This window comes from Neopsephotus bourkii, unplaced genomic scaffold (assembly GCF_033783945.1).
Source record: "Neopsephotus bourkii isolate Nb327-2 ecotype Australia unplaced genomic scaffold, CSIRO-AGI_Nbou_v1 NB_591, whole genome shotgun sequence".
Classification (NCBI taxonomy): Eukaryota; Metazoa; Chordata; class Aves; order Psittaciformes; family Psittacidae; genus Neopsephotus; species Neopsephotus bourkii.
In genome coordinates, this window is record NW_026901092.1 from 1 (window position 1) to 562,037 (window position 562,037).

Genomic DNA, 562,037 nt, shown 5'->3' on the forward strand with positions numbered 1-562,037 from the left:
GCTTTCAGAATAAAGCATTGTAAAGAGATAACTGATATGGGTAGTACGTCTGAAGAAGTGTTGAAATTCTGTAAATAGAATACATTTATTTATTCCTTCTGGCTTTTAATGGGCAATATTGAAGAGAATACATTTGTTTATAGTAATCTATGTACATCTTTTAGAGGTTTAGAACATGTGGTTGAAATCAGATTTGAAGAAAGAAAAGAGCCACATTATGAGTGCAGGCTGTGTGGGTTCAATACAGAGATGGCACCTATGATAGAACAACTTAGTGGATATAAACACAGAAGAGCATACATCGTGAGTAATTTTGATGCATTTTGATAGCAATTTCTTTATGATGCTCCCCCTTTCTTTTTCAGTTTTTTTTTTTTTCCCTGTAAATACTTACATCAAGTTTGAAGTTTAAACCCCTATGTGAGAAATTGCTAGTACCTGTATGGTTGACTCTTCACGGGCTGGACCAACTCAATTAGCTTTGAAGTTGTGAACTGTTGAGGAAGTGCAATCCCAAGGTGTGTGTCTGTATCTGCTCAAAGTCTGTTCCTAAGTGTTTTGATTGCCTTCAGGATCAGATTCCTAGAACAGTGTGGTTCTTTCATATGCCTCAGGATGTCCATAGCATTGTTGGACATGGTACAGAGCACGTTGCCTTTTGGTAGCAAGCCTTGCATGATATCCACTTTTTGTTTTGAACACTATTTCAGCAACTTTAATATTAAAATGTAATTAGCCATGTTACAGAGAAGAAACTAGTTCATAATATTCAAAACGTTGTTTACGAGCCATTTAGAAGCTTGTCCAAAAGGTGAAATGTGCCAATTATTTAATATAGCGATGAATTTTGGTATTGGCCATTTCAGCTGGATTTTGTCAACAGTCTAAAGAATTTCCAGATAAAATGAAGAGAAAGACAACACATGTAAAAGAATGCAAAGTCTCATTTCTCAGACTGATAGCAGGAGAGCTGGAGAAATGTGAAGGATTTCCTGTACCTAAAGGTTTGTCCTAAGTCACCTTGCTAGCTAGTGTCTTATAGCATGATCAGAGTTTATACTATTGCAGTGGCAGCTGTGGGGAGGGAAGATACTGGCACAAGGAAAAAAATACTGGAATGCATGCAGAACCAAACTTGTCTGGTGTTGTAATAGGTGAAGACACTCCAGATGGATCAAACACATTGGGATAACAAAAGAGAAATGTTATCAAAGAGCCGGTTTGTAATATGTCAAATTATTTTTTCCAATTATTGTAGAGTTATTCCTTAATGTTAAAAATAGTGATATACTATTAAAAAGAAAAGGTTCTCCTTTGAAAATAGATTGTGAGATTTAAAGGGAGGTGGGCATGTGCTACTGTATTGCTGTCAGGTTTAAGTTTGGACAAATGCAAGCTATCCTGATGGTACTGAAATGAGTTGCTTAACTAGGTAGCCTGTTAATAGTAAACCTTTTATTTTAACATACTCTCTGTTGTATTATGTGAAGTAACATGAAACAGAAGTAATTTTAAACGTTTTTATCTCCCCTTTCTAGAACTAAATATTCAGACATTAGTCAATGTGCTAGTAGGAACTAGAGGAAAAGATTAAGGAGCAACAGGAGCGGAACTGGAAACAGATGAACAAATTCAAGAATCTCCATCTCGGCTGTCAGGGAAGAGACTGCATTTCATTCTGTGTTTGACTGGTTTTGGAAACGGGAAGGGAGGTAGGGTTTAATTTTTTAACGTGTGAAGTATGCTGGAACACAAATTTGCACATAATGGAGGTGAACATACTGTTCTGTTTAAGCTTTTTTAATGTGTTTGTTATATCTTAATGTATTACAGGAAAAGAATCTTCTGTTATTTTTTTGAAGATGCATTGAAGTTTTTCTGTTAGCAGAAAGCTCATAGCCCTTTTCACACCCTTTCCAACTCAGAAAACGAGAAAGGTTGGTTTACTTTTAAATCATCTACTTAAGAAGAGTATTCATTCAATGTTGCACTGTCTGTTGCAGGAAAATACAGGTTTACTTTTTTTCCCACAAATGTAATGCCAGTTCAGTTAATCTGAGCCTTTATAATTAGCATCGTTTTACAAGAAGTGAGACAATTTACTCCCCAGTGTCCATTTTTCTTTTCACTGCTATGGTTTTGATTCTCACCCCTACCTGAAATATTTCTCTGTGCGTTAAATACTTGTGCTAAGCCAGGGTTAGTCTTCATTGAGGTGTCATAATCTCTTTTTGCATTCACTATTCCAACTTTTTGGATCTTGTGTAATTTTGAACAAAAAGGCAACACCAAAGCAATTTATTATAGAGCATACAATCTTGATTCCCTGAAATTCTCCAGTGGATGTTTTGCTTGTGCATCAGGAAAGATGCATTTTACTTTTTCATTCCTGTTCAATTCTTCCTTTTTTTCCTTCTCATACTTAGTGGAGGGTTTAAGTAGTTTCTAATGGCATATCCTCAGGAGTTACGCTGTACGCCTTACATGGATCTTGCTTAAAGGGAGAAAATACCATTTTCTACCACAGGTGCCTGTCAGAGCTTTGATTTAAGACTCCATGGGACTGATCAGTTATCTACATTTAAAGAATGTCACACATTATTTACACAAATGTTACTACCGGTTTTGTTGTTGGTGGTGGTTGTTGTTGTTGTGGGTTGTTTGTGGGGTTTTTGTTTGGTTGTTTTTCCACAGAAAGTGTAGTGCAACTACAGCTCTGAAACTGCAGAAGTGTCGCTAGAAAATGTTACTGCTACAGCTGTGTCAATTGAGGTTAAGATCTGAGCTTGTTGAAGAGAGCACTTTTTTCACATTTCTCATTCCCTTTGGGATTTTACTTTTGTTATTGTATATCCTAGTGGCATACAGCAGCTGGTTGATCCTGCCCAAATTAGATGCTCTTTCCCCCTACACATTCACAGAATCACAGAATGGTTTGGGTTGGAAGGGACATTAAAGCTTACCTACTTCCACCGCCCCCTGCCACGGGCAGGAATAACTTCCAGTGGACCAGGTTACTCCAAGCCCTGTCCAACCTGGCCTTGAACACTGCTTCTCTGGGCAACCTGTGCCAGTGCCTCACCACACTTGTAGTAAAGAAGTGCTTTCTAATGTGTCATTTTAATCTCCCTTCTGTCAGTTTAAAGCCATTCCCTGTTATCCTGTCACTACATGCCCTTGTTAAAAGGTCCCTCTCCAGCTTTTTTGTAGTGGTAGGCTTTTTAGGTAGTGGAAGGCTGCTATAACGTCTCCCCTGAGCCTCCTCCAGGATGAACAAGCTCAACTCTCTCAGCCTGTTAGGGTGAACATAGGATTCAAAGGGATGGTTTTCTTACTGAGGAGTGAACAAGGAAGCCTTTTTGAATGGGCCATTTCATGGAGAATCTCTTTTAAGACTCAGACTCTGGGGCTGCTCTTACATTTTCTTTCTGAAGAGAATATATGGAGTGATCCCCTCTGCCTTCTGGGGAAGTGAGGTTTGAGCAGGAACTGTTGCAAGTCTCTCTCCGTTATCACCTTAAAGGTAAGTAACCTTCACAGCCTGCCCAAGGCTGCTGGATGAGACAACAGTCAGCAACTCGGACAATGGTTGGTGTGCTTATGCTTGGAAGATTGTTGGTCTGTCCCCACTTATTTCACAGCAGCAATTGTTCAGAAGGTATTACTGAACTGTTGCTCAGGGTCTGTTCGATTATCACTTATCAACTAGTAGCAGCTTCTTTGCACAATAGATGCCAGATCACTGCATGGTTGTCACTAGGCTGTCTTCACCCTGACACCAGGCATTGCACTCTGACTGAGACACTTGGGAATAACCCTGTGACATGGTATTTTTTTTTAGGGTGGGTGTCTTTCTGTGTGTGGACTCAACCCTTTTCTGCATAATCTCTTGTAATATCTGGCTGGTACCACTGACAGCATCAGTTTATAGGCACCTATCAGTGACAGCTCACCTGCCTGTGAGCTGTCACATAACTGTGATATTAAAAAAAAAAAGGGGGTGCATGGGGGCTGCCTGCACACACTGAGCTGGGGACAGGGAAGGACTTGGGAATAAGCAAGTATTGCTAGCTTAAGTCTTTGGATAAAAGCTGAAAGCCCTGGGCTGTTAAAACATATACCAGAACATAGCAGTTAGAAGTAATCTTTCTGCTTGAGTGGTTTTAAGTGCTTTGGATAGTGCTGCTGTAAGATTTTTCTTTGAGCAATCGAAGAGGATTTGCTAACTTCTCTTTTCTGCTTTGAATTTACTGCAGGAGATGGTGACAGGAGTCAGTCATTACTTTTTTTGCTTGTTTTACCACTGTGTTCCTTGCCATCTGTAAATGGTGAGATAGAGGGTGAGGTGATGGCAATGTTTGACAGCCAGTTCAAGGCCACTTCAAAGTGGTTCAGCACAAGAAGGAAGGCTGGTGATGTTAAATAAGCCCCCTAAGCAGAGGGAATGACATCTCTGGAGTAGTTAGATATGGATGATTTTGAGGGGAACTCACTGAGGATGGTATTGGCCATGGGTGTGAAGAAGTTGCATTTGCAGTTGTCCTGAGGATACCCTGAGAGAAGGCAGCAGCCGGAAAACAGGCAAGGAAGAAAGGCCCTCGCTCTTCCATGGGAGGGACCCCTGAGCCGTTGAAAACTAGCATATAAAAATAAAACCACCACCCCTTAAAAAAAACCCATACAGAAGTGGACTATAGAAGTTGATCTAATGTCTTTACTTAATTTTTAAGTTCTGTATTAAAAATTAATACATTAAACTCTTATAAAAGTAAGGCACATGCAAAACATATTGTGCAACTTCTGACTTTCAACTCCCTTCTAAACTAACAAGCATTATTGTAATTTGGCGTTTCTAAAGAGTCATGTTTTTCCCATGCAGGATATGTGAAAGAAGGTTAAGTCAAGTCAAGTTTGACATTGCACCACATAAATCTAGATTCTGTGCTTTCTGTACGACAGTAAGCAGAGATGGACATATCATACAGGAATACAAAATAAAAAACTCAAGTACAGATTTTGGTGATGGCCAACATACATACATACAAAATTTAAGAAGGTGAAGTTATATCCATTATAGTACATCAATAATCTTATTCAGTATGTGATGATTTGGCAACTCCAGTCTGTGTAACACCAGTGTGCAGTTCCTGGTTAGCAGTGTCATACGATGCTGAAGACCATAGAAAGATATTGTTCGTAGGACACCTGAATCCAGCCATCTTGGTCGGTGTCGTATCGGCGGAACACATCCGTCAGCCTCTGAAGAGGAGGGAAAAAAACATACATTTTTGTACATCAGGACAAGTACTCCCCTTGCCATTTGGGTAGCACTTTCTGTCCATCCATCCCCTCTTTAGACACCTGACAATCCCATGCAGCAGATCAGATTCTAAAACTGCCCTATGCTCCAGTACCTACATATCTATGCACTTTATTATAGAGACCAGACAACTTTGTGTAACTGGCTTTGAGGTGGGGGAGAAACAATGCACAATTCTCACGAGGCATCTGAGAATCACCCGGAGGCAAATCTAACAAGTGCCTTCTCCATTTCTTATACATGCTCTGTGTGTCATTAGTGTCCAAGCTGTTACTGTATAACCCAGAGATGCCAGGCAATACAGACAGTGGCTAAACCAACTGCCAGCATGGTTTCACTAACACCAGCTGAATGACACCCTATTTCAAAGCTCTCTTTATCAGAGTTTAAGTTTATAATAAAATACAACTGGCTTATATTACAAATGAATATAAAGGCAATTGATGTTTCTACAGACTTAATGGTTATAGACATAAGGCTAAAAGGAGAACAAGAAGACACCTGTGCAGAAATAATGGACATACTTCCACAGAGCCCTGCTTTTTCTTCGTCGCATATTGAAAGGTATCTTAAGGCAGTGTTGCAAAGCTGGCCGGTCTAACAACAGCAACTTTTTTCCTATCCTACAAAAACTGGGCTTGTCCATTGCTACAGTTTCCCAGATTTCCCCCAGTCTTTTCAGAAAGTCAGATACAGCGGAGAGAAACCTTTAGCAATGAAGTGAGGAATCATCCAGTGCCTGACTGTCAAACAAAACAGTACACCTGTGTTACCTCTCTCTTCCCCACATACTTTCTGTTACTGAAAGGTTTTTTGTTTGAAATGTCTTTTACTACCATTGCCCCTGGAGGAAAAGCAGTGACAAAAGACTGAATAATTCAGCTGCTCGGGCAGATTGCTTTTAGTCAGACCCTTAAGCGGAGATATAAAAAACCCTCACAATTCACACAATGAGAATTATGGGCACCACAGGCCATGGAGCACTTCAGTTTTCATACATTAAAGGTCCAGAGGAATTGTGTGTGCTCAACTACTGGAAACAGTAGTTAAGTGTTTTCCTTTTTTAGGCCACTGCTACTAGTTTACAGTTCTCCCCATTGTATCAAATTTACATGTGATGCTAATGGATAACTAATGAAGACCAGTAAATGATGATGTTTCTAGCACCTCTCATACACTTTCTTCAGATGGTTTACTCTAAGTGAAAGCAACTTTTAGATGCTAAAGTGAGAACCATAAAAGCTTAAGAAAAGATGGGTTTGTTTTTTTGGCTTTGTTTTTTTTCAATTGACATAAACATACATCACCTTTCTTACCTGTAAAACAACACAGCACTGAATAAAGTCATCAAAAGCAACTTGTCCTCTTCCTTGTCTGTCGAATTTCCGAATAAGGATATCATAGAACTGGTCAGACAGTCGGTAACCTTGGAAAAAGAGGCGGCTTTAGAAAGTTTCAGTTACCACAATCCTAGAACAAAAACTAGTGTGTAGCACACTTGTCTCACAAACCCAGGAACCTGTAAGGAGCTACAAGGGATACCATTTTTTTCTGAATGTGTTAAATTGAGATGGATACAATAAAACCTGTGCTTAGTAATAGCTGCACACAGAGTCATAGTAAACATAATTACAGTGACAATTCAGTTGAGGGAATGGTTATGGGGCTGCAGCTCAACATTTTATAAGCGAAGACTACCATAACATAGACAGCTGGCATCGTTTTAATCACAGAATCGACTAGGTTGGAAAAGACATCAAGTGCAACCATTACACCAGGACTGCCAGGTCCACCACTAAACCATGTCATGAAGGCTCATCCACGTGGTTTTTGAATACTTCCAGGGACGCTGATTCCACCACTTCCCATCACTTCCCCCAGCAGCCTCTTCCAGTGCCTGATCACCCTCTCTGTAAAGACATCTTTCCTACTGTCCAGTCTAAACTTCCCCTGCCACAAGCTTGAGGCTGTTACCTCTTGTTCCAAGAAGCAACAAGCTACACTGCGTACTGAATAATTTCATTTACCTGAAGTATTTGGCAACACTCTTGGAGCAGCTACAGAGGAGACCGAAACTGGATGTGTCAGTACATGTGTGGAATGTTTTCTGGGTTTGTTTTCATTAAAGGAAATAGCTTAAACCCAGAAAGTGCTCGTGGCACAGACATCTTTAGAAGGTACCATACAGCTAAAAAGATAACTGCATTTCTCCTGCCTCGTTTGGAGTTGCATTTGCCAGAGCAGTACAGCCCTAACAATAAGCAGCTCATTTGATGCCATAACCCAACCATAAAAAACATAATTACAAATGAATTACCAAAACCTGTTAGCGCTTGCTTCAGCTCATTTTTGTCAATCATTCCAGAATTGTCTCTGTCATATGTTCGAAAGACATTCTGCCAGTCTGTGATGTACTTCCAGACTCCTGTGAATTCATTGAAGTTCACACCACCTTTGTTTTCTCTGTCAAACATGCCTGAAATAAAAAACACACATAAACCAGTAAGAACTGCTAGTATTTGAAGGCGGCAGCAGCAAGAGCGCTGTGTGGAATGGGCTGAAGACAAAGTAAATTGCTAAAATACAAGCGGTATTTTGGGAACTTCTGACAAAAAGAGCAAGTGGTCACCCACTGGAGGAGAAAAAGATCGAGCAAGATAAAAAAGGACCAGGAGGAATCACAGAATGTTTTATTTTTCCTGGGGTTTCATTTCCAGTTTGAGAATATTTAGAGCTTGATTGATCATCCAGTGACAAAAAGGGCAAAGGGTGGGTTCTTTTCTGAGGCACATGAACAAGTCCAAGTCAACTGACTGCCAGGAGTGCTGGATAGTCATCTATGTTTGACTTACTGATACTGTCATCTTTGTATGTAATGACATATATATGTGATGACATACATGCTTTTGCATGTCACACAGTGGTGGAACTCAGATTGATGCTGAATAATTACTAAAACCAAAGCAAAATGTTCAGTCCTTGGATTTATGAACTGTATGACAGAAAAGATCTCTTGTGCTTGTATTTTTATCCTTCTACCACCATCATCTCCTACACTACTGGCAATTATTTTAGGACACTAAAGAATTCAAACATTGTAAAGGGTCTTTTTGGAGCAAAACATCAGATTCAAGTGTAAAACAGGAGAAACTACTTACAGAAACAAGCTATATAATATCCTGCTAGAGTATTTAAGCTGTCAATTTCCCCTGTGCATAAATTACATTTACTATCTATTCAATTGTACAGTAACATTTTCTCAGGCTACTTCCACAAGTGCACATGTGTGGATGCAAAGGGCATTCCGGTATTATTCCAAAGGGAAAATACTTAGCTTACTACTGCTGGGCTGTCTGGATACAAAAAAAAAAGCACAAACCAGTGCAATAACTGACAGCATTTTCAATGTTCTGAAACATCTGAAACATCACAAAGCACTGTCTTGACTATTTCACATCACACAGCCACACTCACCAAGAATTGACCTGACTGTTGCTGGATTAAATGGAGTCCATGTGCCTGAAACAGAAAGAATCACTTTAGTGCCTCAATACTGAGTAACACCTAAACAAAAAAATGCAACCAACAAACCAGACAAAAAAATCAAGTAAGAACTTAAAACCCAGTGAATTCAGAGCTAGATGACACAGAGCTAGCATATTATATACATAGTAAGGCTGCTTTGAAGTAATTATGTTCCTGACTGTTCAGAGGTGACCAATGCTTTATAGATACTACACAGGAAGCAACATTTTTCAGGCTGCATCAAACCCTGCCCCCAAAAAACCTCAAGAACTAAGGAGTTTTTTTCATCCCAGGCAGTCAGGAGTTACTGGATAAAAGGCAAGATCAAAACTGAAGTCTCACTTTTTCTACTGATGGGAACAGAAGAACCTTCAAGTTACAATTCAGACAAGGTCTCATATCTATTCCTAAGTAAAAAACAATCTGCTTATTCCCTATTTTACAGGTGGATTACCCCAGGACATTAGTTTCTGACAGAAGTGAAAAGGCTCCTAACATGGCACAACCACACAGTGCAATTTGGAGTTGAGTTTAGTATAAATCCCACCTCCACTGCTAAATCAAGGAGGTGCTAGTTTAAGTTAGTATTTTCAGACCAAGAAACACTGCTGCTTGAAAGGGCCTTTGTACGTCTCTGAATACGCAGAGGCTAGTCACTTAGGAATAGTTTTCCCTTGGGTGGGAGAATTAAGCTTTAAATTCAGAGAAATCCTGTGTCTCGTATAGAATTTCACCATCAATTCTCCAGAGCCTGTGAAGGAACCAGGAAGATCAAGGAGCATATATTTAATTAACTGTGTTTGAGTGTGGGGACCACAAAGAAAGCAGACGACCAGGGGTACTGTAGAGCCATATGCAGCAATGCAGTTAGCTGACCACAGCTGCCTAACAGAAAGGCTGTGCTGGTATTAAGCAGGCTGCTTTGCTGCATTGTTTTGCTGCAGTGGTGTAAGTAGTGCTCATGGCAGCACTGAGTTTTGTCTATAGAAGGGAAATGGTATCTGTGTAAGTATGCAGATAAAGCAACAGGGAAAACCCCCATGCTGTAGGCAGGTCATAGAACTATTTGCACATAAACAGAAACATAAGCAGAGAAAGAGTATAAAGGGCTCTGAAAATGCTTAAGCAGTATTTTAGACAGATAACGTCAGTACCTTAAGAGTCGTATGTCTCCTGACAAAACAAATAATGGAATCATTAATAGGGTGCCAGCATTTAACTCTGAACAGAAGAGAGGAAAAAGTGAAAACAGAGCTGGAAAGTTAACCTATTTTGTGTTTCATTTTTTAAAAGACTCACAGAGTGAAATCAGAGCAACTCCAGTGCTGAAGAACTGTGCTGATTCCAGCCTGTTCCAATAACCAGTGAAATACGGTTCCCTCACCTGACTCTGCTATTAACTTTACATGGCAGTGCAGAAGAAAACAAGGATGCACATGAGTTTATTGTGCAAACAACTATAGAAAGCGATGATCTCCCTCACAGGTAAGTATACTGTACTTGAATAAACTTGACATGTCTAGTGTGAGGCGTCCCTGCCCTTGGCAGGGTGGTTGGAACTACGTGATCTTAAGGTCATTTCCAACCCAAACCATTCTGTGATTCTGTGTTGAAAAGCTGAATGTCAAAAACACATTGAACTTAAAATTTTTTAATGATGAGCACTATGCAGACTTTTAAAAATGCTTTAGAAATAAACATGTAACATTCTTTTAGCCCATGTTAGATTGCAGGTCATCCACTGGAGGGAATATTTTGAAAAGAATATAGTGAATGGTCAGTAACTTTGGTGTACAAGATCTAGAATTGCTCAGAAGGAAGGAAGCTTACAGTTCACATATTTTGTCTAACAGTGAATTCACTTGGTGGGGATTCTTCTCAACTGCAAAGCACTGAAACTACTAATCTACACTGTAAATAACGAAAGAAAAGAGTTCAGATAGTCATCACTCCCTATTCAATCAGGTGAAGTTTAAACTGGTAGTTAAAGCCAGGTTCCCACAGGTATGAACAGCACTGTGATCTTAAATGAAAACAGTGACTTCATCTGTTTAATGTAGCTTTCATAGAGTCATAGAATAGTTAGGGTTAAAAAGGACCTTAAGATCATCAAGTTCCAAGCCCCTGTCATGGGCAGGGACACCTCACACTAAACCATACCACCCAAGGCCTTGTCCAACCTGGCTTTGAACACTGCCAGGGATGGAGCATTCACAACCTTTCTGGGCAACCCATTCCAGTGCCTCAGCACCGTAACAGGAAAGAATTTCCTCCTTATATCCAATCTAAACTTCCCCTGTTTAAGTTTTAACCCATTACCCCTTGTCCTATCACTACAGTCCCTAATGAAGAGTCCCTCCCCAGCATCCCTATATTCCCCCTTCAGATACTGGAAGGCTGCTATGAGATCTCCACGCAGCCTTCTCCAGGCTGAACAGCCCCTATTTTCTCAGCCTATCTTCATATGGGAGGTGCTCCAGTCCCCTGATAATTATCATGGCCCTCCTCTGGACTTGTTCCAACAGTTCCATGTCCTTTTTATGTTGAGGACACCAGAACTGCACACAATACTCCAGATGAGGTCTCACGAGAGCAAAGGGGCAGGATCACCTCCTTCCACCCCACCTGCTGGTCACGCTCCTTTTGATGCAGCCCAGGATACGGTTGGCTTTCTGGGCTGCAAGCGCACACTGAAGCCGGCTCATGTTCATTTTCTCATTGACAGCACCCCCAAGTCCTTCTCCGCAGGGCTGCTCCGAATCTCTTCTCTGCCCAGCCTGTAGCTGTGCCTGGGATTCCTTCAACCCAGGTGTAGGACCTTGTACTTGGCATGGTTAAACTTCATGAGTTCACTGAAGTTTTTACTCAGAACAGTATTTTACTTATTGCATCAGGTCTGGCAGCTATAATATATTGCTTTTCATTTATCAGATGACTTATTACACAAATATTATAGTACAAGACCACCATTTTACTGAAGGGAGCCATCCAGATTTATTTCTAGTCAGGTGGTTACTGACAAAAAGGAGCCTTTCAGCCTGTGTGCACTGCAGCTCACAGCATCAGCTTAAACCCTTCTCAGTCACAAAGCACAGGAAGGCTGAAGGAATTAAACCTTGGGAGAAGGGAACTTGACACAGACTTAAAGGTACACAAACAGCTTCAGTTTGCACTTTTTTCAGGTTTCTAAGTGGAAAAAACCCAACCCACAAAGTACAACCCAACCCACCCTAAGTCACCAGAGGAAAGTCAAAATAGGCTACTGGAAATTCTTTCTGCTTTTTATTTTGCTTCCACGCATTATTTAACCAAACCCTCGTTACCCTTTAAGGGAACTGACAATACAGGATCTAGAGTGAATCTTTCTGCTTTGTTAGGGAAAAAAACAAAACATGCCTCATTTTTTTGGAAAAAAAAAAGTAATTAAAAACTACCATCTCCAATTCCTGCACCGTACTGTTTGTAAAGATTTTATGTGCAGTGAAAGGCTGGTTGTAAACAGCTGATCTTTGTCCAGGTTAAACGCTGATCCTGGTTAAAAAACCAAAGGTTCAGTAGTGATGAGCGAGGAATCTATAAATGACCATTTATGTTTTCTAGGAAACAGAGCTGGAAAAAAAGAGGTGTGCATGCCTTCATTCCTCAGCACATAAATCAGTGATGTTTACAGTAGGTACTCAGTTTATAATGCATTGTACTAACATGCACCAAACCCAGAAAACTTCCCTTGAAATAAAAACAAAAACCAAAACAGGAACGAGAAAAAATCCAGTAAGATAAAATAAGATCACGAGGATTGTCCATTTTTTAACTCCTCTTCAACCTTTTGCTGTAGGTTAAATAGTTAAATATTATACTATAATATCCATACTAGTTCAATAGTATAGTAATGATATTAAATAAAGTTAGATAGTATTAATCAGCAATGGGGACACCTTTCATCTCCCCCAGTCAAATAAATATGGCATAAAGTAAATAGACTCACTTGAAAACTAACATTAAGTTTACAATGAACTACCTCACTACTCACTTACAGACTCACCGTTAGATAATGCCTGCTGGAGTTCATTGTCAGATATTATTCCACTCCTGTCTTTATCAACCCTGGGGGAAAAAAAACATATCGGTAAGTTTTAAATGGCTGAAATGAACAGAAGACTTCAACATTCTGGTTCTTACTCACCAGATAAATTAATCTTTTCCTGAAAAGTCACTAACGGCATTGTACTTGGTAAACCATTCACTGTAACTGCAAGCTAAAAGCTTCGTTCAGACTGATGAGACATTCTGGAGTCTGCTAAGTATATTTATTTATTTTAAAGAGAACTGCAGAGCACATCACGCTGGGTAAATCCACATAATGCCTGGCTCCCAGATTGGAGGCCCAGGTTTGACACCCAGTTTCTCTCAGTAAGATGTTGGCAATGGAGAGAAAGCCACTAATGTAACTAGTGCAAAGTACTTAAAGAATCAATTGCAGAGCCTCATCCCATTTCTGTGGGATTCACAAAGTGAAAAAGCACAGGTCCCATTCAGCTACCACAGTCTATTGTCTTAGAAAAGAGAGTTCTAATCTAGAACTCATAAACTTAGTGATTTCTGCCCAAATAAAGCAGGATCATGCCTTCTTTAGAAGAATATCTGAAAGTGGTGGGGACTTCCCCCCATTTTATACACGGACCATCCTCTTGACACTGACAGTTTTCCCCTCAGTTACCACTATTCCAAAGCAGAGTCCTGCTCAGCTGATCCCTCTGCTGAAGCTGTTTTTCCCTTTAGTCCTTGTTGTCCTTCTTTAAACCCTTTCAGTTCACTCTGTGAGATTCCTTCCTCATCTCAAAACGGCATATAACATTCAAATTGCAAGCAGAAGTTGCATAAATGGTAACACATAAAGATATTCCCCTTTTTCATTCTCAATCTCTTTTCTAGATAATCCAAACATTTTTCTACCTTTTGAGCTGCTACTAAGTGCTAAGCTGGTATTTTCATAAATAAGTGGGTCTATGACCCACTTATCTTGCTCCTGAGGCATAAAGCACACTGATTTTATATGCAAAATCATGCAAAATTAAAGCGGCTCTTCCTCATGGACATCAGGTGTATCCTCTGGGTTTTAACTGGCCGCCGTACAGTGATCGTGATTTGGCTGTGACAGGGTGGTGCGATCCACTCATACACAGGACTGTAAGGTCAAGTCGTTCAGGACTGTTAACTTGAAGCCTTCACAGCTGTCACTTACTGCAGGAATCAGTCAGTACGAACGATTCAGCTGAAGCAACCTTCATCTGGCCATTCACCCTCTTTTCCCCCAGTTGCTCCTGAACATACTGAATAAAGATCCCCAAATGGCTCTGTCCATCAGTGTGGCAGATGACCACACACACTTTTCAGCCAGTGTCATTTGTGTTTCAGTGTTTCAGTGAAGACAAGTCAGTGGAATGTAGCAGGTTAAACACAGGAAACACACGAACTTCATCTCAAGGTTTCAAAGTCATGAGGGGAATAAACTGATTTATGTTATTTATGTCATTTATCCATGCTATAACCCACCCTTTCATTCCACATATACTGGATTTTTTTAAAGGCCTTTGATACTTCCATATGTTGAGAGTTTCTAGGAAATTATTGTATGAACTACACCAGTTCTAGACGTCACATCCATACTCAATCCTTAGCAAACGCAGTACAGGAATGGACAGTAGTCTGCCAGAAAGGGATACGTTCAACAAAAGCCATGCAACATTCCTGACTACCTATGTTATGTTTAATGGTTTCTACTGGTTTGCCTGGTGCAGAAGTCAGCCTGTGGAGGTTTCTTTCTGAATCCTTTAGAAACAGCACCATGCATGCTTCCTCTAAGTTTCCAGATGAAGTGGTTTTAGGGAAGGCTGGGTAGGTAAGCGGCCACATTCCTGAGTCATTCCTGAGTAACTAAGCAAATATTAGCCAGTTTTAGCAACATACTACTGTTTGTCTACTCCTTAACCTCTTCTTGCTGTCACTTGAGTCAAGATACATTCTCTGACACAGCTCCCATGAAAATGGATCCAACACAGGAACCTGCCCCGTCTCCTTGACGTGACACAATTGTGAAGAACATCTTTACTGCCACAGTCTTGGCAGTGTATTTCTTACCACAGGCCTGCTCACTCCCCTGCAGGTTCCTACTCCACACGTATTCCAGAGAATATCTGCTAGTAGCTTTGCAGTTTTTCCATTAAGCATTTACCAGATTCCTTTTCACAAGCCTTCCCGTGCTGCTGCATGGATCCTTCAGGCTTTATAACCCTTTCCGGGTTCTCAGGTCAAAAATCACTTCAGCGATTTCAAGGTTACACCCTCTCACTTCCAATAATCCCCCTTCCCTTGCTCTAAAATACAGCCATACTTATTCCTCCTCAAGCCCTTCTTAACGCACCCCAATACAGGGATACAACCGCTACGCTTACCCGCCCCGCAAGGCCTCGAGGGAGCCAAACCCCGCCGTGGATGCCCAGGGCCGGTGACAGCCTTCCCGTACCAGGTGGCCGTTTCCGGGCACCTCCCAACGCCCCGTCTCACCTCAGGCAGCGGCGGCCCCGGGAAGGCCCGGCTCGCCCTGTAGCTGCCCGGGAATGACGAGAGTGGCGGCGGCCGCCTCAGAGCAGCGGGAAAGGGGTGCCAGGGCCCGGCACCCCAAGGAACCCCCCTCAGTCCCCTCCCCGCAGCCGCCAGGACGGTACCCCCAGGGTCTCAGCGACCTCACCTCTGGAAGACGTTCCACAGGAAGGAGGGGTCGGGCAGCGCGGCCCCGGCGCCGCCGTTGGGTCTGTGGTGATAGCCCGCCGCCATGGCCGCGCCGCCGCCACCGGGCAGCTCCCGCCTCGGTCCCTCCCCGCGCTTCCGGCATGGGCCGCGTGATGCGGCGCCGCCGCTGACGTCATCAGCCGGGAGGGAGCACGGACCCCGCCCCGGGGAATCCCGAGACGAGCCGTTGCCACGGCGACGCGGAGCGCCCTTGGCGTTACCGGCCCCGGTGCTGGATATCCCTATTTCCCGCTGGGAATGAGCCTCCAGGCAGAGGGACAGCCCCTTGGGATGCCTGACAGAGGGCGGGAAGCGGCTGCAGGCTTGAGCTCCGGCGGAGCGGGGCACAGGGGCCCGCGCCCGCAAGTTAATGGCTCTTCCACGGAAGCCCTCGCCGCTGTGAAGGGATCTGCGAGGCGCAGAGCCGCCCCTAGGACCGCTCAGGGAGAGTGGTGTGTGCCAGAGGGGAAACAGTGCAAGTCTGACACCCAAGAGATAAGATACAGGGTTACTGCTGGGGAGGGGGTAGAGGGAGAAACAAAGCCCCATACATAAACTGATGCCCTCAGACAAACCGAAGATGAAAATGCACATAAAAATCTTCGGTACAGGACTGGAAAGTACAAACCAGATTAGTTACTATCACCTCCACCATTCCTAACTGAGGGCTGAGCACAACCCTCAAAACAGCAGCCTCATTCCCCTACACCCACCTGCAATGTCTAGGAACAGGGCAAGGTCCCACAGGACATGAAGTGTCTCCAAGCCTGCTACAACTCTTAGGTGGATATCCTGAACCATCCTCAGCCTTTGGGATGCACTACCCCTGTCCGTGAAAAAACCTTTGGGTTTTTGTTTTACCCTCCATCCAAACTGCTGACCTTGCATGTGAGGACATAGTGAGAAGGCCTGAACAACGCAAGGTCTGGGTGTTCACAGCCCAAATAAGTTCCATATACAAACTCCACAACGTTAATTGCTAATTAATACAGGCTCGTGTGCTTAGCTCTGGCCCCTCTGTTCAGGTGTAACTCTGCTCTCTGTCCTTCATCAAGTCACTTTAAATCTACAATGTTCTAGTAGTATTTTATAATCAGAAAACATAATACTGAAAAGAGCTTTAAGCATTGATCTGAAAATACTGTGGAAATAAAACACATCATCTTGTGCTTTCAGAAAACTGTTAAATCCAAAGTTTATTCACACTTCAAACAAAACAAGATTTAAACCTACTGTAAACCTATAAGGATGCAAATACAACATAGCTGAAGGTAGCAGTAGTTTAGCATTTTATTGAACTGGTGGTGCTTTATGTTCTAGTGAATCAATGAAAAAGAAAAAAGTTGTACCTCGTGTGTTTATTTATTTATTCACTCTATAATCAAATTGCACAACAGCAATTTCATTCAGTCCCCTTAGTCAGGAAACTGATTTCATAATTAAGGTTTCTGCAATAAACTATTTTACACCAAAGTAAGTACATATACAACATATAATGTGAAAGTGGACTGAGGATATTAACATACGCTCAGCTCAATGCAGTGCCATATAAAGACAGTTCTAAAGGAGTCTGCTTAGGTACTGTAGATGTATTTTAGCATATCCAACACTAATGTGCCGTTGGTTTTGTATAAACATCTCCATATGGCATTGCAGGACACGGTGCAAACATATTCCACAAGAAAAACATTGGCTGACAGCAAAAATAGGTCAGTGGCTGCAATAAATAGGTCAGTGAAAAGACCCCCGCCATTAGAAGCTTAATTCTTCAAACATGACCTTTACATCCATCTTATTTCCCACATCCAAGTCTTTAGAAAGAAACATGCTTAGCAGGTATCAGTGTATATTGAACTTTACTCAAAATAGCATTGCCAAATTTGCCCTCAAGTATTTCAAACCTGTTGATCCCAGACGAGTAATGACACACAGACACCAAGTTGTCAGTTACTTAAGAAGTTTTGGCACAGTCAGAGTAGGAACCGTAATTTCCTTAAAGATTGGCACATAGTTTGGATTCGGTTGGCTTGGACCTTGATCCAAAGTCTCAATGATAGTCTGCTTCATATCTCTGCTGGCGTCGCCTCTCACCGTCAGCAAAGCTGCAATATGGTCATCCCTGGCAAAGCAAAATGGTAAAACTGGCATTAGCGGGGAACTTCGCACAAGGAAGATCTTTGTCAGAAGCATCACTTAGTTGGCAATCTTGTCTTTCTGTTTCAGCATGTACTTCAATTCTTCAACAGACCTCCAGCCACTCAGAACTCACTTCTCCAGCTCAACATAAAAGCACTGTTTTGGCCTCTCCTAGGACTCTAAAACATGTTTTATCCTTCCGAAACTCAGAGTGGAAATACTTTTGTTATTCCCTTGCTGTACCACTGAGTACTTACCTATGTGTACCTCCCAGCCCAGCTCACCTACACTCCATACTAACATCATCTTTCATAAGAAAGTGGCTACATTATAAAACATGAAAAAAATACAAACACATTGTCTCACCCAAAACTACAAAAACTATGATGCAGAAACTCCTGTCTTAACTTTGAGGGCAAAGAAAATTACCTGATATCTGGGTATTTACTGACTAAAGTTGAAACTTCCAAATAGAGCAATGAAGGATCAGTTAGCTTGATAACCTCTGCAATGGCTTCAATGATGTCACAGAGTCCTTCAGTGTCCTCTCCAGAGCCCTGCAAGAGGAAAAGTAAAAAAAAACCCAAAAAACTAATTCCCAAACCAAAATCCCTCATATCTATGGAACAAGACAATCTCTATGGTCCCTTCAACCCTAACCCTTCTAGGATTCTATAAACAATCCTTTATAATCAATATTTTGCCCAGCAATGCTCTTGAATTCCCTGAAGAGCTGAATTTTCAGACATTAAGAAAACTAAGTATTTGTGAATTGTCACTGTAAGTCACTCCCCTCTTTTCCTGTCCTTCTTCAGCCAGAGACCTACCCTCAGGGTATCAGTAAAGAAAATCATGTCTTACAAACAGTATGTTGTATTTATCCACACAGTGATGCATTCTAGTCTTGGACTTCTGTTAATATGCCAGCAAAAACTTTAGGAACAACTGATGTGAAAGCCAGATCTTTTCAGAAACATTATGCAAAAACTGGCCATGCATCTGCTTCCTTCTAGTCATCTGGGCACCAAGGCAGATTTCATCAACTTATCAACTGAACTGTAAGGTCGATTTAATCTCTGAACTCTTTAATCTCTTCATTCCAGGTCACCTGGTCCTGCCAATCTGCAGGTATTGCTCAATGCATTTATCCCATAATATCTTCTATCAATGCCTCAATCTGAAACAGGTTTTACACAGAATCCCACATAATGAAGGACTCTGATGCAGGAATTGCCCTAGCATCTTTCACAGTGAGCAGAGATGAACGCTGCCTTTCCCAGCTTTCCTGGCTTTATCTTTCTCTGCATTCTTTTTGCATTTTGTCATATGTTGTGCCTAGGAGCTTTCTGGCAGAGTCCTGCTCCTTACACAGTTAAACATTCAGTATTCATTTTAGGCTATCTTGTACATTGTTTCTCAACTGCCTTTTTTCTGCCTTTTCTATTTCTATTGCACCTTAAATGTCTTGTTGATTGTAAGTAAACAGACTGCATACTACTTAGGTAATAAGTAACCACATCTCTTCAACGCAGTATTGCTCTTTCTTCCAGCCAGGAAAAATAAAGCCTTATTTGTTTAAATTTTATTTATTTAATTTATTTTCTTTTATTTCATCATATTTATTTTATTTTAATTATTTTGTTAACAAACAACTGCTTTTTTCTTTCCCTGACTACTATGAATTCAAGGTACCTATCTCTGTGGGGCCATTCAAATACTCTACTGCAGAGAGCTTTATAAGCACAAAGTAGTAGAAACTGGTGCTCAGGAGCTATAGCAACAGGCCTGAATGTGTTCAGAAACACTGTCTGTGCTCTCAGCTGGCACCCTGGATATTTACAAGTTCCTCAATGTTTTAGAGAGACGGAGATCTAACTCCAGCCATTCTCACCAAGCAATAAACATGTGTGGTTCATTCTAAATCACCAGGTTAACAGCATTATCCAAAGAAAATACTTACAGCTGCAAGCTTCTTAAACAGAAATCGGAACTGTTCTGCTTCTTTGCTCATTCGTTCTGCACCCTCTTTTCTCTCTTCTGCATTCTTAAAAGATATACGTTTTAACATGATTGCTCTGATGTATTCCACAACCACTCTCCGATGGGCCTCAATAGTCATTGTCTGAAAGAAAAGACGAAGGTGGTGGATTATGCCACTGACACTTGCAAAAGTCACCATTACTTTTAGGTTTTGAGCAATTATCAGGCTTTGAAATGTGTATTTGCCCTTCATCACCAGGACACAGCTTTTGCTAATACTGTATATTTTGAGTGGCTCTAGGTTTTCACAAAGCTAAAAGAAATGACAATCTGTCCTTCCCTAATGAGGAGGATGTGCCAATCCTCCTGATAAAAAAGAACCAGCAAAACCAAGATATCTCCAATGAGGTCTGCTTTATTTTTGAGAGCACTTCTATCTAGATGAACAAACATGAAACGATTTGGATATCTTTAGAAGAGACCTGTGCCTGGCCTTGCAGCCTTGCTCTTTCTATCTCTGGTCAAGGAATGACCAGCCACCAGAGGGCCTTCTGCTGGAGAACTCCAACATTTTGCATAAAGCACTGCAAAATCTTGCCTACATTATCTTGGTCAAGTCTGGTAAGAAGCCTCAAGAGTCAGCAGCAATCGCTTCCTCAGATATTCCTGGACTGATCTGCTGTACTGCACTTGTCTTTTCATAAACAGCTCCTGGTGATTAAGTGAAGCATGTGGCAGTGGTGCAAGAGTAATGCTGAGGTTTGGTAACAAAGAACAAAAAAAACACAAAACCTTTGCATTTTTTCAACTGTAATGTAAGGAAGAGTCCTTAAATCCAACAAGTCCTCAGGTATTTTCTTCCCCTAACTATGGTGGCAAAGTTACTTACAGTTAAGAAAAAGCCTGTGGAATAAGTAGTTACAAACTTTTAACCAGATTTTATCAGCATAGATCAAGCTTTGGTTTCAATCAACGTGTTCCTCAGTCAAAATTCTGGAGAAAGGTTTCAGGAAAAAAAGAAAATAAAGAGGGAAAACAACAGACCAGAAAGTACTGGAAGTCACAGCTCTCATCTAGGACACGGAAAACATGACTGCAAGTCCTGCTCTCAAGACTCTGAAGAAATACCAGAGTTGGCTGGCTGTTCAGGGATGGCTTCTCCTGCATCAGTGGAATTGATGCCAATTACAAAGAGGAAAATTAACTGCACAGAACAGACTGTGGGAGACTGACATGTATGCCCCATCCCACAGAATCACAGAATTGTAGAACAGTAAGGCTTGGAAGGGACCTTAAGATCACCAAGTTCCAACCCATCCCTTTAGACTATAGTCTTTTTGCAAGTGCTTTCTTTGTGTGGCTGTTAAAAATTGGATTTTCAAAACAGGGTTAACCAAGAGTATTTTAAAACCAGAAAAAAGCCCACCACAAACCAGGGCAACAAACAAAAGCATGTCCCATCCAGTGCTAGAACCTACAGTGTCTTGCCTAGGAGACAGGAATAAATAGCAGGTATGAGGGGTGCCAGGAAATGTGCTTGCCATCTTCCTCCCCATGTGGCAGCAATAAATGCTACACAAAGAAAAACATGTGACTGCAGAAACTGGTACTAACACTTGAAGAAACTCATGCCAAGCTCTATTACCTCGCAGTGACAAATCAAATCCGGAAAAGAAAGCTGTTCCTGCAATATAGACTAATTCTGGGAGCAACCTAACTTTCTGTGTGTACTTTTTCTGGACTGAAAATGTGTACTATTCACTTACATAATAAGGCCTCTACAGTCTGCAAATACTGAAGTTTAAGAGGTCATGCGGGGAACATTGAACAGTCCCCTCTATCTCTTAAAGAGCTAAGAAAGAGTAAACATAGGATTTTGAGACTGTCTTTTAAGCAGTTGTACTGAGGATTTGTTCAAAAACCTCACCTAAATCCTGATCTTGCTAGCTTCAAATCTTTCCTACATCTTAGGGAGTCATTTAAGACATGCTGCCTTAACTACACAAAACTCATTTTAATTCAATAATGGATAAAACCAAGTACAATTATACTAAAGATTAAAGGATAATAGAAAAATGCAGATATCCTTTGACAGATCACAGGGGAAAAAAAGACAAAAAAGATTTAACCTAGCACATTATACTGCTGCATCAGCATGTTATGCATTTGTGAAACCTTATGGCAGCAGTTTAACTATGCCTCATTGCAAGTATTAAAACACAATTACATAATTTCCTTTAACTAAAAAAAAAATAAATTAAAAAATCACAGGCCAGAAAAACTGCTGTCAAAGAGCTAGCTTTATCTGACTACAAACTTCTGAGGAGAGGTAGAAGAGTACAAGCTGGTAAGAACAGAGTCTAGTAACACACGAAGAAGCATGGCCAGCAGGTCAAGGGACATGATTCTGCCCCTCTGCTCTGCTGAGACCCTACCTTGGAGTACTATGCCCAGCTCTGGAGCTCCCAACACAAGAGAGACATGGATGTGTTGGAGTTTGTCCAGAGGAGGGCCATAAAAATGATCAGCAAGAGGTGGAGCACCAATCCTACGGGGCAAGGATGAGACAGTTGGAGTTCTTCAGCCTGGAGAAGGCTCTGGGAAGACCTTATTGCAGCCCTTCAGTTCTTAAAAGGGGCTTCAAAGAAAGATGCGAAGAGACTTTTCAGGAGGGTGTATTGCGACAGGATAAGGGGGAATGGTCTTAAACTAAAAGAGCGGAGATTCAGGATGGATGTGGGAATAGTTCTTTACAATGAGGGTTGTAAAATACCGGCACAGGTTGCCCAGAGAGGTGGTGGATGCATGACAGAGACATTCAAGGCCAGGCTGGATATGGTTCTGGGCAACCTGATCTAGTTGAAGATGTCCCTGCTCACCGCAGGGGAGGTTGGACTAAACGGGCTTTGAAGGTCCCTTCCATCCCAAGCTATTCTATAATTCATGACATCACATTTTGATTAAGTCCTGCACCTCAGATCTGTCTTTGACAATACTAGTGGAAAAAAAATAAAAAAAAGAATGAGAACTGCAAGATTCAGACTTCTGCAAGACGATTATGAATGTGGTTTTCATTTCCAGTGATGAATCAAGCCAGTTTCTGTATTCCAATTCTGAATTCCGTTTAGTAGTGTTCACTAATTCCAAGCCAACATGACACTCAGAGTATCACAGACTATTCTGCACTTACCTTTTTATAAGGCTTCTTTATTTTTGAAAAGTCATTGAAATAATCCTCTACAGTGACACAGATAGTCCCCACCGCATTACACCCCATCAACCACTTCTTTGTCATCAGCTCATTAAGATGTGGCTGAAAAGGCAGTAAACAATCGATTAGAACACTTTCATAGCACTGCAGTTACAAAAAAGTAGGAAATAGTTTTAAGTGTCATACGTTTCCAAATTACACTCCTTCAATAGGAGTAAGCAGTACAGAACAACTGTGTGATCAGCTGTCAGAATGACAGTTGCCACAGAGAGCTACCCTGACATACACTCTGTGTGTGTGTAAACCAGCTGCACTAACGTGAGTCATACACATGAGTTTGTGTCATACTACTTCTCTAAAATGCTTTATTATGTTTTCTATTTAAATGTCGATGCTAAACAAAAGTATAAGGATAAAACTTGTGTAAAAGCTGATGATTCCAATTTTAAATATGAGGCACTTTAAAACTGTTGTGATAACGCAACTTTGTGTTTGATTTCTTGAACTGCTGCTGGCTACTCAGTTGTTCCCCTTTGCTGGCCCCACAAACTCCCTGTGCCTATGCCAAACCTGGTGGCCTGTACGCTTTACTTCTTTACCAGAACTCCACAACTCATAATTCCAGTATTCTCTACATGCACATACCCATCTTGCTTTGCTCAACCCAGAGGAAAAGTTATTTATTTATTAGAGCACAGTATTTTGTAAATTATAATAGTGACATGATGCTTGAGGTTAATGAATTGCAAAGAATGGTCATTAAGAGTAGATGGAGTGTCTTCTCAGAACCAGTGAGCACAGCTAATGAGAAATAAAAGGTTTTGCTTAAAAGCTCCAAGTTTAAAATAAACACTGCTCCAACATCTTTCTTAATGCAAGTCATTCAAGGCATTTACATTAGTTTAAAGTATTATTACAAATCTAACAAGTCCCAGAGCACCTTTCTTTGCTCCCACCATTTCTCTAATTTCCCTGCCTTCCTCCCCATACTCCCAATGCCTTTTTAGTAATAAAGATTTTTTTTTTTTTTCCCCAGATGCTAGAATTCTTACACATAGAAATTTATCAGTCAGAAAAGGCCCACCTTTGGAGTCAATCAGTTGCCTTAATTATAGGTGTACTGCATCTGTACCAAGATCACAGAACCACAGAATGGAAAGAACCTTAAGATCATGAAGTTCCAACCCCCCTGCCATGGCCAGGGATACCTCACACTAGACCATGCTGCCCCAGGCTCTGTCCAACCCAGCCTTGAACACCGCCAGGGATGGGGCATTTACCACTTGTTTGGGCAACCTGTTCCAGTGCCTCACCACCATCACAGCAAAGAACTTCTTCCCTATATCTAAACTCAACTTCCCCTGTTTAAGTTTAAACCCATTACCCCTTGTCCCATCACTATGGTCCCTGATGAAGAATCCCTCTCTGGCATCCTTATTATACAAAAGATAATTGTCAGCATTATTTTCCCAAATAAATCTTAAAACTCAACTACAAAAGTATCACACTTAAGTACAATCTGCTAGGAAATATTCACTGTATACAAAGAACCTGCCTGAAGTCATCCTGTGAAATATAATTAAGCAACCTTTTAGTCTCCTACATGCAAATTGTATCAGTGAAGAACAATACTGATGTTCACTGGCACTTGGCTAGCACATCACATATAAGATGTTTAGCAATCAAAAGGTTTCATAACTACTTTATCCCTGAATTATTTTTCCTTATAAAATAGTACTTCTGGGTTGGTTTTTTTTTTTGAGGAAAAAAGTTCTAACCTCTAAATCCATGAAGACTTCATCTAGGAGGCTAGAGCATCCTTCTTTGGCAATGATGTCTAAAGTTGCATCCATGCTTGCATGACTGCTTGACAACGTGTCTTCCATTTCAAGTTTCAAGTATTTTCTTTTCAGACTGATTATAGATTCTCTGTGACAAATAACAATGCTTTTCATCATCTACCAATGCACAACTGCATTGCTACTAGATCTCTGGAGTGCATACATGGAAAGAAACATACTAGAGAGTCTTATTTTTTGCAAGAAGAAATAATGTCAGCTGCTTGCTTTGGAAGCCTTAATTTGCTCTCCAGCATGACTTTAGAGTGATCAACTTAGGCTAGTTTTATGCTGGTAACAAACTACTGCTGACTTGTAGACCTGAGAATAGCAGCAGATACAGATGAACACCGGGTTGGACTGCTGAGCACCAAAACATGTGCAACAAGGATTTCTTTCCCCGTTTTGATATTCTGAATAGAGTACAGTCTATCTTTACTTCAGTTCACCTTGATGATGGCTGCTTGAAGGTGAACTGTGAGAGATCAAATGTAAGAGAAGATGGCAGGCCCCAGACCAACTACCTGGAACGAATTTTTCAAATTCTGAAAATTGCAGACAAATTTTTCTTTGGCAATGAAGTTCTTGGAATAACAAGTGGAATTTTAGCAGTGAGGGGCAATGGCTTGGCTTGCCTTGCCAAAGGCAAAAGCAAACACAACATCCACTTCTTAAAACAGTAACATACTTCAACCTATTGTCTTTTGTAGTCAGCTAAACTATCTTAACTGAAACCCTCTTTGTATACAAAAGGAGGAGAAGGTCCTGCGAACACACAGCATTCATTACAAATGAAGTATCAATACTTTTTCTTTTCACAATACTGTAAGAACATGCAGACTTACTTAAAGGTTTGACAGTTGTTGATGACTGCAATCATGTATTGAACATAACATTGAGGATACTGACGATTTTTAAGATGTTCTTCTTTATACAACTGTGCTTCGTCTTTGTACCTGTAACATAAACAAAGAATGTCATTAAATAGGCAGAAATCTGTAATAACTTAAGTACACCTGTAGGTTCAAATGCTCCATAAGGGCCTGTCAGGTACTTAAAAGTATTTTATAAAAGATTTGTTGTTCGTGTGATGTTTAACCCCTCGGTTCTGGGCAGAATCCAGCCAAGGAGGTGTTTTCTGTTTTCATTAGGAGCATAAGACATAAATTTGAGATATAATAAAAAGTTGAACTGACTCCGTAACAGGCATTTGCGGAGAGGAACTGAAAGTGCCACTCACCAGCACTGAAGAACTTCTGTGACGAAACAGGGGAAGGGAGGAAGAAAGCGAGGAAAGGAAAGGGAAGAAAAGCTTGGTTGGCACAGCTGTGACAGGAGAAAGAAAGCAATAAAGAAACATCCATACACGAAACAAGTACTGGAATTGTAGGAACAAAGAAAAGCAGAAGCAGCATGAAGCATTTAATATTTAAAAAAATATATTACCTGGTTAAAAATGAATTCATTTGTTGAAGACACAGAAGGAGTACCTTTGTTTTCAAATCTTCATTTATCTGAGCAGCCACCTGAAGATTCTGCTCAAACATCTAGGTTAAAAATAGTTTAGTTATAAAAAGAGACCTTTAGCAGTGGCAAACCAAAGACAGAGTTCCTGTCTTGCTGGAGACTCTCACTAGCACCAGCTTTGCATACGTCTTTCTTATTAAACAAGCCTGTACAGCTGCTGCTGACTAAACCAAAAATCACTATTTCTGTAAGTGTAACTTACATATTGGCAACCATTAATACACACAGCAGTTTTCTCCTGAGACTAAGAACAGCTGCATTCTTTCTCCAGCAAGAGTACTCAGTATTTCTGATTCAGTAGGAATTTGGCTTTGCAGTGGATCAAATTTGTTGGGTCAACTCCTGCAGCTAGTAATGAATAACCTTACAACTCAAATTCCTTTGCTTTCCCCATACATGAAAGCAGTAAGCTAACATCAGTGAAGTAGAAGGGACCCCTAAACTTCAGAAAACACAACTAGGCACAAGATCCAGGTGACCTACAGGGAACTGTGTGAGGGAGGAGGGGGACTAGAAAAGAAGGGTACAAAACCAGCTGGAAATATGAGCTGCTCTCATGCCCAGATGATTTTGAAAGTTTCACTGTTACATGAATCTCAGCACTGCAGCCTCTGACAACACAACACTATCCAATCAGCCACCAGTTTCTTTGGCATCACACACTTTCCAAATAGGATTAGATGAAGTCAACCTTGGCACTAATATAAATGAGAACAAATGTAGCAAAAAACACAGAAAAAAGAAAGGAAAGAAATAAAGCGTAAAACAATTGCAGGAAGAAGAGAACATCTATCTCTCATTGAAGGTACCTAACACAGTATTTGTAAAGAAAAAAATCAGAAAATGAGCATAATAAGCTGACTGCCAGCTTTCTACTACCAACAGGTTGGTGCAGTTTTGTGTTTGGTTTTTGTAGGGCTTTATTTTTAAATCTTAGAAATAGCCTTATCTTTTCTATGTTGAGGCTATGTATTAACGTTCACTGAAGTAGTGTTTAAACAGCAACATTTTTGATCTTTAACAGCACTCTTTTTTCCACTATTAAGGCGTTTGTATGATGAAAAAAATTATAGGAACAAATACATGCCTAACTAACTCAGCACCATATTAATAAGCAATATTCTACTAACCAGCAAACATCTCATCCGGTCAGCTTATATTACAAATTTGCATGAAGAGACCCAAGTAAAAGCAGGTGACTAAATATAAATATCAACAAAATAGGTCTGGGAAAATGTGTTTCTAATCTACACACAAAAAGAACTAACTCTGTTAAAGTGAAGAAGGCAAATAAACATTAAAAAAACCCAATCCCTACAATTAATAAGTCTATAGGAGGAAACCTATACTTCAATAGGTATAAACCCAACATCATTCCAAGCAGCTCGGTTTCCCCCTCCCATCTCTCCATTGCCCCAAATTCATATACTGCTTCCTCAGATTGTCTAGAATAATCAATTTTTCTTATACCTGAAAAACAATAGCTGGGAGCGTAGTCTGATAGTACCCATCTTGATCTGCCTCTGGTTCAGTTTCTTTTATCCAGTCTTTTTTATCTGTCTCCAGTGCTTTTCGCAGCCAGCCAATGATGTTAGACTATATTAAATAAAGCAACCAAGAAAAAGATTTGTAATTTAACAAAACTAAAAAAATCCCACTACAATATTTGCAAGAGCAGTCATGTACATAACGCATAGTATATATAGTAGCAGATAATGTTGATCACTCTTGTAATCACTACAAGATATAGGTAACATAGACAAATTGAAATCTGCAGTAACAAGAAAGGTTAGTACTGGTAAACCAGTGATGCAGTTCTTAGGCACACTGGAAGGGGAGTACTCCTAACACAAAGAGCAAGTCAGTTAAGCAGAATCAACATGTTTATTTGGAAGCATTAAGCATCAGGCTTTCGGTTTCAAACTGAAATTTTCAAGACCTGAAAAAACTGGGATAATACTTAATGTAGGAAATTTACCAGGTATCTGCTTGTAGTTCCTTTACATACATTTTAGGAAACTGATGCTTGTTACTGTTGGGGACAAAACCCTAGGATTAGATTAAATGGGTTGTATTTCTTGGAACATGAGTGGTGCAGAAACTGTGATGGAGAAAAAACAGTTGGCTCCCCTCCCATCTGACCAGCACAGTATACAGCAAACAGACATTAATAACAACTGGTTTTAGAACTAGACTAAGCCAGTTTTGTGATCAGTTGCATCACACAGATACCATGGACGTATTTGCTAGAGTAGGCAGTAAAGACCAAAATGTTTGCTAAACATGTAATTGGATTATTTGATTTCCATCTAAAATAATTATCCTTATATTTTCAAAGGTTTGAAGGTGTCTGACTCTTTTCTGCTTTATTCGGATTTAGTCAAAACCCCTGGTAGAGGTTCATAATTCTTTCTAATGTATAACAGGTATATTAATGTGCCACACTACACAAAATTAAATAAGACCATCAGGCATGTACAGAAAGGGGGAAAAAACCCCAGTCTAATACAGGTCTGTTTTTAATGCTAACATTTTCAAATGTATTAGATCAGTATATTTTGGTCAAAACTCCTATCAGCAGATAGAATAAAGGAAGAAACTGAGAACAGTCTTCCTGCACAAGGAACGCTGCTGACCTAATGCAGACCTCCAGTTTCCTCCTTTTTTTTTTGACAGTGAGTGGCCTGTCAAGTGCTGGACCTGCTTAGTACACACAGTACCACCTTCAGTTACATGAAATGTGGTACCTTCCTCATAAGCATGGAACTGCTCTGATGAGATACGACTAACAAAGCAGTTAATCTTTTAAGCCAGAAGCCCAAGAGGTATCAACAGTTTTTACCTTAAGATCATCATTAAACAACAACTTTCTAAAGCTGAGGTGCTTAGGGAAAAAAATAATATATTAGAAATCTCTAAATACCTATTTGCATTTTATCTCTTATGAAAATGAGCCATTTTATTGACTTAAACATCAATACTTGATAGTTACAGTTAGGAAATACTTTCATTTACCCCAAAAAACTAGTTATATTTTGTTTAAAAACAGTTTTAAATGGAGCATCGAAAGATATAAAGTGGAAGTGGGGATGTGTAGAAAATTAGATCAGGCTGAATCCTGTGAAACAAATCAGCAGTTTCAGTATTTTCTGCCTTAAAAAGAAGATGCAGCCAAAAAATTAAAACTAGCAAAAGAAAACCACTCTGTGTTTAACAGCACAGTAGCTTTGCTTTAATTTATTTATAGATTATAAATACAAGTGCTCTATATTTTCCAGTAAGTAGGGAAAAAACATTACTGAACAACCAATGTAAGTATATTTTTTCATCTTAGTAGGGGATGAAATGAATTCAAAAGGCATTTCCTGAGTCCAGCCAAAAGTAGCTTGAGAAAACAAACCGATGTTTTTTGTCCTAAAGGTAAGCGCAGAAAAATAAACTTACATGAAAGTTCTAATAAAGCTAATGTGAAGTAGAGCCTCTACTGGCAACTTCCTTGAGACATAACAAGATTGGTTCATATGATTGTGACACCAAGGCCAAGCAGTTACTGTTGCTGGACATATTTTAGCAGCTGGCACATCCAAGGGAGTAGAAAAATTTTCCTCTTCTGCTTGGCAGAGCTCCTAAACTTAGGAGGAGGAGGAATTCAATTGAACAATGTACGAACAGTAAGTCCAAAGTTCCAACTACCCTAATCTGTAAAGAAAAATACATCTAAAAACCTGACAAACATATACTGATTCTTTTGCCGTGCAGTTGGCCAATTTCCAGTGATGCTGAGGATAAATCTAGAGACATCTTTTCTTCGTTAAGATGCACTTAAAACAGCATCCACAAAAGGAAATCATGCTCATGCAGCTGACAGGCATGAAGGGAAAAAGACTGTTAAAAGAATCAGTCTGGCAAACATGAATATCCTGATTACCTTGAAAAGATTACATCTGTATTAAATGTTGACATGGTTACTATAAGGACCAACTGCATTCAATGGCTTTTCAGTATAGTAATAATATATATATACTATAGCTATGAATTTACATGTATGAATAACTCCATTCTAATAAGCTATGATAAATACAGTCTGTAAAGCATAATTATTCCTTGAAATGTCATGATTTAAATCTATAGTCACCAGAATATAATTTTATAAACAGACTTACACATAGCACATGAAAATTTATAAAAGTAGTGATACCAAGTTCACATTCAACACATTAGTTTCCTCTGATGAAGAACAGCACTGAGGCACTAACGCTGCCATAAACGCATCTAAACTTGTTTTTGCATTATCATTACTCACAGTAAGTGTTGACATGTACTTGCTGAGAAGCTGGTCTACCACATTTTGTGAAATCAAAGCATCCAGAGAATTCACATCCACTTCGGGAGACAGTTCGGAATTTCCCATCATCTCTGTACTGAGTTTAAAAAAAACAAGCAACCAAAAGCACACATTACAGATTAGTAAAAAAAAAAAAAAAAAAAATTAAAAAAATTGATAAAAAGTTAAAAACTAATCAGCTTTTTTTTGCATGACCACTTTGCATGACCACAGTTTTCCAGTATTTATACATTTCAGAAAGTTCTTAATAGTAACTGCAACAATAACTGCATTTACAGGGAATGTAAGTAAAACTATGTAATAGAAAGAAGAGGATGCAAAAGCTATAGCCCAGCATTTATTAAAAACACATATTACAGACATTTTAAAAATTAATCCCTTTCATGTGTTTCTAACTTTTACGTATGAGAATAAGCAACTCCTTGAGTAAAAGCCAACTGGTTAATCTGTGGGCTCTAAATAGGGGCCGATTTTACACGTGTTTTAAGTTTAAGAGGTGATGACAGGCAATTTACACATTCTGAACTTTAGAATGGGAAAGATCGGTGAAAAGTACCAAATCCTCACCTCAGTTTTGCGAAAAAAGCTTCTGCTTTGCTACTTGTATCACATCTGTATCAAAACTAAAATACATTGAAAGAAAATTTAACTATTTCCTGTATTGGTAGAGAATACACCTAAGAGGAAGAGGCACCTCACATGCCAAATCAAAAGCACAATTCATTACAGTGATATTTTGCATCTATATAAGATTGTATAATGAGTTGCGTGTGTAACTGAAAAAACCCAAAGCTATGCCAAAGCACAACACAGCAAGAACTTTTAATATTTTATGCTTTAAAAAACAATCACTCTAAACCACACTCTTTAGAGAACGCATTATTAACTGCTGATGGAAATACATTCAATCATAACACATAAATTGTTCCACATTCCATTTTTAGTATCCTTGCAGAAGGAAGCCACAAATTCTGTATTTGCAGTGGCAACTATAAAAAACAAATAGCAAATTAAAAATGAAATCCTAAACAAGTGTTTAGTTTGTATATTTCTGCAAGTTAAAAGTGCTCCGGGTACATACAGTAAGTGAGCATAGTGGTGCTTCCATGTCATGAAAAAAACCCCTCAAAGCACTTAAAATAATCCCCATACAATGCCTAACTACTAAAAAACCCCAACATTTCAGCATTTGAAACTATAAAAGCTACTGAGACTGAACACTTTACACTTGTAGCTTCTTCCTGAGCCTGTAGGAAAAGAGATTGAAGATATTTTACATGGCTCAAGCTATCTAGAAAACTGAACTCTGTTCTCTTGCTGTTTACATAAAGAATACACACAATAGCAGGACCTGCTCTAAGCTTGTTCAGGGGGATTGTGAGAAGCTGTCTGTGGCACTGTGCCATACAGGAAGATATTGCTACCCTCATTATATTATCATTCCCTACTTCCAAAGGCCTCAGAGACATTAAACCTTTCTCAAAGCTTATCAAGTGAAGCCCCAAACAAGCTTCTACCTCTAGCCACCAAAGACAAAAATTCTTACTATACTATACATTACCACAAGTTCTCTTTCCTGATTGCATCAACCCAACATCTGGGGGAAAGGAAGTGATTGGCAATGCTCTTAGAAGTGTTAAGAGGCTTCTAATTATAGGGAAGAGTTACTTCCCTTAAAAAAAAAAAACCACCCAAAACCACAGTTTATTGTAAAGTTGAAATTTCAGAATTGTACTATCTGGAAACTAACATTTTAAAAGCTTCTATTCTGCCTCCTGTGTCAGGGTTGCTCCCAGTACTGCTCTGCCTTGTAAAAAGAGGTACTTGATCTAGAGACAACATCCACCTAGATGCATAGTACTATTTCCTCTGTTCTTCCTGAGAGTGAGATTGTTGGCAATGCCTGTAGCAATATTTGTGAACCCTCAGCAGTTTTGTCAACACTTGACCAGTATCTGACAAAATGCTGTTAAAAAAAAATATGGGTATCAGTATTTTACAAGACTTTAATTTTTTTCCCCTAAATGCCTGGATTTTAGACCAGGTAGAGTCCTGGTCCCAACCTGGTAAAAACTTAATAATAACAGTATGTTTCCAAAGCTCTTGTTGATTTAAATATGAAAGACAAATACATCTAGTGCAGTAAAACTCAACCCACTCAAATATTAAAGGCTATTATTCCACATGGAGCATCACTTCTCAGCTGAGAGCTGAATACAGTTCTAAAGACAGATTCTAAGACAAGTTCTCATAGGAAAAAATATGATACCTTTAAAACACCTCTCTTGGAAATACTGTAAACAGAAGTAATGCATGACTTTCTTATCAGTTCATTACACAGAAAAAACACCCTCAATACTGCTTCTCTTAATTAGTCAGTATTTTCTCAGCTGGCTTTGAAGTGCAGCTGGAATATGCAAATACAAATATTTATGTTCCCTCTAACATTCAGTTACATTTAATGGAAGTAGAGAAAGATTAGAAATGACAAAACTAGTTTCTACCATTCAGTGTTCCACAGAAGTGAACAAGGAATGTAAGCGCAGCTTAAAACCAATTTTTTTGTGCAGGTAAAAGCAGAAACAATTCTCATGGTGTCATATAGGCCACCCTCCTTCACACCTTAACCATGACATATAAACATAACACACAACAGATTTTTCTATAGCTATAAGACATGTCCAGCAACTGAGATTTGGTAAACTCTGCAAGTATTCCGCTTCAGCAGTTTTCCCCATTCCCAGTCCTGAGCCTATTCCTTCTTCTACTGTCCACTACAAACATAGACAAAAGCTAAATATAAACCTCTTTATAACAGTTTACTGCAATCTATAAGATATTTTTTTTTTTAAGGGAAGAAACTCAAAGCCTCATTTCTTTTTCCTGAGATATTTCCTCTAATTTCCATCACACTTATTACATGAAGATACAGGGGAGAAGTGCATTCTCAGATATCTTGCACTCCTCTCATTGTTTCACTGCCTTCACAAGACAATACCATCAGGTGCTATGAGCCACACAGCCTGCTGCAGGAAAAATCCCTTTTAGTTTTTTTGCTCTGTAAACAGTTACAGTGCTGGCTTTGCTCCCTCTTTGTATGACAGAACAGATATTGAGAGAGATTTAGCTCCGAATCATCTAATTCCACTGCAATCTGCTCTGCTTTCTGGGGGAGGGTAGAAGGCCAAGATTTGCCTTACTGGAACATCAACCCCAGGGCTGTGAAGAACCTGGGATAAGAATTTCTACTGAGGCCACATCCCCATAGATAGAGGGATTCACATGTTCCTGGTTTTTATTCACTATGCAGTTATTCCTCTGGCCTTCTATTAATAAAGAACAGGCCAATGAACTCAGGTCTTTATTAGTAGCTTCATGTTTCATATACTCTGCACAGGTATGCAAGTATGCCTTAGTGGGTGCTCCTTATTGTTCCTTGCAAAGAAGAAAAAAACAGAACTTCACAGGGTAGAGCAAAGCATTACAAAGAGTACTGAACACAAAATGAATTTTAATACTGTTCTGTGCAATTTCTATAACCAGCCTTATCTCCTGCCTATTCCCTTTATGTTATTATCATATTATTACCTATCAAGCATGCAATTTGTTGAATCAGTGACATTGAACAATTGAAGACAGCAAAAGTGTACACAGCACGGACTCTGGGTCAGCGCCAGCTCTCAAGAACAGGATCACAGCCATGAGCCACAGAAAGGCTAGCATCATTTTTTCCCCAAACAAATCAGTTGCTCTAGTAACTACATGCCAGCAAAAACTAAACAGTTGCCTTTTGAGCTGTTTCTGCTTGGATGATGAAAACAAAAATCCCTCAAATTGCACAATACAAAAGAGTTTAACAAAAAACCTGCAAGCGGAAATTCTTCTAAATAAGCAAATCGCTACACGGTTCTGAGAGAAAACCTGAAGGAAGTTACTACATTCTTTCCATTTAACATCAACGAAACAACACTGAAACAGTCCCAGCCCCTGTAAGAAGGAACAATAGAAAGTTGTTAACCATACAGATCTTCTGGGGCTGTGGCCAACAACAATCCTGTTTCACACACAAGCTCTCAGTTTCTTCTGCTCTTTCCCAGTACCGGCACACAAATACAAGGTGATGGTAGCTTCAAGAAGGTCTTTAAAACTTGAAAGGCATTAAAACTTTAAGCTTACAAAACAGCTAAAAATCACATTAGAAAATGCAAGTAAGTTTTAAGGAGCAGTTTCCAGGAAGCAAATGCATAAAAACCATGAAATGAGCAAGCTCTTTACTACTGCCCTCTTTGGTTGCATAGACTCATACAATGGTTTGGGTTGGAAGGGATCTTAAAGACCACCTAGTTCCACTCCCCACTGTGGCTCCTACCCTGCTTGGGGATGCTTATACTTCAGCACACCCCAGTCTTTCCAATTGCTGACTCTATGGGTCCACAGGCTCCAGTGACGCATGGTCTCCATAGAATTGTTTGGCTCAGAAGGGATCTTTAAAGATTATTTAGTTAAATCCTTCTGCCACAGGCATGGATACCTCCCACTAGACCAGATTGCTCAATGCCCTATCCAGCCTGGCCTTGAACACTGCCAGGGATGGGGCAGACACAGCTTCTCTGGGCAACCTGTGCCAGTGCCTCACCACCCTCATAGTGAAAAATTTCTTCCTTTATATTTAACCTAAATTTACCCTCGTTCAGTTTAAAACCATTTCCCCTTGTGTTGTCACTATGCACCCTTGTAATAATGCCCTTTCCAGATTTCTTGTATGCCTGCTTCAGGTACTAGAAGCTGCTCTAAGGTAACCCCTGAGCCTTCTCCAGGCTGAACAAACCTAACTCTCTCAGCCTGTCTCCATAGGAAAGGTATCTTATATGTTAACAGACACGCAAATATTAGCACATAAACTGTGTTTTGAATGCTTACTCTCAGCTACTGCTAACAGAAAAAAGATGGGGACCTTACCTTTTGTATGTATTTAAAACCCAAGTTAGAAGGCTAACAATCTCATTTGCTTCCAGGTCCTCTGCAGCGAGCTCTTGCATGCGGGTAGACAAGGCTTGATGATACATGTCTAGCAATTTGTTGAAAATGTCATAATTTGGAGGAAAACACTGATCCAGCAGGGTTTTAGCCACAAGCAGGTCATCAACAACATATTTACGTATGATTTCTAGATGGCGCACGAGCCACATTTTGTCAGATTCTCTAGTATCTGCTTGAGTGCCTTCAATTCGTGTGCTCACAGTTCTATCCAAAATGTTGAACATCTTTTCTTTCCACTTCTTTGGTCTGCCAGGAGGTATGAACCCAGTTTGTTTTTTCCGGTCTAACATGCGTCTGTCTATTTTCTCTTCCCTCTCAATTATCCTAACAACGGAAACAAGCAAGGTTGGATCTCGACGGACTGTAACAAGAGATCTTTGAACCACCATCCAAAGTTGCTTTGCCAACTCCTCAGAGAGTTTCTGCATATCCCCAAAGTATGTATGGATGAGGTTCATGTCATGTGTGTTTTTGCTGTCCATGCGATACTGCTCATACATCAGGTTATCACGAGAACATTCCAAATCCATTAGTTTTCTATGAGCTTGCAGAAGTTCCCCTCGCTCAATCAGATCGTGGGTCTCCCTGACTATCTCTGGAACTGAAAGATAGGCAGAGAAGCAGGAAAGAACATAGAATAAAAAAACACAGTCAAAATAGAGAGAATAAATGCATTAAAAGCACTAGGAAACAAGCTGAAGAACACATCTGGTAATTATTTTGAAATAATTTAAAGGAAATTATTGTTAAGTACTCAAAAATTGTTAGTGAATGCTGAATGTCTTTATCCATTACTTATTATAATGCGCCATTTTGATCAGTCACTAAACAAAGATCACAGTGCCAAGAGAACATAATTTACTCTCTCTTTTCTCTCCCTCTCCCACCCCCTCTTAAAAGGAAATAAAACTCCATGAAAATCTACTATGAAACAAATTGCAGTACAAGCTTTCTTGTATCTTCTACAAAAGAAATTTAACTTGCCTGACTAAAAGTCACTTACCCTGCTTAACCTGATGCTACATACACCAAATAATACTGATTTTTACCTCCTTCATGCAGGAAGTTTTTGTCTGCCTAAGGCACAAAGTAAGAACAGGGATAATTACCTATGCTGCTAAAGTTTTTATAAGATTTTTCTTTTCTTTTGTTGTTTTTCAGTATTTGAAGAATACTAGAGAAGAGGGTTAGGATCCTGGGGGGAGAAGAACTGAAAAATCTCAACAGAAAAATGGTCACTGCAAAAAAGACAGCTAGTGATAAAACTAGTGTCCCCCAAAAAAAGGTTTGAAAAGACACTTAGACACAATCATTAATCATGTTGAAAACAACTTGGTTTATAAAATACTTGTTTTTTTCAGAGTGAAGTTATTAACAACTATACTGTTTAAGAATCCCAACAGGAGATGCTTCACACTAAAAGCTTCTCAGAATGACAGTAAAGGCATTGTCTCAACTGCATTCAGTGCAAAAAAAAACCCTTAACATCCCCAAAATAAGTCAGCATTGTAACATACAAGATTTTGTTGTTCTTGCTGTTCTTTGTTGCTTATACGCAATGCTAGGCATTGAATGTAAATATTACTCTCTTTAAGCAGCCACCAAATATATTCCAGTTTGGTACTGTAGCAGTTGGATGCACTCTTACAGAAATTAAACAAATCAATGTGGTAAGACTGGGAAACAATTTTTCTTAATAGGTACACTGAGTTACTATCAGCAGAGGAAAGAAAAGCCTATTCAGATGAAATCAAAATAGTACGATAGGTTTAGCCCTCATTATAGGGGAAAAATTCTTAAAATTACTTACAAGCAGGAAAGTCCTGGCAAGGAATTCACCCTGATTCAAGATGGAATGGAATGTGCACCATAAAGGCTGCATAAGAGGACAAAGGTAATCCTATTTTCTTTATCTTTACAGTACCCATTATAAAATATTAATCTTATTTAATTTTGCAAACCTTCACACTTGTGCAGTGGTGCAAGGAAGAAGGGTCTCCCATGTATAACTCTTTTCTGCATTGAGTTGGTTTCTGTGATTATGATGTCTGATTTTGAAGCAAAGACTGAAACTGAACTTCAAGTAGTTTATACTTAGGCTTGTAACATTAATGGAAATCCTTGGAGGCTGTTGTGTGAGAAAGACTGCAGGGAATCATTGACTGGAGATCATGCCCTTTCATATTTCACCTTGCTTGCACAAAGCTTTTGCTCCCCAAAATCATTTGGAACTATTTTTACCCAACAGGCTTGCTGAAGGTGCCCAGTTCACTGGCAACATTCCAGATCTTTCCGAATGTCCTTTCTGTACATGCCACTTGCATATTTCAGTCCTTTATACTACGCATGTTATCGGTGCTACTGACTACTAGCAAGAAGCTTCTTTGTGACTTGTGTTTGATGGTGAGATAGGCTAGACTAGAAGTTCTTACAGCACAATTTAGACTTGATATATATTAAATGGTTACCAGCTAATTCCCTGAACATGATGCATAGGTGATTTCTCTTTCCTAGCAAAGTTTAAAGTTCTCAACATTACTTGAAAACCTGACAGCTGTTAGTATGATTTTAAAGTGCCTTCAGTATGTGATGGATTATATAAAGACCACGAGATTACCTGAAAATATGTTCTTGAGATTTTCTACAGCAGCTGCCAGTTGACTATGTTGCACTACGGCATCCTTAACATCCTTGAGGTTTTCTATGGTGTTGATGCTCTGTCTCCAGTCCTTATTGACATCTATCAAAGACTGCTGAATGTCCTTCACATCGTTAAGTGCATTGTGCAGTTGACTTAAACCTGTTCGTACTCCATCTAACTGTGACTGTATTGCTGCCTTAAATACAAAGAAAAAGACAAAGAAGGAACTCTTATTGATCATGGTAAATTTTGTATTTTCAGCATTTCTCAGGAATTTTCATTTCTGTACCTAACATTTTCAGAGAAAAACCACACCTGAAAAGCTTACTAGAAATATGTAACTTACTCTGTGCATGTGCACTTATTCCTTTTTTTTTTTTTTAAGTTCTGAAGTTTTATCTAGTTTTCAAGGACCTAGACACAAGTGATTCAGCCACAAAGCTAACATGGGAACATAGGTAGACAGATCATGATCATTATAAATCTATATTAATCCAGGATCATGGGAAAGCAGAATGAGATTTCTTCACATTTCCTTCTTAAATTAATTTCAAAGGATATCAGAATAAAGCTGATCCAGATGTTTCAACAGAATGCTTGGTATGTACAGATTCACAGAGCATTTTCCTAAAGCGATTAACAAAATTTGACTGGCAACTGAAAATGCTCTAAAAACCAAACTCAAACCCTCTGGTCTATTATGCCTGAAGGCAAAAACCCGAAATAACTAAAAAGGAATTAAGTCAAAATACAACAAAACCAAAAACTGAATAAAATTTCAACACTGTGAAATATGTATTAGATTATTTTGGGAAAAAGAGAGGTTATTGACATAGGTATCTCTTGTGACAGGTGACACTTGAAATAAAGCCTTTTTGAATAAGCTATTAGTCCTGAATATCATTCGACATCCCAGGCACCTTATAGAGCATGCATTACAGTGCATACTGAGTGAAAGAAATCAGATCACATCCACAACAGTTTTTATGTATGTGTTTTTTAAAAGATGTGACTAAGATGAAATCAGGTGAGTGGAATATGAAACTGGAAATAACAGACTTCAAATACAAGCCAAAGACAAGACATCAGTGAAAACAGAGTTGCATATCTCAAGGACTTGAAGTAACCAGTAAAGAAATGAGATACTAATGGGTTTGCTAAGATCAAAACACATTTTTTGCCATACGCTTAAGGCCAAAAATTTTAGGCAGTTGTGGAACATTTTGTCTGATACTAGAAGCCAAAGAGGAAATCCTGGTAACTATGAACAACATTTATTGTGTTTTAAATGCACTGGGAAAGTCCCAGAAAAATGCAGTGATTCTTAAACTATTGCTGTTTATGTACTTTCAAATTATGACATGCTGATTTTATTGCTAAAGCTGTATTTTCCTGTCAGACTCAGTACAATTAAGCAGTCGTAAGGCATTTTTATACAGTATCTATTTACAGAACTGCTGCATTAACACATTTTTACCCTACAGGAACTGAGGTAATTAGGATACTCAAACACTCTGGATGATATTCAAAACACAATCTCTTGAAGCTGAGAATAAGGTATTTTAAAAATCATACCACCATTAATTCTTTAATACAATTTCTTCTGAGGCAGAGCTTCAAGTATTACATACTCACACTTTTGCCTATTTAACTTGAGCAGGAACTTTATTACGTTCAACCAAAACAATCACTGATCTTAGTCACTAACACAAATGGCCAAGAAAAATTCTAAACCCAGATATCCACCCACGTTCAGTTTGTGTTCTACTAATCACATGGGGCCAGGGAGGGGTGAGGAGTGGGGGAAGGGGGAGAGGCATGTCCTAGCATTGTGGACTTTGCTTCCTAGAATGCGTATTCATCATACATTGGACCAACCCTCACCATACTGAAAAAAAAAAAACCAACAAAGCCAATCAACCAACCAAAAAACGACCATAAACCCCAAACAAAACCAAAGCCAAGCCATCCTAGGAACACTTATCTTTCTGGTCCTATCCAAAATAGTAATTCTTATGGGAAAAACTGCTTTGTCACTTACCATCATTTGTTTCAGGAATGCACCCTAAATGCATTTAAGGGATATTTTGCTTCTTTTTGGTATTTCTGACTATCTATAGATGACTGAAGGTAACTCAGCAAAAATAACATGGAAACTAGCCATAAAGTGGATTTAGGCATTTGCAAAGCTTACAAAAAATACATTTAGTCATCACTGTCAATAGAAGCATACAGTAAGCAAATGACTGCTCATGTATTATAAATAGCTCACAGTAACTAAACAACTGATCCATTATTAATAGACCCCACCACATGCTTCCTGCCTTATATCTGAAAAATCCAGTCCAAGTCATCAGCGTAAGTTCTGTTCCTATGCTACAGACAAAATTTAACATGTAATTTGCAAACACATTTTTTTCACTGTGGAAGAAGATGGGGTCTCTTCTACTTCATCCAGCCTCCCATAGAGAAAGCGCCATCAAATACCTCTGGGATAAACCAACTTATTCTTAAGTATAAGATTAGATACAGTGTATACCAGACATTTTTATACTGTAAACAAAACAATATTTCCCAAAACACTCTTCTAAGGCTCTACTCCAATTACTTAAGACAGAGGTCAAAATTACTGTTGGATAAAGAGTACCGGTGACAGAAGAAGTCACATAGAGATCCTAAACATAGAATGACCTTACTCACATTTTGGGCTATGTCTGTGTATGTGCATGTGTGTGCATGCACTCACATGTACACATGTGAATGAGGAGGGAATCACTGGGTACACTTCCACGTGAGTGTCATAGATTTTAGCCATCTTCCATAAACCTGTGTAACAGCCAGAGACTAAACAGACTGACCTTTTTCAGATACAGTCATTGATTTTTTGTTACAAGTTCAGCATTCAGTCATTAAGGTAAAGGTTAGTTGGCTAACAAGCTACACAGCATGAAGGTAGCTGTCCATGGACAAACTGTCGAAGTTACAGGACATAAGAACACTTGAAATGCTTGAATAAAATTTCATTAAGATGTACACCATTCAGCTGTGTTACTTTCAGGACGCAAAGTTTCTGTTTTAGACACAGATCAAAGATATATATCCATAGCTTAAAATTATGTGGATGAAACTGTAGAATCAAAAAGCAGAAGGGGAGGGAAAGGGGAAGTAAAGGAAGGTAAATTGATGCTGCATCACAGATACTCAGGTTTATCAGTTTGTACCTTGAGTCGAGCTTCTACTGAAGCCTTCTTACGAGCTTCCCTCCTGCGATACTGCTCCACTTTATCCAGCTGATCAGGACGCTGAAGCATTCCTGCTACTCTCTGAACAGCTGTTGCAACTGCTTCCCTATCTGTTTCCTCCATTGTTGATCAGGACCTCAAAGTGCCATCATAATTTAACAGTACTGAAAGGAAATATAATATATATTTAGAAATAATTTTTATTTTCATTTGATGGTTATGTGCCATTTAAAAATTAATGACGGGAGAACTATGGCAGTAAAAACAGTGCAACTTGACAGAAACATCATTAGACCATATTACAGAGCAGTAAGCAGAATTATACAAGAATCGCACTTACAGTCAATTCTGTTTCATTAGGTTCCCTATCTGAAATGCTCTCCCGTTACCATTTTTCCATTTGCCTTGCTCGCCGTAAGTTACAGAAACCAAACCAAAGCCAACAACAAATATAAAACACAAAAAACCAAACCAAACACCCCCACAAGCCTCCACCAACAAAACCCCCAGCAAATCTTCATCTAAAAAAACAGATTTTGTCTAATCTGAGAGTAGGTTTGCCTATTACAAGGTGAATAAGACAAGCACAAAGGAATCTTCTAACAGGTATAAGCAAAAATCCTAACTCTTCCTGAACTAGAGTCTGGTGGAGCTGAGAGAACCAGAGCCACCCTGCAGCAAGAGGTCAAATTTGCTACCACCAGTGGAGAGAAACATAGCTGTGCAAACTCCAAACCCAGAGACTTAAGTATAAAACACTTCCACTTAGACTTCTGATGGATGATTTTATTTTATTTTTTTCCTACCCTTATTTTCAGTTCTTCTCACAGTATCAGTCCATCAGAGGTGTAGGTATGCAAGGAAAAATTAATCAAGTATTTCACCTAAGTCTCCAGCAGGATTTCTAGTGAAGTCAAGACATGCATGCAAACTACTATGCAGAAAAGGTCAAATTTGCTGTCCATCAAACTACACCTGTTCTCTCAAGCTTCACTAGCTAACAGAAAGCAGGGAAGATCCCAGATACCAAAGATGCAAGAACATGGTGTTCACAGAACTTCAAGGAAATCGTCTGGAATTCCTCATTCCTCCCAATATTTTTCCATCTGTGTCTTCAGTCTTGTAATCAAACAGAACATTTTATGTTCTGCTGCTAAAACTACAGATTATACTCTCCCATATCCATATTGTTCCTTGAAAGTAGATACCTACTTTCAAAGCAGTCTGCATTCGTGTATCCAGCACATCACTTAATCTCAACAGAATAGTGATCTGATGAATAACTGTGCCAAGTGTACTGAACTGGAAGAGCAAAAGCAAGAAAGCTCATGGATTGAGAGGACAGTTTGACAGGAAAATGGAAACACCTCCTGCCCCCCCCAGCAAAAAGCAAAACACAACAAGGGAAGCAAAGGCAATTTCTCACCACCTCCCACTGGCAAACTAATGCTCCAAACAGTCTCTGAATAACAACCACCCTGGAAGCCAAAAACCTCCCCTTCCTCCTCTACCCTATCTTTTATTGTTTAGCATGACATTATACAGTAGGGAGTTTTCCTTCAGCTGGTTTGGGTCAGTTGTGTTCTCTGTCAATCTATTGCACATCCCCAGCTTACTCAAGGGGAGTGGAGGGCAGAGCAAGAAAAAGAAAAAGCCTTGACACTGCGCAAGCAGCCTTCAGCAATAGCCAACATGCTGGTGTTTTGTCAGCACTGTTTTAGCTACAGATTAAAAACACAGCATCATAAAGGCTGTTATGAAGAAAGTTAACCCCATCCCAGACAGACTTGGTGAAGCATCAGTACAATTAGTCATTTCAGAACTTACTGGAATCAGAAAAGATTCCAAGACAGGTTTCCCAAGAGCTAGTATGTAAGACTATGTCTGAAATTCCTTCATCTCAAGATCTGCATCTCTAGTATCTTCAAAAATCACGTGTACATATGCATTTATTTCAGAATTATTTCTACAGTATAAACTCATGTCTGTCTTTACCTCCTCAGCTATGCAACCATACCCACCCCTTTTCTACCTAATGGCCTGTTTAGCTCAAATGATGTTTCATTTCAAGGGCACACAGTGAAGTGATGAAGGGGAATGGCTTTAAAATGAAAGAGGGTAAATTTAGATAACATGTTAGGATGTTCTCTACTCTGAGGGTGGTGAGGCACTGGAACAGGCTGCTCAGAGAAGTGGCAAATGCTCTGTCCCTGGCAGTGTTTAAGGCCAGGTTGGATGGGGCTCTGAGCAACCTAGTATAGTGTGTGGTGCCCCTGCCCATGGCAGGGGTCTTGGAATTATATGATTTTAAGGTCTTTTCCAACCCAAATCATTCTACAATTCTGTCACTTCGTACTCAACATGTCATGGTGGATAATATATTCCTAGCACTCACACTCTTGAATAAATACAGTGGTTTTGTTTAGCCCAATCCATTTCATAGGATCATAAAAATCAACTAGGTTGGGGAAGACTTTTAAGATCAAGTCCAACCATTACTCCAGGACTGCCAAGGCCACCACTAAACCATGTCATGAAGGGCCTCATCTACATGGTTTCTGAACACTTCCAGAGACAAAAGCTATTAGTGCTATATATGCATTTAAAAAAAATATTTTAAAATATGAATTTACTACAGAAATATCTGCAGTAGAGAGCTTTATACTGACTTACTTCCTCTATTAACAACTCTGACTACATTCAGCAGAGTTAAGATAGCACGGAGCCACTACCCAGGCACATTAAGCATGAACAAAATCAGCAGTCAGCATAGTGTAACCGATTACATACTAACTTGCTGAGGCAGACAGGTTGTTGCACGACTACCAACCATTCAAAAGGAAGAACAAACTTCAAAAACAATGCCAGCTTTGCACAGAGGCTGTGAGTCAAAACCACAAACACCTTCAGAGCAAGAAGCAAACAAAAGAAGTCCCAAGCAGCCTTGGAAAGGCTTCAGCTGCAAGCACACCCTTATCCTCCAGCAGGGATCCGAGCAGCCAGCCAGCGGGGCGACGCGCTCACAGGCGAGGCCCCTGGCCCCCCCCCAGAAGCCAGCTTCTGAGCTAGAGGCGCACAGGGACACCCAGGTTTGGGACACAACCCCCCAAGACAAAGCCCGGAGGAAGCCGTGGCACTCCCAGCCGACAGCCTCAGCGCCGCCCGGCTCCTCCCGGCCGCACTATCCGTCGGAGATGGCTCAACTCGAATTACTTGCACTGACGCAGGTGCCCGTCCTTGCTGGGCTGAAGACGGACACCTGATCCCGGGCACGCAAGACAGGCTGCAGCTCCGCCGCACCGAGCTCCATTGGGCCCGGCAGAGGCCCTTGGACGGCTACCACGCCAAAAGAGCCCTCAGCACCCGCTTCGGCCTCATCATCCCGAGGGTCTCCCTGGACCGGCTCTGTTTGGCCCGGCCCAGCCCAGCCCGGCCCACCTCCCGCCTTCCCCCTCCGCCTCCCGCTGACAGACTGCTGCCGCGACATCCCTGCAGGAGGCAGCGCGGATTCGTTCACCGACCGGGTCACTGGTGCGGGCCGGAAAGAGCCACAGCTCCCACTTACCGGGTGCAGCCCGCCCCACGGGAAGGCACTGACAGGCGGCAGCGCGCACGCGCCGGGAGCCCCGCACGCCGCGCAGGCGCAGAATGAAACCACCACCGCCTCCGCCTCCTTATTCCCCTCCGTGGGTCTCCACTGCTGGTGGCCTGTGCACATGCGCGCTGCTATCCTTCATCTGTTCACTGAAGAGGGGTGCGCCTGCGCCCACCGGGGGAGCGGGGGAAAGATGGGGGCTCTTGGTAACCGAAAAGGCCTCTGGAAGAACGGTTTATGCTGGTTTAGTGTCCGCGGAGCAGCGCCGCTTGCGCTCCCCGGGGAGCCTCGTCCCGGTGGCGGGACGGCAGAGTGGGGGACGCCCACATCGCCTCAGAGCAGGCTCGGGGCTGCAGCCTATGGGGCTACCGGTGGCACATCACTGTTTTCTTCCCTTAGGGGGCTGTCAGTACTTTTGGGGCCTGATTCGAGGTCACCGAGATCGGTTAAAAAGATAAAGTGCAGAAGTCCTTTGCGGCATTAAACATGTGAGTTTGAGTTGTAACCTGTTGCAGTGAAAGCTTGGGGTATCATCTGGAAAAGGAAGCCTGTGAAGTAAGGATGCTGCAGGTGGATAAGTTTAAAATCATGCCGTGCTTTATAGATCCATGCAGAAGTGGATTTGCCTGGCAGAGCAAAAGCCCCTTAACTCAGCCGTGTCCTCACACGCTATTCACGACTTGGGTTGCTGTCACGCCGAGAAGGGCTATGTTGAGCCTGTTGTGGCTGCGGGACCCAGCTCGCCACAGCCTCCCCTGGCTTTGCGCAACAGAAACGCTGGGGCTCAGGGGAGCTGCTCGCTTAGGATTTAGCATACATGTTGAGAAGAACTGTGGTGCATTTAAAAAGACAAGTAGCTATGGCACCAGCATTGGGTTGGTGGATACGGGGGGAAACTGGGACAGCCGAGGTGCCTCCTGGGGACTGGTTTTGTGTACAGGTTGCTATAGTAGCTGCCAGCAGCAATCAATGCCTGGACAAAAAGCAGATTTTAAAGCCCGCTTCAGGTAAAGCAAGTGCTTCGGCCGCGCTCTCTGTAGTGCTTTGCGGTGGGACCTGCGGCTGCCGTGTAAGACGGAGCTTAACCTGCCCCTCAACGTGTGAGTTCCTAACTGCAGCAGGCTGATCAGAGGGAAATGGCAGTTCTGAAGTTAAAGTTTTGGTAACAGGCATCCTGACAGGAGCTTTTATAGCTTTGTAAACTGCTTAGATCTTCTGATTTTAAATTAGTAACCAGAAATGGAGAATGTTTTCTTCTTTTCTTTGGTAGTCTATCATATCGGTGCAGTAACAGGGATAAAAGTAGTGAAAGTGTGGTTGGTGGTTACCGTGTAACATTATCTGGTCATCTTCTGTATTGTGGATTTAGGTTGTTTTTCGTGTGGTGGTGGAGATGGAGGAGGCTCTGGGAGATGAGACTGAGTTAGGGGGAACTGTCGAGTGTAGTTCCTCTCCTGGTCGCTCTACACAGCAGTCATCAGAACTGAAAGCAGTGCAGCTTTCCTCCAAACCCAACATCGATCTCTGTCCACCTCTCATTGCTATAAAAAAAGGTAAGGAAGAAAAGATGTACTTCATGTTGCCTTTGTATGGAGAAAAAATCCGGGAACAAAATGGGAAACTAATTAAGTACAGTGTTCAAGTTTGTACTTATATATACTGGGTGGGCACATGCTATTCTGAATGTGCTAGTGTAGGGACTCCAATGTGCAATTTTCAGCTTTATGAATAAACATGTACATATAAATAAATGCTTTTATATATATGTGTGTATTTACAAAGTCATGCACAGTGCAACTCTGATCCCTTAGTAGATTTCCTAGTGTTCAATCATAGTAACATGATTAAAACCATTTTTTTCTGGCATTAAAATGAGTCATGTTCTATAATATGGTTTATAGTATGGCATCTGTTTTCTGGAATATATTAAGTGTGATAGTAGATTGAATAAGTGGGCATATGTAACCCATAGGACCCAATGGGATGCACCCATGAGCGTAGAGGGATCTGACTGATGTCATTGTGAGGCCATGTTCAATAATTTTGGAATACTCATGGCAACTGGGAGAGAGTCACGACACTGAGGTGTGAAAGAAAGCAAATGTCACTCCTGTCTCCAAGAAGGAGGACCTGGGGAACTATAGGCTAGGCAGCCTCACCTCAATCCCTGGGAAGGTGACTGAGCAGTTAATCCTAGGTACCATTTCCAGGCACATGAAATACAAAAATGGTGATTGGGAGCAGTCATCAGGAATTCATCAATGGAATAAATGCTTCACTAAGTAGACCATGAGCCTGGATTTCAGGATGGCTACAAGACAATGCTGTGGCTGTTTATCCTATTACCAAGGAAAACTACACTCCTTTATAGGGAGTTGTTCTGTCTCCAGCATTACTTCCTCCAGCCACCTTTAACCCCTTCTGCAGTTGAACCTTCTTGCTCTACATGCCAGATTTTTCTTGGGTCACAGATTACCCCTGCTGAGCCATTACAATTTTAATTTCACCTTCAGTCCTGTAAGATCCTCATAGAGAAGCTCATGAAGTGTGAGCTAGTTGAGCACACAGTGAGATGGATTAAAAACTGAACAGGCAAACCCAGAAGGTGGTGATCAGGGGCACAATGGAAGCCGGTAACTAGAGGTGTACCCCAGGAGTCAGTACTGGTTCCCTGTTTAACACCTTCATTAGTAATCTGTATGACGGGTAAGAGTGTACCCTTAGCAAGATTGCTGATGACATGTAGCTGGGAGGGGTTGGCTGATAAACTGGGGGATCATGCTGTCACCCAGAGGGACCTGGAGTAGCTGCGGACTTGGGCTGAAAGGAGCCTCTGGCGGTTCAACAGGGGAAGTGCAAAGTCCTGCACCTGAAGAGGAATAAGCCCAGGTACCAGTACGTGATGAGGTGTGACCAGCTGGAAAACAGCTTGGCAGAAAAGAACCTGGGGGTCCTGATGGACAGCAAATGGAAGGTGAGGTAGCAATGGGCCCTTGTGGCCAAGAATGCTAACGATACTGTGGGCTGGATGAGGAGGATTGTTGCTAGCAGGTCAAGGGAGATGATCCAGCCTCTCCGCTTAGCACTAGTGAGGCCTTGCCTGGCGTCCTTGGTCCAGTTCCACTCAGTACAAGAGACATGGACATATACTTGGGGAGAGTCCAGTGAAGGGCCGTGAAAGTGATGAATGCACTGGAGCATCTCTCCTATGAGGGAAGGCTGAGAGAGCTGGGACTATCGGCCTGGAGGAGAGGAGGATCAGCGGGGAAATCTCATCAGTGTGTATAAATACCTGAAGGGAGGGTGCAAAGAAAGTGGAGCCAGGCTATTTTCAGGGGATATCCAGTGGCAGGACCATAGGCAATGGGGACAAACTGAAATGCTGCAGAACCTGTCTGAACATCAGGAAATGCTTTTTCACTGTGAGGGTAACCAAGCACTGGCACAGGTTGCCCAGAGAAGTTGTAGACTCTCTCCATTCCTGGAGACACTTGGAAGCTGTATGGATGTGGTCCTGGACAACCAGATCTAGCTGATCCTGCTTCGGCAGGGGTGTTGGACCAGATGACCTCCAGAGATCCCTTCCATTCTCAACCATTCTGTGATTCTGTGAGTAATACACCATAATCAGGGAAAAAGAGACATAATCTGTAAGAAAAAAAAAAAAAAAAGGAAATCAGTGCTATTGGAATATTAATTTTAGTCACAATCTCATAATTTGTTTAGAATAGGTTTAAGAATAGTTCCTGAAATTTTAGTGAGTTGCTGATTAGCACTATTGCATGCTCTGCTGAGGATACTATTTGCTCTTAAGGATGGGACCTATTTTTTCTGAAAAATAAAATTGTTGCTTTTGCTTGGACTAAAACAAAGCTGTAGCAATTACAAATAGTGTTGTTCAGTGCTTGCAAATAATTATATTTTTGAAGGTAACTAAAATAATTTTTCTGTTAAGAAGAGATAAAGCAATTGTAATTAAAATATTTAGAAGAGAAATGGCAACTGACTGAAAATAAGTTATAAGTACATGAACACTCTTATTTGTTACTTAAATTACTTCAAAATATTCAAATCCCAATTTCTAGGAAAAACAAAAGCATGCAATAGATTTTTTGTTACATAACTTGAAGGGCTTTGAAGCCTCATAAGGAGGCTTAAACAAGCAGCAGAAGATGATTGTACACTCTAATGATATATGGCCTGGTTTTATTGTAAATACTAGCAGTATTTATTCTTCAGATGCTCCACGTGCTCAAATTGTCTTGCAAGCTTCTGTAAGTAGCAAGTTTGTCAGAAGTGCATGAGACTGACAATCGGGATTTAGATGAAGAAGTAAAAGAAGAGGAGTAACTGGGTGACAATAGCAAGTGTGAAAAGTGGCAATATTTCAGAATCTCTATTTTTTCCAGAACTGATTTCTTCAAGCTAGTACCTTAAATTGCTTTTTCTTGCCTCTATTGCTATTGGTAGAGATTGTTGGAATTGCACTTGAGATAAAAGCCATTATAAGACACCTTTTCCCACTAACAGCTTCCGAGGCTGAATAATTAGATTTGTCACTTCTTTTAACTAGACACAGAAAGTAAGCATCGTAGACGTGGAGGGGAACTGAAGACAAGGAGTGCTGAGCTAGCTTCTGCTGCCACAGTATCACCTTTGACTGCTGTTCTTCCGGCAAGTGTTTTATGCTAAAATAGGTGGTGACTCAGCTACCTTTTTTCTGTTAAATTTTCTTCTGTATAGACTATTCTTGAAGTCTTCATTGACAAAAATTTGTCCTCATACTGGAGGTCACTGAGTTTCTTCACTGCCTGTTAATTACAAGGAAAAAGAACAGTGAACCACTCAAAAAGCATATATAGTGTTAGGCCATTTACATTCTGTGCTCACACTGTGTTGCTGGGATTTTTGCTTTGGGGTTTTTTTTGATCGTCCACTGGTTAATCCACTTTCTTTGCCAAGATGAAAAATAAAATTGATTAAGAATGTTTGAATAAGGTAATTCTGCATCAGGGCAGACATATGCAAAACAAAAGGTCCAGCTATTGACATGGAAGCCAGAGATGATAGAAGACCGACTGGATGTCATCCAGCTTTTTGGTTTTTTAATCCATGAGTAAATCAGGATTGATCAGTTACAAATTCTAGTTTAGGGTACTGGGAAGATGATGCAATTTATCTTTTCTCTCCAATAAAAATTGTGATGTGTGGAGACACTCCAGACATCCCCAGACTTCACGTACTCACGTCAGTGGGAGATTTGTGTAGAAGGAAATGCTCAGTGGGGACTTTTTCCCCCTAATCTTTATTTTTTTTCGTGGCTTCTGAAGATTGTCTGTTGATTTAAGAATGTTATTAACCATATCTATTTTCAGTCTTGTTCATGCTATTATGAAGATGTAAAAAAAATCCTTTGGCTACATAGATTTCCTTCTTTATCATTCTGCTACTAACATTATATGACCTACATATTAAACATATGTTCCAGTATATTTGTTCCAGTGGTGACTGCTTTTATAGTGGATTTGTTTTATTTATTTCCTTTGAGAAATAATTCTGGCCCAACAAATTAATTATTACTGATCTTTTCCCTCTGCATTTCTTAGATTATTTTTTTTAATGTTTCTGCCTGAAGTAGTTTATGAAACCAGCTTAAAGATCAACATTATAAAATACAATCTTTAAGTGAGGAAAAAGAATCTCTCTCTGACAAATTTTTGTTTTCTAGACAACTGGTAAGAAAAGTATAGTGCTTTCCAGTGAAACTAGGAAAGAACTAGCCAAGCAAGCCAAAGTCACCAAAGAAGAGAGAAGAGCTCAGATAGATGAAAGATACAAGTATTTGATATCAAGATTAGCATATGGGATAGGCTTAAGTGAGCAGCAAGTGGAGGAGGCTGTTATTTCTGATGACAAGGTAAATATTAATTAAATTAATATTGTTATTATTATTAAATGCATTACCATAATTTCCAGTTTTTTAAACTATTTCACATTAACTACAATTGTAATTTTGTTTCTAGTTTCAATTTATAGAACAGTTCCTTGCCCCTAGTGGGATTAAAAAGTTGGTCTTCTTTTATCAAGATGTATTGCAGGTATGTTTCTGTTATTACTTTTGAAAAAGCGAAATTGCATTTTAAAAAAAATTAATATGACTGTTGCAAAATGCAGAAAATCTTAACAGAGATTATTTTTGCTATGCTTGCCAGTGGGGAAAGGACACACATGTTTATATATTACCATCCTGGTTTACATGAAAACAGGAAAATGCCTTGTGGCATTGTTTGATACTGGTTTTATTAAAAATGGTCAAATAAAGTAAAAATCCGAACCTCAAAAATTATAAAGTGAGGCAGTGTTCACAGTATTCAGAGTTTAAAAATACTAAATTAGAGAGCATAAGTATTATAGGAATGTATAAGAACGATTTTGTCTTCTCCTTTTGTTTTGAACTGCACCACCTGCACTATAGACAAAGCAGTCATTCAAGAGGGTGAAAAATAATGTAATTTCTTTCAAAGGAAGGTGCCTTCATGTGCATGTCCTTTTCTGTGGAATATCATCTTAAACTTGGAAAGCTTGTGTTTCCCAAGATATATTTCTCTCCCTTTCAATTCTGAGGAGAAGCCTGTTCATAAAAAGCACAATCATTGTTCAGCTTCCACTGAGTGTGTGATATCAGAAGGTGCTAAATGACCTTGAAATTGCCTAATGTGACTGTGTGAGCTTCCTGAACTGCAGAAGTCCTTCCTCAGTCCTTTCAGGTGATGTCGTTGAGGAGACATGAGAGTGAGCTAACTCACTGTGTGGTGAGGCTTGCTGGGGAGGAAAACCAATTGATAATGCTTAATCCTCAGTTAAGTGTAAAAATGAATTACAGATTCATTATAACCTAGGTAAGTTAAAAGAACTTTGGGTGGTACTGGAAGTGCTTGAAGACTTTGCAAAGCACAGAATCAACTTATCTCTCAAAACAGTTTAATTAGTTTTTCTCGTTGGGACTGTGCGTGTACATTTCTGATATGAATTCATTGACCTCTGACTTAAATTAAGATGAAACTAAAAATCTTAAAATTATTTTCCTTAACTGAAAAACCAGAAATAAATGCCCAATTTGGGTTAAGTTGAACGTTTCATTTCTGCGTCTAATTTTGTTTTATTTTGGTCTTTTTAACCATTAAAATATCAATTTTTGAAAATTTTGTTGCAAAAGCAGCATAGCATAAAAAAATGTGTCTGATGTAAAGTATGAATGCCATCTCTAGCACCTTTCACCCCATCCTGATGAGCCAAGAGATTTCATTAAATTGACTATTTTGTCAACAGTTTGATTGCAAACATATTGGAGAATTGGAGATTACTCAAGGGCAGTATCATACATGCTTGCCATGTTCTTCCTCATTTTTGGTCACTCTTGGAGACAAAATACTGGCTAGGGCAGACTGTTGTCCTGACCTAGTAAACATGTTCTTACCAAGAGTTATCAAAAATCCTTTCTTCAGTGCTCCTCATCTCTCTCTTTCTCCAGCTTGGGTGTGTTTTTCACTTGAGGCTGTGCCCAGGGGTTAGAAGATGCTGGTTTGGGGTGGAAATGGGGAGCCACCGGTGTATCATACATCACATATTTAGTCTAGCAGGAGCCGAACACAACTTTTTATGAAGAGGCCTTTCTTCATGTTGAAAGAGAAATACACCTGAGGCTTCTTCCACATTATTTTCTGTTACATTCTTCCAGGTTTCAACAGATTATTTTCCGAAGTGTGTGACAGAAAATTAGATGGAAGTCTTTATTGTTGCTTCAAAGAGAAGAGTTCGAAGATACATCTCAGTAGAGAGGACCAGTGGCTACAAAAGAGAAAGCTGCTCTGGAAAACACTTCAGATTTAATTTCATTTTATTTTCTGAGAATTTTTTGCCCTCTTCTTCTTTATTTTTTTCTCAAAGAATAGGGCTATGAAGCTGTTAACCAGGGACTGTGAGAGTCATGCAGAGCTTATTCTCCAGATAAAGGCAACCTTACTGACTCAGAATAAGCTTAGTTATAATTCACATACTCAAATATGATGAGGTATTTGTATGATAATAGTTTTATTAACCTTTTGTTTATAATTTAATTACTAGCAGAAGTTGAATGCATCATTGAGGTCGGATGGGTCAACAAACAGTTTGCTTCAGAAGAAGTTATTTATTACCATGGGTTCTACTGAGGTATGGTTGAAAAAATCCATTAGATGACATTTGAAAAATAAAATATTGAAAAAACCTAACAGTTGTTCAGTGTTAAACAGCTTTTTGTAATTCTTGGATAGATATTTAAGTACTTGGTCCATGTTCTTATAATGGGAGCAGAGGCTGTAATTCATCTATAAAGAAATAATGATTAGTGGATTTGACCATTTGAGAGTAGTGCAGATCAAATAAACCCTTGTCAGAAATTTGCAGATCCTAACATTTTTGTTAATGACTGCAGGTTAAGTGTTTTTCCAGTGCTTGTGCACTTCTAGCTTAAAAGTGCAGTTCTCAGTGGTTTTGTATTATTTCCTTTCATATTATTATACTGCACATTACTCCAAAAATGCCTTTAATAATTGCTTTATTGCATTCAAATTCTTACAATGACCTCCTGACTGTAACATCTAAGCATTATTCAGCATGTATTCAGAGTAGTCAGTAAGATTTCTGATTAATTTCTTTCTTTCCATCTTTTCTGGGGGGAATCAGGTGTACATATGCAATTTTCTTTGAAATACAACATGGTGATTCCCCCCCTCCCCCCAGTGAGCCTATATTAACATTGTTATGTAAGAAAAGACATAGATGAAGAATTCCTTCTTTCTTTCAGAGGAGAAGTGAGATTAATTCCTCTGCCAATTGCACCAATTGGAATGGCTTTTCGTATTTATTATAGTTGAATTATTATTAGATTTAATAGATTAAAAATAAGTATTGTTGCAGTACCTATTTGAAACTTTGACATTATGTCAATCCATCAAAAAGATGAAAATACATGTTAGAAAGTATTTGGATCAGGCATTTTTAGTAATCTTTTAAGTTCCCTTTTAAAAAAATTAAATGTCATTCTAAGATGATCGATGCCGGTCTAAGTATCTATGAAAAATCATTTCAATGTTTGAAAGCTGAGGATATCTTTAGGGTCTTTTAATGAATAGATGTTGGCAGATTCTGAAAGGGATTAGTCAATCTCATGGATAGGTCCATAAATGAATACTAAAATTACTAGACAGGAATATGTCATCTACCAGCTGTCATACAATGATCGCAGGTACTCAGGAAATACAAGAGGAATGGAGCCCAGGAAACAGCCTAGCTTATGAGCTATCCCTGAACCTCATTTTCTGGTAGAGATGCAGTACTGAACTAGTTTGCCCAAAAGAGCTTTTTGACTTTCTTATGTCAGATGGAGAAAAAGGATTTGATTTAGGAGAGACATATTTTCAAATATCCTACAAATAATTCACTACCTTTTTAAGTAATATATTGTTTACAATTTTATTTTCAGCACATTTTTAAGTTAATTATTTTTACTGTATACATGTATTCTTTCTAACCATATGCATTTTGTCCTTTTTACAGAGCTTCACAGGAACTTGTGCTTTTTTCCTAAGGATATCAGAAAAAGTTGTAACTGTGTCAAATGTTTCCCAAGTAAGACCAAGATCATGCAGTTATTGCATCTACTTAGTATTTTCTTAGACCTTTATTCACGCAGCTGGGGTCAGAATGCTTTCATGAAAATGCCTAGTTCTGTTTAACAGAAGTTCTTTTCATCTGAATAAGTGTTTAGGATAAAGTAATGGCCTAATGTTTTGGACATTAGCAACTGCAGTATTATTACTAAAACCAAGATTTTAATTAATAAAAATTAATTATTAATCAGTCATTAAAACATATATCTTAACGGGAATAGGGAATAAAGACTGAAACCGGGACGTTTTCTTTTAAATAATGGAAATGCTGCATTTAAATAACTGTATCTTTTGAAATAAAGATCATAGTCTAAATTAACTGAAGCAAGGTTTTCCTCCCCCTAGTAGCTTTAGCTGTGTATAGATAAAGTACCTGTAACAGCCTTTACTGACTTTCAGAGATACTCATGTTCTTGAGAAATACTTGCAATAGAAGATCATCCAGATACTAACAACTAAGAATAGATGTTAACATTAAAAAAAAGGAATAAGCCTGAAATAATATGCTCAAAAATATTGATGCCTTCATTTTTATGCTGTACAGATTTTTCTCCTTATTAGTCACTAATAGGTTGCTGTGTTCCATTTGAGCAGGCCAGCGCTGTAGTAAATTTGTTCTCCAGCTGCAATCATGAAAATTAATTCTTCAGTTATTCTCAGCCACTTGCTTTATAACAATATTTTTACAAATACGTCATCCAGGGGTGCGAAAGTCATGTCTAGCACCCTTCCAGTTCTCGTGCCCTGTCTGTCCTGCTGTGCTGCTTCAGTTGGACACTTGTCAGAATGGTTGTCCAAACACTTCAGTTAGTTGCCTCGCTGGCTTCTCTTTGTGGTTCTCTGGTAATTGCCTTCTTTTCGCAGGGGCTGTCATGTAGCTGTCATCAAACTTTATTTTGTATGTGAGGCAGTATTTTTAGAAGCTACTGAAGGTAAAACAAGCCCTAATTTTCAGTCAGCCAGTCTTCACACTGATAAGGCTTGAAGACCATTATCCTTGCGCTATCACTACAGTCCCTGAAGAAGAGTCCCTCTCCAGCATCCTTGTAGGCCCCCTTCAGATGCTGGAAGGCTGCTCTGAGGTCTCCATGCAGCCTTCTCTTCTCCAGGCTGAACAGCCCCAGCTTTCTCAGCCGATCTTCATATGGGAGGTGCTCCAGCCCCCGATCATCCTTGTGGCCCTCCTCTAGACTTGTTCCACCAGCTCCATCTCCTTTTTATGTTGAGGACACCAGAACTGCACACAGTATTCCAAGTGAGGTCTCACGAGAGCAGAGTAGAGGGCAGGATCACCTCCTTCCACCTGCTGGTCATGCTGCTGGTGATGCAGCCCAGGATATGGCTGGTTTTTTGAGCTGCGAATGCACACTGTTGGCTCATGTTCATTGACTATTTCAGTTGGAAGAGACCTGCAATGATCATCTGGTCCAAATGCCTGACCACTTCAGGACTGACCAAGTTCAAGCGTGTTGAACATTGTCCAAATGCTTCTTAAACACTGGCAGGCTTTGAGCATTGACCATGTCTTTAGGAAGCCTTTTCCTGTGTTTGACCAAGTGTCAGTGAAGAAGTGCTTCCTAAGCTTAAGTTCATTAACAATGAACTGGAGAAAACTGCAACTAAGAGAGCCATTTCTTGCCCGATATATTTGTTGTCCTTTTTTGAGGCATTTATTGTAGATGGAAGCTCTTTCTCTAAAAAGGAAATACAGACATATTATTGTCTTAAGATTAATGAATGCATTGATGTTAAATGGTTAATTTTAATTGTTCTCTGGAGTGTTGCTACAATATGGGACAGACTCTTCCAGTGACTCAAACATAAAGGCAAGTCTGGGAATTTCCAATTGAATTTTAATTTATGTCCAATCCAAATTCAGTAGCTGAATTTCATGTAACCTATGTAGTTATGGACTAAATATATAATGTCTTCCATGTCTGAATTTCATTCAAATAGTATAATGTTGGAGAAGTTCACATGCACTCTGCTAATTTTTGTTTTTTTCCCAAAGGAGGTGAATTTTGGCATATTTGATTGTACTAATGGAAATATCCTTCAGGGCCTGGATTTTTTCTTGTCCCAAATCATGATACCAGCACTTAAATCACAACAGGTAATCAAATAGCTAGTCTTCTCAAGAACATGCGGAATTAAGGCAAGCGGCTGCTTCTATTCTATTTGTGCATCAATTGAACATAAGAGAGGATACAAAAAGACAAAAGTCTAATATAGGATATTTATGGGACTCATTCAATTTGTATGTTTGGATTTCATATAGTTATGGTTTATTTTCAAGCATCTATAATGCTCATGACAAAGGAGAACATAGCATAGCAGCCATAATAAAGTAAAATTGCGATGACTTTATTAAAACTAGATTAAGCTGACAATGAAAGAAGAGTCAAATCCTTCTGTCAGGACAAGGCATTGATATTTGATTTTATTCTGGAGTGTGGGCAGCAAGCACTCTATTGCAACCAAAGTATCCCGCTTCTTTGAGATGTCCTTGTTCTGTGGTGCTCACAAAGCATCTCAGTTGGTTCTGTTGCCTCCAGAAGTACACATTAGAGGCAGGATATATAATGAAGCTCAGTGTCTGTCAGGAATGATGTTGTTGTATGCTGTTACCATATGCTACAATTTTCTCTACCTCAGGAGCAGGAAGGGAGATTAGATACTCTTCTCTGTTCAGAGAGAGCCAAATCAGACTGAAAAAAAAAAAAAGACATCAATTCAGTGTGAAAACAGTGAGAGCAGGGAGACATTTTTATTTCTTGAGAGCTTCTCGCTTGTTTGTTTCTTCTTGTGTAGCAGAATAATTAAATCAGTGCACACTTTATTTATGTTATAGTATAGATGAATGTGTTTTAAAGGGCATACAGATAAATCTTTATATACTGGCACGCTTTTATGATTCTTTTTTTCCTAAATCATAAAATAATCAGAACTGGGGAGCTGTGAAAGAAGGTTTGAAGAACAGCCAGATACAAGACTTTCTGTACTCAGTGGATAAATTTGTGGGTATTTTGTCATCATCAAGACAGAATATAGAAGATAAAATTCAGCTCACAAAAGTGGATATTGATGTTTATGTCAGCAACTTACAGAACCCATCTGACTACATAACTGCAGGTGAGTAATTCCTATGGCAAAGGGAGCACAGTGATGCTGCTTATTAAATGAATGTTATATCGTTAGTTAAAATTTAGTTTGAAGAATTAATTTATCTTCCCTGAACTGTATGCATTTTTCTGCTTACTCTTGCCAAGTTTCTGACTGTGTAATCATAAAATCATTAATCATTCTCCTATCCTTTAATTCATAAATCTTAAAGGATTAGGTGGTTCCTTGGCATATCATCTATGCAGTGGCCTCTGTTCCTCCAAGTGTGCGGGCCAAGTAGTTGCTGAGTGAAACATCTACTAGTGTGCATACTCTTCACTTTCTTTGATACTAAGAAAACCCTGTCCAATATTAAGTCTGTCTCTGAGGGCTGTGAGTCAAAAAAGATGTACTTATTAAAAATTACATGTATACATGTATGTATATGTGAGAAAAAAGTAGTCATGTGTCTTTGAACAAGTTTTCCACCACTTCTTATCACCACACGGATTTTCAGAGTGATTAATGCCATACTTCAGCAATCCCTCTCAACCCTCCATAAGCCAAGACAAGACAGCTTCCGCAGAACTACTAATGACTTTTAAGGCAATAATGTTATATAGCTGGACAAGTTCTTTAGATCCATTTAGTAGTGCAATCTCCGTGACTCCTAAATATAATGTACCAAGTGAACTTGACTCTTTCATCTGCTAGGGCAATCTAAAGGATTTGCTGACTTATACATTATAGTGGGGTTACTTGTGACTATTAATAATGGTGTCCATTCTTTAATAAGGAATAGGCTGCAGTGGCAGAAAGAGAAAAACATGGAATAACCTTTACTTACTAAATACAAGCAGAAAAACACACACATAGTGGTGCTTATGAGACTGTCCCATTCTATGATTTTGAAGGCAGTAACACAGAGATCACTGAGAAACTTGAAGAACTGGTCATGATTTGGATCAAACAGCTCAAACAAGTTATAGTGGAGAGTGAACAAATGAGAAGAGAAGCTGATGACATTGGTCCATCTGCAGAGCTGGAATACTGGAAGACAAGAATGTCATCATTCAACAGGTTAAATCCCTGCGTTATCTCTCACAGTGTTAAAAAAAAAAAACCAAAAGGCACTTTTTTTTTTAAAGTAAACTTTTATTCTAAAGAGAGAATTAAATGTGTTTCTTTCTTCAAAGCCTTTTAGATGAGATCAGGAGTTCAAGAGTAAAGAAAATTATAAGTATTCTTCAGGCAGCAAGATCAAAGACATTAAAGCAGTGGAAAGAGCTGGTAATTGCTATGTTTTATCAAAAGTTCTAAATGAATACAGTATTGTATTTGTAATACACACAGGACTGAAAACAATGCTAAACATAGTTTTGAATGTTTACGCTGGTTTTGAACTGTAGTTTATTATCCATTTGTTAAACCATACAATACCAATGATTCTGAAGTTAAATAGATAACTTGAAGTCAATGCTTCTGTAATGCACCTTTCATTATCATCATGGCGGAATGGTTGTGCAAAAGTAAAGCAGTGGAGCAGTGCGACAATTTTCTGTCTCCCTCATGCTGTAAACTGTGCAGGCCAATTCTAGAAACACTTGAAGGTTCATCATCCCGCTTTTAGAATTATTGACAGCTGGCTTTTTGTAGCATAACTGCTACTTCAGATAAGTGGATATTTGTAATGTAAACTTATCAGTCAAAATTTTAGACAAGCCAGAAAATAAGCTGTAGGCCACGTACACCTAGTAAGACCCCCTTAAATATAGAATGTAGATCTTCCAGCATTTAAAAAAAGGTAATCTGTTTTGATAGTAGACCAGGAGAACAGTGTCACCTTACTGAGTTTTGGTTTTGAGCTTAACATATTTGCAGACTTTTATGATAAATGGAATTTAGATGAGAGTGTCAGTACTCTGGATGCCAAACCAAGGATGATGAACTAAATTTCTTTCTTCCTACAGCATTGCCTCCTAAGTACTGGATAGCTGTCATGAACAGAAGGATATACACTCATTAGTTGTGAACTCATTTTCCCTAACAAATGTTTATTAAAACAAGGATGGGAAACACCCTTGTACATTTTAGGGTTCTTGTCTAAGTTCTGTAGAATTAATACCATGCTAAAACCATTCTAAAATGTAAGTCAGATTATTAAAACCATACTATTGTACTTCCATCAGGAAGGAAGAGCTTTGGGGATCTAACTAAGGAATTACACAAAATGTTGCTGGTTCCCTGGTAGATCTTACCAGTTTTTGCATGCAAAAGTGGTTGTTTCTTATGTAAAGAAGAAATATGTTATTTGGGAGCACTTATGTGAGAAAATATTTGCAAGATGGAATCATAGTCATGCACTGCAAAAGAGCAAGAACCTGTTCAGTAAATTTTAGCAGTATTAATTCTCTTTATTTTTTTCTTCCTTCAGGATGGCAGTGTAACAATTGCTGCCAATGAAGCTAAAGACAACGTGAGATATTTATATACATTGGATAAATTTTTTGGTCCACTTGCCAAAGCTTCCCCTGTAAGTAGTTCTCTAAAGGCACTTGTGTGATATTCAGAAAATAAAGTAAAGGCTTTTGCTGCTGAAAGAATAGATATTTCTCCTTTCAGTATTTTAACTGTTATGCTTAATGATTAGCAGACAGCTTAACTCCTTTGGCATTAGTGGATTGTACTTACAGATTTTATGCAGAAGATTCACACATAATCCAGCTGCTTACAATTTTTCTAAGTATTAGTTTCAAAGCTTGAGGTCTGAATCCAATGTGCTATTTTACACCATTTTTATTCTGCAATTATTCACAGTTCTGCCATATTGGGCTTGACTTTAAGATACCATACTTTGTTTATCCTTTTCTGGAGCATTCATTGTCTTTTGTTCTGGGTTCTCAGTATATCTGGCTTGCACGCATTTCTGTGGGACAGAAAACTCTGTAGTTTAGTATCCTCAGTAAAAGAAAGGTAATTGTTGCCTTGCCTCTCTCTTCTGCATTTCTATTCTGTATAGATCTAGGCAAAATGAACAAAGGCCAACTTTCCTCTTCTTGATCTTCCTACAGCCTGCCAACATTTTTTTTTGTAGCAGTGTATGACTTCTTTTCCTCAGGTAGCGTATTTCTTTGCAGAGCAGACTACAGCACCTTCATATACTCGAGGCCATTGCCAAAATGAGTAGAGCCTCATTTTTTCCTCTGGAAAGTCTCAGTCTGGAAGAAGACCTGTTCATTTACTCATTACCCATTCTCTATTTTTTAATCTTGGTCATAGTGTGTTAGGCTCCTACAAATGAATTGGATGGTTCAGTTCATAATGACATATATGCAAAAACAATGTGTTACAATCAAAAAGATGTTTATCCACTGGCAAACATATTTCCAGAGCTGTCATATTTTCTGTTGTATTAATTTTTAGGAAACTTGAATTGCTGACTTTCCTATTTTCTTCCAATTGTAGGTAACAATGATGGAATACATACCCAGTTTAATGAATACTGTCTGTATGATCTACTGTACATCACTATACTATAATACATCAGAGTGCATGACATCTCTTCTTCTTAAAATCACTAATCAAATGATTAATACATGCAAGACATATCTATGTGAAGGTGTTTCAAAAATCTGGGATCTGGACAAGTAATGGAATTTTAATAATTTCATCTTCTTTTGTTAACAATAGAAGTAAAATTACAGATCGTCATAAAGATTATTAAAAGTTGGTTTAAGTAGCCCCTTGTCCTCCTACCAGGCACTGATTTCAAGCACTGAGTACTCATTTTTTGTAGAATTAAGTACTCTACAAAAACAAATTGACCATATTTTGTGGAAAAACTTACTGAAAAGCACAAAATGTGTATTAGTATATGACACTGAATATTTTGTCCCCGTGGCTTTCTTTTGATCAAAACACACTTGAGCAATTAGGACTGGGAGCTAAGGCTCTTCATAAAGAAGCTCCAAGAACAGGCTGGCAAAATTCTGTCTAAGACTTACAGTTTGCTTTTAGTGGACAGGAAAGTCAATTTGAGGAAGGCAACAATATATACCAGGACCAGAATCGCATTTCAATTGTGATTCTGTTTGGAGCAAGGTATGTGGGTGATAGGATGGGACTCAGACTAGTATTTTTTGAGTATTCTGTGAAGAATGTTGTATGAGCAAACACAGGAGTGGTGAAAATGGTGCCAATGAGGTGCCTTACATTAAAAAAACACCCTACTTTTACTGTAAGTTTGCTAGCTAGAAATGCCTAAGAATAGTTTTGTTCTTATTTTCTATTCTTGTTACAACTGTCTGTATTGCAAGACCCCCTGGTTTTCAGCAAATGTTAGGCCATATACATAAAATGAACAAAAAGTTTGCCTCAGCTCTAAAAAGCTTGCAGTCTAAATCATAAGAGCTTGCAATCTGAAATGTAAGAAGTGAATAGTGAGATGGGTGGAGGAAAGAGGGATGAAGAAAAAACAGCAATTAGGCAGTGTTGGTCAGCTGGAATGACAGCGTTTTCAGCAAACCCTGTGATGCCCTTGGATGTTTAATAGGCATCACTACCAGGAGAACTAAAGGAAGCATTTCAGGAAGGGATGAGTTAGCTGCTGTATGGCTACTTGCAAGGAGCTGCTTCCAAGCACTATCTACAGCATAAGTGGAAGCACAGAAGTGTTTGTATGAAATGTAACAAGTGGGTGGTAAACATTGATGTCACTGGCAGAACAAATGTGTCTGAAGAATTAGAAGTTGACTGGAGATAGCCTAGGAAGAACACATACTATAAGAGCAAGTCTTGCAAAAGAAAAGGGGGAACCACAGAGAGGGCTTAAGATAAGCATAACATCTAAAGATACCTACTAGAAAAGTAATGATTGGAATAGTCTCTTGAAAGAGTATAATTGGATCAAGAGTATAGTTACTGAGGTGAGAAGGAAAAGGTATTATAAGCTTCATCAGGGCACAATCAGGATGTCTGTGCTTAAGTTCCACCCAAGTCAAAGGTGACACTGAGTTAATAGGCTAGGAAACATAAAAGTAAATTTGACAAATAATTTGGATTCCTCCTGTGTTTTGGTGTAGGCAAAGGGAAGTTTTCAGAAATAACCTGTAATCTGTTAAATACTGGCTGTGTTTATTATAAACAGTGAATGTAAATAAAAATAGAATAGATTTTTTAATTTGTTTATTTTAGCTGACTTTATTTTTGAAACATTCTTATCATTTACTTATATGCTGCTGCAGTTCCTGCAAAAGTTTCTTTCTGTTCCAGTTAGTTGTTTCAAGCTATAAAGTTTGACTATCATTTTAATTCCCAATGATCTTTTTGAAGATGAAAGACAAAGCCAAAGTGGAGCAGTAGCCTGTGTAAATGGTTTAAGGCTAATTTCTATGCCTCATCTATGTACCTCATCTATAGTAGTACCTTAGGGTTAAGGAACAACTGTGTATAAGATCCGTGGCCTTAGGAACCACTGTTTTCCTGGTGTACCTGATTAAAGAAACAAGACTTTCCTCATGCTTACTGTAATCTGGAAAAATGCTTCTCCAGTCTTGTCTGATTAGAAAAAAAAAAAGAAACAAATGAATGAAAACCCATCAGAAATACCCAGTTTACAGAAGATGAGAAACGGCTAAACCTCAGGCAGTCAGTAGTCTGGGTTTACCTGGTGTAAGTCCCTTCTGGACTATGCTGTGAATGTTTTGGTTTGATGAAAGTAAACCCTAAATGAATAATATCCAATCTAGGTAACAAATTTAAACAAAAAAAGCTTTTAAATATAAAGCTTATATTTTGAATGTTTATCAAGTAATATATAATTTTGTGGTGTTATTTTGCAAAGTTGCATATCTGACTGAAATGTTTTATTTTTATTTATACTCTTTTGAAGACCTTCTTAGGCTGATTTTCTGTCTTCTGTATTTTCTTCCTCAGGCAAGAATTGTTAAAGAGGATACAACAATGCATTTCCCTCAAAGAACAGTACCAAACATCCTTTCGGAGAATTAGGGAGGAGCTGAAGGAAAATCCAAGAGAAAGGCAATTTGATTTCAGGTAAGTAAGTCACTTTAATACTGAATCATATAAATGAAATGTCATTATACCTACTGGTTAGCAAAAAAAGCTAAATACTCGATTAAAATATACTAGTTATTATAATCAGAACATGACCTTGCAAAGGTTTTTGTTTTGTTTTGTTTTGTTTTTTTTTCTCAGGAATAAACCAGTGACAGGTTTTTGCCAGTCACTTGTTGATTTAGCAGATGTCCAAGGGGACTTCAGGGGACTTTATATGCCTTTAAGCATATGTTAATTTAATATATATGCTTATGTATGGTCTGAAATCCCAAGAAATTTGAGTCATGAATGTGACTAAAAAGTCTCCAGGGGAATTTTGTCAGCTTTGGGCTGGGCTCTCTATCAAAATGCCAAGGGGAGTTTTACCTGCACTTAAAGCATGGGGCATTTCTTAGCATTGTACACTCACATTTATAAATGCCTTCCTTAAAAAAGTAACTCCTGTGAAATGTGGTAAAGGCTTTTAATTGACATATGTAAGGATTAAGCATTTTCTGGTTTATGCACATTACCTAAAATAGGAGTTTAGTTAATTTGTGATTAATACAGCATAGATTTTTTCATGTGAAACCTCGTAGTAGTTCTGGCAGAATATATAGGGGTTAAATATAAAGATTTATTGCAAGCAGATTTGCCTAATGATCCCTCTGCTGCCTTTTTTATGTTAGTGAAAACTACATATTTGGAAAATTTGATACATTCTGTAAGCGTTTGGAGAAGATTTCAGATATGAGCAATATTATGGAAAGCCTTTTAAAGCTCCAGCATGTAAAAATAGAAGGTATGGAAGAGATCACCACTCATTACCACAGTATTGCTGCAAACACCAAATCCAAACAGTACGATGTTCTGGATCACAGGAAAAAAGAGGTACATACATTCAGCATTTTTCTAGCAAACACTCCCTTAATTCTGTGCTTTCCATTGGAGTTATGCAAAGAAGATTAAATTTTATAACAAGTCATATGGTATTTTGTTGTAATAATAGTAATTTCATATATTTTAATGCAATTTGAAAGTGTTTGGGTAAATTTGGCTTTTATTTCAAATGTTTTTGTTAAATTTTAATAAACTGGGTTTTGTGTGATAGGTAGTGCTACAGAAAACTTTTCCTAAACTTGTTTGTTTTGAGATGCATACGTTTGAACTGCAGACCAGAAGTTACTTCAGCAGGTCAATGCATTAAATAGTTTATCTAACTGCAAGAATTACTCAGTGTAACTGAAAATAGTGGACTAGTAAAGGCAGTATTATAGTAAAGGTGGTAAAGGTACTTAGATGAATGTTTTAGAGTAAAAAGTAAATGATATCACCCCTAGTGCTAAGCAGACTGGTAAAAACTAAAGTAACCTCAAATACTTCAGACTCATATTTTAATGCATCCTGTACATGCTGTAATTGCTGTAATCGAGCTGCTTTTTTTTTTTGAGGTATAGCCTGCTTGCTTTGCAGGATTAATAGCCTTGCAATAGAAGTTGTAGAAATGTTGACTTACTCTCCTGCTTTCCTACACTGTAGCTTGCAACTGTCAGGAATTTTACTTTAGACATTTAAGTCTAGGGTACCCTTGGCTTTCTTCTAACAGGCAGATAGATGGCTTATGTTTCCTTAATACTTGCTGTGTGGCTCTTTTCTGAAAGGGAGCATTTACTGTTAACTGGAATTTGGAGGTATTTAAAAATGGCATGGCTTTTCTGCACCTAATCATCAGAGCACTGTGTATTATGCAATATCTTCCCAAGCTTATAGAGTGCTTTCTTTGAGAGGAAGTTTGTACTGAACTCTTTTTGTAGGTCCTCAGTGTTTTGGACTTTTAAGAAAAAATATTACAGATAAATACCAAAATTACTTCTAGTAGGAGCTGCCAAATTTGGTAGCCCGATAGAGGTGAGGTTGTTTCAGTTCCATGTCCCCAGATCCACTCACTTTGGGAGGCTGGGCATGTACTTCCCAATAGGCAAGTGTGCATGCATACACACAGTACACAGGTCTGGCCATACAACTCAACACAAACTGAAAATGCAATTATAAACAATATTAATGGCCTCATCTTGTACCTATCTGGCTGAGCAGGAAGAAGGCCTGATAGTGGAAAATACATATACATGAATCCCTTCAGTAGCTGGTCTTACACAGTCTGTCCAAAAGCTGGCCCTGGATATCCAGGTCTCCTCAGTTTCTAAACTTAAGACACCCCTTGCCCACAAAGCCTACAGTCCTGCTTGAGTTAGAATCATAGAACAGTTAGGGTTGGAAAGGACCTTAAAATCGTCTAGTTCCAGCCCCCCTCCCATGGGGAGTTGCTGGTACTCAGACCTAGACACACACACACACACACACACACACACACATGTACCATGGGTCCCTCCATAACTGATCTTAGGCAACCAGTTTATCTTCTATCTGATCCCCTTGCTGTCCTGGTTGCTGGCACACAGAAACACACATGCAAACAGTTCTTTCCTATAGCTGGTCCCAGTTTATAACCTTATCAGTAGCTGACCTTCAGACCCTACTGTCTCTCTGGTAGCTGGCTTAGGCCTCCTGGTCCCTCTGGTAGCCAGCTCTTATAAGATCACTATGATCTCTTTAACATCCAGCCTAGACTTATGGCTGCTTCAACACTTTGTTCCCAAGCCTCTATCCCATTTGCTGTCTAGTCTGATTTTGTGGGTGGGACACTCACCCACACGTTATGCACATGCTGCAGTGTTTCTAGTTGCTTTAATCCATGGTTCCTACCCTGGTTGGGGTCACTAATAGAAGAGAGAACCCTTTCACTCATGCAAATGTTTAGAAATAGAGATAAGTAAGAAGACGAGACAGACTGTGCTGATCAGGTGCCAGGCACAGCCAGACAAGCATACTGACCAGCAACCTGTTCACTTGTGACCAACACCTTTTTTGTCCCAATATGCCTCCATTTTTCCACACTTGCTGCTCCCACAAATCACATTGATTCCTGTCTTTATTTCTTACCTAACTTTCATAATATATATAGTCCCATGCTCTTGCCTGGTAACCTGTAATGAGTCCCATGTCTCCTAGGCAATAACCTCCCTTAGTCTGTAAGGTGCTCTAGGGAGCCTGCCAGTTTGCTTATCTTGATGGGTTTCATACCTGAGCTGAGCGCCCTCATGTGGCTGTACTGGGAGTAGCTGGTGAGAGTGCTCTATTGGGTTATCAGATTTCCTCTGCCTGCCCTTTTCCTCTGGGCTCCTTTGTGTTCGTGAAGGTGGGGCTTTAACCAGATAACCGAACACTTATTGCTTTGCTTAGAATGTAAATGCCTTTGTTACTAGTGTTGTCCCTGATCTCTTTAATTCAGTGCTGAACACACGTACTGGGCAGATAAAGCAAATTCACCGAAAACTTCAGGGGAAAAAAAGAAGTATGAAGTGAAAACAACACTACGAATAATTTTTTTTTTGATCTTTTACCCTTTTCTAGTTTGAAAAAGATTACCTTGAATTTAAGAACCAAATTTCATCATTGTACGAGTCCATACAAGAATTTGTGGATTCCTGGTTTGAAAAGACTGTAACTGTAAGTAATGTTACAAATGCAAACCGCTTGTTCTGATGTTCAGAAGGGTTGAGTACACACAGCTCCTGCTGAACTCCTTCATCACTGTTGGTGTTCTGTGATGGTGCCTGCCTGAGATAATGTTGGAGGATGTCACGCCTTTTGCAAGTGCTCTAAAAGTCACTTGCAGAAGTGCTGGAAGGTAATGTTCACTATTACTTGGTGCTAGTTTTATGTTCCATCTTCCCATACCAATTTTATAGCCTGATTTTCTGTGATTATTGTCTTTCTTTACCCTGGTGTTCCCCATGCTTCCTGTTGCATTTCCAAGTTATTCCTGTTTGAGTGGCAGGAATAAGGAAACAATTTCTGCCATTTGTTACCTTAGTGTCAGTACTGTTCATTGTTTCAGGCCCTGATAACAATATATTACAAAGTACAAGTAAAGGTGTAGGTGTTCTACCACAACTGTTTGCAGAAAAAAAGAGTGATGATTTGAGAGGCAGAAAAAAATTGCAATACTGCAGTACACTGTAATGGTAGCAGTTTCTTGGTTCATGCTATGGTAAGTATATTCCATATGGGACAAAATTCACTAAGTTGTCTGGATGCAATATTCTATGTCTTTTAGAAAACAACTTACAAACATACTTTATATTCTAAATTAAAAAAAAAAAAAGAAGAAGAGAACAATTTATGAACAAGGACTTTCTGAGCTATTGACTTCTGTGATAAATGATCCATTCTCCTTTTTAGACTGAACAGATGCTGGGACTTCTGATGAAGCTTGAGCAAATAGGAGAAAATCATATTGACCTTAATGAGAAGTATATCATTGTCCTTCAGCAGTACAGCCAAGACTTAGAGTTTGTTCAAAAACTCTATGAAAAGCAAAAAGAAAATCCACCTATACCACGTAATATGCCACCAGTAAGAATGGAATAAATGAGAAAAAGGACTTTGCTTCTTGATGTTTTTAAGTTAATGAAAATGTAACCTTGTATCTTCTGTGTTTTAGGTAACAGGGAAGATTATGTGGGCTCAGCAGTTATACAGAAAAATTGACAATCCAATGACAGTCCTTAAAAAGAAAACCACGCTTCTGAAGGTTGTAAATTAGCAGAGGAGAATTTACACTAAGCTTTCAAGCATATTACTAACAGATAAATGATTTATTTTTATACTCCTGTGCTCACTTTTCTAGAAACTTTTATTCAAATCATGTAACAGGATAAGTGCTAGTGTTTGCTAGCACTATTATTCTGTGGCTCAGGATAATTACTTCCACTGAGACATTAAGCTGATGAGTTAGGCTGGTGCTTTTTGTCCATTCTGGGGCTTGACTCACATTAATCCTGATAGTAGCACTGTTGGCTGCGTACCTAAATTTAGAGCATTCTGTCTGCTGTGCTCTGTAATGGAGAGGACTGAGATATTTAACCCCAATCACTAAGACAAACTTCATGAGATGGGATATCAGTCCCTCATATGGGTCATAATGTAAACTTTGTTTCATGGATAAGGCTAGGAGGAAAAATCAGGAAAAGAGTTGTTTAGAGCAGTTAAATACTTCTTAGTAATTTAATTCCTCAATTTGTTTTTATATTTCTGCATTTTATCTTATTTCTAAAATAGCATAATTTAAAGCTATTTGTTTTGTTTTCCTAATGGCAGTGAGGAAAATCTTAGTGGAAGGCATTTCTGCTATGAATTGATTAAATTGTATTTGCTTTCTTTTTCTTCCCCCTTCGAATCACAGACACTGGAAATGAAAAAGGTTGTTAAGAGTTACAATAAAATGGCTGCAGTTCTTCTGGAATTCGAACTTATTTATCACAGGGCTTGGTGCAGGTTTGCTGACCAGGCTAGAAATGCTCTGCGTGCTTCCTTACTTGCCAGGCACCCAGAAACCAAGGTAAATATGATTTATTCTTTCTATTACTGCTGCAATGTTTTGTATTGCATGTGCTGCTTTAATCATATAATGGCTAGACAAGCACAGCATTGAAATAATTTTAATAGGCTTGAAAATGAACTACTGGAAATGTTTGGGTTTTTTTTTCCTTTTTGTGCTTATTTACGGTACAGATTTCATCCTGTCTCTTCCTCAAAAGGCTCCTGCCTCATTCTGAGCATAAAAGAGGCAGTACCCAGCAAATACATTAACTGTTATTGACTTATCTATATCTTTTTAGATCTTGTTCCATTTTTTATTTTCGATGTTAACAAAAATTTTAGTTAAGGAAAGAATTTTTAATTAGATCATGGTCTTCTCTGTAGTCGTCAATGTCACTGTCTTGAGTATATTGCAACCATTAATGAATTTTCTTTCAAAACTGCTTGTGGAGACAGAAAGTCTTACCATTCTTGCTTCACACATTACTTTTTCTGCAGTAGTGCAGATAAGTTATGGTAAAATATGGCATTTTTTTTAAGTAGTGATTCCATAATGGATAACTAGAATCTAGTTTTCAAATTTATTTAGCATCTTAATAGCATATAGTGCTCTGAAAAGTGTACAGAGATTAACCTTCACAACATTTTTCCCCAGTCTACCAATGGCGAAACTGAAATGAAATGGAAAATTAGCTTGTTCTGCAAAACCAGAATTAAACTTAAGGTGTTACAGGAGACAAGTTGTTAGGGCACAGTGAAGGGATCACAAGAATTGAAATCAGTGTAAGATGTTGGTTGATTAATACTTTGGAAAATCTAGATATTTGTAGAGGAGGATGAAGATCTGTGTAGAAACATGGGTGTCTTTTAAAAGTCTTCTCTGGTCACCTACATCCTGTTTCATGTTCCAATTATATCACACTACATGTAGTTATTAAATGCCTTATTTTCTCTTTCTTTATTCCCCCCCCCACCCCCCCACCCCGTACTGCTAAATGAAGGAATTAATTGTAAACTTGGACCCAGTGGTCTTGGAAGTCCTTTATGAAACAAAATACCTGAAAAAAATGCATTTTGAAGTCCCAGATGTTGTTCTTGGCCTGTGTGCAGAGGAAGAACAGATTAAAAGGCGTCAAATAGAGTGAGTGAACATTTTTTGGATTTGATTCTCACCTTCAAAAGGGAATCCCTGGCTTTGACTCTGTTGCATATACTTTTTATTATAACTATTCTTTTTTATGGAGTTTAATTAAAATTTAATTGCTTTCTGCTCCATTTCCATAGTAATACAGGTAACATGCAATTATTCCTATCTCAACAAATACCTCATTACTAGAAAACACCTACATGCTTTTGTTACGGCAACAGCTGCTCTGTAAGTGGAGAAATGAGGTATTGCTAAGGCATCTATGCATATAGGGATTGCACTGCAAAATATTACATTTAACATCAAAAGCTTTTTTGTGTTAGAAAAGAAAAATCTGGAATTTGCCACTTGTTTAAGGCACAACCCAAACTTCTCTATAGATAATCTATCACCTATGTTATAATATGCTTTCTCATGTTGAATATCTGAAATAACTTTTGTTGATTTTAATTCTTTTTCTGCTACTTGTAACAGTCCAATTCTGTGCTGGAAGAGTTATTTTCATTCTCATGAACACTGATTAGTAATTCTTGAACTCTCTGAGCAAGGATGATAGGTCTTACAAAATTATCCTTTGTGAGTGTTCTTTAGATAGTTTTTTAACAGAAGTGGATAAAAAGGGACAAAGGTCAAAGATTTACTTCAATGCAACCCCTTATCCCTTTTTCCATTGTTAAAGCTTTCAGTCTTTAACTCTTATAACATGGCACTTTTTATTATCTGTGGAGTGTTTTAGGACAAAATAACCTAAAATTTGTAATATGCAAGGCAAAATCTGTGTGCTACAGTCCTCTCAAAAGCAACATCCCAACTATTGCCATCCAAGAGAAACAAAAAAGTACAGAAAATGTTTCCAATACGAAAGAAACCCAAATTTACTATCAACTCTAAAACCAGACTTCAGACTGACTTCTGAAGCAAAGAATGAATACTCAGAGATGAATTTTTTTGCTTAAGCAACACTGGAAAAACAGTTCTCAGTATACTGTGAATGGGTTATATCAGTGTACGATTTGTAACAGTGATGTTTAAAGTCATGGTTTTAATCTGGCACAGAAAACATCTATTACTTTTTTTTGCAGCAGTTCTTGTAAAGAACCCATTATGTATCTGACTTGAGCTGTATTTGCTTCTAGTCCTTGTTTATACAGCTTCATTGTGTAGCTACATTTTCATGGAACTATATTGGTAAATCCTGATTCAGGATTTGGCTTCTTTTTGGAATTTGGTGTCTGAAGTGGCTTGGATCTAGCTTTGCTTACAAGCAGGGTCATTTCATTTCATGTTGTATAAGATAGGATGAAGGGAACAAAATGCCATGTTTTCAATTTCCTGTGGGTTTTGTTTGTTTTTAAATTATTTTTTCATAGAATAAAGTTTCTCTAAATTGATCACAATCACTTTACTGGCTGTACTTATGTTCCCAGTCTGGTTCTGCTGTTAGAGAAGAGGCTTAGTTTGAGCTAGGAAGAGTTCTTATTCTTAAATGGGGTCAGAATGCAAATCTTACTAAGAGAAAATATGTCCAAACTCCCGTGTGTTTCAAATATCTGAATTAAGCCCATTATAAGCATGATAATGTCTTTCAGAGTCCAGAATCTGTTGAGCAATTACAAAGAGTGTCTGAATGGGATTCCTGTTATGCTGAAACCACTGATGAAACCATTCATAGAACAAGTTGAGGATGCCCTTACTCTGGGCCTGATGCAGCTATCATGGACTTCTTTGAACATCGATAAATGTATGTAGTAGGAAAAGAGGTGGTGAACTGTTGATGCTGTTAGGTGGTGCCTGCCAGGTATCTTTGTCATTGTTAGAAAAAGCACTTCATCTGTTCAAGGGAAAAACATGCCACATTCATCCCTCCTAACAATGGAACTAAGTCAGACATGAGTAAGGTGAAAATGGTGTGTGTGTGTTTATGTCCTGCTCTAAAATGGGGTGATCAAGGCAGGGCTGTTTGACAGCTGTCAATAGCCCTTGTTAAGTCATATGTTTACCAGGCATATCCTTTTTTGACTTCCCTAGTGATGTCCCTTTAACTACTCCTATGTTCTCCCACATAAACAACCCACATTTTTCTACTGTTATGATAAAGTGGAAGCAAAATCACTGTAGAATCAGTTTCTTGAAATTTGTTAGAATTTTTTAATCCTACTAAATGTTATTGGTCACTGTATTGAAGTAACTCAGTGAGAAGCACAGGGAGAGAATAAGCGATTTGGCACTAAAAAATGTAAAATCAATACAATAGTTATCACTCTTCTTTTTTCTTTTTTAATTATTTTTTTCTTTAAGAAAGGGGCTTTCTGGCTCATCACTTTTGGAAAATAATTAGTGTTTTAAAAGGATTGCTTTTGCTCCATCTCTCCCCTCCACCTCTCAATCGAGGCATTACAAATTCATCTGCTGAGAGTACAGTGAAGTCCCAAAATTAGTTAATTTACCGATGTGTAACTTAACTAAATGGTTTGTCATATTTGACTGTCAGCCGTACTGCACTGTAATGGTGGGAGAGTCTGTAAAGCCTTAACTTTGGAGCTTTCTTGCAAAGTTCAGTGGTAACATTGCATCATATTTTTGCCTTGTGTTGCAGTTCCGTTTCTTAATTGAATGCATTTTCATTTACTGAGCTTAAGCTATCACATCACACTTCAAAAATTGTCACTCAGTTTTTACTTCTTTTTCCCCTATCAGTATCAGTCTAATGATCTTTCTCCAAGTCATCATATAATGAAAAAATTAAGAGCTCTTCTCATGCCTGCATTCTGTTTTCATTTTCTGTGAAAAATGTGTTTCATGTTAGGTAGATAATTATAGCCCAACTGCTACAAGAATCTGAGATAAGAGAATGAACATGGGGTGCTTTAATAATATCTCTTTTCTAGAAAAATCTTCATAACTTATGCTGAACATCTTAAAAGTCACAGTCAAAGCTGAAATTAGTAAAAGATACATAATATTTGGAGATTTTGCCCAAGACTTAATTTTTTTGAAGAAAATTTTATTTTATAATCCTCAATTACGCATTGAGCTTTTTCCACAGAGCCAGTAAGAGACAAGCTTATCCCTATCAAATACAGCATGAAATTGATTAACTATTATAAAAGCATAATTGAAATGTACAAATATAAAACCATCAACAAGACTTTTATGTTGCAGTTCCATGAGAAAACAATACCTTATGCTTGTAAATCAGTTTTTAGTTGAGGTAGACTGATGTTAGGCTTTTTCTTCTTCAAAAGGAAAAGCAACCAGATAAACAGAAACAAATGCAGCCAAAACCTGAAAATGAAATGGGGCATGGGTTCATGCAGCTGTTCATTTGTGACTCTGCCATGTGGCACTGGTGCACAATGCTTAAGGCAGCACTAGTCACCTTGTAGTTTTACCTGACCTTTGCTTGAGCAAAGCACAAGAATCAAATGGCAAGTGGGGTTTCTAATGTTTGTTTTATAGTGCTAAAATAATTTTTTGTGTTTGGTTTGCATAGTTTAGTAAATGATCGTAAAGAAGGTCTTTTCAATATTATTTATTTATTTTTCCATTTAGGTACTCTCTGCACTAAGTGTCTGAATAGGCATAATTCAGGTTTAATTAGTTCTTTGGATCAGCGTTTGCTTTGATGGGAACTGGACTTTTTTGACAAGATAGAGGTTATGCAGCAAGAGTATCTGGGCTATCTTGTGTTTCCTGCTGCTGCAGCTGAAAGTGAATCACCCCTAGAAAGGAAAGCTTTTCTTGAGTGTATGCATCATATGTTTTTGAAAATGTGCAATATCTAACATGCCCAGAATGCATGCTGGACACTCACAAGCTAGGCATTGGTTCAGTGCATGCCAAATAACTCTGGCATGCCAGTGACATGCTGAACTCACTATACATAAGCTTTTAATGTCTCAAGTGCCTTATTTCCATTGTAATATGTGGAAGTATGGGGGTTCATGATTGCCTTCTAGACTAAAACTCAGGAGACAAGGTGAAAAAGGTGGATTTAGGACTCCCTGTTTTATATATTTAAAATAATAACAAAAGCACTAAGAAATGGGTTGGATATTTTTGTCCATTTTAGTTAATAACAAGGACAAGCTCCCTCATTAACTTTCTAATAGGAATAAATTATGTTTTCCACTTAAAACATTAGCAGTTGAACACCACTGTCACACTATTGTGGCTTAGATACTATAGTGATTTCTTTCTACATACACTAAGAAGGAGCATTGGTGAGTCAAATGATACTGTCTGATAATAATGAAGACAAAGGGTTTCAGGTGAGACATTTCTATTTTGCAATGAAAAGTATGAAAGAAAGGGAAAGATTTTATCCAGTCTAGTAAGGAACTGTCATTTTTGGATTTAGTTTAATAAACACATCTGTTAAAAGCACTCAGTGTCTTTTTCCTAAGTAGGTTAGGTCATAAGCATGAAAGAAAAAATCTAGTGGTTTAACCAGTATGTAATCTTGGATAAGGGAATTTTAACCAATGAATTTGTAAGCTAATTACAACTACAAAAGCACTGGATTTCACTGGGTGTGTATAAAGGAGGACCAGAATAATTTTTAGACAGTTGTATCCTTTCTGTCATTGTATTTTGATGATCCTTTTCCTTACAATGCTCTTTAATACAAAAAAGAAAAGATATCTTGAGGGCTATTGTACCATTTATTTTAAAATATTTCCATTTAAAGACACCAAGGTAGAGCAAGTCCATCATGTATCTGTTTCAGGTCTTAATTGCATATTTCATTGCCACTAAATCCTCATTTTACTGCAATACTGGGGGGAAGGGGAGATGACATTTAAGAGGTCTGTATTTTGCATGATTTCTTTTAATTTTGTTTTTCTTGCTTAGTTATTGAGAATGTTTATAGTACCCTGAGGAAGTTAGACTACGTAGTGAAAGAAGTGACTGATACCCTGGAATGCAGAATTGAAAGAATTCTGGAGGATATGTCAAACACTGCTCTGATAATTTTGCCAGAAGATGAACCTTTAGATGTGCTTTCTTTCCTGGAACAGATAGAAAAGCTTGCTGTCTCTGCTGCTCACAAACTGTCTCAGTAAGTTTATTAACTGCACAGATTTGAAGGCCATATTTGGGGGGGGGATTATTTATATATTACTACTTTATGCGTAGAGAGTTTACAGGGTACTAGTCCAAAGCAAAATGATAGTCTCGGGATGCAGGGGAGAAACTCCTTTAATACCTTTAATACAGCAGATGTAAAACGGCACCTGTAATGTTTAGCATTTCATATTCTTCATCCTATGGCATTCTAATCGGTAACAATAAAAATGAAGATGAATAAAACTTGAAATCTTATCCCCAGCTTAATTGCTTGATTCTTAATACTCATAGCTAATGTTAAGACTTTCCATTCTCCCAGTGGTGCAGATTTTTTGCCCCATGCTTATTTTCCACATTATAGCAGAATAGTTGTTCAGCTCTCCTCCAGAAAGATACCTGTGCTCATTGGGCAAAATAGCATACTTTCTATTTATTTTTTGTTTGGTTTTATTTTACTAATTCTGATTTCACAGGTTATTTTACTGCATCATGATATGCCTCTTTTATTAAGTATATCTGAAAAAGAACCCTTCTTTAAATTATTATGAAGCCCAATTGACTCAGATACAACAGAGTCTGAAAATGAATTTGTTGATAGTCTGCATATCTTAATGTCTTACAGTCTCTGTGTGCTGAAGCAATAGGAACAAATTGAAAATTATGAGGGCCTTTCCTTGCGCATACAGTTCTTCACAGTGCAGTGGGACTGGGGTGTGTGCCTGCAAAATAACAAAGGGTATTCCTTATGTTTGATTCCCTGTGTGTGACTGTAAGTTTTATTTTTGTAGACAGAGTCAGCAAGTGGAATGCTCTGTCTGTGACCTGGTAGATACTCTTAAGCACAGGTTGAAAGTAGATGCTGGAAAAACTCTGGAGGTAAGACATTTTTACAGTGTAAAATGTAACCTTTTATAACCTAGTCAGATACTTGATATTTCACTTACATGCTGGATAGCATGTTTGTTTTCCTAAGAATTTCCTTTTCACTTTTCAGGATTCATATGCCTGTACACATCTGGACGTGAAGCACAAAACACGCTGCCAAGAATGCTTGTCCTGTAGTTGCTATAATCTGATGACACAGCTTTGTCAGAAGAATACTGACTCTTTGGTCAGATGTGAGTCTTCTTCAGATATGTTTAATTTTAATATCACTTTAAGATTATTCCCCCCCCCCCCAAGCTTATTTTAGTAAAACATCTAACCTCACTTAAATATCAAATTTATTTAGGCACGAAGATTTCATTAGAGTCCTTAAGACATCGACTGCGTGTTGTTGACTCTAGGTATCAGACGACTAAGTCTGTAGAAACACAGAGAGTTCCTTTGTTCAGAGCGGAAATTCAACTGGCTATTCCAAATGTTGTCTTGAGACCAAGTCTTGAAGATATTCAGGTAACAAAATAATTGCACATCTCAGTCATTTATGCTAAAACATTTTAAAATGTGTTGTTTTAAAACAACAAGTGCAAGTTTAATCTGGTATAAGAACTAAAAGGAAGGGGGAAAAAAAAAAAGATTAAAACTATCTGAGTTCATGACATCACTGAGGGCTGAGGACATGAAGCCACTAATCAGGTTTGTTCTGCTGGCCAGTAGAAGGAAGTGTTTTCCTGAAAGCCAAGAAACTCGTGTTAATAAATCTCTACTTAAAGGCGAACATTTCAAAGGGAATGCAGAAATAAAAATTAATGCCATTGGTACAGCCTGATTTGACTTTCTAGTCTCCTTAAATTCTTTCAAAATATAAAATGATGGGATCAGTTTTAAGTATCATTCATAAATCAGTGTTCTGTATAGTGAAATATAAAGAAGAATATTACCAGCCTCAAGCCCTAAAGTGTGAAAAAATATGATCACTCATTTAACCTTATACTAGCTCAGCAAAGTTCTTACACACATACTTACAATCTCCTATGATGTATGAAATTATTCACAAAGTATTAGTTGTTTATGGTGTTGATTTGTGGACTTCTCATTTAGCACTGTCACTGTCAAAACTGGTGTTGAATTATTTCTCAGATCTTGTTTGCAGCCTTCATGGTGTTGTCAGTAAGAAATCAGACCTCAAAGTGTAATTTTAGAGTAGCATAGATAGGAGTTATATATCAATTTATATAGCTGCCTGTATAGATAATAAACTATACCATCATAAATCTAGACAAATGTATTCAGGCATTCTGATGTGAATGTGAAAACTATTATTATTAATAACAAATAACTAAGTTTATAACCAGTTTGAGGGGAAATAGTACTATAATTAAGTTATAAGCCCCAATGATGCATGATTAAAGTTCATAAAGTTCTCTTATGCTCTTGTTTGAAAACCACATAAATGTAGAAGCACTGCGATAAAACTTCATGGAGTATTCTTTTCCCTTACAGTATGTATTTTTGGTGATCCTGCTTCATTCTTATTACTTATTAGAATATTTATGTAAAGGTAGAGGTATAATTTTTAATTTTGGTATTGTTTGGAGGATTTCCACCCCTCCCCCCCCTTTTTTTGGTCTTTTCTCCTCTTATTTGTCATAATCCCTCTGTGTGCTCAAGGTGAATATTTTGCTGTTTTCAGAGTGTTGTTAACAAAGCAGTAAATATCGTATTATCAATAGCCAAAGATATCCCCCTGTGGAAATTTGCTTACTTACATCATAAACAGCAGCAGGTGAGAATTTTATTTTATTTCAAAAAGTTAGTATTTTGGTGAAAGTTTCTTAATCTCATAAGAATATGTTCTGTACCAATACTTTGATATGTATTCTGGTGGATCTTCTCATTAAGTGAAAGCCTAGTTTTTAATCTATATACCAGGGGATTGAACGTAAGAGTAATAAATCATAAACCTTTTGTTTGGTGGTTTCTAGTATTAAATTCAAAAGCTGTTCAAGTGTGGTGATGATAGTGTATATAATGTATGAAATAATGTATGAAAACTGACATTACCCATGGGTACTACTAGCTGAGTATATATTATTATCAGTCTTCTCAGGCAAAGAACTATATTTTAAGTTAGACTTTCAGGCTCCAGTAAATGCAGTGCCCCAGTAAATGCAATGTAAGTATTTTAACTGGCATGAAATGAGTACTAAAATCTTAGGTAGGTCTGAGGTATAGATAGAAACTGAAACTTGTTGAAGTATAGAAACACACAGTAGTGGTAATCAAATGGCCTTAATTCTCTCCTTTGGTAATGAAATACAGAACTGTGTAGATCTGTGCTGGAAAGTGTGTGTAAAAATACCTTCCTTTTTTGTCAATCTGAGATGAAAAACAGATCATTTCAATGAAAAAAAAATCTGCTAATAAATAATAATAATTAAAAGAAACCCTACAACAAACAAACACCCCTCCCCCCAAAATAAAAAAACCCAAACCCACAACTAGGAGAGAGGGGGTTGAATTCCATTTCCTCAAGAGGAATTATTTTCTTACTTCCAAGTAGCCAACCTTCCACTGCCTTCAGGTGTGTTTTCTGGCCAAAAAAAGTAGATTGTATAGATTGTAATTCTACAATAAAGAAATCGGGAAGACCTGAGCAGTTGTGTAGGAGCAGGAAACAGGACAGTTTTATTTGTATATGATGCATATTTGACCTATGTCATTCAGAGATTATTAATATAGAGCTCCACATGGCAGTATTTTATAAAGTCGTCTTTAATGCTACAACTATAGTTCTGTAAAAATCCAAGCTAAGAACAGGGAATATCCTTGTAAATGCTTTCTCTGCACTTTCTATTTGTCCTTAGAGGTACCTATTGTGTGTACATTATTTAGCAATCTATAACGTATAAATAAATACATGGAACTACTGGACATATGTTTCTTCTTGTTTAATTTATGCCAGATTGAACAAGCTGTTGCTGTAGAGCTAGGTGATGAGAGCAGACTCACCAGGATGGTGGCACTGAAACCTTTAGACAAGCAGATCATCGAGCATAAGGATATAAACAAAGTGGTGATGCAACTAAATACAATTATTTTATCTCTTAAAACTGAAGCATCAGATCTTCTGAACAGCTTTTCTGAATTTTCAGGCATCTGGGATAAGGTTAGAAACATATTTAATAAAGTATGTTGCTGTATTTTGAAATCTTTTAAATAAACTGTTCTGTCTTGCATAAGTGTACTCAGTAGGAATAAGTGTGCTCAGTAGGATTGGTTTCATAGTAGAATCCATATCCTCATAATAACTCTTTTCTTTACGAGACTTGTACTTCTTTACCAGTTAAACTAAGGAAGAAAGTAGAAGCACAAAAAGAGATGTTGGAGCATAATCAAGCTTATGCTTTCATATACGCATGAATCTTCCTCACAGCATCTTGTATGCATAGGTTATAAAAAAGGATAATTTAGCAGAGTCTCCAAGAAACTGCTGACTATAGAATACTCCTGAATATTAAACTGACTAGTTCTTCTTCAGAAGCCACTGCTAAAAGCAGGTTTTCTATTTCTTCACAAAAATTATAAACTAAATCTAGGAAATCTTCCCAGTAATAAGGAATCCAAAGCAGAAGTGAATCAGGGCTGATGAAGCTGTCTTTATGAGGAGGTGGGTCCAGTCACATAAAAAGCTATGAGGAGACATTTCCACTTCTTCATGGCTTTTGGGGTTCAAAATCTTCATGCTTAGTTACCTCGGTTTTTGGAGATACTGTTTAAGCTAACCACCTGTTGATGGTATGTCATTTCATCCTGATAAGACACGACCAGATTAGATGATGCAATTGCATAATAATGTTTCCCTTTTACTAATATCTTCTAAAATTAATCTTCTCCTTAACCTTAAAATTCTTCAGGAGTTGGCAGTGTTACCCCTGTCTTAGTAACATATGTGGGACCACTGGGAACTCATTATTGGCCAGAGCAGCTGTAATAGCTTCTCAGGGACCTCACAGTGCAGGCTATAGATGAATGTTATTGAACTGGGTGGAGACCATTTGCCTGTAATTGAACCAATAATCAAGCACATTTATTGAGCTGGTGACACTAAAGTTCTCACCTCTGCAGATAGAATCCTACCTTATGAAAAGGAAGTATGCTCAGTGCTCTAGCATTTAAGCAAGCTTCAACAAGGTAAATGTTCCTTTCTTCAGTTAGATCCATCCTTCCTGCCAAACTGTGCTTTCTCCAAATGGCCAGGCCATTTGTAGCTAGAAATTGCAGTTAAATGAACTGTTTCAGGAAGAGTGAAGACAGCTTAGTGCAATTACTACCATGTAATACCTGTTAGAGGTTGTGAGCTTCTTTTGGAGGTTTGCAGACAGAAGGAAAGGAAGTTTTTCCAGCTAAGTTTTAGCAGCTACATTGTAATTTTGTAATAATATTTGGATGGATAAGGGCTATCCTGATCTGTGTTAGTTTCTGAGTTACAGATAGATTTCAAGTGCTTTAAAGGGTACTGTACAAAGAGTAAGAGTCAGGAAAAGCAATTCAAGTGAGATATATCATTTGATATTAATGCTGACATTTTAAGATCTTTTAGAGAGGGGATGTTTGTGTTTGCACAGTAAAATAGGCAGCTGAGTCCCCCACTGGTTATTGTAATATCAGTGATAATAATTAAAATTAAACTTCTTTTATCTAGGATGCAGAGGAAAAAGTGAGGGAATTTACAGATACTAAACCAACAATGGCTGAATTCCAAACTCAAATCAGATACTTTTCTGTAAGTATTATATCTTTAACAAAATAGAACCATTCAGAGAAATTGTAATGCAAATAAAAGCTGAACCCTTGTGTTTGTCTTAGCAATTAGAAATGCAAATCAGAGAACTCCCAAATCACTGTGTGCTGGAATCAGTGGATATTGCGACAGAGTCATTGAAAATAGCTTTAATTCAGGAGTGCCGCTCAAGACAAAGAACATTTGGATTAGCTTTGAATAAAAAGTCTGCCACAGACATGGATGAAGTTTATTCATTCATTGAAAATGTTAGCAAGAGGTTAAGCAGACCTATCCATGATCTTGATGATGTACGGGGAGCAATGGAAGCACTAAAGGAAATTAGAGAGAATGAGATTAGAATTGACATGACAGTTGGACCTATAGAAGAATCATACTCTGTGCTTCATAAACACAACCTGCTCTTTCAAGATGGAAATACAGAAAGAGTTGATGGATTGGCTTATGCCTGGAAGAACCTAAACACACAGGTACCATAGCTGTATTATTTCTCAAATCATATACATAGCAAATCTGCTGTCAGCCTTTCAATGTTGAAATGTTAGAACTATTTTCTCAAAACTCAGTGTGTTTTTTTTTTTCCTGCCACTTTTATGCCTGTTATTCCTCTTTGTCTGCATATAGGCACTGAATGTTGAGGACTTGCTGCTGAAAGTACAACCAGATATGAAAACAGATTTACTGAGTGATATCAAAAAATTCCAGATTGATACTACAGCATTTTACAAAGATTATGATGAAAAGTAGGTGATCTGTGGTGCATACAGCTATGCTTCATTAGTGATTGCTCAAAAATGGTGTATCTGAAGGGCTTCAGAAAGTAAGTGCAGTACAGCCTCAATGTATATATGACAGATGGAAAACAAAAAGGTTAAATTCAGAATAATATAAGATAGACAGATACTCTTACTGTCACAGACTCATTCCCATGATTTCAGTGCTGGAGTTGGTGAAATTCCGGAGGAGTTAATAGGTTGGGGAAATAAAAAAAAAAAAATAAAAATCAAATTCTCAATCATGATCCAAATTTAAAGTTTTTTCAGGACAGGACATGCACAGTGTAGTTTTTTTTTGGCAATGAAGTTCACATCAGCAGCTGACCCCAGGCAGGCACTGTGCACCTATACCCCATGGGCAGTGTGAAGCAGTTTTATGTACAGCCTCTGCAGGCTGCCTTGCTGTTATGAACAGAATTCAGTGTATGCATAGAGCAGGCACCCCTGGAGGGACTTGAAGAATGTGTACTCTTCCCCTAGGGCAGGTGCTTTTGCATTGGTGTTATAAGCAGGGTAGTCCAGATGGTAACTGGGTGCTTGGCTTCAACCTTTGCTGCACCAGCAGTGAAACTTCTTGAAGGCACACTAGCAGTGCATTTGAGTGCAAGCTTCAAGACTCCGTACAAGGTGAATTTGCACCTACTAGAACACCAAGTTGCCGATGTGGATGCATGCATAAAGCTGCCTGCAGTTCTGCTCTCAGAGGAATTCCGAAGGAATTCCTGGAAACACCCCATAGCACCTACCAGTTGTAGGAACAGAGAGCATGCCCCCTCCTGAAGGTTCAGCTGCCTGGGCTCAGGGCCAGCTTAGAGCTAATGCAGCTGAGGGCAGCTGAAGGCTTCTGCTTTCCTTTGGTGATAGAGAACTCCCAGGAAACTCTCTTTGGAGGCCTCAACAAGACTGACACCCCTTCCTATGGGATCTGCTTGTAAGCTGAGGCTTCAGTGCTTGCCCCCCTTCCATGACCTACAGCTCCACCTCTGTCACTAGCTAGGCCTTTGCCTGTCCATGGACCATACTGACCTTAACCTGGATCCCAGTGCACAGATCTCAGCCTGATCTCAGAGCACCTTGATAACCACAGGACTTTCACTCTGGTTACCTTCACTAGACCTGCTCCAGACCCTGACTTGCTGACTTGCCTTCCCCACTTGACCTTGGTTTTGTGTGATCATTGTGGATTTGTCTAAAGATGTGGACTCTCATTTGAACCTGACTACCACACCCAGGTTTGCCCTGCTTTTGTTGCACACCTACTCTAGGACTGTGACCCAGCTGCCGCTGCTGACTGTGTTACTGCTTTCATCTCCTGGTTCCATTTTCCTTGCTGAGCAGCCAGCCTGCGCTGCTCTCTGATGCCCATGTGCCTATATTTCTTTCTAGAAATAATCGTGGCACAACAGAAGATGATATGCTTACAGTTCTCATCCCAAAATACTATGATGCAGCCAAGAAGTGGTCCCAGGCATGAAAGCTGGGGGTTACACCTGGTCTTCCAGCTGAGATGCACTCATTAGGGCAAAATCATACTTTTTCTGTTATTTTTCTAAGTGCTTAATTATGGTTCTAATACCAACTACTACAGTTTTCACCCCTCAATTGCATATATGTATACCCACTATGTTTCCCTTTTTAAGAATGTAAATGAAAATAATCATTAAAATTTATTTTATAAAAGTAATAGAATATCAAATCAAAAACACTTGTAGGTCTTTTTAGCTGGTCGTAAGAAAACAAGCTGGGCTTTATTTCTGGGACTACTCAGTATGTACTGTTGGGACACTGGATATACTTTCCATTTTCTCTTTATTGTCTTTTGTGAAACTCTCTAGAAAAAAATGTTAGAAAAGATTCAATACTCTTCAGTGAGTAAGGTCTGGGTTCTGTTGTGCTTCCTTGTATAACCTATATGACACTTGCACTGAATTTGGTTTGTTTTTTACAGGGGCCCCAGTAAGGAGAATGTTCCTCCCCATGAAGCAAGTGATAGATTACAGATCTTCCAAGCCAGATTTGATGAACTATGGAGGAAGTATATCTCTCTTTCTGGTGGGGAAGAATTATTTGGTCTTCCTATCACAGGTAGTTTCTCAGGGGATATGGATACCTGCTCCTAGGCTATTAATTTTTTTCTTATGGGTCCTGCTAAATGCATTCTGTGATGGATTTATTATAGAGAAATTCTTTGCAGTATGTTATTATTGTCTTTCCTATGAAAAAATGTGAAACTGGCTCACTGTCTGCACATACATAAATGCCAGGTGGAAAAATATCACACTGCTGGTGTATCTCAGGGTCCAGCTGCCTACCAATCTTGCTTGTTCTGTTCAGAGTTAAGCACATCTCTTGTCTGTATTGTTCCATGTCCAAATTTGGGCAGTGTGTTGCCGAAGTAGTCAGGTAGTCCCTGTTTCAGATATAAAACGAAATCCCTTGTGCTGTGCAACTGATTTGTAATACCCTTATGTCTCTTTTTTAGACACATTTCAAGACTGGAAGACTGTGGTGTAAATTAAGCACTTCAGTTTGTACTTACAAAATTCAGTTTCTTTTCCTGTCTGAAGACATATACAATAATCACAATATATTTAAGTAGGAATTCCCAAAGATATGAAAGAAACTAAACAATCTTACATGTTTGATGAGGAGTGGCTGAGGGAACTGGGGTTGTTTAGTCTGGAGCAGAGAAGGCTCAGGGGGGGACCTTATTGCTCTCTACAACTACCGGGAGGAAGATGGAGTAAGGATGTGGCTGGTCTCTTCTCCCAAGTAAAAAAATTACATCTACTGTTATAGAAGAATATTTATAAAAAATCATCAATCTAAACAATTACTGATCTTCTTACATAAAGTAACTGGAAAAGTTTCTCTTACTAGATACTATGTAAAAGACTGCAAGTCTGATCTCATCCATTTATCACATACCAAGTTTAGAAATACATGGATTTTTGTTCATGAATGTTGTTGTAGTTAATTAACACTCACAAATTTCTATTTTAAAATTTGAAACAGAATATCCTGAACTGCACAAAATTAAACGTGAGCTTTCAATGCTTCAGAAACTTTACAGTCTTTATAATTCAGTTATTGCTAGTGTTGACGGATACAATGAAATGCTTTGGAATGATTTAAATATTGAAAAAATTAACAGCGAACTTCTGGATTTTCAAAACAAGTAAGTTTTTATATGCTGGAGTTCAGACAATTTTTATTTCTCAGCTCTCTGTGTTAATTAGCTTGTGAAAAGTGCTCTGAGGGGCAAAAATCTGTTGCTTTATTTCAAGCTCAGGCTTGCTCAAGCATTCAGCACAGCTGCATTAGACTGGTGCATGAGCTTTGCTCGCTCTGAGTCACTTTAGGCATGTTGGGGTATACCAGCAATAGTAGGTTTTAGCTTATATAATAAGGTATATAAATCTGTGGCATGGTGGTTTCCTGAAACCACCTAAATCCACCTACTTAGTTATTTAGTTTACAGTTAATTGTCAGTCTGTGATGCTGGAATCTTGAAGTTACTATTTACTTCTGAATGGTTATAGGGATTGAAATTGTTATAGCCGCACTAAATTCTGAGGGGTTATTTATGAGGTTTGAGAGGAAAAATGTTTTCCACATTGCAGGCAAAATAACTATTATGTGAAATCATGCTTTGCTGAAGTCAGAGGTATTTTTCTCTGCTGTTGGTAAAGATGCACCTTTGGTTTTTCAACAGCCGCAGCTGGGTCTGCAATACTTCCTTGGCCAGCTTGTTACTTTTCCCAGATGGAGGGGCTTATGAACCAACAGGATTTGAGTTGTTTCACCTTTGGCAGCTTTCTCTGAATTCTAATTTCTGGCATTGGTGTATGGATGGAATTGCTAGAAAAGGGGAACTTTGTTGCAGGCAAAAGTGGAGAGTCTATATGCAGGTCTTAAGTATTCTGTGCATCCATTTCTTTTGAGTAGTTACATGTACCAGTCTATGTTTTACTCTTAACAGGAATTCTTGAATATACATGAGAATCAAATTACATGCAAAAGTTTGAAAATAAGTGCAATATTTTTATCTGGTGAATATCTGTTGGAATAAAAAAGTGAACTGTCTCTGTTTTCTTTCTTCTTTTATTAGTTTTGCATAGCATTTTTTTTATGCAGTGGCTGTGATCACTTTCATACTCAAGAGCTCTTTTCTGCAGAGCCTCTCTTCTGGAACAGCCACTGTGTCTCTGCTTCACCAGTAGTTCTGATCAGCTTTTGATTTTGAATTCTCCAGTGTGACCTGCGAGAGGTTTCACTTCCATTTTGGTATCATTCAAGAGACTGAGGCCACATCTGCGTTTTTCATTTCATACCAAATCTTTGAAAATCATAAGACAACTTACTTGTGCTCAGGTTTTTTAGTCAAATATCAATTTGTGTGTGTTATCATTTCAACAGCATCCATTTCTATATGCACTGAAAGTGTGAACTGTACACAGGAGTGTGTGGAGTGTACTTTTTTCTGGAGAAACTGAATGAACTATCTTCTAGCCATTAGTTTGAAAAAAACCTCTTGCCTTTTTTTTTTTGTTTTATATAATCTCATTGTCTCTATAGTTAACTGTATTTCACAGGTTGGTAGGACTATCTTTATGCTTACTTCTTTTGGAACTCTGAATGAAGCCATTGTGTGACAACAGTTTTGAATGTTGTTTAAATTTTTACTTCATGTGTGACTTTTTTTTCCTCTCATGTGTCAAGCTACATTTGGAACAAAGTGACCACCAATAGGTAGTAAATATTTTTTGTAATAGACGTCTAACCAGGTATTATCTTTCTTTTGGTAGGCTTGGTAGCATTATTGCATCAGTCTGTTTTCTTTAAAGCTGAAGAAACTTAAACAATGTATACATGGGATACCCACAGAAATAACTAAGATGATATTATATGATGGTATGAAAGGTGAAGGAATACTGGAAATGCAGTTAGTGTTATAGCATAATTGTAAAGATATGCATAGTTCTTTACTGTAATGTTCTTTTTTCCTACCCCTTTTGGAAATAGTAATATAATAGAAAACCTAGAATCATGAAAAGAAGAATCACAAAAATAGCTGTAGGTGAAAATAAATCAATTTAAAAAGAGATAAGAAGGATAAGAGGAAATGCATGTGGTAGAGAGTATTGTAGAAGTTTATATAACAGCTAGAGAGAAGTTTCCCATTATGTTGTACTGTAATATAGTGTAAAGAGAATGTCCAGTAAATTTAAGAAGGAAATTTAAACTTGATCAATGAAGTAGGTTTTAAACTTAGTGTGTAACTCAGAGAACTTGCTGTTAGAAGATACTACTGAGATCAAAGCAAAGAAGAAAAGCTGTAAAAAAATAAATAAAAAGAGCAGTTTTCATTACCAAGCTAAGAGATCCCATTTCTAATTGCCAGCCTAGTACAGAGTTTGTAAGAATGTTGCTTGTTGTGCTCAGCACAGAGGTAACCAGAAGCCGTTTCTTAAAGTCTTATGAATACTTGGCATAGTATCATTTTCCATTCTCCAATGTTTTGCTCTACATACTTAATACTTTTGTTGAATTCAAGGTGAAAGACTACAGTGATTGTAGTGCCATAAGATGCATATGTTCATATCTACCTCTTACAGCAAGCCGTGAAGAATTCACACATGCTTCAGCATTGTGTGAGTGACAGATCTGTCTGATTTTGAGCTGTGAAAAGTGGAGAATTTCTTTGAAGGAATTTTTCGGTTTATGCAGCTTTTAATTTGTGCCATTGAGCAGTAAGAGAACTACTGTCAGTCTTTGGTCCAGAGCTTTGACAGATGAAAACTGGCATGATTTGTTAGAAGCAAGTGGGGCTGTGACAGTTCTAAGTACAAGATGTTCTTCATTTTCTTTTTCTTTTTTTCGTCTTGAAATTGTGCATAAAGGAAGATATTGCTTTAAATATCTTTCATACAAAGTAGGTGTAAAATGGGACTTGTTTAATTGAAACAGAAGTATTTTTCTGTTTGCAAGCAGGTCAGTTTTAATTTAGCATGTACTTTATTTTGCTTGAATGATATATGTTGTTTAATCTTTATTCCCCATTACAAAATCAGATGGTTTAGGAAAAAACAAAGACACTTCAAAACCTGAAGTTCGGACACAATTTTGCACTTGAAATTAACCTCCTCTAATTCAAACTGAAATAGAAACCAAACCCTTCTCCTGTGATTTTTTACTGTCTTAAGCAGTGTTTCATGCCTGTGATCAAACCCAATCAGCTATATATTATGTTGCCAAACTGCAATTGAATTTTTATTTATAGTCCACCAGTTCAGTAGTTGAAAAATGAGAAGATATTTTACTATTAAATGGTGGATTGTGATTTTACAGAATAAAACATTTCCTCCTTTTTTGTGTCCTTTCTAAAGAATCCGCAAGTTACCGAAAGCATTGAAGGACTGGCAAGCTTTTCAAGACCTAAAAAAGAAAATCGATGACTTCACGGAGAGCTGTTCTTTGCTTGAAATGATGGCAAACAAAGTATGTTCAGCCTAATAATTTGGAGATAAGATTCAGTTCAAAACCTCTTTTGAAGACTGTATTGTATGACTGTAAGATGCTTTCCATAATTCTTTTTTTATAGATAAAAGCAACTATATTTATGGCAAAAACCTAGCTAGGCTTAGTTACAGAAAAGTAAAACAAGAGGCTTCATAATGTGATTAGAACTATTAATACTTTCAGTGGAATGGAAATCAAGTCTCTTCAATTTACTTAACATATGCAGTGCAAAAGTGTGTGATCATGCTACTCCTAAAGATAACAGAATTTGCAAAAATCTTCCCTAATTCCTATGGACTTTTCTAGGCAATGAAGTCACGACACTGGGAAAGAATTGCACAAGTAACTGGTCATCACTTCAGTGTTGACTCTGAAAATTTCTCTTTGAAAAACATAATGGATGCCCCTTTATTAAAATATAAAGAAGATATTGAGGTACATGTACTCTTCTGTTTGCTGTTAATGAATAACTTGTGATCTGGGGCTCTGTGCTTTTGAAATACTGTTTCTAATTTAAAAATGGAGTTTGGTAGCTGGTATTACCAGCAATGGTTAATTTATTTCCTTTTCATTCTGGTGAAGGGTTAAATAGATAGATGGTATTACAATAATCCTTCCATAGAAGGAATTATATTGTTTTAAGAGTAATGTGGTTTTGTTACGCTTCTCTTTTAGGGTCTGCTTATTATAATTTTTTTCTTTTATCTATCTTCTTAGAGAGAAAAAATAGTTGATATAAGTCTAATCCTGTTAAGGGCTCAAAATCCTTGGAACATGCGCAGTAGAATTTGGGGATATAGGATTGAAGGAGAACAAGGTTCTTTAGTATTTCAGAAGTGTCTCTTTGCGGGAGCACAGAGCAATGAGAATGCTTCTGTAATGTACACTAACTATGAAGCTATTGCCCCCTCTGTTTTGGGGAAGTAATTATCTAGCAAGTGTATTAGCTTTATGCTCATCTTTTGCAAGAACAAAGTATAGTTAAAAATAAATATGGAAAAGCCCAACAGTTTCTAACTTCAGTTCTGCTGTCTCTTAGCTTGGTCTGTGGTCCCTCCAGATTAGCGACCTGATCTGTTTTGTTCCACAAAAGAACAATGCTGAGACAAAAACATAAAATCAAACCTCTGCTGTCCAGATTTCCAGAAAAGAATTTAAGTCATGTGAAAGGTTCAGAGTTACAGTCTTACGCTCAAAGACTAAACCTGTGATGGAATCCAATATACTACTGAACATGAATTTGAGGTCCAATCTGTGTAGGTGCTCCTTTTGTCTCTGATGCAATAACCAATTTTATGACAGTCCTTGCTGTGTTTAATGAGAAGCAGGCAGTCATGTTGTCCATGTACACTCTATTCTTGAACTGTATTGGTTTTAACTGGTAATGCGTATTTTCCTTAAACCCCTCAGTAGGCATATTTGACTTCAAATTTTAATACAAACAGAGAGGCAAATTCTTTCTTCAGATTCACTGAGTCAATGAATTTTCAAATGCATAAGGTGCTAGTACTATTGAAGATGAAATGTTCGTTACAAGCAGTACTATAATATAAGCTAGTTTGTAATATAATAATTTCGATGTGTTTCCATATATATTTTCATTAGCTTGAACTTACACTGAAGATTGGATCTAGCTAATGAGTTTTAGTTGTCTTTATAAGTGTGCACTTTATTAGCCTTAGAGAAATGTCATTTACTTGTTTAATTTTTACACAGGACATCTGCATCAGTTCTGTTAAAGAAAAGGATATAGAAGCAAAATTGAAGCATGTCATCAGTGAATGGCATACTCATGCTTTCAGTTTTGTTCAGTTCAAAACTCGAGGAGAACTCCTTTTGAAAGGATCGGATACACTGGAGAAAATAGCTTTGGTGGAAGACAGCCTCATGGTATTGGGGTCACTTATGAGCAATAGGTACAAAACTTAATAAATGCATATATTGTGTGAATGTAATCAAATGCAAAAGTAAATTCTTTTCCCCTTTAACTCACATTCACACACAGGTATAATGCACCATATAAGTCTACCATACAACAGTGGGTTCAGAAGTTGACCAATACTGCAGAGATAATTGAAAACTGGATTACTGTACAAAATCTCTGGATTTACCTCGAAGCTGTTTTTGTTGGTGGAGACATTGCAAAACAACTACCTCAGGTATGTTGATTTATGATAACAATATGTTAATGATAATGTGTTGTACCAAGAGATTAGCTGCATCATAGAGTTTACTTGCCAATGCACTTAAGTTTTGTGGGCAGGGCATAGACACTTCAGAAGCAGCTTTGTCAGAGTGAGGTCTGTCTGTTTGAATTGCTTGGAACAGGAGCAGGATTGCCTGCAATTCAGGCTCTGATGTTCCTCTCAGCTTGCAATGTTAGTGAATCATATGATAGTAGAGGGCTCTGGAGTACTTAGTGGTACAAAACTGCTTCATTGCTTTTACCATATATACAAACACTCTTTGTCCCAGTGCGCACACATTTATAGGCTCTACATTATGTAATAATACAATGACAGATTTTCTCTATGAAAGCTGTACTTGCTAGGACTCAAATATGATGAAGTCCCACAAAGGGATGATGCAAGACTTGGGCAGCTGCATGTGTGCTAGTCTGTGTGGACTATTGCAAACTCTTCAAAAGGCAGTTATGACCTTCCATGATAGCAGCTGCAAAACAGTTAAGGGATGATCTGACATCCTGCAGGAAAACAATACCAGAATAAGTCATTCTCTGTTGTGCCTGCTGATAGTCTTTCATATAGTTCTAACACACCACAGTTCAGTAGCACTGAATCAAACAGTGCTGTAACTTAAGAAAATGTGATTATTGGGAAATTTTTAAATATGAATTTATTTCAGACCACATCTTTTATAATTAAAGGGTAATAATTTCCAAAACTAACATTAATTTTTGTAGGTAAAGTAAAGCTTTATTAAATGCAGTTTAAGATAATAGTACTTTTTTACTTAATGAGATCTGTTTATGTTGTGAATGCTTATCAGGAAATCAATAAGCAGTTTTTGCAGATAAATAAATGCTGCAGCACAGTTGATAACTGCTAAAGCTACTTCTTGCAAGGACGATACATTAACCAGTATTCTAGAAAAAAGCAAATGTGGTGACTGTCTTTAAAGGGGGAGGAGAAGGAACAGTTTGATGGAGGAGTAATGATAGATGAGTGGGCTTAATTGCAATTCCTGGATGAATACTGCAACAAATAACTGTCTGTGAGCATCTGGAAGTTAACAAGGAGATGAGTAACAGGCAGTGTGGATTTGTTAGGATCAAAAACCTGTCAAACAAATCTAATTTATTTGTAGGGTGTGCAACAAGCTTTGTGGATAGAAGAAAAACAGTAGTTGCTATGAATCTTGATAAGCTTTTGACGTTTTCTCTCATTGTAGTATCAGAAAATGAGTTTTAGATTACTGGTTTGTAAAATGCAGGCAGAACAGTGGAATGTGTAAACAGCAGTAGCTGGTAACTAGAATATTATACTGGGTTTTGTCTAAAGAAACACATAGACAAATTTGGAAGAACATAGAGGAGGGTGATAAGAATGAGGGACTATCCAGGAAGGTTGATGTGCAAGAAAAGACTCAGCAAACTAGGCTTGTTTGGCTTGAAGGAGAAGAAATACTGAAGAGAAGATGTGACATGTTTTTTTAAAAATAAGGGCTACTCTCAACAGGAAGAAAACAATGTGTTCTCTGTATCTATGAATGTGATGGAAAGTAATGGGTGTACAAACAAGAAAGATAAAGCTTGGATATTGAAACAGAGTCACCAGTAGCAAAGGTTGCCTGGAGGGGCTTCTAAATCTCCAGCATTGGGCGTCTTTAAATAATGGTTTTCAGGAGTGGCATGGGTATGACCCTGCCTTGTAACAGGTAAATGGTTTTGGGTGTTCTCTTGATATCAGTTTTAGCTCTCAGATAATTTGTGACCCTATTGCCATTTAAATTGTTTTAGGTGAAGAAAATGTGTTTAAAGTCAGTATGCCCAGCGTATGAAAATATTTATTCCCCAGCTATCAGTATATGAGAATTTGTATCCCTTCACCTACCATACCTTACAAATGGAGCAGCTTCAGACTATTTATAGTGGGTTTGTTAGTCAGGTATTACCATTAACAACTTCCTACTCACAACCTGTGTGGAACAGCCATTTCCTGGTGTGTGTTGGAATCCTTTTATATGGATAGTTTTGATGTCCAACATAAAGTAAAAGACATTTCCAGAGCTGTCCCATTGGACTCTTTCTCTTGCAATTTGAACTGTGGTCGTTATAAGCACTGATCATTATAAGCATGCCTATATTCATACATTAGTCCTGGAAAGAAGGCTTGATCAGCAAAGGAAGTATTAAACTGTTACCTTGTCTCATGGAATTCTTTAATTTTTGGATTTTAACAAACATGAAGAAGAGTTAATGCATTTTTCATGTACCCCAGGAAGCCAGAAGATTTCAGAACATTGATAAATCATGGCAGAGAATTATGCAGAGAGCCCATGAAACATCAAACATCGTGCAGTGCTGTGTTGGAGATGAGACTTTGGCACAGCTATTACCACATTTGCTGGAACAACTGGAAATCTGTCAGAAATCACTGACTGGGTATTTGGAAAAGAAACGGTTAATATTTCCAAGATTTTTTTTTGTTTCTGACCCTGTACTTCTGGAAATCCTTGGTCAAGCGTCTGATTCCCACACTATCCAGGTACAAATAATAAAGCAATAATGTTCTTACACTGAGTATTAGGAAGTGAGGCCTGTGGAGGGTTCTGTTACTTAGTTGAGATAATTCACTGAGGAAAAGATCTAGAGAATCTTCTAATACAGGATTTAAAGACAAAGTAAGAATGCCATATCAGATCAGTTTATGGAGCTTTTTTTTTCTTCTCTGATTCTATTGTAGGCACATTTATTAAGTTTGTTTGACAATGTTAACCGAGTTGGATTTAATGAAAAAAACTACGACCAGATTTTATCGTTTGAATCTCAGGAAGGAGAAGAGGTCAATATTATTGAACCAGTTTTAGCTCAGGTAATGGAACATATTGCAGTTTTTCAAGACTTGATTTGAAGTAGATTTATGTTTTAGAGACCAAAAGTATGGCATCATGTTGTTATTTGACAAGCTGAAAGAAAACTTTTCAATGTGAACAGAAGAGCAAAGGCCAGAAAGGACACGGCATTTGTGTCATTTTGTAATGATTACTGTTTTTTCAGCAATAGTAATGTGAACTGCCAAATCCATCACTATCTCTAGAAGGACAATGGAGCAGAAGGAGAGAGAAGCCTTTTAGAGATGAGAATAATAAAGAGGGAAATGGGAGTATGAAGGTCTGGGAAAAAAGTCACATGGTGTTTTTTTCTCCTTGTGAATTATTCATGGACTGATTCTTTAAAAGTACTTTCTTATTTATTTCAGGGCAATGTGGAATTCTGGTTAGGTCAGCTGCTGGATGGAATTAGGAAAACAATCCACACCATCATTAGACAGGCATCAATGGCTATTAGTGATTCAGGATTTAAGCTGTATGACTTTCAGGCAATGTTTCCTGCACAAATAGGACTTCTGGGAATTCAAATGATCTGGACCAGAGATGCAGAGAAGGCACTGAACAGTACCAAAACAGACAAAAAGGTAGTATTTAATGAATCTTTGGGGATTAATTAAAACTATTGTTTGGAACGGTGAGTATTGTGAAAAGTTAGCAGTAATGTGCAGAAAAAAGTGCGAAATACTAGTTAAGTAATCAGAATAACAAACAAACCAGCAGGAAAACAGAATGATTAAAAAAGTGTTGAGATCACACCTCCTCATCCCAACATGTGATTTAGAATTGTTCCTAATCCTGTGATTTTCTGTATTGTTCTGTCAGCAGAGTCATCTTGGGAAGGGACAATTTCTCAGTCGGAGAATATAAGGAACTTTATCCTATTACTTTCCCAAAACTAAATTTGGAAAGAAAGAAGAGCTCCCAAAATTTGGGGAAATAGCTGTGCTTCATGAGCATTGGTCTGCTCTAACAAAATGTATTAGATTCTTCAGGTGTTGAACTTTTTTTTGTTTAGGGAAATAATAGAAGCCGTTAGAGGAGGTGCTGATTTAATCTCAAACACCAGAGAGAAGATGCTGTTAACACCAAGGTGTTACTACTAACACTGAATCTATGAAGGTGGCAGGAGGGGATATGAACTAAAGAGCTGCAAATCAATCAAGAATATGCAATGAGATTGGACTAAGAACTAGTCACACTATTCTACCATAAAAATTAATGCAGGGAAAAAATGCCATGCTGTACTTTGATACTGAATGAAAACAGAGACTCTAGGCTATGGGGAAGACCAGTCATTTCTACGTTTTCTGCACTGTACAAAGTTTAAAAGGGCACAAACATGCTTTTGGTCCTTGCCAGTTCATATGTTAGCTTAACACAAAGATTCTTTTGCATTAACTAGAAAACAGCTGTGTGTGTGTGTGTGTGTCTGTGTGTGTGTGTTTGAGGGGCATGGAGGTTGTTTAGTTCTCTGTTAGTTTTGCAGTGGTTTTTAGCATTCTTTTCTCAGCAAATGGTATGAGTTTTAAGCTTTGCATATATTTGCAGAAAGCTAGTTTTCTTACATGTTTGAACAGGAGTATATAAGCTGGTCTTTCTGAAACTGAAGAGCTTTCTAAATTGCATATAGCAGGAACATCACTGACAGAGGCTGCTTATGTCAGTATAGTACAGTCAGTACTGTATTTTGTGGAATTTTGTAACAGAATCTAGTGTCACAAAAGATATTATTTTAGAATTAACATCTAAAATTACACTATATTTCACCCCTTTTCTGGTTAGAAGATGTGATAGATCTCCAGATTTCTGATCCTGCTGAAGAATACACACTGCTTGGGCTGATGTGCAGTACCCAAAACTAGAGACTGATAGTTCTGAAGATGTTGAGGGATGCCATAAGCTGAAGATGTAATATATAGTAGAAGGAGCAATACTCAAGGAATAAAACCTTATGACGTGACCTATTCACCTAGATATAGTGTTATTGTACTCTGTTAGGCTAAGAATGCATTCATAGGGGGCAGCCTGCAAATCTAAATTCAGGATTCCAAGCCTAATAAATATAAAGCAGATCATAGATGTCATAGGCCCATATGTTTCCAGGTGTTTTTTATTTTTTATTGTAAACATTGGAAGAACAAGTGATGTTTCTATTAATATGGTTGTTCTTGCTATGTGAAAAAGGTAATGCACACAACAAATCAGAAGTTTTTGGACCTTTTAAATGATTTGATTGACATGACAACACACAATCTGACAAGAATGGAACGCACAAAATATGAAACTTTAATCACCATTCATGTGCACCAGAAGGATATCTTTGATGATTTGGTAAGCTTTTGAAAACCTTTAAGGAACTTTTTGTATGGAAGATTTTGCACATATAAAAAAATAATTATAGACAAACCTTACAATCTATTCTCTTTGAGTAGCTCTGACCTTAGTGCTGTGATACAGCATATCAGATTTAGTTTGATTTCTTTTAGATGTGGTGCAGAGGTAAGGGTGAATTATATGTACGTACATAGGTTCAGACTTCAGTTTTTAAAATAGTTGTTATGTCATGCACAAATTTACTGTAAGTAAAAGAGCTTAACTTTTAAAATTAACCTGTTCTCTCAAATTGAAAAATTAATACATTATGTAATTGAAATGTAAGTGGAAAAAAAGTTCCTTTATTATGACTATCAATCATGTGATTTCCAGCCCAGCCTATGTGTTGATTTAAGGTGATAGTTATTCAAAGGTTAAAGCAGTTAGGCTCCATATATTTGAAAAGGCTAGCAACAATAACCACAACAGATATTTTAATATTTCTTATAATTGAATTGCACCAGACTTCCTTTAGATAACTATATTGAAAAGATGAAACTGTGAAGTAAATTGCTTTCAAAAAGCTGGCATGATGCAAAGGTCAGTAATTCAATACTGCATTGTTTAATTTATGCATATGTTAGAAAGATAAAAATTAAGTGTGTGTGTAAAGAAAGGTAGCAAATCACAAAGAAAAATAGTGAAAATTAGAAAGAAAACTGCCAGCTTCTAAGATAAAGATGTGACCTTATCCTCTGCCTGTAATTTGAAATGTATTTTTATAATTATTTTTTAATTGAAAATTTCATTATCAGTTACTTTAATGTCCTATAATAAAATTAAATCACAGAAAATTGGTTAAATTTAAAAGGTCTGTATGTGAAATAAGAAATTCAGGGCTAACTTCAAAACTGTGGAAAGGGTTCTTAATTGGTACATGTAATATCATCCTTTTCAAGGTTTCTGTTCCCTGCTAAACACATTCTTTTGTGATTAAGAGAAAGTAGAGGGAAGCAGCTGAGAATTGAAAACCTTCTCTTTACCTTACACCATGTCTGCAAAGCTGATAACCAGGGCTATGTATTGCATATGGTTATATTAAAAAGGCCAGAGGATTTGAAATCAAGTGTCAAAAAAAATGAACTAAGATCTTCAAATATGTGTGTGGCGAGTTTGTGCTGAAAAATCCATCCTAAACAAACAAACGCATGGACACATATACAATATATCTATGTGTTGTCCATGATTTAGTATTTCAGTGAGTAATGGCATCAGATACCATGCAGTGTAACCAGTATTGTTACTTGTTTTTTTATGAAGTTTTCCATCAGTGGTCTTCAGTATCTCTGTAAGACACACTTCATAATCTCTGTATGTATTGCAGAGGAAAGTCAAGGTGATCAAAAGGTTCAGAGCATGTCATAGAGAGGTGTCCTGGGTTCAACAGTAGCAGTCATTTTTTCTCCTTCTTAGCTGGTGCAGTGCTGTGGTTTTGACCTTTGGCCTGGGAACAGCACTGATAACACCTTTGTTTTTAGTTGCTGCTCAGTAATGTTTAGTCTGACCAAGGACTTTCTGAGTCTCATGCTCTGCCAGGGAGGAGGGGAAGCCGGGAGGAAGCAGAGACAGGACACCTGACCCAAATTGACCAAAGAGGTATTCCATACCACAGCACGTCACGCCCAGGATGTAAACTAGGAGTTACCTGGAAGGGCTAGTTCACTGCTTGGTCAGGCTGGGTATCCGCTGGTGGTGAGCGGTTGTATTCTCTTCCCTTGTTACTTCCCTTATCATTATTGTTATTGGTGGTAGCAGCAGTGGTTTGTGTTGTACCTTAGTTACTGGACTGTTCTTCTCTTAACCCATGGGGGTTATATTCTTTTGATTCTCCTCCCCTTCCCTCTGAGAGCGAGGTGGGAGGAAGCGGGGGGAGTGAGCAAGCAGGCTGCGTGGGTCTGAGTTACTGACTGCACTTAAACCATGACAGTTCTTTTTGGCACCCAAAGTGGGGCACAAAGGGTTGAGATAACAACAGATCTGACCGGAGTGTGTCTAATCATATTTGTGATAAGCATTTGTTCTTTTGGATTAATAGTCACTTGTCAGAATGCTGATTTATTGGCTCTCAAAGTTGTTGTTTCTGATCTCACGCTTTCAGCATGTTGTACCTTACTTACACCCGGTATTTGCGGTGTTAGTGTTTATCAGATGGGGGGCTTGGGCTAAGGTTCTTGTCTCACTGTACTTTATGGTAATGACTTGTAATACAATAGAATCATTGATCATGAAACTGATCTGGCTTGCGTTCCCAGTGTGGTCATCACCTCTATACTTTGGGAGGTATATAATCGAAGTGCTTGGCAATTATACATCTTTTTTTCTCCTTCTCGGATGGTCAATCTGTGAAGGAGACATTCTCTAACTACCACACCCCCTCCCCCCTTTCCTCCTCCTCCACTCTCTGAGGGACAGGGAGGAGAATCGAAAGAATGTAACTCCCATGGGTTTAGATAAGAACAGTCCAGTAACTTAGGTATAACACAAAACTTCTACTGCTACCACCGATAATAATAATGATAAGGGAAGTAACAAGGGAAGAGAATACAACCGCTCGCCACCAGCTGATACCCAGCCTGACCGAGCAGTGAACTAGCCCTTCCGAGTAACTCCCAGTTTACATCCTGGGCATGATGTGCTGTGGTATGGAATACCTCTTTGGCTAGTTTGGGTCAGGTGTCCTGTCTCTGCTTCCTCCCGGCTTCCTCTCCTCCTTGGCAGAGCATGAGACTCAGAAAGTCCTTGGTCAGAGTAAACATTACTGAGGAACAACTAAAAGCATTGATGTTATCAGCGCTGTTCCCAGGCCAAAAGTCAAAACCACAGCACTGCACCAGCTACTAAGAAGGAGAGAAAATGACTGCTACTGCTGAACCCAGGGCAAGAGGTTTTAAAAGATCATTTGAGATATCTTAAATCCTGACATTCTGTGGTCATTCTTCCAGCTCTTGAATTTATGCATAATAGAGTATTTTTTTTCTTCTGTGTGGACTGTTTCTTTTCTGTTTTAATGATTTTTCTTTTCTATTATAGGTCCGTATGAATATTAAGTCTCCATCCGATTTTGAATGGCAAAAGCAGTCTCGATTTTATTTCCTTGAAGACTTGGATAAATGCATAATCCAAATCACTGATGTAGAATTCACCTACTGCAATGAATACTTGGGGTGTACGGACAGGCTTGTCATAACTCCCTTAACTGACAGGTATTTACAAAAAGAATGCAGGGCATATTTCTGGAGCTAAAACTTAATTCCTTTGGTTTAATTCCTCTAACTTCCACAAGTCAGAATTCCTTGCTTGCACTATAATGCTGCAATATTGCTATTGAACAGCAGAGGCCAGTGCTTATATGTTCAGCTTGTGAAAGCAGACATCCCTGGGAGGGGCCTTGAATTCTCTGAGCATTCGCTTTAGCTGTATGTGCTGTGGTAGGCATTGAAAAATTTACTTGTGCTCAAGATAGATATACCTGAACGCCATACAGCCTTCATCAGCCTCAACAGAGTGGATCTGAAAAACAATACACTGCTGCTTTCAGTAAGGTATTAGCTGCATGAAAGTTTGGGATTACAGGAAGTGATTTACCATAAAGGAAAAAGCAGTAACTCAGGACATAGCATTGGATAACTACTGCCAATGCCATTTAAAGTGGATGGAGAATTACAGGACTACAAACACAGAAAAAGCTCTGAGAGCAAAATACAAGAACTTTTAATTGCTGGAGTATTATTTATACTGCACAGTATGATCTCTATTAGATGTATAGTTTCCTAAAGTAATCAGTAGCGATTCAGCTAGGCAAGAGGGAGATGTATTTGGTATGTCAGAGCTTGTTCTATTAAGTGTGAATAGGAATGTCAAATCTTCAGTTATTTGTTGTGTGAAGAATGACTGCAGGTTGTTGAATTACTGTTGCAATTGTCTTTGCACTCTCTGTGTGCTAGATTTTATTTGCTAAAGAAATTTCTTTTTTTTTGCCAATTTCTGAACCAAAATTATGCCCACTGAGCTATTTAAGAGAGCCAAACCCCTATACTTGGATACCTGGCTTTTAATGTGTAACACAGCTGCCAAATTCTATGTTATGTACCCTACTGTTCCTATGCTAGGTAGGTACCTGTTTGCAGCAGTAAACATGCAATTGATTAGTAGGTAGGACAGCACTACCACACAGACAATATTTTTGCCCACTGTGAGAGACAGTACAAAATTGTTGTAATCCAAAATTTGTCCACAGAATTAAAATGCAACCCAGCTGATTTGGGATTGATTCAAGGTGCTATGTCACATGAGATTGAAAACTAGCACAGGGTGACATGATTGAAGAAAATGAGACTTTTGAATGAATTTAAGGTATAATAATATTAGCAAAAAAGAACAGAGGTATCTGTCTTTGAGCAAACCTAGAAAAGCTAAACAAAGGTGCAAGGATTGATGGCTATCAACTGTCATATATTGAAAAGAGTATTTGAAGTAGAGATGTTTTTAGTGTCGGCATGGGAATTTTAAGTACCTAAGCCATGTTGCATAAGAACAGATTTCATTCCCCTTGTAGGCTTTTTCTATTTCAGTATTTTTATAGCTATTATATGGACTTGTGTGACTTTGATAAATTTCAGGTAATGATATCTCTGTTTTCCATTAATCAGCTTGGAGTCAAGTGCTGTTTGGCTAATGATTTTGTGTTCAGAAAGATTCCTGAAGCACACGATAAATATACATTGGTGGTAGTACATTATATTAAGAAAGTGTGTTTGAAATTGTGTGCTCTTAAACATCATGTCAGACACAGACCATGTCATGACAGATACAAAAAATGAAATGGAAGAGAAGCTTTGTTTAGGACTTGTGCTATGTATGCATTTTGTCCTTGCTTCATTTTCAGTAGCAGAATTGTTAGGAGTGGTATTTTTTTTGTATTAACTGACTGACTATTAGCTGATTACTGAGGAATAGGTGATAAAGCATTATTACTACTATTAGATTAGCATGAGTATTATGTTATTTTATAGGAAGTGATACTAGCTGGTATCATTTGGGTTTCTTCAGTGCCCATTTTCTGTCCCCAGATATATAATAAAGCTATTGACTTTATAGATTGGATTTTGTTTAGTGTTAAAATAGGTTTACTGAGCATGTAGTTTAGACCCAACAGTCTTCCTACACGCTTCAGTAGTCTCCACGCCATCTGAAGATGCAGAGACTTAAACCTGAGGATGTAAACCTAGGATGGAGGCTGAAGCAGATGATTCTAGGATTCATGATCCCTTCACTTCTTCCTCCACTGCCCGTTACAGTCTTTCCTCTTGGCCATTCTCCTGGATGTCAAAGACCTCATGTGACTGGCAGCACTGCTTTGGTTTGGCATGCTGGTAGGGAAATGACAAGAATAGGAGCTACTTCTAGTCCCTGTGCCTTCCCATTGCCAGATCAAAGAGCTCATCTTTTGTGCTCTGGGGAGAGAGTAGGAAGATGGAAAAAGAAAAGCGAAACCCAGTGGGTCTGGGTGCTGCAGAATGAGGCTGAGTCGTGGAGGGGTGGCATGTGGTTAGTGTGAGAAAATTACAATACTGCAGTAGTTTGGTATTCAGCATTTATAATTGGACTGTGCATTTCCTGGGCTGTTGCAGTCATTGCTGTGCTGAATGCCTGCTTTTCTGCAGGTGGAGCAAACATGGTACCTGGTAACTCAGCTTCAATATGCAAACAGGGTGACTAAGGACTTTCCACATGGAATTATAGCCATTTCTGACCCCCTCCTCAGCTCTGTATAATATAGCTGCTGTGGTTACATTAATGGTCTTCAAGTAGATAATAGTAGGAAAAGGTTGATAGAACCATTTGTTCTGTCTGTAGGTGTTACATCACTCTGGCACAGGCCCTGGGCATGTGTATGGGTGGTGCACCAGCAGGACCTGCAGGGACAGGAAAAACAGAAACAACTAAAGACATGGGCAAATGCCTGGGAAAGTATGTTGTTGTTTTCAATTGCTCAGACCAAATGGACTACAGAGGACTTGGCCGTATCTATAAAGGTAAGAAATAATCTGGTTTGTTCATTTTAGAGTCATAAGGTTTTGTCTCTTTATTAGTGAGTTAGCAGTGGTTAGTAGGGTATTTTCTTCTATGTTACCTCTTATTTCCAGACACTCTTCAACTTTTTCTGGTATTTGATCTTCTCTGCCCCCCCCCCCCCCATTTAATTCCTGCATGTTTTCCAGTCTTTTTAAAATTCTTGGAAGGTGTTTCCCATCTATGTCATCTTTTCATTTCCATTTTTAATTCTTCCTACTGGTTTTATTTATTCCTCTATCCCACAATCCCAAGTGCAGAGGATATTTAACCCTCCCTTGCCATTTTTATATTAACCAAGACAAGCAAATACGAAACTCAATAATGTTGTGCAAGGCAGGGAAACATGCAAATTGGTGCAGTGTCTTATTTTGAACTTTAGAACTTTTTTGACACCAGAACAATGAGATAGTGGTCTAACTCTGATAACTTTTCATGATAAGCAGAGTCCATTTTGCTGTATGATTCTTGCATCATGTGAGGACCAGGTCTGTAGGATAACTGTACTGACTGGGGTGAGAGTGTTGCCGCATTACTTAGACATGGTTAAAGATCTCTTTAGTCCTGTGTTTTATTTTCTGCTTTTACCCCATTTCTCTATTTGGTTACCCTAGTATGTTCTATGTGGGGACAGAAATTAATGCACAGTGTGATAGTGCACAAGAGAATTACACTGTCTCTAAGCTGTTTTGCAGTTGACAGTTTACTTGCAGTGCCTTTGCTTGGGTGTGTGTGTATACATATGTATGTATTTTCTCTTAAAAAAAAAAAAAACCAAACACCAGAATGAAATAATTTGCGAGAACTGAATTTATTCAAAGCTGTGGGACATTGGCCTTGCCTGAGAGCCCAGTTTCCTAACTCCATGCAGCAGGTGGCATTGCAGAACAAATGATTAATTTATTTTATTTTTCCCCAAAGAAAAATTGTTGGGTTAGAATTGAACCTCACCATTCTATAGAGAGCATCATTCCCAAACCCTTTAATATACAGATAGCAAGTGTAAGAGACAATATTATATGGAAAATAATTTTCTTAGTTAAAGAATATCCATCTTTAGGGTTTTTCCTTGTTGCATCCCAAAGAGTAGACATTGATGCTTGTTTGTTGTTTTTTTTCTGTTTGAGCCCAGGATGACCACCACACAGGCCAGGGCAAGGACTTCGCTAGGTAGGGCACAGTCCCACAGTGCCTGAGCAGGGCAGGCTGGTGACAGCTTGTTCTGTCAGCTGTCCAGTGACCATCAGTTAAGGTAAAATAATTATCTGAGTCCAGGGTCCATCCAGGGACCTCGGTCAGAGCAGCAGGAGTTGGGGTGAAGGTAAGACTACAGATAGTTCTGGGGTCCTGCAGGAAGTCCAGCAAGTCAGGATAACAGGAGATAGAACTGTGCCCAGCCTTACATACAACATAGGTAAGGTCTGCCTGAAATGAAATGGAGCTTCTGGACTTGAGGACAGGGGTATGGGTAGAAGTCCCAGGTAAGACTGGAGTGGGCAATTAAGGCCTACTGCTACATCCAGGGCCATGATATTCCTTAGTCAAAGGACTTGCTGCCACACCAGTGAAGTCAAGGAACATTAATTTGTTTTTCAAGACAGTAGGAATGAGGTTTTCATGTTTTAAATCGGTATCTATCTGTAGAATTACTTTAGTCTTTGCTTCATTTTGTCGTTGTGGTATTCGTAGATATTCCATTTGCTTTTAGATTTTGTAATGAAGTCCATGTGAATTTTTATTCTTTTCAAATTATTTTCTTTTGGAGTATTCATGTAATATCACAGAAATTAGCTAGCAGCTGTTTAGGAAAAAGATTGCAAATGGAAATGAGCTGAATTTCACGGGGGATCTGCTGTATTGCCCTGGCTGAATCCAATCTAAAGGAGCCAGTTTTGGCTGTACTATGACTGGTTTTGGTCTAGTGAGACTCCAGTAATTTTACTGAAGAGTCCTTCCAAAATTACATGGGTAAAAAAGACCAATCAGTGCAACAGTATTAAAAGAAGTGGTTGATGTAGGTAAAAAAATGTTTTCTTTTTGTGCTATCTGCAAAAGCTGACAGGTATTGATTTGGCTATCATAGTTGGTCACAGTAGAACAAAGGACAGAGCAGAAGAGGGTAGAGGAGAAACATAAAAGGGACTTCAAGGGGATTTAGAATAAGATGATAGTTCCTAGAAGAATGTCTTAAAGAGCAAGAGAAGATCAGACAAAGAACAGCAGAGAGAAGGGAAGAGGATATTATGAGTAGAACAGGCCAGAGAAAGACAAAAGAAGAGAAAACATGAAAGAGGAAACAAAACAAAGTGAAAAAGTATGTATTAATAGTATTATTATTGATTTTTGAACACTTTTTCTTCCATTAGCTTAAGTGTCTTAAAGAATTAACATTACACACAACCCCCCCCTTGATTTATTTTACTAGTACTCTAGGCATTGCCATGTATGATATGGGGATTCAGGGCAGCTCTGGGCATAAGTTGTTCAATGTTACAAACACACCTATGCCTTTTCCTAGACGTGCTTTTTTCTCTGCATTTAGCACTGCCTTCAAACAGCTTAAGCCAAACTGAGCTTTACTAGTCCAGTGGATTGAATTAAACATCCCTGAAAATTTGTTTATAGCACCAGTTAAAATACTGATCCAGGCCCTTGCTTGACCCAGGCAATGGGAAATACTAATCGAGTGTTGGTTTTGGGAGGGGAGCAGATGTTATCCATGAAGTAAGTTCCTGCAGAGACTCACTAGCCTGTCTCTTGTGAAATGGGCACGGAACAGCAGAGGAACACATAGCTTTCCCACTACTGCTCTGGAATGTTGCCACTGTAGACTTTCCTATTTCAATCCTGCTAACATGATAAAGAAGGAGGAGTACTTGACTGTCCCAAAAGACATGGTATTTATGGATCCTAATGTCTGTCTAGAACTCTGTATTCTGTTCCAAGTAAGTTTTAAGTGTGACATCAGATTCCTCTCTCTTGAAGAGCAGGATGCTATTCTCCAACAATTTGTGACCTATGAATTAATTGTTATAAATTGTTACAACGTTTCTGTCACAAATGTAGTGACTTTTCATTTGATTCTGTGCTTTCATTTAGGTAAGAGTCTCTCAAGCTCGTCTTTGAAAATTTCACACCTTGCATAGATGAATTTCCATGCTATATGCATACTTATGCTACTAGGCACTATAGAGAGTGTTATTGAACACTTTTTATCTTATGGTTGTCTATCTTTCTTCCAAAGGGTAATTCTTGTTCTGGGTGTCATTAACACACAGCCCAATTTATTCTGAGTTTTTACTTCTTAATTTACTCTGTATTCATACTCTCTGTTCTCATGTTGCATTAAGTTGTATAGAACAGGATACCTTTTATATATAAATTATTCATGTTTGATCTCATATATTAACCAAATATATATATTTTTTGGTTTTGCTTTTTTAGGTTTAGCTCAGTCAGGTGCATGGGGTTGCTTTGATGAATTCAACCGCATTGAACTGCCAGTTTTATCGGTAGCTGCTCAGCAGATATATATTGTACTTCAGTGTAAGAAAAATAAGAAACCTCAATTCGTCTTCACTGATGGCGATGTTGTGGACATGGACAGAGAATTTGGTATATTTCTGACTATGGTATGTGTGTGAATATATGTAAATGGCACCATTGTGAAAAATCTTTCCTATTTCATTTCCTGTTGAAATTTCCCTGTTGAAATAGTTGAAATTGTCTGTTAGAAAATAGTGAATACAATGTGAACAATAATTTGGTCAAATGATAATGATGATATTTCATCTTGCCCACATTTTTAATCAGAATTCAGGACTTGAAGTATGCAATTATCATTAACTACATGTTCTAAGGCCTTTTTTAGTTGAATATTTGACAGATTGAGACTAAACTCAACCCTCTTAATTGTTACTCAAAGTTTGCCAAAATAGAAGTAATTGAACACTTCAAGGACTACTGTAGTCAGTCTGGTCAGTATTTCACCACCTGTGAAGAACTTTTGACCACAGTCTGTCTATATGACAGCATGAAGGAAACCACTCACACTCTGGTTCCCTGGCCTCCTGAAGATTTATCTGTGGTGTCTCTAGACTGCTTCTAGCAAGTGCAGGAGATGAAGCAGCAGGAAAATGTAACAATACCTTAAAAACTTCTTTGTATCTGCCCCTTGTTGGCCGTAGACTACATACACACAACTCAAAATGGAAGCATTTGTCTTTATTTTAAACATTCCTACCTTTGAAAAGGTGTTAATGTTGTAAATTTGAAAAAATGTCAATTTGAAAAAGAGGGCAGATCAGTGGCATACAAAGGCCAGTGTGAAGACAGTTTGGAAACAGCTGGAAGAATGCAAGTTATCACTGCATAGCCAATGATTACTGTTGTCACAACTGAGCGGTGCAATAGTCACATGAATGACTTACACATCTTCAGTGAAAGGTCAGATCCGTTAGTTTAAATTATATTCAGTAATAGCTTGCATTGCTTGGCTGACTTTACACTGAAATGGTCTGGGAATGCTCACAAAGGACAGTAACCTCCAGCACTGGAACACCGTCAAGACATGAGGAACTAATAATTTAAAACATCTCCAACAAGATCTGTAAGTGGCTATCTCTCTATGTGTGTGTTTTGGGCATCTCCAAATAACGTGTAATACCACGTACTTCATAAACTGCTGTTTTCAGGCAACTGTGTAGCGACGTGTAATTGAGACATGCTGAAGTTACCCTTTGTAATCTGGCATGTGCTCCTGTGTTTGCCAAGTTATTATCAGGAAGGATAAACCTTCTTATCCTGCTTTCATTATATAAAATTTTAATGTATATTTTTTGTTTTTCAGAACCCTGGCTATGCAGGACGACAGGAGCTCCCAGAAAATTTGAAGATCCAGTTTCGCACAGTTGCCATGATGGTGCCTGACCGTAGCATTATTATGCGAGTCAAGCTGGCAAGTGCTGGTTTCCGAGACAACCAGGTCCTTAGTCGAAAATTCTATACACTCTACAAACTCTGTGAAGAGCAGTTATCTAAACAGGTAAAATAAATATTTGTCCAACTGTAAGCTGTCACTCGATGGGTATGTAGAGAATATACTTTCATAGAACATATAATTATTTTTACACTTGTGAACCTATTAGGTTTTTAGGGTTTTCAGTTTCAAGTTCTAGAAGCAGTCTGAAATCATCATGTTGCTTTTATTTTTCATGCTAATTTGTGTAGTAAAGGAAATCTGATTTGTGATTCTTGAACAGAGTGCAGTTATTGGAGAAGTCAGGAGGAATGGTGTCTATTGCTCTGCTGAACTTTGTAGAAGACACATTTTTCAGTCTCCTCACTTACAAAGACTAGACCTATTGGAAAGGCAGTGTAAGAACTGTAAATAACTGGCTGAGCACTACCAGAAAAGTGCTGTTCTTTTTGGTATACCGTATTTAAGGAGAAACAAAAGATAAAGCTGATCTTAAAAACAGGACTAGTTGTTACCTTTTGAATGCCCTGTGCTGACTGTCCACTAGAGGGTCTCAAAGAGAAATCATATGAACGGTAAATAAGTTGCAGTTCAAATGTCTGCTTTGGTTGGGTCCTAACAAACGTGGGCATATTGGCTACATTTTCCATGATATTATTTCAGTTCTATACTACATAATTTATTAGTGATTATGTAGACTTGCATGTAGAAATCTTGGACTACACTAGAATAGCATAATGGTGCATTTTATTGCCCTCATTACTTCAGAATTAAGACACAAAAGTATAGATTTGGATTTTCTCTTCTCTTCTCCATACCTCTGCAATCTCACTCCCAATATATATAACCTAACTGGAGTCCAGTTCATTTTTTCTCAGATTTATTTTTCTGGGAGAGTTTTACTCACCAGCTTTATGTTGCAAACTGGCTTCTGAAGGGTCATATTTGCTATTGGCTTCCCTGTAATATTGTACAGGGTGTCTCCATTAGACTTCAAGTTAGTCTGTAGGCAACATGAATCACCCTATATTGATTCAGCATTGCTGGTGTTAGTCCATTTGTTATTCTCCATACTACTCTGTCAGTCCTGTCATCTGCCTGTGTTTTATAGTTACCAGGCTTATAGGCTGTATCTGTCACAGGATCATTTTCGAATAACAATCTCTTAAATGTAATTTGTGGACATTGTTCAGGAAAATTTGTCTATGTGCAGTTTCAACAATTAGCAACATAGCTTGTCTCTGGAGTATTGAGTATGGATCCCTTCTATTCCTTATGCTTGGCCTCAGTAGGATAGAATTTTCTTATTGCCTCAGTTTGTATAGTAATTTTTGTCCTGGGTATGATTTTTAACTTCACTGTGGAAGAGACATTTAAGCAGACATGAGAAATTCAGCCATCTACTTCTGCAAGAGTGATTTGCTTGGTTTGTGTTAGCATGGGTGTTGGAACTGGTTCACTCCTGGACAGAGTACTTAAAAGTAACATACACCCCCAAACAAAACAAAACTTCTTTTAACTGTTTTAACACTACAATATTTTGTACATGAACATTGCTGCATCTGCACCAAGAGTTTCTCTGTGTAGTCTGGTCATTTGTGCAGCAGAAACTGCCCTGGAGTCTCTGAGACAGCAATATTCTCCACTCAGCATGTTAATCAACATATTGAAGCATCTAAGTGGTGCTTATCATTTGGCCTAGGGATTGCAGAAACTGCCTGGAGGACTCTGTGGAACTGTCTGAAATTCTTATCTGGATAACTCCTGTGCCAATTAGTCAAATGCTTTGTTGTGAAGGCACGTAGCTCAATCAAATTGTCTCAGGTCAGTCGTTTGCCTCATCTCTGCTGATGCTAGCAAGGGAGTTCCTTGATATTAATTAATGGAAAGCAATGAGCAAGTGCTCTACATGTGAGCATGCACACAGCCCTCTCATCCAGATACATCACATATATATATATATATTTGAATTTTATGCTCTTATAACTTGAATTCCATAGTGAAGACCAGGACTTACAAAGATAAGGCTTCAGCTGTTGGAAGAAAGATTCATCGGCTTCATCCTCATCAGGAAATTTGTAGCACACATCTGCCACAATGTTGATTTGCCCTCTAATCCTAACCCAGATACTCTCAACCAGTTTATCAGACATCCTACGGCAAAGTATTACCACACTCTTTCACTTCAAAGGGCAGCTCCCCATCCAGCCCTCCTGGCTTGTCCTTCCTAAAGAACCCATATCCATCTGTTGCATCAATTCAGTCTTATAAACTATCACCACATTTCTTTCATGCTAGTCAGACTGTAGCCCTGTAACTGCACACAGAGCTCTGATCTTAAATCTTTAGTTCCCACTGCATGCATTAGTGATCAGGCACTTCAAATTGCCCCCTGCCTGTGCTGGTTACCCAAGAAACATGTGAGATCTTCTGCCATAATGCTGTTTTCTTGGCCCTTCCTTATCTGTATGCATATACTTGAGATGGGCCAATTCCCACACATGAAATACATCACTCTTGAGGTCTCTCTTGTCCATCTCAGGCAGCATCTTTTGCTTTTCAGTTGAGTCCACCACTTCCTCACTTTAATGTGAGTTTTCGTCTCCCTCCTCCATCATTCATAGTTAGTTGCAGTAGTAATGGAATATTTTGAAAGACTTGTCAAAGCTCTTGGTGAAGTTTATTGTAGTTTGGGGAATATATCTGATGAAACATGATAATATGTAGAGTGAGATCTAATGAGTTTATCTGATTAGGTATGGGAGTCCCATGAGCTAGAGAGTTTTTCTATTTCTAAAAGTACAGTGAGACACAAATTGCTTTTGTCTAGCCAGAAAACTAGAACTGTATAGTACAGACAGGCTTTCTTAAAGGTATATTGAACTGTCTTTCCCAGTGGAATTTATTTATTTAAATTTGTAATTGTAAATTTTAATTTCAAGTAAGTACTGCTGGGTATCTGGGCAGTTGACTAGAAAGAACGGGGTCACATAAAGCATCAGTGCAATAGGAAACAGCAGAACACTGATTTCAGCAAACGTGATACATATTAACAGAAGAAAGTAACAACAGACAAACATTCACCAGTTGAGCTTACTTCCCACAAAATCTAAGAAGAATTTGACAGAAGGACTACATAGAGTGCTTCAGACATTTTACACACACAAATGCAGACTCTGTAGAAAGAGCAACTCTGACTCACAAATAGCCAAAGGCATCTCAAGTGACTATCATCTCCTTCAGAAAAAGAAATGTATATAAAAGTCAAGGAAGAGTCCTTAGCAAATTTAGGAAGCCCAAGGTGTCCACAACAGTTATTCTAACAGTGCCCCCAAGGCTGAATTATTTGCCTTTGTCACAGGACTTCTAACTAAAGTTGCCTACTGCCTCCTTTCACAAAGCCTCACCCAGATAAGAGAAAACCACAGAAACTAGAAAGGAAAACCTAAAAAAGCTTGAAAGCAAATGAGGGTATAATCCCTTTTTTGAGGATAATCTGTTTGAAGTGCTTTCATATGGAGAAAACTACAACAGCCTACAACAGCAAACTATGTTCCTACTATTGAGATTATTTGCAGATTTTTAGTTCTTCCTTACAAGAGCATCAGCTACAGCACTGCGGTCCATTTTGTCCAACTGCAATCATATTCCTGCTATTAAAACATGTGGCAAAGAAATAGCTCATAATCCACATTTACCAGTAAATTCTGGGTGTTCTGTGATATTCCTGAGATGTAAAGCAGCTGTAAAACTAGCAGACTTACTAAGAAAAGTAAGTGTTGATCACTTTGAACCACCCGTTGTGTAGGTCAGCTGGAATGCACCAGGAAGCCTGTCTTTGAAAGTCATTTCAGTTTATACTTAATTTTACAAAGGGTATGACAATATTTCTTAAAATTTAATTAAGTCATCGCTTCTGTAGAATCACAGACTTATAAATTGAAAGGGACCTCCAGAGGTCACTATGTCCAACTTCTAGCTCAATATGGGTCAATTTAGAGCAGGTTGCTAAGACACTTGCTGAGTTTTGAATCTCTCAAAGAGGATCAAGATATTTAGTCACTCTGGGAATCTTTTGTGTGTGTGACCACTCTCATTCATTTCCTAATGCAGACTGTTGCAAATTCCCATGTTGCAAATTTTGACCATTGTCTCTTTCACTTGATCATCCTTTGCTGGACTTATTGCAGTATGTCAGTGATGGTTATCTAGCATGGAGAAAAAGAAATATAACAGACATTGTTATGATTCTGGGTATTTCACCAGGATGTATCAATTATTTAATGGTATTGGACTTCATCATCAACATATAATTTTCCTTCCAAACTGCACATAAAGTTGTTAATATTTTTATCTTAATGTGTCCATCTGCAAATGCGATTTCCTGACACTACCTGAATGAATATTTGTATCTGACTTCTTCAACTCATAACAACTTGTCACCTTGATTGAGTAATAGAAAATGAGTCTGGATAGAGCCTTGAGGGATCGTCCATTTATATTTCTGAAGGAAAAATAGTTCTTAGCTAAATAATTTGCTATAAGTGTTTGTTACTCCCCATAGTATTTTCCATTGACAGCCTGCAGTTTCCCAGGCAATTGGTTCCAAACTTTCATTTTCCTTATGGTCACCAAGTTTTCTCTAAAAGTTAACTTGAATATCCCTTGCTGTAGTCAAATAAATTATTTCTTTTCATTTCATTTCTAATCCTTCTGTCTTCCTTTTTGCAGGTATTTTTTGCATGTCAAATACTTTCATCATAACTCATTCTACATATTTGCTCTTCCTACTATGGTAGATTTTGGTTTACTTCTTCCTAATACAGCTTATTTTCTAGTCAATTGATAACTGTAATTTTGTTTCTAAACTCTCATCAGCAGGCTTCATCTTCAAATGTGGAATATGACTTTTGGACACAGTACTGAAGTGCCAACTGCAATGAATACATCTTTTCAACTGTCCTAAAAGGAACACTTCTATTTTTATTGCCCATTACAATTGTAGATATGTCACTGGGGAGCTTGGGGCTATATTCCAATGTCAGACATTTTTCTGCAAAACTTTATGCACCTGACCTGTTTCTCAACTGAATGATTAAGAGTTGTTACTCTACTTTATTTCTGCAGTTGGTTATTTCCACTTGTATAATATTTTGTGCTTTCCTTTATTTAATTGCACCATATTTAAGTAATTTTTTAAATTTCTCCTGGTAATTTTGAACTCCAGTTGTGGTCTAGTTCAGCAGCTTGGTATCATCTCCAAACCTAACCAATAAGTTGTTTCTTGTTGAAAATTCTGAATTGTACACAATGTATTGTTCCAATTTGTTAACCTAGGAAATGGGGAGGAGGGAGGGAGACAAGGGAGGGAGACAAGGAGGAGCTGGGGGAAAAGTGTGTTACTTTTGTCTTTGTTTCTTACTATTCAAATATATTCTAATTGGTCATAAATTAAATTGATTTTGCCCAAGTCAGGTCTGTTTTGCCTGTGATGGTAATTGGTAAGTGATGTCTCTGTCTTTATATCGACCTGCAAGCTTTCTTTTCATCTTCTAGTCTCTCTTTGTCCTGTTGAACGGGGGGAGTCAGTGAGTGGGTGGCTGTACATCTGGAAGCTGGCCAAGCTGAATGCACAACAAGGAGTGTAAAAAAAGGAGTCTATGCCTTTGGTTTCAACAACATTTCTGATCAGTCAGAGATATCAGATACTCTCCAAATATAAGAATATCTTTATTGTCTCCTTCCATGTCTATCTTCACCTCTTAGTTTTTTGAGCAGCTGGCAGGAGTGGAGACTAGAATTTAAAACCTTTACCCTGTTGGCTAGGAGTTGCACCAACAGTTGAAGAGGAAACATTACAGAACATTTGCATATGTTTTCAAATCTACTGTAACTAAGACAGAATTTTATATTTGGCAAAAGTGCTAATATTAATGGGATACGTCTGTATGGCTCTGCAAATATGCCACTGTGCCTGTAGGGAAAGGGAAGATATTCCAGCCCTTACATGCCTAAGTCCAAAGCTGGTTAGATACACCTCTAGGATGCACATGGATATTGGAGTAAATCCTTCTGTTCCAAACCAAGTTTTCATGAAACCATCCACAGAGCAGAAAGCTATTAAGTACAGGATAGGCTTACATAACAAATAGTATCTGAATAATTTCAGTATGTTTTTTTATATCACCAAGATACTGGTGCTTTAAGTCATGAATCCCAGTACCATCTATCAAGATACTTAGAGTACTTGTGTGAGAGGAAAACACGGGGTAGTCTGAAGATGTGTGGTTTGCTGTTTGTGCATCTGGCAAAGGCTGTTTGTGCATCTGGCAAATTTAGGAAAATGATAGAAGATACAGTTCTGTTGCAGATGACTTGTAAAAGTGACGTTTACCATGAAAAGGAACACTTGGCAAGCATGAACACACAACACTGAAAAATATCTTCAGGATGCGATAGCAAGAGAACTGTAAATCTAGTTGAAAAGATAAACAACTATGAAATTCATCATATTTAAAAGTTCAATGATATATTAACTTAATTAATAAATCTAGTTTTCAGCCCTCTCTTGACTTTCAGGTTTTTAATCTTTGTGGTACCAATTGTGTTTATGCATTATTTCAAGGTTCACTATGACTTTGGGCTTAGAAATATTCTGTCTGTTTTAAGAACACTTGGAGCAGTGAAAAGGTCTAATCCCAAAGAGCCAGAGAAGACTGTAGTGATGAGAGTTCTGCGGGACATGAACCTCTCCAAACTGGTACTGTAACACTGGTGATTTTCCCAAAAGAGTACTTTATTTGCATTTTAAAATGTAGCTATTGTGCACTTTGAAAAGCTCTTTTCCTTCATCAGTTGGTTATGTTATTTTGCAGTTATTAATATGATCTGTCAGTGAGTGGAGAAACAGAACGCACTTACAGCGTAAGCACAATTTGTCTTTTAAAGAGAGGAAAGCACATCAGAAGCCTTAGCTGTAAAGAATCATTGGAAATACCATCCAATCCCAGGGGACCTAACCTGGCCCTCTAATTGGCTCTTGTTTTTTTCTTCTTTATGCCCTAAGGAGAGAAAGGAAAAATACATTGTATCAAGTTTTAATAATGTTATTGAAGATCCTTCTCAATCCAGAATTTTAATTAATACATTTCTTGGGAGTCTGTTGCCTTTTCAGAATATCATAAGAATTGCAATGAGTGAAGTAATTGGAAGCAGCTAACGCCCACTCCTATAGTCTAATCTCTTTTGTTATTACTATTTAAAGTATTCATCTTCCTTTTTATTGCTGCAATTGAAAGGTTATAACACATCTAGACTCTATGTATTTACCTTGGGAGCCAGTTTTGTGATGAAACCAATTACTCTGTTTCTGATGTTAATCTATTCAGCACATTGGTACACATGTTCAAACCTATAAGCATGCTTCAGTGATTTATGGAAGGAAAAAAAATCATAGAAAATCCAAGGCAAAATATGATTTGAATAAATCTTGCTGTCTTACATACCAAATGAAGAAATGCATGTGTATATATATTGAAGAAAACTCCTATGTTAATATTTTTGTAAGATTGAAGTATTTAATTTAGAAATTACTACTTGTGATTGCATTGTAAGAAATTCACTTAATAAAACTGATTCATAATTATAATATGTGCTTTGGAAAAGGGTTAGGTTTTCTACTGCAATATTTTAAGTGGCATATTCTTGAAGATTGTTTACAACTGTAATAATTATTTCAGTGGATAAATAATGTATTTCCCCCTACTTTATCCTTGACAGGTAGATGAAGATGAACCCTTATTTATGAGTCTTATTAATGACTTATTCCCTGGAATTACTCTGGATAAAGCTGGGTATCCTGAACTACAGTCAGCCATCCAGAAACAGGCAGAGAAAGCTGGGCTTATTCATCATCCACCATGGATACTTAAACTCATTCAGCTGTATGAAACTCAGCGAGTCCGACATGGTTAGCATGCTAGATGAGAGTTTGAGACTGCATACAAGCAATAGTTTTTATATTATCTCCTACAGAATGCAGAACATTTTCAAAAAAAAAAAAAAAAATTGTATTTTAAAATAGAACAGATGTCTTTTTTAAGGCCTAGGTGGATATTTTGCTAGGAAACTGTTATGGCTTTCTTTGCATGTGTGCAATGCACACATAGTGAGATTCTAGCTTTATTGTATTGCACTTTTATGGGAAATATGAGTGTGGCTTTCAGTGATTGAAATTTCTATGGAACAAGTTAAAATGTAGAGTATATATTAAAATTCAGAAATAGTCAATTTTGTGCAGTGTTCAGAAAACAATAGTTGCCCTCAGACATAGTTCAGTTGTGAAGCTCATGTTTAAATTTACTGTGAGATTATGATGCTGAGAAGATTACAAAAAATAATCTTTCAAACCTTTACTTTCATAGATCCTACCAAGCATGCAGTATAATTCCAAGTGTTGTTTGTATTCAATTCTGACCATTTGCACTGTGGAGAAATAAGCCAAACTCTTGCTGGACCATGGGTGGGTTGGACAAAATGGCCTGTAGAGGTCCCCTAGGAAAATACATTTTTACAGTGCTCAAAAGGCTAATGAGTAAAGTTTATTCTGTCTTAGGGAGGGTGACAAAGACAGTAGTAAGCCCAGATTTACATTTCATAGCTGAGTGGAAAAAAACCCCACTACTTTAAAATGTTCCTCACCCCCTAACCTCTAACAACTAAGGGTTTTTTTCAGTACATGAAGGAGAATATATAAAGTAAATGTAACTAGAGGATAAAAGATTTATGAAGATGACATCCTTTTTATTCTCCCTTTTCATGTCATAATAAGATAATAGTAAGCTTAAACTAATGGACAAATAAAAGGAAATACTCATTTGCCTTGCACAGTCTGAGGCCTTAAAGCCTCAAATACTTAGTTCATTTTGATTACCAAAGAACTGATTAATGATGTGCTGACTTAATTTACATCCAGATTGCTGGGTTCAGTGTTCCATGTCAATTCATAACACCTGTATTTGTATAGAAACAATGAAAGTTTTAATGATTTAGTCATGATTTAATGTCCCTTTTTTGTAGAAGAAGCCGTTTGGTCTGTAAGACACCATGGACCACTGTTCTCCCAAAATTTTCAGGATGAGCTATAGCATTCTGCTTAGATGTCTCTTCTGTCCAACATAGCTCCTATTCCCAGGGGTTATGCAGCTCCAATTGGTCTAGTACTTGGATGCTCAGGGCCTTTCTATGACACAAGTTATTGCATGGAGGGAAAAATACTCTGTTTTCCTGACTTGCATTTGTCCTACTCATGGACCATTGGATTTATGGAGAGGCTACCATGGGATTTCAAGTAATCAGGAAAAATCTGCATGACTTCTCTTGGTTGAAATAGAGGCAATATGTGCAAATGAAGTGCTCATGCACTCAGACACACAGATATGCATGGAGATTCAGTGCATGGATCCTGAAATCTCTTTTGCATAGCAGTTTTTGTCTAACTGCTGTTGAAATCAGCAATCCATTACAATGAGGAGCTTGGATTAGATCTCCCTAGACATAACATATTGCATGATTGACTGTCTGGGTGCTCAAATGTTTTTTTTGGGAACAGTCAGCTCCCTTTAGTTTTAGAGAAAATGTCAGGCAGTCTGCATTATTCTGGATTAGGTTTGTAACTTGTATTTGTGATTGTTTGTTCCATACTTTTGTTTAAGAGGTTTTCAAAGCCAAGTAAGTATTATGCTGTCCAGTTACCTACCTCCCTTAGATGACTTTGGAAGTCTGTTTGAATGTCCCATCTGCTTTCGTTCAGACTCTTGGCCTCTTGAGTAAGTAATTTAGAAAATACAGCTAAAAAGGATCAACTGTAGGCTCAAATTATTGTTGAAGACATGGCTTCTTTTCCTTAGGCAGTATGTGTGTACAATGATGAAATTAAAAGTGTGGTTGCTGTTAACTTTTTTTTTAAGAAAGATGTATTAAAATGTCAGCATGGATGGATACAAGTAAGTATTCTTGTTATTTTTGTTTCAGAAAAATACACTCAATTTTTTATATCATTGTGAACTACTCATTATCATTAAATACATTTAGAAATTACTGGTTTTGTTTGCTACTAGTCATGTCAATGTCATTGCATGCAAACATAAAATGGCAGTTGTATTTTCCCATTAGAAAAAGGAAGAGAACTGCCTGAGGGAGGATACAAAGCCACATAGGCTTGACTATCATAATAGAGCAGATGTCATAGAGGCCTTTTAATAATATTTTTAAATTCCATTCCAGTCAACATTAAGTGGAGTGAGAAGCATTTATTTTTTTTTTATTGGCTTTTGATAAAAATAATATAAAGATCATTGATGCAATGAACCATTAAATGGTAGCATGACATTTTGACATTTAATTTTAAACTATGTTCATGTTGTTTTAAGGGATGATGACTCTAGGTCCAACTGGTGCAGGAAAGACAAAATGCATTAATATTTTGATGAAAGCAATGACAGATTGTGGTGCACCTCATAAAGAGATGAGAATGAATCCAAAGGCAATCACAGCTTCCCAGATGTTTGGTACCCTTGATGTTGCTACAAATGACTGGACAGATGGTATTTTCTCTACATTATGGAGAAAAACTTTAAAAGCAAAGAAGGTAATGGATACTGTATCATGATAGTTAATAAGGACATTTAATACTGTTTCCATAAGGTCTCATTACCTGTCATCTATGTGAAAGATCTTCCATTTTAAAAATCAGATGGAAAAAAAATTGTTAGTTTAGTTTAGGTTTCACTAGGTCAGTATATGCAAGAGTCAGAATTACGTGTATGTACCAGAGAGCACAAGGCTTCCCAAGGACTTCAGGTTCCAGAACTGGAAAATATTTTGAGGGCTTTGCTCTATTCTGTAAGCAGATAGTCCTACCATTTGAACACAAAAGCAAGAAATGTTTGTGTTTTGACATAAGGAGAGGAAAGATGATTTTATCCTGTCTGGTTTTATGTCATTGACACTATATGTCACTATATCTCTATTTCATTATATCAGAATATAAACATTATATCAGAATGTAAGAGGCTTTGGTAAGAAATCCATATGGCAATTTCTCAGTTCTCTTATCAAACCAGCAGATGATGTTTCATAGAATCATAATAACACTTAAATCTCCTGAAGTTCCATTCTGTCCTCACTAGGAAAATGGGAACTTACGTGAAATACCTAGGTAACATCCCAAGGAATAAATGTGTGTTTGTGACTGTATTTAATGGGATATATTTTCTTCCACCCTGATTCTGGGCTGGTTAATGTACTTGTGTAAAAGAAAAGGACAGATTTAAGCTTAGAACAGTGCCAACTGTTATTACTATTCCTTAATATCCTTTTTGGTGTGGCACAGGATAACAAAGGAAGGATTAAAATCACTGAGTGAATTATAAAAATTGAGCTAATGAGCATAAAATTATGATTCATTAGTTATATCCATCAGTGTGTGCCATGAGATTAAGTAAATGTGCATTTTTGGTCACTTAATGGTATATATGTAAAGTTGCACATGTGTGTGTCTCCTTATTTTAGGGTGAGCATATCTGGATAGTTTTGGATGGACCTGTTGATGCAATATGGATTGAAAATCTGAACTCTGTTCTGGATGATAATAAGACCCTGACTTTGGCCAATGGAGATCGAATTCCAATGTCCCCCAACTGCAAAATTATTTTTGAGCCTCACAGCATTGACAATGCCTCTCCTGCAACAGTTTCTCGTAATGGGATGGTCTTCATGAGTTCTTCAGTCTTAGATTGGAAGCCCATTTTAAGGTCTTGGCTACAAACACTACCAATTACATACTCTGACATCCTGTGGAATTGCTTTAATGCTGTATTTCAGGTACTTCATTCAGCCACTTCAGACAAAAAGAGAAGTTGTATTTCTTATTCTTTATCTAATGAAGCATTCTTTCTTCCTAAGTGCTTTTTCAAGTATTTACTTCTCTTTGTGCAATAAAATAAGGATGAAGGAGTAAGAAAAACAAAGAACAAAAAAAGGAGAAAGGGAGAGAAAATTAACATTAATGAATGGGTGAAAATATAACAAATGAATAATTTGGATGCTTTGTTTTGTCTGCATAGGTTAGTTGGCAATGAATTGTTAAATCTGTGATTATTTTATAATGTATGTTGGCAAAATACAGGTGTTCTCTTTGCTTGTGATTGTTACTGCAATTTTAATTCTTTTTAGGATACTTTAAGGGACTGGATAAACTTCCTTGTTTGTTGCAAATATAAAGAAGTAAATTCAGAAATAATTTAAGGTAGATGCACTCTGGTGAAATCTTAGGTACTTTAGCTGCATTTGGTTCGTTAATTATTTTTAAAATATTTTAATCTTCTCAGTGGCAAACAATGATAGGACAAGGGGCAATGGGTACAAACTGGAACACAAGAGGTTCCACTTAAACCTGAGAAGAAACTTCTTCTCAGTGAGGGTGACAGAACACTGGAACAGGCTGCCCAGGGAGGTTGTGGAGTCTCCTTCTCTGGAGACATTCAAAACCCGCCTGGACATGTTCCTGTGTAACCTTATCTAGGTGTTCCTGCTCCGGCAGGGGGATTGGACTAGATGATCTTTTGAGGTCCCTTCCAATCTCTAACATACTGTGTGTGTGTGTGTGTGTGTGTGAATCTAGGGTAGTTCTGTGCTCTGTGGTATTTTGGAGCTCAGTGTAGGTGAGTATAGGTGACTATAATGGTCTCTTCTGATTTTACGATCCATGATTCTCTTTCAAGGGAGATTTTTGAGATGGCATTTCTTTGATACGTTCTCTGACTAAACTGTGTTCAATCAATACGTCCAGAGGAAGAATTCCAAATGCTTTTCCCCCTCCATTTAGCTTTAGCACACTGAATCATTAAGGAGGTTTCATTAATATTATGGGTGGTTGTACTCAATAGTGGGTCTAAAAACATAATCTCAGTAGTATATTTTTTTTTCAATTCCATTGAAATTCTCATTTTTTAATTTGGAATTTTAAAAAGAAAGTTATTGCTTTGCAGTCTTTCAACATTATCTTCTGATTTCACCAACATCTGTGGAACAAATGCAACTTTCTTACAGAATTTACTTTCCCACTCTTTCACGCCAGTTAACTTGTAGAATTAGTGTTGAATTCACAGGGGTTTCTCCTGTAATATTTTTCATTGCTGTTGGATTTTAAAAATGCAGTTTTTATTGAACTTTGAGTGATATTTCAGAAACTTTATTTATAAATCATGCTAAAAGCAATGATGAATATAATTTTGGAATGCCTTGAATGTTAACAAATGTCTTTTTACAGATATGTTTCATTTCAGTCCCATTTACTTTAAAAGCAATGTTTAACAAGCTATTCATTTTGTTCTACTTCCAAAACATAATGATATGACATAGTGTTTACTGCAGCAGCAAGAGAAACAATTCTGATAATGAATTCTGAAATGTGCTTCTAAAGTAATGTGTATGTGGGTCAATTCACTGCTTTTTTGCCACAATTCTATTTATATTTTATGCTACAACTTGCTCTGAAAACATAATAGCAACATTTAAAATACCCAAGCCTGAAGCAATAGCAATAAAGTCCAGAAAAATACGTATTTTATTAGACTGAGAGATGAAAATGCAGTGAAATATGAAGTTAGTTCTGTGCTGAAGGCTGCATTTGCAACTATCAAAATGTAAATGAAAGCTGTCACACTGTCAGTTTTCTTTCACTTTTAATGTGCTATCTTTGCTTCTCAAATAATAGAAGCGATAATAGTGATTTTACAGATGAGGGTTACACTACTTCTGTATTCAGACAGCTTTTTTTACAGTTATTATTTTCCCCTACATAAAAAAAAGAGGATGAATTCTAAAAGAAAATTTATGAAATAAGAGGAATCTACAGTAGTCAAACCCGAAATACAGATCATGGTGAATTTGATGCTGGTATTAGGAAAAGCATGAATGTGAGCAGCTTACAAATACCTCATCTTTAGAAGAAAATAAAGATTAGCCTAAAGATGGAACTATGTTAAATAAGGACAATCAGTAAGTGTACCTATAGAGACCTTTTGAAATCAATCTAAATTCAACCTAAACAGATGTAAGACAACTGCTGTAACAATTACAATCTGCTTACAAGAAACAATCCTCATTTTTGCTAATCAAAAGTATTTGTTACTGAAAGTTTACTTATTGGATGAAATCATTATTAATGAGGGTACAGCAAGTAGCAGTAATGTAGGGGGAAGCACCAGAGAATACTATTGTTGAACAGTGGAAAGAATATATTTATTCTTTCCATGTGTATTATAAATTTAAATGTAAGCCATTAGTCTTCACATGAAAGACAGGAGGTAGCCCCCAAAATGAGGATAAATTAAAAAGAAAAACCCAAACCACCACCCCACCACCCAAAACAACCCCCTAAAACAACCTTATTTTGAATTGAGACTATCTTTGAGTCCTTTCTATTTCCACAGGAGTTTTTAAAAACAGTGATTGAAGGATTGCACTTTTACCTTTTCTTTCCCAGTTCTTTCTTCTCGGCAGCATTTTGCACTTAGGAATAATTTCAAGTAAGCTCTCATCCCCATATGAAGTCTTCACTCTCCTTTTAGAAGCCCAACTGCCAATTTCTTGTCTGTGAATGATGCTGCTACCTGTAAGCAATAAAATTGCTTCACTAATGGAAGTAATTATCTGAGAGTTTCAAAGAGCAAAATAATTGAAATAATTACCTGAGTGGTGTTAGTTTGCCTGCAAAGTGCGAAGCTCAAACCAGTGATGGATGTTATATGAGCAACAAAAGTTTCAGCATGCTTATATATTGTTTAAAATAAAAAATAATTTAAAAAAATCTAGTAAGTTTAAAATAACTTTTTTTTTTTTTTTTTTTTTTTTTTATTTAATAAAATCCACTGGCTGGATCCCTTCTTGACCTATTCTGGAGACTTCAGGGAAGTCCTAAAACTAGCAGAGCAGAACTCAAATGCGACTTATTCCTCTCTCCAAATTAAATTACACCGTAATCTTATTTGGGTAAAGGCTGCTATTGACTCTGGAGCATAGAGTTGAATATATAATCCAAAGAGTTTCTTACCTTTAATATTTAAATGCTGAAGTTCAAATTAATACTTTAAATATTAATAAATTTACATTTAATTGATCTTGTGCTTGTCTAAACCTTTGAGTATGCTACCAACTTCTTGTCCTAAAGAGCATTCTACAGTCCGGTGAGTTCCACAGTGACTATACAGTGTGCAAAAGGGTTATTTCTCATATGACTTTTTACCATCTGACTTAATTTTGCAGTCTCCTTGTATGGGATAGCAAATTCCTGATCCAAGTTCTTCAAAATTTTTCCTAGAAGAGTTTGGATAGGAAGGGACCTTAAAAATCATCTAGTTCCAAACCATGCCATGGGCAGGGACACCTTCCACTAGACGAGGTTGCTCAAATCTCCATCCAACCTGACCTTGAACACTTCCAGGGATGGGGGATCCACAACCTTTCTGGGCAACCTGTGCCAGTGTCTCACCACCCTCATAATGAACTTTTTCTTCATATCTAATCTATAGCTACCCTCTTTCATGGGATATATGATGCTAAATTCAAGAATAGCGAAGTGCAGATTGGAATGTGTATTTGTCGTGGCCCAACTAATTTCTCCAGAATCCCAGTCCAAACAAAATACCCTAAGAAGTAGTTAATGCTAATTGGTATCTTGATTTTACATCCTTCTTCAGCCATGTATTCTTTTAAAAATAGTAGTAGTAAAAAAATTACAGTAATAATATTTACCATAATAAAAAAATATTACCATATATGGACCTGTTTTTTTTTTTTTAATAAATGCAAAGAACAAGAATTATATAAACCTCACTGGAATTCTAAGTACCACGAAACTCATTCTGGTGAAAATTAGGCTCTTGAAATACAGACTGCTTTGACTCATGAAATATCTTTATTCTGTGTCAAATCCATTATTGAATGATTTGTAGTGCCCTGTGAGACATCTAGTCCATTTTACAGATGAAGAAACTGAATCTCAGAGAGATTTAAGTCCAAAATTTAAAGGTCTTTAGACTTGAATCACGCAGACTGCTTTTAGTGACTCACTTCTATACATTCCTTGTGGTACCCACAACCCTCTCAGTCACCTGAGCACCCTGTGCACTGTTGGGGGCAAATCAGGCATTTTAGAGGGAAAGCGACAAAAAAACCCTCCACGCAGAAATGAAATCACTTTTGCTAGGCAACAAGAAATAGCAGAAAAAGGAATGTTTTCTAAGCCTCCCTTCTCTTATGTATGCTCATATTCAGACTGTTTTCTTTCTCAGACTACGTAGCCATGAGCCCTAATCTAGATTAAGATGCTAACATGAATTTTTTCTCATAATGTATATTTTTGTTGCATATGTTACCCACTACTCTAATAAGATGGAACACAGGAGGATGGGTTATTGTTAGCAAATTGTCATGCTCTAAATCTGAATATTTATAATCCCAGAAATGGGGGGAAATTTTGTTTGGAATAAATTTTAGAATATCCTTGAAATTAAGAAATTGACCTCATCTAAGAATAAACCATCCCATTGGAAGTGGTAAAAAGATCTGTTGAATGTTGTTGTTGTTTTTTTTCTTCTTTTCCAGGATGTGATAGATTTTGTTTTCTCTTCTGTGACACCAAAAATGCCAATTTTAGAGTGTATGTACATCAAACAAGCTATTGACATCCTACAGGTAGATATGACATTCAATATTTCTCTCTCTCATGCTGTTACTTGTTTTGGGAGGTTGTTCTAGGAGGGCAGTAGCTACATATTACATCTGCTTTGCAGGGTTTATTGTCCGACCGAGATGAGAAGCAGCTCAGCAAGGAACATATTGCTCGCTTGTTCGTTTTTGCTGTAATGTGGTCAGCCGGAGCTCTTCTGGAACTGGATGACAGGCTGAAAATGGAGCTGTTCCTACGGAAGCACTCTGCAATGAAAGAACTTCCTGCTGTGAATGGAGAAGAAACCATGTTTGAATTCGGTATTAATGCCTGTGGCGAGTGGGAGCACTGGGCAAAGAAGGTTTGTATGCTGCGACATGCTAAGCTTTCTTAATGAGTACACAAGAAAGAAGTATTTGGTAAGAGGCATATTATTTTATTATTTAATCCCATGCCTAATTTGGTTAGGAATATTAAACCTACCAAATGCTCAAGAGTTTATCTTTTGAGAGATTTATTTTTCTTTTTTTCCGTAAATATCTTTGGTGGGGCATAGGAGCATTCATTTGAAATAGCTTTGGAAGTGCAACAGGAGTTACCTTAGCTTTGTCTACTGTCTATAGCCCAACTGTTTAAGAACTACCAGCAAGTAGAAGTTTTCTTCACATAATGGAGAAGAGTGGAGTGAAAATGTCCCATTAGTCTAACAACCTTTTAGAAAAGCTTGATCAGGTATTGACTGATTGATTATAAATGGGTGCTTGGACTTCATGAGGAAAATTTTTGCTAGTGTACACTTTATGAAGTACATTTGTTTTTGTGTTCTGGTGCAAAGTGATTGTGTGGGCAGGTAGAAATTCTCAGACATTTTCTGTGTCTTTCTTATACAGGTCCCTGAATATATTTATCCTAAAGATTCAGTACCAGAATATACTTCCATTCTAGTTCCAAATCTGGACAGCGTCCGAACAGGCTTTCTAATGCATACGATCATGAGGCAAGGAAAAGCTGTTCTGCTAATTGGGGAACAGGGAACAGCAAAAACAGTTATGATTAAGGTAGGTGGAATGGAAAAACATGTAATAGGTTTGTATGAAAGCATCACAATCATTGACATTGGCACAAATGTTAAATTGAAGTGCAAGAGTAATTTGATTTTTCTTCAAATTACACACTAGCAGTCTTACTGAGGTACTTTGCCACTAGTCACATTGTTCTTTCTATAGAAGAAAATAATAACAAGATTGCTATTAAATGAACAAATACATATTTTCCATATTCTAAAATGGTGCAGGTTAATCATATGACACTTAAAAAATTAGTAACTTACTACAGAAGAGCCAATAAGTGAAAGGCTGAACAAACGTAGGTGTTGTATTGAAACTGATATCCCTTATTTGAAAAAAATGGAAGTGTAATGGTCTTCAGCATGGTGTCTGTGATTTCCACGAGGTTCCTTGGTCATGAGAGGCAGCTAAATAAAACTGATCTACTGTTGGGATGGTGAATTTGCTATACAGGCATCTGTACTTCCACTGGATTTGTAGGGGTCTGGAAACTGAAAATAACTGAAAAACACTGGCCTAAATCGACCTTTGGCTTTCTTAAAATCTGGAGCCATTTTGAGTCCTCTGGCCATGTTCTTTCTAAGCCCTGACATCAAGCAAGTTGTACCAATGCCAGCAGCCATTAATACTACTTTTTCAGTGTAGCTGTTGATGCCAGTATGCATGCCGGTGTAATGTCAAGTTCTGTTCTTGGCACCAGCTGGAGAACTATTTTAGCGGAGTGAAGAGGCGGGGTCTGGGTGGTGGTCTTGGTATTCTGCATACTGGATTTTGGCCAGACACTGGCAACCTGCAGCCTTCAGCTGCCATTCCTGTCCCTAAAAATAATTGGAGCTGATTCTTAGGAGTTGCTTATGCCATGTCAATTCTATAGAGCAGAGTATGTTCTTTACACAAGGGAGTGAATGCCAGGAGATATTTGACCTCGTTTAAGGTTAGGGTTGAAAGTTAGTTGCCTTCACAACCGTTCCCCTTCTGCTTTCACCTTCTATAGAATTTTATTTTACTACATGTTGTGGAAAAGAAATTTCCAGATATAAGCAGCTGGTTTGATGAAAAAGTAAAAATCTTCTAATGTAGAATACCCCTGGTTGTAATCTGAATTAATCTGAAGTAATATTCAGCATTGAGTCAGGCATCAGTATATATCAAAATAAAGAACTTGGAGTGTTAAGACCTTTACTCTGTACTATTAATTCATGAATTGCAAAAAAAAAAAAGATATTTGAATGTGAAACTGTTATGGTACAGTTGAAATTCCTCTGACAGTTTAACTAACAAAAATAATCTTGTTAAATAACTTCTTGATTTTCAGAGACAGTTCTCACTTATGTGCTGTGGAATATTATTGTTACCATGTAAAGATTCTGAAAAGCCATAATGAATAAAACACGAGTCTGTTTTCTGAATGGTTGCATATTCGTAGTTGTGGCGGGTTGACCTTGGCCAGCTGCAAGACCTCCACCCAGCCGCTGTCAACCCATCAGCTGTCAAGAGTACTCACCAAGTACAGGACTGCTGCGTGTACATCCCATGTGCAGATTGTCATTTATGTGATGTCTAAGAAAAAGCCTGTTTCTGAAGGACACCTTGTATCAATTAACAATCAAATTAACAGTTTAACTATATTAATAAAAATATTTTGAGGGGACTTAGCTGTATCTTCCTTTCTGTTGCCACACAGAATATGTCTCACTGGAGTGGTTCTTAGATTACTTAATCAGCAATTATATAGGTTTATTTTTATGAGGTACCAAAATGGGAACATTTCTAGTCAACCCTGTTATAAAGATAAGAATTTAAATGATATTTATTTTTCCAGTCATTGTAGGAGAACTGAATCTTAATTTCTAGTACTATTTTTATGTCCTAGGACTCTTTGTAAACAAACCATTTCCAATGCTGTGTGTATACACCTTGGTGTGACTCCAGGGTTGCATCTTTTTCTTTCCGGTGCTATTATAAAACCTTGTTTCTTTAGGTGATCCTTATCAGCTGTGGGAATTGTATGCATTCATAAAGCCCAAGGATTCCTTTCTTCATTAAGAGAGGATAACTGTCAGTAAATGCGATGCAGCTGGGTTTAATTTTGTACTACCATTCCTGGACACTGCTTTTGTTATAAGATACGGCTGTAGAGTTAATGTGAAAAAGGACTTGTTTTTTCATTTGTTCCTTGAAGACTGCTGTAATAGATCATCACTAACAGCTTGAATTTAGAAAAACTCTGACAATTGCTAATGCAAAGTTCATTTGCATCTTGAGTTGTCACGTCTACTTCCTGTAACACTTAGCAAAGTCTGTTAAAAGCTTGTAAATTTTAATACTTAGAAACTTTATGCAAAACATTAACTGAGGGTTTGGTTGAACTTCAGGTCAGAGATGGTATATTTATCTTAAATAAGCTACTTCTTGATATTTTGAAGTTAATAGCAGGACTGAGATTTTGTAGATAGCTGTTTTTTTGCAGGGTGGCTGAGTGTGTCTCCTTTTGGATGAATTAATCTGGAGTTACTGGTGCATTACTTAAAATGAGTTTATCTTGCAGGATTACACAAGCAAGTATGATCCTGATGCTCACTTGACCAAATGCCTAAACCTTTCTTCTGCAACTCTGCCAAATATGTTCCAAAGGAGCATAGAAAGTTACATAGATAAAAGAATGGGCACCACATACGGTCCTCCGGCAGGGAAGAAAATGACAGTCTTTATTGATGACATCAACATGCCTGTGATTAATGAATGGGGTGATCAGGTAAAAGGAAAATGTTAACATTTAAGAATTGGTGGTCTTACCATTGCTGCTGATGGAAATAATGATCTGTAGGCTGCAAAAATAGGAAAAATTAGGGAAAAGGTATCATAATATGGACTGGAGCAAATATGTCTACTAAAACCAATTTCCCTAAGCCAGTTTTTCCTTTGAGTAATAAGCTGTCAGTCCCAAAAGTTAGGGTCAGCATCAAGTCACTTAGTGTAATCATTATAGCTTTTAGGCCTTTTATTTTGGTTACATACAGATCTTGCAGAATTTCCAAACTAATTGTACTAAGAAGCAGTCTGGGAAAGGAAACATGCAAATCCAAGAAGCAATCAGAGACTCTTTCCTTCTTCCATCTACTCTGGACTTTAAAGTACAGTTATTATTAGGTGAAATCTGACATCAAGTTGACATCCAAGGCTACCGAGATGTCTTGATGAATGAATATTTATAGTCCTATGCTCTGAAAATCTGACTTAAATTCAAAAAAATTACTGCTGAGAAAAAGTAATTTTCCTGTTCCCTGTATAGCTCTGTAATCCTGTTCTCTCACTGCCCTTGTACAAGTGACTATACTTTGTGCTAAACTAACCATTCTTTGTCACTAAGTGCCTGTGTCAATCTGAATATATAGTCTGGCTCAAAACTTTAAAGTGCTGAATTTTCTTAGATTGATATTATGGAAATCCAGCTGCCTGCCTGACCTTATGCCTCCAGGTACTTAGCACATAAAGCTTGCGGGCAGCCAACCCACTGCGAAAGAGTACTTGGTACTATGTGGCATGTCTTTATAAATTGCTGAAATGTTCACCAAGATACCTGAAATTAAGAAAGATAAGAGATGTCTTTCCTTCTGTGTAATTTATTATATTTGAAATTTCCTCTTTCACCTTTGGGGTTGGTTTTTTTTTTTTTAAGTTTTAAAGTTGAAACCCTGAAACACTTAACTGCTCCATTTCTTCTTATTTTTGATGATAACTAGATCACCAATGAGATTGTAAGACAGCTGATGGAACAGAAAGGTTTCTACAGTTTGGAGAAGCCAGGAGAATTCACAAATGTGGTTGACATCCAGTTTGTAGCTGCTATGATTCACCCTGGGGGAGGTCGGAACGATATCCCACAGCGCCTTAAACGCCAGTTCACCATCTACAACTGCACATTGCCTTCTAGTTCTTCCATTGACAAAATATTTCAAACAATGGCTGAAGGTTATTTCTGTGTGCAACGAGGTTTCTCTGCAGAAATATGTAAACTGGCTTCAGCTTTAGTTTCTACCACTCGAAAGGTTTGGCAAACAACAAAAGCAAAGGTAAAATATGTATGTTAACCCTTTGAAACATCTGTACCATGACAAAGCAACAAGACTCAGGTCTTTGGTACTGTCATGTGTGCTCATACTTCACATTGTGAAGTGGAGGCCTGGATGTGTAACTGCTGGCTGATGCCTCTGTTCTGAATTTGTTGCTTTCGGCACCTAGCTGTCTAGAAACAATCATATGCATTGCCTTCTACAGCTAATATAAGAATTATAATATAGTAAGGATAGCTGATAGGAAGGTTTAGAGGTCTTCTGATTGAGAAACTGTCAAAGGCATAAGCATAAATTAAAGTCAGATAGGAATTTTCTGTAATGGTGTTTGGGATTGTGAGAAACTTTAAAGATCTGAATTAAAGAAGCCAAATTTGGTGTAGAGGGAACCAGTTCAAAACAAATGAGATCTGTTATTTTGCAAATTCTAAATATTTTCTTCTTCTGTTTCAAACAGAACAGATTGTACAAACATTTAACTGCAATTCCTTAAGCAAATGTTGCTTTGACATAGAAAATAGAATCTATGTGTAGAATGAAGCTTGAAAAGTTAAGAGTAAAATTAAATCCAAATATAATTTTTTTTCCAAATTTGATATTCTAATGAAAAAAAAAAAAAAGTGGAGGGGAGTAATAGAAAGATAGGGATAGGCAGGGATTTGGTAAATTATACTTTCTAGTCCAGAAAATGTTGGTCAGAATTTTCCAAATAACTCAACTGTAGACGTAAACTTGTCTTGCATTGAGAAATAGAGTTCTAATGAAACTATTGGTCAGCATATTCAACATAAATGGTGTTTATTACTGCTAATCAACTAGCTATGGAGAAAATGTCGCTTTTGCTAAGTTTTTCAAATCCGCTTTTCTCATTTTTCTGCTCCTTTGCTTTTCCTCATCTATTTTTCCTTTTCTTCATCATCTTTTCATCATACGTTCTTGGAAAGGACAAAAGAGAGTGACAGAAATTATCTGGAAGAAAGGACAGGAGCAACACCGCATGTTAAGCAACGCTGACATTTTCACTGTGGCTTTCATTGCCATCATTAACTTACCTGTCTTGGCTACCCTTCAGTGCATGTTTCTGGGACTTGTAAGATTCAAAGTAACTAATGAAATCTATGTAAAGTTAAAAAGCTGGCCATTACTACTGTCATTTCTTCATTTTCACTGCTACTTAAACATGTATTTCTTAAGCATGTATTTCTGCTTTAGTGCAATATTGATTTTGAAGTTTGTGAAAAATTCCTTATTCATTTAATACTATATAGAAAATATTTTTATTTAATAGCTATTTGAATGTATCTTATGACATTATTTTATAGATGTTACCAACTCCAGCTAAATTTCATTACATCTTCAATTTACGAGACCTCAGTCGTATTTGGCAAGGAATACTTACAGTTACTTCTGAAGTCTGCCAGAGCATCAGTGTTTTGGTAGCCTTGTTCCAGCATGAATGCAGACGTGTTATTGCAGACAGGTTCATCAGCCAAAGTGATAAAGACTGGTTTGAAGATACGATGAGAAAGGTAGGCAAATAGTGTTCCAGTATTTGCCACAGAAAGAGGTCAATGAAATGTTTCATTATTAAAGCAATCCTGAATGTATCTTTATAGATTGCTTCTGCAGAGCATGGTGAGAATCTATTTGAAGATAATTCCACAGAATTATACTTTGTGGATTTTTTGCGTGATGTCCCAGAAGCTACTGGAGATGAACTTGATGATGCAGAGTTGAAGGCTCCTAAAATTTACGAGCCTATCCCATCCTTAGATTATTTGGCTGAAAGATTACAGATGTTCATGCAACAGTACAATGAAACCATCAGAGGATCAAAGATGGATTTAGTATTTTTCAAGGTATTAGTGTCTGCAATTATACTACTAATACAGAAAATTCCTGGTCTTTTGCATTTCCTGATACATGGATCATGTATGTTTCTATCATATTATTTTGGAGATAGCTCAGGATGGCTACCTCTGTATCCAAGCCTTACAAGTAAAATCTATAAAGCCATGTTTCTGTCTCCCAGCACCTTCACTACCACAAACTATTCCATCTCTTTGCAGTTCCCCATCTTTTCTTTCTCCTACTTTGCATAATGCAAAACAGAACTTACTCCTTTCTACAGTGCACATTGCGAATGTCATCTTGCATCTCTGAGTTACCTCTTTCTCAAAGGTCTGTTGATGCATGATGTGTTCTTCAGCTTTAGACTGGGTGGTTTGGTAGATTTTTAGGGCATTTCAGATTAATTCTTGCTCTAAGGTAAATACAGCAGTTGAATAAGAAATATCTGTAGTATACTTGTATTTTACTTTTGGCAGCCTGCTTAGAGAGTCTGTAAATCTCATCTAAAAGGTTGGTGAAGGGTATTAATCCACATCCTTTCTACTCTTCCTCCTGTCCCCTTAAGGGAAATGCCCTCAAAGACTGCATAATACATTTCTTCATATGAGCTTGATACAAGAGCATTTCTTTTGGGCTATCCCAGTTCCCCACTGAAGTCAGAAAAAAATCTCTTGTTGATTTTGATGAGTACAGGATGCAAGTCTTTGGCATAGTCTCCAGAAAGTCAACTAACTGCTGAGAGACAGTTGCTTGGTGATGTGCTTCTGGTTGAATATACATTATATTATTTTTACAACTTGTCATCTCTTTTTCTCTCAATACACAGGATGCAATCATCCATTTGATTAAAATATCACGGATTATTCGTACTCCGCAAGGAAATGCATTGTTGGTAGGTGTGGGTGGATCTGGAAAACAGAGTCTGACCAGATTAGCATCATACATAGCTGGATATGAGAACTTTCAGATTACTTTAACAAGGTAGTAAAATACAGTGTATATAGACATTTGCTTCTTAATTTGCCATATAAATTAATGTCTCACAATTAACTTCAATGCAAACCTGACAAATACTTTATCCCTCATAGTAAACTACATTTTTGATCAAAGGCATGTGTGCAAATACACAGTCTATAGATGACAGATCCTGGGTCTTTGTTTTGCTGCCTTTATGCTACTAGCAAGAAATCTGTCTTTCCTTCAGCATTTTGAGTTTACAATGCATGTGTGATATCCCACTAAAATACCATGTTGCCCTAAAGATAGCATGGAATAATCTGCTGCTATATTCTGCATAGTGGTGAAATGCTGATGGCCAGGGCAAATAGTAGCTTTTTCTATAGATGTTTATGTGCCCATATTGTATTATTAATTACAACTGCTATCAGTGACAATAGTTCATAGTGCTGGAATTTAGTAATTTGTAGAAATTTGCAGTGACTGGAACTACTGCCTTCCATCTCTTTCTTTTTTGATATAGGGTTTACAGAAGTAAGCCCCGAGGGCTGGCAGTATGTATTTCATTCTGCAAACTACTCAACACACTGAGAAATCTTCCTTAGAGAGATGTATCAGGTCTTTGAACAATGTTATGAGGTTTCTGATGAAAGGAAAGGGAAAGAAAGACATATCACTGACCCTTCCTGTATCCCACAGGCAGAAAGAAGAAACAGTGGGAACAAAAAAAGAGGGAAAGAAGGTGTAGAGTCACACAATAGAGTCCCTAGACTTGCAAGATTCAAAATGCATTAATAAGGCAAATAAATATTTCAGTCACTTAAGAAAGGTTTTTTTGCAGAAGCTAACTGGAAGCAAGCTAAAAGCAGATAGCTGGAAGTGTATATTTGCAAAGTGGATAGTAACCTTTTGTAACTTGCCACAGGAGGCTGTGGAGGAAGACAGTATCAGCGAGTTCATAAATGGAACTGAGGACAAGATGGACATACCTTCGAACATTCCTTTTAAAATTGCGATGTTTATAAAGGGGGGAAGAAAGAAATGAGCAGTGAAGAGTGGAAAACATGAGTTGGCTCATGTTTTCTCTCTAAGTAGCATTTCCCATTAAGAATATTGAGCTAGATAAACTGCTCTTTTGACTCAGTAGAGAAATTCATATGTTCTTATTGGAATACCACACACCACTGTAATAACTTTGTCTGAAACATTCAAACTGAAGAGTTAGATTGTTTTACAAGTTCTGGACTGCTTTCATTGGAGTTATTTATAAAGCAGTGGTAAGATGGAGCTGAAAGTGAACTGGGAGACTTTCTCTATGGCATATTTAATAGAAAAGTAGAGCATTGTTTTCAAATACTGAAGAATGGGTCATGCAAGTATTGCTCATGACTTTGAAGAGACTCTTGGAATTAAACTGATTTTAAAGAAAAGAGGTTCTTAATTTCACCTTTAATTGGCTAAGAGCATAATGGAAAAATCTGCCATTTTATTAACCTTACAATATTTCATTTTGTATATCATAATCTGAAATCTGTAGTTGAATTTGTGTGGACTTCATCTGAATCTTACTTTTGTGCATCAGCTATAAAGCATAATGAAGCAACCAGTCATGGTCTTCATTTGTAGCAGAGTGATAATGTTCACGCATCATTTCTGGGGCTAGATTTCATTTAAACCAAATAACACAATAAAAACCTGTTATGTTTTTCTCTTGTTTCTTAATGATTTCCTTTAACCTGCTCTCAGTATCTTCAACAGATAATCCAGCTGTATTTATGTAATGGTTACAGGTTTTAGAACCAGCTTGACAACTTAATCCAGTAGTATTAACCTACAACTAATTAGAATTCTTATTAGAACCTTCTAATTCTTATTAGAACCTAAAGTTCTAACAAGAAATTTACATCTGCAAACTGTAGGGATACAAAGCAGCATCATAATTACCATAGACATAGTATTGCTTTTACCATCTTTTTTTCCTAGCACATTATTCTGTTGATTTCATCTCCTTTCCCATGATTTATGGTACTGATCGTTCACTTTGGAAAATGTCTAAGCAAATAAAACTAAAAAAATGAAACCTGTAGATATGGTATTGATTTCTTATGTAGATTTTCTCTTGCCTTAAGGAAGCTAAGGCAGGTGATAGATATCTCCTGAAATGGTCTGTAATTTTTGTTCTCTCTTTCTTTAATCCTTCTCTATCCCAGAACGTATGCCACCAACAATCTTTTGGATGATCTGAAAATACTGTACCACACTGCTGGGCAAAAAGGAAAAGGCATTGTCTTTATATTCACAGACAATGAAATCAGAGATGAATCTTTTCTTGAATACATGAACAATGTTTTGGCTTCAGGTGAAGTCTCAAATCTTTTTGCACGACATGAAATAGGTGAAATCACACAAGACCTGATACCGGCAATGAAGAAGGAGTACCCACGGCGTACTCCCACTTTTGAAAATCTTTATCATTACTTTCTTGCTCGAGTTCGTAATAACCTGCATGTGGTTCTTTGTTTTTCCCCTGTCGGGGAAAAATTCAGAACTCGTGCACACAAATTTCCAGGTCTGATTTCAGGCTGTACCATGGACTGGTTCCAGTGCTGGCCTAAAGATGCTCTCGTGGCAGTTGCACAGCATTTTTTAGTTTCCTACCATATTGAGTGCACAGATGAGGTGAAACAGAGTGTTGTTAACACCATGGGAACATTTCAAGATATTGTAGCTGAAAAATGTGTTGAGTACTTTGAACGATACAGGCGACGAACATTTGTGACTCCAAAATCTTACCTGTCCTTCATTGGAGGCTACAAAGCTATTTACAAAGAGAAGTTTGCCAGTGTTGGAAGTTTGTCTGAACGCATGAGAACAGGTACTGTAAAATCTGTTTGATATGTTTGTTGTTTGCTTGTGTGTTTTTAAAAAGATGAGAAAAATTTGAGTAAAAGAATGTAAAAGTATGGATTTAAATTGAGAGCTGACTTTCGTTTAGAAGCAGACTTTTTTACCTATATCATGTGTGGTTACAAAATATGCAGAGGTTTTATTTCAATGAAATTTATGAATGTTTCAGATTGTGATGAATTTTTAAATAGTTTTAGTTAGCAGTTAAAATAACTGAAACTCCCTCTTGATACATACGCATGACAAGGAACTACTGAGATCCCATTTTTCACATTTAAACTTGGTAAACATAAATCTGAGGGAAAGTAAGTGAATGTTCAGATTCAGTCCCTCCAAAGAACTTTTTTTAATAAACAGTTATATGCCAAATATAAATTTTCAAAAATGTTGCATCACACAAGGGCATACACAGTAAACAATTAAAGTTTCCAGTACTTAATGGTGTTTGGAAGTGAATGTAAACTTAAATTGCTTCTTCTCCCACTGTTGGCAATTGCAGAACTGAGCTATGTACACAGATCTCCATAGGCAGGGGGTGACTGGGTGCCTGGAATGCACATACCTGCTTTTATTTTTGAGGGTTAGAAAGATTTGCATGATGTGTTTACGTTTAGATGCATTGGTTTATATGTAAGAATATTTATACTAATAACTTTTCTAGATGATTTTATCATTGTTTGATAAAAATGTTGGAGAATTGTATTGCTCAAAAATCTTTAGCTTCTCTTATCCCCATCTCATCTGGACCTTTGTGTAATGTTGTATTTAGAATCTCAGCCTTGTCTCCTTGTGTCTTCATTTGCATTGCTCAGGAGGCCAGGTTCTTCCTCTTTTTTTATACAGTCTAATACTTCTTATGGTCTTACGGATTTCTGAAATTTCACACAATTCTTGAGAATGCTATTCACAATACTGATGTTTTTTGATATGTGTGTTTAATATATAGTGTCCCTCTCACATGTAAGAAAATAAACAAATGATCAAGTGACAGATTCTGAGGACTGTTACTCATTAAAAAAAAAAAGGAAAAAATAAATAGCAAATGGATATAATGGATAATACCCCATTTAATTTTGGTCTTCAACAAATGTGATCCATCAGTGGGGTTCCTAAATATGGATTTGAGTGACTTATGTTACATATCCAGATTGCTGCACTGAGGTTTTACTCAACATGTCTTCCTCTTGCTAAAATGGATTTTGTTCAACGCAGGTCTTGCAAAACTGATGGAAGCTGAGGTTTCAGTAAACCAGCTCTCCAAAGAGTTGGTGATGAAGGAGAAAGATCTGGCTGTAGCTTCAAAAAAAGCTGATGAAGTTTTATTGGAAGTAACTATGAAAGCCCAAGCGGCTGAAAAGGTGAAAATGCAGGTGCAAAAGGTAAAAGACAAAGCTCAGGCCATTGTGGATGACATTGCCATTGATAAAGCAGCAGCAGAAGACAAGCTCGAAGCTGCAAGACCTGCACTGGAAGAAGCCGAGGCAGCCCTGCAGGTCAGAATCAAAGATATTCTGAACATGCATGTAGTTAATGATTGTTATTTGTAATAATATGGCTCATGCTTCTAACTTGAAAAACAAAATAATGAAGAAATAGCACTGACCTGTTAAACTTTGTAGAAGAAAATAAGTTCAAACTGGGGCAGTGGAGAGGTAAGATAGGCAGTACATACTCTACTGTCAGGTAACAAAGCAAATCAATAACTACCTTTAAGTACTTTCTGCAGTATTGCTTCTGAATGACCTGCAAAACTGCAGCAATTGCATTATGTATACAGTCCTGCCCAAAAACATCTTTCTCTACAGTCAAGTGATTGCTTAAGTAAATGGATTGTTTTCTTTTAATTTTTTTTCAGACAATAAAACCTTCTGACATTGCAACTGTTCGCAAACTGGGTAAACCTCCTCACTTGATAATGCGAATTATGGATTGTGTGCTACTTTTATTCCAAAGAAAAATAGACTCAGTAACACCTGATCAAGAGCGCCCATCTGTGAAGCCATCTTGGACTGAAGCTCTGAAGCTAATGAATAATTCAGGTTTTCTTAGCATGTTGCTTACTTTTCAGAAGGTAAGAAGCTAGTAGTGGCACTACTACTCCTATAACTATCTAGAGATATGTGAAAGCGTCTTCTACCTCAAAGGCAGTTTGAAACAGATGAGACTTTTGTTTACCTACAGTTGTAGATACCTTTGTGACTGTATTCCTTTCTATTTTCAGGGTTCATTATCTCAGTAATCTTTCTTCTGGGCCACACAGTTTTGATGGCGCACACAAATATCTCAAGCATGAGATCATATCTTGAGAATCTTAGTGTTATCTGTATTTAGGCAGTTCCTGTTTCTCAGTAGGAATTTGCCTTAAAAGGTCTCAGTGGTTTGATTTTTCAAATGTCTCACCATCTCCAGTGCTACCAGGCCTGCTTGCATATAACGCTTTAGAGCTCTGTCTCTGGAACAGTTTGGTGGGGAGCTGAGAGAAAATACAGAGTAAAATTAGCATCGTCAGGAATAATACTGAAATATTTGGGAACTTTTGGGGTTCTGTCACTGGAAAAGTAGTGAAATACAGAATGAACTGGGAGCCTTAGTATAAACCGTAAGAAAAATAAAAAGCAAACACAGGTTTGTATTTCTGTCAGGACAAAAACTTGTTCTGTTTACAGCAAGATTCACTGAACTGTGAGACAAGGGAAATTTCTCTGCGGGGAAGAGAAAAAAAGATGTTACATATAGCGGGAAGAGAAAAAGACCTAGGTGGAATATGGAATGGCAGAATTATGGCCCAACTTTAAAATCTAGAACATCAAGCAGATTTTGGCAAAACCTGGCTTTTCTGCAGCACTGCACAACCTACTCTTTCATTTGTACACCGATTATTTTTTATCTGCTTCAGTTGTGCATTTTGCTGATGCCTTTTCTAAGTTATTGGAGTGTTTTTGTTGTGCACATGAGGCTTGAAACCATGATTCTAACAATCTGCAGGAGCTATTTCTCTCAGTGAGCCATATTGACTAGGCACCATGCAGAAACTTGCACTGCCTCTGTAGACAGTGTCTTCCTGGGGCTTTCAATCTGGTTGTTTTTCCAAGTGCTATCTTCATTAAACAGAAAGAGGAAATGAGTTTAAAGATAATGGGGACTAATTATGTAGTCCTTACTCAAGCTTCTCTCTAATGAGGCTTCCAGTTTTGGCTCTTATTAATAGTGTATGTGTTTCTGCTGGTAGTTTGAAACATATTTAACTTTACTCAGAGGAGTTGGAACAACCTCTGTGGGACTGAGTTCTTCCAAGAAGTGATACTGATGAATGTGGTGATGAGCACTAGACTACTTCTGCCCCTGATGAGGTACTTCACATGCTGTCCTCCCGCCTCATTTCTTGTTTCTAAGATTGAGTATATATGAGAAGGCAGCACATCATGTCTGGAGCTCTGAGTAGACTTCACTGCTTACTTGTTTGTGAGACTTTTGTTCTTTCCTATTTTTTTTATGCAAGGAGTATTAGTGGATGAAATAGCTCCTTGGGTTTAAAATTCATTATTTAGAAGGAAAAGCTTGACAGTTTTAGGCCATTGCTGACTGGTCTGTGCTTCACCTTTGCCGGCTTGCTACCTCATCATTTTGAGTAGAATGAAAAAGTCTAAATGTTTGTCCAGCACTATTTTAGAATTTCATATTTTAGCAAACTTAACATTTTAGCAAATGCTCATAGTGAAAACATCACCATATCTGATTTTAGGAATAATATAATGAATGTCTTTGTTGTAACAGTAGCTAGGGATCAGACAAGTGCAACACAGTCCTTTCTGCATAGCAGAAAGGCAGGAAAAGGGTATATTGCTTGACAGTATGAATGGAAGATGATTTTTAAATGCCTTTAAAGGAAGGCATTAATATATTGCCCCCCCAAAAAGGAAGATTTTTAATGCCAGTATTGTTAAGCAACCATTGTTACCCTGTATAAGCTCTTCTACTCTCTGCATTGCTTAAAGAGATGAATCCCATTTTCTTCTGACACTTGTATAATTAGAGATTAACCACCATCACCAAAGATCTGGCTTTCATGTTCTCAACAGATTGTGAAGGGGGAAAAAAATCTGAGGTTAGAATAATGAAGTGAACAGCTGAAAGAAATTGCTTTTACAGTTATGGAAAAGGGCTAGTATCAGTGAAGTCAGTGCCTTGCAGTTTCACCCTTTTCCTTCCTAAAGCTGCATGTTTTGACTCCCTGTGTTCACACTGGTGGCTGTCGGATGCCATGGTGAGCTTGTTCAGGGAATTAGCCTAGACAAAAGCTAATCCGTAGTTTGCTGACTTAGATTTCTGTCCTACTAGCTTCCAAATCAGTTCACTGAGCATTGGTGAAAGTATTAAAGATAGGGCAAGAACATCTGGTTGAGGGGGAGAGGAAAGAAGTTACATCGCTGTAGCACCAAAAACTTAGATCAGCTTAAGTTGTCATGGAGCTATGAGTACAAGTAATGTCTGTAAATCCTATGGGTCAAATATGGATATTAAATGCAAACTCAAGTAAATCTGTTGCAATGGAAGTAGGAGCTATTTTCACTTCAGTTCACAAAAAAAGCACAACTATTCTGTCCTTTATAAAAGTGAAAAGCAATGGTGTTGATTTGTTCATTTCTTCTGTAAGAAGTGGTAGCATGTTTTTAAGATACTTTCTACCATGTTTTTAAAAAATAAATTTTTTCTGTCAAGCAGACTATTCCAAGATCCATTTAAAAAGTAATTTTCCCTTTTCTTTGACTAGGACTCAATTACAGAAGAAACTGTGGAGCTTTTAGAGCCTTACTTGGATATGGAGGATTATAATTTTGAGACTGCTAAAAAAGTCTGTGGGAATGTAGCAGGTCTTTGCTCATGGACACAAGCAATGGCTTACTTCTATGGTATTAATAAAGAAGTTCTTCCTCTTAAGGTATTTCATATTATCATTTTTCTGAAGGATGACTATAGTTGAGTGGAAAAAGCATTGTGTTATTTTAACTAAAAAAGGTGATGAGTTACAAGAGATTCTTGTTTCTTCACATCCAGTCGTGAAGTCAAGCACACAGAGGTTAAATATGTTCCAGCAATTTTTTCCCCTTACACAGCTGCCCTGTAGTACAGTTGTTACTTGTGTGAACACAATCAATTTTTGATGGGTACCTAAGTACACAGGTTCTTTATAGATTCTGACTATCTGCAAGTGCGAGAAACCAGTACTGTCTCTGTTCTTGGACTCAGTGCCAGGCACTACTGTTTCAACAAAATGTCTCTTCAGTCCTAATAATGAAGGAGCATGCTCATTGTGGTCTTGGTAGAATCTGGGAGAGACTGTTCTTGGCACAGAAGTAGTCTTTAATGATTTTAGCTGGAATTCAGCTCTCTTAGAAAATTTAGAGTGTCAAACTGCCACCTATGAGTGTATATATAATAAAGTAAGTAGTTACCTGGCATAGAATTCTGTTGTAACATTAAAGCACAGTAGAAGGGATCAGCTAACATTGTCTGCATTCCTACAGATAGCTTTATTGTCTTGGAAATGTTTCATTTATGAGCATATTGAAAAAAAAGGAGTTTGAATATTTAATATCAATTTATAACCATTGCTTCTGCAAGGAAGTTTATGGCTCTTTTCTGAAGAAATACATTCAATCAGTTATGCTTCCATTGTACTTATGTTCAGTTTCCTATTAAATAAGCCACTGTGTCAATGGCATATTCAAAATTCTTGGCATACCTAGACAGATCTGACTCTAATTTGTTGAAAACATTATATTTTTATTCAAGAAACTGATAGAGAAGACCCTATTTCTGTGATATATAAGTAGTAATTTCCTTTTCAAATAATAGGATATTCACTAATGAAAACAAAATTTGAAATGTGGCTATTGAAAGCTATAAAAGAGAGCAAGACCTAGAGGAAATAGTGGCTTTATATGCAGATGCAACTCTAAAAGCTGCAGAAGTGCTCTTGCAGTTTTTATTTAAATATATATGACTTAAGATTATGTATAAATTTAACTTTGTATTCAAGCATTTACATTCTTGTCACACTACAGCTGATAAAAACTGGAACATGTATTTCTTAGCAAAGTGGTGCCTATTGTCAGGTATAGCAACCATCACAAATATTTTAAAGCCAAATACGACAGGGGGAGAAAGTGTTTGAACTATGCAGGAGATATTGCAGGAAGCACTGGAGTAATGCTAAGAAAATAATTGGAAATAAATGTACAATTAAATTGTGTAAAGTACTAGCACAGGCTAAATCATCCAGTGCTAAAAGCAGGTTTACTGAATGAATTCATCAAGCTGTTTTATCCTAACTGCTGTTCTAGGAGATAAATCCCCTTCGCTACCTGCAAAATCCATCCAATATATTTTTAAATTGCATCTTAACTGAGACTCAGTGCCTCATTTATTTTAAATGGGCAACTTGAGAAAACTAATTAATAGTGACTTATATTATGGTAAACATAGTGTGCAAAAATTAACTAATTCCTAGAAATGGATACTTACATTCTTTAGATATATGGTCTGCAGCATAAGGGTCATTAGAATCAAATGTAGAAAGTCTAATGAGATATTGCACGTCAAATACAGTGCTGTGTAGCTGCTTATTGTACAGTAGTCACCATGTATGTAGTACTTTCCTATAAACCTTCTGCACCTCGCTAGCCATTCCTCTCTAGTTGTTACTTAATAAACAAGCCTGCTGGATTAACCTGGTAATTCTGAATCTGCTATTTACCCGTTAGTTGAAGAATATAGCAATGCAATGAAGAAGCTCTGGCTTTTGTTATGATTCTGTCAGCATCCAATTAAAATAGTGTGTATAGGGTTATAATTTCCCTTAGAGATGTCTCCAATGATTTTAATGAAATTCTCTTTCGGTTGTGATGATCAAGGTAAAGTTTGTCTTCTGCTTATAAATTCTGTTTGATATTGAGGATTCTCCCCATTAAACTCAGTTTTAAATATAAGACTTTATTGCCTTTTCTGCTTTCACTTGTCTTCATGCTGAACTGAAAACCACAGCAGGCAATAAGAGGAAATCTTGCACCTGAGGAAAAGGTAACAGTCAAGGAGTGTCAGAATTTGATGGTCATCCATTTAAAAAAGTGTGTCCTTGTTAAGGTGACATTAGGAAAACAAGCATTCAAGTCGAATTCAAGGCCCATGATAAGTGGAAAGAAGGAATACACATCTTAGGGATGAAGGGGAGGATTAGATCACCTAACAAAACAAATTGAAGTCAGGATGCATAACTGAAAAAAATGAATCTTTCAGTAGCTAGTAGGGGCTCTGAAAAGCAGATAGGAGGCATGATCTCTGTATCTTTTCATTGTTTTAATCCCAAGAAATGGCCAGTAACAGCAAAGAAAGAGGCCAAGATTTTATTAATATCACTCTGCATGGATCTGTTTACGTGTGTACATATGTGAAGGTGTATACATATGTATGTGTGTATAATGTTTTAGATTGGTGGAAAAACACTGGGTTTGTAATGTCTGCAAAACCTGTGTATATGTTTGCCTTTCTTATAATATTTCCTTAAATAATGATGAATCCCAATTTATCATGGTATTAAAGCTCTGAAAAAGATGATACAAAACCAGTGGAATGTCTGTGTGAAAAATCTGCAGTGATCAGGGTCAGGAGCAGCTTGAGATTGCATTTCCATGAAGAGCTGTCAGTCAGATGCCATGTGCCCATGACAGGACTGAAGCAATAGGCAAAGGTGGCCACCCAGCACACCTGCAGTGTCTCGTGAGCAGAGTGACAGTGTCCAAATGCAAGAAGCCTAGCCTCGTCCAGCAGTAGTGAGTGTTAGATGGACTGTTAAGAACAGTGTACTTGGAAAGCTAAAATTCCTGAAATGAGAGATGCTAGGAAAGCTCCAAATCTTCCTTACCTGTAGTCAACTATAAAGTTTCAGATGATTTTTTTTCTTATGTGTTCTCCTACTTCTAGTAACATTTCCTGAATTTACTGAGCAACAGCTGCTCTTCACAGTGATCTGGGGCTGGTCTGGGCATTCCATTCAAGAGTGGGAACAGCATTAAATTTTGTGAGATTTTTATTGGAGAAGGCATTTTTATTTAAATGCCTTCTTGGATCATGGCCAGATATACTCAGTGCTTTGCAAAACTGAGTTTGCAATGAATCAATGAGAAATTTACAGCTATGTCAATACTAATAAATTAAACAGTACTAAGGATTTTTTTTTTTTTAGACATTAGAAAGTGATCATCTGCACTATTAAATTCTTAGAATGATGCCTAGTGTGAAGTTAGTCTTGGCTAAGCAGCATTTTCTCAGCAGTCTCTGAACACCTTTCACAAACTAGTTTGATCCAATGGCCATTTCTGTGAGACTGTTTGCATGCAGCCATACTGCTTTAGAGCCTGGGAGAAAGCTTAGTATAAGCTAGTTAACCTGAGTGGCAGAGAAAGGTCCTCCATATGTTTAACACTATAGCTGTGGACTGTAATTGTGTGCTTATTTGTGCTGTTTTTATGTGGAATGCAGAAAGGTTGAAAGGGGCAAGATCATCTCACCACCTCTCTGAGTCCTCTCTGAGGGTAGCTCAGAAGATGGCAAAATAGCTGCTTAACAATTTAGTCCGTAGCCCTTGCTGGCACAGGTACCTTGTCCATATTGCTCTATGCAGATAGCAGGTAGAAGCATTGGCTGGGGCAGATATTGAGAAGATTGTCTGTATGGTTCCCTGCAATGCCAATGGCAAGGCAAGGCTGATGCTGCTGCTCTCATGCAAGCCAAGGTATGTTCTAGTGTAGTCCCCCTCCCAGGAGTACAGATAAGAACGTGGATCTCATGTCTTGAACCCTCATGATTCATTCACATAAAATCCATTTATTCAGAATCTCACACTGCATCCAACTGGAAAAAACTGTGAATCCTTGCTTGGCTGCGTGACTCAGAGAGATGAAATGAAGGGTGTGAAGCTTGTTCACATAGCAGTGCCACTAAAATTAGAAAGGCCACAGTGATTCTTTGTGGTTGGGAGACACATTTCCTTCCTGCCTGTAGTTGGCTGGAAATCTTTGAAGCTGCTTGCAACAATAATAGCCTTCTTGTACCGAAGATTCTCCTTGGCAGCAGAACTTGCCTCCTGCTTTCATGGCAAAGCTCTGCAGAGGAAGCTGCCAGCCAACCTGCCAGGGATGTCAGTACAAAAACTGTGTTTGTACCCATATAGTTTTGAAAAATGGGGTTAGAAATAAAGGCAGGGAGAGAGCAAGTGGTGATGATTTCATAGGGTAATCTGAAACAAGTGGTCTTTCTGCCTTTGGGAATCATGTAAATTGCTCATTCCATTATGTTAGCAGTCATTGTGCAACCAACCAGTATTCATCTCATATGATTAATCAGCCGACAAATGAAACTAATACCAAAATGTATTACAATTTTGTTATGATTATGCTAAAATTGACTGAAAACTTTGGTTAAATTGTCTATAAAATAATTTCTTATTACAAGTCATTTTCTAGAGGTGCCGTGAATTCCTGTGTATATAATTTTGGTGTGTTATTTTTGTGTTAGAATACAATATACTTTTTCTCTGTACTCATCTGAAATGTTTTTTCATTGTACCTACAGCTTCAAAGCTGGTAGCCTCTTAAGAGCTTTTAAGAACTGGGAAGTCTGTTTTATCAGTCTTTTGCACCTTTGTGGTTAGTTTATTGCTGCACAGAAGCCTGTTTTTCATACTTACAAGGCACCGTTGCTCATATGTGTTGGGAATTCACATGGCCATCCTTTTCCACTGAGGTTCACATCCGACTGTGATAAATGTCAAGGTGAAATATGAATCCACACAGCCAGCTCTAAGTTCTTTGTTGTTCCAGCTGTTCTGCCTAGGTTGTTCTTCCCAACTCTCCAAGGATCCCATTCCCTGTGTAACCTCACTATTTGTCAGCTGGGGGTGGAAAAATATGTCACAGCTTTGTTTTACTCCCATTTTTAGCCCTCATGGTATTTAAGGATAAGAGTATGCTCTGTACATGGGAAGGGCTGGGCAGGGGCGAGGTAGGACAGAGAGGGACTGCTGCATGGCTTTTACTGTATCTCAGTAAGAAAGGCCTGACAGCAGATGGCTTAATAAGGTACTGCTTTCATAAGACAGAATAATAAGAGGTATTTATAATAGCTTGAATGAACAAAAGACAGAATTTTCTCTCCATGGGCAGGATCTGCTTTGCACAGCATACCTTGGGAAGGTCTATCCAGGCTCTGTCTGATGCTGCATGAATGTGGGGTGCCCAGCATCTGAAGGGATGTAAGATTTACCCATTCTCAATGTTCCTTTTCTTATTACGGATTTTTTTAAAACAGTTATCGTAAGCCATTTGTTGTCAGGTCTCTCCTATTAAGATCCAGAAGGAGCTCTGCACTGTGCATATCTTTCATACCACCCCAGCTCTTCCCCGGTGCAGGACACAGTAACACTAAATCCTCTACTCAGAACTTGTCAAGTTTTGTATTTGTAATAAAACAGGTTTTACAGAGTTTGGTTTCCATCCTTATAACTCTGAAAGCAGAAAAAATAGAAATAAGATGCATGATATTTAAACAAGTGTTTTAAATATTCAGAGTAAATGGAAGCAACCTTTATCTCCAAGTGTGAATTTCATAAGAACTTTGTCAGTCTCTAATCCTTTGCAAACATATACTTGGAAACATGCTCTGAATTCACAGAATAGTTTTTTTCCCCTGTTAGGAATAGTCAAGTTAAGAGGCCACATTTAAATGACTAGCAACACATCATTCAACTTTATATAGGGATGTGAGAAAAGTCTCTAGTTTTAGTTTCCAAAAGAGCAAAAGATGTGTTTGTTGTATTTTTATTGTAGAAGAAATTAATGAGAAAATAGAGGAGAAGAGTAGGTGCCATTATCTTTACTATTGTCCATGAGGACAATGTTAATTTTCTTTTGCATTGAGAATAAATTACAGAAAACATTGTATGGATTGCTTCTTGTATCTGGTATGCAGCTATTTCAAGTGTATTGTGATTTCAAATCATTTATCATTTTGTGATCAATAGATCATTCTAAAAATACTAAAATATTTTAAGATTGCATTGAATATCTTTAGTGTTATGCCTGTGTTCATTTCAGGTTAAAAAGGAAGGAAAGGAAAAAAACTGCTGTCATCCTAAGCATATTATTTTTTAAAGTACCCAATCCATTGCAATATGTGCCATTAAATGAATGTCATTTGCTCTCGCCAAATAATAGATAGTAGCTACTTTTTACTTTTAAATGTTTGTAGGCAAATTTAGCCTTGCAAGAGGGAAGACTTGCAGCTGCCCAAATGGAACTGAATAATGCACAAATTCAGCTGGATGAGAAGCAAAAGGAACTGGATGAAGTACAAGCCCTGTATGATAATGCTATGAAAGAGAAGCAGACCTTACTTGATGATGCTGAAGCATGCAGAAAGAAAATGAACAATGCCACAGCTCTGATTGAGGGATTGGGTGGAGAAAAGGTACTGACACATATGAGTAGGTTTGCAGCATAAAGCAGGTGCTCAATTTTGGGAATACTCCATGATGATCATTAGTAGTCCTAAAGAAATTCAAGGCATTGTGACATCTCTATATTATATGACACTTTATTTTATTTTGCTTGAACTTAATGTATCTAACAAAGTAAAACAGTTTCTTGTGTTAACTTAATTCTTGCATGTGAAGATTTATGTCTTACCATATGGTTTGTATTGGGATAAAGTTCAGATTTAAAGCCAAGGAGCCAAGTTCCTTCTACCTTTAGTAAGAGAAATTAAGCTTAACCTAAATAACTGCCCTAAAATATTTGTAAGAAGGATTACTTTCTTTCTCACCAAGTATACAAGCATAAGAATTAGAAGCTTGATTAATTTCCTGAATTATATTTGAAGTTCAGATTTCTACTGGAACCTATTGTAGAATTATTGATAAATTGTTTTCTTCTACACTAAGCTTGAAATTTACCTGTCCTGTGCAGATTTTTATGGCTTCAGCCTAAGGTGTCCAGAAGAAGCAGGTTACCTTTTTTTTTTCTTCATCTGATTATCTGCTTTGGTAATTCTTTGGTTGATTTCACACAGAGTCAAAATTGATGAGATCTTTGACTTCAATCATTGGGTCCTGTGAGGCCAGGACTTCAGAATTTGTTTTCTTAGCTGTACTTCAAAATATATCGGTCAAAAATGTTAGATGCTTTATCATAGAATCATAGAATCGTAGAATAGTTAGGGTTGGAAAGGACCTTAAGATCATCAAGTTCCACCCCCCCTGCATAGTTTTTCACTGAATTTCTCTATTTAAAAGCAACACCAAAATAGGCACTTAGAGCACCTTATTGTTGGGTTTCCATTCTACTTTTGAAAATTCAGAAAAAATATTGAAAGACTGTGTATGGCACTTGGAGCCTTGGGCAAAACTGACACTGGGTTAAATGTGTGTTTTCTAAATTTAAAACATGTAGGTTCTGGCCAAGACTGCATGCAAAGTGATTGGCAGGGAACAGAAATCTGGAGAGAAAAGAATAAGTAAAACTCAAAAATGTTATTTAGAAAATCATAGAATCATGCAATAATTGAGATTGGAAGGGACCTGTGGAGTTCATCTAACCCAACCCCCTGCCCCATTCAAAGCAAGGTCAAATAGAGCAGATTGCTCAGGGTGTTCTCCAGTTGCATTTAGAGTATCTTCAAAGACAGAGACTCCACAACATCCTTGCAGTCCTTGACCACTCTAACTGTAAAAAAGTTTTAATGTGCGTTTCATTGAAATTTCTTATATTTCCATTTGTGCCCACTGCCCCTTGTCCTTTCACTGGGTACCACTGAAAAGAGTCTGGCACCATCAGCTTTACACCCTTTGTACAGGTCAGGTCTTTGCACACATTGATAAAATTCCCCCTGCACTGTCTGTTTTCGAGGCTAAACAATCACAATTCTCTCAGCCAAGGCTGCCCTTGACCTTTGCATCAGCAACTAGTTCTTCCTTGTTTGCAAGTCTGAGGTTCAGGAAACCACACTCCCTCATTAATCCTCAGTTACCTGTGTTAATAATTTTTTGTCAGTGTACTCCTTAAAATCTCCTGGATTGCTTGTGTCTTGCTGTGTTGTCTTTTCAGATGCTATCAAGGTGGTTAGTCCCCCATGTAGAACAGTGCCTGTGAATGAGAGGTTTCTTCCCATTGTCAGAAAAAGGCCTCATCTACTTCTTGCTAGTCATGTTGTAAGAGACACACAATATCACCTGTGTTGCTCTGCCCCCTAATCATAACCAATAAGTTCTCAACTGGCTCATTGTCTATTGCAGTCTTAGATGCAGAACTCCGTGCTTTCCAGCTGCTCTATCACATGAAAAAAAAGTCTCACTCTTCCCAGCCTGTCCTGCCTCAAAAGCCTGTGTACACCTGTTGCAGCACTCCAGTTATGGAAGCCTTCCCACCATGTCCCCATGATCCCCATGACATCATGACTCTGCAGCCACACGCAGACCTCTAATTACTCATTTGTTCTCCATGCTGTGCACATTAGTGCACAAGTACTTCAGAGAGGTGTCCAGCTGTGCTAATTTCCCAGAAGCAGTATGAAAGGTATTCCCATGTTCTGTATGGTAGGCACTTCTTTGTTTATGTGGATGTGCTTGGGGGTGTTCCTCCATTAGCCCTGTTTATTGATTACAAAGTCCCTACTGTTTATATCGCCCCACATGTTTTGTTTGCCAGCTCTACTTCCTCATGTGATTGTTCATCATCCTCTCCCTTTTATTTCATTCTTCCCTTAAAGCACTTCTTACCTGTTTGGCCAGCTTGTTAGCAAAGATGCTTTTTCCCCAGGTGGCTGCCATCTCTTCCAAGCAGACTTCTACTACTGAAAAGAATAATTTAAAGAAAAATACTTCTGGTTTGAAGGACAATTATTTATCAGAAAGAGATAAGTTCTTTGTGTTAGTTTTGTGCCTGCTTAACCTAACTTCTTTATAATTTTCTACATACAGCTACGCTGGACAGCAAGCAGCAAAAACTTTCAAAATCAAATTATTAACTTAGTGGGGAATGTTCTTCTGGCTACTGGATTTCTCTCTTACTCCGGACCTTTCAATCAGGAGTACAGGAATTTGCTGCTCCAATTGTGGAAGAAAGAGATGGACAACAGTAAGATTCCATACAGTAATGTAAGTGTTCATGCTCTGTCCTGACCTTACTCTTTGCCTTGCAGAGTAATGATAGGCAGAACATTCCATTCTGGAAAAGTACATAATTGGAAGATTATATATTGGCTGTCACATTCCATCAAATTTTTAATAAAGAAAAAAATATGAATAGTTGACAACCAAGCTTCTGAAGCACTATGTTTTAAAATCCTCATTATACTGTCACGCATTGCAAGATTGGTATATAAGCCATTACTCTGGCAAATCTAAGAGAGATGCTGTCTGAGGTCAGCTGCCCTGGGAGGAAATAGTGTAATATGGGAAATGAAGTAAGCATTTACAAGCTTAGAACAAATTTACCTTATCATACGAGGTTCTATCATGTAGTCTCTGTTTTCCCCCATAGTTAATGCTTTTTTGCAAATACCATATTGTGTCCATAACTTCAGCCATAAAGTCAAGCAACATCTAGTATTTACTGAAAGTGGAAAATACATACATTGAAGAAAATACCAGTTGTAACTGTCTCCATCAGCATCTTAAATTATCCCCTTACAAGGAATAACTTGGGATTATGTGCTAGAGAGTGCCAGCCTACACCAGGTATTGCTGTGGCCCTATAGTTTTCCAGGCAGTCTTTGAAGCAGCAGCTCCCAGGTTAGACCCATAGGAGGTGCAGAGGTGGACAGGAGTCTGGATTGGGTGGGAGTTATGCCCCTATCAACTTCCAGGGACCCAACAAGATTTACCCTTTTTACATTTTTACTACCTACAGTCTCATGTGCTGCCACTAAAAATCTGCTTTCTCCCTTTCTCTGTCATACCTGTGTACCTACATCATTTAATTTAGTTTAACTTCAAGTGCCTTGTTGAAATTAAGTTAAACAAAACCTGGATTTTGTAAGCTTGTTTTACACCACTTCAGCTTCCTCCAGTCTAAACTCTTAAATCTGTTCACATCTGTCACCACTGAGTCTGTTCTCAGGGAGTCTGACGTTACAGCTTATCCTCAGTTGGCTTAAATCTGTGCAGGCAGAGGTGGCCTAAAATGCAACAGAGCTAGGGTCCCATCATACAGCTTCAGTTCCCTGCCACACAGAATCACAGAATAGTTTGGGTTGGAAGGGACCTTCAAAGGTCATCCAGTCTAACCCCCTCTGCAATCAGCAGGGGCATCGTAAACTGGATGAAGCTGCCCGGAACCACATCCAGCCTGGCCTTGAATGTCTCCAGGGATGGTGGAGGGATGTCTCTCTGGACAGCCTGTGCCAGTATTTTACCACCCTCATTGTGAAGATTTTTTTCCTCACATCCAGCCTGAATCTCCCCTCTTTTAGTTTAAAATTGTTTTCTCTTTTTTTAAATTACCCCTCAGCCTATCACAGCAAGCCCTGCTAAAAAGTCTCTCTCCATCCCTCTTATAGGCCCATTTTAGGAACTGAAAGGCCACAATGAGGTCTTCCTAGAGCCTTCTCTTCTCCAGGCTGAGCAACCCCAGCTCTCTCAGCCTTTCCTCACATGCTCCATCACGTCATATGCTACCTTTAACAAAGTGACCAACCTGCATGCTGGGACTAAGATACAGGGCAGTTTCCTTTACAGGAATCTTGTTCTTTCTTTCTACCATTATCTGCCCCAGGAGTGCTGGACCTGGCAGCTGTTTTGGTGCATTATCTTTCTTTGTGGCCAGCAGCAGCCTTATTGCTATTCCATGATTTTTAGGAGGTCTGTCCAATACTCTTCCTTGCACCTGGAAGGCATATTCATACTGAAAACAGGGTTTATTCCGTAATAATGAAAAGTGTCTTTCTGAGTAATCTGCCCAGGTTGCCTTCTGCTTGGTTCCATAAATACCCAAGTATATTTTCTCCAGCAGTAGAGGTTGTAGTTCTTACTGTCAGCACAGGAGTGGAGGCATTAAGTTCAAATGGCTCCTGTCCTCAACTGTCAAAGCTTTTGAAAGAGCAGGTGCTGCTGGAAAGTGCTAGGAGTAAGGGAACAACATGTGTACAGCGGTGGCTGCACTATTGTGAAACAGCTGAAGGTAGATTAGTATCCCTGCTGCACCCTCTTTCCAGGTTCCTGGGAGCTTTAACACTTGAATGCATATTAGGGAGACCTCTTTGCCATGGGACGTTTGTCGTGATGTTCACATCATAGAAGTTACTTCTGTATATTTTTATTATTTTTGTTTTACATTAGATAGTGCATAATGCTTCTTGTAAATGTGATTAACCTTGACCTGACAGCGTGAACCTCACAGCCTGGCCCAACTTATGCTATGATTTACAAAGATAAATGATTTTGACTTGCCCAGCAAAGGGATTTGAAAGCTCCTGATGATAAGTAATATGTAAAGCCAAGATGGATTTATTAATAAAGCACTAGTAGCAGTGCAGTCTCAGGAAAGATTCTTTACTGGTGTGCTATGGGAGTTATCCTACATTTATCCTACATACATTCATCCCAGGGAGGCTTTATCTGAAACTCAGAGTATAAAATGTTCTTAAAATCTACTTACCTTAGGGAATATTTGTCAAGTTTCTTACCATTTAAGAACTAGGAAGTATAATGTCCTCAGAAAGCAAGACATTAAGAACTGAAATTCTGCTTCTGTGAGCATGTTCAGACCACATTACAACTCAGCTGCATCCTTCAGAATTTGAGGAATACTTTTTGATTGTTTCTTTGTTGTTTTTTTTTTTTTCATATGGACAGGTTAGACACAGAATGCCAAACTTAACTAGTTTCAAAAAAGATAATTACCACTCTGTTTAGATAGTCACCATTAAAGACAGGGTTGTGATTTCAATGATAGTCTATGGAATTGAGTTTTAATTTTTTATGGTGAATTAAGTATTCACAAAAGGCAGCATATGGGCTTCTCTTGATACTTCACACCACAGGAAAGCAAGCAGCTTTGCAGTTCAAGCAAAAGGCTTGACATCTGCCTTACTTTGTCACAGACTAACTGGCTGTGGGTGTATGAGTCATATCAGCACAACAGTTTAAAGAGAGCTGTTTAAAATTAGCTAGCTATCCGTGTACTTAGGCACTTAAATTAGCCAAGTTTCAGGATTGCAGAGTGATTGATACTTCCTGCTGCAGTAAGAAAAGATTCAAAGCTGTTTAGACCCTACTATTCTCCTTAAAGAGCTAAGTATGGTTTTAGGGTCCAATTGCTGAAAATTTTGGCTATTAAATGCTTTACTGTCCTTTTTACAAATGGAAATTGGATTCTTAAAAGTTTCTCTTTTGTCTTCTGAGAATGGTTTGCGTAGCTTTGTTCAGATTCTTCAATAATCAGAGCAGTAAAAAAAATCAAAGCAGCAAAAAAGCTTTTGAGTCTTGCAGCCATTGGTGTCACTAGCTCTCGTGATTGTATCACAAGTCTGGCAGTATCTGAAATTTTGCTTTAGGCTTCAGATGTTGAATTATGTGATTTTTGCAGGACTTGTAGGCCATTTCTTTCTTTTTAAAAACAAACTACAAAATTAGAAGTAGCTTATACATAGGAATTCTTGAGTGAAAAATATACAGAGAAAATAAAAAACCCTCTTCAAATTTATTCTGTTTAAAATCACATAATTATTAGACTATTTTCTAATTTGGAGTGTTTGGTTTGTGATTTTAAGAATTGTTTTCTGCACATAATTATTGAGAGGCCAGTCACTGTTCACAGTGAATAAAATAAAACAGGTTACTCAGTGTGTGCAAATCAAACTCTATGAGATTATATGATCTGGGAAGAGTTTTGAACATGGTAGCAATAACTTTCTGTTATGGTTCATGATTATTGATCTGTAGCACATCTCCTTTCTCTTGTCTGAGTCTCCCACAAGCCATCCTATATTTATTGGAATATACTTGAAGGGTACTTTACAGCTTTACAGCAGGAGGAAGCTCTTGTGACCAAGATGACCCTTCCTCTTGAGCTGACAAAAAAAGTGTTTGCCAATACCAAAATCAGCTTGTCGTTAGATATTGAACTGGCTTCAGAATTTCTTCAGCTGTCTTTGATGGACATCAAAGCCTCAACAGACTTCACTTTCATTACTGCACAGCAATGATTTAGGCACTGAACTTTAAATAAAGGAAATGCTAGCTACCAAATGCATTCTGTCATGCATTATGATCAGAATAAGAAGAAAAACCTTCCACCAGACATTTTAGTGTAGCTCCTCTAACTGGTACCGATTTATAATTGCATATTTTCTGTTAGGACCTGAACCTTACTGGTATGCTTGTTGACAATACTACGGTGGGTGAATGGAGTCTCCAGGGTCTTCCAAATGATGACCTTTCAATTCAGAATGGCATAATTGTCACAAAAGCATCTAGATATCCTCTGCTGATTGATCCACAAGGTCAAGGAAAGATCTGGATTAAAAATAAGGAGAAGAATAATGGACTCCAGGTAAATAGCTCATTTAATATTTTTATGTATGTGTCATGTCACATCATAGTTAGCAATGCAAGCGATTTATTGTCATCGTACTTTGGCCATATGTAATTTAAATCTGATGTTTATGGTATATAATTAGGCAAAAATTAAAATAAGACTGATGGAAATCTGTGACCTTTCAGTCTCAGGGTGAAACAGTTTTTACTGCTTTGTCATGTCCCAGACATTTTGAAGAGCAAATTGGAATTTTATGTTATGCCGTATCTATTTTTATGATGAATCTTTTAATTTTTGTGATAGAAAAAGAGGAACTTAGAGGGAAGTAAATGACTTACAAAATTAAGACCGGACAGTACTAGGAAGTTGGTACTGCATGGCAATTACTTTTTAGGGTAATCATTTTAAGAGCATAATAGTGAAAAGGAAAATGGAGGAATTGAAAGCAGAATGGTGTCCTGAGGTAGAATGCAAATCTAGTAATCTTTGAAGCCTATCAAGCACAAAGCCCAAATTTAGGCTATATCTTGATTATTAAATGTGATATGCTTTATTGTGATAAAAATGTTCATAGCTTAATTTATGCACCCTTCTCACTTTCTGTCTAACAATGCATCCTATTTGGGACCTGGATCCTCTATTTAATTCAAAACTTATTTTACCCCTTCTAATCAGCCTACCCTCCATAATTTTTTACAACAATATTGTTAAGATGGGTCATGATAAAGATCTAAACATCTGATACATTTTCAGGCCAGATAAAGTATGATACTAAAGAGTTAGCTGTTAATAAAACAAGCCTGTCATGCAACTGTAGATTATCACATGAATGCCAAGTACACTGTCTTCACTCTAAACAAGAGTGATGGGTAAGAAAAGGGAACTGAGATGGACGGTGAAATCCAGAGAGCTTATGAAATCATGATGATGTCATTAACTAAATACTTAACCTTCTGGAGCTTAATCAAGATCTGTATTTCCTAGCACTGTTAAGAGCAGCCCAACATTCAATCCCACACCAGATCCAGTTTCTGATAAGCTGAATGTGTTCAAAAAATGGTGTAGAAACACAGCTAGAAATGGGAAGTATTGACTGAGAAGAGACAGAAAAATAATGTATAATATTCAAAGATTTTGTGAAAATGGATGCCTTTATTAAAAATATGACGAAAAGCTCTCCTTAAACGTGAGTTGTATTCACAGATGAATTTATGTGAATGTGACAGTATGAAATCTACTGTCTTACAGTAGATAACATGGTTTCCTCTACATCAGACGTTACTTTACCTACCAGATTTGGATCAAGAAACACTAGTGTGAGTAACCAACTGGAAACAAAGAGAAGAATGTATCTCATATAATTCAGGCTTTTTAGAAAAGACAGGCCAGGCAGACAGGGAGGCGGTGTAGCTATGTTATGTCAATGACTCTATGATTTTATATGTAGGTTAAGTAAATAAAGTTAATAAAAGAAGTGAGACCTCCTATTCTGTTAAAGCAAAACTTCCATTCATTTTAGCAGAGACAGGTGCTTGTCCCTAAAATGTAATAATTTGTGTAGGTATCTCAGGATGAGTATAATTTTTGAAAGTTGCAGTATATTTTTACACTGTTTTCTATGTGCTTGCAAATGCATTCTATATTGTGAACTAATCTTCCTAGGTTACAGCTCTCAACCATAAGTTCTTCAGAAGTCATATAGAAGACTGTCTGTCTCTTGGCCGACCATTGTTAATAGAAGATGTTGGAGAGGAACTAGATCCTGCTCTAGATAACATCTTGGAAAAAAATTTCATAAAATCTGGTTCAGCACACAAGGTAAGATAATTGTGGACATAGAATAAATACCGGTAGAACAGATGATGGCTATCTGGTAGTCTGGATACTGCCGAGATTCACACCTTTGCAACACTTCAGAAAGATGAGTAGTGGACTTATGGGGTTGGGGTTTTTTACCCCTTAAGCAGAAAGTTTAAAAAGTGTAAATGAAAACATCATATATTTTTCACTGCAAAAATATCTGTTTTTCTGAATTTAGTTTTTGAAATTTGAGTAATATGTTTTATTTTCAGGTCAAAGTAGGTGACAAGGAGGTAGATCTGATGAAGGGGTTTACCCTTTATATGACAACAAAACTGGCTAATCCTGCCTATACTCCAGAAATTAGTGCAAGAACAACTGTGATTGACTTTACTGTTACTATGAAAGGACTGGAAGATCAGCTCCTTGGACGTGTGATCCTCACAGAAAAACAGGTATCTAGTAGTTAACAGTATTTTTATATAGAGAAGGCTTCAATATCTGCACCATGAGTGGATATATTCAATGTCTTAGTTGATATCAAATGCAAGAACAAAAATGTGAATGAACGTTTAGGGGTTTGTGCATTTGCTGAAAGACAATGTGAAGCTGGCTTTTAATTGAATGGAGGGTCGTAAACATTTATTTTAAGATCTGGCCTTGGAAAGAGAAGAAAGAAAATTATTCATTAAAAATACATCACACGCATATACATGACATACATAAAGCATTTTTATTCTTCGTACATAGCAAAGGATCCTTGTTCAGTCAGAAACCTCTTTTATTTTTAAATTCCTTTTTAAACTTCATTTGAATTACATGAAAGTGCTTATGAACTCGATCTACTTTTGCCAGTCAGGCTCTAGTGTGCAGGAGTTATGAGATTTTTTAAGGAGCCTTGAACACTAACTTGACTCTGCCATTAGTAAAATTTCTATTGATTATGTGGAAGCAAATATAAGGAAGAAAATCCTCTCTCAGGTATTTCTCAGGAGTTTTATTTCCTAATATAAAATCTGAGACAGCCTCCACAATAATTTAATTCCTAGATTACTCCTCTTTCTTTTTGTGTGATCTAATTTAACAGCCTGGTTATACAAAAACTTAGGAGTCTATTCATCATAGGCACTGGGGACGAATGTGTCAGTCATATCAATAAATACATGAATGTTATGGTCCTATTACACTAAAATGAAATATTTTCTTCCTTTCTCATTAAAGTGAAAGCACAGAAGTTGTATTTCATGCCAAATTGAGTGACTTATTGATTTCAAATGGAACATTTCATAATTGTGTCTTTGTGAGAAAAGTAACAAAAAATAAGGTTTGGATTAGCAGAGTTGCTGCTTTCAGTAACTTAGGTAGGCTTGCTCGTGTCAGACCAGTTCCCTACGTAAGGGAATTCGTTCATCTTTCTTTGGCTTCTCAAAGCATGTTCTAACCAGTGTGCTTTAATGGTGGTGTCACTTCCTTTGGCCAGCACCTTTCCACTTTGCTCAAATGAGCATTTGCTGAAGTAAGGACTGGAACTAAGCTCAGGCTGACACAACCAGAGGCTAGAAAAACATTGTTATGCCCAAACTTCCTGTGAATTGTTGTTCCATTAAAAATGGGAAAGATGTAACAGCAGGTAATGAGGAAAAGCCACCAATTAGCAGGTTTGGATGGATGCTAGGGATTAAAAGCTTTTAATCTTTACTCAGGTAGATGCATATTTATGTAAGCAAAACTCATCTCTCTTTCCCTCTTCCATCCCTCTACCCCCTTCCAATACCCTCGCTCTGTGGGGTTTTTTCCTGGACAAAACTGTTACAGAATTCATATTGAAGGTATGTAGCAACACTTAGATTGCATTTTGGGTCAAAAATATAGACACTGGAAAATATTCATCCAGTGCTATGTATAAGCTGAGGAGGGCTGCAACGATAGCTGATTAGTATCAGTACTACTTGTTGCACAGGGACATGGTTGCAGGTGATCAGTATTTATTAAACTTCTTCCTTTGATATGAAGAAATAATAGTTGTTCTGTCCCTTCTGTCTCAATAAGAGATGAATGACCTGGTGTAAATAGTCAGAGCCAATGAACCTCTGACAAATTTAGTTCAAAGAAAAGACAGAGCATGAACAGGGATTCTGAAGAACTGGTTTTGTATTACAAACCAAAGACAAGTTTATGATCACTGAACTAAAGTAATAGATTAAAAGAACCAAGACATTAAAAAAAATTGTTGTAGTGATCAATGAAATATATTATCAAAAAGTGTTTATTCTTCTCAGCTTTAAAGGTTGCTTCTGTAACTATATGGAAAATTAAAAAAAAAAAACAGCATCTTTTTGTACTTTGATGATGAAGTTGCTTTCACTATTTGTGTTCAGAGCGGCTGGGAGGAGAGGGTTGTTACAAATGTGATCACAAGGTCCTCTTACCAACAAAAGCCTGGCATCTTCTGTGTTTGTTAATTTTCTGTGAGATACTCTTTAAAAACTTACAAATAGAATGGATAAGGTGCCTGTTCTTAAACAAAGCATATCCTTAAGTAGAATTTAAGCATGAACGTAAATGCATGTTTGAGTGTTCTGTAGAACTACTCCTTTTTGTGTAATTTTAATCTTTTCTGTGTTAATAGTAAAGAGGAGAAAACACAGGAAATTTGAAGCTGACCAACTGATGTTTAAGTCATGCTCTTCTTTTGGGATGCAGTTATTTGTAGCTTCCACAGAGCTACATTCCACAGCCCTAGATTATATTACAAACAGGTTTCCAAATAAGCTTGTAAGAGTAAAGAAAATTGTCACTTCTCTGAAATACAGGAGAGCCTCTCGTGTACTGCATTACTCTCTCTGTACATCTCTTTTTTTCTGTAACTTTGCATGTTGACAAGAATGAAAATAAACTGAAGCCCTGGGTGTAGGTAGACTGGTGTTTTAACTACTGTTTTCCTACAGGAAGGTTGACTTGATTGATTAAATAAAGGTAGCCCGCAAGAGTATCCCTGAGCTGTGTTGGACTGAGCAGTATGGATGCCTCATTTCACTTAGCGTTGTGTTGACTTGTATGTCATTGTTCTCTTGCCATTGTCTATCCTGTAGAAATACCATAAAAATTCCATATGACATAGATAATAATTGTGGCATTTCCTATTTTATAAGCAGGAGAGGAGTGTATCTTGTGAAGTTCAAAATCATAGAAATCAGAAATGGAAGAGGTCATCCAGTCAACTTTCCTAACAATGTAAAATCTATCAATACAATGTATCTTTCAGTCCTTTGTCTGATTTAATTTAGGGTATTTAATGTAGCTCTTATGACTTCCCATTGGAAACCAGCTGTAGTGCTTTGTGCATCTTACTAAAATGAAGCTTTTCCTTATATCTAATCTAAATATACCTTCTTTCAGCTTAAAGCCATTCCCCTTTGTCCTGTCACTACATGCCCTTGTAAAAAGTCCCTCTCTAGCTTTCTTGTAGGCCCCTTTAGGTACTGGAAGGCTGCTATAAGGTCTCCCCTGACCCTTCTTTTCTTCAGGCTGAAAAACGCCAATTCTCTCAGCCTGTATTCATAGAAAAAGTGCTCCAGCCCTCTGATTATCTTTATGGCCTCCTCTGGACTTGGTCAAGCAGGTCCATGTCTTCCTTATGTTGGGGGCCCCAGAGCTGAATGAGGTACTACAAGTGGGGTCTCATGAGACTAGAGTAGAGGAGGAGAATCGCTTCCCTTGACCAGCGTAGTGTGCCCTCCTCATTATTCTAAAGATATTGAAATCCATTATTTCACGATCACTGCCTCCAAAGCTGCCCTTGAGCTTCACATTCACCACCAGCCCCTCCCTGTTGGTGATAACAAGGTCCAGCATAGCACCTCTCCTCATTGGCTCCTCTTATCACTTGGAGACAGAAGCTATCTTTAACACATTCCAAGAACCTCATGGATTGTTTATGCTCTGCTGTGTGGCCCCTCCAACAGATACTGAGATGGTTGAAGTCTCCCATGAAGACCATGGAAATGAAGCTGTTCCTATCTGTCTGTACAGGGCCTCCTCTGCTTGGTCATCCTGCTTGGGCAGCCTGTAGCAGACACCGACTGTAATGTCACCTGTCCCTGCCTTACCTTTAATCCTGACCCTGTACACTCGTGGTCAGCTCCTCATCCATCCCCAGGCAGACCTCCATGTACTCTTAGCTAGCCACTGACACAGTGAGCAACATGCCCTCCTCGTCTCCCCTGCCTGTCCTTCCTGAAAAGCCTGTGTTCTTCCATTCTAACATTTCAGTCAAAGGAGCTATCCCACAACTTCTCCATGACGCCAGCAGATCATAGCCCTGCAGGCATTTGCATGTCTTTAACTTGTTTTTACTCCCCGTGCTCCGTGTCTTTTCATAGAGGCATAAAAGTAAAAAAAAAAAAAAAAACCAAAAAACCCCAATAAATACAGTATACACAGAAATCACTACAGTATATGGTATTTCTGTATTTTATAGAAAAACCAGAAAAGCCCCCAGTCTATCAGGCATGAAATCACATTTTCTGTTTTGTCATAAAGATTCTTTCTTTGGATTAATCTGAAATATTCTAAGGAACATTTCTGAATACAGGAACTGGAAGCAGAAAGAATCAAACTGATAGAAGAAGTGACATCTAACAAGAGGAAAATGCAGGAGCTCGAAGACAATTTACTCTTCCGTCTAACCAGTACAGAGGGCTCTTTGGTTGAAGATGAATCTTTGATAGAAGTCCTAAGAACCACTAAATCAACAGCAGAAGAGGTGAATCTTGTATGCATTGCAGATATATTTTGTTACTGTAATTCAGAGCCACTATATAACACCTGATTTCTTAACAAATAAATGGTAAAGACATTATAATTTTTTCTTCATAAAGTGTTGTAAAATTAAACTGTGACTTGGATACTGCTTTATACTCCAGACATACTTTGAAGGTGTAAGTTTGAATCAAATCCTTCAAACACCTACTTGGTGTTTGAGCACGTGAAGACATAATGTCTGTGGTGAAACACTGATAGAGGGAAGCAAAGCTTGACTAAATATACCTTTGTGACCTTAATCAAGACCTTTTCTTTTTGCTTGTGCAGTATAAATCAGAAGTGACAATGACTTAATCTTCATGGTCTTTTTCATTAATTTTAAGGTCAGTGAAAAATTAAGTGTAGCAGCGGAGACAGAGGTGAAAATCAATACTGCACGTGAAGAGTATCGTCCTGTTGCTGGTCGTGGTAGCATCCTTTATTTCCTAATTGTGGAAATGAGCTTGGTTAATATCATGTACCAAACATCCTTACGGCAGTTCTTTGGCATTTTTGACCTGTCAGTGGAAAGATCTCAGAAATCTCAGATCACAGCGAAAAGGGTAGTATACATAATTGAGCATCTCACCTATGAAGTCTTCAAGTACACAGTTCGAGGGCTGTATGAAAATCACAGATTCCTATTTACGTTGCTTCTGGCACTGAAGGTTGATTTGCAGGCCAAGAAAATTTCATACACTGAGTTTGAGACATTGATCAAAGGTAATTTCTCTAAAAAATGTTCTGCTTGTGAACTGCTAAATTCAGATTTTGAAGTGCTTGCACTAACAATATGTTGTATCTAGTGGATCGAATGGTTTTTAACTGGTGAATGAGAGCATATATAGCCCAAGAGGCAATAAACAAATTTTCCAAAAATAGATCAAAATAGACAACATTATCAAAACAATGCTTAGATTGGGTTATTTAGCATTACATTGCAAAACAGAAAATGACATCCATTGCTTTGTAAGAGACCCTATGGTTTTCTCCTGTACCTCTTTTCTGAGTTGTCATATACTTACTTCTGTGAGCTTGGAGACAGTCAGCAAAATCAATTTTGACGACTGATGAGCAGGCATGTGAATGCATGGGGGCTCTGTACCGCGTTTAAGTGTCAGTATAAAGAAATAGAAAATCTGTTACATGTTGTAAAACATTGCTATATTGCATTGCCTCATGGCACCATGTATGTCACTACTCAGACACAATGGCAAAGAATTTTAGTAAAGTTTAAAAAATTTGATGGGGGTAGACTCCACTGTGTCCAAGATATGATGAGTACAATCAGATACCTGTCACCCAAATATTTTAGTTTGCTTTGCAAATACCAAAATTATATTCAGCTGTAAGTCAGCTGTGTTGGAGGTGCTAGTGGGCATGATGCTGGAGTGGTGATTGAGCTAAGAGGCTCTTGATGAGTGCACCATGTCGCCTTCTTATTCTCTCGTTTAGATGAAGGGAGATTGGACAAACCACAGGTCCTTTCTATATCTGGTCTGAAGAATTGGTTTGAGTATCCTTTTAGGTAGGCAAGTTCTATTCCAACTCTACAGGTGGTGAAAAAGAAGCACAAAAAATACTAGGATATCAGCTTTGTGAGGCGATGAGACCCCTGTCCTAGTGTGTCTTTGTTAAATGACTCTTCCATGCAAATTCTAGGTCTCCATATCTGGGTTTACAAAGAATTCTACTCCCTAAATTGCAGAATTTTTTTTATTACTTATTATTTTTCTGTTTAACAATGGTTGTTTTCCTCTATAACACTTTTCACTTTCCAGGAGGTGCCAGTCTGGATCTGAATTCTGTGGAACCAAAACCAAAAAAGTGGATTCTTGACATGACATGGCTCAATCTTGTGCAATTATCTAGCTTGTACCCTTTTAATCAGCTTCTGGTGCAAATTATAAGGAATGAGAAGGCTTGGAAAGCTTGGTTTGATGAAGAAGCACCTGAAAAGGCCGTTACTCCTGATGGGTATGACAGCTTACTGGATCAGTTCCGTAGACTGCTCCTTGTCCGTAGCTGGTGCCCGGATCATACCGTTGCCCAAGTAAGATATACTTTTGTACAATGGTTATGCCATGAGGCATCTCCTGTAGAACTGCTAGTCCCAAAGTTCTGTTCTCTGATTTTGTTTTTATCTTATTATTTGTTCCAGAGTGATCTATTTTGAAAATCAGATATTGAAATCCTTATAATAAATATATGTGAAAGAAATATTCATTTATTTAATTGCAGTGAATTAGGGCATCGCAAGCATGAAATAAGTTGTGTTTGAGCTACAAGAATACCATTTTTTTTGTGTAGTGGTTCTAAAGTGAAGTCATGAAACTTATCAAGCACAAGTATTCTTCTGGTGAATCAGAAGATACATCTCTATTTCTTTTCTCAGAAGTGGAAAAAGAGCAGTTCCGTTTCATGATAGATGCACTAAAATAGCAGATAATCTGTTTACTTACCCTCCATGCTGAGGAAATAATAAACACTGTCTCACAGGAGATATGGTAAAAGAAACTGCAATAGACTAGCAGTTTCTCTGCAGTCTGCGATACTTGGATTTTTCCTCTCTGAGTAGTCCTAAAAAAGGTATTGAACCTATAAGTACACTATTTTCCCCTTTTTGTCTTTAGCTACACTGGAAAGTAGTGCTTCTGATTTCCTGTATATCTCAATTTTCCATGTTACATGTTGTGATAACATCTGTGTTATATTTAGGGACACAATGTTTTCATGAACCACTTTTTCAACAAGACCCCCTTCCATCCCTTTCCCTTTCCTTCTCTTTAGGTGGTAAGTAAGAGACAAGTATGGGAGCTCCATATGACACAATTTAAACAGACAAAAATAACAAAGCTGCTTCTGCTAATTTATCAACATTTTTATTGTCTTGCTCAGCAATCTGTGTGAAATAATGTCTCTGAACAGTGGTTTAAAAAACTATAATTATTTTAATTTTTGAGGAAAGAGGGGATCCTTTTTGTTAGTATCTTCTCTACCTCTTCTTTCCCTGATGTTTTTCCCCGGGTGTTAAAAAATTTTGCCTCTCTTTACAAGGACAGAAATTAAACTTAATAGTGGATGATTATTTTTTTCTGGAATTTATATTGTTCTCAGTCCACCTTGTTCCTGGGTGTTTCTGTTCATAATACATGCCTCAGAACCTGTGCTAGTAGTTAACACAGTTGGAAAATCATGTCAGTCATAAAAGCATTTAATGCACCCAGATAGCTTTAGAAGTCCTTTTAGAAAATATCTGTGAAAAGAGGACAGTAGAAAAATAGGGAAGCTTTGACCTTTAAGGATAAAGTCTGAGCTGTGTTTATGTTTTGTAGAAATAGATATTCAGTGTAAGAGACCTGAATTGGATAACCACTGGACAGGAGAATTTGTTTGAGGTTCAACATGTATATGAAAGACAGTAACTGGGTCAGATGAAAGATCTGTGTAATCTGCTATGCTGTAGAGACAGTGTCAATAGTACATGCTTAGAGATGCTAAGAATGGGGCTGGTATAGAGAAACTCTTTTGTTTGGCTATCCACCAAGCTTTAGCAGTCAGTAATTTAGGGACAATATCTGAGCTATCCTCAGAACTGACTGTTGGTCTATTCTGCATGAATTTCTTTAGTTCTTTAAAAAAAAACAAAACATTTAGCATCCTCTAGCAGCAATGTTCACAGAATGTCTGTTGTGTGAGCAGAATTCTTTCTTTTCTTTGTTTGAAGTTTACTATCTGAGAATTTCAATGATTGCCTCCTGTGGACTGTAACTTTTGTTACACCAAAGTTGAAAATGAAAGTTTAGAAAGTTGTTGCCTTCCATGTCAGTGATTAATGCTAAATAATAATAATAATAAAATAATTAAAAAGTATATATTGATGGTAGGTTGTGTTGGTTTTGTTGGGTTTTTTTTTCAGGCTCGACACTACATTGCAGAATCTCTTGGAGGGAAATATGCAGAAGGATTTATTCTTGATATGGAAGCAATGTGGACAGAAAGCGACTCTCGAACACCTTTGACATGCTTTTTATCAGTGGGGTCTGACCCCACAGAAAACATAGAACGTCTTGCAAAATCAAAGGTATCGTCCTAAACTGAGTATGCTAGAACTGATAAAGATACTTAAAACTATCTTTTGAACTAGAAATGACATTTCCATATTTTATATAAGTTCGAATTCTTACATTTATGTTCACAGGAGTGTTCTCTGGAAGTTAGTTTTGGACTAGTAGCTAAAATACATTTAATGAGGAAATGGAAATATTACATTCTTGCTTTTCTGAATTATTTGATTCCAATGAGCCCTCTGTCTTTATCAAGCAGACTATGATAATGATAGTACTTAGCTATAAGAACAAAGCATTACTTATAGTCTGCACTACGTCACATTCACTGTAGGAGCTGACAGTAATGAAAATTACAGGAAGATACAGGAAAAAATCATAATTTATGGTGACAAGAGAAATTAATTTGGAGACCCTACCATTTGATCAGTTCATTTGACGGAGTCATTCAGAATTTCTTACAGCACAGCATCACCTTAAGGCATTCTGTGCTTTATGTTTTATGGTTCACGATGTAAATGCAAGTATAAGTTTCTGAAGAAGCAGTTATTCACAGTAGATCTTGATTTTTCCTCCCTGTTAGAATGCATCTTCATTTAGAATTGCAGGATTTTGGTATCCGTTAAATAAGACCTACTTGCAAAGGTAGGGAGCACCCACAAATCTCTAGTTTCCGAATTAGAAAGTTTAGGTGCTTGTTCTCTTTGAAAATCAGGGCTCTCATTTTATTTGTCTGACTGTGATAAAGATTGATTAAATTATAATCTAACTCTTACTTGAGTATTTAAACTTAAGAATCTTAAGTCTGAAGTTGATGTGATGCTTGTCCTCAAAAACTGTGCAGCCAGATCACCAGCCAATATGGTCATTGTGCTTGTAGCAAGCGTGGTTAAAGCCCTTCCCAAATCTTTGCTCGCGAAGCCAAGCCATCAGTCGTATAGACATAGGAAGGGAGAAGGATAGTGGTCGGTTGAGTTAGGTTTCTTGGAAGCAATGCCTTGGAAGAACAATTTTATTCCTATTCACAAAAAATTATATTGCCTTTTCCTAATATATGAGAGATATTTTGACTTCATAGAAAATTTGAAATTAACAGGGAAAATATTTATAGGTTAGAAATGGACAGTATTTTTAGTCCCTTTCCAAGTCTAAGCAATCACATTAGGTGGATGTGATTGGATTCCTGTTTTCATGGCCAATGGTACGAATACAAATGGAGTGTCAGGTTTGTGATGATGATTCTTCAACATAATGTATCATGTGAAATGCCCTCCTAGATAGACACCCTTTCTCCAGTAGGAGCTAGTTTCTTTAATCAACAAAGAGGGAGAGTGGCTCTTTCTGAAAGCAGTTCATAGGCCATAACTGAAACTTATCTCTGACTTGCATCAAGGAGTTGAGTATTTCTATCCCATTGGCCATATAAGGATATTAACCTCCTAATAAAGTAACTTGAAGTCAGCTGGTCACTCATGCAAGGAGTGGAAAAAAATGCTCTCCCATTCTGCAAATCTTAATTAAGACCTTAGCCTATATGGGGAAGTGCTGGTAATTAGAAGGTGCTCTGTAATTAGGACTCTTAAGACAGCAGTTTTTGCTGTCATTCTAAAAGTATATTGCAGTGGGCAGTTTAAATTTGTTTTCATGCTTTAAGGAAACATGTATAGACTAATAGAAAGTGAGGTTGCAAATGACCTAAAGGGATTGCCTTATTTATTCACAAATGGTTTATGAACAAGACAACAGCAGCTAGGCTGTCATAACCTGAAGTTGAACTTCAACTTCATCTGTAAATGTAAAGTGTAATGTTTAACTGTAAAGTTCTTGTCTGATATCTTGAAGTAAAGATCTTGCCACACAGTATAGAGAAATCTTTCTAATTTACAAAAGCCATCCAGATTCTGCAAATCAAACCTCAAAGTAAAACCTTTTTTAAAGTAAAAATGTGTATTAACATTGTGGGAGTGAAGGAGCACTTCAGTAGTACTCTAGCTTTTGAGAAATATATCTAGAAATCACTTACTTTTCAGAAACATTTGCAGGAGGGCTTTGTGTTTATTTTACTAGCTTGTCAAAAAGTTGTACTAAGTTCCTGTCTTTATCTGGCCTTTCTCCGCTTTTCTCTAGAATAAACCTTTGCCTTAACAGATTAGCTGCACCAAGGATCTTATCTTGGTATATGTATGATTATGTACCTCCAAAATATCTTACTTATTGTTGGTTTGGTTTTCTGTTTGGTTCATTGGGTTTTTTTTGAAGAAAACTTCCAAAAGACATGCTGGGCCTATTTTTCAGTGATTTCCCTTTTACAGACATGACTTATAGTCTTAAAATGGATTGTCAGTACTGATGGTACCTCTAAGTGTGACATTAACAGTATAAATCAATTATCTGCAATTGGGAATGTTTAAATTTGTAACCAGAATTTATTTTTCACTCTAAAATTTAGTTGTTCAGATGGCCTCCTCCAAAAGAAATGGAAACAGTATCTGTGTCTACTAAGCTATATGATCTTTAGACCAAGCAAGATCTATCTTAAAACTAATTGGATTTCTGCCCCTTTTGCTGTTGCTTAAGAGAGTGAAAATATAACTTTCTGAATTAAAATTAATTATGCCTAGCGCTTTGACTTAGTTAAAAAACAGATATTTTTTTTAATTGTAGAGATAGTTTCTTCTTTCAGGGAATGATGCACAGAACCTGCAACAGAACTCTCAGTGGCTATTCTGTAGTGACTAAATGATAGAATTGTAGTGACTAAAATGATAGCTCTTTCATCTTGATAGCAATGGGTTAAGATATCACAGATATGTTAGTATGGCTCACTACTGAGAGGAACATTCTGTATGCAGACATTTTGATAGAGTTCTTTCATAAGGAGTAAAATGAGGGCAATCCATAGTGAAAAATATATTTTTCTTAATGTTTCTATAACCTTTAATGATTGTGCATTTGTGATTGTGCATTTGAGAGGTAACATTGCTGAGAAGAGTAAATTATAAGCAGATGCTTTGTTAGAGAATAATGTACCAGCTGAATATTTATGTGCTCTGCAGGGGTAGTCATAGTCTTTGACTTATGGAGTACTAGCTGTACTCAGATACATCTTAGAAAAGATACAGTTTTTGCTGCTCCAGCACATAGCCAACTTCACAGGCTATTTAGCTTTGCTGCTTTTAGCTGCAGTTTCAGGGTTTAGTGACTTGAGAGCAGGATTTAACCACTTTCTTCTATTTGGCATTGTCTTCTCCTTAACTCTTTCACTAGAATGATACAGCAACAGGTCAGGGCCTGTTCTTTGATCAGAAGACCAGGTGACCCAGCACAGCTTGTGTCCATATACTTTTTTCTCCTGCAAAAGTAGGGTAGCATTATCCACTTCCATATTTCTTTCACAATGAGAAAGTCCCAGTAGCAGGAAAACTTAAGATTGACCTTTGTAGCTGTCATCCAGCTGAATGTAGGCCCAGACTGAGAAGTTTTTATGCAGTTCATTGCTAACAACATGAGGGGCACTCAGCTGTAGGTCTTGGTCACAAAGCTGTCCATGAAACTAAGTCTTTTCATCAATTCCCTTGCCCTCAACATGTATGTAGAAAATATACTCAGCTGGGTTTGGTAATTCTGGTAGAAGTTAGGCAGTCAGCCTAAGCCAGGGACCACTTACTTAACAAGAACAGCGGTAGTAAGAACAATAAAGAAGAAGGGGGTCTGCCGTCAATTACTTCATTACTTCTGGCTACCTGGTCTGATCACAACCTTGTCAGCTTATGTTTTTCAGATCCCCTTGTGAGAGCTTGTATCATCTTACATTTTTCTGAACAACTGTCTATCTTATCACATGGGCTCTGGAGGGAAGATTCCATAAATTTCCAGAATACTAGTATTTGCACTTATGAGCTTTGTCTCTTCAAAATCCAGAAAACTAACAGCTGTAAAACTAGCTAGAGCTATCAGATCACCATCATAATTCTAAAGAACTATACATAATATAAACTTTCTTTTTTTCCCTTCCAGAACATTCCCTGTCATGCCATTTCAATGGGTCAGGGCCAGGAAGTCCATGCAAGGCGCCTGTTACATCAGTGCATGCAAGATGGAGGATGGCTTCTTCTACAGAATTGTCACCTTGGCTTGGAGTTTCTTAGTGAATTAATGGACACCATCACAACAACAGAAACTATGAATGAACATTTCAGGACCTGGATCACTACAGAGGCTCACCCAGAGTTTCCCATTAATTTTTTACAGTCCTCTATCAAATTTACTAATGAGCCTCCTCAAGGTAGGAAAACATGCCTTTTGTCTAGTTTAGGGGCTTGGTCCACTCTCACACCCATCCTCCCTCCCATCACCATTCTCTGTTGTTTTGTTAGCTAAATACAGCACTGTGTAAGCCAGTCTGCGCTGTGTAAAGCATGACTCTTTTGGGGAGAAAATTGATTATTTTTTTTTTTGGAACAGAAATTGTTAGTAGTTTTGTTGTGTAGAACCTGTGGAGAATGACAGCTCAGTGGTGCTTTTTCTTAAGCTTAGAATACTCCATCACTCCCTTCTTTCTGTCCTGTTGGCCCCACCCAAGCATGCAGAGGAGGACCAGTCCTGTGCTCTAGAGGGTAAGGGAAAGGAAGGACACTGAACACCCAGCCCCAGCCTCCCAAGCTGTAGTATATAGCTGTGGCTGTTGCTTTTTATGTCATCTGGCACTGCTGACTGGAGACTGACCCCAGCATCTTGGTAATTGTCTGTTTAGTATTTGTGAGTTGTAACTGAATCACCCCTCAGCCTCAGGCACAGGCAAGACAGTTGATAACAACCCACACTGGATCTGAATACTGGGGTCTACTTAAGAACTGATGAGATTAGTTCATGCAGCACTGCATTATAAATATCAGAACCACCACCACCACTTTAAACTGACAGTTACTTTGACTTTGGAGCTGTCTTTGTTGTGTATTGATGGAAGGAAGCATCTGAGAAAAGAATCCAGGAGAAGCTTAGATTGGAAGTTTCTCTCGTACAGATTATGATTAGGGGTTTTATGGTACTTGCCTGTTTTGCACACTCACTTTCTCATGCTCCCAGCCTCCTGTATTGCATTCATTTCATCTTGATTTCCCTTCCCATTGGAGAGATCACTGCTGGCCCAGAAAGGTCAGAGAGAAAGTCATGTTGGTTTTGTATCAACTACTTGTAGCTGCTAGCCTTGGACATTACTGGCCTAGGTCCCTGGCCATCCCCTGGCATTTGCCTTGCATCTCCTCTACCTTGAGGATCTTTCCCCACTTTAACTCTTACACTTTAATGCTTTAACTCCCTTATCATTAAGTGTAATGCATTAATTTGCCTTTCTTGCCACTGATTTCAGTTAATGAAGTCAGTAGGAATATATAATTTTTACCCAAGGTCATATTTAATGCCTCAGTCATGTAAACCTTGTATTTCAGTATTCATCTTCCTTTGAACATTAGTATCATGCCTACAAAATGCCTCATCGTGTGAAAGACATCCTGTTTGAAGTATATATACTCAACTTTCAAGAGCAGTTAGCAGCTCTTTATTGTACTGTCACCCCCTCCTTATAATTCAAATGATAATACCCTATAACTCCAAGAGGTCACTTTATAAGTCATGTTAAAGCCAATTTACAGCTTGCATTTGGTAATAGAAATATGCTTAGTGTAACAGTTTAAGTCAGGATGAAATATACACAGTTTTAGTTTTCTGATACTGTCTAGCCGCATTGGTAGCACAATGTGATGAGCCGCTTCTGCTTGATTACTTTGTTTAGGTTTTGGAGCTCTCTGTCAATACCCTTATAATATTTTGAAAAGCTATTTGTTTGAATATTGTTCTTCTGAAGGATCTTTGTGAAGTAGGAAAGAAACAAAAGGGCTTTTATTGTGTCATAGGAAGTATGATGTCTTGGACAATCTCTTTACTGCACTTGAAATCTGTTTTCTTATACTTGTGTTAAGTTGATTAGATGAAAAATATCCTAAGAGGGACCTGGTGTCAGTAACTCATGCTTGGTGTTGTCTGCCAAAGGCAGACAATGCTTCAGTAACACTGCCTGAAAACATCTGGGAATAGTGGGACTTATATATTCTATAGAAGCTAAGATTGTATGTCCGCCTAAACCTGTTCCTGGTATATGAAATGTCAGTGCTCAAACAAATCTCCACGAGTATTAGTATTTCCACTATGAATTTAGGTTCTCATCTCATCAGGTTGGTGCGTGCATGCCAGTTTGAGAAGGTGCAGTTTGAAATTGTTATAGGAATGAAATTTAAATAAAATTGTCTTTGGTAGAATTAAAATCTCATATTTAAATTTTTAAACACAGATTCTTGGATATTCAGTGCTATATTTCATATGACTTCAGATGGTTTTGATTGCCATATACTTGTTGAATAGTTATGTTTATATTTTAGTTGTTATTGGTTGCATTTGGAATATGATTACATAACTGTAATTCCTTCCAGACTCATGAACTTCATTTGGTGTGTTGTCTATCTGAAACAAAATGTAACCGAACTTTGCCTGCTTTGATCAGATGAACAGATAATTGATTCAAAGAGATCGTTTGAAGCTATAAATAAGATGATACTGTAAATTGGAATAGAGAAATCTGCTTAAGAGAAGTTGAATTTATGGGTTCCATATATTTTTTCTCATATATTACATTTTTATACTTACTTTTTAGGTGTGAAAGCTGGCTTAAAACGAACATACTCAGCTGTTACTCAGGATCACCTAGAAGTGAGCAACATGCCACAGTGGAAACCATTGCTATATGCTGTAGCATTTCTTCACACAACTGTTCAGGTTTAAAAATACATTTCTTTACTTCTGTCATAAAGCCATGTGTCATTTATTAATGCACCATGTTACTAAATGAAAAACATGTTTAAATGGAAATCCTGTGTTGGTAAAATTAATGCAAGTAAAGTAAGAAAGAAAACAACACACCTCTATTGCTACAACTGTATTAGAACTATGCTCATGTGGATCTTATACCTCCAACAGGGATGGTATTACAGAGGGGAAAACAGTCAACAATTAGTGTACTGTTTTTTTAAAGTCTTTGGACATTGCTGTGTGATCTGTCTTTCAACTAACTCTGTTTGTGCTAATATTTTAAATCATAAAAGCTCATTAAAGAAATTTACAGCTTGGGTTGGAAAACCATAGTCTTAAAACTGCTGCTTTCACCGTGAGAAGGGCTAAGAGCATGAATATAATTCCTTCATATGCTGAAACTTGTAGGAAGAAATGAAGATGAAAGATGTTTTTGAGTCTTGCCTTTCAGGATTTCCATTTAAAATAGTGATTTATGGATTAACCACAACTTTACAACGTTGTATTGCTAATTTTTTCAATATACTTAGTTTATATTTGGTGCCTAGTTAATTTATCCCTCTGGCACCCATGCACTGATACACTGTGGTCCAATGGAAGCCTGTGTTATGCTTGTCTTTGGCCCATCACTTCTTTTTTGGTGGAGATGAAGAATGTTTAAATACCAGATATTACCCTAACAACCACATACTGCCAGTTGCATCTGTAAGAGGTTCAGAAGCTGTTTTTTCAGGTCACATATGCACTATGCAGAGACATCAGTGGTATGAATATGACTATTCCGTAGGAGGACCACAGACAATGATCATCGCTGAATGAGTTTGGACATCCTTTCCTAAAACAGTAGCTTCATGTTTTGAATTGAAAAACTGTAGTTCCATACTCACATATCGGCTGGACTTAAAATTTTTCTTTGTGGAAATGTTAATGTTCCTATTGTTTGTTCATATGTCTCCACTGGTGATGACAAATGAAGAGATATTCAACTACTAGATAATTAATCAAGCATTTAGCCTTGTGTATTTTAAGAGAAGAATCTTTTTCTTTTTTTTTTTTTTGAGTATGGTAAAATACAGTCTCAGCTGGCCTACTGCATTTTTAGCATATTTCATTTATTATTCCTCACTTAATGTTTTCTTGACAATTACTACCAAGCAGCCTTTCACCTTTATCTGTTTTACAGGAAAGACGAAAGTTTGGTCCATTGGGATGGAATATTCCTTATGAGTTCAATCAGGCAGACTTCGCAGCCAGCGTGCAATTTGTTCAGAATCATTTGGATGACATGGATATTAAGCGTGGGGTGAACTGGAGCTGTGTTCGCTATATGCTTGGAGAAGTACAGTATGGTGGCCGTGTAACTGATGACCTTGACAAAGCACTGCTGAATACATATGCAAGAGTGTGGTTTGGAGAGCATATGTTTGCCGAAAATTTTTGTTTCTACAAAGATTATGTTATTCCAAAAGGGAAAACGGTTGAAGACTATCTCCAGTACATAGAGCAATTGCCAGTGACTGATACACCTGAGGTGAAGTATTTCAATATATTAAAGGGGTTTCTGTTAGGTAAAGAATTTGATCAGGTGTATTTTCCAGCATCATGAATCATAGAATCATAGAACCGTTAGGGCTGGAAAGGACCTTAAGATCATCAAGTTCCAGGCAGACCAGTATAGGGGGTATCTAATATATATCTGCTGACTAGGGAGAAGAAGGTGAGGTCTTCTTCAAAGAATTGGAAGAAGTCTCACATTCACAGGCCCTGGTCCTCATGGAAGACTTCAAAGACCCTAGTTTTCTGCTGGAAGGGTGACACAGCAGGGTTCAACCAATCTAGGAGTTTTCTTCAGTACATTAATGACAACTTCCTGGCACAGGTAACTGAGAAGCCAATAAAAAAAGGCACTTGGCTGGACCTGGTACTTATAAGCAAGGAAGAACTGGTCAGGAATGTGAAATCACTGACTGCAGTGATCATTGGTGGAGTTCAGGATCCTATGAAGAAGGAGTAGGGTAAAATTAGGAGCACAGCCCTGGATTTCAGGAAAGTGGACTTGAACCTCAGCAGAGATTTCTTCCAGGCTTGACAGAATCCTATGGGATATGGCCCTCAAGAGAAAGGAGGTCGGGAGAGCTGGTGTATATTTGGGGATTACCTGCTCCAAGTTTAAGGAAGGTCCATTCCAACAAGTAGAAAACCAAAGGCAGTATGAGGCCCAAATGGAAGAACAAGTAGCTCCCAGCTGAATTCAGATGTAAAAAGGAAGGTACAAGATGCAGAAGCAGGGGCAAGTAACTCAGCAAGAGTATAGAACTACTGTCCAATCTTGCAGAGGTTTAGGAAAGCCAAGGCCAAAGTGGAGCTGAATTTGTTGAGGAATGAGAAGGGCATCAAGAAAGGATTTTACAAGTATGTAAACTAAAAATATGACTTAGGAAAATACGGGTCCATTGCTGAATGGGACAGAACTAGTTTAAAAGGCTCAATGCCTTCTTTGCCTTAATATTTACCAGTAAAACTGGCCTCCAGGAATCAAGGCCCCCGAGATAAAGAGTCTAGAACAAGGAACTTACCCCTAGTGGAGGAGGACCAGGTTAGGGAGCATTTAAACAAACTGAACATATGCAAGTTCATGGTATTTGGTGGGTGTTACCCATGAGTGCTGAGGGAGCTGGCTAATATCATTGTCAGGCCACTCCTGATTACCTTTAAATGGTCATGGTGACTGCAAGGGGTTCCTGAAGAACGGAAATATCACTCCAGTCTTCAAGAAGGGAAGAAGGAAGACCTGGAGGTCTACAGGCTGGCCAGCCTCACCTCAGTCTCTGGGGAGGTGCTGGAGAAAATCCTCTTGAAAAACATTTCCAAACAGAGGAGGGACAAGCAGGTTATTGAAAGTAGCCAGCATGGATTTGTGAAGGAGAAATTATGCTTAACCAACCAGTCAGCTTTATTCAATGAGGTGAACAGCTTGGTGAGTGAGGGAAGAGCAGTGGATGTTTTTTGCCTTGGCTTTAGTAAGTGCTCTGACACCAACTCCCATAACAACTTCATAGTCTAACAAAGTATGGGTTAAGTAAGTGTCATATGACACATATCTGTCATATGAAGAAAGGCTGAGAGAACCTGGGCTCTATAGCCTGGAGAAGAGGAAGCTCAGACAGGATCTTATAAATGTTTATAAATACCTGTTGGGAAGGTGTAAAGATGGTGCCAGTGTCTTTTCAATGGTAGCCAGTGAAAGGATAAGAGGCACTGGGCATAAATTAAAAACCAGGAAATTCCACCTGGCATCAATAAAACACTTTTTTACAGTGAAGGTGGTCAAGCACTAGAAGAGGTTTCCTTGAGAGGTTGTGGAGTCTCAGTCTTTGTAGGTATTAAAATCCCAACTTGACACTGTGCTAGACAGCCTGCTTGAGTGGGTCATTTGGATTATACAGCCCTCAGAAGTCCCTTCCAAACTAAACTATTTTGTGATTTTGTAAATATGTGTGGGATCGATCAGACATGAACTGAGAAATAATGAAAATAAAAAATCCATATGGTCTCATTTTGTTATAATTGGGAGATTATTCCATTTTGACAACAGGAAGAACTGAATATTGCCAGGAATTGGTGGGGTACAGTGCAGGGCAAACCATGGCAATCAGTGTGTATACCACAACATTAACTGGAGGACTGCAACTTTCTAGTACAGGCACACGTGATGAAGTTACTTAAAGTTGAAACAGAAGTGAATGCTCTGGATTTCTCTCTCATTGCTATTAAGCTGATAAATGCCTTTAGAAGTAAGTTCTATTAAAATTAAATAGGACTGGACAGAAAAGAAGAAAAGGGTTTCTGTTACTAGTAATGTGCTGGATGAGAGGGTAAGAAGTTTCCAAGGTCATAAAATAAACTTGAAAAGTCTTGTATCTTTGAAGGAAGTGAAAGCAGAACCCAAGGGTATTTGTGCTGGCAACAATGCACCTTTACCAAGTGAGGGCAAATGCAGCCAAGATAATTCATCAGTGAGGTCTATCTGAGCCCAGCTCATTAACTGGTTCCTATCATTGTATGAGCCTTGACTCATGTACCTGCTTTTCTAAGCACTTGGGAACCTATCTCACAGTGCTGCAATGTATTTTTATTTTGATGCCTCTAAAAAATCTGTATGTATGGTTTGATTCAGGGGAATTTTACATTTGACTTTCATGTAAATAGCATCAAGTCCAGGAGAAACATCTGTTTCTCCTTCACATTTTCACAGGGTAGGAAGAAAGCTAAAACTTTCTTCTGTCCTTCCAAAATCTTTCAGAATTGCTCATGGAAACCTGTAACCTTTTAATCTCCCAGTTTTCTTTGTGCCACAAAGGACATTGTGCTAGTCAAAACAGTGTATCTTTGTTCCCTCACTTTTTCCATTTTTGGTTAAGGAAGGACTGAATAAGTCTGATATCTGTATCCTTGCTCTTTTGATGCGATGTCAACCTCTGATCAGAATAATCACTGACTTCTGAAGACAGCTATTGAACTCAGTGTATTGGGTACGTGTGGCAAGGTTTTGGTAGCAGGGGCTACAGGAGCGGCTTCTGTGAGAAGCTGGCAGAAGCTTTCCCTGTGTTCAATAGAGCCAAAGCCAGCTGGGTCCAAGATGGACCCACCACTGGCCTATGCCAAGCCCATCAGCGATGGTGGTGGTGACTGACTCTGGGGTATCATAGTTAAAAGGAAAGAATCTCACCTGTGCAGCAGCAATTGCAGCCAGAGAGAGGAGTGAGAACGTGTGAAAGAAACAGCCCAGCAGGCACCAAGGTCAGTGCAGAAAGGAGGGCAGGAGATGCTCCATGTGCCAGAGCAGAGATTCCCCTGCAGCCTGTGGTGCAGCTGAATCCAGCCAGGATCAACCAACAATCAACACTCAGCAATCCCTTCAAAAATTATTTTGATTTCAGAATGGTATGGAGCTTTAGCAAGTGGTTTTGAAGATTTATCAGGCTGGAAAAAAAAAATCTTGAAAGGCAGAATCTGACGTCCTCCTTTTAATGAAAATTCCCAGGGATTTTGAATCAAAAAGAATGAGAGATTTGATTCTTGATTAATATACAGGACATCCAGGACACTGGTGCACTTGCTGCTTTGCTATTCTGGGTTCTTTGTTCTTATTCCTTCATACATAGCTTGCATAAAAACATGAAACCAGACTTGTCTCCCATGTAATATCCCTGTCTTTGGTAATGTTATTGCAGTTTTAAAGTTAGCCATTGGACTAGCACTGCAATTCACATTCACAATAGCAGAAATTTTTAATGTTTCTAATTTGGGCTGTAGCATTGTCATGAAATCTGCTAGAGGAAAACCAAACCAACCCTTATTGTGCAAGAGCAAATGGAGAAAAGAGTGTATCTTCAAATGTGTATTTCATTCCATATAGAATATGAGAGTCTAATAAAGGCACTTTTTACAGCTCTAAATATTTGGGTTCAGTACATCACTGTGTGTAAAACATGTTAAATCTTACTTGGAATCTGATTCTGTGCTAGTTGTAGCAACACCTCTTACATGCTGTATTAGGCCTGTACTGTGTTCTCTGTGCTGTTGTGTAAGGGTCAGGTCCACAGCTACTGTAAATCAGTGCAGCTTTGCTGGCTTTGACACATATACAGCCACTTATATCCCTTGTCTCTGGGTTTCTAGATTTGCAAGCATAACAGTATTACATATAACCCTTTTTATTCTGTCCTCAGAGTATGTAAATATTGGTCACTACAAGTGTCTTCTTGTAATATACCAATTCTACTGTAAAATACGAAAACTGTGAAAGAGCAGATTGCTTGCCTTTGGTACTCAGTTTGAGATCAGTGTCAGATCAGTGGTTTAAAGTGTGTAAGAGATAGTTGATAGCTATAATTAAATGAGGGCTTGTGAAATTAGTCAAAGTACAATTCCTCCCGGAGAAGAGTTGCAGTTGTCAACCTGACAATTATAGACTTACTGATATTTCAGTGGAACTTTTTGGGAAAGCTATTATTACTCAGACAAAGGGCAGCTTTGCAGTAATTCTGTGTTAGCTGTATCTTAAATAAAACAATTCAATTTCAGAAGAAAGGGAAGTAAGGAAAAATAAGGGAGACTTCAACCAAAACCAGCTAAACAATAAAATAGCCAAAATACATCACCAGTCATAAAATCTTCAGGTACTTTGAATATGGGCAGTGTTTTATATTGTCTTTTATATTGTGCTGCATGCCTTATAAGCCTAAGAGACTGCGTAAACCAAAATGTGTTAGGAGTGGTAACTGCTGTGATTATGAGGGGCATCTACGTGGTAGTAGTAGATGGTACAATAGCAATAGATCTGTAGAGGCAAAGAGCTAGTGGTGAGGGTTGAGTGTCCACATAGAACATGTTTCCAACAAGCTCTAGCCTGAACCAGTAGAAAGGAATCAGTTTGTTACCCCCGATAGAACTCCACAGCATGATCCAAAGACTGCTATGTGAAGATAATCAAGATCAGTTAAACCCCCCCACTCATATGAATGAAAATGCTATTATATATGTAGCCTATCTTCACATTTTTTGTGTAATTTGGGTTTGGTTCTTGGCCTGTTTAATGGATGTACTTCCACTGACCTATTCATATTTGTTGTTTTGTAAAGCTGAGGGTTTTCTTCTTTGTTTACCCATTTTCATGCTTGCTTTCATGGATATAATTTTATAAGGAAAATAGCTTTTTTTTTTTTCCTTTTTTTCCCCCTCTTTTACTTTAAGGTATTTGGACTTCACCCTAATGCAGATATAACTTACCAGACTAACCTGGCTAATGAGACATTAAGTACAATAGTGAGCATCCAGCCTAAAGACAGCAGCGCTGGAGGAGGGGAAACCCGAGAAGCAGTGGTACAGCGTCTTGCTGATGAGATGCTAGAGAAGTTACCTTCAGATTATAACCCTCATGAGGTATATGCTGGTTTGTAGATGCAGATGTTTTATGTATGTATGTATATGTTTTATGAGTTTTATTGTACTTCTTAAATTTAACTGGCAAATATTTTAAAAAGCTCTTAAAGTTACACATAGTGCTTTATAAGTCTGTTTTGGTTTATTATCTAAAATATTCTTACAACTGAGACATATATTTCAAGTGCCCTAGTCCACTTAGTTAGTCACCTTAACTCAAAGAGCCATTAGAGACTTCAGAAAGTTCTTGCCCTCCTTTGTAGCTTAGAGAATGACACTGGTGCTTCTTTCTGAAGGATGGGTGATATTATAGTGGTTACAGCTTTCAATTTACCTACTCTTATTATGATACCACCATTATGAATAATGGATTCTATCACTGACCTTTTCATGTCCAGGCTTTTTGAAGTTTGAGTCATAACAGATATATTTGTCAATGTTTTCTTGCTTTTTTTTTGTTTTTTATTAACAGTCCCATAAAATGGAAAAATCCAGCATAAAGGACTCTTGCATCAGTTTATAAGTAGGTTGTGGTGTCTTGCTATGTGTTTCATGAACAGTAACTGTTGAAAACCCATCATTTCCATGATTCTATTACTTACAATTCTTTTTTTGTACTGACAGTACTTTTTTTTTCCTGGTTGTAGTCCAAGCTTGTAAAATATACATTATGGAGTATTGCAGCTTGTTATGTTATACTTTATTTTCTCCTCTGGCCAACTTAGAAAGTCCACTTACATTATAACCAATAGTCTTAGGGCCCTGGCTATATGTCCTGTCTTCTGTTCTAATATGCATCTCAGATTTAATATGTCTTATATAAGTAGCCTCTTTTGTACTGTCATAATTCAACACAGAACTTCTCTTTTCATTCCTCTTTGGCAAGCTACTTAAAATTTGTAGCTTTTTTGGTGAGGTTTACTCACAGCTTTTTCCATATCACTTTTTGTCCATCCGTCCCTGCTTGTGTCTCTGTTTTTCGCTTGTTTATTGAGTGATTCTCAGCAATAGTATATAAATCATTTATTTGTAGAACTTGATTTGGAATGGAGTCAGTTTTCTACTTTTCACATTATTATTTAATAGTAAATAAATATTAGAAATAGCAAATAAAATGAAGTATAGTAAGTATAATGACACTTAATTACTAAGTGTTGAGCTATTTTTTTTTCAATATATTTCCTAAATCCTCCAAAGGAGTATGTATCTTTATTCTCTTGTTATATTGCAAATTTTTTTCCTCCTGAAGTACTTATTATACTTAAAAGACATCAAAAATATTGGACTTTATATTGTAACCAAAGGGTATTTTTGCCTTCAGGTTTTAGCCCCGGGAAATTTGTGCAGCCTTGTAAAACGTACACACACTTGTTTAAGCCAAATTTCACTTCTAAAAGATTTGAATAAATAGTGTTTTTCTCTGGCATTTCTTCTGTCTAAGCTTGGTTTCAGGCACTCTCATTCCTTCTTGGTTTATTCACTCAGGATGTCGATACAAAAGACACATAGTAGGCCTCCCCTTCTCAGTCACTTCCTTGAGTGTCTTTGTTTTGGAGACAATTGGTTATGGAGCCAGGAGCTGTAGTGAAGGACAAAGAGACTAGACGGTTTATTTTGGAAGTTCCACCCTGCACTCATAACTTGCCTCTATTTTGCTAATCTATTTGGGTACAGTACATACTTTTCCATGTGACTTTATTAAAAAATCACCACCAATCATTTTCATTGCTGTTTCACTCTCATCTGGTAGTATGACAAGCTATTATCTTTTCTAATGATCTGCCAATCATACATGCTGGTTTTAATTTTCTTATAAGTAATTGTCTTTATAATGATGCTCACAATTAGTTCTTTGTTTCTGTGCCACCTTTCTGACCTTCAAGGAAATTTCTTTTGCTTGACAGTTGTTCTGTCATGATTCAAGTAAGGAGATTCATGTTTGTACAGGACAAACCTATATTAGGTATCAAAACTTTGCATCAGCTTCCCTCCTACCCCCAGCTGTTCTTACAGGCACAGTCAGAGGATGTCCTGTTGGATCTGCTTTCTCCCTTTGTATCACTTGTAAATGTATTTTGAGCTCAGGATGTAAGTTTGATTCATTCTGTTATTGATCGTGTAGATACCATCTCTTCCTGGTTAGTTCTAGTTTTCTCAGACCGTGAACATCTTGATCTGTGTACTACACTTCTTTGTTTAATCACACCACTCTACTCACATGCTGTTTCTTCAGTCCCCATTACTGATGTATGACATGGTATTTTTCCACTAAACAACCCAAAAATTATGCTTTGTTTCCATGTCATGGTAGTCTTCCTTTGCTCTGAGTATCTACAGAACATCTTCTGGTAATTTTCCAGCAGTTTATTATTGGTAATAATGTGTTACCTCGGTACATCATTTTGGCTGTGTCAGCTGCACTTCGACTTCACATTGTAACTCTGCAGTGTTTGGCACTATTTCCTGATTCTTCAGTATTTCCCTTGTCATCTTGCCTAATGCATTTACCTTTTCTCTCATTCTCTGGAACTTAGTACTTGTTTGGGTCTTTCCCAATGCTTTCTTTGTTGGAGGGGAATTTCTCTTTTCTGCTGCTAGTGCCTAATTCCAACCCTTTGTGGCAGGGCCAGTTGTTTATGGGCCAGGAGTGTGGCTACATCTGCACAATAAGTGAAAAATCTCTATCAATCAAATGTGTTTCTCGTCTGAACTGGAGATCTGATATTCTGGTATCTCTTAGAAGGGGCAGAGATGGCAGGAGTAAGCTGTAAGGAAAGCTACACTTTAAAATACAAGTTTGCATAAATTGGCAATCTAAAATCTAAAATTCCCAAAGAGAAAAAATAATATTATGTTCCTAAGATATAACCAATAATTTCATTAGTCAGAGCAGAGAAGAAGGGAGAGTTTAGATGGTCTCTGAGGGAAGAAACAACAGAATTTAGCAGAAGGTGCAATATAATAAGCAAATGAAATTAAGTTTGCAAGTATAAAGAGTGAAATGGATTATGTAATTACTTCCTGTGATGTCTGGAAAAAAGCGAATGAGTTCTGTGTTTTGTCAATTTAAGTCAACATTTGGTCATTCAGTGCATTATTGCCTATGCTCAGCACATTATTACCTAGTAGATCAGTTTAACAATCCTGAAACGAATAAAACTAATACACTAAATTGTAAGACACTGAAGGAATGTGTCAAAAAGAGTTCCTATGCATGTCTCGTTGGATAAGAGCAGTAAAAAGAAAAACATTCATTAGTCTTAGCAGTGCAGCTTGGGTTTGCTTTTAGAAGAATACTGTTCTCCAGTAAGGCAATGACATGGTAGTCTTTGGAAATCCAGCTATAAAGATTCTGTCAGTGAAGAAAAGGGGAAAAAAAAAATTAGGAAGCAAATGAGGGTAATTAGAAGCAAATACTCTTTGGGAAAGTGTCAGGTACCTTTGCTATCTTTGACCAGTTCTTGTAGATTCCTTTAGAAAGCATGGAGTGAATTTGCTCAGCGTTAAAACCTCAGCAGTCTAGGTTAGGGACAGTTGGTACTGAAAACAAGTATTTGCTGACATTCAGAGCTCCTGATTGTACTTTCTTTGATGCAGTGTAAATCCAGAGAAAATTCAGGCTGTCACAACCTTCATTTCTCAATTACTAGCCTTTGGCAATAACTTTGGAACCAACAACTTTCAAAACAAGGCAACCATTTTATCCCATTATATATGTTTCTTTTGCTGTATTCTTGTAATGCTTCCTCTTACCAGTCAAATAATTGACTTGGTGTCTACCCAAAAGACTATAAAAAAAACAAGTAACCTTTGCATGCTTTATCAGTCTGCAGTTTGACACAGGTGATGGAAAAGCTAAATAAACCTTCCTCCTGACCTAAAACTGTCTTCATTTTTCTCATTCCAAAGGTAGAGGCAGAGAAAGAATTCTTCTTTCATGACCCTTTTTGCTTCTGGGTCTTGCCTCACAGGTAACAAAGATATTAGTGGTAAAATGATTAGGTCCAGTCAGTCCATGTGAGTGAGGACAGATGCAAGAATAAATGTCAGCTTAATAAATGTCACAGACAGAGGTTTATAATGAAATTTATCCTTGTAGCTTGAAAAACAGCTCATCCTATTGCTGGGCAGCACTGAAAAGTGGGCTTTATGGAATTAGTATATTGATCACAGAAAGGCTATTTTGATTAGTGAGTCTTGTCTTTAGAGGATTTTTTCTGTCACCCAGTATCCATCTCTTTATATCATAATAAGTACAGCACTGGAAGTAAGTAATCTGATTGCTTGATAAGACTACTAATACAAAAACAGTTAATCATGACTCAGAGCTGATATTTAATACTAATCTTTAACAGAAAGATTTCCAAGAAAGGCAGTATGCTACAGCTAGAGAATCTCACTGCAGATCAGGATTGATTTGTATACAATAAGGTAGGAAGTATGTCGGGGGGGGGGGTGTCAGTTTTCATATCTGTTTATGCTTGGTCCTCCAGGCTGAGTGCTGTGAACATATCTAGGATAGATTAGCAGATGTCTGTGTTACTAGTTCACTCCATTATTCAAAAAATTACAGGTATTTTTGTAGGTACATAAAAACAAATCAGAAGAATGTTTTAATTCTGAGAATTCACTAGATTAGCTAATTGTACAATAAGCAGTACAGTAATACTTTAGAATATTGATTTTACCTGTTTTCTGTAGATTCATAAATATCAGTATTTTGGAAACTGTCCCCTTTAACAACATCTTCTGTACAATTTTCCTCAAATGGTGGAAATTCTTCCTCTAAATAATCCCAAAACGAACTTTGTAGACTAGAAAAAAAAGTGTATTTCCTTTTTAAAGGATAAAATGCATGACCTATATTCTGTATCATTTTCTTCTTACTAATGGCATGCACTAGATTTCTAAGTATTCTGAAAAAAAACCCTCTTTTTTTTTGCCTTTTTTTGACGAGGGAGAATTAGCAATTCTTGTAAAATTTTCAGAAAGCAGAAACTTTCCCTGGATTTTGAATTAAAAAACTCAGAGTGCATAATTGTGTAAATTGTCCAAATAGAATTTATTGTCTCAGCTCTAGTCTCATGATAGCTGATTATAGTGGGTTTTCTCACTTTTACAGGAAGAAACACATTAACTCAGTCTGTAAAATGAACTGTCACACTGCAAAGCATTACCATAATTAGCTGGCACCTATTTCTTGGACATTCTGTCTAACAAACTCATGGGTCCTTATGATTAAAATATGATGAATAACCTTGCTGATAGCTGTCTCCCAAGGAGAATAGCATGAAAAGCTGAAAAAGAGTATTTTATTTGGCTTAGAGTCGAAACTTCAGAATTAGAAATTGTCAACCCATTTACTTATTTATACTGGTAATGATAACTGCTTGACTGCCATATTATATTCATCCTGCAGAAACTTGTTATTCAGTGTAATAATAAGATATTTAGTAATGTTTACTATGTGCATATAAGGTATAGTATGTAATGTATACAATGAGATGTATGTCTGGAAAAACACAAAGCAAAATCCAGTGGACTTCTGGCCTTGATGAAATAGCACTCATTATACCAAATCTTGCGGTATCTAGCTATCTGCTACTTGGCTGCAGTAGAATTCCAGTGATAAATTGATCTTTGAAAGAATAGATTGTCTAATTCTTTCTTCATCTTTTGTTAGCAAGAGCAAGTATGCTCTTGAATTACTTCAGTAAACTGATCCTACGGTCAGCTTTTTCATGATAAACTAATGTCCATGTATGTATTTGGATTTAGGATCCTATTTTACTGTTTGAGATCTATTTTTGTTCCAGAGTCCCCCAGAATTTCACCTGCAGAGAAAGGAGTGACTATGGCATATAGCAAATATCAGGGTTCAGGCTTCTTTAGTGTGAAATATTATATATGTGGCTGGGTGGGAGTGAATAAAGAGAGGCTGCCATTAGTTTTCCAAAAGCCAAGTCATAGGGAAGAAAGATGATTGAAAGTCTTAAAAGTCAAGAATTCTAGTACTGTGTGAGGTATAGGCACCATGATTTCGGCAGGTGCCAGTACCTCTCTCATGCACCACTGAGTACACTGATCTTTGGTATACATGGAGCATACAGTGTATGTCTGAAACATATTACACATGCATCATGTGCTAAAATGAGATAGGGAATGTTTTGCTATCATTGCTGTGACGTATTCCTAAGTAACACAGACAACTGATTCTATTTTGAAAATGTTCTCTGTTGCATATGAGTGAAACTGTTACCCTTAAAAGTTGAGGACAAAAGCTTCTACCTACAAAATGGTGCACATAATGGTTAACAGAATCCTGTGGCATCTTATCCTGCTGATCTTGCCTCTCTAGTAATGTGTCCATGATCACTTTGTCTTATGAGTGATTCATGCTATTTAAAGAAGCAGCTTTTATATATCATTGTGCTTCTTAAGTTGAACTCCATTTGTAACTCTATTTTAACTCAGCAGGGCAAGCAGAGATGAGAAGGTTCACCTAGCATGATTTGGAAATATAAAGAAGTTACCATCAAACAGTTTTGTCCAGCGTGTGGTTGGGGAGGGGGAGGGGATTAAGATCCAAAACCCTGCAGCCTAACAAGGACAGAAGCAACTGCTGTGTCCCTTCAAAAAAGAGGGAACTTTCCCTCCTTAGAACGATGGAGGAGCTCCTTTTGGTAAGCTAATGAGTCACAGTGTGCTAAATCTTATAGTTGGCACAGGACTTTTATGGCCATCTGTTACATAAAAGTTTCTTAGGAATTACATGATACAATAGAAAAACATCCTTTTGCTTTCAAAAATTACTGCATAGGAACCAAATTAAATTTTATAATTATTGCACTATTCTTGTTTAGGTGAAAGCCCAACTTGAAAAGATGGGAGCTATGCAGCCCATAAACATATTTCTCCGTCAAGAAATTGACCGAATGCAACATGTTTTATCAAGAGTTCGAACTACACTGACTGATCTCAAATTGGCTATCGATGGTAAGTTACAATGTTAAAAATCATACTAATTAAGTTCCAATATTTATAAATAATGCTTGCTTATACTATATAACTAAATAAACATTTCCCCTCCTTTCCTTCATTTCTACCTCTTTCTCTTTTGTTCTTTCCCTCTCCCAGCTTTTCTTTTCTTCACTGTCTTTATCATATGACCACTAATTCTAGCCCTTAAAGTCTCCTGTCTGCACCTCTGAGGGACATTCCACCTTGATTTATTCTGTCTGCATGTGCTTCGTGTCCCACAGCATTACTACACTTTTGTGATTCTCTCTAGGATCTCTACAGAGCTCAGAGGAGCTGAATTGCGTGATTAAGTCCACAAGTCATATGCCAGAGTCATTTATGAAATTGAACTGAGACATAATTATATAGAACAAGGTAGAAGCATTGCTGATAAGTAATTGAGGGAACTCAGGAGGCCAGGTGGTAAAGATTCTAATTTAAGGTGAGATTTGCAATGTTTTTGAAACTGGTTATTCCAAATAGGATGTCTGTAAATAGAAGATGAAGTGAGTGGGAGTGCCACTCAAGAGAGTGATATGGCCCTTCTTTTAGCCGTCACTGGACGTAGGCAATAGCATTCTGTATCTCTCAGAGACAGAAGTATCTGGCTGAAAGTGAGCAGTGGTGAATGTAGTTAAATCAAGAGTACAGGCAACTAGAAGCAGATGGAATATTTGATCAGAAAAAGAATGAGGAAAAAGAAGGGATAATAGTGTTACTGTCAGCTTTTTATTTTCATTTCCCATTTTGCTCATCTGAAAGAGCTGAAATTTCCAGTAAGGAAAGTATACTGTTGCTGAGCTAAGCTTCTTGAATTAACAGTAAATGAAAATGAAGCAGAAACAGTTCAGTTCCACTGATTAAGATCTCACTCAAGTCTGCTGTTCTCCAGCAGAGAGGCAGAAAATATCTGTAACAGCTAACTGTCCCCACAGGGAGAAATTCTGAGTGCCTCACAACTGGTCTACTCTGAAATAGGTGACACCAGTACTGCAATCTCTCTTACTGGTATTTTCCAGTCTTTTGACAATAAGATTTTCATGAAGGGAGATTTTTTTTTTAAATTTGTAATTTTGTTACATAAGAATAAAAAGGGATTTTATTTTTTTTCCTATCATTTTTATGGTACACCAGGACAACTATGCATGCTTCAGAAACATCATGCCTATAATCTGAATGTAGGAAAGAGGTTCATAAATGTGCCTGAGGCCGATCAGCTTCCATATCCTGTAATAACCTCTGCAAAGATCAAGCTGGAAGAAACGATTGTCCCCTGTTTTCAGTATTGAGCTGAAAGGTGCCTTATATATGTGCATAGAATCCCTTTTCAAGTAAACTAAAATAATGCTTTCCATCCAAGAAGGCATTAATCTTTCCTTGATTGTGACAGATGTATCTAAAGTCTCAAAATGTACAGTGTTTTGCAGAGGGGTGGATGAGTGACATAATTTATTTGCATTTAGCATTCGGTTCCACAGTGGGCACAGTCCTCTACCAAGTGTCTAATCATGTTAATGCCATAACTTTTGTGCAATCCTCTAAAATAGAATAATTTTCTTAGGGGCAGGTGAGTTATATATAGTGAAAATTTGCTCTGAAAACAAAACTGGATGTATAGTTAACAACAATTAATGGCTTCTGACGGTTTCATTTTACATCGAGCACATGTGGTAGACCATTAATTAGGGGATGGGAACAACATTTAGTCACTCTCTCTTGTCTCAGCAAAGGGGAAAACCCAAAACTCTCTCATACTAGATTGTCTCCCAAAACTAGTCAACTGCAATCTCAGGCCATCAAGGTGCTCCTTTTTCTTTACAATGAGGTAAAGTAATCTGCCTGCTCAAAAAGGTTGTGTGAATTTTGATATCTGCCTTGGTCATGCCCTTGGCCCCGGCTTTAGGAACCTGTTAAAGCTTGAGTATCCACTTATAAAAAAATCTAATTTTTCAAACAAATTTTGTGTTTAAGGATATAGCAGTTGTTCATGTTGTACCATGTAACTTTGTGAAAGGAGGTCTGAATATCTGATTCTGCATTTTGGATGTGAATTGATGGACCTTGTCATTTTGCTGTTGCTCACTGAATTGGATATGAAAGAATATAAAGCCCTCCCCAGTGAGAGCCCATATGCAGCTGAACATGAGGGATGTTGAGAGAAATAGCAGAGCCAGTTTTGTCCATCTATCCAGAGGGCGGATTAAGCAGTGTTAAGCAGTGGGAGGGGTGAGGGTGCTCAGCATATGATCATGTTTGTTGGCAGCCATGCCCCACAAGCCGGCATCTCTACCAATAAACTTTGCTGCCTGGAGGGATACTTTTTTTGGATCAAATTCTAATAATTAGATTGTAGCTGCACTTTGTACTCTCAGTTATGTGCAACCATTAGTTCTGTTTTAATTACTTATTGATTGCCCAGAATTTATTTCACAGTTGGTATAATACAGAGCTTCACATAAATCAGAAAACAGCAATGATTATTGTTCTCTCAAGTGACCTAAATAGAGCCTATGTTCCAAATAGAGAAATCTGCTTAGAAAAAAGAAGCAGTAGGACATGGGACTTGAACCAAACCTCCAGATCCTAATGGGTTATGAACATCAGTTCTTGAGCCCCTGGCAGAAGGTGACCATATCCTATGTAGGGAAGTATATGAACTCCTATGTATTTGCATTATCTTCCTCCTGTGGAATCATGGAGGCCTCTGGCACAGAATACTAGTACCACAGCTGTTTGTTGGAGAGTGGGCACTTCAACCCCCCTCTCCTACTAATGAAGATAGTGTCTTTAAATGCAGTAAAATCTAATGAGCTGTTCAGCTATTCCTAGTCTCTTAGAGTTTGTTTGAATATAAGGTAACTGAAGGTGTCCTATCTGTGGGATTGGGGGTGTTCTCTTTATTTCACCACACACTGAAGTAGGTGTGGTAAGTATTTAAATGCCACCCTGTTGTGTCTTCTATTGGCAAAGAAAGTGAGAAGATAGATTCTGTGGGTGTTATCCCAAGTGCCCCTTGGGTGGCTTCCATGAACCTCAGCAGTGGAGTGTGCATGTAGTAGGACTGAAAGTGGATATCAAATACTTTGCGATGAAAATAAGCACAGCTTTTCATTTGGTTTTATTGCCTCATTTTTTAACCTGTTTAGCAATCTGTCCAAGGGCTTTCTTAACTCATTTATTTATATATAGATTCTTCCTTTGGTCACAAAACTGCATCAACTTGGCATTTGTTTCTGGTACCTTATACCTTTGTGTTTTCAAACTAATCCTTTAGAACTGCCTACTGCATGAACAAGTGAAGGCTCTACAAGAAACCTGGAATGTGTTATCCTTTCATGTCGTGTATGTGCCACATGGTCACAAGAACTCCCACTGCTATTCATGCAGTACTTGCAGAGTTAGGAGAGAGAAGTTCTTTTCCTGTTAACATATATTCTGAGAATAGAGCAATCCCTCTAAAAGCTTTTGCATGTCTTGTAGCGTGTAAAGATTTGTTTCCACAGGCCCGGAGTATCTGTTTCTTACATTTTTCTTAGTACTTGCAAGACAAGTACCTGCAGAAGACATAAGCCGTAAGAGCAACATAGAAGGCAAAATAAGTGGATCAATATGAATATCTACTTCAGAAGTCATGACGGCATTTGTCATGGAGAAACTTTACCAGGCTTAAGCAAACTTTTCACTGGAATTGTAATATGACATCCCTCACGTTACAACACTAGCATATTTTCATGCATGTAATTCACACCATACATAACCTAGATGCCAGGACTTGGGGGGGGGGGGGAATCACAGACTACTCTCAAACTACAGTGGGCAGTGGGCAATCAGAGCTTTTGGAATAATAGGGTCAGGAACAAGGATATTACTAAGGGAAGATGGGGCTTTGCTATTTGCTCTTTTTTTTTTACCCGCAGATATGTATACCATGTGTGTGTTCTTTAAATGATGTATAAATTATATGCATGAAAAGGCATTAAAATTAATACACTAGCACATTTCAGGTATAGGTTTATGCCAGGTTGAGAAGTGTGAGAAAATGCAGGTAAGACTATCGAAAGAGAAGGTATTAGGGAGCAAAAATTTGTGCATTTTTCTATGTGTTTCTAATTTTTTTTAACTTTATGATTAAGATTGAATAATAGCTGTTAATAACAAAGCCTTGAGGAATACTGGAGCATTTCACTAGTTTCTGTACGTTTCAGTCATTGATTTGCTACCTTATTAAAGCTATTTTATTACCTGCTTTTATACCCTTGTCATCCTTATATTGCATTGCTAACCAGCATGTTGGTCTTGGGTGTTTCCTTATTGTCATTCATATAATATGTTGAAACGCCCAGAACTTCATGTGAATGTGAGGTAGCATATAGCTAGTTCTACACACATAGTAGGAATCACTTAGAATTCCTATGTCATCTACACAAACTCATGCATTAAGCCCCTGAAAGAATGAGGTAAAGATTCACTTTTTTTTTTTTTTCCAAGTCAGGATATCATGGTCTTGACAATAGTGTTTACATCCTGTTGCTGCAAAGAATTTCTCTTACTGTACGTAGCACCTTACAAGAGGGATATAAGTGCACTCCAAAAGAGGTAGCTGATAATTTATTCTGTCTAAACTATGTGGTGAAAAACTGAAGCTCAGGAAACTAGTCTTGCCAGAGTACAGAGGGTGCTAATTTCCCATGAAGGGAAGGAGTATGGACTCATTCCCACTGGCAGGCTAAGGTATGTTTTGACTTGTAATGCTTTCAGACTGGTAACACCAATAAAATTTTAGTTTGGCCTACTCATGATTGTAATAAACTTCTGGACTGAAAAATCTTGGGCTCTTACTAATTCTTAGAGTGTGTGTGTGTGGAAGGCTTGTAGGGATCATCTCTGTATTCCATTTTTGGATGAGGATTTTGTTTACTTCTCATCCTGATAAGAATGCCAGAATGTCTCCTGTTGCTTTTTACAACGTATGGCATGTTATTTCTGGACTTCTTAATAACTGTTTTGTATGCTTGCCATGATGCTGGCTAGGAAAACTGTTTAGAAACACACACTGCACATTTAGGACAAACTACAGAGAATAGTTTACCTGCTCAAGGTAGTGACTTGTTACTTTAGCTCAAGGTAGTGACTTGTATTACTTTTGGGGAGTTTTGAAGTTTCATCTTCAAATTATTCCTTTAAAGTTTTTGTTTTCAGTCCTTTGTTGGGTGCAGCCAAGTGCATTTAGAAGTGGAGCTGATAAACTTTCAGAACAATTTGCAAGGTTACTTTCAAATTGCCTTCTTACTGACTGCAGGAATTAGCTATTGCAGAGAATCTGTGTGCTTTTCTATGTGAAAAAGTGCATGCTACTCAAGTTTTTCAGTTCCTTTCATCTCTTCTGACTTGAAGAATTAAATCAGAAGATTCTGCACCAGAAAAAGAAAGTGGGAAGCAAACAGAAATCAGAACAGGGGCAAAGGTTAAGTGCAGCTGGAGAGAATACCAGAGTCCACAGGTAAAAATGGAGAGAGTGCTGTGTGCTGCAGGGCTAGGCTGTCTGATTTATTCACTGTTCTGGAGACCAGGAGTAAAAGGAGGTGATAAATTGATGAGGGCCGGAGGATTAAAACAGCAACGTGAAGTTAAATGAGCTTCTGAGAACTTCCTGGGAATCACCTCTAAATGCTGAAGTGCCCAAGTGCTGCCTGTGAAGAAAGAAGGAAATACCCAGAGAAATTCCTGAAGCAAAGAAGTTGACTTCTTTCAGTAAAGCACTGGTGGTATCTATTCTGAGATAGCAGAAACATCCTAAGGCTTGCAAAAAAAAAGATCAAGTTTTAGGTATGGGGAAACATACATTAGCTTTTATCGGTTTTATCTAGTATTCTGTATACCTTGTACCTTTGGGTGGAAAAGTAAATCATGCTTTGGGGAAAGCACAAACAAGTTATCTGTTGACATAAAGCAGAAAGGGAGAAAAGCTGATGAAGTTACAAGCAAGATGGGATTTTCTTTTCAACATGTTCGATGATGAACAGGTTGTTAAGCTTATTGGTGGAGGCAAGGAGTGACTCGTTGAATAACAAAACTGGTTGCTTGGGAGGTAAACTTGAGCAGGGATTAAAGGCTGAAAAGATCAACTTCTGTAGTTGCAACTGTGACAGTCAAGAATGGATTGATGCTTTCACTGAGCTTTTCCTCTGTGTACTGTTAAAGCTAGCTCAAGAGACTCATTGTCTAACAAGTATTGTCATCAAGGGGTAATCGACAGTCCTATTATAATGATGTCAGCTATAGGCAAACTGTAGTTGATGGAAAAAACTAGCTACTTCTCATTTAATTTGTATCCTCTGTAATTATTCTGGTTTTTCTAGATTCACATCCATGCCTGCGGGAAGAGGACCACTCCTTTTGGATTTTTTTAGGTTGAGGCTTTTTTGGTTCATGGTGGAGTTTAGGGTCCTTCTTTTGTTCCTAACTTTATCCACTCATTGAAATGAAATATGCAAGCTTGCTAGTCCAGATACAGGCTTTCCTAAATGTGCAATTAAAAATTTAGACCCAGATTTTACAAATTCCACAGTTTTCAGATTCAGCTTGTGGTAGGTATGGTAGTAAGAAGGGGCAATGCCCTGATGTAGTCCATTCAAGGCATTATATCTATTGAATGAACCACCCTAAAACCAGATCCATTTGAAAGAACAGACTATTTACATTAATTAACAATAAAACCGAGTTATCATCAGAACTGAATAGCTTTATTTGGCTTACTCACTACACAGCAATTGGATACATTTTGATGTGGTTTAGAAGTGAGGCAGTATAAATCTAGGGCAATGAAAAAGGGGAATCCTGATTTCGAAACTGTGCATACTGTGCAAACGGTATGTCTATAGTACGTACTATTTTTGAAGCATGGAAATACCCTGATGTCTTTAACTGACCTGACCTTTCATCAGTCATTTTCTGATGAGCTTTGTTCCATTCAAGAAAGGGAATATCACAAAGTAAACCCCAAAATAACCAAGTTATAAACAACTGGCCTGTCTGATTCATAGAACATTCAAGCCTGTCATGTTAAGTTCATAGGACATTCAGTCTCTTCATATGATAACCAGTGCTCCGAGCTTCTCAGAAGTTAAATATGAGAAGCCTATGATTGTGCTGCTCATTCAGTTTATCAAATGTAGTTTTTCAAACACTTGTATCACCTTTCTTCAGAAAGGTGCTACTGTTTTTCTCATGTGTTACTGATTTCTGACAATTATTTTATTTTATTTTATTATTTTTCTTTTTATGAGAGTATTTTAGCTGCAGGAATGCATCCCAACGCCCACAAATGTCATTTAGTGCTGAAATTCAAGCACTGTATGCCTACTGCCAGAGATGACACCCACTCACTAGGAATATTTATGCGGCTACATGGGCAAGGCCAGAACTGAACATACCTCATCCTCAAGAACACTCTGGCTTAGTGTTCTCAGCAGCTGCTCTGAGTCATAGCGGGCAGACATCCTAAGAGATTTCACTATGCTTTGGGTCAGAGACTAGTTGTATCTCCCTAATTTAAAAGCTCCAGCCTGCCCACAAAAACAGAGGAGTACATGTAGCTCTCTCCTGATTCTTGTTGCAGGAGCAAGTTGGCCTCATCAGCCTGAAAACAAGGAAGAACCAGAGATTAAAGGGTTCTTTTTTTGCTTAGTTTGGATGGTAATGATCCCCAGGGCTCAAACAAGACTCTCTTCACTTGTTTTCTGCCCACCCTACCGTTGCTCCAACTTGAAACCAAAGTGTATTGCATGACTTTTTTTCTGCCTCCAGATCATGAATAAAGTGTATGATGTAATATTGCAATACTCTAGGCAAAGGGGAGGTGACACAGAAGTCACGGAGTGACTTCTTAAATGTCGGTGCTCTTGGTTGTGTGTTACAGTGATTTATACCCAAAAAGCAGGTTTATTAATTGTGTTATAATAGACTCTCAGCCATACCAAAACATGATTCTGAACCTGACTATGAAGCCATTACAGAGAGTGTGGGACAGGCAGTATTTTTTACTTGCAGTTTTGCAAAAGTTGCTGATTTTTTCATAGCATTTATTGCACAAAAAGAGGTGCATATAAATGAGAGCAGGTCATTAGCATTCATGCTAGAAGAAATTGAAGCCTTTTTGGCATTGATTGATATATAGTAGAAAGTACCAAATTTGCACAAAATGTTATACAAGCTTGTAGGTTGGCTGCTATATTCTTCTAAATTAAAAGCTGGTGTTTGGTTTCTGGATATTATTCTTCTTCCCCTGAACTGGGGACCTGCCAAATTCAATGAAAGGAAGGGATGTGAAATGCTTACCTATTTCAGGCCACATTTCCTTCCAGGGGTACGTTTAGATGGGTCATTGCAGTTGTTTGCAGTCACCTAGAGCACTTCCCTTTCCTTTACATGTTTTGTGGTAGAAGCCACCTAATTCTGTTTGGTATCTCCTGTGGCCCTTATGGCAATTACAGCAGCTGTGTGTATAATGGTACATTGAACATGGGTATTACATGAATGTTTAATCAGAATGGAAGCTTCCAGAAAAGCTTCTATATGCAAATGAGGCACAGCCATATGCCAGATCTCAGTGCTACTGAGAATGCAAACTGACAAGATATAGGAACTTCTGGCACATGGAATGGTGAGTGTCACTGAAAACATAGTCTTCATAAATGTCAGTATTTTAATGGACACAACAGTCCTATTCATGGAATATGTGAGTACACACTGTCACTACCCTCCCCCCCAGAAAATAATTCTGGCCTCTAGCTTTATTCTACGTACCGCTTTCCCACTGAGATTCTTGCTAATGGAAATGTACAAAGTTATCTATCATTAATAACAGTGAATTTCCTGAATCATTGTCAGTTACATGCTTAAGATATAGATGAGTTACACAGTGTATCTCTATCATTGATCATGTATGTAGGAACCATTAAAATATATTAAAGAGTTTTAAATGATTAATCACATTCCAAACACTGAGTGAATATAATGAGTATAAATAATGTGTATGAGGGAAAAGGAACTGTTTAAAAAACCCACTTTATTTCTGATCAAAATAACAGACGAAATATCATTTATCTTGTCACCTTTAGCTTTGAATCAAGTTTGAGCGAATTAAGTGCAAACTGATAAGACTTTAGTGCAACAGGTGTGCAATTAAAGCAGAACAAAAGAGGATTTATTAGATTCAGAATGTCGGTTGGGAGTTTTAATTGCCCCTGCAAGCTAGGGGAAAGTTCATTCTGAATGTTTTACTTTCTCTTTCAGGAACCATAATTATGTCAGAAGAATTGCAAGATGCTTTAGATAATATGTATGATGCTAGAATTCCAAAACTATGGTTTAGGATTTCCTGGGAGTCGGCTACTTTAGGATTTTGGTTTACTGAGCTTCTTGAAAGAAACCAGCAGTTCAGCAGCTGGCTGCGGGATGGCCGACCAAACCAGTTCTGGATAGCAGGATTCTTTAATCCACAGGTAAGATTGCCAGATCAGTCTTTCTAACTAACTCCTATGTAACAGTTAAATTAAACCCTGAGAGAATTTCAAGCTGACTCAATCGTGACTATCTGAAGTGTAATCTAAATTCTATTTTTAGCATAAATGCAGGTTAAATTAATATCAACATCTACTAAAAATTTTTGCTAGACCAAAATAATTTTACTGAAATAATGGAATTCATCTTCTGGTTGCTTTAATTACAGTGTGGAAATTGAGTAGGTACATCTTTTCACATTTCGGTGTTATCATCCTTTCCCCCCCTCCTCTGTTACAGTAATCTGTTTTTCATTCATTGCATGAAAATTCCTTTGAGAACAAAAAGAGATAAGTTTTAGAACTTTGACATAGGAAGAAGAGATTTGGGCTTGGCTCTCAATCCTTACAAATCAGTTCCTTGAAATGGAAGGTTTGTTATTTATATCACCCCTGAATTGTGCCAGACTTGATCTGCAGAGACATAGAAAAAAAAAGACCAGCCTCTTGCCTGCACCATCTGAAATAAAAACCTGGCACAAAATGAGAGACAAAAAAAGGAACAGCTGACAACAGAGTTAAAAGAGGTAAAGCATACATACCTAGGTGATGTGTAGTGTCTTTACACAGCTGTACATATTCATTAAAGCTTTTCATGTTTCAAAGATGTTTGTGGGAAGTGAGAGTTGTGGAAGTGAGTCATTGTGAGAGTATCCAGCCAACAGGTTCCTGTGAAGCCTTAGCAAAAGCTATTTTAAAGATCTATTTTAATCTCAGTACTTGTTAGCAATGCAGCAGCTAGCTGAAACAGCTGCCTAGAATAGAGAAAGCAGCATTGGCAAATATTCTTTAGGACTACTGCTGGGAAATATCTATCTATCATCTCTTCTGTCTGTGTCAGCTGTCTGCCGATAACACTTTATAGCATGGAAGTGTTGTCACAGAATCCCTGAGCAAAGGGTTCCCAAGCAAAAGTATGAGGGAGAGGAGTAGGAGTTTTAGTAAAGTGTTTATGCTTCCATACTTGGTTTATTAACAACACTTTGATAGTAGCGCTCTAAAATGTTCCTAACTAACCTTTGCAATGATCAGGCTGCATGCAGCCTTAACAGGCTTTTGGTTTTGTTGGTGTTTGCTTTTGCATTACAGATGAGCAGGAGCTGATACAGACTTTGTAGTGACCATTTTAGCTAGCTTTTTTGTGCTTTGGGGTTTTGTCAGTTCTGAAGTTTTGCCAGCCCAAATCAGGTATCCTACTTTCTTTTGGATGTGTATATCTGGATTTCTCAAAAAAGCTGCCAAATAATCAGAGTAAAATATCCCCTAACAAGTTGTGATTTCTTAGACCACAGAAAGTGAGAAAGTCTCTAGAAATGCAAAAATCAAACACTTCATAGCATGTAGGTCTAAAAATCCCTAAATACATGGTGTGCAGGCAAAAAAAAAATCCCAGAATGAGATATGCTTACCCGATTTAAAAATGTATTTGTGATGACAATCACAAGCTTAAGAATCCAATGGTTATTGTTGTGGTCTCCATTTTCTGTAACCTGGGCTGTGGAAGTGACTCGTTCTACAAGAAAGTTACCTGAGCAAAGACTCCTTTACTATTTAATTAACTATTGTTAATAGTCATATCACTGTGTTTAAAATCAGTATTTCTTATGTTAAGAATATTTATCTTCTCAAGCAAGTTGAGGTGATGAAGTATTACTGCTGCGGTTCTAACGGCTTGTTTGTAATGCCTGAGAAACTGTCAGGAAAAATCCTTTTATTTGTGAGATGAAATGCAGCTCCTAAGTAATTTGTGATTTGCCTACTTGCATAGATCTCAATGTTTGCTTTATAGTCAATGGATAAATGCCATGGATAACACAAGGCAATAAAGCAGATTTATAGCCCTGGGAGAATGAGGCATTCTGGCAATAAAAAATAATATAGACCTGACTCTGCCTTCTCTTGGACTGTTTATACACCAGGATAAATTCAGTAATTTCACAGAAGTTAATCTTTATTTATAGTGATACAAATGGCGGCAGGCTCAGGCTTCTGTGTAAGAGAAACACAATTCCCCCTGTGTGTCTACATAGGGACAAGATAGCTGGGATGAACAAAATAAGAAGTGGATTTTCTTCCCTCCTGGAAGTTAATCTGATGTTACTGGACTTTTTCATAAAAAAACCCCAAACAACAAACCACAAAACACTATGTGTGTCTCATTTCTACCTCCCAATTTCCACATTGCAGCATTTCCTTGTTTACATCACTGTATCCAGTTGCTGTCACTTTCACTATATATGGATTTTAAGACCTGTGAGGCAGAACTGTCTTTGTGGTTGCATAGTACTTAGCATAATGAGCCCCCAGCCTATTTCTAAGACCCTTAGATGCCAAAGCAATGTGAATGCTAATAAGGGTATGAAGTACAATATCTCTGTTCCTCAGTGCCCACTTAATTCTAGTAAACCTGTCATCATTTGGTTGCTGTAGAAATTGCAAAATAAGTGACAAATAAGGAAACACCTAAGCAAAGTAAAGGAGAGGATATGATTGTGAAAGCAATAGACTGAACGGATTTCCATATCTTTTGTCATAGCTTCCAGGGATGCCTGTTTCTCCCTCACTGGAAGGTTCAGGGTTAGTTTGCATGGGTTGTTGGAAGGCGAAGGGACAAAGCTTTAGCAGCCTTCATTGAGCAGGCCAGGGAGAAGTTCAGGAAAAGGCAGGTGAAGAAAGAAGAAATAACTTTCCCTGTTTCTGAAATCTCTACATGCTCCCTCACACCCCCCCCCCCAAAAAAAAAAAAAAATCACACAAGAAAACAAAACCCAAACAAGGAAATCAAAACAAATGTGATGGCAAGTGGTCCATTATGTTCCTGTCAGGGGTTCTGGGGGAGATATAAGACCTCAGCCATACAGTCACTTAATTTTTTTCTTGCTGTTTATTGTTCCATTCACCCGCTCTGGGATACACAGTTGGGCCTTCAGCTCCTAGCTGTAGTCTTTAAACACTGCCTAGGATTCATTCAAATGAGCAGAGCAGTGTTACAAGTCCCACTGCAGACAGCATATAGGTCCTGCCATTTCTGTCAGAATAGTCAGCAATCTTAGTCTTATTCCTGAAGACAACTCACAGCTCTGAGCTTACTTTTATTCCAATGTGTCCACAGTGCCTTTGAACTGATTCCCTTAATACAGTCATTGCTCTGCCCTGTTCTCTTCAGGCTCTTCTTTCTTGAATATTTCACTTTATCTGGGATCCAGTAGCCCTCTGGAGCCTTCTGGCAGTGAACACTGTGTATTTTAAACTAGTTCTAGCATGTTCCTACAAATTAAAATTCCACAAATTAACTACAAGGATCCTGCTTTCATTTAATGACATTTCTGATAGAAGAACTTTAATCCTGTCTCCCTTAGCTATGTGCTAGAGTTCCCAACTATTTCAAATGCAATTACAATTATCTCTGCTATCACAAAACCTCTTTAAAATACTTGTCCTGGGGTCTCTGGAATGATATTAATGAGAAGCAACCGATGTCAGTTAACTGAAACGTCTGAATTCATAAATGTCATCTCATGTTCTCATAACTTAAAGGGCATAGCTACAAAGTGCTTAGCAGATTGTCGTGGTTTAAGTCCAGTCAGTAACTCAGAACCATGTAGTCACTCTCTCACTCTGCCCCTTTCCTCCCCCTTGCTCCCAGAGGGGTGGGGAGGAGAATCGAAAGATTCAACTCCCACTCCCACTGCTCCCATAAGAGCAGTCCCGTAACTAAGGTATAACACAAACCACTGCTGTTACCACCAATAACAATAATGATAAGGGAAATAACAAGGGAAGAGAATACAACCGCTCACCACCCACCAACCAATACCCAGCCCGACCGAGCAGTGATCTAGCCCTTCCGGGTAACTGCCCCCAGTTCTACATCCTGGGCGTGATGTGCTGTGGTATGGAATACCTCTTTGGTCAGTTTGGGTCAGGTGTCCTGTCTCTGCTTCCTCCCGGCTTCCCCCCTCTCTGGCAGAGCATGAGATGCAGAAGGTCCTTGGTCAGAGTAAACATTACTGAGTAACAACTAAAAACACTGGTGTTATCAGTGCTGTTCCCAGACTGAAAGTCAAAGCCACAGCACTGCACCGGCTACTAAGAAGGATTTAAAAATGACTGCTACTGCTGAACCCAGGACACGTGGTGCAACAAGAGCTCCAGTTCCAGCAGCCAAAGGCTGGCCTCTGTGTTCAGTAGACCAGTGTACTAATGTTTCTGTATCTGACTTCTTTCCATTCCTTTGGCCCTAACAGTAGCTCAACCAAGCATCCTGCATGGTGAATACTGAAGAAAAATAAAAAGCTTGTTCAATTCCCTTATTGCTCCTGATTTCTACCTAGCTGTACTCTTTGCTTTTTAATGTCCACTGTTATGTGTTCCCCATGTGGCTCTGTATTTCCTCATCTCTGTCTCCAGATGCCTTCTTTTTCTGCTCTAAAATCTGTCCTGAAACTTCTTCTTTCCTAGTTGTCCTTCTCAACAAGTCCCTCTTGCTCTTTCATCTTCAATTTTAGTGTTCCATTCATTCGTCTCCTGGCTACGGAATGGTTTTCCATAAGGTGTACACCTACAGCATGTCCATTTGAAGTGTCCATAAGGTGTACACCTACAGCATGTCCACTGCAAAGCAGTTTGTTCTCTTGTCTTTTAGGACTAAGGTACTTCCTATGTGATATGCAAGTGCATGTGCAAGTGAACAGTTATATGAGAGAAAATAACCAGAATCTTCAGCCTGGCTTGTCTTGTGGTAGCTTGTAACTGTATCATAAGACTGTAGTTCTCTGGAACAGAGAATTAGTTTCATTCTATGATGAAGTGCTGTGAGTTTATCTTGGTGCTGTCTATGATAGTATGTTATTGTAGTATATTAAGGCTTTGCACTGAGAAAACTGATGGAGGCATTTCACTATTTAATTGCATAATTCCAGTTTGTTACTATCTTTGTGTTCTGTAAAACGCTTCAAGATTTGTTGACTGAAAAGCATTTTTACAATGTTGGTCTAAGAAAAGGTGGGTAATATAGCACACAAAATACCAGTTTTATGTGTGGCTTAGCAATTATCTGCATTTGAAACCTCACAAAGCACATTAATCAGGCAGCCTTGTAAATGTCTCTCTATCTGGCTGGTTGTACATAGGCATGTGAAGTGAGGTGAGTTATACATGAAGCTTCCAAAATGTTAAATAAACCAACATGGTGGTTTCTTAGCACTAGCACATGCACATCAATTATATAAGAATAATGGGACTGGGAAAGTGTAGGGAAGCCCTGAATTTACACTACTGAATTTAGTTTTACATGTACATGAGATTCTGTGGCTTGAGGTTTTATACTGCTTATGTCACTTATATAGGAAAAAAAGGTTGGAAATGGGTAAACTGAAGGTTGTTTTAAACCCTTTATGTCATATTCAATCTCCTTAGGGATTCCTAACTGCTATGAGGCAAGAGACAACTCGCATGAATTTAGCGAAAGGCTGGGCACTCGACAGTGTTGTTTTACACAATGAAGTGACCAAGATGATGAAAGAAGATGTTGTTAGCCCTCCTCCTGCTGACATTGGTGGAGTTTATATATATGGCCTTTTCCTCGAAGGGGCAGGTTGGGACCGCAAAAACAGTAAGCTGGTGGAGTCAGCACCAAAGGTAAGCATGAAGTGAACATGACAAGCTGGGACATAATGTGGTGTGTTCAGAGAACAACAGGAGGCATTTTGAGTGCCTGCAGCAGTGGTTTCACAACAGGTTTTAAGAGGGTAGAACACTAGCAGGGGTGGGAAGAGGACAGTGTTTACCCACCAGACCCAAATAAAACTGTTAGAAAATTAATTTAGGATGCACTGCACTATGGCAAAGAGATGCTGGGCTTCTTGGCTTCAGGGACCTTAGAAGCACAGCTGTGTTTGAGTAAAATAGTGCATCCCCCAGTCAGCCTTCTTTTGAATGACCAAGTGGGACCCTACCACAATTTCCAAAACCCAGGACTAGGTCTGATCACAGCTGCTGTGGAGGTCACTGTTTTGGATGACTGGAAGCCCCTACATTTGTTTTTGAATAGAAGGAAGAGTATTAGTTCTGGGCTTACCCTCAGTTATCCATGCATGAAGTTATAGTTTCCTGATGTGACTAAGCAGATTTAAAATCTAGCTATGGAGTAGTGATTAGATGCTGTAGTCACCACCCAGGGAAAGCTGCCAAATCAATGATAACTGTCCTGGAATTAGAGTTGAGGTATTTACTCTTTGTACGTAAAACACTTCTGCATCTGGCTGATAACAAACTTCTCTAAACCAGACCTTGCCAGCTGTAGCTTCTGTTGCCTGCTTTGCCAAAATACACATTCAAATATGGAGTTTACCCAGGTGCTCTGGAGTGTTCACCGAGCTTCCATATTGCTCTTGTGTTTGAGTCTTTTCCCCCCAGCCAATGAATACTTTCTATTGGTGTTAGACCTGAGGGGATCTAGTCTGGAATAATACCCAAGAGGCACTTTGGAACTTTGACTGTCCACTGCCAGCAGTACAGAGGTAACAAGGAGGCTTACTAAAGGCAGCATGACGTTTGTAGCTTCAGTCCTGCCATTCATAGAACAGGAGTTGGGTTAAAAATAGGGAACTCGGACAAAGGGGTGAGGGATGGGAAAAGTGACAATGGTCTTTCTTTTCCTCTTCTAGAACCACACTGTCATTTTTCCATTTACTTCCATGGTGTGCAGTTTTCCAGGCTTCTGCTGCTTTCTCTTCCTTCCAGGCTTCCAGATGTCTGTTGTCCCTGAGCTGCCCACTGGCTTTACATTGGGGTCAATATGGAAGTGAGCATGGGACACTTGTTCTCGCATGTACCTGAGGTGCTGGTGCTTTTGCTGAAGGCTACCACTGAATCTAGATTCTAGCGTTTGGAGTTCAGACACCCTATCCTGCTTCTCTAATGCTGAGCCTTGTGTCTTTTTTAACATTCTCAGGTGCTGTTCACAAGTCTTCCTGTAGTACATGTGTATGCTGTTAGCACAACAGCATTACCTGATCCAAAGAAGCAGCAAGGAAGTGTGTACTCCTGTCCTGTCTACAAAAAGCCCCGGAGAACAGATCTGACATACATTTTCTCTTTGAATCTGAAAACAGTGCAGAATCCTGATCACTGGACTTTACGGGGGGTTGCACTACTATGCAGCTCAAAATAAGAACAGAGCTATTAAAAAAGAGCCACCTAGGAAGACTAGTCTGCAGCCAGTAGGACTTTAGTTGTTACTGTCAAAGTGGTGGCTACCTTCTCACAGGGGTATGGGAATTAGCAAGTGATTGTGTTAATTGCTCATAGATCAGTTTACTCTGCTCACAGCAAAAATACTAAGTGTATTTATCCTGGAAATACCAGGGGGAAAACAACTGCAGGTGTAAAATTTGGCAACTGTTACAAAGCAAGTGAGAATATAATAAACTAGCTTGGTCATAATGGAATATCTAGCTAGGAAAAAAGTGCTTATGATACTGATAACTGCTTCAACATTTATGGTGGTTCTTTTGTAGGTTTTGTCGTTTCTTCTTCATACAAGACTTTTCCATAATATAATTCTTTTAAGATGCAACTTTGTAGTTGAAAACTTTTCATCCATAGCATTATTAAAGCTGTAACAGCAAGTGAGTTAAACATGTGGTAAAACTTTCTGTTTATCTGCAAATACTCCAATGCACAGTTCCTTTGATTTTGCATTTGTAAAATTTCTGGGTGGTTTTACAAATGGATGCTACCATTTCCTTGAACAGTCACCTGTTTATGGGATCATAGAAGTTGTGCAAACAGGTGAGTTCATCTTCGCACAAGTAGTAGCCTTTGCATGTGTTAACTCATTTCTAAACATAAAGCCCATTAAGTAAGGTGTGCACCTCTCCAGTATTAGCAAGAAAAAAGTTTTGGCACTCTTAGAATAAACACATATGAACACCAGTTTGGCTCTATCAGTATTTACTCCATTGGCATTAGTGCCAAATCCTGCAGATTCAAACCTTGTAACTGCTTTCTAGTCTGTATTTTGCACCAGTTTAGGTAAAAAAAAATAAAAAAAAATAAAAAGGAAGAAAAATGCACAGGCCATTTCTGGGAGTAGATTCACCTGAAATAGCAGAAGTAATTTTTGTTTGTTATGACCACCGCTGTCTACCCTGTAACTGAAGGGTGATTGCCATTTCTCTTTTAATAGACAGACACGTATTGGCGGAAAACATGTTTGTCTTTTTTCACTAGCACAAATTCAAAGCAAAAGAAATTGCTGTTGGATGTTATGAAAGAAGGACTTGCAGTGGGTGCTTTGTTAATCACTTTATTTTTCTCCTTGTAAGCACTAATTTTCTGTATAAACACTTCACTTTCTTTTCAGCTGGTGTCTAAGAAAGTAGTTCATCCTTTCCCATAACTAGCTTTACTCCGCAGATAGTAATTGCAGGAGTCCTTTGGTGAGGAAGTTTGTTATTCACACTCCCACCCACAACTAAGCAGAAAGTGCCAGATTTCTTCTTGGAAAACAGAGCAGACAGTGACAGGGTCCCTTTCTCCCACTGAGCTGGGAGCAGCACTTGTTTCAGAATGAGTGCCAGCAAGATTACTTTACCAAGTGAAACCACCTGTTCAAAAGAGGCACATCGGGCCTCCCTGCAGTACAGCTGTACATCAGCCTATTTTATTGAGAATTTTTTGGCTTGAGGCTTGGGATTAAATTCACTGCTCTTGGAAATTCTGAAAAAGGGGGAATTCCAGCAGCAAAATCTCTGCTGTTGTATAGAAATTGAGGTTTTAAACCATAGTGTTCTACTGCCCTGGGTTCAGCTGTCACTGTTATTTTTCTCCTTCCTAGTAGCTGCTGCAGTGCTGTGTTTTGGCTTTAATCTGAGAACAATGCTGATAACACACCAATGTTTTAGTTGTTGCTCAGTAGCACTTGCCCTGATCAAGGACTTTTCAGTCTCACGCTCTGCCAGTGAGGAGCGGCACGGGAAGCCAGAAGGAAGCAGAGACAGGACACCTGACCCAGACTAGCCAAAGGGATATTCCATACAACAGCACATCATGTCCAGTATAGGAAAGGGGGGGAGTTACCCGGAAGGCCCAGATTGCTGCTCAAGTTGGGCTGGATATCAGTCAGCAGGTGGTGAGCAATTGTATTATGCATCACTTGTGTTTATTGGGTTTTTTTATTTCCCCTTTTAGTTTTATATACCCTCCCCTTGTTATTTCCCTTACTATTATTATTATTAGTGTTATATTGTACTTTATTGGACTGTTCTTTTCTCAACCCATGGGGTTTACATTCTTCCAGTTCTCTTCCCCATCCAGCCCAGAGGGGGCTAAATGGGGAGGTGTGAGCAAACAGCTGTGTGGTGCTGAGTTACCAGCTCAGCTTAAACCATGAATTCTCCTCATCCTCTACCTGTAGGAGGGAATACGAGTAAATTAACTTTGAGCTCTTTGTAGATGTAAAATTCAAGTCAGTAACACTGATAATAGCTTCAAATGAAAAGCATACATCGAAATGCTCTGCGCACCTGGAAGAACTCCCTCTGAACAGCTAAGGATAGAAGTAAACATTAAAAATGACATATTTGATAGAGGTTATATGCAGTGCTGCATGATAAACTTCACAAAACTGCATCACTTCCTTTCTTTGTGAAGTAAAATAAGCAAAATGCTACATAAAAAAAATCTATGGGCAATTATGTTCTAGCACTTAGTGTTCTCTTGTATAAAAATGCAAAGAAATAGCTTCTTTGAACTTTGACGTTTTCATTTCAGTAACTAAATCCTGTTTATGTGTTTAAGAAAAAGTCAAATCTTTCAGAATAGATGCAAGTAAATTATAGAAGAATTAGACAAATGACAGTATTTCACTGAAAAAGAACATACAGTTGCCTGGTTCCAGAAAAGACTTCCTATAACTAGTAAAAAGAACAACCAAAGAAACCCTCCAGTCTATCCTGTAAGCAAAACCTTTTTTCCTTTTTTCATGTAATTACAGAGCAGTGAAGATGTGCAATTTACTGTTGAAGGAAGCATATTCCTCTCCCTGTCCCTCTCTTGCCCCATGCTGCCCTTCCATTCAGTAGAGTTGCTGCTTCCTGTCTGACAATATTGATTTTAAATGTCACTGGCACCATATAATATTGATCTTCCCCAACCAATGGTCCCTAGTTACTATTGCTGAAGCTGTCCCACTTCAAATGTGATGTACACCAGGCTAAATGAAAGAACAGGCAGGCAGAATGTTTGAAATCAAACTAGTTATATTTAAATTGTAGATTAACAATTGGCTGAGAGTCCTCAAACAATGTATATAGATAACCAAGTTATGCTCTGCTGTTAAAATGAATTTGAGATAATAAATACAATCATACAGCTTTTGGCAATATTGTACAAGTTTCTTTCACACAGATAGTAATGACATTGCTTTAGATAAGTGCTTTGAAGGCAACTCCATTTGAGAATGAAGAGAGCAATACAGTCCTGCACCTCATGTCAGTGTAGCGGTCATGTTTACAAACATATCTGATGTCAGGGCACTGGCTCCCAAGTGTTGCAAATAAACAGCATTCCATACTCCAAAGGGTGTCTGTCTCATAATCCCTGAGGCTGTGGCTGGTTGATAACGATAATGATAGGAAACAAAGAATTAGGTTATAGATTAGCCTTATGCTTCAGTGGCTTTGTAGAATAGATTTTAATTGCAGTGAAGCTCAGAAAAGCACAGAGAATGAAAAACAAACCATTTCCCTTGTCTGGTCACTTACGGTCATGAGCCCCATGATCCTCTGGATAAAGTAACAATTCTTTAAAAGACCTTGAGGAAACTTCAGTTATATTCAGTTATAATATTCTACTTTTTCTCTATTTATCCAGAACCCATGCATTAACCTTATTCCTTTTTTACTGCTTCATACCTTTGCCTTTCTCGCAATCATATCTTTCCAAAACGTGAATATGATACCTCATTCTCTTTTCCTCCTGCTAACTATATTTAATGTGTCTTCTGCTTTTTTATTCTTACTCCATAAGTGCAGAAAAGACGTTGCTTACATACATCAAACCTTCTTCTTCCAGAACTCTGGAAATAATCTTTAGTCATTTCAGGAGCTTCTCTTTTCCACTGAGAAGAAACACAATTTACCCAAGAACCTATCATTCCTGCCACATTTTGTCACACCCTGGATAATGCAGGAATTTCTTCTTCCTGCTGTTTCAATGAGGGCCCTTAAATGAAAAGATTCATGTAGCTAAATCCACATTTTCCGTAGTTCTTTCATTTAGTAATATGAAGCAATACCTTTGTTACTGTTTTCTTATTACAGGAGTTGGTATAAGATAGCAGAAATAATTTTTATCCTGTTGTACATAAATGTAAAGAGAGTGATTAGGTGGTCACTGCTAAGTCAATCTTGAAAATCCAGCAGATGTCCATCTCCCTTTGACATATGAGTTCCATTTGGGTTAATAATGGCTATTGGCACATTGCAAGACAGAGGGGGAGCCCCATTCCTTCATTTGCATGGCTTGGCTTTTGTCAGGCGGACAACACTATAGACACCCATGTAAATGATAGAACAACACCAACACATTTTTTGTAGTGTAACACAAATTCACACATTTTTCTAAAGCTGAGTGAATACATCCTGTGTTCTTTCTTGTTCAGTAAGGATAGTATGGGGTGTTTGCTAATTGATTCTGTATGCCGATTGCTGTAAGTCTAGCAAAGGGACATCGTCACCTCCTCCTCCTTCTTTTCCTTCCTGCTTAAGAACGACTTCTGGGATTGTCACTCCTTTATCCGTTGTCTGGGTAGAACCTTTTGTTGCACTATTCTTGTCTTTCTTTACCTTAGTGATCACTTCTGTGTAAGAGATTTCTTCAGTGAAAGGCTCTGCTGCTGCGAGCTCAGAGGCGATGTGCACACCAGCTTCCTGGATCCCTTCCTGACCTTCGGCTCCTGTTCGTTCTTTGCCTTTTTTATGGATCTTGAACGTCTCCTTTGTTGGGGCAGCTTGTGAAATGGTTTTCTTGATCCTTATCCCAGATTGTTTCAGTCTCTCTCCTGACTGCCTTATCCTCTCTCTCCTCTCAGGGGTCACTATTCTAGTTCGAAGCCTGTTTACCTTCTTGCCAAAATTTTGTCTTGTCTTTTGGATATTTTCCCTTGAGAATGCCTTTTTGATATCATCTATGCGTCTCATGCCTGATTTCTTGAACTGGGCAGCTTTACTTTCTTCAATATAATATTCTTCATCAGAAGACAGATCATCAGGTGGGAAGAAATCATCCTCCAGAGTTTCCCCTGCTGTCCTTTCTTTGATAACAGAGAGAGATGAAGGACACTCGGTTTCCTCCTGTGAACAAAAGCACAAAGTCATCTTCCAGCAAGCATGTTTTAAAAGGATAATGATTCAAGCATTTAGTTTTTTGGCTTCTAGTTAATTAATACTAACTGAAATGCAATACTGTAACAAAGCAAGGTAGGCTTGTATCATTGTATGTGATCTATACAGAGCACAAATGGCAGAAGAAACCTTAAACTGGCCTCCAATAGTTTTCAGAACAAATTTGGGGTTTTCTTGTTTGTTTTGGTTTGGTTTTGTTTCAGTTTGTTTGTTGGTTGTTTTTTTTTTTAATCTTATCTGCTTTCCTGAGATTGGGCCTAGATCCATTATTCATCACCAATAAAAGTACACATTCTGTACTCATTAGAGGCTTTTGTGTGTATGTCAGCTGTACACTCTCCAAATGCGTGCAATGATACCAGTAGCTTCAGTCCTTTACTGTCACCAATACAATTGCATGTTTTTGACTCATTGGAACTTGACATTTCTGTTGCTGCCCAGAAGGGGTTGAACCCCAGTGTATTAGCTTACATGTGCTGGCTCCACAAGGGGACGTAGCCAGCAAAGGAACATTATTTGGTAGACCCAGTTCCATACAACTCGCTCAGCACCTGCACCTCTGCTGAGATGAACTTCACTTGTTCCATCTGGAAACATATGAATGGCTTCAAGCAAGCACTTCTCTCCTGTGGTGAGTTTGGTGGCCTGTATGAGCATGCAGTAGTACATATTTATATTATACATATGTATTAGCTGCATGCTTGGAAGCGGTAACTATCCTAGGTATCTTAGTATTAGGAATTTATGTAGCCTCTCCAAAGAAAGAGGCTCAAAGACTGGGACACAGAAGATTTCCAAAAGCTGTCCACAACAAGCAAATCATTTACCAAGAAAAAAGTTTGTGGTAATAGAAGGATTTATCTGAACAGGGACAATCTCCTAAGAGAGTTGATTCCCTGATCTGAATACTGCTGAACATTACAGATGTGTTGTAGCTTGGTGTCAGCAAGTCACTTCTACCTAAAAGTACTAGTGTATGTAGAGCAGAAAATTCATAGCTCGTAAGAGGTGTGCAAGATGGGCAATACCAGCTTCTTCTTCCCTACTAACTGTTTATGTGTATGTGCTCTTCTCCCAGGAGGAGCAGCCCTTTGGGGTGCAGAGAAGTACAACAGCTATATAAAACTTCTCTAAGCTGTCTTCCATTGCTACTAACTACTTCAGCTGATACCTGAAGTATGACAGTGTCTAGGCTCTTCCCTAAGTATTATTATCTTACTGATATTACTTATGAACCCATGAAGAATGGGGTCGGGCTTCCTGAATATTTTGCTGTGAACTGATTTCCAGCCAAAAAGAAGTCTGCCATTTTTCACAGTGACTTATTAGCAGCAAGTCATGTTTAATTTTACAGAGTATTAGCAATACGTAAAATAAAATACATGTAGCTATTTGGCAGATAAAGCCCGCTTATGAGTCTGTCATCATGTGCTGGCTTCATTAAAAACCCTCTAGAAAAGTAGTTGTGAATGCTTAGAAAAAAATAGGGACAAATTATGTTACACTGATTACAGCAGAATGTTATTCAACTCATCTGTCAGAATCAGCAGGAACAAAACTACAATGCTTTGCTAATAATCATCTTCATTAACATGTGCAAATTAACATTAATTATATAAAGACTTCTATATATAAACATAATCTCTTCTTTTCTGAAAGTGAACTAAAACACAGCTGGAAAATAATTCCTCAAAGTTTGTAAATTATAGCCCACTCCTTCAGCTGAAATGGTAACAAAACTGTTTCCAGAATGACTATTCTGAAATGTCAGTGCATACAGAAATGAGTATGATGTGGTGAATAGGGTGTGTGGAGATCACCTTTTAAAAAGAGAGAAGGCAGAGAGATTATTTCTCTGCAATATTTCAGCTGTCTTCCTCTGGAAGAATAACAATATTTTCTGTACTTTTTGTCAACTGCTTGCTAGATTTTTTAATTGTACTTAGCTTTATAGCCTATTAGAAAAGAACACTTTAACTTTCATACATATGTGTTAGAATTAAGACTTACGAACAGTAACGTGAAATGAAGGTCTTGTGGACAAGCCACAGAAACTGGAGCTGCAGGCCCTGAGGAACATTCCTCATCCTGCTACAGACTCTGAGAATGATCTTTGCCAAATCTCTGTTTTTCTACCTTTCCTTGGTTTCTGCACACATCTTGCAGAATCAGATATAGCAAGACTGAAAATTAGTGTGAGTTTCTAGCTCCTCTCAAGATTTCTGGATGGAAGATGTTATCAAAGTGGAAAGTATTAGTGAAACTGGCTAGCGTGTTAGGGAGATTTCATAATGAAAGCACAGTGATTTAGGCTCAGTAGGAAAGCTTTCTCATCTGCTTCCTTTCTCTCTCCTGCCCCTTCCCATTTCTTCTTGTCACCAGTATCAGTGGGGTAGAGAGAAGAGAGGAGCCCATCCTTCCTACAGCAGGAACAATAAGTTTTAGCAGCAGGTGGGAAATAGATGGAGTCAAAGCATATAGCTACCAGCTCATTTATAGAATCACTAAAAGCAAAGACCAAACACCTACTGGTTTCAGTTCATGTGACAAAGCCCTGATCTGGGTGAAAGCTTTCTTCTTAGCTTGAAAGCAGATGGAACTGGAAAAAGCAGGGCTAGGCAGCCTGATCTTAGGGGAGGATGAGAAGCAGTTGAGCAATTGATGATGCTACTTGCAAGCTTTTAGCTAAAAATCTACATTAGTGTTTTGCTAGAAAGGACTCCTACCTGTCACCATCACATCATTGGAGGGAAGGGAGGATCTTTACGCTGAATTTGTAAGCGCTCAGATAAAATAAGGACAGGAGACTATTTCACAGTACAAGGTGATAGCAAATAGTCAGCTATTTTTAACCTGATTTCTTGAGGAAGGAGGAATGCAGTCATGGTCAATTGGTTAGTACAAAGGACATGTACTCTGCTTGCCCTGCCTACTGGGAACACCAAAGACTTGAACAGGTCAGCACCAGAAACCAAGAAACAAATCTGTGGAAGCTGGTCGTTCTCCTTCCCTTTCATCACTCCTAGGGTGCACTCGGAGAGGGTGCACTCTACAGAGGGTGCTCACCCTGGCCCCGGTGTGCTTGTTGCCCATAATTTCCTGAAAAGTTAGTCCACCACTCAGCACGCTGAAAATCAGCCTGGGCTTTTCAATGCAAAACATTTTTTTTCCCCTTCTCCAATACAGAAGTAAGGTGATAAGTTGTTCAGTAACTGCTTGATTTGGAAGTCATCATTGGTTTTGTGTGGAAAAAATGTAGCACATACGCTTTAGTTATGTAGCTCCCATCTTCTAGTGGAGAGATCCTTAAATGCTCTCTCCACTAGCACATAAACATTTGGACATACTCCACCAATTTGAGAACAGAGCTGAGCTCAGACACAAAGAAATAAGCTCTCTTTGCCTGCTGCGCTGTGAATCATTCTGTCCTCCTGGCTGATGTCTGTTCCAAGCAAACACACCATGGCTCAGACACCTTGCTTGGAGATCTGAACCTGACATTTTTGGTAGGTGATGGGGGTGCTGAGAAGAGAGAGTGTGTATTTATGAATGGGTGTAAGGGGCAAGAGGGGAGAAAGGAGTTAGATTCAATGGAGTGTTGCTGAAACTGGAAATAGTTTGGAAGAATGCACACGTGTAGAAGGAAATGAAGCCTGAAAGGAGAAAGGCCTCATGTTCTGTAGTAGCAGAGGAATGACTGAAGGCACTGACTGAATGGTAAGGGAAAAGCCTGGAGACCTTTGAAGTTCAACCGGACGGGGAGAAAAAAACAGAGGCCACAAAGCTGCGAGGTTAGTTAGATCCACTGCTTCAGAAACAATCTGAACAAACAAAACTTAAAGGTATAACACAAACAGAACAATTGCACAATTCAGGAGTGGCTGGTGAAGCCCCTGGCACAGTAAGAAAGCATTTAAACCTGAACTTCAGCTTTTCCTAGCTTTTGAATATTTAACCTCTCAAATATGCCTAGCCAAAGAAGTTTGAGTTTTTATGGGCTTGGCTGAATACAAAGTAAGCAGATGATTAAACCTCAGCTTTGGTGAAGGCCAGCACAGTATTGATTTGAACAGATGGCTCCAGGGTCGGTGAATATTGAAGCCTTGATATTTCTAACATTGGGTTCCCAAGAAAGTCTGACTCCATCATTGTTATCTTTATCCTTTGCTCCCTTTTCAATTTAATTCACAATTAGGAAAATTTCAACAGGATGTAGTCTGCGTCCTTCGCACACTCCTTTTGCTCTGGAAACTCTACATCGGCTGCTCTGCACCCACACACTGACAACTCTGCAGCACTGCCTGCACCTCCTGATCTCAAGGAACGGATCACAGCAATAGCATTTTTCTCCCATAGGATATAACAAGGCATTTATGAAGAAAGGCTAATGCACCTGCTCATGAAACTACACAAAGTGCAAGGTGCTGACTCTTTCTCACCTCACAGAAGCCTTAAGAAAAATAGATAAATAATCTTAGATGTGGCAATGCCCCGATGAACATCACAAGACTCTCGGGGTGGTGATGCTCAGATAATTGAAAATTACAGGGGAAAAGAGACTTAAAAAAAAAAAACAACAAAAAAAAGAGTCTCAAAATGTGCCTGCTTGATACCCCTGCCTGCACAGTCAGGCTCTTCTCACCTCTGGGCAGGGGAAGAAAGAAAATGGCAGAGTAAAGTGTTTAGTGATGTCTCAGGTGTTTTGCGGCAGTGGTGTCCTGGCAAAGATCAGGTCAGCTCTGATAGCTCTTAGTGCTGAACTAGGGAGTAAATAAGCCAAAGGGGCTGCTGGAAGAGGAATGTTGTGCCTTCAGCAAGGTCAGTGAGGCTGGGCAAGGGAAAATGGTTATTGAGAAAATTCCCTCGCAGACTTGTTAGCTAAATCCCCACTCTTCATCTTTGTAGGCACTGATGCAATCAGTCATTAATAGCAGCATTAGCAGTATTTTCATTCAGAAAAGGCGGGTTGCTACTTCAAAGTTCATGGGATTCACTAGATGAAGCAGTGACATAGCGTGGCTGTACAAGAAGTTAGGCTTTAAGTACATTAACATTTTTACCGATAATTTCAATCATAAATTTATCATAATGCCATTTAAAACAAACAAACAAAAAAAAGGGATATGAAGGCATTTTAAGGGATGTGGCCAGTTCAAGAGCTTTACTCCCCTTGTCCTTCCATGATTTTGGCACATGTATTCTGGGTTTGTATCTCAAAGCCCAGACTGGGTTTCTAGAGCCAGTAAGGAGAAAAAAAGATAGTGCATTGTCTTACGTGTAAATATATGCTAGAAACACTATAAGCCAGTTTTGCATTCTCTCTTCAAACACCTTCAAAGCATAACTCTAACAAGCTTTAATAAAGGCAGGTGTTACCAGCTCTCCACTAGTATCCAATTTCAATTAAAACTGTAGCAGAACAAATATTAAACTACAGTAAACAGTAGCAGAGAAAAACGGAATGACCAAATAAAGAATTAAATTGTATACATATATATAAATCTTATGTTATACATATAAAATTAGGTATTGTGTATGTATATATGTATTAAAAATGAAGCCTCAAAATGCTCCTAAAGAAGCTGCTTACAGCACAGGTAGGCAGTAGAAGGAGATTATAGACCCTGACTTGGAGTTATTGTATTGCACAGGGAAGAGGTCATGGCAAATGACCCTTCAGCTTTGTGCTGTGTGACAGAGAAGGTGCAGGTCATGATTAACATAAGCACAGATGGGACTGGTGATCACCTGACAATTCTGAAGCAGAGCATGAAGCAGCAAAATGGTCGAAGGCCACCCAGAGCCTGGTCTAGCGCTGCTGCCGTGTCTATGACAACTGGGGATGCAAATGACTGGCAGCGTACGGGCAAGAAACTGCATCGCCACAATGTTTAAAAGAGTCCTAGAAATTTGCATGTTAAATGAATGATTTTTTATTCAGACTGGCAGCTGAGGTAAATCACTAAAACATCTCCTTGAAATTGCTCTCTAAATCAATACGAAACCGCTGATGAATAACGAATTACAAATCAGTCAGTACTTTTACTCATATTCTAACAGTTCAGAGGGAAGCTTTATAAATCTCAAGCGATCCCTTCATTTTTTTCTGCAAATATGCCATTTCAAAATCCCTGCCATCAGGCCAAAAAACTGCTTAGATGAGAGAAAAATAGGATTATTTTAAAAGGGCACCTGAGGGATTTTATCAAGCAAAGTAGACAGGGGATAAATACTTCATCACACAAGACTTATGGCCAAGTGCTGTTGTATTTAGAATTACTTTTCCATAATGAAAAAGCATCCTGGCCAGATCAGTCACCCCCCCTTCATTCCTCTTTTCTGAGCCTTAATACACACCCTTTTTCTTTAAATTTTGTCAGAAATTCATTAATTTAACCAGGAGCATACAATGACTGCAAAGAAACCCAGTTCATTCTCTCATTAAATGGCTGTACCAAGCTACAGGCAAGCAAGTGGTACCTAGTTATAACTACATCACTTAGAGAAGCCCTTGGCTCCAGGCCCCCACATGCTGCATAAAAGGACTGATGCAGCTCCACGAGAGAGTTAAAACTTCACACTTTGCTTTGCTATTGTTTTATGGAGCTAGCCTAGCAAATAGCTCTGCAGGTCAGTCTGCAGGTTTGCAATCAAACTGGTGGCATTTCTCACTTCCACTTTATCTGTAGATATCAAGCCTTTGTCAGTGGAGGACAGAGTGATCACAAGGTGTGATAAGACAAAAAAATATATTTGGTAACGTTCTGATTTATTTATTCATCATAAAGTGACTGCTCTTGCAAGCTACCTGGAACAGGATAGTGCTCTTAAGTACAAGTGAAACCCAGCCAGCCATCAGGAGCTGCTGAACTTATCTGCCCAAGAAACCATGTCTCCATGAGAACTTGGTTCTGGACACCTTGTCAACTAAATGGAGAGAACAGGTACTTATAAAGTGGAACCTGTATCCAGAAGTAGAGGTCTACAACGGATCGAGTGAATCAGGCTCCACACATTTGTCTCTGCTAGTTTGAATGGAGTCTATATGCCAAATGCAGAAACATCTGCATTATTGATGTGTAATGCCTGGCAAGACGCATCCCAAGTCTGAGCTTGCTTTTAATGATTTCACATATTCCTCATGCCTGTGCCTGCACTGTTGTGATCAACTTTATTCATGTGCTAAAGGAAAAATTGCAAGGTTCAGCTATCAGTAGTGCTGAGAATATAAATCCCAACCGCATGTCCCCAGTTAAGTCCACCCCTGAATGTGGGCCTCAGGCACAATGGGAATTGCTGAAGGTACCTGTGTGCCCATGGTGGCCAGCCACAGTTCCTGCTGATAAGTCACTCCTGGCAGCCTCTGGGACCGTGGGGAAAAAGCACAACACAGAAGGCTCATGGTGTAGCTATGCTCTTCTGCTGGCTTGCTGGCCAACCACAAGCAAAGAACTGAACAACTGCATCCAGTGCACATGTAAACTGAGATCAGTTGTTTCCACCGCTCAGTGTTAATAGGTGGATAAAAATCAGTGGCAGTTCTAAGATGACAGCCTGTGGCCCAACAGCTGCTTGTTATTTATTTATTTATATTAATTCCCTTTGTTCTCCTTCCCTGTGAAGGCGTCATCAGAAACACAGATTTGCTCTCGCTGTTTCGAAGTGGTTGGTTTTCCTTTTTCCTAAAAATCACAGTAATTTATGATCTTCTTGGCAGCCTCCAGTACTTCAGCTCTGGCTCTGCCACTCCACCAGCGGCTGCTGCACAGCATGGGGCCAGCTCAGAGCTCTGAACCGCAGGACTGGGCTTGACACTGCGAACAAAGGACCCTTGCTACGCTCTCTGACATAACCCTTGGGTTTCTTTTATTCTCTGTATTCTCAGCAAAGGCAATTACCTGTCCCAGCTGTAACAATATTTATTGGGTTTATGGCACAAAGACTCCAACAAAGGCCCTGTGTCACTGGACTGCTGAGGCCTCTGTGTCTGAGCTAGTCACCCTATGCCATCTTTTTTGCCATTAAGTTTTCAGACTTAAATAGCAATTCAGTTTTTCTTCCCTCCCCATGGGTTCTAGCAGAAGGCTTTGTCTCCAGGTCTAAGAATCCATTTCTGCTTTCTGACCTGAGATGACTCATGGGCAGTTTATGCCCATTTCATCTTTTTTGTTGATGTTCTTTACTGCACTCCTCATCCGTGCCTGAATGGATGTATAAATGACAGCCACAACCTTTCTTAGCCTCATGTCTTCCTGGACTGTACCAGCCTAGGTCTAGACCTGCTCTGCTCTCATTTACCAGGGCTTCTCATTTCTCTGATCAGGTTGGTGGCTGTTCAGCTTGAGCACAACTTACTTCAGCATGGGTGATCAGATCAGTACGTGGTACTCCAAGTGGGCTCTGAAATGTTTTGCACAAGGACACTAGGCATCTCTGTCACTTCTGGAAATATCAGCCCTGTGCCCTGAAGCCTTGCGTGCCCACATTTAACTTTCTTTAAGAGCCACAACATCAAGTGGACTCTCCGCCACCTTGTGAGCAAGTAACATGCTGTTTTCTGTCCTTGCCAACCCATGGGGCCTCAGAAGACAAACTAACAACTAGGGCTTCTGCTGAAGCTAAAGGAATTGACACTGTACACCTGCATTAGCATTACTCTAGCTCCAAAGTTTATTTAGTTTCTTGTCTGTATGCCTTTCTCTGGACTGACAATTCCTCACTTTGAATGTATTTTGTTAGTATCTACACTTTTTCTGTGCCAAGATCTTTAATGAAAATATTACACAGTTGACAAATTTGGTCTTAGAAGGAAGCACTTTTAGAAACCCATCACAAGCCTCACTTCCCATTTCAATACAATCCACATTCCTCTGTTGTTTTTCCAGATTATCTGTCATGAGATTAAGATAGTAGGTACATAAATATGAGTAAGACCTGTCATGTTTCTGTGAAACAGAAAAATGATCAAATATGAGTTCTCCAGCACAGCCTGCTCTTGGTGAGCTATTTAACTCCACGTACTAACTGTTCTGTTCTGCAGAGGCCTTCTAAGCCAGCTATTCTTATGCCCAAATGGTATCAGGTGGATGGCTATGGTTCAGATAGCTTTCTTTGTGTTTTTCTAAATAGAAGTGTTGTATTTCCTGCCTTTCATGTCACGGTTACTGTCACAGGGTTTTGCCAGAATAGCTGCAATTACAGGTTCATGCAGATGGGGAGTGAGCTTGTGAGCCTGGTCTTTCAGCATCCCCATTTCTTGAGTTCGTGCCACAGTGACTTTTAGTGACACTTTGTATGGAAGAGGTTCCACTTCAGATTGTCAGATGTCACCATTTCTACTGTCCAAGGCATTATGCTGGAGAAGGACAGTGACCAGGAAAAGCCACTTCTGACTTTAATTTATTTACGCATAATATGAACAGCATACACAAGTTTGCTTCTGCTAGCTTTTCCCATGTGTGCAGTGGAGCAATCACAGAGCAAACCGATTGTTTGTGTAAGCCAGCCAAGCCATAACCCTGCCTGGTTTCTGACATGTCCACTGGGACTGTCCACTAATTTTATCTCAGACAACAGTGATGGAAACAAATGCATGTGTCCCTTCATAGGAAGTTGTTACTTGTCGATGGTGCTTTTATAAAGTAATAATAGAAACAAAAACAGTAACTGTAACAAGGACTTTCTGGTGCCTGTATGCTCCCATTCATAGAGAGACCTGCAGAAAACACAGGAAAGCAAACGAAACAAGTTCTTTCAGGGTTTCAAAAAAGGAAAAGAAAAAAAAAAAAAAGGAAAAATCCCCTTTGATTTCTGAATGATTTAGTCAGAAGAAGTAAAACTCTTAGATGATCTTTGACTGCAGAGAAATGATAGCTCTCGCAGCTGGTTATTCAGACCAACCCGAAGAGAAATGAACACTGACCTGTTCCAGTTTATAATGTCTTTTGCATTCCCTGCTGTAGTCTCAGGTCACATAGCACTCCAGGGTCTAAGACCTCACTAGGAAGTCTGAAGTAACCTGACGTTTTTAATCATGGAGTCAGCCTGGGGAGGAGGGCTGCCTGCTACCAGAGCTTTTCCTTGACCACATGAAAAAAGAATTCACTTTCCCTAATCATTATGCTCAAGGATGGTCACTTTGTCTCTCTTTAATGCGAGGATATTGCTAATTCTTTTCATCATTGCTGAGGTCTCTTGGGACAATCTCCTCCAGCCAGTGATTCTTTTCAACCTGCCTTCTCTTTTTATCAATGATAAGATCAAAGCTATCCACTTGAAAGGAAATCTTTAGGATTTAATTGGTGTTTCCTTTTTCCTGATATGCTGATGTTTTGGCAAAAATTAAAACTAAACCCAATGTGCGGTTACCCATGTAGGCATTCAACACCAGCTACACACAGGTCATTGGCTCCATCACAATGTCCCAAATGATTCATTAGAAAAAAATGTCACTACAGATGAGCTGTCACTCACAACCATCAAGTAAACAACCTGGTTATATCCATTTCTAAAATACAGTGAAGGGAGCATGCTGATTCTGTAGCTATTAACAGACTCTTTGCAACCAAGCTTCAGTCAGTCAGGTCTTGGCACTCCAGCCTACACTGGTGTAAATCAACATTGTGAAAATCATTGCACTTGTGTGCAAGAGACTTTCACAACTGTACCTGTGCCTTAAACCCCAGTGCACTCTTGACTCACTAGCATGTTCCAGAGCATGCTTCCAGAGTGTTTTTGTGGAGCAATGCAGTTATCCTACTCCAGAAAAGTGTTAAATGACAGATCCTAGGAGGATCAGCATACCTGCTCCACCACTCTTCAGTCTCCCTTTATAAAGGGATGAAAGTTAAAGAGGAAGTCATCCATATTCTCACTGGCAGTTCTCAACTACCATACGAAGAGGAAGCTAGAAAGACAGCAATCAAAAATGCTGTTTTCCTTCCTAGAAGTATTAAACATACAGAATGGGGTGCAGGTCATTCTTGTCTGGCAAAACCAGTAGAGAGTTCAGAAACTCCAGCTGAAGGTGGTTTTTAGAGAAAGTGCACTCCCTTTGCATGAAACATCTGAAAATACCAACAGCCGTTCTTTATAGCTGCATATAATCCCATTTTCACTGTATTTTACTGCATTTTTAAATAAGCAACTACTCATGTCTTGCTAGGAGAAAAATGTACATTATGTAACAAATACTGTTTCAAGAACAAACATTTTCAATGCTTCAACTATTTTCTACTGCAATCTAATGGCAAAGGCCCATCAATGAAATGGCATTGTGCCATTAACCAGGGGAGTCAGAGATATTTATTTCCTTTTGCTGGGAAATGATTTGCATGGAAAAAGTGAGTGTGCCTGTTTTCTATTCCATCACGATGGCGCAGCTTGCAATAATTGTAATAATAGGCCAAATTATGCCCAGGCTTTCTCCTGAACATCCACAGTATGTCATTCAGTCAGAAAATCCAGGAGGCACAATTTGGCTGCATATTAACTATGACAGGTATGAACATGACATTAAAGAGGTAACATTTCCTACCTACTTTTTTCTTGTTTTAGCTATTTTTTCCCAGTTGTAGCAAATGAAGTAGTTTGGAAAGCTAGATTATGCAGAAGAATTTGTCAGCTGTATACAGTGGTGAGTATATTCACTGAAACACATGGCCCCATTCATCACAAGCAACGTTATTTATGTACAAACAAACAGATGCAAGACCAGGGTGTAAGGCTGGGCGATGGGGGCGCGCTGTGTTACTCACGAGGGATGGTATTTTCAAGAACACATAAGGATGAATATGACTCATTTGAAAAAAGCTTTGGGGACTCGGTGGTATGAGGGAGAAAAAGATTAAAGACCCTTGCTTTCTACTGACTTGGGGCACTGTGAAGTTCCAGCAAATGCAGGATCAGGCCACTAAACAAACAGGTTTCACAGCTCTCACTAGCAACTGACAGAACCCATGAACTGCCTGCACTGTCTATTCTTACTCATGTAAGCAGGACCATGCTGTTTCATGAAACTTCTCTTCAAACACATTTATAAGAATAAGGAACATCCTAGAATGAGGTCAGTGAAAGAAAAAGTATGATTTGCTTGCCCAATATGATTGGAAGAACAGTGCTGTGTTAAACCATTTCCAAAGTAGAGCATGCAAGGGACTATCTGCTGTCATGAAGGGTTTTTGAGTCTGAGCTTTAGTGTGTGCATATAGATTGTGCATATAGACTGAGACAATGAAAAAGCCCCAATCTGTCAGCCCTATGAAAGCCTGAGCAATGCTGCAAGGTAAACAAGCCTTATGTTTTGAAGTGAGTGTCAGAAGGAAGTCTGCATTTCAGGGAGCCCAAAACCGCTTTTGCTATTTGGACTTCAACCTAATATGGTGAAAAAACAACACCGATGAATGTCAGGCATGGTCTGTATGACAAGATTTATAGAGCCTGCCTCATATTACCCTTCAGAGAGGCAACAAATAGTCCTTGCTGATCTGCAGTTAATCTTACACGACTGGCTCAGTAACCTACCAACACTAATAATAGACCGTGTGTGCTGCCGTCAGTGGGCTCATGCTAAAAGACACCGAGGAGCACAACTGAATGTTAAAGAAAGCATAAAATAACTCCCATGTTGGACAGCCGTGCCATTTCGTTCATTAATCACTGCCCTACCACCAGCCCCCAAGGAGGCGGCACAACAACAGTGCTACAAGAAATTAGGTTTGCTTTTACCTGGTAGATTACCACCCGGAATTTGTTTTTTTTCAGCATCTCCTCTTGTTTCGCTTCCACCTTCCTCACGTTGGTGCTCTGCCTCTCCACGCGTGCCCGCACCTCCTTCATGACGGAGCTGACTTTGCGGGTTTTCTCCAGTAACTTGTTCACCGTGTAGCCTGTGTTACCGTGAGCCTGGGCAAGCTTTAAGATGTCAATCTGTATGGTCTTGATGGTGTTTTCCATCTCCCTGTGCCTCTCCTCTATCCTTTTCTGGCTCGCCTGCACGCTGTCCACAATGTTGGCCACTTTGTCCAGGACTGTCACAATCGTGTAAGCTGCATCTTGTTCTCCTTCCTCCTCGGTGACACTGGAGAGGCGATTTTGGTGGGTTTTGTCGGGCTCGGAGGTGATTTCGCGGCGATCCATTTTGCCTGCCTTCAGCCAGGTCGGCGGGAGGCAAAGTTTGGGTGATCCTGCCAGAACAGTTCTGGCACTGCTGCAGGGAGCCAGGGTGACAGCTGGCTCTGGCGATGCTCAAAGTAGGGTGTGAAACGCCGCTCCTGGAGCTTGGTCAAATACTTCTGACTACAAAATATCCACACATGATTGTTCAGATACTTTCAGCAACATGAAACCCCTAAAATTAGGAAGCAGTGTCTGGAAAGGAACATATGTTTAAAGGGTCACGCTTCTGTACTGATGAAGTTATTAGCGTTAATCCAGGAAAGTTAAGTAACTTAGTAATTAAGCAGGAAAGCAAACTTGCATATTTTTAGCGATCTACTTCTGCTTTCGTGTTACTGGAGTGCTTTCCTCTGAGAGAACTCAAAGAGGGGTCTGAAAAATGAACACCGTTGTTTTTCCCAGCAAAACAACTTCAGGTCTTCAGCTCGCTGCAATTGCCACATGGGGGTTAACAAATAAACACACTAAACCAGAGGCAACATAGTGAAAACGTTGTATTGTGTTACATGCTTTTCCAGTTCAAAATGTTGAAAGCATTTCTTTCTTTTTTTCTTTTTTTCTTTTTTTTAATTGAACAAATTGTTAAATCCTACATGCAAAATTTTGAAAGCCTAGACTACATGTTAAAACAGCTGAACACATCCTATTCACACTTTAGCTCGGGATCTTTCAAACGACAACTAACAGTCTATTAATATAACTATGACCAGCGGACTAATTTGGATGGACTTCTTTAGCTCTTGAAAATACTCTATACAAGAGCACTAGTAATTCATTCACTTTTATTATTCTTTTTGTATTTTAATCACAAACACTATACAATCAGTATTGTAGGTGTTAAAACATGTATTTGCTTTAAAAAAGTTTAAGAAGTATTAAAACAGCTTTAACAGTGATAAAGTAGGCTTTATTCCAATTGTTTGTGTTCAGTTATTCAACACCAATTTTTACAATACCTACATCTACTCAGACCTACTTCTTTTGGACCTGTGCCATCTGCTCTACCAGGTAACTTCCCAAATTATGAAATTTATAGTTTTCCTCTTTAAAAATAAATCGTTGGAATTCAGTATGAAGATGGCAGTGCTTAGACCCAGCCCACACGTCTTATAAATATGTTACAACTACACACAGCACACAGCTTCACAGTTCATGCGATAGGCAGTGTCTAAAAAATCAGTTACTAACTTCCAAAAACATTTAAATATCTACGGTATTTAAACACAGTGTTTCCTAGTTTCTCATAAGAAAAGTAAGCTGTAAACATTTTTACCTTTAGTTCATGCCTTGTTTGCTAGGTAACGTGGACTTTTTTGTTGGTTTATTGTTTGTTGCTTGTTTGTTTGTTTGTTTTTAAATCTACAACCATTGATGGAATAAATCTGTGTTCCCAAAAATATTACATTCCATGGATAAAGCACAAGTCTATTATATAACCATGTGATACAGATACAGAAAATGGACTACTGTATTCAAAAACATAAAAGTAAAGATACTAAAACAGTCCATAGCTGTTAGAGCTGATGCTTTCAGAATACAGACCAACATTGTTACACTAAAAATGTTCAAAAATAAGGCCTCTGAAATAAATATTTCCATTCTTTAAAAAAAGATATAATAAAAATGTACATCACATGGTCAATGTAGGTATAAAAATCACTAAGTTAAACCATTCTGGACGATGTATCTGAAGTAAAATGGCCTAGGTTTTGCTTCTGCCGACGTCCTCTATTGTTTTTGGGGCATTTTCTGTTAAAAAAGATAAAGGAGGACTGGTTTTATATATGCCACATAAAATTAAGCCTAGAAATAACACATTGACTTAAATTTCTGTACAGAACAATAGCAAGGAGTCTCTGAGCTGTTCTTACGAAGGGATGCTCCTGCTGTTCAGTACTGGACTGTTACCTGGGGACACCCGTGGGACCTCAGATCACTCAGAAGGGAGTTCTGCTTGAACTTAAGACTGAAACCAGCAAGGTGCTATGTCCTTCAGCCTTGACCCAGCAAAACACATGCCATGGTGAATAATTACCCTGGCTTTACTTCATACATATCTCATACTTAAAATCCAGCGGACAGCAAGACTGGATCAAACAGCCTTTTGAAGTGTTGGACCTCCCGGTGTCCTGCTGCTCATGGCACCCCTGAGACAGAGCCCACCCCGGACTCTCTGTAAGGTGACTCAGGCGATCCCTTTCTTGGGGACAGACACACAGCTGAGGAAGGATTCACAAAAGCCAGCAATTCTGAGTGGGACGGCACTTAACCCATAAGGCAACAGGCAATGCTCAATGAATCAGTCCTACTGCAGTGAAGCAAGACAGACTGTCCTTGAGAGACTGTGAGCTGGGAAACAGTTGTAGGGAGGCTGAAAGAGCAGGGCTGCTGAACCACAGCCTTCTCACCAGTGCTTTAGCCAGTGGGGTGGTGAGTAAAAAAGGGATGACATCAACTGCATGAGCTAAGTAACTCTTTTATATGTGCAGGAGCTGTCAAAGTATGTGTATATCCACATGTATCATGGATGCCCAAGCATAGTACTTAAATGCTTCATGCACCTATAAGGTAACTAAAGTCAACCTTAATTTATCCCAGAGACCTCAGACACCACTGGGTTCAACACTTAATGAGCAAGCTGAACCCCTTGTCATCAAAAGGAATCCATGGCTCTCAGCTCCGTTTTCATACAGGGTGAGACTCTGAGACAACCCAGAAACATGATCTCTGTGCTTGTGTGTCTTTAAATTGTATAAAATAGGTTCCCATGGAGAGTGACTAATAGCAGGACTAGATGCACATTAGTTTCCACAAAGCATATATAGTGTGAGGGATACTCCTCCCTCCATGTAACACCATTTACAGTGGTACTGCAAAGAGCAGCATCTTGTCAACCTCTCCGGTTTCACTGGGCGGGAGTAGGGATTATAGCTTCTATGAGATACCAGCAATGCTTGGGTAAGTTCAGGGGAGGTCTAATGCAGTAGCTGACCTTTTGGATGTGTTTCAAGGCTGATCTCTTTTGCTGGGTATTTGGTCTGGGGATTCAGAGCAGTTACTGGTGGTTTGTGAGTTTAAACAAATGTGTCTTTTGTGACCAAAAAAGCAAAGGCAATAGGATGTTACATAATCCTACAGCTTCAGTCATTAGGTGCTTTTTCTGTGGATATTTTGAGATAAAGCATATAAAATTATGGGTGTTAAATATTTCAATACAGAATAAGTATATCCATACAATGCGTTACTGTTTTTGTCTTTACCTACCTTGTTATGCACATGACAATTGCAACTATAATGGCAATCTGTACAGCTCCAATTATTGCTGCAATAAGGACATGCGTAAGCTTTTGTCTGCTTGGGACAACATAAAGAATACTAAAGTCTGTCTTTTCACAGTGCTGTCCAGTATATCCTGATTCACACCTGAAAAAGAAAAGGGATATTTTAGGGAATCTGTAATTTGAAAACAGCCCGGTCATTCTGCAGATGAAATAAGGAGTTCAAGGTGACTCCAGCTGAGAAAGAGTTGGTGAGAAGGTGGAGGTGTGGAGATATGCTCTGCTTTCATGGGTTCAGTTACTGGTGTCCGAGAACACACCAACATAGTGAACGTCCTCATGTGGCAAAAGAATCTTATGGGATCATTATTAAATTGGGGCGGTATTTAGGAAGAATAAAGCAAATAGGTGAAATAAGTAGAGGAGGTTAAATGAAGCATGCTTAAAGAAGCATGCTCAGGAAACACATCAGCATGCTCATTCAGCTGCAATGTCAGTATGAGAGAGACATGACAAAGAGGAACAAAAATCTTGAAAATTGTAGGAAAAGGAAGATCTCTTTTCCAGCTGCAGTCTACAGAACTGGAATCCTGCAAAACCTATCGGACAAGCCCAGCATCAAACCCCCTCCTGCCTTGTCACTGAAGCAAAATTTACTGGAGGCCGAGTTAGAAAACACAGGGGCCCACAATGTTAAAGTGGGAGTTCATGGAAGAATCCATAAAAATTGGCTAGGGATGGGGAAGAAACGGCTGGAGGTAGAAGAGAAGCAGCTGCTTTAAATGGTAGCCTGCCTGAGCAAAGCAGCAGTTAGCTCAATGAGAAACACAGCAGAGGCTGCTCCTGGTCAGCAACATAGGTTCAGGGAACGCCAGATGTGCCAGCAGTGAAGGTGGCAGAGAAAACATGCTCTGGAACAATTCATGTTGGAAGGCAAGAGAGGCTGAAGCACAACACGGAAAGGCAAGAGCCACCCAAGACACTGAGCTGAAGTCTGCAGAATGAAAATCCACCACTCACATCCCTGAGCAAGTTCCTTATGCAGCTGTCCTTTAAACTCACTGATGCAAATGGGTCATCCAGGGCAACTGGATTACATACAATTAACCTCCAGCTCTATGGTAGAAAGCTGGAGAAGTAATGTTCACACACAGGCAGAGAAACAACCCTTTTGTAAACTGGATCATATAGACCCAAATGCAACACAAAATCAGTCTCATCCATCAAAAAGTTTTCTGCTAGGGTAGGAATTAATTCTGTTTGGAGGAACAAAATAAATACTCCACAGCCATTCCTACAACTGCTAATGCAACTCCTAATCCCCCTTTGCATGCAGGGATAACAATTGGGGTTTACATGTTCATAATCTTGTGACTCTACTTTCTCCAGCCATCAGCTGCTGTGTAAGGAGTTTTGGTTCAGGCATAAAACAAGTTCCTGTAAGAGCAGAGTTATTAAAGAAAAGCCCTGTGTACTGCATGTAAGCTCAGTAATGATTAGGAAGAGAATCAAGAGAAACGTGTATTATCATACAAGAAGAACGAGAATGGGGAATACATTGGTAATAATGCAAAAAGAAACAATTTAAGGAAGAGAACTCCTTTCTAGTGGAGAGGACTGAATTTTCATTGTTACTTTGCTTTTGTTTTCATTAAAGAAGGTAACAGTCAAAGTGTGATCAATGTGAGAATTGCTTTAAAACAGAGAAGGCAAAACAAAGCAGAGGGGGCACAAGTAATTCAGAGATGTTTTCTCAGAAACACTGAAGCCACAGGAAATTATTTCTGAGAAATATTGAATGGAGATTCAGGAGTATCGAATTCCTGTAAAGAAGGACTGCTCATGTTAAGAACCGTATCGGCGATGGGATGAAGTTTAAGCTTCACTTAAACTAGTGGACACTAGTTTAAGCTACCTTAAACAGGTATAACAGATTAGAAAGCATTCTGCTGCATTAACATATAGCAAGATAATATAGCATTAATACAATAGCAAGATAAATAGAGGTCAGCATGGATTTATCAAAATATGCTGATCAGTCAAATAATTGAGTCAGCGTAAAGAAGTTATTTGCAAAGGATCGACCTGTGCCTCCTTGATGGAGCCTGTCATAAGGAAGGGGAAGAACTGCAGGGCAGCAGCAGATAGACCAGATCACAGATGTGCAAAGGCTGCTAAACTAAATATTATGCAACAGCCTACTCCAAAACCTTCCTTCCACCTGCCTGCTGCGAGTTCTGGAGGGCTGCTGTACAATGAGCAAGGAGATTTATTGCCCTCAGTGAAAGCCAAAGTCAGAATTTGCCCTGCGCAGGTATTTCCTGCAGTTTTTAGGTCATCTGAAACCTCACATAGATGACTACCAGGAAATGAGGGCCAAATTAAACAATGTACATGCTAGATGTGTATGAGAACACAAAGCATTTGAAAATAACAATCTACCCCCAGCATTCATCATGATACGTTACTTGCCACAGGAGAGAATTTTTTCTTTGATAGAAGTACCTGATTGCTACAGCAGACTGCTGTCTGATATAAATCATTTGTTTCCTTATTAACTCTGCTCTAGTAGGAAACATGGATAAAATATGAGACCATCAGTATTTAAATAGCCAAGAAAAAGCTGAAGGAGATCTGATACTTAGGGTTAAGAACAGACAATCAGAAATTCTTGACTGGAACCATGTGAGGGTTGTTGCACAAGGCCCAGTGCTGAGACAGTGTTCAGGCTGTTCAAATAAAGAACTGAAGGTACTAACAGTAATTGTAGAACAGAATATAAAGGGACAGTACATTAACTAAATTCATTGAAACATTGCCTATCAGTAATTATTAGAGTAATAATAAATATTTGCATGATAGAACAGTAATTGAATCATTAATGAATACATTTCTATGTGATTAGTGCCTTCCAGAAAAACAAAAGTTCAAGAAATAAAATAAAAAAAATCAGCCAGAAACCTTTTCTTTTAAATACCTCTACTTTGAATATTTTGAGGACAAACCCATCAGAAATTTTGTTAAACACAGCTCTAGATTAAAAGAATACTCTATTCAAATAGTGCTGCATAATGCCCATCAAGATGATGTGGGGGGATGCACCCAGCTTCCCAAAAGAAGCAAAGCCATTTTGAGCTCTCTTGGTTCTGTCCAAGAAAAGAGAAAAACAAGTAAATCCTACTGTAAAGGTGAAAATAAACAAGAAAGGGTCTTGGATGGCAAAAAGAATGATATAAGCTTTCACATGCTGAAGCTGACAACTATATTGGCTCTGCCTTTTGGGCTTCTTGCTCTCTGATCAGTCTGGAAACCCTTAAATCTTGGCAGTGCAACACCTCCTTAATATCCTTGATCAATAAAGATCAAAGGAGAAAATCTGATAGTATCTAAAGGATTTACAGCTGAATTTTCCAAAGCAAATGAAAGCAAAGAGTTATAGCATCTCTGACCACATTAATCTGAAAGTACAAGCTTGCAAGACAGAAGTTCAGGAGTTAAAGCTCCTAATAAACAGGGCACTACATATCATGAAGGAAAAGGGGCCATTTTCTGTAAAAAACTTTTAAAATTAATTTTAGTTTTTGAGGCAAATAAAGTTACAGAATTCAGTTGGTGAAATGTAAAGAGAAATATTGTCTGGGGGAAATAAACTGGAACATTCAGATAAACTAGGAAACACTGAGTGGCTTTATACTGAGAGTACTTAGCTGCTAGATTACACTGTAGAAAAACAATGTGGGCTAAAGCACATGTTGCAATATTATACTCTCTAGATGAAGCCTATTACTGTGAAAAGGACAATAAATGTTAAAGATAAGATATTGATACTCTAGAGAGAGTTTATGACAGGAGCAATAAAATGCACAGATAGTATAAAAACAGACTGAGAGGTCTATGGGGAAAGCAGTCATACAGAGAAACCATGCAAGGCAAAGCCATTTTTTGGTAGGTTTTTCTCTCTCTAGATAGGATTTAGCAGCTGAAAATAAGAGGACAACACTAAGGCCACACTATTCAGGGATATTAAGCTTCTGAACTGCCTGACTGACCGAGTGTTTCCTCTGAGCACTATCATCCACATGACGGGAGCAGCTGGGTGCTACCCACAGCACAGGGATACAGCTCTTGTGGCACTGCTTAGATAAGTGCAAATTGGTACATGCTGTAATTATGTCTAGAGAGCATTTTGATTAAGCTTTACAGCAATTTCAAGCACACTTTGGAGGCATGCAGAACTTACCGGCAGGAAGCCTTCTGAGTGGAATAAATGAATTCACATTTTCCATGTATACAGTAGCCATTGAAGCTTTCCGAACAAGGTATATGGTTTCCAATGTAAATGTCTTCTCTTTGATCACTGGCATCTTGAAAAGAGATATACATAAATGGCTGTATGATATTCATTAAAAAATCTCAACCAAGAATAGCATATCCTTAAAAACTTGTAGAGGAACACAGAATAATAAAGCAAAAGCTTAAGGGTGAAGTTTCAGAGGCACCTAGAGATTTGCTAGAATGTACTGTGCTGAAAAATGATCCTCAGAGACATCTAAATATGCTTCTTATGGAGAAGAAAGGAGAAAAGGAGAAAAGTATTCATGACAGAATCAAGCCAACGCAGGAAGATCAGCAGAAGCTTTGTCAGTGGCATTGGGACAAAGAGCTAATACAGAGAGTGATCTCCTATCCCTAAACAGAGGAAAGAAACCCTGAAGGATTAGAAAGAATCTGGACCACATTTTATTATTACTGGGCAGAAAACAACTGATAAAGCCCAGATCTGACTGGTACCACTGGTCGCTATAGCTGAAATCACACTGCAACACCAGTATTCCTCAGAGAAATGGTTTTATGGAGAGGGAACTCAGCATAGCTCAGCACAGGAAGGCAGTCCCTTCTGTGCCAACATCTTTCATGCTTCTGTGTTGTTACTCAAACTATCTAAAGCTGCATGTATTTTCAACCATTCTTTCCCCCAAATTTTTCTGTGAAAAAAGTCCTAAACAGTTGGTAATTCATAAGGAACTTCTGTATAGAGCAGGGATCTAAAGATGTGAGCGTAACTGTGGAATATGTTCATTTCCATAGCAATAGACTATAGCATCACAAGTACAAGATTATAATGAACTGCAGGTGCCAAGCAAAAAGGGACTTTGAAGAAGAAATCTTATACAATTGCAGATACTTGAAATAACACCAGCAAGAAAGAGCTGCTGGTTTAGGTCTTCGTTAGGAAGCCTGTTGGTTCAGACTGTGCTTCAAAGATATGGAAGACTTGATAAAAGGGAAGAACATTGCCTGACATTACAAGATGTCCACCACTGCCCTGATGCAATAGACTACATTGTGGCATGTCTAAGAGGAGAAAAGTGGGGATGTCTCATCCCAAAACTGTTGCCTCCGTCCTCCAAGCAGTAATTACTGTCACATTTGGTCCTGATCCAAGGCTGATAACAAGCTACTTACAATTACAGATCATAGAATAGTTAGGGTTGGAAAGCCCTTAAGATCATCCAGTTCCAACCCACCTACCATGGGCAGGGGTGCCTCACACTAGACTATGTTACCTAAGGTTCTGTCCAACTTGGTCTTACTCTGTTCGTATAGCTGTGCCATGCACGTTTTAATGCACGCACTAATACAGAATGTGAGGCTCAGTGAAAGATGCAACCCCTAAAAAGTGGGATGGCCACGGCCACTTGTTAACGGCAAAACTTGTTAAATGCAGGAGGCGATTCCTAGTGTAAAACAGACATTTACCCACCTATCGGTGGGAATCCATATTTAATCTGAGAGGCTTACAAGACTGCTTCATAGCTTCAAAGTGAAAGGTTTAACTGGTATAGGAGCCTTGAAAGAGTGACTGGATATATTAGCTCAGATGCTTCACCAGAAGAAGGAAGAGGCATGTATGACACCTGAAACCCCGATTCCCATGTTGGTACAACAAAACCAGCAAGCCAGCTGAATCTAGGAAAAGAGACCTTACTGATGTAACTTTAGTAAGCCACTTGCACTGCAGGAGAGGGAGACTGCCACGGCTGTGGTTCTAGAGACTAGGAGGTGTTAAGCATTCAAAGAGCAGGGTTTAACAAGAGTAACCCAAAGGAATTTATAGCAGCAGCAAACAGAAGTGTGGACTATTCTCTTGTACTGGAGGAAAAAGTCATTCAAAGCCGGCTTTCACTATCTCGAGAGACACGACTGCTGCATTGAAATATTTCAAAACACTATTTCTGCACAAGGCATATTCCCTCTGTGCACATCATTTGCCAAACTTGAGACTGCACAAGCTGTACACATTAATAATAATAATTATATACAAAGTTTTTTCCACTAACTAGGTTTCAAGAGCAATTTATACGCAATGAATAAAAGGCTGTAACTTCTTCTGAATAGGAACCAAAAGTGGTGTTTCATTACAACACATAATGAGATGTATACTGCATTTGGTGCCTTTTATGCCTTCAAAATGTAAGTGAAAATTGACATTAAATCATTCCAACTGGTACATCATATGGAGTGAAAATAAGAGAATTTGTGAAAAAAGAAAAATATACAGAGCTTTTTGGCAATGAATGGCTTTTCAAGAAGAACAAAAGAAATGTTGAATGCCATGGTGAGATGGCTTTACTCTGAGATGCCATGAGAAGGCAAAACAAGCATAATGACAGTAAAAAATAAAGACCAGAGCTAACAGAGAGGATACTCACCCCTCACAACAAAACATGTATTAAGACTGGTACTGAGGAGAAACAACAAGCTATCATCATCAGTGATTCCTTCCTGTGCAGAATGGAAGCATCCCATTTGAAGACTGGACTCTCTTTTCAGGGAATTTTGCTGCCTCCCTGGGGCCCGAATTAGGGATTCATCACAAGATTAAAGAGCTTAGTACAAGCTTCAGACTACTGTCCATTCCTGCTCTTTCACATGGGTACTAATGATGTAACAGTAAGAAGTATGAGGTCAAACAAAAGACATTTCAGAGCCTTGGGAAGAATGCTGAAATATTTGGGAGCAGAGGTAGCGTTTTCCTTAATCCTCCCAATAATGAAGGGGGACTTTGGAAGAAACAGGTGAGCCCAGGACAGCAATACCTGGCTCCAGGACTGGTGCTTCCACCAGAACTTTGGGGCTTTAGACCACGAAAGAGCCTTTGAGACACAAGGTATGCTGCAGCCTGGTAGGATCCACCTGTCCTGAAGGGGAAAATGCAACTTTGGGCACATGCTGGAGGAACTGATTGAGAGAGCTTTAAATTAGAATCAGAGGGGAAAGGGAATACCAGCAGCATTGCAGTAGATAAGCCAAGGGTTGGCATGACATTGCCTAGGGCGGCAATATTAGTGGGAATATTTGTCCTGCTCCTGGGTGCACAGAGGTCTCAGGAACATACCTGAAATGCTTGTACACCAACACCCATAATATGAGAAACAAGTGGGATGAACTGGAAGTGCTGATTAGTTCCCAGAACTGGCGTAATTGGTATCAGTGATTCTTGGTGGAAAGAATCCCATGACTGAGTGCCGGGATGGAGGATGCTGTTCAGGAGGGATAGGCAGGGCAGGTGAGGCGGGGGTGTCACACTGTACATAAGGAAGAGGTTTGACTGTGCAGCCCTTACAGTTAGTGTTGATGTGGTTGAGAGCCTCTGGGTGAGGGGTGGGGGGATGGAAAACAAGGAGATGCTGTGGTGGGTGTCTGTGGACTGAAAGGTCTGGAAGGAATGCGCTATGAGGATTGGTTAAGGACTCTGGGCTTGTCTGGTTTGGAGAAAAGGAGGCTGAGGGGCAACCTCATTGCTCTCTACAGCTTCCTGAGGAGGGGAAGTGGAAAGGGAGGTGCTGGTCTCTTCTCACTGATACCCAGGGACAGGATATGTGGGAAGGGTTCAAAGCTGTGCTGGCGAGGTTTAGACTGGACTTTAGGAAGCATTTCTTCACAGAGAGGGTGGTCAAACACTGGAACAAGCTTCCTAGAGTGGTGGTTGATGTCCCAGGCCTGCCAGTGCTTTACGTTAAGAGGCATTTGGATGATGACCTTAACAACATGGTTTAGCTTGGTCAGTCCTGAACTGGTAAGGCTGATTAGATGATCGCTGTAGGTCTCTTCTGACTGAAGTAGTTCTATTCTATTCTGTTCTGTTCTAACAGTGCCATTATTTGTGAGAGAAGAGGAGAAAAGGTTAACACCTATGCAGATCTGCCTTTTGTCAGTAACTTGAAAAAGGCAGAGGCATTTTTTTCCTGGACAACAATACTTTGAGCAAGAGTCATGACATGCAGAAGCATATATTTTTGTTCTGAGAATGTATGTAACACATGGGCTACTACCAGGTAAAATAATAGAGCAGAAAGTGAAACTCTGCCCTATTTCATTTATACTGAGGTTATTAAAGGTAAGGTAAGGTTCATATAGGTAAAACATGTTTAAGCAGTGTCAGTCAGCATATTAGTTTACTGAAAATATTTTGAAATACCATAAAAATATAGAATCTGCTTCTTTTCCCCCAGAAATTAACACAAAAGATAGGGTCACAGGAGGGAGGCTTATGTCATTGCATCAAGAATGTCAGCTTGGTGTCTTCCAGTAAAGTAATTTTCACAGCACTTGTGGGGAGTCTAGGCCTGGGCCCACTGCATCGGGTGGTGAGCAGCTGAGCATCTTAGATGAACACAGCAGGCAAAACTCACAAAAAATCCTGCACATCTTCTTTCCAGCCTTGCAGCGAGCTGTAAGAAAGAAGCTGTTAACAGCTCTGTCTCAGTTACAGAAATCAAAGCTGTAAGGCAGACAAGAAGGGACCTGCGTGCTCTGTTTTCCAGTCTTGTGAAACTGCAACCAAACAACACAGCCAGCACAGTACCTTTCACCTCTGGCCGATACTGCATGCCATCCTCTTTCTTTCCAACGGCATTCGTGTCATCTGTTTCTAGAGGATAAATACATGCATTGATAGCTATTAGGAAAGGCTTATTTCCAGACCACTACATGTATGTCATTGAGAAGCCAGAATAGTAGTCAAAGAATCATTTAAATTGCAGTAAAACGGGACACATTCCCACATTGTTCCTCCCATACAACCTGCTCAGCAGGTCAGTAACCCAGTGTCCAGACCAAGACTTAGCACACCTTAAGCTGTAGGCTTTGAACTACGACTTTTCTATGGTATGGGCCTAGGTTATTTTGGTGACAGTCTGGTTTTGGTTTTGGAACTGTCCAAGTTACAGATCTAGAGGTAAGTGGCAAAGAGATGGTGGAAAGCTGTTATTCCCATGAGAAAGTCCTAACTGCAAGATCCCAAAACTGAAGAGTCATACACATGACTAACTATAATGCAGTAGACCAAAGGGATTCAGTGGATCATTCCAACATGGGAAAAAGAAAGGAGTATTTGTGCAATCAAGGCCAATTTGACTTACCTTGGAAGCACATTGTAAAGCCCACATCCCCAAGAGGGAACATTTCCCTTCCACTGGTATTCCTTTTGCTCTCATACTTCTTACCACCCCCTCATGTAAGACACATTGGACTATCACTTAGATCCTCATAAGATCTTTCCTTGTCTTTTCAGGTAACAGCAGCCAAAGAAAGGTAATGTAAACACAGCACATATGTATGTAGTGCAAACATACCTCTGTGTGGGAAACTCTAAAATACAGGCAGGAGTTCACTGATAACTGGATCAGTGGCTTCTGATAAAAAATGGAAACAGGAAAGCTGTACCAAGCTCGCTTATGTCACAACTTACATTGACCAGAAAACCAAACTTAAGCATACCTGAGCAGTGTCCAAGATGCCTGATGTCGATCTGCTCTTGCCTCAGACATGATGCTTCTCTAACAAAGCATGGATTGTTATAGGAACTTCCATCAGAAGCACATACAGGATTAAAACTGTATCCACTGCAGTCTATATTACATACACACCTGTTAATTCAAACATACAGCAAAACAAAATTGACATCCAGCAAACAAGAATTAAGTTATATTGAATCCTTATCAAACACTAGCTCATACACTAATGCCAGGGGAGAAGAGCATGTTGTGTGAGGATGCTGAAGAATCTGTTGATGGCTCAGGCTTCCGAGCAGAAGATACAAAATTATGAATCAGTGCTTCAGTGTGCTTTTCAATACGGCTTTGATGTTTCTCATCATTTTATAGTGACATCAATCTCATTGATTAACACCTGAACATTGATAACACATTGCTAGGAAGATTTACTACATTAATATAACAGTTTGTGTTGCCTCTGTTCTCAAAACCAGATGAATATTCTAATTTTGGGGGTCATCAGGATCCCTGAGAGGGAAAAAGACAGAAAAGGATTCCCATTTCTGTTAAGCAGTAAAAAGATATTTTCAATTTCATAGGTTGTGCAGAATCAATATGCTCAGTTAAGTGTGTCATTTCAACATTCCATTTATACCTTTGAAAGTTAACAGTGGGGGCTTTTATGTTGTATTTAAAACAGGATTATGCGATCTGAATTATTTTATACTGTATCCAATTGACACTTTGGTTGTTTCAGATGTGGTATTTCCCATATAATTTGTAACTAGGGACTTTAAAATGAAAGTAGGAAAAATGAAGACTTAGCATGTAGCTGGTTCCTAACCACACAAATGTAGGACAGCCAAAGACTCAGGTAGGGCTGTGACTTACCTGTGTTCAGTGCGACAGTTTTGTTACCTCAACAAAAAAGCCTGAAACTGTACAGGTATGAATGTCACAGGAAATCTTTCCAGCTGTCAAATCCCCAGCCCTCTTGTTTTAATCAATATTTTACTTTTTAACTGAATGTCTGGTTTTGAATGACAGTTTCTGTGTGTGTTTCACTTTGCTCTGCAAGCTCTGCTCTGCCTGGGAAAAGTAAGGAGGTTGGCTGCAGAACATGGGCCAAGGTGGGTACCATGTCCAGTGCTCAGTTGAGCTCCTGCTGATGCTGTGAGAGCAAGAAGGGCTGCTTTACATCCTCTGAGGAGGTGCCTATGGGTACATGATCCTCTCTTTGCTAGAAAGCTCTGCATACTGGGCACATGGTCTGACTTCTAGGAGCTGCTGCTAGCTTCATCATGATTCACTGCTATAAAACATGTGGTGGGAAAAAGAAAACCCTGAGCTACCAATTTGCCGAGGTTTTTATGTTCTTTCCAGCTGTTCCAGGTACCATCAAACTATTAAATAGATGTATGTGCATCTCAAGTCCGTAAGAGATCTTGCAGCAGAGCCCAATTCCATGCTGCAGAAGCACTGAAGACAGCCAGTGTACCTTTCACTCTTTATACACCAGCAGCTTTTGTTGCCAAAATTTACAGGTGCTAATTTTGCCAGTAATATTTCATGCCTGTGAACCGCAGGTTGTTGCTAGACAAAAGAACACCTCTAGTGCAAGCAGGTTTTTAAGTGCACCTAATGGTACTACCCCAGTATTAAGTCTCTGTACCTCTTAGTGACCCACCTCAAAGCACTCATGAAGCCACTAAATAGCAATATGATGAACATATGATTTTTTTTCTTACTAGAAATGGTAATGGTTGCAAACCTTAGACCCAGGAAAGGAAGGACTCTTTTGTCTACATGCTTCCGCATGATTCTAAGCCTAATAAGCCTAATGAGGACTTTAACAGGATTTACTATATGCATTTGCTCAATGAGCACAAAGGCTCAGCAGTTGTGCACATTTATTGACACACAAGGGCAGACAGCTAGTCCTAATTTGTATAACATCGGCTATGTGCTTACAGATACCTTCCCACAGCCTTAAAGCTCAGGAAACACCACGGCCTGCACTCACCCCTCCTTGTCACATTGGTATAGGTATCTCTAGACTGATTCCATCTGTATTTCTGTGTTCAAACTGCACTAAATCTGTTTGCAGTCACCACCCAAGGTCTGTAGCACTGTAATTACTGTTGGGATTTGTCATCCCTAGTGACAAATAAGGTGAGTTTTGAAAGTACTTTTTTCTTCCCTTGGGTGACATTACAGGCAAGAGTTGAAACTGCTTAGAAGCTGCATACTTTTGCATGATTCGCTGTGTTTAGATTTAGCATCTAATCTTAAATGTTTACTTTCTTAGCATTGCCAAATTCTTGGTTTGGGGGTAGTTGTGAATTCCTGACCCCGTTTTTCTGACAAACGTTCTCCGTCTTAGCTCCAAGAATCTTTTCAACATACAAACATTTCTTTTCATATTTTAAAATTTACTTCTAAAGGCAGAGAAATGATAACAAAAAGCAACACCAAAAACTACAAAAGGAAAGCTTGTGACACTTCCGTAAGTGCTGGGGCAGCATGAAGCAGCTGAAGCCCACTGACCAGCTGCAACAGGCAAGCAGAACAGATTTGGTGACTGCCAGGGGTGGGAGTGAGTGAAACACCAGCCTGCTGCCAGTCTGGATGATGGGATTTGCTGGAGTCTTGCAAGCACACCAAATCCCCTTCGGGGTCCCGCTGGCACTACAGACCACCACCAGCTGGCAGCCATATGTGCTTTCCACCCACAGGCTAGATGGGTCTCGCCAGCTGAACTGACCCATCCAACCAGTGGAATACGTGCCTGCTGCCCACCCCTACCCGTGCTGCTCAGACATGCTCCCCAGGCACTGACCGCCCTTCCCCATTGGAGATGGGGTGGATTCTCCTGTGCCTGCCTCACTGTGGCTGTTACCAGCTGTTGCTGACCACAAAACCAACTGTACTGCTGGGGCATCCCCTGGCATTTGTGTCTCTAATCTCCAGCATCTGCCCCCTCTTCCAGGATCCATACCATCCTCCTTCCAGGCACCCTTATTCTGTCCAAGGGCACAGCTCTTCTCTCCAGAGTCCAGGCCCTTGGTTTGTGGTCTATCTGCAGAAGTCCAGCTTCCCAGCTGCTGAATCTGCCTCATGGCTCTTTATTAACTAGATGTATCAGGATGTGACACTTTTGCTTAGCCCAAGCATTAACCAGAGTTTACAACCAGTCTATGTTTATTGCAGCTCCTGAGTTCAAAAGTTCAATTTCAGATGCTCTCGCCCAGCATGACATCTAATTGTCCTCCTGAAGCCATTAGCTACTTCTTTGCCTAAGACCATAACGCCAAATGGTACACCTGGCTTTCACCTGGCCATTAAGTTACTGGTGTAGATGCATTGACAGAGCTGTCTGGCATGTAAAAGAGGGTGGTTTATGTACACTATGAGATAATGAACAGTTGAACTGGACTGATGTATCTAAACAAATTGAAACTACTATGCTTCATTATTCCAACAGAAAAGCCTGAAGCATTCCAGAGGGCTGAAAGGGAATGACTTAAGATGAGGACATGGTTGTGACATGATGATCTGATGCAGAGTATCCATGGATGCAGTAGGGTGGCAGAGAAGGAGCCAGAAGCACATGTTAGAAACCTGTACCTATTAGAGAATCCATATGGGGTGCAGCGACGCTGTCCTCGCTCATAGCTGGTTGGTACTACCCCCAAAATACAGCCAGGCGTGCAGGGAGTGCCAAATCGTGAGACAAGAGCAGTGAAATGTGGGGAATGATGCTCTCGATAGAAAACATGAAACAAAAATGTTTTTAACTGCTCAGTGTTTGTGAAGGAAGGTAAAACTGTGGGAGAGCAAGTTGCTGCTCTGATGCTGCACATCAAACACATTGAAACTGGTGGCTGGGTGCCTGCAAAAGGACAGGACCACCACCACAGACTGTAATTAAAAGGCACCTCAGGAAAGTATTGGAAGATCTCCAAATGAACCCACTATGAAATGCTAAAAATGTGTTCCATCATCTGAAGACAGAGAGCCACAGAGAGCAAACAATAGCTTGATACTGAGGAGATGGCAGAAAATACATCCTTCTGAGGGGAACCACATTCCCCACCAATGAGTCTGAGTCCTACAGCCAGGCAGAAGTCAAAGCCCAAGGCTAAAAAAGCACAGCCCATAGGATCTGAACCATCCCACAGACCGTACAAGCAGCACACAAAGCATGGGAGAAGACGCAGCAGACAGTGTTAATGAGCTAAAAGGGCCTTAAAGGACAGAAATCTTATCTGGGCTTCTGCAGGCAGGAGAAGCTGTGTGAGGTACCATGAACTGTGGGCTTTGTTTTTCTTCACAGCTGAAGACTGAAACTGGATACAGAATTGAAGCCACAGGTTGTAATCTGTTCCTTTTATGCTGGCAAGAGAGCACAAAGACAGCAGAGGACAATACAGAGAGCTGCTGGGGAAGGGAGGGCAGGAAAAACTCAAGATCATGAAAGGGGACCAGGATATGTAGGAGAGGCACCCAGAGAGGAGAGAGCAGACCCTAACTGTAAAATTCCTAATATCCCACCTTTTAACCACTTCTTATTTCTGCCTTAGCTCCCCCCAGCACTGTGTCCATGTACAGCAGTCCACAACAGCAGTGCCACATGCAGTTTCCCAAGCTCAGCTACGGACACCATCCAGCACGACTTGTGCAGAATGACTGATGAATGGTGGCCCTGCCCCAAGGCTAGACTCCTTCATCCACCAGTCTGATACAGGCGCTAGCCTGAAAACCTAGCTTCAGGGCAAAGGGATGCAAAGGTTTTGCTTATATTTCTAAATTCACATGTCAAGCATAAAAATATTAGGTTATACAATTAGAGATATTTAATTAGAGGCAGCCAAAGCTTTAGCCCCATCCCTCAGGCAAATGCTCTGAGAGGTATGTTTATTCCTTGGGAGTGACTCTCAAGATCAGGAAGGATCTGGGGAAAGAAAACCCAGAATCATGCAAATTTTCACGAAGAGAAAGTAATCCTTTTGAAAGCTTGCAAAATAAAAATGCCAGAATACTTGTAAACATCATAGTGTATTTCTCATGGCTCTCAATTATTTACTCCTGCTATTTGGAATAACTTCCAGGAAGACCTGCCTTAAGTCCAGCAGTGGTGCCAGCATAAATTGTTGTGTGACAAACATGGCGGGACACCCGCTTGGTGTCCTGTGAAAATAAAGAATCATAGAATAGAAACATAGAATAGCTAGGGTTGGAAAGAACCTTACGATCATCAAGTTCCAGCCCCAGCTGATGCTTTCAGCCTGATGTGTGGCTGCTCTGCACAGCCTTCAGAAGAAAAGAGTTGGTCACTTAAGAAAATGTCCGTTAACAGAATCGTGTACTAACAATGCTTTGAAGGGCTTGATGTTCCACAACAGAAAGAAGTGAATGAGTGCTTTGAGTTTTTGCTGTAACAGCTTGCTGTAAAAGTCACATTGGAATACAGAGTCAGAGCACTACAGGAGTCTTTATTTTTCATAACAACAATCCTACTGGTTTTATCTAAAAGGATTGAAACAGGTAGTTAATCCAACTTGATGTATTGCTAGAGAGGGCTGCCGCTCAGTGTCCTCAAGCAGATCTTTTCCCTTGCTTAGCTGTGGAACATCAACAAGACATATTCAGGTGTTTTTCTGATGTACTAGAAAGAACTTTAATTTTATCTCCTGTCACCAGAGTGTTGACATCCTATGAAAAAGGCACCAGCTTGTTGTGACAACGTGTTTTTAGAAGTTGCGTGTGTATCGTTCATTCATCAACACCATTAGTTAAACAGAAGAGCATTTTAACTTCAGGAAAGTACAAAGTGCTATAATTAAACCAAACATTTCTAGGTGTTTTTAATAAATACGGAATGAGAATGTACAACTCATTTATTAGGGGCTACTAAATGTAACAAAGAAAACGTGTTTAGTAAAATGATGTGACACATCTGAAATGAGCTTAGGCTGTATGAGCACTTGCTGCTATCAGTAAATTAATTAGATCCCCAGAGATCAGAACACATTTCAAGGCTCTTTTTTTGTGTTCAGGCTTCAAGGTGTACGTGGTTTGTTGGAAGCTCTGTGTGCTTAAAAACCATGGTAGATTCAAAGAAAAGAGAGAAAAAAGAGAAAGGAAAAGCATTAGAGACTTGTGGAGTGGGCTTGGCTACTGAGAGACTAATGTTTCCAACCAACAGAACAGGCTGCTGCATTTGTGCCCATCTGGGATTTGCTCACAAATGTGTTTTTCTGGCTTGTCCTGACAGAGTGCTGCTTGCTGCCCCATCCCAATAGCCAACTGTAATAGTAAGCTTTTGCAGGTACTCATCTGTTTATTGGTGCATCTTGCTTACAAATGTGAAATGGAAGCACTAGAATAAAACAAAGTGTGTGAAATGCAGACAGATGGATAAAGGTATGCTTGATGGAATAAATCTAGGTGAATTGAAATAGCAGAGGTGTTAAGAATATAACCATGTCAAATGAAGTATTATCTTTCATTTTATGTTTCTTCCCTTGTGTGCAATTCTTTCCAGATGAAGCCTGAACTAAGAAAACCTGGATTTCAAAGTGATTTCTCTACCTATTTGTCTAGAGCTGAATCTTCATGAGGTTTTTTTTTGGCATCTTTTTTCAAGTCCCTTTATAGCACACACAAAAAAAAGAAAGAGTAGATTTCAATTTTACAAACTTCTCTGCGCCCTGCTTGAACACCCTCTTGGCGTTTACTTCCACCCAGCAATGCAGAAGACCCTTTAAATGCCATAAGCTTCAGCTACTTTCCTTCTTGTCCTCCTTTAATTTCATGGAATAGCATGCTCCGACCACTGCAGAAATTCAGTCCTTTCCTGCAGTGAGCTTCTAGCAGCATATGCAGTGAACTGCTGCTTGCTCTCACAAGAGCAGCCTAACCCTCCCTCCACCCTTGTATAACAGAAACCTTCAAAGAGTTGGCACACACTGCTGCAAAGATCATTAAAAATATACATTAAAAAAACCCCAGGCCTGGATAACTATCCACCTAGGATCAATTCATTTTCTTAATAGTCACTATAATGAAAAGACCATTATACTATTCCTTTCATATCAGGATTTCCTGTAGCTCAGTTTTACATGATTCAGTAATCCCATGACACAATCCTAAATCCCTTGTTTAGGTTCATTTCCTCTATTGTTTGTGACTGTGTGTTTTGCTTTACACACAGATACTTAGGACTTTTTCTCTGCTGGACCAGAAAGCTGTGAATTGCATTTACACAGGATTAAGACACCCTTCATTATGAATACCTGCACACAATATCAGACCCTAAAAGGCCAGAAAAAGAAAGGTTGGCTATGGCAGATGAGTAAAAAAGCGTTCAAAAGAGGCAAGTATAAGCCAGCATGCCATACTTCTAACAGAACATATCTTTCTCTGGAAGAAAAATTAGATAGACTGGGATTTAAAAATCTCTACATTGGTATTTCTAAGTGTTAACACACTTCTGGATTTCTGGTTTGGCCACTGTGAAAACAGACACTATGTAAATAATAGGCCACTTGAATCTATATATTGCTGATACACATTTTCTTTCCAAGGCAGATCTCATAAAATGCTAATCTCAAAAGGTCTACTTAGGGATCAGTTGTCAATCTTTTCTGAAAATCTACATTATGAGTCAAAACAGATCTCTGACAGCACAGTACACATTAAAAAAAGACCAAATGTGCTCAGAATCTCATTTCCGTATTTCATCTGTTAAAAACAAAAACATAGGGAAAACTGAGAATATGACACATTTGAACCTTTACAGTGAGGTTATTTTTAAATTAATGATTTCCTTATCAAAGGCCAAAAAAAAGAGAAAAATTATGTTATAAACTAAAAGTAATGAAATTTATTCCACCCATATAAGGACTAAGGGAAAGGAAGGTCCCACACGACATTCTCGTCTCTAAATTGGAGAGACATCAATTTGATGAATGGACCACTCGGTGGATGAAGAACTGGCTGGACGGCCGCACACAAAGAGTTGTGGTCAATGGCTCAATGTCCAGCTGGAGACCAGTAACAAGTGGTGTCCCTCAGGGATCGGTGTTGGAACCGGTCTTCTTCGAAATCTTTGTAGGTGACATGGACAGTGGGATTGAGTGTGCCCTCAGCAAGTTTGCTGATGACACCAAGCTGTGTGGTTCGGTTGATATGCTGGAGGGAAGGAATGCCATCCAGAGGGACCTTGACACGCTTGTGAGGTGGGCTGATGCCAACCTCATGAAGTTTAACCATGCCAAGTGCAAGGTCCTACACCTGGGTCGGAGCAATCCCAGGCACAGCTACAGGTTGGGCAAAGAAGAGATTCAGAGCAGCCCTGCGGAGAAGGACTTGGGGGTGCTGGTCGATGAGAAAATGAACATGAGCCGCTGCAGTGTGCGCTTGCAGCCCAGAAAGCCAACCGTATCCTGGGCTGCATCAAAAGGAGCGTGACCAGCAGGTTGAAGGAGGTGATCCTGCCCCTTTATTCTGCTCTCGTGAGACCTCACTTGGAGTATTGTGTGCAGTTCTGGTGTCCTCAACATAAAAAGGACATGGAACTGTTGGAACAAGTCCAGAGGAGGGCCACGAGGATGATCAGGGGACTGGAGCACCTCCCATATGAAGATAGGCTGAGAAAGTTGGGGCTGCAGCCTGGAGAAGAGAAGGCTGCGTGGAGACCTCATAGCAGCCTTCCAGTATCTGAAGGGGGCCTATAGGGATGCTGGGGAGGGACTCTTCATTAGGGACTGTAGTGACAGGACAAGGGGTAATGGGTTAAAACTTAAACAGGGGAAGTTTAGATTGGATATAAGGAGGAAATTCTTTCCTGTTAGGGTGGTGAGGCACTGGAATAGGTTGCCCAAGGAAGTTGTGAATGCTCCATCCCTGGCAGTGTTCAAGGCCAGGTTGGACGAGGCCTTGGGTGATATGGTTTAGAGTGAGGTGTCCCTGCCCATGGCAGGGGGTTGGAGCTTGATGATCTTAAGGTCCTTTCCAACCCTAACTATTCTATGATTCTATTACTCTAAGGTTGTTACTGAGCGTAAGATGGAGGGCAAGATGATCATTCAAGTAGGGCCTTGACAAGGTGAAGCACCTCCTGAAGGCTGAAGATGCAGGGAGATACACATGAGAGACTAGGGGAGGACTGGCTGGGGAGCAGCTGTGCAGAAAAGGAACTGAGAGTCCAGGGGAGCAGCAGGCTTGGGGCCTGCATTACAGGAGGGCTGCCAGCAAAGCAAGGTGTATGACTGTTGTCCTTCACCCCGTACTCGTCAGGTCCTGTCTGGTGCCCTCTGTCCAGTTTTGGCACTCCCCAGTGATAACAAGTACTTTGAGAAACTGGAGAGGGTCTGGTGGTGAGCCACCGTGATGGTTAAACGGCTCGAACATGTGCTGTGTAAGGAATGGCTAGGGGCAATGGGCTTGTTCAGCCTGGAGAAGAGGAGGCTAAGGAGGTGACTGCTGTCAACAACAACCCAGAAGCGGTTATTAAGACAGAGAAAGGCTTTTCTCAGACGTGCACAGTAGAGGGGCAAAAGACAACAGCTGCAACTCACGGCGAGAGCAATCCTGATTGAACAGAAGGAAATCATTCCTCAAATAATAAGCATCCTGAACAGATGCCCAGATGTCCAATCTCCCTTCATGGAGATGGTCAGGGCTTTCCTGCAGAAGCCCTTGAGTGACCTAAGCAAACTACCCTGGCTGCAGTGCAGGGACAAAGCCTAGACCCAAAAACCTCCTAGAGATCCCTTCCAAACTGCATTATTCTACAGTTTGCGATATCATTCTGGGTATTATTTTCCTGAACTTACAACATACATTAAAATGCTTTTCAAAGCAATATTCCTTCTGACAATTATTATATATTGGAACATTTTTTAATTTGGGTATTCAGCAGTGCTTTGTCATGCAAGAGGAAAGGGACAAACCACATAACACAGTGCAAGAGCAGAGGATATAACTCCTCAAAACCAATACAACTTTTTATACTGGAAAGATGTTTCATGTTGCAAGAAAAAAATGTGGGCTGAAACCACTATTCTTCAGTTGATTCAGTATATTTTAAATGTTAATGTTAAAATACTATAAATATTTATTGTTTACTATGAATGTAATAAATATATTATTTATATTTAATAGACAAGTCTTAAAATGTTTTCTTTTGGTATGTGTAAGAAGAAACTTGTGGAAAAAAGACCACATAGCAGTAAGAAGCCTTAAAAAACTTATGGAAATCAGGACCATTTGAAAATCTAAGTCTGATGAAGAAATATATATACTTAAGAGCCTACTTTTCTAATCACAACACAAAATAGTTTATGTTATCAGTTTCTTTGCCGGTGCTGCAGGTGGCTATTGTAAAATAATAATAATAATAAAAGAAAGTTATTCATCTCTCCAAAGACTGTAAATAAATAGCAATTTCAGTTTCAATCATACACAATAAACGGAGCTATTGTGTTGTTTAGAAAAGATTACAATGAACATTATTTATCTGAGCTTTTTAAGAATTTACTTGCAGTCCTTAATAGGCACAATAATATTACAAGTATTTATATACACTGCTTTCACTGAAGAAAGAGTTCATTTAAGTGTTACATTGATGAGAACGATTTTACAACCACATCTGTTTCCATTTGTTCTGCATTCATACTGTCTTATGTTAAGCATTTCAGTATTATCGGCATACTATCTTTTGATTGTGTACTGATAGGATGATCTGTTTATCTCTATCTACAACTGAAAAGTCAAGTGCATGCTAAGAAAAGACTGCAGCCTGAATACTCCAGAGTATATCAACAGCAGACCATACGTATTTGGGTAGGGGCACTCCCTACCAGCTCTAGGTGGCCCCAGCTTTGTGCTGGCACCTCCATCTCCACTTCTCAACCTGACTGCATTTCCAATTCAAAATTCCAGCAGAAAACACACAACCCCTCTTCTGCTACCTACATCTCCAGGTTTCTGGCCCATTTCCCACACAGAAGTTTGAATTTACCAACTTCTCATTTACTTTTTCACTCCCCTGCTACATGTTTTACACCAAATCATTCCATGATTCTATGATTGTACATGATATGTTGCCTTCTCAACAGAGCAGAGGAAGGTTCTGGCCAGAGAGGCATTTTGATGGGCAGGGTAGAAAGGGAGGTACTGAACGAGCTATCTCAGGCAGCAGCTTTTCCCATGATGTATACAATCTACGTTTCACTTTCGTTGCTAAAGGGGAAAAAATCCCCCATGGTTAAATCCCTGTGAAACCTGTTGTCTGCATCCTGTTACCACAGACTTACAGAAAATCACTCTACAGATAATATGGCATAGTACATATTTATGCAACTTAAGACTAGCAGTGCATCTACAAGTGATTTTCTATGCTCTTGAAAAGCCTGTCCTGCCCATAAACTAACAACTTTTTAATGTGCTTATAAGCTGTAGGAGAGAAGAAGATTCTGTGATTTTTCCTCAACCTCTTTTCTTTTTGCATTTATATGAAGAAGCAATGTACTGATTTGCATACAGTCAAACATCAGTTTTCTATTTTCAGTATGGTATGCAGTTTACGACAACCATCTCCTCAGTCTTTATTTCTTTGTCTTAATCAGTCCACTTAAAATCGACTGAACTTTTTTGCAGAGGCAGTGGAAATTATAAAGTTGTTTATATTTTTTTTCATTCAATGTACTATGCATTGTAACCACTTCAGGTTTAGATAGATGACGTTTCTGAGAAATCAAACAAAACAAAGATACAAATCTAAAACCCTGTGCAAAGCCTGAATTCTTCAAACTATGTGTGATCTTGTGCAATAAAAGCATATGTAGCAATTTGATCAGAGACAGCCATAACGCTTTAATGCCAAACATGAAAACTAAAAATCTGCAACTTTTTCCAAAGGAAAAATACAATTTAAGAGCAACAGAAAAATAACATCACTAACTTGTAATATGGAGTGCATCTAAGCTGTGTACAACTGACCTTGTTTAAATTTGCCTTTAAAAAGCACCACAGAATCACAGAACAATTTAGCCTTGAAGGGCTGTGTAGTGGTCATCTAGTTCAAGTCTCTGCTCAAAGCTGGCCCAGGAATGTACCTGATCAAGGTCAGAACATCTCCATGGTTGGAAACTCCACTGGCTCACCAGACACTGTGTTCCAGTGCCAGACCACCCTCATGGTGGAAACATTTCCCATTATGTCAGATCAGCATTTCCCATGCTCTGCCATGTGTCCGTCATCCCTCACACTATCACTGTCCTCCTCTGAGAACAAAGTACTTGCTTAGACATGTGCAAATCCAACTATAAAAATCAAGAAATGCCAAGTAGTCTTCCTCCTGCTTTTTTGTCGCAAGAAACATCCTACAGTATTTAGGTACCACCATTTTTTACATAGGACCCCCACATCTCTCTAGGCCCAAAAGACAAAATACAGTCCATATGGAATAGACCTGTATTTAGCAGGATCTTTCTGTTATTAGGGGAAATTCTGCCTATTCTGTGCTGTAGGCTGTTGTGGCTGGCCTGTTGGCAGCTCATTTACCTCAAACCACTTGACATTTTGTGGCACAAAAGCCTCCCCTTCCACCAACTGATTAATCATTTTATCCATAATTTAGATTTATTCATAAAACAGGCGTATAGATTCCATTCTGCTTCTCAAGAGCACTCAGAACAGAAGGATCTGATGTTTATAAGGTCTTAGACTGCATGGCTTGGAAAAGGATGAAAATAATGCATAATTGTATATTTACTGTAAGCATTAGCATCTCATTAATATGGATTGAGATTGTCTACTGCACGTTAGCAGACAGTTCAACTAACTCATTCAGTTACTATCATGAAGCAAAATCCTTTTAAAGTGCCTTCTGTAATCATCTGAATCACTTTATTGAGTCTTAACATCACAAAGTGCAGGCGTTACCCAGGCCTAAGAAGTTCACTTGAACAGAACTAAATGTACTTTTTGTTTGCGATTCAGTAGACTTTACCTCACTATTCAAAACAGTTACAGTGGCCATTCCCATAGATCATAGAACAGTTTGGGTTGGAAGGGACCTTCAAAGGTCATCTAGTCCAACACGCTGCAAAGAGCAGCAACATCATCTAGATCACGTTGCCACACAACCACGTCCACCTTGGCCTTGCATCCACCACCTCTCTGGGAAAGCCAGTGTTTTACCAACCTTATTGTAAAGATTTTTTCCCTCACATGCAGCCAGAATCTCCCCTCTTTTAGTTTCAAATCATCACCCCTCACCCTATTACAACAGACATTGATAAAAAGCCTTTCCCCATCTTTCTTATAGGCCTTTTTAAGAACTGAAAGAACTATGTACTTCCTTTCCCTATAAAGGGAATGAAATGCTTTTATGCTACCAACAGTGTCTCTGAAAATCTCCCAGCACTCTCTAGCTCCTTTATCCTCCATAGAAACTTCCTACGGAATACCTCCCTTAGCTATTCTAAAATCTAAACCCTTTGTCTTAGAAGTTAGCTCAGCATTCTCAGCTGGATCCCAAACTCCACAATATCGTGATCACTGTAACCAATGCCATCAGTAACTGAGATGGATATAATAATAATGGAATAATGCTTAAAAAGGAAGATAAAAAACAGAATATTTTTATGAAACCAGGGTGTGGGTGTGATTTGCTAGAACTAAGGTTGATAGTAGTTGTAATATGCTGCAAAATTGAATTAACTAATAATATGAGCCTAGCAATGTTTATACAAGTCTGATGAAAGGTACTTGTACTGCCAATAATTTTATGTCATGATATAATTTTATGAGGTTGAAAACATGTTGAAGCCCAGCAGGAAAGGAAGTAAAAATAAGATGTAAAAAGCATTTTAAAGGGTGCTCTATAAAATGTCCCTAAAAGAAGATTTCAATTACATCTTGTTTCTGCCAGGTAAATAACTGTTTTCATTTTAGGAAAAGCAGCCAACTCCTAACTTCTACTCAAGCAGGTCTGTGACTTTCTATGTGACTTGTCAAAATCAGCGTTGTGAAGGCAATCCATGTTAACAGAGCCCAATTCAAATCTAAGTCTAAACAGACAGTGAATATCACTGAAGCCTATTATAATGGTCAAAGATACTGGAACAAATAAAATGAGATTCAATTATTTAGGCTGGAAATCTGCCAAAATTGAAAGAAATGATCTGACAGATTGTGACCAACCCTCATGGGAACATTTTCTAACTTTTGAGAATTTCCTACATTAAAACTTTTGTTTTCACCAATTTTTAATTTTTTTTTTAAAGAGGACTAATTAAAGAAATCTTAGAGGCAAAAGAACACTCTCTTCCTGTTGTCAAGAAGATGAAGCATGGCTTCATTTTATGTGAGTACAACGTAGGGAATAAATCTTCCACTCTCCTTAACTTTATTCTAAATCATAGATACTACATAGCCCCAGGAATGTAAATTCCACAAGTACAGAATGAATAGGCAAGCTTTTACTGAAATTGAATGCTTCTGGATTTATCTTCAAAGCCAACAGCACATCTCAGTGCATATAACAAACAGATCTATATCGATTTTGCCAGTCATAAATTAAACAGACCAAAGCAGTATTGCACAAAATTATTAGCATTATAAAAAACAGCTACAGCTCATTTGTCTCTCCAGAAAAGAGCAAGCCTACTTTGGTACTGTGACATTTCATGAAATGTGAAGTATTCATGAGTCCTATTACCATTTTGGCTTCCTTTGTATGCTACGATTTAATCTTGAATACACACCTTGAATATTAGTGCTAAGCTGCTTTACAGCCTGAGACGCCTTCATGCTGATATCCTGTAATAAAATCTTGTGCAATTAAGACGTATTTCAACATAAAATGGATTCCAGCTGGAAGACAGAAGCTTCCCCCAATTAGCGATGTTCAGTCACTGCTACTCTGAGATGTTGTTCCCTCCATGCACACAAAAATGTACCATTTGCACTTCTCCCAAAACACCTTCACCCACTGCCTCTGTAACTGTGACCCCAGTACCTGGCATCAGCCCAGAACTTAGTTAAGCTTCTTCCATACTAGTGACCACTCCCAGGAAAACAGCTGTGGGAAAACAAAGCCCCATCAATTATATGGGACTTCTTTTACCTCTCAACAAACCTCAGTACCCTCACAGGGATGTCTAATTGAGCCCTTTCCTCCCTAATGTCTCTGTCCCTTCTGGCAGCCACACAGAGCCTGGACAGCCACATACTCTAACCACCAAGCATCCTGAGTAGGGACATTTGGTGCATCTGCTTCTTCATTATGGATTGGTTTTAGTGTCTTCTTGTTTCTTAAACACTTGTTTTGAGCTCTGACAACAACTGGTATTTTTCATCAGTTTTTCCTTGGGTGCATCTAAGAGCTCAAGTGGTACAGTGAGTTTGGAAGAAGTGACTGGCTCAGGTCACAAGTTCAACTTGATGTTTAGGTTCAAGCTTTGCACTGATAGAAGCAACTGCCTGTAATACTTTATGAACAAGCAGAACACAGAGGAAAACAAATCCCAGGGATGAATTAAACCTGTTCTGTTTGTTTTGCTTTTTGTTGTTGCCAGGATAAAACAGATCAAGGCCCTTTGTTTGAAAAAAATATTCGATAAAGATTTTCCAAGATACCTCTTTGCTGTTTTCCTCGTTTACCTTGCAGCTGCAGATGGTTTGCTCTTTACAGACACACAACAAACACATTATTATTGGACATCAATAAAGCTTCAATTATGAATAACAAATACAGTGAAGAATGATCATGTACTTTCCTTTTTTTAACATTTTCCCCCGCTTTTGTTCACTGATGTTGTTAAGGAAAATTTACTACTTACCCAACATTTTCTGCATCCTCGTCACACTCAGCCCTATATTTGCAAACTCCACATTTTGAGTGTTTTCTCTGAACTTCTGTCCCAGATCCTTCATACTCTAAAATAAATATGATATTGTTAACAGAAAACATGAATTTCATATTAAGCTCTGATTTTGCTTACCTAAATCCATTTGCCTTCAGGTATATTGTCAACATGCAGGCATCATAGTGAAGCTATTAACCTTAATAGGGCTCCCTTTTCAAAATCAGGCAATTGGAGGTTCGTAAAACTGTACCAATGACAAGAAAGCATCCCTGAAAACACTAATGCTTCATTGATTGACTCATTTCAATGATTTGTATTTATTCTTGCTCCACCAGACACACAACTGGCATTGACATGTGTCCTAGTCACGTGTACTCTTTATTGGCGCTGAAAATATAGAAACCCTGTGCCTGTTAATGTCCTTGAATATTAGGTAGTGGGAATTTAATGCTATTTTCCTTGACACTCTTTAAGTGCAGATATCCTTACTGCAATCCTAAATGCAAGGTTACTGCTTACATTTTTTCCACTTTCTGATTCCAAATGATGAGATTAGACTGTGCTCATATATATATGCTGCGGTATATTTTCCAGATTACTCTGTTCATTTGTAGGGGATAAAAGAAAAAAGTCATCTTAACAAGAAACTCATGGAAATGCCACATATCCTAAAAAGTAAAGCTAGTATCTCAAATATGCTGATCCTAAAAATATCTGCACCGATCTTACTGTTGACACGTACAACAAAACCCTTCACCAAGTAAAAGAGAAATAAACTATATTCTTATTGTTTCACTACCACTAGTTACTCCTCTTTATTTTAACAAGGTGATAAAGGAGAACTATGTATCTGAGCAGAAGGAAAAAACCCACAGAAATCTGCAGAGGGAGTCAAAAAGCATTTAACATATCGCAGTATCGTGGTGACATACAGCTGACTACACAAGGCTGTCGCGTGGACAGAGATCAAAGTGATCCCTTTTCTCATAGCAGCTTAGCAGCTTTGTGTGCTTCAGCAACAGCAAATTAAACACCACCAACTGAACAGCTGCATTTACATTCTTCAGATCCACACCAGTCCTTCCTAATTTTCCTGGATCTTGGCTGAAGGGAGTCTCTCCCTCCCACCTGTGAGGCTGTGCTTACATGAAGAATAGTGCAAGTGAGCATCTCAAATTAACTTTTGTCTAAAGCAGGCTGTACATTTTTTGTATCACTACTCTTATTAAGTTGCAGTAGAGGTCATTTGCTTTTATCTTTACAAATGTACATCTTATTTGATTTTTCCTTCTTTCTAGATACCACTTTCCTATGCCTCAATTTGGCATCCTAAAGTGTCTTTTAGTGTCAGATTTCACTTTTTTCATGCCAGTAAATGATTCCCTACAGTTTGAGTAAGTTAAACAAATTGCACTGCTCATGACTTTCATCCATGATATTTCAACTTCTTTTGCTGTTCTTATGACCCTCAACACCCTTCCCCAACATGTTAGCACCATCCAGAACAACAGATACAAGAGCTAGACACACTGCTCCAGGAGAGCTGTCATAAAACCCAACTACCATCTATGATATTCTCCAGGTGAAACATGTAACAACCATTTTTCTGCACTGACCATTATTATTTACATTTACGTTATTCCCCAATGAGTCCTTTTCAGGGTGATCAGTCAGAAGGAGACAGGGTGCTATTGAGGAAAAATTTCCTGTATCCTGGACCCGCTATGTATAACCCTGTTCTCAGACATTAAGATCCCACCTGCCTGTGCATACTGTTAGCTCAGTGACCTGTTTTCTGTCATCCAGACCAAATCAGTACTGACTGATTTGTTCCAAGGTCACCAGTGGAAGAGGTTACGAAGCCAAGGACAGTCCTTTGAAACACACTCATTCTGTAATGATTCCGTAACATTTAACAATCATATAACAATGTATTGATTTGCAATGTTTTCCCCCATCAGATGTGCACTGTGTGGATGTTCTACATTCTAGTTACTTAGACTTGTATGAGAGATTGCCTTCCACTGAGAAAGGTTATGGTTTTAAGGTGGTACACTTACATAAAATGTTCTGTTGTACAAATGTCTTTCATGGAAAAATAGGTTTAAGGCAAAGGTAAATTTCTCAATAAAATTTTTCCATGTGCCCATGGTGACTGGAATTACATATTTTTCCCTCCCTTAATTCTGTACTCAGTTGATTCTTCTGCCTTCTATTCCACTGCTTTTCTTCTGATGGATGCCAGTATGAAAGGCTGTAGCCCTCCCAATCATCACATTTATCTTTTCTCAAAATATTTGTACATTATTTCTTATAATTCAGCTGAAGAAAAAGAGACCAAAGTAGTCATTGTCAGACCAGAGAATTCTTTACCACCCATTTTTAAAGCTTTTCAGCCAGACCTGCTGGTTACAAAATACCTGACTTCAACAGTTGGTGCTTAATAACCTTTTGCAGTACTGCTAGCATGGAAAATATTTCATCATATCTTATATATGCTATCTAACTTAACTACAGAACAACCCAAATGCTTTACAGAGCACTTTCACTGCACTTTTAGCATTTCAATTCTGTAATGGAGCAAACGAAGCAATACATACACACACACACACACGCACATCCCTCCATCATGGGCTTTAGTTCTGCTCCTTGTGAATGCCCCTACACCTTTTATTTTTCATAAAGAATAGTCCACAACTACTTGATCATTGTTTTTATATACTATTCAGTACAAACCTCTCTATCCCTTCTCACCCCCTAAAACTGCTTTCTCTACCTTTTAAAGTTGGGTTTGTTTTAGGGAAAGTGTGGCCTTTCTGTCTTGATCGGAACTTGCTGGACCTCATTTATATAGAGTTATTTACCTGTACTGTACTTTGCATATAATAAATATGTGCAAGTCAATGCACCTTAGGTATAAATAATTTACACCTGTCAGGATGAGGTGTAACACAGATGAATGTGTATTGATGCAACATTTCCAAGTTGAGTCATAGTCATGTATAATTTTCAGAAGCTTCTTTCATTACTAGCTGCATCATGTTTTAGTAGCAGCAGCATCCAACACTGTGTATAATTTAGACTGAATAGAGTTTTCCCACCAATACAGAATAGATGAATACTGTTTTTCAGCCTGAATTGGTAGCAGACATTTTCCATAATCAATTTGTTTTCTGTTAAAATAAGTTAACCCATTAATATTTGAAAGCATAAGTTTCTTTGCTGCAAATGTCTCCAAATAGACAATGCATCCCTTGATAGATTGTCCCTTTCTCCTCCTTTCTCCCCCACATTTAATTGTTCCTAAATAGGTTATAGCCATTAATTTTAATATTCAAATCAATCAGATCTTCCCAGAAGGTTTCAGTAATATCAATTAGGTCAAAATATGATCCTAAATGAGAAATTTAAGCTCCTCTTGTTTATTAAGCAGGCTTCTAATATTGATGTATAGATGATTAAGGAATTTCTTCTCGTTACTTTAGTTGGAATCATGATTAATTATGTTCTTTGACATCTTAATTTCACAATGAGTGAAAGCTCATTTTCCCTCTCTTTTCAGCTTCCTTTTGTGTTTCAGAGCAGTACTTCATTAATGCCATGTCCTTCAAAAGAAACAAGGCACAAGGATGGTATCTGTGACTCCCAGTTGCCTCTCTGAGCTGCAGTGATCCCTAACGCTTCTCCTCAAGTCATTATTCCTCTGCAGAATATGGCCAGTTATATCGTAGGAGCCACGGGGTAGGAACCTGCAAACGGGCAGTAGCTCTAGAGGAATTGGCCAGCAGTAAATTGCTTCCCTCAGCAACTCATCTGTGTGTTCCTGCAGTGGTAATATGGCTTGGTTTCCACTGAAGGCTTTCAATCAGGCTTGAAGCAAAAGCATCAGTCTGTGTCAAAGTGAAGTCTGCTCAGCCCCAAGGCATGGCCTGGAAAGGGAGTTCCGTTGCATGTATGTGTTTATCACTATTCACAGTGAAGCAAGGGGAGCTTGTCAAGAGCTGCAGCTATTCGGTAGCCTTGTACAGATGGAATAATGATTCCTTTGTCTGGGAAAGCCTCTCTGAAAACCAATTCCTATCTGGTTTGGAAGTATGGTGAATTTCGCTGCGCCTCATGGGAGCAGCTAATCTCAAAAAGGTTTTAGAAAAAGAGAAAGGGCCACAGGAAATCCCCTTCTGCACCCTAAAGTGCAGAACACACCACCCCTGTGATCAGACTGTGATTCCCTCAGTACAGCTAGCACTGGAAATTCCTCTTAAAACGGCACAGACCACAGCATCACTTATTACAGGCTGCAGCTCACTGAACATTTTAATGACTTACTCTCTCTTCCATTAATATTTAGGGCAACGTTAATGACACACTTAAAATGGAGATTGTCCCTGTAATTTGAAACAAAGCTGCAAACTTGCTCTTTTGTCTATAAGTATGTGTTTAAAGCAAGAGCAACAACTACTCTTAGCTATGCCAAATCTGTGGTAAGTGATAACTTGAATTATCTTGACCATGCTGATGGACTGTATTCAAAATTAATACTCACTACTGTGGAAGCTCTCTTACCCAACTACCCAGATGGCTTAGAAGTGAAGCCTGGCTTGGTACAGCCATACCTGGCTGAAAGATACCTTCCCTATGCAGTATAGACCACAGACTGTAGCTGTGAGCATGTTCCACTGAAGATACCAGCCTTTGAAGTTTGACTTTGCAAGAAGGGGTATTAGAGGTCTAACACAAGGATGCCTAGTCTGCTTGAGGTACCTGGAGGGTTTGAAGCTTGATGCCCCAGCCAAGGTGACATACTTGCCCAGTGATTATGATAACGTGTACTTCTAAGAAAAGGACTTGCGGATGTGCACTGTAAGACTCTCTATGACCCCTATTATGTGTTAGGTATTTTACACATCTGACAACTTCAGTTTTGCTTCTATGCACATGCCACCATGGATAATTGTGCAGGAAGCCTGCATACCGTGAGAGCTGGATCAGCTTTTACACAAAAAAACTGAATACCCATTCACTCCATTGCCTTGCTTCAGGTGCAACTAACTCATTTTTCTCCAAAGGAAGTCATGACAACTTCAGAATAACCACCAGGGAAATCATGCATGAGCAGATGATGGTGTAAAATGGAACACAAGAAAGTCACCAAATGCCAAAGAGGGTGTCCCACAATTTCACAAATGCCTAACACTGTTCTGCGGGCCCTATTCAGGCTTCATGAGATGAACCTGCCCTCATTTGCTATCTGTCACCCTGCACAAGAGGAATCTGTCCTTCTGTGCCCTTGGCTCAGTCATCTTTCCAAGCAAGTTCAAGCCTCTCTGAAAACCCTGCTCAGAATAAGTTTTCACCAACAGAAGACATAAACATCCAGGTCTTTTTCCTCTGCCTTGCTGAACCTTTGGTGAAAACACGCTAGTTCTTGCAAGTTTTAGTTCAGTGTTAATTTTACCTACAGGGAGCAGGATCTCAACAGGAATAAATAGGGCTATTTGAAGCTAAAGTGATACTCAGTGACAAGCCACATGACAGAATCAGCACTTAAATCTCTCTAAGTCACACACCATTACAGAAAGACGTGATGTTACCTCCTATCCAGAGTGTTAATCACCATTAAGTTTCTGCAGTCTTATTAAAATACATTAAAACAAATCAGTAGCATTATTACAAATTAAAATAAAAAATATTTGAGGTTCTAAACCATGTCTGTTTATACCACCCTGACTGTGTGACAATTACTGGATAAGTGTTGTCCCCTGTGAGGGAAGGAACAGATGGCAGCCTGCTAAAAAGCACATACTGTATATCAATTTATTAATTACTAAATGCAATCTGCTAGACGTTCATCACAAGATACTTTAGCTATTAAATTTCAGAGGGATTAGAAATTCAAAACAAATTATTTTAATAATAATTAACTTTGCTATATGTATTGCAAGCATGTTATTTCCTTAGCTTAAAAGCCTGAAATGATTGGGTGCCATCTGTCTAACTACCATTACATCTTTTTTAATACCAAAAGTGCATTTTGCTTAGGTACACGGTTAAACACTGACAAAAATAATAAGTATGTAACATTATGGGCATAGAAAGACACTTAGAAATCTTACCCTGTTGGTTGGTTACTAAAGCACAGGACTTTTAGGACACTGATTTGTCTCTGAGAAGCTGGCTTATGAAGTCATTACCACTTGTTAACTCTTTGATGGTCTACCTAACATGCTGATTTTTTTTAGCACATCCTTGCAAAGGCATTATCATAGAAAGTCAACTTCACAGCTGCCATTTGCTGGCATTATCAAACAGAGAAAGTAAGCACTATCTGGAGGAGAGTCAAAAAAAAGCCTTCACTTGGGAGGGACATGGGATGAAGGGCTTGGAAGTGCTTTTTTACCAATGACAGGACCTGGGAACTCAGAAGAAATAAGGTTCTCCTTCAAAAGTTATTGCAGTATGCCTGGATTCCTGGTGGGAATTGCTACCAAAAAAACCTTATGAGTAAGGAGCACTGCCAGATGAAAGCAAATTATCTTCACCACCAATACCTTTGATCCAAAAAAAAAAGGAACCAGCTTCAGCTTCAAAAAGCTTTCCTTTAAGAATTACTGTTCACATCTGCAGTGGGACAACATTTCTTATAATTATGTAGAATGTGACTATAAATCTGAGCAGAATTCAGACCAATGGCTCGGACTGCTCTTCCAGTTGTCTCACTACTAGTTGGGCAATGTTTTGAAAGGACCCGTTTTAGAATACTGACAAGGACAATGGCTTTAACACAAAACTGAAGACTTCTGAACATGGAGACTACTTCACCTAAATGTTAGGACTCCTACCTCACCAGGAGTCCTGAGTGCCAGCTCTTCTAAGAGCAAGAGGGCAAAAAGATCACTAAGATGACTGCTTCTTTTTAAGCCTTCTTGGCTAGTATTAAGTTGTAAACTTGAGGAAAAAAAAAAAACAAAACCTATTTGCACATAGAAAGCAACTTGAAGAAAAAATTGTCAAAGCTCATTCTAAGTCACATTCATATAAACCTACAAAGTTAATCCTCCTTAGACTACCTTGTCGGGTCAACACAGTTCTTTTCACACAGGGACATGGAGGGTTTCATGAGAAATAAAAATCTAAAACTCATGTTAGAAAGAAAGAAAATGTTTTGTTCAAGCTAGCAATCTACCTCTTCATGGACACGTGACAGCCTGAGAATAACTTTCGTGCCCCAATGTACCAGTTGTGGAAGTACATCCAGGAGGTCAAAGAGCCCTGCAATTCGCAACTGGCAGAGATGAACAAGAGCCTGTAACTTCTCTTTCATCAGTTCTGCCTCAAACTCAAACAAATCACTAAAGAAAGTGGATCAGGAGCCGATTTTATGACTGTATTCTTCGGAACAGGGAAATTGAGGACTGATTACACAGAGGAGCCCATATCACATGCAAATATAAAGGATCCCCGTATCTTCAGATGTGACCTCAACTAAGCAACTTTCCTAGGTCTGAGTCCCTATTCTCTGACATTGCTTGCTGTAGGGGTATAACATAATGGTAGTGTAACAAGTGTTTTAAAGTTTCTCAAACTTCTGAATTAATAATCCATACTCTACTTAAAAGTGGTTTCAGGATACCCATTGCCACAAGTGACCAACAGCTTGGTTTCATAAGTGTAATTTTTATTATGCTAACTGAAGGCTCAGACTTCTGAGATGAGCAAAATGAGTAATTTTATTACGACTCTTCATTAATATTGTGTCATCAGAGCATAAAAAATGGAAATTGCTTATCCAGAATGTCAGAGGGCAACTAGACAATCATTTCACCCTTAAAAATTACACTCCTTCTTCTCATTCAGGCATGCTGGAAAAGTTCTCCCACTCTCAATTCTTGTCCTAAAATCTAGTATCTTTGTAGCAGTAAATATAATTTGGGAGATAACATGGAGCAGTAGTTCCACAGTCTTTAGGATTTTTGTGGCACATGACAACTTTTAAGGCAAGATGTTCTCTGAAATAGTCTTTGAGGAAGAAAACTTTTGTGGGGTTTTTAATTGGTTCTAAATCTACTCTTTTTTTTGACATAAAAAAATGAATATATTTAACATCATACAGTTTGGAAGCAGGAAGAAAAATCTGCATCAAGTCAAGCTTTGGAATCATTAATGAGTTTGTTCTGTGTCTGGAAAATGAAAGAGAACAGTGTGAACCACAAATCTCAGCTGCATGTGAGGCAAGCAGCTAATTTCAGCAGTGGAGACTGTCACAGGCAGAGCTGTAGCAACTTAGAGCACAACTCAGAGCACAACTCAAGAGCACAACTCAGATGCCTTCCCAGTACTTTCCTTCACAGTTCAAAATCTACCACCAAACAGACATCTCCTGCACAGCAATCACTATGCTTCCTGAACCTATACAAGCAGCTGCATTCACCCATTCCATGTGTGTAAGCATCACTGTTGCATACGCAATCACACTAATTGTGTGCTTAAGAAACATAGCAAACACTGATTCTGCAATTAACATCTCAAAATGTAAATTGTAGGAAGAAAACACAAATGTCTAAGCTATCATGTTTGCTTGCTGGCTGGCTTTCTCTCACTTACCCTGGTGTTCTTCCGCTTCCATTATTGCTTCCTTGTACTTACAAGCAGTAGCTGTACCTAAATCACAAGGCACAGAAGCTCCCCATGCAATTTAGCTCCCATTTGTGCTTTCTTAGCCAAAAGTATATTATTATACTACCAGCTCTGGGTGATTATTATATCTCAGCATATTCTGGCTTCCTCCAAAAGACAATGGGGAAGGCTGGGGTGGAAGGATCTATGGCCCAGTCAGCTGGAATAACCAAGGAGGCTGAATTGTGGTGTGAGCCAGAGAGCATCTCTACCCTGCAGGTCACCTGCCCAGGTTCATGCTCTTTTTCTTGTCTAGATCCCAAACAATGCATCTCCATCCTCAACAGATTCAGCATTCTTTTGGAAGTTTGGTTTTAATTCTCAATTCCCCTAACTTGTAATGAGTCTTTGATGTTTTTAATGTCTCCTTGTAACATTATTACAGTTACTTGAATAATGGAACATAAACAATTCCAGATATGAAAATAACGTGAGTACAAAAATATCCTTGAGATTTGGGACAGAACAGAGTTCAATAATCAAAGCAACAGTGGATTCCATCCTTTGAGGGATTGCTTTCAGACACAGAAAATGACTCAACATGCTGAAGATTAGTTAACTGTTCTGCAGAAGTATACCCCAACATCCAGTTTAGTGACTAAGGCGGATGGGGACAGCACTAATTCAGTGTGTCACAAATAGCTCAGATGTATCCAAAAACGAAAAAGCTCTAAGCAGGATTTTTAATTTCTTGTTGTTTAAAATATTATTTCTATCCGACATTAAGCACTAAACTGAAATGTTTTCGCACTGAACAGAAGCAGGAGCACTCCGGTTGGCCCAAAGGCACTCAGAAGATATCCAAATAAAGGGCTAACTTCACAAAACTGTTGCAGGAGGTACTGGACATGTCCCTTCTTTATTCAACACCCAGGCAGTGTACACCTAGGGTCAAGGGACTAGATTCAATTCTTTCTTAAAGTGAACTGAACCTACATATTCCACCTTCCAAGATAATGCACTAACCACTGACACAAGGTAGCAAGGAGGAATCACCAAATCTCCCCAACTGATGCAGTTCTGTTTTGCATAACAAATTTAAATTCACTAGCATGCTGAGTCCCAGCTAACAAAGCCTTTCCATAGGGTGCATCATTCCAATTGCTCTTTTTGTCCCAGGTTGAATGAATATTTTGAGAACAAAACCAACAGCAGTGGCAAAGGGAGACCCAATCTTTACTTCTCTTACCAAGAGATGGTGGGCCTGGAATAAGTCTCCTGCGCCAAATCAAGCAGTGAGTATATTTGAACACAGACCTATCACCTTTTCAGTGAGCAGCCAAGCAACAAAATGCATGTTCTAGACTACTTTTCTCCAAACTGTTCATAAAATAACCCAAAGAATCCCCACATCTGTCAGTCAGATTCAAATCTCTTCCAGACCAACATAATACCATTTACAAGAGACTTTAACGGGGATTTTTGTATCCAATTGGGAAATACTGAGGGAAAAAAAAAATCCCAACAGCATTCAAATGCTTCTAAAATTGTTCCAAAAATAAAAGTCAGATGTGTACTAAATTGCTGTCATCTGTCTCTTATAAGAACTGCATAGCAGTACTGAGGCACTCAGCGGGAGCAGCTGTATTGGAGTAACAGGCTGGGTAAAGAAGGGGGAAGGAGAAGCAAATAGAGCCTGGGAAAGAACATGGTGCAATCTCAGGAAGAAAAGCTTTGGAAAAAAAGTCACCAGTGAAGGTAGGAAGAGGAAGTGTTGGAGCAGAAAAAGGCACTGCTTCAAAAGAAAACAAAGGTGAGATTGGCCACGTGCTAGCAGCAGCCCAGGAATTTACTGATAGCATCTCATTAAAAGAGAAGGAAATGCCTCCCATTTATTCAATACAGGAAGAAAGAAGGAAGTAGGTCCTGATTTTTGGAAAGTTAACTGCTCTGTTTATCTACACAATGATACCATTGATCTTTCTCCACAAAAGCACGTTTTCATGTATACAAGATTTCTGATATGTATGAACTACAACACTTTCTTAATGCAAACAAAGCCTAAAAATAAAATAGCTTTTCCATGTCCATGTATATCTATCACACAGTTTTCATTCCACATTTATTCTTGCTAGTAGCACCAAAGATAAAATTAAGATAAAATTACATTGGGTTGTCTTTTTTAATCCTTGGAAGAAGGTTAAGATGCATTCAAAGATACGAACACTTCCACTAGTACCAGCTGTGCTACATCCCCTCCTTGACTATACAGCTTTGAACGGACACACATACAATATTTCACAAAATCAGATAACGTAATGCCCGTTATATATTTTAAGGAAACATGTTTGACCAAGGATAATGTAGTAACCAGATGTTGTAGACACTAAGGAAATGAAGGCCAAAAAAAATTGCAGATAGGAATTCACTGAGAACAGGCATTTCCAGGAGCATAATACAGGTGAAACAGGGATCTATACTGCTGGCAACAAAGGAAAAATGTATATAGGTCAAATCTGAAAGAACATTGGTCAAATGCATGCTATGACCTATTCCTGTACAAATACTGTCCTGAGATGGTCAGATAACCCTTTCAAAGTTAAAGTTTATTTTCAAGCTGTCATAGGTTTTGCTTAACTCATGCACTATTCAGCAACTATGCATATAAAACTGACACACATAGAGTTAAAAAGAAAGAACAAAGGCAAGCATAACTGGGGCTTGGTACTCACCTCCTTCTCCTGACCCAGAGCCATTATCTAAAAAATAAACAGAGGGAGAGAAAAATAGAAAGCAAATGAAAATATTGCTCCAGGAGCAGCAGTTTGCTCAGGAACTTGTCACTGTAAAAACATTACACAGGTGTTACATTTCATGAGCCAGGTGTGAAAACAAACATCCGACATCAAGTCTGGCATCCTTTAATGCAGCTTGTTCATGCTTATTGTGCCCTACTCTCTGTCTTCCCTGTCAAGATATTTTTAGTCAAGGAACAACACCATTCGGTACTGAAAACTAAATTGCTTTCTTAGGCTTTTTTCAGCTGTTAAACTCAAAAGAGATGAAAGGTACAGAGTGTGTTTTTTTGAATATCTGGGGGCTTTACCCCCTGGCCCTGGGAGTGTTACATGAAGGAGCAATAAATAAATCACCTGACTGCAGAAGTACCTCCAGAAGAGTAGTCCTCAAGGTAAAGTTGGCTTAAGTCATATTAACGACAAAATAGCTCCTCTCAGCTGAGTCAATCACTTCATATAAGGATGCTCTAACAGCATAGTTATGTCATTGACATTAGATTGACTGGATTAGCATCTGATGAGTGACAGCTTGTGGCTGCATCCCCTTTGCATTAGCAGTTCAAGCGTCAACAGGACTTTTGCTTCTTCACCACCCTAGGCCAACTAACTCCAATTCAGAGCATTACTGAGCTGGCTAGGGATTTTGCACAGGAATGTGCATCCAGCTGGGCAGAGCTCTGCATGTGTCTTCAGTTAGCATGGCAGTAAAGACCAGCCCTTAAAAATGTTCTGAGTCACAAAACTCTCCCATCCTTTCTGGCTCAAAGGAGGTGGAGAGGAGAGGATGGGATGGCAACTACTGTCAGTGAATTGTTCCCCATTGCTGTTAGCTCAGCTTCTCTGAAAGATGAGAAGAGGAGCAAAGCACACACCTGCTCATCCCACACCTCTCCTTTTATGTCTGCTTTGGTGATGGAGAAGGCAGCTGAATTTATTTCCATAACTCTGAAAGAAGAAGGAGACCAGACAGAAAGTGGAGTCTTCCTTCCACATATGAGCTCATTGCTCACACTGGAGGAAAAACCAAACCCCTTGTTTGCTCAGTTCTCTCTCTGCCTTTTCTTTAAGGAGCTATATTTCTAAGAATAATTCCTTTTAGTGTGTGGATGAAAGTGTGAAATTCCACGTTACTGGGTCACTTCACACATTAAAAATAATCTCCTGTCACATGGAGTACCAGGAATAGAGAGGGTTTTTTTCCTCTGCTTAAATTTTCCTTTCTTTCCTCCTATACTACTGTTCTGTGTCTAACAGACTGAGCTTATCACCTTAGAGAAATGAATGCGAAAACAGAAGGGCTCTTGTTCCATCTATAGTGACCCACTTTACTGACAAAGCAGACAATCTCCAATAAAATGTCACTGTTGAGTCACTGAGGAATATGCCATCTGATGTGGTACTGCTTCATTAAGAAATTTGAAAGAGTAAAATTTACTTATATGAGCTAAGTATACAGGCTTATTTGTAGTGATGGAATTGTGTCATAAGCTGTTCTGGGGGAGAGTAGGCTGACCTACAAACATGCACCACTTTGGCATGTAATTCATAGTAAAAACAAAGGCTAAAATGTCTCGAAGAAGCTTGACCTGTTCCATGTTTTTATTTCCAGTTCTCACTCTGACTGCTTTCCCCTGTGCATTCAACCCCAAGGTGAGAAATGTCGCTCAGCTCCACCATGAGGGGCTCCAGTTATACCATGAGGTGTGTATGTGTGCATGCATGAGGTGCAAGGAAGGTACCATCACAAACACAATACAAGCTGTAACGAGAGAGCCAAGTAGATGATGGGATTGATGCTCAGACCACCTGTCCCTATAGGTCATTGGTTTGATATAGATGAAGTCCACAGGTAACTCTGTCTCCACTTGGCAGGATGTCACAGTAACAGAATAGAACCATTTACATTTCTCTGAGCTTTCAGGTCTCAAGAAACCATAAGGAAGTGTGTGACCCTCTGTAACACTGAATCATTTTCAACTTTTCACTAGGAGCCTGTGCCTCCCCTCTGAGGCTAGGATCTGTGCTAGGACTCCTGTCTCCAAGGTAACTGTGCTAAACTAAGCTGGTGTTCCTGATTTTTCCTAACCCTTGGCTAGGTTTTCCCAAGCAGCTGCTGGTTAAAAAAGCAGCATTTTTGCAGGCTTACTTGGAGAAGCAGCCTTGCTCTTTTTCAGCCCTTCACCAATTCAGGATTTCCAAAAGTGGTCTCCATGCACCCAGAGCTGGCAAGATGATGCTCAAACAAGTGGGGAAGCTAGATAGGAATAACAGCACCCCTAGCCACAGGTCAGTAATTAGAGAGTAGATGACTGACCTCTCTCTTTACTTAAGCCACCCTTTTCCAAATAGACTTATAAAAATAAGCTTATACACAAACGTACAGGCTTCTGCTGCGAGCTGCTTTTATTCATGGAGGAGTTTCTGAATAAAATGGGTAAAGAAGCACTTGGATCAGACACTGCATCTGAATGCTGTAAGCACCAGGCTACAGTCACAATCTCTTTTTTTTTTCCCCCAGTTCTTTCTGAACAGGAGACATTTCTGTACTGTGGGGCTGCTCTGGTGCCGAGGCAGAAGACACACTCTCCAAAACCAAAAGAGCCTGCAGGCTCTCATTCAGGAGGGATGGCTTTTAACTCAAACTAGTATGAAAATTGAACCCATCTTTTCCCCAAGAAAAAATCCCAGCTCCAAGCTGCTAAGTAGAAACAGGAGGACAAACAGCCCAGTGACAAATTTTAAGCAAGCAGACCATTCCATGAGCCACTCCTAAGAGAATAATTCCTTAAATCTAATGGAGATATCCTGTTTGTTTCTAGTTCTGCAGAGAGCTTGTTTTTTTGTTTTTACCTTAGAAATCCCAGCAGAAAGCAATGAACTGTGCCTTCCAAATATACAGACTATACTGAGAAGTTATAAGTACAATATATCAAGTACTACATCATTGTGTGGTTACATTTTCATGTGCATATAATATAAACCTGGCAGCAGTCAAAGTCGTGGCTCTGTGTGCGGGCTAACAGGAACACATATTCTTAGGAATAAGTTGTAAAGGTCTATTTCTTATTTATGAAATCAGTTTAATTTTATTTAAACTAATAAAAGATGGTAAGTTCACCAACACAAGGAGGCAGAAGAAAGCAAGGAACTTGGTGACACTCCTCTTCAATGCTCTGAGCACGCTGCCTGAACTCTCTTCCTGGTTTCTTAAGTCTGTTTAGCAAGCCAGTTCAGGATAACTTCCGGTAGAGAATAGTATGACATGAACAAATTTCAGTGTAATGTCACCCCTTGTGAACCAACCAAGTCATCAGATCATCAGTAAGACCAGTGGTGCTATGAGTCTGGCAGAAGCGCTGATGTGAATATTGCCATCACCCCTTACCCTGCTACATGTCCTTTCTCTGCATTTGGTTGTGGGCTGAACTGCAAACAGGGAACTGAGAAGGGTAAGAAATAAAAAAGGAAAAGGCTGGGACAGTGCTTTGATCTTGTTCACAACATAATCCTACAAAGCAAGGAGGAGAAGCTGTAAAAGGTGGGAAGTACTACCAGCAAGGACTTCGTTTTGCAGACCTCCTTGTCTCCATGTGGTCATGGACTGGATGATTCCTTTGTGAATGCAAAAAGCCCGGTTAGCTGTAGACCAAAATTGTATGTAGTTTGATTTGACCCAGCGTTTCTCAAAGATTTCTTTATGCAGTTTCTCTAACGCTGCATTTTTACTCATTTTCCATGTTTCTTTGTATATTGCAACATGGGGCTACATGCATTGTCTAAAATCCACAGACCCTCATCATCCATAACTTGTGCCAGGTATAATTAGGAATAGTAACACCTCTGTAAATGCTGATATTTGATAAAAGAACCCCACAATGTCCCTTCATTGAAAAATGGGTTTTGACAATGTTAAGTCCAGTATGCAGTCCTGAAAATTTCAGCTATACATTCTTCTACAGTTCTCCAAAACACCATTTTTAATGTCAAAACTTGCATTTTATTCATTCCTAAAGCACCTGTAGTTGAGCCTTTTTTTAACTTTGCCTATTTTAGGGTCTTGCAACTCTGACAGCACTTGGACAAAAGAAATGAATATATAAATATGGTGCTGAATCACCCATGAGCACAAAAATTTAATCAAAATGTTACCTGCCAAGAAATAGGTCTGACTAAATCAGTTGAGTCTGTTCCAGTGCTGCTGCTTCAGAAGGCATCAACCTCCAGCAAATGGGAAGTGTTTCGCTCTTGTATGTGATTCAGAAGTCCGATGTGCTTCAAATATTACATAGCTGTTACAACACTGTGGGGTAATTTCATCCTATTGTCTCAGAGTGAGACATCACCAGGATGAAGCTTTGCTTTGAAAAACTGAAACTCTGATAGGAAACCAATAAATCTGTATTTAGCTCCCAGAGAAAGGATTTTTATAGCAAATTTGGAAGTGCTCAGTGAAAATGAATGAGTCTTAAAGGATTTTTTAATTTCAGCATTTGATTCTCTATTATATGTGTAACAGATCAAGGATACAAATACATTGACTCTTCAATGAACCATGACCCTAGGAGGGGCAGGAAGAGGTTCCAGGTGACAAGTTTTATCATCCAATATTCTTAGGCCAAACAGAGCGCACTAGACAATTGGGGAGCAGCAGGTACTGTTCTGGTACAGCTCTGCTGAACCACCTTAAGTTGCACCACTGCAAATGCAGTTTTCAGTCTGAATCACACCCTCAGTTTCAAAAACATGTTTTCAGTGCTTGCTGGTCAGCTGTGTCTCAGCACATGTCTTCATCTATTACACTAAGTGCTAAAAATTGTGTTGTTTCCTGGGTTTATGTAGGACTTAAAGAAAAGGAGAGGAAGGTTAAAAAAGAAATCCCAGCCTAGCTGAGTAACCTAGGAATTAGCTGCCAGCAACCTGAGGCCGAGAAGAATTAATTTTTCATTGCAAAAAGTCTTTTTCTTAGTAGGGTAGAATGCATGCAAAAAAAAATAACACTTTTTTGTTGTTCCCCAAACATTATCCCAGTATTTTGTTTTAGTGAGGAAAAGAAACTTTTGAGCTGTGAGTCTGTTTCTTAAAATAATTTCAGCATGAAATAAAAAACCCCAACAAACACATACTCTCAGTTCAAACCTTCATACCCCTTGGGTATTGTTACAGGAATATGTGAGTGCTCCAAGACTGCAATGCATTTTTGTCCTATTTCTGCAGTGTCTAGAGATAACTTACAGGTGTGAGACTGGGAAAGAAGGTAGATTCAGTCATTTGCCTTAGGTATGCTGGAACTATGTGGTTGAGCTGGGCACAAAATACAGGTTTCACTCAGTATTAGGACCAACAGTATTAGGATTGTTTTGAAACTTAGTAAACAACTTCTAATCTCGGCATAGGTCTGTGCTGCAGTCAAAGGCATTAGAGCAGCATGTGTAAAAGAGCCATGTAGCATTTAAATGAGGTAGCTCTGGGAGTGGCAGCAGCAAGGACTTGGCCTAGGTACACTGCCCATATACTTACCCTCATTTCCATGTAGGAATTGTAGCTATTGGTGAGCTCCAAACTCCTAAATCATCATCAATATCTAGACTAGCCAACATAAAGCCAGCTAGGAGTGTGCACCTGACCCATGGTCATGGTTGTGGCTGCCATATAGATGTAACCTTGCCTATGTTAATCCAAGTAACTATTGTGTATCAAAAGATGAGGGATGTCCCACAATTTATTTTTTTGTGTGTGTTATTTATGTACCAAAGAATGCAATTGCTGATGCTGTTGAGTCATTTAATTCTGAGAAAGCTAGCTGTGTGTCTCATCTTGACAGCTTTGAATCTGTCCAGAAGTCCAGAAGACATCTGGTGGCTAATATTCCTGTGTCCAAGTGCATGTTGCAATATTCAAAACAGTGAAAACTTGTCCCATGTATTTTAAGTGTGTGGAAAATCTGTGTTTTAAGTGTGTAGAAAGACAGAAAATGCCAGTCCATTAGAAATATGAGGTACAATGAATTTGTAACAGTTAGACATCCTTTCAGAGTAATGACCTAAAGTGAAACTAGTCAAAGATGATGCCTTGGATACAGGTCAAGTGGCAGTCAGGACTATCAGTGCCACTTGCTGATTGTCACACTAATTCTCTGTGTCCCAAAAATGAGTCCTAAACAAATGACTAATTTGGAGTTTTCTCCAAATTTGTAAGCCTTTTGATGAATATCAAGGCTCCTCTACACATACAACAGAGGCATTCACTATTTTCTGAGATAAAGTATTTCTACTTTTACTATTTGTTTATTAACCTGTTAGCATATCAGAAGATATATCAGATTTCTTCTCTATAGAAACATTCGACTGCCAAAGAGGATTGCTAAAAGAAAAGAAAAAGAGGAACATTTCCACATTATTTCATTCTATGAAAAGCATGAATGTTAAAATCTCTGGAATTAAGGGCAAAACTAAAGAGCTAACCATACAAATTTGTTCATTAGTGACACAAAGTGATGTTTTACATACCAGAATAACAAGGTCCTCTTGATACCACTGTTATCTCTTTTTGATGCTTGCAAGCAGCTCTCCTGAGGAAGCACTGATTTTGGTAAGTGTCTCCATTTGATCCACAAACAGGAATATAGTTTGTGTGACACTGAAAAAGAAATTATAAAGTAACTAAGTCATAAAAAATCATGAGATTAATCTCAACTGCGTATTAATATACAGGAAGATAGTTGTGTAAATATGAATTACTAGCAGCAACTTATAACCCTGCTCACTAAAGAAAGATTTGAAAGACATTAGTTTCTCAATATCACTGTATTCCTTTTGGATCACTGAAATAATAGTCCAACTCCATAAGGGCTGAACATAAGAATTCAGTAGAAAAGATTAAAAGAACAAAATAACTATGGTGGGACTTAGTACTGTCTAGAGGGAATATGACAAGCATCCAGAAGTATTTGAAGGATAAACACTGAGGAAAGAGAAAATTTCTTCAAGATAATACAAGAATGTATGACTGGGCACAAGGGGATGAAACTGAGCAAAGGAAAATTTAAGGTGAACCGTGCTTAAGGGGAGATCTGCTGATCTTTTTGGCCACGGAATGATCTTTCAAGAGAGATGGAAATTAATCACCATCCCCATTAACTTAATGAGTGTCATGAGTCTGTTTTACTTGGTCAGCAATCATAATCATGCTTTTGTATGACTATACTGAAAAAATCAAGCTCAAAGTCAGTAGCACTGGTACATTTCATAAAAAGAAAGGAAGAAGAGAACATTTATCATTCAAAATGGCTTTGGTAGGAGCAGCCTGTATTCTGATATTTTCTTGCATTCTAAGAAAGATGGATTATATACCTCTTGCACATACAATGTGCATTAAAATGCTGGGAAACACAGTAAGGCCACCAATCTGCCTAACACCTGTGAGTGCTGCAACACTCCCTACTGAGCTGGAATTCCAAACCCCACTTCACTGCACAGAAAAAGAGACATTGCCCTGTTTGGGCCTGCAATGGTAACTGTAATTCCAGACATCTTTTCCATCTTCAAAGCCCCAAGGCAACAAGAAGCAATGAGCAAATATACAGACTAGACACCAAATTTCTTAATCATACAAAGTGTCTGATTAAACTGGTACAATTCAACCAGTGAGAGTTCACACAGGAACAGCAACACTAGTTAAGTTAAACTGCCCCCAGAAGGGCACGAGTTTCTTCTCCAAATTCTAAATGACAGTCTCTGCCACAACAGTTTCTTTGTGCTTTGGCAGACACAAGCCTCAAAATACCCAGTCTTTAAAACATAATTTTGAAGGGAATTATCCTCCCTCCTTTGTCATCCTGCTATAGATGACCAACTGACAATGAACTAAGTATGCATGGACAGAAATAAATCATGCTGCCAGGTCTGAATACTATTTCTAACAGCTTTGTAATACTTTCCCATAGTAAGTAGCTCTCAAACATTCAACCACAGCCATCAGTCCTGTCACATCTCATTCTGAGCAGTCACTTCTAGGGAATAATTAAACAGGCAACTCTTGAAGGGCACTGTACTTGCTGATACATAATTCTTTATTCAATCTTAAAGTTGCTGTGTGATGCTTTATATTTTCAGGTTTCTGTCCTGAAGACAGAAAATGAGAGGCAAAGTGATTCTTTTTTTTACAGTTTGACAAGCCTTTAGCAATTTGGTACAGGACAGCCAAAAGTTCCCATGCAAACATCCTTTAGGAGTACAGCTGTTTTCTTCTGAGGAAATCCTCTAATAGTTTGAATGACCAAGAGGAAAAGCATCTCTTCATGGATGGGATCTGCTTTCCATAGTGTACCATGGGAAAATCCATCCGAGCTCCTTCAGCGCTGCGTGATTGCAGGGTGCCCAGCATCTGAAGGGATGTAAGGTTTACTCACTATGTTCCTTTCTCTATCCTGTCTTCTTAAAGCAGTTATCTTATTAACCCACTTGCTGTTGAGCCTTTCTTAATGAGATCAAAAGAGCCCCATGCCAGCTCTTTCTCACCTCACCTTCACCCACCAGTCCATAACACACTCTCTAGGTGTTGATCAGTTTTAATTCTGGTTTTAATTGAACATTATTCAAATTACATCAAAAGATCTTTCCGAAAGCTTGGTAAATGTGTGTTACCCCCCACCTCCTAGTCAGGCCTGAAGGAAGTCAGGATACCATCAAGGTCACTGCAAGCAGAGCACAACTGAACCCTTCAGCACTTCTCCTGCTGTCTAATGTGTAAATCTGATTCTGGGGAGTCAAACTTTGGTATCTGACTTTATGACTTGGCAAGAGAAAGCCTACACAGTGTTCAGAAAGGTTGAGGCCTGCAGAGCTCTTGCTGACACAACATTATAGCTGTTCCAATGATAACACTGAAATTTGGCAGCCACTCATCTTCAAGGGGGATCCTAGGAGGAAAAACTAACACTCATTAATTTAGAAGACCAAACAGTGGAGAAATTATGCCAGACCAGAAGTGGGAGCAGATAAGGAGGAAGAGGAAAGAGAGGTGATGCCTGGAAAGAAGATGGAATCAATATGCATTTTGTGAGGAATAGGAAACACACTTCAGGGACAGCAGGCTGATATCCCCACCTCTTCCTTTCACCACATGTTCAGGTGAACCACTGTACACAAATGTGTCTGATTCCTTTTCAAAGCATTGCAATGTCAGAAAAATAAATAGCTAGCCATCAGATAGTCTCACACATAGAGAACCTAACAGTTTGGGCTGGGTGTTTCTTGCCTGGGACATTTTGGTGCTGCTAGTTGCAGACAAATATTTGAGGTTGAGATTTATAGGAAGAATTTAACCTACAATTTCTGAAAAATACCATACCTTCTCCTCATCCTTAAACTTTCCTAAGAGTATCGGATAAATTTTCCAAGAAACACAAATAAACTTATATGTAGCCTAAAAATAAATGGTTTTAAAAATTGGCTCTTCGAGACAAAGTATCAGCTTATCATATGGGTTAGTTCTTTCTGAATTTTCATGACCTCAGTATTAGGAAGTTGTAAAATTTACCACCTGCAGAAAATAAATGAAACCTTTGCTTAGCCCAGGGTTTCATTTCTGTTTCTTGTTTTTTTAATCATTACTGTCTTTTAGTCTCATCATCTTTCATGAATAAAAATTACAGGGAGAGTGAAGGGTGATGGATAAATCTCTTGTACGAATGTTTTCTCCCTTTAAAATGCAGTCAGATCTCATTGTTCTGGGATCTAAGCTGCAGAATGCCCCAGCGTAGGTACCCACTTGAACAACACAACATCAAAAGCCAGCTCTGAAACACTGGAACCCAAAACCAGTGTAAGATCACACATGAACTGTTGCTATTCTGGTTCCCCTTGATTTATTATTTATTGGAAACAGAACACACGATTATTTTTAAAACACTGAACGATAGCCCACGCCAGGGTTGGCTGATAACACTGCCACCTCTTCCAGTTTTACCAAGAGTCTCCTAATACTTGACACATTTGTCCTGACTATACATTGTAAACAGAAAGAACCTCAAAGAAGAAAATATTCTCTTTTCTGTAAAAAGCGGGGGCAGGTGGAGAGGAAGGACTGCAATGACAGTCATAAAAACTGTAAACTCGAGGCTCAGAAACCAGCAAAGCAAACTGAGCTTGCTGTTTACCACGTTTTAAAAGTTCAGAGGATGTTTTCATCAAATTTCTGCACTTTTTTATTTTCCTGAGTGGGACTAAATCACTGTTTTCATTCATAAACCTTATGATCACTGGCGCTCCTGTTATTATCTGATTTTCAAAGTGCTTAAGATTTTCCTGGGTCTTATATACCACATTTAGCCACCAGCAGGGCAGGAAGAGTCCTCCACATACTATGTATTGAAAGTAAGTAATCCATAATAAGTACTGCATTTAAATTATAAAGCTCCATCTTGTGTGTGTGACAATGCTTGGCCACTCTGCCTCAGGTCACCTCCCCTCTTATCTCAGGTCTTAGGGCAGGATGAGACAAAGTGAGGAGGCAGCGACAGTTGTTAACTGGCACTTCCCATCTCTGCTCATACCACCCAGCACATGGTGGCCCTCTGTTCTTCCTCATGTTGTCCTGTGCTGCTGCCTGACTTACCGAAACCATGCAGGAGATAACATGACACTATACTCTTCACTTGCTCCCTTAACAGACCCTGGTGAAAGTCAGTCATATACCATCCCAGTCAGTGCCATTAGAAAGGGAGCTTATGGTTAGACTATATAAACCTGTTGAGGAGCAAAGTTTTTACCAAATTTCTACCAAATTTTTTCCAAATTTTTCTATCAAGTTTCTACCAAATACTTCAATACACCCAAAAGATTGGCCAAAAACGGCAAACAAAAAGGTGAGCAGCCCTTACCTGGAACTGACACGCACATTTCAAGCCGTCGCCCTCTTCCTTGCACACTCCTCCATATTTACATGACGATTCATCACACACTTTTACATCAGATTCCCTTACATTTAACTCTGCAATAAAAAAATAGAAAAAGGAGACAGAAGAGAAATGGTAAGATCAGTAATTATGGTACTCCCTTGTCCTCAAACCCACTGAGCCCCACCACTGCCTTACCCGATACAGAAATTAAAGGAAAAATGCCAAAGCTGGCCTTGCCTACACTGTTATCCTTCAGACTAACAATAAACCAAAGTATGTTAAAACTGTTATAATTTGCTTGCATTGTAAGAGCCAGACAAATGAACCAGAGTCCTCTGCCTTAGCTGCTGCATAAAAACACAGAGCACAAATGCATCTCCTGCCTCAGTAATCATGCAGCAGAGGTAAACGGCAAGAGGGAAGCCAAGGGGCTCTACACATCAACTGCATAGGCACTGGCTCCAGCACAAAGGTTGCTTACAAGGCTTCAAGCTCTTTTGGCCATCACAGCCAAGGGCAGTTTTAAAGCAGTATAAAGACATTCTTTTGAAATAACTATTTGATTTGAAATATATATAGGAGAGAGAGATCAAAAGAAGGCACTGCTGGGATAATGGAAGCTATCAGTGTTAGCCTAAACATGACCTTGCCGGGCTGTGTGGGAACAGTGCTGTTACTATCGATTGCAATAAAAAGGTGAAAATCACACCAAGGGCTCTGGAAAAATCCCCTGCCATTGTTTAAGGCTCCACTGATATCAGAGGACATCATTCAAAGCTGTCTGCACTTCAGCTCCAGTCAGAAACCTCCAAGACTCTGTAGCAATATGACCCACTAAAGAGATTCATTGACAGTGGCGTGATTTACAATAATGTCTGTGACTTTTCATAAACAAGCCCTATCCAGAAAACTGGCTTAAAGGAAGCACTGAATACCAGCCATTCAGAAACAGGGAAAGGTAGGTCAAAGGCAGAAAATAATGCTCACTGCCACTTACAGTCTTAAATAGTCAGTCACCCTCCTGCACACAGCAGCGCTAGCACTTGGGTATGTCAGTGACAGACACCCTAGAAAACTCTTCCTGTGGGTTTATGTAACATTATATACCCACAACCATAGTTTATATAAATAAGTATATAATTATATAATTATTTCTGCAATAAATTCTTCTAGGTGTCATATGCTTCTGTATTTAATATAGTGTGGTTTCTCTTTTTCTGATAGCACTAAAGTTACAGAATTAAAGCTCGAAGAAAGGTCCAGTTACAATCCCCATATTTTGTCAACTGTGAGAAAAAATGAAGAAAATATTGATTTTCTTCTTTCTCCCTATATGTTTATCATTCCTGAAGCATAAATGAGGAGGGTAATCTGTGTAACACCACGCAGTTAGGTACCCTGGTTGCCATCACAACCCTGTGCACGTGTTCTCTAATGTTATTCTTAATGTCACCATTTATCAAGCGTGACTGCTGCTTTGTAGTGACCAAGTTAATGTGACAGAACATCACTGCTTTTCAATTTAGTGTGTTCATAACTTGCTCCTGAAGGAAATGTGCCTTTCTTTCTTCTTGCGAAGAACTGTTCCATGAAAATGAACAAACTCTCAAGATTAATTAAGGAGAAATGATTGTCATAGCTGAAAGGGGGATCCACCTTTAGGTGATAATGCATCTGAGAAAAAGCAATTTATGAAAGGGAGTAAGCAGACAAGACAAATTACAGTGTGAATAGCTTTCAAAATTCTGTTTTCTTCAGCTCAGGAAGCTCAAGCGATGGAAGGTCCCAGCAGAGCTCACAGCACTCAGCATCCTACCCTACCCCACCCCCAGTCAGCAGAAGAAACCCCCTGGCAGCCACAACTCATGCTTGAAATCCTGACGGTCCACACAATGTCCAGCTGCCCAAGCAGTGTTACACTGACTTCCCCCTACCTCTGTGTCCCCCAGTTTGAAGAGCACCATCCAGGAAGGAGCCTCTTCACCAGAGCAAGGGACCTTACTTTTCTGCATGGGAGGGGAAGGATGCAGGGGAAAGTGAGAAACAAAGCCCAGATAGCAGCTCAGCATCAAGGCTGAACCAGAGATGTGCTTGTTCTTAACTTACCTACTGTTCTGACTGCAAACGCCAGTAGGAAAGGGAAAGTTTTCAGAGCAAAGCTATAACAGGAGATATGAAGATAAGTGTGGGGAATCAGACCTTGTGATCCCTCTTGCCCCAAGAAACCAAAACTTCATTTAAAAGAAAAGAAATGCACAAGAGGAATTAAGATGATAGAAAGCACACCACTTTAATGGTTACTCAGTTTTAGGAGTGGATTGTTTTTCTTGGCACATAAATGATAAATACTTATTATAAGCTTTTTTGCACAAGATGAATGCTAATCAGGGAAAGATCATTCAGAAAGCAGAAGCCAACGTGATTTTCAAAGCTGTACAAAAGACAAGATACCCTGGTGACTGGCACTTGAACGCGACTGATGAACTTTATTCTATGACAGGATGTCACCTAATCCCCACTTCCATTCTGTAGCAAATTTCAGCAGCTGTGAAACCAAGCCCCTGACATGCACATGATTACATTGATGGAATCACAAGTATGAGGGGTTGTGGTGGCCATAATGACTTCCACATCTATGGCATTTGGTTCAAAAATGAATAGATGAAGATGGATGATAATAGATGTGAAGAGGAACCACAAAGACAGCATGTCTGCGAGATGCTCTCTCTTCAGTGGATTCCCCATAGAGAGAAAATTATTTCTGCAATTATTTCCAGAAGAACGGAATCATTATCAGCACACGTGAGAACAGACCTATGAAAGGAGTAAGAACATGTAGCAAATGATTTAGGGCAATTTCTTACATGTTTCTTTAATGCCTATCACAACTCATTTCCCAGACTTTCAGCAGGTATGAGTAAGAGAAAGCCTCAGTGCGATTCATTACCTTACAGCGAGAAAATGGTAAGTAGTAATCCATCAACTCCCAGGAGAAAATATAATTAGTGCAATTAAATCAGGCTTCCAAATTTATGATAAAATTAATCTCCTAAGACCTGAAATGAGGTATTAAAAATGATTTGCTACTATCTGTTCAGCCAATACACTTCCTGGTTGTGTGAGGGCTGACCAGCACAGAGCACCTTGCAGGAATCTGGATGCAAAGAAAGACCCACATCAAGGTCTTTTGGAATTCTTTTTTCCTCTTTTGAAATTAATTCACCTTCTGATAATTTGATTCATCACTAAAAATGTGGAAAAACTTTCTTCATTTTAAATCCTTTCAGAGACTTTGAAGTACAGCTCGATACAAGTAGCTGGAGATTGGCTTTTTGCCTGTGACCTGAAAATTCATTGCTCTGAGGCATGAACCTCTTGTTACAAGCTAAATTACATGTGTCTAAATGCTGAACCTGAAAATGAAATCAAATTTGTAGGTTTAAGTACATCAAACGTGTTGCTTCCATCTGGATACCTGGAGAATAAAATAAAATCTAAGATGGGCGAACCTGGTAACTTTGTAAGCAATTTGTTTTTTCAAAATTCATGTTTTTCCTGGGTTTGGCAATAGTACATAGTAATGATGGATGGATGGATATAAGGAATCAAAAACTACCTTTCCCATGTGGAATTGAGCGGGTAGGTTTAGTAGCAGTGCTGCCAGCTTTGCCCCTCTTGAATATTTCATCTGTGTCTGGGAAAAACACTCTGCCTGCCTGCCTCTTTCCTGTGGGTAAGACCACAACCAGGGAAGATGCAGCACCCCTCATCACCTTTTCCTCTTGAAAAAGTGTGGGGCACCTCACTGCTGGTTTTCTGTCCTCCAAACACTTTGGGTTTTGTGAATTCAAGCTTCAAATTAGGCTGCATAACCTCTCATGGAGGTCACATACAGACACACATACAGACCTGGGAAATTTCATAAAGGGTCTGTACTCTAGAGGCTAAAAGTACTCCGAGAATTGTAAGAACAGCTGAAGTGGGCTAACACTGGCTTGGGAAAGGGGCCAGAAGAGAAATTGTGTTCTGTGCGGGTATGTTAGAGCCCACAGAATATACTGGAAATAGTGGCATTAAGACTGGGTGAGTTCTCAGGACCACAGAAGAGAGTAAAAATCTAATGAGCAGAAAGCCATTAACCTATATGATTTTGGGAATCAGCCTTATGACTCCGGACTGGCTTTGGTGAATCACTGGCTTTGCTGGTTTTGGCAAATTATTACGAAATTATTAAAGAACTTAATGAGGAAAAAAAACCCTTTAATAAAAATTGTTCCCTTAGGGATTATGAAGCTGAGGTGCTCACATGACATGTACAGTAATAACTCTGCCTTAAATCTAACTCTTGAATAAAACATCACCTGTCAGTCACACCCTTTGCCCCATGTCAAAGATAATGATACCCAGAGACTGCAGGATGATAGCCAGCCTATGACCCAGCTGTTTTAAAGTACAGCCTGCCCACTTGAACCATAAAGGTGAGTTGAGTGGCCTCACAGGTAAAGAAAATCACTGCTAGAAAGGTTCTCCCTAGGGGCATTTTGGATGCCCCTGGGATAAATGGACATGGAACTGCTGGAACAAGTCCAGAGGAGGGCCATGAGGATGATCAGGGGACTGGAGCACCTCCCATATGAAGATCGGCTGAGAAAGTTGGGGCTGTTCAGCCTGGAGAGGGCTGTGTGGAGACCTCATAGCAGCCTTCCAGTATCTGAAGGGGGGCTATAGGGAGGCTGGGGAGGGACTCTTCATTAGGGACTGTAGTGACAGGACAAGGGGTAATGGGTTATAACTGAAACAGGGGAAGTTTAGATTGGATATAAGGAGGACATTTTTTTCCTGTTAGGGTGGTGAGGCACTGGAATAGGTTGCCCAGGGAGGTTGTGAATGCTCCATCCCTGGCGGTGTTCAAGGCCAGGTTGTACAGAGCCTTGGGTGACATGGTTTACAGTGAGGTGTCCCTGCCCATGGCAGGGGGGTTGGAACTTGATGATCTTAAGGTCCTTTCCAACCCTAACTATTCTATGATTCTATGATTCTAAATCTGCTCACCTCCAGATCGCAGCTCAGAACAAAACAGCACAGCTCTCCTGGTGACTTTACCAAGTCCCATGCAGATATACAAGGATCCCAACTGGTACTAGCTTAAGTCACTTTAGATTTCCATTGCCCACAGTGGCTTTGATATTGATTCAGACACATAGGTCACATGTACACACCTATACATCAACATTTACATCTAGGTGTCTTAATCTACAAGCTCAACCCTATCTCATTAGTCTTTCAAAGTGCACCCAGTACAGCCATTCCTGCAGTAAGTCATACAAATGCTTACAGAGCTGTTACACACAGGTGGACAGGAGGCATAATTTTGGGAGTTCCCATATGTCATCTCATTCTGACACTGTCAAAACATGTTTGAAATGCAGCAGCATAAATTACTCCCTATTTCATCCACTGGGTGCAGATCTCATAGATAGAATGTAAGTTAGAGCCATGTACAACAGAACTTGGTTTTATTTATTTTATTGCAGGTCTTCAACGTACGTTCCTGCTACAACTGCTATATCAGTTTCCCTCCTTAGCTTTCATTACAGCTGATACCCTTTCTCTGCCCTCTTCAAAATGTCGGAGCAACATTCAAGAAACATGTTTCTGCTTTGAAGACTGAATTAAGAAGTGCAAAGGAAAATTAACCTTTGAAGTAAGTGGGTCTATTTGCAAAGCTGCAGAGAAGCAAGGACTATGCCTCATCAGATTCTGAAAAGCAGTGTACCCCTTGCTGGGATTATGCTACCCCAACAGTGAGATTAGCTAAGAATAGCTTTTTTTTCCAGAGACTTTGTGGCTTCTTCCAAGGCAGTGAAACCGTATGTTGGTCTTCTGGCTCATACAGTAGAAATGTGAAACAGAGGCACAGACTCAAGGACATACACAAGTCTCAGTTCTTTGCAGGATATGGGAAGCAAAAATTGTTTGTATGGTGGACACAACAGGAGATTTTCATCTTCCACCAGCATCAGTCCACCAGTGCAAAGCTACATCTCTTACTGTAATTTCTGTGCTCTGTTTCTGTAGCAAAAAGCAACACTGGGAGCCAAATGCACTGAACGTATGCCAAGTACTGAAGGTGAGGTACTGTGTGCCAAGTACTGAAAGTTCCACCTGCTTTGTGCCTGTGTGGTGAAGATGGTTTATTTTAAAACAAGCCAGCAGGTACTGCTCAGATGTGCACATGTATGCAAAGAGTTCTGAAGGAAAGGAACCCACCAGGCTTTCCACTGACTTCTTTGACACCTGCCCCTGATGCCATTTAAATAAAACACCTAGCATTTACTCCTCCTTTTTCTTCATCGGCTGTTCATAAAGTGTTTCACTGAAATATAACCCTTCCTAGCAGAAAGTGATTAAGTGGCCACTGCTACCAGTCCCTTGGGTCAAGGGGGAATCCTGGCTTTAGCACTGCAACCAAAGGAGTGAGTGCTGTTCCTCGCTTCATCAGTTAGAGCACAAAGGATGTTTGGGTGTTGGGACCAGGTGATTTTAAGGTTCCTTTCCAACTCCAACTATTCTATGATTCTGTGTCCTAAAACATGGTGCCTTCAGAACCACAACCTTCCAAAACAAGGACGACATTGACAAAACCTGAAAATATTACTTACTTGGCAATTAATAAGGGATCTCTACATTAGGTTATCCATATAACTTCACTGTCCCCATCTGTTTCAGCAGTTACGGATTACAAAAGTCATGATAATTTGCACTGCGGAGCTTATGTGTGTTGAATTTCTGCTCAGAAATTTTCTGAGGTTTTGGAGAAGGAAAAAGAGAGCAGATAAGCCCCTCAGACAAAATTAGTAATTACTTGTCCAAATAAATAACACTTGCTTGTGTCAGATGAGTCAAAGCAAGACAGAATGGATCTTACTATCTTGTTCATAGGAAAATGTATATTTTTCAGGAAAGAAAACAGACAACAAGACAAACTATTGGGAAGTAATTTGGGGGTAAGGAGGATTCCATTCAGACACCGCACAGCCCCTTTGAAGATGGCTGTTGTCACTGATTTGAGGTGATTTTTTGGCAAGAACTAACCTATAAGAAATTAAGATTGTGGAGAATGAAAAGAGAATGAGGAAAAAAGCTGTTTAAAAAAAGTCAGAGAAAAAGAAGTAAATGAAAATACATAACATCAGACGATCTAAAAGAAATTAAGTTTAAATAATGGGACCAGTTAAAACTCATTTAAATGCCTTTTCTGTGAAATGATATCATTTTCTTTCACAGTTGCATTTAGAAGAAAATAATTCATTGGAACGTCTAGAGGTTATATGAAAAACATAAAAAAAAAGAAAAACCCCAACAAATAACTCTAAAACTACACAGACACCTGTAGTCCAATGGAATTAAGATAGTCCCAGACATTGTTTTTAACAGGTCAGTTAATGGATGCCTTGGGTAACTGGTGGCAAATCTGCTGTTTTCAAAACAATTGTAAACAGTATTTTAAAGGGCCAGTAAAAACGTGTTTTGTTGTGTCTTAATGCCATGTTTAGGACTCAACTGTGCAGAAAAAGAAAGCTGTTCTTTGGCTCTTGAGAATGCTATGTGAGAGAATAAAGCCTGAAATATTTCCTTAAAACTACTTTTACAAGACTGCGTTAACATTTGATTGCTTAAGTGCCGTCCAATTTACCTAGGATGATTATACTTTTACATTTCTAGTCACTATAGTCTCCTTTTAAAACAGAGAAAACCAGAATGCAGGCGTGCTGCTAAAGTAATTAGTATTCTTGCACACAATAGGAAACCACAGCAAATTTTAACAAATAGCACTCACACAGCAAGGTAACAAGATTGGCTTTGAACCTGAAAGTCTCCCACACTGCAGTTATTCACATTATCAGTGTGTCTCAGACTAACTCTATTCAGTGTGAAAAAAGTAAGGGAAGTGTCATAGTGATGAGTGTTTGGATGACAGCTCTGTCAAAATATTGGATTCATTCTATGGTGCATTTCTGTTTCCATCACAAAAACTAAAAAAGTATTTGTGGAGAAAGTTGAGGCACTTTTTTGTTATACTAAAAGCTTTGACAATATTTCAGAAATTATATATAATCTGTAGGTGAATATTTCAGCAAATGGTACAAACTGACTACCTGTGCAATTGGTTGGAGATGGGGAAAGATACAGTGAGAACTTGAAATGATTTTCTCTCACACAAACACTTTTTTATCAAGGTTATGGGGTACAGCAATCTGGTCCTCAGGACACAGATCTGGTGTGCTCTTCTAGCAGCAACCCAGGACACTGACTTCAAAACTTGTTTCCAAAGCAGAATCTGTCTCATGACAAAAAAAACTACTGAATGTGATTATGCAAGGCTGTTGTAAGGAAGTTAGTATGTCACTGCATATTTTTACATAAAATTAAAATAAAATATTAGAAAAGAAACAGACTCATATAGCACATTCTTAGCAAGATTGATTACAACATGTATTATCAATCTTTAGTTCCTAAGGAAACCAAGGCTATGCAAGAGCAGCAACTCTCTAAATGTGTCTCCATTGGTTTCTTCCAATAGCTTTTGCACTCACTGGGCAATTCCAGCCAAATCTGAAAGCTGTAGATGCCTGGGACAATGAGCTTCCTATAAATTCATGAAAAAATCAGGGGCTGCTTGGAAGAGGAGTCTAACATTATACTAACTGAAGGAGTTGAGGGTGTGTACATCAGGACAAGGTTCAGGTGTGAAATCAGACATGCAATGTGGTTTCCTTTCACAAACACATGCAAATAAGTGGTCATTTGTCGTTTTCCACTCATGGCACTGTTATGGTCTTTGCATATTGAGACCTGGGAATTTAGACTTGGATTATTTAAATGCTTCCAAATGCACAGATCTTTTAGGACACTGGATAACTGCTGCTGCTGAATACTTATGCCTATACAAATGGATGCATTCAGGTAGGATAACTTTAAAAATAGTGCTTATACTTTGTCAGCCCAAGAGTCCATAGTGGGACTTCTATACAGTTTCGCCTTTGCATAAATTATACTGTTAATTCCTGACAGTTGTGTGGTATGTGCCATTACAGTCAATGGGAAAATATTATTTGTCCTTCTTCCCTTAAGGCCTACTTGCTCTGTCTCTCAGTCTGCAGAGTAGATGGTCATATATCCAAAACGTTTCTAAGTGACTTGCTAAGGGTGTTATACCTCTCCTGTCCCCTGCCCCCAAAACGGGGAGTTTCACTTGTTTTCTAGCATCATTGCCTGTGTAAGAACAAAGCAGGCAAGCATTCTGCTCCCATGGAAGCTATAGCTTGGGCTAATGAATCTTTATCCTGAAGAAATCTTTTGTATGCCAATTACAAACCAAGGTGAACTGTTTATTTCTGTTCATACAATAAATCTGATAATAATTTCCCTAAGCCTGTGGAGGAATGACAAGCTCTTCAAACACTCCAAAAGAAAAGAGCTCACATTTGTACTTCTGAGGAACCTGAAGGTGGAAGCGAAGTAAAATGATGGTAAAAACCAACACTGAAGCAACTAATTCGCTTCCATAAACATTGCAGGGAATTTCTTCTTTGATCTGTAGGTGACACGCATAACTCAAGTTGATTCTAAATGGTAAAATAATAATGGTCAAATTCCAATCCCATTCCTTTCAGAAAACCCGAAGGCATTGCTTTAGTCTATGGACCAGCTTGCCAGATTACTGGAAAAGAGGTTCCATGCTTTATCCAGGCTCCAGAATTACAGTATTTGGTTACAGGTAGATCTATCTACGGGTGGGCTAATAGATCTATCTCTTTGTGGTGCTAAAAGCCCAGCTCCTTCTATTGTCTGTTCATTACCTCTCCTACAGCAGAAGGGAAAGAAGCCCTGATGTGAACAGCACCCTGAGGCAATGAGGCTTTTCTATAACCATTCAGTCATCTCTCCTCCCTGACCACTGTATTCAGACCTCTGTTCTGTGGTCAGAAAAAGGAGCATTCACCTCTGTGAGGAGTAGTGAGGGAAGCAGCAAAATGCCCCAGTCATGAGGTTTTTTGTCATTGTTAAAACAAGAGATGAAGTCAGCAAAAGCATAATCACATCAGAACTATGTCCATTTACCACAAAGCCTGTATGTTTTCTCTAGTCTTAAGGTCAGGTCAACACATGCGTGACCTCAGCACTCTGAGTCCTAACATGAAGAGAAACTCAGGCTCTGTACTTGGATTTACACTTTCCTCAAAGGAAGGTTACAAAAGTTTTTTGGGTTCTTGCTGTTTGTTTTACTTCATTTAAAAGACATTTGGGGGGGACTGCGAAATCAAAGCCAACTACAAATGCTACATTAACCTCACCACTTTCCCTTTCCCTTATTCTTGTGATTTCAGTGTCAGAGAGATATTTAAAGTGCAGCTGAGTCTTGATTCTTTAAAGCTCCGCAGGCAACTGTGTTCATAGATATGGAACAGCTTCTCAGGTTATCAACTAATACACAGAGTTGGGTTGCCCTTCTGGGAGCCATTTTCTTCTGACTTGTTTCAAATGTTTTAAAATAAATTAAAAAAGGATTATTTTTTTTATAAAAAAGTCTCCCAAGGATCAGGGAAAACACAGGAGAAAATGCTAGGTTTTCACAGACCTTTGGGAATAAACTAACATAATACCTACACAGATTATACAGCACAACTCAGGTTATTACACACACTCTGTATATTACACAGATTATAAATGATCAGCAAAAATGTAATGCTTCATTGGAAAAAAAAGCATAAATATTTAAAAAATGAAAAATAAAAATATATACTTGCATCCCAAACTTAGCATTTTCAACAATAATATTTTCTGTGCTCAGTGTTGGCTCTTTTGTGGCTCCCCTTCAACTTTACTATTTACCCCAACATTTTTCCGTTAGACTTAAAAGTACGGAAGAAAAAGAAAACTATTTGGAATGCAAAGTTCCTTTCATTGCTCAGCTACAAAACCAAGAAAAGCAGGCTGCTTTTGGTGAATTTTCTAGAAAACTAATATTTTCTACAAAATGGCTTTCAGCGAGGAGCAACTGTATTTGAAATGGTGTTTTGCCATTCATACATAATCTGAGGCTCCGATCCTATAAATGCTTGGGCAGAGACTTAACCTTGAGCATCTGTGAGATCAAATAAACCAAATTGAACAGATCATGTGTAAGATTAAGAATGCCTTTAAGTGCTTTTAGGATCAAGGACACAAGCAATTTTTTGAGGACTTGATTTTTATGCAAATAATAATTAAGTTGACAGCCTTCCATTGATTGGAGACAAACGTGTAGAATTACAGTGTAGAGAAATATTTTAAGGTACCTTTTATTCCTCAGATTTGAAACTTTTCCTTAAAAGCATCAGAAAATATCTGACAAAAAGTTGTCAGATAGTGTATTAATCTCCTCTTAATTGTTCATTCTCCAAGGGGAAAATGCTGCTGTCTGCAAGATTATTTGATAGCAGAAAGCTAAAATGTGTCCTCTAAATAGCACAGATTTTAAACATTACTCATATCTTCCATTATCATTACAGCTATGTGAAATATTGTAATACCTAGAGGCTGTAGTAAAGATCAAATCCCCCTTCTGAAAGACACAGATGAAAGCCAGTCCATTATTTACAGCATAAGCAGAGAAGTCATACCAACTGTGATAAAAATTAGGTATTATCATGTCCATTTCAGTGGATGAGGAAGAAAAGTATGTAGAAATGATTTATCCAAGGATACAACACGAGGCCAAGGCAAAATGCCACAGCAGAACTTGTCCCTGTCCCATTATTTTGCTGCAAGGTTATCTTTCCTCTCATCACCTTCCTTTTAACAGAAATATCTTCAATACCACACCTAGAAAAATCATTATAATCACCAAAAACAGAGCAAATACAAAAGATTTAGGGAGTACATGTTGGTCACTTTAAAAAGAGAGAAAAATGAATACTAATTCCTGCAGGCTACTAATGCTAACTAAAGAGCTATGTTGATATATTAATGCAGCTTGTAGGACTCATTTGCTGTCTTCAAATAGCCAATAATCACTGCTCAGAATTCAAACTGTGCTGCTGTGATAGAGCTTAATGCAGACACCACCATGCAAACCCAGAAACGTGTCTCATAGCTCCACTGAGAAAAACTCTTATTTATTCAGAAACACAATGTTGTATGAGATTGGCTTTTGAGCCATGGGAAGATGGAGGAGCCTGAACATGATTTTGGGGTGTGTTTTGCATTAGGAATAGTGAGACAGAGTCAAAAAAGACAAACAGAAGGAAAAGTTGAGCTCAAATCAAACACAGATAACATTTTTTTACCATCTTTAAGAGGGTATAAGGAAGAGAAGCTCTCATCTGCAATTTCTCCCACTGTTGAGCAGTTCCTGCCTGTGTGGTTTCCTCTGACAGCATAGTCATTGTCCCAGCGCACCCAGAACCCATTTTCTAATGGAAACACCTCATCTCCCCACCTCTCTTTCAATCACAATTGTTTATCAGGAGCTGATCCATTCCTTGTATACACCATAAGAGAAAACACACCTTCAAGACTCAGCTAAGAGAGCAGCTCAAGGCTATCTGAACATGGGGATGAACCTGCTGAATCCAGAATATCCAACTGATGTTTTCCAGAAATGCCAGCAAGTCACCTGTAATCTGAAGGTGATGAGAGTAACAAAGGTTTTGAAAGCCTCATAAGATCTGGAAACTGTAAACCTGTCATAAATCTTACTTCTAAGTTTACAAAGGTGGAAGAGCCAACCAAACGTACACATGAATTTCTGAAAGTGAATTCCATTTATGCATAACCTCCATGCTGCTGCAAACACAGAGTCTGCAGATCAAACTTGATGATTCAGATTGTGGACACTGGATATGAAGTTCTCCATCCCAGAACGGATTTCAAATCTAATTCAAGTTAGTAGAGCCTCAGGCCTCTCTTCTATTTGACCCTCCCTCACTAGAGAAAATCAGTAAAGCATTTCCCATGCTACAGGTACTCATTCAGTGGTACTTCTGAAAACTATTTTGGCAGCTCTGCATAGGTGGGCCACCATCTCCAATCGAATACCTAAGCAGATAGATGGGTCAAACACTTGGCAAGGCATTTAACATTACAACTGCCTGTCTGCTCTTGTATTTTCAATGTTAATAGACTGATGGAGCTGAGACAAAGAAAAACTTACAGAAAACAGTTTTCTTGAAATGATAATGATTATGAATGCTTTCCATAACCTCAGTGTGTAAGCTCTTTGTGTAAGGTCATCACCAATGCTGACTGCTTCTTTGTACACAGGATTACAGAAGGGCCTGTGAAAACAAATAGCCGGGGACATCTCCCCTCCAACTCCTTAATGCTGTTCACAAAAGTTTCATATAAACACAACCTGACTCGTAACCAGGTGAGGGAAATCAGCAGGGCCTCATGGCCATCTCTTACATATTATACTCTGCTCCCAGCAGCTGTAAATCCAACACTTCGCTAGGCATTAAATTTACTCTCAAGGAATATTTTCTAAGAGAGGTGACAGAGTTATTGCACTGTCGCAGCTGTGGAGACAGATGGCAGTATGCCAAAACTCCAAGAAAATTTTAAATTAGAAATCTGACCATCTGCTATAGGTGGGAAAAAAAGGTTTCCATATTCAGGCTCCTCCCTTGGTTTTTTAATTTTCCTGGTACTGAAATGCACGATGTGGTGTGCAACAGATGCCATATGCTTTCTGATGCTTTCTTATTTGCAGCTGATAAGCACAGGAATGTCTTAAACACGGAAAAGAATCAAGAATTAATTCTTAAATTGTGCTATTCTCTGTTATTACTCAGCCTATGACAAATCAGGGTAGTACTTTGCAACAGCTGCCAGTTGCTGTGAGATACTCCCTGTAATAAAATATGTTTAGGTTTACTTACTTGCTACTTGAAACAGATTCAACAAGAAGAACGTAACATTTTTTATCACCTTCATCCTAACTAGCTCTTCAATCAACAGTTATAGCTGGCATATCTTTAAACGTTAAGGTAAACTCTTTAGCAGCTTCTTTAAAATGTATTAAAAAAAATGAATAGGAGGACTCTCTTCAGATAGGAAATAATATTTTTGGTGTTTATCTCATATAATCAAATCAAATTGTTTTATATCTCAACAAATACATTTATACATGGAATATATGGAAATACATGGAAAATTTATTAATACTTACATGAATATTGACTATACTGCTTCTATATAACTCTAGATCATAGCCTACAAGAATGTCAGTAAAAAATAAAAATGGACCTAAGGTATCACAATATACATTTATAGATGGGGAAACACACAATGCACTGGAACACAAATGAACATCACAGGTCCTGCCACAAAAATGCGCACGTCAGTAGCTCATTTAATCAATAGTGGAGATAAAAACTAAAAGAAATTTAAGTGTATGTAGTGATACTGAATTTTAATTGTATGTATCATTATAATCCCACAGACATTATTCAAACGATCACTTTGTTTCTATTTTTGCTATACTAAGTGGTGGGGCGAGAACAAAGCCTCTGAATACATCTAGAGCCATGTATTGACTCAGTAGCTACTTCAAAGGTCAGTTGCACTTGCCAGTATGAAAAATGAAAAAGAAAGAACTTTTGCAGATTCTCACAACAGATGAAAGACCTGCAGATGGCTCCAAGACTCAGAATTTCTACAGCAAATTTGCACAGCCCATGCGCCACCGCTTTCTTTCCAAGTCTTTGCTTCTGGCTGCACAACACTGAGAAATACGCCTGGCGCCTCTGGGTCCATTAAATGCACACCTTTAAAGCAGACTGGCTCAAAGGACCCCAGGCTGAAAGAGCTCCCTTCTCCAATCTGAAATGCTGCCAGAGACACTCTAAAAGCATTTAAATCCCAAACACCAAGTCTGCACCCTACCTTCGTCCCTTTTGCACAGAATGAAGACATTTGCAGTATTCACTGTGTGGAATACTTTCTTTTCCAGAATGCTCTTTGCAACCTGAAGACATAGCTGACACACCTTTAAAATACTAAAAAATCAAGAAAACTGATATAAACAAACCAGAGTTTTTAGGGACAGAGAAGTCCCATTTCCATAGCAGTGACCTTTTAGGATTGCTACAGAGAAATAGCAAGGAAACTTGGCCAAGTCTTGTTTTTAGTACATAACTTTTATAAAGAGATCACACCTGATAGTGATAGGTAATTATCAGTCACTTTATCAGCTTTCTACTCCTGTTAATTTTTTGTCACCAAGTGCAGGTCTTCCACAAAACCTGATCTGGGACCACTGTTGGGGAGCATGGAAAAATGTCCTGTCTACGTGAGGGTGTCTGAAACATTAAGATATCAAACACATAAATCTGCTTTTGTGCCACTGGAAGACTTAAAAAGATATTATTAATATGTAATCTGCAATACCTGAGATGTCCACAGGACTTTACAAGAGATAAACACAAATTTCAAAAGCAAGGTAAATAGCCATTCAGTTGGATAAAGTACAAAAAAGAATAGATAATGAAGAGCAGTGCAGAGTCAGGAACAAGGATGACAGGCATTAACAATAAATAGGAATTAAAACTCTTGGGAGAGGTTCAGTAGTTACTCTCAGCTGCCCCACATAATAAGAGTTTTCAGCATTGCTTAGTGGCCATGTAATCTTTTAAAAATTGATTTCAAAACATAAATTTAACATCTTTATTTTAAATTTAGACTTTAGACTTTCATTGAAAGGGCTCACAGCCGGGTGCTTTTAGAAGGTTTGGAAGAAAAGAGTGGGCTAGAAACACTCACTGTTTAGAACAGCATGAGTCTTTTCTAATGTCTTTTAGCTGGTGCCATGCAATTTCACACTTTTTTGTGCATTTAGAACTCTATGCCTTTCCTCCCAGTTCATGGATTTTTGAAACAGCCATTAACCAACACATTACTGTGAAAAACAAATGCTTTGTGTCAAACGCCATCATATGACACTTACTGATATGCTTATGCAAAACCCTGCTGCAGATTTCCAAGGTTGCCTTGCTGTACATGCCTGAGCCACGGTTTTATACTGAGAACAATAAGCAGCTCCTATACTCAGCACATGAACTGAAGCTGCCCTGGGATCACTCCTTCAGAACACAAGGGAGAAGGAACATGGAAACTTCACCAATTCTAACTAGCTCAGAAAGCACAAAGCACAGGAGAGATCCAAAGAAACATGTTTTCTTTCCTTAGCCTATTACTTTCTTCCTTCTCACCACAGAATAATAATCTGTCATCCTGCATTGCTCAGCTGGACAGCATCCTTCAGTGAATGGAAAGGACTTCTAAAGTGATGCAACTGGAAGATTTAGTGATCAGCCTTAGAGTGTACTTATACTCCGCTCTCTGTTTCCAACTGTATTGTAAGGCTATGTGCATGTTCCCTACTTTGTATATACAGAGGAAAAAAAAAAGGCCTTTGACAAAATAGCAACTTGATCAATAACCTTGATCTTACATAATTGACTGAAAAGATCCATAATTCAGTGCTAGCATTAAAATGTAAAATATAAGCAAAATGGCCTGAAAATTTCATCTTTGAGAGGCATCATGTAGAATTCAGCAATTTAAAATCTGCCATGGTGGGCAGATTTAAAATGTAAAATTTTATTCCATTTATCTGTAAACAAACCCAACTTTATTCTTTCTCTGCTCAGTTCTAATCTTTCTCTTCTTAGACTTGCCATCTCATTTTCTAATTTTCATGGTAACTTAGGGCCAGCATTCAACCTGGAATTTACAGTTGGGTTGGAACACATTGGCCAAATCTTTAAAGAAACTGAATCTACGTGGGTATTACAGAAAGCACCATCCACATTAGAATGTATAAAGAAGTAAATACAACAATTTTTAAGGAAATAAATAAGATACTGTTTAAAAATGGATTATAGGTTGTTGTAGGATGTTCTTACAACAACTGCTGTACAGCGTTAAGTCATCTATGGGACTAATTCTCCTTATAAACAAAGGTAGAGCATAAAGAGAAATATAAGAAAATGCAATTATGCAACACAAATCTACTTTATGTAACCTTACACTTATAAGCAACGGTGGGTCAGCAGGTCAGTCTTTGGAAACATACACTGCAAATAGAAGAACTTTTATTTTCTACATGAGTGGGTAAAAATTATGCTGTCATTGATAAGATTGGTATGTATTACAGAAAGTAAAACAAATTTTCTTGCCCAGATCCAGCAGAAGTTACAACAGTGAGATGGTGACATTCCCCAGTTCTGACTCTAGAGCCTTTTTTCTCACCTATTATATATGGTCCAAGCAATTCTTTAAATAAGTCATTAAAAATAAATGTAACCTTTTCCTTCCTCCTCCCAATATCTTCATTTGAGATCTAACTTTAATGGTCTCTGAAAGCAGAGACCCATACAATATAGCACAAACACAGGTATGAAAACATTGCTTCAGTCGTTGGTGTATTTTTTCTTTCAGAATACCTGAATGTTGTACTTCCTACACCCCTTCCTCACGATTATGGCATTTATGCCATAATTTCTCTTAAAAGATCTTAAAGGTCTTGTGCTCTGATTTTTTTAACAGCATCTTTATATGTTGCATTCTCAGTACTAGAACTTTTTTATTGTATTATTTATATTTAAACTACTTTATTAATGTATCATGTGAATGTCTTTTTGCAATAGCTTTCTACTCCATAGCTATCAATACTTCCTATGACAAAAATGAAACACTCAATTTTTCTGATATGTGAGCAGGATTTACACTTATTATAAACTTTCCAACTTCAGCATATAACTGAGTGCCCCAGACATGTCTCAACTGCTTAAGAAGGAAATGTGAGCACAGGATGCAAAAGAGTCTCTCAGTACTCTCTAACAAGCCATAAACTCTGGATAACCAGGGCTGCAGAAGCTGTCATGAGTGCTTTTGCCTGGTAGGCTCAGTGAAAAGTTAAATGATTTAAGCCTCCAAAAATCCCCATGGTCTTCTACAAGTCATGTAAAGAGGAAATGGAAATGAATACTGTTTTTATACCTGGTTGCTATATTTCAGATTATTTTAGATCCAAAATCCTTTGGGCAAAGATCCCTCCTATACGTTGTACATGGGAACAGTGTATCTGATGGAAGCAATAAGGAAACCATAAAAAACAGATTTTCTAAATCATTGTGAAGATGGAGAGAGGATCAGGTCCCTTTCTCATACACGTAAGCTTGGCGTCTGATGGGAAGGGCTCCTGAAGAGTTGGGCATCTGATCAGAAGAGTTCCCAGGCAAATCAGTAGAAAAGCAGTCAGAAAAACAAAACAATAGCAAAAAAATCCCACAAACAGTAAATACCGTATGCCATGGACCAGACAGAGTGGCTTTGCAAAAGGGATCTGTACCTCAGAAACCTGCTGGAGTTCGTTGAAGCAGGTGGAAGAGGGAGACCCTCAGATGCCTAAATGTGCATTTGATAAAAGCCTTCATCGAAAACTCAAAATAAGCTAACACACCAAAGTACTGGTCACATGGAGAAGGGGTTGGCTAACCCAAAAGAAACGTTATGGCACAAATAGCCACTTTTCAGATCAGAAAGGTGTCCCAGTGGAGTCCAAGAGGGGTCTGTGTTCAGCCCTGTTCTTTAGTCTTTTCATAAATGATCAGAAAAGGGTATGAACAGTAAGGTAGAAAGACCTTCTAGTAGTATCAGGTTACTCAGGATGCAAAAAATGATGACTAATGGAAATGTTGCAGAAAGCTTACAAGACTGATTGGGTTATAAAATGGCTGACGTAATTCAACGTGGATAAATGTACAGTAACCATTTGGAGAAAAATCCAGGTTTCCACATACATATATATTACTGATAGGGCCTGAGATTATTATTACCATTTAAGAAAAAAATGCTGCCATTATAATGGACAGTTTTACAAAAATGTCAGGCTGTGATAAAAAGGCAAATTGAATGCTATGAAGTATTAAGAAAAGAACAAAGAATAAACCAGAGAACATTATTATGGCACCATATAATCTAGAGTGTACACTGCCTTTTTAATAACGTATGTCACCGGGTCCATTATCACAAATGGACATAGTAGAATGCAAAAAAGTTCAGAGAGCACAAAAGAAGCTGAAAAACATTGAATGTGGTTCTTCTGTAGCACAAATGGAATCCAAACACAGATCTTTTTCCTTTTCAAAGTTATTCCTAGTTATATAACAAACTTCAGCATGTTTTTCTGCAGATGCTGTACAATGAGACTCCTGATATTTACATCTGTAAAGCAATTACAGACATGTGGGTGCAAATCACGATGTAGATAATAACTTTATTATCCAGTATCCTCAAATGAGGAACAGGAAAAACTTTTCAGAAAACTACTGTCTAGAGTGCTGTGACGTAAACTAAATTTAAAGGCACAATCTTCTAAATTATCCTATGCAATTTGTGTTTCCTTCCAGTGGAAGTTTCACATCCTCTGAAAAGGCCGTTTAGCTTCCTCCTGAGATAAAGAGAAAACCCCAAACTGCTATTTCTATGCTGGTTCTAGTAAATGTACTCCTAGCTCCAAGCCATGCCCGTCCCCACCAATCAGTGCAACTCTGAGAAAAGCATTTTCTCAGCATGGAAATTAATGAGGAAAAGGAGCAATTTCTAGGGATGCACTCCATGTTTGCTTTGTGGTCTCCACCTGGCATAATGTTGGCAGCATTCTGACTGCCTCCCAAGAGGAACTCAGGTTGTTAATTTAATCCCAGAGCAGCATAATATTCAAGCTACCACCACGGTGTGTATCTCCAGCCCAGCAGCTTGGATCTACAAGTGTTTTGTTTAAGCTATTGACCAGCTCAGTCAGACACAGAGCAGCACATCATGGCTCTTCTGTAGGGAGGCAACAAAAAATGGAGAAGGACTCAAGGGGGAACAGGGAGACAGGAATTCTCAGACAGCTGAAGCTGCAGCCCTGGAACCTTCTGCTTCACAGCTTACCTAAGTCAGACATGCAGGTACCCTGAGCTTTGGACAGCTTTTCTCAGTCTGACACTAGCAATCCCAGACACAGCCACAGGTTGGGCAGAGAAGAGATTCAGAGCAGCCCTGCGGAGAAGAATTTGGGGGTGCTGGTCGATAAGAAAATGAACATGAGCCAGCTGCAGTGTGCGCTTGCAGCCCAGAAGGCCAACCGTATCCTGGGCTGCATCAAAAGGAGCGTGACCAGCAGGTCGAAGGAGGTGATCCTGCTCCTTTATTCTGCTCTCGTGAGACCTCATCTGGAGTATTGTGTGCAGTTCTGGTGTCCTCAACATAAAAAGGACATGGAACTGTTGGAACAAGTCCAGAGGAGGGCCACGAGGATGATCAGGGGACTGGAGCACCTCCCATATGAAGATAGGCTGAGAAAGTTGGGGCTGTTCAGCCTGGAGAAGAGAAGGCTGCGTGGAGACCCCATAGCAGCCTTCCAGTACCTGAAGGGGGGCTATAGGCATGCTGGGGATGGACTCTTCATTAGGGACTGTAGTGATAGGACAAGGGGTAATGGGTTAAAACTTAGACAGGGGAAGTTTAGATTGGATATAAGGAGGAAATTCTTTCTTGTTAGGGTGGTGAGGCACTGGAATAGGTTGCCCAGGGAGGTTGTGAATGCTCCATCCCTGGCAGTGTTCAAGGCCAGGTTGGACGAGGCCTTGGGTAATAAGGTTTAGAGCGAGGTGTCCTTGCCCATGTCAGGGGGGTTGGAGCTTGATGATCTTAAGGTCCTTTCCAACCCTAACTATTCTATGATTCTATGACACGTGCTGCTCCTGGTTTTAAGCGTTCACCTTTTGCATGAGAAGGCAAAATAACTAGTCTTATGATGCAGGTATCTGAATAGCTTTTAGAATAATACTTTTAAGTTTTACTTGAAAGGACATTCTTTGTTAAGTAGGTGGCAGTGTATTTGAGGAAATATCTGTGCATTTATATATGCATGTCAAGTTTCTTCTGTGTTTCACCTCTCTAAAATGGAGTCCAAATAACAAGAAAGATAAAGTGAAGTCTTCTCTTTACCCACAGATAAACACAGGATGATCAAAGTCTTCTTCAAGCATTGTAATGATGCTAGCAATAGTAAATAAGGCTTGTCTACCCTTCTGACATGGAGAATAAGGAATTCAGCTGCACTTCCTTCTAGTCTCCTGGGTTCCTTCTGTGTGCAGCACCTTCAGTGTCAGGGACACACCATTTGTGACACATGGGCCGTATGTTACATTCTAATCCAAATACACTAAGGATTTTATATGGAATAAAACTGATGGGAAAGACAGAAGGAGGAGAAGCAGGCAGATATTATACACAAAGCTGAAAGGTAATAGTAAGTGGTAAATGCAACCCAGATCATATTTTCCTGAAATTCAGACAAGAGATCTGAAGTTTAGAGTCCTTATGATTAAAAATGCTTGTACTGAATTTCAGTATTTGAGGCACTACACAGAAAAGCTTCCACATATAAAGATCCATCTAAAAGTGCTGTCAGCATTATGTTACAAATGACTGAAACGAAACTACTTCGCATAAGCAATGAAGACACTTTCCCAGCACCATTTTTCAATTTAAGTCACTATTGTGGCTTCAATATGATTTAAAATTGTAGACAGAAAGGTCAAAGAATACTACAGAGTGGGACAGGTGGTTCTGGGAGATTGTCTTGGTATAAAAAGATACCTTAAGTGAAGCCATCTGAGGTACTTGCTATAAATACTTTTTAGTCCAGAGGTAAATTTTCTGAAGAGTCGAAAGCACCTGAAGGCAAAGGAAATAAAGTAAATAATGTTCCTCAACAATAACTGTAGAATACTGGGAAAGATATTAAAATAAGATGCCATGACACTTTATCAGGTAAAAACAACAACAACAACAACAACAAACACAAAAAAACAAACCAACACCAAAAAACAGCATTCTTTATATTTTCACCCCCTTTCTCAATAGGAGCCTTCCCTCTGTCAGCATGGCAGTAGTTAACTTTCCTTGATACTACTAGAAGGCCTACTGCTACCCACACAATAGATGCCAAGTATCTTATGACACAGCAAAAGGACAAAGCAAAAAGAGCAAGTTTGATAGTTCCTAAGGCCCCACAGAGGCAAATGTTGAAGCCTCTTAGAGCTATTTGAGGGGAGTAAAAAAGGTTGCACAGCACAAGGCTGAAGCCAATGGAATCTGTGCAGAAAAAAAAACAAAAGGTATGTGACTACCTAATCATCTTGATTGACTCTCACAGAAGAAAAAGATGGCTCCCACCTCAAAGAGACAGCTTCATAGAATCACAGAAAGTCTTGAGCTGGAAGGGACCTTAAAGACCATTCAGTTCCAACACCCCTGCCATGGGCAAGGACACCTTCTGCTAGACGAGGTTGCTCAAAGCCCCCTCCAACCTGGCCTTGAACACTGCCAGGGATGGGGCATTCAAAGCTTCTCTGGGCAACCTGTGCCAGGGCCTCAGGACCCTCACAGTAAAGAACTTCTTCCTTATATCTAAATCTATTCTCTAACTTGCAGGGAATGGGACAGGGCTGTTCACAACCCCTGTGCCCCCAAGTGCCCTACAGCTTGGGGACAGAGTCCTTTCTGAAACACTAGATGTCTGCAGAAGCATTGTCTGGATACCCCAAAGCAACAGAAAAACAAAAGACTACAGGACCTGTTCTATAAAGTCAACATGGAAACAATGGGATTCAATGAGAAGTACTGAAATAAACAGTGCCTTGCCTTTCTGATTGAACAGTTGGAGAAATGCTCCATCTGGCATGATTCCTTGAAGTGTTCTCTTACATTTTTCGTTCATTCTTGTTTCCTTTCTTTGTTTCTCTTTTTTTTTTTTTTTTTTTAAACTGAAGAATTTGCAGGCTTGTTTTCATTATATTAATCAGATTGTTTGAGAAGTCACTTTCCTATGGTGTTAGGAATTCTCAAGGTAAGAGAAACAAATAAAAATGGCAAAATAAGCCAGACATCCCTCCCAAATGGCAATGTTCACAACCACATTGCTGTCATTCAAATGAAGCTGCATGTCTAACTGTATTCTGTAACCCTGGTGTTAAATAGATCCCAGTGTAGACATTTGCATTCCTTGAACAGTACATCAATTACAAAACTATTAACAAGTGCTGGGGACATTTTAAGTGCCCATCAATAAATTCCTTTGTTTGCACTTTTTTTCTGTTGGGTCACTTTGATCAGTCTTTGGGTTGCAATGGGATTTTCAAGAACTTTCATTGGCCTATTTACTCCCATTGACTTTGAGTAAAAACGGAACTATGAGCATGTTTGAAGATCCTATCCTAGACGTACACTTGGCTAAACGGGTAAGTCATTGAGCTAAATTTGGTAGCTGTATCCACTTACAGTAAGAATACATCTGACATCCAAGTAACAACTATTTCCATATTTAACAGCTTGGGATGGCTGCTGAACTGAATTTTCTTTATGAATATATATGGGTGGATATCACTGATAGTGCCTTGGATGCTCTGGTCTGAGAAAAAGAGCCTAAAAATGCTCTGGTCCATCTCAGGCAGGATGAGAGCCCTGCCTGCTCTGCCTGAATTGTTACGTATAGGTCAAGTAAAGTACTAATCAACACCACCATTTCAAAGGCTCAAAAATGTCTGGCCTTGAACAATTTTTTTTCTTTTCTGGTCAAATGTGGGAACAAAAGCAACCTTCACAGGCAGAGGCAAAAAGAAAGCACAACTCTCCCCTTCCCCCTTCCCTCATCCTCTCAAGGAGAAAAACCAGCATCCCACCCCTGAGGAAGCATCTGCACTCATTTCCATGCTTACCATGAGAAAAGACAGAGAGGCACAAGCTAAGGAAAAAGCAAAAAAGAACAAGAAGATATTTCCTCAGAGGAGATCCCTTACCACATGGGTAACATTCAGGGGTGGAGGGTAATAACTAAGCCCTTTTCAAAAGCCTGAGAGATTAAAGAAGCACAGATCATCATTATTAAAGGGCTGAAGTGGGTTGCATACTACTTGGAAAGCTTAAAAGAGCTACTCATTTACAAGTAAGAAATACAAATGATCATAATGCTTTATAATTTGACCCCATCTAATTCAATATTCACTGTGTCTGACGTAAAGCAGTCTTCCATTGTAAATCTACTAAATCCAAATTAATTAGTGCTGAGACCTGTTCTCCAGTAAAATAATACAATTTCATTTAGCATTTTCTCCCCACTAAATCTATGATTATATTCTGATTATAGACTGGTTATAGTCTTCCAGTGAAATCTAGCCCTCTGTTACAAGGTGCTGTGTCTACAATGTATGCTCCTGAAATTGGAAAGCTAGCATACAATTCAGTGTAAAGGTAAGCATTTACTCTGGACTAGTAATAACATAGATACTTGGCTGAAGAATGGCGTACTTCTCTAAAGCTCTAAAGGTATAACAGAAAACGATGATGTTCTTCAGAGAAAATTATGTTGTTCTTCAGAAGGTCCTGGCTCAGAATTAAAACCTAATCCTAGACTTGGAGTCAGACCCTGTGCTAATGGTTAGCGCTTTGTCAAACTAATTGCCAAGTGGATGTTCAAATAAGGCAGCTTCTAGCTATCTCTGAGGAGTCCAGATGTTGATAATGGGCTTTACAATTTTCATGCCTTTTTCCAAATATATTAGGATCCAGCTATTGTGTTTAAATTTTGTTCTATCTTAGCAAAGCAAAGTTATTTTAGATAGCTAGAAGTTACTATGGCATTATCAGTATTTAGCTTTGCTTGACCAGCATCACTAGGAATGAAGCCATGAGGCACTCTGGCACTCGGTAATCAATTCAGTTTTCTTCCAGCTTTAAAGATGAACTATTAGGCATTCTTACACGCTGAATACAGACGCAAATAGTCATTGCCACCACCATCATTAGCAATAATTATTCTACACTGTTGTTGTAGGCTTGCCCAGAAGCCAGGTCACTCGGGAGCTCTCCATCCTAAGGCTCTGTTTCAACATACAGTAAGTCACTTTTCAAACCCATATATAAGTTACAGACTGAAAGACAAAGCGTTTTTGATGATGAGACAGTGTCTGGGATGAAAGTATCCCTGTGTTTCCCATGAAAAGGGAGGGAAAAGAGATCCCCAAGGGAAGACCATGGTAAAAGAGAAGGAGTGAAGAGGACCTGCTGAAGAAAGGCTGACAGTGAGATAGTGGTACTGTGTTCAAACATGAAAGCCAGGCACCTGGCATGAACTGCCATTTGCATGAAAGGAGTCACAAGGCAGGGAACTAATGAGGATTAAACATGTAGATGTCTCACAGTTGGCTGTCCTGCTCCCTCTATAAACACACAGGAGAGAACATGCAGAATCAGTACTACCTAAACTATGATTAAGCAGCTGTGGCAAAAACTTTCAAAATGTTCTCTAATCCCTTGTTACAAGAGAAATTCAGATTCTTATTGAGAATATGCTGTTGGCTCCATTTAATGGAGAGAGAACTTGCCAGTTCTTCCATCAGCAGAGCATTATAAAGTGTGTTCTGGGGAATTTCCAGTGGGACTAGAAGTAGGCCAGCCAAAACGCCATAAATAAAACATGAAGGAAGATAAAAAACCCACCACTTGAAGGACAAGACTTAAGTTGTCTTTATTGTAACTGTGATAATAAGACTTGTCTAAACCAGTGTTTTTCCTTAACTATGAAAAATAAATTGTATTGGGTGTGGAAAGAGAGAAAATAGGGGATTCCTTGTTTTTAAATCAAGATTAAAGGAACTGAATTCACCATTAATAAACCAGGTTTCTAAGCAGAGTATTTTAACTATAACAGTGGAGCTAGGCTGGGGAAACCTGTAAGGCTCCAGAAAGAGCAGAGGGAGTCCATACTAAGGGGAAATTTCCTCCTCTCCTGACTCTCCAGGACCAAGATATATGCAAAGCTGTTGTGAAAAAAGGGCAGAATTCCCCACTTTATGTTTATAAAGTAAGAAGCTTATAACAATGGGAACATTTTCTCAAAAACATACAGGTCTGATAAAGCAATCAGACTCCCAAATAAAGGAGTTTTAAAAATGTATTGGTTTTGCTAATAATAAATCACTCCCTTGTTCATATATAGATTGTGCATGATGTCAATTACTTTGAAAAGAAACATTCATTTCATTTGAACCTCAGACAATCTTTCTTGGTTTATGAAATATTTGTGAGCACTGCTGGTAATGTTTTGCCACACGCAGAGAGGCTGGAAGCCCCTGAACTGACAAAGAGGAACCGTCTGCCTCTTTATTGCTCCTGGAGCACAGTAACTGAAGCCATGGAAAATCTGTCTCCCCACAAATTGTCTTGTCAAAGGCACAGGGTCTTCCCTTTTTCAAAAAGTATAATTCACAAAATGCTTCTGAATTGTAGCTTTTCATTTCCATTCACACTTAACAGACTTGACTGAAAGAACTGCGTTCAAATAACTATTTTCTTTCACAAATATACAAAGCACTAATATTTTGGCTTGGTTTTAATGTTCTGTTCCTCTGAAAATACAAATGGAAGGGCTGAAATTGAAAAAACTATGTTTTTATAAAAGCCCAGTGAAATTCCTCAGGAACACTCATTTTTACCTGTAAATAGAAAGGCTTATGGAGAATAATGTCTTTTGATATAAAATCCCATCATTCCAGTATTATGCTATTGTATAATGCAACTCTTAATTAGAAAAGCACTCGTAGAGCTTATTATTTTATCTTAAAAGCAAATAAACATTTTTTTGCCATAATCATAAGACTGAAAAACGAATCTTTGCATTTTACAACACAAAATTTACCCTACAATAACGACAGAAAAGTGAAAGAGATTCTTCTTTCTTATCTCAAGTAAATTACTATAATCGGATAGAAAATGCAGTGGGTTTTCCAGTATCCATTTTATCCAGCTCCCCCAGAACATTACTATAGTGCTAATTTGAAGTGTCATTCCCAAAAATCTATTTGTAAAACTAATCTCAATACCAAAAGGATATAATTTCTGGAATAGTCTTTGCAGTGTGAAAATCACAGAAAATAGGGTTAGAATACAAAGAATACCCATATTTGTAATTTTCTATTATCATGTCAATTATCAGGCATTAGTAAATGCAACTAGAATTTCAGTTGCATTTTGTGCAGCTCATGTCCCCGTTGCTCAAGGCTGTGCATCTGACATTTGTCTATAAGCTATTGAAATGTATCTTGATACAAAATGGTAATTATTTTCTTTTCTCAGGATGGAAAAATGGAACATAAATTATTTGACGTTTCTATAATAGCTATCAGATGTTTCCTAGTAAACAGATTATATTAAACAATCAGGGGCTCTGAAAAACTCATCATCATGTCCATGAATAAGGATGGAGCAGCAGACAACCTGAATTTAAAATATCAGAGGCACAGACACATACTCTGCCAGCTGGTCATTTTTGTCAGCAGCACACATTTGCATTGTGGCTGTGTATCAGATGTTAGAACAGGGAACCACCCAAACAACTCAGACTCCTTCTTGCCAGGACAGATTCCACCTCCTCACCCAGCATGAGCATATCTGTCTCCCACAGATAGGAAGGGGGCACAGGATGAGGAGTGAAGCAAACTACAGGCGATGTTTTATGGTATCATATAAGGGGAATACTGTCAGTGCCTTTCAGATCTTGTGAGTTTTGGTGCATTTAGCATTACTTAGGCTGATTTATGACTGATGAATAAAAAAAAATAGGAAACAATCATGTTTCTTTTATGTCTATGGGGACACTTCTCTGGTTTTGATTCACTTGGTAGCTTTGTGATTGTGGCCAACAACGTGTTCCAGACCTGCTCTCAGCTGCCAGGTATTTCTAGGCAATGTCAATACATGGTCCTGCTGATCTGGTCTTGGGACAAGCCACTGTGGTTGAGAAGACCATGTAGTTTATCGTGCTTCAGCCTGTCCCAGTCACAAGCAATGGGAAAGGCAGAAAGCCAGCATTCTCCCTGGCCTTCATGGAAGAGGATGGGAGATGCTACATGACTCTTCCTCATCCTGCACAATGTCCCTGACAGCTAGCAGATGACAAGTTGTGAAAGACCCCAAACCTGAGACATTAAGGACTCATTCAGCTGCTGGTCAAAGCTGGGAACAGCAGCTCACAAACTGCAGTCTGCTTGGGCCACCTTCAAAGAACACCTGCTTACAGCTGGGAATAACAATAAGAGTCATATAATTACTTTCCTGGAACGCATGAACACTTTATTTTTTTTTTCCTTTTCTCTTTCTTCTTTTTTTTTTTATTATTTTTTTCAGAGTTTTCAAATTCCTTTATCTGGATTAAGGGCAGTTTCTGCTTCTGGTAACTCAGGAGTCCCACAGCTCACTACCAAAAATTAAGACTCAATCCTCAGGCTGTTCCAGGCTCAGCACATACAGATAAACATTCTTATGGACTTCAGTGCAAAATACAGATGTATTTAAAAGTTAAACTCCATCCCTGGTGATTTTCTGAAGTGGGTTAAGACTGCTGAATCAATGTCAGAAATGTCTTCACCATTTATGCTATGATGCAAAAATACTTGACAACATTTTCCCTTTCTGTTAAAAACAAGCTTTGTGAGAAGATGTTTTTAACTTTGAGATACCTCAGTTGGTTTTAATTTATTTTCTTCCTTTTCTCAGTCCAATGGTGTATTTTATAATCCTAGCGAAAATACTAATGGTCTTTAGCTGTCTTGATATGGCATCAGATGGTATTACTAATATCACTGTAGCAGTAAAATGTATTCTTTCAGAAATATAGTATCATTACCATGAGAAATAGTATTTGCAAGCATCACTCTCAAGAAAATTTAAGGAAATGCATGTCACTTCATCCTTATTTTAAGCTTTCTTTCGTTTTTTTTTCCAGCTGACCACAGTTGATCTTTGAGATAAGACACAAGAAAGCTTTCAAATTGAGAAAATACATTATTGCTGAGCTCTATTGAGAGTATAAAGTGGGGAAAGAATTTTTGTCGTTTGATCATGCTGTTCATGAGAGAACTGTAAATCTTGCATATTTTACTAGATCCAATTTCATTTAAAAAATTAATAGCACTTGAAAATCAAGATATGTATCTGCATAATTCCTTTCTTTAGGAGCCCATTTTGTTTTATTTCCTCTTCCTTTGCTTTCTTTCTCTATCTTCTTTGCATGAGATTACTCTGTAAAGGCTATATTTTTTTTTCTCTTATTACTTTCTAATTTACCTCCTTATTTTCTGGTACTGTGCCTTTATTAGTTGGTATGCTCTGTCTCCCACTTGTAAAGCAAAAGCAGTATTAGCTATCCTGCATATTCCTAGTAGCTGATGAACTTGACATCACAACAAAAAGACTTTGTAAAGGGCAGAGCTAACTTTCACAGGTACACATGGAGAGAAATGCAGAGAAAGAAAGAAGCACCTTGAGGCAGTAGGCTGATACTTAAAATGTTACTTCTGATGCTGAACGTGAATTGTGTGTATTAAGGCATTCCCTTCCCTGAAATACAACTAATTTCTTGGCTGTGCAGAAATACAGGGATTTTAATTATGGCATTCTTGGGGTCTGAGACAGACAAACAAATCTGAAAAACACCATTCAATATAAGTGAGATGCAGAAGCCTTTAACAGAGAAGTCGCTATTTCTGTCCACCTCATCCCTTTCTCCTCAGAAAAGTGTCTGGGAAGTTGCTTTGAAAAACATCAAATTAACTTTCAGGTGTAATTAGTTGCAAGCAAAACCTGTGGAATTTTCTAGTGCAAATCTAGACCCCTTGCCTCGATTCTAGCAAACATAATCAAAACCCAGTGGTATTCCACTAAAACTAAGCTAGCTTTCTTCCACTTTCAAAATCAAACTATAAAAGGCCCATAATGATCCAAATCAGTATTTTCTGCAAAATGTTCTTTTTCAAGACTTCCATTGTGATTGAAGCAAAAGGGGTTTGATTTGCAACTACCGGAGAAGAGCATATGAATTTAAAATCTTCACTACACCTCCTTCAGCCAGGGGAGTCATCCTCAGGTACTTTTGCACAGGCATACTCTGCAGTCACCAACACATCTCCCATTGATGACCCCACAAAGTATACGAGGATGCTGTCATGAAGTAGCTAGCTAAACTGGGCATGCCAAGAACTTGCTTAGATAGATGTTCCATCTGCTGCTGTCTTTAACATTCCTTCCCTCTCAGTCCCAGCAAGAAAACTTCTTAATTCCCAGACTAAGCCCTGACCTCCCCGCTGATCAGAACAATGCTATGAGACAGAGAGACAAATGCAGGGAGTCTCTCATAGTGGGTGAAGTTACTGCTTGGCTTCCCTTGAGAAAGCACCATCTGCTCTTTTAGCAAAGAAACACTGTAGCTTATTATGATGCTATAAACTTAATTTTGCCTAAAGTGTTGATACGCTGTACAGACCGATAGTATAGACAGAGGATATCATGCTGCTACTGAGCTGTGCGTGTTCTGCTTCCAATGAATGGCCAGAACTATAAAGAGACCGAACTGTGTAATTCCTGGGCAACTCAAGGGTAAACAACATGCCCCTGGTGATTCATGCAACACTTTTGCCAAATGTTTCATCTAATATGGAACAGAATCTCAGGAAATAAATCACTCTTTCTTTCTGTCCTGTAATGGTCACCTTGATGCTCATCTTGTAAATCCCGGTGTTACCCTGCAATATCCCCCTTTCCTTGGCATGGCTGAGAGATTTTGGAGGTGTTTTTCATCACCAGCTCCCATGACAGCATGCTGGACTGAAGGTTTAGCTGCCTAACCACTGGCTTCTAGCATCACTTTAGATACTATAGGGTATCTGTGAAATCTGTATGGGCCTGAAACACAAAGCATAGGATTACTAGTTGTACTGTACCCTTTTGGTGCGGTATCTTAGATGCAGGTAGGCACTTCGAGATGGCACCACATATTTTAAAATAGCAGGCATCTGTGGTAATCCTAAGATACCTGACTTTGCTGCTAAGTAGAAAGCAGGGATGTTGTTACAACCTCTACCAAAATAGACACCCTGTGTGCTAGGTACTTGTCATAATTTTCAACATCTAACAGCAGGCAGGCTTTAGGGATGGAGCGTGGAAAAACCACTCAAGAGGTCCTGAAATATGTTAGAGCCAGTGAAAAATTCACTGAAAGGAAGAGCCAGTTAAAAATAATTGCTCCCAGTAATGGTGGAAATACTTCATGCTGAAAATTGAACTTGTTTTCATCTCACACAGATGTGATAATCATCCTAAGTCTCAAAGAGCACTTCCTACACAAAATTCCCTGCCTCTCCTGCCAAGAGCGCAACTATCCATTCCAGGCCAAAAATTGCAGAGAAAGTACCACTGCCCTTAACCAAAATGAGACAACATCCATAAACCTGCAGGCTAGAGACTGGCCTGATACTACTCAACAATATTGCCATATCTACACATGGCAGTATTTCCAAGTCTGGGACGTTGAACTTTTCCGCTATTTTCTTCATATTAAACCTGTTGTTCCAAAAACAAAAACACAAGACACAGCAAAGATAGATGGCGAAACACACTGAAACAAAATAGCCTTTTATGAGTTCAGAAATCTAGAAATCATGGCTAGTACCCAGTTCCTTTTTATTAGATAAGACTGCCCTAAATTTCAATCTTCCAGAGCGGCACAACAGGAAGATGTGCAAAGAACTACCTTTGGTCTTGAGGACTTGATGGCCCACCACGTGTTCCCTGGAGGCACCATTTCAGACTAGCTCCAGGCTGGTGCCAAGTACTGAATGCCCATTAGCACCTGGAGCATGGTAGGTTCAACCTTTAACTGCATGTTTCATTTTAGTTTTTTTCTGAAATGAATGCAGTGCATGTTCACTAAAACCACCCCATGATGTAAATCACAGCACAGCAAGCAGGGACAACTAGGAGGTTCACTTTGGACCAGGAATCTACTTCCAAGCTCAGATGCCAACTTTCAGAGGGACATCCTCAACTGAGAGCTTCTCTTTCTCTCTCTTCCCTCTGAGAGTCAGATGAAACCTGCTGCTTCAACTGTCTGTCCTCTCTGGGGAGACAGGAGCCTTCTTCAGAATAGTGGCCTGCTGGCAGGAAGATTTTAATTCACTTACTTCCAGCCAAAACCTATGCTGTTGAGAAATATCAAACCTACAGTGAGAAAGAAAAACAAAACCCAACCAAATCTCTTCAGGCTTTCCTGTGAACAAATGATATTACCTTTGCTACTACAAAGGCATCAGTGATTTTTTGTTGTATTTTAAGTCTTTCTGTCTTCAGAATGCTCAAAATAAAACCGGCACAGAAGGAGATGCAAAAGACCCTTCTGCTGCTCAGAGCCTCTGAAGAGCAGCGAGGGTTGGGAAGTTAACCACACACAGAGTTCCACTGACTTGCTCCCAGAAAGTCTGCCTTTTTATTGGTATTCTTGGCTGCTCCCGACTGTAGCAACTGATAGAGAAACTGCACAATTCTGAACAGCAATTCATCCTGTCTGAATGGCAGGTATTCATACTGGAGAGGATCTATTTGTGCCCATTCATATCCTCATTCAAAAGCATTTCTTCATCTCTAAAACGCATTCTTGCTAAGATCATTAAAAAGCAAATAATCAATGCACAAGACATTTGCTTCAAAGTTCAATCAGAAACTACACAAGCAGGTAAATTATTTGAGCGTTTATCTCCATTTTATTTTGTTATCTGCACTTATTTCTGGCTCCAAAAGCTACTTTGAAACTGAGCCCGAAAGAGGATGAATTTCTCTTAATTTTTTTGTCCACAGCTCACCCCAAATGCAGGTTAGACCCAGTGCTTCCCTGAGGATTAAGGGCACTTCTACCTGACAAAAAAAAAAAGCACTGAGGGCAGTATCCATGAGCTACCTCACCTTTTCAGAGGAGGGAGCAGGTGCATGAAGAGCTCAGGATTTGATACGAGAATGCCTTCCGAGAATGCTTTACTATTCATCAATTAATTTTTACAAAGGACTTTGCAGATGAAAATCAGTTTTCAAACAGTAAGTGTTATGGAAAGTCACTAGGAGGCAAGGAACATTCAAATCCAGGACGAAAGAAGGAGGCTGGAAAATTCTGCATGCAAACCTGAGTCAAGGAGCAGAAAACCATTGTTTCAGAGAAGAGGGATGTGAGGTAACTGATACAGTTTCCAAAGGAACTGCTTTCAGATCTGAGTACGAAAGGAAGCGGAGAAGGAGGGAAAAATGAAAGAAGACTACAGTCAGTTAAGACTTGCCAAGCAAAGATAAGGGCAGCAGAAAAGAATGATTTAATGCCAGCTAAAGTGATTACAGAGAACAAAGGGGCTCTTATAAATATACTGCGGCTGCGAAGGGGGAAGAAATACCAGTGAGAAATTATGACTGTCAATAAATAGGGAGAGAAACAATACAAAAGATTACCATGAAGTGGCTGAGCATGATTGCTACCTTAAAAATCTAAAGTCATTGATAGAAAAGTATTTTTCCAAGAGGTACAGGCAATTTGGGAATTAGTAGGTTCTTGTAAACATTACTTCCAATGATTGAAAAAAAGAAAAAAAAAAGCATGTAGAAAACAGAAGTAAAAAGCCTCATTTATGCCAGTGACTTAATGATAATTTCATCAAGGAACTCCTTTTAAAGGAGTGGGATTTTTAGCTGTACAAAACTGGATCGCATCCATGGAGTGTTAATATCGGTTCTGTTTAAACACTTTGGCAGAGCATAAAACTACCAATAAAAATGTATATAAATAAAAAGAAAACAAAATGGAGGATGTCAATAGGCAATACTGCATGTCATCTCATCTCAGAAAAAGTCCATTACCACTGTAAAGCGCAATCAGTTTTCAACATAGTCCTATGGAAGCTATCATTTAAGTTCTTTGAATCGGGTCTTTCAATACAGATAAAAATTAAACATAGGAGTAAATCTGCATTTGATAAAGCATGGACATGATAATATAATATTAGAAATTTAAAACATTAACAGTTTCAAAGATTCAGCTGCCCCAGTGAATGCAGATAATGCTCTCCCCTAGACTGCAAGCATGATGCCACATCTGAAAGCCAAGATCTGACCAGGTTTTGTGTCCACCACTCAGTAGCCAGACGCTATAGGAGACTAAAACATACAGGGGAGTTCTCCATCCAGAGCATAGAAACACTGCACATGTTCCTTGCATACGGCCACAGCCGACTCTCTGGCTCTGCCAAGTGTGCCAAAACATGGGCACCCACTGCCCACCTTGCTCCAGCCCTGCCAAGCTTTCTCTTCTGCAAGTCACACGCTACAGGATTTGTAGATACAAAGCAGAAAATAAACTCAATATATCCTTATGTGACATCTCTCTGGCAGCAAAAAGTTACCAGCAAAACACTGAAATTGCAGGTGACTACTGAAGACCCTTAATGAACAGGAATAATACAGAACTTCCATGAAAATCTCTGATTTTCACTCATTCATTCAAAGACCAAATATATTAGAAACTATTTGAAGGTGTTAAGACTCTGCCTATATAGGGAAAGATAGGAAGATGAAAAAGCATAATAAAAGAATATAAAAATAATAATTTATTTTTAGCTCAATATAACAATCATCCATAACTGAACTCTGATTTGCCAATGCAAATAGAACTTCAAAACATACAACACAATCAGCATACTTCCAAGCATACAGGAAGTCATTTATCACTGAAATAAAAGGCTCCAGCTAAGGAAATACCAGTCAGACATGGCAGTGGTGTCCTGGGCCAGGACTCAGTGCAGACAGTGGGGAAATAAGTTTCATCCTAGGGATGACCAAATACTCTGAAAACAAAATAACCTCTGACATCTGTCTGCCTGAATTTCCATGATTAACTATTAAAACTTTTACATTGTCCAAGTGCGTCTTAGAGACCTCAAAGCACAGAGGAAAAGAGATTCCCCTCCCCAAGGCTCCCAGAGCACCTTGACCATAAGGAGCTGCCAAGTAGTGGCAGATGAGTGATGGACAAGGTGACCAGGGCAAGCCTATGAGGTGCTTTTAGTCAGGGCATGGGAGGAAGCACAGAAAAAAAAAAGAAGTCTTTCTTCCTTTGTCTGTGCAAAAAAAGCAGAGAGCCTTCTTATGAATGGGTATAATCAACAACAACAAAGTCAAGCCTTGGCAACTGAGGCTGAGGAGAAAGAAAAGTGTGAGCAGCAGCAGTGTCCGAGCAGAAAGAGGCAGGAGCAGGATAAAAAGAAAGGGAACCCACTTGGTAGGGGAAGAGTTATGGGAAGCCTGAAGACAAAAGAACAAGAAATTTAAACTAGGGGCTGCCAAAGGTGTCAGCACAAAGTTTCAGACAGGAAGGTAATAAGGTCATCATGACAGGCAAAAAAGGGGAATTTGATGGCTGCCTTTCACAGAGCTTGAAGTAGGAGGTGGAGGTGTCAGCATAGATTACAATAAGCAAAAAAAGAGGCAACACATAGATCTTGTTTCTTCTGTTGCAACAGGGCCAAAAGGCCAGCCAGGGTAAATGTCTTCCAGGAGTAATTATCAGGATTTAAACGGACCCTAAATGTGCAAGCCACAGATGGTGGTAATGATGCTGAGCTGCAGATAGATTACTAGCAGAAGAGAGAAGGGGATCTTCATTGTGCTTCTTGAAATTAGGTTTGGGAAGGGGTTGTGCTTAAGAAATAGTAATAACAAAGAGAAGCCCAGACCACAATGAGTCTGAATAGGTATTTGATGTTGATGGACACAAAGGTTCCCAGGGAATGCTACAAGAAGCCCATTCGCATTTACTGGTCACTCTTACACATGTGTCATCTGCTGCTGTCATATCAAGAAAGAGCATCAGCAAAAAGTGCTGGAGAACAGCAGAGGAAAGACACTATGTGAGAAAGAAAGTCCAGGTAAGAGGAAGGACGCTTGGTGAGAAAGAAAGCAAATCGAGCTGCGAGGAAGCATACTGTGCAACCAAGAGTCTGATCCCGAGTCCGTCAAAATATAATGCACACACACAGCTGGCAGGAGGCAAAGGGACAGACAGACAATTTGCCGAACGATACTGCAGAGAGAATCAGCAGACTAGAAATTGGAGGGGAGAAAGAGGAGGAGTGAAAAAAAAGAAGGCCATAGTCTGAAAATACATTCCTTTAAGCAAAGGCGTGTGTTAAAGTGAGTGTAAGCTACCACAGCAAAGTAACTCATGGCAGGTACAAAGCTTAGTTCTGGTTATTTGTCTGGTTCATTAGAAACCTCAGGGAGATAAATTTACGGAGAAGAATGCAGAAAAATTATGTATTTGAACAAAATAACTGGGGAAAGGTGAGGCAGGTATCAGGGTATCATAGAGAAAAAGGACTCAGACCAGGACTATTTGTGGGGAGCTAAAAGAGTTTTTTGAGGACAGAAGGAACCAGTGTCTGCTCTGAAGAAAGGCTGGCAGACATACGACCCGAGTGTGCAGAAGACAAGCTGTGACAGAAGAAAGCAGAAAAAGCAAGAAAATGTTTTTTGCAGTGGGTCCTTGGGTGGTCCTGAAGTTTCTTCTGTGGAGGAGCACGGCTTGTATCTATGCCAGGCCTGAGCCAGAGCTGGGTGCTTTAAACATACAGTGCTGAGAGAGGAAAATGGTAGCCCAGGGTTAATGACAGATTCGGTAGAAATCATAGAACCATAGAATCAACTAAGTTGGAAAAGTCCTTTAAGATCATCAGTTCCAACCATTACCCCAGGACTGCCAAGGCCACCACTGAACCACATCACTAAGGGCCTCATGTACATGATTTTCAATGATAGCAGGGATGGTAACTCCACCACTGCCCTGGGCAGTCTGTTCCAATGCTTGACAGCCCTAGCGTAGCTTGAGGCTGTTATCTGCTGTCCTATCACTCGTTAACTGGGAGAAGAGACCAGCCACCTACTGGGATGAAATGAAAAGCGAGTTAAGGAGAGAAGTGAGGGTGTTGGGACTGAGGTGTCAGGGATGTTGGTGGATGGGAGGTCACAGAAAGGCCAGGTGAGAACAGGCAGGTGGGAAGGGGATGTGGGGTTTTGAAAGAAAGGTGGTGGTCAGACAGAGGGAACTGGGTTAGTGGGAGATCAGAGAGCAACTGCCTCCCCATCCCAGAAGACAGAAGGGGTGGGTGTTGGTGTGTCATTTGCTCAGTGTTTTATAACCTTGTGTCAAAGAACAGGATCCTTAATAGAACAGGCATTAAAACATGTTACAGGCTGAGGTTTTATATGATTATTTATTTTTTTTTTACTCTCCCAGGCCAAAATAAATGTCTATATTTTGCATCCTTAAGTTTTTCCCATGATTTAATACAAAACTGCGTTAAAAAATCCAACAAAACACAAAACATTTAAACAAGTTTACAGCACAGTAAATAGATATAGCCCACCTTAATCGATAAAAGTATAGCAGCACTCCAAAGCCTTTAGATGTTGGTGTGAACAAGAGTAATTTGATTTTAGACTATCATTATTCCCAGTGTTTATTGCTGTGCTTTCTGGTTTTACTGCATTTCTATTGTATCCAACAAAAACCACATCACTTGTCCTGAAATTTAGTATCTTCTCACATAGTACCCTTTTCCTATAAAGGAGACGGACCAATAAAATTTCCCAGTAGCACGGTAAGGTTCGTATTCTGCACAAAACCTCCTAGTTACTTTATTTATAAAGAGAGTGAGTGATACGGGTACAAGGTGATCTTCTGGCTGGGGATCAGTGGAGATAGGTGCACAAGAGCATGATCAGTAGGACACTAGAAACCTCAGCTGGCACGCAGGAGAGATTTCAAGCATTTGATTTTGTTACGCTTGGTTAAAGCTTGATTAAGCTGTGGTTAAGTTAACCATGCGAAGAGAAAGAAACCTGTTGGAAGAAGCTTCTGGAAGATACAGAAAATGCATTAAAATCTGCCTTTTTTCTTCACACACATTTTGAATTTTAGTGCTGGCTTAAGGCTGAGAGCTAACATTCAAAGCCTTGTCTTTAAATACTGGCTGGTAAAACCCAACAGCTTTATATTACAAATCCACAGAATGGTTTTATAAATGCTCTTTTATTGTTTAGTGACAGTTAATTGCTTAACTAAATACCAAATTTCTCTGACAATCCCCTCTGGCCTTTTCTCATAGTTGCTCCATTTTTCGAGCTACACCCATCACCATCCCGAGCTAGCACAGAGACACTCAATTCTGCAAATAGGGACTAAGTGAAAATAAAATAACATGTTAGCCTCCTGAGCCTCCCTGACGCATGCTGCTCTGGACAAAAGGGAAGATATTGATCAGGGACTTCATGGTTGTATCTAACCTCCTCATGTATTTCCGTTAGTTGAACTTATCTTTCCTGGAAGAACTGCAGCATCTACAGAAACCCACCACTGCAAACACTCATCGTTTCTTATCAAATACATACATGTAAACTTTGTTCCCTTAAAAGTATACATTTCCCTCTCAAGATGTCAGCTGCATTATTTAGCCTATTTATAGATAAGTAAAATGAATAGCAGATGGCCTGCGCAGACTAGGATTTTCAGGCATGCTGCAACTCATAAGATGGGTCTTCAACTCAGCTATCAACGACCAGGAACAGCCATCTGTGACCTGGAACATGCCTCTCTGAATTTCCTACATTAGCAATTGCAGCAGCATCGCTGGCTAAGTGGGATCGATTAGAAATCTTGATGGATTATTCCAGTTTTGATCAAGCCAGAGGGTGCCACACAGCAAGGTAGCGATGCTGCTGGGAACTGAACTGATTCTGGCAGGTTCTCCCCTCCCCTGACTCACAGATGATGCTTCTTATCTTCCCAGGTGCCTGGGCAGCTCTCACATAGTTTTTTCTGCCATTAAAATTTCCCAGAATAGTCTGCTTATCGAATGGGTAGTTTAAAACATCATTACTAGAAGTCTCCTAAAAGCAGCTGTTAAAGAACTTCCTGTCTCACACAACTAAACTTCATCCTTTTCCAAAAACCCAGGGTGAACAGTTACAACGAAGGAGAGAATAAAACCTTTTGAACAATAGTGTTCCATTTTTAAAGTAGAAATTAAAATGCTAATTCAAGCTCAGTGTCTTTCTTTTTACTGTTATTCCACTTACACACAACCCCCCTAAATTATAACTTGTATACAGTGGAGGCATTTATAATTAACTTAATTTTCTGACAGGTTTATTCTTGTATAATATCTAAATATTCACTTAAGACTCATCTCTCTGTGCTGTATGGTACACTAAGCTAAATTGATACAGAAGGCTGGGGAGAGTGGGGTTCAAATGAGGCTAATAGTCACATTTTTGTTATGTGCAACAGAGGGAAGAGCTGGTCTGGTTCATCATTTCAGCTGGCTTTTGTTTTTTTTATTTTTTTAGGAGAATCATAATTACCACTTAGAGGAAGACAGTTGTATAACAGAGAACACTCATTTCACAGCCTTATTCTTTTCAGAAACCCTTTCTGACGCCACAAGTCTCTGATTGCTCTAGAAAGACCCCAAGGAGTTCATTTATTTACCATCAAAGCTAAAGGAAGAAAGCCAGAGAAGCAAAAGCCAGTCTTCATTTAAAGGGACAACACGCTGGTTCTTTAGATTTGCAAGACAGGAGCACAAAGAACCTTGTCAGACTATGCTCAACTCAGATGTGGCCTAGAAAAGAAAAACCTAGGGATACGAAGGACTCGTGCAGGTAAATAGCTATTAAAAATAAATAAATAACAGGTCCTAGTTAAACTTGCTCTCTTTGCAGTTGTTTGCACTAAGAAATTCTTCCAACCTTAAGGCTTAACCAACTCTTTTGCATCCCTTCTCAAGAGTAACAGTTCATGTGATATTCTAGCCCTGGAGATATGTAATACCACTGGTATCTACGAGGACAGGAGTCAATCAGAAAATCCATTTCCCCAATTCCCCAGTTCCAGACATTCTCCAGTTTCCAGAAATAACAGTATGTTTCCTGCAGCTATGAGACTGGTGAGGAATCATAGAATAGTCAGGGTTGGAAAGGACCTTTAGATCATCTAGTTCCAACCCAGCCCCCATGCCATGGAAAGTAGGTTTCATTAAGAAAGACAGAGGCAAATTAAAATAGCAGCATTATCAATTATTGCCACACTTAAGCTTATAAAAGTGTTGAGGCAGGCTCTCCATATTAGAGTCAAAGTAATGAAATGTTGTTTGCAGCTATAAATGAAAGCTCCCCACATATAGTTTTTGATTTCTATGCCCCCAAAAGTTTGGCCATTACTGACCATCTTGTCTGATCACTTAACTTCTAAGAGCTGAGACATTCAAAATCTCATTATTGCAAACCTCAGCACCGCAGAGCTAGCGTTTCCTTTTTAAGCAACAAAAGAAGCAACTGAGTACAGTCTAATATCTGAGGAGAAAGTGCCTGTGTTATGTTCATGGCACAGGAACTTGGTAAGGCTGTCTCTGGCTAGATTGGTCTGTGTTTGTAGAGACTATATACTTCATTTTCCAGCCTTTGCTGAGGGCTGGTTTTCAGAAGACTTGACAAGGTGGCATTTGCCCACTAGCTAGAAATGCAAGCTTACTCAAATGTAAACATGAAAGTTAAGCTGTGAGGTCCATATAGCACCTAACTACTAAGTCTCCAGGTCACAAAAAAAAATCAAATAGGTTGTTATCATTTGTCGGAAGCAGCTGAAAACCATTTCTCATAAAATTTGCAGGATATATTACCTTGCTGGGAGATTTATTCACCTAGCTGCAAGGAAAGACGATATTTTTTGTGTCTCTCTCCTTGTTTCCTGGGGAGGTGCCCATGCTGCTCTATATTTTCTAGATGAACCTGGGTAGTATATTACTTCATGCTGTGTCTTAATGTGCGCACTTCTTCAACAGTCTACTATGACTCCTTTCTTCTCATTTCAACTGATGATAGCTCCATTGTCACTTTCCTGGTCCTGCTAGAAGAATTTTGCAGGAAATACTGTATTTCGTCTGCTGGAACCAACTTGATGGCAAGACTTTGGTTGATCCCCCTGTCCCCTTGAGTATTGTGCAACGTGTACTAGCTCACTCAACAGTTGCTGACTGGTATGTCAGTGATGTCCAAAGCTGGGCCCATTTGGTTTCCAGCTGGTTGAGTAAGTTCTGCTGTTCCTTCACATAACCTATTCTAATTCTGAGAAAATTCACAGTGGCCTGTGATCAGGTCCTCCTTTGGCATAGATGACCAGCTCAATTTGCAGAGGCCAGTTGAGCCTTGCTGATGAATCTGTTTCTCTCTGGCAGAATGAAAATTAAGCACAAAACAAGCTAATCAGGAGACACCGTGTAATAGATGCAGCTCCTCATACAAATAACGCCATATCGTACATCCCTAACAATTCAAGTTAGGCTGATATTGATTCTAGGTAACGTCACACAACAGCAGACAGGTAAGGAAATGAGGATGCTGCCATCTTTGTTTCTTTATGTATTACTGTTTCTCTATAAAGGGTAACTCTGGTGTTAAACAGACTTTTGCAAAGCAGTTAAATTAGAATTATTAAAAATAATAATAATACACAGGTATCTGTGACACTTGTTGATTTCCAAATCAACTGTAACTGTAAGTCAGGGATTGTTATTTCTGTGAGGGCATTTTCAATGAGATGCTCAGATAGCTATTCTCAGCCTGACACCATTCAACACTTCTATCAGTGGTCTGAGAGAAAATACAGTCTTTATCCAAACAAAGTTCACAGGCCATACAACAGATGAAAGGGTGAATGCTGCAGAGAAAGGCCAACCTGCAGAGTGATCTGTTTTTCCCTGGTTGCTTAGGCTTGCTTGAACTCCCAAAGGGCTTTTAATACCACAGTACCAAGTCATGGAAACAGCAAGAATAAGAGAAAGAAAAAAATGTTGTTCATGGCTGTAGAATAAGGAGCTTTATCATGCTAAAACTGTCTTAGAAAAGGTTTTAGAGGTAACCAAAATGAATTTGAAACCTGTAGCTAACAGGAACTGACACTCCTATTCCCACTTCCCCACAAAAGGGAAACTGTTAGAAGTCTAAGAGATCGGGGATGAGTGATAAGTCCAAAATCTGTAAAGTAAAAACCCTGCTTAAGTGATTACTGAGCTGTTTAGCTTACACGTTATCTCCTAGATCAAAAGCCATGAAGATGTTCTAGAGGCCCAACCTGTCAGGCTGCCCTCCTGGCCACAGTTGTGTCCCCAGCCAGCCACTGCTCCACCCTGTGCACTGCTCAGAAAATCATCCTGCTGTGTTTAACAAGCATCTCCTAGGGTGAGAACCCATCAGCACTTTGAAATATTGGTGGAAGAGTCCTCAAAACATCCCTGTTTTCAAGCCTACTCTAGCTCAGCAATAGTGACTGAAACAACTCCTTGGCTTCCTCTCTGAAAATTACTATCAGGTACAGTTCAAAATTCTCCCCAGTTCCTTTTGGAAAATATTTCATTCTCCTCACCATTTCTTGATATACAAGTGTCATTTGGGTTTTTCTGAATTCAGTAGAAAATATTTATTGAATGTTTCCCTGAGTTGAGCCGTTTTATCTACTACTATTGACAATTTATTATTCTTTCCACATAGTAAGGCAAAAAATATCTTTGTTAAGAGGGTTCTTTGCATCCTATTGTTCCTTGAAAACGTTCTGATTTGTTCTTACCTCTGCTGGGTATTGTTTTCTTCTCATTTGTGTCTTCTTACTTCTATTTTAAACCCACCACACTTCCTAATACTGAATTTATATCAACATCCTCATTTTTCATATATGCATGTGGTTGTACACGTACACACACACACGATGAACTAGGTGACCCCTGGAAGTGGTTTGCAACATAACTACTCCATGAACAATTCTACACATAGATAAATTCAAAAATATAAATGGACCTGTTGATGTGCATGTGGAAATTTGAATTTACCTCTTAACTTTGCTTCTCCCCACCCCCCCTTAGCAGACTGTGAATAGTGAAGTATACTTCAGCATTTCATAAAATATACTTGGAATTAAAACCTTAATGTAATCTGCATACTCGATGAAAGTAGCTTTTCCTCAGAGCTTAATTAGCATTATCGGCTTTGTGAAACTGGCCCTTTTAAAAGCCCAGGAACACACATAGTTGTCTGAGGTTTATGCTTTTATCGTATTAGTAACGTGCAAACAAAAATTATTATTTGTACCTCACCAACAACTGCTTTTGCGACAAGTTCCCTTTTTTCTGTAAAGGGCAGCTTTCCTCTGCCATGTCCATGTGTAAGCATGGAAAACTGCCCTTGGTTTTCAAAGAGAAGAGACATCAAAGCTCTGCTTAACATGGACTCCTCAGCCACATCGATGACATTTTCCAGGCACATGCATGCCTACACAGTTCCCCAGATCATGTGCATCTTCTTCCCACCATTGTCAGGATTTGCTGAAGTGGAGGAGACCCACAGCACCCCACTTCCAGCTCTCTATAACTACCTGAAAGAAATATTCAGCGAGGAGGTGGCTGGTCTCTTCTCCCAAGTAACAAGGGATAGGACAAGAGGTACCGGCCTCAAGCCTCACCGGGAGAGGTTTAGACTGGATATTAGGAAAAAAAAATTCAGCAGAGAGGGTGCTCAGGCATTGGAACAGGCTGCCCAGGCAGTGGTGGAGTCACCATTCCTGGAAGTGTTCAAAAACTGTGTGGATAAGGCTCTCAGTGACATGGCTTAGTGGTGGACTTGGCAGTCCTAGGGTAAGGTTTGGACTTGATGATCTTAAAGGTCTTTTCAACCCTAGTTGATTATATGATTCTCTCTCTCCTAAGTGCCCTGGCTGTGCTACAGTGCCAGTTCCCTCTCAGACAGCTCCCGCCTGGCTGCAGGCCACCAGCACCTGCCTCAGCTCCTCTGATCCCCAGAAGGTGCTCTGGGGCCCTCAAACCTGAGCAGCAAAGCATGACTTGAACGTTCACAAAGGCTTTCCTTAGGCAGTTAAATGCTACCAATGTAGAACTGGTAGCAGAGGAACTCTGCCCTGCAGTACTTATAAATTTCAAGGACAAAGCTCCCACGCATATTTCTAGAACCTTGGCTGCTTCTGTTAGAACAAAGCATCGCATATACGCTAAGCACGGCTGCCTAGAGAGGGTCTGCCATCACACCCCCCAGAACCATGTAGTGATCTGTAGCACTGTGGCCTGGGACAGCACCTACAACTCATCCATAGGCATTGAAGACCAGTTACATCTCAGTTGTCAGGGATTTGGAAACAGACTACATAATTCTTGGCATCAAGCTCTAGTGGCCTCTCTCTCGGTTGAAGCTCAGGAGCTGAGCTGATGATGTTGATTACAAATACCTCAACAGAAAGTTGGCTTCTGACGGCAGGGAGCACTTTAATTTAGGACACACAAAAGGACAACGAGCTTTGGCAGTTGGAAGCAGAAGCTTGCATGTATTTGAAGACACAACATGGAGCACATTTTATACTGAGGAGGACTAACCACTGTGGCAATATACTTCAGGACTTGGAGGATGCTTTGCCTTTTCAAGTCTTTAAAAATCAAGCTTGGGATGTCTTCCTAAATTCCATGTTATAGCTCAGCCAGAAATTAAGGACTTTATATGAGAATTACTGAATGAATGTCTAGACCATGCACATGCAGAATTTAGGCTACATGTTCATAGCAGTCCCTTCTGGCCTTAAAGTTAAATTTCAGATGATTTCTCCTCCCTCTGTGACAATTTAAAAATGTAATTTCTCTTGGCTTAAAAAAAAAAAAAAAGTAATACACATACCTGTGTGCTGTGAATGAGTTTAACTAAGGCTTATGTTTGTAAACCAGCCTTAATCTGAATTGCATTATACGAAAGGGATATTCAAATATTCAAACGTTATTATTTGCAGAATTTTGCAACTCTGCAATAGTGCTACATTCCCATTTCACTGTGCATCTCCAGTGACAGTATTTAAAAGACTACCTGCAAAACCCCAGCTTTAAATTATTATCCTCAATGAGAGATTAAGGTGGAAGAAATACATAAAATATTTCAAATTCCTTTCAAATTTGTCTTTAAAGAGATAAAACAACTAAATAATATTAAGCAGGCTTTCAAAGACAGAAAAACACTTCTTTCACAAACAATTAGTTTTACAAGGTCATTTGAAAACCAAGTGCCCCATAAAGATGCTTCATAGGCTTTTTGCAATACTTTCATGTTTGTAATCACACATTTAACACAATCTGCAGTATATCACTCAATGAGTATACTTCCACATATTTTGTTGACAACTGAATTCATCTAATACTTATATACCAGACACAATGATTTATATCAACTGGAACTCTATGTTAATTACCCAATAAATATAAGCTCACAGGATTGCTGTGCAATGTAATTTCTGTAAAAACACATTTTCCCCCAAAGAAGTCAGTAGACTTGCCATTTATTTCGTCATAACAACATTACAAGGAAGAGGTAGATAGAGAAAACAGGGATACATTACTACACATATTTTTAAATCGATCCAGTATTTTGATCTACTGTTTGCCTTTTCTTTTGAATTACCATTTTTTCTAAAGAAAACATCTGCCTTTTCTGCTAAGCAAACATTTTTTCACACCAGTCCTCTGTGGGTATTTGCCACAACAAAATTAAATTCACAAATACTTTTTTTCTCTATACTACAAAAATACATATGAAAAAGCAAGTTTAATAGTTCATAAAAAATTAAGGCATCTAAATGTCCATCACAAACATGAAACACTAAAGTATTGAATGTCTTTAAAGTCTCCTATCATATTTTATTCCATACCTGTCTTTGAAATCTACACCCTCTGGTACTCCCATCAGCCCCCAAAACAAATATTGCAAAATGGAAGATCAGGGATTTTTGTGGTCTATGTAGGTTGATAGCTTTTTGGTAGAGTAACAGGGTGTTCAAAGCCCTGCTAGAGAAGAGCCTTCAGGGCATACGTGTCTGCCCATTTACCCCTTTAAGGTTATGGAAGCACTGTTTTGAGCTCTATGATATTAAGATTTAGACTGATACAGATTTTGATTTTGGGCTTTTAAAGCACTGGCAGAGTGCTCAGAGTGTAGAAACAGGCGCTCCTTAGTTTTTGTTCGAAATTGTAGGAAAACCTGTCAGGCTTATATCTAAAATCTGCATTTATCTTAAAATGCTAAGAAATCTTTCTCTTATTGTTGCACACAGATAGAGCCTGTTATTTATACTTGTAACAAACAATGCTGAGCAGGCAGGGAAACACACCACCTCCATAATTGAATCTGCAGCTCCAAGACACAACTAGTCAAACAGTGGTTTCCAAAGTGAATCTGAACAAGTCGAATTTGTCTGAGGTCTGGATCAGAAAGAGGGAAAGACATAATGTTTATTTGCTCACACCGAATACGCTCAAGGAAGCTGGATATGGCCATGCCAGACAACTCTGAAAAATCACATCTGTCTAAATATCCACCCCATACAGCCATAAGCAATCTATGCTGACTGCTCTAAGTACCTGCACATACTTCGCATACTTCAGAGGGGAATAAGAGGATGTCAGTAAAAATGACTCAAGTAACCTCACAGTGCAGCTTGAACAGTAGGATTAAAAGTGGCATCCAGAACAGCTGAAGGCAACAGAGGGTACAAGTAATGGGTCCAATCACAACTTTGTTTTTTCACTCCTCCTGGACCAAGGATGATTTTCAGACAAGGAAACAATAAGTGTGTCTTCCCCTTACTGTTCCTAGAACCAGAAAATAAAATCTTGCTTGAAATCCTTGTGCTCTCCCTATAGCTGGGTCACTTTCAGTTGAACACACAGTGCAAAAAATGTTGCTGACACGGTTCATGAATGGTAAAAGGTCTTTGTCCTGACACAAGAAATTCAACCCCAGTGCAAGATGACAAAAGTAAAAAAAAAGTTGTAGAACAGAAGTGGACATGAAGCACAAAGAGTTCTTGCAAGGGGTGAGTTTTGATGAAGGAAGAAGACAGCACCAGGCCAAACACAGAGCATGCCTGAACACACAAACACCAGGAAAAGCTTTGTCCCCTGCATATCCAGTGGTGAAGTTTGTGATGGTCCTTAGAACCAGAGATGGCATGCTCCAGCATTCCTGTGGAGAGCTCCATCTCCTGCAGAGACAAGCAGTGCTGTACCTCAGTTTTACAGTGCCCAAGAGTCTTGACAAATATGATCCTCCAATTACTTTCTTGTTTGCATTTTCCTGCTCCTCAACTTTTGCTTCACTATTAAACTCACTAAGTATAGCAATATAATCAGCATCCAATTTTCCCCAGGGGATGGAGAGAGAAAGAGAAGGATCCTACATGACAAATGCTATCATTCTAATGCCTAGACAGGTACTCAAATACCACATACTTCAATACAAGGCTGTGGGCTTGTCACAGCAACACATTAGAAGAAGAAAGAAAGGCTGCCTTTACCTCCTCTGTTCATACGCCCAAATTAATGAAATACCACAAGGCTAAGAAAAGGAGAAGAGAAAAACACTGTATGTATAAGAAGAATCTCAGAGAGAGAAATCCATGACATCAAGAGAGATTGAGAAAGTGACAGATTGCAGAGGAAGTTTCTGAACTGTCGTGTCCACTGTGAAAAGCTGAAGACGCTGGAGTGTTCCTCACACACAGGGCTGCTGCCAGAGGATGGGACAGTTGCTGAATGCAGCAAAAAGCTGTTTCCCAAGGGCTGCAAGACCATTTTTTATGAAGATGTTATCAGAAATATTCTTGCTCAGAAACACACATTATTTCTTCAGGTGTAATTCTGATAGTATACTCCTTCTATAGTAGTAGCTCTGTTAGCACTGGTACACAAGTAATACTATTGCTACTCTAGGATATTGCTACAGGAGCACATTACATGGAGAATGTGCCTTTATAGGCACAAGACCATGTGTTTCATCCAGCCTTACAAAAAATAGATACATACATAATGCAACAGTGCATCCAGCACTGTTGCACTGTGTTATCCAGCTGCCCAGCACTTCTGTCAAACCCAACTGTCAGACAACCTAATTCATGTTGTCCCAGGGACAACCTTAACATCAAAATCACTATGGGTACAAGTTCAGCACACCACCAGAGCACTTGCTCTGGCTTCCTCACAGCACAGAGTAAAAATTACGGAAGCAGAGTATGACTCATGTCTGTACTAAACAACAAGGTGATTCCACATCTACAAACAATATTAATCAGAGAAAAAAAAGGGTGCAGTTTCTTTGTCACCAATCTAACGTTCTTCATCAAAGTTTGCAACATATAAAAAAGTTATGCAAAAATTAATTATAAACTTTTGTCATATCAACTTCATTCATTTTAATATGGAACTCTAGGAATAAAATCAGAGTATGCTCAGAAAACCCTGACAATTATAATTTCTTTTTAAATAGCACAAGTAAATGTTCCAAAGAAAAATCTCAATTAAAAATTATTAACCAAATGTTTTGAATTATTTAGATATGAATGATAAAGACAAAAAACAGCTTGTGCATGTTCCGTATTTCTGACTCCAAACTGGAACAACGCCTAGCTGGTTTTAGTTTAAAGATCTGATCCAGTCACTGCAGATTAGGTCCAGCATCATGTGTCTTAATTTGGGAATTGGAAATAACATTTTTCTGAAATCAATTAGGAGGAGATTTTCAAAGGTACTGATAAACATTAAATAACAAACTTCAGCTTTGAAAATCCATGAGTGATAAATATATGGAATTTGCAGTTGTACAAAGATATCTGAGCAAATTAAAAATTATGTGTGTCTTTCAGGATTGGGTTTTATTTTTTTTTTAAGTATTCTTCATCTAGTGTTCAAATCTCTTAAGTCTGAAACAGTGTTAAATCCTTTTGAAAGCATCTTCATTTTCAATATTTAAAGCAGTTGAGCACTCCAGTTCTGATCTAACAAAACAGTTAAGAACATAAGTATATGACTGCAGAATTAAGTACAAATGTATTTTCAGGATTAGGAGCTTAATCTGTCATTTTCCCTACAGTCTGTTAAACACGGAACATACATATTTTTTGAACTGGAAACCACAGGAACTGATAAAAGAATTTAGATAAAGATGCACTAGCAGGGATGAAGGTTTGTTTTTCTGGTTTGTTTGTTTTAAGAAAGATAAACAAGAATAAAGAAATCAGATTTTTTGAGGAACTGATTTCCCCTCTCCTGCTTCCTGATGTAGGAGGGGTTTGGGTTTTTTCCCCAGAAATCTTTGGTGTGTTTCTCTTTCCTATTAATATACTTCTGCTCACACTCAGCCAATTCCTCACGTAGATGCAATACCATCCCTTATTTTCTTCCTCTACTGATACCCTTTCTCCAGTTGCTTTTCCAAGACCCTGGTTGCTGCCCATGCTCTCACTGCCGTGCCCTCCTCACTGCATCCTGCCTCACAATCACCCATAGCTTGTTCTCTCACAACGATCCAGTTTTGCTCCCCAGTAGCTAGGAAGGGTTCCTGTTCTCACCTTGTGCTCTCTCCTTTTCTGAAGCCAGCAGGACCTTTTGTTTCCATGCTGATGACTCCAAATTCCCTTTTTAACTATTCCTTCTGTTCTTATATTTGCCTCTTCCTGTTTCTTTAACTTTTATCTTGAACTCAAGAAATTCTAATCTTCATTCACTTCTGACTAAAGATTTTCCTTTCTTGCTTGTTTTAGCCTGCCTCAGCCTCTTGACCCAGAGTTAACAATGAATTCTTCCTCCTGGTCTTTCAATCTTCAAATCCCTCTTCCCTGACGAATAACTTTCTTCACCTGCCATCCTGCCACACCTTTTCTGACATCCAGCCAATTACCCTTTCCAACCCCCCTTGCACACTAACCTTCAGTGGACTCTTCCTACATCGGCAGACACAACTTTTCCATTTCCTCAGAAAGCTCTGCTCTCCTTACTTTCCTGCTGTCCTGTCCACTTTTGACTGCACACAGTGAAATATGTATAACTGCCTTGGTAGCAATGAGGCTGCAGTAATATGAAGTTTAGCATGAAATGAAAAAAATGCCACAAAGCAGGATGAACAGTCTGGCATTTCACCCCCCCCGATATCCTTACAGTCAATGTCCTCTTCCTGGACAAACAAGAGCACCACTACATATAATTTTAAAAGTCCTGGCCCTCTTCGGCCTAAACCTATCTCCTTTAGAAAAGTCATATTTCTCACAAGTACACCTTTATGTGGCTCTGACTATTCCCTACTTTGACTTCACCTGTCTGGCAGAGTGCCTGCTTGGTTGAGAAGAGCCTTAATGAGCTGGAAACACAAAAAGGGAGCACACAAGAGCAACTAAAGACGGGTGAGACAGGAGGAGAATAAGAGCATTGCCCCAGCACTCTGGCACAGAAACAGGATGAGCTAGCGAGGGACATTAAGTTTACAAACAATTCTACCAGAATGATATTCGTAAGAGGAAGGTCAGGAAAAATGCCAGTCTGATGATGGATGGGGAAGAGACAAGCAACAGCCACCAAAGAGGCTGAAGCACACAGTGGCCTTTCTTACAAGCCTTTGTAGACAAAACCTGCTCCCAAGTCCCAGAAAGTATCAGCCCTGCTTGAAAAACACGAGGCCAGCCAAACAGCAAAGCAGCAATAGGTTAGAGACTACTTAGAGAAACCAGATATGTTCAGATCCATCAGGCCACTTTCACTCAAGGATCTGACAGAGGTGACTGATGTGACTGTGAAGCTGTTGTCGATCACCTGTGAAGCTGTTGCCAATTACCTGGGAAAAAAATCATGGAAGAAGGTCCCTGATGATAAGGAAAAAGCTAACATTATTCCCATCTTATTGAAGGACAAGCAGGGAAGGGGACCCAGGGAACAATCAGTGCGTCAGCCTCGCCTTTGCCCCTTGAAAGTTCATGAAGAACGTGCTCTTGTAATTCAGCTCCAAAGACAAGCAGGAGAAGAAGACTAGCAGGAGTATCCAGCATGTATTTAAGAGCAAGTAGTGCTTGACTCCACTCACTCTCTTCCATGGAGGAAAAATCTGAAGGGAAAGCAGCAGAGGTAAAATACATTCAGACTTCTGATACTATCTCCCACAGCACTATCCTTTTTAAGCTGATGAAATCCAGGTGGGGCAGAGAGATCAGCTGCAAATTGGCTGGACTGCCAGGTTCGAATGTAGTGGTCAATAGCTTGACATGCCACTGGTAGACAGTAACAACCCAGGTACACCACACACTGGTACTCTCGGATATCTTAATCCTTAGCCTGTGCTGTGACAGAAGACACCAAGGGCAAATACAGAGGCGACACCAGATTGCAGGGAGGAGCAGGGGTAGAAAGACAGTACAGCTGCCATGTTTTCAGCTTCCCTACTGTCCAGTGCCTGGGAAGGCTGCTTCCATAAGCACAAGGGAATAAAACCTGTATATTTTATGCAATGTTTCAAATCTACTGCCTTGCTAAACTGGAAAGGGTATAACACAGCTCTCTCAGAAATAGTCTGGTTTTCCTTGAGTTTTGTGCTCATAAGCCAAGCTGGCAGATGCAGATCTTGTACATTCAGATGATGAAGCAGACCCCAAGAGACGCCGAGTTTCAGCAGGTTAGAAATCATTAATGTTTCTATTACTTGTTTGATTAGGTGATTAAAATCTCTCACCAAGCATGTTTCCAGAGATGCTGTGAAAAAGAGGATTCCTCTGAGCTAGAATGTTTATTTTTGTTTTGTTTGGCGTTGTTTTGGTTTTGCCATTCAAGGCAAACTTGTTTGCTCTGTTTTTTGTTAGCTCCCATACTTTCTTGGTCTAACCCTGTGGGTTTTTTTCCCCTACAGCTGTGTCTTGCTTTTTTTGCTTGTTTTTGCTCCTCATAGAAGATAAATTTAATAGCTCTGAGAGGCTTATGTATATTGCCATTGCTGTGACTGCATTATCACCAACATTTAATAATGTATTCCCAGTATTTTGTTAGGCAAACATGCAGCTGCTTTTAACTCACAATAACTGCATAAACTCATTAAAAGCCACTTCCTATTATGCTACCATATTACTTTACAGGTTTCAAGTTCTTTAGTAAAATAAGCAGTTTAATTGCTCCTCGATTTTGGGAAAGAGTGCTTAACATCTTGCATTAGATTCCTGCCTCATGCTTTGCTGCTTCACTCTGCCTATAACACCCTTCTTGCAGTTAAAATTCCTTCTTGCAGATAAATTCTGTCATGTGGAATGGCAGAAATAAAAGTAAATATATTTAGTGAAGTGTAACATGAAGAACAAGGCAGATTAAACAAGAAAATGAATCATACACAGTGCTTCTGTACTGCCTATGTAAGGCTGAAAAAGGGAACAAACCTTTTCTGTCTGACAGACTTCAGCTGCACTGGAAATCTGCAGGAAATTTCCCTGGCCATCTGATTATGCACCCACACACACTACTCCCCATTTTCAGAAAGACCATTTCTTTACTCCATCACATTTCTGCCCATTATGCAGAAAGACAAATACTGAAATTGGTAATTCCAGCACTGTGATAAAAATCTATGGCAAAAGATCTATCTACGGCTATAGCGAGTCTGTCCAGGCCAGCAAGAAGTGCTAGTCTGAATATGTGATGCGTTTTCAGAGAAATACCACGAAAAATTCATCCCATATGTCAAATACATGTATGGCCTCACTACCAAAGCAAAGAGGTACAAACTTTTTTCCTAAAGACTTTATCTTCCTATTTGGCTACAGCACTTCATTGGCCGGGCAGCAAAGAGTTGGCAGGAGTTCCTGCAGCAAGGGTATGGTTTTGCAGGCAGCTCACTGGTGCTGATGGGGATGGGGCCGCACATCTCCTCATTATCGCTCACTGCTCTCCACCTCATGGCCCTGTCATGTCTGGTACTTGTCAAAACAGTCACTAAGCCAGCAGTAACACTAAGAAAAGAAAACAGCCACTTTCTGCTGCATTAATGTTCTGCTACCTTTTAGTGAGGTGACCCACTTGAGAGCAGGGTGCACTGAAAGATGAGGTAGGACAAGATCTATGGTGGGACACACAGCCAGGAGCAGCAGGATGAAACCCTGGGCAAGGTCAACTCAATACCTAGGCTTGTAAAACCTTACTTTTAAATTGGGATTTCTGTCACATTTATAAATCAAAACCAAAATCAACACCCTCCAAAAAAACAAACCCTGTAACCCTACCTGCTCTGAAGAAGTTTTTTCCAGCGTTATCTAACAATAATATTCAGCTTATTTTTCTATGAGATAAATAGCACAAATACTTGTTGCATTTGTACTCGTTTCATTTCCATAACAAGAAATAGGCAGGCTTACTCAGCCTGGAAGAAAAAGCTGTACACAGTTTCTGCAGGCTAAGTTGTGAGGGAACCTCAGAAATGTCCCCATCAAACTGAGGGTATTTGACTTATCTGAGATAGTCACATAGTTCAGAATGCTGGCATTTCCTGACTTATGAACATATTTTCAAGTTAAGGTGGAGTTCTTTGATTTTAATGTAACTTGCTAACTCCAAAGTTGCAATAATACACAGAGCTGAGAACTGTATTTTTAGTTAACAGTATAATATTTTCCATCATAAGATTATAAGTTATTTATAGCACACAGGCTTACTGTTTTCACAGAAAATTTCCATTTGTGTAGTTTTTAATAATGAGGTTGGGGCACATACAATGTTTTGCCTTTCTTTCAGTAACAAAACTGTACCTTTTACCATTAAAGTGTTTGAGCTTTTCACATTATTCATGCACAAGCTGGGATACAAAGTTCAGTGAAGGAGGTATGATTTCCAAAGCTCAAACCATTGTATTCTGCTATGTGAAAATACATCCAATCGACCTGAAATGTTCAGCTGCTGGAAGAGGTTTACCTATTACATGCCACACTCAAAGCTGGTTACAGGCTTCCTATTCCATGCGCTCCTTCCTCGGGATGTCCCAGGTGAGCTGTGGCTTCAGAATCAGTGCTGACAAACTTGTATATTTGTCATGCATGTCATATTTGTATGGTCTCTGCGGCCTCCTTGCCCAAGAGCAGAAAACAGTTTGAGTACAAAGCTGAGAACTGACTATGAAGGAAAGAGAGCTGGCAGGTACACCAGAGGTGGAAAGAAGACAACAAACCAAGTCGGAGGAGAGGGACCACAGAGTGGAAGAGGCAAAGGTGGTGGAAAAACATCCACTGGAATCCACAGGATCCCAGGCCTGGACAGACAGTCCAGGGTTGCTAGGTCTTTGCTTTTCAGTAAGAATATAGAAACAGTCTGTGTCTCTTTTTCAGGTAGCTAGTTCATAGCAACTACTTTCATTGTTACCCATTATACCGCTAATTCAAGCGAGAGGATATAACGGTTTTAACCTTCCTCACAGACACAGTCCACCCTATGGATTATCTGTATTTTCCCTGTGGGTAGGGTTGTTCTGGGAGGGAGGGTGTTTGTTATTTTTTTTCCTTAAAGGCAAAGCAAAGACATAATAAAAGAATAAAAGAGCAAATACTCAGAAACAAGAAGATTCCTGAATTGTTATTCAAGCAAATGTAATCTTTTTATGTTCTTCTGCAATGCTAGACAAGTTGCTCAAATCAGATTTTCCAGTCGTATTCACTAATTGGGCATTTCTCATTGTCTGGATGCTTTATTTCTCAAAACAATTCAAGCAGGATGCAATAATTCACAGCAGTGGAAGCTGTTCATTGAATATATCAAGTTCTATTTAAAAAACATAAGTATTCTAATTCACTATTTTCCTAACATCCAAGTTTTCACCCAAACTTCAAATCTAAGTAACACCAAAAAGATATAAAGCCATCTTCAGGCTAGTTTTGTCCATGTGTAAGTTTCAGAGGTCTTTCAAAACACATCCAAAAAAGTTATGGGTTATCTTCCTGAGGTGGGAAATTTCTAAGCAGAAGAGGTTAAAAGAGCAAGATTATCATAAGAATATTTACAAGAATGTCCCTAATTTCTGGTATCTGAATTATATATATATATATATGATGCATATCAAGCTTTTTAAACAAAATTCTAAACCTGCATATTAAGCTTTTTTAATTCCATTGGTAAGACATGGTTAAGCAAACAGTATCTAGTGAGTTCAATAAGAAACAAAATGGGTGATTCAGAGGAGTAGGCTTGAATGCAGAAATAATGACCAAGGAGGTTCAATGCCATGGGAGATCTCTTCCCATGAGATGACAGACCGTCAGTGTGTACAACAAGCTCTTTTGTAGGAATATTACCTTTCTACTTAAAAGCACAGAAAGAAATACGTATTTCTAAGTAAGTTACAGAAATTAACTAGACACAGGAAATGAAACATTGACTTACTTAAAGAGGTGTTACCCAGCAGAAACAAATAAATAAACAAAAATTGAAGGCTGCTGCTGTTATTTGTGGTCTGCAAGATTCTAGTGCCAGCACTGAATGTTCTACAGCTACAGACCTTTCCAAGGAAACAATAAGGATACACTTCCAAACTTAATTAGAGGGAACCATACCTCTGTGTTCCCAGAGACCCTGCCAATCCATATCAAAATTAAGAATTTATAGAAATATCTTGAGTAGTTACTGATTTAAAAAGAAAGAAAAAGTGCCTTTTTATTTTCAGAATATTATCTAGAAGCTAATTCCAACAAGAGAGTATTATCCATGCAAGAGATTAAAATGTAACAGTTAAATCTGGTAGTTTCCAAATTAATACAGAAACCTCAGTCCCCTCTTGCAGTTCAGCCTCATTAAAATCCTATAACAGATCTATAAATTAAAAAATCATTGCGGTGCATTCTTCTGTTACATATAACTTTGCAAAAATAGCATTAGATTCCTATTTTATATACAGAGAAAGGAAATAAATTAACTCTTGGGTAATATGCCTGAAACATAAACAGTATGAATGGTGCTGAAGTATAATTAGGTTTGCATAAACTTTCTTCTCCAAGCACCCATACACTATGCTATTTAGGGGTAGTTTTGAAAACCATAATTAAACTGTCTGAAAACCCTGGAAAAGGAACCGAAAAAAACCACCAGCTACATAAAAGACAGAGGGAGAAAACAAGCAAGAAAGCAAGCTAGCCCCTGGTTAATCATTCAGGTTTCTTAATGAATTCCGGTAATTCCAGTAAGTTACAAAACCCAGGAAGGACCTGAGCCACCAGCTCCACTCCTTTCAAACTTTAACTATATTGTGCTTCTAAAAAACAAATCACCACCAAGGAGCCACTCAGCTTACTGAAATACGTTTTTCCCCCGTGTGACTTCTTGTCAGCCAAATCTATAGCTCGTAATTCCCCTCTGCCTGCTTGTTTATCCTGACAGAAACACAAGGAGAAACACAATTCCCAAAGCTCCTGTTCACCCCCTTTGCCATCCTTGAAAGGATTTTCAGGGGCTGGGAGCTTAAAGTTGGGCTACAGCATGACGTCCATACAGCAAGGCACGTCCTCCTGCCTCATCGTCTCTCACAGCAATGGATGTTGCAGGGCTGATACAGCTGCCAGGTTTGCAGAGAACTGAGGAACTCCAGCTCGCTCGGAGCTCCGCAGCCCACCGCACCGGCAAGCTGGATAAAGCCGGGATGCCCAGCATTTCAGACTAAGAAACAAGCCTTATTTAGAGGACGGACAGGAGGCCGCCTCTCCTTCAATGTATTCATCCATCTCCCTCTGTTCCGGTTGTGCCACTCATGCAGGATGAAGCAGGTGGAAATTATTCACGGTTCCCTGCTGGGGATTCCCTCGGCAAATGTAACGGCGGATTAGCCAGCTCACAAGTTGTCTTCCCTGCGGTTCCCGGGGCCGAGGAGCACAGCTAGTGGACACTGCCAAAATGCGCCCAGTGTCAGCTTACAGCTCTTGAGGGAGGCTTCCTAATTGCCGTAAATTAGCTGCGATTACCTGCTGTACAGCAGAGAATCAAGGAACTTTGACTTGCTGGCTCTCATTCTGCCCTTGCCTAGAGGCTGCAAAGGACATCTTGACTTTGCCAGGTGTCCTCCCACAGCCAGCCAAGTGAGCAAGGAGTGGAGCCCCTTCCTCCCCCAGGTACAGCCAGTCCAGCCAGGGGGACAGGGTGAGGAGGGGCACAAGACCAGCATCACAGGCAAGTTATCGCCCCGATCTGAATCACCACGCTGCTGTGGCACTGATAAACACTGCGTCACTGCCAACCTGAATTTAATCCTCAGTTTCTGTGTGAATGCAGGGCCACCAGCACCCTCAGGCTGCAGTCTTTACACATCTTTAATGGTGTTGTGCACATCCAAAATGTATATAGCAGGAGAAAAAAACCCCAAACCCTACATGTAAACATGTGCATTACTACATTCTGCTCTTTTTCTCACACCCATATGGCTGAAATGAAATAAAAGGCCAATTTCAGCCCTGAGATACACACTGACTGAGGTACAGTTCCTATTTACACCCAGGATGAACTTGGTTAGCCTTAACCTAATTATACTTAGCCTAAATATAATCTAGCATATCATCAGAAACTACTTTTTCATTTTAAGGCAAACACGTCTTTGCGGCTCAGAGAAATGTAGGCAACCGAGTCCATCACTTTGGTATGGGCTTGGCCGCAGTTCCTGCAACTCAATGGAAAAATCTTTGTTCCTACACCCCTAATCTGTAGAGTAGTATAAGACTCATATTTGCACATCCGTACTGCTTGCTCTGTACATAGAGAAATCTGTTTTTCACAGGGGGCATGATCTAAGAGCTCTTGTTGATTTTAAGCAGCGTTTAGTGCTTCTGGAAAAACTCCTTAGGTAGTGGGCTTCACTCTGCTACTTAGAGGAGTCAGACCATCAGCTCCTTTCCCTTATGTTTGTAGAAATCTTGATCCAGGAGTCATTTAAAACAGAAAACAAATAAAAACAGCCAATGCACACACACCCCCAAACCAGCCAACCAACCAACCAAAAAAACCCCACAAAACACGCAAACAGGAAATACTAAATGAAAGACAATTAGGGGATTACATTTGCATGGAGTAAAGGGACACTGGAGATTTTTGGTATGTGCTTTGCTAGTTGTTCACTGACCTAAAATTCCCACCCCCAAGAAAAAAACAAACCAAAGAAGAAAAGGCCAACATGAGAGGACAGTATGGCATTAAGGATTCTTATTTCCTTGGCTCTTTTCAGAAATAAAAGTGGTTACCCACAGAGGACACACAAGAACAGCTTTAGGTAGCTTTCCACAGTAGAAAAGAGGTATCTTCCAACCTACTTCTTTCAGCTATTTGCAGTCATGGGAGTAACTTTGATGCCTCAGGCTTGAAAGGGGACCCACAGATAGATTTTCCAGCTGTGTCAAGTGGCCCCACACCAGCATGGCCAGACCCTGCTGCTGCCCTTCCTCCCTGCAGAAGGAATCTGTACATAGTGTCATTTCCCAAAGACCCTAACCAACACCTAATCCTTAGAATAATATAAAAAACAAACAAACAAACAAACCAAACGAACAAAACCCAAAGAAAAATGCCTTAAAAAGTGGAAATTGAGCACAGGAGCCACCTTCTCTTAGTCTCTTCTAAACAGAGACTCAACGGCTTCCCATGAAAAATCAGAGAAAAGTCATGAAGCACTTTTGGTGATGAAGCTATTCTGTAGCCTTCTGTGTTCTTGTAGCCTGAGTAATTGAAAGGGGCCAGGGACACATTTTCAAGATCTTTATAGAAAGATATAATTGTGACATAAAGCTACCATTGGTATCTTATAATCTTTCATTAGGCAATTCTGAATGCACTGTACTGTGACTTTAAATAGCAAAGAAATATCTATTACTATAATATAGAATACTAATAAGTAATTCCTATGACAGAAGAGCCTATGTACTCAGGAAACAAATGTGAAAGCAGTGAAAAACTTCACTTTCCTAAATTAACTCTGATTTCCAGATTTTGATATGGAACTTTTTAATCATTATGTTTGAATAATATTATGGGTTTGGTATCTAATACACTGCTTTAGATTAGGTTTATCAATTGTCTAATAAAGCAGTGTGTTCATCTCTTTTGTCTTCTGGGTGAGGACTCTTTTATTACAGTGTAGTATCTTTTTGTTTTAATGCTGCTCTGCAGTGGATTGCCAGCTCATTAATTTTTCTGCTGTAACACCCAAATCCCTTTGCTGATCAGTGTGCTGGATGATTGATTCCCTGCTCCCAGACTAATTTTTTACATTGGGCTGCATTTACCATCTGGTAGATAAATCACCCAAAACACTCAAATTCAGAGTCTGGTTCCAGTGATCCTCTTTGTTTACTCAGCCAGCAGCATGAATATTGCTTGCAAATGTGGAGGTTGTGTTCTCTCACCTGGATAGCTCCCTTCTATTATGGACAGAGGTTTTAACAAAGAGCATTGAGATAATGATAAGCCTCTTCTCACTTAAAAAAAATAGGCAGCTGTTCTTTGCATTTCCTAGCCAGCTTTCCCGTTTCATCCCTACCATAGCCACTGGTTTCTGATGTGAAAAAGAGCATTTCTTAAAGCTCAGAAACAATTTCGCACATTTCAAACACACATAACTATTTTCACAAAGACATTCTTTGTAGGTGTAAACATCCACACAAGCAAAGGACATCCTTTGCAGTTAAACGGAGAAGAAACACAATGAAATAAATTGCCTTCCCAACCCATGCTTTAGAAGATAAAGTATTTCTATAACCTCAACAGGAGCCTGCCTATTTTATTTTCAGTTTTATAACCTTGAAACGATACTTCCATAAAGTTATACTTCCAATCAAGGCAGGAAAAAGGAGCTCTGCCTCACAGAATTGTCTAGGTAATCTTCTGTAGAGGTGGTGGATGAAATCAAGGAAAAGCTGCTGGAGGTAAATGGTGCTTTATGAGACTAACAGTTCATCTGCCCACCACTGCACATGGCGGTATCGCTTGCAGAGGGGGCTCTCTTCCTTTAGCCTAAGGATTCTCTGCTGTTCTCTGCCCCCCATTTGGCACAGCACACTGACCTCTTCCCCTCCCAGAGGGATCAGATAAAGGCAGCACACAGTCAGAGTCAATACTAATTAGCAAAATGTAAACATTTAATTAGAGCAGCGCTTCCCTGAGTTTTAAAGTGACACACTGCTACCCAGCCACAGTTTTTTATCTAACCTTCTATGGAAACACCAGGGCAGGTAAAAGGAACTCTGCCTCACAGAATTGTTTAAGTAAGAGCTAGAGGAAGTACCTGTTGAAAACGCTGTTTGAGCTGTCTCCCTCAACCAGCTGAAGACTTTATATCTTGGTCTTGTGTTTTATGGACACCCTTAAGGATTACAACTTAACAATTTCAAAAGCATTCACTCATTTTGAATGCCCAGACTATTTGGGGCATCTTCTGCATAGATACTGACACCTTTACCTAGCCTTTATCTCAAGCTTTTATGTTGCTTAAGATACTTGCTTGGTTTAAAATATTAAAGGAAATATAGCAACTTCTGCAAATGACATTTATCTAGTCACTCATTCTTCATACGTGAAACTGCACGTGAAACAGTCTCTGAATAGGAGAGCAAGTAAAACTCTTGCAAGGTACAACAAACTCCTCTATGCTTCAGATTTAATCAACAGAGCACTTTCTCATTGCTGAAATACATATGTTTATAGAAGCTTTTCTATAGTCATATGCAAGTAGCTGTGACAGCATGATTTCACTGGGGGCTGTGTTTTTTTCCTCCCATCATCATATGCAGCACTCACATGAGTTAATAACTGAGACCAGTTAAGCGCCTCTTCAAACAGGATTTTTAGGTCAGCAGTAGGTGAACATTGAAATGTGTCAAACTCCTGAAGCTGGGTGGAAACGTACCAGTCTGGGAAATAATCAGGGGTGGATATGGGGTGAAGCAATTGGAGCTCCAAAAGATGAATGTTATGAGTTCATCTTGAGCACGCTGCGGAGATCAAGGGTAGATTAACTGGAGTTTGCACAGACCCACTTCTCTGGCTCACCCGCCACCCCCATTCACCCCATCTGTTTCCACACTGATCCCGTGAGATTGGTGTGAGGCAGAGATGCCTTAGGGCCTTTCCTCAAGGAAGATGGCTGTTGCCTGCTAGCCAGCCAGGCAGCTGGAATGGGGCTGCCTACAAAGGCTTTGCAGGCAGACAGAGCAGGATTCCAGGAGGTTTTGGCCCCCAGACCAGACCTGAGACAAACTGTTTCATGTCCTGAACACACTTGTCTGTTTGTTATGAACATCATACCTGTCCTCTTCTTCAGCTGCACCCCACAGGATGCTTTTATGCATCTTAAGGAAGCACAGAGAGCTTTGCACCTACTTAAGATATACAGGAGCACAGTGAGGTCTCAGCCTGGTAGAAATAGGCTATGGGAGGAGCTGGCACCTACCAAGAGAAGCCAGGTCCCTTCAGAGAAATTACTGACAGTTCTATCTTGTCCCTGATTTTCTTCTCTTTCATTTTCACATGTTTTCCTGCTGGTCTTAATTAACACTATTTCTGAAGCGTGGATGAGGATCCTGCCAGCTTGTACACGGTTATATAATGTGGGTGTTTCAAGACTGTAATTGCAACTAAATTTATTTTTATAATACTAAGTAAAAAGGGAGGTATTACAAGGATTTATTTTATTTTGAACTAGATCCTTTAAACACTGTTGCTGCAACACATAATCTATTATCAGAGAAGTCCTGTCTTTTCAGCCCTTAGAAATTGTCTGCTGTAATGAGAGTTTAAATTATCCTAAAATAAATCCCAATTTGCTTGTCAAACACCACCTCCTCACAAACCACACTATGACCACTGAGGCAGCTTTGAATGAAAAAAGGAACATTAAGATCAGTGTAACAGTAGACTGCTCTCTGAAACAGAGAAATTCACATCAGCAAACATGCACATATGCACATTTGCATGTATGCAAATGCATGCAGAGCCTGGGGTGTCCCAGCTCCCATCCAGCCAGGCCTGGGGATATAACCCGGTCAGCAAGAACAGAAGTCTTCTAGGTACATTTCTAGCAAAGATCTTCACTGGCATCTTGCCCCCCACTCCTCAGAGGACAGAAGGTCCCTGGTAAGAATCTTTAAGTGAAAATGATGATCTGGTATTTTTTCTTTAAAAAAACCAAACAAATAGGAGCACATACAAGCCAGGAATTCCAAATACTTAACTAATGGCACCGCTAGATACCTACCTAATAATACAGGATGAAATAATCCTGCTGCCAGATACCCTTGAAGCCACCTGTGAGCTACATTAGAATTCAGGATGCATTGTAGCTGTTCATCAAGACAAGGGGACAGATTTAAGGTTCTCCAGGAAACTTTAATTTGATCCGATCACAATTTTGATTGCTGAACTTACTTCTAGCCAGATTTTGTCTCTTTCTTCCTATCCTTTTCTGGAAGAAAAGTACCACACAGACAAAACCCATTTTAACAAGAAATGGTTTCATAAAATAAAACTTACTATGGACTGATTTAGTCAAACAAGCCCTTCTCTAAACACTTGGGAGCTCCACAAAATACAACTCTACTGTCTCTTTTTCTTCTTGTGTTTCTAAATTGTTAGAATTTCAAGATGATCTAAGAATAAACTACAACAATTAGAACTATTTAGCTTACAGCACATTATTTGATTATAATTTTCTTATTTTCTAAAGCTATCCTTGGAATAGAATGATTTTTCAAGAATCATTTATAAAAAACTTTCTTGGTCTTCAGCTCTATTGAATATTACAGACTGCTTAGAAAAAGACAGGTTTTCACCTCAAAAATGCCAACATTGTCTTCTACCTCCACTTCCATTCCACAGTTTCTGTATGGACCTATCAAGGAGGATAAGCAGTAGTCTAGAATCAGAAGAACAGATCCTTATTCGACATCAGCCTTTTTATTTCCCCAGTTGTTACAGCTGTTGTTATTCTGGGAACTACTGCTACTACCTGCTTTGTGGGCACTCGCCAAAGTTTGGCCACAGGCTGGGAAAGTCACAAGCACTTTTAGTTGACAGATCGATGTTGGAACGTGATAATCTCTTTATAGGAAGAAGGTAAATCGAGCCTCCTGTCAATATCTGTGGGATTCTCTGTCTTCATACTCTCTACTCAAAGACCTTGACCACAGCTTCTTTTTTTTTTCAAGTCCAAGTAAATATTAACTCTCCTTTTTATCCAGTCTACTGTCAACTTAGCAGAAAAGCAGCAGGCTTTAAATACCAAATACTTATGCTTACATCAATAGCAAGAAAAGGGTCAGACTTCTTGTTTTCTTTTTAACGCAAATTATAAGAGAAGTCTTGGTACCTTGGCAGTATTTTCCACAACAAACATAGCTCCTCTTTTCCTCTTCTCAAAAAATGATAAAGAAATTGGATTCAATCCAGTTCCCTCAGACAAACCTCAGTTGCTCCATCACACTACCACACTACCATCCCACTAGTGACAATGATGGAGTGATGTCTGTTACAAGATGATTTTCTGCAGTTCTGACACTTTCACTCCTACTTTAATTACCTTTTGGCTCTTTAATTAGCATAAGAATCTGTACTGCAAGGACTTTTCATGTCTAGGTAATTATACTGAAGGGAAATAAATATGTGCATGTTACTGTCTGTGCTTTAATTTCTCTTTTTAATAATTCTTTACTTTTTATTTATACTTGATTTATAGACATGCCTCACAATAGTTTCTCAAAGTGATATGTAACCTGACTGAGTTTAGATCATTCCTTCAGAAGTCTGATTGGCACAAACAGGTATCACAATTTATTTGGCTTGACTGCTATAATACATTTATGGAAACCTAAGTCATAGTATCTTAGATAAAATAACTAATTATTCTAGTCCTGTCTACAATTTCAGATCAAGTTTATCTATGCAAACATAACAGGACGTGTGCTTCTTAAAATAGTTAGGTTCATTTACGTGAAGATGTACCTCTCTGCCATCCCCTGCTTTTACATTCTCACCAATGTGGCTTCGTATCTTTAGCACAAATTATTTTAGCCTTGTTTAACTTAGAATGATATATCAAAAAAAAAAAAAAAAAAAAAAAAAAAGCTCTAACAAACCCTCACCCACTTAATCTTCACAAAAACCACAAAGGGTACATCTGTTCCAGCTGATAAGCACAGATGAAAGCCAGTCTTGAGGCCATACCTCATTCTGGTTCAGCGAGTCCCCACTGAGCCCAGGCAGTAACCAAGGCTGAGCTCCAGAGATCAGCAGCGCCTGAGGTTTATATCCTCCCAAATCTATGTTCATGTCTGAAGCATGGACTGGGCACAGGCAGGGCAGAGAGAGCTGCATGTTAATGTTTAGCTCTTCCCCATCACAGTGGGCACAGTCTGGACCAAAGCTTCAGACAATACACAAAGCTGGGTGAGGAGTCTGTATAAAATTCATTTTGGCCAACTCACTCATAAACTCAAGTGCAGATGAACAAGACACAAGTAGTTTTAGACCCCTTCTTATCCTAAAGAAAAAGGCAGTTTTCAGCTACAACAGATGGTATGTAGTAGGTAACATGCCTTTAAAACAGGGACAGTTCATTCTGGTTTGAACCCTAAAGCTGCAATTTGCCAATAAATACAGACAGCATTTCTGAAAGCAAGCCTTCTGCTCAGTGCTGACCTACCTTAGATGATTCTGAGAAAGAAAACCTTGCAAGGGTGAATGAATAATCATCTCCCTAGGAAACCAGTTCCTGAGGCACTGAGCGCCTGTGCCCCAAATGTTGTGTTTCTAACCTTACCATAGTCTTGTTCAGTTAGGTTTTTAGCACTTTTAACATTCTCAATGTCCCATTCTTCAGATATCAAACCCTTTTGGAAGAAAACAGAGTTAGCAAAAGCAAAGTCACCGTCCAAGCAAAGATGGTGTCCTGCCAAGGCTAAGTAATCAAAGTACTCCCCTGCTTTGGCATGGTATCTGTGACCTCAGATTTTGCAGTTTCCCACCATCCCCACAATCTGTGAGCACTGAACAAGAGCACACCACTGGTGGTCCTCACAAAAACTACAGAAATTCCTCATGTCTAGTCCTTGATTACAGCAGGTGTGAACATATTACATGCACTACATCAAAGTGCTACACAGTGAAGACTTGAGCAGATAATTTTGTGTTGAACTATGTGCACTATGTCCCTTCTGCTAGCACTGGCATCTAATGATATTAAGCCTGGAGGATCCCTGCAACAAAATCTGGAGGGCAAGACTTGAAGGCACCTAACAAAGTAATGGAAACAAAGAGTCCATAACTGAACAGACTCCATTGCACATCAAGGAAGCATGGGAACAACAACCTCAGCAGGAGATGCAGAGAAAAAAGACTTGCAAATTCTGAATGAGACCATCTTCATTGATGGTGGAAAGTAGACAGAAGCAAGGATGAGACAAAAATAGGTATTATTTTTCTGTGGTACCACATGCAGCTCCAGTAGCAGTGACAGTAGTCCTTTGGGTGTGTGCAGTGATCAATAATTAATACAATTTTTCTCTTCTATTGTTATACCACACAGACTTATGATCACTCTCCTCGATGTTTCTGCCTTATTAGTCTTTAAACTGAATCTCCTCTTGCTTGTGTCACTCACCTTGTCCCCTTCCCAAATCTTCTTCCCCTAAAATTCTGTTTGCACAAGGGGAAAAGGCAAGCTTTGAAAACAAAAGCATACGATGTGGCCAGTTTTTGCCACCCTTGTCCATCCTCTGTGAGTTGCTCCCACTCCCAGCTGTGTGTATTTTCTCATATTGCTTCCATATTCCTGCTCATGAACCAATCAATACCTTTGACTCCCATCCCTTACCAACCTATTCTTGTCCTGCCTTCAGATGCTTTTGTCCTACTGATGATGTCTACCACTACCTTCTCATCCTACCACATTTTAAAATATCAAAACACATGAATTTTGCTTGTGCTTGTTGTACTCCCATTGGCTTACCATGTACTCTGCTTCACCTCTCTCTTTTTTCTACTGTTTCCACATTCTCTGTTTGTCTAATTTACTCCTTGAGTTATTTCAGGCAGAAACCATTTCTCCAAAGCATACTGAAGGTTAAGATAATGTATACATGGTGAAGGATGGCTCCCCTATAGCTTTCTCTGCTATTCTCTCTAAAATTTACAAGCTTTTTGACAGCTTGCATTTCCATGCTCAATAAACAGCCCATTCCTTACAGACTAAGGAATCATTCTAGCACAGGATAACTACCTTCCTTTGTCCCTCTGTCCCATTCCTTCTCCCTAATCACTAATTTCCATCTACTTTTATCTACAGACTCTTTCAGATTTGTTATGACTGTGCAAAAGAAAAGCTTTCATACCCCTCAGAAGAGGAATCCCATGAAAGCGAAGGTGTCCTTAATTTTTCCTTGACCTCACTCAATACTCAATAAGCTGTCTTGAAACTGTTTTATCTTTACTGATTTCACTTAAGGAGGATTTAAGAAACTAGGAGCAGCATATGGCCTAAGAGACTCATAGGAGGTATGTGGAATTGTCCCAGACAAGCATATTTTATCACATGAAGGAGCAGCAAGCTGAAAGGCTTACCAACAGAAACACATTCCTGTTAATTAAAATCCTGGGCATACAAATCCAAACCAACGCATCGAGCAGAATCGCTTGTTAAGTCTGTGCACCTCTCACCAAAATCCTCAGCATTTGGTCATTTATGATCAAACTGCAACCTCTGTGGCTGCCACAGGTATGACCGGAGCATATCGTACACCAGAGATTCAACCAGACTGAAACTGCAACTGAGGATGCCCACATGAAGTGTGTGTCTCTGGAGAAAGTACCAGTGGACTACATTTTGTACTTACCTTTACTCTCTGGAATCTTAATAGTAGCTTAATAATAGTTCACAGCCTTTATTAAGGACACAAATGTCTTACGGCCTGAGAAGAGATGCAAGCATCACACCACCCTACTCACAGACAGTCAGTGACTATCAGAAATGTTAAAGAAGATGACTATGGATTGCTCTGGGAATAATATAACATCTCTAAAACATCAAACTAAGACCCTCATTTCCAGAAAGAAAACACTAACTTGGTTTTTACCCCATTCTGGGTAAAATGGGGCTATTTCATTTTCCTAGATTAGCAAAGAAGTATGGGCTGACAGATGAACAAATACATGCAAGTCCACATCATCTATTAACTCCAGATACATCTTAATTCTCTGTTTCCTGCTCTAATCACTTGATTATATGTTCTTCCCTTGGCCAGGGATGATGCAATTATATCATAATTTTACAAAATTATGCATGGGCTGAAAGGGCAGAATCAAGGCTGAAAAAGCTATCTATCTTAATTTTCATGTTGTTTGCCTGTGTCCTCCACCTTGCAACGATCTTTTGCTGCAGCAAACTCTTTCTGAAGCAGTATATTCTAAAGGAATAAAGGAGTGGAGTACAGCATTTCCTAAACATCTAACAGGAAACAAAGGTAGCTACATAACCTAGTGATGATAAAATGTTACAAGATCAGGAACTGCCCCAAAAAAGTCTAAAACTCTTCCAGGGGAGCAGGTCAACCCAATGTAAACAGGAGAGGATTTTGCATCTCTGAGTATGACAAGTACTACTTTAGAAAGCCCAAACGTTTGAAGAAAGAGTAAAAATAGTGCTCTTAAGTCTAACTTTAAGTGCGAGTAGCAGCGTATGCAGTAGCAGTCCACTGAGAAAGGTGCTAATGCCAACATCTGGCCCCGCATGTAAATACAGGCAACTCGTCTTTTTCAGGGAGTAGCTTATCCAGTAAAAGTTAATGAAGCTATACAGAGGTATGTGAGGGGAAAATCTGTCCCAGAGATCATGAGTTGATATTAGTCCTTTCAAAATTAATGTTCAGAACTGAGACACTGCAGTTTTGCATGAAACAGTTAACCCACAGCAGAATCTGACTACTGCATTTTTAAATGAAATTTGTTTTTATTTTTGTAGTTACTTTCCAAGCAGTGCCTGCCATATATACCTATATAGCACATATATTTGCTTCTGCTTATTTTTAGTAGAACCGAATCATTCTGAATGTCCTCGACATAGCATACAGTCTTCTAATTCCAGGTTGGAAAGCCCTCTTTCCGTGATGGTTTCTAAATAATGGTGTGCTCCACATTACCTTTGAAACTTCCTCATATATTTCATCAGCCTTTCATATTTAATCTCACTGATTTATGCACATGTCATTGTCTAATGACCCACATGTCTCCGATGGGTAAGCCACTAACACCAGTGACACATTAACCTCTTAACCCCTCTTTAAAAATAACCATGATACTCAGACAAATAGAATGGAGAAGTCAGGCAGCAGTACAACAGTAGTGTTGTGATATCGCACACTACTGCAGTGTACATCTAAACTAGGTAAAATGAAGAACAAATGAGCGTATCAAAGAGTGAATAACAGTTAGATTGATTATATTGCAAAATCATCTTGCCACAGTTTGCTGGTCAGCAAATTTTAGAGCCTATTCTAGCAGCATTATCTGTATTATAAAATTGCAATCGGGAGGAAGATCGCAATTCCATTCACTCATTTCTTGAAAGCTGTTACACAGGTTGGGGGCCCTATCCTGGAACGTATTGAGAGTTCCTTCCAAAGAGGAAATTGACTTCCAAACCCCGCTGAAGACAATGGGAGTGTGGGGCTGAGTGCACAGGCAGAACCATTCACCTTGGAGAAGGCACTTTGTGTGGCTCTCACTGGCAATCCTTGCAGTGGAATAAAGCCATCATTTTACAAAGCAATAGGAGGCATAGCCAGCAATTTTTCAGAGAAAAAAAAAAATTACTTTTCCTAAACATTAGTTTTAGAAGAAAAACAAGTCTTTGTAACAAATTGCAAACTTTGTATTGTATGTGTTTACTTTGTTCTACTTTGAAAACACCATATTCCTCAAGATACAAGAAAACGTGCTGCTGTCATGCCAAATCAAGCCACACTGAAACTGTATTATACCAGTATATACTTATGCATAGGATGGGCAGGCATTCTCCTGTCACGCAACCAAAGCAGGAAAAAACCCTAAAAAGAAGCTTATCCTGTGCACATGACAGGGTATTTTACTGCCTGCATCTCATGCAGAGTGGATCTGCACAGCAACCGGCGGAAGGAGGACGGACGAAGAGCCTGTCCCGGATCTGGGGTCTGGGCTGTACACACGGACAGGGTGACACCGAAGAAACACCCCGGGTGAGCACGGTAGGGGCTTTCTTCCCGACCGGTTCATCCCAGCTCCCTGTCAGCGGCAGCACCGGTCCGGCGCGGCGGGGGGACAGGGCGGGATGCGGACAACCCTCAGGGCGGCCGGCGTGCACCTGCCGGCACAGAGGTCGGGGGCGGCGGGGGCAGAGAGGAACAAAAGCCAAGAGGCGGCGGCGAACTCTTTCCTTTGGGCGGGGAGCCGGTGGAGAGGGGGCTCCCCCCTACCCCACTGTCTCTGGAGAGAAGCATCTCCCCGCCGGCCGGGGCGCCGGCCCGACCCACCCGCACCCGGGGCTGGGGCCGCTCCTTTGTTTTCCGTGCCGGGAGGAGCCGGGGGCCGCTCTGAGCCCTCCACGTGCACGCGTGTTCTGCCCGCACGGGTGTGCGCGGAGCCGGCAGGGCGCTCGTTACCTGAGCAGTTGATGCCTTTCCCTTTGCCGCCGCCCTGGCACTCGGAGCCGGGCAGCGGGTGCGAGGCGCGGCCGGCGGGTAGCGAGGAGAGGGCGAGCACCAGGAGGGCCGAGGTGTAGCACAGCGCCAAGGGGGGTCCCGCCCGCAGGAGCGGTCGGGCGGCGGCCGGGCTCTCTCCCAGCATGGCGAGGGGCTGCCGAGGAGCAACGCCGGCGGCAGCGGGATGGCGGCGGCAGGCCCGCAGCATCAACCGGAGCTCGCGGCGCCGCCCGGGCGGGACCGTCCTTTCTCCGCCGCTCCGAAGCACACCTTCAGCATCCCCGCCGCGGCGGCCGCACAGACTCGCTGCTGCCGCTGCCGCCTCCTCCTCCACTGCTGCCCGGCGGCAGGCAGGGCTGGCCCCGGCGGTGCGGTGCAGCGCGGCTACTGAGCCCGGCGGAGCGGAGCAGAGCTCCGTGCCTATCCGCCGGAGGGGCCGCCTCGCCCCAGCCGCGCTCCTTTGTGCGCGGCGCCCGGCAGCGCCGCCGCTCCGCCTGCAACAAAGGGAGCGGAGCCGAGGCGGCCGCTGCTGCTGCCGCCGCCGCGGAGGAGGAGGAGGGAGAGGAGGGGGAGGAAGCACACGTGATGGCAGCCCCCTCCCCCGGGACCGGAGGGGAGGTGAGGGGTTTCTTCTCGCTCGGCGGGCAGGGAGAGCAGCGGCGGCCGCCCCACTGGGAGCGGTGAAGGGGCAGGACCCGGGACGCAGCGGGGGGCCGGGCCGGTGGTGGGTACCGCCGCCGAAGGGCGTGTGGGGATAGCACTGCTGGGTGCATGAAAGCCGAGCGGGTCCCGAGGGGCGGTGAGGAAGGCGGACCTTTGGCAAGGCGTTCGTCATCCCGGGAGGTGGTTTGTTATTCACTAATAAGCCGGCGTGAGTGGGGATGGGGAAGAAAGCAAAGAGAGCATCTCTGAGGCTGATTAATTTTAAGGGTTGTGTTTAATATTTACGGAACAGCACGTATGGCGGGAGCATTTGTATCGATTCAAGTAAATAAACATGTTTACAGTGAAGGTAGTGACTTCTGTAACACTGTGCTTTTACTGTCTAAGAGTTTTTCCAGCCTCTGGCATGGGAATGCTTCAGAGGGTCAGAAGCTGTGCAAGAGTACAGGCTGCCAGGCACATCAAACCTTGCGTTGCTGTTGTAGTGTGGCTGAAAGCTTTGTGTGAATTGACAGCACTGTTACCATTTTCACACAGGGAAACCACAGGACAATGCTTTACATGCAACAAGACGTTTTCCTGCCTCAGTCGTCACTGACATTTCATACAAGTTTTTTAATCCACTGTACAAACTGTTTGTACTGCCCGTCTGCTTGGTCTCTCTGCTGCTGCATGTCACCAGCTTGCTGTAAGGTATAGCTGTTGTGTGAAGAGACATTTGAGCAGTTCGTTAAGCTGAGCAGTCAAGAATAAGGCCATAAATCCCTCAGTAGGCTTTGGGGTAGGCACAGTGGTCAGACACATAAAGTCAGATGATTGTCTTTTTAAATACAGGGATGAAGAGACAAGTCCTGTAATACTGTGACTGAGAGCAATTTCCTTTTGGCACAGGGAGTTTTATGCTGACTGCCTCTGCCAAGCAAACTTTCCTATCATAGAACCACAGAATGGTTTGGGTTGGAAGGCACCTTAAGGTGCATCTTAAGGTCATCTTGTTCCAGCCCCTTGACACAGACGGACCTACCAGACCAGGTTGCTCAAAGCCCCATCAACCTGGCCCTGAACACTGCCAAGGATGGGGCAGCCACAGCTTCCCTGGGCAACCTGTGCCAGTGCCTCAGCACCTTAATAGTGAAGAATTACTTACTTATACCTAATCTAAATCTACCCTTTTTCAGTTTAAAGCCGTTACCCCTTGTCACATCACTAGTTCTTCTGTTATTACTTGCTCTTTTGCTAGCACCAGTGCTAGCTGTTGGAAAAGCTCTGCTCATCAATAAAGTGAGGCACATTAACCTGCATGGGGCCTGTTCTGCTGTAACTGGGCTGCTGAGATACATTGGCCAGGATGTTTCAAGCTTGCTCGATCTGCATACAGCAATCTGGTCAGCTTAAGCTGATAAACCTTTCAGATCTTTAGGCCACAGGATCTTGTGTTTTGAAGATAGTACTTTGCTGTTGTAGGAGCAAATACTTCATATAACCCTTTGCATAAACACAACTGTATCCATCTTAAGCTAATTATGCTATTTTCCTGCACTTCTTGCTGGAGGGCTGGAACTGTTAGAAATCTCCTTCTAATGCCCAGCCTGAACACATTCATGACCAGTTCATACCCACTTGTCCTTTTGCTATACAGTGTTTCAGTTAGGCATTGCTCTTTCCCTTACATTGAAATCTATAATGGATTTATAGGCAGTAGTCATAGCTACTCTCAACTTGTCTAGCCTATCAGGAAGTTTTGTTAGTCTCCTCCTGTAACAGAGAGCCTCTGTAACTCAGGTTTTACTGCACTAGATACAATTTGAATTCAGCTTTTTTTAGCATAGCTGATATCCAATGTGCATGTTTTTCACAAAGTATTGCCGGTCTTTGCAATGGAGATGGTCTCTCCTGATTTCTTCCAAGACTATCTCGTCTTGTACAGCCAATTTGCTTTTCATATCACCAAATTTTGCTGATGGCTCAGGGTCATGCTGTGAGTGACTGATAAAGGCAACTACTTCTTGTTTGTCTGTCATTTACAGTCCATAATAGAAATGCCTTTTATAAATGTCTAAGTGCTTGACCTTATCTTTTCTATTATTGAGTTTTGTCTCATTTCTGTTATTCCAGTCCTCAAGATGATGTAGTCACCTCTGTAGAGTGTTTTCTGAACCTCCTTTCTATCGACAGTTCTGCCCAGTTCTTTGTGTCTGGAGCGCTCCCACCTTCACAATATTGAAATATTTGCTAATACAAACTATTGCTCCAGAACAAACTTTACGAATCAGTGACAGTACTTCTCCCAGTTTAAACATTCCCCTTCCAGGGCAGTGAATAGGCAGCTGCAGTGAGTTTCCAACTGAACCTGCAGCTCTGTCTCAGTTCCCTGTGTCTTTCAGCTTAACTAGGCAATCCGTATGAAAGCTTTTAACAAGTTCAGATAAATTGTAAGTAAACCTCATGGGGTTTGGCTTTGGGGTTTTTGTTGTTATTTTTTGACCTCCTGGGATGGATGGGATGCCATTTTTTTTAGCTAGAAAAGCAATGTCTGGGTTGTGCTATCTGTCTGGATGCATCTCCAGCTAGTCTTGAGTGATACAGTCATGCTTGATTGGCAAATTCACACTATGCCAGCTGGCTATTCATTCTTATTCTGTTCTTTGATACATGTATTAAAAAAAAAAACAAACCCTAAACACTTTCCTGCCAGCTCACGAAGCAAAAGAACTCCACAAGAATTTGAACAAGCTGCTTCTGCAACACAAATTGTTACAGGAGGAGGGAATGCCACACCAATGAAATGGCAGATCTGGGATGTCTCTGTCACATTTGGTACCTTCCGTCTTTGGCAAGTAGATGTGTCTTTATTGCAATTATACAATAATTTCACTTCTGCTCACCCCCAACTGCTCTCCTGTGAAAGTAGGAAGCTCTAAAGATTGTTGAAAATTGTCATCCTCAGTGAGCTCTTGAACACCAACAGCAGCTTTTCAGTCCGCTGCTGGTGCAGACAAAAATTCCGCCTTCGCTTATTTTTATCCAGTAATTGTAGGAAGGAAGATGCACAACCAAAGGGAAGCAGGGAATATGCAAGAGCAGAGCAGAGCTGCCAGACCAGTGAGAGCAATTTAATTTGCTGGAGATCTGGATACAATGCAGATATGCTTAACTGTGAAAACACTGCTTTATTTTATCTTAAGAGAACAAAATGGAGAACAGAGATCTATTGATTGAAGTGAATTGAGTGAAGCCATTAAATTGTTCTTTACAGCCCCTGCACCCCTATGCATCAGGCGGCAGCATCCTGCCCTTGCCAGCTATTTCGCCAGAGTATTATGCTTATTAATCTCAACTTTAATTCTTACCCCAAAAAGGTTTCCAACTCCTGTAGTTGTGAAGAAGACATCAAAAATATTAAGAAGATAAACTGGAACAGTGCTCACATGAAAAAAAAAGAACACAGAAAGGCTGAGGCTGGAAGGGAATCTGGAGGTCACCTGGTCCAACCCCCCTGATCAAGCAGGGCCAACCTGAGCAGGCTGCACAGAACCATTCCCGGCTTTTGGATATCTCCAAGGTGGGAGACTCCACAGCCTCTCAGGGAGGCCTGTGCCAGTGCCCAGTCATCCCCACGGTAAAAAAGTGTTCCCTGATGTTCAGGAGGAACCCCTGTGTTTCAGTCTGTGCCCACTGCCTCTGATACCAAACCAAAGATGTTGTCTAACTAAATGCAGAATCAGACTCAATAAAACACTCAAAACACAGGAGTTCTATCATATAAACTATTTCACTAATGTTACTTTATCAAAAATACTCAGTTTATCCAATTGCTGAACTCATTTATCTGTCCCAGTTTTTTTCTACTCATCTTCTGTGCTCAGATACTCAGCTGACACCTATCTAAACCTGGCACCTTCATAATTTCCAAATTGGATAACACAAACAAGGATCCCACCATATTCTGATAATACAAAGGGAGCGCGTGCAAAATCAAAACAGTCAAGAAAGGACCAGGTAGTATTGGCTGTGTCATTTTATTTTCACACGTAGTTCATTAGCTATTAAATATTCTATTTAATTAAATGACATTAACATTCTTTTTTCAGCTCCACATAATTTTCATCTGTGTTATTCCTGAGTGCTTCAGCAAACAAATGCATGGCCCAGGATTTAGAGTAAGGTCACTGTGTAGGACACGAGAGCCCATCCAACAAGTCCCGCACAGATTTACCTTCCACACTCACCACCCACCTTGCAGACATAATTTTGGAGAAGTTTTCTTGCCTGGAAGGCTCTTAGCTGAAGAGAAAGAATGTTTAGCACAGTACTCTCTTGTTTCTTTCAATTCAGAACTCAGTGTGTGGCACCAGTCTCAGATCAATACTTGCCCTCTGTTAAAGTTTCACATGTCCAGAAGCTTGATCAAGTGATTCAAGTATTGAAGACCTCTCAAAGCTAGGAAAAAAACTCACTATTTAGGCCAAACTGAATTTGCTGGCACAGTAATACACACAGAGTGAGGGCAAGAGCTCAGGAAAGCCAAGCTTGAAGCTTGCTGCTCCAAGGAGGCAGGAAATGGAAGTTTCATCACTGCTTGTGCCCTCTCCCCACCAATATAACTTGATAATAGCTCTGAGGCAGGCAACACAGGCAGTGGGGCAGTGGCCATTTTACTGACCTGCTAGAGCTCTGCTGCCCTGTGCAGCAGTGTCCTTTTCCAGCACATAAAGCTGTCCCGGTGCCTCACCAGTTTTTAAGGCAGCAACACATTCAGGCTAGGTGTTCTTGAGAAACTGAGATCTCTTTCTCATGTTTTGCTATGCCTCTCTTTTGCATCTTACACTTCACTCTTGTAGTTCTTCTGTTTCCCTTAACCTCTCTTTTTCCAGATGTTTACCTACATTTTGTTTTCTTCTCTGATTTTCTGCTGTTCACTTTTCCGGTCACCATGGTGCCAGATCTGTTCCTTTTGCAGTTGTCTTGCCTCTCATTTCCCAGAATATCTCTGTTCAGTCAAAAGGCAGAAGTAAAAGCCCATTTAGGTCAATAAGATGATATTTAAGAACCAGATAGAGATACCTTTCTTCTCATTACTATTTCAGTACCTTTCTCAATAACTTTCATGTTAAAATGTCCCCTTAAATCAAGAAGCGTTACTGAGCCCATTTTGCTGCTGAAAGAACTGGGGTACCAAGAGATCTATTTTTTTTTTTTTTTTCATCAAGAACCACAGGATACAAAGGAATCTGCAGCCATTGCAAACCAAAATCCTTACCTTTCAAAACCCAGTTTCAAACGTATGCTTCTCCAGAGCCTTTTGGTTCCTCCCAACACTAACACCTTCTGTGGACAAATATGCTTGCCCATGTCACTTGCTCTCACTCATCCATTCCAAACAATCTTTCTCCTTTCTTGGCTTACATAATAAAATACAAGCTGTCATTTAGCACCTTCACATAATCAGGTCTTTTAATCTTTTCTCATTAATCAATTCTTCAGCATGTTAATCAGTTTGTTACCCTTTTCTCAGTTTATTCTGATTTGTTGACGTCTCTCTCAAATACTGCCAATCTCCAACTGCTGATTAGTAAAAGTGATTCCAGATCCTGATGAATGCGTTTGTCACTTATTGACCAGACTACTTAAATTCTTGTTAGTGTGGACCCCAGTGAATCATACTTAGACTGCAGTTAATTTACAGCATAGTAACCTGTTTGCTTCAAGGTGTACCAGGAAGGTCACACTTTACTCAGTTTTCCCACTGTATCCATAACAGAATGCTTATTAATAGTTATCAGCTTTTGGCATCCTCAAAGGCAAATACTTAGTATATTTCACTGAACTTGAGCTGCATTGCCCCAACAGCTTTCTGTATTCTTAATCAGATGGGTATTCAGTTTGCTTTAAATGTCATTTTCCATTAATAAATAGTGTTATGGCTCTTGCCAGTTATGCCATTTGCTTGGAGAATACCTTTCACGTTGCTATCTGCAATTCTTAATCAAAATGTAAAAGCAAATTAAAGTACGTCATGTTTTATGCTGCATTTAATTGTCCCCAGCGACTGGTTTTAGTAGAACATTATAAAGTAAAATATTCTCAAATGTTTTTGTCAAGGGACTCTGTCATTTCATTTTTATTTTGTTTTAATTTTTGCAGCAGAACCACACAAGTGGATGCAGCATACAGTCTGTCAGCCCACTAAAGACACACAGAAAGGGACTATTACTTCCCTGTGCTGTGACAGTGTGTAATTCAGAACTGCATAAGCTTTTCTTTATTGCTATATTACATTGCATTTCCCAGTCTAATTTTCTTCAGCCTTCTGCTGTTCTCATACTCTAGTTTTGCATAACTTTTCAAAGTTTATTAACCATTTCCATCATGCCATACATTGATTTCTATCATTATAGTTAGCCTTCTCAAGCATAGCCGTATGCATTGTTATGAATAGCTATATTTCTCATGCTTGTATCATTACTAATCTGTCTAAACTGCATTTTATTAGTTATTGTAATGTTTACGCAAATGCGACAGCTTACATTGTCCTTGATCCATGTTATATATAATGCTTATAAGCACAAAAGCAATTACATTATCATTATGTTAATACGTAACTATATACTTAGGAAAAAGAAATAACTGTCAAGAAGGAGAAACAGAAAATGTGGGTTTTTAACATGCACAGTGATTGTGGCATGTAAGATAAGAATTAGGCAAGGTGCCAACTCTAACCTAATGCATGTTCAGGTTAATGAGAGATTAAGGGGTCTAGAATAATGGCATTCTTAAATTATAATATATTCTTATCTTTTTCTCCACAAAAATTCAGAAAGAACTTCCAAATCTCATGGAAGCTCAGTGTGTGTCCATTAACCCAGTAATGCAGTTTTTCCAGCGCAGCACATCTCTAAATACTTGCAAACCATGACTTATAAATAGGAGGTTTATTGGATTTCCAGAACCTCATGAAATCTCCTTTGGTAGATAATAAAGCCAAATGAATATATTTCCATAAGAACTTGTCTAATATGATTACATTTGTGTCCAGAAATATGAGACTATTAGGGATTTAGACTGTATGGAGCATTAGCTATCTTGCTTCATGTGTTTCTCTCTACCTGCTGGAAGTTTTCAAGATAAGAACACAACCCACTGGGTAAGCTGTCACACCATCTGACAAATGGCAGCGAGGGTGCACCTGGAAATATGACACTTTTGGCCAATGGTGGCTTTGTAGTGAATTAGGATGATTTTGCAATGGCTTGTCCATCTTTTTTTAAAGAAAGCTAGCTGTACCAAGCATTTCCCATCAATCACTTACCCAACTGTAATAAAGGTCTGAATTCAGCTTCAATCTTTTTGACAGAGTGATTTAATAAGTAGTCCCTTAACATCAATAGTGAAATTTCTGCTTGGAAAGATAGGAGATGAATATAACTTTTTGCAGATAGAGCAGATCTCTTGACTTACTGTAATCACATGATTTGTTTGTATGCATTAAGGTCCTTTCCAACCCTAACTATTCTATGATTCTATGATTTGTGTCTCCCGCCCTAGCTTCCCCTCAAGAAATGTTATGCCTCTTCCCCTAGATGAATATATTGTGATAACCATTAATTTGCTCAAAACCCACCTGTTTCTGACAGATTAAATGTACCTTCTGCTTCAAGACTGGACTCCTTCTGCAGGATACTCCCATGACAGTTCTGCTGCATTGAGGTGACCAGGGGCTGCTCCCCAGGCTTCCCTGGCCATCAGCAGGCTTCCTGGCTTTCCTTCTTCAGGTTTGGGCACAGATGACTCCGTTATAGGGATGAAACCTCATCACCAATCTGCCTAAATATCTGTCAATTCCTTGTCATCTCATAACATGTCTCAAATATATATCAACTGGAGTTGGAGCAGCTACATTTCCCTTTTCTGAGGCATGTAGTTGATGTGTAAACACAACATACAGCATTTGCATATGCTCTTGAAACAGCATTGCTCTGTGTTTAAGTTTCGGGTTCTTTTGTAGAAAATGCAGGCAGCATTAGAGTGTAGATTCAGCAGGTATTGGAGTATAGTATTAATTACACACAGTGTTTGAATGTGGAACTTCTGTCTGTATCACAGGGTACTTCTAAGCTTGTAACATTCACATAAGTCCTCCTCCCTGCCCCAAGATAGGTATTTTGTGTCAGGAAGTGGCACTAATTGCTTGTAAGTAGGGAACAAGCTAAATTGGCTGAAATATATCAATCAATATGAAAGCATTGGCTAAAACTATTAAGTAAGATGTACTACATCTTACATAAAGAGAAATGATAGGACTATTGTGCAGCCCCAGGAGATGCAATGAAATATTACTCCTATTTATTTCCTCCCTGTCTGAAAGACATGGTGTTGAGGATACAAATGTGAGTCATACTTAACTTTCAGAATATCATTAATCCCTTTGTTCTTCATCAAGTCATGCACGCTATTGATGCTTGAGATGATGAAAGGAGTATTACTTCACAAGACCCGAACTTGTTACAATTCTTGCTTTTACAAAGGGCTAAATGGAATTGCATCAGAATCACAAAACCTGTAGATTGCTCCAAAAAGACATATTTTTACCAAAGCACTTTCTATGCCTGGTAGCATAATCTGTAGTGGACTTATTGTTGACACAGCTCTGGATATTTATATTCCTTCTGAAACAGCACAACACGATTCTGAATGTCGTGTGGAGCTTGACAATAGGATTGTTACTGAAGGAAAGAGAACTGGTTCTGAACCGTGTTCTGAATTTCAATATGCACACAATGAACTTTCACATGATGGCTGAGGGGAAATGAGAAATGACTTGCTTTTGTTAGTTCAGTTGAATTTTATGGAGCATTTTTTTCATCTTTTATTGATTAGTGCCCAGTATCGCCCAGGTAACATATACTTAAAAGAACGTTTAAGTGAATTTGTAGTAATGATGGTAGAATGCAGTCTGCTTTTAAGGCTCCGTTCTTGGAATAAGAAATGTTTCCATTTATTCAGTATAATTCAGCAGGAAGATATATCACAATTTTTAATTCTATTTTTATTTCTGTCGAGGTGTTTGAAATGCGCAACATCTATATTACTTAGGTACATTACTTTGAAATATATTTTAGCATGCAGGAAAGTATGTTTCCCAGATGGATATATTAGACATATTGGTTCCAGTACCCCCAGATATGCATCCGGCTTGCACCACTGTGGGTAAGATGTTATTGCTTGAAATGGCTTCCTGTACATACTGTCTTTTCACGTTATACCCACTTTTAGCAAGAATCTATCCCTGGGAACAAATGGTGGAAGGGCTGCTAAAGTCTCCTTATGCTGTACAATATCACAGTTCCTCCAGCATAGCTGCTGCTGGGTTGAGCTCAGAGCCAAATACGGTCAGTGTAACTGAGGAGAAAACAGTTAAAGCTGTTCTCACGCTAAGAACCAAGGTGCTTAGAGTCTGCCCTCCAGAATGCATATGCGCTCTTGCATAGCCTCAGCACACATGAGGCTCCCAGCTCACCAGAATGTTTTTTTAATCCTGGTCTCCGCTTCCTTTTCCAGGACAAGATCCATATGTTGAGGTCGTGCTGCTCACCCACTCATGAATATGAAGAGGACAAGTTTGCTACTAAGAGAACCACAAAGGACAATTCAGCGAGTATGTCTTGGAGATGGATTTGGTGTCATTCTCCTTTCACTGTGCATGTCTAGGCAGGATCAAAATCCAACTTCCTTCTGGGAACCTGCATTACCCAGAGCTGCCAAAGCCACATTCTTTCTGCCTTTCTGAAAACCCTCTCTGCAAGGCAGATGGTGGGCCAGGAAGGAAAAAGAAACCTCATCTGCCACGCGGGCCTTTGTGTTTGGAGTTAGGAAGAGTCTGAAAGCTCCTCAGCGGGTATAACTTGACAGACCTCCCCACTCTGCTGAGACACTGGCCAGGGCAAGGCTGGCATGGCGAGAAGCACTGCAGCTGGTGCTTACGACAGCCCAGTTCTGACAAATCAGGAGAGAAACAGACGTGTCACGTCCCTGATTTATTTTAGTTTACTACTGAAATGAAAGACGCTGAATTGAAATGAAAGATGCTGAACTGTGAGGAACATTGTAGTCATAGTGATGATGAACAGCACAAGTGCAGGTGAGCGTGTATTTTATTAGAAAACTATTGCTGTACATGTTCGTTATTTGCTGACTGACTCCTGTAAGCAATGAACACTCTTCTAAAATATCGCTGTCTTGGTGGCAGGCTTTTTCTACATTATTTTAAGCTGAAAAGGCTTAAATCTGCAGAGTCTCACCTCCGTCAGCACTTATGTGGACTTAGCTTTATATTTTTAAAAAAGATGATAAGGAAAACATCTGTTTCATTGAGTATTTATATGCTGAGTTGAAAAGCAGCTTACAAGTACCTATGATACATAACTAACAATCCCATCTAATTCTATCATATGCACTTGGACATCTAAGAAGAAAACAATACGGCTGATTTGCTTCCATTGTTCTAAAGACTATTGTGAGAGAAACAGGAAAAGTCTCCTATTAATTTACGATATCTGGGGGAATGATATTGTGAGATGTCTTCACAGGAAAGAATTAGAAGTAAGATAAATATTTAACAAAACTGTTGTTGTTGTTCAAAAAGTTCTTATTTTTATGGCTAGACAAATGAGCATAAATTTCTAACGTGCCCTGGTTTTGGCTGGAATACTTAATTTTCCATCTAGTAGCTGGTGCATGCTGTGGTTTGTATTTAGTATGAAACTAAAGCTGATAACACACTGATGTTTCACTTGTTGGTGAGTAAGGCTTACTCTAAGTCAAGGGCAATACAATTTCCCATATTCTGCCAGTGAGGAGGGGCACAGGAAGACAGAAGGAAGCAGAGACAGGACACCTGCCCCAAACTGGCCAAACGGATGTTCCATACCACGGCACATCATGCCCAGTATATAAACCGGGGGGAGTTGGCCAGGATGCACTGATCGCTGCTCGGGTCAGGCTGGGTATCAGTCAGTGTGTGGCAAGCAATTGCATTGTGCATCACTTGGGTTTTTCCTTGGGTTTTTTTCCTTTCTCTCTCTCTCCTACTCCTTCATATTACTTTATTAACATTATCATTATTATTGTTGTTGTTATTGTTATTATTGTACTTTATTTTAGTTACTAAACTGTTATCTCAACCTATGGGTTTTAATGATTCTCCTCACCATCCCACCAGAGGCGGTCTGGGGGAGTGAGCAAGTGGCTGCATGGTATTTAGTTGCCAGCTGGGATTAAACTGCAACATGTTTAAAAGGCACTTTTCCACAGGGAAGAGAAAATAATCCAGCAGTACAACAGCATGATGTTGCTATTTCAAACGTTTTATTACTAGTTTGAGGTATCTGACTAATGACATAGAGTGAGAGCTTTGTTAGGGAATAGAACATCATTTTAATGTTACAAAAAATGCATTAGACAAAGAAATGTAATATAAAATTAAGAGAAATGTAATATGAAGGTATAAAAATAAGTACTTATTTTGTATAAGCTCTAACATATATTTATAAATCTATTGACTCATGTCACAGTTTAACCCAGCTGGCAACTAAGTACCAGAGAGACACTTGCTCACCTCCCACGGCCCCTGGTGGGGTGAGGAAGAGAATCAGATAAAGAATCAGATAAAGCCATGAATTGAGATGACAACAGTTTCATAATTGAAATAAAATATAATAATAATAACTGCAATGAAAAGTTACACAACAAAGAAGAGAGAGAGAGGGGAATAAAAGCCTATAAACACAAGCGATGCACAATACAATAGCTCACCACACGCTGGCTGATACCAAGCCTGACAGGAGCAGCGATCAGTGGCTCCTGGCCAGCTCCCCCCAGTTTATATGCTGGGCATGACGTGCTGTTGTATGGAATACCCCTTTGGCTAGCTTGGGTCAGGTGTCCTGTCTCTGTTTCCTCCCAGCTTCCTGTGCCTCTCCTCACTGGCAGAAAAGTCCTTGATCAGGGCAAGTGCTACTGAGCAACAACTAAAACATTGGTGTGTTATCAGCATTGTTCTCAGACTAAAACCAAAACACATCACAGCAGCAGCTACTAGGAAGAAAATTAACACTATCCCAGCTAAGACAAGGACAAGTCATAAGATAGAAAAGGCCAGTCTTGTCTAGAAATATCCTGGTGCTCCAAAGAGCCCAGCAGGTAAACAGTTTCCAAATCTGGGCTTTCTGGAAAACCTGTCAGCCTATTTTCATACCTAAATGTCAAAAGCTTACTGAACTCTACTGAAAAATCCAGTGCTTAGAGTCTGCTTCTGTTGTCATCTATTTAAAATAAAAGCTGTGACAAAGACTGTTCTAACTAGCAGAGAAATACAACTTCTGTTGCAGCATCTTCCCACCACCTTTCAATTGCTCCTAACTTGGGTACACTAATTTATTCTGGGTAGTAACGTTACAATTATGCTTCCAGTACAGCAGCATTTTCTTTTGAAGTGAATCAGCAAGCTCAGTTGTATTATTCTAAACTCTGCATGCTAAGGCAAGGAGTGGTGATAACTTCATTTCAAATAACCAGCATCTTTCTGTTATAAAATGTCTTGCATCAATATTTTAAGTAACTATGTGGTTTCTTCATGATTTACTACTTGGCACCACAGTTGTCCTTGAGTCAAAAAGCCAGGAACCCTTTTGCTGGCTGTATGAAAACCAGAAAACTGCAAGTTACCAACATCCAGGCCCTGCCACATCCAAGTGTGATTTGTTTTGTCTGACCTGAAAAAGTGGCAAAACCTCTTAAAATGCCAAAACCCCATGTCTATGCTGCTCCAACATTTCAAGATAGCATTGTGTATGGAGGAAGAAGAGATGCCGATCAACCAGCCACTCTTCTGTCCCTTCAGATCATCAGAATACCCCTTGGTTGATGGGAGATGTGCCCTGAGCTTTCTGTGCATAATGGACCCAATCACAGAGCACATAGCAGTGCGCACACTTTCCTAAAGCCACATCTGTAGCTGGAACGATTAAAATTTGGCAATGAATTTGTCAATGTGTACAGAGAGTAGATCTGTAGAGCAGTTGGTCCTGAGGACCTTCCATCTGTACCTGCAATACACATTTGAGGATGTCCTCCTTCAGCCAGGTTAGAGTTGGTCCCCTGAGCTGCACACATACTGGCATCTGATCTGCACTTTCCAGTTTAGTTTCATGTGAAAGGAATCAAATTTGTGTGTTCAGGGACCCCTCTGTAATGTGAATCAAAACACGATCATTAAGGAGGACTGGGAAATGCACTCTGGGACTGCACTACTGATCTGGACTCAAGGTAGATAAAATCAAAAGACAGTAAGGGGCTGTGTTTTCTGTGTTTGAAAGGTGTAATTTCTCTCCAGGGAGGTTTATTGTGTTCTGCTCTGCAGGAGTGTGCTTCCTGGAGGAAGATGATGAAAATCCAATGCTGGGTAAAGAACTGTGGCTCTGGTGCGTTGTTGTGGTTCCTCAGGTGAACTGAAGGGCTTGGGAAGTGTCAAGGAGGAATGAAGAGAAGGCTAACCTACTGATATTAACAAATATTACACCTTAAATTATACCAGTCTGAACATTTACTTTATTTATTATTTATTAGCAATACAGTGTATGAGCTCAAAGAAAGCAAACGGGAGACTGTTTCTAGGGCAATGGCAGGAAAGGGATGGCGTGCTGCTATGTGTTTACAGAACACTGTTAACTCCTGCACCCTTACTGATCATCTTATAATGTTGAATTGTGTGGCATACTTGTATCTTTTATCTTTTAGAGAGTTGTTCTATAAGATCTAATCACCACATTTCCACGGAAGCCAAAGCCCAGCTGACCGAAGTGCAAATATGTGGCTGCTGTGGCCCAATCATCCTTTGATTTTGAACTAGCTAGTCCAACATCCCTCAAGCCAAGACCCATCCCTGAGAAGATCACACAGGCACATCCCTGTCAGAAATGAACGGTATCTAGAGAGCTAACATTTACCAGTCACCATGAAAAGTGTACCTGAAGTAGAAGTTCCCTTTTACTTGAAGCAAAAGGTTTCACAGCCCAATGAAACACCTCACTAATGACTGCAGCTAATATTGTGAGATGCTATTTATGAAAATGTCTATGCGATGTACTATAATTAGTCAGACTGCAAAGTATATGTATACTTGAAAGATCTGCTCATACAGGGCCTAGATGACAGAAAACCAGACACACCCCCCCCTCCTCGCTTCATAAACATTTATTTTTTACATTTGCCCGTATAGGATTGTCCTGGATCCTTGGTTCCTTTCTTTAGCTTTCCCTCTTTCCCTCCCTCTGCCCTTGACCTTTTTCCGCTGTTGGGTTCAAATGCTGAAGTCTATTTATTATTAATCTTATCATGGCACTTTGGGACAGAAGCATGGCCTTTCATTCAAGCACTTGGAAAACAACATGAAAACACTTCAAGCAGAAATCAATCTCCTGTTTTTACTGCTTTTATGGTGGCTTTGGCCTTTCAGGGTTTTAGCAGAGTGCTGCCTGCAACTGTCACATAGTTTAACAACTCCCCCCTTCATGATGGCAGCATTATATCTGAGCTGGTTTTAACCTGTGCTTAACTTTTTGGGCAGTACATTGCCACAAAAACAAAAAGATCTGAGCTGTGTTTTAACAAAATACCTATGGGATGACAAAATCCTGCAGGTGCGCAGGATGATCCATCTTTTTCCCAACACATTAACTGTTCTCAGATGTATGCCAGGCTACGATACCAATGCAAATACTTCTCTGGTACCAGCTTCTGCAAGAACTTCTGAAGTTTGACTTTTCTGAGCAGATTTGAACTTTATTAGATGTTTATATAGGAGCTGCATAAGTTATTTAATACCTATATTAAGGTAACTTAACTTGAATTTCACTTACCAGCTTCAGGTAATTTTAAGTTTTATCTACTAATCGAAGTATATTGGGCTATAATGTGCAAGTTAAAAATACAGCAAGACTAATAATAAGTATTATTATTATTATGCTGAAAGGTGTGCAAGGGAGGAGGTGCTCCAGGAGTACTCCAGATGCCTGAGCAGAGACTCCCCTACAGCCCCTGCAGAAGACCATGATGAAGCAGTCCACCCTGCAGCCCCAGTGGACATCACACCACGGCAGGTGAATGCTTCCTGAAAGTGTTGTGACCCATGGAGAGCCCACACAGGAGCAGGTGTATCCTGAAGGACTGTAGCCCATGAAGGGATTCAGGCTGGAGCAGGGGAACAGCTTGAGGAGGAAGGAATGGTGGAGAGGAGCTGTTACGGACTGACTGCAGCCCCTATTCTCCATCCCCTACACCACTCAGGGTTGGGGTGGGGTAGAGGATTTGGGGGTGAAGGAGCAAAGTTGGCCCTGGAAAGAAGGGGAAGGCATTTTAGCTTTTGCCTTTGTTTCTCATCATTAAATGCTATTTTAATTTGCAATTAAACTACTCTTCCCCAAGTTTTCTGTTTTGCCTGTGAGGATAAGTGGTATGTGATTTCCCTGTCCTTATTTCAACAAATCAGCTATTTCAATCTATTTCTCCCCATCCTGTTGAGGAGGGGGAGTGAGAGAGCTGCTGTTTGGGTGACTAGAAGCCTGCCAAGGTCAACCCACACAAGCAGAAAGCATCCTGGTCCAACTAGAAGGAGGCAATCAGAAAAGTTTTAGGAGGCTGACAGCTAAGTCATATAGCATCAGACCCTCAAGGATCCAGCCGCACACCAAACCCACCACTATTCCTCAACAGGTCATCTGGGAAGCCACTTCCATTTGTGAACTGCATTTTCTGCATCTCACCATTCCCAAGTAAGCAGTATATGTTCTGCAATTGCTGCCCTTGTTCCAAGGCATCAGAAGATTCAGAGACTCAGATTTTAATTACCGCATACACAAAATGCGTTTGCATTTGTTTGCTTACTTGACAGCATTGCAGCCATGCTGGAAACCTCACTTTTACATCAGTTGGATGTTTCTGAATCCTCAATGCTAAGTCAGAAAAATTACAGTTCTTATGTATGACTCATCATCAATTTCAACATTTTAGATCAAAGAAAGCAAAATCATCTGGATTTTGTGGCTTCTGTGGCTTACAGAGTTACAACAAATCTGAAGTCAGTCTGCACATACTGGAGGAAAGCTGTATGGGTTTCTGAGGATTCTAGGTCATATGAGATGCAATTTTCTTTAGCTGTTTCCATCTTCATATTTCAAAAGCTGATATTTGTGTCTACTTAGGTTGGTATGCCTTTTCTTCACTTGCATATGAAATGTCAATCGTCTCTGCTTTCCGTGGGAACAAACAGTTATGAAATTTGCTGTGGAGTGACACATATGACATTGTACGAAGAATTTTCTTCTTGTCTAAAACTATCCACTAATCTGAAGATACATGTTGTACCTTCTTAACTGAAACATAGCTACACAAGCGTATTCTATATTCAGGGAGTTAATCAAGTGCTCCTAGCTACAATCAATATTGTACATATTTTGAAGCTACAGTTTACAGACTGAGACACTATCCATCTTAACAAATGAGAATGTAGTCCAAAATTGTAACAAGTGTGAGAATATTATTGATATCTGAGATTAAATTTTGATCACAGCTAATTGTTTCACAATGACAGTGGTCTTTTCACCTATTTCCTAAATAAAATCCTGCTGAGCAAGCAAGAATTAATACAGAAAATAAACTCCCTCATGTTTTGATTCTGGATCAACATCTATTGTTGGTGCCACAATGTAACATTAGAATGAATTGTTCTTTAATATATTTCATCAGAAAGAGAACTGTCATAAACATTTCCAGGTTTGGGTTGGGTTTTTATTTTTTTGGGGGGGTGAGTTGGTTGGTGTTTTTTTTCTATTTACTTTGCATGAAATTCAAAATTGAAATACAGGAAATTTTATTGCATAGGTACACAAGCTGTTACAGACTGTCATTTAAGCTGCCCAAATAAAAAACCTAGCTTCTCTGGGCTCAGCTGGTAATTAGTACCAGAATGAAGCATACAGCTACACTGGTAATTTAGATCAGTCCTGCAAACCATTTCACATGCTGTTAAGTCGTTTCTTTTCTGTGTCGCTCCTTAGTTGTAATCCACATAATTCTTCTGGTTGCTGGACCAGAAAACTGTTTTAGTTTCTGCTAATTGTTCCAGTTTCTCCTTTCGACCCTGTCCCTCCCTGGTAATGGGCAGAGGAGAGGAAGTAGGGTGCAAAGATCAAGTGTGATACCTCATATCACCACTTTAACAGTCATGTTGCACATGATTATTTGGCTTCAAAATAGTGAAAGCTGTATGGACACATGAAGGAAAAAAATTATGGCAGCTGCCCAGAGGCATGTTCCTACCCTGGAGTAAATGTGATATGCCTTTATGAAGAGGCAAACCATCTCCCGTTTACCATGAGGAAATAATGTGAACCAGGGTCACTGTAACAGAACAGGTGATGCATAATAATTTCTTATCCTTCAGCAAGTTATTTCTGGATCTGCAGTTTCTACCCCCCGTACAGTAGCTGCTGATTCCCACAGATAGCAGCAACACCTCATGTAGCAACTGGGTCCATCCTTACACTAGCACTTCTGTATGAGGCTGTGAGGCAAAAGGCTTGAGATGAAGAGGGCAGCCTTTCTGCTTGCTGGCACATGAGAAGAAGATGGAACGGGTAAAGACACTTGAATTTTCTCTGTGCAAAATGGAAGAGAAGGCCAAGAAGGCAGAAGCATGCCATAAAAAATAATAAAGGACCAGTGGGGCTTGGAAATGGTGGTAATAGCATGCAATTGGAAAACAGGGTTTGGAGGCTGGACAGCAGAGGAGTAAGGACTGGTATGGCTTGTGGAAGTCAGAGGGATTGGAAAGGGATAAGAGAGCTTCAGAGTTGGGATCAGAGCAGATGGTGTAACAGTGGGGTGTTGTCAAACACTTATGCAGAGGACTAACCAGCTGGACATAAAAGTAACTCAAAATCAGTCTGGCGTTCTCTACACACATTGCTTTTAGAAAACAGATCTTACATCTCTGCACAAAAATGGAACAATGCAGACATGTCCTGGTATCTGGAACACCGGTTGGGGGGGTCAGGGTCCTCCTTGCACTCTCCCATGCAGTGCAATCACACAGCCTTGCTGCAGGCTGCTCTAGAATGGGACCTTCTTGCTCCCTTTTGTCTGTCTTTCTTACAGTTTAACATTACACAGAGCAACTGCATAACTACCAGGCCAAGGAGAATGTTGTCTGTGGAAAATGAGTTACATGCTGTCAGCCAGAGGAGGGCACTGGTTTTCCAGCTCTCTTTTGTGGACTCTAAAGTCTGTGGCATTTCCCCAGGTTTTGAATAAAAGAGAATGCACAACACCCTGCTTTTACAGCTCTCTGAAATAAAAGCCTGTTCTACGCTTTTTTGTTTGTTACAGAAAGTGTTTAGGCACTTCAAATTGAGGTTAAAATGTTGGGGGTTAATGAAACCCCAGGTCCCTGCAGTCCAGTGTTAGGTGGCTAAATGCTAAGGATGGTGCTACTCAGGAGATTTCACCGTTTCCTATGAGCTAGATGAAGTGACTCTGAGTTAGAGCTTAGGCTTTTGAGCATCCTGATCTTAGATACCCATATCTCTTCAAGGAAAGAAAATATATCATGTGGAAGAAAGGATCTTGCAGATTTTTCTAGCCAACAATGAGGCATGTTAGTTCCCTAAGGAGCATCAGTGAGCAGTGTTCAACAGGGGGATGTCCTTAACCTGACAGCCCATGTAGATGCTAGACACCAAAGCCCCAAATCTTCCAGATAAGACTGGCTCTATTGCAGGCTGTGTGACTTTCAGACTTCATAACTGCTGTTGTATGAAAAATAGCCCCAAATATTTCAGAGAATAATATTAGTACTTTAAAGAAGGAGAATCTTCACAATGAAAATGTTGCTATTAACATTTTGAAAGAAAAAATTATGCACTTGAGAGAAGTTAATTGAGTAGTCAGTGACAATGGCTTTATTAAAACTCGCAACATGCTGAACTCACAGCTTAAGAAATGAGATTCCTGCCGGTGTTTAGAGACAATAGAGATTTTTTTATGAATACAAAAAATATTTGGTCTCCATATTAAATGATTAAAAAAGAAAACCGGGAAGCCAGTGTAATGAAACTGCTACGACAACTGTTAAAACACTTCACAGAATCATAGAATAGTTAGGGTTGGAAAGGACCTTAAGATCATCAAGTTCCAACCCCCCTGCCATGGGCAGGGACACCTCACTCTAAAAAGGAACAAATGCAGCCACTCTTTCACTGCTTCTTCTACTGATGGCAAATGGGACGTTCCAAAGATCCTCAAAGAAAAAAAGAACATTTTTTTTTTTTAACCTTAACTTATGTGGAAATCCACAGTCTCAGGCAGTGACGTAGACTTTTCAGTTTGAGATCTAACACCAGATGTCTCATTTAGGACAAGACTGAATCTAATCTCTCAAAAGATGCCAGTTACACAGTGCATGTATTTCCACATACTTTCAAATGCACAGCTCTTTTGAAGCCTCCTTTTGTCTTTAAAAGTATAGTCAGACCTTACGCATTTCCTGCCCAAGAATATTCTATATGAACATTTAAAAGTGCTGCATCTTGCTTTTCATTTCATACAATATGACAGTAAATGTAAAAACCTCTTCTGGAGGCAATGGGAAGGTGCATGTCTGTGCAGTGGTGAGAACTTTCTGACAGCATGGCTGAGCTTTCATTTGCAGCTAGCTTTACACAATTCCCATTTCTCTAAGATGTATGTGCATGGCATAGCAGTATAATAAATCTAATGTAGGCAAGCAAGAAAATACAATGTGTTTTCTCTTAACTATACTATTAATCATTACAGTCTCTGTTAGATTGACGATGCAAAATAAAGTTCATTTTTTGAAGATTATCACCAGCTAACATATTACAGATTTTTCTTTGCTAAAACTCCATACTTATAGGCTGCAGGTTTTAAAACAGGGCCAAGGACTATTCTTTGGCCATGTAAGGTCAAATGACGCAGCACGATCTGTCTCCAGATGACTCTCTCTCCTCTCCCCAGACAGAGTTGCTTTATCTGTACCACCCTGGGACGATGCAGCACTGGTGAGGCCACACCTTGAATACCACAGTCTGGTTTGGGCTCCCTAGGAAAGACATTGAGGTGCTGGAGTAGGTCCTGAGAAGGGTAAAGAAGCTGGTGAAGGGTCTGGAGCACAAGTGCAATTAGGAACGGCTGAAGTAACTGGGGGTGTTTAGTCTGGAGAAGAGAAGGCTCAGGGGGGACCTCATCACTCTCTGCAACTACCTGAAAGGAGGCTGTAGTGAGGTAGCGATCAGTCTCTTCTTCCAAGTAATAAGTGAAGAACAAGAGGTAATGACCTCAGCCTGTGCCAGGGGAGATTTAGGTTGGGTATTAGGAAAAATTTCTTCACTGGAAGGGTTGTCAAGCATTGGAACAGGCTGTCCAGGGAAGTGATCACCATCCCTAGAAGTATTTAAGAGAAGTGCAGATGTGTCACTTGGGGACTTGGTTTAGTGGGGGACTTGGCAGTGCTACGATAGTGGTTGGCATCAATGATCTTGAAGGTCCTTTCTAACCTAAGTGATTCTGTGATCCCTTCCCATGCCTCATCTTGAATATTTAGCGCATATCTATGCAATGTTTTTTCCTCTAATTTGTGAATGAGTTTCTATTGCTGCGAGAGAACGTGGATAAGACTAGGTTGAAATGGTGTATTTCCATGTTCCTTTCTGTACTTTAGTCATCCTAGAGCAGACTTGCCTGTCTAATATTGATCTAATATTGATGTTGCTGCAAGGTATTATGGCTTATATGGTAAGGAATTTGGGTTGAACACACTTGTTTCACTTCATCTGCAGTCCATTCATACTCAAAAACTGCCAGTAACAACAAACCATGTATGAGCTTTGAACTTCACTATTACACTCTGAATATCACCCAGTGCTTGAGCCAGGGCTTCAGTGTGTTTTCTAAGTGCTGTGTATTAGCCAACCAGGGGCTCAAATTATGGCTTCACCTTATGTTTACATATGTTCTTATAAAGATATGACAGGACACATGCAGGAATCCATTTGAACATATTCAGCGATTGTGACAATTGTTTTGAAGGTACTTCAGTAGTAGGTAAGACCTAATTGCTTCATTACTTTTACTATAAAAGGATTGTGTCAGGGGCGGGTAAATCCTGGTTAAATCCAGCACAGGGCATTTTGGTTATCACTGACCTGCTGCAATCACCTCTAAGAGGTCTTCACAGCCAAGCATTAATTAAATAAGCTATTAGAGGCAGGAGTAGCATAAGCCGTTTCCTTATTGCTGTACTAACTCATCACAAGCATACTGAAGTCACTGAAGGTCTTTTGATTGATATTCAGAATTTTGATTGATACTCAGTCTTTTGATTGATATTCAGATCTTGGGTATAGCTCAGTTATGGCAGACAGTAATGATAGTATACTCTTGTGCTGATACAATATTATTATGTAGACTTTGGTCTACTAGTAATGGAGTCTGTTCTGCACTTTCAACCAAAGTATATACATAGCAAACACTGCACCTGGTTCGTCCTGCTTTTTCTCATTTCCATAATATTCCCATGCCATAACAGTAACATTTTTCAGTTCTCTTTCAAAGCCTGCTGGACTTTCTGACTCCATGACATTTATCGGTAACTACATGTTTGTGTTTCTGCAGTATATCTTTTATCAGTTCAAAATATTCTGTTTTCACATTTTGTGTTCTGCTTTGTTACTCTTCAATCTTCATAAAGTCTGCTTGCTTTACAGAATTTGATACATAGAACTCACACAATATTCCTCTTAAAATTCTTATTATATACAGATTTCTCTCCTCTCCCACATACACTCTCTTAATTTTCATTACCGCTGTTAAGCTTGTCGAGAAAAATGATCAAAACTGAACCAAGAATTCGGGCAGCAGATGTGCTGTAACAATATAGCAAGTTGCACTTTACATATATTTTCTTAGGTATAGTCAAGCCTACTGCTTATCTTATAATGCTAAAGAGATTTTGATCTGCTTAACCACGATGAGGTATGATGATATGTATTGTACTGCATGGTTATGGCAGAGCACTGTTATCTGTCCCTGACATAGTAAGGTAGATCACAGATTACTGTTGAAAAGGTAGGTGTGCTATGTACCCTAAAATTCCCATACTCAGACTGCTCATCAGCCCCACTAAAGGATGCGCCAGAGATGCTTTTCTTCCACTACTGCAAGAAGGAAAACCTAAAATTCTCTTTCCTATGCTGCTGCTCTCAGCAGAAGAGAAAACAAAAAAGTAGACTGCCTCTTCATGTTGCTACTGCAGCTGTTCATAGAGGGAGAAGACTGCACAAAACAATGCAGAAGAAAGTGGGTAGGACAGAAGACCAAGAATGCTGTGCTGTGGAATATTAGGATGACTTCATCTTTGGCTTAAACCTTTAATATCATCTGGTTTTCTCTGAACACATTGCAGCTGGCACCATGGGGTGTCCACTCCTGCACTGAATCTCTCCTTCGCTCTATTCAGCCTCACTGTGTGTGGCAGGACTAGAATGGGCAGATGTAGAAGACAATCCTTCCAGAATCAAAAATGCATCTATGCTCCAACTTCCAGTAAAGGAAAATATAAGGTATCACTGCCCATGCAACGCAACCATCTCCTGACCCTGTGCGGATGCTAGAACAAGTCAAAATTAGGAACTGTTCTTTTTGCTTGCCTGTTAAGCAGAGCATGAGGAAAGGAGCATGGGATGTCTATGCTCTCATTCAGTTACAGCACAGTTCCGGTGCTGGTCACAAGTCACAGTCTTCTCCTCAGTGTTCCCTGACAATACTCAGACACTGAGTCTGCTGCACGTAAAGAAAATTATATTTCTAGAAGTTACCACTGCTAATCTCTTCTTAGAAAAGTTCATGAAAACCTCATCTTCATTAACATTTAGTGGACTTTACCTTTTTAATTATCTCCTCTGGACTTGTTCAAATAGAACATGTGTCTTCTTCAGGAATTTATCTCTGACCCAGAACATACGGGTCAATTAGTACCATCCCCATTTCTTTTGCCCTAAAATGTTATGCTCCACTTTACTTTTCTTGCTCTCTTTATTCCGATGTATGCTATTTTAATTTTTGATGTGTAGTTTTAAAGAACAGAAATAACAGCTGTCTAATTCAGACTACAGCTATAATTTTGAACTACATAACTACACTGGTTTATTTGTCTTTAGGGGTCCCCCCGTAATTTTAGTAAGTTTGGTGGTAAAAACTGTACTCCTCAAATTTCATTAGAAGTATTATATCACAGCAGCCTTGTCTCTGTAAAATGACTTAATTCAAGTAATTTTTCAAGTTAGTTTCAGTTCACAGTGTTTTTACAGAGCTGTGTTTGGAGGGCACAATTAAATAGATACATTTCTGTTGCTGTGCTACAAAACCTTGAAATTATTCAATTTTTGCTAAACTGAAATGCAAACCCCTTTTCAGTGGCTACTCAGGAACTAGATGGCACTTTCTTCTTACCCTCGCTGCATCTGTCATTCCTTTCTTCAGATAATTGATAGAATGAATGGGGTAAAAGCAGCTGCTCTTCAGGAACACTATTTTTCCTGCTTAGAAGCAGAGAATATGGATAACTTGTAACTATTCTTTTTTTTTTTCTCAATAATAAGGAGGTCATGTATTTAAACCAAACGCATACTCATTATAACGGCGGCCCATTTGCAGATACTAAACAGGAAGCATAATAACTTACACAGGGATAATTGTGTTTAACCAATATTAATAGATAAAGAGCAATTAATATGATGATTGATATACCATGTGTAAGTTTTTATCAATGTCAACCTTTAGCCTGTCAAGAAAAGCCCTCAAAACCCAAAGTAAAAAAACCTTACAGTGCTGGACTGCTGCTCAGAGGAAGCCATTAAAAAAAATACTCCAGGAGGGAAAACAAGGAGACTGAGCTTTAGAGTTGCTCATGGAAAGAAACCAAACCACTTCACTCAGATGTGGAAGAATCGTGCTCTGCAGTATAGCTCTTCTGTGGAGACAGAGATGATAGAACTCTGTTGTAAATGATCCCTGGTCAAGTGTCCAAGTGTGCTGGGGAGACTTTCTGTTTATCCATGGACATCAGTCTGTCTTAAGCTGACAGGTTTATTAGCTTCATAACCAGAGAAAATAAAAAAGTGCTCATGTAAAAAGATGGTGAATATTTCTGCTTAAGATTTATGAGCTTTTTCATGAAAAGGAGAACATATACTGTATTCTCATCTGAAAAGTCACTTGTCAGTGCTCAGAAGTATAATAGGCTTGTTTGCATATTGTGATACTGCAGATCATTTAACTGCTGGTTTGTTCTACATGTAAATATATATTTTCATACAAATATACATATAAAAATATGTACGTGTTGTTGTTTATATGGGGAGCACTCCAGGTGCATTTAATGACGTTTTCTACAGAGCAAATGAGGGAACAAAGAACCATTCAACATATTTTGAGATTTCCTTGAAATGAAAGAGGGAAGAAGATGATGACATTGAATATCACAAATAGTCAGGTTAAAGGGCTTATTTATGAAGCAACTTCCCATACGTCCTATCAATGACATGTGCTAAAAGGGTTTTTATTAGTACTATGACTAAAATTTTTACCGCAAATAAAAATTACTGCAACTGTGATGTGACATACTAGTAATAACCGTTATTATTGCAATGTGATGGCTTTTCTAAGCAAAGTTTGTGATGCCATGGTTGCATTTGTGACACTGTAGCTCCTAAACTTTTTGTAATATTAATTACATTTCTATACTCTCAAATTACACTTATATACTTTAATTAAGCTTACATACTTTCAGTGATTATCTATGTACTGATTACCCAACCTTATCCTAAATCTCCAGTGGTTTGGTGGATAAACACGATCACCATATGCTCAAGAAGTGATTGATATGTTTTGACTGTGATTTGTGAATTTATGCTTCAACATGTCCTGCTTGGTTCAGCAATTACTGATATAGGCCTAGAACAAACTTCATCTAGTTCTTGTAAGAAAATTCACGTGTAATCTAGGGATACAAAGGATTATATTAAGTAGAGCTTAGAAAAATAAATAGGAGACAAAGAAAACCTGACTGTTAACTTCCACAAAAGGAAACTATGAAATATAAGTTTTAACAGCGATATTCAGTGGTATACTCACATAAAAAAAAAAGAGGCTGAGAGTGTTTATTTGATCTATATCTAATTTTATTTATATATTTCCAATACCTGTCCAAATGAGTAGTCTAGGTGACAGACACTTGAAAACCCTTAACAAGGTACAAAGGCGTAACTCTTTGAAGAGACAATCTCTGTTTTCATTTCATATCTTTCTTAAGACCAGATAGGTATTCAAAGCTCTCAGGCCCATCTTTTTAGATTGTATTTGGAGAATAACCTGAAATGTATAATTTAGTTTCTATTTCATTTGGTCACATGCTTTATATGTGAAAGAATAATCATTTTGACTGTTACTACAGAGGCTTTGCTTCATTCTCAAGTATTCCACAAAAGGCTTTACTTTCCTTGGTGAGGAATTACAAATATTGAGTTTATGGGTGAATCCGGTCTATTTAAAGAGTTTATATGACCCACAGCTATTTATTTAAGTCCTGAAAAATTTAGTGTTCTAGAATAAAGTGTTCCGCATTCCAATGAAAAATATATGCATACTTCAGAAATGTATTATTACTGGGCTGAATTGACAATCAGAATGCTACAATGCATTTATAAATAAGAGAAGAAATTGCCTCTTTTGAACTATTTCCATACCTCTCATGGTATCAGAATTCAACAATCTCTTACCAGTTTCCTTTAGATATTCCAACAAGGAGGGTTTAATGCCTTAACATCTAGTTTACCTATTGATCTATTTGGCATTACATGCCATTTCAATTTAGAAGTGTAAGTCAGCAAATGCTGAAATCACAACACAAGTATAATAAACCAACACACGGTTAAACCATGAGACAAATGGCATGCCCATTGCTGGTCTCTGTGTGCTCACTGTCACAAAGCACATCTATTCCTTTGAAGAGTTTCAACAGCCTTTGCCATGAGACCTCTTGACTCTCCTCATAGGTAATGGCACACTAAGACTCAGGAAGCTGCATACTATTCTTGCTCCACAGGGTTAAACTGGTACATTGAGGCTTAAAAGCATGGGGTTTGGATTTTTCTAATTCTTGGATATTTGACTTTTCAGTCCTTTCACATGGTCATCTCCACACACTTTAAAATTTACAATATTACGCAGGGGAACCAAGTACCTTTATAATCTCACTGTAGAAGACACTGCCTGAAAGCTCATGCATACACATTTCAGATCTTTAATCTCAGAGCAGTGACTAGGATACAGATTGCATGTAGACCATATTATGCTAAATGTATCCATCTGCTTCCTAGGCACTTTCTAATTTTCCCTTTTACAGAACTTTATTCCTCAGCCCAGACTTTCAATCCAGTATATTTGCAGAAGTTCAATTTTTCTAGTTTACTGAGCTATCTAGATGTGTTATCTCTGAAAAATTACCCATGCTTTTCAAAGGAAGAGTTAAGAACTAGGAGACCTTTATTCTTAAGGACATAGCATTTTAAAGTAATTCATAGTGTAAATTGTATCCTTCAGAAAGACACACTGCTTAATACTGTTTTTGACCTGTGTCAATTCTCCTCGCACTGTAATGTCTACTCAGGACACAGAGATTTTAAGAACAGATTCTTAGATCAAAGTTCAGTGACTCCAAAGAAGACTAACTCCGCTTCAACATCACCCACCACCCAGCTGAGCCAAGCGATGTCACCACCCATGACCCCCAAGACAGCCTATAGTCCTCCGTCTGTGCTGGTCTCTAATCTAGACTTTAACAGAACAGAAACTAAATCTAACAAGCAAAGGTCCTGTGGCTGTATTTGTTCAAGGGAATAGAATGTAAATGTAGGAACTCAAGTTCCTCTGTCACGCACAGTCCTCTCTAGTACACCTTTGTGCAGCTCACTTAAAACAGTTTTCAACACACAATCACAGAATCACAGAATCCCAAGGGTTGGAAGGGACCTCAAGAGATCATCTAGTCCAACCCCTGGACTGCGGTACACCATTCTCATCCATAGGCTTCCTTTCTTTACCCCCATTTCAATTACACTCTCACAGATATTTTTTTTCTCTAGCAATAGTTTTGTCTTCTCCCCAGTTCCACATCTTTATCTGAAAAACTTTCAAATTCAGCAGGCATGAACAAAAGCTAAACTCAGCATCTTTTCCCTAAAACTCTCCTCCCCACTTCCTAGTCTCTCTGTCTAATTACAGAGTCACATATTTGCTTTAAACAACATACTGGTGAAACCCAGGGTTAAACCAACAAATGGAGGCAGTCTTGAATTGCATATGAATTATCAGCTCCAAAGGGACATACTATGGAAACACATTCAGTAGGTACGGGTTGAGGGCAAAGATTTAGGAGCTAAACTTCTGTCCATTTCAGTGAGTCACAGAGCCCAGGGAGGGATAAGAAGGGAGAGCAGGGAAACTGCCTCATAGCTGCAGCTCTCCTGGGCTGCCACTGAGACACAGGGGATGTGGTCAGCCCAAGTTTACAAACTCCTGGCCTCTGGAAGGTGGCAGATGACCGCATGATGCCTGCCAGCCCATTCCTGGTCTACTGGGTTGCTACATGATAATACAGTAATTCACATTAGAAGGGACCTAAAGAGACCATCTAATCCAACCTCCTGCTACCATCCAAGTCAACTTGGCCCTTAAAGTAGTCTCCATGAATGTGACTCAGTGGTTCCTACGCTGCTAACAGCATGTGAAGAGGATCCTGCCTATAGTCCTCCTCTCTAACCTGGGAGAATCTCGCTTGAAATGTTTAAAAGAAATTGAAGTGCAAGCATTTTCTTCAAATTAATATTATTTTTAAACTAATTGGTGATATTAGTGCTGGTTCCCCCCTTTAATTAACAATATATAATGCACCTTTAACTACAATTTAATTACATTACGAAGGCGGAAGGCATTTTCTGAAAGCTCTTGAATATGTTTCTCTTGCTCTTAGGGAATTAATCCTGCTAGTATTAATAGTTTATCTGCTTCAATTCCTTGTGCATTATTATGAGAACTGAGCTCAAAGTTTAACTGTTCTAAAAAAATATGTAATGGCTGTAAATTGAAAATGTTCTACTAAATCTTAAAGACATGAAAATGGAAAGAGATACGTGGAATTTCAATATGATTTTGGCTAACTGTGTTAGAGAAACTGGACTTTAATTCTCCTTAGGAAACACTGCATTAATGTACATGATCGAATTTCTCAAATTGAAAAGAGTCAATATGCTACTCCCTGAAAAGATTTTGACATTGACAAAGGACACCTCTTTCCTGCCCAGACAGGAAGGTGTGAAAGCATTCCTATTTACATTTCTCAAGAGAATAAGCTGATTCTTCTTCCCTTGACTGCATCAGGAAAGACTCTTCACCTTAGCTTCTTGGTGTTAAGGTTTAGATGGCCAAATGCATGGTATTTTCTCAAAGGGGGAGATCAGAGAAGTGGCTTTTGGTGTTGGTAACTCCTTGACATGAATGATTCAATGCACTTCTTAAAGCAGCTGTCTCAGGCTATCTGTCATCTTAGGTAGATAAATTTCTTTGGTTATACATAGCTCCAATTAGCTGATAGGCTAGAGATCCAACTTTACAGGAAAAAAAAAAGAGAAAAAAGTCCACTCCCAAAATCATGACATTCTGATGCAACTATCTAACTTGCAAAAACGGTTCAAAAATTAAGAAACAACATATCCTAAAATTCATTTTGACCTTACCTGCAGAGGAAATTCAGGCATCTGCAGCAGGCTATAAGCAGGACGCAAGAAAATCCATTACATCCCCTCAGAGGGGAAATTTCAGAATAACCACCAGAGGCAAAACACCAGCAACACATTGATCACAGCTGCAAATGTGATTCCAATGAAAATGTAAATTTCCTTTAAATGCACAATGTGCAACTGGCCCAGAACTGAATGTGAGTATATGCGCATTGTGAGTGCAAATGCAAAGCTCTGAGTTGAAGAAGCCAAGGAGTAAAGAAATCAATACTGTACTCTCTCAGACAAACACTGTGAAGTGGGCCTACCCCACATTCCCTAGCTGAAATTGGCTAACATCAAGAATAAACCATCTGACTGACAAAACACCCTCCCTTAACTACTGGAACGAGAAGATCCAAATGCATTTTTCTGAGGAGACTGATGCAAATGAGTGGTTCCTACCAGAGTTCCCCAAAAGCAAGCTCTACAAAACAAGCTGAAAGAGCTCCATTCTTTCTTTGTGTATGCAAAGGGAAAAGTATTATTAGAAAGACATTTATCCAGGTAAAGAAACTCCCTCAGTTTCTCTAAACACGCTTTAAAAGCAATTGCAACAAATAAAGAATTTGGCTTTGATGGAACAGTAGGCTCTGGCAAAGGCTGAGAAATGAGGAGAGGTCTTTTTTCACGCAGTCAGGTTTTCCTCCAGATTTCTGGTCCCACTTCTGAGGACCTTCTGTGATAAACAATGCTGGAAGCTGGAGCAAGAGATCTGAGTAAACTTGTGACACCCTGACTACAAAGCATCTCGGTAAAACTGACTACGGAGCAGGTGGAAAGTATCCTCCACAGGAGAAGAGGCCTTCATAGAGCCTGCAGCTTCCTGTATGTTGATGTAGCCTCAGTCTCCTTGTAAGGCAGGAAGCTCTTACAAACCCCAGCTAAACCAGTGGCATCGACTTTTCCATATACATTTTTGGGTGCAGAGATCACCTCAGTTTTTTTTAAATAGAATCCTTAAACATACTGACCCCAGGTGAATGTGTAACTGTGATATACAGACAGACTATAACAACAGCGGGATTTCAAGCATTGTTGTGCAAACAGCTCATTCAGAGTAGTCTGCTTGATACCTGCCCTCTGAGAATACTTCTGAATAACACTAGCTCGTGGACACCTAGGGCAGACCCTCAGCAGAACTGATCTTCCTGTGTATAATTTCCTCTAGACCCCTGGGGAGACCTGAGAGGTAATTTGCAGTTTTCCTGCTGCCAAGAATGGCTTTGGAAGTGCTGCAGTACACAGCTAGGCAGCCCCATGGCTGTAATACTTTCGGATAACTCGAGGATTCGTGATGCATTTTTGTTTAAAATTTCTTAAGTCAATTCAACTGTGTCAGCTTTGAACGTTTCTAATGTAACACCTTCATGTAATAAGATGAAAAATTAAATGTAGATGGAATTGATAAACTCTCAGGTAGTACAACAGTTCCCATCAATAAAAAGCAGAAAAACCTCTACTGGGTGTATTCAAAACTATACTGAACAAAAAGGTTAAGGATTGGATTTCCAGGCATACAGAGGTGATCTTTTCCATTTTCAATTTTTGTGTAATTTGATTGATACGTATTTCCTGGTTTTAATCTTATATATTGTACATTATTTTTCTATACTTAGAATTCTGCCTGTGTCTATAGTAATCAAGGTCATAACTATCCACAAGAGGTCTCTAAATTGTTAGATGGATAGTTAAAGCTTCAGTGAATCCAATACAATTGAAACCTAGAGTAACTGATTTGCAATTTATTGCATTAAAAACTACACAGCATGTATACAAATGAGGTAGTTTACCAAATGACTTAACTTCCCATAAATCATGGGAGCACTAAAATAAAATCTCGACTCTGTAAATTTAACACTGCCAATTTATATATAGATGTGATGAAAACACAAAATAAGAAGCTAACTAAAGTATCGGCTGAGTATATTTATTACTTACAGATGACACTGCAGTCATAGTAAACACACAAACATTCTCATCTGGTGGTGGCAAAGAATAAAAGAAATTCTAGAATCATAAATGCAATCTAAGATTATTTTCCTTGTCTTAAATATCAGACATATATCAGACACCCGAGATTCAAAGTGTAAAACAAGAAAAGCATAAGACATAAAAAAAACCCCTGTGACATGTGTAAAACCAGGAGCAGAAATACCAATGAAAACAATCAAGAGGACTTTATTTTTTTTAATAAAACACCAACAGAAAAAATAATGAAGTTTCTGTTTGCTTGTGAACGGCTCACACACTCAGGCTTCTATGGCTTCTGACTTCTATGAACAATCTTGTTGAGCAAATTCAGCCCCCCCCAAAAAAGTGGTGAAATAAGGATGTGCTTGCACAAACTGTCAGTGTCAATGCTGGATTCAGGTGAGAAATGTAGAAAATGACTCATATACACTGCTGAGCTGCAAGAAAGAATTACTAAATTAACACTGGCTGTTATTCGACTTTTCTGAATGCAACTTTGCAGTATTTCTATTACAACAGTCCATTTATCACTTGCTTTCCCTGCACTGCTTAAAAACTCTTACTTCTCTATTTAAATCTGTTTTTCCCAAACTCCATTCCAATTTACTAATAAGGTTATTTGAATAGATAACTTCTAGTCTTTAATCTAGAGAAATCCCTTCACCAGATCATTGCCATTCCACAACAGGGACTCATAATCATTCTACCTTATTGAAATGAGACAAAACCAAAGCCAACAATATTGATTTTACAGATATTTGAATAGAGAGGGAAGAACAGAACCAGATTCACAATGGTACTAAGGCTGAACGTCTATTTGGAAGCTTTATTTCCTATGAAACTAGAGAGTGGCTGGTGTTAAACCAGAGTCTGATATGTAAGCATCCGTAAGCACTGTGGACTATGAAGAATGTACATTAGAATATCTCAGGCACCTCTTCAGACCTTCCTCCAGTTGTACTGATTTTGCCCATCTAACACTGAGATGGATTACTCTAACCTTTTGTCTTAAAATTGCTCCATGTACAGTTGCTGTATGACCACATCCTTTCTCCACCATCACTTTGCAAAAGCAATGTGACTAATCTTTTCACCTTTGCAATACAGATTTAATCAAAGCAACACATTTATGAATACTTTGTGTTTCCTTACCAAAAGCACTACAAAACTTAAAACTTGTTTTGACTAAAAGCAGAATTCCTATTTCAACCCTTGTCTTCCCCCTCTTTGTACCCGAACCTCAGACACAGGTTCCTTTCCAATTTAACCTTTTGAGAATGTCAAAACAGGGAATAATTTATACTTCTCTTTGAGTTACATCTCAGAAAGTAGCTTTTGAAAACAGTTCACTGGAGCAACTAGTCCTTATGCTTCAGAGAGAAATAACATCCTTTACTGTTATCTGGGAAGTTCAGACTTCAATGCTCTAAGGGCACCCTTGGTGTCTTATTTTTTCTTAGCCTTAGTCAAAGCTAAATGGTCAATCAAACGCCTGCTTAACTTTTACAATAAAGGCAAAGATGAAGGGTCTCTAGTACTTCAAGTTCTAGAAGCTGAAGGAACAAAAAACCCAAGAAAAAGACGACTGGATTTTGAATTTAGTGAATAAGATAAATTTAGCCAAATTATGACAAATGCAGAATATCAAGAGGCATTTCCAAATAATAAGATCTATTAAAATGTGCATTATCTTATGTGTAGGAGGAAAAACTTTCACCACTGTAATTAAACCTTGACTAGTGTGAAGAGAATGATGGGTGTAGATATAGAAGGATATTGCTTCTTCATTTTTCTACGTGAATTAATGTCTATATTTTAAGAATGCTTTAAAAATACAAATACATACAACCTGCAAACCCCATAAATCACTATGAGGACAAATAGTGTGAATTCAATCAGGAGTTTGTATTTGTCTGGCTGCATCTTGGTTATCAAAACTGCTACAAGTCTGTGCTGACACACTACCAGTAAAAAGAAATCAGTGGGTATTTAAGTGAAATTTCTGGAAAATAAACTTCATTGCTGTAATACTTCTCATAATTCTCTGAGAAAATGAAATCGGTGATGATCAAGCCTCTAAAAATGTCCAAGGAATTTTTTTATGTTTTTAATACAGCTTTTACCAGCATCTGTTGTGTAGTCACAGGAAAGATCATAGAAGTTAAGACCAAACAAGAATACAACTTGCTTTTCTATGAGAAGAAGCAGTTAGCACTGAGTTTTAGGAGAAGCATGATCTTGTCACAAGCTATCTGGAGATCTACTACTATCTCCCACAGTTATGGCAAAAAGATGTCAGTAGACATTTCACTTCAGCACATCAGTATTTCTGAAACACTAACCCTTCTAAAACACTTGTGCAGCTTTCTGACACGATGAATCTGCTGAAAGGAATGGTGTAGCCTAGTTTAAAATCACTTTGGTTTGAAAATAGTCTGTTGAATTAGATATGAACAATGTTCTAAACATTCAATACATAACAATACCAACATAATCCATGATCAAAGTTTTCTTTCATCTGCTTACATTACATGTATCTTTTTGTGATCGTCTGCTGTTCTTTAATGAACATGAACCTTCAGGGACTCAAAAGGCTGCACAAATTCATGTTATATTTTAAATTACTTTAGTCATCTTTTTAACGTTCCTATCTCCCAGAATTACATTTACTACATTGATTCTACATTGTATTATTTCACAACTACTGGGCTGGTAAATAGCACCTAGACATTTGATTGCCTTGCTGTTGCAGTCCTAATAATACTTTCTTCCTAACTTTTCCAGGAATCGCTGATTTAACACACAAATATATATAAAGGAAAATTGCATGTGTCTTGTCTTGTTATGGAAAGCAGCACAATGAATCTCTAGGGGATTTGTTAGGTATAGAAGTGGTTTTCTGAAGAATGGAAGTGGCTCATGACAGTGGCTGTGGTCCTGTTGAAAACAGGCAGTGGGATCTTCCTGCAAGTGATTTTAACCTTTATTACAAGCCTGAGTCACCATATCCACACCAGTTAATCTACAGAACTCCCTTGTCTGCTCCTTTCTGTCCAGCTTTACAATGATCCTGTGAGTTAAATATATCAGTATATGCCATAAGCCCCTACTGCCACAGCAGCTCTATAGCTTTTTAGCACTTTCACGACAATTAATGCAAATCAAAGCCTGTCATTCAGGAAATTCATTCTGTATTCAAGTTATTGTTACTGCAAGTGTATTGACCAAAACTCTGTAATACTACCAGATAGTAACTCTTTGCTGTGATGCATGCACTGACTGGAGTAGCTCATATTCGTCTAAATGTCAGATTGATTTACAAAGGCCCGCTATCTCTCCCCAATTTTATTTCCTGACTTTTTTCCCCATGAGTAAACTTAACATTTTGGTATTAGAAGAATATATATTAGTGGAATATAAGCTCAGAAATCTGCAGAGATTTTTGATGCCATTATTTTAAAATGGGAAATTAAATCGTTAGATATTTGATGGAGTACTGCAATGATGAGTTATTATAGCCACAAAGAGGTTTCCAAGCCACAGAAAGTTTACCTTTTTTTTCCTTTTAAAGGCTTGTTCATACCTGGCAAGTCTTGTTTTATGTTTTATGGGCTAAACAACAAAGACTTTTTAAGTAATGCTTTCCTTCACATGTGGCTTGTGTACCCATCCTAGATGTCTTACTGAAGTTTGTGCATATTCTTTGTGAAGCAAGACATATTTTTATTAATGGGGAGAGTAAAGGGTACAGACCATAGTGAAGACAAAAAAGTAAGGTATAGAATGAATTTGTTACTTGATGGGTTCCCATTCCCCACTGACTTTCTAAACAGGAGAAGATTCATTTTGTCCGCAATTCATTCAGACTATGAATTCCACATGGAATGAAGATTCAGGATACCTTCTTGATATGCATGCAGTGCTATCAGATCTTGAGGGGTTTGGCAAGATGTGAAAAGCCCTGATCTGTACAATATACAGTACATGGAAACAAATATGATTCCTGACAGTTTGTAAATCTGCCAATGCTATAGAAATTTTTATAATGGCACTAAAAAGCACATCTCTAACCCAAAGACTCTTCCTGCCAAGCTTACAAAATGTGCAGCTAATCATGATGGAATTGGAGCTGTTAAAGTTACAACCATTTTCTTCCATTAGAGAAAGCACTAGACAAACTGAGTTAGAGGCTGCTATTCCTCCTATCACAATGCCGGTATAGAAATGAAGTAATTATGTCAAGCAACTGCTTTTCAAATAAAAATATGCTTGCTAATTTTTAATGTATGGTTCTAAACAACTATCTATATTGAGGATTGGAAATGCAGTGCTTACATTTAGTTTGATGAGACACCACAGATTTGCAAGCTTCTGACTCCCTTCTAGAGTAAGGCAGGAATTTTTCAACAAATTATTTTCCTGAAAAAAAGGTGCATCCTCTTTGGAACCACCCCTTAAGTACTGGAATATTGTGATGAGACCCCTCCAGGCCCTCTCCTTTCTAGGGAGAGACTAACTCTGTCAGTCTGTCCTCACAGGGCAGGTTCTCCAACCCTTTGCTCACCTTCATGGCCCTCCATTAGATACCTCTCCTGTCAGTCTGCTTCTTGCTTGAACTGCAGGGTCCAGAACTGAACACAGGACTGCACATGTGGCCTGACAAACACTGAGCAATTGATCTTGTGAATTTTACAGTTTGGAATGATTTTTACTCATTAAGACTTCTTCTTCCATGGCTTCTAACCCTATTTTTAATGATATAAAATTGAGGAAAATATAAAATTTGAATCAGTGGATTTTAGGCTTGAGAAAAGATCTCTGGGAAGACAGGATATGCTTCAAAGAAAGCAATATATAGTGCTATAAGACACAAACTGTAATTTATATAAAAATGTACACAGAGAAAATTACAACATAATTGAAAATTGCAGATTTGGATCAACACATACCGTGTGATAGCAAAACTGTGTTTGGAGAAAAAAAGTTGAAAGGAAAGGAACATTGCTTCATCTGTTTTAGAGTATGAAGTGTTGAAACCATCTGACTTTCCATATAGTGATATCATAATTTACATAGTTGTAACAGTTGCAAAGGGAATGATGTTTTTAGGAGAAAGTTTTTAACTCTGTTTTTCTGATTGTAGAGAAAAAACTTTCAGTCAAAATAACTACTGCAAATGTAGTTAAAGACACCACAGATAAATCTTCTAAATGCAGTTTACTCATATGAAAAATAAGATGGTATTTTAGATATTCATAATAGAAAGCTTCTAAGGCTTCTGCAAGAATTCAGTATCCAGAATATTAAAGATTGGCAGCAGCTTATTTTGTCCTTCTCTTCAGTAAGTAATATGCATCTTTTTTTTCCTTATTCAGAAGCATACCTTCAGGTCTGAATAACTCATTATCCTCTTACCATTTTTAAAGCTTTCAAACCTAACAAGTTTTTAAAGCTGCTCTTCTTTTGCTTCCTATTTATCTATTTTCAAGGAAGATGGTAGACTTTTTAAAGTCTCTGCTTGTCAGTTCCTAATTGTAAGGTTTTGCCTCATTAAAATGTTTGCATACATGTTCTTAGAGCATTTACTTAATTCAAAAATTGTTATTTTTTTTCCACAAAAAGACCCTAAATATATTGCGTCCAGAATCTGTAAAATTAAGTTTTTGAAAATAATGATCAAAACATCTGCGGAGAGACACAAGGAATATAGAGAGCTTAAAATACTGTATTCTAAAAATTAAATGACCTTGCCAGTAATGAAAACTAAGACTATACTGAATGATATGATGATTTTGCAGCTGCATCCTCAGCTGCCCATGATTAGTATGAATAGTACATATATATAGAACAATAATTATTGAGAATCCATCCCAACATTGTGTCACAGATTCAACTGAACAACATTCTACGTGGACTTGGTAAAGTATACATTTAGGCACTAAATTATCACCATAGAAAATTGAGAATTAACATTTTAAAGTATGCTTTCTTTAATGATTAACAATGTTATCTGCAGTAAAATTTGGAAAGCTAAGGTATTCCATAAATGATACTATATTCTAAAATGCCATTTGGTTGTCATTCTATCAGCAACAGTTTTCTCCCTCTTCCACCTCATAACAGCGTTGTATATTACTTTATTTTAGTAACTGAAAAAGACTCATGTCCACAATCTGCTGCTGCGCAAGCAGGCAACCAAAGACCCCAGGCAACTGAGTGGCTGCCATGGAGAAAAAGATAAGAAAACATGCCTGTTTACCAAAGGCTTGTTCAAAAGCCTGTGGAACAAAGCTGCGTAGGGCCCAGGAATACTACCAAACTTCAGTAGTCAGGTTGATCTCAGTTTATCCTCCTATTTATTTTTTACTTTCTAAGAAAATAGTCTGATCTATGAGCCATGACTGTGACACGCAACAAGTTTTTGACAAGTTCTGTGACATTACCATTGCCCTTCCTTACCCCTCAGTTTGATTCTGGACTAAGAGAAGATGAATTTCTGTTGCCAGGAAGCACAAAATCAAACACTAGGGCTTCCATTATTTTTGTGTTGAAGCAGTAATAATGACTCCGTGGTTAACCCCTTCTCTTGCAGCTCACATAGCTGACAGAAAGATCTTATCTGTAGTCAAGAGAATACTGCCAGCTTGAGTCATACCTTTACATCTTCAACCAAATTATCCTAAGCCTCTCAGCAACATATTTTGTATGTACACACGTCTGCTTACTTACACATCTGACATTTCAAATTGCTCCAGTTTGCAAACTAACTAAACATACTTTGAGGATGCAATAATGGACTGTCCATAAAGAAGCACTTATTTTTTATCTTTGTATAATTTTGTGGGCAGACGCAAGCTCATTTTACCAACATATGGTGACTGCATTCATATCTGGCACCAAACCTCAAATACCAAGTTCTTTGTGAAGGCTGGAGAGACAAGCTCTGACTCAGTAATTTACTAACACGGTCTCCAGACTTCGGACTAGAGCAGACCCATGTGCTCTTTACTCAGAATGAGGAGAGCTTTTTGGTACCTGCCATCCATACAACACTGCAACTGTGCTTTACAAAGCTGCCCACAAACTAATTACTAATGCGACTTTTGTCAGTATTATATTTATGCTGTTGAACCATTCCTTTATCCTTCCTTTCTTTCCTGCCCAAAGGAAAAATAGGACAGAATAGAATAAAGAGTATTTCAGTTGGAAGGGACCTACAATGGTCATCTAGTCCAACTGCCTGACCACTTCAAGACTGACCAATAGCTAAAGCCCTTCTTATCTGACACAACAATGGCCATTTTCAGCTCTAATTGAGCTTTGGCCTTTTGTGTCTTCTCCCTGCATACACGAACCACAGATCTGTATTCTTCCTGCAAAGCCTGACCTTGCTTCCAAAGATCATACAATTTCTTTTTCCTCTTGAGCTCCTAGAGAACCCTGTTCATCCAAGTTGGGCCTGCATAACCAACACAGTGGGATTGCCTGCTCCTGTACTTCTAAAAGTTGCTTCTTAAAAGCTGAGCAGCACTTGTGGACCCTAAAGGCAGATTCCCAGAGTACTCTGCTAAGATCCCTGAATAACTTAAGCTTGCTTTCCTGAAGTCCAGGGAAGCAACTCTGCTGAACTTTTTTCTCATTACACTGACAGTTTTAAACTCAAACACTTCATGAGCACTCTGGCCACCTACCATCACATATCCTACAGATCTTTCTCTAGTCACAAATAGCAAGTCTAGGAGGGCACCTTTCCTAGTTGGCTTACTGAGTATCTGTGACAAGAACTTAACAACTCCTTTCAAATTGCAAGAATTTCCAAGACCTGCTCATCACAGCAGTATGCTAATCCCAGTTTATGTCTGAGAAGTTAAAATCTCCCACAAGGACAAGGGGTATTGATCCAGTAATTTCTCCTAATTCCTATGGGAAACTCATCAGTGCTCACACCTTGGCTGGGCGACAGGTAGGAGACACACACCACAACATCTCTTTATTTTCCATCCTCTTACCCCTCACCCAGGGGCTCTCAACCACATCAGCACTGTCAAACCTCTTCCTTATGTACAGTGTGACACCTCCACTTCACCTGCCCTGCCTATCCCTCCTGAAGAGTGTGTAGCCCTCCATCTCAGCGCTCAATCATGGGATTCATTGCACCAAGTCTCACTGATACCTATTATATCAATTCTGGGAACTAATCAGCACTTCCAGTTTATCCTGCTTGCTTCTCATACTGTGTGCATTGATGTATAAGCATTTCAGAAATGCCTGTACAAGGAACAGAAAGTAGAAAAGATTGGCACATACAGGTCACAGAACAAAGTAATGAGAAAAGCATTTGCAGGAAATACTACAGCAACCATTGCTCCAAATGCAGTATTAGATCTCTCTGCATTTTGTGTCTTCCTTTTTTGTGCTTTCTCTAGCTGATGAATGCAGCTTTAGCAATTGTGGAGGTTTTATCATGAGTCCAGAAATACAGGATGAAGTGTGAAATATGATCCAGAAATACCTGGTGCTTAGCTTTATTTGAAAAAGTCTGGTTTACGTTTATGGGCTCATGATTGTAAAAAAAAACTCCAACCTGAAAGCAGAGATTGCTGAATCTCTGACATTAGAAGGCAACTTTTATTATTATTTCAGTCTTAAAAGAGAAGAGACTTCAAGTCACTCAGGCTTGCTTTTAGCATTTGGCTCAAAGTTTTTTAATACTTACGATTAGTGATTCTTGGCATTCTCTTTTCCTTGTCCATTTCTGAAATACTAACGTGCATGTGGATCCAATTTTATTTTATTTTTTTTTTGCCCCTGAAACCAGAAGAGCTTGAGATGTATTTTAAAGGTATAAACACTGATATTAATTTCTACAGACATAAGCAGAACTTAGGGGCTTTAAAATAAACAGAAAACAAAATTCAATATGGAGTCATGAATTCACAAGTAGGTGTTAAGTCCTCTACACCAAATACATTTCATAGTATCTATTATCAGTATGTAGAATTCTGTTATTTTTTTAATGTAAAAGCATTAACATGTTTTTAGTAACTTCGTGTGATTGACTCAGAACTGGGAGTAGTAACTGGATTACTCTGGAATTTTGCAAAGTAGTTTGCTCTCAAGCTGAAGAAAGGAAAACAGGCAACTGCCTTACAAGACAGTTCAAAACTGAGTAGGATGAAAAATATGACAGTTAGAATCTGGAAATTCTCTGATGTCCAAACAGAAGAAAGCATTGAACTAGTCACGGTTCACAGCAGAACACAAAGTGAAAGACTTAAGAGAATCCAGACGACTGAACCCAGACAAACTGTAACATCTTAAGTAATCCACCAGCACTCATTTTTCACATGGCTGAAGACCCACCATTCAGGGTACTAAAGGACAGACTGCTGCTCCTTCTGGAAGGGACTGTTGAGAACTAAAACTGCAAGTAACAGCTGAAAGCATAGGAAGAGCTATAGAATTGACAGTTGTGACATTAAAAGTACTTGTGTAGTTGTATGTCTGAGCCAAATACTATTGTATCTTAAAAGGTTAAGTTAGGAGAGTGTGTTCTAGCTGTAGCTCTCAGGCCATCAGATCACCTGAAACAAGTCAGAGTGAAAAAGGGAGTGCGCACAGCATTTAGTGTGCTGTCAGTGCCCAATAACGGATACACTGCTTACTGAGCTGTGGTTTTTGTTGTCATTGTCTGGCAGCAAGATCATTTGTTTTAATGACCTTCTGCTACCATGCGAAAGCCATAGTTCTTTTGATTGGACATGCGGTAAAATTAAAGGCTAATTGGTATTCTGCTGATGATATACAGTAGGTGGCTCGTTGTGCTGCTGACAAGATCTGATGGATGCTGCTTCAAGAACATACAGTTTTAAAGAAAATTAGTTTGATATGGAAAAAATTGCAGTGCCACATTTTTGAGTTATCTACTAGTGTTCTATTTCATGAGAAATATTATGGCATCCAAATTTAATACATACCAGGCAGAAGAAACCAGAATGGCAATAATCCTAAATATTATTGTGGCATCTGTTATATACTGCATGGGTTTTTTTTTGTATCACAGTTTTGAAACGAGTGCACCTGAAAACAACAGTAATTTAACAAGACTGAAGACATCAGAGCACCAGTTTATCAAAACAAGCAAGTGTTGAGGCCAACAACAGGTCTCCCACTCACATCTCCTTTTGCCTACTAGAAATGCTACAAGAAGTCCTGAACATTAGAGCTGGGCTGCTAGACATGTAAAAATCCTGCATATGCTAAGTAGTTGCAGACATGCAGCTTATCTAGAGTGTTAAATGTGCTAGAGGTGGTTTTAGAGTTTATCTAGTTATGTACAGTTAGTGCAAAGCATTTTGGACACTATTCTGCAGAACATAAACAAGCTGTTGTGTTGAGTAGGTCTTGGGACATGCCACATGGGCTGCTATTTCTTTCCAGACAGCACCAGAGAGGAATACTGCAATAATTTTAATGCATAGACTATACAGTAAACATCTGCATCTGTGATCTAGCCCTTGTGTCAGAACACGTTTACTTCAAATACTACCTTAACTGCAATCATAAAAGCTTTAGTGATCAGAATGTAAGCTTACATCATTCATTAAAGACAACCTTTCAAAATGACCTAGGAACTCTAGAATCAGACTGTAAATAACTAGCTTTAGATTCTGAGATGCTGAGTATCCATTAGCTTCAGTGATTTCAAAGGCCTCTGGGTTTGAAAACTTTGATTTTAAACTTGAAATTAGAAGGACAACTTCCTAAATGCATGCCTTCCAATTATCTTCTGTATACAGCAGACAGCGTACAATACAGCAAAAAATACCGTGCTCATACACATTTTTTGAATCCAGCCCTTAACTGTCCTAGCTTTGCAAAGTATCATGAACACTGAAAGTTTATCCCAACAGTACATTAAGAAGTTATGACTTCCATTATTACAGTCATTTTCAAAATACACAAACTAAAGTGGCATTATTTTTCTATTACGACAAAGCAAAGCAGGGTGCAAAAAAAGGAGCAGACTGTGTCAAAGGGAGAGGTGACACACCATAAATCCAGTGCTGGGTTCAGCCCAAATAAAAGAGCCTCAAGAGAGTTCATCGCAGTGCAACATCCCTTTTACAGGATGCTGCACCTAGAAGTGGAGGGAGTATGTCCCTACCACAAACATCATTCCTCACTCACCATGAATTTTCTCATTGCAAGTGTATGAGAGTGTTGGCTGAGGTAAAGAAGTAAAGACAATGAGTGTCAAAAAGCCCAATGCTACCCCAATAAGATTTGCAGCCCACCTTTGCTAACCAAGACAGAACATTTGAGATTCAGGCTTCTAGTTATGCAACCAAATGAGGAAAAAAGGAACAGACAAATGAGGAGGCCACCACTTCTGTGTTCTTCCAAATATATTTTTTTTCTAATTAAGCAAAAATGTGTTGATGAAAAAAATTGCTACCCCTGTGTTTCAGACACACGTAAAATATTCTATGATGCAGACTCTCTTTGCCAATTTTTATAGGTAAATAAAAGCTCTAAGCTCCAGATGATAAACTGTACCCAGACACCTTAACTGTTATATTCTTATGGCACCAAGGAGCAGAATCTCCATCCTGGGATACTTTGCAATTATGTTGTAGATTCCCCTGTGAAGATATGTAATAACTTCTGCTACTTAAAAGCATGCCATGCATGAATAAATGCCCATATTCTCTTCTTCCAGCATCTTCCAGCCAATGGCATTTACAGTAACATATAAACTTGTTGTATATTGTTGTACTGTGTATACTGTATATTCTGTTGTCCTGGGTTTAGCAGTAGCAGTCATTTTTTCTCCTCCTTAGTAGCTGGTGCAGTGCTGTTTTTGACTTTCAGCCTGGGAACAGCACTGATAACACCGATGTTTTTAGTTACTGCTCTGTCCTAGGTTCAGCAGTAGCAGTCATATTTTCTCCTTCTTAGTAGCTGGTGCAGCGCTGTGGTTTTGACTTTCGGCCTGGGAATGGTGTTGATAGCACCGATGTTTTTAGTTACTGCTCAAGTATTTGGTCTAGCCAAGGACTTTGTGAGCCTCATGCTCTGCCAGGCAGGAGGGGAAGCCAGGAGGAAGCAGAGACAGGACACCTGACCCAAACTGACCAAACAGGTATTCCATACCACAGCACGTCATGCCCTGGATGTAACTGAGAGTTACCCGGAAGGGCTAGTTGACTGCGGGGTTGGACTAGGTATTGGTCGGTGCTTGGTCGGGGTGGGGTGGCGAGTTATCAGTCGGCGGGTGGTGAGGTGTTGTATTCTCTTCCCTTGTTATTTCCTTTATCATTATTATTACTGGTGGTAGCAGCAGTGGTTCGTGTTATACCTAAGTTACTGGTCTGTTCTTATCTCAACCCATGGGATTTACATTCTTTTGATTCTCCTTCCCATCCCTCCAGGAGCAGGGGGAGGGCAAAAAGGGGGAAGTGAGAGAGCGACTGCGTGACTTATGGCTGACTTTGTTTAAACCACAACATGCTCAAATGTTTAGACTGACCAAGGACTTCGTGAGTCTCATGCTCTGCCAGGAGGAGGGGAAGCCGTGAGGAAGCAGAGACAGGACACCTGACCCAAACTGACCAAAGAGGTATTCCATACCACAGCACGTCATGCCCGGGATGTAACTGGGAGGTACCCGGAAGAGAACTCTGCTTGGTCGGGCTCATTTTGGCAGGTGGTATCGTATTCTCTTCCCTCATTATTTCCCTTATCATTACTGTTATTGGTGGTAGCAGCAGTGGTTTGTGTTATACCTTAGTTACTAAACTGTTCTTATCTCAACCCATGGGAGTTACATTCTTTTGATTCTCCTTCCCATGCCTTCGGGAGCTTGGGAGGGGGGGGGGAAGGAAGGGGGATAGACTGCGTGGTTGGCTTGCCGACAGAGCTTAAACCACAGCAACTGTGTATATATAACCTTGCTATATAACAAAGCACACTATTCTACAGTTCTGAATAAGCCTCCCTGGACTGTTTATCTCATTTTTTTTTCCTCTACTCATTTTCTCCATATTCTTTTCTAGTATTCTTTTCTGCTGCTTATATTCTTTTCCTTCCTGAAAACTCAGCCTTTCTGTGTCTAGATCTAATACCACAATATCCAACAACAACAATTACTAGAGGTCATTGAATTTCATTGTCCAGTAGAGGCCAAGTTGCCACTGCTCTGCATCCAGCCAGTAGCAAGGCTGAGCATGTTTTCTCAGGAAGTGGAGATGCACGCAATACACATGCACTATACACACACAGATACACAGACAGAAAACACAGCCCTCATATCACTAACAACACCAGCAGCCACATCATGTTTCCCTGTCTGATTAGGATGAAAGCCTGTTAGCAAGGGACACATGCATGGATACAATGCAGATCCCTCCAGCAGATGGTCTTAGACACTCCATCTGTCCAGTAACTGGCTGATGGATCCTCTGGTGTCTCCAGTTGCTGGCATCTGGACTTCAAAGGCCCTGATGCCTGTAGCCCCTCACGGGTTGCTGCCACTCAGGACCCTGGTACACATGCACACATGTACATTGACACATATGACTCTCTCTGGTAACTGGCCTTAAACAATCTAGTACCTGGCCCCTGAATCCCCTGGTCTGACAGTCACTTCATGTGCAAAGGCTGTATCACAGCTGGTCCCCTGATCCCATGGGTCCTTCTGACAGCTGGCTTGGACCTCCTGGTCCCTCCCACAGCCAGTACTCGGTGTGCTCTGCTCTCTCCAGCATGCAGCCCAGGCTTACGTATGATCCAGTATTTGGTTCCCAAGCCTCTTATCCTTACTAGCCTGCTAGTCCAGCTTAATGGTCATTAGCAATTATTGACACCGATGTCCACAGCCACACAATATGCATGCATACAATATGCAAGTTGCTGCCACTCCACAGGGACACCTATGACGATGAGCCCTTTGTCCAGCTGGTGGCACTGAGACCTCCATGCATTTCAGCCTCTTCAGCTGCTGGTATTACAGAGCCATGGGCCCCTGTGACCCCTGGTACCTTCTCTGCATAGCGGCACTCAAAGAGACTAAAACTGCATGAACAGCCAGCTCCTTACTGGTCCCAAACTGGTAAGCTTTAAAACACTTGCCCTGATAGACACTCAGCAAAGCAATTAAGGAATCCCTGGGCAACACTAGTCGTGACTGTGAAGGGTAGGATTCATCACTGCCTTCACACTCCAGCAAGTCCGAACACTTTGATCACACAAGAGGCCAAATTCCAAAGTCATCTGGGATGTGTAAGCAGAACTGTAGCCACTGTAGCAGCAATCTTAACTGATGTGATAGTAGAAAGTAAAACTTTGGAAGCAGTAGAAGAAAGAGGAAACACAAAGAGCCTGTGCCTAGGACATACAACAATTACAGGGTCATGACCAGTTAACAGAAGTGTTACAGCAGAGCCAGATTTGAAAAATACAGTATGCCTACTCAGAAGAAAGCAACATGTTCCTAGCAAGTTCTGAGACCTCCTCTGAGGCGATCTCAGTCCTTTCCGATTGCCTCTTCATCCAGTTGTCCATGGAGCAGTTTTATTTTGCCAGATCATTAATGCCAGGTTCAGCCAAACAGCGCTCACTGCAATACCCTAGTACATGTAATCTAACACTGGCATCGCCTGCCATTTACCTGCACCCCCTTTACAACCTCTCGGTCCACTTCCAGTCCTTGCCTGCCCACACACATATACACTTTCCAAGACTGAGTCCTCTCTCAAGACACTGACAAGACTCTGCTACCACACCCAGTGCCTTCACCTAAACCACTGCAAGCCCAGAATGACTTGTGGTTTCAACGAGCATTGATTGCTCCAACTCTCACCCACAGTTAACTTTAACTCTCTTGGGAGTATTTCACACATCCCAGCAAACCTTTGTATTCTGATAAAGGCTAAACCCGGGTTCCAGTACTTTGGGAAGTAATTACTCCCTCAGGATTCAACCTCCCTCCCACAGACCCCTGACTCTCACCCACCTGGCCTTTTACTGGTTCCTCCTGGGCCCTCCCAAGCTCTCCCTTCTCTTCCCTTTCACATTCTTTTCCTTCCCTTTCCTTCACCTCTTTCCTCTTTTCCCCCTCCCTTCCCTTTCCTTCCCCTTTCCCTCCTTAGGGGACGGGGGACAACTCCAGCCACCGTCGAAGCAGCCCGGCAACCACCACGCGCTCCGCCGTACCCACGTGACACCCACCGCGCTTCCCCATTGGCAGCCGGAGAGGCGCGTGACTGCCGCCGCACCCGGAAAAGGAAAAGAAGGGGGCGGTGGCATGGTGCGGCTGGGTCGCGCGCGTGGCGGGTCACCGGCGGGGAAGGGGGCTGACGGATAGCGGCTGCTGAGGTAACCTCCCTCTTCTTGTCCTCACGGGGCGGCGGGGGGGCAGCCCGGTGCGTCTTCTGGCCGGGCAGGGGGCGGCAGCCGCGTAGTGCCGGGCCGCCCCGCGCCGGTGGAATTGCCGCCGGGTAAGCGGGGCCATGCCCAGCGCCGCATCGTTCTGGGGCTGCGCTCGTCCCGCCCCACCGTGCACTGGAAGTCGTGGGTAGCGGCCCGGGAAGCGTCGGGGCCGGGCCGGGGTCTCCCCTCCCGCGGTGAGGCGGGCCGGGCGCGGTCACGGCGTCAGGGGAGCGGGGGTGGGGGGAACGGTTCTGGTGCTTTCCCCCCTGTCGGTAAGATTTGTGGCGGGGACCGAGGGTATTGGCGCGGCCTGCGGGTCCCGGTGGCAGTGCTGGGATTTTAAGCGTAGTTAAAGGCTTGATGGAAACCGAGAAGTTGTCTGCATTACGTTGTTTTTCGTGCCTCTTTAGGAAAGGGTGGAGGCAGCTTTCAGACGTGGTCCGTACGCGGCCTGAATACCGTTTAATCCATTGTCTTGCTAGGAGTAAGCCAGGTTGGGCAGGGCTTTGAGCAGCCTGGTCTAGTGGAAGGTGTCTCTGCCTGTGGCAGGGGGGTTGGAACAAGATGCTCTTTAAGGTCCCTTCCGACCCAAACTATTCTGTGATTATGGAATAAAACACACAAGTGTTGATGCTTGCGTTTGCTCTGCAGCTATGGTCTGCCTGCCTGCTGAATGGAGCTGTAGAATCGACACCAATGTTAAAACACGCAGACAACATAAACACTTTTTTTTTCTGGAGTGCTGAAAACTCACCCCGCCAAAAACTCTGGGAAATTCAGAGATGAAAGGTTGGGGATTTTGATTCTTAGGCGTGAACATACAATTTGTACAATCTATTCGTTACGAAGAGAGAAATTATAAGGCTTGTTTTTACCACAAGAAAAGCCTAACCTAGAACTCAGTTGGCACACCCTTGAGGGTGTTCTCTCCTTGTTTAGCTTGTGTTAAGAGGACTGGCTCAGGCCAAGCTAAACAAAGATAAGTTCACACCTAGGGGGTGTTTACGGCCAGTGACTTCTCTGTGGTATGCAGCTTCATTTCCTGTTGCCTGAGGCCACAGCACCTGGGAAAAGGTGATGAATGTGTAAGATATTTAAATAGTTGTTTGCTTACTGCATTGATACTTTGAGTAGGGTTTGTTTTGGTCAGTTGTAGGTTTCTTTTGTTTAAGCAAATTATGAACATCTGTTACAGAGGAAGATGTGATCGGTTTTATGGAAACTGTTAAAGTTTTTTTTTTTTAATTTTATTTTTGTTTCTTTTTTGGTAGGAAGAAACTGTAATGGAGAGTACAGTGTCAGTCACTTTCCTTCTATCGTTTTCCCTACTAATGTGTGAAATTTATCATCATGGAGTGGAGATGGTTACTGTTGTGCATACAATGGAGAGAACTTTTCCAGAAAAGGCAGCTGGTGTTAATATTGATTTGGCAGGATTAATACAGAAGTTTCACCTTCAAGAACTCTTTCATCGTTATGGAGAAAACAACTCGCTGTCAATTGATGGATTTAAAAAACTGCTCCAGAACATAGGTATAGATAAAATGAAAAGAATTAAAATAGAACATGAGCATGACCATGATCATGACCATCACCATCATAATCATGTGCCGTTGAGTAAAATCTCAGAGAAGACTGTTTGTCCAAACCACGAATCGGATGCTAACAAAGACCACAGGAACAGTCACTCAAAGGAGCCTCATAAAATACAAAATTCAGAACATCAGCAAAACTTTGTACGCAGCAAGAACGTGGTTAATGAAAGAACGGCACCCTTCGTCCCTGCTACCACGGGTGGCCACTCTGAGTTACAGAATGTGCAACCTGGAGGAGTGAAGCCTGCTGCTCGTCTAGGTCTGTCCAGTCCTAATACGGTTAATGTCACAGGCGGCAGCAACGCAAGCTTACCTGTGAACAGCAAAGCAAATGAATCTCATGCTTCTCCAAAGGAATCAGAAAAAGGGAGTTACCTGTATTCTAAACTGAAAAACCAAAACACACAAGAGGTGAGGCTGATTGTCTTGTGTTCTTGAGAATCCAGATCCACTGGGAATGTTATTATGGCTTATTATGGTGCTTACTGTTTAAATGGGTGAGTGTTTTGTGGTGTAACAGTACTTGTAGCCAAAAGCATACAGATTCCCTTGAAACTTAACGTTTTGAAGGAATGTTGTGCTATGCTCCTGAACTCAGAGGAAAATATATAAGCAATCTAGTTTTTAATTTTTCTGAAAAATATGTACATACATTAAATATAAACATACACTTTTATATATTTATATATTCTTTTTTGATACTACTAAATGTGAAAACACTTTGAATTTAAAACTTGCTGTTCTGCCTTAAAGCCAGAATCTGTTGTCTTTTCCTAATGATGTGGTGAAAGTGAAAAAATATCTAGCTAAAATACTGTCATTCTTATCAAAGCTACTTCACAAGTGCTAGATAATCCTATGGTAGGTAGTGTTAGAGCTGCAGGGAAGTAATAGGCACCTTCTTCCTTCAATTCCACCCTCCCCATCTTCTTTAAGATAGTATGTAGACACCAACTGTGAAACAGATGGCTGCAAAATGTTAACTATTACTTTAAAATGTTAAAAATCGGTATTGCTGATAAGGTCTATAGTGCTTTAAGCAGTTTTTTTACACTATCAGATCCTCCTCCATTAAATGCTTTCAAAAGCAAGTGTCTCTCTGGGGTCTTAATGTATGCAGCCATGACAGGTAATTCACTGGGTGTTGTGTAGTTGTTGTAGGCACTGTATTCACAAGGTTACTGCATTCTTCACAGTCAGAGCAGCAGTACTCCTGTTATTTAAATGCAGCAGGACTGTAGGTTGTACTTCTCTGGAGGAAGCACATGCAGATCACGTTCTGTACAAAACTTCCTGTGGTTGTCACTTCTATAAAAAGGGATTTAACCTTCTTAGTACTTCTTTATATGGTCTCTGAAATTCGATTGAAAGTGCTAGACGTTTTTTGCTTGCACAGGAAAGTATCTGACCCCTTTGTTTTGAGGAAGACTGATAATTATGCCCCATATACCAGGACTCCCAAACTAGCTTTCTGAGTGGGGTGGAGGTATGGTTCTTCCTAAATTGCTTTGTTACCAGTGTTTACTTTCTATTGATACAGCTGTTTTCATCTGATGCATTTCAATTAAAATAGGGTGTACAGGCTCTTCAGATATATCGGGGTATTTTGGTTCTGATTAATCTTTAATACACGTCTTTCCACAGTGCTCCAGTGCATCAAAATTGATGCAGTCCCATGGAATAGGCACTCAAGTATTGTTGACTGCTACAGAATTTAGTTACCTCTGTCCAGCTCTTATTAATCAGATTGATGGCAAATACTGCATAGTCCATGCAACTAGTGAAAAAGCTGAAACTCCTCCAAAAAGTTACTCTCTGCAAATAGGTAGGTTGTGGGTTTGGTTTGGTTTTGTTTTATTTTATTTTTTTTTATTTTTGAAATGGAATAAAAGCTTGCTGAAAATTTATTAATGTTGGTTATAAATTTGAGAAACATGTTTCAGAGTTGAAAAAAGTTTGTCATTTTCTTTTAGCACTTGACCATGCGTAGAGAGAGATCTTTGTGATACACAATTTGTTAACATCTGATTAATTGAATGGTCAGGAGTATTTGATAGCAGGAATGTCAAACAAGCAATCTCATACAGCTGTGATTTATTCTTACTACTTTTTTCTTTTAAACCAGCTTGGATTGGTGGCTTTATATCCATCTCCATCATCAGTTTTCTTTCCTTGCTGGGTGTTATATTGGTACCACTGATGAATCGAGTGTTTTTCAAATTTCTCCTAAGTTTTCTTGTGGCATTGGCTGTGGGGACTTTGAGTGGAGATGCTTTCTTACACCTCCTTCCTCATGTGAGTATTAATTACTGTTTTGTTCATTATCTCTAAGCAGAGAATTTGACACCTGTCTGTACTCCTTAGTGATAATTTTAATCCTTGTTAATTAATGCCTATTTGGTGAGTCACTTACCGGTCTTGTAAAGTAGATTATTTGATGGAAAGGTCTCCCATTTGAAACTGTATTATTCATTTCGCAGTCCTTATAGTGTAAGAACTTCACACATTATTCCTGTGTTTGCTGTTCTTAGTCATATATGGTGCTAAATCACTCTTGTTCCTTGCATGCAAGGATTTTGCATGTGTTTAGTCACTTACTGTAATGCCTATTTTATTTTTCCAGTTTAATGAACTTCATAGATACCAGATATTGCTCACTGTACATTTTAATGCGCAATAGATAATCCGTTGTTTTCTGTTATCACCCACTTATCTTGATTGCTTATTCACTGCAATTTTTTGGTTAGAATAAAACATGGCTGAAATCCAAAGAAAACGTTTCTTGGTGGATTTTGAAGTTATGTGTGGACAATGAAATTGGAGTATGATTGCTAAATTTCCACTTTTCTTTGGAGCTCTTACCTGATTGCTGGAGCTTTTTGTCTGAGATGGATAAAAAGGACTGCAGGTAGTTTGAGACCTGCCTGTAATTCATTAGATTCTTTTTCCATTTTGCTGTGTGAGGCTGTGTAAATGTAAACATGAGTGGGGGAGGTGCCCCCAAATTTTTTTTATTGTGAACTTATCAGTAGCCAGTAAGGAGGGGAAGAATGTCAGAGTTCCTTTAAAGAAGGAAACTACTGGCAAGTTCTTCATACAGAAACTGTATGCTGTCTTAGATGGGAAAGTAATTGGTGTGGTTGCTGTAACTGAGTACTTAAGATGCAGTTTTCTTGATGATGTCACGAGTTTCTGTGGGGGTAGTTGTACATCTTGTATTGAGCAGAATGCCTGTAGCTTCCGTGAAAGGGTGAATACCAGGCCTACTCTCAATCTCTGCAGTGTTTTTTCTGTATCAGCAGACTTATTTGTAATCACTTGAGTTTCTGTCCAGAGTATTTGCCCAATGAAAATTGGCAAGTCTGGACTTGACTTGGGAAAAAGAATGTGAAGAATATCTTGTATTTCTTATGTTATCAGTTCTTTTGAGTATAATGACTTACCCATTTGGTTCTCCCCTTAGTCTCATGGCAACCATCACCATCACCATGAAAAAACTCTGCTTGAACAAAACAAAAGCTCTATGTTCAAACATCTTGCTTCTCAAAGTATAGAGGAGAGTGCCAACCTGGATTCTACATGGAAGGGACTTACAGCACTTGGAGGATTATATTTCATGTTTCTAGTGGAGCATTTGATCACTTTAATAAAACAGTTTAAAGACAAGAAGAAAAAGGTACAGAAACTCTTACTTGAAGCTATAGTGCATTGCATGATTTCTGAATACGCTTACAAAAAATCATTTATGAATACCATAGATCTCTGATTTAATAGTAATTGCTGACTTGATTAGTGTTGTAATTTCATTTATACTGGTGACACACATACTTTATGCAATAACTTTTTGTGTGGTCCTGTTATGGAAGAGCTCTTGAGCTATTTCCTTAACCAGACATATAGTACAGGCTTGACACCAGAGTGAATTGTTTGAGCAAATATCCATTTGCATCCTCTGTTTTAGTAGTGATTTTGGAAGTTATGGTTCATTATTGAGTTCTGACATCTCAAGGCAATTGCACAACTACTTGAATTGTTTTTATTATTTTAATTCTCATACGGGATGAAGTAAGATAGACTCATACAGTTATTGTACTGTTGTTGAGGGAGGCACTTGCACAAAAGGGGTGTAAGGGTTGGCAGTAAGTGCATGCATAAATTGGCATCCAACTACACTGTAGAAAGTGACTTCGTTAGATAGTGTTCCTTCTGGAAATACAGCCTGTCCAGCCTCTTGTTTTTTTCCCTTCTTCACCCCCCCAAAACAAACAAACAAACAAAAAAAAAAAAAAACAAACAAACCCAACAGAAACTGACCAAACAAACTCCCAAAACCAAAGAACAACGTAGCCTTTAGATTACTATGCTGGTTTCTGTTTTTGTTTTTTTTTTTTTTTATGTGGAAGGTAAATTATAAGAATTTTGGCAGGTTGTAAGTGCTGGTAACTTACCTATTACTGGTAACTGATGTCTTTAATGTGTAGCCAGGAATAAACAATTATGTAAAAGCTGACTCAGTATAAAATGATACAGTAAAAGTTGGTGATATATTAAATTTTGCTTGAAGAAAGTTAGTAAAGTCCTAACTACTTGGTTTAAAAATAGCTATTTTCTGTGCTACCACAATGACTGATAATGTCTGGATTTATTATTAAATCAGTCACTAAGGTAACAGTCTCAGGACAGATACCATGTAAACTCTTGGACTTTGGTCATGGGAAGTTGTGTTGGTGTGGTTTGTACTGAACCTAACCTAACTGCGAGTGAGAGGATTGTTTTCCTGTCTAGTTAAATGTAGTTGCCGGGAGAGGTCATGGCAAGCTCCAAGCAAAGCAAATACTTTCAGGGTCCTCTCAGCCACTGGCAATAGACTTCCTGTTAGACTAAGTATGCCCTTCTAGATATGGAGTCACTGATCACAAATTGTTGTGATATAGACATCAGTGAGCAATGATTAGAGATTTTAGTTGGTTTTCCTCCAGTGCATTAGAAGAAACCATACTGATGTTACACTGGAAATGAGTAAGTGGAATGATTCTTACTCAGTATTTGATGTGTTCTGCTTTTCAGATGAACCTGTCTGCTTTATTCCTTTTTCAAAAATGTGTGGGTTTCGTGGTTTTTTTGCCCCTCCTATGGAGCCTGAGGAACCTTTTTCATCTTACTGTACTTAGCTGAGTTTCTGATGTTCCTCTTCTGTACTCTTTATATGGCTTCCATGTTGTCCTCTTTCTGTGCAGGCTGCATAAATGTTGTGAATGTCATGTTACTCATGTATATCCTGAAAAATAAGTAAAATATTCATAACTACGGTATTTTCTTTTGGAATAAGAAAAAAAATGAAGATGATGGAGAAAATAAGAAGTTTTCAGCGAATGAAGAAAAGTTAGACGCAGATGATCGTAAGTCTCGGTGATATTGAACAGTTGTTGTTTTGTGGCAATGCTGTTTAAAAAAAAAAAATGCCTGATCCATGGCATCTCATAGAGTTGTTTCTTACCATGGTTTGGGTCACTACCTACTTGAGTTCTTTTTAATACAAGACCTGTTTGTGCGTTCCTATGTAAAGGACTAGTTCTGTTTGCTGCTTCCCTTTAGAAAGGATTGACAGGTTGGAAGCAGTGAATTCAGAGTTTTGAAACCTTAAGCCTTTTAGTTTTGGATTTAATAGCAGAAGATAAAGTTATTTCTGAAGCAGTTCTGGCTATGCCTGTTGCAAATACGGCTGTACCTGCTGGTACAGACTTAGATGTTATATATGTGTTCCATTATTTAGACTTCTGTATATCTTAAGTCTGGGTTTTGTTAGTTTGAGTATTTATGACTTGGAATAGTCTAAAATCTTAGAGGTTACTTGAAGTATTTGGGACTGCAAATGATCATTTTCCCCAAAATCATAGTGTGAGCCAAAGCACATCTCACTAGATACTTGTTAGCTCTTGTGGCTTAAAGGTGTGTTCAGTTTTTCAGAATAATTTTATAACTAAAGAAAGAGTTGTCAGTAGTGCAAGGTGTGGGGGGGAAGTGTTTGTTCATTTAATCGCAAGGAAAGAATTTAGCAACTTTTAGGAGTTAGTTAAAATAACTATCCTTAGTGTGTCACTAATGTTTATGTGAGGATGTTTCCTGGTCTGTGGTGATGGCTTTATTTTTGGGTGTTTATTTTTAGGTGTTCAAATGTAAGCTCCTGTATTACGTCAATTACAGGAGTTTCCAAAATGATCTATAATGTAATCCTTTTCGGCATTCTTACTCTTCAGCACTAAGATGAACAAATGGCATATGCTTTCCAGACAGCAGTTTGTCATTCTGACACAGTTAAATTAACAGCCTTCATGCTGTGAAACTGAGATGTAGAGCTGTATGCTGTTGTGCTTAAATTGCACAGAGTTTGAAAGTAAAAGCTTTTTCTACCTTTTTAGGAGGCATTTGTGCCCTCCTAAATGTAGGGACTGCTTCAGTAGTAGGGATAAAAACTAAGTTTTTTATTATTTTGAACTATTGGGAATTATCTCAGAAATTTAATGGAAAAAAAAAACCTGTGGAAACCCTTGGGGGCAGGGGGGGTGTGAGGAGGGAGAAGCTTCTGGTGTAAGAAGCTGGTGTATCACAGAATGCTTTGGATGGGAAGGGACATAAAAGCTCATCTATTTCCAACTAGCGGAAGGGACACTAGACCACGCTGCATGAAGCCCCATCTGAGTTGGCCTTGAATATTTCCATGTCTCAGCTTCTAGACTTACTAGTTTTTTCTTTACTACATTGCTTTGTCAACTTGCTGTATCTTTGCTTCCTAGGTGATTTAAAAAATGTGTAATATTTTACTCTGGGTTTTTGTAACAGGGCCTGAGGGCTACCTGGGGACAGACTCTCAAGATCCATCAACATTCATTTCTCAGCAGCCAGCCGTGCAAGAAGAAGAAGAAGTGATGATAGCTCATTCTCATCAAGAAGAGGCTGAAAATGAATATGTGTCCAGGGGCTGTAGAAACAAATGTCATTCTCATTTACATGATACTCTGGGACAGACAGATCATCTTAGTCATCATCACCATGACTACCATCACATTCTACATCACCATCATCATCAGAACCATCATCCCCACAGTCACAGTCAGCGCTACTCACGTGAAGAACTGAAGGATGCGGGAATAGCAACTCTGGCATGGATGGTGATTATGGGAGACGGACTACATAATTTTAGTGATGGCCTAGCAATTGGTAAGTGTGGGCTTGGATACTGTAGCTTTTTTGTATGTAAAGACATTAAAGTCTTCTTGCTGTTACTTATCTCTTTCTTAGGAATGTCACTAATTATGGGTGGATCTTTAATGCCTGAGCTAATACTTCATAGCAGCTGTGAATGAGTAAGAAAAATCTCCAGTTTAACAACCTGTGTATCAGTGGCAGATGAAACAAGTTATGTGCTTACAGCTATGTTTCTTTAGGAAGACTATGCTGTATTTCCTGCTTTTAGCAGTTAAAGCTAATGTTTTTTCAAAACTAAAGCTAGGCTTATAAAAAGTATTTAGGACTTAGAGCTGATTTTATTTCAGTGTCTGTAAGTGCTCAGCAATTTTAAATTTTTTTTTTTTTGTAAGACAAGCTTGTCATCTTAGTTACATATAAGGTAACTGTGTTTTTTCCACTTCAGTCAGGCCACTCGTATCATTGGCTTCCTTTATTTCTTTCTCTTCCATCTTCACTTGTTACATAGCAAAGTCAGGTTCCATACTTTGCATGTGTGGCTTTGCCTGTGACAGGCACTGCTTACAGAATCACAGAATGGTTTGGGTTGGAAAGGACCTTAAGATCATCTGGTTCCAACCCCTCTGCCATAGGCAGGGACACCTCCCATTTAGACCATGTTGTTCAAGGCCCTCTCCAGCCTGGCCTTGAACACTGCCAGGGGTGGGGCATATGATTTACCACTTCTTTGGGCAGCCTGTTCCAGTTCCTCCCCACCCTGACAGTAAAGAACTTCTTCTTTATATCTAACCTAAACTTCCCCTGCTTAAGTTTTGACCCATCTCCCCTTGTCCCATTGCCGCAGTCCCTCATGAAAAAATCTCTCTCTGGCATCTTTGTTAGGCCCCTTCAGATACTGGAAGGCTGCTATTAAGTCTCTGCACAGCCCCAATTTTCTAAGCCTGTCTTTATATGGGAGGTGCTCAAGCCTCCTTATCCTCTACTTGCTCCAGCAGCTCCATGATCTTCTCTGTTGAGGGCACCAGAACTGTACACAATACTCCAAGTTGGGTCTTGCAACTTCTTTGACCTGCTGGTCATGCTCCTTTTGATGCAGCCCAGGGTGTGGTTGGCTTTCTGGGCTGTGAGTGCATTGCATTTAAGTTTCCCCAGGCCACTTGTGAGTAGGGAGGTGGGACCCTGGTTTCAACCTGCTTTAGTCTGAAGATCTGTCCAGGAGATTAGGCTACATATGTGTGATTTTTGTGCTGTGATAGGGACGTGTACATTCATTTTTACTGTAAAATGAATTTGGTCCAAGGCATAGTGTTCTCCAAAGTGCTTTTATGCTTTGCATAGGAGTCCAGTCACGTCCATATTTTCAGATATTGCTATCTACTGAAGAGCAGCATTGCAGTTCTTGTGCTTGTACTAACCTTCAGAGAAGGTCTGTGCTGCTTTTTGTATTCTATGAATGTGAGAGTAGGCCATTAATTAGGGCAGAAATTAGCTATTACCTGTCAGAAATTGAATCATGGAGGAGATACCAATAAAGTCATTATATGTTGCCTTTATGCAGATTTTTTGATTAAGAGGGTCTGTATCAATTAGAGTGTAGCATAAGTAGATTGCTTCAGGTGCTCAGTGTGCTGTTCTGTCTCAAAACAGGCTCAGTCTCTTGGAAAAGTATTTTAAAAAAAATGGTATTTTAAAAATCTGTACTCAAAATCTTGCTCTTAAAGTTGAGGTGTTTGGTATTTTGATTTTTTTCTTTTAATTTAAACTAGTATAAACTAATAAAAATTATTTTTTAACATAAATGACTGTAAACTAAATTATTTTACTTCTAAACAGACTTTTTTATTATTGTCCCTATATTTCCCCTTGCATGTTGTAATTCAGTCTTTTTTGACAATGCTTCAATGAAAATATTTCTTTATCACAAAAATAACATTGAATATTATGTTTTGGGCTTCTGTGTGAGAAGTTGGGTTTGAAAATTCCCTTGTTTTTTCTAAGAGAGCTAGACTACAGGTATTTTACATTGAAAATGCTAAAGTAAGTTACAGAAAATGAAGTCAAACCAGTCATCTTCAGTTCTTATGCTAGTCCTTCATAACCTTGACTTTAGTGTATAAGACCAATCTTTACCAGTATTGGATTCATTTCTACCTTGTATCCGAGGTCAGTTCATCAGTATCAGTTTTTCCTGTAACTTTTATTGTAGGAACAAGTTCATTCTTGTTTGAGGAGAAACCCCGGTAACAATTATTTTCTCTCACAGCAGTATTTGAAGTTGTTCAGACTCACTCAATTCAAAGTAAAGTGTAAAAAGTGACTTTCTGATTTAATCTTATTTCTGATGAAAGTTGCAGCATGAAATGTAAATTTATTGGCTAATCAGTAGTGAAAATGTGGTGGGAGGAGGAGAATTTGCATACAAATGACACACAGTCAGTTACCTCCTAGCATTAGGTAGATATGGGAAGGAGCTATGACTTTATAGTTACAAAGGGAAAAGTATGAGGAGGGGTAACAAAGGCTTATTGAACAAGTGTGAACTACGGCTTTTAGACGTCCTGCTGTGTAGCTTGTTCAGGCTAATGGAAGTGGGTTTCTTTCAGTTCTGGATATGTTCACAACATCAAAATGATCTGAAAATGCCAATGCTACTTGTATAGTATTTTACCTGTATTTAAATTAAGATGTGAATGCTCCTGTGAAGATAGCTTTATCCAGAGTAATCCTTCAGTTCACTAATTTCATGTGATTTGTTATCCATAACTTCCCTCATTTGTATTTTTTTTCCTCAAATATCTTGTGCTAATAATGTAGGAATGAGATTTAAAAGTGCTTATTTCTCTATTAAAGCATGGAATGGCTGCATCTGACTAATTTGTCAGAAACTATCTTTTGTGATTCAGACTTTGCTGTCTAGCTTCAATAAATAACTAAACAGCAGAACACTACCCTTATGTATATATATTTCTTCAGTTTTTGGTTTTTTTGAGAGAACTGTTGTCTTAAAAGTGTATTTTAAGATACTATTAAATCAGTTTCTCCAGAGGGGATAATACCAGATATATATTTCAAGTTGTCAGTGTTTCAAGACATCTTTTTAGCAGTGAAAAAATTGCTATTTCTGTTGTTTAGATTACCTGCTACAGATTGGGACAGATGGTTCTCCCTGTTGCCAGGCTTTACTCTTTTTGAAATGTTACTGTTCCAGGTGGTCATGTTTCCTTTTTGAGTGCTGCTTTGGTCCTGCTTTCATCTTTAGTCTGAGACTCTGGGCTCTGTAGAATCCCTTCTAAACACTGTCTCAGTACCCTGTTCATTATCCCTCATCCAGAGATGCCTGTAGCTCCTTCACTGCTGCTGTTATTACTGCATGGAGGAGCACCAGTCATTTCTTCCAGATGAAACCTGGATAGCAATGTAAACCCCCAGGATTTACATCTGGATAGACTGCTGGACTACTTGTGGGTGGTGACCTTAGCAAATTGAGGGGATTGTCTGCTCTGGTCTTGCTGCCATTGTAGCTCTTCCTCTGTGAGCAGTACTAGTGGGTCTCATGTGTGCCAACTATGTATGAGATGGCCTTGAGCCTCTTTGCGTACTGGTAGCACCGTTTGCTGGCATGCTTCTGGTAGTGGATGAAGAGGAAGCTGGACACAGTTTCGCTGCACCCATTGGAGAGGCCCTCCATGCAGCTGGTGACCTCTTGTCCTGTATGAGATATGTCTCAGCTCTTCACCCCTACTGTGTGCTGCTGCTTCCTCCTGAGAAAAATAGTAAGCAACAGGAGTGGAGAAAACAAGAAAAACTACTTGGACTAGTTTAAGGGTTTCTTGTATGGGCTTTTTTCCTCCATTTAAAGTATGATAGTTCACTTATGTGCAAGCTGCCTAGAATTCACAATCTTCCACTCCTGATTTCATGTGACTGTGTAGCCATTCTTGCGGTTGGCTTCCCTCTTTCTGGTGCCTGACTCTTAGAGGCAGTTGAGCTGCTGCCTTCTCTTCGTTTCCTTAAAAAAGTCTTTTCTGACAGCATTTCCATTTATTGCCTTTTTTTTTTTTTTTTTGAAAGGGTTGTGATATTAAGGGGTGTTGGGCTTAGGTCAGAAATAAGATAATGAAATTTGCTTTACTTCAAGTGGATGATTCTGAAGGAGGATTTTGAAACTTATGAATCCTAAACAACAACTGTTCAGCTAAGTTTAAATGCTTCCATAAGCATAAATAAAAATTGAATGAAATTAATGTCCTAATCTAATACAAGCAAATGGCACTTGATGTCTGAATATGCAGTAATGTTCTTATTGTTTTCTCCCCCTCTTGTCTCTTTATAGGAGCAGCCTTTACTGAAGGGTTATCTAGTGGTTTAAGCACTTCTGTGGCTGTGTTTTGCCATGAATTACCTCATGAGCTAGGTAAGAAACCAGTATTTCCATATGCTGTAGGTATAGGTACTCACAGGTGTACTTTGGAGAATTTTAAGTGACTTTATTCTGTAGCACAGTAAAATCTGATCAGGAAACTTTGTGTCAGGTTGTCTACTCAAAGGTACTTTTAAGAAATAAAGCAGTCTTTTAGTTATTTGAATTAATCTTACTTTAAAAAAAATCTAAGTTCAGTTACTTTGTCTGAATTTTGTGTCCTCCAGTGATTACTGATTTTATAAATGGGGAAAAAAAAAAATAAGGCAGACAGCAGTGTAAAAATAGCTTAGTAATCTTGTAAGAGGAGAACTCATGAATACACCAGGAGTTACCTGTGGATGAAAACTTTGTTTTGTACCTGTTTTAGGAGATTTTGCTGTACTTCTAAAAGCTGGTATGACTGTCAAGCAAGCTGTGCTTTATAATGCTCTGTCAGCTATGCTGGCCTACCTTGGGATGGCAACCGGGATCCTCATCGGTCATTATGCAGACAATGTTTCCATGTGGATATTTGCACTTACAGCTGGCTTGTTCATGTATGTGGCTCTTGTGGATATGGTAAGTGTCTAGACTTACTTTAATTGTATATAATACAGTTCAAGAATTAATGCTAATTACATTTGGAGCTCAAAATCTTCCATCTCTTTTTCCCTCAATTAACTTTTTATGTACTTGGAGATGCTGATTAGTACACAGCATAAGTGCTCAGTTACATGTTCAGGTGGAAGATAGCTTTTGTTTAGTTTACTTGTAGGTAGAGAGATTTTCTTTCTTAGTTGTTAAACAGAAGCAGTTAACAGCAGGAGTATAAAAAATTGCTTCTGACAGTGGCTAGTATAGCAGGTAGTAAGAAAGCAAGTGGCACACTATGAACCACTAAATTTGCTTCAACTTTTGCACTAAACTATTACTGCTTATTGGCAGAAAGACAAATTGTATTAAAAACTATACCTCAGAAGTATGCTTGTACAGAAGTACAAAGTACTTGGTGGATATTCGTCAAAGCTTAACTTTTGTCTTAAGAATAGAATTCTTTATGTGGCTTGATTAAATCAGTTGGTAAACAGTCATATCCTGAGTAAGTGGCTGGCTTAGGACATCAGCATGATTACCATGAAAACAGTAATTGGAACATTACAGATTCTGTCTCTAAATATGAAAGTAGCCTCTGATAATATTGTTCATGTTGAGTGACACTTAATTCAAGGAGTAATAGTAATGTAATCAACAGGAAAGACTAGAGGAGTGAGGCTCTGCTACCTCATGCCTCACAGCTGAAGAACTGGGTTTGAAGTAACTGTTTACTTTGAAAGCATTTAACACTTTCTTGTTTGTTTAGGTACCTGAAATGCTCCACAATGATGCCAGTGATCATGGATGTAGCCGCTGGGGATACTTCCTGTTACAGAATGCTGGGATTCTGTTGGGTTTTGGGATAATGCTGCTTATCTCTGTATTTGAACATAAGATTGTTTTCAGTATAAACTTGTAATCCTGTTTGCCAGGAAGAGAGCTTGGTGTTAAATTATATGTGGTAGGCTTTTTTTCTATTAAATTCCCTAGTGGAGAGGTACGGTTGATATAGACTAGATATTTTTATTGGTGTGCTGTTGTTATCCCTTCTCCCCTGATAGAAACAAACACTGTAAGGTTGGTTTTTTGTTTGTTTGGGGTTTTTTTATTACTTTTTTAATTTAGGATTTAGCGTTGTGTATGGTACTGTGGAAAGCTGTACTTAGTAAAATATGATGAAGGTGCCAAAGCTATTAAAGGAGTATTGGCTGCAGGGTTAAGATTTGTGTTGTGATTTGGCTTTTAGTAAATTTATTTACTCCATGTAATTATATTTAACTTTTTTACTTCAGGGTTTTGTTGGTTTAAAGTAGTAAAATGACAGTTTTTATTTTGGCACAATCAAAATCAGTGGACATAAAACGCAGCAGCGTAAAACAAGAAAGATGTAACGTGTAGTGCGTGTTTATATTGGTAGAAACATACCTCTTCTGCATCCACCTAGTTTACACGGTGTGGCAGATGAGTCAACTTCATCCTTTTTGTGGTGGTTCTTCTCTCAGTAGCTTGTGGAATCTTTGTGTCTTATTCTAGCTGGTTTCTGCTCCAAAAAAAAAATGTTTACTTTTTCCATCCCTTCTGATCAGCTATTAGACAGTAAAAGCATAGCTCTGGCTCCAATATATGTGGATTCTATCAAAAAGACTTAAAGTAGTGCCATATCCCACTTAATGCTGCCTGAAATGGCAAAGTTATATTAAAGTCTGATATCAAGGGGAGGAGTGCTACAGGCTAAGACAAACAGTCATTTACTACAACAGGTTCCTTAACTAAAGCATTGATTGAATTTGGGAAGTAGCTTGTGCAGAGTAGGAGAGCTGATGATTTCAGTGTGATTGCACACAAACCTGTGCTTGCAAAACAGTTATGGTCTTTGCAATGACTAAAGCTGAGAAATCCAAAATAGGAAAATTGCTTTCGGAGCATATATAAGGAAGCTGCATGTTAATTGTAAGTGTATACATAAGTATGTAGTTTGAACTTAATGCTTTAATTACCTTGAAAGTAAGTGAAGGAAGGAGAAGGATTAAAAAGGCAATGGCAAAATAAATAAATTCTGCATTTGCAGAGAGTATTGCCATGGTACAATAGACCTCTGCTATGTTTCTGTAGCATCTCCTTGATCACCCATCCGGTACTCTTTTTACTCTTATAACAATTGTATTCTAATGTTTCTGAGCATAAATTAGTAGTAGATGTGAGTATGCTAAAAATCGAGATAGATCTATATATCTACTCATTGTTTCTCTGTCTTCTATGCTCTTAAACTGTTTGTTTGAACTCTGAAGAGAAAGTAACTTGTATTTCATTTTTTTTTTTTTTAGTCTACATTCTTATGATATTTATGCCCTTACCTCTGCTATGTTAACTTCTTGACTGTTGTAGCCAAACTCTGCCTAAAACATCCCTGTTGATATTCATCTTTCCTTTGCTGCCTCTGGTGCTTGAATACCATACTCTTTGGTTTATCAAAAGCGGTTTTGTTTCTGATATGTACACATCGCTGCTTTCTTCAGAAAAACAAGTAAGTACAGACCAGCCACACTAACCACCATGCCGACACACATACATACACAAAGCATGTCAAAAATGGAATTTTTCATACTTTGACTACTGCATTTTTCTATACTGATCCCTCATCCTGGCAGTCCCACCTCATTCCAGATTTCTTAAAATGTGGCTTCTTTTCTTCTTGGAGGTTTCTCCCTGATGTCTCTTCATTGCAGATGAATGCGTTGCCCTTTGGAGTGGTTTGATTTGTGCCTGACCTGTCTAAATGAGTCTCACCTTTGCTGGTGTCATGGTGCTGGTCTCCCTTGGAGCTCATGTGCCTCAGTTCGTGCTCCGGTGCTGCTCCTCATGAGCAAGATATGTTCCTGGGCAAAAAAATAATGCAAGACTTTTCACCCCTCTTTCTTCCCAAACCTCTCATCACAGCTCTGTTCTGCTGAGATACAGTGTCTGAGGTGCAACCTCACTGCATCCTAATTGGTTTTGTAGGGTTTGGGCACTGTGTTTACCAATGGTCTGGTAAACCACCATAAATTCAAAGTGCATTAGCCTATGGGTCATTTGCCTTCTGTTCTACACCTTCAGCTCTTTCTAGATGTCAGGTATGCTCTGTCTCCTTGGTCATGAATATTTCTTAGTACGTCAGACTTCTGTTTGTGTGCTGGATATGACGCAGAAAGAAGGCATGTAGCCTAGGGTTGCACAAGAGATTTTTAGATGATTAAATAATGGAGATAAGTCTACTAACTTCAGTTAGTGTTTCACTGGGTTCCTGGCCAGCTTTTGATGTAGTCAGCTGACACTGAAATATCTGCATATCCAAACACATTGCTACTGTAACAACATGACAAATAAATTGCCTTTAGAGCATGTCAGCAGAAATGGCTCAATAGCCTGGACACAAGCATATCCCATCCATTCAGTGATCTTCAGTCTTTGATGGAGAGAGTTCTGGGATGGACAGTTGTCCAGACTAAAACCTCCTGTAGGTTTGTGCCAGCGAGATGACAGAAGTTTAGTTGTTTTGTGGTTTAGTTTTGTTTTTGTTTTTCTTCCTTTGTCAGCCTTATAAAGTAGAATCTGCATCTGTTGCAGTGTACTTGCATTGAAAATGCTCCTGGTTCGGCAAACTGGTGGGGCAAAGCCTCTAGGCAGCTCTTTACTTTTATGCATCTGTTTTTTCTGCAACAGTGTGTCATGTGCCTCGCTATCTGTTTTGTGTATCTGTTAATAATGGTACAGACCTTAATTTTATATGCTGTTATAGCTGCCTTATCTACTCCCTGTGCTAGATGCTGGGAAATAGAATAGGCAGATAGGGCTGGAATCAAAATTGGGTGGCTTTGGGGTATTCTTTTTTGTTTGGATTTTTTTGGTCTTTTTTGTTTGGTTTTGGTATTGTGTTGTTTTGTTGGTTTTTTTTTGTTTTGTTTTGTTTTATTTGGTTTTTTTTTTTTTTTAATTACATGCTTTCCTGGTGGTTTTGGCATGTGCTTGTACAGAAACTAGGTAACTATGTGCAGTGAGAGCCAAACCAGAGATGCCCAAGTTCTCACCTGCCTGGGCTGTGGGGTTGAGGTTTCTTTGGCCCTTTGTGGACAAGGTGCTGGGAGTGATGCTGATTTTGTTGTGGGAACGCAGCTCAGTTTTGTTTGTATAAACTATGGTCAAGCTTAACATGGAATCCACAGAGGCTCTCCTCCTGCCTGAACTGAGTGACGAGAAACATTACAGTTTTCTGTGGAAAAACTGGGTGTTTGCTGAAAGCAAGGAAACAAAAAGCTGTTTTCATGAAACATGTTTTTATTTAAAATACCTTTTTGGTGCATATATGAGCACTGTAGTTATGACTGTATTGCTGTGTACTAGAGAAAATAAACCACTGAACCAAAGGCTGGATTTTGAGTTTTCCTTGCTGCTATACTTCATAAGACCATAGACTCAGGTAGGTTGGGAAAGACCTTTTAAGGTCATGAAGTCCAACCATTAGCCCTGGACTGCCTCAGCTGCCACTAGACTATATCACTGAGGCCCTCATCTACAGGTTTGAACCCTTAAAGGGTGCTACTTCCACACCATCCCTGATCAGCTTGGTCCAATGCCTGAGCACCTGTTCTGTGAAGCTGTTTCTCCTAATAATCAATCTAAACCTCTGGCACAGCTTGAGGCTGTTACCTCAGTTGTTACTTGGGCAAAGAGACTGACCCCCACCTCACTACATCCGTTGTAAAGAGCAATACGGTGCCCCCTGATCCTTCTTCTCTACAGGCCGAACAAGCCCAGTTCTCTCAGCCGTTCCTCATCAGACTTGTGCTCCAGGCTTTTCACCTTCTGGCCGGTTGCATCTCCCACTTGCCCCCTCAGAATAAATATGTAAGATGTTACTTCCTCACGGTTAGTAAACCCGGCTGCCTTCTCCCAGAGCGCCTTCCCCACGTCCCCGTGTGCTGCCCAGCGAAGGGCGCTGCCATAGCGCCGCGCTCCCTCCACGGACTCAGGTGCCGGGGCCGGGTCTGGGCGGGGCCGGAACCGCCGCCATCGCAGCGGGGTGTGCTAAGGCGGGCGCCATGGCGGTGTCGCGGGGCGGTGCGGAACGGTACTTTACTCGCTGGTACAAGCCAGGTACCGCCGGGCGGAGCTGGGGATCGACCGGGAGGGACCGGAGCGGGGCGGTGACTGGTGTTTTTGCCCTGTTGCAGACGTGAAGGGACGGCCGTGCGAGGACTTCTGCGTGCTACAGCACTCCAACAGGCGAGTGGCGCTCCCGGGGGCTTGGGGTGCTTCGGCAGCCGCTCCGCCCGCTCCCCAGGACGGGTGTGTGCCTGCGGCCGGCCCAGAGCCGCCGCGTTCTGGCGTTTAGGAAGCCTCCGTCTTTCTGTAGCGAAGGAGTCGCCGCTTTCTTCCGCTCCGGGCCGTGCAGGCGGCGTACGGAGGGGCCGGGCCATCGCCAGCTTGCCCGCCCGCTGCTCTTCCTCTCGGCGCTTGGTGGGGAGCAGCCGATACTGCTGCTTTTTGGCCGCGGGGTTGTTAAACCAAGGGGCATCGCTCCTGCCGGAACGCCTGGAGGAGCGGGGCAGGTGCGAAATACGGGCGAGCCTGGGTTTATCTTAGCCTTCCTATATCCCTTTTCAGTTACGACTCCAATAAGAACAGAGGAACTTGAACTTTCTCCCCACACACCATGTTGCTCAGCAGATGTTTATAAAGGCCCCGGCAGTATCTGTAGTGTTGCATCCCCTCCTGCATCGTCCTCAGTCACAGACATGCAGCATTTCAAGGGCTTCTCTGTAACGACGTTTAGAAGTGTGTGTAATAACTTGCCTTCTAGGAAACTAATTACCTCCGTTTGAACGTTCAGCTTTTTCTATATGCATCTAAATTCCTTTTAATTACACGTTTGTGTGCCCCAGACAGTGAATGCAAGGTAGGAAATAAAAGTGTCAATCAAACAGTTTCCACTCCGATGTAGCTGGATATCCAGTCATTTGGAATAAATCAACTCTGTACCTGTCGTAGGCTCTAACAGTCCCCAGCTCCTGCCCTGCTGCTGCTGAAGCTTATCCTCAGTGCAGGGTGGGTGGTGGCGGCATGTTTCTCGGGTGTCGAGTCCCTAAGGGAAGAACAGAACTACTGTCTGTGCAAAAACTGTCAGTGCCATTGCTCATGTGTTGAGGGACAATGGGGAGGCGTCAGTCATTCCCAGGGGATTTCTTGCTTCTGTTGAAGAATTTGGAGGATTGGGGTGTTCTTGGCACAGGGCAGAACTGTCGCCTTGCTGTGGCCTTCAGAGCTGGAGCTTCTCTGTAGCTGCTTTTTGCAGCTTGCTTTCTTGTTCTTTGGGAACAGAAACCCAACCTGGGAATAACAGGCCTGACAGCAGCAGCAAGAAAGAACACGCTAACATTTGCACTATGTACTCAGTATGTCTCAGTTGTCCAGTATAAACAACAGTTTAAGTCCTGTTGATATGGGGGAAATAAAAATAAAAACATTTGTTCAAATGTCTGTAAGGATTATTTTGCCAATTTGAATTCTGAAATATCGAGGCCCTTGGCTTCTACAACAGCTTAGCCAAATGCTCTATGAAGTATTTCACCATTATTACACGTGGAGCTGTGGCTCAGTCTGTGTTTTCTAAGCAGTGTAAAATTCGCTGTTGATTTTTTGTTTTGCCAGGTCTCAGCTCTAATAGGTGACAGCTCAAATAGGTGTTTTGTCATCCTACCCTCGGAAGAGGCTGGGGTCGGGAGGAGGTAGCTGCTCTGGTCCCTTTGAGCTGCGGGGCATGCTAAAAGGATTCGTCAGGACCCAGCTCCCTCTTGTGGGGAAGCTGCGCAGCAAGAACTTGCAAAGAGGAGTGCAAGGAGATGGATGCACCATCCACAGGGAAAGACCTGGTTCTCTGTGCTGTGGTTTTCTCTACAGTTAGCATTCTGTTAATTCTGATTCTTGCTCTAGGTTTCAAACTCTTCTTAAACAGAATAACTTCACCTCTCTTCGTTTACTGGCAAGTTCTGAGCTTTTCAGGTTTCTGAATTCAGCATGGTTCTGGCGCAGGTATGAAGGTGGACTGAGTCTTTACAGCTGGGCTTGTTTCAACATCTCCAGTTTCATGTCAAGAAAGGACCCTCCTTTAGAAAAAGATAAAATGCAAGCAGCAGGTTAAGTAAAGCCCAGATCGCCAAAGGATACATCTGCTGTAACTATTCACCACTAACGGTCTTTAGCTGTTCTGAGGAAACATTGCCTTGGGTTACATTTTCTGACAAAAGCATACTGTGCTTTACTTGATCATCTTCAGCGAATATACTTCAGCCATCAGCAGACAAGTGAACCATTATGCTCCTGTGCGGTATAACACAGGATAGAACGGCTTTAGCTGTTTTAAATTAAAAGGTGTGGTTCTGTTTAACAAAGAAGTGTATAGCTTTTGATCATCAAGTCTGGTATCGTGGAATAAAGCACCTTCTGTGGGGGTTGTGTTAGGTCAGAATGCAACTTTCATTTGCTTTGGTACAGCAGATGTTGAAGATGCCCTGAAGAGAGTGAGTCTGATTTGATCCTGTATATGACATTTTTGTATGGGGGGGAATTTAAAATTTGTCTCCGGTCTACAGCGAACAGTTATCCTCTGTTCTCCTTTATTAGCTCAGATAAATTGTGATCTAAGTTACCCTACATGATCCTCATGCTGTCCGCCTGACCTGTCTGTCCTTGCTTCCACCCTGAGCCTGGTAGGTGCCTGTCCTGTGGCTCACACTGCAGTAGTCTGAGCTATCAGCTTAACTTTTCTGCTAAACTGTAAAGGGAAGAATATTGTGCTATAAGGAGTGAAGGCAGATAACAGCCTTCACAACACTTAAAAGTCTGGCTAGGAGTTTGGAGTAGGAGCCCAGATGAAGCAGTATCATTTCAAATCCCACCAGTAGAGGCAGAGAATGGTGTGGAGCTTGCTTAGAGCATGGCTTCTGACAACTACAGCATAATAATTACATTTCCTTTTGCAGAATCTGTGTCATCACCTTGGCAGAAGCCCATCCTCTTCTTCAAAGTGGAAAAACAATTAAAAGCATTAATTACCAAATCAGTGCCAACTGTAGCAGACTCCAGAATAAAGTCTCTGGGAAGTCAAAAAGGGTATGGCTTTTTCGTTTGGTTAGTTTTCCTTTTAATCTCTCACACTGTCTGAAACTTTCTGTCCTGTCTAGGCTAGAAACTTGCCAAGTTACCTTTGCATTCTGTTTTAAAACAGCTCCTCCATGGTTAAAGAATTTAGACTTTTTCCAGAGGTGCTTAATTTAACTGCTCCAACCAGGGCCCTACAGTGCTCCTACAGCACAGGTAGCTTCCAGTGGGGCTCAAACCAAGGCTAACAGATGTGCTAATCATTTTTTTTCATAGTATACGAGGACACTTAAACATCACTGAGAAGATGAAATTTTTTTGCCACCAAAATGCTGAGGATTTGGAGACTACTGTTTTTCTCAAACAGACCTAGAGAGCAGATGGACTAGTTCAGTGTTTCATGGTGGGCTTTCAAATATGTGTAGCTTAACCTGGTTATACTGAAATTAATGGTGGTGTTTTTCTGCTCTCTTCTCCGATTTTAATCCACAATAAATCTAATTGTGACTTAATTTGTAAGCTCTTAACAAGCTTCTGTTTATGTACGTAACTATGTTGTGTGTTCCCTTCTACAGGGAAGCACAGCAGTGTAACTTGCAATGACTTGTAACTATCACACTGCCTTGCTTTGTTCTGAGCAGCTTACAAACTTTTGTGGCTGCTGGTAATCCTTTAATGAGACCCATGTAATTAGAAGTATATATATGTTTGTTTCATTTTCAAATGCAGGGAGCTCAGTTTTTAACAGAACTTGCCCCTCTGTGCAGGATATCTTCAACAGATGGCGAGGAATACACCATTTATAGGTAAAGTTTTTCTCTTTTTCTTCTTACTTTGACCCACCTTGCGCTTCTACTGAATGTAATCACTTTTCTGTAGTTGTATACGAGGGCGACTGATAGAAGTGAATGAAAACATTCTTAGCAATCCCACTATTCTGCAAGAAAAGGTAAGACACTTTCTTGCTTTGCATTTTCCAACTTTTATTTCACTGCTAACTTCAGCATTGCTTTTTAGCCATCAACTGAGGGATACATTGCAGTGGTTCTACCCAAATTTGAAGAAAGCAAGAGTATAACTCAAGGACTTCTGACACAGAAGGAGTATGAGGAAGTTTTGTTGAAACGTCTTAATTCTTCTTCATGAAATTAGTGATAGAGTTATCATCTGTATTTCATGCTAAATAAGCTACTTTTATTGTATGCTGTAATGTTCATGGTATTGAAAGGCCTAGTGCCTGTTTATAGAAGTGGAACTTAAATGCTTGATTCATACAAGAATAAACCAGTTCAAATAGTTTGTATATTAAGATTTGCTTTTTCTTTTTTCTCTGAATTCTAGCACTACAAGTTTTTACATAAGCACAGGATATGTTGGAGAGTATTTATGTTCCACAGGCAGCTATGTTTCTGCTCTGTGCAAGCATAATACATACAAAAAAATTACACAATTTAGCCATCACTTAATTTAGATAAACTAATACAAGATGGAGTTTGACAAATGTGAACTGAAAATAAAAATGCAATGGAAGCCTATGTACAAAGAGCATACAAAACCAGAAAATATGTATTTCACACCAGGTTGTATTTTCATGGTATCCTGAAGTCAAATAGTGCCCTTTGTACAGAAGTTTGCCATAATCAGTATCTACTTTCTTAAATTTTAAATGGCATAATGTAAAGTCTACATAATACTTCTGTGATTCTACCTAAAATTCAAATTATGCTCAGGAAGTTTTAATAAAAAAGGAAACAACTGCCATCTACAAATAGAGTAAAAGAAAAAGGGTTTGAGGCAAGACTATTAATCACTTAGAAATACACTTTTGGAAACATGAATCATTTCAACAAGATTAAAATTCAGTGATGCAGCTATTGAAAGAGTTCTGGCTTATTTCTTCATAGAACTACTTCATTGCAGGTGTAACTCACAACTAAGGTAAGATTTCAGTGCTTTAGGCCACAGCCCTTCAGACTACATTCCTGATTCTGCTTTATCCAAATACGTAAACTGAAATAGGCCAGAGATGAGTATACAGACTTCAACAGCAGTGTTACATATAGCATATGCAGCACAAGGTTCTTTATGTAAAATGCTGCATATGCTATATATACATATAGCATATGCAGTACAAGATTCTTTATGTAAAATGTCTATTAGCAGCATCTTTGGGTTGAAACATCCATTAAGACATTCATAAGCATTAATTACAAAACCAGTATCAATAGTGAGCATAGGAAAGGCATTCACATTACAAAAATACATAGCAATTAGACCAGTTGATGTTGTAATTGCCAAGTAAAGGGACATCTATTAGATGTGACAAAGGTCAACAGTTTTAATTCAAATTAACCTGATCTGACTTTCCACAAATGAAAGCAATATTGAAAATTCACCAAGTGTTATTTTCAGATGGGAGTTCCTGCATTTCTGAGTGCTCTAATTACTTGCTCTCTAAAAATGTCATGCTTGTTACATGGTTTTCTAAAGACTTGATGCCAAATGTTTCAGCTCTCCTTTCTGGTGTATGTGAATTTGTACCAATCCGTATTCTGTCTTCTCTCCATGGTGGAGCAGGTTTAAGGCAGCCATTTCCTGCTTTATTCTGCACAAATTAAAAAAAAAAAATTAAAATATTTTTAAAGAAACAAAACCCAGCAACAACAAAAACCCCCAAACCCAAAATTGATTAACCAAGTACTCACCTTTCTCAGCAATTTGCAGCAGAGTGGAAGAAGTTGGCATAACAAAGTCATCACATTCCTTGTTTTCAGAATGCACGCATCAACCTAAACAAGTAAGACCACTCATTACTAGGCAACTTTTTTAAATGCATGAGATGATAATCTGTTTCAAGCTTCAATAGGTAATATTTGTCCTTCATAAATCCCTTCTAATCAAAAGGCTTTGCCTACCCTTTTTGAATGTAAACAGTATGTGTAAGGCAACAGCATCCCTTCTGTTAACCCAAGACTTGAGCTAGGAAGTAGAAGGGAATGACACACATCCCAGGAGAAGAAACTAATAATAATACTATATTAAACAGTAATGTAGGTGTCTTGGAAAGAAGCTGTTACCATCTAAGTATGATTAGTCACAATTCTTCATGTTTTTGCTTTAGTTTTATGTTCTGTCAGTTCTATGATTTAGAAAGCCATGTGTCATGTAAGCTTACCTTAGGAGTTACAGTAAAGGTCAGCTAAATCTTGGAGCATTTGAGTTTATGCCTCAAGTCTAACGCTCAGCACAGATCATAAGTCTGGGCGCCCTTGACTAACATGAATTTGATAGCCTATTATTTCTCTGTAGTGATACATCACCCTGGATAAATAGACTGGGGCTCCCACTTAGTTTAGCTAGAGTGTAAACCAAACCAAGCAGTAGCCCTTAGGTGCTCAATTTGGACCTGAGTGGCTCAGATGCTGTTGCCATTTTCAGTCCCTGCTGTAAAATTCAAACATCTTTTCCATAGCTCATTAGAAACAAACATCCAGGTGCATAGAAAATGGTCTTGCTCACATTGACCATACTGAAAAAGAAAAGGCTACAAAACAGTATCACCTGTGTTGAAGAAAACTCCCTCCCACGACAAGACAGTGTGGTAAATGGTTTGGATTACAGTTATCAGTGAGGAATGTCTCAAAACATTTTCAGCAAAAGTAACAGTTCTTACTGTTTGTTCTTCCTCTACACACATCAGCTTCTCAAATCATGCCAAGTGCAAAACAGTACTTCAAGGTGAAGTAAACATCCACAGAAGGAGCAGCACCAATGACATACTGCACAGCAGAAAAATGCTTGCACAACAGCATAAAATTTTGTACTTATTAATTTTTATAGTCCTCTGTCAATCCGAGAAGTTCGCCTGTCAAGGACTGTTTCATATTTTAGCAGGAACATAAATTAATAAGTTACTATATTTCAAAAGCACTTAGGTCTTACTTTCAGGAGTATACATCATTTTTAGCTCACCTTTGTAAATGTAGCACTTTTACCCTGAACAGAAGCTTTAGCTGTTATCTGGAGCTGCTTGCACATAGAGATCAGTTTTTCAGCCTCCAACAGAAGCAAAGGTTTATCATCAACATGTACCTGAAATGTGTTTCAGGAAGACAAAACCACTGTATTAAAGACTCTGAGATTAACTTAATGGAGAAGACAGCACAACTAGCTTTTAGGCAGTCTTACAAGTGCTGAAAGCTGAAAAGCTGGTTTTAGAGGTCATACCTCACCTGATTAGAAAAGGCATGAAGAGCTGAAGCAAGCTTTGTACCCTCTGTAGCAAAAATCTGAAATGCAGAGAAAGCATGTTAACAAAATGAACCACAATAAAAGATGAGGCTCTTTTCCTTTGTTGTTTTAATAGTGTGCTATAAAGTAAAAAGGTAGCCTGAAACACCTGTAAGAGTTGCATACATTTATAGTTAACTCGGCAGTTTGTGGCGACTTCTGAAATGACTACACTACTCATTCTCCCAGATAAGTATAAAGTCCTTTCCTTTACATATAAAAAAAACTGGCTTCCAATTATTTTTTTCACTGTTACCAGTTCACAAGAGTTTTATGGGTAGATGACACCTGCCATTTGCTTATTGTCTTGACAAAGGTAACCAGCCTCCTGTTAAATACAGGCATGTACTTTGGAAATATCATACCACATTCCTCCATTTGTCCCCTTTTCTTTGTATTCTTCAAGCTTTTACATCTTATTTCTTTCCCCAAAAAATACTGCTGCTCAGACTAGGATGGAGTATCCATAAACACTATCAGGGACTGAGCTGTGACAAAATGAATATTAGTAAAGCATGGGAGTGCACTGTATTTGCTATAATGCCAGTTTGCTATTCCTACTCCAAACTGGAATCTCTCAGTTTAATGGAGACTGGAACACTGAAAAGCTAGCTAGCTGGAACACTGAAAAGCTAGCTTTCAGAAGTATGCACCAGAGTTAGGCTGCTTAAAATCTACAGATCTATAGTTGCCAGTCAATGCATGGCACACTACACCTATGTGTATGGACTCAGAGTGTAAGGTTCATGGGATCATAGAATGGTTTGGTTTGGAAGGGATCTTAAAGACCTTAAATTCCAAACCCCCTCTGCCATCGGCAGGGACACCTCCCACTAGACGAAGTTGCTCCAAGCCCTGTCCAACCTGGCCCTGAACACTGCCAGGGATGGGGCAGCCACAACTTCTCTGGGCAACCTGTGCCAGTGCCTCACCACCCTCACAGGAAAGAAATTCCTCCTAATATCCCTACATGCCCGTGTAAAAAGTCCCTCTCTAACTTTTGCATAGGCCCCCTCTAGGTACTGGAAGCTGCTCTACGGTCTCCCTGGAGCCTTCTCCAAGCTGAACAACCCCAACACTCTCAGCCTGTCTTCCAGTGTGTTCTGCACTGAGTGCGTAACTCCTGTTTTGTTAAAAATATATTACCTCTGCTTGATGAAATAAATCTTGAGTAGTTTTCAGAAGTCCTTCTCCTCTGTGGGAAATAATGAAAGAGAATGTATGACATGTATAGACTGCAGATCATTTTGCCTACTACTTGCACAATTTATAAGTATCTCTCTCATCCCATTCACTCTACTGAACTGTAAAGTATCACTCTTTTAGAGGATACTGTGCGCAACAATAACTTACTACAGGAACTGCATTTCAAAAATATAAACACCTCAGAGGGGAGGGCACTATTCAGGAATAAGCAATGGTTCAGTTCTCATCAGCTGAACAAGGACAGAAATCTGTATCTCTGGCATACTGAGTATTACTGGGATAGCAGGTATGAAAAAAACCCCAAACTCTTCTCTCTTCTTAAAAAACCCTAAATTCTTCAAATAAAAGAGCTGTCATTGCATGGGCAAGTTTCAGAAGAGCACCTTTCACTACAACACAAAGATCAGTAATTCTATCTACCGATACATGCCTGTGCTTTAATTCCCTTAACTTTGAATGTATTTAAGAACATGCTCCTTAAAATGCTTTCTGTGCCCAAGAGATACTTAAATAGTTGTTCTGCAACAAAACAGATGTTTAGCACTTGACCCCCCTTAAATTTACTATTAAACAGCTTAGAAATTTATAAGAACTTACAAAGCATAAGGACAGAAATTAAAGCTCCTTTCTGAATGTGCCCCAATTATTACACTCTGAAAAATTAAACTGTCGTATTTCTCATAAACACTGTTAACGCTGCTCTTCCCACCAAAGCATGTTGTATACAGTGTAATTACCTGGTAAATAAATACATGGAGTAGGCCATACTTGACATGCCTTGTCCATGTTGCACAATCTCATTCTCCTGATCCTCCCATTTCTCTGTCTCAGAATCCACATCAGATGTCAGCAAATGCAATTCTAATCCAAGTTTTGCAATCTTTGCCTGTTCCTGTAAATGACAACCATATTTATGGCACTTGAAAATGCATTCTTCAGACAAAATTAAAAAATTAAGTTTTTTTACTAAAATGATGGCATCTTACCTCAGTATCGAGTTTGACTGGCTTTAATGCTTTCAGATTTGCATTATGCTTCTGTTTCAAACAAAAAATAGTATTTTTAAATAAAAGAAATGAGTAATCATTTTATTAACAGATCATAAGAGGTAGTGCTATACTCAAGAGACAGACTTTGCAGAAGAGCTCCAGTGGCTCAGACAAACTTCCCAGTAGAAGCTGAGAACCTGTTCTAATCTGGCTGTCCTCCTGAAATGGCACGTGCAAACAGGGGCTGTGCCTACAGACACCCCAAGATTTTAATGAAAAATCTCTTCCAGGGTTCTCTACTTCCTCATGCAATACCATCTCTTCTCCTTACCCTCTAAATCCTCAGTAACACTTAGGAGTAAATAAAGTCTTAATCGAGTACTACTGCACTGCTCTTTCCATCAAAGATGATACTGATGTAACAGACTTTGAAGTTGATTTAGCTAGTAGCTAGCTGATCTAGGGTACAACCAATGTAAATGCTAGTGTGAGGATGTAGCTTGTTATTCTGTGTCACTCTGTTGAACTAGCTGGAAACAAATACGGACACTTTGGTCTTTTAATGGGTTTCCTTCTTTTATTTAAGTCTTGAACTATCTGAAAGACCCATCTGGCTGCAAGCTAAATATTGGCTCAGATTAGACAATAATTAATGGTGCTGGTGTGAGCAGACCACCTGGTAAGGCAGAGCTTGCCCACTGAGTAACATATAATACACAGTAGTGCATGATTTGCTTCAGATCAATTTACATGTGGAAAGTAGCAGTTTCTGGCTTTGTGTGCTGGTGCTGTCACCGTGCAGAGACAGCAAAAACTAACAGACATGGAAGCCACAGTCCACATTCAGAACTGCTCTGGTGTGCAGAGGAATGGAAAGTACAAGCTGGCATCGCAATTTGGAGGAGGTTGGATGCTAGGAGCACAGGACTGAGATTCTTGTCTGACAACCTGAACAGCGCTGCTATTCAGCAGTGGGAGTACTTGGGCAAATTAAGTGCAGTAATACATGCAAGGGGAGCAAAAAACACTATTCAATGTGAACAGCATCAGAAATAAGCTCCAGGTAATGTCTCCATCTCTCACTTCAACAGCTTGAGCAAAAATGAAGTACCACTATTGAAGTTCCCACCGCATTCTGCTGCTCGGTTTAGCTTTCATGCTATTTGTCTTTTTCCATCCCCAAATTTTTAGATATTCTGAATCTTATGAATATCTTCCCAGATTAGACACTGTAATTCTGCCTATGTATTAGAAATCGTATCTTGTATTAGAAATTGATCTTGTATCTAATAATCTATTAGAAATAGATCTTGTATCAGAAGATTTCGCAAAACAAAAAGCTTTTTTGTCCACAGATAACTAAAGAAATCCCAGGATGTTCCTCAGATCTGTAGTTTTTTCCATTCTGGTGTTCACTCACACACTGTTTGAATATGAAAATTGGTAAAAAAAGAAATTATTCTGCTTTTAAAATGTGATTTGACACCTAATACTATAGAGAAAAACATACTTGTGCATTAAGCACATATATGAATGATCATTCCTGCTCTGTCCTCAACTATGACCCTTGTTACCAGCAGACAGCACAGTCACAGTTCCACAGAGGTAACAAAATATGTAACCTAGTTAGATCAATGGTAACAATGTGGCTCCTGTGCAGGCACAGCATGGGCATTAGCCAGGCACAGCAGACCTCTGTGGTGGCAGCAGGGAGAGAAGAGGCAGTACTGGAAGTCACAGCACTAGGATGAGGGACAATTCCAAAGGTTAGTGCATCTGTTAGGCAAAGAAATTACTTTGTGAAGGAATCTGTTGTCTTAAGGATGTAATCTATATTTCCTTCCCACTGTCAAACTGTGTATTAAATCATAACTTCCCCAAATCTATGTATCTTGCAAAACTCAAAAGGTGGCAGCAACCTGCCAAACAACAACAAAGCAGAACTGCTTAAATCCTGGCAACAAAGTTAAAAATAAAGAATAAAATCAGATTACCATAACTTCTTTTCAGCATGTTACAGTGTATTCTGTTTTCATTGTAAAAATGTATTTTTTATTACATAGCATGACACTCGAGTACATGGTAAAAAAAAGGTCATATTAATGAACAGGAATTAAAGCTCATGTACACTCAAAGCATACAGTGTAACTAGTTACCCTACTATTCAGGATGTTTGCTATTAATTTAATAAACTGTCAAAGTTTGATATTTTCCTGTCAGCCATTCAGTCAAGATGCACGTTACCAAGACACTGCTATGTCCTCATCAAGGTGTGACACCGAAATAAGTCGATTAGTTAATAGCAGATATAAAGTAAATACAACAATTCCAAAAGCAACTTACCCCTGGTCTGGGCAGTGACAGGTAGACACGCTTCTCTCCTATGAAGAACACACATGTTTACAACATAATTTGTATGCAGATTTTAATCTGTGGGATCACAGGGTCTTACTTCATTCTCCCTTAAGTTGCAGTACTACAAAAGCCTATTACTTACCTGTAATTTCTCATCTTTAAATATTGCATAGAATTCCCTCACTGTCTTGTGCTTCCAGAGAGAGACAAGCCAAGAACCCTGAACTGTTCTGATTTTTATCTCTCAGCAACTGGAAGTTAAGAAAGCTTCTCTGAATTGTTTCCCTCAATTAGATTTCTAGTCTTCTGTATGCAATCCACGAGTGGCATGAGTAGCTATCACTGCATACACTCGTTTTGTTGCAAAGTACAGAACATAGAGTGGTTAACTCCACATAAGGCTTTTCCTGGCATGGGTTAGATGGTCTGAAGTCTGGAGTAGGCGATGCCTCTAGTAAGAAACCTAGGCAGGTTTTTTTTTTCCTAAGTCATGATAATAAAACTCTCATGTTGTGCTGTACTCCATGTATCCTGTGTGCACTGTGTTTTATAAAGAAAAAGGTTCTATAGCATTTTACACACATATTGAATTATTCCTTATATCCTCAGGAGCCACAGATATTCCAAGTCTGAGCAAAACAAATGGACAGAAGAAAAACCCCAACCTTTTAGGTGTTACCTAAAAGCGGGTAAGAATTTCTCGGCAAGAGGAAACAGTGCCTGGGCTAACAGCCTAGGATTAGAGCTCCAGTTACCAGAAAACTTAGTACCTATGAAGACTTACTGAAGAGCAAAATCTGCTAAATAAAATAAAACAAAATAAATAGAACCACCTCAAAAGCTAGTGAAAAACAGATTTTTCACCACCTGAAGAAACAAAGGGCTACTATAATGGATATCAGTACCAAGTTTACATAGAGATGATGCACCTTGACAGACAGAAGGACAAGCAACATCCCCCTCCTACAACTGCTATTTCCTCCTCTTGTATGAGCTCCTAGAGAAATTCCAGTCTGAGTCCTCATAGGCCAGTTCTCCTGTGCATTCATGATTTTTTTAAGTAAGTTCTTTATCTCCTGGCACCACAAAAAAATCATGAGCTCCATGTCAAGGCAACTGACTCCCTAAAACCAAATTTCAGTAATTAACAAGTGAACCTCAATCCTCTTTGGTCTTCCAGTTTTCCACTTTCCAGCAGCCCCAGTCATGCTTTTCCCTCCAAAATGTCTCTATTTCAACTTCTAAATCTTGCTCTTGACCTCAGTTCTTATTGGAAAGTAGGATGGCTGCAGCCCTGCTTCACCCTTCTAGAACTCCCATTTCTAGATTCTGTTCTGTATTCCCTATTCACCAAATACAGCCCTCCCAAATCCTCATGGTCATCGAACTCCTCTCAAAACAAGTGGGAAAACAAGAGGGCAAAAAGAAAAGCCAGTTACCTTCATACATAATTCTCTCACTCCTGACCAAGCTACTAGGGAGCAATTGGGTAATTATTCACATTCTTCTCCAGCATGTTGAAACCAAGAAGTTAGGAAAAAAGAGACTGTCTGACAGCCAACAGATGGGATGGTACTTTCCTTAGGTGATTCATCTCAAAGTGCAAGAGCCTTAAAGATAAGTATCTAACCTAAACCTTCCAGTTGACAGAAGTCGCTCTCACAAGATGCCCAGCACTCTCCTCAGCCCAGACCAGCCATGCAGAGATTCAAATGCCAACACTGTGCAGAATGGGCTCCCTCACTGTTTTAGGATTAAGCAAGAGAAGGCAAACTCAACCTCCCTGGCCCATTCTGCATAGCACAGAGGCATTTTCAAAACCCACATGAGGGTTACTGGGCTGTGGTGTGCTTACCAGCTTCCTCCAGTCCTACATGCATATGCACCCCTCTCCCCAAGCCAAGTCGGTTTCAATTTGGGCATGATCTGGTGCAATTACATTAAAATTCAGTAAAATGCTGCTTCATCTCCAAGCTAAATCTGGTGCTCTATCCATGTGAGATTTGAGCCTCAGTATGAGAAATACCTAATTTGCTGATGGGAAATAAACACTGGATAAGGAGTTACGCAATTGCACGTAACGATAAAGAAATGAGTATAAACAATGGGAATCTAGTATAATCAGAAAAATGTTTCTTTTATTTGATGTGTCCAGCACATTTAGTCACCACTCAATTTTTGCCTCTTAAACTGTATTCTGAACTCTCTAACAAAGCCAAACATTTACATTGGTAGTACAAAAATACAAGGTTTTAAACTGAGGAGAAAAAAATATATGTACCTTCTTATTGAATACTATCTTTTCTTACACACAATCACAATTCTACTAGAAATAAAGCACTTGTTACATTTTAGTCTGTAAAATAAAGACACTTTTACCAACGTTAACATGAAGATAAGTATCATGAGTTACAAGAAGAGTAAAATCCTACAAAATACTGTGGAACTTCACTGTGTTTGGAGACTAAAGTTTTGTGAATGCCATCTCTTAGCAAACATGTACTGTAACTTATTGATTGGGTCACCAGTCATGTTTTCTGAAGAAAAAGTGTTGAGAGTGGCAAGGTAGACTTAGGATATTTCCTGGAAGCAAAAAGGTGGAGGTATTTAGGTGAGATTTTTGTCTTTTTCTTTTTGGGGGCAGGAGTCACTCTGATGTCAAACAACAGAACACAAGCAGGCAGAAAAAAATTAGCTGACAATACAGAAGAAGCCTTTGTAGAAGATGGGTGGACATAAGAGACCAAATTATTTCTAAGGAGATAACTGACAGTTAATGTGAAACAATCCAGATTCAATAGGAAGTCCCTTACTAGGTTGGGACACAAGACAAGGGAAACAGACATGATTTCTTAAGCATTGTTTTGGCAATACAAGACCTAATGTACCCAAGGCCATTTAAAGAACACAAGCTGTCCTTGCTATCTATCTTACCAACAGTGGCATCAGAACACTTCATGCTGAAAGACAGACTGAGAAAACGAGAGACACTCACAAGAGCAGACTCATCTGGCTGTGCTAAACAGAAATCAGTCTTCATTGCAGCCAGGCCCACACACACTAACAGCCTCCGACATGCTCAGCAACACCTACCCATTCTCTTCTCTCTCCTTCAAGCAATGACACTGGTTGCCTTGTGAAATGATGCTTTAAAGAAACTGTAAACTACCACTAGTGGAAAATGGCTGTTACCTGCTGTCAACAACCACAAGAGGAGAAAAAGGTACTAACTAGAGGAAAGGCTGGGAATCTGTCACAGCATTCAACAACTATTTGGTTGGAAACCAAGCATATGTTTCGCTGTGGCTGCATGATTCCCATCTTATTATTTTTAAGTACAGTAATATATACATGCATATGCACACATGCACACACATATAAAAAGTTTCTCATTCAACCCTGCTAGACCCTTGCATGAATATGGAAAAAAAATCACATAATGAATGGGCAGTCCTGCAAATTCCAAATTTATGATAATAAATTAATATTAGAGTAATACTATATTTTAAGTTACATTATATATAACGTAATGCTATGTTTAAATTAAGTTAGTATGTCCTTGGCTCCGAAAACAAACAAAAATCCCACTGAAAGTTAAAAGGCCCATAAACAGGATCTCTGATTGCTACACATGTTTAGATGATATTCCAGACTAATGTGGACAAACAAGCAGGATAACAACATGCATTTCTCAAACACGTCAAATTCCCACACACCTGCAATGCACACAAACACTGTAAACCCACTCAGAACTTCAATATATGTTTTCCCTTTACAGGTCTGCAGGCTCAGACACACATTCATCTAGCAACCAGCAAAAACAGTTTAAGATACTGCACCCCATGGCTGGTTGTTAGGCGCCCTCACAACAAAGCTGGCAGAAAAGAACTGCTTACAGAAAAAACTGATCAAGCACAGAAAGTTAAACTGACAAAAATAAACTCTTAAAACCAGAAAAAAGGTCTCACATTAACAGCAATATGAAGGATTGTATCACTGATGAAGTGTCACCTAACCTGAATAAGGATTTACTTTTTGTGTACCTTGGATACAAAACCAAAGTTCCTGTATTTAACTATACCTAAGCTTTTAAACCTGAGTGATTTTCTTAAAAATACAAGACATTCAGTATTATCATATATTACATTCTACCTGTATGCAATTACACTTTGAAGACTGAAACAAACACGTAGCCGCAATAAATATGACAGGCTACATAAAGACATCATCTGGAAAAAAATTATGTTAGATAAAAATGAAAAACAACATGGTTTCCATTTAAAGGTAAATTACGCTAAAAGTAAACACGGACTTATTTTCTTTTTAAGACTCCGAGGTTTTCTTCTACATGTTGTACAAATACCAGTAAACTTACCAACCAGAGAAAATATCCCAAGATTGTGCAGTCATCAGAGATTCCATCCACGAGAAAGGACAGCAGTTTAAAAATCAAATAACTACATTCACTACATTATGAAATGAATACAAGGCAAGCTGACAGCATAGAATATATATATATATAGTTTTTCCCCCAGAAATACAGGAAATGAATTAAACGTTACACAATTTAAATTATATCTTCACTGCAATAAACTGGTATACCCTAGACAAGCCAAAAGGTGGGATGAAAGCCCTACATCCCTAATATTTGGACACCACTGGCAAAGAGTAGTGTGGAATACTTCTGTGTCTTTGGAACAATTCCACTTGATTTTACTAACCACAGTGTAGGAAGTTAAACATACCTAATTTTACACAAATGAGACCTTTAAATTTTTAGCTGGTTTTCTTTGGAAAAAGAAAACCTGAGAAGCACCCTAATTCAGCATCTATACAAAACCAACACATTTGTGTATTGCCACCTAGATTCCACACTGCCATATGGGATGTAAGACTGTCTATTGTGCTCTTAAGAAAACCGTACTTCCTGAATCACACTTGAAATTCTTACACTACATGTTTTGAAAACTGCTTTTCTATTTCTACATATCATTCTTACCTCTTCTTCCTTCAAACACATCATTGATTTCTCTTAACAACATAGACATGTCACTCAGCTGAGACTCCCAGGCCTCACAGAACACCTCAAGATTTTCTTTTGCAATCTTGCTAGATGGATGCAATGCCAGTGTTTCTGCAGCAGAAATTATCTGGACAGAGAACAAAATATTTGCTATTTGCAGTCCCAGTACATAGTGTTGCACATGGATTTATAAATGTCTTCACAGGCAAACCACAAAATTAAACTGCTCCTGTTATGTCTATAGTGTATTCATCTGATACCTGCAGGCTTGATGATCTTCCTTGTGCATTCATTTAGCTACCACCCAAGATTAAAGCATAATTCTTCCTTAGTACTGTTTTGAACAGTTCTACATCAGGTCTTCAAAAAATTCATACAAGTAATTTTTATTGATTTATGTCCATTAGAAGCGTCCAGATAAAAGCCAAGCATACCTGTGGGCCAGTGACCTGAAAGGTATCTTCTGCATGTATGCAGGTAATCTCGAGGGGCTCAGTTCCAGAAACATGCCTCAGTAAGCGACACATCTGAATGTATTTCATAAATTAAAGAGAGAAAGGAATGGTTAAAAACATGCTTTCATTAGTAGTGAGGAAAGGTGCATATGCATAAAGACACACACACAGAGCCACGAAGTTATTGATGGTCCTTTCAGAATCTTGGAGACCACACAGCTGGGTGTTTCTCAGGGAGCATTTACAATAAAAGCAGGGCTAAATCCTGACTTGGAACGTGTAGAAGAACACCAAGAGAAAGAAAAGTCTTAATAAACAAATAAAAATAAACCAACAACAATTTCACATATTTACAACTGAATAAACCTGACAGCTAATTAGGCACCTACAGAACATGGAAAAATTGCAGCATAAATGACCTCACCAAAACAGGCTTACTCAGCAATTAGTAGCCATGTGGAAAATTCAGGCTTTCATCACTCAGGGGAGTGAATTATCTTTGAGCAAATCAGCATCAAATTACTTTAGGGAATAATTGTTTCCTTTCACAGTACGTACAATGTAATTTTGTTTTGTTGGCTTTTGTTTTTTCTTGTTAACACGATTAAGAGTGAACTTTGGCCTGAGAAGGAACATTGAAGTTTTCAGATCAAAAGGAGCACTTAAAAGACAGACAGCAAATATGAAACTAATGGCACTGTCCACCATCAAAAATGCTACAAGGCCTCACAGAGAAACATTATTTACTCTCATAGTTATGCCTGGAAAAGAAAAGAAAGAAAAAAATTGTTGGCTCACTGGGACACTACTCAAGGCACAGAAAAAGGAAACAGCAAAGCTGAAATTTAAAGTCCACAGCGTTGATTTGCCAGCCCCAGAAATTCACGGGTGATGCTTCTGCATATTCATACATCTGGGATGAATCTTCAAGCCCCACACAGTATCACAATTTTTTTTAGCAATGTATATGCCACAAAAGTACAAGTGTTGGCATCACCATGTTCCAGATCAAAGTGATGTATCTCTGTATGTATCCTACTGGTAGAGTTACTTCTGCTCATCTGTCAGACGAGAGAGCAACACATGGGATACATGGCAGGCATCCTCTCCACAGGCACTCCTAGAAACCACTGTTTCCTAAAAGCCATGATCTCCCAGTAGTCTCAGAAGTCCTATTTGTTCATGTGTGTGAATACTGCGCTTATGAAACCGTGTTAGTACATGAAACATATAGACTGCTTTTCACAAAGCAGGAAGACTTTCAGTGGCCTTCTTGTCTGACAAAAACTACACAAGATCTTCAAAACAGTCAAGTTCACTGCATTAAGAAACTTAACCTTACATTCCCAGAGCTCTTAAAACATGTCTTTGGATTCAGCTGTTGCTGAATGCCTACTGCATGAAAGAAAAAGGCTATCATCTCTATTTGGATCTAGAAACCTATTTTTTTAATGATTGTTTTAGTCATGATATATACATAAGGATTGAGGCTAGATTCAGGAGGAAAACTGAGTACAGCTGTACATCCCTTCTATAACAACTGTACGCCACAGTGACACCTCTGGCTCAGACCCTGCCAAGAGCAATACAGAATTCAACAGTATATCAGGAAAATAAAGTAAACATTATAAAAGCACAGACCAAAGTCTTCCTAAATAATCGAGTAAGACACATCTGGCCACTCATTTTCTAAGTGCCTCACAAAATGAAAGCAGCTGTGAACTCACCTCAACAAGTTGTTCTTTTTGCTCTGATAGCTTGCAAGTATATTCTGCTACAGCTTCAAGATTTCCTTCTACTCCTGTGATTTTTAATGCTTTGAGAACCATATGATCCGTATGGTATTTTAGCAGATCTGCTGCCAAAGATGTTGCTGCACTGTGAACCTTGAGTAGCATTAAAAGAAGAAGGAGAGATAAGCCATGGAAAGAAAAAAAATTCATCCACTACCAAGTAAAATAAACTTACAAGACAAACTGATTTTTCCAAGAAATAAAAAATATACTGCTATGAAAGCTCCTATACAGCCTGCATATTTTCTGGGACTTTAATTCTTCAATTACTATTCAAACAACAAACTCCAGTGCACTCAGAAAAAAGCAACCTCCACAAGGAGAATATGGAGAGAAACAAAAGGGGAGTTGGGTAAAAGGAGGACATGAAGTTATGACACTACTGCTTTCTGATAATGCTACAGCTGGGAGAAAACCAGGTGCATGAATTTGTGTGGCACCAAGTTCAGTGTAAGCATGGGACAAAGGCTACTCCTCATGAAGAACACACATTGAACTGCGCATCAGACTGATGCCACACAGCATCTGAGATTATAATATATTAGAAATTAAGTTCCTATGAATAAACTGAATTCTCAGTTATGCAAAGAAAAAGAATCAGCTTGTGACCAGGCCTTAGAAAAGTAAAAAGCATCTTTTCTGCAAGAAGACTGAAGCCAGAGATGGATCTTGAAGAAGTCTCACTCCCCATACACTTACGACAAGCAAGGAGAAGCTTCCCATCGAAACACATCCCTAAATCCAGATCCACTGTCAGACCCAAGGATCTGCTGAAATCATGCTGTGAGGAACTCTGCTTGACAACAGCTATCAGTGACAGCTGCTTCTAGTTCGACAGTGACTAGTCATAATAGGTTTACCTATGACTGACTTGACTTAAAATCAGTCCATTTTAAAAACATAAGTGAAACCAAAATAGTGACCTTTGTAGAAAGAGCAGAGCATTCTTTTGCTCATATGTCTATTACAATTTTTGTAATAGTACCCTCACGTTGCCAGACTGCACTGAATATACAACAAACTTGGTTATTCATGAAAAAAGTTATCTTTCAAGTTCTTATGAATACAGTGAGCTTGAAATTGTGCCACTGGTGGGCCTCAACTCTGTAGATAAGAGAGTATTTACTAGAATGATATGTTGGGGGGGGGGGTTATTCCACTGGTCTCTACCCTATTTTATCCCCTTCCCCAGCAGTACTTCCTCTGCAGTCCAGAATTAAGGTTGGGGTTTTTGCTTTGTGGGTGGTTTTGATTTGTTTTTGTTGTCATGCAAGAAACCTGAACTGTTGCCTCAAAATCTTTCTGTGACTGTTTTCTAGAGACAAGAGAAAAGCGACAACAACCTGTATAAACTACTTTAAAGCGTTGCTCGCATGCCATTAAAAATCAGCACAAACCACTAATATCAGAAATGAAGTCAGGTCTGAGGAAAAGCTATTTGCAAGGCTTGTAATATCACAGTAGGAACCGGCAATTCTCATTTATATATAGCCTACACAGAGATTACTTTTCATCAGAGAGTCTTTTCATCCTGATCTAAAAAAGAAATGCGCTTCTACTTAATGCTGTGTCTCATTGTTAGAAAATCATCTCAAGTAAGGAACATACCTTTTGTTTCTTACGTAAAGTGACAGAGATGGGAAAGAACTACTTTTAACAGGGCTGTCTTGTGTTCCCAGCCACCCAGGCTCTCTCTTTAGAGTCACAATACTTCAATTTCACCAATACAGATCCTGGTTTCTGGCTGATACACTGCAGCACCCGAAGTCAGACTGACAGGACAGTCCTCCTTAGCCATATACAGAAGCATGGCTACTCTGAGATCAATCTAATCACTACACAGAGAACAAGGAAAACATAATGCTCTAAATTTACTTCTACGAGTAGCATGAATCCTGTGTATTTTTAAAAAACCTTTAGTAAGCAAACTTTCATGGTCTACAGATGACCAAAACAAGTCATACAGAACTTAGGATTTGTCACTTAGCAATCCACACCCTCTGAATTTGCTCTATTTCTAAACCAGCGTGCTATATTTTCCCCTGCCTTGCTTTCAATATGGAGCTACACCACAGGGGACAGGTAACCCACTGTTTTGTATTTTATGCCATCTCTGTTTGCTGGTTTACAGAAGGTCATTTTCTATTATTGCCACCTGAAAAAAGTCTTTAAGTGTGGTAAATGTGTAGTCTTTGTTGTGTAACATTTGCACAAATAGAAACCCGTGGGCAGGACAATAAGGTACAGTTTACATTTATGGAGCTGCAAGAAAATACAGGATATTAATGACTTCTTCCACATGTCATATTCCAGCCATGTTTGGTTTTATGATCTATGTGATTATACAGTGACATACTATTTTGACTAGGAATCTTCCCTCATTCATTGGGAGCAATGTTACTCAGAAAGGATGATCTTACAGTTAAAGCAGGTGAATGCCACTTCAGAGAAGCTCTGCTACTGACTTCCTACATAATATTGACTGAACAAAAAAACCATTAATCAAAGTGTACTAATTATGTATCCTCCATTTCCTGGGAGCCCAACACACTGCTTGACAGCAGAAGTCCAAAACACTTAACTGCAACTGAAATAGGTTCAAAGCACTGTTCAAATCTTCAGGACAGCTGCAAGGATTACAATCCAGAAAAGGAAATTTCTCATTCTACCCCTATTAAAAAATATGCATCACGATTTTTTTGAGCAGTCGTGGTTTTCCAGTTACAGCAGCTGAGAGTTCAGTCTAACCGAGTTCACCATACTTCCCTAACATCTTTACACTGTTCTGTAGCCTAGTATTGAAACCCTCATTGTTCTTAGTCATAATTTCTCCATCTGTTGTCTTACTGTAAAGGAACAGTAATGTGAAGCAGTTACTGCAAGTATTCTGAAAGCTACCAGAAACCAGTAATACTGTATTTGGCTCAAATCTGTGGAACAGACACGGCAGCAATGCTATCCGTTAATGGAGAGGGGGACAGATGAATGCACACACATGACACTGATCAGCAAGTGCAGTCCATCCCATGTACCAAATGAGGCAGCTATCTTGTATGTGTATGTAAGTTGACACCCAGCATACTTGCATTTAGGAAAAAAATGATTTACAACAGGAACATACAGAGCTGCCAAATGTCTAGAAAAATACCTGAGTGTAAGGCACTATCATAATACATCTCTGCTATAGAAATCAACATGAAGAGGTTAAGTACAAACAGACAGCAAATGCGATTTATTCATTTAAGCACACACTACAAGAAAAAGTACTTAAAAGAGTGATGCATGCATCCCCAGGGAACGTTTAGCCTTTACATTTAAAGTAGTGATTATATACATAGTACTTATGTTCAAACACTTACCTTTTTTATTGTTGTCAGAATTAGCAAAGAGCCTCCATATCTAACAGATTTCTAAGCATTTCTAGTAAGGACACAGAAGACGACTGCATGCCAGCTCCCAAATGTAATTCTGATTTAGCTACTCTTGTCCATAAATAGTTCCTATCTTTTGAGGCTACATGATCCTATTTTACAAGTTCATATACAACAAACAAGAAAGTCATGCTTTTATTCAGTTTATGCTTGCTTAAACTAAACTTACCTCTCTTTTAAGTTCATTCATGCACTGGCATGTTTTTAAAATAGCTACTTCCAAGTCTTCCATGATATCCTTTGTCTTCTGGTTTTGCTACAAGCCAAAGAAATAACTGACAAAACATTATACAAATACCCCAGCAAATCCCACCCTCACATCATGTGTCGTTACTTCAAGTTGCTTTAGAAGACAGCCTTTCCTTTCTAGATGTAATGTTTTCATTCGCACATCCTATGTGTATTCTACTTGAAAAAGTCTTTTATAGAAACAGCTATCACCAAATCAAATCTAAAACTAATAGTGATGCAAATTAACTGACTGTTTCTGCTCAACAGGAATTTATTTCTAAACCTCACTGAGCTTTTGTTTGGTTTTTTCCCCATGAAATTCACAACTTCCAAAATTCTTCTGTCTAAGCACCCGAAAGGACAGCAACAGCTTATGGCAATTTTTAAGTAGTTTTGAAAAGACAAAGGCCCTTTTAAATTAAAGTGGTACCTAAAATGTCATACCAAAAGTTTTATACTTGACTAAAAAAGGTTACTTAAAGCATCCTTGTAAGACTCTAGATCATTGTTCATATAACTTAAAGGAGTACAGTAGCCTACAACACTTTATTAAGGTAGCCTCAAGACAGAGCTCCCACTTCTGCAAACAGCACCTACCTATGGAACAACCCAAATGCCAAGAGACATACACTGGGAAAAGAGTTAAGTAGCAGTAATTCTGCATTCTTCTCTGAAATATATTGGAAACAATTATCCTAGCTGGGACTGTTAAAATAGCCATAGCTGAAAAAAAATATTAGTGTCTCAGAGTCTAAATTAACATAAACATACACAGGCAAAATGTGTGTAGGTATAGACATCCTCCATTTTCCTTAAAGGAAAAATCACCCACCCAAGCAAATATGGCAAGTTTTTCAGGTATTCTTATCCATAAAGCTCTGTCTCAAAGCTACTTATCTCTCAAATTTAATGCTTTAAGTAATCTGTGTAAGTGCATTCTATGTGCAACTTTTTTAAAACACAAAGCGAAGGAACTGTCTAGCCAAAATATGTTACAGGAAAACATAAACCAGGAGAGTATTTTGTGACCTTATGAGCTCAAACATACACAGGAAGGATATCAGAAATACTTAAAATGAAATGAACAGCAGTAGGTTATCTGGTTTGCTCCAGCTTCATTAACATACAGTAATACAAGAAAGAGCAATCAGTGATGTGAGTCAAACCTAGACTTGAGACTTGTGTTTAAAAACACTCTTCACTGAAGACTCACAGTTACTCTGCTTGCTGAAAGGAAGTATGGTGAGCAAAAAGGGAGACAATTTGGCACTCTAAGAGCTCTACACATCACCCAGTTCATGTATCCTAATCAACAATCCAGCCTGAATTACATTACATCCCTCAGAAAACACTCACCCTCTGATGAAGCTGCTGGGTTATTCATTAATGAAAATACTCAATGCACAAGCACACGTGCATACCCAAATATTTTCATGGATCATATATATGCATAGTCTTGCACTAGGCCCTCATTTCTATCACTTGAAACGTGGCATGTGTACTATTTAGAGGTGACCATTTTCTACCAGTAACAGAACTTTGAAATACCCAAGTGCACTGGTTTTGGCTGGGACAGACTTAATTTTCTTCACAATATCTAGTATGGTGCTGTTTTGGATTTGTGACAAAAACGGTAGTGATAGCACTGGGAAGTGGTAGTTATTGCTGAGCAGTGCTTACACAGCTGCCTAACAATCAGGGCTAATCACCAACACCAAGCTAAACAGTTTTAGTTTCCTATATGGAGTTAAGGAGTATATGCAATTATTATTCTATATGTGTCTTCTCTGTAGTAACAGCAGTCTGTATTATCAGTAAGGGTTATATGCTGTTCAAACTGTGTTACTGCATTAAGAACACCTGACTGCAGCATCTGATTGAAAAAGGAGAAATGGAACAAAAATGGTTTCTCGGAAGTAAATACACTCAGTTATGTAAGTACCCTACACTAGTACACATCTGCCATATTTCACAGTTTTGGTAAGATTTTGTGCTATACGTTTTTCCCAGGAACAAGACCAAAAGCAAGTCAGCATCAAAGAAGCAGCTGCATTTTCCACCTCTGCTTTTCCTCCCCCCTTTGCATTTATGTTCTATCATCTTCAAGGGACAAGATAAAAGAACTGACGGAGGAAGGCTTAATGTGCTACTTCTCTAAAAAGAAAATTATCGGTTAGATCTTATGAAAAGGACAAACAAAAATTCCCTGTAAGTCTCCATGTGTACTTTCTCTCCACAAGATTACAAAAATGTGAAATTTTTAGAGTATTTTCCTTTTCAATAGTTCAGGTGTGTTCCAATATTCTGTTGAAAACAAGTAACAGAAACTGGTCACTGCCATGGGACCATGACCACTGAAAGTCTCTGAACTACTCCACCAAAGACCTAACTGTTTAAGACTGAGCAATACTTCCATTTGCCTTCTTGTTTCCACTTACAGCTTCATTAGCCCACTGCCACCAGTAGCTTAATTTAGGCATCAAAGAATCAATGAAGCAACACCACTGGGGCAGGGACAGAACATATTGAAACTGCCAAAGCACAGAACAAACTCTGGCTTCCTTGATCAGCTCTCGCTGTGAGCAATACACAGAGTTCTCTCTTCCTAGACCAGAAGAAACACTGCATTAAAAATGGCTTCCAAAGTAGAGGTGAAAAGATTTACTTTGCTAAAAAGCTCTTACAGCTTGCATCCACACTGAAACCAGCTGCTCTAGTTCCATTTTAGCCTGCTTAGACAGCTCCAAAATATGTTCTCTGTGCTCATGACTGGTATAGGCAGAGTCTGTGAAGTCCTCCGTATGTTCCAGGATAACTTCCAGCATTGTCGAAAGGTTCTCTTTTGAGAGAAAATAAAGATTCTCACGAAGACCCTCCACCTTATTCTGGAAAAGAAACACAGCCAGTTCTTTGAGAATTTATGTGGCTGCATGGTTGCGACATGAATGCAGAAAGCAGATGCATCATTTTACATTTTCTTTTTCTCCTCAGTGCTTTCTTAATTATTCACATTTCTCAAAGTATTCCAATGATTTGCTTTATCCAGACATCCAGCTAAGGGTTTGGTATTTTTTGTCTTGTTTTAAATGTAATAACACCATCAGCAAATTACTGGCCACTTAGGAAAAGTAACAGCGAATACACAACTGTTCCACTGCTGTCAATAAAAACTTTTAAGTCCAGCACGTTTCCGAAATAGTGTATTCAGGTTTTGTTCACTCTTTCCACATCTGTATCATCTCTTCTGAATATTTTTCTAAATATTTACACGTAACAAATTGAATAATTTGAGGCATTACACAAAAAAAAAACCCAGCCAAATTCTAAATGGAGTGAGGGAGAGAATGAACAACAAAATATAATCAAAAATCATAAAAACAGAATTAAAAAATAAACAAGTCACAGACTCCTAAGAAATAGTGGCTCACATGAGGCATGGTTGTTCACAACAGTTCTTAACTGAGTAGGAAATTTAGGAAAGCCTTTATCAGGAAAAACTGACTGCGCTATGAGATGATACAATTTCAACTCATGATACTGCCTTTGAATGATGGTTTGCTTTTTTAAATGTCTGGATTAATATTTTTGTGCGCAGTTTTAAAAATACTACCAGTTAAAAAGCAAGAATTCTTCTTCAAGAACTGTTTGAATGAGGTTCTGATAGATATCCTAATACTCAGGCTTATTCAGCACCAAGGCATCACCTCAACAAACATTAAGAGTTCTGAATGCACCCTGATACAGGTGGAGATGGCAAGTATCAAAAGGTGCCTTTTGGTAACAACAATGAAATTATACCCATCTCTTGACAGATTCACTACTATTTTGGGATGGTTATTTAAGTTAACACTGCTGAAAAGATGCAGGTCTGCCATTCTGAATTTTAAAAAAGCAAAACAAACCATCACAAAACGTTTACACACACACATCCCCTTCTAGTTTTGAGATAATTTATTAGGCCCTAGAAAACCATACTATTTCCACTCACCTTGAACTCTTTGATACCAGAATATATGCTGATAGGGGCCATTTCACTTTCTCCATTTGGTCTTGAGTCAGTTACAATTTCTATTACCTGTTCCAAAGCTAATCTCATTCGATGAAAAACTCCATCTTTGTTTATACGAGCAGATTCACAGTCTGGATGCCTCAGACAAGTCTTTTTAAAGAAAGCAAAGTTAAGTATTATGAAAGAGCACACATGCAGTATAGCGAAATGAGTGATTCCTGCTAAGGCAAGCCTAAAGAATGTGTTAGAATATGATTAATTCTTTGTGTTAAACTGCTATTGTGTTAAGTGAAAATTCATACTGTTCTCAAAGATTTTCCTCCACCCATTCTTTACTGTTACACCCTTCTTTAGCGTGAAGTTTAGAGTGGGGCTAAGAAAGAAGAATCAGCTATTCTGCTAGACACCGTTCGCTGTGATTTATCTAAGTTGTGTAACAGCATGCATACCCACTCACCTTCGAAGCAGTTAGAAGCATCATGGTGCACTTCTCAAGAACAGCCCTAGATGCTGCCATTCTAGCCTTTTTCTTCTCATCCTTCAAATCCTAAACACAAAAAGATGACCTGAATATTACACAATATCTAAAATGTTAACTGCTTGTGAGAACGGAAAAAGGAAACTCTTGCAGATGGATGTGTTGTAAGGAAGCTTCTTTATGTCTGGTAACTACTATTTTCAGCCTAACTCATGATCTAGAACTTGATTTTCAGACAGATTTTAACTTATGCATTTATTCTTGGCTCTATCCAATTGATATTTCAAAGAAGGAAGATCTCAGAGACACAGAGGTTGTTACGTAAACTGTCACTAATTTTGCTGCCTTTATCACATAGCATTATTCATAAAACATAAAAATGAGGGGAAAAGAACAGCCAACTAAAAACATCTTTTGTCTACCTGGGTGTTAAATTTACTACATACCAGTAATAGAGAAAGTTTTAACATTAAGAAAAAAAACCCAACCCACTTCCTCTGTAGAAAGTCATTAAGTACAGAAACTTGTCAAGAACTCCCTGGGAGAACTCCCTGGGAGAGGGATATACCTGCAAGACCAAACTATACACCCAGAAAGGTTCATCAAAAGGGAAGAATTTAGAGTCTAACTTAGGATAGGGGTGGGAGAGAGGGAAGAGGGGAAGACATTAATCCCTCAACATGTAAGATGGTCTAACAAGAGGAAGAACTTACAAAACTGCAACTAAGATCTCAATGCTCGCAAAGATAGCTGAGCACTGTTTGAGTGTTAAACAGGCGACTGAATGGGACCAGCTGAAAAGGGAATGGTTTACAGCATGGAATTAATCCCAGTTTACTGTAGTTTAACAAAAACCATGGATAAATCACAGCAGCAGTGTGTTTTGCCACCTTAATAAAAATCTTATTTAGCAACTGCAGAAAATCTTTAAGATCATAATCACAGAATCAACCAGGTTGGAAAAGACCTTTAAGATCATCCATTCCAACCCTTACCCCAGCACTGCCAAGGCCACCACTAACCCATGGTACTGAGGGCCTCATCTACATGGTGTCTGAACACTTGCAGGGACGGTAACTCCAGCACTGCCCTGGGCAGCCTGCTCCAATGCCTGAGCATCCTTTGGGGAAGGAATTGTTCCTCATCTCCATCTAAACCTCCCCTGGTGCAGCTTGAGGCAGTTTCCTCTTGTCACATCCCTTGCTCCTTGGGAGCAGAGACCAGACTCCTCCTGGCTCCATCCTCCTGTCAGGCAGTTGTAGAGAGTGATAAGGACCCCCCTGAGCCTTCTGTTCTCCAGACTAAACCCCCCAGGTCCCTCAGCTGTTCCTCATCGCACTTATGCTCCAGGGCCAGCACCAGTTCTGTTGCCTTTCCCTGGCTCCACTCCAGCTCCTCAATGTCATCACATTAAAAGCAAGCTACAACCAAAACAAACAACCCACCCCAAAAAGCTGATTTCTGAAATTCTGATATTACATTCTGATAAATCTGACTACACCCAAGAGTTTCTAGCATACTTATTATTAATTATACTAAGGAAAAATACCCCAAGTAAAACTAACAGTGCCACGTAGCAGTCTACACCCTGTAAGCAAGCATATCAAGTCCTGACACAATTTAAAAAACACTAATGAAACACTCTTTCCAAAAGAAACAAGTGGGCAAGGACAGGAGAGCCAAAGGACAGAGACCCTTCAAAAGATTGTTAACTTACTGGCAATGCACCTTTCTCTTTCCAAGGAAGAGCTGCTATGAACATTTCAGGGAAAAATAAAGACAGTTCATTTCCAGGTAGGTCTTTCCTTTAATTAAATGTAGCTTTTCAGAATCTATTCTTTGATACTGAGCATGTACTTCAACAGACTTGGAACACATCAACAGTAAAAGGAGATGCATGAGGTTGGCCAATTGCTTATACAAATTAAATTCTGAATTCTGCTGGATATGAGGGACCCTGCATATCTGTACCAGACCCTGGTTCAGCTCTGACTGGGTGATTTCATTGCCAAGGGGAAGCAACTAGAGCTCACAGCACGAGCCTTAGGCCCCAGCAAACCTTTTATTTACTCAGAAGGAGCAGCAAAAAGCTTTCTGAAAGAATGAAAGATTCTTGAAAAAGTAGCTGCATGAGAGAAGTAAAAAAGCCATTACCCTGACTTAAGGAAGTTTTGACCTAAATGTAGAAAAATATTCAAAAATAATAATAAACCACCAACAAACAAACCCCAACGCAAACCCTGTATATGCTCTATTAGGATGTGAAGATTTCTCTTCTGGAGTTTTCTAAAATAATTACTCTGCCTTCAAATCCCTTCACTGTGAGCAAACATCAAATGTTTGTCAAGTTAAGAACAGAAAAATTCTCCACCGAAGTAATAAGCCATAAAAGCTAGAGCCAAAAGATAGTGACTGAAGCTAAAAGAACATCTCAAGTAACACACACCCAGGCTCCTGGAATATACATAGATCAAACAATGCAGTGACATTTCTCAGGCTGAGCTTTAAAAATCAAAAGACCTCCTTCCTCTACCTGAAGGAGAAGTTAGGCTTCAGAGGTAGGACTTCAGCAGTTTTTTTATTAATCATCCTACAAAAACCCAAACCTTCCAGTGAATCATCAGATGAAAGCGATGCCTTACAACATCTCTCACAGCTTGTCATTAATACTCACATTTTGCCGATCTCCAGTTAAATGGGCAAACTCTACCATTTCATTTCCAAACTGGCTGAATATTTGTACAAACTCCTGGAAACTACTGACTTTTTCTAGTTGTTCCATTGTTGCAAGAACCTGCAAGATAAGGGAAAATACTATAGATTATCAAGATACTAAACAGAAAACATTATTACTAAACTAGAAACATTATTTGCAGACACTTCTAAATCTTATTGTTTAAAATGTACAGATTTTATATACATTCATAACTCAACAGCTAGAAATCAAGTCTAGATTAACAATCATGCTTCACTCAAAATGAGTAATTTGTTGCCAAACTGCAAAAACCACATTCCTCACTCTTTCCAGTATAAGGAGTAACAGTATTGCAGGATTCAGTTTCCAGGTTTAGGAAAAATGTTATCGTCATTAACATTATAAATATACAGATTATACCCCTACGTTGTAACTCTCACAGTTCAATTGCAAGGCATAAGTCTAGAACTACAGTCAAACAAGTGTTTTAATGGCTGCATGCATTACAAAAAGTGCAACAGCATTGTATAAAAGAAAAAAGAAAACTTAGAAATTATTTAAGATATAGTTTTATACTTTCTATAACAAGTTACTCTAAACTCTGAAGATCTTTATTAGCTCTATGTAAAACAAAGAACTAAATGTACCCAGGTTGTATCAAGCTGTTACTTGAGATACCTAAAAGTATGCAAAAATCAGCATTTTTAGAAAAAAACTTTCAGCAAAAATTATCATATAGCTTACCAATTACTGAAGCTATCCTGCTGAAGTCACTGCAGTATGATTTATAACAGAGATTAACATTGGGGCTTTTCAAATTAGAGGTATAACTGCTAATCCCAAAGCAATCTCTTAAACCCACTACCCATCTTCAGCAGGGAAGACAGTCAAAACAGGTTTTTTATTGTGTTTCAGACTGGAGATAAACAAGATACCACATGAAAATTTAATAAACTACTTGAAAGGGAGAAACTTCAATTTACTTTTCCTTTCCTATGCCAAAAGTATCTCTCTTCCCTTCCTCCCCAAAATAAAAAAAACATTCTACATACCTGATTAGGATAAAATACCTCTTCCCTGCAACCCAGGCAAACCCTCTTAGAAGCACCTACTATTTTGTAATACAGCAGCTGCTCAACCTCATAGTTATTATCTATGTAAAGCAAATGCTCCACTAAATCCTGCGAGTACTGTGGAACTGACTGTTTTATCACACAACAAACATTACACTGCAGTAATCCAGTGTCTGATGTTATGCAGCCAGTTCCACAAAGGCTTCCATGAGACGGGCAGAAGCAGAGAACCACAGTACTGGGAAAGTGAGGATGTAGAAAAGTGAACGTGCAGAAAGAAAAAAACATACAAATGAAGGTCCAACTTTATCTTCTAAAATTATTAGATTAAAAAATTATAGTAATTATGCTCAATAATTCTTGGCTTAAGCAAGTACAGTACTTCAGGAGTATGGTCTTGGTTGCAAGCAGCTTTCTTGCAGTTACCCTAGAGCAAGTGTTTCTGTCAGGACAAATCTCTTGTCAAGCAAGAATTTCAGTGAAAGCACACGCACTTTCATTACAGCTAACAATTCTAGACATTTCAGGCAGAGCTGACACTCCAAGAAACTACAATCACGGAGAAACCATACAGACAGCTCTAAATTTGTCTAAAGCTTATTCAAGATGCTGTTATAACCCAAAATTCCTGTTATGCCTTCATAATTTTTCATTTAAAACCTTCTTCAACATGAAACACAGAGACAGTAATTAAAAATGTTGTCACGTTTTTAAATACAAGGTTAAAAATGTATATCAGAAAAGGCTTTAAGTTCCTATTAATAGCTGAATTAGAACTTGGTATTACACAGCTACTGCGGCACTATGAACATCACCTTTCAGACAGTGGTTGTAGGCTGACATCACTTCAGGGCATATTCATATTTTGATCCAATCCACATGGTGCAGCAACAACCCCCCTACCTGTCACTTCCCTGTTCATTGTTCTGACACTCCTGACTGATGACAGTAAGCAGAGCAAGACTTTAAGCTCACTGATGCAGTGACTAAGTTTGATGGACAGTGAAACAGATTTTGTAAGGTAGGAAAGACGTGGACAGGAACTTAAGAAATGCACACAGTCTAAGAACACAGGGATAGTATATATGGTGCAGAGGATGCAGAAACAGGAATAGGATCATTAGGCTTATCAATTGCAGGTTGGGTTCTCGAGCAAAACACCATTCCAGAAGATCTCAATCACTTCATCAGTCTATGAGCTTGGGCATCCAGCTAATAAGCTGTTTTTCTGACCTTTGCCCTTGCTTGTCTTTACTGTTCTTGATTCATATGAGGAAGATGATGATGATAATGAAAATTAAGGTGTTCCGAAAGAGGCTGCAAGAAAACTGGCACTGAAAGTTGGGCATTCTAAAGGGAGCCTACAAAGATGCTGGAGAGGGACTCTTCATCAGGGACTGTAGTGATAGGACAAGGGATAGTGGGCTATGGGTTTTAACTTAAACAGAGGGAGTTCAAGTTAGACACAATGAAGAAGTTCTTTACTGTGAGGGTGGTGAAGCGCTGGAATGGGTTGCCCAAGGAAGTTGTGAATGCTCCATCCCTGGCAGTGTTCAAGGCCAGGCTGGACAGAGCCTTGGGTGACATGGGTTAGTGTGAGGTGTCCCTGCCTATGGCAGGGTGGCTCAAACTACATGATCTTGAGGTTCTCTCCAACCACAACCTTTCTATGATTCAGTCTCTCAAATGAAAACGTGGATGAGATCCTCTGGAACAGTGCCCCACTCCAAGAAGCCAGTGTCTGCTCCAGCTGGCAGTACTGATGATCCTCTTCCTGCCTTTTCATCACCTAGACCGTATTATACTACACTGTCTCTCAGTATCTGTGTGGACTTCTTAAGACCCTGCCCACATCGTCCCTCTACCACAGTATTTCTTACAGGAAGAACTGCTTTGCTATCCATTATACCTGTATCTGACACACTTCTCAGGAGTGCACTCTACAAATATCAGTGTGCCTGTATAAGACACCATCATTTGTTTAATTTTAGTACTAGAGACGTGAATTGTTCTACTGGCACCATAAACGGAAGCAAACATTCTGAAACACACAGACTATGTGTAGAAAGAAGAATTCAGTAAATCCCAAAAGACCACTAAGACTAGGGTGACTTTGGCAATCAGAGTGAGACACACTTACTCTGGAATATGAGACTTCATTTTAAATACCTTCAAAATTAAATCTTGCACCTATCCTTACTATATTCGTACCACTATATATATGATGATAGTTTCATATATATTTAAGACTATCATAAACTATGCCCTGCTGCTGAAAGGATTTATCTCTCCTTATTCTTTCATGCACGGTACAAGCATTTGCACAGTTGCTCTGTAGCCTAAATCTGTGCTAGCACTTTTGGAACGGTAAATTAACTCCAATCACTGCCTGGCTGCAGGTGATGGCAGAAGAAAAGCTCATACAAGGCAGCAAAAGGTATTAAATGCACCATTCTGGCCTCCAGTGCAAGAAAAGACCAAAGCTGCAAGTAACTTCAGCAAATTAATATCGATAAAACTGTGGCCACCTTCACCTACCTACCACTGGGAGAAGAGCACTAAGACAGCAAATCACTGCTGCTAAGTCTAAAGTCAGACTGAAGCAGGTATTACCATGCTTTCTGAATACTGGACTCAGTAACTTGAGTGTCCTGGATCTAGAAGCTGCAAAATAGAGACCAGCATGTCTGGAAAGCAAACTGTGACTAAGAGAGATGACAAAAGGAGTCAGTGGAGGAAACAGGGGCTCTGCTCTGGATAATGAGTTGAATCTTAATGGAAAAACTCAGGCTCTATCAGGCTCTCATTTTTCAAATATGAGGTTTTTCTATTTTTGTTTTAGTACATCAGAGGAGCAAAAAAGAAAGAATACCCTACAGGCAAGACAGTGCAGTACATGAAATGTATTACACTTGAGGTTAAATGGACCTTCATACATTATTTAAATCAACTAAGTAATTTCAAGACATGTTAAACAGCACAAAAAACTTTTCATGTGTAAACCTCACTTCACTAGCACAGAGTTTCACCAGCATTGCTCACAGCTTCTTGCCTTAAGACACATTCATAATGCTCTCCTTGTCTTGATCCTGACAATACAAACATCCTGTCCTTAGCAAATAGAAGCTTTTATTGGCATTTTACTGACAGACATACTTTCCACCTCACAGCAAACAAAGTTAAATAAGCAGTAACATAGCATCTTCTGCAGCATGCTAAGTCAACAGAGCAAGAGGTCACACTAAATGCATGAAGTCACTGAAAACTGTTATTTTATTCATCCTGGCTTATACCATCCCCTTTCAGGTATCTGGTAGGTGAACATGCGCAAGGCATTCACTTTTACCTCTTTATTTTGCATTTTCCCTGAAGATGTAATGAAAATACCATGTCATTTACCACCACACTTTAGCATTGACGGCAGGTATCAGTTAAACAAAACAAAAAAGAAGCTACAAATACCTTGTTTCTGGAAGTTATAATTTGCTTAATAACAATTCTGTCTGCTAACACCAGCACCTTTGTGACAGAAGACAGCAACAGCCTTGCAGCTTTTACCACACCCGTTTTGTCTGTAAAGATTGTTATGTGACTATCAGATTCTGGGTGATCCAGGCTTGCCACATCCGTAAGCTGTGCGATGGTTTCACCTAGAGGGAACAAAAGAAATAATTAGCATTTGATACTTACAAGAAGAGATACTGGGCCATTAAGCATTCTTAGCTTTTACTTTTGATGGTTAAAACAATTTCAGAGCTACCTACGACTTATATTTTACTTCACTTCCTTCTACTGACTGTTGGTGGCACCCTCTCCATATTTAAATATGGGCCGTTGTTCAGTACTGCTTCATTGTTCCATCTGTAACACACACTAATTTTCTTACAGTAGTCTACATATTTGAGGTGGAGGGGATGGAACTGAAGAGTGTGGAGGGAGAAAACTTTCAATGGGAGGTATCTTTCATACTTTTAATAGCAAAAGTCAGATCAGTGGCAATGCAGCATCAACCCACAGAGTGGGATGCAGCAAGGAAAAACTACAAATTCCCCTCTGCTTTTGGAATTTCAGATAGTATTCCCATAATTTATGGATTTCCTATTCCTACAGAAGTCTTCAGGCAAGAAGAACAAAGAGATTAAAACTAGTAACTTTATAATTTATAGGACTGAAGCATAATAGGGAGAGATTACTGCATTTATGTTCATAAGAGGACCACCAAACAGTATGTTGTCAGAGACAGGAGAGAAAAAAAAGGCGAGGAAGCACCAATTCTCAGCTCCTAAGCATCTTTTTATCTTATCAGCATTTAAAGTGATAATAGTTAAATCGGCCTATTTGATCCCTTTTATTTTTTAAGTGGTTAAAATATCTACAATGCACTGAAGTCAATGGATCTCCTTGTCTGATAAAAAACAAAGGCTCTAATTCCATTAAATCTTCTGGAGTACCCTACATAACAGTGCAACAGAGGAAAGGCATAGAGCAGTTTCCTACTCAATAACCACAGGAGGAGTGCTAGAAGACTGAACTAAGGCAAGCTCTGAGACATGCTATTTGTTAGCATGCAAGACAAGATGATCAGCCCACAACTAACTTGTGGATCACCCCTGAAGATAAAATCTAGGACATCTGATTGAGTCCCCTGTGACTCAACTTCAAAACCTCAACTACGGTAATCCACCTAAGCAGACAAAATAATCCTAAAGCCTGGTAAAGCCTGCGGCTCCCTACGAAGAACCTGAGGGTGCGTTATTACTCCGGAAATGCCACACACAAACACTATGGAACAAGAAAGGCCTGACAGCCCTTCAAACCACAAAGCTCCACACTTCATAGTGTTTACGGATAGCTTTGTGTCTGACAACTGTAATCCCTTGAGCTCCTAAATTGTCCGAACAGTTACTGCACTGTGGCAAAGAATTTCCAGCACTTGTGCTAGGATCAGGCCAGGTCACAAAAACCTTGCCACAAATACTCAGGGGGTCTCACTAGTATAAATACGCAAATATGATAACCCAAGGAAGGGAAGGATACATAGCATCATTACCCCATTCCTTATGCTCTAAGATTTACCTTCTTGAAGATGAATTATCAAGTCACAGGTGAAGCATCTAGTCATACAAAGAGTAATCAGAGAACATAGAAAGAGCTACCATATCTGCCTGTCAAAAGCTCCAGACAGCCCTAGAAACTTGAGATTTCTGACAACATAACAAAGGCTTCCTTCTCTGCCTGCAGATCTGCAACTGCAGGAACAGGAATGGTGCCACTGGAGTAAACCATAAGGAACAATACCTGTTAGAGCGAAAAGACTAAGCTAGGGACTATTTAAGCCAGTTACATCCACAGGACGCATCCAAGAGTGCCAAAGGAGCAGATCACTGTAATTCTGCTATCATGTCTGGAATATTGTGGCAATTAAGACAAATTTCTAATACTAGAAAGGCAACTGTCAGACCCACCTTCAAGAAGAGCAACAAGAAAAATTCAGGCAATTTTGGGCTAGTCAGCCTCACAGTTTCCAGTAGTATTATTAAAATCATCTTAGAAGCCATTATCACATACAGAAGAAAAAGGCAATTGGGAAAAACCATCACAGACCTGTGAGGGTGAATAGTCTCTTATCAATCTGAATGTTTTATATGATGACATGACATCATCTCTAGATAAGGAAATAATGGATGCCATGTACCTCAACTTCAGCAAATCTTCCAACATGATCTCCCTTAATGTCCTTACAACTAAATTGTGAGATATGGACTGAACAGGTAAACAATAAGGTGGATATGAAATGGACCTGACCGTCGGAATAGAGGACCGTAATAAGTGGTACAAAGACCAAAAGGCAGTCAATTACCAGCAGGGTCCCTTGGGGACAGATACAGGGCATCCAGTGGTGCCCCTCGAGGACCGATACAGGGCATGAAAACTGTTCCCTGGGTGACGGGCTAGCATGCTCAGCAAATACGTGAACAATACAAAACTGGGGGAATGTCTGATAAGCTGGAGGAGAGGGCTGCTAAACAGGGGGATAGGAAGCTGGAAAAATGACCTGACAGGAAGCTTGTGAAGTCCAACAAAGGCAGTTGTCCAAACCAAGTCCAACCAAGCCCTGCATCTGGGCCAGGATAGCATCACACAACAGTACAGGCTGGGATCAGCTGTCTACAGAGAACCTTTGCAGGGAAAGATATAGTGGTCTCAGTGGACAAAGGGTTGAACTCCTGGAGACAGCAATGATGGCCCGCTGCATGCTGGGCTGTTAGTAGGGGTGTAACTGGCAGGCTGCAGAAGTGATTCTTCTCTTCTGTTTGTCATTTGGGAGAGAGCAGCTGGAGTATCATGTCTAGCTCTGGGCTCCTCTGTACCAGGGAGAACACTAGCATAGGGGGGAGCATGCGATGTAAGTGGTGAGGTTGAAGGAAGCAGGTTTGTTTTACCTCAAGAAGAGAAGGCCAATAGCAGTTTACTTTGATCTACAACTGCTTACCTAATGGGCAAGTATGGAGAAGACAGACTGATCCCAGAGATGCATGGTGACTGGAAAAAAAGCAATGAACAAAATACAAGAAAATATTTCTGCCACTGTAAGGGTGGTCAAACACTGTAAAAGGTGTACAAGAGATTGCATGCTCTTCATTCTTGGGGTTAAATGTCCCTTCAAACCTAAGTTATTTTGTGGCTCTATTTATCCAGTTTAAATTGCTGGTTTTCAACCTCCTTAATTTAGTCCTCTGTCCAGGAAGATAAAGCATTTTACTCCATATCTTTCTTTAGGACTATGTAGTCAACTGGCAGAGAATACTGCAAATGTTATGACACTAATTCATTCCTGACATGTGTTTTCTCTTTTAAATTAACCAGCTTTCCCTAGTTCTGGGAGGAAAAAAAGAAAATCCAAAAAATGTGCTTCTTTGAGTTACATTCCACTCCTATACTGACACCGTAAACACTGACATACTGCAAGACTAACATTAGGCAAAATCTGCTACATGACCCTCTGCAGTGTTTTATGATTCTATTTTGAGTCAATGAAATTACAAGCTTTATTACAAGGAAATAGTCATAACAAGTCTGAAACACTTCAGATCACTGATTACACCCTTTCACAAGAGACAGATATAACATCTGTCATCCTTCAAAGCCTCTGCATGATATGCAATTGATTTACAGGCTTCCTACTTAGCAACTGAGATGCTTAGTGTTCTAATTCCTTTAGTGTTGAAATCTATCTTTTACACCTAACAAAGTGCCCCTTTATTTCTAGAAGCACTATCTAGTTTATTTGCTAAAAAATAAATAAAAAATAAAAATCATAAAAGCATAAAGATTCTTGTAACATTGTCTGACCTAAGCAGCAAGGGCTTTCTGCTGCCCAGGCCACCAGGACACTGAATTGTTTTACACAAGTCAATACTCTTAGCTATAATTGGCCAGGAGATTTTTACTGGCTTGCTTGGGAGCACCAAAGTTATTCAAAAGGGACCTGAGCAACTGCATTCAGAGACTGAATTCAGAGGACAGTTATCCCTAAGAATTTAACTGCACAAAGGACTGTCTTACCTTGTCCAACACGTCACAGTGCACAGAGATAATACTGGCACATGCAAATAAGACCCACAGCAAACTAAAACGATCAGAAAACACTTGATATACTGAATTTCTCATGTAAGTCATCAGTTAGCTTTCAAGTAGATAGCTCAGAGAGAATAACTGACCCATGCCAAGGTAAATGTGAGGCTTGCCAGGAAATTAAACAGCCTATACCTTGACTCTTCTAGACTGAGGCACATTACTGCATAACAGGAAATAAAACTTGCAGTGTAAAAAAGTATAACTATTTGGTGAGAGAAAAATACTACAGACTATTTTAGGCTCTGAGTTCCTCTAAGATATGGTGACAGAGAGAAAAAGCACTCGGCCACAGGGTAACTAACTAGCAAGACAAGAAATAGAAATCCAGACTGCACAGCTCTTTCAGCAGCTGAGATTATCAATGTAAACTTTGGCTTGTCGGCATTTTGCTTGGATCTCTGAAGAGAAAACACATGCTTCACCTAACAAATGGAATGTTTTCAAATTAAGATATTTCTGTTTGCAGCCAAGTTTACTGGTGCAACCATGAATTTTCAGTCTGAAGTTTATCTAGGACAGTCCTTCAAATCACAAAAAACACCATTCAGCAGCAGCATGTTTCTAGACATCATGGGTCGTTGTTAGGGGATTTTCAGAGGTCTTCTTACAGTAACTTGCCTAACTTCTAAGTTTGTTTTTTAATCACAAAAATAGTATGAACTGCATCCCCAAAGTCTGAGGCCAGCACAGTGATTCAGCAAGAAATATACCAGCACATTTCTCAGGCTTCTGAGGTTATTTAAAAGCCAAGTCCCCTGTTAAACTTAGCAGATCAACTTTAAGTGCAGTAACCCATGTCTTGGAGTAGAGTACTACTCCTTCTGCAAGCAATGCTTCTGTGTTGAGAAGTCATTTATTTGTCTCTACATCCAGAAGCTCCAGATTGCCTCCTTGAAGCCACAGTAAGCAGAAAGTCTGTCACACCTGCAGGCGTGTCCACCTGCTTAAACAGGGAAAGCTTCAAGGAAGATTTCCCATGATCCATAGGTATTTGTAGGAAAAAAAACCCACCAAAAACAAAACACCACCACCACCACTAACAACAAAAGGAACAGTCTTCTAGATGTCATCTTCTTTAAGGCTGCACTACAGATGGGAAATGTGCATTTACTAAGAGCCATTGAAATACCATGCAAACAACAGTACTTAATATCTAGGAAAGTAGTTTCTAGCATGACATAAATATTTTTTTACAATGTCAGAGAATGTAATCCACTACAGAAACTATTCACCTAGACAAAGGCTTCTGAGGGGAGGAGGGTGACAGCTGGCAACTCAACCTCCATACTTCACATTCAATATACATACACGGCAAGTTTGCAAGAAAAGTTGAATTGAGCAAAAATACAATATCATTTTCATTCTACTGAGGGGAGTCATCAGATGACTGATGTGAGTCATCTTACTGAGTCTTGATGAAATATGGGTTGACACTGACCTTCATTCAGACCTTCAGATCTAGAACACAGTGACCTCAAAAGTGTAACACTCAAATTACTTTAACTACTCCACTGTTGTAGCTTGAGAGCAATAAACTCTAAAGCTGTATTCTCAACACTCTGCTTGCTCTTTGTAGTCACAACATAAACAAAGAGCAGTCAGGTAATTCCTTGTGGCAAAAGATCCTATGAGAATCAAAGCAAACACACAATTCCATTCCCTGTGTGTGAGATGACAGCAATTTAAGTGACAAAATAAGGTGACAGATCAGCCCTTGAATGCACCAGCAGAAGACTGTTAAGCAATCAGCTAATAAAGTTCTTACATTATTCCTGACACTAAAAATAGAGTGCCAAAAATGGCACGAGCACAATTTCATGAATAACTACATACCTGCTCTCCTTGCCTCGATGCAAGCAATACTCATTTCCTCTTTCAATTCATGATTTTCATTGGCTATAGCTTCACCTACTGTAACAAATCTCCCAACTGCCAGGTTAACTGCTTGGCCCACTCGTTGAATTGCTTGCAGAGTCTTGTCTGAACGCTTTGGCTTATCCTTATGATTAATAAGAGTAGTTATCTGTGAACAAGAAGAGTTAATTAGAACTGCATGCAAGAAAACATTTTAACTTCAGCATTAAAGGCAAGTTTTAAACTGAACTCAGTAATAGATTTTTTTACCATACTTCACTAATAAAATTTAGTGTTGAGTCATGAGGTATCATTTAACTTCGCAGAGAATGAAAAAAATTTGGAGTATGATTAAGTTTGCTCATCTGCTGTGATCTCAGCTTTTCTCACATCTCAAATGAACTGAGGACTTCTTTTTTCCCCTCCTGTTTGCAGCATCAAAATAAGCTGTCCTAGGTCTCTCAACTGGCTGTCACTCTACAGACACAGTAAAAGCTGAGGAGTCCAATAGCAGACAAATCAACATCATTTTGTGTTTTCCAGCATTGCAAATCTTACAAAGTTTTTGTACTGACAGGTATCTAAACACATCAACTAGGATTCTGGAGCTTTGGTTCTTTTAACTAACATAAGCCTTTATAAATGATGTTTTATACAACTGATTAAGGCAGCCTGTAAGGGAGAATGAGTAGTAGCACAGTCTTTAAACAAAAAGAACCATTCATCGTTTATAAATAATCTGAAGTATTTGAGCCCTCCCCCCATTAAAATATCCACTGTACTCATACCTTAAACACTCTCAATTACACCTGTTTTCTAGAATTTAGAACACGGTGGCCATTTAGATGCATGTTATCAGTGAAAGAATTTGTGAGAACACTCTTATTTTGAACTCCACATCTTGTATTGGCTTTTCTGCCTGGCACTACACCAAACTATACATTCCTTCTTGGACCACACTGACCAGAGATCAGGCTGCACGCAGGCTGCAGACTATCAAAGATTTGCCCAAAACACCAAACATGAGGTAACAAACAAAGTAATACCTCCCCCATCCAAAGAGAAAGGCAGGATTTGCAGAAGTAGGTTCTCAACCATGGCATTAAATAAACATGAGAACAGCATGCAATCCTGTCACTCAGAATTAACTAATTACAACCTGCATAACAAACAGTATAGGAGCTTTACATTTTTGGTATGACAACCATATTCCAGTGAGATGAAGGACAGAAGTTGAACTCTGTAGTTTCAAACATCCTACACCAGCATAAAAGCCATCCTTGCATCCCTCTCTCATTTTTACACTCTGGTGTGGGTCAAACCTGAGTTGTGGAGAAGTTGATGTTGATTCCACACAATCAGTTGCTCAGTCCAGTTCACTGCATAGCTGTATGAATACTTTTGGTGGCAAAAGGGAAAAGGTACAGACTGAAGAGAGAAAGACGGGCAGTTCCTTTCAGCAGTAATGCTCCTTTTAGCAGCAGTGTGGTTTAAAATGCACACAGAACTGCACTGTAAGTCACATCCCCAGGAACTCAAAAGATGTCTGCTGAGACAATCTCAGAATTACATGAATTACTTAAGTGTTTGCACACCTCAGCTGTATCAGCTCACCCACAGATGCTTTTCCCTGTTCCCCAAAATAAATCATCATTCACTCATACATTCTTCTATCTTCCCAATCAAGCCTATGGTAGGATGAGAGCATAGAAGCTGTACCCATAATGCTCACACTGCCTCCAAGTACAGAGCAGGAAGCAGTGTAGGTGCCTTTCCACTTCATAATTTGATCAATGCCCAAGGTTTACCCTTCAGGTATTACTGATTTGTATTGGGGGGGGGAGGGAGGGATGGGGTAAAAGTAATGGTGCTCTTTAACACTGTACTGTGGCTTGTTTTCACTGCCAGGAGCTGGTTTAGCAAGTCTGCAGTATTAAACTCCTTGCAATGGAAAATATCAATACTTCATAGAGCACTTTGCACCAAAAAACCCCAAACAAAACATTGTAGATGCTTCAGGTATACCAAACTAGCAAATACCTGACACTTGACAGAAGCTAATCTAACAATCCCAGCTGGCAAATTCTTGACAAGGTATGGACAAGCAAACCTACAGACACCATTAGACCAAATGATGAATAAAACCAATTTGAAAAAGTCACAACTTTGTTTCCTCAACAGACTTTTAAGCAAACAGTAACCCAATCCTGAACAAACAAAAGGCTAATATTACATCCATAGTTAATGACTCCTCAAGAGTATACATAAAATAGCACTGGCCAAAGATAACATAAAAAGGACATGGAACTGTTGGAACAAGTCCAGAGGAGGGTCACGAGGATGATCAGGGGACTGGAGCACCTCCTGTATGAAGATAGGCTGAGAAAGTTGGGGCTGTTCAGCCTGGAGAAGAGAAGGCTGCGTGGAGACCTCATAGCAGCCTTCCAGTATCTGAAGGGGGCCTGTAGCGATGCTGGGGAGGGATTCATTAGGGACTGTAGTGATAGGACAAGGGGTAATGGGTTAAAACTTAAACAGGGGAAGTTTAGATTGGATATAAGGAGGAAATTCTTTCCTGTTAGGGTGGTGAGGCACTGGAATAGGTTGCCCAGGAAGGTTGTGAATGCTCCATCCCTGGCGGCGTTCAAGGCCAGGCTGGGCAAAGCCCTGGGTGATACGGTTTAGTGTGAGGTGCCCCTGCCCATGGCAGGGGGTTGGAACTCAATGATCTTAAGGTCCTTTCCAACCCTAACTATTCTACGATTCTATAAATAAAACAGTATTTGGAAGCATGTCCTGGCTGCAAGTTCACATCCCATGGCATTTTATACCAGTTTCTATACAGTTTACACATATTCTGCATAACCCTGGAAAAAAAACACTTATATCACACTACAGAGTGAAAGGAATCCCACTGTCTTAAAGATCACCAAGGGCATTTGAATCCTGTATGTTTCTGTAGAGGTACACAAATGATAAAAATTATGGACATATAACAGTTAAAGTTGCCTGAGTAACGTCTTACACTTTCACATCAGAAACACTTTCATCTGAGGCATGGGTGAAGATTACAATGCTATCACTTCTTTAGCAGGATATCATCAGTTCTGCAGAAAAAGACAACCCCTATACCCCCTCACATAAGGTGAAGCAAGAACCAGCAGCTGTTTTGGCAGATCACGTCATGAAGTTCAGCAAGGCCAAATGCAAGATCCTGCACCTGGATTATGACTGCAGACTGGGGGATGGATGGATTGAGAGCAGCCCTGCAGAAAAGAACTTGGGGATACTGATGCATGAAAAATTAGATGTGAGCCAGTAACACGCACTTGCAGCTTAAAAAGCCAACCACATCCTGGGATGCATAGAAACAAGCATGGCCAGCAGGTCAAGGAGGGAATTCTCCCACTATTCTGGAGAGACCTCACCTGGAATATTGCATTCAACCCTGGAGTCACCAGTACAAGATAGACATGGACCTGTTGGAGTACAGAGTAGGGCCACAGAAAATGGTCAGAGGGGTGGAGCACCTCCCCTATGTGGGAAGGCTAAGAGAGTTGGGCTTGTTCAGTCTGGAGATGAGAAGACTTCAGGGAGACCTTACAGCAGCCATTAAGTAGATACGGGGAACTTATGAAAAAGGAAGAGAAAGACTTTTCACCAAGGCCTGTAGCCTTGTATCCTGAATAAAATCCTTGTTCAGAGGACAATGGCTTTAAACTAAGAGTGTAGATTTAGACTGGACATAAGGGGGAAATCTTTTATGATGAGGGTGGTGAAAACCTGGCACAGCTTGCTCAGAGAAGCTGTGGCTGCCCCAGCCCTGTCAGTGCTCAAGGTCAGGTTGGACAGGTCTCTGAACTACCTGATCTAGTGGAAGGTGTCCCTGCCCATGGCAGGGGGTTTGGAACTAAATGATCTTTAAGGTCCCTTCCAATCCAAACCATTCTGTGATCCTACTGTACGCACCCACTAGAGTAACTTGCATATGCAGTTTATATACAGCAGCTGAGGCTTTGCAAATACCTCCTGCAATAATGAACTCTTCGTTAAGCAATACAATTTCTTCTGAGACTGGCTGACTTAGGACCACTACAAGTAGTATCTAAGTAACTTTCTTAACATTAGAATGGACAGAAGTTTGTTGAGCTCCATCAATTTTTTTTCCCCAAAGTAAGGAACTATATGGATTGCCAGTTAAAAACAAATATTGTGAAAGAAACTACAACAGAAGTTGGTCAAGAAGTTTGAAATATATCAAGACAGACAGTTTTATATAACACCCTTTCCAAGCGTGATCAACACTATTTAGCAAATCCAGCCTGTACTAGTATAGTAAAATTTACATATGCTTGTTACATAAAAAGTAACAAACACTCCAGAAATAAGAGTAGGTAAGTCACTATAAAAGAAAGAGATAGGTGAAAATATGAAATACAGATCAGCTAAAGGGAAAAGGGCTGTCTTTGGTTCTAGAAACATAAGTATAGACATATACAAAAAGTAAAATGCTTAATAAACATCAAAAGTGTGAGAAAGTTCTTCAGATACAGATGGTCTTCTCAGAACTTGCCACCACCTGCAGAAAACATTGGAGTGCAAATGAGGAGAATGTATAATTCATAGAATCATACAATATTTTGGGTTGGAAGGGACCTTCAAAGCCCATCTAGTCCAACCCCCCTGCAATGACCAGGTACATCTTCAACTAGATCACGTTGCCCAGAACCACATCCAGCCTGGCCTTGAATGTCTCCAGGGATGGTGCATCCACCACCTCTCTGGTCAACCTGTGTCAGCATTTTACCACCCTCATTGTATAGAATTTTTTTGTTCAGATCTTTCTCTTTCCTTCAAGGAGTGTAAAGAATGACAGGTATGTATACGTATACTCAGGTACATCTATCCGCCATTTAAAATAAAGTTATGAAAAAGCAGAGGTAATAAAAACTACAGGTTCAGATTCTTTTCAAGACTTAAAACTTGTAACCAGCGAATTAAAAACATGTTTTCTTTTCCCTGCAGCCCATTCAGTTGCAACCAGACCAGAACATAACTCTTGTGTTTCTTTCAGTTTTGTTTTGGTTGGTTGGGTTTGTTGCTGTTTTCTCAAAACAAACCTGTGACTCCAAATACATTAACTAAGCTCTCCTTTAAGCTTAACACCTCCCAGATATTTAATATGTTGTATTCCGATCATGCATCACCCAGTCGTTAACATTGGTGGTGTTTGGGCAGGAGTTAACAGCTGAAAACATTACCTCCAAGTCTCTTTGAACAAGAGTAATACGTTACATGCTGTTTACTCAAGGATTTAGTGATCAGGTCATAGAAAAGAAACAGTCCTTTTGATGGTACTCATGCTCCGTTTAATGTGAGCTCTTACGCTATTTCCCTGGAATGCTTATCTGAGATTTGAGACAAGCAGTTTAAGGAGTGTGCAGTCTCAAGAAACTGTCAGTTACAATCTTTTGTTACTTGTTAGAAGGAGCCCCAGAAAAGCGGCCTTTTCCCCAAGTACGTCACTGAAACTAACAGTTTCTATATAGCCAGGATGTATCAAGATGTACTTCATATTTTAGAAAAGTGAGCTCAGTTGTGGCAGTTCCAGCAGCTGTTTTCAGAGCTTTTTGAGAGTGTCAGATACTGACATTTAAGTCGTTATATGCTTCCTGCACAGGAAGCATCATGACAGCATGCTTAGCTAAAAATATTCTAATGTCTATTTATTATCAGTGTAATTAAGTCTTGCATGACAGAATTAAGTGATACTTAAAGAGACTGGATTTCAGGAAGTATTTATAGATAACTATAAATAAAAGCAGGGGAAATTTTGCTATTTCACAGCCACTGCTACAAACACAGGAGTTAAAGTGAGAAGTCATATTGGAAGATACGCTATCCATCTTTCTCCCTGGTAGATATTGTGCTTAATATATAGGACGACTTAGAACCTCAAGAGTAGTATTTGAGATGGTTACTCTATGCAATGAGGATTAGCATCCTTAAAGTAACAGCTCCTCTTCCACTTTGTTTATTTTCTGCTTTCTACTTTCCATTAATTTCACAATGGTAGCTTTATTGGAGCTTTGAGCATCCTGGTCTGGTGGAACGTGTCCCTGCCCATGGCAGAGAGCTTGGAACTAGATGACGTTTAAACCTTAACCATTCTATGATTCTAAGAAAATGCAATAGCACTACATACTAAAGAAGGAGCTACAAATCTCTACAATAGAACTGTGTTGTAGAGTAAATTTAGTTGCATTTGTCAGGACATGTAGGAAACTTGGTCAGAAAGACCTTTCCCACATTGTTCATAGTTTCATTAGTTCATCTTGAGTATGTGGGTGGGGAGGAACTTCTAATATTACATTTTAGGAACTCGCTCATTAGGTCTTGTGCTTAAGGACAAATAGATCTTCAGACTCATTTAGGCAGAGAGAAGCACAGGTTGTTCCAACACCCACATCTGCTACAGCATACAACCACACATGTGAGAGCACACAGATGTAGCAGCTGGCATTTGACATCCAGCCCGTAATGGCTACAGGCAGAACTGTCACATAGATTTCCCATCAGAAAAGATGAAATTAAAGGCTCTTGAGATGTGAACAAGGGCTACTTGTTTACCTGTCCCAGAAATCAAAGGTCTGTTAAGATCAGATGCCCACCTAGACATTATTGAAAGCCTTCTTTAGCATTTTCTACAATTTCAACTACTGAAGTATTTTTCAGAAGTGTAGCTAACGTGCAGATTTTTAGAACTGGAAATTGGAAAGCCTTATTTTCCTACTCAGTTTCCATTTTGCGGAAAACTCCTGCAAACAAACTTTGCAGAAACTCAACTTTGAAAGTTTTCAAAGGCTGGAAAAGAATAACCAAAGCCAGACCCAACTGCATTAACTACTGATGCACTAGTTTATTGTAAGAACCCATATTCTATTTATCCTGAAAACATTACTTGAGACAACTGCCTCTGCTTTACAGACACTTGAACCAGAACTGTTTCTTTTAACATGTTGTGATTGAAAAGAGGCAATCAACCCCTTCTTGCAGAAGTCACACAGCCCTCAATGCATCATTCAGGAGCTCGAGTCACCAGTTCCGTAAAAGAACAGCTTCCAAGAAGTGGTATGAGCCTGCTACCCCCTATTTACGTATTTTTCCCATAAAGCCTGTGAACCAGTGTCTAGAAGGGCAGTACAAATACACTGCATGCCAAAGACTGACGAGTTCTCTTATGTCTGTGGTATTTAGACTGTTGTATCTTTACTTGAAGGCTTCTTAAAAGCGTCTTCTCATTGCTTTTGTACACATCTTTCATAGAAGCCTTCAGAGAAGCAAATGAAATAAACTAACAACCTGCAAGTTGGTTCACTTATCTGCAGGCAAATGCTAACATGCTTAGGGGAGCCTCAGGCAATCTTTTACATGTAGTGTCTAACCAGCTGATAGGCCACCTCTGGAAAGGAAGAAGGAACAATCCAAGACCTGCAGTGACAAGCAGAAGCTGACAAGCAGCACAAGAACAGCCCTACCAAATCAGATCACTGGTATACCTAACCTAGTATCTTATCTCCTATCTACCAAAACATGCATAACTAAAAAAAGAACACGAATAAAACAAGCAAACGAGACAGTAGCTATATTGCAGTCGTAACCAGATTTTTAGTTAACTGCAAATCGTACATTTAATTTTAAAACACCACAACATCTAACTGTGTACTTCTCACAAGCACAATAGCTTCAACAAGTAGAAAAATATTATTTGGAAGGGGTGAGAACAGTCCTTTTCAGATCCAGGCTTCAAAACCTACTCTTTGTAAAGCTTGCAGGAAAGACAAAAGTACACAATCTCAAATTCGAATACACACCTCGGATTGTCAATACCACTGCTATGTACTTGTTACACATTCTTGGAATTGTTAAGAGATCAAAAGAAAGGATTCAACTCACAGCAAACTAGTAATGAATACCCTTTCTCTATGCTGAATGCATTCCTACAAAACCAAAAACCCTTTAAATTGCAAGATCCAAACCAAACACAATCAAGAAAATTATTATCCAAAATGCAATACAAATGGATTTGTTCAACTGAGGATGTAGTACTTCAATAACACCAATTTCTTTTCTCCAGTGTGCATTATTTTTTGGTCTGAGGATTTTTGTCTTTTTTTTCCAAAGTAATAAAAACTCTGGAAACTTCAGGAATTAGTCTTCACTGGGATTAAATTATTTCCAAGTTTTTTTTTTTTGCAAGTTGTTGTGAAAAGAACTCCAGAGAAAGTAAGAAAAAAAGGAATAAACACACCTGATCAGTTCTTGCAACCTGGGGATTTGTTAGATATTATGTGGAGGTTTGAATTACTTTAATAATGTTACTAAAGTTACACTGTAGAAGAGAAATACGCTTGCTTTTTAATGTTCACTTTTCACAGACTCTTTAAAATCAGGGATTTTCAGTGATCTGCAGATACAAAGCAGAAATGTACATGAAAACTGACCTGCACTCCTGCCATCCTCCCTACTTTTCTTCACACACACAAGGATCGCTAGAGAATGCCCAGTGAGACCTGACCATTGGTTAAAGCTGCCTCATTTACTCTTATTGTAAATGTTGTAAACATGCCTAACAAGTCAGAAAACCGCCCTATCTTCACCCCAAGAAAGGTGCCTTCAGAATGTCTATAGAAATGGGTGAGGATGATAAAGATCTTTGCTTTCAGACAACTGAAGTTAGAGCTTCCTTCTCTTTCTGAAGAGATGTATAGAAATTCACAGACTGAAATGTGCACCTTTGAGCAACTTGACATGAGCTGGCTAAACCAATTTTTCAAATTGAAAGTCCAACTGAACCTCTTCTGCTTATACGGTACATGCATCAACAGGTATACTGAGTATCAGAAAACATGTTTACCTACCATAAAATAAAATGATCTAAAACCAAAATGGCCTCTCCTGTGACCTGGCTTTCTAACTCAACTGCTGTCTTGAAGTTTTCTGAAATGCACAACTACCTCATGAGAAAAAGTGAACTTAAGCTAAGAGACTCAATTTGTTTCAGAGGTATATGAACCAGTACATTTTCCTCCCCTCCTTTTGCCTTCCAGTTCAGTATCTTCTTACCCAAATGGGTAGATTAACAAACAAAGCTATTACTCTTTTTCATTCTACACCTGGAAATCCTGGGCATAAGCAAGCCTAAGAAAATAAAACCAACTCAGAGGGAAGCTCGTTGTTTAAAATGTACTTTCAGATGTGGTCAAATCAGATGCAGACATGATTTCAGCACTAGAGAGATGCAAATCTCAGAAATAATTCCATTTGCTACGATGATCAAGTAACCTCAAACCCAGAGACTGAATGGCAAAGTATTATTGTGGCTTTCCTCACTAACTTGGCTTTGCTAACTAACCTTCTACTGCTTGTGCAAACAATGCCTGAGCCAGCTCTGAGCTGTGGAACTAAAAAGTCACATACCGTAATACAGCAAGGACAACACACTGATACGATCTGTGACTGAGAACTTTCTATGAAAATTGCTCCTGAAAATGCAGAAAAAGTTGCTTGCTAGTCCCATAAACAGGCAGCTGCACCGGCACAAATACCAGCTATTCAATCTGTCTTGCATTGCATGTTGCAGAGAGTTCCTCCAGCCTTCTTCAGAGAAGGTTTCCTTAGCAGCATTTTAGCATACCACTTCAATTCGGAGCAACACCTGGTGTTTCATGTTGAAAAAGACACACTTGCCCTAGGGATTAACAGAGAAATATAATGTGCTCTGGAAAAGGTTATGCAAATCCAACTACTATCCACCTACAGGAGTGCAAAACAAACCCTTCATATAATCCAGAAACCATTATCTGATTTATGTTAAAGAGCCTGTATATTCTTCTGATTGCTTCCTTGAAGGGCTCAAGGGCAACAAAAACTCATTCCGTTGGAAAATTCAGGAATATTTAAATGTAACACTTAAATGCACTAAAGAATCTTTGATAATTAAAAGGGAACATTCCATACATTGGTCTAGCTCCTACATGTTAAGCACTTGCAACTTTGGACTGTATTACCCTCCTAAATGATTTTGACACCTGTGAATTTAAAAAAATAAATAAATAAAAACATCACTCCAAAACCTACATTTACATATGTTATTGCAGCACAATTTTAATTTATTATTATTTGAAAATACAAGATTGGTGTACTTACATTCATTCTGCTTAACGCAAAAAGTCAATACCAAAATGTTTCTCCAAGAAAAAGCAAGTATTATTTTTTATTTTTGTATTTACATCTGAAAGAACTGTGAGATTTGTTCAAACACAATTTTGTAACTTGTGTTTAGGACTTATTTTACCATTTGAGAATTCATTTATAAAGAATATAAATCATCCTATTCACTATCTAAAGTAGATTAACATTTAGCTGGCACCAGAGTCTGTAACACTCATTCTCCCCACTAACTGTAAACAAGGCTGGTGATAGAATGTAATACCATTCCATGAGTAAAAATTACCGTTTAAGGCTCTATCTAGCAAGGGTTATGCGTTGTCAATGAATTAATAAATACAAAATAAATCCATGCATAAAGCCATAGGCTCAGGGTACCCTACAGTAGTTTTACTAAACTATAATCAGAGTTGTTTGCAATCATTAATTCATAATTCATCCTTTGGGGATTTCCCTACCTAATCTGTTTAAAACCATCTGTTAACAATGCTGATTAGCAAGAAGGATGCTCTAATTCTTTTTGCACAGGATCACTGTGAGGCAGTTTTGATTTAATACTTGCTCTACTGCAGAACTACGAAAATATATCTAATCTATAGAAAACTCATTAATCAGATCTCATAAATCTGGAATATAAGATTCCACTGCAAAACAGCAATTGATTTTTAGCTATGTCAGTAAAAAGCATTCAGCTACTTGAAATGCTAGTCTGACTCATCTATCACATCAAAGACTAAGGTACTGAACATTATAAAGCAGTAGCCAAGTAACCCTAAGACAATTCCACCTTCCAAGGGTTCACAAAAAGAAAACCCACCTTGAAACCACAGCTATTTTACGGTAGTGCTGTTGGTCACATGATAAAACATGTAAAACAGAATATTACTAGTGATATTAACATTATTAATTATTAGTGTAGAAAAATAATGTCATTTACCTATTTAGGATACTCTAAGGTAGTCCTGTGCTCCCCATCACACCTTGAAAACCACAATTGTAAATTATTATCTATTTCCTTTTCACTATTTCATAGCAATGTAACTTCAATGACTAAATAGCTTTCAATCAAAAACTAGCCTCAGTAAAGGGAAACCTGCAACCACATCAGCCCATAAATACAACTGATACTGTGACTAAAATAACCACACTACCTACAGCCAAATGATAAACTCGTCAGATTAACTTTTCTGCATAAATCAAAGAGAAAGACTCAGCACCCTTTAGGGGCACAGAGTACCAACTGTAGGCTGAATAACAGCTGAGCTCGTGCAAGCTTCATTTTCCAGAAAAAAAGAATTTGTATCAAGTGGAAGATTTGTAATACAAACCACAACCTCACAACTTAACCCACAATGTCTATGGAACCAAACGGAGGGGAAGAGTCAGTGAGTTAGTGACTAATTAAAACTAATGAGGTGCAACTCGGTACACAGACAGCATACCACATGCTTCCAGAACAGTTAATGCGTATGACTCTGCATCCATGGCAGTTTCTCCGTGGTACAGGATGTAAACTAAGAAGAATTTAACAGGAGGTGTGCTTCACTCAGTACAAGTTACAGTGCAAGCCTCTACAGCATAATTCGTAATTTCATTACTCAACAATAGTAGCGGGTCTCAAGTCTAAAGTGAGTACCAAATTAACTCACAAAGAAGAAGATCCTGGAAAAGGGGAGAAACAACTTCTGAAAGCTTGCAAGTTACCAGAAATACTGAGCAATAAAGATTAGCACCCAAGAAGCATTTTAAAAGGAGGGCACTCAGGAGTGCCCCCCCAGATGCACTGAAGAAAGCAATGAGTTTAAGACAAATATGGATTACACTGCTTTTTCTGAGAAGGAATTTCCCGTCCTCCGAAAACACACATAAGGGGCAAAGCACAAGCCCTGGCACCGTAAAGAATCCTTTAGCATCTTAGAGGCGGAGAAAGGAAAAACCTGGAGGTACCAAAAAATGCCTAGTGAGGCTGCCAAGGCAGTCAAGGGACCTGCTGGAACAATTCTCTCAGTCTATCTGCTGCACCGGCAATTGAAGTTGAAATGCACAAGAGCTTGGCCTGAATGGTGAAGTTCAGGAAGGGAGCGAGGCTACACATATTCCTTAATTTTGTTAATGCTGTCCAGAGAGTACATGAGACACTTCTATTTAGTCTCTAAAAGAGAGAGAACGCATTTGATTCTAAACAAATTCAAAAGCAGGTATGCAATGAGCCTGTACGGCAATACAATAATACGACTACAGTACTATGACTGTGGGGGAAAAACACACAGAAAAAACATGGTGTGCATTTCCCACCCCCCAGTTTTTGTAAACTTCCAAGAATAAAAAGCCAGCAATATCAAGTTAGAAGTCTAACAGTGCTCTTACTACAGCACTTCCTGCTTTAAAGGTGTTTGCAAAAAAAAAAACACATTAAGACAAATCCATGACTGAATAATTCCCAAGATTATTATTGCAGCTATTAAGTTTAGAAGAAATGAGCACTCATCAAAAGGTATAATGTGTAAGTATCTCACACAGAAACCTCTTACATAGGTTTTGGCCAGTGTTAGCACTACATGTGTATATCCCCCCAAAAAATAAGCCTTCTGAAGCTCCTTTGCTACGTCCAGGGGAAATATCCTTCAGTAAGGAGACATACCAAGCTCCACTTCTACAAGCATACTGAAGAACTGAATGTGAGTTGCTGTTCAGGGTTGTTCTACTACCAGTTACAACCTAAGCAACCTAGTATGTTCCAGTCAGCTGAGGATTTCCAAGCCAAGACCGCAAAACACCTTTCCAAAAGATATCACTAAAAAGACCGGTGTCATGGAACAGTAGCTACAGTTTTAAATCCCTCTCTTTGATAAAACATGCTTGCTCAGTTCCATGGAGAATAACGTTAATTCCACTAAAGATACAGTAACTTATTAGCTATTACAGTGCATTTATTCAGGACTTATAACTCCGATATACTCAGTTTCTTAACACAGCTTTGCCTTATCCCTTGGACAGACAATAAGAACAGAGGAGAGCAGCTATTCATATTTGTGTCCAACTATAAAAGAAAGTGAAGCCATCTCTGCTCCAGAATGTGAGGTACGCAGAGAACCTGTGTGGAATCAAAGTGACTGCAGAAGAGGCTATGAACGTATTAGATAAAAAGGACTGGAACAACTTGTCAACATTAGATGCGATTCACCAAGATTTCAAGGGACTTGAAGATGCAATGGATTATATCAGCTTTCTCATGCAATATCCTGCTTGAAAATATTGACAGGTGAGGTATGAAGTTTGCCCAACAACCTTCGTACATGGCAAATCAGTAAAAAAACCAGGAAGAACAGAAGTAGCAAACACCCAAATAAATACGTACTGGCAAAGACTCAACACAGTGTTTGTTAAAGGAATTTCTGCCTCACAAAACATTGATTTCTCTGTAGACATCACTGATTACATGGATACACTGCTTAAAGAAAACTGTGAAACAAAGTCCATACCAAAGGTTTCAAACGACACTATGCAAGTCTCTGGGGGGGCGGAAAGAAGGCCTTCTGAATGAATATTTAACTCATTAAGAGACAGAATGATGAGAAGGAAGATGAAGGAAGTAAATGATTGCTTACTTTAATAGACAGACATGAACAATGCAGTTTCACAGAAACCTGTGCTGGGATATGGATTTATTGGACATAATCATACAAAGTGAGGAGAGATAAGCAGGTAATAAAATGATGAAAATTTCCTGGTGATCCTAAGTTATTCATGACAGTAAAGATAAGGTCTGACTACAGAACTGCACAAACATCTTGCAACACTGACCAGGAAACAAAACACCAGACAAAAAAATCACTGCAGATTAAAGACAGGAAAGTACCATCCTGGCTGCCTATATGAAACCTAGGTTCCAGGTGACCATTACTCTCAGCAGCAACATCTCCTCATTACAATACGTACCTCCATGAAAAAAAAAACTCACTTGTTTATTATGAAAGGGACTTCCAGGGTTATCTAGTCCAGCTTCCCACTCAAACCAGGTAGTTAGAGCATGTTGCACAGGGCCTCATCCAATTAGTTCTGAACATCTCCAAAACTGAAGGCTCTCTAGGTGCTCTACACACCTCATCCAGTATTTGACCACTATTACATTAGAAAAGGCCTTTTCTTAAATCTCAGCCTTTCCCGTGTTCCAGCTTCTGTCTATTGCTTTTTATCCAATCACCATACACCACTGCGATCAGTCTTCCTGTCTTCTCCATATCTGGCCATTAGGTGGTTAGTTGTAGACCACAGTAAACTCTGCAACTGGCCAGAGGAAAAAATCACTGCAGTTAAAGTGATACAGACAGTCAAGTACCATCCTAGCTTCCTATGTGAAACCTAGGTCTTAGCTGATCATTACACCCTCCCTCGAGGCAAAACAAAACCCACTTCCTTCAACCTCACCACTTACATCGCATGCTCCCCCCTATGTCAGTGTTCCTGGTACAGAGGAGCCCAGAGCTAGACATGATGCTCCAGCTGCTCTCTCCCAAGTGACAAACAGAAGGGAAGAGTCACTTCTGCAGCCTGCCAGCTGCCCAGCATGCAGCGGGCCATCATTGCTGACTCAGGAGTTCAACTCTTTGTCCACTGAGACCACTATGTCTTTCCCTGCAAAGGTTCTCTGTAGACAGCGGATCCCAGCCTGTACTGTTGTGTGATGCTATCCTGGCCCAGATGCAGGGCTTTGTTGGACTTCACAAGCTTCCTGTCAGGTCATTTTTCCAGCTTCTTATCCCCCTGTCCAGCAACCCTCTCCTCCAGCTTATCAGACATTCCCCAAACCCACCGTAGGAGAATTCACATGTGTGTCAAACATGCTGGCCCATCATCCCAACATTCAGATCATTCATAAACACATTAAACAATATTTGCCTCTGTATCAGTAATTCCCTGAGGGATGACAAAATAAAATAGAGAAAAGGTCATTGATTATATATGGACCTCTAGCTTGATCCAGTATGACTATTCTAAAGTCATAACTTCAGTCTTCAGTAAACAGCATCCATGAGCTTTTCACATACATAGGAAAACATCTGCTCTTGGTTCTTCTTTGGGCTCTAACACATAACTCCAGAAACTTTTGGAAAAACACAATATTGGCAGAACATTCTGTAACATTATATAACTACAATTTTTACTGAAATGGGAATTATTTTAGCTAGCTTCAGAGAAAGCAAGGAAACAATACCATAATAAAGAACTATCTTTATCCACCTCAAGACATATACCACTGAATATAAGACTGACAACAACAAAATTCAGAAACATTGGTATAATGGGCTTTTTATAGTTATTTACGCTTTTATTTTGCCTATATAGGTCAAGCCAATATCAAAACCTCTGACAGGATCTCCTGAAACAGAAGATGGAAAATAATTCTGTAATACATGGGGACATGATCATTCTCCGAAGTGCCCATGACAAAATGGGCTTTTTACAGGTTGAGCCGCTAGCTGTAATCTTACATGTCTACACTCAGGATGTTGGAGGTCACCTTCAACCACAAAAACTGTTCCTTTGTGAACGTTTACAGACAAAGCTCCTTCTTAGTGAACTTTTCCCAAGTACCTGACTATGAAGGTTGACAAAAACCTATTCTGCAGTTTCTCAGCATGCTTCCTCAGAACAGATCCAGACAGACTCCTACAGCTGTGAAGATACCAAACTGCAGCTTGACTATCAAACAGGTATATAATGGCAGCTGAGGAAGTCCCTGGTGGAGCCACATCCTGGAAAGTGCTATTTCCATGTCTTTGCCTTTCCTTAACTGTTTAAATGACTTGTTGTTAAATGAGTCAGCACCGACCACTTTAAACACCCTTCCTGACTTTTGTTGCCAAAAACTTTCCATAAAAAATAAAACCCAACATAAATAGACTGGAAAGAGGTAGCAGCAGTGAAGGAGATGTCTAGATTTTAAAGAACATTCTACTATGTACATGTAGGGCAGTGAACTGAAGACACCTATCCAAGCAAAGACAATTCTACTAATTCTGAAGAAAACTGTGGGGTTTGGCCCCAAAAGCTGTGTTTTCTCAACTGCATGTCACATGCTTTGCACAACAGTGTAGAATGAGTCACTTCACAGCACAAGTATGTAGATCATGGAAAAAAAAGTGTTAGCAAATAAGCTTAATACCGTGGCTTTTATCTGCCGTCTTCTTTTGTCATCTGTGGCACTATTAGAAGACGGCCACATCAGGGTCTGAACAGATCTGGAGAAAACAAAGACCTAGCTTAACTCTGTAAATAGTAAGTTTTAAAAACAAATTTATAAATAAGCATATTCAGTAATGACTCCAAGAGTAATTACTCCTGCTGGGAGAACAGGAATCTTGTCCACTGAGGCAGCAAATGCACTCTGATACTACACAGCCTATCAGAAAAATCAAGCTGCAAAGTGCAATTAAACAAATCAAACCAAAATTACCCTCATATTTGCCTAGTAAGAGCACAAGGTCAAACATACATTTACAGTATTACACATCAATTAGGGCAATGTACTTATAGGGTACATTAATTTAAATCAGAATCAGTGCAGTCTCTTTTTTTTTTTTTCCCTTTGCTTAGAGAAACTAGATTTAGCTTTGCAAGAGAAATTGAAAGCAATTTTGTCAGACAGGGCACCTTTTGTTTCCTTAAGATAAGTAGTGAAAAGCAGTAGCAACATTCTATTTTTTTCCCAGTAGTATACAAGTATCACATAGCACTTCTCAGCTTTTAACAAAAGGGTAAACTGTGAAGTTATTTTCACAGCAAGAACAAAACCCTTTGCAAGTGTATTTCATACAAGCAGAAAAACAATTTCTTGACCCTTACTGCTGATACATAGCTCTTGCAGAATATAAAAACAAATTCTGAGATTAAGTACTCCATAAACACCCTTTCTTGACTAAATACCTAAACGCAGCCAGCCAGTGAGACCTCTACTGAACAATCTAAATGGAACAGTACAGACAGAACTGATAAACCAGCACAGCAAGTGAGGCATTTCATGAGGCAAGCGTAGGAAGCTACTGCTAATACACTATCAGCAACTTCAGCCTGAATGAGAATGGAGCTCAGTGCTCACGCTTCAAGGGAACACAATCATGTGCAGGCTGGAGCGCTTTACCAGGATCACAGAAAGCTCTGAGAGTCCACGAACGCTCAGGCACCTCACACTCTGTACAGGGGGGATGAAAGATGCTTCGCACTTCTGGAAGATGCAGTTGTAGGTTCTGCAGTCAATGAAATAACACATATATTACACATGCAATGGATCCACAGAGAAACAGGACTGCTGTTCTTAAAGAGTATTCCAGGGGGATAAGAACATGCACACCTCCACTGAAATCTGTTACACGTAAGGATTCAACACGTGCAATTAAATTCAGCCTGTGCAATTGGAGCTTCTGTTTGTTCTTATGCTTCCGAAAAGTGGTCTCTGCATTTTATCCTTCTCCATTGTTTGAGAATCAGAAAATTCATTGAACTTTAATTTTACTTTGCCTTGGAACATGTGGTTTAATCCCTTCAATTGGCTTCTTCGAACTGACTTCTCCAAACAGAGAAAGACAAATTACCCTAAGTACAGAAACAAAATTACCCATCACAAGCCCTTCCTGCAGCCCAGCTGTACAAATGCAAAACAAGCCTTACAACAGTTTGTTTCCAGATGGGCTACGATGGTATAAACACAACTTGACCTCACCAGGGCTAGTTATTTTTTGTAGAGCTGTTACACATTCTTTATAAAGATTTTGAACAGATAGGTTTTGACTTACTAAGTTTAATAATCAGTGTTCAAAGTACAAAATCTGCCATACAGCAAACACTGCTGTTTTCATGCATTATTTGGCAAGAAAGGAACATTACACTGGGTATATAAGATGCCGACTTTGTAACTAAAAATCTAAAGAAAAGGGGGGGGGGGGAAGGAGAAAAGTTAAAAGAAAGACCACCAACATCGAAGTGGCTGGCACATAACTACTTAGCAAACCTGAAAGCCTGTTTTCTCTTTTTAAAACTCATTTCGCACTTTGTTACACATGCTGAGGGGTCACCGAGACACACTTTGCACGTTATCCAACTTCTCAAACCCAGGTGCTCCGCCCGGGTGCGGCAAGACCTCCAATCACTGCACCGCTCTGACCACAAAGCTCCGCCACACCCCTTGCGCTCCGGCCGCCCCCCGCACCCCTAACGCCAAGCTGCGGGGAAAGGCGAACACTCCCGAATGGAAAACCACCGGCAAGAGACCGGTGAGGCCAGGGCAAAGGGAATTGGCGCGGCGCAGCCCCCGGCCGCGGCCCCTCGCCTCCCTCCCGCGGCGGCACCGCGGGGCTCAGCGCGCCGACAGCCCCGCAGCGCCTTCCCGGCGGGGCCGTTACGCAACGGCACCGCGACCTTGCGGGGAACGCCGGAGCCTTTCCCGAGGAGGAAGGTGCGGGCAGCATCCATCCCCCCCCCCCCCGGCGCCGGCATGGGCACAGCGTGCCCGGGACGCGAGGGAGAGGGAGGGAAGGTGCGCGACTGAGAGAAGCCACTGCTGCCCCGCAAGATGTGGGGTACGAAGCGCCGCGATTCGAGCGCGCAAACTTCGGCTCGGCGGCGGCTGAGCTCTGTCCCGGGCGGGAAAGTGGAGAGGCAGCCCCGTGAGATGGGGAGAGGGAATCGGAGGGTGGGATTGGGGAAGGGGGATGGGGCTCGCGCGGCGGCATTCCTACCTGCGACACCAACGGCACCAGCGTCTGCTCCACCGAGCGCGTGCGGATCTCCAGCCCCGCGTCCGCGCCTAGCCCCGACGAGGACGACGAGGAGACGCCGCTGCTGCTGCACGGGGACGTGGCCATAGCGGGGGAGCCACGCCGCGACCCCCGCCGCCGCGATCACCGCCACCGTCCTCCGTGCTCCCTCTCCAACAACTCCGCTCCCCTCCCGCCGACCGCTCTCGGCTCCGGTCCGCCTGGCACCGCCCCCCGCCGCGCCCCTCCCCCGCCCTCCGGGGCAACGATGCCTTTGCCGGGGTGCCCGGCGACGCCGCGCGCGCGCGCGCTCAAACCCCCCCGCTCGCGGCCCCTTCCACGCCCCTCGGGACGAGATTTAAAGCGGCAGCGCCGGTTTCCGCGCTTTCTGTAGCGGGCACCCCTCGCCCATCTTGCCTTCCCTCACCCCGGAGGAGGAGCGGGGCGGAAACTGGGGCTGGTCCTTTCCACCGCAGCTCCCACCGGGAGTCTGCCCGAGTGGGGCATCCAGGCTGGGCGGTAGCCGAAGGGTTCGGGTGGCCCCCAAGTATAGGAGTCAGGGCTCGTACCCGGCACCATGTCCCGCCGCGAAGTCGTGACGCCGGTGCGGGATAAGGGAGGGCGAGCCAGGGGAGCCGCGCACTCTGCGAGAGGCGGTGAAACCCCCCCTCTTTTCGCGTACTTACAGCCTCTGGGAGGAGTGGTGGGCTTCCTAAGCTAAACTCCATCAGCCTTTCTCCTACTAGCCGCCCACAGAAGGGAAGAAAAAGGTTTTTGCCTTTCAGCGATCGGTTGAAAGCGGCACGGGCCGCTTTCGGGGAACAGCAGCCCTGTGTATCCTTGGTGCTAAAGCATATACTGATCTTGCAAGAAGGCGGCAAAAGTAACTTCAGAGGAATAAAGGGGTTTTGGCGGGATTTCTTTTTAAGTTTTTATTTGGGGGTGTTGTTTGTTTGTTTCTGGTTTAAAATGGGCTAAACCAACTTCACACTACTTTGTAGCCTGCATTTGAAAAGATAGGAATGCTTACTGGTCTAATTAGTCGGCATGTATTCCGTCTGATTCATCTACAGGCTTGTCTACATAAAACTGTGGAAACAGAACAGAAGTCTCCTTGGCTGTGGTCCAAGCTGCTGAGGTGCAACGCAGCACCAGCCCCAGAAGTGGGTTAACTCAGTGTGGCACTGTGCGTGACCCAACAAGCCCAGTGCGGGGTCTGGGCTAGTAAACAACAGGTCATGAAATCAACTATATTGAAAATGACCTTTAATATCATCAAGTCCAAATGTTACCCCAGGACTGCCAAGGCCACCACTAAACCGAACCACTGAGGGCCTTATCCACACAGTTTTTGAACACTTCCAGGGATGGTGATTTATTTCACCACTTTCCCGGGCAGCCTGTTCCAATGCCTGAGCACCATTTTGGTGAAGGCATTTTTTCTAATACCCAGTCTAAACCTCCTCTGGCACAGCTTGAGGTTGTTTACTCTTGTCCCTGGGAGTTACTTGTTACTTGGGAGAAGAGACTGATCCCCACCTCAACACAGCCTCCTTTCAGGAAGTTGTAGAGAGCGATAAGGTTCCCCCTGAGCCTTCTGTTCTCCACACTAAACACCCCCAGCTCCCTCAGCCATTCCTCATCAGACTTGTTCTCTCTGACACAACTCTGGTGTCCTGGTAAGAGCCTTCACTTTGTGTTTGACTGCTCAGCTCTCAGACAACACAGCACTGTAAAGTTGTCCTTGGCTTTCTGATGTTGTTAGATCAAGGACTTCTGACCTCTTTTGCACAGTTTTGAAACTTAGACATAAGATAAAGGACAGCGTCATCCTTTGGAGTCCTATGGAGGTATCTGTATTTATTAAAAAAGAAGATTGCCAGAACTGCAAGTCTGACCCAAGGTAATGATACAATCCTATTTCTAGCTCTTCAGGAAATTGGTTTCCAACATGGTCTCATATTTTGTAAAATGACATCTTATGTAACATCAACTGTTACAGGAAAGAACTGAAGGATGAAATCTGCCATGGTGCAAAAACATCTAAATGTTGGTGTAGACTTAAAATAAATGCCAGTCATGCTTGATCAAAGTGGTTTAGAGCTCACTTGAGACTTCTTGGTTTTTTCACCTAAAATTTTCATTTTCTTACATCATCTTTCATTCTTTTTCAGATCGTGTTTTCCCTTCTGAATACCTAGATTCTAAGCCTCTGTCAGCAACTGTTGTTCTCTTGGTTTTGGTAGAGTACCCAGGTCAGGTGTGGTTGCAGCCTCTCCAGGGCTGTACACTGGTTCAGGAGACTTGTGAATCTTACCAGCTAAAGGGTACACCAGGCAAAGTGTCAGTAGTACCAGAGAGAGAGAATACTGTTGTTTTGCCCTCTTCCCCCTTGGACTTGAGGTTCTTTCTTCTCTCAGAATCGCTAATTCCCACTCGTTGACTATTTTATGAACGTTACCATAATATAAATTATCTGCATCATCAACATCTACAGATATGAAACTATGATTTGCATGAGAAATGAACTAGGAACACATGCACACTTGCATGCAGATGTAGTTTATAATTTGATGTGGTCAGCCAAGCCTGTGCCATTTAATTTCAGAGGCAGCTGCCTGTCTTCAGTAAAAAAACAGACCAGACTTCCCAGGGATGACATTTTCTGAATCAAAGCAGAGTTAATATCAGAGGTTAATGATGACTTTTAAAGATTTTAACTTCACATAAAAAAAAAAAACAAAAACAACAAAACAAGTTTTCTATAAAATATGGTAGCAAAAATAGCAGTTTAAAAATAATTTTCTACACAGATGGGACAACTGGTGGGAACTTTGAAGTGCCTTGCCACAGACAGAAGTCCTATTCCCAATTTACCACTCTCTTTTCCTGCTTTCATTTTGTTTTCACTAGAGAAGCAGCATTAGTGGGTGGTGCTAGTGACAACACTGCCTATTTCTCCCACTTTTTCTCTTCAGGTGCTTCCAGTTTAAACATGGAAACCACATGCTATGCTTCTGTGTCCTGTGCTAGGCAAATAAAACGCATGTTGCCATGCTTGTAATTTAATACATGCATGCTGCAGACTAATACCTTTGAAGTCACCTTGAGGAGATCTTCAAACATGATAACCTGGAGCTTAATTGTGCTTTTTAAACTATATTAAGATAATTTGAGTAAGCTTGTGCTATAGATTGCAACCACACCTTTGGCATGCCAACACATACTTCTGGGGGAGCACCTTAACCATGCAATGCACAGCACTAGGATATTTTGCATGCAATCACTTTCAGCCCATGTGGTGGATTTAGAAAAGCAATATCCCATTACCTCAGAAATAATGCCCCTCTTGCCTCTAGGATGTGAGGACCACTGGCCATGGCAGTATCTATATATAGAGACTAAACCTATATATAGAGTGATACTGTTTCACTCTGCCTTGCATCTGAAAAACATTTGAAGTATAGAGGACAAGAGTAATACTTAATGGATTATATTTCTAACTTCATAACTTTGTCAGTGGTCAAGGGGAAGGAAGTGACTCATATCCTTGTAGTGTTATGAACGTGTCAATCTGTTCCTCCTCATATTGTTTCTAGACTTCACTCAAGAATGTGACACCTTCTGCTCCTCTACCCAGGATCTCTCCACAACCTTGGGTTCTGTGACTGGTGACAGGTTCCCACAGAGGCAGTAAGCCATTTTTGCCTCATCTAGCTCTTCCTCTTTGTCTTCCATATATTAAGCACCTTTCGCAGGAGAAAACGTTACTGTGACTTTTTTCTAAGGTAGTGCCCCCCACAGTCACAGTACTCCTGAAAAGTCACAGTACTCCCCACAGTGACAGTACTCCTGAGAAGGATGTTTTGGGCTTTTATGTGTAGTTAGGGGTCTGATCATTGGTGCTGGCTTCTTAGCTTTGATGGGAATGATATGAAAGGTACTAATGAATAAGTGTATCTTATTCTACCCACACCATGGCTTGTCTGAGGAAGCTGCCAGAGAGTCTCAGTTTGATGGACTAGCTAGCACCTGCTCATACCTTCCGTCTAGGATGTGTGTGTTCCCTGGTCTGTTTAAGGCAAAATGAGATGGGTAACACTTAAGCAGATTAAATAATGTTTTTGCTAGTCTGGTCATATTGACTGATATAAGGTCAGTGATGAGGACAGAAACCTTTTCCACAGGAAGAAACCTTGTGTCTAACTCTTTGGAAACAGTTGCTACATGTGTGCTGTTGAGGCACATGCAGTAAAGCAGATGCCATTTAAGCAGTCAAGATGGGTTTGAACTTCTGTGCTGTGGAGAGGAGCTTACCAGTTTCTGGCCACAAAAAGCCAGGTCTAGGAGACAGGAACTGCAGGGAGAGCAACGAAACAGTGGTAAAAGCCAGCTGATGGGATAAGGGGGCTTTTCAGTAAGTTTTGATAATGAGCACTTTTCCGTGTATGCTTGCAATGAATCAGATAAAACATAGGAATTCTCTAAATTGATAACACTTTGAGTTTGAATTCCAAGAGCAGGTAATTGCTCTTTATCTCCCATAGACAGCATCCCAAATATCCAGGGGTGAGAAGAAGCAGTGCCTCTGTTGCTTTCTTATTTACCAGCTGCAGTCTGGAAAGCAGAGCTGAGTGGGCTGAGTGTCAGATTGCTCCTTCTCTTCCCTCCAGGTGAGATTACAGTTAGAGCAGTGTGGGAGGGGAAAGTGCATCAATCATCTTTCCAGGCAAAATTTAGAAATCCACTCTTAAGGTTAAACTTTTCCCCTGTTTACCTCCAGTTTTCTCTAAAACTTTGCAAAATTGTATTTTTTCTTTTGTTTCGGTGAGGATGTTTTGTAGGCAATTTGTAAAATCAGTAATTTTAAAGGTAACTAAAAATGTTAGGGTTTTCAGAAATGTCAAAAGATGGAAGGCAAGCATTGCTTGAAATATCAAATCCTGATTACTAGTGGTTATTAACTCCAAAGTGCATTGCACTTCTTCATAAAACCAATCTTTTATGTTTACTTTGTAACCCATAGTAAAACACTTCACTTTTCAAAGATAACATTACCTTGTTTACATAGATAGCATTGTATTAGACTGTGACTATATATTTTTGTGATTTTGTGAATTACTATTTTCATGGTCACAGAATCGTAGAAAGGTTTGAGTTGAAAGGGATGTTAAAGTTTACCTAGTTCCACCCCCCCACACACCCCCCCCCACCCCCCCCACACCCCCCCCCAGCAAGCAGGGGCACCTTCCACTAGACCAGGTTGGTCAAAGCCCCTTCCAACCTGGCCTTGAACACTGCTAGGGATGGGGCAGACACAGCTTCTCTGGGCAGCCTGTGCCAGTGCCTCACCACCCTCATAGTGAAGATTTTTTCCCTAATACCTAATGGGATTGCAACAGTTATTACAGGAACAACGAAGAGGAAGAAGTGGGATGTAAAAATAATGCATAGACATGTCCAAAGGACTACTATTAGTGTTCTTTTTTTTTAATTCTGAATGTTTTTAGCCAGGATGCCTGTGTGATAGAGGCATCCTGCATCACACAGGCTGTATTTGAATACAGCCAGAGGGTGATTTCAACAGTGGCTTCCTTTGAGTTTGCAAGGTGGTAGTTGTCAAAATCCTCAGCAAATAACAGCTATTTGGCCATGCTACCAAATGTGGTACCTGTCCAAAACACTTCTGTTCCCTGTGACAGTCACAAAGAAAATGAGGGACCCTTTTCTATCATCAGCTATTAATAACCCATTGTGGCTTGACTGCCTCTTTTACAGAGCATGTAAAAGTGCAGTTACTCATGGCAGTTCTCCAATAAGTGTAAGGAGCCAGTGTGCTTCATAAATCCTAGCACCATCAAGAGACTTCTGTAATGAGTAGCTTAATTTTGAGAGTACAGACATGAAGCATACATTTCCTGTGTATGCTACCTTTTCACTGATGTTTTGTATCCAAACCACCTGTGCAGGTACCTAAACCTGTAGCAGAAAGCATGTCTGAGATAGGGAAGAGCAAGGGGGTAATTTCCAATCCTGTGATATTTTACTTTTTTAATGATAATATGAGATTTTATTGGTAAGAGTATATCTCAACCAAAGGATATTGCTAGAGTTGCCCAAGACTTTCCATTGTAAGACCCATGCATTTGGTTGTATGTGAATGTGCTGAACTTCAAAACTTTGGTGTGATTCTCTGACAGGTGTTGTCTCAGAATGATTCATTATTTCATTTTTATTAAGAAATGACATAGCTTTGTCCTAAAAAAAAAGAAAAAGAGAAAAAGTCAGGGGAAAAACCAGAGTAATTCCTGCCATTGTTTTGCTGAGAAAATCCAGGCTGGCTCACAAAGGTGAAATTTAATGACATGCACGTAAATGCAGTGAGGCAGTCAGAGAAATCGCTTTTGTAGTCTTTGTACAGTTTTCCTAAATTTAGCTGGAGAAAAGATTTCTGAAAACTTTTTTTTTTTTTTCATACGTTTTGGAGAATTTATTTGTAGACTAGCAAGCAAATTTTCTGAACCCTTCACATACATTGGGCGGAACTATTTTTTGGGAGCCTGGCACAGGGGCCAAATGTAAGGAGTAGGAATAAATGAAAAAAGGGCAGGCTGAAGGAAAGCACAGCAACTCGTGAGAATAAGTGACAGATTCTGAGGGAGACACATAGGAGGAAACAAGTATTGTGCTAGTCAGAGATTTTGGTGTTCTCCAGCTGCAGAACTTCACAGAGTCTTGTCTGTGTGATAGGCAGAGAACTGTGACTTTTACACAGTATGATGTAAAAAGAGAAGCTGAAGCTGTTCTGCAATCAAGCCTGGTATTTTCTGCTTTATTTAGCATTTCCTTGTGCTGTCCTTTAATAAATATTAGTGGTATATGGATGTGAGTCTAACACTGACATTGGTGTGACAGCTTTTGAAGGTGAAAAGTTTCATCATTTTAGCTTTAGCTATGAATTTGATCTTATTTCAGAAGAGACAACTAAAAAATACAGTTTCATCCTGAGCTGTTAGTAGGAATTAATGTGCAGTTTTATAAAACCATTGCCTAGAAATGGTAGCTTACAGGACCTTTTTCAGACTAACACTGTATAGATTTATCAATGCATCAATATACTCTTCAGAAGAGTGCTGCTGCAAGTTATCAGACAAAATCAACTAGATGATAAGTTCCTAGATGCTAAGGAATAATTTGGACTTGTTTTCCTTGCAGTCTGTGAAGTTCTTCTTTCATACATGTATAGTTTTCAGAGGACTATGGCTGAGGCTTACTTATTACAGCAAGGACCCTGTTCTAAACAGGAGCTGACACACTAGTTTTAAAAGAAGTCATGAGCAGCCTCACAACATGCAGATACACAATAATCGTACCTCATAAAAGTCTTGAACTGACCTGTAGTTAGGGATGGGATTAAGCTTTGACTCCAAGTGTGTTATCTCTTTCACATCTTCTGTCATCCTAGCACTGAATGGTTTGGATCTCTCTTTTTTTCTAATCATTCCTGTGGGTTATAAAGTAAATATGGAGCATTAAAGGTTTGAAGAAATCTCTAGCCTGCAAAATCTTTAAGAGCATTTGCCACCTAGCAACAGCCAGGAAAGTGTGTCTCCTTCGAACAATCTGCAATTGTATGATTCAGAAGAAACCTCCACAGTGTTTGTAACTGCAATTGTAACTTACGTAGGAAGGGAAAATGCAGCAAAAGGCTCCAGTTACATCACTGACAAAAGGATTTCATTACCATAAGAAGTCCCTAACAGGGTGACAAATAATCAAGATTAAAAAGAATGTGTGGGACCAGCAGAAAGGGAAACAATGATGTTCCTATTATAGCTGTGGCCTTTACAATAAATGATATGTCAGCTTTTTCATTTTGAATTGTGCTGGATAACTTGGTGATTTTAATTCATCAGCAAATGAATACTTAGATTAGAAGCTATTTTCTTTTCAAATATGCATTTGCTAGCTTAGTCATGCAATAAATGCCACATTCCTTGAAAAGCTTGAATTGTCTGCCTATTGTTTTTAAATATACTGTTTATAGATGTTAACAATTTAAAAATATTCATGGATACTGTGTTAGTTTGCACAGATATACAAGGAAAGTACTGGGAACTACGTGAGAGGAGGATAATTGAAACATGCATGGCTGGCTGGCTATCAAAATCCCATTGGTCTGCAGTTTGTGATGCTAATGAGATCGTACGAAAAATTACACAGATACTAATGCACATGGGTTCTATTTTGACTGCTGTCATGCATAATTCTTTGCAACATCTAAGTATGTTTTACCGCATATCAGTTATCCCAGTTGCTCTGTTTTCCTTTTTTCTTTTCCCGCACCTTGTGAAGGAAAGAAACTGGGGATATCCAAGGACACCGTGTCTTTCATACCTCCCAGACCTCTGCACTGTTGACACTTGTTAAGGAATTTTACTCATGTGACATTGTTAAATTAACCTCGATCTTTTTAAAAAAATTAAATGAAAGGTCAGCTTCTAGATTTGTGGTCATTGTATTACTTAAACTTGCCTATTAAAAAGGTACTAAAAATTACTTTGGTTTAATATATGTTCTTTTTAAAACGTGGGTCATAGTTTCTCAGTTAACACACCAACTTAAACACAACAAAGACATTAATATGCATTACTAGCAAAATACTTCTAATGCTAAAAGATAGATGGTGCATTGTTGCTAAATTAGACTAATGTACTGTTTGGATAAATCATTAGTATAAACCCTTACAGGCAGCTGGTAAGATCCAATTCTGTTTCTGGCAGCAGGAGAGTACATGCTGGAGTATCAGAATTGGAGCAGAAAATTGTAAGTGCAGCTGAAATGGAAAGGGAAGCAGCAAGCTATTGCCAAGGGAACACAAGGATTTTTGTAATAAGTACATTCAGTGAATTTAATACTAAGTATAAAATGTGCTAGAAAACATAATGTAAGTAACTGGAAATCTAGAAACCTCTCCATTTCAGTCATGTCTGACATACTAAAAGGATCACTTAGAACTTGACATTTGCACTGACTTACCAGTGCAATATCAATCATTTCTGTGAAACACCGTAATGTACACAGGTCCTAATAGGCAAAAGTTTTGAAAGCAGGGGTTTCTTTGACCCTGTTTATTTATAAATAAATGGCAAAAATCCTGCTTCTCTGAAGGCAAGATAAACCAAGTGATAGGAGGCAATTTGTGTTCTTAGAGTTTTGAGCTTCTTGTCAGCTATTCATCTTACAAGTGGCTTCAGGATTCTCAGGACCTCATTTCACATCTATACCTATATGTATGTACCCATTTTGATTTCTTACAATACTGTGTATCTTAGCAGAGCAGCATAATTAGAAAAGTATCACTGTTTTAAAAGTATGTTTTTTTAAATTTAAAATATCACAGCGTAATATGTATTAATGCTTACATCCTGATGGAATTGCTCCCTACTCTACCTGTCGTGCTAAAATACTGATATGCATTGGGTAGGGAATCTCAGCCCTTCCCACTGGAACTGTTAAACAACTGTATTTTATCTACTTCTCTGTCCCTTTCAAAAGTTATGATAAAGGTGCTGAGGGAATACAGCAAATGATAATATTCTTTTAGCTCTAGCAGAGCTTGTCCTTGACTTTGAAAGATGGTGATTAGGATTCATATGTTTTTTAAATGAGCATGGCAGAGACAAGACAGTGAAAATCCACATTGATCAGTGTAGCGTGGTGTCCAGGTCACTTAGAAGCCTACTGAACCTGATCTAAACGTCTGTTTGGTCAGCTTTATACCATGTCTTGAAACTGGATTCCCAATTCCCATGTGCGTGCTCAGCTGCGGAAATTTCAGAGTGGTGTCTCTTTAAAGGCACCTCAGACAAGCTTTGTCTTCATCCTGATACAAAGCAGAAACTCCTGCATTCCTACAATTAGTTCTTATTTAAATCTAGGACAAATTAATAGATTCAATAGGAATTTTTCAGTCTTTACATATTACTAATGTACTTATGATTTAATGCCCTTTTTATTTCAAAATCTAGTTGGGACTGAAAAGTATGATCTGGAGCAGTTCATATTATGTTTTTGCAATGTTCCTGCCAGTTTGCCTTTCATCCTCCAAAAATGGCACTAGAGTCCACTAAAGAGTATAAGCATAAATGTTTCTTTCTTCACTCCTAATGTTCTTTTTAATATCTGAAGATACTTTAACATGCTACCCCCAACACCTTCCTAATGAAACTGAATAAATACTTTCGACTTCTTTTGAAGTCATTTTGGTCCTTTTCCTTCAAACTTTCTTTAAAAATGTCATATATGAATACAAGTTTTAGAGAAGGCTCACCATCTCAAGGGCACTTTATAAAATTCATGAGTTCCTGTCTTCAAACAGGAATTTTGTTTATATAGTCTGATGCCAATAGACTTACTGTGCATGATGAAATTGTACTATAACCATGCATTTTGTATTAGACTGTTACTTTTATTTCTCTTATCACTACTCCTTTCCAGTTAACATCCTCCTCATTTACATTTTGAGTTTGTTATCCCTTAGGAGTTTTTTTTTACTCAGCTTTTACAGAGCAAAATATTTATATGATTAGAGTCACTGGATTGGCTTATTCCTCATTTTAATACAGTAAACCTGCTTATAGTTGATTCTGCTATACTTGGTTGCAGTCATCTAGCAAAGAAGAATAAAATCCAACAAACAATTTTGGTACCTTACACTTTTCCCATTAGGATTCCGCTGAAGGAAATTCTTTAGTAAGAGTCACCCCTTCAGATACCCAGACACTAAAATTATTCCCATGGAAGTCAGCTGTCATCTTCTGAGTCCTCTGGGTCGAGTACAGGCCAGTAAAGAGTACTTTTGTGAATCCCCCCTTCCTAGAGTTTATCTTCTAGTAATCTCAAACTCTGTTCTTCAGAGACTGATGTATTCTGGCTTCTTACCACCTGGTAACTTTTCTCACTTGCTAAGGTATCCTCTGTTCAGCCCTATGGATGCTTTCATGTTTTCTCAGGCTAATGTGGAAAGATTGCTAGAAGGAATTAGGCACAGGGAACATGCACCTACTGAATCTTTCAATATTTATAGTTGTCATGACTCTGCTTTTGTATTGTGCTTCTAGGGTTGATAATGAGAGACATTTCATCCATATTTACTCATCTTTTCTGTATTTATTCCCTTTCTAATGAGATGGATGCAAACTGGGGAGAGAAGAAACCTTTCCCTTCTCTCTGTGATTATGTGACATGGCTGCTCACCCTGAACAGTGCTGATCATCAAGTACCCCAGTAGCTGTAGGGGCAGACTTCACCTTCTAATCATGAATATCAGTTATGCTGCTGCTTTTCGAGACACAGACTCTTATAGCCAAAGATCAATGACAATCTCCAACAGAGGGGAAGTAGATTTGCTCCCAGTAGGAAGACAATATCTTCCTCTTGTTCCCTTTTGGCAGTTTTATCTCAGAAGAACTGGTTACAAGATTTTCTGGGAAGTTTTTTTGAAGAGTTTCCCTTTGATCCTAAGAATGCACCAAAAGCTGATCCAACCATAGTTAGGGTTCCCTTCTCTGGTTTATTTGTGTGTGGCTACTGGGAGAATTGATGTATTCAGTCCTCTGGCTTTTACTTTCTATAGACCCCAAACTTGGAGAGCATCCTAAGTCAGAAGAAGTAGTGAATGGTATTATTGTCCTACAGGACCTCATACTACTCCAAAAACAAAAGCAAGCTGAGTAGGTGTTTTAATGATTTCTAGTTGAGACATGTTGCTGCACATATTTTTATCCTTTTCCAGTAATATAAACAAAATTTTGAAATGGTTAATTAAAGGGAAACTTAGAAGAGTTTGTTAAATGGGAAAGTAAGACTGTATTATAAAGTTCATCCATGGTAGAAAACAATACCAGGAACTATTATCAAGGACAAAAAGGCTAAATTTAGCTCATTCCTTTCAGTTTTTTATCTGAGGTCAAGGTCTTATTGTTAATAGCTGCCTTTCTTTCTGCTAAGTCATGCAGTTTAGGTTATATGCTTCTATATCAAAGAATATCAGTATGATCCAACATGAACATTAGAACTCTTCATCTTTATCCAACCATGCAGCTGTTAAGCACTAACCAGTTCACTGTAGCCATTTAATCTGAGAAGGCATTCTTCAGCTAATTTTAATATTATTTCATGGAAGAGTTCAGTATTTTTGGAGGCATGTTTAAAATCTAAGCCTGTTGGGCAGAGACGGGCTTAGCCGCCTCTGTTCCATAGCCCTGAAACACAGAGGACAAAACAAGGCAGACAGACAAAGCAGTTCAATAGAGAAAGCTTTCTTTTTAGAACAATGTCTGTAACATATTTTGCTAAGCTGTAAGTTGAATGTACAAGGAACTTGCTGCTCTGGTATAAGGCAGAGCAAAGAACCTACAGCTATCACCGATTCTGACCTGGGACTTAAATACATGGAGAAAGCTGTGAATGACTCAATCTGAGATTCAAACAGGAACCTGGAATTCTGCAACAAACTTAAGTTTCCAGATACTCTATGAATATGAATATTTATCACATCTTAGTTCAACAAAATAATGGTATAGATTAAGTTTCAATATCTAGTACTATGTTACAAAGCTGGTAGTTCATGAAAATGCCTTTGCATCTGAAAGACTTGGTAACTATGTATCAGTCATGGTAAGGAAAACCTGAACTAGCAATTACATGAAATTGGAAGTGTCTTTGTGCAGCAGCAACTACTTATGTGCCAGTAATATGGTCCAGACATCTGTGATGTCTTAGGGAAGATTATAAAGTACATTAGAATTGTTTGCTAACAGCCTGTCATAAAATTTATAACAGCCTGATGCAATGAATATAACTTCTTATCTATCTATCTATCATCTATTTATTTATTTGTTATTTATTTTCCCAGCACAGGCTTTACTGGAAAACATTAAACAAGGTTTTCATTAATATCTTACACTCTGCTCTTTGGTATTTAAAAGCCAATATTAGGCTAACATCATTGGTTATAAATTCTCTGGTAACTTCTACTTGGTTGAATGTACAGCTTTTACCAGATTTCTACAGTTAATATTTTCCAAAGTAAACTCAGATTTATTTTCAACAAATACTTCATAGTGAGACTGAAATCAATTTTATGCAGACATACCACAGATGGTACCATTCAAATGAATGAGCGTAGTAAATAATGCATAAAATTGATGCATCAAATTAATTTAAATATCTGTGGGGGAAGCATATCCGATACTCTTTTCAACAGATTTTGTATCCTTTCATAAAAAAATGCCAATCCCACACACTAGTTAGGAATTGGAATTATGTTCTTAAAGAAACAGGTCTTTACATCATGAAATAAAGCCTCACAGCTTCTAAGCTTGCCTTCCCTATTAATATCTCCTAACTGTACTTTTTAAAAGCTCTTCTTTCATCAACTAATGTGTCTAACCTGTATGTCTTCTCTATAATTATTTTCTATATTTTCTCTGTAATAATTTTCTATGTAATTTATCTCAAGGGAATTTGAATGAATCAAACAAGTAGACTATTTTGTCAGCATTTTAATGATATTATTTTGATAATCTCTTTCTTATTTACCATAGTTTTATGGATCCTGTTATCCAATAATGCACATCGCAATAACCAAAAGCTTGCTGATGAAATTTCTGTGCTTAGATTAGTTCCCTGACGTTTGTCACTTTTCCCCTGAAATGAAATTTACCCATTGCAACTGGGATATTAGCTGGTGTGGAAGGATAGCTGGAGGACCTGTGCTTACAAGGCTCCCATTCCCTGCCATTGCTCAGATAATCAGGTGAGCAGAACATCCATCACTTCTATCTAGCAAGTGAGTGGTGCTGCTGCCTTCTGAAGGGACCTTACCTGCAAAGGGCTATTTACACTGATGGTGTTGGACTGATTCCCATACAAATCTCTTCCAGGCACAGCTTAGGACTTCCAGCTTGGCTTTGTGTAAAAAACATTACTCCAGTTCTAAATATTTCTGACTGGTGTTAATTCTGTTTATCAACAGGTGCAGGTGCACTATGTTTGCTTATAATTGTCAAGTTACAAAAGATGCTTTTTTATTCGCTTTTAGAAAAGGGAGATGACTTTTCTATGTTTTAAATGTGTAAAACTCATGAGTACTTGTAATTGGTGCTGCAGCCTATGCTTTCCAGTTCAACTCTGTTTGGGTTTTGCACAGTTCAATGTAATGCTTTCCTATTTATTTATTTATTTTTACATTCTAATGTGAAAAAGCACATAGCTTTCAGTTTTAGCTAGAATTGTTGTTAACCAAAATGACAGGTTGCCATCGCCTTCAAATTAATTTCTCAGGTTTCAATGTGGTCTATGCAGTTAAACATGTGGCAATAGAACAAATAGTCTTATAAATTCATATGCAAGATGTTTCAAGAATGCAGTCAGAAGAAAAGGACACAAAGAGGACTGGTGAATGATAAAACACAGTGCAGGCTCATTAGCAGTTCCACAGTGAACGCCTTTCTGTGGCTAATGCCTTTCCTTTCCCTTCCTTCTCAAAAGCAAGAGACTTCCAGGAGAGACTGAACTTTAAATTCCTTTTGGCATTCTTACAGGGAGGAATTTACTAGTAGCTACAGCAAAAAGAGTTAGTGATTTAGGGCTCGCTTCAGTGTATCTGCTTTTCCTTTAATTCCTTAATGGCAAGACTTCTATTTTACAACATAAATAGATTTTTACTTTTTTTCCCTCTCATTTGCAGACTGAGTTAGAGGAAAATAAAGACTTCCATTTATTTGGACTTTTGCAGCAAATCTGTAACGAAGTCAGAAACAGATGCCTGGATTCTTCTATCTCCTGCTCTAACCATGAGACTCACAGTGTGTTTTTGCTGATACATATGTGATAACTCATGGTTTTTGAACAGACAGCATTCTGAACAGTTAGGAAGCTGCCCAAGAAGAATCTGAGTCATTGGTGGATGATGTTTTTAACGAGTATCATCATCTCGCCATCCACTCTACCCAGCATTGGCTTGGCTGTGTATTTCCTTGCAGCCCATCCATTTGCTTCTACTCCATTCCTGCCAGAGAATCTTTCTAAGCTGCTCTTCAGTATGCCCACTACTTATGTAAATCCCTTAAGATATTATACTGCTTAAGAAAAGCTAGAAACCTGAGAACTACATGAGAGGCAGCTAGGCATCATTTAAATCTAGAATTTAATTCTGATTATAGGGGCAAAATATGCCAAACCTTACAAAACCACAAAGATAGTACCTGTATAGTAGATGGCTCCTTAATAGGCATATTTATTATAGTAAAGCCTGAGGATGCTTCAGGCTTACTTTGACACTGACTGCTACTAGCATTAGTACAGTAAGAAACTATACCAGCCAAAAAAAAAGTAAATGGAGAAGTTATCAGTTCCACAACATGTAATAAAGCTGCATAGTTACAGAACTGAAGGACTGCTGCAGGGACAGATCACGGCAACGAGAGAAGCATAAAGGCTGATTCAAGTGACAGGGGTTTTTAGTTGTCAAGCAAACTGGCAAGTTGACTAATACAAGTTACACTTCGTTGTAACACTGCTAACTGGAAAAACACCCTTCAAACACTGGATCTCATGAGGAATCATTCCAATCCGTGCATAATACAGTGAAGAAGCTTTACCCCCCTTAACCAAAGGAAACCCAGAGCAGACACTTTTAACGAAAGGATTTAACTGTTTCTCTCTAAAATAAACCCAGACCATTGGCTTTCCACCAAGCAATTTAACCTATATAAAGGAGAAGCATAGTTAAACCACCCTGGAACTCTTGACTCACAGTGTCAGCCATCCTCCTTGTTACAGAGGGGAAACAGTTTGCACCACCCTTTTTCCTGGCAGAGCCTGTTTCCTCCTCTCCCACTCCAGGACACAGCCCAGCCTGCTGTAGCCATCGGACAAGGGAGAATGGCTTTAAACTGAAAGAGGGTACATTTAAAGTAGATATTAGAAAGAAATTCTTCCGTGTGAGGGTGCTGAGGCACTGGCACAGGGTGCCCAAGGAAGCTGTGGCTGCACCATCCCTCGCCATGTTCAAGGTCAGGTTGGAGGGAGCTTTGAGCAACCTTGTTTAGTGGAGGTTGTCCCTGCCCACGGCAGGGGAATTGGAACTGGATGATGTCTAAGGTCCCTTCCTACCCAAATTAACTGTGATTCTATGAATTTCAATACAGTGGAACTTCTGTTGTTCTCAGAGTCCAATTACTCTGTTAAGGGTGCTAGAAAAGGTGTATTTGCCACTTAAATGTATCAAATATGGTCACTGAATATGAGTGTGGACAGGACTTTTCGCTAGCCCTCCCAAACCTGACCTTCAGTTCTGGTTTACTGGTCTCCTACCCACTGATGGAACAAATTAAATTGATGGGTATGCTCTCAGTTCTGCCGTAATTAATTTTTAAGGTCAAGTAAAGCATCATGAAATCAGCTACTGATGTGGTACTGGTCCTTTGCAGCACAAACTTTACTGTTAGCCTGCCTTCCAAGACACACAAACTATATCCAGGTCTTTAGCAGATCTCTTTATTTAGTCCCTAGTTCTGTAAGTTCTGGGATTTGGACTCAATGATCCTTAAGGCTCCCTTCCAACTCAAGATATTCTGTGATTCTAAGTTGGACCTCTACCTCTGCAAATTGCATCCCTCTCTTCCTGTTTTCCCCAAACCTGAAGCACTGGGAAAAGTCTTACAGGTAGACCTAGACCCTGTGGTTCTCTGCTATAGCAATCTCTTTCCAAAAGCAGTTTAAAACACAGCATAACTGTCCTTTGGTGTCTTGCCCAGGCAAGAATCTACTTCACTCCTTCTTCTGCCTCAGTCCTTTAGGAGTCCTCCCAGGTGAGATCTAACTTTCTTCTCTCCTATCTGTTGGTTTATGTGCTGAATCAGACTGGGGACAGACCAAATGATAATGGTTATCCCCTCCAGCAAATATCCATTGTCTGTGCACCTCAGAGCTAGACTATGGCAACAACCCAGTTATGACTGGGTTTCCCACCCACTGAGAGTCTGAGATTGTTACAAGATGGACGGCTTCATTAAGCAGGATATTTTACTGTCAGCAAGTATATCAGTGCTTTGCTCTTCAACAGCTGTTTGAGCATTATGACTGGAGATTCAGAAGTGTTGCTTTAAACATATAAATCTCTAGCTGGCTCATGATTTATTTTCATGAGACTGTATCTTCTCCTGTATTGTGCTACCTTGCAACTGTCATGAGACTTTTGCTGAAGTGCTTAGTGGCAGTGCTTTCTGTGCCGTTGTTATTTTTTTGGAAGGGGATTTCCAATCATTGTGGAAATTGTCATTAGTTCCATCATTGAATTATGGTTCCTTTAGTTTTTTTGCAACAGAGACTCAATTCCTTCAACCATATTCCATTGCCATACCTTTACAGAAAGTTGGTATCAATGATAGTCTACAAATCTCAGAATCTTGTTCTGTTGCTTCTTGAAAAGGGGAAAATATCCTTTAGCATTTTAAAAAAATCCTTTTTCTTCCAGCTTACACATCTTGTAGACAGATGACTAAACTGTACCGTGGGTATGGCAATGACTTCATAGTTACTGCTTCCCAGTTTCAATTGTAAATCTTCTGACATACTCCATAAAAATATCTTGAAAGTTTTTCTCTTATGGTGAATTTTTATTATAAACAGCTTTATGAATTCGTCATGAACATAAAAAGAAAAATTCATGAAAGCTGAGCGCACTATAAGCTGTACTTGGCAGCTGCACTGGGTAATATACATGACAGAAAAACAGAAACAGAAAAATTAATAGGCAGTGGATATGAACATGAACTATGTGCATGAACATGAACTATGCTGCTCTAAATCGCTAAAGTTTGACAAAAGAGTCATTCTCCAAAGATAACTTTTAAATTATTGGATTTACACCACTTTAGAATAAACTGTCATTCCTTTGAATATCCTTTGGAAAAGAAAGATAGAGATTAAAGGAAAATATCAAGTTTACTTTCCAGTGAAACTCCAATAATGAAACACCTTTATAGAGATTCATTTCTTTCTCCATATAGGTTGGGATAGTAAAAAATTGTACACAATTTGTTTTCTTAATAAAAGACATTTAGGCCAAAAAAAATTCACACTTGTTTCGTTAGGAGATTTTGAGGGTGGCTGACTGGAAGTGAGACAGCTTGATTTGAAAGGTTTTCGTATCTTATTAGGAATTACTCTCCGTCAGGCAGTGTCCCCTGTCATTAAGATGGTACAGTGAACTGTGGTGGGCCACAGGCAATGGCAAAACCAACCTGTCTGGGAAGCCCAGACTGTTGAGAAGGATGGGAATACAAGTTGCATCTGAGGTACCATGGGAAGGAGAAGGGACAAGTTCGCTTCAAACCAAGGCAGCTCTACAGGTCACAGGGGCACAAGGGCAATAGCTTTCCAAATTGCTCAATTGCTAGTGCTGTTTCAGAGGATTTACTTCAGATTTGTGACTGTTCTGGGTTCTGAGCATCTGGGCTGTCCTGTGAGTCCTATGCCAATGCTGTGAGGATCAGGATGGTGTAGGAACCTCGTCTAAGGTAAAATGGCAGGTCACTGTGCAAAGCTTATGGGGATCTGTTCTACAGCTTTGTCTTCTGATGCTTGGCTGCTTGCTGGCTTCCTAAGCCTGTATTTCATTTGTATAAAGATATATTTCACATCCATGACTGTGACAGCCAGCATGCCTTGTCTATTGGAACAAACTAGCAGTATTCCATACACAGCAGTTCCCAGAGGGTCCCAGAGCATTTGGGATCAGTGCCTTGGCAAAGAAATGCTCTCATTGCTACAAGGAAAAGAATCCCAGGGAAGTAATTCTTCTGTTCAGAATATTTGTTGTTTGGTTGTTTTTTCTTAAACAGCTTTCTTTTCTCCTAAGGACTTCCAATTTCTACATTTTCCCATGCTGGCATCATCAGGACTCTGTGTTACTCCAAAGCGTTTGCATTTTGATGTGAGGATAGTGCATCCTTCTGCTAACACAGAACCAGAGCACAGCCTGCAATATGCAATAAGAGGAGCTTTCATAGATATTGGTAAAATCCTATTTCAAAGAATGTACCTCTAAGCCATGTGATACTTCCTAGTATTTTACTTTCTAATACAAACTTCAATATAAGCTTGTATTCATAGACATTGCTGTTAAACACCACTGGCTGAACCCTTGCTGAATGACATTTTATGTTCCTTGTTTCCACTCAGCATATGTATTTGGATTTCTCTTTTTAGACATTATCAGAGCCACTATTAAGAATCCCCACCTTCCCATCACTGTCTTTCACAGTCTCCACCAACTCCTGCCTGATGTTAACTGGCATTTTTTTCTTCCACAGCCAACAGTTTCTGTTTAAGAGAGGATGCTGCAAACTGGCTTCTTCTTGGACATGAGACACTGACTTCCTTTCTTTTTACATTATCTGTGGTCTTTGTAGGATTGAGGTAGTGAGGAGATATTGACACTTGCCCAGGTTCCAAGGTGAGGCAACTGAGTATGGACCAGCTGAGAGGTTGGCTGGCTTGTGTTGCAGGAAGCTCCATAGGGTGGTTGAGGTCAGGAGAGAGAGGATGGATGCAAAAGAAACTGACAAGAAATTGAGAAAAAGTATTAAAGCTTTGGAGTAGGAGGCACATGTTGGCTTTGGGAATGTGAGATGTTGGGGAAGAGGAAGCAAGAGAGGAGAAAGATAAAAATTGAGGGGAAGAGGAAGGGATGGGAAGGGAAGGGGAAGGGCTGGGGAAGGGAAGGGGAAAAGATAAGCTGGGGAACGGAAAGCATGTGGTTGGCTCTGTTTTTTTTGCCTAATGCAGAGCTCATGGTAAAGCCTGATGTATGCTTGGGAGCAGTGCCATCAGGAGAAAGTGAGAGCAACATGTATGCCAGATACAATGGACAGGAAGAGATAAGGGCTGTCCTGCAGCCATTATCACCTGCAGCTGATATCTTCTTCAGCCATCATCTCCTGTATTTTTAAAACAGTCTCTGTGGGCAATTTTTTTGGAGTCCATTGATTTATGGAGGCAGTGCAGACCAAGATTCCAAGCTGGAAGGTGTGACAGCTTGCCCCAAAAACTTCTGGAGTGGATCCAAGAGCAGCGGGACTGCTGGGGGTTTCATGCTCCCCAGTGTTATAGTGGCGATGCCCACACCATGATGTAGGAGGGAGGAGAAGCACTCCTTCCCTGGGCTGGGGGCCTGTCTTGTACATGAGCACTAGAGAACATGTGAGTCAGTGAGTTTGTGGGTTAGTGAATTTGTGAATTAATGAAGTAGTGAACTAGAAACTTAACAAGTCTGTTAAAAGGAGATTGAGTCTTTCACTTTTACCCAATGAGCTCATGAATTCAAGTCTGACTCACAGGGTTTGTTGTCCTGTCAGTTTGAGAGGTCAGAACCATGAACTGGCACAGGGTATAGGTGAGACACAAGTTGCTTTTGTTTGCATGTTTGGGGGGTTTATTGGTTGATTGGTTTAATTTTACACGGACTCTTCTTTACATTTTTCTGTTTTCTAGTGTCTGATGGCATATTTTTTGCAGGCATTCTGGACTTTGTCACTTCATTACTTCACTTTTACTGGTGTTTTATCTGAGTTGCTGTTGGCAGATTGTTCTCCTCAAGTCCACAGAAAAAATTCAACTCACTCCCCATGCTCTCGTTCCCCTTTATTCACCCCAAGTAAATGGTTTGGTGGATCTGAACATAACTTCTTCAGAACAAGGGATGACAGAGCATGAAGGACAGAATAGAAAATAACCAGGCCTTACAGCAGGCATCCAGGTACTATCTTAATTAAAAAAAAACCCAAACTTCTTAGCACCATCTAAGATGCTGAAGATGACACCAGATATGCCAAGTTCCCAGGGAATGAGTCCACATCTATTTTTTAAATTAGCTTTGGCTGGTCAGAGGCATGAGGCTCATGTCAGTGGGCCAGAGGTTTTATTTTGCTGAATGCCTGGTCCTAGTTTCACTTACATGAAAACACAAGCATCTTGAATTATTTATACTTGGGAGATTAAAGAGTAAATAAACTACCCGGATGAAATATTCAGTGTTGTTATGACAGAGAGAGGACACAAATATGGGTCTGTAGGTTCTTTGGGGATAAGGCATGGGGACGCTTAGGAGAAGCATCCATTAGTTTATGCATAAGGGTAATTTTCCCTAATATGCATATTTTGGTTTTTAGAATATTTAGAAGGATCTCCAAGTCAAAAGCATTGCTCCTGGTCATTGCCCCTTCCCCTGATGACTGATACTGCTGCTAGCTAAGTGGATGGCATAACTATTCAATGCACCGGGAATAATGAGTGTGAAATCACTCATTACCCATGAGACAAGCAGCTACTGCTGTCGTCTCATACTGATACACCCGAGGCATGTGGAACTAGGATGCTGTAGGAACTGCTCGGCTAAGAAAATTTCAGTGGTCCTACACTCTGTGTTAGTTGCTGCTGACCTGTATTCAGATTCTGCCTCCAACTTTGGTAGTCTGAAGGTCTGCCATCATCAGAACGTAGAAAGTGCAAAGTTTCTGACACAGCTGAGCAGTTTTAGCTGCACTATTTAGCTGCACTGTGTCTTCACTGCTCTGGGTTACACCACTGCAGTTGCACTGAACTTCACATAGATCCTCCTCCATGGCAAATTCAAGGTGCTTTTTGGAAACCTTTCTCAGGGTTTAGAAGACTGTGAGTTAAATTCCGCAGAACCTCATGATGTTTTCTTACGAAATTGGAAATAGGAATGCAAATATGATCTCTTTCACAGGGTAGAACAGCTTTTGGGAAGATTCTGGAAATCTGCCACAGGTCTATGCAGCAGCTGTTGTGAAGTAGGGGGAATGGTAGAGAGCTGGGAACCAAGACCAACAGCTCCAGAATTCTTTTTTATAGCTATCTTGTGCTCTTTTCCTTTGATACACATCTTTTGGTTCTGTGGTGTTTGACAGCAAACCCTATTTCTGTGTCAGGGGTGCGCACCCCATAGTGACAAGAAGGTTCTCTGTTTTTTTTAGCGATGATCTGCCTGGAAAGCACTTCCTTCAGGTTGAGAGATAAAATGCTTTTTCTGAGTAGTACAAGAAATAAGTCATTTAACCTTTGAAAGACCTTCCATAGGTGATACTACCGAGGAAGGCTGCCTAGTAAGAAATGAAGTGCAGCCACCCCCTTGTCCTGTGTCTGAAGATGTACATTGTTCAATGAGATGTTCAATGTAAAGCTACCAACTCCTGAGCTGCCCTTGTATAGCTCTTATTCTTACCTCCCAAGTAACGCCTGACTAAGGTATCCACTATGCCATTACAGAATTATACAGACCTCTCCAAGTTTTGCAGAGAGGTACTGGTGGAGTCCATATGTCCTTTCCATGAGCCACCTCTTCCCAAAGTCCAAAGTACCAAAACGGTAAAGGGTTTCACAGGAATGCAATAGAAACTCATTGTGGTGGGTATTTGAAGATGTAGGTAAAACTTCTCAGATTAAAAAACTCGACTTAGCAAGAGCCACTGAAATGATGTGATCACCTTTAGATGGAAGGAAAGAGGATAACTACACAAAAAAAAGATAATCAGAAAATGTTTTAAGCAGGAGCTCTGTAAGCTTTAGATGGACATTCACAGCTCCCTTAGATAGATAATTCTCTACTGAATCTCTCAACACTTACTATTCTTCATACACATTATTATTAAACAATCCAGTTCCAGCCTTTTGTCACATTTCATCTCTTCAGTCATACTTATGACACGCTGAAAAGTGATACTTTTTTCTACAGGAGGTGGCTGAAAACCTGATACAAAAATGCTACTGAATTAATCCCTTCTCACACCTTGTCCTTTGTTTTAATGGGTTTCTTAGATAAAAGTTACAAAAGAATTTGTCATCAGCTCTGTGTCATAACACTCTCTGCAGGGACTGCATCATTTCAGAACCCTCAGCATATAAAATGAAATTGCTCTAAGATTACAGCATTAAATGACTTTTAACACAATGTAGAAGAAAATAAGTAGCATTCAATTACCAAAAATGGTTTGGTAACTATCCACACCTTCATCATCTTTAACCAGTTTAAAGATAGCTTTTGATAAATCTTCACCTAACATACAGAAGCAACTTAGAGAAGTTGGAAAAGCTTTTAAGTACCTTTCAATGGCATTACATACAGACGATTTTTGGTGAATAGGCCTCAGAATATTTCCGTATTCTACTGACAAAATCAAACATATTCTGAAATTCCTAGACTTTTGGCCATATGAGAGTGACTTTCAGATCAAGGGTTATCAGTTATGTATGTCATTGATTTAAGCAGCATATGATCTGAGCAGTTAGATAAAAGAAAATATTCTTGTATTTATTAACATAGTTGCTAGAATATTCCCCTTGTAAACTTATATTAACTTGACCATGATAACTATTTAATTCCAATTATCAAAAGTATCAGAGGCCACTGAGAAAAGTACATCATTTTCATCAGTCTTTAATTATTTTCTTTTTTTAAAGAAGGAGCTATAATATATAATTTTATATAATTTTTTTAATTATATAAAACCTTTTTTATCTACAAGTTATAGGAAAAATGGTCACCCATTTCATATTAAATAATCTACTGTTAAAATCATTCTTTGCACAGCACACTTTTTATTGCTTCTGTAGCAGTCACTTGGCCTTTTTTCTCACCAAAAAAAAGTAAGTTGTTACTTAGCAGAAATGCTGGACTTTATGATTTTCCCTTTAATATGCAATCCTATTTCTGACAATCCAGCATGAAAAACTGGAAAACTTTTATATATTTTGATCTATGTAGAATTCTTCTACAGTGAAGGGGTATCTCGTGTTTTGCAGATGAGATATTTCAGTCATCTTTAAAGTTATGGTCACCATATATATAGATATATAATTCAATAAATAGAAATACGTGAGGGCCTTAGCCAACCCTAACTCATGATCACTTACCTCTTTAGTGTCTGTCCATAGACAGGTATCATATTTGACTGTATATGACATTTCAGTCAGGTAGGGCAGCACAGTCTTTACAGAGGGTAATTCTAGCTGAAGGCCTTGGAAGTCAGATAGAGCTTTTCTGGAAGATACCTAATGTAGCATCTCTCTTACACTTCAGCAGCAGCTGAAGTCCTTTCTGTATGAAGTTTATGAACAAACATACAAAATTTGGGGTTCAGGATTTAATTCAATCATTCATAAATCTCTCTACGAGTGAGTACTCATCACACTTGTTTAAGCTGTTCCTGGTCTTCAGAAACCAGAAGGAATTTCCATGTCAGGGTCTTCTGGAGGATGTACTGTCTCTGGAACACCCACATGGTCTTTCTCTTAAGCTGGGAAGGGTCCTAGCTTGCTTTCCACTTCCCTCAAAAGGCCACAGCTCCTATTTGTACAATGTGATAGTGTTTGTTGGAGAATACATCAGTGACACAGTAAAACCCTCAGTTGCTGAGGGTCTCCTTTATTTATAGGATGCCAGGCCTGTCATGAAACTTCCATAAACCTCTAGTAAAGCTGCTACTTAAGTAAGAAAAAATAGAAACCAAAAGGGCTGGTTTCATGTTTCTGCCCTTCCCACAGTACTCACTGTGGAATAAAGCATACTGAACTTCAAATAGCATTAAGTGTTGTCTATTCACATAGCTGTATGTGAAACCTTTGAATGTTTTTCTTTGTGTGCCATTTCCTTAACTGGGTTACAAATATATAAATGAAGTGTGGGGAGCATCAGTCTTCACTAGTCAACGGCTCAAAGGCAACACCAAACCCATGAATTCATTTTTCAAGTCTGTAATTCAGGATGGCCACAGAATAACAGAAAATTATATTTTTTCATATGCTTTTTCTTTAGACTTTTTTGAAGGATTTTATTTCCTCAAGGTGAACTCCAGCCAGAACTCCAGGGTTTACTCAGCAAATAGATCTGGTGGTGTTGGCTGGCAAAATTCATGCCAGTAGCGTTTGACTGAATGGTTCGGCCTTCTCCATATCCTTCTGATGAATAAAATAAAAGTGTCCCTTACTTTTAAGGAAGTAGTGCACCCATGGTGAAAAGGTTCTTCTGCCAGCAGGGAGTGCTGACCCTCATGTGTCTCATCAGCCTTTACAGACAGAAGCTGCCCATATTTTGACATTGTCCTTAAAACCTACGTCTGGTTAGCTAAGCCCAGGCAGATGCTGGCTCACTCAGACTGTGTTGTCATTAATGATGTAGTTCAGGTCAGAATTATGCTTCTGAACCAATTATCCTGACTGTGTCCACTTACTGCATTTTGGTTCACATCATAGAGAGGTCTTGGCATGTGTGGATGAGGTCTTCTTAAGGTCCCTGCAAAAACTTCCTCTTGGATGAAAGCAAACCAAATGTTTGGTTTGTTTTCATCAAATGGTATGCTTCAGTACTGCACTGTGTGCTCCAGCCACTATCAGGCAGTCAGTGCAGTCAGACAAAAGCTGAGATATGTCTAATGTCAATGTTGGATCATCACCGCAACCTTGGACTGCATTCTGAAAAGTTGGATTCACTCCAGCTGCATCACAGAGCTAGCTAATATAAACATAGCCTTGGCAGGAGAGAGATGGGAGACTTTTCTTTTTTTAGGGGTCAGACAAAAAAGCCTTTTTGGGGGCAGAGTCTGATGTTCAAGAGCACCCTGTTCTAGTCATCATGCTTCCTGTGTATGCATAATAGGTTTTGAAATCAAAAGGAGGTTTTCGACATGGTAAATGGGAGGACAGTCTGGTGTTCCATAGCCAAGCTGCTTGATTTTATCTGTAATGAATCTGTGACTAAGTCACGATGTCTCCAGGCACGTGCTTTCAGACTAGATATTGGGAACTCGTAAAAGACCTCCAAATTAAAATTTGGGTTTAAAAAATAGGTCACTTTACCTCCCCCTTAAAATAGAGCAGCAACGTGTGCATTGGGAGGTCACCACTGGTGTATGTTTGCACCTGCTCACGTTTGCTGTGAAACATTGTCCTCACTTGGAAATTAGAGCGTAGCTGACCTTCCAGGAATGGGATAAAATCCTGTCTTCTGGGTTGCAGTGTTACCATCATTAACAGTTTACTGTTTCCCTCCTTGGCAAAGTTTTCAGTAAGTAGCTGAGTTCAGTGTCGCTCTTATGTCCTCTAAATGTTGATTTTTCCTTTTGCTGTGATTTGGTTTCTCTGCTCCACTGCCACAAGGAGCTTTGAAGATGGTGATGGGCCCTGAGAAAATTTTATGAATGGGGAGAGAAATACAGTGGGCCACAGATATTTAGGAGAAAACCATTCAGCATGGTGCTGACCCCACTGGAATTTAGATCATTCCTGGTAAAATAAAAGGAGAGCTGGATATGTGCAGCAGCTATTTTTGGCTCTGGAACAATCATTTTGGATTAGAGAAAGCTAGGTGCAAATGAAAGAGACCCATAGCTGTCTCACATTTTGAGGATTAATGACTAGTCAGTTAGCTCTAAGAAGGGTGAAGAGGAAGATGGAAGACAATCTGTTTTAGCAGAATTTGTGAGTTGTACTGTCGCCAGCATTTGCCCAGAAGAAACATTCAGGCACATCATGTTTACAGCAGCTGCTCTGAAGTCTGAACAACCAAATCAAAACGCAGATTTCTCCAGACGCCCTGAAACTGAAGCAGGCCATGCTGAAATTCCCATGCGCAGATGGAAACTCACAGCTATTATCTTCTGTTTACGTACCATGCCTGTGGAATGGACCATGACAGTTTCCTGGTGATTTCCAGTCCATCCCGCTGTGCCTGCGTGGGCAGAGCCACCACGGCTCTCTCACAGCGGTGGGAGGCAGCCAGGCTGCCTGCAAAAGCAATGCTGAACACAGCACTGGGTCTATCACTGACCATGGCAAGAGCCAGGATTTCCAGCCTGCGGTGCTGAGTGGGATGTTGTTGCCTGTAGCAATCCTTCCCCAGGATGAGTGATAAGGAGAAGATTAAACTTGCAGTGTGATGCTGCTTCTGGCTGCTGGAGGCTTTTGAAGAGACTGTGACGATGATCGCTTATGAGCTAGGAGATTAAAAGTGGCTTCTCCTCTTTTAAAATGCAGAGCCACCACTCCAGTTACGGTGGATGTGAGACCAGCTTGGTTACAGAAGAGGATAAGAGCTCACTTGGACTTAATCCAGTCTAGCGGCAGAAAGAAGTACAATGAGATCAAGCGTTTCAAAACACAATTACTGCCTGAGACAGTAAACTGTGCCCAAAGGACAAATTATGCACCAAAATTTCAAACCCTGCCTGTTTATGTGCATTCAGGAACAATTTTACATCAAAGCAAACTTCTTTTTTTTTTTTTATGATGGCTGAGTCAGAAGGCAGTGGAATTTTGTCTGCAGAGAAAGCTCTACAGCTTTTTCTTTAGAGAAGAACGGTCTTCCATAGTTGACATCGAGTGGAAATCAGGAAAGCTGCTAGATCAGGAGTCGTCAGAAGTAGTATTTCTTATCTAGATGAACCTGCTTGTGTTAAAAACTACCAAGAGGCTGTATCAGAGGAGTTGCCTAAAGTCCAAATTACTTCTGACAGCTTTCACAGTACTACAGCAGGTAGATTCTACCCTGACAGAATGAAACTAAAGGGTGTGTTTCAGCCTTCAGCTCCCTGAACACAGCGTGATGAACCGCATTTTACAAAATCTCCTTTGTTTCTTTCTCATGCATGAGTAACTGAGCTGGCACCTCCAAGCCATTAAGAGCCCAAGACTGCCCCATGGGCCATGTGTAAGGCCCTTTACCCTTTGTCTGCAGCTTAGTCTCAGGTTTTATATGACCGCAAAGACACTGTAGTCTGACAAATCTTAATGTGCTTATTCCTTGAACAAGAATACCCACTAGCCAGTCCAGTTTCCTGACAACTAATGACCTTCTTATCTGGCTTACATTTCTAAAACAAATTTTCAAACACAAACTCTTTTTTCTTCTTCGATTTGCTCAGCCTTGTTCACAGGCCTGCAGGGTTATAAACCCTCTCTGATCATATTCTAATGAGTCATTAGTACTGACTGTCTGTTAATGTGAATAAATCACTCCTTCTTAGTCACTCTTTGTCCAAATAAAGAAGTCTATTCTGATAACAAAAATGTTACAACCAGCCAAAAAACTGTTGGATAAAATTAGAACAGCTCTTCCTCAGGGCTGCCAGGAGCAGGGCTTAGCTAGCTCTGCCTCTGCCTAGCTGGTCCTCACTACCATGGCCCCTTTCGTTTATCCCCTTATTTAAGCATATGTGTTCAGTCGACTATGCTTTGAATCTAAGGTTGCATAATTGTGTTTCAGTCAGATGGCTAAGAACAAAAGGTCAACACCGTTACTAGTTGTGTAGCTTTACTGGAGTGTGACTTTTTACTATAAAATTGGCACAAGGTCATTTTAAGATATTTTTACACTTTCACTGGCAAAGAGAAATTACCCATTCACTTCTGTACAAGGTTAAATAGCTGACAACAGCTACAAGTTATATATTAAGCTGTTGGCCCTTCATTTCAAGTAAGAAATTGCAGTAGGCTTCAAAAACACTTGAAATTTCAGGCAGAATCTTGGAACTGATACAATGAAAGACCACTGTTAATTAGCACAAGGGAACTGTACAAATTTTGAGCCAGACTCTACTGTCTTGCACCTTCATACGACTTTGGAAGAGTAACAAAGGCCATCTATTGCTGTTTGAAAACCTCATCATATTTTTTCAAGAACAGTGTTTTTCTTGTGCTGTATTCAGAAGGACTGGAGATGCAATCAGATGAGACGGCTGAGCTGACTTCACAGCTTGCTACTGCTAAAAAATTGTTCTCTTTCTAGTTTAATTTCTACCACTTCCATGTGCTTGGATATCCTCATCTCTAAATTGGAGAGACATCCATTTGATGGCTGGACCAGTCGGTGGATAAAGAACTGGATGGATGGCTGCACGCAAAGAGTTGTGGTCAATGGCTCAATGTCCGGCTGGAGACCAGTAATGAGTGGTGTCCCTCAGGGATCGGTGTTGGGACCGGTCTTGTTTAACATCTTCGTTGCTGACATGGACAGTGGGATTGAGTGCACCCTCAGCAAGTTTCCCGATGACACCAAGCTGTGTGGTTTGGTTGATACGCTGGAGGGAAGGAATGCCATCCAGAGGGACCTTGACATGCTTGTGAGGTGGGCTGATGCCAACCTTATGAAGTTTAACCATGGCAAGTACAAGGTCCTACACCTGGTTTGGAGCAACCCCAGGCACAGCTACAGGCTGGCCAGAGAAGAGATTCAGAGCAGCCCTGCGGAGAAGGACTTGCGGGTGCTGGTCCATGAGAAAATGAACATGAGCCGGCTTCAGTGTACGCTTGCAGCCCAAAAAGGCAACCATATCCTGGTCTGCATCAAAAGGAGCATGACCAGCAGGTGGAAGGAGGTGATCCTGCCCCTTTATTCTGCTCTCATAAGACCTCACTTAGAGTACTGTGTGCAGTTCTGGTGTCCTCAACATAAAACGGACATGGAACTCTTGGAACAAGTCCAGAGGAGGGCCATGAGGATGATCAGGGGACTGGAGCACCTCCCATATGAAGACAGGCTGAGAAAGTTGGGGCTGATCAGCCTGGAGAAGAGAAGGCTGCATGAAGACCTCATAGCAGCCTTCCAGTATCTGAGGGGGGCCTACAAAGGTGCTGGGGATGGACACTTCATTAGGGACTGTAGTGACAGGACAAGGGGTAATGGGTTAAAACTTAAAACAGGGGAAGCTAAGATTGGATATAAGGAGGAAGTTCTTTCTTGTTAGGGTGGTGAGGCTCTGGAATGGGTTGCCCAGGGAAGCTGTGAATGCTCCATCCTTGGCAGTGTTTAAGGACAAGTTGGACAGAGCCTTGGATGACATGGTTTAGTGGGAGGTTTCTCTGCCCATGGCATGGGGGTTGGAATGATGATCTTAAGGTCCTTTCCAACCCTAACTATTCTATGGTTCTGTGATTCCTTGAAAGGTCTGATAGTACCAAGTTAGCCCAGGGAAGAGCTGGGGAAAATTGGAGTAAGAGGAAGAAGAATAGCAGTGACAAAAAGGACAGGGAGGAGGAGAGGGTGTACAACTGCCCCTTTTAGCAGCCCTGATCTTCTGGATCAGTTCAGCATATTTGTTCTGAGTGAACCCCTGATGTTCTACAGTAGACTTGCAAGAGCCCAAAGTCCCATCCTCACAGTTCAAGTGTTTAGACACAGATTTCATGAAATGTTTAGGCTCCTGGGGTTTTTTATTTGCTAGACTTGTAACTTCCTTTTTGATTTGCTTTTCAAAGAGCTTAGTAACAGCTAGGATCTATACGTTACTGTGTTTGTCTCTGTGTAATTGTGATTATGGTGATAACTTTGAAAATACAAACTGAGTTCAAGTCATCTGTTTGCTCACAGCTTGCAGTAATAGCTACTGTAGGGGGTAAAAAGCCACCTTACTTTCAAACAGGGACTGTGTGCTTCTTAGTGCATGATTTTTATTTTATTTTTTTTAAATGTTATTGAATTTGGTATTTGTACTCTAAAATGGACCAGCTGATTGCATTGGGCCACCACCCACTTTTCTTCCCTTTGTATGGCCAGGACGTGCTTGCAGCTCAGTTTTCCTTCCTGGTTTTCCTCACATGACTTTCCAGGATGCCTGAATTGCACCACATGATATCTGAACTGCTAAACCTTTACACGAATAAAAGCATATTCCCTCATTTACTATTCAGCCATACTACCAGCCCTGGGCTATAGCGTGCTTCAGCTTAGCTCTTGAAATCTCACTGGGGATGTGGTTCAGAGAAGAGGCAAGAGACGCAGCCAGCATTTCTAAAGGTGGCCACGACCCACATTCTGAACACTCTGTGGCTTGAATAATGAAGTAAGTCAGGCAGAAACACAAGCTAAAAGGTGGTAGTCAGTAGCTGTGTAGAAATAGGGAAATTATTTTAACTGCACTGTACACGGGAAGCTTCCTAATTCACAAAGGTTCAAAGTCAAATACATTACTAGAGTTGTGTTTAAAATTGCCTTGATAAGGACTGGAAAAGTTTAAGTGTCCCTGGATGGCCATGCTGCCATTTAGGGAAGTAAAATGCTTCACCTCATTTTGTGGTCCCCCAAAAAATGCTGACCATGTGAGTCCTTCTAGTTTTCTTTAGTTCAAACTAGAAAAGATGCTTTCCACACACCTACTTAAACTTGTGCTAAGATGAAGAGGGAACTTCCCAAAGAAGAGCTGGCTCTGTAAAGATTGCTTAAAAGCTTTTCCTGACTTCACCTTAAGTGCCAGTTGCTCTTGGCTGGCTGAGTAGCTCCTGGCTGTATGCTGACATGGTCAGGTCATCAGTGGTTCAGGCAGTATACTGGGAGAAGGGTCCCTGCCAAAGCTTGGATGTAGACATGTTTCAGTGGTGCTGCAGGCTTTGTGTAGTGGAGAAAAAAACTCTAAAAACTCACTGTCATAATGTTTTATAAGTGGTATCTATTGTTGCTTTGCTTTTGATAACAAATACTTAGCTATTGATGTAAAATTTCTATGAGGCCTCCCTTATATTGTATTTTATAGATGCCAGTGCAGTCTGATTTACTGTGACAGATGACTGAGGCCACAGTCCTCTTTCCAAACAGAAAGAGGTGTTCTGTAACATTTTCTGGCCACATTTGCCTCTGTTTGGGGGTGGTGATCACAGCTATGGGACTGCTTTTTCTTAAGTAATACTCTAATTCATTTAATAATGCAAATGTGGTCCCAGCAGTGCAGCTTTACTGCATAATGCCTAATGTCTGTCACAGCAGGATGCCAAGAATGAGTTTGTCTGAGAAGCTATGGGTATGCATAATGAACAGCTATCCCTAATAACGTCTTTTTATCAGGACCCTTTCTCAGATCAACTGAGCTAAATGAATTTGCACTTTGTAAACACAACAGTCCCAAGTCTCTGACGTGGGTAAAATGTCTACTCTGAAGTCAGAGTAGACATGACATCCTGGGCTTAAAAGTTAACCTTTACGCACACATATATACTACAAAAGCCCATGTAAATCTATAGTGCTCCCAATTAATTTATGTAGCGTATGTGATGCTGCTTTTTGTGTGTGCGCTTCACTTTCCCTGTAACAACCTTTGAATACAGGTCACAGCCAAGGACTCTATCTGTCAGTACATTTCCACCGAATTTGAAAACAAAAAGACAGATGTTTCAAAGATGTGATTTTCCTGTACGTTCAAAGAAATCAGATGAGAAAAGAGAGAGACCATGTGTATGGGTAGTACTCTAGTACTTTTTTCAAGTACTAATTTTGAAGCAATTTTCCTATATGCCCACTCTTGCTCTGTGTAGTTTCATGTCTTCGCGTGGTCTCAGGGTGTACAAAACAGATTCCTTTCAGATGAAATTGCACTGGGAGATGCTCTCCAGGATTGTCTTTAATATAATTCTGTCACATATGAGCATATAGTCCATAAGACCATGCAAGGGATGCTCAAAAATCCCCAAAGTGTAGACAGCAGAGACTGCTGTCCTGTTCCTCTCTACAGACCTGGTCCTACTAGTCTGCACTTGCTTGCTTATATAGCCGTGGCCATCAGTGCTCTCTCATAAGACACCTCATCGTGGTTGACATCAAACTGTCTGTTAGATGCTCTCTCTGACTCAGCTTCAGGAAGGCTGTAATTCACAACTTATTAGATGCTGGGGAGCATAGTCTTCTGTCAGAATGTCTCTGTTGACTGCACCTAAGCAGGGAGATCCCATCAAGAGCAAGCAGGCCTCCTGAGGTCTGGTGCTCAGAGGACTACCTGTTTAATAGAAACAGCTCTGCTTCCAGTCTGGGATTAGTACAACTGCTAGGAAAATCTGTTCTGGGAGTCTGGAACATTGGAACTGTTCTTATGCATTAGAAATCACTTCAGCAACACATTTGGTGCTTGGGAAGCTGTAGCCCCTCAAGGATTTGCAATTGAACGGCACAGCATTGTAATTAGGCAAGAGAATCGGCAAGTACAAATGACAAGTTTGACTTTGATGAGCATCCTGAGTGTCGAGGCCCATAACCTTTTAAAATGAAGGTATAATACAGGTATAACAGGCTAATCTTTTATTCACAGGATCGTCACCAAGGAAATGAATCTGTGCTTCTTAATATAACCACTGACTTGACAGCATTTTTCAGGCTTACCCCAAATTCAGGTGCATCTTTTCCTTATTTCTTTTGTTAAAGAGAAGTTAAATCTGCTTTGTGCTCCATTAAGAATAATAATCTAAATTTCCAGTACAGGCAGACCCAGGAGAGGGTCTTTTTCTCTATTCCTTTGCCTTGGCTGTTTCTACATTTACTACAGAGGTCACAGTGGCCAGTCATAAAAATTCAGATGCTATTGGGGTTACAGTCACTTTTAAAAGGCTGGAAACACTGGAATTTTTCTTTTTTCCTACTGATTTAATAAAGTAAGAAAGCTAAGTTCTTTCAATGCCAAAGATGCAAAGCAGATGTGCAGGATCAGTTCATAATTTCTCACCACTTCTAACACCATTTGCAAATACCGTCCCTCTAGAATTTCACACCAAACAGGTTTTGTAAAAAAACTAAGAAAACTAAGCCTCTAAATTTCATCTGTTAATTTTTTATCACACAGGATGTGTCTGACAGAGGAGAAGCCCATAGCCCACCAAGGGACATCACACCAGCTCTGCACTTGTACTGTATAAGCACAGCAGCATATTCCACTCTGAGGTAGAAACATTTCTGTCTTTTCACGGATATCCAGCACAGCAAATCTCTCTTCTGTTAAAAGCAGGGGGTTGCCTTTATTTTCTGGCTGTGATGACATGATTCATTTTTTTCTCACATACGTGTCCAGTTAAAATTGTAATTATTACAAAGCCATGTTTGGCTTCTCTGGCTTTAAAGTCCTACAAAGCAAGTCATTATCAGGATGGTCTGTTGAAGAGCTGATAAAAAAATGTCTAAATGTGGTTACGCATAGACTCTTAAAAGAAAAACAATGGGAACCTGCCTGGTTTGTCTTTTGGGTTCCTTCTCCCAGTGCTTGATGGCACATGTAAACCTGAGGACAGAAGGAAAGATCTTTTGGCCTGAAGTTTTGATCAAGTCTTCTGGACCTAGACCTCCTTCCTGTCATGCTATGTGAAAGGGTACATGAAAACTATAGCAATGTGTCACCTAATACAATGTTCTGCCAGTGAGCAGCAAGGAAATCTGGGAGGGACTACTAGATAAGGTTTAGAGAAAAATTCATCATAGACTACAAGCCTGATTGGGGAGGCTTGCTGTAAAATCAGATGTGGGATGTTCATGAGAGGGAAATCTAGCTCATGAATAGTATTTAAATTTTTCTATTTAAGCACAACCACTATCCATTTGTGTGTGTGAGACTGAAAGATAGAGATAGATATTATTTCTACTTACCCTATTTGAACTTTTCTCTCACCTGATATGAGAGATCTTCAAGGGAAAATGGACTTAAAACTACTGTTTTGTGAAAGTGATAATTGATAAACTGGTCTGAATTTCACAGCCATTCTCAGGAGCTATCTGAATACTGCCTGAAAATGAAACAGGTTGTTAAGGATACTTCTTCTAAAGAGATCACCTAAATTTTCTTCACTGGAGTTACGTGACCTAAATTAATTTGTTTGGCAAGGTGTTGCTAACATAGAATCATTTGTTATGTTGATACTTTTATCCTCCCAAACCTATGTAAACCTACAATCTATGTAGCTTAAATTGTCACTGAAGCATAAATCGAAGGCATTAGTATACCCCTTCTGAGGATGGCATATATATTGAATGTCTGTTCTCATACACTAGATTAAATCTCATAATTAGCAAGATGCAATAAGCTTTAAGAAATATGCTTACTAATGAGAGTGCTCAGAAGCTTTAAAAAACTATATTCCTTATTAATACATTTGAATAAAGTCTGTCACTGTGAGAAAAAAAAAAAACCAAAACATCACAGATATAGAAATTTAAAGGAAATCTGCTCTCTAGTCTGCCCTGTAAAGACCAGCTTGTTCACAGCATGGCTGGAACAGTGAGATGTTCCAGAACGTGCCTGAGATGGCTGATGGTCACAGGTAAGTGTCTCTGGCAGGAAACCTGCAGCTGAAGAGGGATACTTGAGTCTGGATGTGAGGTGGGGACCCAAGTACTCCAATTACAAACCTGGCACACAGACAACTGGTGACAAAAACAGGAAAACAAACAGCATTTTGCTGCTTGCTGAGGGATGCTCTTTGCAAGGAGATTCTCAAGTCTTATTGATGCTTTCATAAAGCTGTTGTCTTTGTAATGCTTTAGGAGTCTCAGATGCTTTGGGGAAAATTGCCTCGCTTCCACTTTTAGACATTGGTAATGTTGTATTCCTCACCAAAAAGTATATTTTTTTCTCTTATGGTCTCAAACAGGTGCCCATTTGGGATCCCAAAGACTCACGACCCTAATGTCTAAAATTTCTGTTAATTGCTAACACTCTTTACCATTATGACCAGGATGATAATTTTGGAGAGAAGGCTCAGGTAGCACCAAACAAGAGCAATGAGTTAATTGTCAAAATCTGTTCTGCAGGCATCCTGCAAAGCACTAAAGGTTGTTGCTCACTGCTGGCTACAGCCTGTTTTCTGCCTGTTTTCTGCTCAGTTGCTGGGTTGTTTTGTTGTTTTTTTTTTTTCATTTGGCCTTTTTAAAGATTTAATAGATTCTATTCCAGGTTCTCTAAAATAATTTCTTTTACCTAATCTTCTCTCTTAAATGGTCTGAAAACCATTAGCCAAAGGCTAAAGTGTAAAGACAGCACAAGCATAGTAGTTCTGCATGCTGTTTAGTAAAATGGGAGAAGAGAGTTATGTTGCTAAAATGCTCATATTATTTGAAAAAGTGTTCTCCGAGCACCTTAAATCTCAAAAACTGTATCATGGCACTTCCATTTTAGCCCTAGGCTGCTGTGAGCTAGTACCTCATTACATCCACCTTTATCACAGAGCTCTGTATTATGGATGTAGTAATGGGAATATTTTAAAATTGCCATTCCTCAACGAAGTGAGCACAGCCTGTCCCAGTTTTTGTGTGATCACAGTAATAGCGTGTGTTTGCTGGATGCAGTATAGTCCTAGGTTCTGATGAAGAGTACCCACTGTGTAAGAGGACTCATAACAACAACAGTTTTATTTGGGGAATGGTGTTTCCCTTGGATATATTACAGACTTTTCCCATGTTTTTAAAATTGTATTGAGAAAACAAGTAAACATTCACACTTAAAAATACTTTCACTGCAGAGCGATCTGGACAGGCTGGATCAGTGGGCTGTAGCTAATGGTATGAGGTTCAACAGGCAAAGTGCTGGGTCCTGAATGCTACAGGCTTGGGGAACAGTGGCTGGAAAGCTGCCTGGGGGCAGGTAGCTGATGAAGCTGAACATGAGCCAGTAGCCAAGGCAGCCAGTAATAGTGTGTTGTATTAGTGACAGCCAGTTGTAGTGTGGCCAGCAGGGCCAGGGAAGGGATTATTCCCCTGTACTCAGCCCTGGTGAGCCTGCACCTCAAATACTGTGCCTGTAAGACTGAGGGATGCTAGCACTTGACAGTTATCTCAGGCTGGATGCACAGAGCCTTGGTTAACAAAAAGGAATAATGACAAACCTGAACACATATGCTCTTAGTTTCCAATTCTCTCCATGTTGTAGAGGCTTGAGCGTAGTGGGAGTCTCCGTTTCTCATATACGTTGCAGCCAAAATACTCCAAAACAGTCTGGAAACATTGTTTGCCTTGCATGTTGTGGGCAGTGGTGGTGCTACAGGCTCAGTCCCAGTCACACACCCTACTAAAGCTGTCTTCTGTTCCCAGAGCCATAATGTTTTCTCGTGTGTCTCTAGAGAACTGTTTTGGTTGCTTTATTCTTCCATCAAGTGCATTGTGCTGTTTCCTACAAAGATGCATCATCTATTTTAGATAATAATATTAAAAATTGATAAGGATATGGCATTGAAGTGCTTCTGTTTTTCCCGGTATTAATAGTGGCAGATGGTGGAAATCAATTTGTTATTAATTTACTTTCATGTCAAACACTCCATATAATTAAGCAAAGTGTCATCTAAACTCTGATTACTTACTTTCAAATTAAAATGATGTGTAAAACAGACTCCTAATTATCATGCTAATACCTGTGAAATGTTGTTTTCAGTTTCCAAGCTTCACAGGCTTTCTAGTGTCAGACTTCAAAGCCTCCTGACAGGAATTATGGGTAGGAAGGTCAGGACTTAAAGTTAGATTTGTTTAATATTATCCTTCATGTGGGAGCACTCAGTTCAGTAGTTAATTCCCTTTGCTAAGTTTCACATATGCAACGAAGCATGACTATCTGTTATACTTGGATACCATTTGCTCCATTTGTACACATAAAGAAAAAATGGTATTCTCCCTGATACTAATAAATATCCAAGTGCATCCCATGTACAATTTAAAACCTCAATGCAGTCTGTATCTGTGCTTATATTAGAAAAAACCCTATTTGTGTTAGTATTAATTAAAGCTAAATTAGAAGAATAGAAAAACAAATCTGACTGAGGAAAACATCATCATGCATGCTATTTGCTTTGTAATTGTGCACATACCTAATTACCCTTCCACAGAGATGAAACATCAGAAAGGACTCTCAAGCCCTTCTGCTCATTATCTGCTTTAGTTCAACATTTTTCCTCTATATTCTATCACAGCCAATTGTGCTTTCCATGTTTCAAGCTACTGAAAATACCTTTTTTTTTTTTTTAATTCCTCCTGCAGAAAACTCTGTTTAACCTTTTACAGACTGACCAAGAAAGTGTTTCCAGATACTCACACAGCCTTTCTTATTCCTCTGAGTCATCCAATCCCTCTTGTGTCTGCTGCTGGACTTCAAAATAGGATTATTATATCTGTCTTACAGCCTGCAAACTGGATATAGGATTAGCCATTTTAGTTTGATCCTACCTGATAAACTGTGAAATAGCAGTGGGTGAAGAAACCTTTTCCAAGTAATAGTTCTCCAGATAAGCAATGGCTCTTTAGAAATATTGCTGCCTCAAATAACAGGAGAAAATCATAACAATCACTGGGGGTGGGAGGGAGGATGATCCATGCAAAAATTCCTTCTCACTGAAATTTCTTGTACAGGTCTGAAAATCAGCCTCAGCTGAACAACGAGGAAGAAAATCAAGAAGTGGGGCAAAGACCAGCAAGGCTACCATCCTACTTCCTTAGGAGAGATTATGTGCCTTCCTAGCACAGCAAAAAACAACCTAGAGGCAGAAGCTCTTTTCATCAAGGGGAAGACTAAAGGAGATCCACTTGCCAAGTTTTAAGACAACTAGCCACCCAGGGCTTTGACTAGCCTGTCAGTGGAAGGCCGAGGACAGACTGTGTAGAGGGTACAAAAGCAGCTGTGGGAGAAGTTTCTAGGATGTCTCATACAGTCTTGGGTGATCTGCTTTTATAGAGCTGACAAAACTCAGGACTGTCCCCAGGGTTCCTGACAGCCCTACATTCAACAAAGCAACATGACATAGCTTCTTGCTATTAATTTAATGGAGATTAAATTAATTTTTGTCATTAGCAAAGTTACAACCTCAGTGTACTGTGGTAAAAGCCATGCTAAAGGCTACCTAGCTTCCATCATACACCCTGTGTATACAGCAGCTTATACAGTGGCCACATCAGCAGATGTGGGGCTCAGAGCACATCACATTCAGACATCTTCATTACCTCCTTCCAGGCCTTTATAAATAATGCTCATTTAAACAAACCATGTTTATTTTAAACCAAACTATACTCAAAAAACCCAGACCAAATCCACAAAATATGCACTGCTTAAGTCCCACCAAAATTATTTGTATAAGAGCAATGCTTTTTACTGGAGATGCTAACATTAAATATAAAAGTACTTGTCAGACTCAGGAACGGAACCAAAACTTGCCTTTGTGTGGGAAGGCACTTGACCAAACAGATCAAACCCATCACAGTGCTCAGAAGTGCAGAAGATTGGGGTCATAGGTATTTGCTAAATGATGTAGAATGACTTCATGACTGAAATCAATGACTACTTGAAACCAAATGACATTGAAAAGATAGATATGCTTTTGAGAGCTAGACGTGCTTGTGCAAATTTGTGTTGCATTTGAGAAGCTCTATATGCACTGAGAAACAGTGGCCCTGCCTACCTAAGAGTGGTACTCATATTGTAGTGACATTGAATACAAACTATATAAAAATACAATATATATTTTTCACCACTGATGTCTGTCAATGAGATGGGAATGGAAACAAAAGTATGACATTGTGCTTTAATTGAAAACATAACTGTACTTGCCTTGAAGGAACTCTGTTGCTTACTAAAGGTAGGAAAATCACAACATCTCAGATAAAAGATGCCAGTTCTGAAAATCTGTACCTTATTATGTGGCAGCTGAGAAAGAACACAGTACAGAAAATAATGTTTCTGACAGATAAGAGGCGTCCTCATTTATGAATGTTGTGTCTTGCCTGGTTATTATATGTGCTCCATGGATTAAGGGGATTGATCAAAAAACTCAGGCAAAACTTACTGCAGCAATTTAGGAAATAACAAAATGCATTAGCCCACTCTGCACCTCGGAACAGCAGGAACAGCTCTCTAGTGCAGAGCTGGCAGGACAGATCAGAAATTCAGTGCAAAGCCTGCCATCCTAAGATGCATTCAGGTTACTGGACTTCAGATCACTTTTGGTCTTGCAGGTTGGTACATATATCCCTGACTCCATAATAGCACAGGACTGATGCAGTGGGGAAAAGTGGGAGAATTGCATTACCTTCCACTGTGCTCCTCTTTCTATGGAAAGGATATGGGGATGGGAAGGACAAGTGGTGGCTGATGATGTAGACACTAGAGAACAAGGACGTAGCATTAGGGATTCAGCAGCAGGTATTATACTGAAAAAGGAACATGAAGAATTTGTAAGGGTTGAAAAGTTTAGCCTCTGAGAAAAGCAGGAAGATGAATCAGCTTCACTGGTCAGAGCTGAGAAGGCAAAGCTAATTAATGCTGCTACAATGAGATATGAGGGTGTTGAGCAACAGTTCTATGGAGTATCTCTTCTTGAAAAATATTTTACAGTGAATGTTTCTTCTCTTGGTTAATACAAAATTAATTTAGGAAATCTGTAGATTACCAACTTGCCACTGACTCCAGAAGGGAAGAATTGTAAATGACCAAACTCCATCAGATTTACAGGATGGGGAGCAACTGTCATGCATTGAAACAGGGAAGGTTTAACCAAGTATTTACTCAGACATAAAAAACTCCTGTTGTCTCATAACAGATTATCTCAGGCTCTAATGTTCCACAGTTCTTCTGAGTTAAAATATAATTCTCCTTTTATGGCTATTATAGATATAAATGCTAAACAATTGCCATAGTATTAAATTGTGTAGATTAATGTATTTTGTAGCTGTGTATAATATTTGTTTTGCCACTAGATCTTACTGAGAATTCAATGATACTCACAATGAAGTATTTCACTTAGCAAAACAATGGCTAACACATTTAAGATCTTTAGACACAAAAGCAATTCCTAAAGTTTTGAAAGGCCAAAATATGAGCTAAGAACATGTACTGAAAAGTAAAATATTCACATGATAATGTGCTTGTAAGAATCAAGGTTGGACTTAAACTCACTGGAAAGAAAAGAAAGAAAGGGAACTATTATATGAGAAAATATGGACAAAAAGACATTTGATAACCCTACACTATTTATTTGAAAAAAACAATAGGCTTTTCATGGAGGTAACTTCCTCTAAAATGTAGGATGATGTTTTCACTTGGAAATGAACAGTAATGTGAAATAATGGTGAAACCCTCATTAGCTGTTCTTTATTTAGTAAAGCTTCTTCCAACATATTGTCAAATTGCATCTAATGATCTCTTTTGTAAAAATGAATAGTTCTGGACAAATAGAAATAACAGTGCATGGAATAACAGTGCTGCAGAAAATAGAAAAGAAGAAAGAGAATTTTAGAAAGATAAATGTACATGAGCTATTTTTAGTGTCTGGAAAGACTTGGATACAATAATCTGTGATAAAATAGAAAAGGTAGATCCTGACTGCATGCTATAAAAGCAAAATAAAAAACAGAACAGAAAGGAAAACTCCTGCCCAAGAGACCTCTGATCCTTTTTTTTTTTTTTTTCAATTTCACAAGTGCCCGCCTAAAATTTATTCCATTTGTTTTCAGCCTGTAGAACTGAAAAAGCAGATCAGATTTCCAGCATTCAGAAGAGGATTTTTATAATGTAATATGGATACAAGAAGATAACAGAATTGATTTATGACAGAGGTTACTGGGAATATTGAATACTTACTAAAGCAAAGAAACAAAATGCCATTTTCTTTCTCACAGTCCAGAGGCAAACCCTCAGAAGATGCAAACAATCAAAAGTTTGCTTCAATAGAAGTGTAATAATTTATATCAGCCCTTGACAACTCCTGTAATGTTTTGCATGTCTAGAGAGACATTAGGTTTATTTTAGGAATTCTTTGAATCATGACTCAATTTAATAAAGGAAAAAAAAAGTGATGGAAACAGCAAGAAGGAAAACATGTTCTCTTCACAGATCTTGGGGAAAAAAAAACCCAGGATTGTGGTTTTGGTTTTTTTTTAATATATATTTGAAAAAAAAGATCATATTTAAAACATTTTCTTAGCATTTTCTAGAACATCAACATCTTTCATACATTACAAGAATATCTGTCTTTACTTCCTAACAGATGTTACATATTTGAAAGGGGATCAGAAAATATCTTTTAGATATAAATTTTGATTCATAAAGTGATGAACATACAAGATAGAAACCATAATGACTCTTACATATCCTAAAACTAATCACTACATCATGCCACAAGTTTTTATTCACATTGATGCCTTTTATCAGGAGAATTCGGAAAAGGCTGTGATAACAAGTCCATTGGTGTACACCTTGAAAAAATACAGCTAAGCATGACAAAATTATTGCAGATTATATCATTCAAATACGACCAGAAGCTGGCTCTCTGGTTTTAGAGTTTTCCTGCTTATATTTCAGTTGGTTTTGTTCTGTATTATAAAGTAAGCATGTTGGTTTTATTATAATTAAGTTAGTCATTCCTTCTACTAATAACTGTATAAAGATGACTAATGTTTGATGCAGTTGGACACAGGCTGTAATAAAGTCCAAGTAAATAACACAATTTCTTTTTTGGCTCCAGTATAAATGTGCCAGCTTGTTTTTCAGTTTTCCTAGAGGCTAATGGTTTATCCTTTTTTTGCCATCCTTATTATTACACCCCGGTGTTCAAAAGGTAGAACTGTGCTAGGGGTAACAACACCATCTATTAAGCTCATGGTGTGTGCAGACTGTTACAGACCACCCTGGGGCTCATGCTTTTTCCTGATACCCATCTGAGGCTGTCCTGTTGCAGTGACCTTGGGTTTGCTGCAGGCTTAGGAAGCAGTCTCTTGCAGGAGACCTGTGGTGGAATAACTTCTCATTAAGAGTAAAGTTTTGCCATCTGTCACAAACCTCATGTAAACAGCTGAAGCAAAAAGCCTTGGCTTCCCCTGGATCCTGAGCACTTACAGTACAAGTCAGGTAATGACTGATGACAGCCAGGAAAAAAATAGGCAGAAAGCCATTGAAAACAGAATAATTTAAAGCCATTCTCACAAAGTACTAACCACAAAGCAGAAAAGTGGGCAGGTAGAAGTCATCTCAGCAGCTCCCCTTTTTCTTTCTTGCTTGCCGTATGGTTTTGGGTGACTTGGTGGCATTTATCAAGCATATGTAACGTACAATCAATGATCTGGCAATGATACACAGCTACCTGGCTCAGTATAGCTGGTCTGTGTTTGAGGCAATTCTTAGTGCAGATTTTTCAACTTCTACAGAACCCTTGGTTGGTTTGGTTTTTTGTTTGTTTGTTTATTTTTAATAATGTTTATTAAAACATTAGTTTGAGAAATTAAAACATTAGTTTGAGAAATGTAAATGCAGTGCAAACCCACTGAGGTGGGTGACAGTCTTTCAGTCCCTGGTACTTGGACTCTGTAGTGCCTCACTAGCATCAAAGTCAATACAGGCTGTGTATCAGGGCTGTGAGGTAGAAAGCGAGTTATGAGAGGTGGGCTGAGGATACAGGGTTATAGCAGCTGGCACCTGGAGTGGGGAAAAGGCAGAGGTTTTTCTGCACCAGGGAAGGGGTTGAGGTGAAGGGGAAGAGGGGTGGAGCAAGGCTACTTACAGATATTAACAAGAAAGGCCAGACAACAAATAGCTTAATAAAATAGCAGGTTTTGTAAGATAAAATAAGAAGAGGAATATAGATAGTGAGTATATCTTACATCCCTTCAGGTGCTGGACACCCCATGTTCATGCAGCATTGGATGAGGCCCAGTCTGATTTTCCCAAGGGGTGCTGTGCAGCACAGATCTTGTCCATGGGGAGGGTATTATCTGAGTAGTCTGTCCAGCTAACAGACAGCTTCCCCGACAGGCTGGAAGGTTATCTCCATCCTAGCATACACCAGCTCAGGGTGGTGTGGGGCAGCAAGCTGCCATGCAGCACCTGATCACACTAACAAATGGGTTGCTCAAGCCCTAGGTACAAGGCACAGTACAACAGGTATATTTGGGATCACTAGCTTCTTAAATACAATGTTTTCTACAGGATGCCAAATGCAGAGGTTAGGGTAACAAGGAAGTGAATAGGAGAAGGGAAAAGGAGATGAGAAGGAAAAAGAATTTTGTAGGATGTAAGGACGGAGTAACATCAGGGAAAAGATCATAGGAGCTCAAGTTGGAAGGGACCCATCATAATCATTAAGTCCAACTTCCAGTTCCTCACAGGACTAGGTAAAATTACAGCATATGACTAAGAGCATCATCTAGACAATCCTTGAATTCTGACAGGTTTGTTCTCTCAAGAACCCAAAGTGAGAGACTGGAAAAGAGCAGGTGGGTGCAGGTTTCTTCACCTGTAGAAGATGGTCTGAAGCAAAAGAGAAGTTTTGCTGTTGCTGATTACACAGATGACAGGCATTCTGGATAGGATAAATGGGAGAACAGGGGAAGGAACCGTGAGGAATGTTGTTGGAATTTACTTTACTAGTATTCCTTAGTAAAATGGGAATTTTTAATGCACTCAAAAATAAGGTAAAAATTCACTCTAGCCTGTGTAAGTTTAATTTTGTTGACAGTAAATGCAGCATGAAGCACAGACATCTACTCTCTGAGTATTATTACTACTGACTGTGCAAAAGTTTGCTTCTTGTGAGTGAATTTCAGTGTGCTCTGCAGGCTTTTGGTATGTGCCCCTTCTGCTCAGTTCTTTCATGCACAGCTATTGTAGAATGTCCTGTAAGTCTCACTAGTGCAGATATTGCTTTTGCTCTCATTCTCTAGACACTCCCGCTTCAGTATTTTGTTTTTTTAAATGGTTATATTTGTGACTGGAAATGTAAATAAAAAGTAAACAGAGTAACTTACCTTGAAAAGCATTAGCATGTGGGAGTTAAAATTCATGCATTTAGAAATGCCAACTTGAGTTATGTTGTATGTCCAAATGAGTAAACTAATGCAGCTTTCACTGTTTCTTTAAGTCATTCTTTCAAATTTTCTGAATTTCATGGTGTTTTTCCCAATGCAAACTCATTTTATTTATTTTTATTTAATCCAGGGAGTCAAATTAACTATGGCACGGATTAAGCTAAACTACGTGGGCTTGGATCTTCAGAGCACTTAGGCAATTGCATAGAAATCGGGTTCCTAAGTCATGCTGGTGGTTTGGACCTTGGTTTTAACATTTCTTTTCACCTCTTCAACAGTTACTTTGATAAACCAGTTAGGTTTCATCTCATATGTTTTTCTGCTTGATTTGGAAGGGAAGAAATAAGAACAGTAAAATAATGATCTATGTATTTTTTTAACGGTGATTTCTGATATTTAGGGTCTATTGTGTGGCTGTTTGATGTTTAAATTTCTTTTGGTTGCTTTAGCTGTATATTTTCATATGTGAAAAGTATCTGTGTCATCTTCTAAATATAGTAATTTTACATAATGAAAAGAGCAACTTAGATATGACATTTATTGATGGAAGTCTTAAGTATCAAAATATTTACTCAATGCCCAAATAGCATTTTTTTAGGATTATTATACATAAAAAGGAGGCTGAACTTCAGCTTTAGGTAAAAAGCTACTTTAAATCTGAATTCACTACTTTAAATCTGAAGATGTATCACAAGTTCCTGTTCAGTTAGGAACAGGAACTTGTGATGTAGAAGGAACCAGATATAGAAACAACAGTTTCCTATATCTGGTATACTTTATCATTGGGATTTTTTTGCTCATGTTCAGTCAATATTTTTTTCTTCTAAGTTTCCTTCCCATCAACTGTCATTCAGTCTTATATCTCTGTAAGAAACACCTCTTCTGTTAACAATGGTATCTTAATGCTAGTGGGTATGAAGTCGTCTTCTGACCTGCTCATTTAAGCTGAGCCACATTAAATAGGACACACTTTTTCCATCCTTCAAAACATAATTAATTTCCCCTCTGTTGCCCATGGCATCTGTCCAGGTGGCGTCCCGCTGTGGGTCTCAGAAGGGTAAAATAATACCAGTCACCTACGATGCCAACTTGAATGGTACAGGGCACTTTGTGGCCACTGCGGCAGGACAGGTTCAAGCCTGTGGTTAAACCATGGTTTTTAAGTATTCCAGAGCAAAATATAGTTTAAACTATTCCAGATGGCATTTCCACGTACTCTTTGTTTTGTGTGTGTGTGTACACACGCTCTCTGGAACACATGCCTATTATCATGTCTCCTTTTAGAGTTTCTGCTTCAAAAACATAATGCATAATCAGTTTGATTATGTGACAAGCTGTTTCATCCTCTCTCTTTTTTTCTCTCCTCCCAAGCGATTTTCTAGGTCATGCTTTCATTAGGTCTTCTTTTTAAAAGAAGAAAAACGTCAGAAAAAAAAGAAGAAAATCAGAGAGATTTTCTGTGGAATGCCTTTCAGCCAGCAATTACAGCCATTGTTTGGAGAGCTAATTTTGATGATATTTCTAAATAATTAAGTTTTTCTTTGGAAAATCAGAAATCCATTTAGGCAGTGGGAATGTAAGCCATTCATAGAATGCTTAAAATACAGCCTTCAAGAAAAATGGAAATAGCTATAGTTAAGATTTGTTCCTTTCAACTACTTTTGCTCACATCATTCAACTTTCAGTCTTCAGTGAGATGAATTAAAGGAGAAATTGTCTTTAAAAACTTGTTTTAAACACTTTTAAGTCCATGTAAGTGGCAATACCTACTTTTTAGTCTTAAGAAATGTATTTGAAAAGGATGCTTAAGGCTTACATTATGTTCAAGATACACTGGAAATCTTTTATTGAAAACAGGACCCACAATTCCAAAGCCAATTGGTGACAGTTAAAAACTAGCCTGGCTCTGAATTTTAATGGATCCAGTCAGTGATGCTGGGAATGGCACTTATCTTTGGTTGTCCCTTCTGGCACTGAATCCTGTAGGTGCAGGCTCAAGGGAAAGAAATCCCAGCAAAGCCATGTTAGTATTCCTCGGAGACAGAAATACCTTCTGAATCAGATCCCACAGGTGGCAAAACCAAGGAGGTTGGATTTGTACTTGAGAAAGCCAAAGACAATGGAGTGGTTCCTAGCTGTTGTATGGGGTATCCCTGTGAAGCTGGAAAATAATATAAACTCATCTTTATGGCTTTGGTCACTAGTGTTTATTATTTATTTTCACAGTACTCCAGCTCTGATCCTCAAGAAGAAACCCTGGCCCTGCAGAAACAGCCCCAAGTGTTCCAGCACTAGAACCCCATTTCCAAGTTTTGGACACTTGCAACCTCAGCTGGAGGCAGTGGGTGCTGTGGGTGGTTACCCCCCTCTCTTGAATGTTATCCTGCATCTTCCACAGAAGAACTATGGTGCTTTTGTTATGAATTCTGGTCCAGGAAGAAACTGTCACCTAGAAAATGAATATAATAATAGTCCTCTGCCTAACAGTGATATTATGAGACATGCAGTCCCTGTGGCAGTAGAAGTCACACGCACAATAAAAGAAGTCTTTCAGGAAAAGTATATTTCTGTGCTAAGAATACTGCACAGCAAATGAGGCCTAGGGCCACAACATAACTAATACATAGAAATTGAAATAGTCAATAGATGCTGCTTCTACCAGGCACTGTTCATCCAGGTTGCTACTGGAGGCAAGCAATGTACAGTAAAAATAGCAGTCAGTAACCTGAACATGAGGTAACTTCACTAATGATTACTTCATAAGGCATGTATACAGTGAAGACACATAAAGTTAGTCTAAGTTCAACAACCTGCAACAAGGCCCCCAGCCTTTGTGTACTTCGCTTTGGTAGTTTAACAGCATTTAAACATTCTTCTAGAAGGTTAAACTGCACATAATTAAACTTTAAACCTTTAAACCTTTTTATAGTATCATGCAGAATGACTCATGTCTATCAATCTATATTCCTTTATACCAACATGACCCCACGCAATAAAGGAAAGTAAAAAACTTTGATTTAATCTATTAAAGATCAAATTTCTTCTCAACATGCATTCAATTAACAATACATGCAATATATATTCAACACTGCATTTTACTCATAAAACAACAAAAGGAAGATGAGGCTAAATATGTCGTGTAAGTTTCAAAACTTGTAGGGAATGAAAACATATTTGCAACATTATTACATTTTCATGTTGTATAGATGTAATTAGATAAATATATTAAATACTATATACCTTTTTTTTTAACTAGTGTTGTATTTTCTCAGTCTCTAAAAGCTTGAAGGTGTAACTGAATTGGGTAGAGAGCACATGAAGATTACTAAGCCATCTCTGCCTGGAAAACCTGACTTGTAGACATGAGTTTACCAGCAGAATGGCTATTTTACTACTGCAACATGGGGCCACAGTGCACTTACACCCTCAGGCATGATGTGCACCTCCAAACCTCTCTGACACAAACATTATCCAGGGACATCCCGTTTACAGGACAGCAGCAGCAACAGGCTCTCTGTCAGATGAATAAACTTTTCATGTCTCAGAGGAATCCCCCCCAACCCACCTTGGAAAAGCCTAGACTTCTACCCACAATCACAGTCAGAGCCAGCTGCGTTCCCACAGCAACAAACACAACTCCTATAACATGCCCCAGCTTTTTGGCAATGCCCGACCTCCTTCTGCTGGAGCCCCGACTGCAGCTCTGGCAGGGCATGCTGAGAAGGGGATTGCTGAGCAGCCATCCATGGCAGCTCCGGACAGCACTCCTCAGTTAAAGCACGCTTTGATGACTAGATCCCTGCATTTTTTTCCAAGGAGTCATTTGTTCCCTTAGCAGCTAACGTTTCTGGCTGTATTTTGTATGAGATCCAGCACAGCTTCTTTTCTCTCGTACCCACTGGAAAAAGCTGTGCCCGGCTGCGACATTTTTGTGTCAGCTTACAGAGCTACCGACAGCCAGTACTCACGAGCGTGCAGGCACAACGTGGGAAAAAGGCCAGGCATTTAGGGTCCAAAGAGTTACCTCTGCTATGCACAGTGCTTCCCTAGATGACAACTTGCTTTCTGCTGTTCCTCCTCCTCCTCACCCCTCCCCATTCTCTGCACAGCCACGAAGAACTGTCTTCTCCCTCCACCCCAGGCTTCCCAGCTTTTCAGTTGAGCTTTGATTATTCCAGCATATCCCAGCTGTGATCTGTAGGCAGAGTAGTGTGTTTACATGTCAGCCCAGCCTCAGCTCCAGGGCCTTCTGCATGTGTGGGGAGCAGTGTTTGGAGGCAGAGCAGATGTCGTGAAGGTCCTGTTGAGACTCCCACACAGCCTGTGGGATAACAGGTTGTTGCCACTGCGAACTGGCAGTCTTTGGGCCAAACAGCCAGAACAATTCACAGCATGTCCAGATCACATAATACCCCCTAAAGATCCCTCTTTAGGCTGGTGACCACACAAGTAAAAAACTTGAACACTACTGCAGTATTTATCATTCTTAGGTTTAATTTCTTGGGCAGGGAGGGCGATAAAATACATCAAGAAACAATAATAATTTAGAGAAGTAACAGATGTAATTCTCTAATCTGCTACAACCTCATCTTTTTTCTTGAAAAACAGAAGTACTCAAACATATTCAGAGTACCCCACTGGGGCCCTGGCCAGTGCTCAGTTGCAAATTCTGATGCTTTGTATGACAGTAATTGTAGGACATCATAATACACTGTAACATAAATACACCCTGAGCTCAGTGACTTAAGAATGATTATTAGTTGATCAAAACAGATCAGCAACAGGTAATTAACAGCATGATTTGTGATACTCGGTTCAGCTCTTTCCTAGCATGTGTAGGGTTCACTTCTGCACACAAAAAAAACCAAAACAACCCCCCAAAAAACCCACACCCAAAACAAAAAAAAACAACCCTAAACCAAAGACGTGACATAAAAGTTTTACACTTTTTAAACCTTTGAGTATTTGACAGAAAGTGCAATAAAAATTAAAACTCTCCCCCTAAAGAAAAAAAAAAACAAACAAAAAACTCCACCCGAAACAAACAAACAAAATAACACCAAGCAAACCAAATCAAACACCCCTTCCTCTCCCCCAACAAACTAATTGCGGTTTCACTGATTTTTAATGCCCGTTTTAAGCTCCTCCGCCGGTAGGGAGTGCTGCGCCGGCGAGGCTAGGCCCGCGGGACTCCCTCACACTAAGCCCAGCGCTAGAAGCCCAGCGCCCGTCTCTCCTGCAGCCTTCCAGACTCCTCATACATACTCACGCCGCTACAGCCCGTGCGAGCCGGGCCTGGCCGCACCCCTCTCGCCTGAGGCACCGCCTCCTGGGACGCCGCCGCGCGGGGTCGTTGCTACGGGAGCTACGTGAGGTCACGCATGCGGCGGGGAGAAAGATGGCGGCGCCCGTAGAAGTCTGTCACGTTGCGTGCTGCGCCAGTCGGGCGGGTGGTGGGGTCGTGTCCTGGGGGCGAGGGGGGCTCCTCGCCTTCGGTAGCTGCCGCGACGTCATCCTGTACGAGCCGGCGGTGAGATGATGCGGCCTGGGGCGGGACAGACCGGGCTTGTGCGTGGGCCTGGGTATGGCTGTGAGGCCTTAGGTTGGTGCTTTCTGTCTGTCCCGCAGATGAGACGGGTGGCCGCAGCCCTCCGCGGGCACGGCGGCAGGGTGAACTGCGTGCGCTGGGTCCGCCGGCGGGACGGCGGTGAGTAGCGCTGCCTTTTTAGTCTTCCTCTTTGTCTCCTTCGGTCGGAGTCGCCGGTTTCGGGGAGAAGGGGACGGTGTGTGTGCCGCGGAGGGGGCTGGTTGCCCTCGGTGCTGTGGTCGCTGCTGCCCTGCCCCTCGCTGGGGAGAAGAGGCAGGGAGCCCGGCAGTAGATGTAAGCTGAAGGAAATAGGGAGCTGACCCGTTAGCAAGCATTCTCTCGCCTTACGCCCAGTTTCCCTGTAGGGGATTTAACAGGTGACACCGCAGGAACCTTGCCCGCCAAACTCATGTGAGCTGCCCGGCAAGAGCGAGAATTCTTCGGGGTGGCTTTTCTGGGCCCCGCAGCCCTGGCCAGCCCTCGCCAGCCCTTGCCAAAGGCTGTTTTGCCTGGGGCTGTGATGGCTCTGACAGGTCGGAGGCTTTTGCTGGCGCCTCGCTCTTCAGGAAGGGTCTGGAGTTTTGCATGTTTTGACTTTGTAAAGTAATTTGCAGTGATTTTTAAGGAATCTGGTTGTAAAGCTTTTAGTTGCATATCTGTAATACCCTTGAAAAAATAATCACAGGGTTGGAAGGGACCTCTGGAAATCATGTAGCTCCTGCCAAGGCAGGGCCATCTGGAGCAGGTTACACTGGATCATGTCCAGGTGGGTTTTGAAGAGGGAGAGTCCACAACCTCCCTGGGCAGTCTGTTCCAGTGCTCTGCTACCCTCAGTGTGAAGAGGTTCTTTCTCATGTTGAGGTGAAACTTCTTGTGTTTTATCTTACAGCCGTTGCTCCTCATCCTGTCACTGGGCACCACTAAAGAGTGTCTGGTACCATCCTCCTGGCATCTGCCTTTGAGCTATTTATGCGCATTCTTTCAAGCTGGGAATGTTTGAGACCCTTATGATGCTTTTCTTTATAGTAATTCCAGGTTTTAAAGTTGCTTAGTGCAGGGTTTTAAAAAGCAGATATTCTTGCCCTTAGACATTTATAGAAGCTCACTGACAAATTAAAATGGAGCTGTTGATTAGACTGTTAATGTAATATGCCCGTTGGTTTTTGGGGGGGAGAGGAGTACTTAAATGAAAACATTTCTTTTTTAATAGTGATATAAACTTTCATCCTTTCAGCTGGTTGCATGAAAACATTTTTTTTCATAAAATTTAGTAAAAGAAATGATTTTCAGGGAACTCGGGAGTTGGATTTTTACATGAAACTTTGAATTCTTTTTGGTTAGACTTCTCTTGCTATATTTTCCTAACTTCCAAAAAGACCAAACAAAAAGAGAAAATATTACACTGTTGTATTTGAGAATCTTTTTTTTGGGAAGAGATATTTATTTATACAGAATGACTTTTTATGTTGTCTTAGTCAATACCTTTGCTCTTAAGCTGTCCTGCATGGTGCAACTCAGCCATACTTTATTTTGATGGAAATTTACGGTTTGATAGATGCTTATAGTTGATAAATTATACTTTTGTGAGTAGTAACTGATGTAACTGCTTATGCTGTTGACTGCTGTTAAAAAGTATATGTTTACAAAACTTGCCAAAACACGTTTTTCAGCTTCTGAAACAGAGTTAATTTCCGGTGGATCTGATAAACAACTCATTCTTTGGGAATGGAATGGAACAGGAGCATGGAATGATCAGGTGAGCAGCAGTAACCTCTTTGTAAAACTCCCCCTGCTGTAGTTTCTCATGTATCACAAAATGCCTGTTTTGTCTGTATTTCTTACTCGTATCTCTTCATTTTATCTTGACTTTTGAACCCCCTGTGTGTCTACTTCAGATTGTTGATATTCTGTCATGCAGTGTGTTACTTTAAATGTTGTTTCTTCTGTCATTTATCTTTTTCAAATCAGCCTTCATTAAGAAATTAGCTAACCAGTTGTCAGTTGGAATTGTCTAGCATGTCTGAAAGACCCTATCTGCCTGTTCTTGAGTCATCAGTTTTCTGATCTCAGGTAGCACTTTCTTTTAAACTGCCTCAAAATCTGTAAACCCTGAGGTTCATTTTGAGTTGATATTTCCTGTACGCTTTGTCCTCCCTTTTTTATGTCCATTTCTAGTGATTTTTGGTCAGTCTGTGCAACAGTGTAGTGTTTGTATATAGGTAGTCTTAGCAGGATGATATCCAGCTTGAGGTAGGTGTTTAAAAAGAAAAGTAATTTGGGTTTTTATGTCAGTATTCTGAAGGAGTAAAAGGCTGCTTTGATTTGTGAGAATACACTAAACATTGCTGCTAGAGCTGCTGTAGCTGCTGCTTATTCTGTTGTGTTCTCTGCTCTGTGTCCTTCACTATGGACAGCCTCCAGACTCTTATGAGATGTTCCTTAGGGTGAAGGGCAAGAGAAGGAGAAAAAGAAAGGAAAACTATTCTTCCTAACTTCCATCCTATTTCTGGCTTTCCTCAAGGAGTGGTGAGGTTTATATAGTGTATGCAGGAATGCTTAATTCTGTTCAGCTTTGAACAAAATCTTATCATGTTAATAGTCATTATTATGTATCCCTTCTTTGAGTTTTCCTGGAGTATGCTGTAGCTTAAGCATAGCTTGACAGGTGCTGTGCCTTTGCAGCTAAGCTATACTATTTGTTTTCAGTGTTAATATATTTCTTAAAATGTCTTTAAAAGTTGTCTCGGATAAGTTGCTGGAATTTAAAGTTTTCTGATGTGTTCAGCTTGTGAAAAGCGTTCCTCTCAAAGGCCATGCTGAAGCTGTTTGTGCTGTGGATGCTGTCTACCAGTCAGATGAACCTGATTTAAATCTGCTAATAGCTTCTGCAGCTTCTGACTCTACTGTGAGAATCTGGTCTCGGCAAGGTTCAGAAGGTAACTATGTTAAAAAGTTTACGAACAACAAACTGGCTTAATAAAAATGATGCATGCTTATCCATTGAAATACTCTGCTAAATACTGACATCTTTTAATGCAGCTACATTGATTTCTCCTGCAGCTTCGGTACATCAAACCACTTTTGGTTTGATCAAACATCAAACAAGCATTGCTTTTTGAAAGCCAAGAGTTGTGCTAGTTAAACAGCTTTAAACAGCAAAATGATTTATCTTTTTTTTTTTTTTTCCATCGGTGATGTGTTGGCTGAATTTACTTGTTTCTCTTTGATACATATGCAGAATCTGATAATCCAAACCGTCATTTTGGCCTGTAATGTGGGGGGGGCAGATGGTCTATATGTATGTGTGTGTGAAACAAAATAATTAAAGCTGGCATTAAAAAAGTGAGGTTAAAATGGGCACTTCTTTGTTACTATTGACTTGAGTCCAGTGAAGTTTGGGATAATAGGATATTGACCTGGTGAACTAGGCCCTTGCATGAAAACATGGGAGAACAGCTCTTTGAAATATGTAAGAAATAAATAGGGTGGCTAATCTAGATTTAAAGTGTTGCTTTTAAGTTGAATTGTACTGACTGCACTCTCAAGCTACTTGCTGTTATTTGGTGTACTTGAGGATTTTGTGTTGCACTGCCTGTATGAGTGAGATAGGTGGGAGTTACCGATCTTCAGTCCCATGTTCTGGAAGGCATTTCTCCTGCTTCCAAAGAACATGATGACGTCCTGTCATATCCTTTTTCTCTTGCTGTTGTTAGAGAGTTTTTTCTGCTATACTGTTGATTACTCTGATTATGGGTGACCATTCATAGAATCAGAGAATCAGCTAGGTTGGAAAAGACCTTTAAGATCATCAAGTCCAACCATTTGAGCCACTTGTAGGATCTCAGGGGTGTTAGCAAGTTTTTGCTTGTCTGTCTATCTGCTCAGTTCATGGAATGAGTTTTAGCTTTCTATGCAGTGAATGCTGTTGCCACAGGATATTATTTGCAATATTTATCACTTTTGATGTGTTACCACAGTGAAGCTGTACAACTTTAATACTCAGTGGAGAATAGTGATTTAACTTTTAACTGGATGAGTTTCTGTGGCTCCGCAGAAGATAGTGTTGTTTAAGCTTCTGAAAAAAGTGAAAGTTTTTCAGCTCTTTAAGATTGAATGAAATTTTAGCTACATAATAAAGTAGGAAATGAGAGTGTAACTGTAATACTTATGATGCATGAGGTCAACACTGTCTGTGCTTGTTTCCTAGCTAAATGCATTGAAATTCTGCAGTTTGGAAATGGATTTGTTATGGATGTCTGCTTATCTTTCTTGCCTGGCAGCAATGGTAAGTACGGCTGCACGTCTTGAATATCAATGCAGGATATGTAAAATCTAGGAAATGCCCCTAACAGATTTTAATTTGACTGACTTCAGACCCTTGTGCTGTTTTTTTTTTTTTTTTTTCCCTACAGAATCAGCCTAAGCTGCTGCTTGTATCTAAAGATTTTCACTGGTATCTTGTATCTAACGATTTTCTTCTTAGGAGTTCGAAAAATATTGTCTGATTACAGTGTCTTCAAAATGCTACTGGAGTTCTTTACTTGAACTCTTGCGACAGGGAGCTTAAAAAGATGGTAGCAGGGCTGTAAGTGAATGGGGTAGGAGATGCTGTTTGTTTCACCCACTCCTTGTGGTGCTGCTGCATATACTTGTTCTTGTTTGGATTGAAGAGCAAGAGCCAGAAAAAGAATCTACAGGCCTGCATTAAAAATTGCAGATTAATGAGGTGTATTTATCACCTGTTTAGTCTTAAATAAGAAAAACTTGAAATGCTGGGCAAGTTTAACCTGACTATTCAGTATGACTTGTATAGTTTTATATTGATACAAATGTTCAGATTCTGTAGACTGCCACAGGTGCATTCTTCTGTTGCAAGTGCGTAGAAGATTTTAAAAAAAACCCACCCAAAACCAAAAAACCTCAAACAACTAAATGTATCATCAAGTCAGATATGTGTTGAATTATGTTTGTGTTTAAGCATCATTGGAGCCTTTTGGAGTTTCTTACTGTATCTAGTTTTCAACTATTTGCTGCATGTGTTCCACACTGATGTGGTGTTTGACTGCATGCCTCTGGAGCGGTTATAGAATCACAGAATAGTTAGGGCTGGAAAGGACCTTAAGATCATCAAGTTCCAACCCCCCTGCCATGGGCAGGGACACCTCACACTAAACCATGTCATCCAAGGCCTCGTCCAGCCTGGTCTTGAACACTGCCGGGGATGGAGCATTCACAACCTCCCTGGGCAACCTATTCCAGTGCCTCACCACCCTAACAGGAAAGAGTTTCCTCCTTATATCCAATCTAAACTTCCCCTGTTTAAGTTTTAACCCATTACCCCTTGTTCTATCACTACAGTCCCTAATGAAGAGTCCCTCCCCAGCATCCCTATAGGCCCCCTTCAGGTAAAATATACAGGAGTTTATTTTATTCTTTGGCTTGTGATAATTCTGGGAGATATGAAAGCGCTATCAAGGTGCTCATCTGAAAATGCTAATGTCTGATACCAAAAGCAGCATCTGCATAGCTGAAGAACTTTAAACCTCTTTTCCTGTAAATATGGTTAACAGGCGCTTGTTGAACTGAAATAAAAAGGCTAGGGGGTAAATAAAAATCATTACCTCCATTGTGAACTTTTGTTAGAAATGAAGTGTCTGTGGTGCCAGTTTAATGAGTATAAAATTCATATTGCAGAGCAATAGATTATTTCTTCGTATATGATACTGTGCAGGTAAGATTCTCACTGTAACGCTCTAGGGTAGTGCTTTTTAGTGTTGAAGTCATGTTGTATATAAAAGAAGTGAACATTTATTTTGGAAATGTCTTAAATGAAGACTATCATATTCTTTAAATGTTTCTGAAACCAAAATTGCGTGGAGTGCTTGAAGCTTCTTTAAATGGTGTCATAGCAAGCATTTTGTTCTGCTGGGATGGTCACCAAAGCCTAGTGTTGCTTGAAGTTGCATTCAGAGCAGGACAGTCCTTTATTATGGCCTCTTACTATCTCTGTTCAGATTAATTATCCAAAATAATACAGAGCTCAACCTGAAAAAGAGGACTTTATTTTTCTGAAGAACTGAATTTATTTTCAAATGAGAAATTATTTGTGAAGGTCTCATATGGAATTAAAGCAACCTGTACATTTATGTTCTTAATGCCAGTTCCAATATGATTTGTGTTGCTGAAGTTGTAAAGAAACAGTTTAGATTTTGAATCATAAATGTATGGTTAGAGATGTTTCCCCTTAGAAATAGATTTCTAAATTGCTTAAAGGGTCTTTTAACATAGCAGAGCCATGTTCTGTGTTTTCTCCCTAAACCTGACAAAGTAGCCCATACAACTGAATTGTTTTTATTCAGAGTATGGTATTAATTCCAAAATCTAAATAAAGTAGTTTAAATATATTATTAAAAATCTCACCACTGATTGTTTTGTCAGAAACTGTAGTCTGTAGTGTCAGTTTGGAATTCTAAAGAGCTTCGGGGAAAAATGGTCTATGATAACTTCAGGAGTTGTTCTGAAATCCTTATGAAGGCTATGTTGGCAGCTGTATTAAGATTTAAAGAAGCTTTTCTCTTGAGGACAATCTGCAGTTCTTGAGTCAGGAATTAAATACAGATTTGGTTTTCTGAAAGTTGTAAACTACTCTCCTGAACTAGAAGCATCTACAGTAACCTCTTAATTTTACCAATCAAAGGAATTTAAAGCTTGCATTGAAAATTGATTCATATGTAACGGATGCTTTAACTTCCAAAAGACATTGAAGTTCATGATGCCTAGTATTTTAACTGATTGTCCCTGAAAATAAACTACTAAAAAAAGTTAAGAGCCATTTTTGTGAAGAAGTCAGATGGGGAAGGCCAATAGACTGCTCATAAAAACTTGAAAAATCACTTGCTGCTGGAGTCACAGCTTAAGCATTTTACTGGCAGCCTTTTAGTTAAAGAGTTTCTTTACAGCTGTTTTCTAAGTCTTGAGGAGGTGCTTAATCCTTTTTTGTTTGGTTGGTTGCTTTTTGTCTAGCAGTGTCTGCAGAAACTCTGCTGCTAAAATGCTGGGAATAGGATTTACTGTTTCACTTAATCTTGAACATCTGTTTTGTCATGTACTGTGATTCTTCCTACCACCTGGATAATTGTGTTGCCATAGCTTGGACTCTGACAAGTAATTGTCTCCTCAGAACCGAATTACAACAGATGAAAATAAAAAAGGAGCAAGTGAATTTGAAGAGCTTTGCCAGTCAGTGCCCCCACTGCAATTGGACCAATTTTCCAACTTGGCTGCTGAGATCAATAAAATACACATAATTAACTAAAATCTAGTACTTGAACTTCCCACAGATATGTGAGTTTGAAGGAAAGTACTCTAGCATCTTAAGTATTTGTAGTTATTATTTACATGCCAAAATAACTTCAGAGTTTTGTGTTATTGAGATACTAGTTTATTTCAAATAGTATTTGGTCTCTAAGAAAACTTAAAAGAAGTGGTATTGTGCTTGCCTGTTTGTATTAATATATTTATTGATCCTGTATTGTTTATGTATTTATGTATATCCTACAATATTGGATTCTGTCACTTGGGTAATGGAAGACTTTTTTTCCTTTCCAGTACCAATACTGGCTTGTGGTGGTGATGACTGCAAAATAAGTTTGTTTATACAGCAGAATGATCAGGTAATTGGTTTTTGTCTCTTGCTCAGAACATTGCTCATATCTTCTGCTTCTTTTCATTTGTGCTGCAGTTGTTTTGTTGTTTGTTTTTTTTTTTTTTTTTTTTTTGAGGTTCTTCATTAGCTTCTGCATCTCTAGATAGCCATAACATGCAACTACCTAATTCATCCATTCCCTAGGAATGATGAAATGCAAGTACAGAATGTTGGATTCCGTGCATATAAGTGTTAAATTTTTCTTATTTTTTCCCTCTGTGAAGTTACCCCGTGTTTCTATTCCCCCTGGTATAAAATAGCTATGACTGTCCTTATGTATTCAGTATCCATGCATTGAATGGTTCATATGGAAATGATGTTCCTTTCATTTTATAAACTCTTAGAAGAGAACTGTTGAAATTTCTATTTGTGGAACTGTACGTTTGTTGCTAAGTATGCTCTTTGTGCTGAATGCTTTTGAATGCCAAAGGAAGTATTTGAAGGGGTATGTGATCTTCTAAAAGCACACACATTTTTAATGTATTATTTGGAAGCCGGCAATCTTAAGTTTTTCATACAGTTAAATGTTCCTTTGGAGCACTAGGAAGATTCTGTCCTCTGTTGCATCTCTTTTGCATTTGCATTTGTTAGACTCTAGAGCATATGTTGAATGACTGTTTTCCAAAACAGAAGTCAATGTTCTTTCTCTCTTATCACTCCCTTAAAAAAAACTGAACAACCCAACTGAAGCTCAAGCCACAAACGCTGACTCCAGTTACCAATGAACCTACCATTCAGAAGCCTCCATTGATAATTACATATGTAGAAATCACATACTCTTCTGGATTTGTTTAGACACAGTGACCTTAGAGATTAAAGAATAAATAGTCCCTTTTGCTTTTTTTGAGAGAGATAAAAGCTACCTTATCGATATTTTTGTCTGTTCATACTGCCATATACAATAGCAAGATCTTCTTGTTGTTTATTAAATAAATACTTCAGCCTTTATTTCCTATGTTCAGTGATTTCTTGAGCACTGAAAGAAAGAAGGGTTGATTTCTTAGCTGCTTTTTTTTTTTGTTTGTTTGTTTCCTTTATATAGCTTATGAATTAAATCAGTTAGTCAGTTTAATGAGATTCTCTGGGAATTAGCAGTGGCAGAATGCCATTTATGATTCTCAGTATGCTAAAGAAATACTTTTATGTCAGGGCTGTGCAGTTGATTTTCCTCATTCAAGATCTGAAGCTTACTTTCTTGTATGGTTCAAATTAACAAATAATATGCAGTTTTGAGTGCTAAAATGTTTAGATATATGTAACTTATTTTGCCAGTTGTTGACCAAACTTTTGAATATAACAACATTCTTAGCTGTTCTTAAATACAGTCAGTGGAGCATAAAGGAAAGTAACTGGAGTAAACAAGCTCCATCATAAGTAATTTATAGTGCTGTCTATTTTTGTAGGTAGGAGACCTTGTTTATACAAGGGGTGAGGAATTTTCTCTTACTTTATATGTGCTATTTTTCACACCTTCAGTTTTGGGAAGTATTTTCACCAGCTGTCTTGGCAGAGTTGGCATTCAGAGTCTCTTTTTTTTTTTTAAATGTGGTGGGACTTATGGTTGATGTCTGTCTTAACTTTCTAGAACATCTCTTTTAACTAAGTAGACTGTACAGATCTAAAAGAAGAGCTCAAATTTGATTCCATATGGAGTAAAAGTGCCTGTGTAGTGCATTATGGCTGTTAACAGAATGAAAACATCTTTGCAAGCCTTCTAATACAAATTCCTTCCTAGCTGTTAGAGGGAGGTTCTCCTCTTTAGTTGTGTTCTCTCAGTTCTGCTGACACCTTTCTCTAATGGCTTCTGTAGAACTTTTAAATATATTTGAAGGATGTTACTTTCATCCTGCCATTTTTTTACTAGAATTTGGCGTAGAAGAGTGAGTGAATATGTGGAATCTAAGCTTCTGCATCATTCTCTTACTGGTAAGGCCTGTAGCTCTGCCCTGTTAGCTGTGACTCTTGGAAACCTCTTCTTTTAGTTAACATCCTAAAAAAGATTATATGAACCCAAAGGCAGAATGTAAGTTAATAATGGGATATCCTAATGAAGCTTGGAGGGTACTGTTACACTAAGGGAGGATGAGGCATCTTCATTTGGCTGATTCAGGCTGCCTTTTGGCAAACTCATTAATTTTCCAGCTAAAATACATTTATTCATAAAAACTACTTGGTTTTTGAAGTTGAATGGACAGGTTTCAAATCTTTTAAGACTTTCTACCTGTAGATCCTTTACTCTGTTAAACAGTAGAGAGAAAATGAACTCTTTGCTTCTCCAAGTTCTTGAAAGAAGGTATTGATTTATAAAATTACCTAGGGAAAAATCTTTCAGAAACCATTATGTCTCTTCCTGCTTGAGGTATTACAAGCCTGTGGAGAGGAGGTAGGTAAACCAGAGAATCAAAATAGAGCTTTAAGACAGAACAGTTCTATGTTGAACTTAGTTTCTGAGAGAAGATATTGCAGTGCACGTTTGACTGTGTTTCCCCGAAATAATTAAGCCTAATTGAAAAGTGTAATAAGGGACTCAAAGATAATTCAGGCTCTTTCTAATTCCATTGCATTAACAGCTGGGAAGAGGAGGGATATCACTTCTAGGGTCCAATGGAGAAAAGCTGAGAAGTCTTGGACCTCTGTTGCCAAATTTGCCAAGCAATAACCAGCCTGGTCCTGAAGGTCGTGAACCCAAAGTGTGGGCAGAGTTAGTTGTGCAGACTGTGCTGAGCATATTCACAAACAGTCTGGTTTCATTAGTTCTGCTACCTACAGAACAGCTTTATTCTTTGTATAAAACAGAAGGAACTGGAATGCTCAGGAATTAATTGAGAGGCGTGGGAAAGCCTGTGAAGTAGGTGAGTCAGACCATGAGCTTCTGTTAGATTGAACTGTTGGTACTGTAACTCCATATGTATCCAATGAGGACGAAGGGGAAGACTGAAATGGAGAAGGAGAAATATGAGACTATAAAACAAAATCTTTGAGAAGAATGACAGATCAAAATATGTGTATTTACAACCTAGGCAATAGTAAAAAACTTTGAATGAATAATTTACATGTAATGACCATGTACATCTGCAAGAAGCTTTAAATTGATGCAGTTTTAGAACAGAATGCATCTGGACAATGTGTGATACCAAGGGACACAGACTTCAAAGAAAATGCCAAAAACAATAAAAAAAAAAAACCCAAGCAGAAAGCATGATGGCAGCATTATTCCTTCCTCAGTTTCAGTGGACAGTTTTTATGGGAAACAAGATACTGAAAATTTTGAGTGAGTGGTTGTTCTGTAGCACAAAAGAACCTCATGCTTGACTTAACATTAATCAGTGCCTAAGTGCCTGTTTGGGAAATGACTTAAAAACCTGGGGTGGTATTAATAACCCCAGAGTAAGCAGTTTTACTCTTTAAAAAGAGAAAGTAAATGTCTGCTTTTCTTAATAGTTCTCTTTGATGTGAGACAAAGGTAATGTAAAAAAACCTCGGCACCTTGAAAACAGGAAAATTATTAGATGTGTGTTTAGATTAATAAAGTCAAGTTTCAGGAGATATGCACACTGTTTAACATAAAAGTAACCATAAAAGACAAGAATGTTAGCAACAGTTCAGCCGGAACCAATCCTTCAGCTGGGACTAAATTTGCCACCTAACATTGGTCAATGTAAAATACAGAGCATTGTGTCAAAGATCATATAAGTGAATGAATAAATAGGTATTTTGTTTATTATCTGAAATATGTATTGCTAAAAAGTTTTGCGTTTTTTAATTTTTATTTTATTTTTATTTTTTTTAACATACTGCTAGAAACATGCAGTTTTCAGAAAAACCTTTAGGTTGCTGCTTGATCTCTCTTCTGGGCTGATTCTGCCTTTATTTACAGATAACCAGTTGGGTGTTTAGCATAAACATCTATCTGGAATGCCACATCCAGAAGCGCCAGTGAGCGCAGAAATGACTAGCCAGATAAGGCTTAGGTGGCTGTGAGAACACGTTCTTAAGACCAAAGCTGTGTGATCTGGAAGTTTCTGTTAAGCTGTTCTGGTCATGTGTCTCATACACAGATCATGCTATAACATTTAAGACTACAAATGCAGAACAAGGAGAATCTAGATGTTGGTGTTTGATGGGAAGGTGGTTTTAGAGAACAGCAGGAATGTTGGACCAAATAGAGGCAGTAATTTCTGAGTATGTATTTTTCATACCCATACAAATTGGGTGAGTCACTGTTGCTCTGTTGCTCACCATCTCCTCTCTAAAGGCAAAGACAGATTTTGAGAGAGCTTTTTTTTCTTTTTTTTTTTCCTGTTTTTTTTTTTATGTTGCAGGCTTGCCGATAGCAGAGCCTACCATTTAATCTTAACGCGCAGTAGGCCTTGGTAAGGGTTTTAGCAGAATACAACACCACAAGTAATATGATAGTTTTTCATACTAAACTACACTAATGTTTAAACAGTAGTGGTCATTTCAGACATTTTAAGTTAATATGGGATCAAAAATGTCATGGAAATAGGGCTTTTTCTAGGACAGAAAAACAAATGGTGTGTGTATCACAGAAACATGGTGGGATGGCTTCTGTGACTGCAGTGTTGGAATGGAAGGTTACAGGCTCTTTAGAAAAGACAGGCCTGGCAGACAGGGAGAGGGAATTGCTACTTATGTCAGTGATAGACTGGAGAGTATGGAACTCTCCATAGGGATGTGGAAGATAACAGGAAAGATAACAGAAAGATAACAGGTACATTGCAAATGAGAGACAGACTAGGGACAGAGTGGGCCCTCTCTGAAAGCTATCAGGAGAACTGGCTACCCTGGATTTGGAGAAGGCTGATGTTCTTAATGACTTCTTTGCCTCAGTCTTCACTGGCAAAGGCTCTGACCACACCACCTAAGTCTTGGAAGGCAGACACAGGGACTGTGAGAATGAAGACCTTGGGCCCACTGTAGGAGAGTATCTGGTCTGAGACCATCTTAAAAACCTGAGGGTTCACAGGTCCTTGGAACCTGATGAAGTCCATCCACAGGTCCTGAAGGAGCTGGCGAATGAAATTGCAAAGCCACTGTCCATCATATTTCAGAAACCTTGGCAGTCAGGTGAAGTTCCCAACAACTGGAAAAAGGGAAATATAACCCCCATTTTCAAGAAGGGGAAAATGGATGACCCGGGGAATTACAGACCATTCAGTCTCACCTCTCTGGCAAAATCTTGGAGCAGGTTAGCCTGGAAGGCATGCTAAGGCACATGAAAAACAACAAGGTGCTTGGTGACAGCCAGCATGGCTTCACTAAGGGGAAACTTCCCCCTGGTTTGGTGGCCTTCTATGATAGCGCTACAGAACTGAAGGACAGGGGTAGAGCAGTAGATGTTATCCACCTGGACTTGTGCAAAGCATTCGAAACTGTCCCACACAACATCCTTGTCTCTAAATTGGAGAGACATCAATTTGATGGATGGACCACTCGGTGGATAAAGAACTGGATGGATGGTCACACACAAAGAGTTCTGGTCAATGGTTCAGTGTCCGGCTGGAGACCAGTAACGAGTGGTGTCCCTCAGGGATCGGTGTTGGGACCGGTCTTGTTGAACATCTTCATCGCTGACATGGACAGTGGGATTGAGTGTGCCCTCAGCAATTTTGCCGATGACACCAAGCTGTGTGGTTCGGTTGATACGCTGGAGGGAAGGAATGCCATCCAGAGGGACCTTGACACGCTTGTGAGGTGGGCTGATGCCAACCTCATGAAATTTAACCATGACAAGTGCAAAGTCCTACACCTGGTTTGGAGCTATCCCAGGCACAGCCACAGGCTGGCCAGAGAAGAGATTGAGAGCAGCCCTGCGGAGAAGGACTTGGGGGTGTGGGTTGTTGAGAGACTGAACATGAGCTGGCTTCAGTGTACGCTTGCAGTCCAGAAAGCCAACCGTATCCTTGGCTGCATCAAAAGGAGCATGACCAGCAGGCAGAAGGAGGTGATCCTGCCCCTTTACTCTGCTCTCGTGAGACCTGACCTGGAGTATTGTGTGCAGTTCTGGTGTCCTCAACATAAAAAGGACATGGAGCTGTTGGAACAAGTCCAGAGAAGGGCCGTGAGGATGATCAGGGGACTGGAGCACCTCCCATATGAAGACAGGCTGAGAAAGTTGGGGCTGATCAGCCTGGAGAAGAGAAGGCTGCGTGGAGACCTCATAGCAGCCTTCCAGTATCTGAGGGGAGCCTACAAAGGTGCTGGGGATGGACTCTTCATTAGGGACTGTAGCAACAGGACAAGGGGTAATGGGTTAAAACTTAAACAGGGGAAGCTTAGATTGGATATAAGGAGGAAGCTCTTTCCTGTTAGGGTGGTGAGGCGCTGGAATGTGTTGCCCAGGGAAGCTGTAAATGCTCCATCCCTGGCAGTGTTCAAGGTCAGGCTGGACAGAGCTTTGGGTGACATGGGTTAGTGTGAGGTGTCCCTGCCCATGGCAGGGCGTTTGGACCTTAATGATCTCAAGGTCCTTTCCAGCCCTAACTATTCTATGATTCTAAGTGCTAAGTAAGCAGTAAACATGTGTAACTGAATTGAAATATAACATAGTAATATTGCATGTTATGAATGAAAATACACTATTGTGTATTTCAGTCTTAAGACTGTGTTTGCATTCCTCTGTTCTTGAGCCTGTGTTCATGCAGTTTACCATCAGCATATACAGTTCTTGATGTACACCTTCCTTAGAAACTTAGTCAATAGAGAATATTTTTACCTTCAGAAGTAATTCATATTAATAGTATTATAAGTTAATTACTGAAATAATTTCAAAACACCTACTGTTCTTTTTACACTTGATTTTACGTGTACAAACTTTTCACATTATCTGTGGGTGCATCCATTTCACACATGTAATAGAGATTATTTACCACGTCGTACCTGCGTTATGTTTTTCTGTGTGTATCACTATAAGCTTGGTAAACTTAAAAAAAATAAATAATCATTTGTATCATAGAGAAACTGTAGCCTCTTCAGGGTAAGCATCTTAAATTCTCATTCTTTCCTGCATATATGTAGGGGAAGTGCCATAATGTGTTACATCTTTACCCAGTGGTGGCAAATGCCAAAAAGTCTATTTAGAATCTGTCAGCAAATTACAATCCTTAGTAGCAGCTTACTTTTCCAGTTTCATATAGTAGAAGCTGTAAATGTAAAAGACTTGTAAAACCAAGGCTAACTGCTGATACGTGTGTTGTAATTGAGTGCATTTCTATGATGTAACAGGAGTTTTTATTCAGTTTCAGAAGATGTTAATGCTCCCTGGCCATGAAGATTGGATAAGAGGCATCGAGTGGGCAGCCTGTGGTCAGTATGAAAGATGAGTGAAGTAGAATACTGGTTTAATGACAGTACTGCTCTTTTAGCCTTCCAACAGATGGCTTTGGTGCACTGTAACACCTAAGCTTTTGTGGTTGTGGGTTTTTCGTTTTTCTGAGGTGGTGGTACAGATACTAGAAATCAAGATAGAAGTTTGTGTCATGTTAAAACATAAGAATTGTTGAACATAACCCTGCAGCTATATTTTAGTTATCAAAATTATGGCTACTGTAGTATTACAGAATACTTGCATCCTTCATTTGTCTTGCTTTCTTCAAGTATGTTTACCTGGCTAGTACCTCAGTGCAAACAACTAGGACTTAACAGCAGCTTGTCCTTTTCAATATGGAAATGTCTGTACCTGAGTGAGGAAGAGTTGGCTGCTTTTTCAAAGAGGGAAATGGTACTTTTCTTCTCCCCTCTTTTTTACAATAGGAAATTAAGAGGAGAACCTATTCAGATGTTCACTAATCAAACAGTTCTTACAGTGACAGAAGATAGCATAGAAGGAATTAGAGGATGCTACAATCCTGAAAAAAGAAAAGGAGGAAAGAAGTTCTTGAACAATATTGGAGCTGTCAGAATTTTGAGAGTAAAGGCCATAAGTAGTAGTGGAAAATATGTACAGTTTTTGCCATGTTTTCCATATCTTTTTAAGGAGGGGAGTGTCCATAGTCACTGTGTTATAAACTAGCAGAGTTTGAAATGGGAGAGTGAGTTGATGTTGAAATATGACAACATTTTAAGATGCTGTGTACAATAGGAAAAAATTAGGGTAATGCTGGAGTGTGTGTTTGGAAAGATGGTAGGTTACCCGTTAGTTGTAAAAACAATGAAAACATAGCTCTAATTTTTCTTTGGTAATTTATTTATTTATTTATTTCCACCAAATAGGTACAGATCTTTTCTTAGCGAGCTGTTCTCAGGATTGTTTGATCAGGATTTGGAAAGTGTGTACAAAATCAAAGCAACTTCCAGAAACTGAAGATGATTCCATAAGACTGAAAGAGAATGTTTTTACTGTCAAAGGTAGATAACAGCTGTAAAATTCTCTTGTACAGATTTTCATTCATGTATCTGCTTGTTGTTTCAGGGGAGCTAACAAGGTGGTGGTTAACATCTAATTTGGTTTGTTTCTTGTATTTAAAGAACCTGAGAGCATTTTGACTGCTATTTTTATTCTGCTGTTAGAAAAAGTGCAGTTACTGTTTCAAAGCCATGACTATGTGAAGTTAATTATGTTTTACAGAAAAGCTAAAGCAGGGAGAGAGCTTAATACCAACATGCATTGTTACACATATTCCAAGTGCAGTACGTAGGAGATATGTTTGTCTGTGGGAGGTGAGCTGTACTGCAGTTCTCATCCAGCTTAATAGAATATCTTTAATTTTCTTTCAAATTCAATACATTAAGAGTTACTACAGTTACTTAAATCTTAGGAAACTACTGGAGAGAACAGAGAAGAATGTGCAGGATTACTTAATGGTTATTTAACTTGCTGTTTGAGCACTGTAACATCAGAGGCTTGCAATGCTGATATTGTGAGGTAAATTATTAGGCAATTTAGGTAATATAATGAAGTTTGCATGATGTTATGTGTAGAAAGTGCTCATGCTACTTGCTGCAAATTCTGATTTGTCATTTGAAGTATCTTAATGCTTGTATTTACGGTCTTTTGGAGATGTAAATATGATTTAGAGTAGGGGTAGAGCCGGTGTCAGAGCATTTATTTCAGAATGCTTGAGAGTTCTCCAGGAATTCTGTGCTACCACCCTGAGTGACCTCTTAGCGTCAATCTGATACTTGAGGCTTATGGCAAAAGCAGCTTTTCAAGGAGCTCTTCAATGTCAATAGGCTACTGAGATATTGGTAGATGATGAAAGATGATTTTTTTTCACTGAAAATACCAGAAATGACTTGGTCTTTCTTGGCTTTTAGAACGAAATATGCTTTTCTCTGATTTGTGGTAGATACTGATAAGACATATGCAATTACTTTGGAGTCGGTGTTGGCTGGTCATGAAAACTGGGTGTATGCAGTTCACTGGCAACCTTCATTTTTCAAAGGTAAAATGATACCAAGCACTTAGTTACATTAAGTGTTGTGTGCATAGTGTACATCCCATGCCTTTATATTGCATTTGTATGTTCACTTGTTGCTATGGAGTATGAAAATGTTTAAATTCTGCAAATAACGCTTTATAAGTAAATGGATGCTGCCTTTTACTCATGTTTTCTTTAATGAATGAAATGACTGAGCTGTACTGGCTTTATTGTAACTGATCTGTTATTTATGGAGTACAAATTAATTAGTATAAATTAATAGCTCTAATAGTTTACCTTGATCCATGTGCTTGGAATATCTGTTCTTTAGAAGGTAAGCATTAACTCAAGAACACTCCTTTCTTTTTCTTGGAGTAGAAAGGAACAAATAACTACATTCAGAAAATCAATCTTCAGTCTTCTGCGCATTAATATAACATGCCAGAGATTCCTTAAGTATCATTTTTTTCTTACATGTAGTTTTAAGTCATTAATGCAGATGCTCATTGGAAAAAAAAGTTATTTACAGTTTAATTTTGCATTTTGCCCTAGCCTTTATCTTTCTTTTTAAATCCTTAAATTCTGGCAGCCTTGTTTGCAGTACTGATTTGCTGGTGTGTGTTTGCCTCGTGTGTGAGAGAAGGAGGCTCTTAAGCACACTCAGAATATGCTTGTGTATTTTTACTGGCAAAGGTGCCTTTTTTTTATTTCCTGAGATGTGTTAGAGTTACTGATGGCAAATGACATCACCAGTACAAAACACAGCTTTGCCAGCATATATAAAACACTTGAACGGTAGAGTGCAATTAGAATGTCAAAATACCTTTGGTGAAAGACGCAGAACTTGCTTTAGAAATATTGGCTGAGTTGCCTGTTCTGTATATTTTTGTACTTTTTTATTTTTTCTAAACAACAATAAAAGATTTTGCCTGTCAAAGCAAGGTTTAGGCACAATATAGGCATAAAAGTCTTGCACTACAATTTCGAAAACTGTTCTATTAAGGCCATGAAGTTTTTCATGTGTCTTACATTATGCCTCTGCATGCATGCAGCTGTTTGCGTTCTGTGGCCTGCTCAATCTTGGGTTCCCCAAAATAGCTTCTTCTCTTCAGTAGAGGCAGGCTGGTCTGAGAGACATACTCTCAGTGCATGAGGTAGGAGGTCTGGTGCTGACATAAGATACCACCTCATGAAGTGTCCACCGATATGTCTATTCTCAAGAAAGGTTCCCCAGTGGTTCTACTATGGATTTTTCAGTTGGGTGATGAGCCAACTCCATCCTCTCCATTCTGGCTGTGTTGAGCAGTTGTCTGAAATGTTTCACTGCATTTTGGGGAGTAGTCCTTAATACTGTATGTGTTGCAAAGTGCTACAGTCTGTTGAAGTCTATATTGAATCTAACACTTAATTTGGAAAAAAAACCCTGTGAATATTGGCATAGAGATTATTTTGTTTTAAACTGTAATCTCTCAGTAAAAATTTATTTGGGGAATAAAACTGATAACTGCTGTGCAGTGTCTCTGTGAAGCTCTGGCTTTTTCTTTACATTTGTTTCAATATCAATTTTGAGTGAATAAGCAGAGTATGGTTGTTCTCATGTATGTGTTTTATGTTTTCTTTGGTACGTTGTGGCTGAAAAATACATCAGCTTCTAATGAATGCTTGGCCAGAACCTAGAGCTTAAGTTTGGCACTTAAGTACTGCATTGCACATCTGGTACTGAACAGTTTTCTTAATGTGTTTTGGATTTCAGTATGATCAGATGTTAGATAGTGTTCTTGTAGGTTATAGGATAATTGTTTTCCTTGTACTGTAGATGGCAGCATGCAACAACCAATGCGGATAATGTCTGCGTCAATGGACAAAACTGTGATCATCTGGGAACCTGATAAGGAATCTGGAGTCTGGCTAGAACAGGCAAGTGTCAAGTCTTTCTCACAATAATGTACAGTTCAAGTTGCATTTCCGGCATCGTGTGTGTAGCGTAGGGAACAGAAGTTCTACAAAATACTGGGATGAAAGGCAAAAGCATTTTCTTGCAGAAGTACTTGTTACGATGCTGCATTGTGAGTAAAACTATATTTTTCAAAAAGGATGTGATGCAATATGATTTGTTTGCTTTCTTGTTGCCATATTTAAGAGTTTCTAAGGGGAGTCTGTGCTCAATTGTCATTTATAGTATAGCAAGCTAAGTGTTGTATGGTAACACGTGTTGTGTACTCCTGGCAAGAACAACAAACCTTTCTGAATTATTTGTAGTAATCCTCATGGGAATATGTACCCAAGCAGTTACTACAGAGCAGCTGACATGCAATTCACAAGCCTGGTTTTACTCACAGTAATTTGTTCATGGGCTGTGTCACTAGGTTTTTCTGCCATGTGATCTGGTTTTTCATGTTTCACCGTAGTATTTTGAATGCTGTTCCGATGTGGATCATCCTAAATAAACAAGTATTACAATGAGATTTATCTAGTCCTATGGCAGATATATTTGTTTTCAGTTGACTTGCTTTTCCAAATTGCAGTAGTTTGGCAGAAATTGTTTGTGTTGGCTTATGCCAGCCATTGTTTATGATCTTTCCGGTCACAGAGAAAGTTCTAATCCTTTCTTGGGTGAAAAAGAATTACAGTAGCATGTTTGCTTTTTCCTTTGTTCCTGTCGTGGTTTCACCCCACCCAGACAGCTTGTTACACACTCTCCCCCCTTTCTTGCCCTCCCCCTACTCTCGGAGGGATGGAGAGGAGAATCAGAAAGAATGCAACTCCCACGGGTTGAGATAAGAACAGTTTAGTAACTAAGGTATAGCACAAATCACTGCTGCTACCACCAATAATAGTAATGATAAAGAAAATAACAAGGGAAGAGAATACAACACCCCATCACCAGGTGACCGATAACTTGCTCCCCCCAGCCTGACCAAGCATCGACCCATACCTCCTCCAACCCTGCAGTCCACTCTAGCCCTTCCGGGTAACTCCCAGTTACATCCTGGGCATGACGTGCTGTGGTATGGAATATCTCTTTGGTCAGTTTGGGTCAGGTGCCCTGTCTCTGCTTCCTCCCGGCTCCCCTCCTCCCTGGCAGAGCATGAGGCCCACAGAGTCCTTGGGCAAACCAAAACATCATTGTTTTTCAGCTCTGTTCCCAGCTGAAAGTCAAAACACAGCACTGCACCAGCTACCAGGAAAGAGAAAAATGACTGCCACTGCTAAACCCAGGACAGTTCCACTGAAAAGTTCTTATGCCTTTCTACTTGAAGTGGAAATTGCTTCATAATAGGATGATCACATAGAGATACCATGTCCCTAGTTGAAATGCTTAGTTGTGGCTAAATTTACAAGCTTCTAAAATGGGGTTGTACAGTAAAGCTTGTTGCATGGTGTTAATCTTTGTTTTTACATTCTCTTAGCATTGGTTAGACCTCAGATGAGCAGCTTGCAGTTCAGATTTTAACTGCAGCAATCCTTTTTTGCATTGAGGGAGGGAAACCTGAGCTGGAAGCCTGCAGGAAAGAGAGGCGCAAGGGCAGCATCACGTTTTCCGTCTTTCTCATGACAAACAAGAATTCTTCACAAAATCATTCCCATGCTCAGAGGTGAGACTAGAATTCCGCCTCTGTCATGGCATATCAGAGTCACTTCCATAAGAGAAGTATTTTTTTGAATGAGTGCTAATAAAATGGGTGTACTAGTCCACAGCACCATTTAGAATGAGGTATAGATTCATTTCATTGTGATCTTAAAAGCAGCTGTATAATAATGGGGGAATTGTTAAGAGTTTAGCTTGAAGGGAATTGTGGTCTTATCTCTTGAATAAAACTTGATAATTTAATCTTTTAATGTAATTAAAAACTTGGACGAGCACTACAGGAGCTATAAGGCATTTGTGTGTGTATACACACATACATGTCACAAGGGAAGCACAAAACAGAGGCCAGAATATGCCACAGCAGGAATGTAGAGCAAATTTCAGGGATTCCTGGAGAAACAGGAAAGCGGAAATATGGTAGTGAATTTTGGAAATTAAGGCTTGGAGGGGCAAATAATTGGGAACTATTTTTCTTTGGACCATTTTTCCGTTTTGTGCACCAGATGACAAACTGTTGCATCCAACGGACTGGAGTGAACCACGGGAAGATACTGTTCCCTGTTTCATCTAGTGTAGTGTTTTCTTGAGGGATTGAGCAAGATCCTTTTATGAAGGGAGGCTCCATTAAGGTGGCATGCAGCTTTATTTCCCATGCTACTTAATTTTGCAATTAAAATATTCTTTAAAAGTATTTTTGTGTGTAATGCAAACTGTTGCCTACAGCTGAATTTTCATCTCATGAGGTTAGGATGTGTTTGTATGAACGGGAGACAGTTTTCATGGATATTTAACTTCTGATTATTAATTTAGGTGCGTGTAGGTGAAGTGGGTGGCAATACCCTTGGATTTTTTGACTGTCAGTTTAGTCCAGATGGTTCAATGATAGTTGCTCATGCTTTTCATGGAGCATTACATCTTTGGAAACAGGCTACAGGTAATAAGGTACGTTGGGGTTTTTTATTAGTACTTAAAAAAATTACACTTAGATGTCACTTGAAGTAAGTTCTGTTCTTAATAGAAAAATTTAACAGTACAAGCTAAAATTAATGATTAAAATTGTCCTTCTCTGAATATAATACTCTGTGGGAGTCTTGTGCCTGTACAGAAGGGGGGTTGCAATCTCCCAGGCTCTAAAACTGGTTGCTTCCCTGTGGAACCATAAAGTCAGTGGAATACACCAGACCCCTTAGGGGTTGTGCTTTCTTCAGAAGTGGCAGCTAAACCAATACCACAAGTTTCTTCTAGATTGGAGCAATAAATAAGTATTTGTGTCTCTTTCACCACTTCTAGTTCTAGTAGTTTGCTGTTTTCAATGACTTTTTTTTTTTTTTTTTGGCTTTTGTTTTCTTTCTTATAAGGGCACTGATGATTTTAATTTGGTTAGAATATGTCAGTCAGTCAATTGAAAAACCCTTGCTGCTTTCTGACTTTTGTGATAGAAAGAGTGGACTCCAGAAGTTGTGATTTCAGGACATTTTAACAGTGTAGAGGATGTACAGTGGGACCCAGAAGGAGAGTTTATCATCAGTGTTGGTTCTGATCAAACTACTAGACTCTTTGCTCCATGGAGAAGAAAACAAGAGACAGAGGTATGATCTTCAAAGATTTTGTGAGCTTGGTAAAGAGTGCTTGTCTGTCCTGAGTTTGAAACAAGTCACCTGAATGTAACTCAAACCATGAATTGTCCCCAAGTTATGATCTATTCAAAATTGCTTTTGTAAATGCTTGGATTAGTAATTGAGTATGTGCTGGTTTCACTTTAAAAATGCTAGTGGCAGAGTTTTAGCAATTGACATAGCATGACTGCTGTTTAATCTTGAGCTTGCCTCCAGGTTGCCTTCTTGGCAGTTGGTGTTCTTTCAGGGTCTGCAGTAATTCAGAGGTAGGTATACATGGCTGATTCTAGTAACCATCTACTGCCGTTATTTAACACTTGGCTAAGGACTGCTGCAGGTAATCATAAAGTAACTTTGGTTGTATTTTATTACACAAACTTAATCTAAACAAAATTCTCACTGTATATTTTACACTATTTAGGTTATGACTCTGACTGTTTTACCAGAATCATCTGACCTTCCTGAGTGCAGTTGATACATGTGCAAGCAACTTTTCAGGAAGAATTATTCCTTACTAACTTTGTATATTCCAAAATAAGTCTAAATTGTGGTAGGAGAAACCCTAAGAATGTAAATATTCCTGTTTCTAGTTGCTCACACATTTTCCTCATCTACAAATACAGCTTTTTCTGGCAGAGCAGTATGAATGTTCTATTCAGGAAACTACCAGAAACTAGATTGAAATCGTGTGAGGCCCTGTGCTAGCTGTGCTATTAGTTGGGGGAGGCAACGGGCAGATCTTACAATTGTCTCATCAATACATCTGTAGTGTGACCAGCACAGGATGTCTGGTGTTTTTCAGAGAGTGAATTTAGCATCAGTGTCTCGATTTCCTTTTTTCAGGCCATACAGAAGTGGTGGCGAGACCAGCTCAGATGCTAAGCTTTGCCTTGTGTGGTAGGAAGGGCATCTCCAGTTTCCTTCTCAGTCTTTTGCCCCAGTCTCCAATCTGGAGGGTACAACAGCTCTCTGGAAAAGATAGTATGTTGAATTTGATGTATGGCTGCAAAGTCCAGGACTAGCACATGATGTAAGTTGGCAGCATTCAAAATAGTTGTCAATACCACATTCTCTGTGACATACTCAAGTACTTATTACATATACTGCTTACTAAAATTTAATTGTATTTTCTGAAAGACCCGAGTCTTCTATGACTTACCTGTACAGCTGTTCCTTCTGTCCCTGAAACTTTTGAATTAATTAATTTAGTATAGTGATTGCAGACTTCATATCGAAGTTTGCTGTGAACTGAACTATTTTACTTCCTCTCCCTGTTCTGACACAATATCATATGGATGTTTCAACCATGTGTAAATCCAATTAGCATCAACACTTGCAGCTGCACAGGGTGTGGGAGAAAGCTGTAGTATCCTGTTGGTGGGTTGAGGTGGAGGGTTAAGGTAGAAATAGATCATTTGAAGAGGTGTATTCAGGACTCCTGAACCCTGAAAACCAGCTTAGTTCTGCTGCTCATGAACTTAGATATCAGGCTTTTAAAATTACCTACTTTGTTTACCATGCTGGGTTTAGCATCTGAAAAATTGTAACGGGTGACATCTGATGTTTACAGGACACAATGGATTGTTCAAATAGCTATGAAAAGTACTACAGCTCAGTGTTCATGTTTTACTCTGTAAAAAGAGAACTGTGTTAAATGCAAATAATTATCCTGTCTTGAAACCGCAACTCTGATATCATGCTGGGTTCAAATATCAGAAATGAGTGACAACAGTCGGCTTTGATTTGTCATGCAAATTTGCACCCTGATTTTTCTGGAGGAAGCTTATTGGGTGACTTACACAGCCCTCTCTTTGTTTTGGGGTTTGGTTTTGTTTTTATTTTTCGTTCCTGTTTTTTAAACAGTTCCAAAGTATGCAAACATGTACCTAGTAAAGACCTAGTAAAGGGTAAGAAAGGTTTATAGCGCTGTTTTCATGTAGATTTTTTGTTTGTTTTGTTTGTTTGTTTGTTTGTTTTGGGGGTGTTTTCAGTTTTTGTTTTTTTTCTGGTAAAAAACAACAACGCCTTTTTCTCACTGCAACAATCAAGCTCTTGTGAAAACATCAGATTTTGTAGGATCCCATTCAGCTTTCCACATTTGAAACTTAGTTGAATTTTTAGTGTGATTTTACACAGTTCACAGGCAATGTTGAAGCCTTTCCTTATGTTTGTGTATCTAATAAATTCTGTCTTGGCTGCAATTTTCCAGGCATTGTAATACTGATCTAATTCTGCTAGTTGTAAACTCAAAAGTACACACTGTATTTTTCCAAATGAAGAATCATGTAGGGATAGTAGAAAATGACACTAAAAATCTTTTCATGAGAATGTATTTGCTACAGAATAGACGTGTGGGTGTTTTTGTTTTAGAATATTTTTTTTTATGTGTAGAATAAATGGTAACTTTAGAAAACCAATTTAAATAATTTAGTATATTTTTTGCTAATATTCTTTGCTTAGTGTGACTGTATAACTTGTCTGTGTAATTTTTGGTTAGCTGTCAATTCTGATTTTCTTGGATTAATACTTGTAGCATGGGTATGATTATTTTGGGAAACTAGGAAAAAAATTAATAATTGAAATGAAAACACTTCTAAAATCATTAGGATTTACCAGATGTTTTTTCTATAAGAAGCTATTTTGGTTTTGTCAGTGCTTTGCAAAGCTTCTATTAAATGGTCTCACTAAAATCAAGTATTTAAAGAAAGAGGGGAAGTAGGAACATGTAGCCTGCTGACAACAGTGCTGCTGTGCTTTGTGAGAGACAGATAAAGGAAGCAAGGTAATTATAACTACCTGTCTTACGTCTTTCAGAGCTAAAGTTTTGAAAGTAGTAAATAGCATACAATCCTCCTTTTGCTTAAGCAAATTATGTCCTACTCCTGATTATCTAGCATAAAGAAGTCACAGTAAAAGGCAGTGTGCCCTTAGTAACAAAGGTAAGTAAATGCCTTAAACATATTTGTGCAGGATCACAGTTTACTAGTTACAGGAATTGTTTGGTGGAAAAACAGGATTTAACTGGTGTATGTGAGCATATATCAGTTTTATGAATCATGTCTGTAGAAGGTTGCTATTAACTTTATGTTAATAAAGTCAGCAAGTAAAGTGTTAGTACTTCTTCTGACCTCAAAATCTCTAGTTAAGAATTCTGTTTTAACTGACTATCTGTTCATCTAGGTAACCTGGCATGAAATTGCAAGGCCTCAAGTACATGGATACGACATGCGTTGTCTGGCAATGATTGGCCGGTTTCAGTTTGTGTCAGGAGCAGATGAAAAAGTGCTTAGAGTTTTTCGTGCTCCCAAGAATTTTATAGAAAATTTCAGTAACATCACTGGTATTCCAGTGGAGAAGCTGTGCTCCCACGTAAGTGTGCTAAAGCAGTGCTTAATGAAAACACCCCTCTTTCATGTAAATAAAATGAATGCTTTAGAAAATGTCAAATTTCACTGAACTGCATAAAAATTATATTAATAGTTCTGTAAACTTAACCTGTTTTTTCCTTTTCCTTTTATTAGCTGCAGTGTGTGTTGTTTTATATGTATTTTTTGGTGTCATCTTATACGACAGATTGCATTTGTAACTTACCAAGACCTAGCCTCTGAAGATTAAAATTCACCCATGCTCTTTTCAAAGTTGCCACACCAAGCAGACTACTGCACACACTTTGTGGTTTGAAAGCAAACAATAAGGACTGGGAATGTGCTTCTTAATTTAAGGGTGTTGTAGTCTTGTCTAGATGTAATTACAGTTGTGTGGTTATGTGCTTTTTGTTTTGGGTTTTTTTTAATTGTATGCTTGCAAATAGCAGAAAGCTTTTTCAGCACTGTTAGTTGTTACATGTAAATATTTATAAATATGTACTTGCTCATGCTTTATTTCCTCTTGGCATCGGAAATTTTCTTGAGACCTTTACATTCCAGTTCTTAGTTGTGAATAAGTGTAGTTTCCTGCTCTGTGGAAAGATAAGACTGCTGAGGTGCTGTCCTTCCGTCCCCATTTGCTTTAAGATCTAGTTCTGTTTTTCTTTGCATTTTGTAGAGCAGACCTCATTCAAGGTATCTGCCTCTGTACATGCCTTGCATGCTTTTTGCATTTCTGGTTCAAAAGCAAGCGGTGTTTTCTGTGCAGCTTCTCAGACATGGATTAGACTTTCCATTTAATTTAACAATTGAGATACCTGGGAAAGAAATCTATTAATTTTTGATAGCAAGTTACATAAATAGCTGTTTAGTGCTTTAATTCCATAAGACTTTCTAAACATGTGAGTTAATGATATTGCGCTTTCATAATGCTGGCAGATGTCATTAATTTGCTTTCATGCAGACTTTCCTTATCAGGTCTTCCTCTGAGTGCTACATCTTTATTCATGATATCACAGTGTTTCACATGTGCGCTTAGTTTAAAGAGGAAGGTTTTATTAACTCTAATGTACAGCTGCTCTTAAAAAATTGTATAGCTCAGACAGAAAAGTAATAAAAACAAAAAAAGACATCTTAATATTAAAAAAGGGTTGAACAGGATTATATTTAGTTCAAATCCATCGGATTGTATTACGCCCTGGGTTGTAATGAAGAACCATTTTTGGTTTAGAGGCCTTAGACTTGTGTGTGTCTCCCACATTTTCTCATGAATTTATGAACATTTAAATAAATAACATAGTATTTTAAGTTGCCACCTAAATTATTAGTCCAAATCTGGAAAGCAGGCTTTCTTTGGACTTTTCAGACACTGTAAGGAAGGGGTTTTGCAGTTACTAAATCTAATCTTTTTCCATTTCTGCATGAAGGCCCCAAGTTCACTTACCCTTTCTGAATTTTTGCTTTTATCCCCATACCTTTATGGAAGTATTTGCTGTGATGATTTGTCTTTCCTCTGTGCTGTCTTGAGCAGGCATGTACTCTGGTCTGTGCTATGTACCAAGCTGTGTGTGAAGCTGTGGGCACAGGCACTCACCTCTGTCCCGTTTCCTAAAATGCTACTTTATTATTTCACCTCGAAACAGACCATTTCCCAGACCTATGGTGTTAAACTGCAGTGCTCTCAGTCTCTCAGTTAATTTATTACTTAACAGATTCTGGATGAGTTGGGAGTTTTTCAAAGTGTCCCCCTTCACTTCTCTAGAAAAGTCATTCTCAGGCATTCCTTGAACTGTGGACTTTGAAATCTGAACCTACATGACAATCCATATGTAAACTTTATTCATTTATTTATTTATTTATTAAATTCAGCAACCATCTGATCTTCCAGAAGGTGCAACTGTGCCAGCTTTGGGGTTATCCAATAAAGCTGTTTTTGAAGGTATGGCTAATGAAAAATAACCGTGGTGGTGTTTCATGTGGAAACTTTGATTTAAATGATTGTTTCAGTGTATGTCTTTTTGTTAGGTTTGTCATTGTAAGCTTGACTGCAAGTTTAGAATCTTAGAAATAAAATCGTCCAAAATGTTTATTTCTCTGGTAGCACCTAAATACAGTGCTTAAAAAAGCAAAAGTGAGGATCTTTCCTCCCTTTCTCTGATTTCTCTTCTAACCATTCCCTAATGTCTCTTTTCCTGGTTTCCATATTGTGTCCTGCACCTCTCTTTTGGAGGAGCCCCACTCAGTCTGCACAGTGCTCCTGCGAGCCTCTGCTGTTGACTGATCTTGATGAGTTTCACACAGTTGCTGGGGCACATCACTCTCCTGTGATGGTTATGGGAGTAACCACAGCAGGGTATTATTTCCCCACCTGCTATTGTTCCTCTGTTTTCTCCATGCCCCCTACCCACTCCTCTAACCCCCTAAGAAGATTGGTGACTTTTAGCCAAAGAATTATTATTGAATAGCATACTGTAAAAACTAGGTTCAGAGTTATTAAAGCAGGATATCTGTTGCTACTTGCGGTTGCTTTGTAAAATACCACTACATTCTGGAGTCGTTTTCATACTTTCCTCCAATGTTAGCACCCTTGTAGAAGCTTAATGCTGCTTTGAGGCGGATCAGTGACACGTTTTCTGTTCCAGTGAAAATAGCCACGTGGGTTGGTTTGGTTTGTTTTTTTTTTTCCAGGAATGTGTTGCCTTGTGAAAGTATTAGGGAAGGAAGAATTAATTGGCCAACAGTAGCTAATGTTCTGTTGGTGAATTCAAGGCTTGTGAGGTGCCAGATGGATTTCGTTTTTCTACTGCTTTTTCATGAGCTCTGCTGAGAGGGAACAATACTTCTGTTTCCTAGAGTATTGTCACACAGAGAATAATTAATTTCCATTGATTTCTGGGTATACCCAGAAGCAGCATTATTAGTAGAAGAGCTGTAAAATTTTCCTGCGTTGTCCACCATTGTCCACCCAATGCTGTCAGGTGCTGATGGCTTATGTTAAAGCCCCATAGACCTTCTTGCTTACTCTGCAGAGGAATCTTCCTTGTGAGTGTTGATCACCAGATAGCAGTCACCCATTAGATAAATATTGTTAGTTTCATTTTCAAGGGAAGGGAAGACAGGATGAATGAGAGGAATAGGTTTTCTGTTCTTTTTCTGTACTTCCTTTTTTTAACTTGTGCTGTATTCAAAGTGTGCATTTGGCAAAAAAGTTAGATTCTGTCTGAGAGCAACTGTTCCCCAACTCTGTATCTTTTTCTTAAATAATGCCTTCAAAATGAAGGACAGAGTTGAATTTTAACTTAAAATTAACTGGAGTAGTGTCAGTTACTTCTGGTACTTTTGCCTAAAGCTAAGGACTGAGCCCTTGGCAGTTCTGCTGAAGTTTGCTGATTGTAGATAAGTTTCTGCAAGTACGGCTTTTCATTTAGGGCTCTACAGTAAATTTAGGAATTCACCACTTGTATTTGAGATTTTTTTGCCTTAGGCATTTTCAAATACAGAAGGAGGGGTCTAATGTTGGGTTAGCACAGGTTCAACTCCTGATGACTACTTCTTCCTGGTAAATCAAAGTCTGTTTTAAAATCTCTGGAAGAGACTTGTGCTCATGGAGACAGGTCGGTCTTGGAATTAAATTAATCCAGACGTTAGATTTTCATTTTTTGTAATTTTTTTTTTCCTCCTCATTCTCTTGTACTTTAGAATAACTAGATGGTAATATTCATATAATTGTAACTCTAGAAACAAAAGAACCTGATTTCCATTGCTTATCTTATAAACCCAATAGATTTGTTTTTTACTTGTCTAATAAGTTTTTTCCCTTATATCAAGTATATTCTCTTGAGCTAATGAAGTCCTTACTTTGAATAGGAGATATGGCTGTTCAACCAGCTGAGGATGAAGAAACATTTAATACCATTTCGAATCAGTATCCTGAGATTTATTTTCAACCCTTGATCCTTACAGGTATGATATTAATTTCTGTTGTAGGAAATAGAGAATGAGGTTCATAAACTTGAAGCATTATTTGGCTGATTTTTGGATTAGTTAGTACCAAATTTGAATATGTTGTACAAATGTCTTTTAGAACCTCCCCCAGAGGATCACTTGCTGCAGAATACCTTGTGGCCTGAAATTCAGAAGTTGTAAGTTTTTTATTTTCCTTTTTTATTTAATTTATGAAATTTCCAGAAAGCTATTGCAACATAGTCACGTAGTCTGGTCTTGTAACTCTTCCTGTTTTACTACCTGATTGACTTCGTGTGCAGTGTATTGCTTATAGAATAAATAATTTATATGTATAGAAAAATGAGGAAACAATGCAAGAAATGGCAGTTAGAACTCATGTGTCACGAAGTTTTATTTCACTAGCTGTTTCTGTACCAGTGAAGATGCATATTTTTTAGCACATAGCTAAGTTTTCGAATTTCTAATGAGCAGACTTTGATTGTTCCTTTAGATGTTTGTCTTTTGGAGGTCTGTTTAGGCACTGATCCTAGATATTTTTATCTGTTCCACAAGAACAGTAAGGTTACTGGTTTGCTACAAGGAGCTGCAACGTGTTCTCATGGTCTTATCTGTGCTCAGGAATGTGATGGGCCTCTCTTTCCACGCTGCAGCCTTTGTTTATATCTTTATGCTCTGCACATCTGCTTAAAACCTTGCCTATACTGAATGTCTCTCGGCATAGGGAGTTTTCTGTCTCTTTCCACTTTGTGGTGCTTGCAGATCAAGTCTGTCTTTCTGGTACAGAGGTAAAGGCTGAGGCATCCATGCAGGAGCTTCCCCCTAAAGCCTAACCAGAGCTGTAAGGTGCAACAGACGGAGGCAGCAGTCCATATCAGATGTGTCTAGTGGTAGAGCAAAGTGACGAATGTTGAGTGAGGTGGTTACAAACCCAGTTTAGGTATTGAATGCTGACAGAGCAGGTTGTGGCTTGCGCAGATAATAGTTACATAGTCATGACAGTAATTGTTTTGAGGTTGAATGGTTCTTCAACTACGTTTTGTTCCTTCTTTCCTGAGATTAACAACAATTTGCAATTGAAGGTTGTCACCTTATTTGGCCTGTAAGGATCATGGTAACACTATGCTACACTCTCACAATCTTCAAAGCTTTAGTATCAATCTTCAAAAGAAATGAAATATCTCAAGATCTTACGGTTTATTTATCTTAATCTCCTGAAAGAGTGGTCTCAAGAGCAAGAATAATGTTGAGCCTTTGCTGATGATATGATTGTGTTTCTGCATTACAAGTTTTGTGACTTCACTTGGGGGGCAGGAAATAAAAAGCTTTCTGAAAACAGTTTGCAGATTGTTTTAATTTGACCAAGTAGGAGGTTTTGTGGGAGCTCATCTTTACCTTCAGTCGGGCAGTTAATTTTCTTTGGGTGCTTTTAAGCTCTATTACTGTGTTTGTACTTAGAAGTGCTTATGGGAAGGAAGCTGCTGGATATTGGACCATATCTACACGTTTTATATTTTGTAACCATTACGTTAACTGCTTCTCCTGTGTGTGCTATGGCGGCTAATGTACCCACTCACATAAAGATACCTTATCAAGCTACTTAAGTAGTGAAAAGAAGCCAAGGCCAAATTTTTTCTCCATTTAATTTTGACATTTCTTGAAGTCTAGTGAGACATGAATCTTTGATATTCTGCTAAAAGGAGTACTGCATATCTGCTTTTATATCCTGCATTCATTAAAGTAACTGCATTTTATGATGGTCTTAGGTGACCTATCTGAGCAATTTGTTCTGGTTTTAGAGACACTGCTAGTGATAGGGATTCTTTTATGCAAGGGCAACAAGATGTGAAGCATTCATAGACTTTCAGTTTTTTCCTCAGGATAATCTTGAAAGAAATAACGTGAAATTGCATAATGTAGATTTCAAGTTGCCATAGCAGCAGAAAAACTGTGTGAGGAACTGGCTTGCTAAAAATAGCTTGTTTGTCATTGACATTTGTGCATTCCCAGCTCTAACTTGATACCAAATTTTGAAGGATTTGTGTTGGGTTTTGCAAACCTTTTGCTTAAGTAGGTTTTAGTATGAAGAACTTGCTGAATTTTTACATAACCTAATAACTTTAAAATAAAAATATGATAAATCCTGTGAGAGTGTGCTAGTCTTTATCCTCTTGGAAAATTACCGTAGAGAGTTTATGTGCAGCAGGCTGAGATTAAAGTGTTATCATAAATACACGTTTATATGGATGTACATTTCATGTAATACACTTGGAAGTCTTGAGGCATCCCTTTTGACATTAGAAAATTACTGTAATAATTTTTCTGGACACCTTGAAAGTCCAGTTTACCAGTGCATAAAAATGTGCTATGAATTGCACATTGTTAAAAGCAGAATCTCTTGTGTTTGACAGTGTAATTTCATTATTGATTCATTCTCTCAATTGTGTACTTTTTTTTTTTTTTATTATACGACGTAATGAAGGGATCAGATTGCATGTATGGGGGCATGAGAGGGGGTTGTGCTGGAGCTTCTATACTCGCAAGGCTGATACTTGTTCATACAAACATCTCCTACTGCCACTAACTTTATTCTCTTTACTGGAGACAGCTCTGACCTGTATAGGCTGTCAGTCTGAGCTGTGGTAGTCCTGCTCATGTGACTTTGCAGAAGACAGTATTTTAGGTCCTGTTTTTTAAAGTTTACATTTCAGTGCTTCTGTTTAGCAGGAGTAAAGTTGCATACAGGAGCTCAAAATGTTTCTGTCAAAGTACTCTTCAATATTACATTTAAGAGATAATACCAAAGTAATTGAGTACTTGTTTCACAAGGTGTTCCACAGGTCACTTTTTCTTTGAATTTCAGGAAATTTATACTTTTCATGGAATAAATACTTTTCAGATTTAGACAATTGACTTCCAATGGTTTTTGCTACAGAGTAATCCCCAGGAATGTGCTTAAAAGTAAGCATTATGATAAAACTCCTGCTGATGGCAGATTAAGAGGAAGACTTGCAGTAGTACCTTAATCATTATAAGATGCAATCAAATTTGCAAATTAGCGTTCCAGTTAACAGCCACCAGTCCCTCTCCCCAGGCACAGTTACCCTTCATGAAAAACCAGCGCATCCCCAGTCTTCAGACATGAATGTGGGAGTCTGTCTGTGGGATATGCCCAGCAGCGACTCTTCTGGATTCCGTTCAACAGATAGAGACAGTAATTTGTCACTGAAACAGATGGCTGTTTTGGCTGCAAGTGAAATCCCATGAATATCAATCCCTTATCAGAACTTTGCAACACTCCTGACCGCAGGAGTTTATTAAGAGAGCTGCCCATCTCTTCAGAGGTAGGAATCAAAGGAGCAACACCTCCCCCTCCTCCCCCACCCACCCAACTGGTATTTAGGTGATATTTGTCCACTATTTATAGGTTTCATGTCCAGTTTTGCTTTACTTCCATTCTGTTTTCTGTTTTTAATTTGCGTTAATCTGTATGACCTTTCTGCTTATTCACTAAATCCCAGTCCAGAAATATGAGCTTCAGTCCCAGCACAACTCGTGCAAAGACTTATCAAAAATATATTTCTGGAGAGAGCTCCAAGGTTTGGGATTTTTAGTGTTGTATTCCTTCTCCAACATGATTTTTGTCCTCTGGTTCAGATGTCTTTTGCTATTTCACAGAACAAGCATCCTTTGGCTGGGTGTTTGTGGTGGATTTCTTTGGTGATCTTCAAATGTATGGCTTCTGATTTTTTTACTGGTAGTGTAAAAACTGCTTTAGAAGAAAACAAGAATACATTTCATGCTGTTCTAGTCTGCTTTTTTAATCCTTAGTATAGCTTCTGCAGTGCTGATGCTTCAGGACTAGGGAATGAACTGAGCAATTTTTTTCTGTAGTTAGTTCCTAAATGTGAAAGAATTTATGTGGGTGTTAAATTTAATACTGAACATGATTAGGAATTACTTGGGACAAAATACTGAAACACTGGTGAGAAGTTCCTGGAAGGTGCCTTTCATGTTTGCAGAGGGATTTAAATTAACCTAAGAACCTTGATGCATACTGCAGAAATGACTGTGATGTGTTAAATATCTTTTCACATTTATTTCAGATATGGACATGGATATGAAATTTTTTGTGTTGCTTGCAATAATTCAAACACTTTAATTGCCTCAGCATGTAAGGTAAGAAAAGATTCTAGCACCATCTAGTGAAAAATGCCAGTGTACTTTCAGGCCTGACAGAGCAGAAATCAGAATTCAGTTTGGGCTGAATTCTGTTCTTTAACTTAAATGTGAAAAGATTTAGTATAGATAACAGTTGTCTTGCAAAAGTGAGAGTGAATGAAGATGAATTATGATTCATAAACTATGCATGATTCAACTGAAGATATTAGTAAGGTAAATTCTAACAAATACAGGTATAAAACATTTACTTCCTGTAAAATCAGCGTTAGTAGAAAGTAGCAAAAAAATCTTTAAACTTTTCAGGGGAAGCTGCCTCTAACTTAACTGCAAGCCTTAAAACAAGCACCCTGACATCTTTGTCTTTTGAAATATGTGCCTTTGTATTTGCTTTTGATAATTCTCACTGATATTTTTTTTCCATCAATACAGGCTTCCAAAAAAGAACATGCAGCAATTATTCTGTGGAACACTGCTTCTTGGAAGAAACTGCAGAGTTTGTCATTTCACAATCTGACTGTTACCCAGCTGGCATTTTCTCCTAATGAGAAGTTTTTATTAGCGGTTTCTAGAGACAGGAATTGGTCACTGTGGAAGAAACAAGACTCATCAGAGTCAGGTAAGATCTGTGAAGTGGATATACACATTTGAAGACTTCGTGGTCTGTCCAATACTTTTGGCTTCAAAATACTTGAAAGAGATTTCATAAAAACATTTTAATGGACATTTTCAGTACAACTTTTAAGAGTTAATAGTATTGTAGACTCCTAGTGCTTTAAGAAGTGCAGTTAATGGTGTATCGGAAAGCTAGAAAGGGAATTAAAGTGTGGAGAAGAATATAATCAGGCCTTAAATACTGTTTAATTGATGGATGTAATGAAGTCTCCTATTTGTCCTCCTGCCTCCTACTTCTGAATATAGGTTTCAGATTTACTGAAATCAAGCAGTCATGCTGGACTGTAATGCTGGAACCTCAAACTGGTATTCTGTGAAGGAAAACCTTCATCGCTGTTCTATGCAGGCAAGGCTTTGAAGGTTCATTGCTGTGCCCATGTCCTGCATAGAGCTGCCTTGTTCCTCTTTGCAGGGCATGACACTTTGAGACTCTTGACAGGATTAATTTCTATCTTTGGTGTGGCTTTCTGATAATCCTGCACAATTGATTAATTTGACTAGGACTGTCTCTGTCTGGAATAAATGCTGATAATAAAGATTCAGTTGACTTTCTTATTAAGACTTTGAGCCTTGCAAAATCATGAGGAGATTGCTGTTGAATGCTTAAATGGATTCCTAGAACAGATGCTTGTGCTGAAGGCGATTATCTTGCACTGTTGGCTTAATAGCATGTAAACACTACTGGGGTCCGTAGTTTTTCTAGAGTCTTGGCAGTGAGTTTTGGTCTGTTTATACAGCGTCTGGTTGTTTCCTGACTTGAGATTTCTGTGCTTTTTGGGCTTTGGTTCTAAAGCCTGGTGTATTGCCCACCCTAGTTACACAATGTTTCAGGATAAGAAGTACAAATTCTCACAGGAAGTAGAGGAAATCCAGTTTTCATCTGTTTATCAGTAACTTTTCTGTCTACAAAGAACATTGTTACCAGTATAAAACGAAACTGCTGGTATTGGCATCCTGAGAAGTGGTTATGCAAAGTTTATGTTCCAAATATTTTCTGCTTAGGAAAAGTATTCCCATTTACTGATTTGCTGATCAGCTTTATTGCCTGACTGTATGCATATTGAAATGGCAGCCTGTCTCTTTGAGAACAGATTAATCTCTACAATTAAATTATTATGATTTAAGTTCTTGGGGCTTTACTTATCATAGAATCATAGTATAGTTAGGGTTGGAAAGGACCTTAAGATCATGAAGTTCCAACCCCCCTGGCGTGGGCAGGGATGCCTCACTCTAAACCGTATCACCCAACGCCTCGTCCAACCTGGCCTTGAATACTGCCAGCGATGGAGCATTCACAACCTCCTTGGGCAACCTATTCCAGTGCCTCACCACCCTAACAGGAAAGAAGAATTTCACAGATAAGTACTGTTGTGTAATCATTTGGGATACATGTACAGAAAAAAATTGAAGTCAGTGTTTCTATGGAAAAACTTGCATAGAACATGAAAATCTTATACTTGGGCTTACATTCTTCTGAAAGAGGTCTGGGTGTGAAAGATCAAACTGTTACTGTTTCAGTGTTATAAGGGCTGACTGATACAGTGTTGAGCTGGTGCTAATTATCATTGTGAGATGTGCTGGAAAAAATATTTATATGGTGATGAGTATTCACAATTGCTTTAAAGATGAGTGGAATAATGTCTGAGTATTCCTGCAGTTCTTACTGAGGGTTAAGAGGAGTAACGATTACTTTTAACATGCAAGGGTTTTTGTCTGTTTTACTCCAGGACCAGTCTTCAGTTGCTGTGCATACACAGACAAAAATACAGCTGTTCACAGTCGAATCATTTGGTCTTGTGATTGGACACCAGATAGCAAGTATTTTATTACTGGCAGTCGGGACAAAAAGGTAATTAATACAAAAGAAACTTTAAAACCCCAGATTTATTTTAGATGTATTTTTAGATTAGCAGATGCTGTGTTCTAATGAGCCCATGTTCTATAAATACAGAAAAATCTTCATGTGTGTATTACACAGAAATCAGTGAGACTTTGGTATGCTAAATAAAGTGCTTGTTCAAGACTGTGGTCTGCCAGTTGGACCTTCTCCCTTCTTTTGTCATGCAGTAAGACAAGCATATGTCACATAACTCTCATAGGTCTCTGAGCTGTTCTTTAACTTTCATAACAGAATCTGTTTTTGCTGTCAATATCTTTAATGAAATCAGACAGACTGTCTCAGAAGTTGAATCTTTGTAAATAGACATTTTTTATTAGTTTGGGGGTCATCCACTATTTTAACTAGGTTATTTCTTATTCTTTTCTAAAATGCATTTACAAGAATACTGAAATGAAAATTCCTAGATGATTTTCTTTCTTACAGGTCATTATATGGGGCAGTTGTGATTTATCTGTGAATACTGGAGGGAATATGTTGGATTCAATCAAGCCTTGTTCAGCAGTACTGGATGCTGGGGATTCTGTTACTGCTGTTAGTATCAGCCATGTGCTTACTCCTGATGGAAGGTACTGGTTTTTTTCTGTAATGCTGTTTTGTGCTGTTAGGATTTTTTCTGCTTTAGTAATTTTTCTGTGGCTAAAGATGCCTTAAAATCTACTGGTAAAAAATATTTTGACCATTCTTTAACTGAATGACCTCTGCTTTTTTGATTTCACAGCTGTCTTTTCAGGTATATGGTGATTTCTCCAAACAGTATAACAAGGAAAGAAAAGTCATGAACACACCTGAAACACATTTATTCTCCCAACAGTACTGGCTGATCTGATGTTCTAATAACCTCCTTTTTCCTAACCAAATATTTTGTATGTTTCTCCTTTGCAAATTTTTTGATGAAGAAGCTATGATACAACTTGTGAAAAGTAAATATTGATTTGAAGGGCAAGGTGAAACACAGTTTTGAGTATTAGTTCTTTGTAGCTTGCATTAGAGCCAGCTTCACTGAGCTGCCTACTGTCATGTCTTTCAGAACTAATGCAGTTATTCTCTTGATAGATATATTGTTGCAGTAGGCTTAGAGAATGGGAAGATAACATTGTACACATGGAAGCAGAGTGGGCAAGAACCAGCACTAGCTGATTGGACCACATGTGTTGAGATGAATAACAGGTATGTCTTGAAGTAGGTTAGGAGCAAGGAAGTATTACTCTTGAGACTAGTAGTGCTGGAGTTCTATTCTTACGGTATAAAATTATATGAAACTGGTTTATTTTTATATCAAAAATCATTATCCTTTTAGGAAAAGATTGATCCTTGAAAGTCTAAAGATGTCTTTAAGTCAGAACATGGAAATAAAAATACTGGTTATTCAGATTTATTAAAAACAAACAAACAAACAAAAAAAAAAACCAAAAAAACCCAGAAAACCCTAACAAACCCCGATGAAAACGAAGGGGGCAACTTAAACCACAAAATATGTCAACCTGTGCAAATACTTTGAGAAGTCTTACCCTTTGTTTGCCCCACAAAAATAACTTCATTATCTTTAGCCATAAAATCAGGTGGTAGAAAGTACTGAAGTGTCTTTGTACATCAGCAGAACATTTTGAAGTGGATGACAGCAAGCTTTCAAGAGCAGCTTCTAGTAGAAACCAGAGGAATGACAAGCTATATCTGGTGCTGCAGTGGTGACAGTTAGAGAAACTCTCTGTAAAGGACCTTGATGTTTCACTTGAAAGACTGTCATAGATTTTTCTTTCATATACTGGCATTGGTAATACCAGAAATGAAGGTTGATGGTGACTTCAGCCTGCATGTGCTTGAAGTGCATTGGAAAAAGACACCAGATAACAGGAAATCATAGACTAAAAGCCAGAAATCTGTCATATCTCAGTAATTGAAATGCTAGACCTGCAGCTTAATGTAGTAAAACTTGAAATCAATAGCTGTTTGAATTATTGATAAGCGAGAGAATAAAATGTCATTAGTGTTAATGGCCCTACTTATTTTAAGAACTTAATACCTGCTGGTTGTCACAAGTCAGTTTTTCCTTGGTAGTGTTAATAGAAAAGTACTAATTATATAAATGTTGATGTTTAGATTCACATGCCCAACTGTGTGTGACATTTTGTAGCTACCTATGGATTTCTTTTTGTTGCAGCCAAAGTCATGCTCTTGCTGTGAAACGTTTATGTTGGAGACATCATGCAGGCAGAGCTGGACATAATGATCAGAACAACAGTGAGTGGTTGCAGCTTGCAAGTTGTGGAGCTGATCACTGTGTTAAGATATTCAATGTCAACAGATTTGCTGTTTAGCAAAGGCAGCTGGCCTGTCTTTGCAGAATGGATTCACAACATTTTATTTCAGCTTTTAGTCATTTTGGTTGTTGAATTTTCTGCTTTCTGCTGTGGAAAGTGAAGCATCTGCCATGTAACTTATTAAAGCAACTTTTGTGGTAGTTTGAAATGTGAAATATTTTTTTTTAATTCTGCAGTTCCAGAAATAATGAAATATTTTATATGTTTTGGTTGGTGGATATCCTGGAACTGAGGGATGGGAGGTGGGGTAAGGTGTGGGAGAAGGATAATGAGACAGCTTTGTTCACTGCGACTCCAAGGGTAGGTGGGAAGCTGCTGATACTTGCATAGTTCTGTGCTTGGGGTTGCAAGTGGAATACTGAATTTTTTTGGAACTCTTTATTCCTGTTAAACTTACCTGTCAGTCAGCCTGCCAGGGCTGACACTGTGTGTTTAAGCATGTGCAGAGATCAGAGTTAATATACAGCTTTCTCTGGTTGCCTTCTGAATGTATATTACAGCCCTGGTCCAAGTCTTACACCTCCTTATTTTCAAAGGAGTAGTTTGTGTTTGCATGCTTGGACAGGCCTGCTTGTTTGTTTTTATTCCTTTCTGCAGTTGTGCAGAGTGCTGGGCTCATGCTTCTTGGTCATATGGTCATATTAAAGCTTACTGCACAGACCGCTTAGATCTTCTGGTATCTTCCTTGTGTACCTGAGAGCCCACTCAGCACAATGCTATAGAAGAGCCACCTCTTACTCTGCTTGAAGGCTGTCCTCTGTGGTTTGGGCTGGAAAAGCTTACAAATATCACTAGGAAGGAGCTAAAAGGTGGCAGCCATTCCTTACACTGCCTTTGGACTCTAATTGACTTTTGAGTGCCTTATCTATTCTGGGTTCTTATTTATTCTGGTGTAAAACAGGTTAACTTAGTTGTCTGATAGTGTTGGAATGTAAATAGAATGGTAGTAGATGGCGAGTACTTCAGAAATAAGCCTTTACTTCAGCAGGTCTGTGCCTGATTCCAAAGTCTAATTTAGAAATCAGTTAAACTTTGTGAATGAAATAATTTTTGTTCCAGAACCACTTGCTACCCAAACTGGTAGCTGTCATGGTTTAATCCCAGCCCGCAACATGCAGCCACTCTCTTACCCTCCACCCATGGTGGGATGACAAGGAGAATCAGAAAACAAGGTTAAACCTGTAGGTTGAGTTAAGAACAGTTTAATAATTTCATAAAATAATAATAATAAATAATAGTAGTAATAATTGTGATGAAAAGGGAGACAACAAAAAGAAAAAGCAGAGAAATTTACTGGAGCATAGAAGGTTCCACGTTAACATCAGGAAGAACTTCTTTACTGTGAGAGTGACAGAGCACTGGAACAGGTTGCCCAGGGGGGTTGTGGAGTCTCCCACATTGGAGATATTCAAGGCCCGCCTGGACAAGTTCCTGTGTGATGTACTCTAGGTTACCCTGCTCTTGCAGGGGGGTTGGACTAGATGATCTTCTGAGGTCCCTTCCAACCCTTGGGATTCTGTGATTCTGTGAAATAAAAACTAAGACATCGAAATGATGCACAAAACAATTGCTCACCACCCACTGACTGATGCCCAGCCTATAGTGGCGATCCATGGCTCCCAGCCAACCCAATTCCAGTTTATATACCGAGCATGGCAATTTATGGTATGGAATATCCCTTCGTCTGGTTCAGGTCACCTGTCCTACTTGTGCTCCTTCCACTTTCTTGTGCCACTCTTCACTGGCAGAGCATGGGAAACTGAAATGCCCTTGATCAGGGTAAGCACTACTTAGCAACAACTGAAAACACACGTTTGTAATCAACATTATTTTCAGACTAAATCTAAAACACAGCACTGTAACAGCTACTAGGAAGAAAACTAACTCTATCCCAGCCAAAACCAGCACAGTCATGCAAATGTAATCTGAATTGTGTTTAACTCTTTACTGTTTTGCATCTTTATATAAAGACTACAGTTCTTTCAGAGTGGTCCAAACTCTTTTTCAGAGTAATTATATAGTTTATGTTGTAAAGGTTTTTATATTTTAGCTTTTTATTTTCAATTCTGTTTTTCAGCATTCAAAAATTAATGGTTCAAAATTACTTAAGGGAATAAAACTTCAACTTCATAATAAAGATGCTTTGGTACATTTTGCTTGTGGTACCTGGTGCTTTCCTTACATGTGTGCTTTAAGCATTTGAGTATTATATTTTACTTGTCCATAAGTTCCTGAACAATCATAGATTGTGTTTTGGCTAAAAGAAGGACATTGCCTATCTCTCATGAGGTTTCAGAAAGCTGCCAAAAGTGGAACTTTATTCTATGTCACAACTGTAATTTGGTATCTTACCTACAATTTGATGATAGTACTGAATAATACTTTTCCAGTATTGGTACATCTTGCCATTTGGCCACATTTATGCATAGGCAGAAATAAAACTGTCCCTTTCTCTTATTTTGTGAAATGCTGTTATTAAACAATCATCAGCTTTTATATGATTTGGTAATCCATTCCATTACCCCTGGGGCTTTTATGACTCAATTACATTGAAGAATATACCTCATTGTTCCGACTTTAAGTACATCAGATTAGTCTGTTGATATCCTAAGTCTGAATGTTTGTGATAGACACTTTTTATTCTCAGTCAAGCTAGAGGTTGTCAAGAGACACCTTGACACACAATATTTTTTTTTATGGACAGTGTTATCACTTTGCTCACGTTTAGTGGGTGTGACTTTTACATACGCCTCTATCTTCTCAGTAATCCGCTAAAGTCTTTTCAAACCATCATGTAAATCAGCATCAGGATAATAAGTCAGGTAACTGACTTCATTATCTCAACTAGTATCAGAAGGTTATTTGGATCAGTGTAAACGTGACACCAAGTGTTATCATAGTGATTTTTTTAGGGGTAGCATTGGCTGCCTTATGAAGAGCAGAGCTCTTTAAACAGCAAAATAGAGTCCTGAGAAAATTTGTTTTCTCTTTTCTTTGGTTTCTTTGTTTTAAAAAATAGAGAAAAGCAAGCATTTGCCAGGCATTTACTATACTTACTGTATTCATTCTACTTCATTATTCTTGTTTTATTGGTGGGGTAAAAACTGCTGGAATCAAGTGCTTTATTGCCAGATGTGTTTGGGGTTTTTTCCCCCCCAAAATGTCCTGATTAGGTTTTTATTCGAAGAACCTATTGATGGTTTTGTCCACAGAAAGAGGCTATTGCTTTTATTTTCTTCAGTGTGTTTTTTTTTGTATATACTTACTCAGAGAAACTATATTTAATCCATTAAAAATAGTGTGTACATTCACATGCTATTTCATGCCTTAAACAGAAATACTACCTGACCTGAGTATACTGCTTACATATAGCAGTTAGACATCTTAGAATGTATCCATTTTTATTTTTACAGTTTCTATGTTTTTTGTAGCCTTCCTTAAATGAAAATCCTGATTGCACTCAAGTGTGTTTTGGAAGATGGAGTTAGCCTCTATACTTTGCAAGTTGCTTGTATCACCTTCTTATAGCAGGTGGTTCAACGTTGTCACAATACATGCAAAGTTGAGGTAAGTGTAATCTTGTTTACTTCTTTCTGTTTCTCTTCAAGACTTATCAGATAAGCCCTGCCAACTCCAATCTTGGGGATCTACAACTTTTCACAGTGCAGCCTCTGATGTTGCGTTTGTTTTCCCTTAACAATGTGATGCAAGATGATGTCCGGGGTAAGACTTTGCTGTCTGGAATTATGATGGTTCTGGCCTTGCCACTACCATTTCCTGCCTGTCCAAAGGTGAGGTGTAAGGGATGAAAGCCCAGAGGCAAATGATACACATCAAAAGGCACCCATCTATAGCAGCCTCATCCTCTGGATGAATTTTCTAGCCAGTAGCACATTACATATTTCTGAGGTTCCGTCTGCATTCCTGTTATCACTTTGGATAAGAGCAGTGTGTTTATTTCAATTCCTTGTGATCTAGCAGGACACAAAGATGATGCAGCATCCCCTGTAAACTGAGGCTCTCCATAGTGCTATTCACACTTTACTCTTCAGGCCTTTTTAACCAACCTTTGCACTGAAATGCACAGAACTGGGTCTGTGCAGGTTTAGAGAGATAAGCTGCTTAGTGCCTCTGCAGCCCTCAAGTGCTACTTTCTGAAGCACCATGGGCTGATGGACATATGTCTCTTGCACCTTACTGCTAAATACTAGTGTAGGTTTAATTAGATGTTGCCGTAAGCACTGTTGCAGCTGAGGCCTTGTTTCCCACTTGGGTCCTTTGCAGATTGTGAGTTTTCATTATTTTTCCTGTGATTAGTTACTTTTCACAGCTTTTATGTGTAGATTTTCATCCCCAGCATGTGAGCTCCAGGTGCAGCTTCTTGTCTAGACACTGATGGAATTTTTTTTGTTCTTTTTCAAGTCTATAAAATCTGTGGATTTTTTCCTTTGAACACTCTGCCTTGCAGACAGACCTGGGTGGAAATGATCCAGTTGATTAAAATAAGGCATAAGGGTGCGTGCCCTTGTGTGTAATCTGAGAGACAGGTTTGATGTACTCTTTAAGATCAGGGTAAAAAAGCCAATTTACAAATATGTAACTAAAGCTCTGACAAAATACCAACACACACCTCATATTTTGCCTTTATGCAGTTAATGCTTTAACTGATTTCTTTTAATGATGCTCTTTACCAATAGGTATAAAGCTTTCATGATACCAAAGTAAAAACAACACAGAACACTCATCTTTAAAATCAGTTTATTGCTTTGTCATTATAGTTGCTATTGGAAAGTATAATAATGGTATTGGGGTTTATCCTCAATCTCAGTTCCATGAAGCAAATTGCTTCCTACTCTGCAGCTGGTTGATAAGTTTCCAATTTTTTTTTTATATCTAAATTTTAAAATACGAGCTGTTGCATCTTTTTGCGTCAACTGTATGAAGCCATAAATATATTTCAAGAGCCTGTAATCATCCCAGTCTGAATTTCAGTGGCATCTGCTTTCAAATACTATACACCATAGTGTTTATTTCCGCTCAGAGTTGCATTGTAAAGTTACATCGCTGCTTTACATCCTCTTACCTGATTCAAAGGTGGTGCAAAGAAGCTGATGCCATTCGGCCCACCAAGGTGTCCCATTAAAGACCACCTGGAAAATGTGCCATTAGGAAGGAGAGCATCATGTTCTGTAGTGGGAAATCTCAATTCTAGCATCTTTAGATTTAAATCAGAGCAAAGATGTTTAAAGACTTCCTTAAGATTACAGATTAAAGGGCTAAAGACAAAAGAAGAAAACATTTTGAACCTTTTTCCTTTGTTTTAGTGAACATGTAAGAGCCCTTTTTACTCCTGAAAGTAAAGCTCTAAAGATCAAAACTTAAGACTTGACACTGGTCAAATAATTTAAAAGAGAAAAATTGTAAAATATCATGCACTAGAAGAAAGTGTAATAACCTGTAGTCTTTTGAACTAGACTGAAGTAATGCTTTAAGAAGTGAGCTGTTGACAGTATACATGGTGCTCTGCACCATGCTTATTGTTCAGCGCCATTGAGAATGGGGTTGAAAAAATTGATGGAGTAAACTGAAGTTCTGCAAAGAATACTGTTAGTACCTGTTGATATATTTGAGGTAAAGCCTTTCCATTAGTACTTTGGATGCACACTGTCAGAAGTATGTTACTGGCCTGTGTTTGTTCTGAGGAGACTTCATGGCCAAGAATATGAACAAACATTTAAAGGAGGAGCTTTGTCTTGACTTACACTAGAGGCATCTCTGAAAAAGCAGCAAAAAATTGTGTGGGTCTTGTTGATTATACTCTGAAATCTATAACCAAAATCAAATGATTATTGAGATTATCCAGAGTCATCTTAAATCTATCAGCCCAGAATGTTGGCATCCTCAAGTCTGTGTTGGACTGAAAAGGCATGCTTAATACTGACTTTAATGGCAAGGATGCTGTGGAGTCCAGTGGGATCTGGAGGATGAAATGAGCTGCTTGTGTAAACTGGGAAGATGAGAGAAGCTGACATTTAGCCTTAGGAACACCTGCCTCGTCTCCCTGTGGCAGGCTCTCTGAGCACTGCTGCCAGCAGCGAGCTAATTGATTGTGCCTATTTCTTCAGTTAGGAAATGGGAAAGAAGGAAGAGGTTCCACATCAAGTGAAGACTTGAAAAAAGTACAATCTGCTGTCATCTGTCTTGTGGGCTGGGACTTCAGAAGTAACTAGAAGCTGGTGAAAATCTCAAGGAAGCCAATTATTGAGCTCTCAGCTTTTGAAAACATCACTTTGGCAACTCTGAGTAATCTCTGTTTTCCCAAATATTTAATGGGAAGAAATGAGAATGCTCTAAGGCTCACTGCCGATTGCAGCTATTGCGGAGATGAGGAGGAAACAGCTGCGTCCTCATTTAGACTCAAATCTCACTTTAAAGAAGTGGCTGTTGCAAATAAGGAAACTTTAAAATAACTGAAATGGGCAGCAAAAATATTGCTTGCTTTGTTTTAAAGAGCATCTGGAGCTGTGCAAAGGATGAGACAAAATTTCTAACAGTACAAACATCGGAATTTGCCTTTAGTGCATTAGGAAGCTGTTAGAGGTGGGAGCGTTGAACACAGTTCAGCAATGCTCTGCTACTGCTAATATACTCGCAGTATGTTACCAGAACCTGCAGCAGTGGTTTTGAGGTGGAAGGGCAACGTATTAACCCCATGAATTTCCTAAATTGACCATTCCCGCTTGTGCCCTGTACATCCTTGTACATTTGTGTGACCTTCAGACCCTCCTCT

General features: G+C 39.2%; 9 protein-coding genes and 3 long non-coding RNA genes across 18 annotated transcripts; 6 read left to right on the forward strand and 6 right to left on the reverse strand.

Moving 5' to 3' along the window:
• Positions 1-57: 57 nt before the first annotated feature.
• LOC133211245 (uncharacterized) lies at positions 58-990 on the forward strand. Its single transcript, XR_009725158.1, has 2 exons — positions 58-303; positions 884-990. It is a non-coding gene; the product is annotated as an uncharacterized LOC133211245 (long non-coding RNA).
• A 3,710-nt stretch (positions 991-4,700) lies between these two features.
• Positions 4,701-15,763, reverse strand: PDCD6 (programmed cell death 6). Of its 3 annotated transcripts, none has more exons than XM_061351443.1 (6): positions 15,594-15,763; positions 12,888-12,949; positions 8,795-8,839; positions 7,644-7,796; positions 6,637-6,746; positions 4,701-5,259 (listed from the first exon to the last, which is right to left on the reverse strand). In XM_061351443.1, the coding sequence occupies exons 1-6, from the start codon at positions 15,677-15,679 to the stop codon at positions 5,161-5,163; spliced, it is 555 nt and encodes a 184-aa protein (XP_061207427.1). In that variant the 5' UTR covers positions 15,680-15,763; the 3' UTR covers positions 4,701-5,160. The 3 variants fall into 3 exon arrangements, with proteins under 3 accessions (XP_061207427.1, XP_061207426.1, XP_061207428.1); XM_061351442.1 differs by having other exon boundaries at positions 7,638-7,796; positions 15,594-15,757; XM_061351444.1 differs by lacking the exon at positions 15,594-15,763 and adding an exon at positions 12,280-12,376 and having other exon boundaries at positions 7,638-7,796; positions 12,888-12,934.
• Positions 15,764-16,977: 1,214 nt separating this feature from the next.
• On the reverse strand, positions 16,978-45,239 carry EXOC3 (exocyst complex component 3). Of its 2 annotated transcripts, none has more exons than XM_061351445.1 (13): positions 45,112-45,239; positions 41,574-41,758; positions 38,329-38,548; positions 35,631-36,312; positions 30,630-30,747; positions 27,797-27,922; positions 26,246-26,346; positions 25,645-25,755; positions 24,740-24,890; positions 22,941-23,063; positions 19,731-19,892; positions 18,200-18,327; positions 16,978-17,753 (listed from the first exon to the last, which is right to left on the reverse strand). In XM_061351445.1, the coding sequence occupies exons 2-13, from the start codon at positions 41,715-41,717 to the stop codon at positions 17,582-17,584; spliced, it is 2,238 nt and encodes a 745-aa protein (XP_061207429.1). In that variant the 5' UTR covers positions 41,718-41,758; positions 45,112-45,239; the 3' UTR covers positions 16,978-17,581. The 2 variants fall into 2 exon arrangements, with proteins under 2 accessions (XP_061207429.1, XP_061207431.1); XM_061351447.1 differs by having other exon boundaries at positions 45,160-45,182.
• Positions 45,240-45,995: 756 nt separating this feature from the next.
• LOC133211254 (dynein axonemal heavy chain 5-like) lies at positions 45,996-202,467 on the forward strand. The gene is made up of 77 exons (XM_061351450.1): positions 45,996-46,287; positions 46,559-46,742; positions 49,763-49,863; positions 50,918-51,106; positions 51,213-51,287; positions 53,317-53,400; positions 54,787-54,858; positions 56,911-57,012; positions 57,845-58,031; positions 58,916-59,081; positions 59,198-59,291; positions 60,436-60,534; positions 61,467-61,648; positions 63,936-64,055; positions 64,748-64,949; positions 67,530-67,625; positions 68,361-68,534; positions 68,623-68,712; positions 69,364-69,519; positions 70,502-70,641; positions 72,237-72,388; positions 75,502-75,709; positions 76,506-76,593; positions 76,712-76,835; positions 76,949-77,112; positions 78,293-78,385; positions 79,565-79,768; positions 81,305-81,385; positions 81,469-81,873; positions 82,028-82,146; positions 84,128-84,264; positions 85,195-85,357; positions 88,569-88,680; positions 89,008-89,136; positions 90,418-90,617; positions 90,707-90,860; positions 93,162-93,428; positions 93,627-93,755; positions 94,143-94,358; positions 95,959-96,105; positions 99,178-99,350; positions 102,004-102,182; positions 105,664-105,851; positions 107,069-107,263; positions 113,823-113,957; positions 114,977-115,166; positions 117,628-117,845; positions 118,769-119,080; positions 123,866-123,955; positions 124,054-124,290; positions 124,820-124,987; positions 127,545-127,751; positions 128,740-129,069; positions 130,392-130,598; positions 130,686-130,928; positions 131,747-131,901; positions 134,088-134,752; positions 135,997-136,277; positions 136,640-136,855; positions 139,556-139,723; positions 146,089-146,307; positions 148,814-148,990; positions 153,192-153,386; positions 155,034-155,189; positions 155,444-155,626; positions 159,766-159,936; positions 160,319-160,697; positions 161,756-162,027; positions 163,894-164,058; positions 168,059-168,326; positions 170,748-170,869; positions 172,086-172,433; positions 177,659-177,847; positions 184,711-184,843; positions 194,162-194,370; positions 199,846-200,067; positions 201,383-202,467. The coding sequence occupies exons 2-77, from the start codon at positions 46,583-46,585 to the stop codon at positions 201,599-201,601; spliced, it is 13,965 nt and encodes a 4,654-aa protein (XP_061207434.1). The 5' UTR covers positions 45,996-46,287; positions 46,559-46,582; the 3' UTR covers positions 201,602-202,467.
• A 2,207-nt stretch (positions 202,468-204,674) lies between these two features.
• On the reverse strand, positions 204,675-220,343 carry CAVIN4 (caveolae associated protein 4). Its single transcript, XM_061351449.1, has 2 exons — positions 219,564-220,343; positions 204,675-206,786 (listed from the first exon to the last, which is right to left on the reverse strand). Exons 1-2 carry the CDS (start codon positions 219,972-219,974, stop codon positions 206,118-206,120), a joined length of 1,080 nt encoding a protein of 359 aa, XP_061207433.1. The 5' UTR covers positions 219,975-220,343; the 3' UTR covers positions 204,675-206,117.
• A 461-nt stretch (positions 220,344-220,804) lies between these two features.
• On the reverse strand, positions 220,805-341,710 carry TMEFF1 (transmembrane protein with EGF like and two follistatin like domains 1). Its single transcript, XM_061351448.1, has 10 exons — positions 340,807-341,710; positions 271,245-271,354; positions 266,872-267,001; positions 260,300-260,326; positions 248,928-249,024; positions 233,075-233,223; positions 232,161-232,226; positions 227,532-227,655; positions 223,278-223,436; positions 220,805-221,762 (listed from the first exon to the last, which is right to left on the reverse strand). Exons 1-10 carry the CDS (start codon positions 341,678-341,680, stop codon positions 221,678-221,680), a joined length of 1,821 nt encoding a protein of 606 aa, XP_061207432.1. The 5' UTR covers positions 341,681-341,710; the 3' UTR covers positions 220,805-221,677.
• On the forward strand, positions 341,344-355,115 carry LOC133211253 (uncharacterized). The gene is made up of 3 exons (XR_009725163.1): positions 341,344-341,463; positions 351,067-351,646; positions 354,899-355,115. It is a non-coding gene; the product is annotated as an uncharacterized LOC133211253 (long non-coding RNA).
• Positions 355,116-387,922: 32,807 nt separating this feature from the next.
• SLC39A6 (solute carrier family 39 member 6) lies at positions 387,923-405,540 on the forward strand. Its single transcript, XM_061351460.1, has 10 exons — positions 387,923-387,946; positions 389,150-389,884; positions 391,118-391,298; positions 391,599-391,768; positions 392,937-393,149; positions 394,803-394,872; positions 396,314-396,691; positions 401,013-401,093; positions 401,470-401,660; positions 402,442-405,540. Exons 2-10 carry the CDS (start codon positions 389,162-389,164, stop codon positions 402,592-402,594), a joined length of 2,160 nt encoding a protein of 719 aa, XP_061207444.1. The 5' UTR covers positions 387,923-387,946; positions 389,150-389,161; the 3' UTR covers positions 402,595-405,540.
• A 1,205-nt stretch (positions 405,541-406,745) lies between these two features.
• On the forward strand, positions 406,746-411,120 carry ABITRAM (actin binding transcription modulator). The gene is made up of 6 exons (XM_061351461.1): positions 406,746-406,808; positions 406,886-406,937; positions 409,694-409,823; positions 410,541-410,617; positions 410,691-410,760; positions 410,829-411,120. Exons 1-6 carry the CDS (start codon positions 406,754-406,756, stop codon positions 410,955-410,957), a joined length of 513 nt encoding a protein of 170 aa, XP_061207445.1. The 5' UTR covers positions 406,746-406,753; the 3' UTR covers positions 410,958-411,120.
• An 827-nt stretch (positions 411,121-411,947) lies between these two features.
• CTNNAL1 (catenin alpha like 1) lies at positions 411,948-466,498 on the reverse strand. The gene is made up of 19 exons (XM_061351459.1): positions 466,297-466,498; positions 447,311-447,500; positions 441,302-441,489; positions 436,746-436,865; positions 434,051-434,140; positions 433,573-433,743; positions 432,269-432,469; positions 429,523-429,609; positions 425,857-426,015; positions 424,109-424,201; positions 423,651-423,801; positions 418,640-418,677; positions 416,294-416,344; positions 416,045-416,199; positions 415,248-415,296; positions 414,044-414,100; positions 413,784-413,903; positions 412,517-412,600; positions 411,948-412,416 (listed from the first exon to the last, which is right to left on the reverse strand). The coding sequence occupies exons 1-19, from the start codon at positions 466,420-466,422 to the stop codon at positions 412,255-412,257; spliced, it is 2,292 nt and encodes a 763-aa protein (XP_061207443.1). The 5' UTR covers positions 466,423-466,498; the 3' UTR covers positions 411,948-412,254.
• Positions 466,499-468,157: 1,659 nt separating this feature from the next.
• On the reverse strand, positions 468,158-474,796 carry LOC133211246 (uncharacterized). Its single transcript, XR_009725159.1, has 3 exons — positions 474,661-474,796; positions 473,710-473,818; positions 468,158-468,634 (listed from the first exon to the last, which is right to left on the reverse strand). It is a non-coding gene; the product is annotated as an uncharacterized LOC133211246 (long non-coding RNA).
• A 41,542-nt stretch (positions 474,797-516,338) lies between these two features.
• On the forward strand, positions 516,339-556,452 carry ELP2 (elongator acetyltransferase complex subunit 2). 4 transcript variants are annotated; one of them, XM_061351455.1, is made up of 23 exons: positions 516,340-516,500; positions 516,599-516,677; positions 518,228-518,313; positions 519,343-519,493; positions 520,765-520,842; positions 524,166-524,230; positions 531,522-531,588; positions 532,495-532,629; positions 533,571-533,666; positions 535,459-535,559; positions 538,042-538,173; positions 538,671-538,820; positions 542,028-542,216; positions 544,082-544,151; positions 546,080-546,175; positions 546,297-546,354; positions 550,282-550,354; positions 550,787-550,973; positions 552,757-552,878; positions 553,353-553,495; positions 553,983-554,096; positions 555,088-555,167; positions 556,307-556,452. In XM_061351455.1, the coding sequence occupies exons 1-23, from the start codon at positions 516,369-516,371 to the stop codon at positions 556,396-556,398; spliced, it is 2,496 nt and encodes an 831-aa protein (XP_061207439.1). In that variant the 5' UTR covers positions 516,340-516,368; the 3' UTR covers positions 556,399-556,452. The 4 variants fall into 4 exon arrangements, with proteins under 4 accessions (XP_061207441.1, XP_061207439.1, XP_061207440.1 ...); XM_061351456.1 differs by lacking the exon at positions 556,307-556,452 and having other exon boundaries at positions 516,341-516,500; positions 555,088-555,387; XM_061351457.1 differs by lacking the exons at positions 553,983-554,096; positions 555,088-555,167; positions 556,307-556,452 and having other exon boundaries at positions 516,339-516,500; positions 553,334-553,495.
• Positions 556,453-562,037: the final 5,585 nt, after the last annotated feature.

Coding starts and splice junctions, on each gene's coding strand:
- PDCD6 (XM_061351442.1), bottom strand. CDS start 15,679: ATGGCGGCGGGCTATCACCACAGACCCAACGGCGGCGCCGGGGCCGCG. Junction 8,840..12,887: donor CCAGCAGGCATTATCTAACG/GTGAGTCTGTAA, acceptor TTTCTGTTTCAG/GCACATGGACTCCATTTAAT. Junction 6,747..7,637: donor GCAAGCGCTAACAGGTTTTG/GTAATTCATTTG, acceptor TCTTTTTCCAAG/GTTACCGACTGTCTGACCAG.
- EXOC3 (XM_061351445.1), bottom strand. CDS start 41,717: ATGGAGGAAACAGATAGGGAAGCAGTTGCAACAGCTGTTCAGAGAGTA. Junction 38,549..41,573: donor CAGTAGAAGCTCGACTCAAG/GTACAAACTGAT, acceptor TTTGTATTTAAG/GCAGCAATACAGTCACAGTT. Junction 27,923..30,629: donor AGTACATGTCAACACTTACT/GTGAGTAATGAT, acceptor TATTTAATATAG/TCTAACATCATTGGCTGGCT.
- LOC133211254 (XM_061351450.1), top strand. CDS start 46,583: ATGGAGGAGGCTCTGGGAGATGAGACTGAGTTAGGGGGAACTGTCGAG. Junction 162,028..163,893: donor CGGATCATACCGTTGCCCAA/GTAAGATATACT, acceptor TTTTTTTTTCAG/GCTCGACACTACATTGCAGA. Junction 200,068..201,382: donor TGGTGGAGTCAGCACCAAAG/GTAAGCATGAAG, acceptor TAACATTCTCAG/GTGCTGTTCACAAGTCTTCC.
- CAVIN4 (XM_061351449.1), bottom strand. CDS start 219,974: ATGGATCGCCGCGAAATCACCTCCGAGCCCGACAAAACCCACCAAAAT. Junction 206,787..219,563: donor TCCGGGTGGTAATCTACCAG/GTAAAAGCAAAC, acceptor TTTTGTTCACAG/GAGGAAACCGAGTGTCCTTC.
- TMEFF1 (XM_061351448.1), bottom strand. CDS start 341,680: ATGACGAACGCCTTGCCAAAGGTCCGCCTTCCTCACCGCCCCTCGGGA. Junction 267,002..271,244: donor AATGTGCGTGTCAGTTCCAG/GTAAGGGCTGCT, acceptor TTTCTTTTTCAG/TGTCACACAAACTATATTCC. Junction 249,025..260,299: donor CTCTGGGTCAGGAGAAGGAG/GTGAGTACCAAG, acceptor TATTTATTTTAG/AGTATGAAGGATCTGGGACA.
- SLC39A6 (XM_061351460.1), top strand. CDS start 389,162: ATGGAGAGTACAGTGTCAGTCACTTTCCTTCTATCGTTTTCCCTACTA. Junction 391,769..392,936: donor TCTTACACCTCCTTCCTCAT/GTGAGTATTAAT, acceptor TTCTCCCCTTAG/TCTCATGGCAACCATCACCA. Junction 401,661..402,441: donor ATGTGGCTCTTGTGGATATG/GTAAGTGTCTAG, acceptor TTGTTTGTTTAG/GTACCTGAAATGCTCCACAA.
- ABITRAM (XM_061351461.1), top strand. CDS start 406,754: ATGGCGGTGTCGCGGGGCGGTGCGGAACGGTACTTTACTCGCTGGTAC. Junction 409,824..410,540: donor TCTCTGGGAAGTCAAAAAGG/GTATGGCTTTTT, acceptor TTTCAAATGCAG/GGAGCTCAGTTTTTAACAGA. Junction 410,761..410,828: donor CCACTATTCTGCAAGAAAAG/GTAAGACACTTT, acceptor ATTGCTTTTTAG/CCATCAACTGAGGGATACAT.
- CTNNAL1 (XM_061351459.1), bottom strand. CDS start 466,422: ATGGCCACGTCCCCGTGCAGCAGCAGCGGCGTCTCCTCGTCGTCCTCG. Junction 412,601..413,783: donor AAAGTGCTACATTTACAAAG/GTGAGCTAAAAA, acceptor TTACTTGTTTAG/GTTGATGCGTGCATTCTGAA. Junction 412,417..412,516: donor GCTGCAAATTGCTGAGAAAG/GTGAGTACTTGG, acceptor TAATTTGTGCAG/AATAAAGCAGGAAATGGCTG.
- ELP2 (XM_061351455.1), top strand. CDS start 516,369: ATGGCGGCGCCCGTAGAAGTCTGTCACGTTGCGTGCTGCGCCAGTCGG. Junction 518,314..519,342: donor CAGGAGCATGGAATGATCAG/GTGAGCAGCAGT, acceptor TGATGTGTTCAG/CTTGTGAAAAGCGTTCCTCT. Junction 519,494..520,764: donor GTCTCGGCAAGGTTCAGAAG/GTAACTATGTTA, acceptor CTTGTTTCCTAG/CTAAATGCATTGAAATTCTG.